The sequence below is a fragment of the Triturus cristatus genome, chromosome 7 (assembly GCF_964204655.1).
Source record: "Triturus cristatus chromosome 7, aTriCri1.1, whole genome shotgun sequence".
In the NCBI taxonomy this organism is placed as follows: domain Eukaryota; kingdom Metazoa; phylum Chordata; class Amphibia; order Caudata; family Salamandridae; genus Triturus; species Triturus cristatus.
This window is the reverse complement of record NC_140590.1, coordinates 1,368,618,692-1,369,109,039: the sequence shown is the minus strand read 5'-3', so window position 1 is coordinate 1,369,109,039 and position 490,348 is coordinate 1,368,618,692. Positions and strand designations below refer to the sequence as shown.

At 43.6% G+C, this 490,348-nt stretch overlaps 1 protein-coding gene across 1 annotated transcript; it reads right to left on the bottom strand.

Moving 5' to 3' along the window:
- Positions 1 to 201,177: 201,177 nt before the first annotated feature.
- On the bottom strand, positions 201,178 to 444,121 carry LOC146812075 (extracellular calcium-sensing receptor-like). The gene is made up of 6 exons (XM_085615122.1): positions 443,913 to 444,121; positions 417,537 to 417,828; positions 385,321 to 386,124; positions 376,372 to 376,376; positions 308,375 to 308,390; positions 201,178 to 201,414 (listed from the first exon to the last, which is right to left on the bottom strand). The coding sequence occupies exons 1-6, from the start codon at positions 444,119 to 444,121 to the stop codon at positions 201,178 to 201,180; spliced, it is 1,563 nt and encodes a 520-aa protein (XP_085471248.1).
- Positions 444,122 to 490,348: the final 46,227 nt, after the last annotated feature.

Below are 490,348 nucleotides of genomic sequence, written 5' to 3'. Positions count from 1 at the left end.
GGTTCGAACCCTCAATTCCCTCTGGCAGACCCAGCACGCGAATGTTACAGCATCTCGAAAACCCTTCCAAATTGTCTGTGCGTTCTTCTATGGTGGTTAAGCGGTTCAGGACATCTTGTAGTGTCTTCTGGTGTGCCTTGATTTTGGGTTGTAGGTTGGCTAGCGTCTTTTCCCCCTCCTTTACTTTGTGAGCCAATTTGCAATGGTCATCGCGGATAAGGCTGATATATGTCGCAAGTGTGCTGAGCCGTTCCTCCATGGACATCCTGGAAAGTTCGATGGCTGCCAATACCTGATCCAGTTTGTCCAAAATTGATGGGTCAGACTGTGGCGCAGTAGTGTAAGTCCATGTCCGAGTATTTGGCATGTTTGCCAGGGCAGTCTCAGGCTCTGATGTATGCTGTGTCGCTCTTGGTTTCTCCATGGTGATGACTGACGAGACTGTGTGTGTTGCGAGCGTTGACAAGGGTTGCGCAGTGTGTGGATCACTGATAGACAATCCCAACACTGGGTCAGGCGGTCTCGGTGGAGGACCAGCACTCACCAGGTAAGGGGGGAGGTGTGAAGCAGTTCGGTGGGTGCTTGGTCGGGGGGTGCACTATTGTTCAGTTCACCTCCCTGCAGTTGAGGGAGGTGGTGGGTGCAGCCAGGATAGTCGAGACACAATTTGAGTGTTGCTTTAGAGAGAAGGTCCTTGTGGATGTCGTGAATGATCTGGGTCGCGCGCCTCTCTGCTACTGTAGTATGCTGACTGGTGCAAGGACAGTCAAGATCACTGTGCTGCCATGTTAAGGTCAGGCAGCCTCCAGCTCAGATGTGACAAGTTCCTTTAGCTGTGGGCAGGGGGGGCTCAATGGTATTGTCTCCTCTTGCATGGGGGGATTGTTGCTCACCTCTGTCCTGCCACCGGTATGCATCCCTCGAGATTCCCAGATGTCAATCCCGGCATCCGCGGTGGACCTCAGGTCCATCTTGAAGTCAGGCAGCCCCAATTGGGGGCCGTCCAGAGATTCACTGCTGGGCCGGGGGTAGCAGTCGGCCCTCAGTTCCCGGGCCACTGGTGGTAGGGGTTGTCGCCTCCGGCCCGCACGATGGGTCATGGTTTCAGGATTTTTTTCCCCCAAGAGGGGCCGCCCCAGCCGAAACGGCAGGCCGTCACCTGCTGTTCCCATCCAAGGTCACCTTCTGATGTGTGGCCGGGTCTATCGCCGATTTTCTGCCTCGCTGTGATGTCCCCTCACCCTCACCACTGCCTTGGGTAGTTCTCTGCCTCTGCCTTCAGACGCGCACCTCGCGGTGCAGGTCCGGTCTCCCTGGGTTCCCAGTCAGGGACGAGTGGGTGCCATCTTGCCACCGGGAGCCTAAATCCAGTATTTTCACGTTTCTACCGACTATTCACTCAATTGTGACGGAGTAAGGGCATCGGTGGATTCAGTATAGATTCCAGCACCTGGATGTCGTCTCTGCCATTTGGAATGACGCCAGGAAACGGGCAATTTGCTGGCTCGATCGCGGAGCCTCAGCAGGCCATCGTAGCCTGCTTGGCCACGCCCCCACAAACGCTACATGCAGTTATGGGTAAAATGCCCACCAAACTTGAGCAATGCCATTCTGGATAGCTCAACAAAATAACACAGCTAGAGGCAGTAGTTCCACACACAAGCCCTCAAGAAAAATACAGAATGCTAATAATCTGCTTGCCAATGAGGATAGCTCCCCAGATAGAGGATTGTACCTCTCGGGCACAGTTTTTGTTTCCATACATATCAAAACTCATGGTATCCCTTCAATAGCAGTAATTCCAGATGTATTGAGACAAATACTGAATGAGTATGGAGCAGAACCTGCTCTGAACTTAGGGATAAAATTGTTAGAATATGTTGCCCAGGTATCAGCTATTATATTAGCAAACATAAAAGGGGAGGCAGCAGGAGTGGTAACACACCAACCCCTGAGGAATTTCATTCCTTTACAACAGGAGCGTAAATTACCTAAAATTATCAAAGATACCTATGCCAAATTAGGAAGAGATAGTTTTGGAGCTAGAGCAACAAAACCTCAACTCATGGGTGGCTCTGAAAAGTAGAACATCAAGCAAGCACCTGATTCGTCGAAGAAGAAATGGGATAATAATAAAGGACAAAAGAATAAAGAGAATAGATTGCAATCTAGGGGTGGGTCTCCTCAAAAGGAGCCCTTCGAAAGGAGGTACAACCTTAGGAATCATGATAGCACTAAAAGACCTGACAGGTATCAGGAAACAGATGCACGTTCCTTTCGTTCATTTCAGGGTTCATCAAAAAACTCAGAGAGGGAAGGACAGTCAGAACACAGATAAGAAGAGTGTACCAAGTCCAGAGACACGCAATGCGCTTCAGAATATACTTCCAAAAAAGGAGAGAAACCAAAATCAAAACCTCAATTTAAAAAGAAGAAGGTAGCAGGTCTTAAAGTTAGGCATGCCAAGAATTCTGAGGACTCAACTTCTGAACGGGGAATGGGCTCTGACGATGCTTGACAGTGCAGCAGAAGTAACAATAGCTCGCCAGAACCTGATGGAATTTCTGGTGACAGCGGAGTTGAATGAACATATCACAGTGGATACACCTGATACGAGGGTAAGTGTCCCACATAGGTTACATGAAATAACACTCCAAATAGAGGGAGACAAACCCAGGAAAATTAAAGGTCTCTTTTGGGAGAACCTGACTTATGATTATGATATTCTTTTGGTGGAAAAAGATTGGCTGCCTGAAATTGTTATGGAGTGCCCAAAGGGAGAAACAGTGATTTTACCAGCCTTTTCTGACCTCGTTTACATATACTTAAAACATACATAAGCGCAGGAGTGGGCAACAGCACTTACTCCAGCATTATATTGCAACCATGTTGGGTAGGATGCTGAGTCACCTCACCATGTAATCCCAGTAAAATCTACTCCAACTCCACAGAGACTGTACCCAATAAAACAGGAAGTGAAGAAACAGGTCAGGGAGATCTTAGATCCACTTGAATACCAGGGTGTAATAATTGAAACTTGCACCTTTTCAATGAATAATCCTTTGCTTCCTGTAATGAAACCCGATAATTTATTTTTAGACTACAGACATCTTAACACATGCACTACAACATTTGCAGTACATAATGCACACAGTGCTGCATCAATGATTAACAGTGTGCTGAAAAAATACAAAACAACGCTAGATATCTCAAATAGATTTTTCTGCCAAAATATAGTGCCTGAAAGCATATATTTGAGAGTATTCTCAGCATTAATTTTGTAGACTCCCCTGGGGTTATAAGAATAGCCATGGTTTGTTCTCTGCTAGGTTAACAGAGTTAGTTCATAATTTGGATGAAGAGGCATTGTCTGATGTAGATGATATTTATCTGACAGATGAGGATTTAAGGGATCACTTGACCAGGGTGAGCAACATAATTCTGGGGATTGCATCTGAGGGTTACAAATTCAATAAAAAAAAAAGTCAGAAATAGCACTCCTCAATGTCCTATTTTTAGGATATGCGTTTTCAAGTGAAGGGAAAATCCTGGCAACTAACTTTTTAGAGAAGTGTGCTCTGCTCCAACCTCCTAAATCATTGAAAAACTTACAATCCATATTGGGATTCCTAACATTTAGCAGAACATACATACAGAAAAAGTGAAACCTTTCTAGGACCTAATGAGACCTGATTTTTAGGTATTGGACGCAGGAACACACAGATAATCTTCATTCCCTACAAGCTGACATGATAGTTTCCAAACACATACACACATGTGTAAACATCACAAACATGGTGATTGGTGTTATATGGGGTCAATCTGGGTGTACTTACCTAACCTTCAATGAAGGCTGTTGTAATGAAGACACTCTAAAGGGTGTGAAGTTCAAGCGTCTTTATTCTGTCATCCACTCTCCGCTACTGACAGCCTGTTGAACATTCCAAAGTGAACTCTCAAGGACCGTCCCAAGAGGGAGGAAAGGCGGGGGAGGAAAGGAAGCTACCACTAGGAAAAGAAACTGGAAAACACGTCAGAGAAGGTAACAGGGGAAAAAGGAGAGAGATTACAACACATCTCCCTTCGTAGGGAAAGGAAACCAGAAACTTACCTAACCTTCAATGAAGGCGATACAGTACCCATAGCATACAAATCACACTTGTACACACACGCGGAAATACGTTTTGCTTCTACAGAAAGATTTCTGACAGCAGCACAGACCGCTGTGGTGAGAGAAAGAGCACTGGCTCAGGGGAAACTGTTGTAATTCCTGTACCAGCCTTAGAGGCTGCTATAAAAGTAAGCATTCCAAATGTGAAAGCTTTACATCCAAGATGGATACAATTGGCTAATTCTCTCACTGCAACCGATGTAGATTACAAATTTGACTCTACACTTAAAACGCAAGCATTCCTGCAATATGAAAAAGAATATCGTCTCCCAAATAAAATAATGCCTCTAGATCAGTATGAATATATTATTTACACTAACGGATCAGCTCAGTCGGCTATAGAAAGTAAACAACAATACAGCGCCGCATGTGCGATTGTGAAGAGTCAGATGCAGGACGGCAAGCTGCATCCTAGCAGTACGAAAACACAGTCTCTAGGAGACTGTACGGCACAGCTGGCAGAATTAAAAGCCCAGTTACTGGCACAAATAAATACTGATCTAGAATTCCCCACAATGATTGTGTGTGATTCAATTTACTGTGTCCAGTCATAAAATGAATATCTTCACTACTGGGGTCAGAATAGGTTTAAAGACTCAAAAGGTTGCACAATCAAGCATGTAATGCTATGGGAACAGGTAGCTGAGTTGAAAAGTGAACTACTGAGAGCTCACGTGATACACACAGTGATTCATCAAGGTGATGGCGTTCATGCTGAAGGGAATTCATTGGCTAATGAAGCCGCAAAAGGGGCAGTTCAAAAATTAGAATAGACGGAAGTATAATGATAGCTGTCAATGCTTCATGCAAAAACAGCACAGCCTTGCCAAAAGGTTTTCCACTCTAGTACCCCTACAAGTTAGATGCAAATAACATTCTGCATGCTCAAATTCCAGTTGTCGGGGATAGAGTAATACCAAACATAGATCGCAGATTATGCTCAATTGTTGTTGCACATGAGGGTCTAGGTTCTGCACATGCAGGGGTTACCACAACGGTTTCTTTATTGAAACAACGCTGTTGGTGGCCAGGTTTAATGAAACAGATGAAGAATTGTGTCTTAAAATGCGACATCTGTCAGCAGATGAATGATTTCACCGTGGTGCGTCCAGCGCAGACACGATTGCTAATATCAGGCAGAATACTCGCTTGTGTCTATTTGGACAACTGCAGCCCCCTACAACCAGATGGGTTTACAAGTATATCTTGGTGACAGTGGATTCATGCTCTAGATTCCTGTGGGTTTGGCCTTAGCGCTAGGCTGATGCCCGAACTGTTATAAAAGATTTGTGAGTCTTCATAGGGACATACGCAGTTGGCACATTACAATCTGACCATGGCCCCACGTTTAGCTCTTGGACTTACAAGGAAGCTATGGGAAGTTTGGGTGTTGCATTGCAGTACTCCTCTCTGTACCATCCTGAGGGAAATTCGGTCGTGGAGAGGAAAAAACTGGAATTAAAGTAATCCTTAACATCAAGGGTATTAGGTTCAGGTGGTAGTTCGGTCAATCACTTATATTGGATCCAGTGGGCTCTCAACAATATGCCAAGAAGTTTCCTCAGAGGTGTCACTCCTTATGAAGTCCTATATGGGACGAGAATATGGGTACCTAATCTTGACTATGGAATGGCAGTGGCCGATGAAAAACCATTTGACATTAATAAAAGTATGGCTGTTTTCCAGGATCTCAATGAATTCTTAGCACTACAACACAACGGGCAAGTAAAACGCACCGCCACTAGGGAAGTCAAATCAGTCATGACAAGACCTGCCTGGATCCCAAAAGTCGGGGATCTGGTCAGAGAAATGATTGTAGACAAAAAAGAATTTGGGCCATCATACAGAAAGCCCGTACCTGTCCTGGCTGTCGAAGGAACAAGAACAGTACTTCTCCTACCTCCTGCCTGCAAAAAAGCATAGAGATTTGTCTCCATTGAACTGATCAAACCACACAATGTGACCAATACTGAATAGTAGGCCTCGTGGGTTCCTGGGTAGCCGACGCTCTCCTCTCGCTACCATACAGGAAGTTCAGACAGAAAGACTCATAACATTTGAAGAGCACAAATACAAAACAATGGACTTTCCAACAATGATATGGAACTCGTTCCTGTTAAAATAGAACATCAAAACACAAATGAAAGACAAGTTTCGATTCGGCCTAACACCGACATCTACATAAATATGCCTCTACAAGAGACGTCTTCCAGTTCAACAAAACCTGCTGAGCTACCAAAAATGGATCGAACTGCATCTGCCTACTTCATCAATTTTGATACCTTCTCTCTGGGTCCCAGTGAACCTGAAACAACGCCAGCTCAAGTGTCCCATAAACTAGGCCTGGGCAGTAAACTTCACTTGCAGAGTTTTCAGCACTCTGCACTCCGCGGAGCTCTCGGAGTGCAGAAAACTCCCCTTTGCGATATGCAGCAGAGTTTTTTCCCTGCTCGCGATTATGAACAGTAAGTTCATTATCGCGAACGGTAAGTTCGCAAGCGCGAGCTGCCGCTCGGGTAGAGTTTCTACTCGAGCGGCAGGAATACCAGCACAAACTGCACTTCGCACTGCACTTCACCACTCATGGAACTTTGCTGAGTTTTTTTGTAACTTCGCAGAGTTCCGCATAGCAAAACTCCATGAACTACGCCCAGGCCTACCATATACAACAACTTTATGACTTCTACATTTTTCTGAAAAGACTTGCCTAGCATCACCTTGGCTGCAGCTCTGGATAATAACTGTAATACTGTTCTTTCTGTTCTGGATTGGCCTAGTGACTGTCTTTTGCTTATTCATGAATGGAAACTATCTCCCAGATGCTCTGCCGTATCAAATGTGAACTTGGTCCTGAAACCTCATACATCATCTTACCGTGAACAAAGAGACCAGTCCTTCTTGAACATTACAGCTGTTCCAATTCCTGATGGTATACTTTGGGACAGAGTTTCATATGATGTATTTGGTCCCACTGAATTTTTAAAAATACCATATGTATTTAAAATTTCTTTAAATTATGTCATTACCCCCAGTACATTTTCTGACGATTGGAACTTTGAAACTGTAAATAATATGCTGTCTGATTTAAAATAATCTGCTGCATTTTCAAGCATTGAAATGTTAGAGGACACATCTGATTATGACACAATGTTCTGTTATCAACATTATGTTCATCACTTTTTACATAAATTCTGTATCTCACATAATGTTTTTACATACCACCAACGGAAACATTGCCCAACACTGTGTAAAAATAGTTTACAAACGTTCACACAGAAATTTTCTTTTTTTTCACAGTTTAACACTTCTGACCAGACCTCATATTGCTATAAGGTTGCACCTACAACTGCACAAAAAAATGCTAACAAACACCAAACAAATTTACTGTGCATCCTTTATTTGCCAACTGCCTAAACAGGGTTTTGACTTATGGAAGGAACTATAGACATACAATTAGTCTGGGGTTTAAAGGAATGGCAAGTTCAGGGAACAGAAGCACTATTTTCAGCGCGCCTCATTCCACAGCAAATAATATTTCCGAATGACACCGTGTAACAGACTTCCTGTCTTAGAATAGCCAAGAACAAGGACTTGAACATACCTTGGGTTCCCACACCATAAAACTTTGAAGGGTGGCAAAACTTTACAACACAAGGTGGGAATACAGTAGATGACATCATACATTATAATTCAACAGACCCCAGTTGGAAGGGATGGTTAATTTGGCCTACAGTCACAAATAGATGTCAAACAAGATTCAGTGGTACCACCAAAGAGTTTAGTAGCCATAGGCCGGACCAACGCTAGGTACAACGAAAACATCCGGGGGTGGTGACATCTTACATTGTTGGGAAGTTATGCCTCGTTTGGCTAAAAACCTCGACACTGTCCCAGGTGAAACAACACTTATCCTTACTATCAGATGAGGTGGATTTAGGAGATTTTTTATTGGGTCCCTGAAAGCCACGTCAGAAACGTTTCTTATACGCTGTTTATAATGAAATCTGGAAAATCTCTCATCAAGAAGTTGCGGAGAGACTTTGTGAGATTTATAGAATTAACCTAGAAAAGGCCTTAGCAGTGGTTTACAATGGCATGACCACATTAACATCCAGGATTATTTTCACTGGGCAACATTGTATATTCTGCTATAGATGTACTAGAACAGGATTTGTCCATACTACAGCATAGACAGTCTCAACCATGTTCTATTATGTTGTTATGCTGGACGCTACAATCATTGCGTTCGGGTTATGTGCCTTAGCGATTTATCAACAGTACGTCCTTGTTCTCTGCTTACAATCTAACTAAGAAACAGATAACAATGGCACAAAGGGGAGCAAAATATACAATGCTGAGAATTGAAAAACTGGACCAATTACCTTTCACTCTGGCAGGGTCACCATCCACAAAATGGTTAATCCATAGCCATATAACATTACCGGTCACAACTTTCCAGTTTAAGTATTGCCTAGAACAAAAACAGGCAGGCAGATATGAAGCGATGGGTAGGGAATTCATCAAGGAATCTTGGGAATTACTGTATACATTTTGATGCAGGAATGTGAACATGGAAGTGTTTCTAAGCGGTACAAACTGCGAGAACTCTCTAAGTGGGTTTCTCATATGCCAGGATATCATGCTTCACGGGGCCTGCAATGGTTCAGTTGCAAGCTTGTCCTGTCATCAGAAAGAGTCCCCGACTGCCGTGATTAATCTAGTATTCAAGTTGCTCTCGAATAGGTGTTACTTGATGCTGAATGATCAAGGTTGTTGTGGGATGTTTCCAGGCATCGCATATCTTGTCACTGTAGGCTCCAGGGTTACTTGTTGTATGCAAGTATTGTTTCCACCAACCCACACAGTCGGGGGGCGCTGTTATGGCCTTCATTAAATGTTTCCTTGATATGGTTTGATACTTTGAGCTGAATGAAAGCCATGCTTTTATAGAAAACCATGCCCTTAACCTCAGCTGAGAGACTTTTGATCTGCAGGTCACAAGGTCCTAAACGGAGATACAGGCACTAGTACAAACAAACTGCCCTTTCCATTTCACAGAAATGGTACAACATAGCTTTAACCCCTTCGCTGCTAGGCCTTTTCCCCTCCTGTGCTAAGCCTTTTTTTGGGCTATTTGGGGTAGTGCGCGCTTAGGCCCCTGTAACTTTTTGACCACATTAGGTATCCACGCCAAATTTGCGTCCTTTTCTTCCAACATCATGGGGATTCTAAAGGTACCCAGGATTTGTAGATTCTCTTAGAGCGTTCCCAGAAATTAGTCAAAATACAGCAAACTTTTGTTTTTTTTGTGAAAAATGGGGAAAAGTGGCTGCAAATGAAAGCGTCTGGGTTTTTCTCTGCAAATGATATCAATAAAGGGTTTGTGGGGCTGAAATCACAATTTCTCCAGCTTTTAGGGAATGTCAGATTTTTGGCAGAAATCCAACATTTTTTACACAGTTTTGACATTTTTCTGGGACATACTCTATTTTTGCTATTTTTTGTGCTTTCAACCTCCTTCCAGATAATGGTAAAAATGGGTAGAAAAGCAATAATGGATCCTGGAAAGCTATACATTTTTGAAAAGTAGACAAAATTCTGAATTCAGCAAGGTGTCATTTGTGTAGATCAATCAAGGTTTCTTTATAGAAACTAACAGGTAAATATAGGAAAAATTGAAAATTTGTTGAAAAAAGCAGCCTTTTGAGTCAACGTTTTCACCTGTAACTTCTTCAAATTATGACATCTCTTTGAAAGCAATATACCGTTACATCCGGTGGACCTTCCTGGTTGTGGGGATATATAGGACTTGTAGGTTCACCAAGAGCCCAACGAACCCAGAGTAAAAAACTGAGCAGCATTTTGTAATGTTTTTTTTTTTTTTGTTACGGGTATATAGCAATTATTGTGGGAAAATGTATACATGGAAAAATCGGTATGAAAGACACCTATGTATTTCTGAAATGTGAACACATTACAGAGTTTAGAAACAATGCATATTTGGACATTTTCGAAATTGGGAATACTCATACTTGCATGACAATTATTGGTCATTTTTCAAAATGACTTTTTTTTTACACAATGTCTTTCATTTTGGAAGGGAGAAATGCATCAAAAATCAATAGGTAATAATACTTGCTTTACAAATCTGAACTACCCTAAGTCTCCCGATAAAAATGGTACCTCACTTGTGTGGGTAGGCATAGTGCCCACGACAGGAAGTGGCTCAAAACCTAAGGTGAACACACCACATTTTCACACTGAAAATTTACACTTTTTTTGCGAAGAGTCCAGCTGTAGTTTTTGAACCCTAGCCCTGCCGGCACCTAGGGAAACCTAGCAAACCTATACATTTTTGAAAACTAGACACCCAGGGGAATATAGGATGGGGTGACTTGACTGCCTCCCACCATGGTCTGTTACTCAGAATCCCTTGCAAACGTAAAAAAATTGACAAGAAAAACACATTTTCCCCACATTTCTGTGATGGAAAGTTCTGGAATCTGCATGGATCCACAAATTTCCACCCACCCCGCGTTCCCCAAAGTCCTACGAGAAAAATGGTACCTCACTTGTGTGGGTCGGCATAGTGCCCGCGACAGGAAATGGCGCAAAACGCAACGTGGTCACACCTCAAGTTTAAAGTGAAAAATGACCCTTTTTGGCAAAGTGACTAGCTGTAGTTTTTGAACCCTAGCCCTGCCGGCACCTAGGGAAACCTAGCAAACCTATACATTTTTGAAAACTAGACACCCAGGGGAATCCAGGATGGGGTGACTTGACTGCCTCCCACCATGGTCTGTTACCCAGAATCCCTTGCAAACGTAAAAAATTGACAAAAAAAAAACATTTTCCCCACATTTCTGTGATGGAAAGTTCTGGAATCTGCGTGGATCCACAAATTTCCACCCACCCCGCGTTCCCCAAAGTCCTACAAGAAAAATGGTACCTCACTTGTGCGGGTCAGCATAGTGCCCGCGACAGGAAACGGCGCAAAACGCAACGTGGTCACACCTCAATTTTGCAGTGAAAAATGACCCTTTTTGGCAAAGTGACTAGCTGTAGTTTTTTAACCCTAGCCCTGCCGGCACCTAGGGAAACCTAGCAAACCTATACATTTTTGAAAACTAGACACCCAGGGAAATACAGGATGGGGTGACTTGACTGCCTCCCACCATGGTCTGTTACCCAGAATCCCTTGCAAACGTAAAAAATTGACAAAAAAAACACATTTTCCCCATATTTCTGTGATGGAAAGTTCTGGAATCTGCGTGGATCCACAAATTTCCACCCACCCGCGTCCCCCAAAGTCCTACGAGGAAAATGGTACCTCAATTGTGCGGGTCGGCATAGTGCCCGCGACAGGAAACGGCGCAAAACGCAACATTGTCACACCTCAATTTTGCAGTGAAAAATGACCCTTTTTTGGCAAAGTGACTAGCTGTAGTTTTTGAACCCTAGCCCTGCCGGCACCTAGGGAAACCTAGCAAACCTATACATTTTTGAAAACTAGACACCCAGGGGAATACAGGATGGGGTGACTTGACTGCCTCCCACCATGGACTGTTACCCAGAATCCCTTGCAAACGTAAAAAATTGACAAAAAAAACACATTTTCCCCATATTTCTCTGATGGAAAGTTCTGGAATCTGCGTGGATCCACAAATTTCCACCCACCCCGCATTCCCCAAAGTCCTACGAGAAAAATGGTACCTCACTTGTGCGGGTCGGCATAGTGCCCGCGACAGGAAACGGCGCAAAACGCAATGTGGTCACACCTGAATTTTGCAGTGATAAATGACCCTTTTTTGGCAAAGTGACTAGCTGTAGTTTTTTAACCCTAGTCCTGCCGGCACCTAGGGAAACCTAGCAAACCTATACATTTTTGAAAACTAGACACCCAGGGGAATACAGGATGGGGTGACTTGACTGCCTCCCACCATGGTCTGTTACCCAGAATCCCTTGCAAACGTAAAAAATTGACAAAAAAAACACATTTTCCCCACATTTCTGTGATGGAAAGTTCTGGAATCTGCGTGGATCCACAAATTTCCATCCACCCCGCGTTCCCCAAAGTCTTACGAGAAAAATGGTACCTCACTTGTGCGGGACGGCCTAGTGGCCGCGACAGGAAACGGCGCAAAACGCAACGTGGTCACACCTCCATTTTGCAGTGAAAAATGACCCTTTTTTGGCAAAGTGACGAGCTGTAGTTTTTGAACCCTAGCCCTGCCGGCACCTAGGGAAACCTAGCAAACCTATACATTTTTGAAAACTAGACACCCAGGGGAATCCAGGATGGGGTGACGTGACTGCCTCCCACCATGGTCTGTTACCCAGAATCCCTTGCAAACGTAAAAAATTGACAAAAAAACACATTTTCCGCACATTTCTGTGATGGAAAGTTCTGGAATCTGCGTGGATCCACAAATTTCCACCCACCCCACGTTCCCCAAAGTCTTACAAGAAAAATGGTACCTCACTTGTGCGGGTCATCATAGTGCCCGCAACAGGAAACGGCGCAAAACGCAACGTGGTCACACCTCAATTTTGCAGTGCAAAATGACCCTTTCTTGGCAAAGTGACGAGCCATAGTTTTTTAACCCTAGCCCTGCCGGCACCTAGGGAAACCTTGCAAACCTATACATTTTTGAAAACTAGACAACCAGGGGAATCCAGGATGGGGTGACTTGACTGCCTCCCACCATGGTCTGTTACCCAGAATCCCTTGCAAACATAAAAAATTGACAAAAAAAACACATTTTCCCCACATTTTTGTGATGGAAAGTTCTGGAATCTGCGTAGATCCACAAATTTCCACCCACCCCACGTTCCCCAAACTCTTACAAGAAAAATGGTACCTCACTTGTGCGGGTCGGCATAGTGGCCGCGACAGGAAACGGCGCAAAACGCAACGTGGTCACACCTCAATTTTGCAGTGAAAAATGACCCTATTTTGGCAAAGTGACGAGCTGTAGTTTTTGAACCCTAGCCCTGCCGGCACCTAGGGAAACCTAGCAAACCTATACATTTTTGAAAACTAGACACCCAGGGGAATCCAGGATGGGGTGACTTGACTGCCTCCCACCATGGTCTGTTACCCAGTATCCCTTGCAAACGTAAAAAATTGACAAAAAAACACATTTTCCCCATATTTCTGTGATGGAAAGTTCTGGAATCTGCGTGGATCCACAAATTTCTACCCACCCCGCGTTCCCCAAAGTCCTACGAGTAAAATGGTACCTCACTTGTGCGGGTCGGCATAGTGCCCGCGACAGGAAACGGCGCAAAACGCAACGTGGTCACACCTCAATTTTGCTGTGAAAAATTACCCTTTTTTGGCAAAGTGACGAGCTGCAGTTTATGAACCCTAGCTCTGCCGGCACCTAGGGAAACTTACCAAACCCACGCATTTCTGAAAACTAAACACCCGGCAGCTTCCAGGGAGGTATGGCTTGCGTGGATCCTCCAACGTTTCCTTACCCAGAATCCCCTGCAAACCTCAGTTTTAGCTGAAAAAATCACTTTTTTCACACATTTTGGGGTGGGAAAGTTGTGGCATCACCGGGCTCACACAAATTTACCAATACCCAGCGTTCCCCCAGGTCTCCCGGTAAAAATGGTGCCTCACTTGTGTGGGAGGCCCAAGTACCCGCGGCAGGCAAGGGCCCAAAACGTAGTGAGGTGACATCAAAATGGCCTATCGCAAAACCACCTGGTTTTGCAAGGGGGGACACTTTGGTTTTTCACCCGGTGCTCGGCGGCCATCTAGGAAACCTACCAAACCCACACATTTCTGAAAACTAGACACCCGGCGGCTTCCAGGGAGGTATGGCTTGCATGGATCCCCCAACGTTTCCTTGCCCAGAATCCCCTGCAAACCTCAATTTTAGCTGAAAAAATCACTTTTTTCACACATTTTGGGGTGGGAAAGTTGTGGCATCACCGGGCTCACACAAATTTACCACCACCCAGCGTTCCCCCAGGTCTCCCAGTAAAAATGGTGCCTCACTTGTGTGGGAGGCCCAAGTACCCGCGGCAGGCAAGGGCCCAAAACGTAGTGAGGTGACATCAAAATGGCCTATCGCAAAACCACCTGGTTTTGCAAGGTGGGTCACTTTGGTTTTTGACCCGGTGCTCGGCGGCCATCTAGGGAAACCTACCAAACCCACACATTTCTGAAAACTAGACACCCGGCGGCTTCCAGGGAGGTATGGCTTGCGTGGATCCCCCAACGTTTCCTTACCCAGAATCCCCTGCAAACCTCAATTGTAGCTGAAAAAATCACTTTTTTCACACATTTTGGGGTGGGAAAGTTGTGGCATCACCGGGCTCACACAAATTTACCACCACCCAGCGTTCCCCCAGGTCTCCCGGTAAAAGTGGTGCCTCACTTGTGTGGGAGGCCCAAGTACCCGCGGCAGGCAAGAGCCCAAAACGTAGTGAGGTGACATCAAAATGGCCTATCGCAAAACCACCTGGTTTTGCAAGGTGGGTCACTTTGGTTTTTGACCCGGTGCTCGGCGGCCATCTAGGGAAACCTACCAAACCCACACATTTCTGAAAACTAGACACCCGGCGGCTTCCAGGGAGGTATGGCTTGCGTGGATCCCCCAACATTTCCTTACCCAGAATACCCTGCAAACCTCAATTGTAGCTGAAAAAATCACTTTTTTCACACATTTTGGGGTGGGAAAGTTGTGGCATCACCGGGCTCACACAAATTTACCACCACCCAGCGTTCCCCCAGGTCTCCCGGTAAAAGTGGTGCCTCACTTGTGTGGGAGGCCCAAGTACCCGCGGCAGGCAAGAGCCCAAAACGTAGTGAGGTGACATCAAAATGGCCTATCGCAAAACCACCTGGTTTTGCAAGGGGGGTCACTTTGGTTTTTGACCCGGTGCTCGGCGGCCATCTAGGGAAACCTACCAAACCCACACATTTCTGGAAACTAGACACCCAGCGGCTTCCAGGGCGTTATGGCTTGCGTGGAACCCCCAACGTTTCCTTACCCAGAATCCCCTGCAAACCTCAATTTTAGCTGAAAAGATCACTTTTTTCACACATTTTGGGGTGGGAAAGTTGTGGCATCACCGGGCTCACACAAATTTACCACCACCCAGCGTTCCCCCAGGTCTCCCGGTAAAAATGGTGCCTCACTTGTGTGGGAGGCCCAAGTACCCGCGGCAGGCAAGGGCCCAAAACGTAGTGAGGCGACATCAACATTGCCTATCCCAAATGTCGCCTCACTACGTTTTAGGCTACGATCACCAACAGACTCTACATCTCCTACTGGGAAAATCTTTTGAGCGTGTGGGAGGAATGTGATCTGGAAAGTGGCGATCTTTCAATCTAGCAACATCCTCCACCACTCCAACTCTAGGAACACTTGCATGTTCCACTACAACAAGGCTGCCTATTACAGACTCCTGAAACTTAGCAAAAGTCATCTTTGACTCAGGGCAAGAATCCTGGAACACAACAAAAGCATTAAACATTGCCAAGTGGAAAAGATGGATAGCCAACTTCTTGTACCAAATGTAAGCCTTACGAAGAGCAGTGTAAGGTTCCAACCTCTGATCTACTCTGTCAACACCACCCATGTGCCTATTATAGTCTAAAATGCACACAGGTTTGCGCGCTTCAGCGACCTGACCCCAAACAGTCACAGGTGCAGTGCTTTCATCATGGATGGTAGTCAGCATGTAGACATCTCTCCTGTCTGAAACTTCACAGCAAGAAGCTCCTGGCAACGCAACGCACTGCACTGTCCCCGCACAAGCTTTTGACAAACAAGTTCTTTCGGGAAACCTTTACGGTTAGAGCGGATTGTGCCACAAGCAAGAGTGTCCACTTTGGCCAATTCCCTGAACAACCGCACACCAGTGTAGAAGTTATCTACATATAAATGGTGGCCTTTGTTAAAAAATCCTCTACCAAGTTCCCAAACAAGTTTCTCAGTCACTCCAAAAGTGGACAGACAACCAGGGAGGTTAATCCTAGATTCCTTACCGGTGTACACCCTGAAATTAGACACATATCCAGTCCTACTGTCACACAGCATATACAGCTTTATTCCATAGTGTGCCCTCTTACTAGGAATGTATTGCCTAAAAACCAAGCGGCCCTTGAACAGCACCAAAGACTCATCCACTGCAATTTCTTTCCCAGGGGCATAAATCTCAGAAAATCGATCAACGATGTGATCAAGGACAGGCCTAATCTTAAAAAGACGGTCACAATCAGGGTGATCTCGTGGCAACGCTAAACCATTATCAACAAAATGCATCATCCGAAGCAGAAGCAAATACCTGTCCCGACTCATGACTGCCGGACAAATAGACGTTGCCATCAAGGGACTGCTAGACCAATATGAAGACATTGATGGCTTCCTTAGCAAGCCCATCAAAAAAGTTAAACCCAAGAACTTCTTCATCTCTTCAACATTAGTGGGAGTCCACCAGGTAGCTCTAGAGTAGGGCCTAAGTCTGGCACTGTTGTCCCTCAAAAACTGTTCGGCATACAAATTAGTCTGCTCAACAACCTCTGCCAAAAACACATCGTCCATAAACAACTGAAAAAAATGTACCGGCAAAAAGTTTTCAGTATTCACTCTAGACCCTGGAACACCAGTAAACTCTGGCAATGCCGGCTGCACCATGCCAGGGGCAACCCAGAGGTCATCACTTTCAAAGGGAAGCCTTGCAGCCCCAGCCTGCAGCCCAGATGCCTCTTGCCGTACTACACCAACGGGAAGCCTTGCAGCCGCAGGCTGCAGCCCAGAAGCCTCTTGCCGCACTACACCAACGGGAAGCCTTGCAGCCCCAGGCTGCAGCCCAGATGCCTCTTGCCGCACTATCGGCACATCAGTCTCCTCTTCTAACACAGGCACTTCATCCGCACTAAGAGTATCTTCATCATCCGATGACTCCATACGGAGAGAAAACTCACTGCCAGAATCGTCCCCTGCCTCCTCTCCCTCAGATGCAGAGTCAGTCTCTGAACCAATATCAGAGGAAGACTCAAACAGCAAACCAACAACCTGCTGAGCAGTAATCCCACGGCTAGCCATTATACTTACTAAGATTGAAGACTGCACAAACAAGTCTACAACAACCAACAATGTGCAAACCAAGTAAGTAAAGAAATGTGTACCTTTATCACAATGATCAATGTACTCAAAAACTATAGAATTCAATTACAAGAGACAGTTACACTCACCAGAACCTACTTTGCAGTGACACAGCAAAAAACAACGATACAAAATACACATCGAGCACAAATGCAAACAGTTTTTGCCAAGGGGTCGCTTCCTCATGCAGAAAAATACATCCCTGGTGCCTAGTGGGCTTTTCTGCCCCCCTTGGGAGCAGAAACGGACAAAAAGACGACCGATCTGCCCCCACGGGGGCAGAAAAGTTTTCCCATTATTTATGCCCCAAAGGAAGTGACCCTTGCCCAAGGGGTCGCTTCCTAAATAAAAAAGAAGACATCCCTGGTGTCTAGTGGGCTTTTCTGCCCCCCCCCTGGGAGCAGAAACGGACAGAAAGACGACCGATCTGCCCCCAGGGGGGGCAGAAAAGTCTTCTAAATAATTAGGCCGCAAAGGAAGCGACCCTTGCCCAAGGGGTCGCTTCCTACATAAAGAAAAAGACATCCCTGGTGTCTGGTGGGCTTTTCTGAACGGGCAGAAAGACGACCGATCTGCCCCCAGGGGGGGCAGAAAAGTCTTCGAATTATTTTTCCCCCCTAGGAAGCGACCCTTGCCCAAGGGGTCGCTTCCTACATAACGAAAAAGACATCCCTGGTGTCTAGTGGGCTTTTCTGCCCCCCCTGGGGGCAGAAACGGGCAGAAAGATGACCGATCTGTGCCCAGGGGGGGCAGAAAAGTCTTCGAATAATTTTGCCCCCCTAGGAAGCGACCCTTGCCCAAGGGGTCGCTTCCCAAATACCAAAACACACATCCCTGGTGTCTAGTGGGGCATCCCTGCTCCTCGATCGCGACGCTGTGCGCGATCGTGGAGCAGGAATGCCCTGTATTGAGACATCAGGGGAGAGGAAATACTCTTTCCTCTCCCCCGATGCCTCAATACTAAAGAAATCACCCCCGCGGCCCCCACCGGACAAGCAAACGTACCTCTGCTCCCTTGGACGCGCTGGAAGAAATGGATTCCAGCGCGTCCAACGCTTCCTGATGACGTCGGCGTGCGCTGTGCGTGCTGACATCATGGGGAAGCGTGGGGGGGCTCGGGGTGGCAGCGGAAGCTCTTCCGCTGCCATTCCCCTCTGTGGGGACACGATCGATGCCCCAGGGGGGGAGCGCCAGCACTTCCCCCGGGGGCTATGCTCATGCCGGAGCGGTTCCGTCATGAGCACAGCCCAACCGATGCTCATGACGGAACCGTTCCGTCATGAGCATCGAAGGGGTTAACATGTCTGAAATGAACGGTATAGTACACCTATTCAAGACCATAGGTTCGGGACTGTTAAGTACCTTTGAGACCATGTTCGGAGTGATTCTAGCATTCATACACTCCGTATTCTTAAGCATTTTTGGAGGACTTCCGCTGATCCTGTCATCTAATAGCAGGAATCCTGATTGTAATTTTTCTGGTATGCAATGGAGGTCCCAGTCACCAAGGAGATAGAAAAAGCACTCTTGGAGCTGATCGCATGGTACTCCATCAGGGCACACCTCAGCTTTGAGAACTAAGCAATTCTTGGTTCCTATTGTTTTGACCAGTCTGGATGGACTGTGTTCTACCTGTCCTCCAATGCCTGTTCTGTGGACAAGAAGTGTTGGATCTCTGTCTAACACTTCCATCGGTTTCACCACCGGATGTGGATGCTTTACTGGACCAAGATAATGGCCCATGTACTGTTGTGTCCTCAGCATATTCCCATGTTGATGTCTGCATTCTTAGAGCCACCACAAGATGCTAAAGCTCCTGTTGGAACGAAAACCCAGCTCCTATACAAATACTCAGGCCTTGGATGTCACACAGGCTTTTCCAGCATCTGCTGTGGGCAATACAGAAGATCATCTGTGCTCAATTGACCAGATCTGTGAGGTGTTGCAGGAACCATGTGTGTGATGGCAAGCAACTGTGATGTTGCGTCTCCCAGCTAGGACACATAAACATTTGGCTCATGGTGTGCTAGGAAACATTTGGCCTTTTTCAAAACAACCAAATTTGTCTTTTTGTAAACAAATAACACTATTTCATTTTTATTAAACAAGCATGACTTTAAGACACTCATAGTTGTTCAAGTCATATATTTGAACATATTTAGTTAGATTTCTACAATTTTAGCATTTTTAAAAGACGTTTTTGAAATGTTTTACACATTATTTTATGGACTTATTAGTTGCTTACGTACAATGCCTGGGAGTACATTTACAATTTTAGTATGTCGTTCAGTTGGCTGAGGAGTGGGTGTTAACTTTTATATAGGTACACCGATATAGGCTCAGGTAGTAACCAAACCTTTCATCTATATTTCCACTGCCATTTCACTACATAACGGGTCTTGGGACTGACCATTTACCTAGTTACGGTACTGCTTACAGGACGTGCGGTTTTCCATGAAATCTAGCCTCATTCATTATGCATGAGGATTCTTGGAATCTCAGCAGGACTACCATCTCCTGCATAATAACTATGTATAAGGGTCATTCCTTCCCTCATCCTAAGTCCGACATCACACAGCAAGGTAGATCCACTGAGGGTACTACTTTGGGTATATAAACACAATATCTTTTCTGAAGTAGGGAGAGGAGAAAAAGGACTTCCATGCTGACACACTGACGCAAGATGCTGAGATTCCTGCATGCAGACACTCCAGTTCGCAGTGGTCTGACATCCCTCGTAGGGTGTCCATCCCGAGACCAAGATGGGTTCCCACAGTCTTTCACTTCAGGCAATGGGGTTGACTTTATCCTAGAGGGATTCTTGTCTTTACACCTACATACATGCTAGGTACACTTAGATACATCTAGTTATGGTCACATCGTAGGAGTATGCATTATTACAGTCATGTATTTTATATACTTGCCTGTCATCATGGTTTTAGCACTACGGAAGGAATCTACCATCCTTTTACTCTGTTAGTGTTTATAGTTATTTATATCTGTTTCTGTCTTATGGTTGTTTCAGCACACCTATTTTACATTAGAATGACGCTGGTTCAATAAATGCTTATTGAGAACGTCCCCACAGTTTATTCTGTGTATCTCTCTGAGACAAAGAGAGCACGAGTGACCGAGCGAAAAGTACTGTACTGTTTCCACAATCCCTGATGGGACAGAGTTGTCATGTTGGATAGTCGCCAATAATTATTCTCTTCTTGGTAAGAGGCATTTCTAGGGGCACTGTGAGCTTGCTGGTATATAGGCTAACATACCCAGTGGGGGTGTCTGGAATCAGTCTGGACAACAATCTCACAGTCTATGTTGTCTAAACGCTCAGATCCTATATAGGTTTATAGGAGCTATACGACACCCCTGCTCAAATCTTGTCAGAGTTACTTAAGCGTTCAGTCCCAGAAGCACTGATGTCTTAGCTAGCTGCGCATCACAAACTCACTTCAACCCACACACCTTCATACCCTGTAATGAGCGAAAACCTATTCATGCAGCTTTGTTCTACGGACATTTAGAATGCATGCAGTGTGAAAAAGGGGTGGTTTAGTACATATAGGCTTTTTTGAATGTATTATCTTGCCACTAAAAAGGCACTGACACACTCAAAGAGGTTTCTAGAACGATGCTGACATTCACAAGAGTGGCATGAACGGAGTCAGCCTTTCATTTTGTCTTAGGCCTGGCTTTGCGACTTCTGCTTCTCTAATAAAACTGGTAGAGAAAAGTGAGGTTTAAAGCATCGTCTCAGATGTATTAACATCTATCCCAGTACATACAACTCCCTACATAGGTACACTGGCAGGAAACCGCAGAGAGTGTGGTGTGCTTTAAACTGAATGCGTACTATTTCCAGTTTGAATGTCTGACTGCTACCATGCCTCAGGTATGTCTGCACTTCAACGTGTAGTCTAATATATGTGGTGCAGCTGATGACCCTAACTTAAGACAATACAGTCTATCATACCCCTGCACATGGAATGAGAGGAGACTGACTTTTATTTTGGGTCAGGGCTGACACTGTGAGTTCCATCTTTTTAATGAAACTGTTAGAGAAAAGTCAGCTTTAAAACATGTTGCTAGGTGTATTCACCTGTGTCCCACGCCATATAAGTCTCTGCAATGGTGAACTGCAAGTAGGTCGTACATAGTGAGGTGTGTGCTTTAGACTGGAAGTGTACTGTATGAAATTTGAATGTCTGACTGCTAGCATGTGTTCGGTAGGTTTGCACTTCTACGTTTAGTCTGACACCTATGGTGCTGCTGATGACACTAACTTAAAAGCTATACAGTCTATCATGACCATGGGAAATATTATCAGAACTATTTCACATTTCAGGGCCAGGAGCACAGATGTTTGCTAGACAGGACTGATGGAAGCATTTGAATACAAAGTTCATAATTGTCTATTCAGTATAATAAGCAGAAAGTGATCCATGTACAAAATTAAAGGGTATACCAACTAATATAATTTTTCGGACAGACTTTCAAACATTTCCAGTTTCCTTAATGTGCGTATTTAGAAATCCTACCTATGTACTGCTAATGGAGACAATAGCAGTCTAATTTGGCAAATGGTTAGTGATTGTTATGAATAATATTATCTGAATAATTTACAACTATTACTTTATTTAAAATTCTTTTTAAACTGTTTTTTCTTTTTTGGATATTTACTTTACTTAATGAAAAAGTCTTAAAGATGGCAAGATAACATGAAAAGAGAAGAGCACAAAAAACAGTACTACTTAAAGAAAAGTTATATATAGGAATAAACCTCTTCTGGTAAGAGAAAAAAACTGGTTCTTAAAACAGTATTACGAATATTGCAAACGTGTAAAAAATGTTCATGAGAAAAAGAAAACTAACAAGTCAGAAACAAAAGAGGATTACTCATGTTGAAAGAGCTTCACATTGTAGAAAAACAACATATCTGGCAAAAACAGTATAAAGATATAAGAAGAAGAATGTTTAGGAGTAGTGTAATTAATAATTTATTAAAGAATTTAAAACAGTGTAAAAGAAGATTAGCAGCTTATAAACAAAATCAACAGATTGAAAGTGTAGTAGAAACGAAAATTATTTATCTTGATATTAAACTATTTGAGAACACTGATTTAAACGGTGTTATTCATGAAGGAGAAAATCAAGAGAAAAAGAGTGGTAAATAGACTGTTGTAAAACTTTTACTGGTGAATGTAAACACACTTCCAGCCCTGAGCCTTTCTTTAATGAAGAAAGCTTTTTTCAAGAGAACACATTAATACATCCACTTATTCAGTTGATGCTAGTGGTCGATGTTATAAGGTAAAAGATGATTCACCCATTCCAAAGGAAAAAATGGTTCCTGGGAATGTAGAAGGAGTAATGGCCAAAGAAGTTCAAGGAAGGCGTACACAATCTCCTGTATTTAAATTGAATTGTTGCAGTATTTGCAGTGTTAAAATAAGTGGTAAACAGAAAATTACCATGTTGCAAGGACTAGATTCATGTAAAATAAGAAAATATACCAAGTTACTGTGACATTCTCTGGCTTGTCAGTCAGTCAAACTCACTTTATTCAGTTAATTAAAACCATAAAATTATGCTAAAAAATCCATTGATATAACCAGAATAATACACAATAATCATGCAAAATCAAACATTATGTCCCAGGTTACAAACTGTACATAATAAATCGTTAAAAAAAAAAAATGTTTAAAGGAATAAATTAACAGAGCGATACCAAAGGGGATGATGAACGGAGCGTTTGAGCTAATCAATTAATAAATAAATGAACAGGGCACACTATTCGTCAACCAGATTTACAAGAAAATTATTTTACGTTAAAAGGGAATGAGCATTTAATATATCAGATCATATCTTTTTCTTCTTTCTCTTACTGCCGCCACCAAAAAACTAGCAACATAAAACATTTCCCATGGGTTATTCAACATCTGCACATATATTAAAGCAGGCCTAGCCTGCAGAAATCCTTTGTCTTTTAGGTTTGGCAAGATAAAACATTTATGAATGTGCAAATGGTGCTCACATAACAAGATAAAAAGCAAAGTATCTTGAGTGGAGAAATTGTCACAAGTGCAGGGCCCCAAATCCACCACCTTTTTCCACCCCTGAGATTCAGCCCCTGAAATTCAGCAAATAAAAAGTGCAGATAGTTGAATCTCAGTCTTGTTAAAAGAAAACGATGTTGGGGCTTGTGACTATATCTGGGTAAGGCTCCATAGAATGTATTTTTACTATATGTTGGGTCCGTACTGACTGTTTCCTCAGCTCTCTAGCCTCTCTTTCTGCACGTGCCATGCGTAGGAAGGAAATCATGACCCACGCCAGATCTTTTTAATTAGTTTTTCAGGCGTATCAAACATCTCTGGGCATCCTAGTGACGATGATGTTTTTTTCCACGTGGCTCAGCCAGGGGATGCTACTTTCCCTATCTAATGCTATGCAATCCCGTATGATCTCCCAGTTCATTTCTAATTCAGAATTGGTCCAAATCGAAATCCATTTAAGTAAAGGGGCCATTCTGATCAAGTCTGACACAGAACCAATACCCACTTCTTGATGGATAATATAAAAAATTATAGATTTTGGAACTGATAGCAGGCTTCTCAAAAATGTTTTTTTAACTACTTGTAGCTCTTCATCATTCTTGTATCCCCAGATTTCAGAGTCATAATTTGAAATAGCAATACTTTTAGCTCTATGTATATTTAACATCGCTTGCACAGGCTTTGCTCCCAACCTGAGCGCAAAATCAAGCACAGCCCCTGTGACCTGACCATGGCATTTCTCTTGGCTTTCCTTTGCAGTACCCATGTAAACCTATCATCAAATAAGACGCCTAGTTACAGGAATGTAGTGAAGCTTGTTAGTTCATTCCCTTTGCAATAATGTGTTTTGAGTTTTCTTGGTTTGGCACCCATGATCATAGTGTGGGATTTCGAAAAATTAACATTCAGATCCAATGATCCCATGAAGTCAACAAAGGAGTGCAGAAGACACTGAGGGACCACCACTGTCCGGGCTAACAGAGCAGTTTCATCTGCGTATAGAAGCGCTGGTATCAATTGATCCCAACACATAGAATATCCTTGCTAGGTCTGCCCAAAACAGAGACTAATTTGTTTGCATAAAGAGTGAATAGCAATGGAGCCAAATGCATCCCTGTCTAACTCTTCTTGTAATACGTATAACTTGCATATGATTGCCCATTTGATCAAACCTTACTGTGGCCTATGCAGGTCGGATAAAAAGTTGACAATGTTTTTATCCATTCCCATTAAGAGCAGCAAGTCCCAGAGTTTGGATCTGTTCACTCAAGCGAAGGCCGAGGACAGATCCATAAAAGCAAGGTGTAGTGTCCCTTTCTTAGCTATGGTATATTTCCCTGCTCAAAGATGCAGGTTGAGACACTGCTCCATGGTGCCCCTGCCATTCCTGAAACCATATTGATGGATTGACAGAACTTTATGCTAATTGATTCAATTCGTCAGTTTGCTAAGAACTACTTGGCCTAACACTTTAGCAGCTGAGTCAATGAATGATATAGGCCTATAGCACCTAGGATCTCCCCTCTGCCCTTTTTTAAAAACTGGAACAATAATTGACTTGGACTAAGATCCCGGCAGCCCATATATGCACGCCATATTAAAAACATTTGGTAATATTTTTGACCCATCAGGCCCAGGAGCTTTATTGCTTGTCATTTGGGCAATAGCCACAGCTACTTCTTTTTCAGAAAAATCCAAGGTGCAAGCTATAGCCATGTGTGGTGTACCTGTGGGTACCTGGTCTAAAAAATCACCATATATGTGTTTGAAGTGGTTAAACCACTGCTCCTTCGGTATATTACATTCCACAGTGGTACCACTAAGACCAGAGAAAAGTTGTTTGTTAACAATATACCAAAACTTTGCACTGTTCTTAATAACATCCACAGACAACAGGTCATTCCAGGCTTCCTGTTTGAGTTCTGTTTTGCGAATACTTGGGCCTGCTCATACACTTTCCTTAAAGCAACTATTACATTTCTGTCTTGGGGTTTTTGTTTAATTGCACAAAGTAACATTTGATGCGCATCTGTACAGTTATGATCAAACCACATCTCACCGTTATTAGTAAATGCTTTGTTAGGGTATGAGAGAGGACGCTGGCCACTTGCTTGCATATCCTATCATATGCTATAAGGATCTCTCCTCCCATTTGCCTGCCCTCTTGGCATATGTCTATCCCATTCCCAACAGTATTCAATAGGTCGCTTAGAAAAAAGATGCAGGACTACCTTGGATCATTTCAGTCTACGGCCTTGATCCATGGTTTTTAAAGTAGGGGCTGGGATAATACACTCCGTTTTAGGTGTATCCCTTAGACACCCTTGCAATGTGATGTGTTTGGGGTTATGGTCACTAAAATGTGACCATTGAGCAGCATAGTTAGATACCAAGGGTAGTAAAATTGCATTTACAAATATATAATCAATTGTTGAGTTCCCTTAAAGGAAGGGATACCAGCCTCTTCATTTTTGAGATTAGGATATAACAGACCAAGTTCCGCTAAAAAATCCTCTAAATAACCACCTGTTGTGTATGTTCAAAGTGTGTCTTTAAATAGTTCCCCGGACCAAGGTCATCAGTAACCAGGCAGTTTTTTTTGCACAAATGAATATTAAAATCTCCCAATAAAATGATGGAAAACTGGATGGTATTTCCCTATATGAGTTAAAACGTGATTTAGACTGCATAAATGTTAATTTACAGAAGATTTTTCAAAACAATTATAGAAATTAAAAATAAGTACTTTGGGTGCATTCAAGGGAGTAAACTCAACCACAAGACAATTGACAGACCCAGAATCCAGTTTACAGTGGTTACCTCTAACATTTAAGGAAATCAAGGTTGTTAAGCCACCCTTTGGTCTACCAGCTACAGAGGGACGCACGGCCTCTGAGTAAGTTGTGTAACCATCAAGCCACAGTGTATTCTCGGTTTTCCAGGTTTCTTGAAGCCCCATCAAATCGTACTCCCTTATAAGACCAAGCCACCTCAGGTCATCTATTTTGTTCTTTAAGCTCGCTATATTCCAGCTGAGTACCTAAGAGGTTTCCTTGGATCTAGTTTTCTCCCTCGTTGTTAAACTCTTGGTACAGACGCTCTCATTGGGTGGAGGTGAACCATACATAAGGAAGTGTTCTGTTAGTCAGTAGATAGTGTCTAGCTGACTCAGGTGGAGAAATCCGTTAGCTAATTCAAGGTTATTTTCTACTGCCCTCTCTCTGGTGACTATAGCTGGCATTAAAGGATATATAGTTGGGTGATGCGGGTTCAGATAGATTGGACGATCATCCCTGTTATTACAGCTAGTGCCTGACCCATTATTAACTAGCTCTGGAGGGTATATAGACAGGGCTGTGTGGTTTCTGTCCTGATTTGTCACTACTGGGCGGTAGAAATAACCAAGAGGAAGCGTGTTAATACCCGCCAGACCTTGATTGCTACCTTCTTGAAAGAGCCAACCAGCTACGTTGGTCTGATCTAAATTTATAATAATACAGTACTGACTTGGTGCCCTGGCGAACCCAACCCACCCGCCTGGCCATTATGATTTAAGATGATGCTTAATCCCCCATCCAACAACTTTGTATACCAGTATTTTACTATGCGGATCAGCTCATCTGTAGTCTCAGTTGTATTATCTTTAAGGGGGGTACCCCTACTAGCACTGATACTAAAGGTGTGGCCTCTGGAGGTAAATGAAGCCTGCATTAATTACAAGCCCAGTGCAGGGGGTATTTACTTATCTCTCTCCAAGAAGGAGGCTCAGATAGCAGATGGGACCCTATCTGGATTTGTATAGCAGCCACCTGTCACAATTCTTTGTTTTTCCCTGATCTATCAATGTTGGGTTTTGGGTCCCCAGGGTGTTGGCTAAGTTGTTGGGCCCCCCTCATTATCCTGCATGCGGAGCATATGAGACATTTTGGGCACCGTTAGACATATTATGCAATACAATATTATAATTTGCACTTTTAAACATATTATGCAAAACATTATTATCCTTTGCCCCAAATGTGGGTTCTATCAATTCAACTAATTTAGACTCTATGTGTGAGAGCTTTGTCAACATGCCTTCTAGAAAATGTTTAACACATGTGGTCAAGTCCTCTCTAAGAGACCCAAAAAACGTCTCAAGGTGAGTTTGAACAAGGTCTTCTACTGCTGCAGTAAGGTGCAAGTTTGCCCAGTCCTCAGTGGTCAGAGGCCTTTTACCCTCCTCCTGTGAAGGGAAGTCAGTTGTGGAAGCACTCTGCTTCATGCATCTTTTGCCCCTTTTTTTATTGGAAGACATAATCAGAACAGTGGAAACATTTGCAGCCAGTCTACCCCCTTCTTTTTCCGTGGGTCCCTGAAAAAGGGTCGAAGGGGTTTGTACGACCTGAATAGAAGCACCCTCGTCTACAACTGGGTCTGTATCACTGACTGTAACTGGGATTCCATACTGTGACACTACTGTAGGGGGGTAGGGGAGTATTGATAGGCTCTGCCCCCCTAAGCCAAGCTGTTCTTCAACATCTTTAATTCCCTCAGTTAATACCCCTACAGCAGTGGTTAAATAGGACATAATGGAAGCACAGTTACGCTGGACCTTTGCCTTCGCTTTACCCCCATCAATGTTACATGGCAGTTTGCGCTTCAAGATGAAAGAGGGGTGCCCAGCCCAGCCTCTGTCGGACACTGACGGTCTCAGACGGACCCTCCCTGCGGGAGCCCTTGGCAGTTTTTAAAGTGCCTTCTGGCGCTGTGAATCACCTCGGCGGCAGGCAAGCTGCAAGTGGTGCTGGTCGATGCGGTCCTGGCCCCGGCCCCCAGCGAGGGGCAGAAAAAACAAAGGATTGGGCTTCCCGCACTGCGGGAGCCCTTGGCAGTTTTTAAAGTGCCTCCTGGCGCTGTGAATCACATCAGCAGAAACAACAAAGGATCGGGCGTCTCTGGCGTGTGTTTCAAGTGTCCCAAAGCACTTTTCATCATTTAAGAATGTTAGCTGTCCATCACTCTGAAAAGCGGAAGTTAGTTAGGAGACTTTACTATGTAAAATCTCCTGCATTATATTTAAGTGGAATGAATACAGCTCCTTTGCATGGTTCTGTAGCAGATGTACAGAAAGTTTGTGATGATGTACAGTTCCCTTTCCTTACAAAGGAGTCACCCCTAAGGTAGGTCCATGGTACCCCGGTGGGCATGGTGCAGTGTATGTGAAAGGTAGGAAACGCTTTGGTGTGTGTGGCATGTCCTGATTGTGAACTACTGCCAATTTAGTTTTTCACTATTGCAAGACTACCTGTTCCCTTAGGATAGAATGGGGAGTTTGCTAGAAACATAACCACCTCTGGGAACAAAGTAGGAAAAACTTTAGTAATCCTGGGCTCAGAATTTTAAAATGCATCTTTTAGTGAGGGTGATTTTTAAATTCTGTGTTTGAAAATGCCACTTCTAGAAAGTAGGTATTTTCTTGCTTAGCTATCCAGTGTGCCTCTGCTGGGTTTGTGGATTGATTGTCTGGCTCTGGAGTGACAAGGGCTGTGGATGTGCCATGGCTCCAGAGAGTCTAGATGGGTCAGGGCTGGGCTGAATAGACATGGGTTGCATTTAGAATAGGGGGAGATTTCCTTGCACCTGAATGGGTCTGGTCTGCGTCTGACAATGCTTTGGGCACAGACACTGACTGCCTCCAGAGAACAAAGGATTTTGGGCTATAAAAAGTGGGGCCCAAACCCCTAAACTTTAAAACTCTTTTGGAACCAAGAAGACTGCCACGAAGAAGAGCTGTAGATGCTGTGAGGATAGACTACCACTTTGCTGTGTGCTTTTCTATGTTGGCCTGCAGTGGCTGCTTCTGTCTTGGGCAGTGAAAGGACTGGAATGAACTTTCTGCAGCTTCCTTTTCGTGAGTTTCTCCAAGGGATTGAGGGAGAGCATGCTCGTTGTTCAAGAAGTCTCAGGAACTGCAAAGACTTCAAGTTCTCCTGCAATCAGCACTGGGGACTGAGTATTTTGTGCTGCAGCAGAAGAAAAGCAACCTGACTCCATCTTCCATGCCCCTGCCAACTCCATGTCCTGAGGGCACCGCAGAGGGCACCACCACAATGCCACGCTGCAACCCTGGTCACCTGATGCCGCCACCGAGCCACTGCTTGCACTGTGACCTGTGGGCATGTTAGTCTGCAACACCTCGCTTCACACCATCGCCATGGTATACCTGACAACGCCACTTCAAGCCGACATTGATGCTGCTGCTTGCACCGTGGTTTGAGGGCACCGCTTATAAGTTACATGACACACTGTCCTCATCCTGCAGCACAGCCTTGGCCTATGACACCGGCGCCATCGACTCCAGTTTGTCAGCCGACGACAGCCCTTTAGCAACGATGATGCCGATGCTTGCCACGTGACTGCCAGAACCGCGACGATCACCGCATCACTTTGCACTGCAGCCCTGGTCTCACAGATACCGCTGTACAACCATCACCAAGCAGCTACCTGCACCACGACCTGAGAGCATCGCACGCTGCACAGCAGCACTTTGCACCAAAGCCCCGGCGCCTGCTGACGCCGGCACTCCCGACTGCAACTGCGAGGAGTTTGATCTGCAACACGTGTGACTTCAAGGGCTCAACGACTCCTGCACCAACCTCCAGAACCGACACCTGCAGACACCGGCCTTTCGGGGCTCTTCAAGAGGTTACCGATGCCTTGCATTTCTAAATGTACTGTTTTGCGAGTGTTCCCGACACCGTACCTGGCCCGCAATGCCACAGTCAGCCAGAACTGTTTGGATTTGTTGTTTACTGTGCCTTGATAGCCCCAGGGGACGTTATAGACTACAAGGAACTATATTTCAAGTCTAATTTGATGACTGAAGATATCTAAGTACTGTATTGTGGATTTTTATCATTTTTGCCTTGTTTTGCGTATATAAAAATAATGGATATGTTTCTAAACTGGTGTGGTGTCCTTTTGTAGTGTCTTCACTGTGTTACTGTTGGTTATGTGCAAATGCTTTACACACTGCCTCTAAGATAAGCATGACTGCTCCTGCCAAGCTATCAAAGGGGTGATCAGGGGTTATTTTAGGAGTATAACTCCTTTATCCTGACTAGAAGGAAGGGTCCCTACTTGGACAAAGGTGCAAACCCTTTCTAACAGGAGTATAGAAAAAGTGAGGACTTGATGTCTGCAGGTTTAGTAGAACTGGACAGAGAGATTACTATTGATGATTTTGCAAAAGAAATTACAAAGTTTAACACTCTTTCCTCCGAAAAACCAAACTATTTTTGTATTTGTTGTCGACGCACTCACTCCAAACATCAAGCTAGGAATGTTGATTTATATTTAAAAAGTGAAAAAGAAAACTATAATTTGCTTTTTATTTATTTGTAGAATGAGTTGACTTGTCCATTGATCAAGTTATATGTACCTACTGTTATAATAAATTAGAAGAAAATAAAATGCTATCTAGAGCAGTACAAAACAACTTAAAGTTGGTACCTATTCCTGAGGAACTGGCAGATTTCAATGTATATGAGTCTATTCCTATCCAATCTGTTCACCCGTTTCAGGCCATAGTTCGTATGGAGCATCAGATAGGTACACTGCCAACAACAGATTTACAAAAAGGTCTGAAGGAAGACTTGTGGACTTACCTTTAGATGTTAAGGAAAATATTAAAACTGTTGGTGTAGACATAGATGAAAATGAGCCAGTAGTTATTCCAGTAAATGGTGTACTAACAAAGAGTAAAAAAATCTGTCAACAGTTTGCAGAGGGAAACAGCGTTTACAATGCTGGTAATACCACGCGGGTAGATAACAACACGGACGTTACATCGTCCGCGATGTTCCCACGCATTGCATTACATCACAAGTCGTTTCAACGACTTGCGCTAGATGGCGCCCAACACCATGGAATGTGTTGGATTTTAAATCCAACACCTTCCCTGCTGTTGCGCTAACTGGAGTAGGAATAGTAATTTATACTATTCCTAAGTCCAGCGTGCCATCTAGCGCAAGTCGTTGAAACGACTTGCGATGTAATGCCATGCGTGGTAACAACGCGGATGATGTAACAACCGCGTTGTTACATACCACATGGTAACACCACGCATTGTAACATCATATATTCGTTTGTAGATATTAATAAACTTCAAAATGCAACATTATACCTGGTACAGAACAATATTTATTATAAGAATGTAAATATTGATGAAGAACCAAGATCTATATAAGATGAAACAGTAATGTCAACTGGCCAAAATGAAAAAGTGGACAAATCCAGAGGTAAATAGATTTATGAACAATATACTGCCTGAGCGGAGTTTGCGGAGTTCTGCTATGTGGAACTCCGCGAAGTGACAAAAAAACTCGGCTAAGTTCTGCAAGTGGTGGAGTGCGGCACGAAATGCTGCTCCTGCTGATCTTCCTTCAGCTTGGTTAAAATTCTACCCGAGTGGCAGCTCGTCCTCATGAACTTACTGTTGGAGTGGGCGAGCGCGGAAAAATCCGCTACACGGAGCGGAGTTTCTTGCACTTCACTAGCTCCAAGGAGCGCGGAGTGCGGAAAACTCAGCGAACCGAGTGGCGTTCACCACCCAGGGCTACATTATACCATACATCCTTTCTATTCAAAAGGAATCATAGTAAACCCTATTGAAATATTTCAAATGAAGGAAGCAAAAGCAGTATATCGGAAAAAAGTTTGAAAGTTTGATGTTTTCCTCAGCTATTCCCCACTGGAGAAGGTGGGCGATTTGATGACGAGCTCTACAAATTCCAGCATCAGAATACCGATCAACAAGATGGTACTCTGAAGATTCAAGATTTGGGCAGTGCATTCCATATATATTTCATCTTCTGTTTGAGAGTGATTTGTCTGGACTTTCATATGTGGTGAACCATATATTAAAAACTTGAGTTCATCTTCAACATGTTTCTGCATAAGCGTTTATGGAGAATGTTGAACAAAAGGATGAACATTTTGAATCTCAGTTAATCAATTTGATGGTGTGTCATTGTGGCACCAATAAATATTGGTATCGTTGTCATGGTGAACTTAAATGAATGTTAAGAAACCTAGGTACACCTACTTGGTTTCTACCACTTAGTTGTGCTGAATATGCATGGGATGATTTACCTGAATTCTTACGAGAACCAAATTCAAATATAAAAAACATTGAACTGAAGACAGCTGGAGAACTCTGTTCCTTGCATACAGCAAATGTCTGCAGGTACTTTAACCATAAGTTCCAAGCTATGATGTCATTTATTCGCAATAAAAGCATTCCACCTCTAGGAGAGGTAACTGATTTCTTTTGGCGAAAAGAGCTCCTCTTATACACATGTTATTATGGATAAAGGATGCACCAACATTTGGAACAGATAGTGATGAGGCTGTTTTGTCTTTCATCAAACAGTGTGTTGCATGTGCCATTCCAAGAGAAGGAGGAGAAAACAGCTTGAGACAAGTTTTACAGTTACAAAGTCAGAGATGTGGAAAATACTGCTGACGAAAATACAAATACAAAAGAAAATGTTATAAAACATTTAGATTCTCACAGCCTATAATTTCTAAAGGAAGAGTAAATTGTTTTTGTCAGTAGTAAGACATACAACAACTCGGAAATCTCCCAAGAATATATACAACTTAAGAAGAACGGAAGCTTAAAAGTATATCAATGACTATAATCCAGTCATTTAAAAAAATGTTGAATGCAAACATGGATATTCAATTTATTGCAGACAACTCAATTGCTGTTGCTCGATACATCAAATCATATATTACAAAATCTGAGAAGTCAAAGATGAAAGAAATGTTGGAAGAACTTTCTGCAGAAAAAGTCTCAGCAAGAAATTACAGCTTTAGCTTTAGAGAGATAGGATCTTATGAATATTAGGATCGCTTGAGCTCACCCAGTTTGCTGTCAAAGTCAAGAAGAATCATTAGGTTAAGCCTAGGTCTAGCCTCCACATGGAACAGAGTATTGAAATATTTTCCAGAAATCCAATGGTTAGCAGAGTATGAGCCAGAAAGAAATGATACTGTCAAAACTAATATGTTGGATAAATAGTATCCCAAAAGAAGTTCACATCTTTCAAACTGATGTCTGTATGAAATATTTCAACACTACAGGTTTAAAAAGAATGTTACAGAAAACATAAAATAAGAAAAATAGGCATAAATTGGATGTGATGGATGTTTAGTGCAACTCTTCTTACCCATAGAAAACTCCGTTTCAAAACTCCAGATAAAAGAGTATTTTTCCATTTAGCACTTCTGCAAGTGTTCAAGCCATGAATTACTTGAAGATTTTGACTGCTATGAAGATTCTTTTAATGCAACAAAAGATATACTTTAGTGTACAGTATTTCTTACTTATTTAAAAATGATAAATGATGAGATTGAACAAGAGGGAACTATTGCAGCAGAAATAGCTAGAGAAAGTTCACAAAGCAGCAATAGCCATGAATGAAGTCGAATCTGCAATGTAGCAAGCACAACAGGATAATATTGAGTTTGAGCACTTAGAAGAACAACTAAATATTGAACAAAAATAAATATATCTGCAAGTGAAACAACAAGAGGAACATGGCTTTCTCCATGAAAATAAGAATGTCAATGTTCATCATTTCAACCTATTCTATTATATATTGATGGCCAAGCTGGAACAGGGAAACGTTTCTTAATTAAAGTTCTGACAAGCTATCTATACAGAACTACAGAATCACATTTATCTTGTGTCGTAACAGCACCAACTGGATTAGCAGCACACAACATTTAAGGTATTACTTTACATTGATTATGCTACCTAACGAACATGATAATAAACTGAAATATCTAAAGCTAAACTGATAAGTTTGTTATGAAGTCTCAAGAGAACTGAAGAAACTGAAACTTTTAATCATTCATGAGGTGAGCATGATCTCAAACTTAATGCTTGCCTTTGTACATTTGAGAATGCAACTGATTTTAAAACCAGAGTACGATGTGCTGTTTGGAGTAAAGCATTTAATTGTCTTTGGAGGCCTATTTTAAAGCAGTTATCCAGGATGACAAAAGGAAATCTTTAGGAAGTATCAGAAATGTAAATGTTTGGTTAAACTTTGAGTTTAAAGAACTTGTTAAAAATATGCGACAAGCAGCTAATGAAGATTATGGCAAATATTCTTAGAGACATAAGAATCGGCATGTTGACAAAACATTGTAAAGAAGCTTAAGAAAGTCGGCTAATAAGGAATTTGTTTACATCTGAAAAACACTAGCATAAACACATGTACAATATACTCGTAGAAAACAACACATTCTGGAAATTAAAGCTATTGACAAATTGGAACACCAGGGAGTAACACTTCTACGTCCTGAAAAACTACAGATTAAATTTGGATTATTTTGAAGTGTCTGTATCTAAAACTATAGGATCAGAAAAATGTTTACATGTATGTAAAAACTGTTGAGTAATTTTGCGTCATAATTTGAATGTAGAGGAAGGATTGGTAAATGGAGAAATGGGAAAAGTTGTTGATTTTGTGAATTTTCAAAATAGAGATGGAATAGAATTTTTTATTATAAAATTTGACCAGATTAATGAAGGAAAAACAGGTTGGGCATTCTATCATACGTTTTTTGCTTGTAAAAGACTTGTATGTTCGAAGACAACAGTTTTCTCTGTCTTTAGCATATGCAGTAACTATTTACAAATGTCTTAGGTTAAAGTATAGCCAGAGTTTTTTAAAATATTGGAAGTACTGTTTTCAAAGAGGGAATGGCATATGTTACATTGTCTCAAGTAAGGACATTGTCTGGTTTGTATTTGATAGAATTTGATGAGAAAAAGGTTAGTGCTGATGCAAGTTGTGTAAGAGAGTACAATTGCTTAAGAAGACTTTATTCTCCTCATTTAGGTGAATACCCAATATTTGACAAATCTATACTATGTCCAAAACAGAAATATATCACACATTCAAGTGAAGTTCAAGATAAGAAAAACATTAAAGAGAAAGTTGAAGGCTTAAAGAAAGAAAAAATAGAAACTGATGGTCACTTTATGGGATACCAGTTAGAAAGCAGTTCAGGTACCATCTGTTCAGCTAATGCAGTTCTGAATGTAATCTTTCATTTACCATGCCTTCTTAATGAAATCATGGAAAACCCTGAAAAAAGATTCTGTTCTGTACTACATCATTGACTACAACAGTTGCTAACTGACAGAAAGAAGTAAGATACATACTGTTTCAGGCATTCAACATATTTTGGATATATGTAGCGGATCAGTGACATTTACTCTCAACATACAACAAGATGCACAAGAATTTATAATAGTCATGTTTGGAGTATTCGAAGGAATAAACATTGATAACTTATTTGGCTAAGTTACAAATGGGACCAGAAGTATGAAGACTGTTTATTTACTCCTATCACTGAAATACATGCAGAATGATTCCTATACTTAACGTTACCAGAATGCAAAACAGTGTCTTTTAACAAATTGGTAGGCCAGGGAGGTAAAATCTGTTCCGCTGGCAGAATTTGCGGAATTTGGGTAATTGCGCGTTCCGCGGAGAATGCAGAATTGCCCAAAATTCCGTGATCCGTGACTTCGTGGACTTTTTTGCTTGTTCGCCCTTTCAAAATGCATGTTCTCGAAATATTTCTCACCGAGCACGCAAACAGCATTCGCGAACAGGAAAAAAGCACCGCGAACGGGCGGAATAAGCAATACAACGATTTGGAAAATATCTAATTTTAATGCTACAATGTTGTCGATCAGATGGAACAAAATTACAAACAAAAATTACAAACTTCAAAGTAGGTCAAATATCTTTTGCAGGAAGAATTTATGCAACACTAGCTATTTTTTTTTTAAATTAATGAGCTACTACATCTGGACACCATACTGTGATTTTAAATGTAACTACAGATGGACACATTGCAATGATCCCAACCTGAAATTCGAAGTGAGATTGCCTTCTCAGCTAGCTAATTTGTGTAAGTTATTTCTGCAGCCAAAGTTCTAAGAACATCTTTCAGCCTAATGGGGGGCGATGTTGTTAAAAAACAGAATGGAATGGATTCAACCAGTATTCATAATTAGAGTTTCCATTATTAATTTACCATATACAATTTTAACTTTAAAAATCAAGTAGAATATTTATTTTGTTTCAGTACTGTACCAGGTATAATACTAATAGTTAAAGTTTTAATAACAATTTATGTAAATAGTAGAGTTATTATACATAAAACAAATAGTTAAGAAATTGTAGTGACTGTAAAGCAAAGTTAAACATTTTATAATGATGTACTATGCTCTTTGTTATTTTTTTATACAATCCATCCAATTGTTTTTTCCCCATTGTTCAATGATGATACTACGTTCAAACCACCATGCATGGTGAAGCTATATGAAATCTGAGAACAGTAATAAATGAAAACTGATACTGGTATCTAATTTTAATACAATGTGATTAAAAAAAAAAAATATATTTTTTTTTAACAAAATATGTTTAGATTTTTTTTTCCTTCTTAATGGCCATCGCAGAAACACAGATCTCTTTCCTATGCAGGCCTCATGAAAGCACTTGAACACACAGCTTCATCCCCAGCTGCCCTGTATGATAAACAGAAAGTGATCCATCCCGTTTCCTCTATACATATTTACAGAGGATTCAATGTGAAACAGTTATAGTCTGACATGTGTGGTTCAGCTGATCACTCTAAATTAAAAACTATACAATCTATCATACCTTGTACAACTTTTCTCACAGCTATGTCAGCATTCAGTCCCAAAACCACAGATCTGTTAGCTATTCAGGTGTCACACAAGCATTTCAACACACAGCTTCATACCCAACTGTCTTGTATAATGAGCAGAAACTAGTCCGTACAGCTTCTACTACACACATTTAGAGAGCATGTAGTGTGAAACAGAGGTAATTAAGTATGTAAAGGCTATTTTATATTTGTCATTTCACCCCTAAAAGGCATTGACACACTCACTGAGGTCTTTCGAAGGATGTCAACAATTCCAAGAATGGCATAATAGGACTTACTCTTTCATTTTGGTTTTGGCCTGATATTGTAAGCTCTGCGTCTCTAATGAAACTGGTACAGAAAAGTGAGGTTTAAAAGATGTTGCCAAATATATTAACCTGTATCCTAGTCCATATAAATCTCTTCAAGCATACATTGCAAGTACGCCATAGTGATGTGTGTGCTAGTAACTGAAAATGTATTATGTCAAATTTTAATTTCTGACCAATATTCTCTGTAGTTCTCCGTGTTTTTTATACGTATGGTGCAGGTGATTAACTTAATTCATTTCATTTCATAGAGTCTTTATTTAAATTATAAAACCATAAAAGACATTACAATCAATTAAAAGTTACTAGTTAAAAAATACTTTGCTAAGAATAATTGAGTCATGGTGTTAGTGTAGCAGACACGATAATATGGTTAAAATAAGTATTAAACTACGAATCAGCGACTCTAATATTATAAAACATTTATAATAAAAAGAATATAAAAAATGAAGATAGGATAAGCCGTACGGCATCTACCCCATTATACAAAAATATGACGGAATCAGGCTACCCCACATCCACATACAATTTAGACAAGTCAGGTCAGTGTGCCCTAAGTTTATGAGACCGAATCATCCATACCCAACTCAGGAATTTAGCAATAGCAATAACAATAGATTCCTGAGTACATGTCTGTAAAATCCTCAAGGCTTCGATGGCAACTCTAGTGCCAAGATTAGTACAGATGGGTTTGAGCCATTTCCTCCTTGGTGAGCAGTAGGCCGGGCAAACAAATAATATATGGGGGATGGATTCTGATTGTACCAAGCATGAGGGGCACAGATCTGTCGTGGGCTTGTGCCATCTAATGGTGAAAGCTCTAATCGGCAAAGAGCCTGCCCTAAACTGGTGGTAGAGCTTCCTGTCCATTGGTTTTGAAATGAAGTCCCAGTAGGGGTCAAACCCTGACTCGTGCTTTATCAATAGGAAATCCCTGGTCAAGGTAGGTCCTGTTATGGAAGAGTGCTTCATCTTCACCAAATCCATATAGACGGCCTTAAGCTCTTTTTTTGAGGGGAAGGGGGTTGATTAAGGATTCTCCCACAAGTTACCCATCCCCATTTCTATCAAGGTTTCTTTTATATACTGAAGCCATCTGATATTACTTACGGTCCCAGCTCCCCTGAAATCCAAAAGGGCTTTAGCATACAGTAAAAGCTCAGAGGTGGCCCATAGCCTTCTCCAAAGGGCTATAGGCCTAAATCGAACTAGGTCCTCAATATGATGACATCCCAGATCCAAAAATAGGGGCACCAGTGTAGTAGATTGTGGCAAACCTATTAACGCCCTCATAAATTTATTTTGGGCAGGTACCTGGGGTGTGGTGTCCTCGTGGCCCCATAATTCTGCGCCATATAAAATAGCGCTTACAACTTTGGTGTTGTATATATTAAGGACAGGGGCTATAGGTTTGGTGACAGAAAGCCTATGTTCTTTTAGGAGGGCCCCAGCCAGCTGCACATGCTTCAAAACAAGCATGTCGATCTGTGGCTTCCAATGCAGCTTCCTGTTTAAGGTTATCCCCAGGTAGGTAAAAACGTCTGTCTGCTCTAAAGCAACATCATTCATGTAGACTTTGCCCTTAGTAGCTTTAGATTTGTGGAGAACCATAAATTTCGTCTTATGCATGTTGACCACCAACTCATGATCGCGGCAGAACTCCTCGAAACGGGACAGAGCCGCCTGTAGCCCGGATTGAGTCTTAGATAAAATCAAGGTGTCATCCGTGAACATGAGTAGGGGAAATCTCAGGCCCCCAAGTTGGTGCATCGATGGGACATGTGGAATAATATTGCACTACCCTGTCGATGAATAAGGAAAACAAGGTATGCGCGAGAACGCATCCTAGGCGCACGCCCTTTGTCACCGGAAATTTATCTGTGACCTTTCCATGTGTACCCCATCTAACCTGAGCGGGATTGGATTCATGCAGTTTAACTAACATTGCTAGCAGCTCCAAAGGCATCCCCACTTCTAAGAAAGCTCTCCACATTTTGTTTCGGGGAACCAAGTTGAATGCAGACTTTAAATCAATAAAAGCTGCGTATAACGTGCCCCCACCTACGATAACAACCTTCCAGTAAATCATCACAAACCTAAGCACATGGTCAATTGTGCTAGTATGGGGGCGGAAACCTGCCTGCAGGGGTGATAATATGTATTCAAAGCTTTATTCGAGGAATATACTCATAAAAGCACAAACATACATTTAAAAGACATCACATTAAAAAAATGTCCTATTTATACATACTTTTAAAACAGTTGTGCGTACATAAACAATAAAAATCTTTGGTGTACATTTACACAGAAATCACTTGATACCCCAGTTATATTACATTAATAGAAATTGCCCTCCGTCTAATGGACCATGCCCACCCCAGATACTTTGCTGTTCCTAGAACAATAGGCATATCAGTGGCGGTGCAAATAATTCGTAGCACCTCAACACCCCTGGATGTCCCCAGATTTCTACAAACAGGAGCTAACCAAACTCTTCTCGGGGTGGCATAAGCTTTACACAAGAATAGAAAGTGACCTATATTTTCCTCAGTTGCACCACAAACCGGGCAGCACGAGGTGGTTGAACTCCTCCACCTACCCGTCAGTGATCTCAGAGGAAGGGCACCTGATCTTAACTGGAAGAAAAGCTTCCTATCCCCTGGGTTAGTAATACTGTCCCAGTATAGTTCCAATGCAGGACACAGTTTGATTTCTAAGAAACGCCCCGCCATTGTGTCTGATCTCGTTCTACTCCAGAGTCTGCCATCTATCCAATCTCAATATAAGCTTTTAATTATGTTTTTGCTTGGAAAGGATTCCCCAGATGGATTATCCCATAAATTGGAGAGGCCCAGATCACCTAAAACAGTCCTAAGATTTTTTAACCAGACTATTTTATGAAAGGTGTCAGCTTTAATTATGGCAAGGAACCCCTCTGCATAATGCCGTATCTCTGGGGTAGTCCAGAGGTGTCTCCAATAGAGAATCGGGCGCAATCGCGCTCGGTCACTAACTGATCTTCTCCCTAAATCAAGACCAAGCGGGATTAGTGGTGTACTCTGAGGGAGACCCGTGATTCCCCTGAGGAACCTATTCTCCGATATTTGCAAGGGGAGAAGCCTGAACTTTGGCGAAGTTACACTCATGCAGCCTCATTATCAAGGTGAGTGACTCAGCCGGAAGGCCTATTTCGCTCAGAACTGCCCAGAGCTTTCTCCTTGGGACCAGGTCGAAGGCAGCCCGCAAGTCGACAAAGGCAACATACAGGCTGCCCTCGCCGAGCACCACCGTCCCCCACTGCAGCAGAGCAAAGCGAAACACCTGGTCAACTGTGCTTGTAGCCCGCCAAAAACCAGCCTGATAAGGGGACAGGGCGTTGTTCTCGTCTACCCAATCCATTAGTAGGTTTACCACCATTCTCCCTACCACTTTTTTGATAGTGGCAATCAAACTTATCGGCCTATAATTGGCCGGGCAGGACCGATCCCCTTTTTTATATATGGGTATAATATTTGCTCCCTTCCATAACTCTGGGACTGCCGTTCCCTTCGCAATAGCGTTTCCCAAAAGGAATACATACCTAACCCACCTCGCCATGTCGTTTATGAAAACATCAGAGGGTATCCCATCTAGACCCGGGGCCCTTCCCCTTTGGGCAGTGCATATTGCAACTTCAGTTTCTTTAAGGGAAAATAAATTCCCAGTGGGGAATACAGCTGAAATTACTTCCACATCCTTAAACTCGGTAGTCTCAGCATATTGGGGTTTAAAATAATCCACCCAGGCACCCTCAGCGACGTTATTGTCCGGTTTATTTGGAGTTCCACCTCTACCCCACTTGACAATATTCCAGAATAACCTGGAATCCTTAGCCCCCGAGGCCTCCTTTAGTTCTGCCCAATACTTTTCGTCCCATGTTTTTTTGCTAGCGATACGCTAACCTTGTAGTGCTTCCTAGCCTCGCTAATCGCTGCCCTGTCCGTATTCCTGATTGCTCTTCCCAAGCTTAACCTGGCTTCCCTGCACTGATGATTAAACCACCTAGCTGGTTTGGGTGGTTGTTTCCTATTTATCTTGCGGGACCTCAAGAAATGCGGTTTTAAAAGGGAAAAGAGCTTGTTGTGTATGTCCGTTATTTCCCTAGAACCTGGGATTACGGGGTTTGCAGCCTCCATAGCAGCGATTGCAGTATCCACCTCGGAACTTATAAAGTCCATAGATTCTGCATTCGCCAATACACTTGGCCAGTTAAGTCTGCGCATGTCATTGGCCATGGTGGGCATTGGGCCGTCACTTGATTGAGGGTTCCCTGATATGGCCATCCACCAGTTATGGGTCACACAAAGGGGATTGTGGTCACTTTCCAGTCTACCCTCGATTTTCATGTCGCATACCAACTGCCACAAATTGAGGCTGCAAAGGACATAGTCTATCCGACTTTGGTTATGACCATTGTCGAATGTACAGGCACCTTCCCTATCGCTCTTCGTCCTCCCATTTAGGGCTCTCAACCCATGTTCCAGGCAAATGGCATTCAGTTGTAATATATCTTTCGTCCACCGCTTAACAGGAGCCAGATTTAAAGTCGGAACGCCCCATTGCGTATCCTCCTCTTGCCCTAGGGGATCGTCCGAACTATCCAATGGTTCGAAAGTCCTATTTAGGTCACCAGCTACTACAACTTTGTTACCCAGGGACTGCGATTCCAAAAAAGTGGACAAAGCCTCTAGAATGGGTGAACTCCCAGTGGTACTGCCCCTGGCATAGATGTTGTATATATCTATCCCTCCCCACTTTTCTGAGGCTATTCTTAGCATTTGGATGTCCTTACAACCCAGATCCACCACTTTGATTGTTATTTGAAGACATTGCCTTACCCAGATTGTAAGGCCTCCCATCGGTCGACCCCTAGCGCCTCTACTGGCCGGGATTGAAAAATTTAAGTAGCCAGGAAGAAATATAGGGTCGCAAGCCCATGTCTCCTGGAATAAACAAACTTCAAAGCCATTGACAAAATCCATCCAGTTTTGGGACATCAGCTTGCTACTCAACCCCGCGATGTTCCATGAAAAAAACTTCCCTAAACTGGGGCCGTCCATGGGTACTACTCCTACACAGGACATCCCAAAGTCATTTGTTAAGATTCCGTCATACCCCTCCCTCTCTCGGATGGTATCCTCAGTGTTGTGATCAACCTCCTGGGTGCCAACAGTGCGAAGTGTAATTAGTTCCTCATTTTCAGAGTCCCCAGAAATTGGAATACACTCCCCACATGTTTCCTCCAAAATCACAGGCTCCCAACCAGTTCTCATTTCATTTGATTCCACATTTTTAGTCAAAACAGTTAACACAGGCTTCCCACATATATCCCAACGGGTCATACCTTCCCTACTGTTCGTGGAATAATCAGAATTTGGTCAATGAACCCACCCCGGATCTTTCATCACTTCAAAACGATTGTACGTTGGTCCATTATAAAAGTTGCCCCGTTGTAAGTGAAAGGAACAAACCCTGGGGAGGGGAGATTGTTATAGCAACCTAATTCACTGGTCATACCAAATTGAACACCTGTTGGTCTTGGATAAAAGAATGTAAGATCAACAACACCAATTCCACCACTGCTTGTGCCCCAATTTTGCTTCGTAATCAGACGTGCCACCCTAGGATCTTGGAAATTAACAACTATACACTCCCCCCCCAAGTGCTTAGGAGTACAACCTATCCAGTCTGTCCTTCTCACTCCAATAATCAGCCCGTCCACTTCCCCGGGCAATGGTCTATTTGCCTTTAACCAGTGCATTACCTTGTTTTTTAGCATCTGGAAGGATTCTCTTTGCCCGGCCAACAAAGATGGTACATTAGTGAGGACAGCCACGAAAGGATAAGAACCTGGGGTGAGATTCATAGGAGGTATCCTACGAGGTGCCTTCATCGGGAGGGTGTTAGGCAGGCTAATGGCAGGAGCAGCAGGACGGGATGTTGGAATACTTGGTGGTGGTTGGGAACTATTCAAGACAGTGTTATTAGTTTTGGAACTGTCTTTGTTACCCCTAACAGGAACGCCAAGCCGGGGTGTTGAAGTGCTTGGTGAGGGTTGGGAACCATTAGATACAGGATTGCCACTTTTGGAGCTATCTTTATTACCCATAGCCACAGTATCAGGCAGCTTGTTTTTTTTAGTGGTATTATTACTTGGACGGTCTGACAAATCTAAATTAGTCTTGGGGATTTGTCCCTTCGACTGAGTCCTACTTGCAATGCTGACTACGGGGGGAGGAGGCTCAGCGATGAACACACCATTTGCCTGGCCATTTGGTTTCAGAAGATTGATGCTATCCCCCGTCCTAGGGTGGGAATTGATTAGGGATTTGGTGGAAAAAAAGTTATCTAGAGTAGCCTGCTCGAAATGTTCTAACCGATCAGCTAATTTTTTAACTCGTTCCTCAATAGGAGTCAGGAGAGACCTCATCAGCCTCTCCAACTCGAGGAGCAGGGGTGGAGCAGAAGATAAGGTCTCAGCCAATACCATCGCTAAGGGGTCATTCATGTCTTATTATCCTCTATCCACAATTGGATTTGACTTAGAACTAACCTGGCAACAATTTTCTGAATAGAGTCTATGAGGCTAATCGGCCTATATTTGCCAGGTAGTGCTCGATCCCCCGTTTTATAGACCGGTATGATGACTGCAGCGGACCAAGTGTCAGGGATACACGCACCGCTGGCAATGGAATTGGCTAAATAGGTGATATAAACCACCCAGTTGGCCTTGTAATGGGCAAATAAGTCCGCTGGCACACAATCGGGGTCGGGCCCCTACCTCTCGGAATAAGGGAGAGGACTGTCTCAACCTCAGAGTTGCTAAATAATAAAATAGGAATCGGGGTGGGTATTTTAAATTCTTCCAGATTTTTATCAGTGTTAGAGAACTGGGCTGTACAATACAGGGCCCACTGTTCCGGCGGAACATAGTAAATTGGTTTAAAAGGTGTCCCGTCCCTCCCCCATTTCACTAGCTGCCAAAAATTTGTCATACTCCTCTCTTTACTAGCTAGGAGGAGGCCGAGCCAGCGGGTGTCATCCCACTCCTTTTTGGCTTTATGTTAGGTTGCTTTATAGTTCGCCCTTGCATGTTTAACTTCTCTCATATCTTTGGCTCTAATGGCCTTTGACAATGAGCGATACGCCTCCCTGCAGTTTTTGTTATACCAGGAGGCCTTTGATGCCCCGCCTTCTTTTTACTAGTCCTAATGAAAAAGGTTTTAAGATTAGAAAACAGATCTCGGTGGACCTGTGGGGCTATTAGATCAATATCCGCCTGTGTGGCGCAACCTTGAAGGCGGGATATTGAGTGGGCAACCGGGGCCTTCATTGCACCTAGATCCCCTTCATTCTCAATAAGCCTGGTCCATCTTACTCTCCTCATGTCGTTTGAAAGTGATACTACAGGACGAAGTTCACCTACCACCTTTTTAGAAGGATTCTGTGAAGTCAGGGCTTTAATTGTCAAAATCAACGGGTCATGATCACTTTCCATGCATTCCTGGACCCTCATATCAATTAGGGAATGCCATGATTTAACATTAAGAAGAATAAAATCACACACCTACTCCTAATGCCATTGTTAAAAGTATGCACACCCTTCCTAACCGAGTGGGACCTCCCATTCGCTGCTCACACACCCCTTCCCAAACACAACCCCTTGAGTTGCAAGGCAGCTTCTGTCCACTTTTTGATTGGGCACAAATCTAGGGTCGGAATATTCCACTTCATGTCCTCATCTGCACTTAAGTTACCGTCCTCTAAGTACAACGGTTCAAAGGTGCAGTTGAAGTCCCCCATAATTAGCAAATTGCACCCATCCCTCTGGTTGTCTAAAAAACTGTCAAGGAGGTAAGCAGTCTCAGATCGCCTCCCGCCTGGTTGTCCTCTGGCATAAACAATAATTACCAAGGTATTGGGGGCGTAGTTCACCCGAAGCCGTAATACCATGATATCTGAGCTGTTAATAAAGACCTCCTCAACCCTTCAACCATTTTGCTGTCTCACCCAACAAGTGAGACCGCCTGAGGGTCTGCCTTTCCGCCCCCCTAGTGCGGGTTTAAAAAAGTTAAAAAACCCAGGATGGTAGACCTGATCAATAGACCAGGTCTCCTGGAATGCCAAGAGATCAAAATGTTCAACAAACATTGCCCAGTCACCTGAAGCAGTTTTGGGTAAAAGTCCTGCGATATTCCAGGAGCCCACTGTCATGACAGACTTATAATCACCTTGCGGTACGCTTCATGGAGAAGAGAGAGGGGGGCTATCTCCTCCACCTGCGTGTCAAGACCCTGAGGGCAGTGATGTATAATAGGGCCCAGTAGGTGTACAGTGGCCATATCTTTCTGCACCTCCCTTTTCTGTCTCACTTGAATAGGGTAGGCTCCCCCGAGGTGACCAGGTTTGTTACATGATACATTCCCCTCTCTGGAAATCACTCTGGTTCTATTAAGGAGGTCAGATGTAATACAAGAGGGGGAACCATTGCCATAAACCTCTGGGACCCCAAGAATACTAAACCCATGGGAGACAATACGATCAGAGGCTGTGAGTCCGTCGATATCTTCGAGTGAGGTTAGGACATTAAATCGATTATTAAGGGGGACAGGATAGTTAAGTTGGCCGTATGTTTGAAGAGGCCATCTCCTTCCAGCATAGCTAGGTTGGCCATAGGGTGCTAAAAATACCCCAGAGGAAGGACAGAGATGTTGTCTCCAGCAGCGAGATTCCCTGCCCTCTCCAGGATTTGCTGAACCAAACCAGGTGATCCAAAACTTACAAACACACAATCACCACTGAAAGACTTGTGGGACTTCCCTATCCATGATACTCTACGTACCATTTTGAATTAATTAAACAATTGGTTTTGAATCCCCGTCTCTAGACTCAATAAGTTTAAAGCCTTATTTCTCAGTGTTGGCCAATCCTCAGATACATGGGGCGCTAACTTAGGGACATTGCCTAAAACTATAGTTTAGGGGGTAGCTTCCGGGGGAAAGTGCAAAAAAGTAGGACCATTCTGGGCACCTGTCGGCCATGGTCTATTGGGAGTAATTAATTGAAAAGAGGAGCACTCCTAATTAAACAGTTTTTTTTTTTTTTTAATTTAGTAACTCTTTCTAAATGTGGCGTGCTACAGAGGCTGACGTGCTGCCTAAACAAGTCCTTCATCAACCAAAAATATTTCAAGTGTTTCAACTTGACCTTTGTGCAATGTAACCTGATAGCTATTGCTATGTCACTTTAAACCATAATATTAATACATTGCTGAATGGCTCAAATATGTATATAAATCAAAACATTCATGGCATAAAACATCATACAACATAAGCAGTATATGATGATATCTTCAAAGTTGTTGGTTTTAATCCGTTGCAATCACAGATACATTTCTTGAACATAATTTCCTTCCATCAATACATAATGTCCATAAAAATCCTTTTCTTCCAATGTCATGCCCTTCTAATAGCATGCCCAATGCATTTCAAGCCCCAATGACCCTTCCTCAGGGGTTATAATCTGTAAATCATACAAACAATAAAGTGTTTTAATTTAATGCATTATTTCAATATAATGCGCAGGGGAACAGAAATACAATTCAATTCTTAGGGTTTTTAAATGATCAGGTAGTGAATAACAGCACAATGTTTCTTAGAAACACATTACAAGGTTGTGACTAGTTCTCAAGATGGGGAATCAAACCTCTGTGAAAGGATAGATATTAAAAAAAGAAACCACTCGTGAACACAGAAAAAGTTAACCGACACCACTTCGCGCTAACACCCGGTGGCCAAAGCATAAAAAAACCCTCTAAATAACCGAAAAGTCATGTGAAGCCCGCTAAAGGTACAAGAAACAAAAACTCATCTCACCAAACTTCTTGTATATCAACCAGCATGCTAATTAAATGTTCCACATATGCCTCGACTTAAAAACCTGGAAAACACGAGGAAACACCATGACTGCCTGAACGCAAAAACTTTTTCGGGACGCTATTTCCTAGAAGGTATGCTGGCTTAGGGCCGTTAAAGAAGAGGTAGGTATCTAGGTGTGTTAGCTCATTGTGGGGAATCACCCCACCATTTGGGGGTTGCAATGAGGGTTCTAAGTATAGCCTATGTTCAGTCAATTGAATCTCATGGATCAATGCGGATTCCGCCCTAGTCAAGAAAGCATCAAGCGTTGCCACAACCCCCCTCCCACCCTTGACTTGCTTTTACAAGAGGGACCTTTCCCCACAGGAGGCACGGCCCCAGTTCAAATAAAATTGCAAAGAACCCTTATCAAAACACAAAGTGTACAAAGAAAGAAAATGTACATAGCGTGGCCCAGCTCAGCGTCTACCAGTCTCGGATGGGCTCAGACGGGCCTGCCCTTGGCCCGGGCTTTGCCCGGGTGCGTCCCAGGCGCGTTCCGCGCCGCTGGGGTCGAGGCAACGCTTTATAGCGCGATGACCACACCTCCCCCCAGCGGCAGCTGTTGTGGATTAGGGCGCAGTGATGTACCCTAGGACTGCAAGTCCCACCAGGGTATGGCGGCGGCAACCAGGACTCGGTGATTACCTCCCGGCGGTGGAAAAAGCAGGGCGTGCACAAGAGCCCAAAGTCCAGCAACTAAGGTAGGAGCTCACAAGGTCACAGCGATCTTTTAAAAAAAATACAATAATCCTCTGGAGCGTCCAGCGCCGCGGGGTTCGAGGCAGCGCTTTATAGCACGATGACCATGCCTCCCCCCAGCGGCACCTGTTGTGGATCAGGGTGCAGTGATGTACCCTGGGACTGCGAGTCCCACCAGGGTATAGCAGCGGCAACCGGGACTCGGTGATTACCTCACGGCAATGGAAAAAGCAGGGCGTGCACAAGAGCCCAAAGTCCAGCAACTAAGGTAGGAACTTACAAGGTCACAGGGATCTTTTTTTAAAAATACAATAATCCTCTGGAGCGTCTTAATTAGAAAACCATACAGTCTATTATAACCCTTGTTAAATATTGACAGGGCTGATTCATCTTTCAGCCCAAGAACCAAACATCTCTTTTCTAAGTAGCCTACATGGATCCATTTGAACATGTACGTTCACGTACCACTTTCTTTTATAAGAACCAGAAACTGATCCATGGTGCTTATTGTACAAACATTTATGAAGCATGCGCTCTAAAACACAGGCAGTCTAGTAAGCTACTTTACATGTGTTATATTATTCCTTAAGGGGACTGACACACTCATTGAGATCACTAGAGAGATACTGACACTAATACCAGCGGGTTTCATTTTGGGTTACACCTGCCACTGTCAGCTCTGTCTCACTAATCAAACTGGTCGACAAATGTGAGGTTTAAAAAATGTTCCCAAGTGTATTAGCCAGTATCATGGTCCATAAAACTCTCTGCAAACATATTTTGTAAGTAGGCCATACATAGTGAAAAGTGTGCCTTAAAATGGAAGCGCACTCTATCAAAGTTTCAATCTGTGACTGCTACTATGTCTAATCTATGTCTGTACTTGTAGATGTAGTCTCAGATATGTGGTGCACCTGATGATACTAAATTAGAAACTGAACTGTCTATCATACCCCTGCGCAAATATTGACAGAGCTAATTTACCTTTCAGTCCACTGGGGTACGCACTGGGATGATACCTAGCAGAAAGCCCTATTTCAGGCTAGTTGTCTGTCAAGATTTAAAAGTAGATTTGGGGGGCTAGTCCTTATTCCATTATGAAGGGCATATGAGGAGAATATACCTCCATTAGGTCTATACGGAGGAGAGGTTTCTCCCTTGATACTACGTATGAATGGGACAGATTAGAAGGGATAGTGCTTAAAAGACTCCTATCCCTCCCCCAAGGCATCATGGTTCAGGCCATAAGGAGAGAGTGCAACTTGGTCTCTTGGAATATGGTGGCTACTACTCGGGCTCTAAGATACTTTAACACACTGTTGGAGGATGAAGAGGTGGTTAAAGTCTCCAAATTGTGTTGGGAAGAGATCCAAAGTAGTGAAAGGATGTGAGCAAAGGCCGTAAGAACCAGACTTACTGTACTTAGGAACCTCCATACAAATAGTGATAGAATTACATCTTGGTCCCCTTTTCCAGGCAAACGTGCATTGAGAGAATCCGTCGCTATGGTTTCTAAATCAAGTGACCTATTGTATCTAAGGAAGAAATCCTCCATCAACTTCTTGATCTCAACACTGGGTCAGGAAAATGTTTTTTCTGATTTATCGCAGTTATCGGACCCAGGGTTGAGGAATGAAAGTTTAAGGGTTCGGGTAGGATTTAACCCAATCTATTCATCCCGCCCATTCAGAACCACAGTGTAGAATAATAGTGGTCTTTGCCCCTGCCCCTTGAAAGTTAAATGCTCCCTTATACATATTCTTATGGACAGAGTCTTTTATCTTGCAAATCAAATTACGTTTTTAAGGCCTCTGTTTTTTAAATATGATGCTCTCCATTGGAGGAAAGCTGTGCAGCTACTGTCAGAAATGTGCTATCTAGATGTGGCAGATGGAATTGCTTGTTTTTTACGATCTGTTAAACAAAATCTCAATGATGAAATGAAGTGGGTTGAGGGTGTTGGGTAGTTAGGAGGGGTTCTTTTAAAATGTTCTTAATTGATAATTGTTTTTTAAAAAAAAGTTTTATGTACAATTGTCCGAATAAACTTGTTTCTTATCTATCTTTCAGTCCAATAACCACACATTTGTTTTTTAAGCAAGCCCCCTGAAAGCACTTAAACACAAAGATTCATACTACGCTATCCTGTACAATAAGCAATAAGTCATCCATGCAGCTTCTTATACACACATTTGCAGAGCATATGGTTTGAAACACATGTAGCGTAGTGTGTACAGGCTACTTTCCATATGTCATCTCACCACTAAAAAGCACTGACACACTCATTGAGATCTCTGGAGAGAAGCTGATACTAAAAAGAGTGGCATGACAGGAGTCGGGCTTTCATTTTGTGCTATGTCTAGCATTCTGAAATCTGTCTCAATAATAAAACTGCCAGAGAAAATTGAGGTTTAAAGCATGTTCCCAGATGTATTAACCTCAATCCTAGTTCATATAAGTCTCTGCATAGGTACACTGGGAGTAGGCTGTAGACAGTGAGGTGTATGCTTTAAACTGAAAGAGTACCCTGTCAAGTTTCAATGTCTGACTGCTACCATGTCTCAGGTATGTCTGCACTTCAATGTGTAGTCTGATACATGGGGTGCAGTTGATGAGCCTAACTTAAAAACTATACAGCCTATCATACCCCTGCACAAATCTTGTCAGACCTACTTTAGCATTCAATCCCAGAAGCGCAGATCTCTTAGCTAGGCAGGCATCATGAAATCACTTAAAAAACACACCTTCATACCCAGCTGCCCTGAGCACAAATTGATTCATTCAGCTTCTTCTACCGGCATTTAGAAAGCATGTGGTGTGAAACAGGGGCATTCTGGGCTAGTTTCAATGTATTATTTTGCCTCTAATAAGCACTGACACAGTTATTGAGATCCCTAGAAAGATGCTGGCATTGACAAGAGTGGCATGGCAGGAGACAAACTTTCATTTTGGCATAGGCCTGACATTGAGAGCTATGCCTCTCTAATGAAACTCGTAGGTACATGTGAGGTTTAAAACTTGTTGCCCAATGTATTCACCTCTGTACTACTCTATATATCTCTCCACGAAGGTATGTTGTAAGTAGGCCATTGATACTGATGTCTGTACTTGAAACATGAAAACATATTCAGTCACATTTCACTGTATGACCTCTTCCACATTTTAGATATATCTGCACTTGTATATGTACTCTGATATGTGTGGTGCAGCTAATGATTCTACCATACCCCTTATCATATATTGACAGAGCAATTTTACCTTTCAGTCTCAGTACTACACATCTCTTTTGCAAGCAGGCCTCGTGGAAGCTGTTGAAAGTATTTATTTATATCCCGCTGTCTTCTATGAGAAACAGAAAGTGATCCATGCTGCTTAATCTACACACATTTATAGAGCATGCACTCTAAAACAGAGGTAGTCTAGTGTGTATAGGCTACTTCACTTGTCAACTCACCTGCAAAAGGCACTGATACACTCATTGAGATCTCTGGAGAGATGCTGACACTAATAAAAGTGGCATTTTGGGTTAGTCCTAACACTGCCAGCTCTGTCTGTCTAATAAAACCGGTAAAGAAATTGGAGATTTAAAACATGTATGCAGAGACCTATATGTACTATGACATAGGTTAATACATCTGGGAACAGGATTTAAACCCCACTTTTCTCCACCAGTTTCATTAGAGAGGCAGAAGCCGCAATGCCAGGCATAAACCAAAATAAAAGGCCAACTCCTGTCAGTCCACTCCTGTGAATGACAGCATCTTTCTAGAGACCTCAATGACTGTATCAGTACCTTTTAAGAGGCAAGATAATACATTCAAACAAGCTTATACACACTAGACTAACCCTGTTTTACACCACAAGCTTTATAAATGTCTATAGAAGAAGCTGAATGAATCACTTTCTGCTCATTACACAGGGCAGCCGGGTATGAACATATGTACTCAAGTGATTTCATGATGCCTGCCTGGCTAAGAGATCTGTGCTTCTGGGACTGAATGCTGAAGTAGGTCTGACAAGATTTGTGCAGTGGTATGGTAGACTGTAGGGTTTTTAAGTTAGGCTCATCAGCTGCACCACATGTATCAGAGTACACCCCTTGTCACTGGAGTCAAGATATCCTGGCTGATGAGGGGTGAAACCCCGAAACCGGTCTAAGGATGCTTGTTTCCAATCCAGTGAGGACCTGGCCTGGAAGTTCGGGCTGGACTGTTCCCATTGGGCGCAGGGTAAGACTGATTTGCATATGGCTGGGTCCAAACTGGAATGGCATGGTGAGCAAAAAAACAATAGATTTAGCCCCATATCTCTGTACTGGGGTGAATGTATAAATTGTTCTACATTCTGTCCATCAATTGTTCTTTTTGCACTAAGATTTGTATGGCAGGAGTCGGCCTTTCACTTTGGATAACACCAGGCTATGTGAACTCTGTCTCTCTAATCAAACTGGTTGAGAAATGTGAGGTTAAAAACATATTCCTAAATGTATTAAACATTTAATTCACTGCAAAGGCACACTGCAAGTAGGTTGTAGAAAGTGATGTGTGTGCTTTAAACTGAAACCGTATTCTGTTAAGCTTGAATGTCGGACCTCTTCCATGCATGACCCATGTCTGTAGTTCTCCATATAGTCTGAGAGTCCAACCACACACGGACTACTCATATACTCATCTAATCTAACAAGAACTACTCGTACAGTGAATCAGGCAGTACCCATGCACTCATTCAATCACTAAGACAATGTTTATCATACCTCCCAGGAACTAGTCACACACGCATGCAACTATCCATACACTTGTCATAAAGTCATGCAATCACTCAGTTACTACTCTTACACTCATCCAATCACTCAGACACTAACTATGCACTCATCCATCCACACAGGGACTAACTATACACTCACCCAACTATCCAGGCAGTACTGCACCAGTTCAGGAAAGACCTCAAGACCTGGCTCTTCGAATGACCCCAGCGGAACTGCTCACACCCACCCTTTAGCACCTTGACACCCTAATGGGTGAGTAGTGCTCTCTACAAAACCATGATTGAGTGATTGATTTTGGAAATACATAGCGTAATGCTGCAGGGTGAAATCACAGTTCCTTAAAATACTATTAAGATTAATAAATAATCAAAAATATATTTTTACTGCTCAATACACTATTATTGTTTTATTTAATAATTCCACTTTCATAGGTAGCAACGTAAACGTAGCATTAAATATCTACCTCAAAAACTACAGATTTTCGAAAACTACCCACGCAGTGTGACTTTAAAATTGTAAACTTTTAGAAAGGAAAACTGAACTACATTGAATATTAAATAACTATATATTATTTATATATAGGTTTTTTAAATCACTAAGCGTCGCACTGGGTTTGTGACTCCTGTCAAATTTTTTCTTTCAATGGCAGCGCTAGTTCATGCACTTGGTTAAGAAACACTCCCAGGTGGGTCAGGTCCCAAGCAAATAAAAACAATGATTGGGGCCCACTCAGGCCCCTGCAGGCCTGGGGATCACCACCCCACGTGGCTAAAAACAAAAAAAAAGTGAAACATGTGGGTACCATGCGGCTCCCCCGCAGCCCCAGGCACCACCACCTCCCCAGGGCTATAATAAATTATTAGTGTGTGGGGGGCTCCATCCCCCCATGCAGCCCCCAGGACCACCAGCTCACTGGGGCTAATTCATATAAATGTGGGGGGGCACGTGACCCCATTGCAGCCCCGGGGACTGCCACCTCACCAGGCTAATTGACAGAAATGCAGAGATCCACACCTGGCCCCCTCACAGCCCCAGGGACTACCACCCCAAAGGGGCCAATTCACATAAATGCAGTGGGCCTTGTGGTCCCCCAGCAGCCCCAGGGACCGTCACCTCCCCGGGGCTATATTTAAAAATAATGTGTGGGCTGTCTCCCCATGCAGCCCCGGAGACTACCACCTCCCTGAGGCAACTTTATATTTAATTGCCTATGGAGGCATTGCAGCCCCAACAGCCCCACGGACCACCACCTCCCCGGGGCTTAATTTTTTTGGAGGCGTAGCTGGACCTAGGGACTGCCACCTCACAGGGTTGGCTCCAGCAAAGTCCCAGGGTGCTCACCCCTGCGCCATTGCAGTTTGCTATGACTTGGCGGGAGCACTGCTCCTGCTAAACAATAGCAAACTCTTCTCTGTTTTATGGAAGCGAAAGCATTGAAAATGCTCTTTCTTCCATGAAGCGGAGCAGAATTGCTTTTGGACAGATGAAACTGCATGGCTGCAGCTCCCTCTGTCCAAAAGCAATACCGGCTCCTGCAGGAGGCGGGGACCTGGCTGGTACAACTGGGGCCTTGAGGATTCCCCGCAGTCCCCAACATGGTGCCCATGCCCTGGAAGATGGAGTCCCGGGGACAATATCAGCTAGGTGAGGGGAGCCGCACTGGCCCCCTCCCCATGTTTTTTAATTATGAAGGCCTGGTCCTGGGGGTTGAGGTTGGGGTCCCTGGGCCTAAATAGGTCCAGGGAAGGGGGGCCTTTGAAAAAAAAAGGAAAAGGCTGGCCCGATGGGGTCCACATAATCGGCCCAGGGAGGGAGGTCGCGCGGCCACTCTCCCCATTTAAAAAAAAAAGACTGGCCACGGAGGATGGCGTCCTGAGGGCAATCGGCTGAATTCCCTAAAAAACACTTTTTTATTTTTTCTTAAACTCCGGCAAGTCACAGAGGCCACATCCCCTTCGCCACCACTCTACAAAAGCACCTCCTGATGCAGTGTTGGTTGGGGAATGAAATTCCTTGGAATGCTGAGGGTCTTTGGGGGCCAACAAGCCCTCTTCTTATCTCCAGTATGTCTTAGTCAGCGGGATTGCTGAGAGGACTTGAAGGTCAGGATCCCTTTCTCTACTAATCTGCAAACATGCCTCCTGGAGTGCATCTGGTTGGGGAATGAATTCCAATTTACTCCAGAGGGCCTCAGGATTGAAGTGGACTATTTCCCCCAACCAGTAGTGTGTCATGAGGTGCATTTGCAGAGTGGTAGAGAAAGGGGGTGTGGCCTCTGACAATCTCTCAGCAATACAGCTGTGTGGGTCTACTGGAGGTGGCAGGAGGGGTAGTTGTCTCCCAAGGAACCTCAAGAGCCAAAGGGACTTCATTCCCAAACTAGTAGTGCGCCATGAGGTGCGTTTGCAAAGTGGTGGCTAAAGGGCACGTGGCCACTGAACATCTCTCAGCAAACCCACTGTGTATGATTAATTGGAGTTCAAAGGAGGGGTAGTTGGCCCCAAAGGATCCTCTGGAGCCAAGGGGACTTCATCCCCCTACTAATAGTGCACCACGAGCCGCATTTGCACAGAGGTGGAGGACATCCTTGAGGGCCAACTACCCCTCCTGGTACCTCCAGTAATTCCCACACAGCGGTTTCGCTAAGATGTCTTTGGAGGCCACACTCCCTTTCTCCACCACTCTGTAAATGTGGCTTGGTTCGTGGTGCACTACTGGTTGGGTAACAAAGTCCACTTTACTCCTGAGGGACTTTAGGGGCCAAGAAGCCCTCCTACTACCTACTGTAAGTCCTACACAGTGGGATTTCTGTGAGCTGGTCAGAGACCCAGTCTCCTTTCTCCATCACTCTGCAAACGTGATTATTAGTTAAAAATCCTTCAAAATTCACTAAAACATGGGTGAGTAATTGGTTGTCTGAGTACCTGTTTGGGTGTATGAGTGTCTGTGTGGGTGGGTGAAGGGGTGTAATATGTGACGTCATCAGCAGTGCATTGCAGGGGCGCGACTTATAGTTAGCTGAACTAACTATAAAAGGGGAAATTCTATGGTTTTGTACGAGTGAAATGTCCAACTAATTATAACGTCCCTGAAACCTATGGTTTTTTTCAGTGAATTTCAATGTTTTTTTAAATGCTAATTTCTAACTACGCCTACAAAGGTAGGACATGTGAAGAAAGAGGAAGAAAAGCGCAGAAAGAAGCCAGATAAATGCTGAAAGAGTCAGCAGAAGTCCAGAAAGGCGAACAAAAGTGCAGGAAGAAGCAAGAGATGTGCAGAAAGAACCAACAGAGGAGCAGAAAGTCCTCCTGTGCCCCCAACTTTTTACTGACGGGTACTGGTGGTACTCTGACTAACCAGGACTGGAGCCAGTGCTATGCTAAAAGACACCTAGAATACAGTGAAAACACCTACATACACTAGGGAACACTATGCGTGGGGGTACCCCTGTGATTAGCATGACCTCCTCTGTATTTGCCATGAGTTAGTGCCTGGGTCATTGCATGAGTACATGGGTACTGAGTGGATGATTAGAGTACTGCAAGGAGAGTGCATGGTGAATTTATAAATGCTTGGGTTTTGGTGGAGCAATTGGATAAGTACATGGTGCTGGCTGGGTGATTGAAAGAGTGCATGGGTACTGACAGGGTGATGGCTGGACTACATGGGTAGTGCTCAGAGGATTGTAACAGTGCATGTCTTAGTACCTGGGTCATTGCATAAGTACATGGGTAGTGACTGGATGATTAGAGTGCTGCAAGGACAGTGCATGGTGATTTTATAACTGCCTGGGTTTTGGCAGAGTGATTGGATAAGTACATGATGCTGGAAGGGTGATTTGAGGAATGCATGGGTAGTGACAGAGGGATTTCTGGACTGCATGGATACAACCTGGGTAATTGGAGGAGTGAATCAGTACTGTGTAGGTGGTTATAGGTCTCTCATGGGTGGTGCACAGGGGATTGTAGCAGTGCATGTGTTAGTGCCTGGGTCATTCCATGAGTACATGGGTACTGACAGAAAGATTAGAGTATTGCAAGGAGAATGCATGGTGAATTTATAAGTGCTTGGGTTTTGGCGGACTGATTGCATAAGTACACACATGTCACATCAGGTCCCGCCCCCTCCCTTCACCACTGTGCAAACACGCCCCCTGGCGGGTTCTAAGTTGGGGGATTAATTCCTCTTGAATCCTGAGGGTCCCTGGAGGCCAACTAGCCCACCAGGTACATCCAGTAAGCGCCATAGAGCTGCATTGCAGAGTGGTGGTCTGGGGCCGTGCCCCTTTTTACACCTCTCTGCAATGCAACTCTGTGGCGCTTACTGGACGTACCTGGTGGGCTAGCTAGCCCCCAGGAACCCTCAGGATTCAAGGTGACTTAACCCCCAACTTAAAACGCGCCACGGGGCATGTTTGCACACTTGTCACATCATGCCATGCCCCCTCCCTGCACCACTGTGCAAATGCACCCCCTGGTGTGTAGTAAATTGGGGGATTAAGTCCCTCCACAGTGGTTCAGGGAGGGGGCGTGTTCTGATGTGAAAAGTGTGCAAATGCGGCTTGTGGCGTGTTTTAAGTGGGGTGATTAAGTCCCCTTGAATCCTGAGGCTCCCTGGGGGCCAACTAGCCCACCAGCGACCTCCAGTAAGCACCACAGAGCTGCGTTGCAGAGTGGTGTAAAAAGGGGGCGTGGCCTTGGTCCACCTCTCTGCAATGCAGCTCCCTGGCGCTTACTGGAGGTACCTGGTGGGCTAGTTGGCCCCCAGGAACGCTCAGGATTCAAGGGGATTTAATCCCCCAACTTTAAACGCGCCACAGGGCGCATTTGCACACTTGTCACATCCGGCCACACCCCCTCCCTGCACTACTGTGCAAACCCGCCACCTGGAGTGTTATAAATTGGGGGATTAAATCCCCTTGAGTCCTGAGGGTCCCTGGGTGCCAACTAGCCCACCAGCTACCTTCAGTAAGCGCCACAGAGCTGCGTTGCAGAGTGGTGTAAAAAGGGGCATGGCCTGTCAACACCTCTCTGCAGCGCAGCTCCCTGGCGCATACTGGAGGTACCTGGTGGGCTAGTTGGCCCCCAGGGACACTCAGGATTCAAGGGGACTTAATCACCCCACTTAAAACACGCCACAAGCCGCATTTGCACACTTTTCACATCAGAACACGCCCCCTCCCTGAACCACTGTGCAAATGCACCCCGGGGTGCATTGTAAACTGGGGGATTAAGTCACCTTGAGACCTGAGGGTCCCTGGGGGCCAACTATCCCACAAGCTACCTCCAGTAAGCGCCACATAGCTGCTTGCGGAGAGGTGTAAGAAGGGGCATGGCCTCTCAACACCTCTCTGTAATGCAGCTCCCTGGTACATACTGGAAGTACCTGGTGGGCTAGTTCACCCCCAGGGACCCTCAGGATTGAATTGGACTTAATCTCCCAATCTACAATGTGCCAGGGGATGCGTATGCACACTTTCTATGTCAGGCCCCTCCCCCTCCCTTCACGCTGCAAACGCGCCCCCTGGAGCATTGTAAATTGGGGCATTGCATACCTTTGAGTCCTGAGGGTCCCTGGGGGCCAACTAGCCCACCAGCAACCTCCAGTAAGCGCCACAGAGCTGCATTGCAGAGAGGTGTAAAAAGGAGCATGGTCTCTCAACAACTGTATGCAACACAGCTCCCTGGTGCATACTGGAAGTACCTGGTGGGCTAGTTCGCCCCCAGGGACTCGCAGGATTGAATTGGACTTAATCCCCCAATCTACAATGTACCAGGGGGTGCGTATGCACACTTTCTATGTTAGGCCCCGCCCTCTCCCTTCACCACTGTGCAAACGTGCCGAAATTAAAAAATATATATATCATTTTGGGGCCCTGGGGGTCCTTCTGGGACCCCCTGAGCAGGCCTAGGGAATCAGGGTGTTTCTACCCTCCCCACCTCTTGTTTTATACCTTTGTTTCTCTGTTTTCTAGCGATTCGCTTATACCGAGCCACAAGATGGCTGCCAACACTTCTTGGTTTGGAGTGTTGGCAGCCAATCACAGTGAAGCTTGTGCACAGAACTTAGGCTCCGCCCAGATATCAAAAACTTTATTTTTCTAATTTCTCAGCAACTACTGAACGGATTTACACCATTTAAAAAAACGTCGCTTTCTGATCCAAACACTACCTTTGTGCCAAATTTTGGGTAATTCTGTTCAGTAGTTTGGGCTGTAGCTCGTTGCAAAACTTTCTATGGAAATTAACATGGGGAAAACGTGTTTTGGGTAACCCCTTTTTTCTCAGCCCTCGCTTGACGAATCACCCCCAAACTTTCAAGATAGGAGCTAACCTAAAAAGTGCAACTTTTTGAAACATTTCATAAAGATTAGTCAAACGACGCCAAAGTTATTAGCAAATCGAAAAAATATTTTTCCTATGGAAACTAGGTTGTATATGTATATATATGTATGTTTATATTTAGAACAACACCCCTATTTTGGCGATCAAGAGATATGTGTGTGTCTATATCTATATTCATATCTATATCTATATCTATATCTATCTGTACATATTACCTACTGGCAGTCGCCAGTAGGTAGTTATAGTTAGGACCTAGCTTCCATAGGAAACTAGTTTTTTGTTTTCACAATATTTTTGGCGCCGGTTGACGAATCTTCGCGAAATTTTTAAAACTTGTGACCCACTCTGGTCAGCTCCTGTCTTCGGGGTGATTCGGCAAGCGGGGGTAGAGAAAGAAGGGGGTCCCAAAACATGTTTACTCCATGTTAATTCCTATAGGAAACTTTAGGCACGGCTACAGCTCGAACTGCTGAACGTAATTACACCAAATCTGGCAAAAAGGTATCCCTTGGGTCAGGAAGAGACCTTTTTGGTAAATGGAGTAAATCCGTTCAGTAGTTGCTGAGAAAATCTAAAAATAAAAGTGTCGATATTTAGAGGCACAGTGGATCCGCGCACCCTCCCGATCACGCGCTTTATTCTAATTGGCTGTCAACACCCAAACCCGGAAGTGTTGTCAGCCATCTTGTGACTCGGTAGAACCGAGGCACAAGAAAACAGGGCAAACAAAGGTGAAAAAAAAGAAAAGGGGGCAGGGTAGAAGCACCCTGACCCCTAGGCCAAAAAAAGCATTTGTTTTTTTTAGAAAACAGCGGAATGTGCGCTGGGTGCGTGGATTCAGATGAAAACATTTAAAAAACCTAAATGAGGGCTTCCACGCTTCGTTAATTTTAAGCCCGCGGGTGGGCCAGGTCCTGGAGGGATTTGGGAAATCTAAAGCAGGGGCCCATGGGGTCCCCCGCAGCCCCAGGGACCGCCATCTCCCCGGGGCTCTGTTTTTTAAATAAAAAAAACCTGTGTGGGGGGCTCGAGCCCCCCACACACCCCGGGGACCACCACCTCCCCGGGGCACTAACTGTTTAAATGTGGGTGTCTGTTTTTACATCCCCCCTCCTGAAGCCTTTGATGGCCCGGGGGACCACCCCCCCCCCCCCAGGGCCGGCTCCTGCAGTGTCCCGGGGTGCCCACCCCTGAGATACTGCTGCTTGCTATGGTAAGGTTGGAGCACGTCTCCTGCCCTACCATAGCATACTCTGCTTTGGATTTTGGAAGAGAGAGCAGGGAAACCTGCTCTCTCATCCAAAATCCAAAGCAGATTGCTTTTCCACATGGAGAGCTGCATGTTAGCAGCTCCCCATATGGAAAAGCAGTGCCGGCTTCCACAGGATGCGGGGAGCCGGTGGGACCGTGGGGACCTTGGGGCTCCCCCACGGTCCCCAACGAAGTGGCTAGGCCCCTGGGGGATGGGGTCCCCGGGTCAAATATAAATTACTGGTAGGAGCCGGGTTTTTTTATTGAAAAATTTGGAGTCACGACGCTAGTGCGGCACTCAGCGCGGCCCCCTGGTGTGATCGCGAGGGGTGCGTGGCTCCCAGGGCGGCCCCCTGGTGTGAACACGAGGGATGCAAGGTTCCCAGCATGGCCCCCTGATGTGAACGCGAGGGGTGCGTGTCTCCCAGCGCGGCCCCCTGGTGTAAACGCGAGGGGTGCGCGACTCCTAGTCGCACTGGGTGCGTGACTTCCAGCAAAAAAAAAAGATTTTTTTATGATAAACCTAGGTTATATGTTTGGATCTTGGGTGGCTCTAAAAAGAGCCCTTGTGTTTATTGGGAGATTTTTGTAGCTACATGTAAGTGCTGATGCAGAGTCTTAAGTTGTTGAGAAGGACACTGTTTCCCTTATCTGTGAAATGTACACCATTACTTCTGTAGATGCCATCTATATTGAAACGCAGATTGTTGTTGTATATGAACCCCATACTATGGTCTCTGAGATAAGCAGAAACAGCTTTATTGACATTTTTTCTAGCTTTCTCAATATGTGGACAAAATTGATTGGACCAGTTCCATTTCTGTCTTTGGCATATGTTAGAGTAGACAAAGGCAGTTTTGGGGAAAAGTAACACCACTTCTGTAAAGGTGTACTTCATTAGCATTTCCAGACCTACCCCAGTCAATGTGCCTAGGTCATTGCCACCACAGTGCACAATCATGAGGTCAGGGGCTTGGAGATGTAAAAAGGTTTTAGCCAAAGGCATCAAATGGTGCCACTTTAATCCTCTTGGTCCAATACATTTAATGTCCATATTTTGCAAAGCTAGATCTTTGTCAATACCTCTGTGTTCAGCATACCTTTTGCACCAGAAGAAATAGCTATGTCCCACAATCCACACTCTAAGCATCTTGAAGGGAAGTCTGGATGCACTGAAAAGATAGGTGAAGTAGGCAGTTGGTAGAATGAGAGGTATCTAAAATGGTGGATAAGATGCAGTTTTTAAAAAAGAAGAGAAATGATTGGCTATTTAAGAACAATATAGAGTGAAAAATAGGGTGCATGTTTCTGTGTTTAAAAAGCATGTTTCTTATTGGTTAATAAAAAATGTTTGAAAGGTATATTAGATAGGATAAGCTGATATTTTGGAAAGTCAAGCACACTTGCTGTTTGAATTTGCAACATTGTGTGCTGAACTTGAGATCTGTGAGTTCAGTTGAGTGTTCCAGCCTGGCTGACCTGTTGGTGCGTGTGGAGAACTGCTGCCCTGACTGCTGCTTTCCTTGCAGCGCCTCGCGGAACCCGCTTCACGGGTCCCACTTCGAGGGGTGTGCTGTCCTGGACCTTTGGACCCCTGGAGTTGTTTCCTTGCCAAAGCGGAGCCTGCAGTGGGTGTGAGTGCGCGTGGGCAGGGCTGCGAGCTGCGGGACCGGGACTACATCTCCCAGGAGTCCCCGCCAGCCCTAATTACAATCATCTGGGCCGCTCTCCCTGCCTGCCCCGCCCCCACTAACGAGAGTCTCTATTTTTTCAATCTGTTATTCCCGCTGCGCGGGAGCGCACGCGGGAGCGTCCCGGAAGAAGCCCGGGAGAAGGGCGGGACCGTCTGTGGCCGGAGTAGGCCGGGCTGGGCCTACTCTCTTGGGTCGTCCATTCGACCCCTGGTCCTATTTACTGTCACAGCCCCTTGCCGATTATAATCCATCACTCACATTATGCCGTCCCCGGCAAGGGAGAGTACCCCATTGAAGCCGGGAGGAGTCAAAAATAGGACCCTAGAGAATTATTTCTCCCGGGCGGTGGGGGAGGGGGACAAAGAGTGCAACCTGTCCCGGTTAAGGGCAGAACGGAGACGCTCAATAGATAACTTGAAAAACACCCCCCTTGGAGAACAACCCACTACGCCCAGGGAGGAGTTGTCCCTAATAGATGATGTCCCACTCCTGCTGAGGGATTGTATAAACACTCCACCAGTTGCAGCCATGAGTATAGTCCCAGCTAACAGTCCAAGCCCTACAAGGGTGACCATTGATTTAGTCTCCCAACCCCCCCCAGCCTCTAAGGCTAGGAAAGCTAAACCCAAGCCAGTTACTACACAAGGAGCACCGGGGCCCCCTCCTAATAAACGTAGGAGGAAATCGAAGGGAGCCCAGGGAAGGAGTAAATCCAAGATCTCTCACTCGGACTTTGGGAAGTCTTCAAAACCCCCCGTATTAGCAGCGAAACTACCGGCTGAATCACACCCCAAACCTATTGCCCGGGAGGATCTAGCTCCCGCCCTGATAAAAGACATAGGAACTAGTACCGCTAATGTCCCCCTCTCTGTTGTCCCGCTTGGAAACCTGGAATTCTTGCTAAGGTCTCTATTACTACCGATTAGCGAGAGTATAAAAAAGATTGAGATCAGACTAACTATTCTGGAGGCCACACTAGGTAGTCTGAAAATTCCGGCTGGTCATCAGGGAAGGCATCTAGAATCTACCCCCGCCACAATAGCCCCTCAACAGCCTGTAAATAGTGCAGCAAACTTAGTCCCTCTACAAGCCGCAAACGCGGCGGCCCCGCAAAAACCCCTAAGGCCCAAGCCTGCACCAACTAAGCCCCTTAACTCTAACATGCCTACTCCTCCTTCAGGCCCTGTTCATCCGGCACAGCCGGTAGATAGTACCACACCGACTCCCCTAATGAAGCTTCCCTTGAGACCACGCAGACCTAACCTACCCCCAGAGACTAATGATCTCACTGTAGTCATGGCGGGTGTCCCCTCACTCGAAGAAGGTGAAACTGAGGATTTTTGTGCCCTGAAAAGTAGGGTAATTAAGTGGTTAAACATAAATAGACCCCTCCGGACACACCTTAATAACGAAATCATAATGGTAAGAAGGGTGCCATGGGTGGGGAGAACATACAAATCTATTATAGGGGACTGCATATTGGTGAGTTTTAGGGACACAGGAACGGTGTCCTACATATGCCAAGGGAAGAATAGATCCAGAGAATCCACTATCCAAACCCTTCGTGTATCTTTCTTTTTCCCCATTATTCCAGTCCCATTGCAGCCGCCCCAAATTCATGACAACTGGGAGAGGGTTGGCAGGAGGGGGAGACACTGGGCCTTCAACCCTAGGCCATTATTTGGCCGACCAGAACCACCCTTGCACACCTATAACCGGTTTACTTGCCTGAACGGTCTAGAGGGGGTGGATTGACAAACAGATAATGTCCCCCAGGGTCACATGGATAAGGGCGTTGTGGTAGAGGTGGTGGAGGAGCAAAACTCTCAGGCTCAGCAAACTCTACCGAGTGGTGTGGGGAATTCCATGTTTGCTGAACCTAACGCTACAGCCATAGAAGGTATAGGAGGGGGACATGGGCTGGCTACGCAAGGGTCATTACAGGAGATACCATCAAGGCCCCAGGGGGGTTCAAGACGGAGGGGAGAGGGAGTGAGATTCATCTCCTGGAATGTAGCAGGCATAGCGGGCAAATTTAATAACAAGGAATGGGTTGATTTTATTAGAAAATTTCAAGTTATATGTGTACAGGAGACATGGGCCTTGGTGAATAATTACCATCTACAGGGGTACAAGTGTTTTTTTGTCCCCGCCCGAAAATCCAGATCAGGGAGAGCAATGGGCGGTTTGTCCATCTACGTAGATTTAGACCTCCCAGGCTCCTGGTCCTCCCCAGATTGAACTCACATGGGATTCAGGTAGTTCGGTTCCTCGGAAAGGGGTTAAGATTTTCTGTTCTTAACATCTATAACACTGAGATAGTAAACAACCATATCCCGCTACTAGCTGAACTAAACCATAGGCTGGGACAAGAAACAACATTCCAAAATAAGGGGCCGCCACACGGGCTGCTTTTAGTGGGAGACTTTAATTGCCACCTCTGTCCGGCACTGGTCAAGGTAAACACAGACTGGTTACAATGTCCATTGGAGAAGGGTCCGCATTTTTCTCATACGCCTACTGGGTTGGCTCTTAGGTTGCTTCGGCTTTAGTACGACCTAGAGCATACCATTAATATGATAGACCCACAGTCGGATGGTTCACTCCCACCAACTTTCAAGGGCAGGGGTTGCTCATCTATTATAGATTATATTTTGGCCTCGAGATCCCTGATAAACAAAATAATCAGTGTAGGGATAGATTGGAGCAGTTTTAGTGACCACAATCCCCTTGTTTTGATGCTCTCGTATAGGGTGGGTGCTGGAACTAGAGTCCACCGCTCAATTGAGGAGAGGGTCACAGATCAAGGTAGGAGACTGAAATGGTCCAAAATAGATGGGGTAAAGTTTTATAAAACTTTGGGCGACAAGGGCCGACTAGCCATTAACGACTGTCTAGACCTAGAAGTCCAGGGACCAAGGGTACTGGAAGCATTTGACCAGATTGCTAACCTGGTCGATGGCCTACTTAGGACCAGTGCGCCCACATGTAATCTGGTAAATCCCCGGTGGTTTGATAAAGACTGCTCTAAGGCACTGAGGGAGTTGAAATGCTCCCTTAAGCTAAAACCAAGGGACCCTCAAAAAATCAAGGGGTGCAGAGAAAAATATAAAAAAGAGACCAAAAGGAGGAAACTTGCCCTGCAGGCAGAAGCTTGGGCAGACTTAAGAGAGGCAGGCGAAAGAAGGGATCTAGCGGGATTTTGGAGAATCATTAATAAACCGACCTTTCAAGAAAATGATTCCCCAGAGATTGGGGTTAACATCCTCCCGGAGCAGTGGGTCACACACTTTAGGGGTCTATATAACCATGAGCCCGGTACCCATGTAGAGTCACCCGTAACCACAAGTCAGGTTCCCTCGGTAGTATTCACTCTTAAGGAGATTACTGCAGGGATGGAGGGTCTGACTAAAAATAAAGCCCCGGGCCGGATGGAATTCCCCCTGACCTGTTTCTTAGTAATATAGAACTATGGGCCCCGCTGATGACCAGGGTCATAAATACTGCGAGCATTTGCGGCCTGCCACCATCCTGGTCTAAAGCGATCATCGTGCCAATCTTCAAAAAGGGCAATAGGGATGACCCCAAGTGCTACAGGCCCATTTCCCTGATTGACGTATCGGCTAAACTTTTGGGTAGGGCAATCCTTAACAGACTGTCCGAGTGGTCCGAAGAGAATAACACCTTCTCGGACACTCAATACGGGTTTAGGACAGGGAGGTCCACCAGTGACCAATGCCTGAACCTTTACATGCTGACTGCCAAATATACTCTGGCTAGTGATGAACCCATTTATATGGGATTCATGGATCTGGCAGCAGCATTCGATCACGTCAATAGAGGAAAGCTGTGGGATATGATGTTAAGCATGGGGATTGAGAGTGGTTTAATTACCATATTAAGGGAATTACACAGCGACACCACGGCCAAGGTTCGATTTAATAGGGAGGGAGGATTGTCTGACTCTTTTCCCTGTAAGAGTGGAGTCAGACAAGGTTGCATTCTTGCCCCTTTTTTGTTCTCCCTTTATATTAATAACCTGGAGCAGTTTCTCTTGGGGTTAAAGGCAGATTCCCCAAGGGTCGGGGCGCGGCATATTCCTGTTCTGCTTTACGCAGATGACACGGTTCTGCTTGCACGCACACCTCGAAGCTTACAAATCCTGATAGACGGGTTTGTTAGGTTCATGAGTACACTGGATCTATCTGTCAACCTGGGCAAATCATATGTACTCCTGGCCGGCAAAAAACCTTCCTCTAAATTTACTTATACAATAGGCACCCATACTTTAGAGGAGGTCAAAACGTTCTCTTATCTTGGAGTAACCTTTGATGGTGCTTTGCAGTTTAACTCTTTAGTGGTGGAACGTTGTAGCAAAATGATTGCCTCTAATGGGGCTATAGCTGGATATGGCAGGAGGCTAGGTAGATGGAGCCCGGAACAGGTGATGAACTTGTATGGCTCCGTATCATGCTCCAAAGTAATCCATGGGGCAGAAGTATGGGGCTTTGTGAACACCACTAGAATTCAACAGGAAGAAAACAAATATCTGAAATCTATCCTGAGGGCACCACCAAGTACCGCTGGAGTCATAGCTCATAGGGAGCTAGGGAGACCATACTTGGATGACCTGTTAAAACTTAGGCCAATTGTGGCCTGGCTAAAAATATGGGTTAATCCAGATGCGCATCTAAGCAGAGAAATTTTATTGGACTGCTTAGATAGGACCCATTGTATGTGCATCCCCTGGCTTAAATATGTAAGAAACACCCTTGAAGATTTAGGCTTTGGAAACCTCTTCACGAACCCCACATCAATTTCAGCCCAGCACAAGAAACAAGTAGGGGAAATTTTCCTAGAGCGGAAAACCCAATGTAGAGCTGAGGCTGAAGGTGTCAAAAAGACTGTGAGGGCTCATAATCTGGTAAAGAGTGTGGAGGGTATGGAGCCTTATCTGTATCTTGTGCATAATGCACAGGATAGATTTCTTATGTGCCGTTTTAGACTGAATTTACTTCCTTTTATGTTGGCTTCACCAGCAGGTTTCTCCACGTCAATTGAGCAGAAGGGACCCTGCGGCTGCGACAACAGGTCTCCGCAGGATTCCCTTCATTTTGTTTTGCTCTGTCCCTATTTCTCTATGCCCAGGCGCAGATTTCTTGTAAATATTTTTAAAAAAGCCCAACAGGAACGTGCCAGGGACGCATTAGTCTTTTTGCAAAAAGCCTCTGATCCACTAACATTGTGCTGTATTATGAATTTTATTAAGGTTGCGGTCCGATTAAAGATGACTAGGGGAGAGGAATGAAAGACTTTGGATTTTCCTTTTTTATGATCCTGTATGTCGGTATCTCTATTTGCACTAACTTTGTATAAGGATCTTGATTAATGTTTAATGACTTTTTATCCATGTATATATATGTGCTTTTATGGTGCTTTTTAATCACCGAATAAAGATTATAAAAAAAAAAAAAAGAGTGTTCCATGAACTGTTTCTATGGAAACAGGCATTAAGCAGAAAGGGGGTAGGGTTGGAAGTTATGTGTGGCATTAAAATGTGTATTTGTTATAAATATTAAAGTAATATGTTATTGCAGTGAGATTTCCCAAGTCAGTGTTATGGTTAGAAGTTGTGTGTTATTAAAAGAAATGCTAAAATTATTTGTAATATACTTTTGAACTCTCATATGGATCCGGGGTTCCATCGCTTACGGTGCACGGTCCAGGGGCAACTCCAGTAAATTCCAGAAGCAATTTCAGTTCAGTTAGAGGTCAGTTGGCAAGGGTTGATGTGTGTAACCAATAGAAATGTGTTTTAGAATTTGAATTAACCTGCGAAGCAATGTGATTTGATATTTACATGTGTATGTGTGGAGAATGAGAGGGGAACTTTGCCATTTTTTGGTTTCGCTAAGAGCAGTGCACTATATTCATTGTGTGCATAAGAAAATCTGGTGTGTGATTCTGATACTTCATAATCTACAATTCAATTTGAAAGGTGAGTTATCAATTTGTGAGTTGTACTATGTGGTGCCTTTGTTTTTAAACATAAAATATAAATCATAATGTAATGAAGAAATATTTATTGCAGTTTTTTGTAATGTATTTAAATGTTGTTTAATATACACTTTGTATAGCATTATGTGTGTTTTGGAATAGGGATTGCTGATTATTACTGATTGTTTTAATGTGTGGATATGTACATTAGTAGAATACTGCATAATTTTAGGTGTTGATTTCAAATTGGAAATGTATATATAGAGTTCAGGTATTAGTGATGAGACTAGTTTTTATAAGTTTCTAAAGAGGTACAGTTAAAATATGTGGCATAATTTTTGGTGTTTGGTTTCAATTTGAAGTTTGTTCTGTGAATTTATGTGGTGTAGGTAGTGTTGTGGTAGAGAGACACTCATTTATGTTTTTCACTGATATGGTGAGACTTATTGCAGAGAAATGTGAATCGTTTCTCCTTTGTATTTGGCTAGGTGTAATATTAAGAGTAGTTGTAGAAAGGTAAAGTATCAAAAGAGATTTATGCAGTACTTTAATCCGATAAGGAGTGTCCTTGCAGAGCAGATATTGCCCTGTTAGTACTGAGACATTCCTCCAATCACCCATCGAGCACCATACACTTATTCATTCAGTGCACTAATACCTAAGTACTTATAATTTCTCTATGCACTCTGTTTGCTGCACTGTAATTATCCCAGTTACTAGTTATGTACTTATAGAATGCCCTAGCAAGTAACACTAATACAGGTACGTTATTCTGTGTACTATGCATGGAGATGTCTAACCAGCTACATACTATTGACACACTCTTGTAAATACCCAGTTAGTACTCATGCAACATTGGAATCTTCCTGTCTGTCCCATGTAATTCTCTAATTACCCATTCAGCCCTATCTACTTATCATATCACAACACCAATACCTAAGCACTTTGCACTCTATTTGCAGCACTGTAATTATTCCAGTTACTAGTCATGTACTTATGGAATGGCGTAGACAGTAACACTAGTACAGCTTAGATATTCTGTGCACTATGCATGGACACCGCTAACCAGCTACATACAGTTGATACACTCTTGTAAATACCCAGTTAGTATCCAGTCACTGTCCATGCACTTGTACAATGCCTCAGGCATTAAGAGACGCAGTGGTACAGTAAAATGTGCACAACCTATGTGTTCCTCTAACCCCCTGCAGACTACTGATTCACTCCTGGAAAAATCCAGGTAGTAGCCATGCAAGTCAACAATCACACTGTCACTCTCTGTCCACTCCTGCAATCATCCTGACAGAACCATGTCCTTATCTAATCTCTGCGCCGAAACACAAACACTTATAAAATAACTCTGCTGTCAACTACCAGCATTCTAACTATCCAGTCACTGTCCATGCACTTGTGCAATGACTCAGGCATTAAGACACACAGTGCTACAGTCAAATGTGCACAACCTATGCGGTCCCCTAACCCCCTGCAGACTACTGATTCACTCCTGTCAAATTCTAGGTAGTAGCCATGTAAGTCAGCAATCACACTGTCACTCTCTGTCCACTCCTGCAATCATCCTGACAGAACCATGTCTTTATTGTATCACTGTGCTGAAACACAAGCACTTATAAACTCACTCTGCTGTGAACTACCAGCACTCTATCTATCCAGCCACTGTTCATGCACTTGTACAATGCCTCAGGCATTAAGAGACACAGTGGTACAGTCAAATGTGCAGAATCTATGTGGTCCCCTAAACCCCTGCAGACTACTGATTCACTACTGCAAAAATCCAGGTAGTAGCCATTCAAGTCAGCAATCACACTGTCACTCTCTGTCCACTCCTGCAATCATCCTGACAGAACCATGCCCTTATCTAATCTCTGTGCCAAAACACAAGCAATTAGAAACTCACCCTGCTGTCAACTACCAGCACTCTACCTATCCAGTCACTGTCCATGCACTTGCACAATGCCTCAGGCATTAAGAGACGCAGTGGTACAGTCAAATGTGCACAACCTATGCGGTCCCCTAACCCCCTGCAGACTCCTGATTCACTTCTGTCAAAATCCAGATAGTAGCCATGCAAGTCAGCAATCACACTGTCACTCTCTCTCCACTCCTGCAATCATCCTGACAGAACCATGCCCTTATCTAACCTCTGTGCCAAAACACAAGCACTTAGAAACTCACCCTGCTGTCAACTACCAGCAATCTACCTATCCAGTCACTGTCCATGCACTTGTACAATGCCTCAGGCATTAAGAGACGCAGTGGTACAGTCAAATGTGCACAACCTATGAGGTCCCCTAACCACCTGCAGACTACTGATTCACTCCTGCCAAAATCCAGGTAGTAGTCATGCAAGTCAGCAATCACACTGTCACTCTCTGTCCACTCCTGCAATCATCCTGACAGAAACATGTCCTTATCTAATCACTGAGCTGAAACACAAGAAATTATAAACTCACCCAGCTGTCAACTACCAGCACTCTAATGATCCAGTCACTCTCCATGCACATGTACAATGCCTCAGGCATTAACAGACGCAGTGGTACAGTCAAATGTGCACAACCTATGTGGCCCCCCAAACCCCTCTGCAGACTACTGATTCACTCTTGCAAAAATCCAGGTAGTAGCAATGCAAGTCAGCAATCACACTGTCACTCTCTGTCCACTCCTACAATCATCCTGACAGAACCATGTTCTTATCTAATCTTTGTGTCAAAACACAAGCACTTATAAAATTACCCTGCTGTCAAATACCAGCACTCTAACTATCCAGTCACTGTCCATCCACTTGTACAATGCCTCAGGCATTAAGAGACGCAGTGGTACAGTCAAATGTGCACAACCTATGCGGTCCCCTAACCCCGTTCAGACTACTGATTCACTCCTGCAAAAATCCAGGTAATAGCCATGCAAGTCAGCAATCACACCGTCACTCTCTGCCCACTCCTTCAATCATCCTGACAGAACCATGTCCTTATCTAATCTCTGTGCCAAAACACAAGCACTTATAAACTCTCCCTGCTGTCAACTACCAGCACTCTAACTATCCAGTCACTTTCCATGCACTTGTGCAATGACTCAGGCATTAAGACACGCAGTGCTACAGTCAAATGTGCACAATCTATGCGGTCCCCTAACTCCCTGCAGACTACTGATTAACTCCACCCAAAATCCAGGTAGTAGTCCTGCAAGTCAACAATCACACTGTAACACTCTGTCCACTTCTGCAATCATCCTGACAGAACCATATCCCTATCTAATCACTGGGCTGAAACACAAGCACTTATAAACTCACCCTACTGTCAACTACCAGCACTCTAACTATCCAGTCACTGTCCATGCACTTGTACAATGCATCAGGCATTAAGAAATGTAGTGGTACAGTAAAATGTGCACAACCTATGCGGTCCCCTAACCCCATGCAGACTACTGATTCACTCCTGTAAAAATCCAGATAGTAGCCAAGCAAGTCAGCAATCACACTGTCACTCTCTGTCCACTCCTGCAATCATCCTGACAGAAACATGTCCTTATCTAATCACTGTGCTGAAACACAAGGAATTATAAACTCACCCAGCTGTCAACTACCAGCACTCTAACTATCCAGTCACTCTCCATGCACTTGTACAATGCCTCAGGCATTAACAGACGCAGTGGTACAGTCAAATGTGCACAAACTATGCGGACCCCAAACCCCCCTGCAGACTACTGATTCACTCCTGCAAAAAATCCAGGTAGTAGCAATGCAAGTCAGCAATCACACTGCCACTCTCTATCCACTCCTGCAATCATCCTGACAGAACCATGTTCTTATCTAATCTCTGTGTCAAAACACAAGCACTTATAAAATAACTCTGCTGTCAACTACCAGCACTCTAACTATCCAGTCACTGTCCATGCAATTGTACAATGCCTCAGGCATTAAGAGATGCAGTGGTACAGTCAAATGTGCACAACCTATGTGGTCCCCTAACCCCCTTCAGACTACTGATTCACTCCTGCAAAAATCCAGGTAGTAGCAATGCAAGTCAGCAATCACACCGTCACTCTCTGCCCACTCCTTCAATCATCCTGACAAAACCATGTCCTTATCTAATCAATGTGCCAAAACACAAGCACTTATAAACTCACCCTGCTGTCAACTGCCAGCACTCTAAATATCCAGTCACTGTCCATGCACATGTACAATGCATCAGGCATTAAGAAATGTAGTGGTACAGTAAAATGTGCACAACCTATGCGGTCCCCTAACCCCATGCAGACTACTGATTCACTCTTGTCAAAATCCAGATAGTAGACAAGCAAGTAAGCAATCACACTGTCACTCTCTGTCCACTCCTGCAATCATCCTGACAGAACCAAGTCCTTATCTAATCACTGTGCTGAAACAAAGCAATTATAAACTCACCCTGTTGTCAACTACCAGCACTTTAACTATCCAGTCACTGTCCATGCACTTGTACAATGCCTCAGGCATTAAGAGACGCAGTGGTACAGTCAAATGTGCACAACATATGCGGTCCCCTAACCCCCTGCAGACTACTGATTCACTCCTGCCAAAATCCAGGTAGTTGGCATGCAAGTCAGCAATCACTCTGTCAGTCTCTGTCCACTCCTGCAATCATCCTGACAGAACCATGTCCTTATCTAATCACTGGGCTGAAATACAAGCACTTATAAACTCACCCTGCTGTCAACTACCAGCACTCTAACTATCCAATCACTGTCCTTGCACTTGTACAATGCCTCAGGCATTAAGAGACGTAGTGGTACAGTCAAATGTGCACAACCTAAGCGGTCCCCTAACCCCCTGCAGACTACTAATTCACTCCTGTCAAATTCTAGGTAGTAGCCATGCAAGTCAGCAATCACGCTTTCACTCTCTGTCCACTCCTGCAATCATCCTGACAGAACCATGTCCTTATTGTATCACTGTGTTGAAACACAAGCACTTATAAACTCACCCTGCTGTCAACTACCAGCACTCTATCTATCCAGCCACTGTCCATGCACTTGTACAATGCCTCAGGCATTAAGAGACGTAGTGGTACAGTCAAATGTGCAGAATCTATGTGGTCCCCTAAACCCCTGCAGACTACTGATTCACTACTGCATAAATCCCGGTAGTAGCCATGCAAGTCAGCAATCACACTGTCACTCTCTGTCCACTGCTGCAATCATCCTGACAGAACCATGCCCTTATCTAATCTCTGTGCCAAAACACAAGCACTTAGAGGCTCACCCTGCTGTCAACTACCGGCACTCTACCTATACAGTCCCTGTCCATGCACTTGTACAATGCCTCAGGCATTAAGAAACGTAGATGTACAGTAAAATGGGCACAACCTATGTGGTCCCCTAACCCCCTGCAGACTAGTGATTCACTCCTGTCAAAATCCAGATAGTAGCCATGCAAGTCAGCAATCACACTGTCAGTCTCTGTCCACTCCTGCAATCATCCTGAAAGAGCCATGTCCGTATCTAATCTGTGTCCCGAAACACAATAACTTATAAAGTCACCCTGCTGTCAACTACCAGCAATCTACCTATCCAGTCACTGTCCATGCACTTGTACAATGCCTCAGGCATTAAGAGACGCAGTGGTATGGTCAAATGTGCACAACCTATGCGGTCCCCTAACTACCTGCAGACTACTGATTCACTCCTGCCAAAATCCAGATAGTAGTCATGCAAGTCAGCAATCACACTGTCACTCTCTGTCCACTCCTGCAATCATCCTGACAGAAACATGTCCTTATCTAATCACTGTTCTGAAACACAAGCAATTATAAACTCACCCTGCTGTCAACTACAAGCACTCTAACTATCCAGTCACTGTCCATGCACTTGTACAATGCCTCAGGCATTAAGAGACACAGTGGTACAGTCAAATGTGCACAACCTATGTGTTCCCCTAACCCCCTTCAGACTACTGATTCACTCCTGCAAAAATCCAGGTAATAGCCATGCAAGTCAGCAATCACACCGTCACTCTCTGTCCACTCCTGCAATCATCCTGACAGAACCATGTCCTTATCTAATCTCTGTGCCAAAACACAAGCACTTATAAACTCACCCTGCTGTGAACTACCAGCACTCTAACTATCCAGTCACTGTCCATGCACTTGTGCAATGACTCAGGCATTAAGACACGCAGTGCTACAGTCAAATGTGTACAATCTATGCGGTCCCCTAACCCCCTGTAGACTACTGATTCACTCCTGCCAAAATCCAGGTAGTAGTCATGCAAGTCAATAATCACACTGTAACTCACTGTCCACTTCTGCAATCATCCTGAAAGAACCATGTCCTTATGTAATCACTGGGCTCAAACACAAGCACTTATAAACTCACCCTGCTGTCAACTACCAGCACTCTAACTATCCAGTCACTGTCCATGCACTTGTACAATGCCTCAGGCATTAAGAGATGTAGTGTTACAGTCAAATGTGCACAACCTATGCGGTCCCCTAACCCCCTGCAGACTACTGATTCACTCCTGTCAAATTCTAGGTATTAGCCATGCAAGTCAGCAATCACACTATCACTCTCTGTCCACTCCTGCAATCATCCTGATAGAACCATGTCTTTATTGTATCACTGTGCTGAAACACAAGCACTTAGAAGCTCACCCTGCTGTCAACTACCACCACTCTACCTATACAGTCCCTGTCCATGCACTTGTGCAATGAATCAGGCATTAAGACACGCAGTGCTACAGTCAAATGTGCACAACCTATGTGGTCCCCTAACCCCCTGCAGACTGCTGATTCACTCCTGTCAAAATCCAGATAGTAGCCATGCAAGTCAGCAATCACACTGTCACTCTCTGTCCACTCCTGCAATCATTCTGACAGAACCATGTCCTTATCTAATCACTGTGCTGAAACAAAGCACTTATAAACTCACCCTGCTGTCAACTACCAGCACTCTAACTATCCAGTCACTGTCCATGCACTTGTACAATGCCTCAGGCATTAAGAGACGCAGTGGTACAGTCAAATGTGCACAACCTATGCGGTCCCCTAACCCCCTGCAGACTACTGACTCACTCCTGCCAAAATCCAGGTAGTAGCCATGCAAGTCAGCAATCACACTGTCAGTCTCTGTCCACTCATGCAATCATCCTGACAGAACCATGTCTGAATCTAATCTGTGTGCCGAAACACAATAACTTATAAAGTCACCCTGCTGTCAACTACCAGCAATCTACCTATCCAGTCATTGTCCATGCACTTGTACAATACCTCAGGCATTAAGAGACGCAGTGGTACAATCAAATGTGCACAACCTATGCGGTCCCCTAACCACCTGCAGACTACTGATTCACTCCTGCTAAAATCCAGGTAGTAGTCAAGCAAGTCAGCAATCACACTGTCACTCTCTGTCCACTCCTGCAATCATCCTGACAGAAACATGTCCTTATCTAATCACTGTGCTGAAACACAAGCAATTATAAACTCACCCTGCTGTAAACTACCAGCACTCTAACTATCCAGCCACTATCCATGCACGTGTACAATGCCTCAGGAATTAACAGACGCAGTGGTACAGTAAAATGTGCACAACCTATGCAGTTTCCTAACCCCATGTAGAATACTGATTCACTCCTGCAAAAATCCAGGTAGTAGCCATGCTAGTCAGCAATCACACTGTCACTCTCTGTCTACTCCTGCAATCATCCTGACAGAACCATGTCCTTATCTAATCTCTGTACTGAAACACAAGCACTTACAAACTCACCCTGCTGTCAACTACCAGCACTCTAACTATCCATTCACTATCCATGCACTTGTACAATGCCTCATGCATTAAGAAACGTAGTGGGACAGTAAAATGTGCACATCCTATGTGGTCCCCTAACCCCCTGCAGATTACTGATTCACTCCTGTCAAAATCCAGATACTAGCCATGCAAGTCAGCAATCACACTGTCACTCTCTGTCCACTCCTGCAATAATCCTGACAGAACCATGTCCTTATCTAATCTCTGTGCCAAAACACAAGCACTTATAAACTCACCCTGCTGTCAACTACCAGCACTCTAACTATCCAGTCACTGTCCATGCACTTGTGCAATGACTCAGGCATTAAGACACGCAGTGCTACAGTCAAATGTGCACAATCTATGCGGTCCCCTAACTCCCTGCAGACTACTGATTAACTCCACCCAAAATCCAGGTAGTAGTCCTGCAAGTCAACAATCACACTGTAACACTCTGTCCACTTCTGCAATCATCCTGACAGAACCATATCCCTATCTAATCACTGGGCTGAAACACAAGCACTTATAAACTCACCCTACTGTCAACTACCAGCACTCTAACTATCCAGTCACTGTCCATGCACTTGTACAATGCATCAGGCATTAAGAAATGTAGTGGTACAGTAAAATGTGCACAACCTATGCGGTCCCCTAACCCCATGCAGACTACTAATTCACTCCTGTAAAAATCCAGATAGTAGCCAAGCAAGTCAGCAATCACACTGTCACTCTCTGTCCACTCCTGCAATCATCCTGACAGAAACATGTCCTTATCTAATCACTGTGCTGAAACACAAGGAATTATAAACTCACCCAGCTGTCAACTACCAGCACTCTAACTATCCAGTCACTCTCCATGCACTTGTACAATGCCTCAGGCATTAACAGACACAGTGGTACAGTCAAATGTGCACAAACTATGCGGCCCCCAAACCCCCCTGCAGACTACTGAGTCACTCCTGCAAAAAATCCAGGTAGTAGCAATGCAAGTCAGCAATCACACTGCCACTCTCTATCCACTCCTGCAATCATCCTGACAGAACCATGTTCTTATCTAATCTCTGTGTCAAAACACAAGCACTTATAAAATAACTCTGCTGTCAACTACCAGCACTCTAACTATCCAGTCACTGTCCATGCAATTGTACAATGCCTCAGGCATTAAGAGATGCAGTGGTACAGTCAAATGTGCACAACCTATGTGGTCCCCTAACCCCCTTCAGACTACTGATTCACTCCTGCAAAAATCCAGGTAGTAGCCATGCAAGTCAGCAATCACACCGTCACTCTCTGCCCACTCCTTCAATCATCCTGACAAAACCATGTCCTTATCTAATCAATGTGCCAAAACACAAGCACTTATAAACTCACCCTGCTGTCAACTGCCAGCACTCTAAATATCCAGTCACTGTCCATGCACATGTACAATGCATCAGGCATTAAGAAATGTAGTGGTACAGTAAAATGTGCACAACCTATGCGGTCCCCTAACCCCATGCAGACTACTGATTCACTCTTGTCAAAATCCAGATAGTAGCCAAGCAAGTAAGCAATCACACTGTCACTCTCTGTCCACTCCTGCAATCATCCTGACAGAACCAAGTCCTTATCTAATCACTGTGCTGAAACAAAGCAATTATAAACTCACCCTGTTGTCAACTACCAGCACTTTAACTATCCAGTCACTGTCCATGCACTTGTACAATGCCTCAGGCATTAAGAGACGCAGTGGTACAGTCAAATGTGCACAACATATGCGGTCCCCTAACCCCCTGCAGACTACTGATTCACTCCTGCCAAAATCCAGGTAGTTGGCATGCAAGTCAGCAATCACTCTGTCAGTCTCTGTCCACTCCTGCAATCATCCTGACAGAACCATGTCCTTATCTAATCACTGGGCTGAAATAAGAGCACTTATAAACTCACCCTGCTGTCAACTACCAGCCCTCTAACTATCCAATCACTGTCCTTGCACTTGTACAATGCCTCAGGCATTAAGAGACGTAGTGGTACAGTCAAATGTGCACAACCTATGCGGTCCCCTAACCCCCTGCAGACTACTAATTCACTCCTGTCAAATTCCAGGTAGTAGCCATGCAAGTCAGCAATCACGCTTTCACTCTCTGTCCACTCCTGCAATCATTCTGACAGAACCATGCCCTTATTGTATCACTGTGTTGAAACACAAGCACTTATAAACTCACCCTGCTGTCAACTACCAGCACTCTATCTATCCAGCCACTGTCCATGCACTTGTACAATGCCTCAGGCATTAAGAGACGTAGTGGTACAGTCAAATGTGCAGAATCTATGTGGTCCCCTAAACCCCTGCAGACTACTGATTCACTACTGCATAAATCCAGGTAGTAGCCATGCAAGTCAGCAATCACACTGTCACTCTCTGTCCACTGCTGCAATCATCCTGACAGAACCATGCCCTTATCTAATCTCTGTGCCAAAACACAAGCACTTAGAGGCTCACCCTGCTGTCAACTACCGGCACTCTACCTATACAGTCCCTGTCCATGCACTTGTACAATGCCTCAGGCATTAAGAAACGTAGATGTACAGTAAAATGGGCACAACCTATGTGGTCCCCTAACCCCCTGCAGACTAGTGATTCACTCCTGTCATTATCCAGATAGTAGCCATGCAAGTCAGCAATCACACTGTCAGTCTCTGTCCACTCCTGCAATCATCCTGAAAGAGCCATGTCCGTATCTAATCTGTGTCCCGAAACACAATAACATATAAAGTCACCCTGCTGTCAACTACCAGCAATCTACCTATCCAGTCACTGTCCATGCACTTGTACAATGCCTCAGGCATTAAGAGATGCAGTGGTATGGTCAAATGTGCACAACCTATGCGGTCCCCTAACTACCTGCAGACTACTGATTCACTCCTGCCAAAATCCAGATAGTAGTCATGCAAGTCAGCAATCACACTGTCACTCTCTGTCCACTCCTGCAATCATCCTGACAGAAACATGTCCTTATCTAATCACTGTTCTGAAACACAAGCAATTATAAACTCACCCTGCTGTCAACTACAAGCACTCTAACTATCCAGTCACTGTCCATGCACTTGTACAATGCCTCAGGCATTAAGAGACGCAGTGGTACAGTCAAATGTGCACAACCTATGTGGTCCCCTAACCCCCTTCAGACTACTGATTCACTCCTGCAAAAATCCAGGTAATAGCCATGCAAGTCAGCAATCACACCGTCACTCTCTGTCCACTCCTGCAATCATCCTGACAGAACCATGTCCTTATCTAATCTCTGTGCCAAAACACAAGCACTTATAAACTCACCCTGCTGTGAACTACCAGCACTCTAACTATCCAGTCACTGTCCATGCACTTGTGCAATGACTCAGGCATTAAGACACGCAGTGCTACAGTCAAATGTGTACAATCTATGCGGTCCCCTAACCCCCTGTAGACTACTGATTCACTCCTGCCAAAATCCAGGTAGTAGTCATGCAAGTCAATAATCACACTGTAACTCACTGTCCACTTCTGCAATCATCCTGAAAGAACCATGTCCTTATGTAATCACTGGGCTCAAACACAAGCACTTATAAACTCACCCTCCTGTCAACTACCAGCACTCTAACTATCCAGTCACTGTCCATGCACTTGTACAATGCCTCAGGCATTAAGAGATGTAGTGTTACAGTCAAATGTGCACAACGTATGCGGTCCCCTAACCCCCTGCAGACTACTGATTCACTCCTGTCAAATTCTAGGTATTAGCCATGCAAGTCAGCAATCACACTATCACTCTCTGTCCACTCCTGCAATCATCCTGATAGAACCATGTCTTTATTGTATCACTGTGCTGAAACACAAGCACTTAGAAGCTCACCCTGCTGTCAACTACCACCACTCTACCTATACAGTCCCTGTCCATGCACTTGTGCAATGAATCAGGCATTAAGACACGCAGTGCTACAGTCAAATGTGCACAACCTATGTCGTCCCCTAACCCCCTGCAGACTGCTGATTCACTCCTGTCAAAATCCAGATAGTAGCCATGCAAGTCAGCAATCACACTGTCACTCTCTGTCCACTCCTGCAATCATTCTGACAGAACCATGTCCTTATCTAATCACTGTGCTGAAACAAAGCACTTATAAACTCACCCTGCTGTCAACTACCAGCACTCTAACTATCCAGTCACTGTCCATGCACTTGTACAATGCCTCAGGCATTAAGAGACGCAGTGGTACAGTCAAATGTGCACAACCTATGCGGTCCCCTAACCCCCTGCAGACTACTGACTCACTCCTGCCAAAATCCAGGTAGTAGCCATGCAAGTCAGCAATCACACTGTCAGTCTCTGTCTACTCATGCAATCATCCTGACAGAACCATGTCCGAATCTAATCTGTGTGCCGAAACACAATAACTTATAAAGTCACCCTGCTGTCAACTACCAGCAATCTACCTATCCAGTCATTGTCCATGCACTTGTACAATGCCTCAGGCATTAAGAGACGCAGTGGTACAGTCAAATGTGCACAACCTATGCGGTCCCCTAACCACCTGCAGACTACTGATTCACTCCTGCTAAAATCCAGGTAGTAGTCAAGCAAGTCAGCAATCACACTGTCACTCTCTGTCCACTCCTGCAATCATCCTGACAGAAACATGTCCTTATGTAATCACTGTGCTGAAACACAAGCAATTATAAACTCACCCTGCTGTAAACTACCAGCACTCTAACTATCCAGCCACTATCCATGCACGTGTACAATGCCTCAGGAATTAACAGACGCAGTGGTACAGTAAAATGTGCACAACCTATGCAGTTTCCTAACCCCATGTAGAATACTGATTCACTCCTGCAAAAATCCAGGTAGTAGCCATGCTAGTCAGCAATCACACTGTCACTCTCTGTCTACTCCTGCAATCATCCTGACAGAACCATGTCCTTATCTAATTTCTGTACTGAAACACAAGCACTTACAAACTCACCCTGCTGTCAACTACCAGCACTCTAACTATCCATTCACTATCCATGCACTTGTACAATGCCTCATGCATTAAGAAACGTAGTGGGACAGTAAAATGTGCACATCCTATGTGGTCCCCTAACCCCCTGCAGATTACTGATTCACTCCTGTCAAAATCCAGATACTAGCCATGCAAGTCAGCAATCACACTGTCACTCTCTGTCCACTCCTGCAATAATCCTGACAGAACCATGTCCTTATATAATCACTGTGCTGAAACAAAGCACTTATAAACTCACCCTGCTGTCAACTACCAGCACTCTAACTATCCAATCACTGTCCATGCACTTGTATAATGCCTCAGGCATTAAGAGACGCAGTGGTACAGTCAAATGTGCACAACCTATGCGGTCCCCTAACCTCCTGCAGACTACTGATTCACTCCTGCCAAAATCCAGGTAGTAGCCATGCAAGTCAGCAATCACACTGTCAGTCTCTGTCCACTCATGCAATCATCCTGACAGAACCATGTCCGAATCTAATCTGTGTGCCGAAACACAATAACTTATGAAGTCACCCTGCTGTCAACTACCAGCAATCTACCTATCCAGTCACTGTCCATGCACTTGTACAATGCCTCAGGCATTAAGAGACGCAGTGGTACAGTCAAATGTGCACAACCTATGCGGTCCCCTAACCACCTGCAGACTACTGATTCACTCCTGCTAAAATCCAGGTAGTAGTCATGCAAGTCAGCAATCACACTGTCACTCTCTGTCCACTCCTGCAATCATCCTGACAGAAACATGTCCTTATCTAATCACTGTGCTGAAACAAATGCAATTATAAACTCATCCTGCTCTAAACTACCAGCACTCTAACTATCCAGTCACTATCCATGCACTTGTACAAGGCCTCAGGAATTAACAGACGCAGTGGCACAGTCAAATGTGCACAACCTATGCGGTCCCCTAACCCCCTGCAGACTACTGATTCACAAAATCCAGGGAGTAGCCATACAGTTCAGCAATCACAGTGTCAAGCTCTGTCCACTCCTACTATCATCCTGACAGAACTATGTCCTTATCTAATCACTGCACGAAAACCCAAGCATATAAGAATACACCATTCTCTTTCATTGCAGTACTCTAATGATCCAGTCAGCACCCATGTACTCATGTAATGACTCACATACTAATACATTGAGTATTAAAATTATCTATCCACTATTGATGCAGTCCTCTAAACACATAAACACTACTTATTCAGTTCTACAATTATCCAGTTAGTATCTGTGTCTTGCAGTGAACGGATTTTGATTTCAAAACAAAGTGTTTAAATTGTTTTTATATATAACATGTTTGTTTAGTAATACAATAGTATATTTTATAAATGTATTTTAATAATCATCATCATTAAAAAAAACTTTCCATGACTTGAATAACACAAAAGAGGAAACAACAAAAAAAGGACTATTATTTGAAGAAAACACAACAGCAAGTCTAGCAGTAAGAGAATTATTTATTAAAAAACTTTCAAAGGCTAGAAGCAGTGTGCATAATGTAGAAACTAGAAAGAATACCTCAACAACAAAAAAGAACAAGATAAAAAAAGCAAAAATAATGGGAAATCATGTACTAAAAAAACAATGTATGGTAAAATGAGAAAAAATCAATTTGATGAAATAAGGAAAATAATGTTTTACAATAGAATAGTCTTTAATTTGTTAAAAGATTTGAAGAAATATAATAAAAATCAGCATTTTATAAAAAGAAGAAACAGATTGAAACTATTGTTGAGAAGGCTTTTTATTTAAAAAGGAAATTATTCATTTTAATTTTAAACAGAATTCGATCGCTAGATAAGCCAATTTTATGAAGGCCAAAAGTAAAAAGAAGAGAGTGATTAACAGAACTAACTTTTGTGACATTTTTTTGGGTGAATGGAAACGCAGTTCAAGTTCAGAGCCTTTTTTTAATGAAGAGAGTTTTTTTCAAACCAATACATTATTGCTTGCACACCAGTGGCCATGCTTATGAGGTTAGAAATGGTTGTCCAATTGAAAAAGAGAAGATGGTTCCCAGAAATGTAGAAGAAGTGATAGCTGATGAAGTTCTAGGGAGACGTAAAAAAGCCCCAGTGTATACTTGGAATTGTAGTCGAATTTGCAGTATACGACAGGAATCTATTGATATTTTATGGAATGTTTTTACGAGTCTATAGTAAAAAAAGTGTTAAACAAAAGATTAAGATGATGCAAGGACTAGATCCTCGCAGAGTGAGAAAAAATACTGGTTTGCAAGGTCATTCTCTGGCTTGTCTTTCTAGAAAAGTGTGTCAAAGTGTTTTTCATCATTTTAGAATGTTAGCAGTACATCATTCTCAAATGCGGAAGTTAGTCAGAAGATTGTATTAGGCAAAAAGTCCAGTAAACATTTTAAATGACTTAAACAGTGCTCTTTTGCATGGGTCAGTATCAGATGTAAAAAAAGTTTGTGATGAAATAGAGTTTCGTTACTTTGGTCCTGAAGAAGAGAGTGGACAAAGTGAGACATTGCTAGAAGTAGGTGTTGAAGAAAATGTGGAAAATAGTAGTACAGAGAAGTTTGAAGAACAAATTACAAAGTTTAAGGTAATTTCATGTGAAAGGCCAAATTATACTTGTATTTGTTGTCAACGAACTCACTATAAAAATCAGACTAGGACTGTTGATCTGTATTTAAAAAGTAAAAGAGAAAATAATGATAAGTGGAAGGAATTTGCAACTTATTTGTTGGTAAAGGATTGCTTTGATTTGGGTATTGACCAGCGTATTTGGAAACATTGTTATAACAAATAAGCCGATAACAAAATGCCTGCTAGAGCTGTCCATAATAATCTAGAGTTGGTAACTATTCCTCCAGAACTGATAGATTTAAACACATATGAGTCTATTCTAATTCAATGTGTGCACCCATTTCAGGCTATTGTTCGTATGGAGCCTTAAACAGGTAAATTGCCTCCTACAGATTTACAGAGAGGATTAAAAGGTAGAGTTGTATATTTACCACTACATTTAAAGAAAAATATTGAAACTATTGGTGTAGAGAATGTAGAAAGTGAACCACTAGTTATTCTAGTTAATGGTGTTCCTACTAAGAGTAAGAAAATCTGGAAGGGATTAGTGGATGTCAGGAAAGTGCAAAAGGCAACATTATATCTTATAAAAACAATGATTACTACAAACATGTGTATGTGGAAGAAGAAGAAATACTTTTAGGAGATGATAATGAAATGCCAAGTGGTCAAATTGAGAAAGTGGACAATATCCAAAAGTGAAGAAATGTATGAACATTATAGTGTATATCCACTTCATTCGAAAGAAGTGATGGGGAATACTATTGAATTATTCCAAATGAAGAAAACGAAGGGGTCTCCCATGAGTGTTTGGGAAAAAGTTTGGAAGCTCGTTGTTTTCCCCAGCTGTTCCCAACTGGAAAAGGTGGACGATATCACAAATGATCAGTACAGATTCCTGCATCAGAATATCGGACAAGATTGTATGCAGAAGATCCAAGATTTCGACAATGTATCCCATATATATTTCATCTTTTATTTGAGAGTGACTTGTCTGCACTTTCATATGCAGTCAACCACATATTAAAAATAGGAGTACATCTTCAAAATGTTTCTGCAAAGGAATTTATGGATAAAGTACATCAGAGAGATGATCATTTAGAATCTCAAAAGATTAATTTGATGGCATGTCAGCGTGGTACTAATGAGTATTGGTATCGTCGTCATGCAGAACTGAAATGCATGCTAAGGAACTTAGGAACTCCTACGTGGTTTGTTACCCTAAGCTGTGCTGAATACGCTTGAGATGATTTACTTGAATTTCTTCAAAAAGCAAATTCAAATATTAAAAATATTGAACACAAGACACCTGGTGAATTGTGTTCTTTGGATCCTGCAAATGTATGCAGATATTTCAATCATAGGTTTGAAGCTATGATGTCTTTCATCTGCAATAAAAAGAATCCTCCTCTTGGAGAAGTTATTGATTTCTTTTGGAGAAAGGATTATCAAGCTAGAGGTGCTCCTCATATACATATGCTTTTATGGATCAAGGATGCACCCAAATTTGGATCTGATTCGGATGACACTGTTTTATCTTTTATTGAAGATTATGTTACATGTGCTATACTAAAAAGAACAGAAGAAAACACCTTAAGGCAACACGTGTTACGATTCCAAAGTCATCGATGTGGCAAATGCTGTCGACGGAAATACAAGTCGAAGGAAAAGTTGTATACCAAATGTCATTTTGGATTTCCATGTCCAGTAATATCCAAAGGAAGAGAAAACTGTTTCATGTCAGCAGTGAGACATACCATCACTAGAAAATCACCCAAAAATACTTACAATTTGAAAAGAAGTGAAGAATCAAAGTATATCAATGAATATAATCCAGTTATTCTCTCGATGTGGAATGCTAATATGGGTATCCAGTATGTTGCGGATAATTCCATTGCTGTTGCTTGGTATGTAACATTATACATAACAAAATCAGAAAAGACAGAGTTGAAAGAAATGTGGGAAGAAATTTCTCACGAGAAGAGTCTTAGGGCCATATGTGGGTTACATACTATTTACCGATTCATAAATACTGAATTTTACCGATTCGGTATTTATGAATCGGTAGATAGTATGTAGGGAAACAATCGGTAATTATTACCGATTCGGTAAATATTGGTATTTATGAATCGGTATTTACCGAATCGGTAATAATGCATCCCTTCCCATTCATTCCTATGGGCCTGGAGGCCCATAGGAATGAATGGGAAGCCATTTACTATTACCGATTCGGTAAATACCGAATCGGTAATAGGGGACGCATAATCATGGGTGGCAGGGTGTCACATTGACACCCAGTTGCACCCCTGATTCGGGCATGTGTGCACATGTGGCGCACATACATGCCCTAAGGGCATGTATGTCTGCCACATGGCACTTTTAAAGCAGCCAAATTTAGCTTTTTGAAAGGTATTCGTTATTTAACATCAACCTGTAGTTGGTGTTAAATACCGAATCCTTACTACTGAAATTCACTCACTTGAGTGCTCCCTACATATGATTTAAGGATTCGGTAATTTACCGAATCTGTATTTTACCGATTCGGTATTTTAGCGATCCCTTACCGATTCGGTAAATTACTGAATCCTTAAATCATGCCTCCTACATCTCAAATGCCTAAATACCGGTCGGTAACGGGATATTTACCGAATATCGGCCGTTACCGACCAGTATTTAGCTACCTACATGAGGCCCTTAGTAAGAAATTGTACAGTTTTAGTTTGAAGATGTTATCCCATCGAGAGATTGGAGCGTACGAATGCTCGGATCGGTTGTCGTCTGCAAGTTTATATTAAAAGTCAAGAGGAATCATTTTGGTGAGTCTAGTTCTTGCTGCAACGCGAAATCGTGTACTTAAATCTATACAATAAATTGAATATTTAGCAGTAAATGAACCGGAAAGTACAGATATTGTCAAAACAAACATGTTGGATACATACTATCCAAATAGAAGTCATCATCTTGAAAACATATGTCTCTATGAAGTGCTGCAATATTAAAGTTTTAAGAGAAATACTACAGAAAACATAAATGAAGGAAAATATGCAGTGATTTGTTCAGAAGATGTTTGGTGAAACAAAGTAAAGGAAATCTGATTAAACATAGGAAACTGAGTTGTGATACTTCTGATAGAAGAGAATTTCACCATTTAGCACTTTTGCAACTGTTCAAGCCTTGGCGTATGGAATTGGAATTACTTGGAGATTTTCAGTGCTATGAAGATTCTTTCAATGCATGTAAAGATATTATTGAATGCACAGCTTTTGCAAATTATCTCAAAATGTTGAATGAAGAAATTGATCAAGAAGCTACTATTGCAGCTGAGATTGCTAGAGACAGTTCTCAAGACAGTCAAAGTTCTGCTCCACTGAGTCAAGATCTACTAGAACAATTAATTATTGAAAATGAAGCAGCAATCACCATGAGTGAAGTGGTAACAGCAATGCATCAAGCTCAAAAAGATATTATGGACTTAGGAAACTTGGAAGAACAACTAAATATTGAACAGAAAGAAATATATCAGCAAGTGAGATAACAGATCGACCATGGTTTTCTTCATGAAAAGAAAGAATGCACATGCACATAATTTCAACCTATCCGAATGCATGTTGGTGGTCAAGCTGGTACAGGAAAAAGTTTCTTAATTAAAGTTTTAACCAGTTATCTACAGAAAACAACTGACTCACATTTGTCTTGTGTTGTAACTGCTCCAACTGGGTGGGCAGCACAGAAAATTAAAGGAATTACATTACATTGTTTACTAATGCTACCTGTAGAGCATGAAAATAAATTGGAATATCACAAGCTATCTGGAGAAGCTTGTTATGAAGTTTCAAGAGTGCTAAAGAAAATGAAACTTCTGATTATTGATGAGGTGAGCTTGGTCTCAAACTTAATGCTTGCCTTTGTGCATTTAAGAATGCAGCAAATTCTAAAAACAGTATAAGATGTCTTATTTGGAGGAAAACATGTGATAGTTTTTGGTGATCTACTGCAACTTACTCCTGTAAAAGGGCAACCAGTATTTAAAACGCTTGTGCATGAAGACACCAGAAAGTCTTTGAGAAGTGTTGGAAACGTTTACATTTGGTCACATTTTGAATACAAAGAACTCATTAAAAATATGCGACATACAAATGATGTTGATTATGGAACCATACTTCAAGAGAATTGTATTGACAGAACATGGCAAAAAAGCTTTGCAAAGTCAGCTACTTACAAACTTGTTTCCAAATGAAAATATAGTTCCTGAAAAAATATACAAAAAATTTGCAGAAAATAAATCTATAATCTGCCTAATGCCAACACTGCGAGAGTGTTCTACATTTAATGAAGAACTTTTAAAGCTGAAAAATGAACTAATAAGAAAAATGGAAGCCATTGACAAAATAGAACATGAAGGAATTACTATTATTTTGACGGAAAAATTAAAAACAAAATTGGATTCTTAAGAAAAATCTATATCTTAAACTGCTGGCTTAGAAAATAATTTATATCTATGTGTAAACTGGCGGGTAATTTTACGGTGTAATTTGGATGTGGAAAAAGGTTTAGTAAATGGAGCAATGGTTAAAGTTGTTGATTTTGTTAATTATCAAAATAGAGATAGAATTGAATTTTTGAAATTAAATTTGATCAAATTGAAGAAGTAAAACAAATTGGTTGTTGTTCGGTTCATTTTTTGCTTGTTAAAGATTTGTATGTTCGTCGAAAACAGTTTTCTCTTTCTTTGGCATATGCGGTGACTATTCATAAATCTCAAGGTTTAAGTGTAGACAGTGCTTTGGTAAACATTGAAAGTACAATATTTAAAGAAGGTATGGCATATGTTGATTTGTCCTGTGTCAGAACTTTATCTGGATTGCATTTGATTGATTTTGATGAGAGAAAGATTAGTGTAGATGCAAATTGTCTAAGAGAGTATAATTGGTTAAGAAGACTGTATGCTCCCAATTTAGGTGAATAGCCTGTATACGGAACGCAAAAATGTCAAAATATTGCAAATTCCGCGAGCGGAGCGAAATTTACCGCCCAGGCCCAATGTTCCCTCTAATTATTTTCCTCTGTGTGCGGCAGAGTAAGGTCTCTGTGCACTGCAGCCAAGGCTATGTGCGCCAAGAACCTGACCACGCGTGTAGACCAAGGCTTTGAGTGGGATGAAAATACTCGGGGATCTTTCAAAGGGGCGTAACCAATGCAATTAAGGGTGTGGCTTTAAAGCAATTACGCTAAAAATATGTGCATCGCATAGTGTGCCACCCTACTGATATTTTGTTGCTTCTGTCATTGCATCCAGATATACAATACAAGTAACATTACACCTACAAGAAGCCAAGACTATTGTCTTTGTCAATGGTTGTTTTTTGCATCAAGTTGTATATAATATTGAAAATGCTTCCGCTCTTGTGGTTGGGGTTGTGGCTTAATGCTCGAGCTGTCAGTTTAGGAGATGGGTTTTTAGTTTCGGGTCAGCCTAACATCCTGTGATTCTGGGCAAATCAATTAATCTCCCCATGCATTCAAAAAAATATATAATAATAAATCATGCAAGGCGCTCCAATACTTTTGGGTTGAGTTCGCACTATATAAAAACTTGCCGCATTTCTTTTCTAAATGCGGTGTAGAAACCATAACAGATGGAGAAAGAATGAGGGAAATAGAGGGAAAGAGAGGGAAAGAGAAAGAGAGGGCAGAAAGGAATAATGAAATATAGGAAATATAAAAAGAAGGAAGAAACTGCGACAGGAAGGAGAGGTCAATATAAGGATGGATACAAAGGTGAAAGGTTTGAGAGATGGAAGAATAAAGTTATATTTGCATGGGTGGGTGCACGTAAGAATGGATTGAAGGATGAATGTTTGGATAGATGGATGGAAACCTGGATGGAAGGGTGAAAGGATGGGTGATTGATAAAAGGTGGGTGAAATGATGGATGGATGGAATGGTAAAGGAAGGATGGATGAATTAGATGAAAAGACAGAGGGATGGGAGCATGAATAGACAGGTGAAATGGACGCTGGATGAAAGGCTTAAAGGGTGGAGAGATTAATAGATAGGAGGGATGAAAGGACCTCTTCTAGGGAGGACAGAGTGTAATTTCTGATATTTATAGGTTTCCCTGGTCATCACTGCGTAATTTTGCTCGCAAAATGTGTCACTCATTGTCGTTGAAATGTCACTCAAATATACTAAATTTAGGAAAATGTCACACACAGCAATCTGACACCTTGGCAGCTATATACATGGACGTTGCATGTGAATTATGTGGGCATTTGTGAAAGTATTCCTGTTAATCACAGCGCCTGTCATGCGCTTCAATTAACAGGAATACTTTCACAAATGCCCACAATCAGCCCGCAGCTTCTCTCTATTGAGAAAAGACATGCATCAAGTCCAGAACCATGACGTGTGCTTTATACTCGTGCATTTGGACTTGCTGTATTTGTAATGGATCCTGGCTGCGGCTGATTGTGGGCCTTTGCAGAGGCGTAGCTAGAGCTTGTGGCGCCCGAGGCTATCCCTCAGATTGTCACCCCTGGGAGGGGGGGTTGCTGGGAAAAAAGGACGGCAAGCACTTGAAAGAGGACCGAGAGACACGTAGTATCGCCGCTAAGAGTTACCTCGATCATGCAAGTGACATGCACATACATGACACGGTCCAAGGCTACACAGTTGAATACACCGGTGACTGGCAGTGACTGGCAGTACAAAAGAGAACACAAAGACTGCATGATCTATCTGGGAACTCAGAAAAACCGCATGTGACATCCATCAGAGAGCTGTGTGAACAATTACCTGGTAATCCCCTCAGCATAATGCAAACATGCACATACATGACACTGTTCAGGGATCCATCATCTACAGCTGACATTAAATGACCATTCATCATGGTCCACCCATTAAAGCCGTGCACTTTGTGATCTGCATGTTACATGTTCTTTGCAGCAGGCACATTAACCCTCTGTGCTACCTTTCCAGGGGATCTCTCTCTAGGAAGAACATTAATCACTGAAGTTATCATGACATTTTTATTGTTTCTGAAAATTGCTGGAGGCCAGGAAGGAGGCAGCAAGTTTTTTTTAAACCATAATACACTTGCAAACACTACGCACCCACCCGAAATAGGTACCCAGTGCGGTCACACCGTTCGCACCGCCCTAACCTGCTCAAGGTTCATGTGACCTCAGTGAAAGAGTCACAGTGACTGGATCACTGTTGCTCTAGGGTGTGCTGCTTCGTAGGCCTGCCTGCAAGACTGGAGATGAACTTCAGTATGGATTGTGGTGGACAGGCCTTCAAGGTTAACTCACAATTGACACCACTAGGGTACACCTGCTTGTGCTAAGACATCAAGCCTTTTAAGGTCTAGTGGGGCCTTCTTAGGTCTAGCATGGGAATATGCTCCCTTAGTAGAGTGGTCTGGTGGACTGATCATGAAGGCTGAACCCAGTTCCCCAGTTCCAAATTCGACAGCTCTGGCCATAGTGCCACATCCTCTCCCCCATTGAACACCATACTGCCCCACTGAGAGAAACTCACACTGCCTTCAGCTACAACCTAATTGTGCCCGCTATAAACACTTGGATGTGGCTCAATTCAAATTATGCACTTGATAAGAGTAATATGCTGCCTAAAAAAAAAGTAAAAGCAAACACTCATAGGGAATGCAAGATTAAGTAAAGCATGTGAAATGTAAGCAGAAACAACATGGTTACCTTAGCGATCTCTCACTCACTATTCAGAAATCAGCGAGTGGTTTTACCTGAAAAGTTAAGGACATGACTACAGGGCCCTGAAGGGAACCGTTTCAAAGTCCATTGCTTATAGCTTTACAAAAAGTAAGCAGTATGGTTTAAAAAGACCACATCCATAAACACAGAGCCATGGTACACATTTTGTTTTCCAATCCACCCATCAACCAGGTATTGCAGTCCCTCCAGGAATGGTACACTTTCCCACCTGGGGACAACAATGCTGTTCAAAGAAAGATGAGATAACAAAAGTAGCGCTTCAATGGCAAACTCTGTAAAGTGATGCTGATGTATTTGGATGTGAATAAAACCAATCTGGCCACTTTGCAACTGTCTTGCTTTATTTTATATTTAAAACCTTCTATTTCTCTCCATCCTGCTGTACTTTGGAATAGAAAAATGTCAGAAAAAGGGCATTTCCCGCAAGAGTGTTTTTCTTTTTTTGGATCCATTTCACAGGGAAGCAACTAAATGAAAGAAGGAAAGAGAGGTTGTGAACCGTTTCTTCAAGTCACGGTTCTCAGTAAGTGAGGAGCAAGACAGAAAGAGAGGGAATAATAGGAAGAGAGGGGAGGCAGCTGCCAGCACAAAAAAGAAGAGGACATTGCCCGAGTCCTATTCCTCTCTGCCCGTGCCCGATGTCCACGAAAGCAAGCTGAGCCTTATCTGAATGCTTTTGTCCGCCCCCAAAATAGTGACGCCTGGGCCGGACCTCCACTACCACCCCCCCTCCTAGCTATGCCACTGGGCCTTTGTGAAAGGATTCCTGTTAATCCCAGCGCCCGTCATGCGCTGCAATTAACAGGAATATTTTCACAATGGCCCACAATCAGCACCCAGCTGTGCTGTATTTAGAAAAGAAATGAAGTCCGAAAGCACGATGTGTAAAGCACTGTATATCCTGTGCACAATGCATGCAGACCTCTTATCAGATACATACTATTGATACACTCCACTAAATACCCAAGTAGTACCCATGCAGCCTAGGAATCCTCTTGTCAGTCCCATGCACTTCTCCACTCACCCATCCAGTACTATCTACTTGTCCTATCACTCCACCAATACCGAAGCACTTATACATTCATCATGCACTCTATTTACAGCACAGTAATCATTTTAATTACTAGTTATGTACTTATGGAATGGTCTAGCCTCTAACACAAGTACAACTACAATAATCTATGCACCATGCATGCAGACTTCTAACTAGATACATACTATTGGTATAATCCATTAAATACCCAAGTAGTACCCATGCAGCCTAGGAATCCTCCTGTCAGTCCCATGCAATTCTCCAATCACCCATTTGGCACTATCTACTTATGCTATCACTTTGCCAATACCAAAGCACTTATAAATTCACCATGTACTTATGGAGTGCCCTAGCCATTAAAACAAGTACACATACAACTTTCTATGCACTATGCATGCAGACATCTAACCACATACATAATATTGGAAAAGTCTTGTAAATACTAAGGTACTACCCATGCAGCCTACGATTCCTCCTGTCACTCCCATGCACTTCCTCAATCACCCATCCAGCACTATCTTCTTCTCCTATCACTCGGCTAATACCTAAGCACTTATAAATTGACCATACACTCTTAATGCATTCTTTCAGTCAATCGTGCTCTACACATATATTCTAGCAAACTTTTAGACATTACCATGCAATTATTTTTCTTTTTTTAACCAGATAAGGTAGTTCTGACAAGAACTTTTTTTCTTCTTTTTTCTGTTGTATTTTTTTTTTTTTTGATCAATTTTGTATTTTTTTGGTGTTTTTTTAAAAAAAACTGAACAAAAGAAAGAAACAAAGTAAACAGTTAACTTTTGGAATTAATTATCATTCCTAAAACAGAAAACAAACAAACAATTAATAGCGGTGGTTTCTTTGGGCAGCACAAACAGCATCCACCGACTGCTCGCCATAGCAGATGATTTTTTTACATTTGACACAGTGCTGCTCCAGGAATGCAAATTCCTGCCTTATGTTAATAGGAGGTATAGCTGACGATGCTCCTGAGGTGCTTGCAACACCTGGTGCTGGATTTTGTGCAGCTCGTCTCATTTCTTCCCGAGCAAGATTGCGGGGATGAATTGTACGCAGATGCTTGTACATGCTGGCAGCGCCGCATGAATGCTTTTTGTCACTCCCTCTTGAGAGGACCCTCTCGCAAATCTTGCATGTCACTTTCCTCGCGTTCGCTTTATTTTAACCTGGAGAAAAAGTAAAAAACTTCCAGACAACAGATTCCGGTCTCTGTTTAGGTGGTGCTTCCTCCAACACTTCTTCATCTGAAGAAATTTGGACTTGCTGCTGCTGTCCAGATGCCATTTTGCTTTTACGTTTTACCCAAACACCAAAAAAACACAGAGGTTCTAGTAGGAGAAGCTGCTCCAACAAGAATGATGAAAATGGGTGGGGTCCTTCAATAGTTACAGTGGGAAATGTTATGAGCCAATCAAATCTTTTTTTTAAGGTCACATGGGATGCGCGCACCCAGCACGCACAGAGAACGCACCCGATGCAAAAATATATTTAACAATAACATAAGTTTATTACAAGCAGAAATATATTATTTTTATAATTAGTTTAGATAATCTGTTCCCCTAATATCTACATTAAAGTTACATACATATAGTTTTACAGTATAAAATCTTTTACGGGAGTCGCGCACCCGGCACGCCCCAGCACGTTTATGATGACACGCGGGTCCCGCCACAGTGCAGACGTCACGTATCGTAATGCTCACATGACGCGAATACGCGGGAGCAGGCATCGCACACCTGTTGCACATGACGTGATGTTATCCGTATATGACGTAACACGAAGCCACGCACCCGTCGCAGACCGTACACGGCTCCTTTACAACTTTTCCAAAATGGCGGCTGGAATACACGCACCCGCCGTGTTAGGTGCGAGTTGGGTGCACGACTCCCAAAAATGTTGGGATTTTTTTTTTTAAGACAAAGGATAAAATATCTCAGTTTAAAAAATTATTTTATTTTTAAATTGAAATTTACAGAAAAGTATATAATATTGTTTAATAAATATTAAAATTACAAATTTACAATTAAAAAACTCAAGAAATTCAGTAAAGAAACATAGGAATACCAACCATTATACTTAAAAATTAACATTTAAAAAACCATTGAACTTCACTGAAAAAACCATAGGTTTCAGGCACGTTATAGTTAGAAATTAGCATTTAAAAAACCTTAGAAATTCACTAAAAAAAACATAGGTTTCAGGGTTGTTATAGTTAGTTGGAATCCCATTGGCTGAAAGATGTAACAATCGAGAGAGGACAGAGAAAGTTTTGTAAAGTAAGTACTTTTCCTCTCTCAATTTATCACTCCAAGTTTCCTCTCACTCAGCCCAGTGCGTCGATCTCGCAAAAGGAACAAACTAGCCCAAAATTGCGAGCAAGGTTCAGTGACTCACCCGTGCATACAGTGACGTCGTCAGCCTTTGTGCTGCTTGCTCCTTTTTTACCTGCGGGATAGATGGTGGATTCCATCACTGCAGAGTAACTCTCTCAGCAGACCATCTGCTGCTCTCTCCCCATTGCCTACACCACAGTCCAGGCCGGGGGGGTGCTGCGTTGTGCAGTCCATGCACACAACCACAAAGTTGTCGGCAATACGCGGAGCTCCAAACCGAGAGGCGTGCCTGTTTGCGGAGCCGACCTCCGACACATATACACCACCAATCCCGCTTTTGCCATAAAAACGGGTCCGACACATGCTGGAGTGGCTCTGCAGTAAGTTTAATGCCACCAGTAAGCACAATTAAAATAACGCAATGTCCTCCATAACAGCTTATCACAGATGTGTTTCGGCGGATTTCTTTATCAGTGCCTGGCTGTTAGCTGGATAGTCCAAAGTGAGGATTTTGGTGGGGTGATGTTTAAATATCTAGGTGAGGAATCCCATTGGCTGAAAGATGTAACAATCAAGAGAGGACAGAGAAAATTCTGTAAAGTAAGTACTTTTCCTCTCTCAATTTATCACTCCAAGTTTCCTCTAACTCAGCCCAGTGCGTTGATCTCGCCAGTAGGTATTTATAGTTAGGACCTTGCTTCTATTCAAAAAGCGTTTTTTCTTTTGCCAATATCTTTCGCGCCATTTGACGAATCTTCGCAAAATTTTCAGGACTAACGGTTAACTCAGGTCAGCTCATGTCTTTAAGGTTTCGGGGTGATTCGTCAAGCGGGAGATGAGAAAAAGAGGGGCCCAAAACGCGTTTGCCCCATGATAATTTCCATAGGAATTTTTGGAACAGGCTACAGCCCGAACTGCTGAACAGGATTACACCAAATTTGGCAAAAGGGTAGCTCTTGATTCAGAAAGCAACCTTTATTTTAAATGGTTTAAATCCACTCAATAGTTCCTGAGAAATTCAAAAAATGAAAATATCAATATCTGAGCACCGAGGAGGAGCCGCGAATCTTCCTGAGCATGTGAGCTGCATTCTGATTGGCTGCCAACACTTCAAACCAGGAAGTGTTGGTAGCCATCTTGTGACTTGGTAAAACCGAGTCACAAGAAAAGGAAAAAGAAAGATGCAAATGAAGAAAAGGGGTCAGGGTAGAAACACCTTGACCACCTAGTCCTGCTCTGGGGGTCCCACAGGGACCGCCAGGCCCCAAAAAAGCATTGAAAAAAAAAAAAATTGGCCTAATTCGCGCTTGGCCGAAAATAAAAAAAAGCAAAGTGTGGTCTCCGGTGCTTCGTTTTATTAAGCCCCCGGGTTGGGTAGCTCCCGGGGGCAATCACAAAGTATAGTGTGGGGTCAGCGGGGCCCCCACAGCCTGGGGACAGCAACCTCCCCGGGGCCATGCTGATGATATGTGTGAGCACGCAGCTCCCCTGCTGCCCCAGGGACTGCCACCTCCCTGGGGCTATATTAAAATTAAAACGTGTGGGGGGGCTTATGCCTCCCTCCATGCAGCACCAGGGGCCTCCACTTCCCCGGGGCTTTAATCTTTAAATGAGGGGGCATACAGCCCCCCCGCAGCCCTGGGGACTGCCACCTCCCTGGGGCTCTGATTTTTGAAAAAATGTGTGGGGGGCTCAAGCCCCCCCACACGACCCCAGGAACCACCACCTCCCCGGGGCACTCTTCATTTACATATGGGGTCTGTTGCGGACCTGCAGCTCCGGGGACTACCACCTCCCTGTTGCTGTGCAAATGTAGGGAGGGGGGCTGTGTGGCCCCCTCCTGGAGCCCTAGATGGCCATGGGGACCACCACCCCCCAGGGCCAGCTCCTGCAATGTCCTGGGGTATCCACCCCCGGAACATTGCTGTTTGCTATGGCAGGGAGGGAACACTGCTTTGCTTCGTTAAAGCGAGAGCAGAAAACTTGCTCTTGCTTCAACAAAGCAAAACAGAATTGCTTTTTCGACAGGAGGAGCTGTCCTTGCTCAAAAGTAATGCTGGTTCACAGAGGAGGTGGGGAGTTGGCAGGTACCTTGGAGGCAATGGGGCTCCCCCCACGATACACATCAAAGAGGCAAGGGCCCGGGGGATAGGTACCCCAGGGCCAAAAGTGGACCAGGGAAGAGGGCCACACGGCTCTCCTCCCTTTTATATTTTTAAAAAATAAAAAAGGCCGGGTCCCAGGGGATGGAGTAGAAAATGGCCATGGGCGGGATGGCCCCTGGCCCCCTTCCCGTTTTTCTTTTTTAAAGGAAAGAAAATGCTCAGGCCCTGGGGGATGGGGTTCCCCACAGGGCCCAAAAATACTAAAGGGAAGGGGTCAACACAGCCCCCTTCCAAAAAGTTAATTTTAGAAAAGTCATTGTCTCATGAGAGGCCCCGCCCCCTCCCTGCACCACTGTGCAAACGCACCTCCTGGCGTGTTCTAAGTTGGAGGATTAAGCCCCCTTCATTCCTGAGGGTCCCTGGGGGCCAACTAGCCCACCAGGTACCTCCAGTAAGCCCCACACAGTGAGATTGCTGAGAGGTGGTCCAAGGCCGCACCCCTTTTTTCACCACTCTGCAAACGCGCCTCTTGGCGCACTGCTGGTGGGGCGATGAGGTCCTCTTGTCTCTTGAGAACCTCTGGACACAAGTGGACTTCATCCCCCTAGCAGCAGTGTGCCAGGAGGCACGTTTGCAGAGTGGTGTAAAAAGGGGGAGTGGCCATGAACCACTTTCAGCAATCCAGCTGTGTGGGACTTACTGAAGGTACCTGGTGGGCTAGTTGGCCCCTAGAGACCCTCAGGAGGTAAGGGGACTTCATCCGCCAACCAAGAGTGTGCCAGGAGGTGCATTTGCAGAGTGGTGGACAAAGGGGGCGTGGCCTGTGTCCACCTATCAGCAATACCACTATCTGGGGTATACCGGAGGTATCAGGTAGGCTAGTTGGCCCCTTAGGACCCACAGCAGTGAAGGGGACTTTGTTTCCATCCCAGAGTGCGCTAGGGAGTGCGTTTGCAGAGTGGTGGGGAAAGGGGCTGTGGCCTGCTATGACAACTTAGCAATCCGGCTGCGTGGGACTTAATGGAGGTAATAGGAGGAGTAGTTGGCCCCCACGGGGAATGTTAAGAGGTCTTTGGAGGCCATGCCCCCTCTCTCCACCACTCTGCAAACGTGCCACCTGGCACAGTCCTGGTTGGGGGATGAAGTTCACTTTACTCCTGAGGGACTTTGGGGTCCAAGAAGCCCTCCTGGTACCTCCTGTGAGTCCTACAAAACAGAACTCCTAAACACTGGTTGAAGGCCCAGCACCCTATCTCCACCACTCTGCAAATGCAACTACTAGTTAAAGAAGCATTTGCAATATAATAGGTTTTGCATTTGCGAGAGTTAGAGCTGCTGGCTTTGTAAATGTAAAAGATTTTTACTAACGTTTTTTGGTGTAGAGTGGATGTACATTGTGTGTAGTGGAATTAAGTGGTATGTTTTGCAGTGAAATTATGTGAACAGAAAGTATGTGGTATTTAGTGTATAGGAATAATGTGCAGTGGAATTATGTGTTTTGGAGAGTAATTATGTGGTATTGTGGTCTGTGTTGTGGAGTGGTAACCTCAGGTTTAGTCTTCTTCATTTCCATAGAAGCTAAACTATAAACTCAATGAGACACAAAAAAAGACGGAACCACTGAGGAGCACTTCTGGACCTAGTTAGAGGTATGAAAAGGGCCACTGGAATTATGTGACTGTTCTGCTGTACCAATTTTCACATAATTAAACATTTTCTGCATTTGCCAAATATTCCATCATCTGCTGCCTAATCTGCAGATTTGAACAAAAAAAGCCTTGTTTCTAGCTCAAATGTTTCCAAAAATGCAGCTTCATGTGTTACAGCATGGTGGAAGGACCTTTGCAAAGCTGGAATGGTCATGTGTTACGTATTGCTAAATGTGGGTGTTAAATTGGTACACATGGTGCACAAACCTCTCTTCTTTCTGTGCCTCTCTTGCCTCTTTCTGCATTTCTCTTCCTCTTTCTGCACCTCACTGTCTTCTTTCTGTACCCCACTTGCCTCTTTCTGCACTTCTTTTACCCTTTCTGCTCCTCACTTGCCTCTTTCAGCACCTCTGTTGCTTTTTTCTGCAGATCTCTTACCTCTCTAGCCTCTTTTTGTACCTCCCTTGCCTCATTCTGAACCTCACTTGCCTTTTTCTGCACTACTACTGCTTCTTTCTGTACCTCTCTTGCCTCTTTCTGCTCCTCTGCTGCCTCTTTGTGCATTTCTCTTGCCTGTTTCTTCACTTCCCTTGCCTCTTTCTTTACCTCTCTTGCCTCTTTCTGCACCTCACTTGCCGCATTCTGCTCTTCTTTTGCCTCTTTCTGAACCTTACTCTCTTCTTTCTGCACCTCTCTTGCCTCTTTCTGCACCTCACTTGCTTCTTTTTGCATCTCTCTTGCCTCTTTCTGCAACTCTATTGCCTCTTGCTTCTTTCTGTACCCCTCTTGCCTCTTTGTGCACCCTCCTACCTCTTTTTGCACCCCTCTTGCCTCTTTCTGCACCTCTGTTGGCTCTTTCTGCACTGCTCTTAGTTCTTTCTGCAACTCTTTTGCAAATCTCTGCATCCCTCTTGCCTCTTTCTGTACCCCTCTTCCCTCTTTCTGCACCTCTTCTTGCCACTGTTTGTACACATGTTCCCTCTTTCTGCAACTCTCTTGCCTCTTTCTGCAGTTCTCCTGCCTCCTTCTGCACCTCACTTGCCTCTTTCTGCACTTCTATTGCCACTTTCTGCACCTCTTTTGCTTCTTTCTGCACCACACTTGCTTCTTTCTGTACCCTTCTTGCCTCTTTCTGTACCTCTGTTGCTTCTTTCTGCACTTCTCTTGCCTCTTTCTGCACCCTTCGCACCTCTTTCAGCAACTCTGCTGCTTCTTTCTGCACTTCTCTTCCTTCTTTCTGCACCCCTCCTGCCTCTATCTGTACCTTTCTTGCCAATTTTTGCATCTCTCATACCTCTTTCTGTACCCCTCTTGCCTCCTTTTGCACCTCTGTTAGTTCTTTCTGCAATGCTCTTGCTTCTTTCTGCACCTATTTTGTAAATTTCTGCATCTCTCATATCTCTTTCTGCACCCCGCTTCCCTATTTCTCCACCTCTCTTACTTCTTTCTGCACTGCTCTTGCTTCTTTATGCACCTCTCTTGCAAATGTCTGTATCCCTCTTGCCTTTTTCTGAACCCCTGTTTCTTCATTCTGCACCTTTCTTGCCTGTATCTACATCTCTCTTGCCTCTTTCGGCACCTTTGTTGCTTCTTTCTGCACTTCTCTTGCCTCTTTCTGTACCCCTCTTGCCTTTTTAAGCACCACTGTTGATTCTTTCTGCATGCCTCTTGCTTCTTTCTGTACTCCTCTCGCCCCTTTGTGCACCTCTCCTGCCTCTTCCTGCAGCTCTTTTACCATTTTCTGCAGTTTTTTGCCTATTTCTGCACCTCTTGTGCTTCTTTCTGTACTTTTCTTGCCTCATTCTGTACCCCCTTGCCTCTTTCTGCACCTCTGTTGGTTCTTCTTTCTATACCTCTGTTGCTTCTTTCAGCAAGTCTCTTGCCTCTTTCTGCACTTCTCTTCTTTCTTTCTGTACCCCTCCTTCCTCTTTCTTTACCTTTCTTGCCTCTTTCTGCACCTCTCCTACCTCTTTCTGCACCCCTCTTGCCTCTTTTTGCACCTCTGTTGGTTCTTTCTGCACTGCTCTTGCCTCTTTCTGCACCTCTGACTTAGAGGTCATTTTCCCCTGCCCTATTATGTACTAGGGACTTACAGGGGAGGTCATGCCAATCACAGGGGTATCCAAACCCATGGTATACCCTAGTGTATGTAGGTTTTTTTTACTGCATTCTAAGTGTCTTTCAGCATAGCACTGGCTCCGGGACTTGTTAGTCAGAGTCATTTACCACCAGTACCAGTCAGAAAAATTTGGGGGCACAGGATGACTTTGCAACAAGGCCTCTTTCTGTACCTCTGTTGGTTCTTTTGGCTTATCTATTGCTTCTTTCTGCACTTTTCTTCGTCTTTCTGGACTTCAGTTGCCTCTTTCTGCATTCCTCTTGCTTCTTTCTGCACCTTTCTTGCTCTTTCAGCACATGTCCTACCTCTGTAGACATAGCTAGAAATTAGCACTTGAAAAACATTTGAAATTCCTTGAAAAAAACATAGGTTTCAGGGATGTTATAGTTAGAAATTAGCATTTAAAAAACCTTAACAAATCACTGAAAAAAACACTGGTTTCAGGGACATTAAAGTTTGTTGGACATTTGACTCGTACAAAAACCTGAGAAATTCAGCCATTATAGTTAGTTGAGGTACCTATAACTCGCGCCCCTGGAATGCACTGCTGATGACGTCAATATTACATCACTAATGACATAGTCAGTGACATCACTTTTTCTAGAGGGACGCAGCAAGGGTGCCCTCTGTCGCCCCTTCTATTTGCTCTTTACATGGAGCCCTTGACAGAGTGACTTCAGTGGCATTACCTCATAGATGGAGTTCACAAGGGAGTTCAAACTCGCAAAAGTGCGCTGTATGCAGACGATGTGCTCCCAGCAATCACTAAGCCATGTCAATCATTCAATCATTGCACCCCCTCTTGGAAGAGTTTGAGTTGTTTGATAAGGCATCTGGATTTGAAGTGAAAACATGCAAATCCCAGGCCCTTACCCCACTAGTTCTCATGCTGAACAACTCCAATTGGCGACTCTTTTCCCATTCCCTTGGGTAACACAGGGAATCCCAGACTCAGGAATTCAGCTATTCTCCACCCCTGAAAAAACTGACATATAAATATGAGTCTTTGTTAGAGACAGCTTGCTCCATGGTTCTATCTCGGCATCGAGAACCTATATCATGTATTGGACAAATAGCCGCTATTAAAATGCCCCTATTCCTTAAGATTCTGTTCGACATGCAAACGCTGCCTCTCCAACCCCCACCCCAAGTCCTGCAAAAATTCCAGAAACTCATTAAGGTCGTTATTTGGAAAGTCAAACGCCCTAGAATGGCCAGGGAACAATCACATTTGCAGATGATTGGGGGAGGATTAGGCATCCCAAACTTGATACAATATTATCCATCACGCAGCACATGTGAGGTTTTTAGTAGAATGGCAATGCCCAACTATGGAAAGACACTGGTGCTTTTTAGACTAGGCAGTTACAGATATACAAATTTGGAAAATGTAATGGCTTCCGCAGTGACACCACCCACTAGGGGTGTATGTTTACCCAATGGTTAGGGCTACAGTCGGGTTGTGGGACCAACCCAGCCTATCTAAGCAACTCTCTACCCCCATCTCCCTACTTACACCAAGTATAGGGAATGCATATTTCCCCAAGCAATGCACGGCACATCCTTCTCTCATTGGTAAGAAGACAACTGCAAAAGAATAGGAGATTTCTTTGATGTCCACGGTCTACTAGACTTTCCCCAGATACAAACAGACTTCTAGTTGCCTGATGCAGAGCAATGATATTATATTGAAATTCAACACTGTGTGACTCAACCATTGATATTACCTCATGCGAGTAGACCACGCGCCCCTTTTGAGCAATTGCTTCTCTCTTGGTCGGATGACTGACATATGTCCTCTGACATTTACGCTCTCTTGAATACTATCCCTCGAGCTTCAGTCTACCTGCCCACGCACAGTGGGAGTTGAAATGCAAATGCCAGTTCTCTGACAAAGATTGGTTAGATATTATGCTGCGGGCTCACACCTACACCTGCAGTGCTTCCAGTAGAGAGACTCGCCTGAAGATTACCCATTATTGGTATTACACACCTGCATGAATAGCTAGGTGGAAAAGGGGAAGCAATGATTACTGTTGGCACCACTGCAACAGTTAATGTATCTTATCTCATCTTTTGTGGCATTGCCCCAAGCTACACTGCTACTGGGCAATAGTCTCAGAGAAATTGATCAGATGTTTAATACTGATATACCCCATTTTCCTAGTTGCATTCTTTTGGGTCACCTCAACGCACTAACATATCCCTTACGATCTACAAGGGGAAGAGCCATTACTTTAGCATTCTGCAGGGCTAAAGAGGTTCTGCAATCTAAATGGGGCACTGACATCATACCCCAGCACTACTTTAAAAACACGCATCCAGACTCTTGTGGAAGATGCAGAAACCACTTGATACATTTCCAAAAACGAGGCTAAATTCCTCACTACTACACAAGGTAAAATACCATACTTTTACACTGTGCCTAAAATCCACAAGAATGTAACACCACCCCCTGGACGCCCCATCGTCTCAGGAATCAGGTCTCTCTTGGAACCCTTGTCATGCTACTGTGACCATTTTCTACAAACCCTGGTTCAGTCAACTAGTACTTACCTAAAAGACACTAAAGACCTTCTAGGACTACTAGCAACCATACACTATGATCCCAACATATCCCTCTTAGTATCACTCGATGTGGAGAGCCTATACACCAGCCTCCCTCAAGATGACACCCTAAAAGTACTTGAAGAAGCGTTGAACAATTCCAACTGGCAATACCGCACACCTCCATCCTTTGTGCTGAAATGTGCAACCCTTGCACTAAAAGAGAACTACTTTGAGTAAGAGGATAAGCTCTACCTCCAGAAGAATGGCACTTGGGGAGCGTCTTCGCTCCAAGCGTAGCGGGCCTGTACGTGTACAATTTTGAGACCAAACATCTCCTCACAAACAACCAACCACGCATTCCTCAAATAAAGTTTTATAAACGATTCATCGATGACATCCTCTTGATCTGGGAAGGAACCAGCCAATCCCTGGCCACTTTCTGTGACTGGCTGAACACGTGTGACCCCAACCTTCGTTTCATACATAACTCTGACAGTCACAAAACGACATTCCTGGATCTGGACATTAAAGCAGTAGCAGGAGGACTCATGAGCAAGACCCATTTCAAACCTACTGCCCACAGCTCTCTGCTACACTTTACCAGTTTTCACCCCAGAGCCCTCCATAAAAACCTCCCCTATGGCCAATTTCTTCGACTACGCAGAAACTGCAGTGACCCAAAAGACTATAACATCCAAGCAACCGACCTGTGTCATAAACTACACCAACGGGGCTACCCAACAGACATAACAAAGAAAGCCAATAAGAGGGCCAGAAACCAGAACCGTGACGGCTTACTAGAAACCTACACCAAAGAACCAACACCCCCGCCACTAACATGCGTGACTACCTACAACACAGTGACCAACAAGGCTTTGCAAATCATCAGGAAACACTGGAAAATCTTCCACACAGGCAACTTCAACTGGGAACCTCCCCTTCTTGCAAACAAAAGATCAAGATCCATTAAAGACACCATTGTATCCACCAGACCCACACCCCCTCCCAGACCTATGAACACGGTCCTGAATGCCTGGGGGCTTCCGAGCATCAGAGAGCACTTCCCTTGCGGAAGTTGCAGTGTCTGCCACATCGCTGAGACGACTAAGTACCTAAACTTAGAACCGGGGAAAACATGGGAACTACGTAAACACACCAACTGCAACACAGAACTGGTTGTGTACTGGATAATTTGCCCGTGTAACCTCACTTACATCGGTATGACCACACGCAAAATCAAAACCAGGATTTGTGAACATCGCAGTACGATACGCTGCAAGAAAAACACCACCAAAATGACCAATCACTTCCTGCAAAAAGACCACACGACCAACAATATGAGATGGGTCGTCCTGGAGGCTCTGGACCCTAACCTACCAAATATCCAGAACCATCTTTTGGAACAAGAACAAAGATGGATATATCGCTTGTCAAGCCATATCACTGGCCTAAACGATAATATACCCTGGAACAGCCTTAGAAAATCATAAAATTTGCCACCCCCAGTCTCTAATCTGCTTACATAACTTCCAACTGGTATTTGCATGGGTTTTTCCACCTTATACGCTCAGGCCACTACCGTTTAGGGCTCTCATCCATATCATGGGCCTGAACGATAATACACTCTGGAACAGCCTTAGAATATCATATAATTTGCCACCCCCAGTCTTTATTCTGCTTACTTAACTTTCAACTGGCAGTTGCAAGGGTTCTCTACCTTAGACGCTCAGGCAAATACCGTTTAGGACACTCATTCTATACTGCCCCTCTTTAATAGTTTTGCCGTATTTTGTCTTCCCCCCCTTTGTGTCATCAGTTGCCATGACCACAAGAGCAGCCCGAGTTTAACACTCCCTGCGCATGCGCGCACCAGGGCTGCCTTCCTGCTCTCAGCGCACGCGCGGCACTCAGACACTGCCCCGCCGCACATGCGCACAGACCACTTCATTACACGCCCACTGGGCAGCCTGCACGTACTCAATGAAGTTCCCGCGGTACTTAGTCTCCGATTCCAGCGGGCCCCACACCATCCGGGATCACGGGAGACCGCAATAGGTGTAAGGCGGGTGCATCACTTCTACCAAGTAAGGTGGCGTGCCGTAGTTTTCATGAGGGGTGCCTATGCTGTTCTTTGTCCTCGCATCCCTCACGCTTGTCATTTCTCACCCTACAGAGTCAGTACAAGGAGCGCACTCCTCCCGTACCCCGACCAGCGATCTTGCTCAGCCATAGTGTAAATATGCTTTTAACGTTGCGTACAGCTTGCTCTCTTCTTAAATATTAACCCTTTTGGACATAGCTACGCGCCCCACAATTCGGCATGCGCTCATTCACCTTTGGGTTTTTTACACTGTGCACAGGGCTCCGCAATAGACAGATGCTACCCGGCGCTTCACAGTGCCATAGTATTCCCTTTGATGTACGTCACTCACAAAGTATTCAGCATGCAGATAATTCTCCACATGCTATATCACTGCATGTCTGGAATGTAGCCTTCTGGATGATCCCGTAGCAGAGATGCTGGGCTCATCATAACATGTCAAATTTGTTCCAGACTACCATTCATTCCTCAGCATGCGATATTATCAGTGTATGCTCCCAATATGGCCACTAGTACGATCTCGTGACAGAGATGTTTGGTTCGTCACAGCACCTAAGATTGCATTTTATAATTGCTGAATTGCTCGGCACCCATGTGTCAGTTGTATACATGTTTTGTGCTGTTTCTTTCTCTCCCACAGGTCTTTTTTCGCTGCGGTGTCCGCAAGTTTGCAGACACCGGTTCCACACACCTTAGCGAGTGTGTAGGTAAAAAACCATTTTTATTTTTTCAATCCTCATGTGGCACCACTCACTTTGCCACTCACCACTTTCACTGGTCCTGACGAAAGCCCCACATACATCTCCATGCGGGCTGAAACATGTAGACCCACCACACATACAACTCCAAGATAATTATTTCTTACGTAGTTGCATCACACATAGTTTTTAATTATATCCTGAGCCGCCAGTAATAAAATTTAAACGGCAAGGATTCTCAGAGATATTTTTAACCACACGACATCACACCTCTGCACCACACCAGCTCCGCTGTAACCAGGCGTCGTAGCACAACCGGGAGGCATTCGGCCAACCGGTTGGGACTCCAATGATGAAGCATGACACCAACCAGGTTGGTGTGTGAGGGGTCTTTTAACCAATCCAGTGGGTTCCCAAACACTGTTTTACAGTGATCGTACTACACTTACCTGGGTTCGTCCACCATCGACTAAACGCACTGACATCATACCCATACACACTGACTGGTTACACAAACTCTGGGACTTACTCAGTATGGAGAAGCAAACATCCATCACGGAGCACACCATTCTTACTTTTGAAAAAACCTATGGCCATTGTTTGAAATTCCAATCCACCCCTCCTCTGGAACATTCTTGCCCAAAGTATATACTTGTGCTTCGTCTTACAATGGAATCATCAGATACAGTGTAATCCTTCTACGAGATGTAATGGAAGTTGGAGATTAACTCTTTGATATTGCTTTGTGAGTGCATCCATATTGCTTTGTGAGTGTCTCCACCCATTCCCTCTCATCTCCCCGTCCCATCACTGTCTCTTCCTCTCCCTTCTTCTCTTCCTCATTTTGAAATTCTAAACCATTATCTACCTCCTTACTCTTTTCTAATTCCTTTTTTCTAGCTGGCATAGGGATGTAGGTGAGTGATAATAAAACCTGATTCAATTCTAGAATGCAATTACAGATCACACTTCTATGTGCGACTCTAGATGATCTGGCTTTGAGTGGAATCCTTTAGGCATTTCATTACGCCAAATTTGCTTAGATTTTTATAGGGTTTGTGCTACTTGACACATTTTCAGGGTTCACATCTGTTAATTTTCAGCAAAGACATCCTTGTTGTGAGAATGTGGTCTGACCATGTAATCCACCTGGATTATTTTACTTTTTGTTCACCTAGTTTTTGACCATTTACTGTGGGAGAGCCTACTAACCAGTGACTCACTGAAGGTAAACTCATGGTAAAATGGACTGTGCGTGTTTAACGTCAGTGTCTGCCTTTTAAGATAAGGCTGCTGCGATGCAGCAAGGGAAAGAGGGACTTGGCTGGTTGCACAGGAACATGTGTGCACAAGTGTGTGAGGGCTGCAAGTGGGAGACTACTGATACATAAGGGACTATGCAGGATTTTGATAGTGACCTGAAATAGGCCATGTAATGTGGGTGTATACATGTAGGGAAAGTCAGTGTGCTTTATTGTCTTAATTGTAATGATGCCTTGTTATACTCCTATGGGAAAGTCTGCCTTAGGGCACAGCTCCAGTTCCCTTTGGTGTACAGATTCCACAGTTGTACCAATGTTCACTGTAACCTGTGAGAAAAGAATAATCCTGTAAAGTCCAAAGTTATAACTGTACAGCAGGAACAAAGGCCTCCCCCCACAAAGGAAGATTATTAACCTTGATTAGATCTTGAAGAGGAAAGGGTGGGCGGGACTGCTCTGCATCAATCAGTCAACTGTCACCCTGTGCCAGGATGAGGGCAGGCATGAGCCCACTGAACAAAGGAAGGGAGCCCAGACTCTAGAGCTAAACCAGAAGGAAGGATCCTTTAAAGATGTGCTTGGGCATGCCCGTGCAGTGATGTCAGCTAGAGGTAGAGCTGAGATCCCCAGAGCACATGTGGCAAGTGGCTCCTGGGTGATGCTATTTTGAGCTATCCCAGAAAACTTGACAGGGAGTTTGGGACAGGGGCAATTAGATGATGTGTCACATCAGGATAGGCCAGAGTTGCCGCCCTGCTGGAACCTCCTGCCCACACATAAAAGTTTCTGCACAAGGGGGGAGATCTCTTGGATGTGATTTTCTGCTGTACACTGGGACTAGAGGTGGATGCCATGGACAATTGGAAGGAGGAACCCCCTGACTGTCCCCCGTCTCTGTTTGACCCCAGCACCAGTGGGGTACTTCCTCAATACCAGGGACGCTGGCTCTGTTACTTCCCCTGAGGTCCAGTTGGGGGAAAGACTGGGCTTTTGTGCAAGGCGAGGGGAGAGGCCCTGAGGAAAACCCAGTGAAATCCTGGCAGAGGGAGTCAGTGAAACCAGCTCTGTGCAAAGGCCATCACATTTGAAGGCCAGGATGCCTGAAGAAAGTGCTTTATTAGGCTAGTGCTCACCACAAGAAGCAGAGTGAGCCTAAGATCTTCTACATCAGCCCAATGGGGCCTTAAATATGGCTGTTTAAAGTTCTGGTGGTCCTTTGACTTTTACAGCAATTTTCGAGCGAGTGGAGCTCCACTTCCTAATGATCGTTGTCCTCTGAGGGATGGCCAGACCCTGGAGGTTGCCCCTTAGAAGAATAATGAGAGGGAAATGCCATCGAGCTTACCCCATGAGGAGAAGGAGGGTGTCCAATGACCCCATACTTGAGCCCTGAGAAGAAACACATCAAGGGAGAGCCATCGGGCTCCACCGGGAAGGTGGGTGGGGGCTCAGGCCCCGATCCCTGGCCCATGAGGAGAGGAGATTAATGAGGGAGCACTGTAGCGCTCCCACACAATGTCAAGAAGGGGCCCAGGACCCCATACCTGGGCCTGAGAAGAATCGGAGCACCATCGCACACCCCCAAAAAGGAGAGAGGGTGCAAGGGACCCCATCCCTGGGACCGCATGCCCAGAGCAAAGGCACCCCAATAGAGAAATGGGGCACAAGACTACTAACAAAGGAAAATAGAAGCAGCTCTCCCCAGCTCGTCAAGAGAGCCAAGCTATAAAATTCAGGGAAGAGCTAGAGGAGCACCACATAATGCCCTGCGTAGCCTGGTCACATTTGTGAGGCAAACACACTTGTTTGTGGCATGTGATGACCTTAGGAGAATGGGATCGCCACTAAAAGGATGCAAACATGCAGGAAGGGGGCTGCTGGAGCAGCACAGACTCCCCCAAAAGGGACACTAAAAGGATAAGCCTGCCCTCTAGAGGCAAAGACTATACCTGCAAGCTGTGTGGCTTGAAAGTAAGAAATGTGAATTTTCATGTTGTGAGACACCCTCAAGGGGTGAAAAAGTGGTTATTACACATGAGTTTTTACAATAATGCTATCCTTTAGGGATTATGTTTCAAGGGCAATATTTTATGCTGAATGTTTTTCAAAAGTGTATACAGTAAGTACCTCCAGGGATAAAAGGTTAATATTGCATAGTAATGTAATTATAAAGATGATGCCCTTTAGTAACTTTGATAAAATTGCGTTATTCATACTACCAATCACCCAGACATGCATAGACCCTTTGATTTGTAAATGTTTTAATGAAATAAGGACAGTGACAACAACTTGTGTGCAAGGTATAACTGCTTTATTGCCAAGATTAATTGCATTCATTCAAACTGATATCCCATTATTGCATTTTTATACAAGGGAATGCTTTGATATGTGATTTGTTGATCTAGATATCCCTTTGGCAGATGTTAGAGTGAAATATGCAATGTCATCCACAATTATTTCCATCAGCTTGTGCATATTTGTAAATTGTTGCATAGTATTCAGTGGTGCTTGTGTAGTAAATTTACTTATCCATTTTTGAAAAGAAAAAGCACAGACTGGACAATCATTTATTGAGTGTTATTATTGTGTATCTGTGAATGGTGATTACAAGCCCACACCATCTCCCTTAAGTAGGCCTTGGACTGCTCTGCAGCGCTACCCTATGAGTGTCAAGTTCTACAATGGGGTGTTTGTTTCCCAGTGGAGGACAAATGTAGACCCATTACTTGAGCAGGCCACACAACTAATGACTAATTTTCTAATGCTTTTGAGTTTGAATGTTGGTAGAAGCCGTTGCGTCTTGCAAACACCCATAATAAACTTTACTAAATTTGGGCCATATGCTCTTGACTTTTTAATCCTTGGTAGTCTCAAATTTTCTTTGGATGTATTCCAAATTTAAAACATAAGTGGTCAAAGTATTTCACGACAGTTGAGTATAGAAATCTGGCCAATCAACAATAGCCCTTTTTTCTTGATGGCAAATTGAACTTAATTTTATTCTGTCTTGGGAAAAGGTGGCTATAGGCAACTAACTGACTGCTGTGAATCCTGACTCCAAAGGTCATCATTTACATTTATTCAGCAGAAAATCATTTTTACAGGTATGGCACAAAGCAGGAATGCGTATCCTTAAAGCCACTCACTTTACATCGGTTAAGCAGTACAACTTTGCTGATGTAGGTCTTCCAGAATGGCAGAGTTTCATTGGTTACGTGAATGGTTATGGTGCTACCGTATTTGCTAATAACTCGTTAGCTCTAATTGAAAGTGTTGGTGCAGAAGATTGCAACTTTATTTTATATAGAGTGTATGAGAAAGTAGCTTGGAAAGAGGAGGTCCAAGGAGGGATGGAACAAGCACAGCACAGTCAGAACTACAAGGGAATGTGATCATCAAATTACAGGTTCAGCTAATGAAAAGTTCTGGTCCATCTCCATCCATCAAGGTTGGCTCGGGTGAAGCTGACCTACGATTGTTGGCAAAATGCAGAATATAGACTAAGAAGAAACAACTTAAGTCTACATCATGTGTTAGACACTATTAAGTTGGTTAGTAAATCACATATTTAATTGTTAAACTCCAAAGGTTGTTTATCTAAAGGAGGCAACCATAAATTTCAGTTGTTAAGTTTGATGCCATCATAAAACTGATCTAACATTAACAAAAAACGGGCAACAAATATGATAACTTCCTAAGCTTTTTTCAAAGTAGGAAACTCTTCTATACAATTTTAAGCATAAAATGGTGCTAATATATGACTTCAACTTCTCAATATGATGAGAGACAAGCAAGGTTTCTGAGGAAAGACTGAAGGAGGAGGAGGAGGAAGGAGAAAAAAAAACACTGGACAGTTTCAAGTTCCAGGTACTAGTGGTTCTAATGAGATTTCTATCATTTGTAAAGGTTATGGATAAGAATAATATACATATGATGAACAATATTCAAAAGATAGGTTAATATTTTGCTGCTAATGAAGCAACCATTACGTCTAAAAGCTTAGGTTTCACGCAGTTGTAAGATTTAGATGTTCAAATATTACTTCATAGATTTGGGTTCCTTTGTATGGATTCAGAGAAAGAACCGCCTGTTCCACAAATTACAATAAAGCCTCATGAAAGTTTTTGAAGGGGAAATAAAAACTAAAAAAGGTGTAATAGATAAAGAAAGACAGATTTTTCTTTTGGGGGTTGATAACTGTGTTCTCTGTGGTCTTGTTCCGCTAGTGTGTCCTTGTTTGTATAGAGAAGGGCACGGAACAATTATGACGGAATAAACCTACCTACACGGATGGGAGAAGATTTCTAGCAAATATTTTTGAATAATACCTTGTTTCAGTTAAACTGCAAGGCACATGCTATTGTATGAGTTCGCACAATATGGAAGAAATGGTAAATATGATATGGCGCTTCTCAAAATTTTATACCATTCTTGCCTAATTTAGCTGGAACTTAGAACATGATAAGTTAAATACCACAAACTGTGGAGACACCAAATAGCTAAGATTTTAAAAACTATTGGATCATTTTGAGATAGTTAAGTTTTTCAGAGCTGTAAACTATGTATCAACTTAAAAATGCCTCATTATTGGTGGAACATGTGAGTCTTTTGCAAATTATTCTTTTCTGTCTAAGATTATCCAGATGGAATATTTTTTGCAACATGCTTATGTATGCATCTAAATGCATGTTGCGGTCTAATTCTTTCGGAATAGATGTTTCACATAACGGGATTCAATGAGAAATATATTGCATGTGTTCATGTGGCCAGATCACCTTTTCCATGGATAACGGACATTGCTGCTTTTGTGGTTACTTATTCAAGGCAATCGGTATAGATAGAAAGATAACTTTTGAAGGGTGGTTGATCACTTCCCAATTAATACCTGCATTGTTGGGCTATTAAAAATAAATGCAGTTGCTTTTGATTGGCCTAAGATGTTAAGGTTGGAATAATAATATGTATGCCCAGATGGCAAGCAAGTCTTAATTTCACCTTCAAGACTCCAGGAGGTCTAAGACTTGATCTATACATTTTCCTTTCAAAGGCATTTTAATTAGAGTGTTTGCATGGTTAGAAGTTTGAGCTATTGATTCTTCCAATCTCTGTGGGACTTTTGAGGTACTCCTAAAGGATTGAAGAACAGCATGAGTAGCTCTTTCAGGGAGGCAAACATGCTCATCTAGGAAGGCATGAGTGACTTACAAGGCACAGATCTAATGATAAATTAACCTAGAATTGAAATTCTCTGTCCAAATTCACACTCTAATAGATCGTATCTTGGATTTTGAGTCTCAGGTTAGAAAACTCGTATGATTTAATGTACAACTTGCAATAGATGTTCCATGGAAGCACCAGTTAAAGGACATAAACATTTGTGTGTTATTTTAAAGGGCAGGAATGGAATATTGATCTGCATATGTTTGTGAGATGCTCATTTGTAATAATGTTCAAGAGAATTTTACTTTTGAACATGAAAATGTTTTGGGAGAAAGATGGATATATAATAGCATGCTTCTTTGTAATTTTGGATGGAAAAAAGACATCACTTTGAGACTGTGATGAGAAAATAAACATTGGCAGGCACATGCATCAACCATTTTTGTGAACGCAAACAGTGCGATTCACAAAAATCAGTTGTTTGCGCCCGCAAAAAGGGCTTCTGTGATGCATCATCCTGTCACCCCCTCGCAATTTAAGAAATCGCAAATTATTGAGATTTCTTAAATTGCGATTGCATTTAGGGAATTGCAAATTCCAATTCCTTAAATGCAATGCATGATGCGATTTTGCTAATAGGGAGCACAAATTACCATCAATTTTTACTTGATGGTAATTCCCTAAAGTGAATTTTTCCAAGTTGTAGGTTACACAACACACAACACACATGCAATTGAGGCATGTGTGTGCGCAACATGTGTGCACAGATCAGTTTCAGGGGTGCAACAGGGTGTCCTTTTGACACCCTTGCACCCTTGAAATTGCATGCGCAAATTGCGAGTACCTAATGGTACATGCAAATTGCGCATGCAATCTCCCATTCATTCCTATGGGCCTGTAGGCATATAGGAATGAATGGGAAAGCATTCCTTAATTGCGACTGGCAATTTGCTGGTCACAATTAAGGAATGTTTGGGAATCGCTAATTTTATAGTGATTCTTACATGCATAGGCATTTGCAATTCCTTAATTGCGATTCCTTAATAATCACAATTAAGGAATTGCAAAAGCCTACATTGATGCATGAACCTGCTAGTATTTGATATGATTCTCAATATGTATGTTTTAATACACTCAACCAAGTTGTTTCAGGAAATTTGAGGTAACTCTATCATTTTTTATTTTTTTTGCCCTTACAGGTTTATTTCCTCAAGATTGTATTGAATTCTAAGGGTTTGTTTCTGAAAAGAAAACCTCCACCGATGTTGTACATGTGGCTTGGTTTGAGAGACAGAGATGCATATATATGAAGGTCTGAGGAGTCTAAGGATTATTCACCCATTTCTGGATTCAGGAGTTTTCACTTCTGCGCGTATTGAAGGTGTGTACACTTTGACACCAGTGAACATCCATATGTTCCTTAAAAGTATTTGGCGTTTCTATGAGATCATTAAAACTTCCCAGTACCTTTAAAATCAATGTGTAGCTATTCTATCAGGCTCAACTAAACAGGGTTGGCTTTACTGCAGGTGCACAGTTTGATATTGCTTATATTCCCCTGAAAAATCAATTGACATGCTTTATTGTCTAAAAGAGAGGCTAATATGATAAAGTGACATTGTGACTTTAGAGATCTAGCACTTAGTTACGAACTGCTGATGGTCATATTGCATGTGAATGTGACTTAAGGTCTTTAATATCATTTGAGATTTGAAACTGCCTATGTTTCATTGGTGTTAAATATACTTTTGACCAGTTACTTCATACCAGTCCCGTTACGCAAGCAGAAAGGGGATACAATAAGGGCTATAATCCAAAAAGACAAACCTAAGAATATATACAGTATTGTCCTTGCACGTATAGTGAAATGTGGAAAATTAACAATTTGCCAATGAGTATACGATATGAATGTAAATTATTTGTCTTACTCTGTTAACTATATGAGTTGAAGACATTTCCATAAACTGTTCATGTGTGCCTAGTTGTTTTAAAAAAAATTGTTAATAGCAAAACATCTTTTGACTGAAGCTCCAAGGTTCACAAATGGGAGCATCATTTCCAGCAACTCTCTTCATTATATTAAGTTGACCTCATGCTGCTTCTAAAATTCGTACTTGCAATTAAAAAAGTTGACAGAAGGTTCTTAACTTTCTTGATAGGGGAATAAGGAAACATGAAGAGAGGCATAGTTGTGGATTCATCTCAATAGGATTTACCATTGCTTTTTTGTCTTCAAGGTGACCTGGGTATAAGATAGATTTTGCAAAGGCCTACCACAGAAAGCATCTAGATGTAGTTCCTGAACTCCATATTCCAAATTAAAGTTTACCACTTTACCCAAATACAGAGGAGGAAAATCAGATTCACAGATATTACTTGTATAACCTGCAATACACACATATGAAAACCTCCAACATAGATAAATACAAAACTGAAGAACCCAAATAACATGCATTGTATTCTAGAAATATGCAAGCAACTAATTAAACTGTTGCATAAAGGAACCCTTCATGGCACTCCAACCACTCCAGGACATTATTCACAGTATAAAAATAAATACTATAAAACAAATGTTAATCGTTAAATATAATGTACATAAATGTTGCTTATAGATTTCGCCCTACTTTTCAACATATTTCAGGTACATAGAGGCACATCCATGTACTAGGCCCACTTTCTTACACCCCTAAAATGTGCATAATAGGACATCGATATAAACCTAAAAAACACACTGAGTAACAGATTTGCTTACTTCCCAAAGAAGGTGACAATACTTGTCCGAATACCACGCACATTCTTTAAATATGTTTTCGTGTGTTCAAAGCAGGTTTCAGTACAATGATAATGCACTTTGGGAAAAATATGCATAGCAGCAGGCCGGCACTGGATGCCAGTATGGCAAATATCTCAACTGAGACCATAAACTTCCCCTTCGTGCTCAGGTATGCTGGGATGAAGGATGTCCAGACACTGAGGAAGACCATCATGCTGAAGGTGATCAATTTGGTCTCATTAAAGACATCGGGTAGCTTCCTTGCGTGAAAGGCTACTAGGAAACTAAGGCAAGCTAATAATCCCAGGAAGCCCAGCATGGTGTAGAAGGCAGCCTGTGAGTTCTCATTACATTCAACAATGATCTTTCCAGTTGTGGTTTTCATGTTCATTTCCAGGTGAGGAGGAGACAACCCCAGCCATGTGATGCAAATAACGACTTGAAGTAAAACACACACCAGAACAATCACAGCAGGCAGTTTGATTCCCAACCAGCCTTTGAAGATACTGCCCGGCGTTGTAGCTTTAAAAGCAATGACAACAAGAAGTGTTTTAGCAAGGATGCACCCTATACAAAAGGAAAAGGTCACACCAAAGAACATTTGACGGAAAAGGCAACTTATTTTCCCTGGACGTCCAATGAACACAAAGGAGCACAGGAAGCAAAGCATTAATGAGCACAGGAGCATATAGCTGAGAGTGCGGTTGTTAGCTCGTACTATGGGGGTGCCTGAGTGTTTGATGAATATTAGCAGAACAGCTGCCGTGAGAAGAGAGAACAGAAGAGTAATAACAGCTAAGCTTGCTCCAAGAGGCTCATCAAAGGAAAGGAATTCCAACACCTTTTGAATGCACTCATTTTGCTCTGGGTTAGGCCAGTGATCATCTGGACACTTCACACAATTGATGCTGTCTGTAAAAGAAATATTGTGAAAAGCTCAACAAATGTTTACCCTTTAATGAAGTGCTGCATATACTATATGTTTTTTGACTGCATGTCTGCTCACCCCATTGTTAATAATAATTTGCTTCTACACAATTATAGAAGAATAGTTTCCAAGAAATATTTCTGGCTACGCAAGGTTCTTGGTAAGATCAAAGTTAGCCCTTTATGGAAGGATAAGTTAGAGGGACGGAAAATTGTATAGTAGATTTGAGGTAACATCATGGGGGGAGAAAAGTCAGAAAAGAGACAGAAGGTGGAATTGCTAAAAAACGAACAAACTTAACCTTAGCTGAGGATCCATCCTTGTCAGAAATTATGGCGCACTAAATTCACAGCCTTTGCTGTGGATAGCCTTCGGCCATGCCCTATGGTGGTTGATATCAGAGCCTGCACCCTAAATGCCAGGTCGCCAACCATTGCTGTATACCGATGAAACAGTGTGCAGCAGGGGATGGCTACAGGGACTTCCAACCCTTGGGGGTTGGGCCATGGAGCCTGGTTTTTGGTCAGGTCCTGTTCTTTTTTTAAATATTATTGCAGACCCTGGTTGGGTACCTGAAATCTAGGGCAAGCTTCAAGACTGTGTACCTCAAATCCAGATCAAGAATTTTGACCCATGCCTTCTCTTTCTGGGTCCACATTTCCAAAATCAAGACTGTTAACGTCTGAATGGTGAGGCATGAGTGCATAAAGCTTTCTCCTGAATTCACAGTACTCTGGCATGAAGCGTGCCCTGTCCTTAGACCCTTCCAGAATTTGAAATAATTGGCAGTGCATGTTGAGAGAATGAGTTATGGTAAATTTAGAGCAAGAGTTAAAGGTACATGAGAGAACTATAACTGGTGAATTTCAGTGGATTTGCTTGTTTGAAATGGTATGGATTTATTGACATTTTCACCTAACTATAGCATCGCTTTAACCTTCGTTTTTTCAGTGAATTTCCAAGGTTTTTTTTTATGCAAAGAAGGATATTTGTGCCGTACCTAACTATATCTTCACTTTAACCTTTGTTTTTTCGATGAGTTTCTATGTTTTCTTTATTTGTAAAGTAAGATGTCAATTGCTGTGCCTGGGGTTAGTGTACCCTACCTCACCTCATGCCCCAAGTCCTGTGCCGAATCTCCTGCAGGTGCATTACCCCTGCAACACATGGTTGTCCGCTGTAGGGGGTTGGGTGCAGTACCTGGCCTACAGTCAGGACCTGTACCCAACCCCCCTGCAGTTGTCACACCACCTGAAGCTCATGCCCTTCAGCTATTAACTCTAAGTTACACCCCCGCCATGCAAAATTTTCTCATCAATAATTTAGATGCAAATGCTGTTGTCATATTATCAATGATGTCATAGAAGATGTCATGAGTGATGTAACATGTGGGCTAATTAGCAGTGCATGGCGGGGCACATGTTATAGTTACCTTAGAGAATGAGTTATAGGTACATAAGATAACTATAACTATAACTGGTGACATTCTGTGTTTTTTGTTTGTTTAAAATGTTACATTGTTACTGAACAAACCCACCATAGGCAGCCAGTCCCATGCTGCAAGGTGGGCTGCACCCCACACTATGCAGGGCCTTCAGCTGTGTGCAGCAGGGGTTTAGCCACAGGGCCTGGCGGAGTACAACCCACCTGGAGGCAGCCAACCCCATGCTGCGCATGGCCTTTTGCCGATTCTCCAGGTAAACATTGCTTCGCGGGCCAAATAGATCTCACAACCCGTAGGACTACCCTGGTATTAGTATCCTGATGCAGCCTTCCCTTTCCTTTCAGAGTACTTGACAGTGATTGAACTTTAACACGGCCGGCGAATCACGCGCCGCACGAGTTCTCACTCGGGTTATCAGATGACCGAGTCGCAGCACTTTCTTCCATCCTCTCCTCCTGTGGAGGTAAGCGCTCCAAGACCTTTTTCTAATCATTTTGGATCGACTCGTTGTAGGCGATAGGACGCGCTTTTAATGTCATGTCGCTCTCACTTTCAGACATTGCTTTTAAACTACTAACGCTCGAAAAAAAAACCGTGGTTACGTTGATTGTAGACAGAATCTCCTTCAGTCCACCAGACACCGCTCCACACACCCGTAAGCCTTTTTATTAATAACGATACTATGTGTTTGTGTCGTCTCTATGTTGCATGGGTGTGCCTAGTACTAACAAGGTGGCTATCTAGATTTGACTTCACAGAATTAGGTAACCAAGTTGGCTCTCCTTTTTCTTTAGAGCTTTTTCTTTAGAGCTGGGGCTGAGTTCTCCGTTCCTTAAACTAAGGTAAGATTTCCCCCCCCCCTCCCCTTTCCTTGACCATGCGGCTGTTCACTCACAAAGTGGGCTAGTTGAGTAAATCTTTCTTCTCTGCTTTGTTTGCAGTTTAATGTCGGTCCTGATGAGAATCCCTGCCAACTAAGGGATTCGAAACGCGTAGACCTTGTCTTTTCTACGGTCAATCTTGTAAAAAACAGCATTAAGCCCCATCATTATGTACAGTAGTGGTTTGATGGCCTTTATGTAAAGATTATTAATTGTAGATTTCTTTCTTATGTTGTTTGTGATTGTGGTTGCATGAGCAGTATGAACTGTATGAATGTTGTCCTCATGGGCAAGTGTATGAATGATTACAGTGGTGTCTAAATGTTTCCTATATTGTCACCTTCAAGTTAAGGTCTTTATGTATTGTTTAATGAATGTGTACTGTTTCAGTTTTAAATGTTTCTGAACGTGAATTAGAAAGAATTTTCACAGGATTAAATCCAACGAAATAATCGGTTGTCAGTGTTCTTGTTTCATTCAGGTCACGAGAATTGTAGGGAATTTGACACGCAGCATTGGCTTGTTCTTTGCTTTTTCATTATAATTGGTTTGGCCTTGCTGCCATACGAGCCAGAACCCCCTTTGGTTCTCTTTTGTCATGTGCAGCATGTCGTTGGCTGCAGGCCTAACTTGCAGCTAGGCCCAGAATTCAACTCCCTGCAGACAACCACCCAAAGGCAGCCAACCCCACGCCATGCACTGCCTTTGGTCATGCATGGAGTTGGCCATGGGGCCTGGCTTACAGCCTGGCCCTGCGTCCAACTCCCGGCAGGTAGTCAACTGCACACAGTGCTTGGCCTGCTACCAGACCTTGTGGCTAACCCCCCCCCCGGCAGGCTGCCAACACCAGGCCTCATACAGCCTTTGGCATACATGCTGTGGAGTTGGCCTTCCGGCCCCAGGGATGCAATCCCTTGGGCCAAAACATATATAATAAGGGAAGGGAAGTGTGCTGTGCACCTCCCCAAGCATCAAAAGGCCCAAGGAAGTCTTCCCACCAGGGTCAAATGTAATTAAAAAGGTGAGGGAGTGTAGAGCCCCAATCCATACGTCTTCTTGGGCCCTGGAACCCTATCCTCCGTGGCCAAATTGTAAGGGGAAGGGGCAAGCAGTCTCCATTTCTGAGCCTTAATAGGCCCTATGGACCACATCCCCCTGGGGCAAATAGAGTAAAGAAAGGGAAGGGGTCTATGTTCAACCCCATCTCCCGGGTCCCACTCTGATATTATAAAGGGGAGAGGATGCCCACAGCCCCCCATGCAGAGCACATTTTGGCCCTGGGGTTCCTATCTCCTAGAGCAGGTCTAAAATATATGTGGATGCCCCAATGCCCACCCGGGGTACCCACACTACCACGTTGAGTTTAACATGTTAGTTGTTACCAACCATTTCCCCTAACTATAACGTTACTTTTTTTGTTCAGTGAAGATATTATATATATATATATAATCGTCAGTAGGTAGTTATAGTTAAGACCTTCCATAGGAAGAGCGTTTTTCCATTTGCCAATAACTTTGGCGCAGTTTGAGGAATCCTCGTGAAAATTTAAAAACCATTATGCCAGTGACTTCAGCTGCAGTCTTGTAAGTTTGGGAGTGATCCATCACATGGAGGCCAAGAAAAAGGGGAGTCCCAAAACACTTTTTCTCCATTTTAATATCCATGGGAAGCTTTAGACACAGCTACTGCCCAATCCCTTGAATGCTCCTGAATGGAATTACACCACATTTGGCAAAAAGGTAGCTCTTGATCCAGAAAGCAAACTTTTTGTTAAATGGTGTACATCTGTTAAGTAGTTTTGGAGAAATTTGAAGAAACTCCCAGTTGTATATCTAGGGACGCGAAGGTTCTGTGAACCCTCCCGATCTCGTACCTGAGAACTGACTGGCTGCCAACACTTCAAACTAGGCAGCAATCTTGTGACTCGGTTGAACTGAGCCACAAGCAAAAACATTAAAAAGAGAAAAGGGCAGTGTAGAAACACTCTAACCCACAGGGACTCCCAGGGACCTCCAGGCCCAATAAAAACATATATTTTTTTTAAATTTAAAGACAAAGCACGTACTCCTACAATTTTTTTAATTAAGCCGCCAGGTGGGCCCGGTCCCGGGGGAAATCACAAATAATAATGTGGACGCCCCCGCAGCCCCAGGGACTGCCACCTTCCCAGGGTTAATTGATTGAAATGCAGGGGCATGCAGCCCCCGCACCCCAGAGACAGCCACCTCCCAGGAGCTAATATACTGGAATGTGGGAGGGCAATGCGGGCCAACCTGCAGCCCTGGGGATCGCCACCTACCAGGGCTATGTCTAAAATATTGAGTGGGGATCCAGCACCCCATACAGCCCCTGGGACTGCCACCTCCAGGGGCTTAAATACTGAAATACGGGGGAGCCACACAGCCCCTGGGGACCACCACCTCCCCGGGGCTATGTCTAAAATAATGTGTAGGAAGGCTCCAGCCCCCTCATGCAGCCCCGGAAACCGCCATCTCCCCGGGACTACACAGAAGATGGGAGAGGAGCCCTCCATGGCCCTGGGGACCGCCACATCCCCCCCAGGGCTGGCTCCAGCCATCTCCCAGGGTGCCCACCCCAAAGACATTGCAGTTTGCAGTGACTTGGCAGGAGCACTGCTCCCGCCAAGCCATAGCAAACTCTGGTCCACTTCATGGAATCGAGAGCATGGAAAATCCTCTCAACTCCATGAAGCGGAGCAGAATTGGTTTTGGACAGAGGGAGCTGCAAACATGTTTGCAGGTCCCTCTACCCTAAAGCAATGCTCGCTTGTGCAGGAGGTGGGAAGCTGGCAGGGACTGCGGAGGCCTTGAGGTTACCCCACAGTCCCCAACAAGAGACCATGCCCCGGGGGAAAAAAGGTGAAGGTCTGGAGCCAAGGACGGGGTCCTGGGGGCAGAAATAGGCCTGGGGATGGGGTCCCCTTCCTATATAAAAAAAGAAAAGAAAAGGAGACAGGCCCGGGGGGGTCCCTGGGATCACAAATGGTCTGAGGAAGGTAGGGCACGTGGCACCCCCTTCCTTTACTTAAGAAAAAAAGAATGGAAGGCAGGGGCCCGGGAGATAGGGGCCGTGCAGCTCCCCTCTCCTTTTATGTTATGATAAAAATAAGAAATGGGTCAGGCCCCGGGGGATGGGGCCCAAAATGGTCCAAGGAAAGGCGGGGCCACACAGCCCCCCTTCCTAGTACATAAAAAAGAAGCCGGCCATTCGTTGGAGGCTCTGCCCCCTTTCTCTACTACTCTGCAAACAGAATTCTGGCATGCTGCTACGCAGCCAATATTTTAAAAATTGGCCTTGCCCCAGGGGATGGGGTCCCCGGGGCCCGGAATTTGCCAAGGGAGGGGGGCCACGCAGCCCCCTTCCCGTAAATACATTGTTTTAATTTTAATTTGGGGGGTCAGGACCTGGGGGATGGGGTCCCCATGACCCCAAAAAAGTAAAAGGAATGGTGGCCACACAGCCCTCCTTTCAAAAAAGTTTTTTTAAAGAAAGACACGCGATCGTCCCTAGGCTCCGCCTCCTCACAAAAACACTCTGCAAATGCGCCCTTTGGTTCTTTTTAAATTGGGGAATTAATTCCCCTTCAATACTGGGCGTCCCTGGGGGCCAACTAGCCCACCAGGTACCTACAGTAAGCACCACAGGGCTGCGTTGCAGAGAGGTGGTCCAGGCCATGCCCCTTTTTACACCTCTCTGCAACGCAGCCTTGTGGCGCTTACTGGGGTACCTGGTGGGCTAGTTGGAACCCAGGGACCCTCAGGATTCAAGGGGACTTAATCCCCCAACTTAAAACACGCCATGGGTGTGTTTGCACACATGTCACCTCAGGCCCCGCCCCCTTCCTTCACCATTGTGCAAACGCGCCCCCTGGCGAGTTGTAAGTTGGGGAATTAATTCCACTTCAATACTGAGGGTCCCAGAGGGCCAACTAGCCCACCAGGTACCTCCAGAAAGCGCCAAGGAGCTGCGTTGTAGAGTGTTGTAAAAAGGGGCATGGCCTCTGAACACCTCTCTGCAACGCAGCTCCCTGGTGCTTACTGGAGGTACCTGGTGGGCTAGTTGGCCCTCAGGGACCCTCAGGATTGAAGAGGAATTAATTCCCAAACTTAAAACGCACCACAGGGCTTGTTTGCACACATGTCACCTCAGGCCCCGCCCCCTTCCTTTACCATTGTGCAAACGCACCCCCTGGCGAGTTGTAAGTTGGGGGAATTAATTCCACTTCAATACTGAGGGTCCCAGAGGGCCAACTAGCCCACCAGGTATCTCCAGTATGCGCCAGGGAGCTGCGTTGCAGACAGGTGTTCAGAGACCACGCCCCTTTTTACATCTCTCTGCAACGCAGCTCTGTGGCGCTTACTGGAGGTACCTAGTGGGCTACTTGGACCCTAGGGACCCTCAGGATTCAAGGGGACTTAATCTCCCAAATTAAAATGGCCACAGGGCGCGTTTACACAGTGGTGAAGGGAGGGGATGGGGCCTGAGGTGACGTATGCAAACATGCCCGGTGGCGCATTTTAAGATGGGGAAACAATTTCACCTTCAATCCTGAGGGCCCCTGGGGGCCAACTAGTCCACCAGGTGCTTCCAGTAAGCGCCACTGCGCTGCGTTGCAGAGAGGTGGTCCAGGCCGTGCCACTTTTTACACCTCTCTGCAACGCAGCTCTGTGGTGCTAACTGGAGATACCTGGTGGGCTAGTTGGACCAAGGGACACTCAGGATTCAAGGGGACTTTATCCCCCAAATTAAAACGGCCACAGGGGCGTGTTTGCACTTGTCAGCTCAAGCCCCCCCTTCACCAGTGTACAATCGTGCCCTGTGGCGCGTTTTAAGAGGTAGTTTTAATCCCCCTGCCCTATTATGTACTGGGGCTTACAGAGGAGGTCATTCTAATCACAGGGGTACCTCAACGCATAGTATTCCCTAGTGTATGTAGGTGTTTTAACTGTATTCTAAGTGTCTTTTAGCATAGCACTGGCTCTATGACTGGTTAGTCAGAGTCAATTACCACCAATACCCATCTGGAAAAAAATTAAAAACTGCACAAACACCCAAACACTTATAAATTCACCCAGGCACTCTCCTTGCAGTACTCTAATCATTCAGTCACTACCCAAGTACTCATCCTGTGACCAAGGCCTTAGCACATGGACTGCTTCAAATCCCTATCCACTATGCATGCAGTCTTCTAACCACCTACACCCTTGTCTTTCACACTTTCAATTCTCCAGTCAGTATCCATACACTTCCAGCAAACACCCTGTCACTCCTCTTGCACTCCTCTAGTGACCCATTCAGCACCATGTACCAATCCATTCACTGCGCCAAAACCCAAACACTTGTAAATTCACCCAGGCACTCTCCTTGCAGTACTCTAATCATTCAGTCAGTACCCAAGCACTCATCCAGTGACCCAGGCCTTAGCACATGGACTGCTTCAAACCCCTATCTACTATGCATGCAGTCTACTAACCACCTACACACTTGTTTTTCACACCTTCAATTCCACAGTCAGCATCCATACACTTCCAGCAAACACCCTGTCACTCCCCTTGCACTCCTCTAGTGACCCATTTAGCACCATGTACTAATCCATTCACTGCGCCAAAACCCAAACACTTATAAATTCACCCAGGCACTTTCCTTGCAGTGATCTAATCATTCAGTCAGTACCCAAGTACTCATGCACTGAGAAAGGCCTTAGCACATGGACTGCTTCAAATGCCTATCCACTATGCATGCAGTCCTCTAACCACTTACACACTTGTCTTTCACACCTTCAATTCCCCAGTCAATATCCATACACTTTCAGCAAACACCCTCTCACTCTCTTTGCACTCCTCTAGTGACCCATTCAGCACCATGTACTAATCCATTCACTGCGCCAAAACCCAAACACTTATAAATTAACCCAGGCACTCTCCTTGCAGTACTCTAATCATTCAGTCAGTACCCAAGTACTCATGCAGTGAGCCAGGCCTTAGCACATGGACTGCTTCAAACGCCTATCCACTCTGCATGCAGTCCTTTAACCACCTACACACTTGTCTTTCACACCATCAATTCCCCAGTCAGTATACATACACTTCTAGCAAACACCCTGTCACTCCCCTTGCACTCCCCTAGTGACAAATTCAGCACCATGTACTAATCCAATCACTGCACCAAAAACCAAACACTTATAAATTCACCCAGGCACTCTCCTTGCAGTACTCTAATCATTCAGTAAGTACCCAAGTACTCATCCAGTGACCCAGGCCTTAGCACATGGACTGTTTCAAACCCCTGTCCACTATGCATGTAGTCTTCTAACCACCTACACACTTGTCTTTCACACCTTCAATTCTCCAGTCAGTATCCATACACTTCCAAAAAACACCCTGTCACTCCCCTTGCTCTCCTGTAGTGACCCATTCAGCACCATGTACTAATCCATTCACTGCGCCAAAACCCAACCACTTATAAATTCACCCAGGCACTCTCCTTGCAGTACTCTAATCATTCAGTCAGTACCCAAGTACTCATGCACTGAGCCAGGCTTTAGCACATGGACTGCTTCAATGCCTATCCACTATGCATGCAGTGCTCTAACCACCTACACACTTGTCTTTCACACCTTCAATTCCCCAGTCAGTATCCATACACTTCCAGCAAATACCCTGTCACTCCCCTTGCACTCCTCCAGTGACCCATTCAGCACCATGTACTAATACATTCACTGCGCCAAAACCCAACCACTTATAAATTCACCCAGGCACTCTCCTTGCAGTACTTTAATCATTCAGTCAGTACCCAAGTACTCATGCTGAGGAAATAAAAATTAAGAGGCTTATGTGTCCCCTGTGTGTTCCCCGTCATATGTGTACACATGCATGTATCCCATGCATTTGCCCTCCATGGCCTGTCTGTCATGATGCTTATACTATAAACGTGGCCTGCCATCATCCAGTCTCCCATGAGAGAAACGACAAATCTGCACTGAGGCCTACATGTTTTGCATCATGTTTTCCTGCATTTTCATGAAAGCCCATTATTGTGGCTCAGCCAGAGCCGAAAAGAGGTTTCAGGCCTCAGACGCTCTGAGAGCTGCAGCTGCGTATCCTTGGCCTTGCACACTTGGGCCTCAGCCAAAGGGGCCCTGTCCGAGGTGCCGAGACAGTATTGAGCACGGTTATCTGCTTACTCCTACTGAACCACATTCCTGCCTGGAGAAGGAGGAATAAACATAACCCATCTGCAAAGGAGAGAGCCTAGCCTTTCTGTCTCTTTTTGTGTGATTGCAAAGCTCACGTCAGTGAAAAGCCCATAGCCCCCATGTAAGGCCTACGCAGTGAATGAAGAAATAAATGCCACATCAGCTCTTGGTGATGGGCAACCTATGTCACAAATCAGTCCCTGCTCCGGACTTTAGATATCAGATAATACAAGATGTACTGGTCGTCCTGACACTGAAGGCCTCTCTTCCAGACTCCCCGACTGTACAAGCAGCCTTCCCCCAGTCACACGTCAATTACACGTCATGCTCAAGTTGAGCACAAGTAAGGCAAAGTTCCAGTAAAGTTCCAGCTGATCACGCAACCCCCTCCAGGTATCCACCCACCTATGACATTCACCAATGATCATCACGTGGACGCCCACATGGACGCCCACCTTCACGCCTACTTACAACCCCACATACTCTTATCTCATTCTCTCTTGCTCTGCCTGAAGCACTCCTGCTTACGTATAATATAGAATGTATATATACTGTACACTGAGAATATTATTTTGAGAATATTCTGAGCAGAAGACCCTTCCTGATCCCTTGTGGTGATGGAACTATTCTCCCTATAACTCGAGTTGTTGGAATAAAGCCCTTTTGAACCTGATACCACAGACTCAGCCTCTTGCTTTATGCATGATCATATTGATATTATAGAAATTATGAGCGCGTAATACTTTATTTACGACATTTAATGGCGCCCGAACAGGGACGAATCTCCTTCCCCACGCGCCGGAGATGACGGTCCAGTTTTGCCCCCTTCTACAGCCGTGACGGACTTCAAGTGTACACGTCGCGGGTTTTCCCGCCAACTCCCTCAGGCCGGCGAAGGAGACGGACTGCGACCAGGCATCCATACGAGGCGGTGAGGATTGCGGATTGTCCCGACCCAGAGCCCACCCTGCGAGAGAGCTGTGTCCGAGGTTTCTAGAGATCCACCACAGATACGCCATTCCCTGCGCAGCGTCAAGTGTCCGAGGCCTTCAAGTTCTGCTTCCCGGTGAGTTTTTCATGGGGGTTGCAATAAAGACGGGTTCATTTAATGAACACGGTAAAGACGTGTCTCACTTGTGAGACCGGTATGTTCAAGAGCATGCATCAAGTATTAAAGTATTAAAGAATTAAAGTAATCCAAGTATTCAGGTGCACCGATTTAACTGTATGAATGTTATTGTCTTAGTCAGGTTCAGTTAGGTTTTATTGTGTCAAGTTTTTTATGTAAGTTTGTTTCATTGTGATTTTTGTTTTTTGGGTCATTGTGATTTTTGTTTTCGGTTACATTCCAACATGCCGTTGTTTTCGAAACTGCGTAAGATATGTACCAGAAAAGGTGTACTAGAGGAACCAGTTAACATTCCGCCTAGAGACACACCTGGACATTTCATGTACTGTAAGCATGGTTTAGATGCCGTGTTGTTTTTAGAACTATGGGTGGATTACACGAAGGATTTAGAGACAAAGTATAGATGGCCTATCACGGGAACGTGGGATGCGGAATGCATTATGAAGGTAGAGGAAGAGATATGGAAGAGAAAATCTAGACCTGCTCAGAAGGACGCCATTGAGTTATGGTGCAAGGAGTCACATAGAAGAACAGAGAAAGAGTTCCACAAAGCAGAGAGAAGTAGACAGGAGTCCGAAAAAGCCAAAGAAGAGAAATTACAGGAGGAAGGGGAACGGGTAAAAAGAGAGCAGACTGAAAGAGAAAGAAATACTGTTGTTGCTGGTATTTATCCCGTCCTTTCAGAGGAACTAGCAAGAGTGGCCCCAGTAGAAAGACCCATCAGAGTGCCACCACAAGTACCCCGAAAAATAAAACAAACAGCATCCGAAACGTTTATTAACGCCTACCTGGAGGAATCCCCACCAGCATATGTGGACAGATCTTTCCCTGCACCTCCAACGCAAGCCCAGCTCCAGGAGCTCGAGGACGGCGGGGAGGGTGGATCTGGGACAACATCAGGAGGGGGACCAACAGTAAAAGTAGACATCTCCGAATGTATATATGATCCAGATCCAGGAAAGGGCAGAATGCTCGTGTTTTCACTAAGGCTTAGACGAGCAGTCGCAGATTTGGAAAAATTACCAGATATGAATAAACATCTAAAGAAAATGTACACATTCATAAGAACAGGGGAAGGTTCTGAGTGCATAGCAGAAGCTGTACAAAATAGAAAAGTAATTATTAAGAACTATATCCTTCGCTTCCTGATTAACTGTCTGATCAGGGAAAAAGACGAAGGTGATGGGGACGTAGACCGTTGTTATATTGGTTGGAGTGATCGCATAGATGCCTGTCAGCATGATAAATCAGGACAGACAGACAACATGTTGACCAAAATCCGAAAGGCAATAATAGCGTCACACAAAGCAGGACCGAACGAAAAGGCTGAGTTATCATCTGATGATGAAGCAGGGGACAAAGACAGAATACAATATGTGGGCCATGCCCGGCGATTCGAAAGGCCCGAGGGCCTCAATCACCGTAAACAGGGAACGGCTATAAAAGAAAGATATTCCCTTGAAAGTTTGTTCCAAATCACCGAAAAAGCGGTGAATAAATGGTTAGCCCCTCACCCCGACCGAAAATGAATTAGCAAGGTCAGCCACCCTGTGGGTATCCCAATATGATATATATAATAATGATATCGTAGCACAGACGTTCTTGAGCCTCCCACCAAACGAACAGCGCATAGCTGGTATTTACATGGTCCAACATTTGATTACGTTGTATGAGAGTCAATATTCTGGTCCTGGTCTATTGTATAAGATGCTGGACGACATAATACTAGACAGGTGGATGAACATGGGTACTGAATTGATTAATGTCATCCTGGATCAGCGACACAAATATATAGTATACGTGACTAGGTCCCTGCTTCCCGCTCCACCACAGGGTAAGGGACAGTTATACGACAAGCTGAACCCCCTACGAGAAGTTCATCCTGTAAAGGATACAAACAATGTGCTGCAACGGGTGTATGTCTACACCCCCTTGTCAAAATTAGAGATACTGGAAATTAAAAAAATGTTGCCCTCCCATGATAAAGACCCGGGGGGTTTTCACCGAGAACTAAAGGACATTCTCCGCTTAGGAGAATATACATATGCTGACATTCTAAAGTTATTGAAAGTACTATTGCCTGCTGGTATCTACGAGAAGCTTAAAGGACAGGACTGGGAGGTGGGAGAGAAAAAGATCAGCTGGGATCTGTTGGAAAGAGAGGAAGAAGCAAGAGGCCCGGGGATTGGTCTGGGCCCCCGAGCTAAAGACTTACCTGAACTCCTTGTACAAGTTTTGCCTAGATTATTGGTTACTAAGAAGGAAGACTGGGATGCTATTTCAGCCTGTAAACAGAAACCAGACGAGGACACTAGCGATTTTTACTCTAGGTTTGAGAAGTGTTTCACTATCAATAGTGGTCTTAAGCCCGGTAGCGATTCATATCCCCATCTTTTCGTGAGCAAACTAGTAGAAAATTCCCTACCAGAGGTAAAGTATAGGGTACTTAAGGTTGAGAGTACTTGGCAAGCAAATAGCCCTTCACAAATGTTACAGATGTTACAATACCACCGGAATAGAATTAGAGAAGAACAAGACCAGGAAAAGAGACGCATGAAAGACACAAAGATGAAGATGCTGGTGGCCCAATCGACACCGGCAAACACAAACACGAACAAGAATAGCACGAAACAAACTAATGGGACCTGTAATTATTGCAAGTAGCCAGGCCACTTCGTCAATGAATGTGCAGTCCTGAAACACAATATAGCTATAGGTAAAACAAAGCCACGTCCTTATCCTCCCAAGGAAAATAACACACATCAGACATCAGATACGTTTCCACCGCCGCCACCGCCTGTCCATGCACCTGCACCAGCCCACGCCACAACACAAATGTATGAGCACGCTCAAACTAACTATCCAGAATACAAAGCATATTCATGAAGCAGCCCAGAGAGGGAATTCGACTTGCCCCTTATTCCAGTTCCTGTGGACCAAGAGGGTCCCTATGTACATGCACGTTTACTAGGACAAAATAAAAAGTTTTTGATTGACACTGGGGCGAGTAGAACTACCATCAGTCATTCCGAGGTTCCAGGGGCACCCCTCTCGGGCTCAAAGAGTATATCCCTGGGCTTTTCAGGAAAGCCTATTATTAATGAGGTTTCAGAACCAGTCTCTTTAGGAGTTGGTCCACTAATACATACAACAGACTTACTGCTTACTAAATCATGTCCAGAAAACTTACTTGGTATAAAGACGTTAAAGGAACTGGAAGCAATTATCTGTTGCTCGCCAGAAGGAGTGCGACTGTATTTACGTGATTTCAAGGGACATTTTGTAATAAAAGATTTTGACATCAGGCTCCAGAATGTACCACAGCACCTATGGGCACAAGGCCCGACTGACGTAGGTTTCATGAACATTACACCACACCAGGTCACCCTCAAGGAAGGAGTAGTGCTGCCACGGATTAGACAATACAAAATAGCACCTGAGGCTGAAGTAGGGTTACTGAAAATAATAGATGAACTCATCGCACAAGGGGTGGTGATAGAGACAGATTCAAACATATGCAATTCACCTGTTCTTCCTATTCTCAAAAGAACTGATCCCAATACATCGCCTGTCTATAGATTAGTTGTGGACCTGCGAGAATTAAACAAATGTGTGGTGCTGCAGTATCCTGTGGTCCCGGACATTTCTTCATTATTGACTGCCATTGATGCGAAGGCTACGTTCTTTACAGTTATCGATCTGAAGAACGCATTTTTCAGTATCCCAATACATCCAGACAGCCAATATCTTTTCGGTTTCAGTTTAAAAGGCCGCAGCTTCAGATTCACAAGAGCGCCACAGGGCTTCACGGAAAGTCCTAGCATCTACAGTCAGGCACTCAAAAGACAACTAGACAGTATTCATATGCCTACCACTACAGCACTGATACAGTATGTAGATGACATTCTCATCACTGCAAGATCGGAAAGTGACTGTGAAAATGCATCACTCACGGTTTTACATTTCTTGGCTGACAAGGGGCACAAAGTGTCCCCTTCGAAGCTACAATTCTGTGAACAGCAAGTGGCGTACCTTGGGCACTTGCTATCCAAGGAGGGTAGGCGACTGACACCAGAACGTATTCAATTGATTTCTGGCCTTTCACAGCCCAAGACACAAAAAGAGGTACGTGCATTCATTGGCCTCACTTCATATTGCAGGCAGTGGATTCCCCAGTATGCTTACATAGCCAAGCCCCTAATACAGTTGACAACACAGGAGGCAGCTTCTACTAATGTCCTCCCTTGGAGACAGGAACACACTGTAGCATTTGAAGAATTAAAAAGAGCTTTATGTCAAGCACCAGTTTTAGCGATCCCTGATTACAACAAATCTTTTATGCTTTTTGTGACAGAGCGGGATGGAACAGCACTATCTGTACTCACACAAGATCATGCAGGAAAACACAAGCCCTGTGCTTATTTTTCTAGTACATTGGACCCAGTAGCCCAGGCTTTGCCTGCGTGCCTAAAATCTGTTGCAGCAATGGCATTAGCCATAAGACAAAGTGACTCGATAGTGCTGGGCCACCCCCTGACAGTACAAGTACCGCACGCAGTAGAGGTTCTCTTGAACCGGACACAAACACAACACCTGACTGTAGCGAGACTGACAGGTTATGAGCTGACGTTATTTCAACCACACATAGAGATCAGACGATGCAGCATACTGAATCCTGCTACTCTTTTGCCCTATAGTACAGAAAACGTTCCACCACATGACTGTGTTGAAGTGATACATACCGTGACTAAGCCAAGACAAGACTTGACAGACGGTGCACTCCTAGACCCTGACCTAACACTCTATGTTGACGGCTCATGCATGAGGACAGGGGCGGGAGAATTAGTGGCAGCGTATGCAGTGACCACTGCTACTGAAATCATAGAGACTAAAAGAATAGACATACTGTTAGCACAAGCAGCAGAGCTCATCGCTCTGACACAAGCATGCATAAGAGCTAAGCACTTGAGAGTAAACATTTACACCGATTCACAATACGCATTTGGGGTAGTGCACGATTTCGGAGTGCTGTGGAGAGAAAGAGGTTTCTTGACCTCTCACGGGGCCAAGATACAGCATGGCCCCCTTATTCAAGCCCTTCTGGAAGCGATACGTTTACCAACAGCCATAGCTATCCTGAAATGCAAAGCACATACGAAGGCTTCAGATACCATTTCTCAAGGCAATGATCTGGCAGACCGAACTGCTAAACAGACAGCTCAGACCCCACTAGACATGACAAACTCACAGATACCATCAATGACCAAAGCCATGACAGTCAGGGATCCTTCCAGGGATGTACAAGACATACAGACACATGCTACTCTAGACGAATTAAAGAAATGGTCGGAACAAGGAGGGGTACTGACTGATCAGGGTTGGATGACTAAGGGCAAAGCAACATGGTTTCTTCCTGATTCGATGGTACAAGTGATCATAAATACCGCACATAGTCCTGCACACTTAGGAGAGAAAGCAATGCTAGACAGCTTACAGAATATATGGTTCAACAAGCACCTGCGTGCAGCAGCGAAACAAAAGGTCAGAACATGTATGATCTGTTGCCAATTCAATCCAGGTAAAGGCATTCCGATGGAACAAGGTGGATTCCATCCACCTGACCACCCTTTTGAAGTCCTCCAGATGGATTATATCCAAATGGACAGATGTAGAGGTTACAAATATGTCCTGGTAGTAGTATGTTCGCTGACAAGGTGGACAGAAGCTTATCCAGTCCCTGATTATACTGCTGTAACTACCGCCAGACAATTGGTGCGAGAGTTTTTCCCACGTTATGGATTACCGCGTGTCGTATATTCCAACAACGGTCAGCCTTTCTCCTCTGAACTCATGAAACAGGTGTCCCTCCTGTTAGGGTATACCTGGAAGTTCCACTGCGTACGACATCCTGAGGCAGCAGGCCTTGTAGAAAGACACAATCAGACTTTAAAGATAAAACTAGCAAAGATTTGCGCAGACAAAGGTGTAGATTGGATGGTAGCCCTGCCGGTTGCCCTCTTTTACATGCGAATGGTAGCCCATTCTAGAACAGGCTTATCTCCCTATGAAGTGGTCTTTGGTAGACCACCGAATATGTGGGGCACTCCAATGCCTAAAAAAATTACTGATGTTGATAGTAACATGCTGACAGATTACCTGGCTTCCTTGATGTCTGCACCACTCTCTTGTCGTTCGCAAGTTGCTGCCGCCTTCGCTGACAACACCCAGGTCAAGGACCACTCCATCACTCCTGGGGATTATGTTTTAATAAGGAACTTTGATAGAACGAGTCCTCTTGAGCCGAGGTGGAAGACGCCAAAATTGGTATTATTAACCACGAGGACAGCTGTTAAAGTCGAAGGACGGAAAGGATGGGTTCATCTTCATCATTGTAAACGCTACTTCGGGAATAACGATTCTTTTAAAAAGGACACGAACTTTTCAGACTTTGAGCCCCCTTTACTAGAGGAGACTCCCCAGCAGGAGTACAAAGCTAAACTTAGATCTAAAAAGTCAGAACCCGTTTGATCAATTAAGTCCACTAGGTGGTGAAGCGGTTGAACATGTATTCTGGCTTGCATAAGATCTTGGACAATAATAATGATAAATAGAGCAAGATGAAAAGCAAATACTGTAAAATATTACGTAGCAGATGTATAGTGACTTTGATTTTTCTATCTCTTCTGTGCATCACGATAATATGTATCAGCTTAATACTACATGCTATTTTTCCTCCTATTGCCTCACTCTTACACTCCTCCACTAATGATACCATAAAGAACACATTTAGTGATCTGCCATCCCATGAGCTATCCTATCGACTTGCTTTACGCAACAATACCTTTATACGGATGCTGCACCATTCACATCAGACTAGCAATGCTACAGACTGCTGGGTCTGTGGCCGACTTCCCCCGTATCAGAAGGTGAAGGGAGTGTTGCCTCTTTTCCCTTTTCCGTTCTCCCATAATGGTTCTTGCGGAGCATGGTTTGCCTTAATGACATCCATCAACGGTGATGCCAAAGAATGTCAAGACAAGGAGTGTAGGGGCGACTGGGTATGGGGTAACTTGAATAAAGTCATGAATGAAGCATGTTTTCCAGATGAAGAAGGTCTTCCCCAAAGAAAAGGTACAGATCTAGAAAATGAAGAGTACCAGCAAGGAAATGCGACCCTCGACTTTATAGTGTTGAATGTCAAGCCCATACACAATTTAGGTCCATCCTCAATTACAGTCCTGTCAGTAAAAGGGAACTTGTGTGTCAGAAAAGAAGGCTCAGTACATTTGGGGCACAGTGAGTGTAATACTATAATAGTGTTTAAAGACAAAGGAAAGTCCTATTTCAGAGCATCACGACACACCTACTTTATTTGTGGCCAGACAGCCTATGTACAACTGCCCTTAGACTGGGGTGGGACGTGCTACATATCATTTCTTTTACCACCCGTTTTCTTGGCCCCATCGAACTATCATCAAAATCTCCAACTAGCACTTATCAGACACAGACGAGGGCTCGATGCCTCCGGCATTGACCAGACTGAGACAGCTTGGGAGCAATATACAGATTTCAACAAAGGATTTTTCTTCTTCATAGGTCCCGTCCAGAATAGTAAACTTATCCGCAGATTAACAAGGATTCTAGAAACAGTTGCAAATGTGACTGCATCAGCCCTGGGGAACTTGACCCAGGAACAGTCTGTTATGAGAATGGTCGTTCTTCAGAATCGTCTTGTTCTTGACGTCATCCTGGCGGATAGGGGCGGGGCTTGTAGGATCATCGGCTCCAGCTGTTGCGTTTTTATTCCTAATAACGCACCGTCTGTATACAAAGCAATAACAAGGCTCCACAAGATTGCCCAAAGCATACAGCAAGACCCGGGCACGTGGACTTGGTCCAGTTGGCTCTGGGGAATAATATCGGCATGGGGATGGAAAGTGTTGACCGTCTGTGGGTTGATACTACTAATGATATTCAGTTGTTGTCTATGTCTGCAGTGTGGCCCGGCCATTTGCGGCCTGTGTGCTACTGCATGTGTTCCACATCCCCATTTACAAAGCATTGAAAATGGAAAAATAATGCTGCAAGAACAGATTGACTGTCTCATGAGAATAGATGTGACATGAAGGGTCCACTAGGGGACAAGGAGGGAATGAGGAAATAAAAATTAAGAGGCTTATGTGTCCCCTGTGTGTTCCCCGTCATATATGTACACATGCATGTATCCCATGCATTTCCCCTCCATGGCCTGTCTGTCATGATGCTTATACTATAAATGTGGCCTGCCATCATCCAGTCTCCCATGAGAGAAACGACAAATCTGCACTGAGGCCTACACGTTTTGCATCATGTTTTCCTGCATTTTCATGAAAGCCCATTATTGTGGCTCAGCCAGAGCCGAAAAGAGGTTTCAGGCCTCAGACGCTCTGAGAGCTGCAGCTGTGTATCCTTGGCCTTGCACACTTGGGCCTCAGCCAAAGGGGCCCTGTCCGAGGTGCCGAGACAGTATTGAGCACGGTTATCTGCTTACTTCTACTGAACCACATTCCTGCCTGGAGAAGGAGGAATAAACATAACCCATCTGCAAAGGAGAGAGCCTTTCTGTCTCTTTTTGTGTGATTGCAAAGCTCACGTCAGTGAAAAGCCCATAGCCCCCATGTAAGGCCTACGCAGTGAATGAAGAAATAAATGCCACATCAGCTCTTGGTGATGGGCAACCTATGTCACAAATCAGTCCCTGCTCCGGACTTTAGATATCAGATAATACAAGATGTACTGGTCGTCCTGACACTGAAGGCCTCTCTTCCAGACTCCCCGACTGTACAAGCAGCCTTCCCCCAGTCACACGTCAATTACACGTCATGCTCAAGTTGAGCACAAGTAAGGCAAAGTTCCAGTAAAGTTCCAGCTGATCACGCAACCCCCTCCAGGTATCCACCCACCTATGACATTCACCAATGATCATCACGTGGACGCCCACATTGACGCCCACCTTCACGCCTACTTACACACCCACATACTCTTATCTCATTCTCTCTTGCTCTGCCTGAAGCACTCCTGCTTACGTATAATATAGAATGTATATATACTGTACTCTGAGAATATTATTTTGAGAATATTCTGAGCAGAAGACCCTTCCTGATCCCTTGTGGTGATGGAACTATTCTCCCTATAACTCGAGTTGTTGGAATAAAGCCCTTTTGAACCTGATACCACAGACTCAGCCTCTTGCTTTATGCATGATCATATTGATATTATAGAAATTATGAGCGCGTAATACTTTATTTACGACAATGCAGTGAGCCAGGCCTTAGCACATGGACTACTTTCAGACGCCTATCCACTATGCCTGCAGTCCTCTAACCACCCACACACTTGTCTTTCACACCTTCAATTCCCCAGTCAGTATCCATACACTTCCAGCAAATACCCTGTCACTCCCCTTGCACTCCTCTATTGACCCATTCAGCACAGTGTAATAATCCATCCACTGCGCCAAAACCCAAACAATTATAAAGTCACCCAGGCACTCTCCTTGAAGTACTATAATTATTCAGTCAGTACCCAAGTACTCATGCAGTGACCCAGGCCTTAACACATCGACTGCTCCAACCCCTCTCCAATACGCATTCAGTCCTTTAACCACCTACACACTTGTCTTTCACACCTTCAATTCCCTAGTCAGTATCCATACACTTCCAGCAAACACCCTGTCACTCCCCTTGCACTCCTCTAGTGACCCATTCAGCACCATGTACTAATCCATTCACTGCGCCAAAACCCAAACACTTATAAATTAACCCAGGCACTCTCCTTGCAGTACTCTAATCATTCATTCAGTACCCAAGTACTCATGCACTGAGCCAGGCCTTAGCACATGGACTGCTTCAAATGCCTACCCACTATGCATTCAGTCCTCTAAGCACCTACACACTTGTCTTTCACACCTTCAATTCCCCAGTCAGTATCTATTCACTCCATCAAACACCCTGTCACTCCCCTTGCACTCCTCCAGTGACCCATTCAGCACCATGTACTAATACATTCACTGCGCCAAAACCCAACCACTTATAAATTCACCCAGGCACTCTCCTTGCAGTACTATAATCATAATCATTCGGTCAGTACCCAAGTACTCATGCAGTGATCCATGCCTTAGCACATGGACTGCTTCAAACCCCTATCCACTATGCATGCAGTCCCCTAACTAACCAACACACTTATAGTTCTGCACTTATACATTCAACAAAAAAACAATATTTCAGTTTCAATATTTTAAAAACATTTTTATTTCCATTTAGATTAAAAATATGTAATGTAATTTAAAAAATAAAATAAGTAAAAATAAACAGTTAAAAATGAGTATCAAAAAAATATATATAACTAATATTATATTTAAAAATTATCATTTAAAAACCCTTTAAAATTCACTGAAAAAACCATAGGTTTCAGACATGTTATAGTTAGGAATTAGCATTTAAAAAATTCCTAACTATAACATGTCTGAAACCTATGGTTTTTTCAGTGAATTTTAAAGGTTTTTTAAATGCTAATTTTTAAATATAATATAAGTTATATATATTTTTTGATACTCATTTTCTACAGTGTTTTAACTGTTTATTTGTACTTATTTTATTTTTTAATTTACATTATAATATATATAACTAATATTATATTTAAAAATTATCATTTAAAAAACCTTTAAAATTCACTGAAAAAACCATAGGTTTCAGGGCTTTTATAGTTAGCTGGACATTTCACTCGTACAAAACCATTGAAATTCCTCCGTTATAGTTAGTTCTGCTAACTATAACTCACACGCCCACAATCCACTGCTGACGATGTCACATATTACATCATTCATAACATGGTCAGTGACATCCCTGATGACATCTCAAATGACATCACTGATGCCGTCACTGATGACATCATCCACGTGACAATCAGATACACCTCATCATACACTAGTACAACCTTTCATCACTCACTGTAAAATACCATATTTGAATCCATTGACACACCAATACAAGTTTCTAAAAACCCACTCAGTGATTCTTAGATCTACACACACATCTAATTACTTAGCTATAGATTCACTCATACATGCTGTCAATGATCAATAGAACACTATCAAATATACTTATACACCTCTATCGACATTACACACCAGCACACATCCTATTCACTTATGCAGTCATACTACTCACTTATGCAAACAATGGATCATACTTACATTTATTCAGCTACACACTTATACAAACCCCACTTCATGTATTCATATAGATAGTAACTCATACTTAGTGTGTTATAAAATAACTATTACAAGTATCCAGTTATCCATACAGTCACTCATACAATGACTGAGTCTCATGTATACTTATTTATACACAACAACTGTCACGTACACACCCTTTTATTTTTCTAGTTTGTTGGACATGTACCATTGAGAGATATATTTGATCATCACGACACCCATAAAAATATTCACTCACCCATACAACTGTTATAACATGTAGTCTTAACCTCATATACCTACTGAATCAACTATTCACACATCTTTGGGCAGTCACACCCTCCCACCGAACCACACACACATTAACTCTCCCATACAAATACTCAGTTAACTAATCAATAACTAATATAGACTTTCACATAGCTAGTAACCAACTGGTGCAGCAGTTTACACAACAACTGACAAAGTGATACAGATATTCACATTTTAGTCACTATCCAATATATTTAGTGAGACACTGTAAAATAGTCAAGTAAACAGCCAATCACACTGCTACTAAATCCTCCATCTAGATATTTATATTTATATATCCACTCATTCTTCAATGCAGATTGCTATATATAAAATACATATTTAAATAACGAACCATACCACATTCACTGGATGATGTCATCAGTGATGTCATCAGTGATGTCATTTGAGATGTCATCAGTGATGTCATCAGTGATGTCACTGACCATGTCATGAATGATGTAATATGTGACATCATCAGCAGTGGATTGCGGGCGCGCGAGTTTAATGGAGGAATTTCTATGGTTTTATATGAGTCAAATGTCCAACTAACTACAACATCCCTGAAACCTATGGTTTTTTAGTGAATTTCAAAAGTTTTTTAAATGATAATTCTTAACTATAAAGTACGTAAAACCTATGGTTTTTTTCAGTGAATATATATATATATATATATATATATATATATATATATATATATATATATATATATATATATATATATATATATATTATCTACTGGCGGTCGCCAGTAGATAGTTATAGTTAGGACCCTGTTTCCATAGGAAATCCGCAACATTCTATTTGGAATAACTTTGGCGCCGGTCAGTGAATCCTCGCGAAATTTTCAAAAGAGGTGGGGCGCTACGCTCCGCTCCTACCCTGAAAGTCTCGGGGGGATTCGTCAAGCGGGGGCTGAGAAAAAAGGGGGGTCCCAAAACGCGTTTTTCCCATGCATTTTTCCATAGGACCTTTAGACACAGCTACAGCACGAACGGCTGAACAGAGTTACTTGAAATTTGGCAGAGAGGTAGTCCTCAGGTCAAGGAAGTGCCTTTTGTAGGTCTGGTGTAAATCTGTTCAGTAGTTCCTGAGAAAATAGCATTTAAATCAATATATATAGGTGGGCGGAGCCTAACCACACATCTCATCCTGAGATCTGATTGGCTGTAAGCACTTCATCCAAGAAGTGTTGGCAGCCATCTTGGGACCAATATACATGATAGCACCTCATTAAAAAGCATTGCAGTTAATAGAAGGTTTTAAGACTTTAGTTACATTATAAATCATTTGTTGATGGTACCATACTCATTTTAGGAATTGTGGTATGTTCTAAGGTGATTTCACCATGTGAAAAAGCCTTCTGCTGGGATATCATGATTGAGAGAAAAATATTTTCTCATGCTTTTACCACAGAGGTTTGGAAGGTGATCTATAAGCTAAACTGAGAGCTTATTTTCTGTAAATTCACATTATCTTTCTCAGTCATGTGAGAATGAAGTCTGACATTCTCAGTAAAACATGTACATCCAACAAGGGCAGAGACTGTCAGTTGATTCCTTTGTGTTCTACTGCAGCTTTCCAGAATGTTCCAAAGAACTACTAGAGCGCTAACCGTCCTATTTATGATAAATGTATGGCACACCTGAAGCCATCTTGCTTGGATTAAAGTGGTAACTCTTAAAACATTTAATTTAAAAAGGAACAAAATGAGGGGGTTCATTTTTCCATAAAAAGTATGATTAGTGCTGCAGAAAGAAAAATTAGGGCACATTTTGAGTGACTTCTCAAATCCTCTTCTATTTCATTAAAAAATTCTGACATGCAGACTGAAACATGCACTTTCAATACCAGCAGCAGTTTTCCCTGGTGAGCAGTAGCTTTACTACAGTGATCTAATGAGCAAAAAGAGTGCTAACATTCTGATTTTATGGCAAATGTGTGACACATTTGAATGCCTTCTTGATGGAATCAAAGTAAAAAACTGAAAGTATTTCCTACTGAGGAGACTGCAGTAAATGAGGAAATTAGGAAACTTCATAACAAATAAGTCTCCCAAGATGGCCACCAGAGACAAAAGAGCCCAAATGTAGCCCAAATATCACCCAGATGTAGCCCAAGTATAGCCCAATGACAGAATGTCCAAGAATGTTCTTAAAAACAACTAGAGCACTTACTGTCTTCATTATGACAAAAGTATGGCACACCTGAAACCATCTTGATTGGAATAAACTGGTAACACTTAAAACATTTAATTTAAAAAGGAACACAATGAGGGGGTTCATTTTGCCATAGAAATTATGATTAATGCTGAAGAAAGAAAATGAGGGCACATTTTGAGTGACTTCTCAAATCCTCTTCTATTTCATTAAAAAATTCTGACATGCAGACTGAAACATGCACTTTTAATACCAGGAGCAGACTTCCATGGTGAACAGTAGTTTTACTACAGTGATCTAATGAGCAACTAGAGTGCTAACATTCAGAATTTATGGCAAATGTGTGACATATCTGAATACCTTCATGATGGAATCAAAGTAAAAAACTGAAAGCATTTCCGACTGAGGAGACTGCAGTACATGAGGAAATTAGGAAACTTCAAAACAAATAAATCTCCCAAGATGGCCACCGGAGAAAAAAGAGCCCAAATGTAGCCCAAAATCACCCAGATATAGCCCAAATATAGCCCAATGACAGAAGTGTGCAAAACACTTATTATTTTGTGTTTTTGCAGTGTTATATAGTGCAGACTTGTCAGGTATTGGAGTGCTTTACATGAGCATTGGTTACATCACACAAGAACAAATTCATTTTGGTTGTAGACATGGGGAGACTAAGTGATTTGACCAGAATCACAGAATGTCGAGCTGAAGCAGAAACTTCAACCTGGTTCCCCAGTTGCAAAGTCTGCAGTTCTGGAAGTAACACCACATCCTCTCCCCTAAGTGCAACATTTAATCAAGTTGTCAACTAGATAAAAAAACATAAAGATAACAAATAATTTAAAAGTGCTTTGTCGCTATTTGAAAACTCAGAAAATATGTCCTTATTTTAGTCTTTTAGAGCACTAACCATAATTTTGATGCCAATAAGACCCTCTCATATATGTAATTTCTAAAGGAATGCTCTAGGTATTACAGTTTTGATTACATCAAGATGATGTCAGGCGTTCCACACTTTTGTAATAAATATAGAATGTTAGCAATCTAGTTGTTCATTAGGATACTGTTGAGAGGCAGAGGCCAGGGGCACGGACTCTGAAAATTGAAGCCAGGTAGGAGGGTGCAAAGGCAACAATTTAACCACACTGAGCAGGCAGGAAGGGCCGTGGAAGCACAACAGACTATGGAGGGCAGTGGAAAGGGGGGCAGGGGCAACAAACTAACAATACAGGACTTGCAAGAGAGGCTGTTGGAGGGAAGATCTATTACGGGTCAAGGAAGCTAGGGGCGGTCCCCAGAGCCCCGGGAGCCACCACAGAACTGAGCAGGAGAGTGAGTCAGGGACAAAAGGGACACCTTAATTTGAGCCGGGGTGCCTAGGAACGCTTGCTCCAAAAATGAAGAAAACAGACATATGAGACATGGAATTGGAGGCAGAATACAATGGCAGTTTAATGAGAAGATGCAACTTCAAAGAAACCGCAGAATAGAGACATAAAGTACAAAATACAGAATCCAGATAATCATACAGCTGTCATGATATTCTCTGTATCTCAATTAATGGACTGACAGAGAGAGAGAGAAAACACATCTATAAATGCATCATGAGAAACAAGTTACACCAAGGAAAATGTTACCTAGGAACACTCACATTTACTCTTAGAGCAAGCATTCCTGCAATTACAATACAACATCTTTTAAATGCAAAAGTAAAGAGAACAATGGTTAAACATAACATGACATTTCATATAGGTAAAATAGAATAAGATACTTCAAGCAAAGCAGAGCAAGACATTTTAAGCAAAGGAAGACAAGAGCTCCCAGTTCTTGGGGAAAACCTGCACAGCCTGTTAACCTACATACAGACGGCGAGGTTGTCCGTTGATATCTGTGGGTGCTCCCTTTTTATATCATTTTGTGGGCTCCTTTGCACGCTACATCTACCTACGTATGCTACCCAAAAGCTCCGTCTGCAGATTTTACCAGACATTTCGTCATTTACCCACTTAATGCTGACAATGGACTGGGTGAAAAGGTCAGTCTCTCAGGCCAATCGCTTATCGTAAGTTCCATAGAGCAAGCAGAAAATAATGGGTATTGTACAGGAATTCAATATATTCATGTATAAAATCTCCTCAGTTCTCCTAACTTGATGCTCTGCGGTTGCCACTTCCTTAAAAGCGGGAAACCTGCCCAGGAAGCAAGTACCAGTCCAGGATGCAGCCTACTGTATGTCGACAGCTTCAGGGGGATGTTGAACTTTGATACCGAGCACGGAGCACTCGGGTAGGGTGGGGGCTACTAGTTTGGAGCAGAAGGCCTCGCAGACCTGCCTTCAGACTGCTATACACTAAAATTGCAGAGCTATGGTCAATTTAACAAAGAGGCCTACATATTGAACAGAAGGGCCTACACAGGGGTTTTATGCTGGCTGAGTGGTAAGGATGTCTCAGGATAATTATATAGCAACACAGGACCCGCTGGTCAATTTAATACGGCCTACAAATGCGGCTGGCAGGGCAAGGACAAGGGTCTCATACTTCAGGTGTGGACAGAACGGGCCAGGGGCCCCCTGTGATACAAAATCTACCCTCCTTCAAGGCTGTGGCAATGTAATAGACCATTGTGGGCAGAAGGAAGAGGCAATGGTAGTACAACCATACATGCCAACAGACCCGATTCAGCCAGGAAACGTCCAATGTTTTTAAGCTCAAATGGGCTTTATTTGATCTGTCTCCTGTCTATAATATCCTCTTTTTCAATGTAACTCAAAGGGGAAAATCAATACCCCAGTTTTTTTTCAAAATCTCCCTCTTACCAAGTTCAAAATGTTCGCAAGTATGGTACATTGGATCATGGAAGGAAATGGGATAGGGACATGGACTTGGATAACAGAGGACAGGAGAGACATGGAGAGGTGCACCAAACTGACCCTGCAAGGCAGGCATCAGGGTTTGCAGCAGCACAATACACCACACAGGGCATGCAGGACGGGAGTGCAGCACAACAATCCATAGAAAGCAAGAGGGAGGGGACAGGACCATGCACATGGACAACAGAGAACAGAGGGGCAAGAGGCAATGGTAGCTAGCTGACCATAATGGACAGACAGGAGAGAAGGCTGCAGCATAACAGACCATAAAGGGCAGGAGGGACGGATCAGGGGCATTACAATGGAACAGACAAGCCAGGAGGGAGGGAGTAGGGGTCTGCACATGTAAACAGAGGGCTGGGGGCAAGGGGGCAGGGCAGGAGCAGCAAGATAGCCATGGAGGTCAGGCAGGATGGGCACTAGAAGCAAGACACAACATGAAGAGCAACAGTGAGACTGTGATGGCATACACACAGACCATGGAGTGAAGGTGGGAGGGGGTCAGGGACAGCTAACTGACCACACAGGGAAGGTGGGAGGGGCCATGGCAGCACAGAAGACCATGCATGGCAAGTGGGAGGGTTAGTGGCAGCACCATGGCTATGATGGGCAAGGAGGAGGGTGCAGGGGCATGCACAAAGGACGATGGAGGATAGAAGGGAGGGTTAGGACCTGTGCACAGACAAGAAAGTTCAGGGGAAGGGGCCTCACAACAGACCACACGGGGCAGGCAGGAGGAGCAGTTGCAGCACAACAGACCAGGGAGGGCAGAAGGGTGTGGCAGTACAATGGACCATGTAGGACAGGAGGAAGAGGATAGAGGCATGGCATGTGGACAGGCAGGGTGGAGGTGGCAGGGACAGGTTACAGTCATCTGACAATGCTAGGCAGATAGGAGGGGAGTGGCAGCTCAACAGAACACTCAGAGTAGATAGGAGTGGCAGGTCCATGGGACATGGTGGGCAAAAAGGATGGAGCAGGGGCATGCACAAAGACATCGGAGGGCAGGGGGAAGGAGAATAGGGGCAGCAAGCTAAGCACAGAGTTTAAGCAGGAGGTCAATGATGGGGCATAGAATTGGGCAATGGAGGGCAGGAGGAGTGGACTGGTACATCATACTAAATTGAGGGCAGTGGCAGCACATCAGACCATGCATGGCAGGAGGGAGGAGGCTAGTCCATGGATTCACACAACAGAGGATAGGGAGGAGGGGGATGGGGCAGCAAGCTAACTGTTCAGAGAAGGCGGGTATTAGAAACGTTATTGTTTTTAAAACATTTTGTCTGTGCAAAATACTTAAAATATGAACAAGTATGCAGCATAATCTCACTTTTATTCAGGAAGAAGAAGACGTTAGTGACTGTGACTCCGGGCTCACTTGGCAAAAACACCCCCTGACCCTCCACCCCCTATCGCAAAATGTAATGCCCGTGAAAAGGGTAGGTGAACACAGTGTTATATAGAACATAGTCCTGAGAGCACGATTGAAAATGAAAACTAGATATAGTGTATGGTATAAACTATGCACCAAAAAGTGTGATATAAGATGAACCAGGCGTGAAATATAATATGCAATACATTGTGCGCAATGACAGATTCATTGGAGAGCGCGAGATAGCACAGGCACTAGCGCGTGCTATGCGATATGCGCCTTGGAGTGTAATATGCACAGGGCAGTGTTGTGTAACCTAACTAGTCTCTAAAGTTGTAATATAAAATATGTGCTGGGGAGTGTAACGTTGCACATGCACTGTGACAAAGATATGGATCCCAAATTGTAATATGTATGGCATAGCACTGTGCGTTATAACATAGGCATCGAGGAAGGCACGTTTGATGGGGCAATATAACCCGTGCGAAGACAAGTGTGGCATGACATATTCACGGGGTGGTGTTACAGTGCACATGGGCTAGAGAGTGTCATAGCATATGCACTAGCTAGTGGAATACAACACAGAGGTGTGTGGCACTCGGCAGGCAATGGTGGGTGTAACACAGCATTGGGCTCTGTCAGGCGCGCGCTGTGACTCGCAAGTGATGTTCGTCCCCTTTCCAGAGAGTAAAATAAAAAGTATTACACATCCGGCAGTGGATGTGTGTTTTATTAACCGTGAGGGGGGTTTCTTGCATAGTTTTGGTCGAATTTTTGTCGAATCCCCTTTGAATGGCTTGGTGTGCATGTGTATTAAATGTGCCCGTCAATAGCTACCCATGTTTGTATAAATAAACGACAAGGGTGTCTACCGGGATTAGGCACGGTAGAGCATCAGACATGTCAGAGCTTCACTAGTGGTGTAAATACATTCCACGTGGATTAATTGCATGAATAGTCGCCTTTTAATGAATATCACGCAAATCGTCATGGTGATAGGTACGTACGGTTTGTCCAGCATGTCCTAGGTGTGTCTATAAATATATATTTTTTAAAAATAATAAAAAATAGTGGCCGGCCCTGGGGATTGGGGTCAAAAAAATATAATTAGGAGACAGGCCCTGGGGGATGGGGTCATCAGGGCCAATAAATTAGAATAAGAAGGGGAACCACACAGCCCCCCTTCTTAAAAAAATAAAATAAATAAAAGACTGGCATCGTGCCGGAGGCCATGCCCCCTCCGTGCAGCACTCTGCAAACGCGCCCCCAACAGGCATCTCCAGTATGCGCCAGGGAGCTGCGCTGCAGACAGGTGTTCTGAGGCCAAGCCCCTTTTTACACCTCTCTGCAACGCAGCTCTGTGGTGCTTACTGGAGGTACCTAGTGGTCTAGTGTGACCCTAGGGACCCTTAGGATTCAAGGGGACTTAATCTCTCAACTTAGAACAGCCACAGGGCGCGTTTACACAGTGGTGAAGGGAGGGGACGGGGCCTGAGGTGACGTGTGCAAACACGCACCATGGCACGTTTTAAATTGGGGATATAATTTCCCTTCAATACTGAGGGCCCCTGGGGGCTAACTAGCCCAACAAGTGCTTCCAGTAAGCGCCACTGAGCTGCATTGCAGAGAGGTGGTCCAGGCTGTGCCACTTTTTACACCTCTCTGCAACGCAGCTCTGTGGCACTTACTGGAGGTACCTAGTGGGCTAGTTGGACCCTAGGGACCCTCAGGATTCAAATGAACTTAATCTCCCAACTAAAAACAGACACAGGGCGTGTTTACACAATGGTGAAAGGAGGGGACGGGGCCTGAGTTAACGTGTGCAAAAACGCCCCGTGGCCTGTTTTAAGAGGTAGTTTTAATCCCCATGCCCTATTATATACTAGGGGCTTATAGAGGAGGTAAGGCTAATCACAGGGGGACCCCAACGCATAATGTTCCCTAGTGTATGTAGGTGTTTTCGCTGTATTCTAAGTGTCTTTTAACATAGCACTGGCTCTAGGACTGGTTAGTCAGACTCAGTTACCACCAGTATCCGTCTGAAAAAGTTGAGGGTACAGGATGATTTTGCAACAAGGCTTCTTTCTGCTCTTCTTTTTGTTCTTTCTGCACGTTATCCTTCTTCCTGCACTTATCTTCGTATTTGAGGACTTCTGTTGCTTCTTTCTGCACTTCTTTTGTTTCTTTCTGTGCATTTTTTCTTCTTTCTTCACATGTCCTATCTCTGTAGGCATAGTTAGAAATTAGCATTTAAAAAACCTTTGAAATTAACAGAAAAAACCATAGGTTTCAGGCACGTTATAGTTAGGAATTAGCATTTAAAAAACCTCAGAAATTCACTGAAAAAACCATAGGTTTCAGGGGTGTTATAGTTAGCTGGACTTTTCACTTGTACAAAACCATTGAAATTCCCCCGTTATAGTTAGTTCAGCTAACTATAACTCGCGCGCCCGCAATGCACTGCTGATGACGTCACATATTACATCACTCATGACATGGTCAGTGACATCACTCATGACATCACTGATGACATCTCAAATGACATCACTGATGACATCACTGATGACATCATCCTTGTGATAGAGTGGCAGACCTCCTCTCACCCTAATATAACCTTTGATACACACATTCAAAAATAGAGACTAAAATTTTCAAAACAATGGACATACCAATACCAGTTACAACAACCTCTTCAGTAATTCTAAGATCCACATACACATCCACTCATTCACCAACAGTCCAATACAGTCACTCATACATGTACTCACTCATCATATGTACTCATACACCTATACATCCTGTTACACAATGCCACTCATCCATAGAGTTACTCACACACATAGTCACTCATGCTAATAAAGAATCAAACATACATTTACTTGCATATACAGTTATACACACACCACCACACTTACTTCTACGGAAACTTACACATACTTAGTCTTTTAAACAATCACTTATAGAAACACATACTTATTCATACAGGAACTCTTTCAATCTCTCACTCTCACATATACTCACATATATACACCAATAGTCACATATACTAGTTTAAAACATATGTAGTTACTCATAAAGACACTATTGAGACAGTCATTCACTCACTAACACACCCATACACACACTCATCCACCCATACAGTCCTGCACACATACTGTGTTCAACACATACAAACAGTGAGTCACTCATTCATGCACCTATGCACTACGTAATACCCCCCACCGAACCATGCAGACACTCAGACTGATACTCAAAAAACCAACTAATAACCTATATAGACACCCATGTAGCTACTCACCAACCCATGCAGCCACTTATACACAAAGTGAGAGACTGATACAGATATTTACATATTTAAACATTACTCACTAAGCCATGTATTCACTATGATACACTTAATCAGTCAGTTACACAATCAATTTTTCAAAAACAAATCATCCATTTAGACACTTATATACCCATTTATTCTTCCATCGACCTTGAGATATACATATATAAAACATATTTAATTTTCAGAATAACACACATTCACTGGATGATGTCATCAGTGATGTCATTTGAGATGTCATCAGTGATGTCATGAGTGATGTCACTGACCATGTCATGAGTGATGTAATATGTGACGTCATCAGCAGTGCATTGCGGGCGCGCGAGTTATAGTTAGCTGAACTAACTATAACGGGGGAATTTCAATGGTTTTGTACAAGTGAAAAGTCCAGCTAACTATAACACCCCTGAAACCTATGGTTTTTTCAGTGAATATATATATATATATATTACCTACTGGCGGTCGCCAGTAGGTAGTTATAGTTAGGACCCTGTTTCCATAGGAAAACCGCAACATTCTATCTTGAATAACTTTGGCGCCGGTCGATGAATCCTCGCGAAATTTTCAAAACTAATGGGGCGCTACGCTCCTCTCCTACCCTGAAAGTCTCGGGGGGATTCGTCAAGCGGGGCTGAGAAAAAAGGGGGGTCCCAAAACGCGTTTTCTCCATGCATTTTTCCATAGGACCTTTAGACACAGCTACAGCCCGAACGGCTGAACAGAGTTACTTGAAATTTGGCAGAGAGGTAGTCTACAGGTCGAGGAAGTGCCTTTTGTAGGTCTGGTGTAAATCTGTTCAGTAGTTCCTGAGAAAATAGCATTTAAATCAATATATATATCTGTGGCAGCTTACGGTGCGCTTACCGTGCGCTGACGGTAAGCTTACCGTACACGTACGGTGCCGTGCGCGAGCGCGATTCTGATTGGCTGTTAGATCTTAGTAAACATTCAAATCGGTCGAAACCAGGAAGTGTCGGCTGCCATTTTCTCTCTCGCACTCTGAGGGGGGGAGAAAAAACAAAGTTGGATAATATGAATAGGGGCAGGCTAGACGGCTCCTAACCACCTAGCCTCGGTTAGGGTGTCCCAAAAGAACCCGCAAGGCCAAAAATTCAATTTGTTTTTTTTTCTAAAAAACGCCGATTACGCGTACCGTACGCGTACGGTAAAAAAAAACTAAAAAACAAAAAAAATATCCACCTTTCCCCCCCCCCCGTGTGCAAAACGCTGCGGGCACCTTTTGTGCATGGAATATCTATAAATGGAACATTTAATAGATAACCTTTCACAACGAAGCGCATAATATGTCCTCCATGTGCGGACGGCCCATCAAGCGTAACGTGCACGGCACTAACTGCATAAAGTGGGAACGCGGTGTGCGAAGCGCACCGCGTGCTCACTGTGCGCGCACGGTGCGCGAAGCGCACCGTGCACGCACGGAACTAACTGCGTGAAGTGGGCGCGCACGCCACGAACGGCGTAAAGTAACTTAGCATTTAAAAAACCGTACAAATTCACTGAAAAAACCATAGGTTTCACACACGTTATAGTTAGAAATTAGCATTTAAAAAACCTTGCAAATTCACTGAAAAAACCATAGGTTTCACACATGTTATAGTTAGCTGGACATTTTACTCGTAAAAAACCATTGAAATTCCCCCGTTATAGTTAGTGCAGGCAACTATAACTCACGCGACCGCAATCCTCTGCTGATGCTAATACTGTATTTAGACACTTATTTGCCCATGTCTTCTTCCATTAAATTTTAGCTATACATATATTGCAAATATTTTTTTTTCATAAAGACATATATGTCATCAGCAGAGGATTGCGGTCGCGTGAGTTATAGTTGCCTGCACTAACTATAACGGGGGAATTTCAATGGTTTTTTACGAGTAAAATGTCCAGCTAATTATAACATGTGTGAAACCTATGGTTTTTTTAGTGAATATATATATATATATACAAACAAACTTGGTCCATGGCGGGGCATTATGGCGCTCTTGTTGGGTGGTGCGTCCTTTTCGCTGGGACTGAGCCGATATTAATGTCCACAAAATCCTTCACCCACGAAGGAAGGCGTGCTCACATGATTGGTAATATTTAAATCTTTTATTTAGCTTTTCCATCGGACATCACACCTGACGCGTTTCAGTCTCAGCGACCTTTCTCAAAGGTTATTGTCCGGCATTACCATCATTGCAAAACCTTTCCGTCCCAACAGGTTGCTGATTTTATACTGCTGGTCCCTATTGGACCTCATCGGTGGTGTTACTTTCACTGCATTTGCACATTTCCAACCCTTCAGTGGGTAAATGCCTGGTCTACAGATGTCCGTTTAATTATTATTTTCGTGCTGTTTTTCCAATCATGTTCCCTCGCAAGCCCACTTTGAAGGCTGCGCGGATCCCTACCTCGGCTAAATAAAAGATTTAAATATTACCAATCATGTGACCGTGCCTTCCTTCGTGGATGAAGGATTTTGTGGACATATATATATATATATATATATATATATATATATAACCTACTGGCGGTCGCCAGTAGGTAGCTATCGTTAGGACCTATTCTCCACAGGAAATCCGCAACATTCTATTTGGAATAACTTTGGAGCCTGTTGACGAATCTTCCCGAAATTTTCAAAACTTTTGGCCAGCTCTGGTCCGCTCCTATCCTGAAAGTCTCGGGATGATTCGTTTAGCGGGGGCTGAGAAAAAAGGGAGGTCCCAAATGTATTTTTCCCATGCAGTTTCCCATAGAAAATTTAGCCGCAACTACAGCCCGAACTGCTGAACGGAATTACACCAAATTTGGCAGAAAGGTAGACCTTGTTTCAGAGTCGTGCCTTTTGCCTAAATGGTGTAAATCCGTTCAGTAGTTCCTGAGAAAATCATATATATCTGGGCGGAGCCTAACCACACATCTCATCGTGAGATCTGATTGGCTGTCAGTACTTCATCCAAAAAGTGTTGGCAGCCATCTTGGGACCAATATACATGATAGCACCTCATTAAAAAGCATTGCAGTTAATAGAAGGTTTTAAGACTTTAGTTACAATAAAAATCCTCTGTTGATGGTACCATACTAATTTTAGGAATTGTGGTGTGTTCTAAGGTGATTTTACCATGTGAAAAAGCCTTCTGCTGTGATATCGTGAATCATGTTTGAGAGAAAACTATTTTCTCATGCTTTTCCCACAGAGGTTTGGAAGGTGATCTATAAGCTAAACTGAGAGCATATTTTCTGTAAATTCACATTATCTTTCTCAGTCATGTGAGAATTAAGTCTGACATTCTCAGTAAAACATGTACATCCAACAAGAGCAGAGACTGTCAGTTGATTTCTTTGTGTTCTACTGCAGCTTCCCAGAGAATTCTAAAGAACAACTACAGCGCTAACAGTCCTACTTATGACAAACGTATTGCACACCCGAAGCCATCTTGATTGGAATAAAGTGGTAACTCTTAAAACAATTAATTTAAAAAGGAACAAAATGAGGGGTTCATTTTGCCATAGAAAGTATGATTAGTGCTGCAGAAAGAAAAATTAGGGCACATTTTGACTTCTCAAATCCTCTTCTATTTCATAAAACAATTCTGACATGCAGACTGAAACATGCACTTTGAATACCAGCAGCAGACTTCCCTGGTGAATAGTAACTTTACTACAGTGATCTAATGAGCAACTAGAGTGCTAACATTCAGAATTTATGGCAAATGTGTGACATATCTGAATACCTTCTTGATGGAATCAAAGTAAAAAACTGAAAGCATTTCATACTGAGGAGACTGCAGTAAATAAGGAAATTAGGAAACTTCACAACAAATAAATCTCCCAAGATGGCCACCAGAGACAAAAGAGCCCAAATGCAGCACATATATATTTGTGTTTTTGCAGTTTTATATAGTGCAGACTTGTCAGGTATTGGAGTGCTTTACATGAGCATTGGTTACATCACACAAGATCAAATTAATTTTGGTTGTAGACATAGGGAGATTAAGTGATTTGACCAGAATCACAGAATGTTGAGCTGAAGCAGAAACTCAAACTTGGTTCCCCAGTTGCAAAGTCTGCAGCTCTGGAAGTAACACCACATCCTCTCCCCTAAGTGCAACATTTATTCAAGTGGTCAACTGGATTAAAAAACATAAAGATAACAAATAATTTAAAAGTGCTTTGTCGCTATTTGAAAAGTCAGAAAATATGTCCTCATTTTAGTTTTTTACAGCACTAACCATAATGTTGATGCAAATAAGACCCTCTCATATATGTAATTTCTAAAGCAAATGCTCTAGGTATTACAGTTTTGATTACATCAAGATGACGTCAGGCGTTCCACACTTTTGTAATAAATATAGAATGTTAGCAATCTAGTTGTTCATTAGAATACTGTTGAGAGGCAGAGGCCAGGGGCACGGACTCTGAAAATTGAAGGCAGGTAGGAGGGTGCAGAGGCAACAATTTGACCACAGTGGGCAGGCAGGAAGGGCAGTGGCAGCACAACAGACTATGGAGGGCAGTGGAAAGGGGGGCAAGGTCAACAAACTAACAATACAGGACTGGCAAGAGAGGCTGTGGAAATATAATAGACCATTCTGGGCAGAAGGAAGAGGCAGTGGTAGTACAACCATACATGCCAACAGACCCGATTCAGCCAGGAAATGTCCAATGTTTTTAAGCTCAAATGGGCGTTATTTGATCTGTCTCCTGTCTACAATCTCCTCTTTTTCAATGTAACTCAAATGGGAAAATCAATACCCCAGTTTTTTTTCAAAATCTCCCTCTTACCAAGTTCAAAATTCCCGCAAGTATGGTACATTGGATCATGGAAGGCAGGAGGAATTGGGGCAGGGACATGGAATCGGATAACAGAGGACAGGAGGGACATGGAGAGGTGCACCAAACTGACCCTACAGGGCAGGCATCAGGGTTTGCAGCAGCACAATACACCACACAGGGCATGTGGGACGGGACTGCAGCACAACAATCCATAGAAAGCAGTAGGGAGGGGACAGGACCAGGCACATGGACAACAGAGAACAGAGTGGAAAGAGGCAATGGTAGCTAGCTGACCATAATGGACAGACAAGAGAGAAAGCTGCAGCATAAAGGACCATAAAGGGCAGGAGGGGCGAATCAGGGGCATTACAATGGAACAGACAATCCAGGAGGAAGGGAATAGGGGTCTGCACATGGAAACAGAGGGCTGGGGGCAAGGGGGCAGGGCAGGAGCAGCAAGATGACCATGGAGGTCAGGCAGGATGGGCACTAGAAACAAGACAAACCATGGAGAGCAACATTGAGACTATGATGGCATACACACAGACCATGGAGGGAAGGTGGGAGGGGGTCAGGGGCAGCTAGCTGACCACACAGGGAAGGTGGGAGGGGCCGTGGCAGCACAGAAGACCATGCATGGCAAGCAGGAGGGTTAGTGGCAGCACAATGGCTATGATGGGCAAGAAGGAGGGTACAGGGGCATGCACAAAGGACCATGGAGGATAGAAGGGAGGGTCAGGACCTGGGCACAGACAAGAGAGTTTAGGGGAAGGGGCCTCACAACAGACCGCACGGGGCAGGCAGGAGGAGCAGTTACAGCACAACAAACCAGGGAGGGCAGAAGGGTGTGGCAGTAAAATGGGCCATGGAGGACAGGAGGAAAGGGATAGGGGCATGCATGTGGACAGGCAGGGTGGAGGTGGCAGGGACAGGTTACAGTCATCTGACAATGCTAGGCAGGTGGGAGGGGAGTGGCAGCTCAACAGAACACTCAGAGTAGATAGGAGTGGCAGGTCCATGGAACATGGTGGGCAAAAAGGATGGCTCAGGGGCATGCACAAAGACATCGGAGGGCAGGGGGAAGGAGAATAGAAACAGAAAGCTAAGCACAGAGGCTAAGCAGGAGGTCAATGATGGGGCATAGAATTAGGCAATGGAGGGCAGGAGGAGTGGACTGGTACATCATGCTAAATGGAGGGCAGTGGCAGCACATCAGACCATGCATGGGCAGGAGAGATGAGGCTAGTCCATGGATTCAGACAACAGAGGATAAGGGGGATGTGGATGGGGCAGCAAGCTAACTGTTCAGAGAAGGTGGGTATTAGGAACTTTAATGTTTTTAAAATGTGTGTCTGTGCGAACTACTTAAAATATGAACAAGTATGCAGCATAATCTCACTTTTATTCAGGAAGAAGAGGACGTTTGTGACTGTGACTTCAGGCTCACTTGGCAGAAACTCCCCCTGACCCACCACCCCCATCGCAAAATGTAACGCCCGTGAAAAGGGTAGGTGAACGCAGTGTTATATAGAAAATAGTCCTGAGAGCACGATTGAAAATGAAAACTAGATATAGTGTATGGTATAACCTATGCACCAAAAAGTGTGATATAAGATGAACCGGGATGTGAAATATAATATGCAATACATTGTGCGCAATGAAAGATTCATTGGAGAGCGTGAAATAACACAGGCACTAGCGCCTGCTATGAGATATGCGCCTTGGAGTGTAATATGCACAGGGCAGTATTGTATAACCTAACTAGTCTCTAAAGTTGTAATATAAAATATGTGCTGGGGAGTGTAACGTTGCATATGCACTGTGACAAAGATATGGATCCCAGATTGTAATATGTATGGCATAGCGCTGTGCTTTATAACATAGGCATCGAGGAAGGCACGTTAGATGGGGCAATATAACCCGTGCGAAGACAAGTGTGGCATGACATATTCACGGGGTGGTGTTACAGTGCACATGGGCTAGAGAGTGTCATAGCATACGCACTAGCTGGTGGAATACAACAAAGAGGTGTGTGGCACTCGGCGGGCACTGGTGGGTGTAACACAGCATTGGGCTCAGCCAGGAGCAAGCTGTGACTCTCAAGTGAGGTTCGTCTCCTTTCTAGAGAGTAAAATAAAAAGTATTACACATCCGGTGGTGGATGTATGTTTTATTAACCGTGAGGGGGGTTTCTTGCATAGTTTTGGTCGAATTTTGGTCGAATCCCCTTAGAATGGCTTGGTGTGCGTGTGCATTAAATGTGCCCATCAATAGCTACCCATGTTTGTATAAATAAACAACAAGAGTGTCTACTTGGACAGCACCCACCGGCGGGGGCGCCGGGATTAGGCATGGTAGGGTGTCAGACACGTCAGAGCTTTACTAGCAGTGTATATACATTCCACGTAGATTCATTGTATGCATAGTCGCCTTTTAATGAATATCACGCAAATCGTAATGGTGATAGGTACATAAGGTTTGTCCAGCATGTCCTAGGTGTTTCTGTAAATATATATTTTTTTAAAATAATTTTAAAAAAAGGCCAGCCCCGGGGGATGGGGTCCCCGGGGCCATAAGGGCCTGAGGAGGGGGGCAACGCAGCCCCCCTCCTAAAGAATTTTTTTTAAAAAGGCCATGCCCCGGGGGTTGGGAGGGGGGTCACGTGGCTCCCTTCCAAAATAAAAAAAATAAAATAATAAAATTAGAGGGCAGGCCCTGGGGATGGGGTCCCCAGGGCCAATAAATTAGAAAAAGAAGGGGGGCCACACAGCCCTCCTTCTTAAAAAAATAAAATAAATAAAAGACCGGCATCGCTCCAGAGGCCACGCCTCCTCCTTGCAGCACTCTGCAAACGCGCCCCTGGCCAGTTGTAAGTTGGGGAATTAATTCCCCTTCAATACTGAGGGTCCCTGAGAGCCAACTAGCCCAACAGGTATCTCCAGTATGTGCCAGGGAGCTGCGTTGCAGACAGGTGTTCTGAGGCCACGCCCCTTTTTACACCTCTCTGCAACGCAGCTCTGTGGCACTTACTGGAGGTACCTAGCGGGCTAGTTAGACCCTAGGGACCCTTAGGATTCAAGGGGACTTAATCTCTCAACTTAGAACGGCCACAGGGCGCGTTTACACAGTGGTGAAGGGAGGGGACGGGGTCTGAGGTGACGTGTGCAAACACGCCCTGTGGCGCGTTTTAAGTTGGGGAAATAATTCCCTTTCAATCCTGAGGGACCCTGGGGGCCAACTAGCCCACCAGGTGCTTCCAGTAAGAGCCACTGCTCTGCGTTGCAGAGAGGTGGTGCAGTCCGTGCCCCTTTTTACACCTCTATGCAATGGCACTTACAGGACGTACCTAGTGGGCTATTTTGCCCCTAGGGACCCTCAGGATTCAAGGGGACTAAATCTCCAACTTAAAACGGCCACAGGCCGTGTTTACACAGTGGGGAAGGGAGGGGACAGGGCCTGAGTTAACGTGTGCAAACACGCCCTGTGGCGTGTTTTAAGTTGGGGAAATAATTCACCTTCAATGCTGAGGGTCCCTGGGGGCCAACTAGCCCACCAGGTGCTTCCAGTAAGTGCCACTGCGCTGCGTTGCGGAGAGGTGATCTAGGCTGTGCCCCTTTTTACATCTCTCTGCAACGCAGCTCTGTGGCGCTTACTGGAGGTACCTAGTGGTCTATGTGGACCCTAGGAAACCTCAGGAATCAAGGGGAATTAATCTCCCAACTTAAAATGGCCACAGGGCGTGTTTACACAATGGGGAAGGGAGGGGACGGGGCCTGAGGTGACATGTGCAAACACGCCCTGTGGCGCTTTTTTAGAGGTAGTTTTAATCCCCCTGCCCTATTATATACTAGGGGCTTACAGAGGAGGTCATGCTAATCACAGGGGGACCCCAACGCATAGTGTTCCCCAGTGTATGTAGATGTTGGTTAGTCAGACTCAGTTACCACCAGTATCCGCCTGAAAACGTTGAGGGTACAGGATGATTTTGCAACAAGGCTTCTTTATGCTCTTCTGTTTGTTCTTTCTGCACGTTATCCTTCTTCCTGCACTTTTCTTCGTCTTTGAGGACTGCTGTTGCTTCTTTCTGCATTTCTTTTCTTCTTTCTGTGCGTTTTTTCTTCTTTCTTCACATGTCCTATCTCTGTAGGCATAGTTAGAAATTAGCATTTAAAAAACCTTTGAAGTTCACTGAAAAAACACTTTATAGTTAGGAATTAGCATTTAAAAAACCTTAGAAAGTCACTGAAAAAACCATAGGTTTCAGGGGTGTTATAGTTAGCTGGTCTTTTCACTCATACAAAACCATTGAAATTCTCCCGTTATAGTTAGTTCAGCTAGCTATAACACGCGTGCCCGCAATGCACTGCTGATGGCATCACATATTACATCACTCATGACATGGTCAGTGACATCACTCATGACATCACTGATGGCATCTCAAATGACATCACTGATGACATCATCCTTATGATAGAGTGGCAGACCTCCTCTCACCCTAATATAACCTTTGATACACACATTCAAAAATAGAAACTACAATTTTCAAAACAATGGACATACCAATACCAGTTACAACAACCTATTCAGTAATTCTAAGATCCACATACACATCCACTCATTCACCAACAGTCCTATACAGTCACTCATACATGTACTCACTCATCATATGTACTCATACACCAATACATCCTGTTACACAACTCCATTCATCCATAGTTACTCACACACATAGTCACTCATGCTAATAAAGAATCAAACATCCATTTACTTGCATATACAGTTATACACACACCACCACACTTACTTCTACAGAAACTTACACATACTTAGGTGCCGATTACGATCCGGTAAAAAATTTCCCCGTGCGACTCGTATCCGGTCTTTTTACCGTACGAATCGTACAAGTGCCGTACGAACTGGCAATCACGATTCGCATGGTAAAAAGTCCATACGAACCGCATTGGGAATCATTCCCCACACGTCCTCGGGTCGGAAAATGTGTCCGACACGTCCTCGTACGATTTACCGTACAAATGTGAAAGGTGAAGTCTGACCGAGGAATCACGATCCATCCCGTGCGTCCGAGGTTACAACCGTATGGAAAAAACACCGTCCGCACCGAACTCCCATAGCAACCATGGAGACGTGCCCGCATACGCGCCGACCCCCCCCAGCCCCCGTATGTACGCGCCGACCCCCCCCAGCCCCCGTACGTACCCGCTGACCCCCCCCAGCCCCCGTACGTACGTGCCGACCCCCCCCAGCCCCCGTACGTATGCGCCGACCCCCCCCAGCCCCCGTACGTACGCGCCGACCCCCCCCCAGCCCCCGTACGTTCGACTCGAACGTACACGGGGGGTTCGACTCGAACGTACACAGGGGGGTTCGACTCGAACGTACACGGGGGGGTTCGACTCGAACGTACACGGGGGCGGTTCGACTCGAACGTACACGGGGGGGTTCGACACGTACACGGGTGTACATACACGGGGGGGTTCGACTCGAACGTACACGGGGGGGTTCGACTCGAACGTACACGGGGGTTCGACACGTACACAGGTGTACATACACGGGGGGTTCGACTCGAACGTACGGGGGCTGCAGGGGGTTCGGCGCGTACGTACGGGGGCTGGGGGGGATCGGCGCATACGTACGGGGGCTGGGGAGGGGTACGGTGCGTACCGGGCCACCTACTCTGGTCGATTCGCGGCGTACTTCGCTTTTCCGGCACTTTTTGGGTGCCGTGAAAATTTTGCCGTCCGGACTGCTGTCGGTTCGAATCGTAATTCCTGGGTCGTGAAACGCTGCCTGACAGCGTCCCGACGTCACGTCGCAGCATTCCCGGATCACATTCGTATGTATATTTTAGTCGGTCGGTGTTTTTTACGATTCGTACGGAAATGGTGTTTCCATGCGAATCGTAATTCCATGTTTGTAAAGTTTTACGACCGGGTACGAGTCGGACGGGGAAAACGCTTCGACCGACGGTTCGTACCCGGTTTTTACCGGATCGTAATCGGCACCTTAGTCTTTTAAACAATAACTTATAGAAACACATACTTATTCATAGAGGAACTCTTCCAATCTCTCGCTCTTACATATACTCACTTATATACACCAATAGTCACATATACTAGTTTAAAACATATGTAGTTACTCATAAAGACACTATTGAGACAGTCATTCACTCACTAACACACCCATGCACACACTCTTCCACCCATACAGTCCTGCACACATGCTGTGTTCAACACATACAAACAGTGAGTAATACCCCCCACCGAACCATACAGACACTCAGATACTCAAAAAAACAACTAATAACCTATATAGACACTCATGTAGCTACACACCAACCCATGCAGCCACTCATACACAAAGTGATAGACTGATACAGATATTTACATATTTAAACATTACTCACTAAGCCATGTATTCACTAAGATACACTTAATCAGTCAGTTATACCATACATTTTTCAAAAACAAATCATCCATTTAGACACTTATATACCCATTTATTCTTCCATCGACCTTGAGATTAAAACATATTTAATTTTCAGAAAAACACACATTCACTGGATGATGTCATCAGTGATGTCATCAATTATGTCATTTGAGATGTCATCAGTGATGTCATCAGTGATGTCACTGACCATGTCATTAGTGATGTAATATGTGAAGTCATCATCAGTGTATTGCGGGCGCGTGAGATGTAGTTAGCTGAACTAATTATAACGGTGGAATTTCAATGGTTTTGTACGAGTGAAAAGTCCAGCTAACTATAACGCCCCTGAAACCTATGGTTTTTTCAGTGAATATATAATATATATATATATATATATATATATATATATATATATATATATATATATATATATATATATATATATATATATATATATATATATTATCTACGGGCGGTCGCCAGTAGATAGTTATAGTTAGGACCGTGTTTCCAGAAGAAATCCGCAACATTCTATTGGGAATAACTTTGGCGCCGGTTGACGAGTCCTCGCGAAATTTTCAAAATAGGTGGGGCGCTCCACTTCGCTCCTACCCTGAAAGTCTCGGGGGGATTCGTCAAGCGGGGGCTGAGAAAAAAGGGGGTCCCAAAACGCGTTTTCCCCATGCAATTTTCCATAGGGACCTTTAGTCCAAGGTACAGCCCGAACGGCTGAACAGAATTACTTGAAATTTGGCAGAGAGGTAGTCCTCAGCTCAGGGATGTGCCTTTTGTAGGTCTGGTGTCAATCTGTTCAGTAGTTCCTGAGAAAATCAAAAGTAAAATCATATATATATGTGGGCGGAGCCTAACCACACATCTCATCCTGAGATCTGATTGGCTGTCAGCACTTCATCCAAGAAGTGTTGGCAGCCATCTTGGGACCAATATACATGATAGCACCTCATTAAAAAGCATTGCAGTTAATAGAAGGTTTTAAGACTTTAGTTACATTATAAATCATTTGTTGATGGTACCATACTCATTTTATGAATTGTGGTATGTTCTAAGGTGATTTCACCATGTGAAAAAGCCTTCTGCTGGGATATCATGATTGAGAGAAAAATATTTTCTCATGCTTTTCCCACAGAGGTTTGGAAGGTGATCTATAAGCTAAACTGAGAGCTTATGTTCTGTAAATTCACATTATCTTTCTCAGTCATGTGAGAATGAAGTCTGACATTCTCAGTAAAACATGTACATCCAACAAGGGCAGAGACTGTCAGTTGATTCCTTTGTGTTCTACTGCAGCTCCCCAGAGTGTTCCAAAGAACAACTAGAGCGCTAACAGTCCTACTTATGATAAACGTATGGCACACCTGAAGCCATCTTGCTTGGATTAAAGTGGTAACTCTTAAAACATTTAATTTAAAAAGGAACAAAATGAGGAGGTTCATTTTTCCATAAAAAGTATGATTAGTGCTGCAGAAAGAAAAATTAGGGCACATTTTGAGTGACTTCTCAAATCCTCTTCTATTTCATTAAATAATTCTGACATGCAGACTGAAACATGCACTTTCAATACCAGCAGCAGTTTTCCCTGGTGAGCAGTAGCTTTACTACAGTGATCTAATGAGCAAAAAGAGTGCTAACATTCTGAATTTTAGGCAAATGTGTGACACATCTGAATGCCTTCTTGATGGAATCAAAGTAAAAAACTGAAAGTATTTCCTACTGAAGAGACTGCAGTAAATGAGGAAATTAGGAAACTTCATAACAAATAAGTCTCCCAAGATGGCCACCAGAGACAAAAGAGCCCAAATGTAGCCCAAATATTACCCAGATGTAGCCCAAGTATAGCCCAATGACCGAATGTCCCAGAGTGTTCTTAAAAACAACTAGAGCGCTTACTGTCTTCATTATGACAAAAGTATGGCACACCTGAAGCCATCTTGATTGGAATAAACTGGTAGCACTTAAAACATTTAATTTAAAAAGGAACACAATCAGGGGGTTCATTTTGCCATAGAAATTATGATTAATGCTGAAGAAAGAAAATGAGGGCACATTTTTAGTGACTTCTCAAATCCTCTTCTATTTCATTAAAAAATTCTGACATGCAGACTGAAACATGCACTTTTAATACCAGGAGCAGACTTCCATGGTGAACAGTAGTTTTACTACAGTGATCTAATGAGCAACTAGAGTGCTAACATTCAGAATTTATGGCAAATGTGTGACATATCTGAATACCTTCATGATGGAATCAAAGTAAAAAACTGAAAGCATTTCCTACTGAGGAGACTGCAGTACATGAGGAAATTAGGAAACTTCATAACAAATAAATCTCCCAAGATGGCCACCGGAGACAAAAGAGCCCAAATGTAGCCCAAAATCACCCAGATGTAGCCCAAATATAGCCCAGTGACAGAAGTGTGCAAAACACGTATTATCTTGTGTTCTTGCAGTGTTATATAGTGCAGACTTGTCAGGTATTGGAGTGCTTTACATGAGCATTGGTTACATCACATAAGAACAAATTAATTTTGGTTGTAGACATGGGGAGACTAAGTGATTTGACCAGAATCACAGAATGTCGAGCTGAAGCAGAAACTCCAACCTGGTTCCCCAGTTGCAAAGTCTGCAGTTCTGGAAGTAACACCACATCCTCTCCCCTAAGTGCAACATTTAATCAAGTGGTCAACTGGATAAAAAAATATAAAGATAACAAATAATTTAAAAGTGCTTTGTCGCTATTTGAAAACTCAGAAAATATGTCCTTATTTTAGTCTTTTAGAGCACTAACCATAATTTTGATGCCAATAAGACCCTCTCATATATGTAATTTCAAAAGGAAATGCTCTAGGTATTACAGTTTTGATTACATCAAGATGACGTCAGGTGTTCCACACTTTTGTAATAAATATAGAATGTTAGCAATCTAGTTCTTCATTGGGATACTGTTGAGAGGCAGAGGCCAGGGGCACGGACTCTGAAAATTGAAGGCAGGTAGGAGAGTGCAGAGGCAACAATTTGACCACACTGGGCAGGCAGGAAGGGCAGTGGCAGCACAGCAGACTATGGAGGGCAGTGGAAAGGGGGGCAGGGGCAACAAACCAACAATACAGGACTGGCAAGAGAGGCTGTGGCAACAAAATAGACCATTGTGGGCAGAAGGAAGAGGCAGTGGTAGTACAACCATTCATGCCAACTGACCCATTTCAGCCAGGAAACGTCCAATGTTTTTAAGCTCAAATGGGCTTTATTTGATCTGTCTCCTGTCTACAATCTCTTCTTTTTCAATGTAACTCAAAGGGGAAAATCAATACCCCATTTTTTTCAAAATCTCCCTCTTACCAAGTTCAAAATGTTCGCAAGTATGGTACATTGGATCATGGAAGGAAATGGGGTAGGGACATGGACTTGGATAACAGAGGACAGGAGGGACATGGAGAGGTGCACCAAACTGACCCTGCAGGGCAGGCATCAGGGTTTGCAGCAGCACAATACACCACACAGGGCATGCGGGACGGGAGTGCAGCACAACAATCCATAGAAAGCAAGAGGGAGGGGACAGGACCATGCACATGGACAACAGAGAACAGAGGGGGCAAGAGGCAATGGTAGCTAGCTGACCATAATGGACAGACAGGAGAGAAAGCTGCAGCATAACAGACCATAAAGGGCAGGAGGGACGGATCAGGGGCATTACAATGGAACAGACAAGCCAGGAGGGAGGGAGTAGGGGTCTGCACATGTAAACAGAGGGCTGGGGGCAAGGGGGCAGGGCAGGAGCAGCAAGATAGCCATGGAGGTCAGGCAGGATGGGCACTAGAAGCAAGACACACCATGAAGAGCAACAGTGAGACTGTGATGGCATACACACAGACCATGGAGGGAAGGTGGGAGGGGGTCAGGGGCAGCTAACTGACCACACAGGAAAGGTGGGAGGGGCCATGGCAGCACAGAAGACCATGCATGGCAAGTGGGAGGGTTAGTGGCAGCACAATGGCTATGATGGGCAAGAAGGAGGGTGCAGGGGCATGCACAAAGGATGATGGAGGATAGAAGGGAGGGTCAGGACCTGTGCACAGACAAGAAAGTTCAAGGGAAGGGGCCTCACAACAGACCGCACGGGGCAGGCAGGAGGAGCAGTTGCAGCACAACAGACCAGGGAGGGCAGAAGGGTGTGGCAGTACATGTCGGACCATGTAGGACAGGAGGAAGAGGATAGGGGCATGGCATGTGGACAGGCAGGGACAGGTTACAGTCATCTGACAATGCTAGGCAGGTGGGAGGGGAGTGGCAGCTCAACAGAACACGCAGAGTAGATAGGAGTGGCAGGTCCATGGAACATGGTGGGCCAAAAAGGATGGAGCAGGGGCATGCACAAAGACATCGGAGGGCAGGGGGAAGGCGAATAGGGGCAGCAAGCTAAGCATAGAGTTTAAGCAGGAGGTCAATGATGGGGCATAGAATTGGGCAATGGAGGGCAGGAGGAGTGGACTGGTACATCATACTAAATTGAGGGCAGTGGCAGCACATCAGACCATGCATGGCAGGAGGGAGGAGGCTAGTCCATGGATTCACACAACAGAGTATAGGGAGGAGGGGGATGGGGCAGCAAGCTAACTGTTCAGAGAAGGCAGGTATTAGGAACTTTATTGTTTTTAAAACGTGTGTCTGTGCGAACTACTTAAAATATGAACAAGTATGCAGCATAATCTCACTTTTATTCAGGAAGAAGAGGACGTTTGTGACTGTGACTACGGACTCACTTGGCAGAAACACCCCCTGACCCTCCCCCCCTGTCGCAAAATGTAATGCCCGTGAAAAGGGTAGGTGAACACAGTGTTATATAGAACATAGTCCTGAGAGCACGATTGAAAATGAAAACTAGATATAGTGTATGGTATAAACTATGCACCAAAAAGTGTGATATAAGATGAACCGGGCGTGAAATATAATATGCAATACATTGTGCGCAATGACAGATTCATTGGAGAGCGCGAGATAGCACAGGCACTAGCGCGTGCTATGCGATATGCGCCTTGGAGTGTAATATGCAGAGGGCAGTGTTGTGTAACCTAACTAGTCTCTAAAGTTGTAATATAAAATATGTGCTGGGGAGTGTAACGTTGCATATGCACTGTGACAAAGATATGGATCCCAGATTGTAATATGTATGGCATAGCACTGTGCGTTATAACATAGGCATCGAGGAAGGCACTTTAGATGGGGCAATGTAACCCGTGCGAAGACAAGTGTGGCATGACATATTCACGGGGTGGTGTTACAGTGCACATGGGCTAGAGAGTGTCATAGCATATGCACTAGCTAGTGGAATACAACACAGAGGTGTGTGGCACTCAGCAGGCAATGGTGGGTGTAACACAGCATTGGGCTCTGCCAGGAGCGTGCTGTGACTCTCAAGTGATGTTCGTCCCCTTTCCAGAGAGTAAAATAAAAATTATTACACATCCGGCAGTGGATGTGTGTTTTATTAACCGTGAGGGGGGTTTCTTGCATAGTTTTGGTCGTATTTTTGTCGAATCCCCTTTGAATGGCTTGGTGTGCATGTGTTTCAAATGTGCCCGTCAATAGCTACCCATGTTTGTATAAATAATTGACAAGGGTGTCTACCGGGATTAGGCACGGTAGGGCATCAGACATGTCAGAGCTTCACTAGTGGTGTAAATACATTCCACGTGGATTCATTGTATGCATAGTCGCCTTTTAATGAATATCACGCAAAACATCATGGTGATAGGTACGAACGGTTTGTCCAGCATGTCCTAGGTGTGTCTATAAATATATATTTTTTAAAAATAATAAAAAACAGTGGCCGGCCCTGGGGATTGGGGTCAAAAAAATATAATTAGGAGACAGGCCCTGGGGGATGGGGTCATCAGGGCCAAGAAATTAGAATAAGAAGGGGAACCACACAGCAACCCTTCTTAAAAATGTAAATAAATAAAAGACTGGCATCGTGCCGGAGGCCACGCCCCCTCCTTGCAGCACTCTGCAAACGCACCCCCTGGCAAGTTGTAAGTTGGGGAATTAATTCCTCTTCAATACTGAGGGTCCCTGAGAGCCAACTAGCCCAACAGGCATCTCCAGTATGCGCCAGGGAGCTGCGCTGCAGACAGGTGTTCTGAGGCCAAGCCCCTTTTTACACCTCTCTGCAACGCAGCTCTGTGGCGCTTACTGTAGGTACCTAGTGGTCTAGTTTGACCCTAGGGACCCTTAGGATTCAAGGGGACTTAATCTCTCAACTTAGAACAGCCACAGGGCGCGTTTACACAGTGGTGAAGGGAGGGGACGGGGCCTGAGGTGACGTGTGCAAACACGCAATATGGCACGTTTTAAATTAGGGATATAATTTCCCTTCAATACTGATGGCCCCTGGGGTCTAACTAGCCCACCAAGTGCTTCCAGTAAGCGCCACTGAGCTGCATTGCAGAGAGGTCCAGGCCGTGCCACTTTTTACACCTCTCTGCAACGCAGCTCTGTGGCACTTACTGGAGGTACCTAGTGGGCTAGTTGAACCCTAGGGACCCTCAGGATTCAAATGAACCTAATCTCCCAACTAAAAACGGACACAGGGCGTGTTTACACAGTGGTGAAGGGAGGGGACGGGGCCTGAGTTAACGTGTGCAAAAACGCCCTGTGGCCTGCTTTAAGAGGTAGTTTTAATCCCCCTGCCCTATTATATACTAGGGGCTTACAGAGGAGGTCATGCTAATCACAGGGGGACCCCAACGCATAATGTTCCCTAGTGTATGTAGGTGTTTTCACTGTATTCTAAGTGTCTTTTAACATAGCACTGGCTCTAGGACTGGTTAGTCAGACTCAGTTACCACCAGTATCCGTCTGAAAAAGTTGAGGGTACAGGATGATTTTGCAACAAGGCTTCTTTCTGCTCTTCTTTTTGTTCTTTCTGCACGTTATCCTTCTTCCTGCACTTTTCTTCGTCTTTGAGGACTTCTGTTGCTTCTTTCTGCACTTCTTTTTTTTCTTTCTGTGCATTTTTTCTTCTTTCTTCACATGTCCTATCTCTGTAGGCATAGTTAGAAATTAGCATTTAAAAAACCTTTGAAATTCACAGAAGAAACCATAGGTTTCAGGCACGTTATAGTTAGGAATTAGCATTTAAAAAACCTCAGAAATTCACTGAAAAAACCATAGGTTTCAGGGGTGTTATAGTTAGCTGGACTTTTCACTTGTACAAAACCATTGAAATTCCCCACTGGATGATGTCATCAGTGATGTCATTTGAGATGTCATCAGTGATGTCATGAGTGATGTCACTGACCATGTCATGAGTGATGTAATATGTGACGTCATCAGCAGTGCATTGCGGGCGCGCGAGTTATAGTTAGCTGAACTAACTATAACGGGGGAATTTCAATGGTTTTGTACAAGTGAAAAGTCCAGCTAACTATAACACCCCTGAAACCTATGGTTTTTTCAGTGAATTTCTGAGGTTTTTTAAATGCTAATTCCTAACTATAACGTGCCTGAAACCTATGTTTTTTCTGTGAATATATATATATATATATATATATATATATATATATATATGTATATATATATATATATATATATATATATATATATATATATATATATATATAGTACACTGCGGGATTCAGGTTCTTTGCCCGGCGCCCTCACAATCTCAGCCACTGGTCCCCACCAGTGTTATTTTAATATTACACACACACAAAACTGAGATAATCACATTTGCTTATTATAATCATTAATAATGAAGAGAGTCTTCTTTATCCATTTCCTTTTTAAGAACTTTAATTCTCTTTTTTTTCTTTGAAGCCAAAATTACATAGACATGCCAAATGCCAACACATGTTTCGCGCACACTGCGCTTCTTCAGGGCTCTACTAAATCTCTTGTCCCAGTTCTTGAAATATTTTTTATAAGGTTTTCCATATAGTTGTTCATCTTTCTTTGTAATTCCTTTAAAATTAAAATACTAGAACCAAGTGAATCTTCATAATTTGAAATTGTTCAGAACATGTCCTCAATCTAACGCTCCTTGATAGGATCGCAAAGCCTTACAGCGTTCTCCCGTCTACGATAGGTTTGGTGTAAATCTGTTCAGTAGTTTTGGAGAAATATTGATATTTACAGATATCGATATTTGGGAATTCTGCCATCTGATTGGCTGAGGCGTTACGAGCACGAGCTTGCTGCTTATTGGCTTCGAGCTGTTGCAACCAGGAAGTGTTGGCAGCCATTTTGTGATTCCGTTGAAACAAGTAAGGGAATAAAATGGCGAAAAGAGTAGAAAACAGGAGGATTGGAGCACTGTAAACTCTGTGTGGGACTGCGAAGCGAAGTACTCAGAGTGACATGGCGCTGAGATTAGATGCTGCTACACTCGGGTATGAAACCGAGAGCCTAAACAATGAGCTCATTGCTGTAAAGTGATGTGCTCTGATATTTGTAGCATGCCTGTGTAAGTAGTGTTAGTAGGCGTTTATACCATACAGCGAGTGGGAAGCGAACTACTGACCCCTACCATGTGTTTATACTATACCGGAAGTGGGAAGCGAAGTACTCACGCCTACCGGTGTGAAGACTCGGGGATCAAACCGAGCTGATTGGTATAAAGTGATGGGCTCTGGGCACTGTAGCATAACTATGTAAGTAGTGTTAGTATGCATTTATACTATACAGGGAGTGGGAAGCAAACTACTCACCCCTACTGGTCTGAAGACTTAGGGATTAAACCGTGAGCCTAAACCGTGAGCTCATTGCTGTAAAATTATGTGCTCTGGGCGCTGTAGCCTACCTGTGGAAGTAGTGTTAGTTTGTGTTTATACAATACAGGGAGTGGGAAGCGAACTACTCACCCCTACCGGTCTCAAGACTCATGGATGAAACCATGAGATCATTGCTGTAAAGTCATGTGCTCTGTGTAGTATTCCAATGTAAGTTATAGTAGAATGTTAGTATTTAATGCTACTAGAATGTAAGTATGTAATGTCAGAATGTAGGGCTGTCATGAGGGGAATCTTGAGGAGTTTGTACACGGTGCTGGAGAAGACAGTTGCCTTGCTGTCTGCTCCTGTTGGTGGCTGTTTAAGTCTTCTTTTCCTGCAATAAATCTACTTATCGGATCCACTGCTGTCTGCCTCTTCACTACATAAATTTGGCGACGAGCGGGAGAAGGTAAAAAGAACTCAGCACTCACCAATATTTCGAACTTCCTTGCGTTCTGCTGAAGACCCGTTTTCTTTGTGAAGCTGTTTCTACTCATCCCAGGGTCTTCGGCTCATCGAACTATGTCATCCGACCTCTGGTAGGATTTATATTTTTTGATTTTGGGCTTCCTCTGCCTCTTCACTACACTCTGGTCGCTGTACTACACGTGTGCAAGTAGTGTTGGTATGCGTATATACTAATTCTGTAGTTATGCAGTAACCAATGCACCATGGCCCCATGGAGCGCCACCTCCCAGGCGCAGCTCATACAATGTCCCGGGATGTGCATCCACGGGACATTTATGTTTGCTATTACAGGGCGGTAGCATGGCTTCCACCCTGTGATAGCAAATCCTTGTTTGCCTCGTTGAAGCGAGAGGAGGAAAACCTCGTATCGCTTCAATAAAGCGGATCCGGATGGTAAAAGTGGGGGAAAAAAAATGAAGCGGGGTCTCACCCATTCATTTAAAAGAGCCCCCTGGTGGGTAATGTTCCGGGGCCAATCCTATTATTATATTGAGGTGTCTCTGCAGCACTGGGGACCTTAATTCTTCGGGGGACTTTGAAGCCAACTCAAGTCCGGGGATCGCCACCCTCCGGGGCTTTACTTGAATATGCAGGGTGGGCCTCGCCAGTCCCTGAAGCCTCTGTGGCCCTAGGCAGTGCCTTATTGGTTCTACAATCACACGGGAGGTACTCATGGTGTTATAAAGTGATACACTCATAGAACCCTTGCAGTTGTAGAATTACCCAGGCTATGTAATAGTGTGTTGGTTAATATTTGGTAGGTGCACCACAAAATTACAAATGTTTTCCCTCATAACCTCCCATCAACCGCCGATTTTCACAATAAACTACAGACAAGTGTTGTCAGAAAAAGAAGAACCATACACTCACTTATTTATTGGTAAAAAAATAACCTTTATTAAAACAACACAAATAATTGGAAATGCAACTTTATTCGAAGAAACAACAGTATAACATGAAATAAGTGGGTGGGACTCCTCCGGAAGCAGCGTACAAAACCTGCAAGACAGAAAAGAAACATAAGTATGTGTGCCATGTCCAGGAGAAAAATAAAGGTAGTCAGAATGAAAGGAAGAAAGTGAGAATGGGACAGAGAGCGAGTGGGTGGAAGGGAGAAGGGGAGGGAGAGTCAAAAGAACAGAGGGAAGAGGAGACAGAGCGTCAGCCTACTGCACCCAGCCGTCACTGTTCTCCTCACATCACCCGTGTGTGTAGGGGACACTGGGGTCTGCGAGAAAGAGTGCGGTCCAGCAAGTCCTTAAATTGAAACAGAGATATGAATGAGGCCAGAGATTACATTATTATCTACGGCAACATCGCTTGCCTGCACCTATGCACCCAGGCTTCTGCACCCCAGCCCCTTCCCCCACACTGTGCTCAATTGCAGCTCCTGCGCACCGAGGCTTCACTGCTCACCTGCCACCACTGGTGTGTCCAATGATGTGCCCGTGCGAGCTCCAACTTTGGGGTGCCTGTCTCAGGGTGGCACAGCAGGTCTCCGGTCGGGGACAGTGTCTTGATACCACGATGGAAGGTATCAGAATGCTACGGGACCATCATGGGCTGAGTACCTGCTCCACCGATTTTGGTGTAACTAACTCAGTGTCTGAAAAGGGAGAAATAATATAATGCTGGAAACGTCTTGAGGTAAATGAAGGTTTATTTCAAGCTTAATAGAGACCACCAGTTGAGTGCATCCTTCCTTCTTGAAGTACGATCTACCAACTGTTAGTGGTAATTGTGGTTCAAAGAGGAGTTGGAATGTACGAGAATACACAAGGTTAAATAATAATATGTTATGCCAATGTTCACATACAAAGGAACAGAGCGCATGCTAGAAGCATAATATGTGTGTGTAATGCAGTGGCGCAAGCCTGTGAGCATGTTCACTTAGTAATCAGCTCACTGCAGTGCCCCAAAAGCCAATACCACGTGTCTGTAGCGCAGCGCTGCCCGCTGGCTCAGGCCTTCAGTACGGTCCAGCAGGTCCTTAAAATGAGACAGAGATGTGACTGAATGAGGTCAGAGATCACATCATTACGCACAGCAACATCGCTTGTTCGCACCTGCGCACCCAGGCTAATGCACCCCACCCCTCCCACAGCACCGCGCTCAATTGCAGCCCCTCTGCACCCAGGTCCCACTGCTCACCTGCTGTCATTGTTGTGTGTCCAAACATGACGGCCAGCAGGGTTTACAATTCAAATCGAGTTTTGATTGCGAGGATGGTGTACACCTCATGGATCCCTTTTTTTTATTGCGCATTGTGATATGCGACGTGGATGCGGCCATATCACCTGAGGCAGTGTGGAAGAACTTGGACATGTGGCGTTGTCGCTATCCTATTTATACATACGCAAACTGGGCTGGACTTGTGTACGCCAGGCCAGCGTAGGGGTGTGAATAATTATACCGGGGACCTGGGCGTTGTTCAGTTCCTGCCTGGCCAGGAAGTGTACTCATGTGTGTATCCCTGTTGCAGTTTTGACGTCGCATAATCTGCAATTTACATTAATGTAGCATGTACCGGGAGGGCGGCAACTATCGCTAATGAGATGCTGTCCGAAACATTGAAGGGCCAACCTCACATGTCGTTGTCGAGATGCACAGACACAGATGTCAATGGTGTGCGGTATTATTGAAAGTGTTGCTATCGCGTAGCGCACACATGTGAATGTGCTCGGATGGAGGGAGGATCAGCAGTGAGGATACGCCATACACAGTGATAATGCTCATTACAGTCAAGCAATGCATGTCAAATGTGAATCTAAAAGTCTCACATATGACACACTACTATACTGGTAAAGCCTGACAACAAAGCATACTGCAACACAAATCTACACATTACTCTTTACTGTTTGTCACATGTGATCTAGGATGTGCACTCTGCCTGTGGCTGATGATACCCCTTCGAGCCTCCAATACCCAGGCTGAAAGGCAGCACAATAATGCACACACACACACACCAGGGGCATCGTGTGTAACACACATTTGTTTTTTGATGTAACGTTTCAGATGCATGGCCATCACACTTGGAAGGCTACTGTACAGACCATGAATATTGATCAAGATGATCGTTGCATGTTGTGTTTATTATAAGATATATGTACACAGCAAAACATTTTTCAAAAAAGCTCTCTAAGCAGAAGAGGTGTTTCCCATCAAACGCTGTAGAGAGAATGACTAAAATGGGTGGGGTCCTCCAACTGTTACAATGGGAAATGTTATGAACCAATCAAATGCTTTTTTTTAAGGTCACATGGCAATCGCGCACCGAGCGCGCAAGGAGGACGCACCCGATGCGATTTTCAGAAAATATATTTACCATAATATAAGTTTATTACAGTTAGAAATATATAAATGTTTAAAATATTTTAGATTATCGCTTGCTCTCATATACACTTTAAACTTATTTAGATATAGTTTGAGACATAAAAAAAAATGAGGGAATGGCATCCCTGGCGCGACACCATATGTCTATGACGTAACACAGGGCCTGGCAGCGTGCACTCGTCACATATGCAACGCACAGCGGGCACAACCCCATTCGTACATGATGTAATGCGCGGCTTGGTACTGCGTACCCGTTGCATACCAAAGTAGCAGCTGGTGCGACCTCATACGTATATGATGTTACGCAGGACGCGGTGCCACAAACCCGTCGGATAAAAAATGCGCATCATTTACGAGTTTAGCAATATGGCGGATAGGATTCACGTGCTGATGGAGCTTGGTACACTACCGATACGGGACTCTAGTTTTCCCAAAACAAAAAAAAGATATACATATTTTTTTTGAAGATATAAAACATTACACCATTTTTAAAGTTAAAAAAATGGATAATAGAGTTCCAAAATATTACAAATAAAATAGAAAAACTATAGGTTTTATAAATATTAAAATATGAAATTAACATTTAAAAAACCTTCGAAATTCACTGAAAAAACTGTAGGTTTTACAGACGCTATAGTTAGGAATTAGCATTTAAAAAACCTTTGAAATTCACTAAAAAAACATAGGTTTCAGGGACGTTATAGTTAGTTGGACATTTGACTAATATGAAACCATAGAAATTCCCCCGTTATAGTTAGTTGAGCTAACTATAACTCACGCGCCCGCAATGCACTGCTGATAACGTCACATATTACATCACTCATGACATGGTCAGTGACATCGCTGATGACATCACTGATGACATCTCAAATGACATCACTGATCACTGATGAGTGTAGCAGCCCTCGAGAAAGACAAAAAAACACAGTAAAAATACACGGAATGTTTCCTGGAACATTGAATCTATGTCTCCACCAGAGCTTATCATAATTTTTGTAAGTACTCTAAGCAGGAGCTGTATGATCTTTAGCTGGAGTGCAGGGTCCCCTTGTGGTTGGTTCTATGACTGCACTAGGTGTTCTGAAAAATGTTTTAAAAACCTCAGACATGCTTATAGTTTTTTTAATGCTTTATTAAAAATATCTTGAGACAATCACTGTTATTAAACATTCACATGTGCGAATTTATGAAATATACATTTGATTACAGTTATTGGTGACTTTATTACAAAGCCAATAGGTTTACTATATATATAAATGTTGATGTGCTTACCGCTTTATAAAGCCAATAGGCCCAGCCACTTTTGTATGTTAGCATTCTGAGCCTTTCACAAAGCCAGTAGGTCTGTCTTACTTAAAATGACACCTTTTTTATTGTTAAATGACATAACCAGCCATCCATGGTGGCTTGGGGCTGGGTGCAGCGGAGGACCTGAATACCATGTGCAGCTGGGGTTAGGCATACGTGGGGGCTTAGGCACAGCACGGCATATGCTGCGCATGGTGATGGATGTCTTACTTTACATTAAAAGAAACATAGAAATTTAATTATAAAACTAAGGTTAAAGTGACTTTATAATTAGAAATTGTAATATGTTACTTTGCATTCAAGGAAATCTTCGAACTTCAATGAAAAAAATGATTAAGGGAATGTTATGATTAGGTGAAAATGCCAAATAAATCATACCATTTCAAACAAACAAATCACTTAAATTCACAGTTTATAGTTTTCATCCCCAACCCCACAATACAGATTGGTCAGAGATTCCATGGGAAAAGTGTTTCTTGTTTCGCACAACTTTGCTGCCATTTGACAAATCTTTATGAAGCTGTCCAAAAAAAGTTTGTCTGCTTCAATTCTTTTCTGTAAAGTTTTGGGGTGATCCATCAAGCTTTGTAAAGTTTAGTTACTGCTCAATTAATCATTACAGTAAAATGTATACAAACATATGCCCCTGCACCTTCCATCCTCATGAATAAAAAGTGTAAAATACAAGCAACTCCACAAATAAGCCTTTTTCCACATTTAATTTATGAGCTCTCTTTCGTCCTGCCACAGTAATATCATAGTTAATCCAACAGTATTTGCACTAATCCAGTTATTGCACTCAATGTTACCAAAAAGTAAGTTTTTAATAAATAATACACACAGCCCATTCTTGCACATTACTTTCTGTGGCGCCCCTATGGTGCTAACAAGTTCTCACTTGTACCCATTGCTGTCATCTCTATTAAGGGGGGAAAACATTCCCCACAATTTCAAGGGTGAAATTTCCACTCATTTTTTTTTTGCCTTTCCCTAGGGCACGCGCCATGCCTCAAGCATGCTCCTAAGATAGTTGAATTACACTAGAAGATGTAAAACGCAACAAATGAGGATGAGAGCTCTTTGTTAATATGGGTGTATTCTCATATACAATGACATGAATAGGGGCATATCACATCCTAAAACTAATAAATAAATAAAAGCTTAAGATCTCAGATCATGTAAGACAAATGGAAAATTGAGGCCCTTACTATTAGCTCTTTCTAGTAGAAGAGGAAGTATACTGTGCTATAACATAGAAGGGGTAAGGTGCACAGTGTTGTCCAGTTAGCTTCCTATTATTGAATATATCACTCACAGATACTGGAGCCATCAAGCTGGGGCAAGATAAAAGGGAGGTCCCAACATATTGATTTCACATGTTAGTACCCATGGAAAATTGTGGGAAGCAATACAGAAAAAACAGAAGAACAGAATTACAACTAGTTTAGCTGAAAGTTAGAACTTTATTCAGAAACATGTTTTTTGTTATTTGGTGTCAATTGGTTGAGCTGTTTTAGAGACATTTGCATTTAAAGAGGTCCTCTGGTGGTCATGAAGGTCTTATAAAATAGACATATCAGGACTGCTGTTCGGGTGTCCAGATATGCCCTGATTGGACACGTTAATGGAGGTTAATCAATACTGATTGGCTGGGCACAACCTGAACAAAATGTTGTGGCAACCATCACAGGGCTCATTGATATTATCCCTTTGTCTTGAAAATTAATTAGAAAAATATATGAGCACACCCTGACAAGGGGTCATGTGGGATGATCCCAAATGAACCCTCCATTGATTTGCTCGCCGCAGCATAGACAAAATGTTGCCATTGCAGGATACGGGACCATAGTCCCCATTGAAATGCATTGTAGTAAATGGCAGGTTTTGACAGTCACAAAAAGGTACACACGTAAAGGGTGATAGCAGATTTTAGTCACAATATAAATCATTTGTTGGTCATACCATTCTAATTTTAGAAAGTGTGGTGTGATCTAAGGTGACCCTCTGTTGGCATGATATGGGAGGTTATGGAAGGAGATGCAGAAGCTAAAATGAGAGCACATTTTCTTTTTCCTGTGAGAAAAGAATCTGATATTCTGAATAAAAATATATGTTTTTCCAGCACAAGCAGCAACCGGTTGGTTGATTTTCTATTATTCTACTGTAGCTGCCCTAAAACTTAAAGCATTTCCTTTACAATTAACAAAATTAGAGGGTTTATTTTCTCATAGAAATTATAGTAAGGGATCAAAAAAGCTCAAATTAAGGAACATTTTCTATGAGTGTGCAAATGAAATTCTCAATCATGTCAGTAAAATATTCTGACATGCAGAGTAAAACATGTACTTTCAACACCAGGAACAGTCCATCAGTTAACTACCCAGTGTGCTATTGCAGCCTCAAACAGTGTTTTATTGAACAATTAGAGCACTGATATTCAGCATTTATGACAGAAGTATAACACACCTGAAGCCAGCTTGATGGAATGAATGCTGTGAAACCAAAAGTATTTCCTTTCTAAATGTCATACACATTATGTTTAATGCTCTATAAACCTAAAATGAGGAAAAGCAGGTGGCAAAAAACAGTGGCAGCAAAACAGACGTTAAGGGCAGGTTGAAGGGAGCAGGGACATGCACATGGACCAAAAGTGTCAGGGAGTAGGAAGGAGAGGCAGAAAGCTGACCTGGGAGGGACTGTGCACAGCAGATCATGGAGGGAAGGAGGGAGCGGGCAAGTACATGCAGATGGACAAAGTAGGGCAGGGAGGAAAGGGCAGGGGCAGCAAGTTAACCAGACAGGACAGGAGGCAGGGACAGTGGCAGCAAAATGGACTGTGGAGTACAGGAGGGAGGGAGCAGAGTCACACACTATGACAGAAGAGTGCAAGGGAGCAGGGGTGCAAGCTGGCTAGACAGGGCAAGTGGCATTGCAGGAGGGAGGGAGCAGGGGTGCACATACATAACATTGAGGGCAGTGAGGAAAAGGCAGGGGAAAGAAGATGACCTGGCAGGGCAGGAGGCAGGGATAGTGCAGCACAACAGACCACAGAGGACAGGGAAGAGGGGCAGGGCATGCACTTAGACATGGAGAGCAGGAAGGGTGGGCAGGGGAAATGTGTTGACCTGGAAGGACAGGTGGTAGGTTCAAGGGCTGGGGTAGCACAAAGAGAGCAGAGGGCAGCAGCAAGGGGGCTCGAGCACACAAACTGACAAAAGCTTGCAGAGGAAACAGGGCTGATGTAACAACCTGACCGGACAGAGCAGATAGCAGGGCCAGTGGAAGCACAATGGACAGAGGAGGGCAGGGGAAAGAGGGCAGGGGCATGCACACTGATAGCAAAAGGGCAGGGAGCAAATTCACCAGTAAGGGCAGGCAGAAGGCACATTGGTAGTAACAAAGACAGTGGAGAGCAGGTGTCTGGGACAGGGATACAAATCCAAAGGAGGGCAGGGGAAAAGGGCAGGGACAGGGGCTGACATCTGACCACAGACACAGGTGGCATGAGCAGGGGCAGGTAGCTGGCCACAAATGGTGGGCCGAAGGTGGCAGGGGCAAGTAGACTGTGAACAGAGAGCAGGCAAGAGGTTGCAGGAGCAACATGTTAAACATGGAGGGCAGGCCTGCATGGTGAGGTGAGGGACAATGGAGCATGAAAGGTAGCAGGGAGGGCACAGGGGCATGCACATGGAGGTCAGAGGGCAGGTGAGGGGTAAGGTGTAAGGGCAGAAAGCAGACCATGGTCTGCAGGCCGGCATGGGTAGGGGCAGCACTAAAGACCACAGAGGGTTAGAGTGTCATGCACACAGAGAACACAGGGCATGGGCAGCAAGTTTACCACAGAGGGCAGGCGGCCATTGGTAGCAAGCTGTCCACATAGGGCAGAAGGTAGGCAGAAAAGTAATGGCAGCAAGCTGACCATTCAAGGTAGGCAGGCAAGGGCAGGGTCATCCCAAAGGACCACAAGGGATGTAGGAGGCAGAAGGGGCACTCACACAGATAATGCAGGGCAGGAGGCAGGGTCAAGGCAGGAAGCTTACTATACAAGGTAGGCCAGCAAGGGCAGCGGGCTGATGGGACAAAGCCATGCAGACAGAGAACCAAGGGCGAGGGGAGTGAGGAAGGAGCAGCAAGCTAAACATGAAATGTCATATTTTGTGAATGTTCTTTGTGCATTTAAATCAGTAAACTCATCTTGGGTTTGGTCAGATTCTCCTTTAGACTTCATCTGTCATATAGGTATTTTTGCAATATGGCTCCTTACCTATAGAAACTCTACAAAGGTTCTGATGCTGACACCTTTCTTGCTTCCTTGATTAAATAAGGTTTCCTTCATCCTTAGTAAGTGTAGGGTTTAGTAGATATTGCACATCTTTACCATGTATGGAAGAAGGATCGAAACCACTTGTAATTAAATCCTTTTTCTTATGTTTTGCATAGTTGCAACAGAGATCCTTCTTTGCTCTTTGCTGTTGAGGACGGTAGATCGTGTTGGTCTTCCTTTAAAAATGTTGTACTTTTACAGTATGTTTTTTAGAGTGATTGTTATCAGTTTGGCTTTGAGTTTGTAATAAACTTTTTAACTTCAAGTTACTGACTTAGACTTTTATTTTGTGGTCCTAATGGTAACACTGTACTTTACGATTCAAATTTGTTACTAACCCCTTTTACTCTCAGGCTACTATCGAGGTCTATTGACCAGATTAAATTGGAAGAACCGTCCCAGAGCATTCTCAAGATCCTAGAAGAGAAAAATGCAGGCCTCCAGTGCTGGATCTAGCTTTGTTGAATTACAGCACCTACACCAGTGCCCTGGACCGAACAAGAAGATCCTTCCATAGAAATATCTGGAGCAGACTGCTGGAGGTGTCATTATGCAGCTGCTGCTTAGCCAGCTGACTGATAGCACAGAGAAGCAGGTAGGGTTTCCCAAACAAGCCCTTTTGAGCGCAACAGCTCCCCTCATACCCTATTCCCCTGCCCACTCATGCTTGATAATCCCAAGTTTGCACTACAAAAGGTAATTCTGTATGCCTGAAAGAACTTTTGGCTATCAGAGTTTAGTGGGACATTTTATCAACTATTGCTGTTCTTGAAATGTTAATTTTGTCAGAGTAATCAGAGCAATTTGGGTAATTTTTAATTTTACTCTTGTGATGCAAAATTACTCAAAACTATGCAATTACGTCCACTTGCATAATCTGGAGTAATTTGGGGTATACCTGCCTGCTACAAGAGCACATGAATGAAGTGTGAGTGACTGCTGGTTGCTGCTGCTCATGTTCTGTTGTAGTTAATGCTGTTTACTAAGTACAAAATGCATCCTCAGGTTCTTCCAGTGATTAATTTATAAAAAAATTAAATGCCAGGGCTCTCGTCAGGAGACCACCTCAGCTTGCACCACTCATTGCCCCTGCCATGCTGCAAATGATAGTAACTACACAATGACTAACCATGCCACTCCTACAAGAGTAACAATGCAGACTATTCCAGGCCCCCAAAGTATGAGAATGGCTTGGGTGGCAGGAAATAGTCATCTTTAATGTATATAGAATTAATAATTAAGTGTTGTTGAGATCATCTCTAAATTAGCCAGACATAGCTACCTGATGTCACAAGCACCTGTATTGAAAATTAAGTGCTGGTGCCAAGCACCGGAAACCACCAGCTCAAATTAAACACTGGGTCGTTCTCTCAATGCTGCTCTTTAACTACTGTTCACAGTTACATGAGCTTTGTCAAAACAGATAAGGATGTTTTTGGTCAGAAACAAAAAGGAAATCGTTAAAGTGATTACATTACTCGTTAGTAACTTCTAGTAAACACACAGACATTCTCAGTTGTCAAAACATAGATGCAGTTCACAGGATCTGCTAAACAAAAGCCTATGGGGCCCCTCCTACTGAAGCACATGGACATTTCAGCAAGAAGGTCAACTTATTTCTTTACGAAGTACTGTTAAGTCATCGCTAGATCATTCAAATGTGATCTACATCTGAGGGAAATGGCACACATCTGTTCTCCTCCAGTCATGGCTTTTTCTTATAATTGTCAGTTTTCCAAGAACTTAACATGGCTTAATGCTGCCTTGTATATAAGGCACTGTTTCACGCTGTGCTTAGCATGAAAGGGGCATGCAGTGGGTGTTGCGGTGGGCGCTCTACCGTAACACCCATTGTATTTGGCGCTGCCCCCTATGTACAAGGGTGGTGTACATAGGAGGCAGCGCCAAAATTAAGACCAGGAAAATCCTGGTCTTAAGTTGGCGAAAAGAGGAGAAATGCATTATTTCTTATTTCTCCTCATTTTTACTTTTTCCATGTGTTCTTCCTTGAGCAGCACACATGGAAAAAGCAAAATGCCATGGTTTGTGTATGTACAGGAAGGTGTCCCTTCCTGTACATCAACAAACCTTTTAAAAAAATGCCATTTTGTAACTTTTATGTGTGCTGCATGAATCAGTGCACATGAAAGTTAAAAAATGGCATTTTAGGATTGTTTATGTGCAGAAAGGGACACCTTCCTACACATAACCAATCCTCCCCTGCACACAGACACCCTTGCACTCTGGTGCAAGGGTGCCTGCGTTGGCACTAAGGTGCCGATTACGATCCGTTAAAAATAATTTGCGTACGAGCCGTATCCGTATTTTTTTATGTACGAGTCGTACAAGTACCGTTCAAACTGCCAAGTACGAATCGTACGTGAAAAATATCTACGAATAGCGTCGGGAAAAGTCTACGAGAGTGCGTCGGAAAGTGTACGACACGTCCCCGGACAGTTTTATGTACGATTCGTAAAACTGAAGTCCGAGCGCACAAGTACCATCCGTACCGTCCGTCCGAATGTACAAACGCATGTAAAACATCCTGTACAGAGCGAACTGTGTACCACCCCTACCCCGGGCACACCTGGGCGAGGGGTATGAGTCGCACGGCCCCCCCCAGCTCCCCACCCCTCCCTCGTACATCCGCACCGTACCCCCAGCCCCCATGTACGCACCGTACCCCAGCACCCATACGTGTATGCGCCGTACCCCACCTCCGTACCACAGCCCCGTACCTGTACGCACCATACACCCCCCGCATGTATGGTGCGTACCCCCGCATGTACGGTGCGTACCCCCACCCCCGCATGTACGGTGCGTACCCCCACCCCCGTATGTACGGTGTGTACCCCCCGCATGTACGGTGCGTACCCCCACCCCCGTATGTACGGTGCGTACCCCAGCACGTACGCACCATACATACAGGGGTGGGGGTACGCACCATACATACGGGGATGGGGGTACGCACCGTACATACGGGGGGTGGGGGTACACACCTTACATGCGGGGGTACGCACCATACATACGGGGTGGGGGTACGGCGCGTACATGCAGGGGGGCTGTGGGTACGGTGCAGATGTGTAGGGATGGGGGTACGGTGCGTACCAGGCCCCCTTTTCGTCGTGCATCGCGGCGTACTTAGCTTTTCCGGCACTTTTTGGGTCCCGTAAAAATATTGCCGTGCGAAGCGTTGTGGGTACGAATCGTACTTGCTGATCCGTAAAACACTGCCGTGCAAATGTCGCGTACACGGTGTCCCGGATCGGAATTGTGGGTATATTTTAGCCGGTCGGTGTTTTTTACGATTCGTACGGAAATGGTGTTTCTGTACGAATCGTACTTGCGGGTTTGTAAGGTGGTTTTCCCGGGTCCGAGTCGGACGGAGAAAACGCTCCGTCCAATGGTTCGTACCCTGGTTTTACAGGATCGGAATCGGCACCTTAGTTGTTAAACTTAGCGCCATCGCAAGGGGAAATGCAAGGCTGCACCACGTTCTTGTAAATATGGTGCAGCCTTGTGCTTCCAAAGTGGCGGAGCGTGTCATTAAGCCCAGGAGGCTAACGGCACGCTCCACCACTTCATTTTACATACCCCCCAATGTTCCTAAACACCTTCTAATTTTTCTAAATCCTGCACTGTAGGGCTTTAACATGCCAACCTCCACTTTAGTATAAACCACTGACAACCTGATGTTGGGCATACCTGTATATCATATGTGTGCCCATATATTACATTTGCCCATTTTGTTTGTGTGCAATGGAACTGCACCTTGTAAGTACAGATAATGGTGAATGCTATATTTAACAGTTGCAGTAGTACATAACATCCGACTTCTGGGAATGAGAGAGGCCCTTACTGGATCAGTATTTTAATTTTTTTTACACATCGCCGCATTAAGCGCAGAGGAGCGCTTTTAACTCTGGAAACTATCCTGTGATCCCAGTCTCTCCCCCGGACTCCAGGACACCTACCTGATCACTCCTCCTGAGTGCACCGGTGCTCGGCTGAGCGTTGACCGCTTCAGCGGGCTCGCAGCGGCAGGGGCCGCCATCTTGGGCCGGGTTGCTCGGGTGAGGTGGGAGGCGAGGCCAGTGACATCACCGCCACACCCCCGAGTCCCGCCCCTACTTAAACGGTCCATATGTGTCAGCGCAGCGGACGAGCGCAGCGGGCGCGACGAAGGCGCGCCGGAGTTGCGCCTGAGTTAAGCCCGTCTGCGCCCGTCCGCGGCCGACCGGGACCCGGGCCCACCCCCCCTGGCCATTTTGTGAGGTATTCCTCTCATGATCTATTATCACTACAACCTAGCTCCCCCTCAGGAATAGCCCTCCCTTCACTCCCCTCGCACACTTGCACACGTATACAAACATTGGGGCTCTTCCGCCTTCCCCTGCTGGCTGACGATATTCAGTCTATTCCACCATTGCCGAATGAACCTAGATCGGCTCCTCTACTACTACATAACATGAGATGCTACTACCTCAACACAAGGTCCCTAATAAAGAACCAGGTCAACATCTTCCTTTTCCTGACGGAAGAAAAACCAGATCTTCTGTTGTTGACCGAAACATGGACCAACCCTCATTCCTTGCCGGACATTCTGGCATCACTTCCCTCAGACTACTACATTCTGACTGCCAACCGTGCACAAGGGAAGGCTGGAGGTGGGGTAGCAGCAATTATTTCGAAATCCTTTCATTTCCGGGAATTACCTTCTCTCACTCTCCCCAACACAGAGAATTTGGTAATCACACTAGACTCAGAGAGTGGGGCTCTTACTGTAATTCTGTTATACCGTCCTCCCCAATACATGGCCAATTATCCAGTACTTTTGGCAGAACAACTGGCCTCCCATGTAATAAAGCACTCTAAAACTGTCCTAGTGGGGGATTTAAATTACTGGTTCGATAGAACAGACACAGACACCCAAGCTGGAGAACTGAGGGATCTGCTTACAGATCTAAACCTGGTCCAACACATTCACTCTCCCACTCACCAGAAGGGTCACAGCTTGGACCAAATCTGGACATACAACGTACCATCATTCTCTCCTATTATAAGCCCTTGCATCTGGTCAGACCATTATCTTATCCAGTTCCCGCTAGAAATTCAAGGGCAGCACAAGGCCAAACCTCCCATGGGTAAAGAGTTCCGCAAATGGAAATCCATGGACCGCTCTGGGTTCATGGACACGTTGAACAACACCCTCCCCCCATTAGACGAAGATCTGGAGGTTGACGAGAGGGCACTGTCCTCCTGGCTTCTCCATGCAGCAGATCTGTTCGCCCCCTCTGTATACCTACCTAACATTAGAGGTAATGATGCCCACAAATGGTTCACTCAAGAACTTAGAGCACTTAAATTAGGGGTACGACAGAAAGAAAGACAGTGGAGAGCCACCTACTCTTCACAGGATAGGGAAACCTTCTGCGTCACTAGGAAAAATTATCAAAAAATTTTAAAACAACACAAACTTAATTTCTTCTCCTCAAAAATTTTATCGTCATCCAACAAGTCCAAAGATATTTTTAATATAGTTAATGAACTCTGTGACAACGACAGGACAGCCCCTTCAATAGCTCCTACGCAGAAGCTATGTGATTCCCTGAATAATTTTTTCAGAGAAAAAATTGTCACTATCAAATCGAGCATTGCTAGTTCCCCAACGTCACTTCCTTTGGATGACGTCTTTTACAATCCCTCTGTATTAGATACCTTCCCGGTCATTGATGGTAAAACTTTTTCTTCACTTTTGACGAGGGTAAAGTCCGGATCCCCTAATCCCCTCAGGGGATTCTACCCCTACTAAATAAATCACTGACCCAGGGCAGGGTTCCTATCCAAGATATTGGAGGCTCACGTCTCCAATTGCCTTTCCAACTTTGTGGAAACCACTGGATTTCTGGAGCCAAATCAAGCTGGGTTCCGTCCAGGCCATTCGACCGAGACGGTAACCCTGGCAGTCCAGAATACACTTCGGTGTAACGCAGACAGGGATGTCCACCAGGCACTGGTGCTTCTTGACCTGTCTGCTGCATTCGACACGGTCGACCATACTATTTTGGTCGGCCGTGTCGAGCAGGCAGGCCTCAGAGGTGCTGCCCTGAGCTGGGTGGAATCATTCTTGTCCGACCGGACTCAAGCAGTGAGACTGGGCACTTTCACAGCCCCTAGAATTAAGAACGATTGCGGGGTCCCTCAAGGCTCATCCCTGTCCCCCCTTTTATTTAATTTATACTTGCGTCCCCTTTTGTACTCCTTGAGGAAATTCAAAGTGTGGATCTTTAATTACGCAGATGATCTGCAATTGGTTTTCCCCCTGGGGTCGCCGGATGCTGTCACTGAGTTTAGGGAGGTCATGGCTCATATCCAGAGTTGGATGGGCCTTAACCACCTAAAACTTAACCCAGGCAAGACTGAATTGATCTTGCCTGGGAAGAGCGAACTCAGCTGGGGACCTCAATTTTGGCCTCTGGAGATGGGAAACCCCCCCTCCAATTCCCGCACAGTTAAGAGCCTTGGAGTCACCTTTAGTGAAGACCTCTCCCTGAAAAGTCAGGTAGGGTCAGTTGTTTCCGCTTGCTTCTTTCAGCTGTGCAAGATTAGAAAGATTGCCCATTTCCTAACCCATTCTGCCCTGATACAGGTGACCATCGCCCTTGTGCTGTCTAGGCTGGACTACTCAAATAGTTTATATTTGGGCCTTCCAGCCGGGCAGCTCAAGAGGCTGCAGCTGGTTCAAAATCAGGCGGCCAGGCTGATCTGTGGGCTTCCTAAATGGCAGTCCATCAGGCCAGGCCTGGCAGACCTGCACTGGCTGCCGGTAGCCCAGATGGCGGCTTTTAAAACCGGCTGCATTATCTTTAGGGCATTACAAAGCAAAGGCCCCAAATTTATCATCAATCTGCTTGCCAGATACACCCCCTCCCGCAACCTCCGCTCTGGTCACAAAAACTTGCTCATGGTGCCGGTTGTTAGGAAACAACGTCAGGGCGGCAGCTCTTTTCATTTTCTTGCGGCCTCCCTCTGGAACTCCTTGCCAACTTCGTTAAGGTCACACGAGGATATTCTAGCCTTTAGACTAGCCTTTAAGACCTGGCTTTTCAGAGAAGCTTATCCTTAGACGTTCTAAGTTGTCCTCCTGTTGTTGTGTTATGCTCTGAAAACCTCCTACAGCGCCATGAAGCCTACGGGCGTACGTGCGCTTTATAAGCTAAATTTAACATAACATATCTGATTATCTAAAGTTCTATTGCATGTGAATGCTGACAATGGCTAATAAAGTTCACCACAGTATTTGTTTTACCACTAATGCTCCAGTTATGATTTGCTTTGAAAATCCTCATCCCTGGAAAAAGTTGGGTTTGCATATGAATTAAATTTTTGAGTTTTGTGGTACACTCCACATCCCAATAATTTTCCTCAGACAAATTTTGGCAGGTCAGACCTACCAGAATTTATCAGAGGAAAGAGTTGGAAGGAGAGAGAACATATGGAATTTGGTGAGGAAAATCCCATTCCACATGTTATTCCTCACTCTTCTTATTAGGAATTGTTCCGACACTCAGTACGTACCTCTGTCTGAGGATCCAGGATTTAACAGATGTGGTAAATGCCACCCCTACACCCATCCACTCACACACAATTCTCAGTAATTTGAAAAAGGGTAAGGGATTTACTGTTTCTGGTAAACTCCATTGCCTCAGTTTGAGGTATATAGTGAGTGCAGAAAATACCTCCTTTTTAAAGTTAGTTCTTGGTAGTGAAGCACATCAGGTGGCCTTGTGTGTAAGCAACAAATTCAACATATTTCGTTTTTTTCCCTGGATGTTTCCTCTCTTGAATATAATTAGGTTTAACCTGCTCATATCTGTCTGGGAGAAACAGTGTGGTGTGATAATTATCCACAACTGAGAATACGATCTCTATACAATGTCTTGTTTGCAGAGGGGTCAGAATCCAGACCTAAGCCCTTAAGGTTGCCCTCTTAATTAGGATTCAAACATATATTTATGGGGTATTTTTTTATCTCATTCATTTTTGTTTTTGACTACTGGTTGCATTTTGTGATTTTTACCTACATTTACCTGTCTGGTTGGAAATCTCTCCTTCTGCACATGGAATGCAGTCATAGCAGCAAATTGGCTGTCCCTGCCGTGGAGCCTTCCTTGATCCTGGAGGGCATCTCTCACAGCATGCAGAACGTGGAACTTGAGGTGCCTGTTTTAGACAAAGATTGGAGACAACGCCATAAATAGCAGTCAAGTTCACTACACCTTCCAAATGACTGCTGTACATTTCGGAAATATAATATTTTATCACTATCAGTGCTTTATCTTGTGAGTATGTGACTTTAGTACCTCTGAGAGTAGCAGCACTGGTTGGACTGAAAAATAAATGCAATTTCAGTCACCTTGGAAGAGAGATTGGTACTGGCCTCAGAAACATTTTTCTTTAAGGTGGCTTATTTTGTCACAATACTGCTCTAACTTCGGTTCACTGACATAATATTGAGAACACAAACATTGTGATTCATAAATATTGTGCCAAAAATATAAATCACAAAAATATAATTTTTCTATACATATGAAGGAAAGTACAAAATATCACAGACAAATATCGCTTCACACTAATCTTGTTAATAAAGACAAACACATCAATTTTTAATGGAAATATATAGGTTAAAATATTAAATATTTAATGTTATAATATATAACATAACTATAATGTAAAGTACATAAATTTAAGTAACATTTTATACTGTATATAAATATATACTTACATTAACATACATACAAATATATATATATGCTTTTATATTTATATATAAATATAAATATATATAAAATAACACTATTATAAAAAAATGTTTCACATTATAATATTTCTTTTATGTTTTTAAATGTATTTATATAAAACGCATCTATATGTAGATACGGAGGACTTTGTTCTTGAATTTTACTGAGGAGCATGACCCACTCATGCGCCCCAGCCTACTAAGGATTGCCAATGTGGAAAAAAGGTTGCGCGTGTTGGAAAGGATTCGCGGTATTCAACCATTACCGATGATCGTGCTTGCAGGAAGACGCTTTGATCACGCCATGTGGAAAGACATTGCAACCTGACGGATATACTCACCTGGCTACCTGGTATTATTTCCACTATTTTGTTGCACCGCCAAAAGAACATTTATATGCAATTTGCCACAAATATGAGGATTGCCGTGATATATTGGATACAAATGGTGCAGCATGGGAATTGTATTTTTCATCTGTAGGCACGTGATTAAAAGAACTCTTAAAAGCACGCAGAAGCGCACTTGGCAGTTTGAACTCATTCCTTCCACCTGTGAATAAGGCCAACAGGGGCCGAAACGTTAGGATATTGGAAGGTTTACTGCGATGCATGTGGTTGCAAGGCGTTGATTAAAAGAACAATCCTGAACAGTATTGGGCCTCCAGTCTCTGCTGTATTTGTTTGATGGGCTCTCTCCGTGCTCATTGTTAAAAGGAGGCCGCCTTGAAGGGTCGGGGGCTCCGGTAACGGAGGACTTTGTTCTTGAATTTTACTGAGGAGCATGACCCACTCACGCGCCCCAGCCTACTAAGGATTGCCAATGTGGAAAGAAGGTTGCGTGTGTTGGAAAGGATTCACGGTAATCAACCATTACCGACGATTGTGCTGGCAGGAAGACGCTTTGATCACGCCATGTGAAAAGACATTGCAACCTGACGGATATACTCACCTGGCTACCTGGTATTATTTCCACTATTTTGTTGCACCGCCAAAAGAACATTTATATGCACCTTGCCACAAATATGAGGATTGCCGTGATATATTGGATAAAAACGGTGCAGCATGGGAATTGTATTTTTCATCTGTAGGCACGTGATTAAAAGAACTCTTAAAAGCACGCAGAAGCGCACTTGGCAGTTTGAACTCATTCCTTCCACCTGTGAATAAGGCCGACAGGGGCCGAAACGTTAGGATATTGGAAGGTTTACTGCGATGCATGTGGTTGCAAGGCGTTGATTAAAAGAACAATCCTGAACAGTATTGGGCCTCCAGTCTCTGCTGTATTTGTTTGATGGGTTCTCTCCGTGCTCATTGTTAAAAGGAGGCCGCCTTGAAGGGTCGGGGGCTCCGGTAACGGAGGACTTTGTTCTTGAATTTTACTGAGGAGCATGACCCACTCATGCGCCCCAGCCTACTAAGGATTGCCAATGTGGAAAAAAGGTTGCGCGTGTTGGAAAGGATTCGCGGTAATCAACCATTACCGATGATCGTGCTGGCAGGAAGACGCTTTGATCACGCCATGTGGAAAGACATTGCAACCTGACGGATATACTCACCTGGCTACCTGGTATTATTTCCACTATTTTGTTGCACTGCCAAAAGAACATTTATATGCACTTTGCCACAAATATGAGGATTGCCGTGATATATTGGATAACAACGGTGCAGCAGTCGCCAGCAGATAGTTATAGTTAAGACCTATTTTCCATAGGAAATTCGCAACATTCTATTCCCAATAACTTTGGCGCCGGTTGACGAATCTTCGCGAAATTTTCAAAACTCGTGGGGCGCTCCGGTCTGCTTCCCTCTTGAAAGTGTTGGGGTGATTCATCAAGCGGGGGCTGAGAAAAGGGGGTCCCAAAACATGTTTTCCCCATGCAATTTTCCTTAGGAAGCTTTAGACACGGCTACAGCCCCAACTGCTGAACGAAATTACACCAAATTTGGCAAAGAGTTAGTTCTTGGTTCAGAAAGAACCCTTTTTGTTAAGATTCAGTAGTTGCTGAGAAAATCAACAGTAAAAACACATATATATCTATGGCCGAGCAGGATCCGCGCACCCTCCCGATCACGAGCTGTATGCTAATTGGCTGTCAACACTCCAAACCAGGAAGTTTTGGCAGCCATCTTGTGCCTCAGTAGAACCGAGGCACAAGAAATCAGTCATACAAGTGCGCAAAATGCAAAAAGGGGGCAGGGTAGAAACACCCTGACTCCCTAGGCCTGCTTAGGGTGTCCCACAAGGACCCCCAGGGCCCAAAATGTTTTTATTTATTTTTTTAAACCGGCAAAATCCACGCAGGGTGCCGGATCCTGCAGAGAAAAAAAAACAAAGCGTGAGCGTTGCTATTTAGCCCCCGGGTGGGCCAAGTCCCGGGGCAATATATTAACTGTAATGGGGGCCCAGAGTGCCCCCATTACAGAGGGCTTTAAGGAAATATTTGCGGGGGGCTCATGGCCCCCCGCAGCCCCGGGGACCGCCACCCCCCAGGTTTTAAATTTTAACATGCAGGCATACAAGCCCCTCCAAGCCCCGGGGTCTGCCACCCCGGGGCTTTATTAAATACTTGTGTAGCGGGGGCACACGGCCCCCCGCTGCCCCGGGGACCGCTACCCCCCGGGGCTTTTTTTAAAATAATTCAACCTGTGTGGGGGGGCTTGAGCCCCCCCAAACACATCCCGGGGACCGCCACCACCCCGTGGCACTAAGTCTTTAAATTTGGGGGTCTGTTAAGGTTGCAGAGTATTGTAAAGAGGGGCGTGGCCTCTGAACACCTCTCTGCAATGCAGCTCTCTGGCGCATACTGGAGGTACCTGATGGGCTAGTTGGCCCCCAGGGACCGTCAGGATTGAGGAGGAATTAATTCTCCAACTTAAAACGCGCAACAGGGTGTGTTTGCAGACATGTCACCTCAGGCCACGCCCCCTTCCTTCACCATTGTGCAAACACACCCCATGGCGAGTTGTAAGTTGGAGAATTAATTCTCTTTCAATAATGAGGGCCCCTGAGGGCCAACTAGCCCAACAGGTATCTCCAGTATGCACCAGTGAGCTGTGTTGCAGACAGGTGTTCAGAGGCCACGCCACTTTTTACAGCTCTCTGCAACACAGATCTGTGGCACTTACTGGAGGTACCTAGTGGGCTAGTTTGACCCTAGAGACCCTTAGGATTCAAGGGAACTTAATCTCTCAACTTAGAACGGCCCCAGGGCGCGTTTACACAGTGGTGAAGGGAGGGGACGGGGCCTGAGGTGACGTGTGCAAACGCCCTGTGGTGCGTTTTAAGTTGGGGAAATAATTCCCCTTCAATCCTGAGGGACCCTGAGGGCCAACTAGACCACCAGGTGCTTCCAGTAAGCGCCACTGCGCTGCATTGCAGAGAGGTGGTGCAGGCCGTGCCCCTTTTTACACCTCTCTGCAATGGCGCTTACTGGAGGTACCTAGTGGGCAAATTTGCCCCTAGGGACCCTCAGGATTCAAGGGGACTTAATCTCCCAACTTAAAACAGCCACAGGGCATGTTTACACAGTGAGGAAGGGAGAGGACGGGGCCAGAGGTGACGTGTTCAAACACGCCCTATAGCGCGTTTTAAGTTGGGGAAATAATTCCTCTTTAATCCTAAGGGCCCCTGGAGGCTAACTAGCTCACCAGGTGCTTCCAGTAAGCACCACTGCGCTGCGTTGCAGAGAGGTGGTCCAGGCAGTGCCCCTTTTTACACCTCTCTGCAACGCAGCTCTGTGGCACTTACTGGAGGTACCAGGAGGGGGCTTAATCTCCCGACTTAAAACGGCCACAGGGCGCATTTACACAGTGGTGAAGGGAGGGAATGGGGCCTGAGGTGACGTTTGCAAACATGCCCTGTGGCGCGTTTTAAGTTGGGGAAATAATTCCCCTTCAATCCTTATGGCCCCTGGGGCCAACTAGCCCACCAGGTGCTTCCAGTAACCGCCACTGCACTGCGTTGCAAAGATGTGGTCCAGGCCTTGCCCCTTTTTACACCTCTCTGCAACGCAGCTCTGTGGCGGGAACTATAGATACCTAGTGGGCTAGTTGAACCCAAGGGGCACTCAGGATTCAAGGGGACTTTATCCCCCAAATTAAAATCGGCCACAGGGTGTGTTTGCACACATGTCACTTCAGGTCCCTCCTCCCTTCACCAGTGTGCAAATGCACCCTGTGGCGCGTTTTAAGAGGTAGTTTTAATCCCCCGGCCCTATTATGTACTAGGGGCTTACAGAGGAGGCCACGGTAATCACAGGGGTACCCCAACGCATAGTGTTCCCTAGTGTATGTAGGTGTTTTAACTGTATTGTAATTGTCTTTTAGCATAGCACTGGCTCTAGGACTGGTTAGTCAGAGTCAGTTACCACCAGTACCCGTCTGAAAAAGTTGAGGGTACAGGATGATTTTGCAACAAGGCCTCTTTCTGCTCCTCTGTTTGTTCTTTCTGCACGTCTTTCTTATTCCTGCACTTTTCCTCGTCTTTGAGGACTTCTGTTGCTTCTTTCTGCATTTTTTTTGTTTCTTACTGTGTGTTTTTTCTTCTTTCTTCACATGTCGTACCTCTGTAGGCAATGGTAGAAACTAGCATTTAAAAAACCTTAGAAATTCACTGGAAAAACCATAGGTTTCAGGCACGTTATAGTTACAAATTAGCATTTAAAAAACCTTTGAAATGAGTGATGTCACTGAGCATGTCATGAGTGATGTAATATGTGACGTCATCAGCAGTGCATTGCGGGCGAGCAAGTTATAGTTAGCTGAACTAACTATAACGGGGGAATTTCAATGGTTTTGTACGAGTGTAATGTCCAACTAACTATAACGCCCCTGAAACCTATGGTTTTTTCAGTGAATTTCTAAGGTTTTTTAAATGCTTATTCCTAACTATAACGTGCCTGAAACCTATGGTTTTTTCAGTGAATATATATATATATAAATTATATATACATATACATACATAAAACATAAAATAATTAACCCATTAAATTGCAAAAAAAAGCATTAACCAAACATAATAAAAAATATATAAATAATTACATATATGTATATCCAAATAATGTAAAACATATATTATAAATATATACACATAAACAAATAATAATATTACACATATTTAAACAAAATTAAAAAAGAACTACCATCTGTGAAAATAGATATGCTAGTTCTACTGTGATAGAGTAAAGTACTCCAGTCTGTGCAACAGTAGGGAAAGTGTTGGACACCAGAGGAGTAGCATTTACTATTCCCACTTTAGAGAAGTGAGAGTAGTTCACTTCAAACAAATAACATATTTTAACAACTCTATTAATTAACCAAAAATATACAAAATTATTTATGTAAAATTATATGTCTAAATTAAAAGAAAATAAACAAATTACATAATTCTTACAGGGGTCTATAATTATCATGAACTAAAACAAATATTATTAATTGAATTAAAATGCCACACTATATTCTAATAAACATAACAGCCAACAATTCAAATGTAATTGAAATAAAAAAGTATAACACAATTAAACATATTAAGTATTAAATAAAACAAATATTAATAAATGAATAAATAATTTTAAATGTATTAATACTATCAAAAACATTTCCCACCTTATTTATCTACAACCTAAACAAGCCACTCCTAAAAAGTACCTTAAAATATGATAATTACAAAATGTACATAACTAATTAGTAACAAAAGAATTAATCATTAATTAATTTTCATTAAATTATTTCTCTATTACCTTTTCACCATGTACCCCAGCAACCTGCACCTAAAATATAACTTACACAGATATAATAATTATAAAAGGTATATGATTAATTATTAATTAGGAAATTAATAACAAATCAATAATTATTTGATAATCATACTTAATTAACTTCCTACTCTTTACCCCTACAAACCCAACAACCCACACATAAAATATAACTTGCAAAATATATTATTTAAATAATTAATTATCAAATAAATAATGAATATTAACTAAAAACAATTAATAATTAATTATAATTAATTAATTTCCCAACCTTCACCCCTACAAACCCAAGAACCCACACCTAAAATATAACTTAAAATATATATAAATTGCACAATGTATATAATTAACTATCAATTAAATATTTAATTAACGTCCTAACCTGTACCCCTACAAACCTCACAACCTGCTACAACACTATAAATTACAATTAACAATTCAATTACATTTAAAAATAAATAAAAATTACAGACTATATTTAAAAACATTAACAAGAATTAGACAGAGAATTTATAACATATGCAATCAAAGACTTAACTCAAATACATTAAGATAAATAAAAAACAATATTTTTACAACTAAATTTTTAAAACGATATTAACAACACAGAGATTTTTGACAACGATATTACTTTAAAAAATCTATATTTTTCTAAACATGTTTTTGAAGCACGATATTTCAGAATCCTGATATTAAAAACTTTATATTTATGTGACTTGATATTTATGACTAGATATTTAGTCCAAATACCCTAACTTCATATCCAGTGGCGGAAAATTAAGGGCAGTGTGAATGAGAATATTATCTGGGATATCTTTGCTGGGAGACATCCAACATAGTTCACAGATCGCACCTTTATTTTAATTGATATGAGCAACTAGCTACCTTCTGTTTTGGAGCCGTGCAGGAGTCTAGCAGAAAGAGATATATGGATTCATCCTATAAAGGATATCTTCTTTATTAAATTTGAATCCAACAAATTAGCGCTGTGCATAAAGTGCATAAAGAACTAATCTTACATTATTCCTTTTCGCTATATCTGGAAAATTGCTTTAGTCGCCTCACTCCAGTTTTAATAAATCTCTTTTGGATGCACAAGGATCATTTTAAAAGCTCTCCCTCACTGACACCATTGGATGCATGTGAAAAGACTGGAGTGTTTTGCAAAGCTTTACACCCTCCTACCTTGACTTTCCATCTCCCCAGAGTAGTGAGACTTCTCCAATGATTTTGCTACAGATCAGTTGGTCCAGATACAATCTTGGCAGAAAACCCCAGTGTGCCGCCAAGAGGCACTATTTTGTGTGTTTTAGTTTTTCATTTTTCTTTAAGAGGTTATGTGTGGTACAGCCATGGAGGCATGATTAATTGCAACCATACATGTAACAACCGGTTCCGCCTAATCTTTTCCACTGTTCATCTACACTATTTCACCATGGCGAAAAATGCATTATACTCTTCTCCTCTGAATTTCCTTCCCCCCACTAGTGAGACTTCTCCAATGATTTTCCCATAGATTGATGGATTCAGGTACAATTTTAGTCATAAGCCCTGTTGTGCAGCCAAGAATTTCCATTGAGTGTGTTAGCCTTCCAGCTTCTTTAGAAGGTGATATTAAGATAGCTAAGAACTGTATATGTCCTACTGTACTGTGCAGCAGAGACAGGCAGCTGGCCCTCTGCCTGCATGCCAAAGACAAGGCAGTCCACACACAAATGCCACCAGCTGTTAGCCATGATATTCTGTCTCCCGCACACGCAGATGAGCACAGTTTGAGCAGCTGCTCCCCTGATTTTGTCTCTTCATGCCATAACTCATAGGTTGCTACCCATGGACAGACAGAGCCATTAGGGCAAAACATGTATGCCATCCTATGCGTCAAACAAAGGTTACCTCTTTTGAAAATGTAAAAGTGGTAAACGTCAATTGAATCAAAGTGTTGTTATGCAATGTTAGAATTGTGTTTCATTACCACTTACAAGTAGCTGAACCGTTATTTTAATTTTACCTCAGAATTCTTTTTTTCATAGAGACTTGGCTCATGGAAGACTATTCCCCCAAAGTTGATGATCTATCCCCCTTACCCTGACTAGAAGCAAGGGTCCCTATTTGGACAAAGGTACCCACCTCTGCCAACTTAAGACCCCCATTTCTAACACCCTGAATTATTAAATCATTGAACGAAACAGAGGCAGAAGGCCAGGAGGGAGTATTACAGTTATCAGATCACCAGTCTCTTGGAATTCATTTCAGGTATTTCAGGTATTTCAATGTCCCTCAGGACATCAAGTCACTCTTGTTCTCCCTTAAACGACAGAAAAAACCTTCAACTTTGCCCCGGCCTAGTGATCCACCTCCCAACAGGGATGCTCATAGAAAAGCTGGTCAATAATGCAATCTTAAACGTATTGGGAGATTGTAATCTTGGCTCTGTCAAAAGGGGAATCACCATTTGCCAGTATTTTCACCTTTCCTGGGAAATAACATGCAGGTTTTGTTGCTTATTGTACTATTATCTGCATGTCTCATTAAATACAGGTTGCTAAGGTTGCTTTTCCCCATTTAAAATCCGGCAGGTTTGGAATGCCGAAATTTAATGGAGTTTGCCAATTTTATCGCACTATGGAAATAAGGGTGCAATAAACATTACAGCAAGTATAACTGCAATTCCTGAGAAAACAGGTGTAACAATTATAGCTATGCAGCCAGGCCATGAACTGAACTGGGCCCTTAGAAGAAATTCTAGCTTTTAATTCTTTTTTAACGAAGTGGATTAGATAATGGTATTCAGAAATATTCACAGTTGTATACCTCCTCAGTGCTGTTAGCACCCAATTTCTAGATAAAAAGATTTTTTCCGAGCAAATGAGCCAACAGTTGATTTATCGTAGATAATTATGAAGTAGTTCTCGTGTACATGATGTGAGTGCTATCAATTCAACTTGCAAACCTACAGTCTGTAAAGTATTGTCACATCATCTGTATTTCATAATGTGAGGAGTTAGTCCTTCATCTTTCTGGAGATGGTCTAGCCATCCCCAGGTAAACTGGGATGTTGGGCAAAAACATGTTAAATAGGATTGGGCCAGTTGGCAACCATGCTTTACGTACCAAAGGATAAATCCCTGTTAACTTCTACTAGTTCCACATCAGTGATATCCACCGAGGTATTTGTGTGAGGACACCTTACAACACGCAAAGGGTCTCAATGCATGACAACATCATTGAGTAAAGGCTTTAAAGGATTTCAATTTATTATATTGAACTCACAATTAAAATTTGAAATGCCCCAGAAGGCGTTCCTTTGCATAACTGAGATCTTTTCACATCCAGCCATTTTTTAGTAAAGAAGTGATTCATGGTTGATTTCAAGTGTCTATAACCGGTGGGATTTGTTGGTAGTGTTTTTTAAACTCCCACCCATACCTCTATCCAATGTACACTTCATTCAGCAGCAATCTTGCTCTTTAGGTTCCTTAACCAATGCTTTTCTTGACCACAAACTTATACCATCCTTCGAGTAATATCTACATTTAATACCTTCTTCCCTAGCCAAGAGTTTACATTTACAATTTTGTTTTGGAACTCTTCCTTTAAGATCTTTCACCCATACATTCGGCAAAGAACCGGAACCCATGGCTTGTCCTATGTGTGAACAGGGCAATGAGAATGAATCACATTTATTGTTCTTCTGCCCAGAATATTCGATCTCTTGTTGTAAGTGGATCCTCCCCATATTTCATTACCTGGGGATACCTGGACACCTCTTTTAAAATTGTTTGAGCTGTAATTAAATTTCTAGAGGCATCCTGGCACAACCGAAGCACAATCTTAAAAGCCGCTGGGCAATGAACTATGAAATTATTTTTAAGGTATGATCTAGTTCTAATGCTAATCTGTATAAAGATTTGCCCTGTATAAAATCACCCTACCCCGAAAGGTGGCCATTAAAGCTTCCCAAACCATAAAACCCGATGCTGTATTAATATTTTCCTTGTAAAACCATTTTATGAATTCACGAGTTTCAGTGATCCAATTTTGATCCAAGTGCAATGCTTTATCAAAATACAATCTACTGGGATGTTTTTTTGGGTCAGGTAGATATATAACCAGGGAGACTACAGCGGAAGAGAGTAAAATAGCTACCGCCGAACCCGCAGAATGTGTCAAGGCAAAGTATGAATGACCTGGGGACACCTGAACACCTCTTTTAAAATTGTTTGAGCTGTAAGGAAATTTCTAGAGGCATCCTGGCACAACTGAAGCACAATCTTAAAAGCCGCTGGGCAATGAACTATGAAATTATTTTTGCATTTTTTAACATTCATACACCTTGAATTTGTTTTCTATTTTTACCTTGGCATTTGATTTATGCGATGTGACCCTTATTTCTTTTATTACACCTTTTGCTATGTGTCCATAGCGGTTACCTATAATTGCACTGTTTCTGAAGCACAGTACACTTTACTTCTTGGTATGACTTAACCGCTTTTGGTGCTGTGATCTACTATTATTTTAGGCAATTGGATGTATGTCATGTGCTTTTTAAATATTTCTATGTATGATCTAGTTCTAATGCTAATCTGTATAAAGATTTGCCCTGTATGCAATCACCCCACCCTGAAAGGCGGCCTTAAAAGCTTCCCAGACCATAAAACCCTATGCTGTATTAATATTTTCATTGTAAAACCATTTTATGAATTCACGAGTTTCAGTGATGCAATTTTGATCCGAGAGCAATGGTTTATCAAAATACCATCTACTGTTATGTTTTTTTGGGTCGGGTAGATATATATCCAGGGAGACTACAGAATGGTCTGAAAATGAATTGGAAAAAATAGTGGATTCCTCTCTCTCCAATTGTTTATTTATCAACAAAAAAAATCCAGACGGGAGGCTGTTTTATGTCTAGCTGAGAAGCAGGTAAACTGAGCAATGGATAGGTAATCAAAGCGCCATGGATCAACTAAGGTGAAATCTTTTTTCATAGCTCTTAAGAATCTAGCTTTCTTTGGTTTTAGGTGTTTTTTTACTATTATTTGATGCATCCAAACCCAGGTCTTGAATGAAATTAAAATTGCCTCCCATTAGTATAATACCCTGGGAATTTATTAACAAATCATAGATCTTATTCAGAGGCCCAGTATCGTCAAAAATCGGCCCATAGTAATTCAGCAACACAAGGTCTACACCATTAACTGAAACCCCGATCCAGATCCACCTTGCACCTGCTTCTCAGATCACTTTTCCAAGCTCCCAATCTCGAGCGGAAGAGAGTAAAATAGCCACCCCCGAACCCGCAGAATGTGTCGAGACAAAGAATGAATGAGTATATTTCTTGGGGAGCATAAAATTAGGGGAATTAGATTTACGGTGGGTCTCTTGAAGAAAAATCACCCACGGACAAAAAGATGCCATCCAGTTTACTATTGCTCCTCTTTTCCGTGCATTTGAAAAAACATTTACATTACATGTGATTACTTTCATTGGTTTATAACACTAGACAGCAGAAGATCCAAGGACTTCAGAAAGCTGTGGCTCAAGCAAGGTTAGAACTTATGTCTAGGCCCCCAGGAAACTCTAAGGAAGAAAGTCTGTGGCAGGACTTAACAATGGCAAAGGATCAATACAATTGTTTTTTTATTCTGGAAGAGATCTCGGGAAGTAATGCATTCCAACAGAAGGTGAACAAAGAAAGTCAACACATAGGCAAATTCTTAGCCGGGTCAACAAAAAAGCAACAGAGTAAACAACTAATTTCACAAATAAGGGACCCCAGTACCACCAATCTGATTACCAATAAAGACAGAATTGCGGAAATCTTCATTTCACATTTTGAGCAAATATATGTGGAGACCCAGCTAGTTTTCACCCAAGCCCTTGAGGACTATGTTAGCTCAGTCCAGCTACCCATAGTTACTGAGGACAAGTATAAGGTTCTGGCCGAACCGAATAAAACTATAGAACTCACGGATACTATAAAAGCAATGGCTAGTGCGAAGGCAAGTGGTAAGGATGGGATACCAATTGAAGTTTATAAGGTGTTCATAGATTAACTTTCCCCCATGTTAGTGTCTTTGTATAGTCAGATTATGGATGGGTTGCCTGTCTTTGATATATTTAAGGAAGCAGTTGTGATCACTACCTTGAAGAAGGATAAAGATCTGATGGATCCAAGCTCCTATCGTCCAATTAGTCTACTAAATGTGAACTACGAGCTTTTCATGAAAATTTGGGCAAATAGGATCTCAGGATGTGTGCAACACGTGATACATGTGGACCAAACAGGGTTTTTACCTGGCAGACCAATGGCGGCAAATACTTTTTATTTGATTCAAGCTATTGACTATTTTTCAGCCAGGAAGGACAGAGCAGCTATTTTAATGATGGATGCAGAAAAGGCATTCGATTTGATGGATTGTCAGGCCGTTTTTTTATCCTCCAGAACTTTGGCTTTCCATCCCATCTGATAGAGATGCTAAGGCAAACCTATATGGGGCAACTGCAAACATAATCATAAATGCAGAGCAGGCGGGTTCAAGTGCTGATAAGACGGGGGACTACGCAGGGCTTCCCCCTTTCCCCTTTTTTATTCTTGCGTTTTATGGAGCCACTGGCAGTAAAGATCCAAGCTAACATGTCAATCTTGGCTCCCCTACCAGGAATGACAAAAATTAAGCTTTTTGCCAATGATCTAATTTTATATTTGAACCCAGAGGGCAAATATCCAGTTGGTGCTCTGGGAAATTCAAGCATTTACAGAATTAGGGGGTATAAGGTCAATCAGTCCAAAATGGAGCTTCTCCTATTTAATTCACAAGAGGCCGATCTTCCTGAAGGGCTAAAAGTTCTGCCATTAAGACCTATTAGATATCTGGCCCTATTTGTCTCAGCAGATTTCTTTCAACTGTTTCATTTAAACTACATGAAAAATGCTCAACCAAATTAAAAATGTTTTCGAAAAATGGTCACTTTGACCTCTGTCAATAGTAGGCTGAGTCTCTTTAGTGAAAATGTTGATTCTTCCCCTGCTATTCCTGTTTCTAATTCTTCCTCTAAAAATACAGATTGCATATTTTAATGAAGTAGACTAAATTTTAAGAGGAGTTTGTATGGGCAAAAAAAATCCCCGGATCAAGCTATCTATGCTTCAACTAGATGTCGAGCTGGGGGGACCTGCATTACCTCGCCTATCTACCTATTATCAAGCTGCGTTGATCAGTTTATTAACGCAGCTGGCTGCCCCCGCTTCGAAATGTGCTAACTTTAACTTATGTTAATAGACAGTGCAATCAAGCTACCAGAATTTCTGCACACTGCAAAGCTACCTAAAAAGACAAGGTACAAGGTTGTGAATAAAATTGCTAACCGTATACAACGGTTCCATAAAGCTTACAACATTCGATTATGTCACACATTTACTTCCCTCAAAGTCTGTGAGTTGTGGGGTCTCCAGGTTTAACAAAAGTTACTGCAGTCTATAATAGGCTAGGATTTTGTAAACTGGGAGATTTCTACAATGGTAACAGTCTGATATCATGGGAGGCATTTGCATTTAATTGTGCACCTCAGAGGGGCAATCTCTGGTTAAGTTTTAGACAGATAACTTGTTTTTTCATGAATAAGTATAAAATAATCAACGAGAGGGAAACAATAATTCTAAAGGCAGCCCTAGAGTTCAAACTAAGTGGTATTGGTAATTGGTATTGATTACTACGACAGGGTTCAAACAAGAATCTTGTTGAGGCAATGCTTTCAAAAATTGCTCAGGAAACTAACTGCGGGTTTCATATTAAGGAATGGCAACGAGGATGTGAATTTGGGAATAAGGTATTAAGGGTAGCTAATTTTAAGAGGATGTCCTTCCTTTCGAGGTGGCTGGTGTATTATAATCTCCTCAGACTACGCAAATGATTTCCATCACTTCCGAACAAATGTTTTAGATGTAATCTGGTGGGGGTAGGCAATTGGACGCACATATTCTTTACATGTCCCAAACTACAACATCTGGGAAGAGGTGGTTAGGTTCATAAGGGATTGAATGTAAATGGCTATTTTACCCTCATCACTGCTGGCTCTTTTTGGCTTTTCTCATGCAATTAGTCAGCTGCCAACGTATAGGCAATATTTTGTTTTTGTTGCTATAGCGGTAGCCAGATCTTTGGTGTTCAAAACTGGAGATCTCAGAAGGTGCCAACAATGAGACAGTGGCTCCCTATGTTAGCCCGGACCTAGCAATTTGAAGAGGCATATGCAAAAAGGGTAGGGGCACTTCATAGATTCAAGACAACTTGAGAGGGCTATGCTCTAGTTTCATGCTTAGATGAAAATGTGTAAGGCAGGCTATTTTTTGGATAAATAAGAAAAGTGTGGTTTTATTCCATGTCGTGCCTGCTTTTCAATTTTTGAACCGAGGCCAGTTTGCAGAATGTTTCTTCCCTGTGTTGGGCTTTTTAGAATGCTGGTTATACTATATGTAAATCTATGTATTGTCTACTGAAATATGAATTTTAGTATTATGAAAGTATGTTCCTTTTTTATATACCATGTTTACCATGTCTACTATGTCTGCTATCTACGTTCAATAAAAAAAATGCTAATGTGTAATCTGCATCTTTCTTGGCTTGCATTGCATTGCTTGTAAAGCACATGTCACTTTATATCTTTTATACCTTGGCTTGACATATTCACCTCCGGGGTTGTAGAATGCTGTTTAACCAAACAATTGGCATGTATGTTCTGTGTCTGTTTAACTATTTTAAACACATGATGCAGCTTCTAATGTTTCATGGATGTATACCTTGATGGTTGTAATAACCAAATAAAGTTTATATATATATATAAAAAGTGATTCATGGTTGATCTCAAGTGTCTATAACCGTTGGGATTTGTTGGTAGGATTTGTTGAACTCCCACCCATACCTCTATCCAATGTACACTTCATTCAGAAACAAGCTTGTTCTTTAATCCCACGTGTTTAAACTAAGAAAACAAAACAGTACCAAACCTAATGAAATGGTTTTTAAAAGTCTCGGCTCATAACTTTGCCCTTATCAAAGCTTTTAAAATCTGCATAGTTTCCTTCTTCCCTTATGAGTTTGCTGGATTGACAAAAGGTTCACTTCTGTCATACTGGGAGCTAAGAAAAGATTTCCAGTGTTCATATAGCTTACTTCATTATCTTCAACTTTTGTACTTTGAAAGATCACAAATTCCATGTACAAAGAAAGGTATTTTTACTTGGTAAAAGAGAAATCACAAGGATCATTGTCTGTTCAAACCTGAGAATATTGCATGCCCCACTGGACGGCGCTCAAGTTTAACATCATTCTCTGTTGTGGAGGCAGGCGAATGTTATAATGGCCAACATTCACTGATCTGTAAAGGCCATCAGAGGACAGCTGCCAGTTTGCAATGTCAAAAAGAGCAGGTGAATCTCCTTTCTCATCGAAAGACACCTCTTCCCCATAAACATCAATGAAATTGACACTTTTTACAAACGGAAGAAGTTGCTGTGTTAAAAACAAGCACAAACAAATTAAAAATCACATTTCAAGTTTTTGAGATTTACACATTCCACCTAAGCAGTATTACCAGGAATTGACTGATATGGTGTTTCACAAATATACTAGCTACCAGTAATCTGCAGTGCTTCACGTTCTTTTTCTTCCTCTCGGCCCACGCATACGCAAGGAAGCAAATAAAGGTTTGTTCTCATTTCTTACCTTAAGTAAGTAGTTCTTCCTTTTCTAATTTTTATAATCGAACCCTTTCCATATAGCTTCCATGTCCCTACAGGCAACACTGTAACTATCAATTCAGAAAAATAAAATGCACCCAGGGCCCATGGGTAAACAGGGTAGCAGAGTGGAGGTGGGGTGAGGAGAGTACAAATAGGGCGGGGAGAAGACTGGGATATGAAAGCCTAGAACTTGGAGAAAGGAAGATTACAAACAAATAACTGAGACCTTATATCCTTGCTTGTCTTCATTGTTCCAATCCTTATGTATGTGAGTATGTACAAAGCCATGAACCACAGCCTATGAATGCATGGCTTAGGGTGCAGTGCAAAATAATTTATTGAAAAAGATTACACAGAAATCTCTTGTAACACCCCAGAACCAAAACAACCACTCCTTACCCTAAAACATCTGGGTCGTAGAACCAAAGAACCTATGGGGATGAGCCTAGGTTGTATAAAGCACAAGAGCTACTAGTCAAATACTAAAAACGAGGTGGTACAAAAAAAGACCAGACTCAACAAAATCCCCTGAATGAACTCTAGTAAGTAAATCTGGTTTAGAACAATGCACATACTCAAAAACAAAACTCTTAAATGATTATTCACAATATTGTATTATTGCAATACTTTTTGTTACAAAACAAACCCCATTATCCTCATTTAAAAAATACAAATTTGTCCATGTTGAAACAAATAGTCCTATATAATCTGCATGTTATAAATACTGATCCTGTTGCAAATACATCAGTACACATATGTAATCTAGAAAGAAGTTACATAGTGATAAATGGTAATCTATAAGAAATCTTGCAGCAAAGTGTTTTGTGATGCAGCCCTTCATCCTCCACCATCCTAAGGACAAGTGAGATCATCAGTTTATGAGGGCGAAACTCCAATGTTTATTTCATGATGAATTTTCAAAAACTGTATGAACACTGGTATGTACGCGTTCACCCAATATATTAAAAAGAATCCAGCGTGCTGCCAAATTAATGCAGGAACATACAATTTATCCTCTATTTTTTAATGTGTGACTTGATTTCAAGATGTCAAACAGACATTGGTCCCTATCGTAAAGCCACCTGCCCCTCAAGTGACTGCTCCTTTACTAAATTGTTTCAAATCACTCAACTGGTTCAATCATTTTAATTGGTGACCATATCTTACACTCAAACAGTCCACCAGCAGTATCATGCATATCCATTTGTCAATTCAAAAGATGAGGCACTTCTACATATTCCACTCAAGGAAGCTTTTTGGCCCTCCAGCCAAGAGGCAGGCGTGTATCTAGTGGAGATACCCTAGGCCTCCACATAAAATACAGGCATGACAAATGGTGAGTCAATCCAAGTGAATTAAAGTGGCAGTAAATTTCTTACTGTAACTGGCTGCACCAAAAGTTACAAACAAGTTCTTCATAGAATGAAATTTCCTGGTTTATTCAAGATAAAGGTGGAGTTGATAATGGCTAGAACCAACTGTAAACCACAGCAACTTCTGGCTGTATAGATGAGCAGACACCTTCTAGGCTCAGACTCAGCACAAAGTACCCCAGAAATACCAACAGATTCATAGACTACAGGGACCCTAATTAGAAGGTAATGTGATGTACAATGTGAATGACCCCCTTGAAATCTAGGTTTGGACAATATCCCTGTCTTGATTGCACAAATAGGATGGAATAAATGCTGAGAACTCTCTGAGAAAGAGCAGAAACCCTTCTGGAAAGACGTGGTTAGACCCATTTCAGCAAGGCTTGGCAATGCACAAACAGATGTGGATAAGGAGTAACCTTGATGAGATTAGGGGTGGGCGGAATTTGCGAAATTCACTTTTGCAAATTATTGTGAAAATGTTAAAAATCTCCACAAACACGCGGAACTATCGCAAAGATGCAGAAGTTTTTTTCCCGCCCGTTCGCGGTATTTTCTGCGTGGTCGCGGCTCGACAACTTACTCATGCCGTTGCGCACGGGCATGGCCATCTTGTTTTCACTTGTCTCGCGGTGCATGATCGCGAAAAGAAAGACGTGATCGCGCGACGAATGACGTTACTGGGGGCGCGAACTGTCACGAGACAGCGCAAATGGCTACCAACAATCCAACATCTCATGGAGAACGCGACCGGATAGGGAAAACTTGTCGGTGAACGCAGGGATTCAGGAAAGGCGATCGCGCGCACGCAAGAATGTATTATTTTACAGCGCGAGCAGCAAAAAATTGCCAAATTATCGCAATTTCCACGAGCGGAACGGAATTTCAGCCCAGGCCTAGATGAGATGCTTATCAGGAGAAACATGGAACACTAAACAATAATAAGAACACTTGAGTCTTGAGCCAGGCATACTGATGTGTCAATGAAGAGCTAAAGATGGCCAACACAGAGTTCTGGGTGGCACCATCATGCTTTGGCGCTGCTGCAGCTGGGAGTTGTCAGACAGTGCAAATCTTGTGAAGCTCGAATTTTTGCTTGTTTTAAATTGCAATTTTTTCCTATTAAAACATACCATTTGAGATCGTCATGAGGCCCAGATGCTACCTCCATAACCTCCTTTTCAATTAATCTACAGTTTCGTTTCTTTTTTTTTTTTTGTCTTGTTTGACTTCTGTCCACCAGTCGAGCAATCAATGCTGAAATAATCTAGGTGATTTTGATTTCATTGCTTGGTGTATATCTCCTTCTAAATATTCGTGGGTGGTGTTCCATCATGCTACCAAAGCGGCTGTTTTTTACCACTAACCTCTCCTGTGATGAAAGGATAGGAGCAGGTTTCAGCAAGGGTGTTCCAAATGTGTTCTCAAGGAAAGTCACTCTACACCTGTCTCTAACTTGACATGGTATTGGTCAAAGAATGATGCAAGATTTATTGTAGAGGATGTTTGGATTTTTGACAGGGTATTTCCTATTTATTATAATGGTAGCAGGGGTATGATTGCTTCTCCGTCTGGGCTAGATATGGAATCTTAGACTGCTGTTGAGTTCTTAGGTGTTGCCTAAACATTTCAAATTAATATAAGACCTTTTAGGCATTTAGAAATGGACTTGGATTAAATACCAATGAATCATGTCTATTTATTCTGTGAGGTTTTGGGTCCATGAAGTAACCTATTGATCTGCTATTGCATTAAGCAGGTGGACCTGGGGTATAGGTGGGAGGAGGCATCTAAGTATGAAACTCAGAACCTTGCAATATATTTTGGAGATATTATTGTGTCATAACGACACCACTTATCACATAATACATTCATTTATGGAATTCGAAGAAAAAACATTTGATGAGTATTATGAATAAATTACAGAAGCTTTAAGAATGTTTTGGGTGGTTGGCTACTACTAGTTAAAGTATTACATGTTTCCTTATCTGAAAATTAGCATAGAAGTAATTTATTATCCACCAGGCTACAGTCTTTGATTTTTGACAGATCTGTGTGACCTGCTATCTCAATTTAGCCTAGATGCCTGCTATCCTAAATTAACCTACATGCACATACATTTTGAATTTAGGGGTGAGCAAAAAACACTTACACATCATTAGTCAAGTCAAGTCAAAAAATACTTTTATTGATTCTTTAAAAATCGTAAAAGGATGGCAAACCATCATAAAATGCTAAACAATAAATGAGCATTTTTTTTTAAAAAACATAGGAGAGAAAAGAAGGCCTTAGAGTCGCGACCACAGTTAAATAGCTGGCAAGTAGAACCATGCATTTAAAAAAATTAAAAAAATTAAAAGTCTTTTGAAGAATGTAGATTGTGCCGTATTTAATGTTGTAGCATCTTTATTAATCAGGATTTCTGAGCAATACGAGATGGAGGGTAGGAATTTTGCGGTGATCAGTTGTAGCAGATGACCGGTGGAGCAATCTTGAGCTTTTTCTTCAGGATTTTGAAGGCAAATAACAATTGTTTTGCTTTTGTGCATCCTTGTTCCACATGTTGCTTAAAGTTGAGCTTGCAGTCTAGCAAGAAGCCTAGATATTTGTAGGAGGTAACGCGGGCCAATGATTGTTCGTCCAATTTCCAGGAGAAGGTGTGCCTGTTAAATGTTTCATTACATTAGATGCCTGCTATCCTAAATTAACCTACATGCACATACATTTTGAATATAGAGGTGAGCAAAACACTTTCACATCATTAGCCACAATCACAATATCCAATTAGTTAGCCCCTGATCTCTCCTTGTGAGTTCCCATGCATACGCAAAATCATGAACCTACTTGAGACTTTGAATTTGACTGATTTAAAGTTTCCTATTACTTATCTTAATCATCCAATTGTCGCATCTCTTTTGTACTCAACCTGAGTATCATAAATCAACTGTGTTATATAATAAGAGAGTAATGCAAAAACAACAATAGATGGACAGAATGTAGAACAATGTCATACATTCATCCCAGTACAGAGATCTGGGCCTAAATCCATCGTTTTTTTGCTCACCATGCCGTTCCAGTTTGAACCCAGCCATATGCAAATCAGTCTTGACCCTTTGCCTCATGGGAACAGTCCAGCCCGAACCGCCAAGCCAGGTCCTCCCTGGAGTGGAAACAAGCATCCTAGGACCGGTTTCGGGGTTTCACCCCTCTTCAGCGAGGATAGCTTGATTCCAGTGGCATGGAGAGCACGGGATAATAAGAGAGTAGGCAAATTAGCCTCAGGGGTAATTACATATTTGTGATCATGGGTTTCTATTTTTACTATAAGGGCCCTGGAAAAATATTGTGATGATGAAATCCAGTAGCTGAGATGTAGTTTAAGTAGATTTATTGAGTCTTGGTTACAGATAGTCAAGATCATGCAGAGCAGCCTCACCAGGAGCAGCCTGCCTGCTGCTCAGTCCATACTCCAACTGTCACATCTCACCTCACAGGCACCCAAACATTCCATTCATCATTACCACACCAACATTCCTCACAGTACATTCTTTCTGGCTGAGCAGTTAGGGAGAAAGTAACAGTATAATTACAATACAGGTTACTAAATATCCTACCTCCTTACATAACACAAAAATGAAACGGCAAACTTGAATAAAGTTTTAACCAGAAGAACCCAAGTAAGAGAAATATGCAACAGTACAGAAAGCGAGAAGGAAAACAACCCAAAACTGAAAGAGCCATAACATAGATGCAATGAAAAACCACTGTGTGCATAAAAGGAACATATACAGAAGAAGAACATGAAAATATACAGGACAAATGAAATAGATGGAATGGAAGAAAGTACAAGAAGATGCATAGAAAAATATACAGTACAAAAATAAGAAAATGTTTGAAGCATAGAGGAAATGCATGAATAAATATACAAGATAAGATATCACACATCCTTCCCTGTATAAATTTCATACAATCAAATACAATACAGCAGAAAAAACACATATAACCTGAACGACATGATCGCACATATAACTACCACCAACCATACCCACTGAGAGGAGGTACGACACAGCACAAAATGAACTAGCCATTTGAAACAATTGGTAGACACATGTATTACATCAAAGTAAAGGGTGACTAGAACACATCCAGCTGCTCCTCACCACGGGGCAGTAAACGGAACGTGTAGCACAAGGTGACTTATACACCATCAAACAAAACGTGTATCACATGGTGACTTACACACCGTCAAACAAAACTGGTAGCACAGGGTGACTTACAAACCATCAACCAAAACGTGTAGCACAGGGTGACTTACACACCATTAACCAAAACACGTAGCACAGGGTGACTTACACACCATCAACACAGATGTGTAGCACAGGGTGACTTACACATCATCCAACTAAAAGTGTAGCACAGGGTGACTTACACACTGCAAAACAAAACATGTAGAACAGGGTGGCTTACACACTTTCCAAATATCCCTGAAGTAAGCGCATGCAAAACGATCTACATAAATGGGACTAGTACCCATAGAACACCCACAATGTAATGCTCTACAGTGCAAATAGTAGAAATAGGACTGACACCCATTTCAATCCCTCATGCAAGGGTATGTACCGACAAATATAGAAGTAGGTAAAAGCCATCCCCCTAGTGATCCCTCATGTAAGGGAAAACAAACAGACTTTGAAAAATGTGCACCACCTACTTATAACACAATCCCACGTGTAAGGGATAAATAAACTATAAATGAAGAACACTAGCGTCAATGTACTGTAAAATGTTGAGGCTCATTATGACATAAAAAAACACTAGGACACAGAAATCTCGTTTCACATGCAAATAAATGCGGAACTACAGTATCACAGTTGCACCACAACTGCAAAGAAGATTCACACTGACATGCGGCAATTCACTGAGCATAAGAGTGGAAACAAACCAGCCCCCACAATACACAAGGGATATCTCATCCACCCATCATGCAACAGCACTGGAAAACTCTGCAGTATGGACACTATAAACAAGACAGAGTTGAAAAGCAAACCACATTTGCAGAAATAAAACTACTGCAGACAGTAGAATAATTATCCAGATATAGTTTTGAATGCAGGTCAATATGAAAATGTTGCATGTCATGGTGCTCAATGAACTTCTTAAGGTTGGACCTAAACGATTGTCTGAAACAGACGGCAGGTCACTTTGTGCACCAAAACACTCCTGAAGCCAGATTGTAATGAGTGCTTGGCAGTTATTTGAGAAAAGCCTTACAGTACTCGCTTCATTATAAAAATGAAAACTAGAGGTTAATCCGTGGCTTACCGGCTGCTGCAAAATTTCTTGTTTTAGAAATCGTGCCAAGAACAGCTGTTAGCAGCATACTCACAACAACGTCGGCGAATGATCTTGTCAATTTCTGACAAAACCTATTGAACTTGTAAGTAAAGTCTTGTATGTTACAACTCGAACAAAGATGGCAGCACACAGTATTGGAGGGTGCCGAATGGTTGGAGGCGCATGCGTGCACTCAACCTCACTGTCTAGCACAAGCCAAAGGGGCGAAAGGAAGACAGAGCTACTTTTGACGCAACGCCATGGCTCGTGCTACCGGCAACAGCGAAGAGTCGCATGGACAAAAAGACCCCTCCTCGCCATGGAAAAGTTGAAGCGTCTTGCACAAAGGTAACAGTTTCTTTTTTTTTTTAAATGTTACGTTCATTTCAGGCCAGGAAATAACACAATTCACAAAGATGATAAAAAAATATATAGCCACATCAGCTTACCGACTCCGTCACAAATCCAAGCTACAAGCAATGACCAAAACCACGCAGCCTGACACACACCTTAAAACTGTCTTTGGGAACTAAAACTGATATTGGAATACTATTCATATACTGCCTCTGCCTGTTGTCAGGACACAGATTACTTTGCGCTCTGTGACTCCACCAAAAAACTCAACTTCATGAGAGCAACGCAGCGTACTGCCAGCCCTTTTAGTAAACCATTTTATAACGCAGTTTGACAGGCACAAAGTATATTTTGCTGAGTTTAAATAGCTCCCAGCTTGTTGTTGTAAGCGTACAGCCAACTGGTGTAGCTTACTCTTAAAATCTAAGTCCATGAAGATGTCAATGAGCACATCATGCCTAGACTGGGGCTGTCCGATAGAAGGACACTGGTGGGGCTGACAGGCGTGGTGCTCCATTTACTCTGCATACTTGTAGACACTTCAGCTTTTTGAAAAAAATCTTCCACTTTCAGTGAACATCTTGGTATTAGATGTACTATACATTGTCAGACACAGCAGTTTCTATAAGTTACTTAAGCTTTTAAATCTTCTTTTGAGTGCCAGCATTGGGAAGTCCGGTTTTGAGACATGTGTCTGTCTCCAAATCATCGCCAAAAATATGATGATGCAATCCAGTGGCTGATATGTAGTTTAAGTAGGTTTATTGGGTCTTGGTTACAGGTAGTCAAGATCATGTAGAGCAGTCCCACCAGGAGCAGCCTGCCTGCTGCTCAGCCCATACTCCAACTGTCACACCTCACCTCACAGGCACCCAAACTTTCCATTCATCATCACTACACCAACATTTCACACAGCACATTCACACTGAGCAGCCAGCGAGAAAGTAACAGGATAATTACACTACAGGTTACTACAAAGATGTTCCTGATGAAACCTGCAAGCTGGAACTAAGGTTTTCAAATAACCTGGTTAAAACTATTGTATAAATGGTATATACAGTATAAACTATACATTTGAATGCAGGTGCTACAACGCGGTAATTCATGCTCAGAAAGGCTGCTACTCTGAAGAAACTAATAGGACCCTCAAGCAGCACATTTTTAATGTGGGCATGACACTTACTGTTCCTGCAGACCTATCCCATTAGATCACTTCAGTGGTAGAATTACATGACATGCTGCACTCAGTCAATCTCCAGATCTCCAGGGAAAGGGAGAGAGGTTCCCTCTCTCTTTTCACTCTTTTCTTTCTTTCTTCAACCTTTCAAGCTCCTTGCTGCGTCAAGATACAAATCTCATATTCAGTCTGTCTCTCTATACTCCCTCTTTCCTTTCTTTCCTCTCCTATTACATCGATCTTCCTTACCACAAAAAAATAATTGCTATCGGCTTCTGGCCATATTTGACATTTTTGCCCTAACTATCTTTCTCTGTATATGCTTGCTGGCAACAAAATCATGTTGCTTAACCTGAATTGTTATTGTGACATCATTTTCATTGGTCTTTGTTGGGGAATCCATGATTTCCATGGTTGTTTCATTTACAAAGTTCAACAACACCTAATATTGAGATTGCCGCACTATATAGAAAGTTAACTAAAATAATAGATTAAAAAACAAATTTGATTCAGTCAAACATTTAACCAATTATCTTTCCCATCTTAAACTTTTAAAAAGATTGGAATACCTACTACTTTAGGGTCACCTTTGACCAATCATGAGACTACATGAGACAAATTTGTTCCTGATCATCATTGGATTCCTACCCTGGCTAATGGTTCAAGCAACTATTTCCTGTATTCTTTCATTTTTCCATGGTGAAGTTACCACTGCACACAAAAACTGCAGTGGAGACCCCTCCTTTTACAAAATTCCAAACTGATCCACGATGACAAGGAAAAACATGTTCAAACAATTCAACAAATAGTTCTAACTGTGAGCCAGTCCAAATACAGACACAAAAAGAAAACATGCAGTATTTATTTGATGCCCGCAGACTGCTCCTTGGGCCCTCAGTGGTGCCATTTAGTTTAACAATTTTTTTTTTAACAGACTTAATTAGGTTTTCAAGCTGCGTATAGTAATGTATCGCTGGATACATTAGCAATAAGTGAGAAACGCCAAAAAGCAAGTAATTACAACAAAAGCAAATCCCTACAATTACAGTTGCCCATTACCCCCAATTGTGCGACAGAATAAAAGCATAAATCATAACAACGGCCAAACACCCAGTCAGCAACCCTTTACCTGTGTCAACTTAATACAGTATTTTATCAGTCCACAAGGATCCCTTCTTCAGTCCTTGTGTTCCCAGTACAACTCTGGTCTGCCCATAACCAATCCCCCTCCCTCTCCACTCCCCAGGCATGTCGCTTACTATCAAACCCTATCTTTGTGCTCTGAGGTTACTCTATATTGTGAACTGTCCTCAACTCTAACTAGAGTGTGCCGTTGAAAGTGCGGATGGGGGAGCACATGAGATGGTGGACCCGGCCTGATGTGTGGGCATCAACTAGGAACAGCCGTAGTGCCACGGGGCTAGTCACCACTGTCAGGGACCACTTCCACTAGACTATCTTCCCTGTCTTCTTCTGGGTGTTTCAGGAGCTCCACTAGCGCTGACCATGCCCTGGCTGTTTCCAATGTTTTATTGCTACCTGTCCTTTTTGCTAATTGGATTTTGATTGTTCCCTTGCATTCTGCCCATTTTTCAAATTCTCTTGTCCATCTGGATATGATAGGGCCACTCCTCGCTTTCCAGTGACTAGTGATATTCCTTTTAGCCAAAATCGGCCCCAAGTCCAAAAACTTGCTTGTGACCTTGTTCCTGGCTGTGTGAGGGAACCAGTGCAGCAGGCAATAACCTAGAAGCTTCACCTTCCCTATCCGTTACATTTGCCAGAACTGTGGTGACCCCCTCCCAGAAGCTGCTCAGGTTTGGGCAATCTCAGAACATATGCAGAAACCCTGCTCCCTCCATATTACAGCGGGGGCAAATGGCTGAGTGGGAACCAAAGTTTTCACTGATCTTACCTGGGGTGAGATATGCTCTGTGCACGACATAGAAGTGGACCAGCTGAAATCTTGCATTTCCGGAGCTCTTCCAGGCTCTCTCTAGTAGCTCCCCCCATGGCTTATCAGCTATAGCCTCACCCAAATCCTCCTCCCACTTGAGACATAGCTCAGTCAAAGGTTGTAGTATTTCATGCGTTAGGCGCTTATAGAGGCAAGTAACTGCCTTAAAAGTTTTAGCTGCTGTGACTTTCACCAGTATCCTTGGTCACACAACTGTGAATGGCTCTAGAGAAAATTGATGCATCTCACTCCACTGCGTGGCTTAACACTGACTTATCGCTTCAGCTGCACCTCATAATTTGCTGACGCATCCCGGATCAAGGTACTTCGATTCAGCGGGCCCAAGTCAGAGCATGTATTTGGACCGTGCCCCATCACATTCAGCCTGAAATTTTGACTTTGCCCTGGTCTAGCATGACCAGATAACCCATTAAAGCGCTTGTTTTTTCTAAGTGCTGCTTTACTTTTTTTTTTTTATTCATATCTCGACTTCTACTTTTTGTTTTTTTTATTTTTATCTATTTGTATTTATAAAATTAAGCTGTATTTTCTCTCATATGGTGTGGAGTCTTTTTGTTGTTGTTTTTTTCTGTGTTACTGTTTGAAGTGTTACACAAGTACTTTATAGCCTGACTGCTCTGTTCCAAGCTACTAGAGGGTGAGCACAATATAATTTAGGGTGTGTGGTGACTTATCCTAACTAGGACAGAGGTTCCTGCTTGGACAGGGTGCATAACTCTGCCAACCTTAAAACCAATTTCTAACACTGCCCTACGTACTCTTCAAAGGGGTTGCCTCCAGCACACACAAATGAAACATGACAGCAACCTTTAGTCACCGCAGACAGTTTTAAGTCTTGTTGCACGAAGTGGACCCCGCGCATTGCCTTAAGAACCAGCGCATCGCCTTCGGAATCGAAGCATCACCTACTGCAAGAGCAGCAGACGTGCATTGCATTCTGATCCAGCACCTCACACTCGGAACTGACGCATTGCTGCCATTGTATAGAGAAAATTGAGGCATCTCATCCATTGCATGGCTCGACACCAACGCATCGCTTTGGCTGCACCTCATAACTTTTTTTAAAACTATGCATCCCAGCTCAAGATACTTTGATTCAGTGGGCCCAAGCGGGTCCATGTATTTAGACTGAACTTTTTACTTTGATCTGGTCTAGCATGACCAGATAACCCATTTAAGAGCTTGTTGCTTCTAAGCGCTTTTTTACCTTTTTTTGTTTTTATTGATATCCCGACTTATACTTTTTGGATTTTTGTTGTTTTGTTCTTGTTCTCTTTATAAAATTAAGCTGTATTTTCTCTCTTCTGGTGTTGAGTCTTGTTGTGGTGTTTTTTTTGTGGTACTGTTTGAAGTGTTGCACAAGTACTTTACACATTGCCTCTTGAGCTAAGCCTGACTGCTCTGTGCCACGCTATCAGAGGGTGGGCACAGAATAGGGCTTCCCTATCTAAGGCCATCTGCTGCTTTCTGAGGTTGAACTTGTCTTGCTCATACTTCAGCAGTCTCTCTCCTCTCCTGGGAGGTTTCCTTCCCTCTGTGAGAAGAGACAGAAGTCCCTATAGAGGAGTTAGACTGGACAGATCCCTTTGACAGAGATCTATCCCTTCTAGCCCTATGTTCAACTCTACCTGGAGGAATAAAGGCAGGAGCATTGTTGTCATCCTCCTCATCCTTATCCAGGAGAGCTGTGTTCACCAGATTCTGATCATTGTCATCAGTTTGGTCAGCATTAGAGGTAGGGTCAGGGGAATTGCTACCCCTAGTCCCACCCTCACCTGCTGCCCCACCCACACTGTCTACCCCATCAGGCCCACTAGGCCCTGTGATATCTACCAGCTTAAGTATCTTTATGAGATGCTGGGTGGAGGGGCTTTTGCCTGTCTTCAGCTTCCTAATGGAACATAAGGCCCTAAGCTGAGCAAAGGAGAGATCCTCATATTTATAGGGAAGGTGCTCACTGGCTCCTGGCAGGGACCCACTGGTTCCTGGCTTGTTAGACATTACTAATGTGATGTGGTGTATTGCACTACATACACTAGTGTGGCCTACTAAACTCTCTTGAGTTGTAGAACGGGTGTGCTATCCCTTGACACACAACTCTAAGTTCAGTAGAACTTACTGTAGCTAAACTTGATACTATATGTACCTCAGGTACCTTTAGTGGTTTTCAGTTGATCAATTCAATTGAGAGTATCTGGTAAAACAATAGCAAGCTGGAATCCCACCGCTGCCACCAATGTGAGAAGGTGGCCTGATATATGCTGTCCACTAGTTCTAGTGGGCACCTTGTATCAGTCCAAACAACCCCTTATGGTGATTGGTTAAAGACAACCTTTATTGAAAGCTATCCTAGTGGTAGCTATGGAGAACAGCCTTCAGGCTAAGTCTTGAAGGAATATAAAGCAGCTTGTTTTACCAGTCTATAATCTCTTGAATGATCAAATGAAAGGACAACCACACCAGGTATATATTTAAACTATATGTATTTAGGTTAAAAACACACCCCTCTAGTCTCTTTATGAGACTGGAGTTTGAAGTACTTAAGTTACAAGTGAGCAATCATCAGTAATAGCACAAATACACGTTTGGGCCCTAGGGGCGTACCAAACCATATACCAATAAAGTGGTATAAGAACCACAACTGAACTAGACACAAGGCCTAGAGCCTTTAGAATTGCTGGGACCCAAAGGAACCACCCAAGGTAGTGACACAGGGGACCCACAGGGACTGTATGCAGTGTGTGAACACAACCGCGGGTTCCCGTTATCTTCTATGAGCAATGTCGCGGTTGGACATGTAAAGATTAGGGACACTTAGAATCGAGTCAGGACCAAACCCTTTTGGACTTAAGAAGTTCTAGGGCTAACACCCACAGGAGCGCCGGAGTACTCGAGTTATCTCACCCAGGGAAGCCAGGTGCATAGGTGTCTTTTGGTGTCGGGTCGCGTCGTCGATTGCAATGGAAGCCTGCAAAGAACTGCTGCTGCCGTGAAGAGGAGAAGTGTCCGAAGAGACTCAAGCCTGGACCTGGGATGGAAGGAACCTGAAAGCAGAGGGGACAGAGACTGGGTGTAGTGATCAAGTCCAGGCTGATTCTGATGTTTCATGAGGATTTATTCAAGTTGGTTGCAGATCAGTAGTAAAGTAGTATTCAGCCCCATCAGGAGTAGCCAGCCAGGCGCTCAGCCCTTCTCCAACTGTAGGTTCCCACTCCCAACATTCCATCTTACATCTTTCAGGCAGCATTCCAGTGGCAAAGCATGAACCATAACAAACCAGGATACTACATATCCTCCTTCGTTTCAAAAGGAAAACAAAAAGGAACACCAACATTTAGAATAACCAAAGAGAAAGAGAGCAGAAGCTAGGGGCAGGCTAAAGGAATGAAAAGAGCGGAAAGAACCAGAGAGAGTAGTGGTAAAACATAATTAAGGAAGATGAAAGAGAATAACATAAACCAAACTCATCTTCCCTTCCAAAGATAGCAACAGAACAGAAACACCAGAGGGCAAAGAATAGACGGAGAAGCCATTAATGACTGCCCTCTGCACACCCACTGGCCAGGTAAGCAGGCAAGAAGGCAGCTCACATCAGGAGGAAACAAGACGACAGAGAAGAAGAGGAATGCAAATACTCATACTTCTACATCAAAAATATGAAGAAAGAATTACAAATAGAAAATACAACTGGGCTACAGTGTAGAAAACGAAACTAGAACCATTAAAAACGCCCAGAGTAACGTAACCCATGCACTATGACGACAGAAACCATACACCCGCTAAGGGTAAGAATTTGGTTGTGCATGGGCTACCTCGAGTGGAAATAAGGATATATGCACTGTTACAAAAAAAAAGACATGATCCACACTAGACACCTTTAGAAAGGTAAAACGTGCACTGTAGTGAAGGCATAAGACATGTAATGTGATGTTCATGTACGGACGCACCTCTACTGGAGGCAAAATCCTATGCACAGGGTGATGGGGAAAGACCCCACAACACACCTCCGGAGAGGTCAAGAGATTGTGCCTAGTAAATGTGGGAAATCCGTCCGCGCGACGGACCTCGACCTGAGGTCAACTGATATGCACATGAAAGTGGGAAATAACCCCAAAACATACCTCGCGGAGAGGTCATGAGTTGTGCATGTGTGAGTGGGACTGCAGTCCACACAACACCTCGTGTACTTGAGGAAAGACACTGTATACTGTAACAATGGGCGAAAACGACTCAAGGAACACACCTCTTGTAGAGGTATGATATAAAACACACCCTGTCCAGGGTAACAACAAGAAAAGACAACCTTGAGTCAAGGTCTGTTGTTGTGCACTGTAAAATATGGCCGAAAAACCCATAGAACACACCCGAAGTAGGGTAACACTAAAAATAGAACGTGAAATACAACTCTGTGTAAAAGTCTATAGTTGTGTACATGATGAATGGAATAAAACCAATCCCCCAACCTTGTGTAAGGTTAACAATGTAACCTAGAGTGAAAAAGGAAGAAGGGACTAAAACCCAACTTCATGCCCAAGGAACAAGGGACGAAAAGTAAGCGTGTAAGATACTTCACCATAACCAAGTTAATTACACACAAATTGCAAACTGCACTAACTCGCTTGGCATACATAAATGAGCAAAACAAGTAACATATACATGGCGTCAACTAGAAACTTTTGCGTGACTGCATGGTAGAGCATAAATAGTAAATTACTCTGTGAAATGTTATCAATACTAAATGTCATTGGTGTGCCTGTCACCGGAATAGGAACAGGCAGATAAAACAAAAAAACAGTTAGAAATACCCATCCTTAACACCTTACGAGGGGTAAATGATGTACTGCTACCTTGTTGCCAGAAGGTCCGCCCTACTGCCATGCTACTGGAAGGGCTGCCCTGCTGTTCTGATGCCTGAAGGAGGACTGGACCTGGTCCTTGAACCCAGGACCACCAGAGTGCCTCCAAGGAATAGTTTTCTGGCCTCCTATTTGATCTATAGGGACATACCAAGCTCCTGAGGTCTTGAACCTTGCTGCTGAGCTCTGTATGAGCGAGTCCTCAACTCCCAAGTGGTGCCCTACAGGTCATGGACCTTAGTATGTGGTGTTGGTAACATTCCTTCTACCAGAATCCAAAACCTGGGAAGTCAAAAATGTTCTACCAAAATCTGTCTGGAGACTTGGCGGAAGGATGGGACTTACCTGCCAGCCGAACCGTCTAAGGTGCATTACCAGTCAGATTGACTTTGCAGATTCTCCCACTATGTTCTTCTCCATAGCAGAAAATCCTCATCATCAGGACCTCCCTGCAGTGGTATCCATCCTCGTGGAACCCTCTTCGGCTACATCCTGCAGCCTCTTCCCACTAGATGAATCTGAGCTCCAGGAAAATATCTTAGTCTGAAGGTTGATATCTTCACCCTGTTCGACAATGACCAACACCCCATCAACAACTATGACCTGCTCGGCCTAGAAATCCAGATGCTCCCACTTGGAGCTTTTCCCACCTTGGACAAAGTCTTCACTGAAAACTCATCCAGTGGCTCCTCATTGTTAACATTGCATCCTTGATTGCAGCCTGGTGCTGTGCCCTACTGAGACTCTAGCTTCTCCAGGACTTTTCTCAAGAATTTTTCTAAGCCCGAAGGTAAGCCGAGACTGGGACCATACCACCCTTTGTATTTGCCCTGCACACACTGTGGTCAGCCTTAACGTTTAACTCTGTCCCAGTCCCAGTCAACCAGAAACCCATGATTGGAACTTTGGTCTTTTGAGCGCTAGAATTCACACAAAAACTTTTCTATTGATTGAATTTCATGTGTTTTGTGTCATTTTATTTAATACATATTTCTCTATTCTTCTAAATTGGAGTGTGACTTTTCTTGTGCTGTGTTTTCACATAATCAGTGTTTGTGTGCTACATAAATACTTTACAGTGTGGTTCTAATATTGACTGCTTGTGTGACAAGCTGGTAATTTAGTGACTTTTTGTGGTTCACCCTGGCAAGCATTGTGCTTGTTATTTGAGTGAGGCTTCCACCCTTCTCATCTAATAACCACATTTCTTACACAAAGACTACATAAATAATGACGGATAGCCAAAATGTAATGTCAACAGATACAAGCCCATAGGACTGTACTGATGATATTACATTGTAAGAAAACGCATGAGTGTTTTATAGACTGGCAATACTGTAAATGCATGGTGCTTGAATATAGGTCTGTTGGAATGTTGCTTGTATGGTATACAGTCATGTTCCCCTACCAGGAGTGCCCTTCAGAAAGCATCTTGTAAACAGTTTTACTTATTTTGACCCCAGCCCTAAATTAATCCAGCATGTGTGCAAGAATCTAGGACCTTCCATAGACATGAGAAAGTTCCTTGTCTTGTCATGAGGCTGGGGAGGCACGCAAAGAATGGCCTTATAGGTTTGGGAATGGACAGCGGACAACTGTCCCTGTTATAGGTTTAGTATGTAGCACAGTAGTAGTAGCATATGTGGTATATGATTCTGTAGTTGTGACAAGACCTTTTTATCTGTCAAAGGAATGGAGGCCTACTGGCCAATTTGTGTAAAGTTCTGAGGTCAGCTGCCACATGCTAAACCAGATCCTAGTCACAACATTATCATGTACATTTGTGGGTATGTATGTGTATGACCTGCATGCATACATTGTGTGCAGAAGTGAACCAGAGTAATTGAGGTCTGGGGTTCTATTTTGAAACCCCTGGCCTGTTCATAAGCACAGGAGAAACATAGAACAGAATGCTGTGAGGAAAGATTAACAAAAGATTATTTAAACCTCAAAGAAACAACTAATTTTCACTGGGTATTAAATTATAATGACAACGATTTCTCAAATATATACTACACATGGCCGTGCTTCTATAACCATCCAAAACAAAATCATCATTTAAATCTCTGGCAGAGGGAATTGAGGATACATTAAAAATGACACTGGAGAAATTGCTTGTATATTACATATTTAACAATGTTCCACCTAGTGCAGAGACAAATGGAGTCTGTCGATTCCTTTGTATTTCCTCTCGATTTTTGAGAAACTGAGGTAGCTATCCAGTCTCCTACAGAATTTGGTCGACCTGAAGATAGTCCAAATGTCCAAAAGAATTCATGGGCCAACACACTTTGTTTCCACCTAATTCTAATAAAATCTAAAAGCATTCGACTTCATTGGACTCCTTCTACAACAGTTGATGCGTTTTGGCTAAAATAATTAGGGACCCCCCTCAGGACTAAGAGAGACAAGTAAACTTGAGTTCCTTCACTTTTCAAGGCTGTCTGTGACATTGGAGTACATTTTAAAGTTGCACTGGTTGCACAGAGCAATCTGTTTTGATTAATCTTTTTTTCTGCCTTCTATCTGTCACAAAAGGAGGTTTTTATAATGGCAGCTGCTGCCTAGGGTGAGCTCCCTGACTCCAGAATAAGAATCCCTTGTTATTATGGCACCAAGGAGCTTACCATAGGCATCAGCTGAATCAAAAAAGAATGTTTTGTACAACCGGTGCTACCTTAAAATGTGTGCTAGCAGAGGATTCCAATGGAAGAGTGATCTTAAATCCCCTGTGGAAGATGACCACTCCTTTACAGCATGGGTCTCGCCACTCCTTGTCCCAGCTCCAGTGTCATAGAAAGCCTTAAAAAGTGAAGCGACTGGATAACCACCTCTGCTTTTCGAAAATTGAAAGGAAAGAACAAGGAACTGACAGACTTCACATGTTTTTGCCCTTGATGTACAGTTGGTAACTATGTAATATAAAAGAACTTTCTCCAGTGTCATGCATAATTTATCCTCAATTCCCTCTATAGTGATGATTCTGTTTTGGATGGCTATAGAAGAAGAGGAGTTGTGTAATATATATATATCCACAGTTTGCTCAACAAAATAAGGGCGCACTCGGGACACAAGAATCATCCGTTGAGCACAGCAGACACTTTAATTAATAAATGCAGCCTGACGCTTTTCGGGAAAATATTCCCTTAATCATGGGCATGGTCCAAAGTCTCACAATACTGCAGCACTCAATTTAAATACATGCCCTCCAATGGGCTGCTTATATGAGAACCCCAGTGTTAGCTGGGATATGTAGTGCTGCAGCCTACCTTTGTCCCCAATGGGCTAGAAAAATGTTGTAAATGGCCCACAGTGAGCCGCAAAAGTGTCCGTCAGTGCTCATCATCCAAAGGCTTGTTGTCCCCACTAGTGGAGCGTCAGCAAATTCTGTGCCCCATGGCCCCACAAAATTTGTTGGGTGGTGCGCCCTCCAGGCCCTGAAGCCGGCGCAAATACATCATCCACTGTTTGCTCAGCAAAATAAGGGCGCACTCGGGACACAAGAATCATCCGTTGAGCACAGCAGACACTTTAATTAATAAATGCAGCCTGACTCATTTCGGGAAAACATTCCCTTAATCATAGGCATGGTCCAAAATCTCGCAATACTGCAGCACTCAATTTAAATACATGCCCTCCAATGGGCTGCTTATATGAGAACCCCAGCGTTAGCTGGGATATGTAGTGCTGCAGGCTATCTTTGTCCCCAATGGGCTGGAAAAATTTTGCACTGGGTATTAAATTGTAAGGACAAAAAAATCTCATCTATCTAGATAGATAGATAGATAGATAGATAGATAGATAGATAGATAGATAGATAGATAGATAGATAGATAGATAGATAGATAGATAGATAGATAGATAATATTTTGTCCTTAAAATGTAATACCGTGATAAGTAATTGTTTTATCGAGGTTTGAATCATTTTGTGTTAATCATTGCCCACAGCATCCAATTCTATGTTTTTCCTGTATTTGTAGCCTAGGATTTGTGGGGTTATATGGGCAATCCCTTTATGTTTTGATACTGATCATATGAACAACATGGAGATAACGTTGCTTTTCCAGACAGTGAATGTAAATTGCTGCCATTCCTAAAGCTGGTGAAAGGAGACCTAGTCACTGAAGTGGAGAAGGTAAAGACTTAGTTCCTTTTGCTGCAGAAGCAGCTGATGAATCTTCCTAGGCACTGGCATTTAGTAGCTAGCAGAGGTGAAGGATCTAAGTGTAGTGTTTGTTGTTCAGGGTGATAAAGACTCTGAACAAGGTGAGGCCGGTCATTTGTCTTTCTTTCTGATCACTGGTTAGTCAAGTCAAGACAAACTTTATTCGGATAAAAAATAGCCATAAAAGCGAAAGGCAATAAATACATTCATTTCATTTTACAAACAGATTTTAAAAAGTGAAAGTACTTCAGAACCAAATCGGAAAGTTCCCATTTCTCTAATTGTGAATAACATACATTAAGGTGCCGATCACGATCCTGCAAAAACCGGGTACGAACCGTCGGACGGAGCACAATCTCCGCCCGACGCGTACCCGGTCGTCAATTTTCACAAACAAGGAATTACGATTCGCACGGGTACACCATTACCGTACGAATCGTAAAAAAGCCCGACCGAACAAAAAAACACCTACCAATGCGATCCGGGAAAGCGCCGACCTGACGTCGGGACGCTCGCAGCCAGCCATTCACGACCCAGGAATCACGATTCGCACCGACGTCACCCCGCACGGTGAATATTTTGCGGCAGCCAAAAACTGCAGGGAAATCAGGACGACGCGAACAAGGACCACCAGTACGCGACGGACAGACGACGACGCGAACAAGGAGGACCAGTACGTGACGGACACACAGGACGACGCCACCAAGGAGGACCCGTACGCGACAGGACGACGCGATCAAGGAGGACCCGTACGCGACAGGACGACGCGAGCAAGGAGTACCAGTACGCGACGGACAGACATGGACCCGAACCTACGAGTCATCCCTGCCCTCATAGCAGTACACCTCCTCTACAGGTTACGACGCAGATGCCGCAGAAGGTCAGAATAACTAAGGGAGGGGGGAAAGTGGGGTGGGGTGGGGGTGGCACGACCAGGGCAGGCCACAAAACAACCACATAAGTCACACACCACACATGGCCTGGACATACCTGACTCCCATGCCCTGGTCACCACGAGGGGGTGGGGGCGTGTCCTGATAAGCCAGCGACCGCCACAACGGAAGTCCGTCACCACGCGAACCGGCAACACAACCAGACAGGTACGTCCCGTACCCACGCCTGAAGAGCGTGGGTACGAGTCGGACCACGCCCACACACGTCACCCCAACAATGGCGGGACGGATCGCACCCACGTGGCAAAGGCCTGGGTACGGGCCGCACAAACATCACATAGCGTGGGGACGGATATGTACGGACCCTACCCCCACCCCGTATGCAAGGAGCGTACCCCCCAGCCCAACAGTGCAAGTACGACCCGTACCCCCAGCCGCGTATGCATGGAGCGTACCCCCCATGCCAACAGTGCAAGTACGACGCGAACCCTCACCCGCGTATGCAAGGAGCGTACCCCCCAGCCCAACAGTGTAAGTATGACCCGTACCCCCACCCGCGTATGCAAGGAGCATACCCCCCATGCCAACAGTGTTAGTACGACCCGTACCCCCACCCGTGGACGTACGGAGCGTACCCCCACCCCAACAGTGTAAGTTCGACCCGTACCCTCACCCGCGTATGCATGGAGCGTACCCCCATGCTAACAGTGTAAGTACGACTCGAACCCCCACCCGCGGACTCACGGACCGTACCCCCACCCCAACAGTGTAAGTTCGACCCGTACCCTCACCCGCGTATGCATGGAGCGTACCCCCCATGCCAACAGTGTAAGTACGACTCGAACCCCCACCCGCGGACTCACGGACCGTACCCCCACCCCAACAGTGTAAGTACGACCCGTACCCCCACCCGCGAATGCAAGGAGCGTACCCCCCAGCCCAACAGCGTAAGTTCGACCCGTACCCTCACCCGTGAATGCAAGGAGCGTACCCCCCAGCCCAACAGTGTAAGTACGACCCGTACCCCCACCCGCGAATGCAAGGAGCGTACCCCCCAGCCCAACAGCGTAAGTACGACCCGTACCCCCACCCGCGAATGCAAGGAGCGTACCCCCCAGCCCAACAGCGTAAGTACGACCCGTACCCCCACCCGCGAATGCAAGGAGCGTACCCCCCAGCCCAACAGTGTAAGTACGACCCGTACCCCCACCCGCGAATGCAAGGAGCGTACCCCCCAGCCCAACAGTGTAAGTACGACCCGTACCCCCACCCGCGTATGCAAGGAGCGTACCCCCCATGCCAACAGTGTTAGTAAGACCCGTACCCCCACCCGCGGACGTACGGAGCGTACCCCCACCCCAACAGTGTAAGTTCGACCCGTACCCTCACCCGCGTATGCATGGAGCGTACCCCCCATGCCAACAGTGTAAGTACGACTCGAACCCCCACCCGCGGACTCACGGACCGTACCCCCACCCCAACAGTGTAAGTTCGACCCGTACCCTCACCCGCGTATGCATGGAGCGTACCCCCCATGCCAACAGTGTAAGTACGACTCGAACCCCCACCCGCGGACTCACGGACCGTACCCCCACCCCAACAGTGTAAGTACGACCCGTACCCCCACCCGCGAATGCAAGGAGCGTACCCCCCAGCCCAACAGCGTAAGTTCGACCCGTACCCTCACCCGCGAATGCAAGGAGCGTACCCCCCAGCCCAACAGTGTAAGTACGACCCGTACCCCCACCCGCGAATGCAAGGAGCGTACCCCCAGCCCAACAGCGTAAGTTCGACCCGTACCCTCACCCGCGTATGCATGGAGCGTACCCCCACCACACCAGTGTAAGTAGACTCGTACCCTCACCTCGAATGCATTGAGCGTACCCCCACCGTGTATGTGCCAAGCGTACATATCCTGAAATCGGAGGTGTGTGTGCAGAGTCCACCCAGCAGTGCCCTGAGACAGGAGGGGTGGTTGCCTATCACTCCCAGCAGTGCCCTGAGACAGGAGGGGTGGGTGCCTATCACTCCCAGCAGTGCCCTGAGACAGGAGGGGTGGGTGTGGAGTCCTCCCAGCTGTGCCCAGAGACAGGAGGGGTGGGTGTGGAGTCCTCCCAGCAGTGCCCTGAGACAGGAGGGGTGTGTGCAGAGTCCTCCCAGCAGTGCCCTGAGACAGGAGGGGTGGGTGCCTATCACTCCCAGCAGTGCCCTGAGACAGGAGGGGTGTGTGCAGAGTCCTCCCAGCAGTGCCCTGAGACAGGAGGGGTGGGTGCCTATCACTCCCAGCAGTGCCCTGAGACAGGAGGGGTGTGTGCAGAGTTCTCCCAGCAGTGCCCTGAGACAGGAGGGGTGGGTGCCTATCACTCCCAGCAGTGCCCTGAGACAGGAGGGGTGTGTGCAGAGTCCTCCCAGCAGTGCCCTGAGACAGGAGGGGTGGGTGCCTATCACTCCCAGCAGTGCCCTGAGACAGGAGGGGCGTGTGCAGAGTCCTCCCAGCAGTGCCCTGAGACAGGAGGGGTGGGTGCCTATCACTCCCAGCAGTGCCCTGAGACAGGAGGGGTGGGTGTGGAGTCCTCCCACCAGTGCCCTGAGACAGGAGGGGTGTAACACATGTGTGTGAGGCCAGAATTATCCACATGCATACTGGCTACAAGGGAACATGTCCCCATGGACTCATGTCAACAGACTCCACACACAAGTACAGTGATCATCAAGGATGCCACGCTTGTTGCAGGTGGAGACATGGCCCTGCATGCATGGCCAAAGTAGAAGGGCTCCGTCACACACACAGCTCATGTAGACACAGCTCTGCGCTAAACATTGGGAACACCCTGCAGGGAAGAAAGCTGGGTACACAGAGGAAGGAATACACCCTGGGACAAGTGCACCATGCAGTAACTGCTTACATGAACAAAGAAAGTTAGCCAACACCTTGTGATGGCACACAGATCCCAGGGTCCCACCAATGAGCAGTACACTACTACATATCCCACACACCCAAACCCTTACACACCACCAAAAACCATGTAGCAGCCCCACCAACACCAATACCAGCATAGCAGTAGTGTGATAATGAAAACAAAATTAAGCTTTATTCAGCATGAGCACAATGTCCGTGGATCGCAGGCAGTTCAATCATCACAAAGCCCATAGGGCAGTCAATGATTCTCAGCTGGATGGGGGACACAGTGGCATGCGTGTCCCCTACCTTGCCTGCACAGTCAAATGGCATTGTCTTCCACACTGGTGAGGGCATCAGGGGGGGGGGAAGCAACAGGCACCGCAGGGACATCAGGGCAAAGGGGCGGCGTTGTGGGTGCAGGGATGGAGGACTCCACCACAGGGGGTGGGTCAGTGCCAAAGGCGGAGGCCAGGATGGCACTACACACCTTTGCAAGGTCCTCCAGGGAGTCCCCTGCACCCGAAGGGACCTCAGGCCCCAAGGAGGGGGGGGGGTCAGAGGGATGGGTCGCAGCGCCACCGGGGGAGGGTGGAGACAGGGGGGGAGACTCAACCACCCTGACCGGGGACCTCCTTGACCGCTTGCGTGGTGGTGTAACTGTGGGGCTCAGGGACAGAGCGGCCATGAAGGAGTCCTTGGGGGAGATGTGGCCAGGAGAGCTGAGGGGAGGGGATTTGGAGGGAGTGGACTGGGTGGAATGCGGACTCCCACTATGGCTGCGTGTCACAGGTTTGCCCCCCGACCCAGTGGGTGTGCCTACCTCACCCTGTGTGTGCGTGTCAGGAGGAGTGCGGTGGACCTTCCCTGCTGGTGTGGTGCCCGTGTCCGTTGATGTGGGTGCATGCCGACGTCTGGGTGTACGTGGGACAGGCATGGGAGTGGGAAGTGTGGATGGGGCAGGGGTAGGTGGGGGGAGGTCGCACTGCAGGAGACCCACTGCTGCAGTCAGTGTGGAGTCGATGGACCTCAGCAAGTTGCGTTGGTCAGCCTGCGATGAATGAATGCCCTCCAAGAAAGCCTCGATGGTGGTGAGGGTTTTGCCGTGGGCATGGAGGACATTAAGGATCGCAGCCTGACCAACCTGCATTTGCCGCTGGATGTCCACAGACTCTGCATTAGCGGCAGCAGTGGAGACAGGGGCAGGGGGTGCGGTGCCTGGCAGGAAGGAGACATGCTGTGACCGGGCACGCTGGGAAGGGACACGAGCAAGTGGGAGGCGGCTGGTGGGAACTGAGGGGGCGGTGCGAGGTGTTGTTCCGCTGTCAGCTGCTGGTGCAGCCACCGCCCACTCGGAGACATCCTCCTCGGACCTGTCAGCTTCGTATTCTGACGTGCCAGTCGACAGGTCCTCGGGCGCACTATCCTCCACCTCTGTCCCACTCGATGTGCCAGCCCCGATGTCACGGCTGGCACTGGTGCTCGGTCCCTCCGCCTTGCCTGTGTCCATGTCTCCCTCTGTGTCCCCCGACGATGCTGTGGGCAGGGTGGAGAGACAGAAATTAATCAGACAGCTGTACACATCAGTCACATGAGTACAATCGACATAGGTAACACTGCATAGCCTGAAAAGGAAGATCCCTAACATCTACTAAACAAGGTACCGATGTAGGGCATGAAACACACAGTTGGTTGAGCCACCATGCCACTGAAATACCATGGAGAGCATGAGACAATAGCTAAACACAGGAAACGGAGTCTGACATAGCACCCAGGCCCTGGGGACAATCCAACACTGCATCTGCACCACACAGCGTTGGCGAAAATACCGATGACCAGGGACCATATCCATGAACTTGAGACACATGCTGCATAGGTAATGCTGAAAACATGCCCAACATGACTCGGTCACTGCACATTGCGTGTGTGTCCAGACACATCACACACTGCCCAGACCCAGCAAGTAGAAATCAGGATTTGACACATAGGCATTGCCCGCACCAACAAGACCCTACACGAGGCAAATTGTTGAGACACAGGTGGCACCAACATCTCATAGTCTGGCTGATACACACAGGGGCAGGCAAAAAGCAAGAGTGTACGCCAAACAGCCAAGGTGCGCCTGTACAAATAATGAGGTACCAGTGCCCATCCTCAGATGAGTATAACAAGACACACAGGCACTGGCAACTGTGAGTATGTAGAAGGACAATCAGGTCAGGCTGCACAGTGGACACCTGTACAAAATAGCACGTCTATATACATGGTGACAGGGGACAATGGCACAGAGCACAACCTACGCTGTAGACACTGAGATTGTCCACGTTTATGATGACACATACACCACTGAGGAAAAGGTGCCCCAGGGGACAGTAGTGGGCACGCAACTACATGCTACTGAATGGTAATGACTGCAACACACGTCACCATCCCTGCACTATGTGTATCGCACACTCATGCACATCATGTCACAGGCCACTACATAGGACATGCGCGCTGTAAGGCATGACACATGAGAGACCAACTCCCATGTCTGGAGTCAGCATCAGTGCCAACTGACATGGAACCCACATGCAGTGAACTTGACAGTGCACAGGCAAGGTCCCACAACCTGTTACACACCACCCCCACACATGATGCTACAGTCATTGTTCTCGTGGACAAAGCGCCAGCCTACATCACCTTGTGAAGGAGTGACTACACACAGACCAGGGAACACATTGCAAGGAGGGGAAGGGTGGCAGGGGCACAGCGCTATACTGGGGCAAACAGGATCTGCACAGCACCTTTAAACCCTGCCAGTTAATTCATGCTACTGTGCCCTTACAAATGCCGGTGACACACAACAAACACACATGTACCTACCCCCTTCCGGCTGCTGCATCGCCTGTAAGCGCCTCTCCAGGTCTGGAAAGACCACCGGCAGCACACGCCTGTGGAGGTGGCTCAGACGGCGGCGGCCGCGGTTCTTGTGGCTCTCAGGTGAGTCCCCCAGCAGGAGCCGTGCAATCCTCCGCGTCCAGCACCGGATATCCTGCCAGCGTTTTCTCACCTGGGGCAGGCTCCGCCTCCGACCATCCACACCCCTCACGGCACTGACGGCGGTCAGCCAGATCTGCTCCTTGGCAGTGGCGCCTACCTGTGAGGAGGAACAAGTGACACCACATCAATACACCAGCCACATGTCACAGAGAGACATATGGGTACAAATTAGCTGGTTACAACAAGGCATGTCATGCAGCCAACGCATTGCACCTTTGTCATAGGGACATCATCCCCTGGTGAGGGAAAAAGCAGTACGTGCCACAGTGGGTACACAGGTGGAATGATGGCAATGTCACAATCAATGATCAAGGCTCACACTGTGCATCACACCCACCCCTCCTGTCTCAGGGCACTGCTGTGAGTGATAGGCCCCCACCCCTCCTGTCTCAGGGCACTGCTGTGAGTGATAGGCCCCCATCCCTCCTGTCTCAGGGCACTGCTGGGAGTGATAGGCCCCCACCCCTCCTGTCTCATGGCACTGCTGTGAGGGATAGGCCCCCACCCCTCCTGTCTCAGGGCACTGCTGTGAGTGATAGGCCCCCACCCCTCCTGTCTCAGGGCACTGCTGGGAGTGATAGGCCCCCACCCCTCCTGTCTCAGGGCACTGCTGTGAGTGATAGGCCCCCACCCCTCCTGTCTCAGGGCACTGCTGGGAGTGATAGGCCCCCATCCCTCCTGTCTCAGGGCACTGCTGGGAGTGATAGGCCCCCACCCCTCCTGTCTCAGGGCACTGCTGTGAGTGATAGGCCCCCACCCCTCCTGTCTCAGGGCACTGCTGGGAGTGATAGACCCCCACCCCTCCTGTCTCAGGGCACTGCTGTGAGTGATAGGCCCCCACCCCTCCTATCTCAGGGCACTGCTGGGAGTGATAGGCCCCCACCCCTCCTGTCTCAGGGCACTGCTGGGAGTGATAGGCCCCCACCCCTCCTGTCTCAGGGCACTGCTGGGAGTGATAGGCCCCCACCCCTCCTGTCTCAGGGCACTGCTGTGAGTGATAGGCCCCCACCCCTCCTGTCTCAGGGCACTGCTGGGAGTGATAGGCCCCCACCCCTCCTGTCTCAGGGCACTGCTGTGAGGGATAGGCCCCCACCCCTCCTGTCTCAGGGCACTGCTGTGAGTGATAGGCCCCCACCCCTCCTGTCTCAGGGCACTGCTGGGAGTGATAGGCCCCCACCCCTCCTGTCTCAGGGCACTGCTGTGAGTGATAGGCCCCCACCCCTCCTGTCTCAGGGCACTGCTGGGAGTGATAGGCCCCCACCCCTCCTGTCTCAGGGCACTGCTGGGAGACATCAGGCACCCCCCCCCGGGACCCCCCCGACAGTACATGGCATGTGTGTTACACCTGGACGCAATGGCAGAAGTCACAGTCACAACATAGGGACAGTCTGTGGCAGTGGCCTATGCACTCACCTGATACCCTGGTCGCCCATACAGCATGGAGTACTGTGGGAGGATCACATCCAGCAGAGCCATGTTCTCCTCCAGGGTGAATGGCTGTGTCCTCTCCACAGCCCTTGACATGGTTCCAGGGAATCAGTAGCAGCAGCTGGGTCGACGAATGCAAAGATGTGCAGGCAAGTGCTCCCTCATGGGACCTGGCTGCCTTATATGTGCCCTTCTGCCCAGTCTCATGCACAGGAGTACAGAGTGATTGGTCACTCACATTTGCATCCTATGTTTCCACCAATCCCTTCAAACCTAGCAGTCTGTGGGTTCTCTATCGGTTTCATTCTCCTGCATGATGTCAGCCCCACAAACACATTGCAACAAAGTAGAAGAATTCCAACTGACTTCTGCTGTGCACCTTCCAGAACAATTTCGAAATTTGAACTTGGTCTCCATGACAACCAGCATGCATGTAGGCCTTAATACTTGTCCCCTATGTAATTTGGAGCATCACACACAGGTACGGTGCGTTTCGGGGCCCTAGGGCACCCCAAATGCATGGCAACGGCCCGTACATGCATGCCTACGCTCTCCATCACTATGGGTCTGCACGCGTATGCGTACCCGTAGTGTTACGGACCGTACACACGCATGTACGCTCTCTATCACTATGGGTCTGCATGCGTATGCGTACCCGTAGTGTTACGGACCGTACACACGCATGTACGCTCTATATCACTATGGGTCTGCACGCGTATGCGTACTCGTAGTGATAGTGAGCGTACATGCGAGTGTACGGTCCGTACCACTACGGATACGCATACGCGTGCAGACCCATAGTGATAGGGCCGTACACACGCATCTACGCTCACTATCACTATGGGTCTGCACGCGTATGCGTACCCGTAGTGTTACGGACCGTACACACGCATGTACGCTCTCTATCACTATGGGTCTGCACGCGTATGCGTACCCGTAGTGCTACGGACCGTACAAATGCCTGTACGCTCTATATCACTATGGGTCTGCACGCGTATGCGTACTCGTAGTAGTGATAGTGAGCGTACATGCGAGTGTACGGTCCGTACCACTACGGGTACGCATACGCGTGCAGACCCATAGTGATAGGGCCGTACACACGCATCTACGCTCACTATCACTATGGGTCTGCACGCGTATGCGTACCCGTAGTGGTACGGAACGTACACACGCATCTACGCTCACTATCACTATGGGTCTGCACGCGTATGCGTACCCGTAGTGCTACGGACCGTACAAATGCCTGTACGCTCGCCATCACGATGGGTACACATACGGCAGCACTCCCACAGTGATTTGGGAACATGCACAGGCCCTCTCAGCAGCAGTACGGCGGTTTTTACACATCACTGTGGTGATAGGCGACACACATGTAGGAATAGGGCAGACATACTTGTCCATGGATGGACATACTTGTCCAGGAATGGACATCAAGGCATCGTCTGTGCATTACTACATGTGTGGGGCACAGGTGTCACAGGCTGTGATGTGGAACATGCCTCCTGAGTGGAGAAGGCACCAGATGTATGATGAGATGTGTACATGTGTACTATGTGAGGGTGCAATGTGTGCCAGGCATGCCCTTGACTCCTTTGACATGTGTGCATGTGGGACTGCGTACTTGGGGTGAGCGTCACTGGCATGGCACGGACACCAACACACGGAAGTGTCCCATGATGCCCGGTACAGGGGTCATGACACATGACTTGTCACTACCCACAGTGCACAATGTGACTATGTCATATATGTGTCCGGGATTTACATCAGGTTGATGTTGTAGCACCCTCAAAAGCTGCAGCCGTTGCAGCAACCAACATGTGGCTGTGTGTAGATTGTCATTGCACACTGTTCCCAACACCATGCCACATGTGTTATCGGATGTGAGGTGCACATGTATGCATGGGACACGGAGTAGCGTGACAAGGCCATGTCAGCAAACTCACAAGGAATGTGTGGTGAGTCATGACATGTGCACCTTCATGGCAAGGTGTGTGGGCTGGACTAGTGTAATGTCATGTGACCTGTGGCTCCAGTGTTCCGCTACCAGTCTCTGCAATCGGCATCACACTTCTGCTGATGTGTGGGTGTATGTCACTCCTGTCTTGCGTCGGGGAGTGCACTTGCACTGGGACACAGCTATTTCCATGGCGTGGCATGGGGAGGTTCTCAATCACCGTGTGTAGCTGGGTCTTGGAAGGAGTGTCACCTTGCATCCATACGTGTCCTGGGCATGTAGCACATGCCTGACTCCCTATGTGGCATGTGTGTATTGCCAGATTTACATGTGCTCAGTAGACATGAGTTGTTCTCGTAGTGCACTCACTCTTCCTTGTCACTTCCAAATTACTGCAGAGCGCCTCCTGTTGCCCGAAGAATTCCAGACTTGGCTACCATGCAGGAGAATGACAGGATCCGGCTCTACCGCTTCACCCAACCGTTGATTCTGGAGCTGACGGCGAGACTGGCACCACACCTGCAACCGCAGCACAGGTATTCTACGGCACTGACACCCCAGCTGAAGGTAATGGCTGCCCTACATTTTCTTGCCACGGGTACCTTCCAAAATACCATAGCTCATGTTGGTGGCATGTCCCAGAGCATGTTCAGCGGTGTGCTGCATGATTTCTTGGAGGCCATGTTGATTCACCTGGATGACTTCATCAAGTTCCCAACCCCTGAACAGATGACTGAGGTCAAGCGTGGATTCTATGCCCTGGGAGGGATGCCCCATGTCATTGGGTCCATAGATGGGACACATGTAGGTTTGGTACCACCACACGCACGGGAGGTGGCGTACCGCAATCGGAAGCACTACCACTCCATCAATGCCCTTGCGGTGTGTCTGTCCAATATGGTGATTTCACATGTCTGTGCTCGTTTCCCAGGATCAGCACACGATGCCTACATCATGAGGCGTAGCGGGATGCCTGATATGATGATGCAGCTGCGCAACGAACGGGCATGTGTTGTTGGTGGGTACAGTCTGTCTGTCCTGTATTCTGTATAGCCGACCAGCACGACCGCTACACCAGTTCTAACGATGTCCATGTGCTTCCCATGTAGGGGACGCTGGCTATCCCAACATGCCTTGGCTGCTGACACCTCTCCGCAACCCCATCACGCCGGCCCAGCTCCGCTATAACACCGCCCATGGCCGGACAAGGCGAGTGATAGAGAGGACATTTGGCATGCTGAAGAGCCGATTTCGGTGCCTCCACAAGACCGGCGGTGCACTCCCTTATGCCCCGGCGAAGGTCTGCAAGATCTTCATGGTCTGCTGCATGCTGCACAACATGGCAGTTGAAAGAGCTGTGCCACTCATCCTGAATCAACATGACGAGGACCATCCACCCGTGGAGGACGAAGGGCTTGGCAATGGGGCTAGTGATGTGGAGGATGTGGAGCCGCAAGAGGACATCCGGACTCGGCTCATACGCGACTTCTTTGCTTAGTGGTGAGTACCAGGGTCTGAGTGTGCACGCATTGGTCCCCGTGTGGCATGCGTTGTGATGTGTGTCTCCACCTGCATGTATGGCACGTGGGTCAGAGGTGTGTGTGGGTGTGGCACTGGAGTGATGGTGGCAGTGATGGTAGTATTTCCCCAGTCATAATTGTGACCTAGCATGTTGTCATCCATACATGTGTCGAGTAACTGCACATGCAAGTGGCTGTGCTTTTTGTGGCTGACTTCTTGTGTGTCTCTCTTCCCCAGGTACCTGCGCATGCCGTTTGCTGGTTGCATTGTTGTGGCACTGCTATTCCTCATGGACATGACATCGTGGGCTGACTCAGCGTTACAGGCACGGACACGTTTGGAAGTCTCCATGGGGTAAGGGATGCATCTGGGGTGTATTGGGTGTGGCAGTTGTTCACGATGTGTGCACACTGCCCCGGTCGGGGTTTGGTTCCTCTGCAGACATGTGGCATCCCCATGGGACACGACATGCAGCTGGGTACACCTGAATAGATGGGCTGCCTGGTTGTCAGTCATCAGTGATGGGATAGTGGATTGTGATGATGGCATCAATGTGTGTGACACTGCCCTCGGACACATACGGTTAACATTGTCTTGACATGGTGTGGGACTTCCACATCAGCGGATCTATGGTGTATGGCAGGCTCTCCGTGAGCAGCTGTGGGTGTTTAGCTGTTAGCCGACGCTTGTGTGCCAGTTCCATGGCTATCACGCATTTGTGCTGCAGAAGGGGGGTGCCAGTGTTGGAGCCACATGTTACTCCACATGATGTGTTCATGTGTACTTCAAGTTGCCTCTGCAATCCCAAAAACATGACTAATAAAGGTGTCCCTATGCCTCCAAGGTGCCTCTTCTCAGTCAATGCTGGTGTGTTGGCACGGTGCATCCTGCATGTCTGGCATGGTATTCCCTGATTGTTGCTATGTGTCAATGTGTCGAGTGGCAAGATGCAATCTGTGTGTGTGTGCTGAGACTGTGTATTGGGCATGATGTCCATGACTGTGTGGGTATTGTGACATGTGCCATCCCCATGCATCCAACGTTGTCCATGACCCCATTCTCTGCATCCACCGGACTCAAGCTTGCAGGACATGGTTCTGCCACCTGTCTACACATACCTGGGTGCCCCCCAGGACACGGGCCAGGATCCCTGACCTCTGCGCATGACTGTTGCTGTACTCAATGTGTCTGTCAGCACGGTTGTTCGGCCACCCCCTCAGCTGGTTCTGACCATCACGGGTGTGTATGGTGCTCCATGTCTGTCTTGCCTAATAAACTGTGACCCATGTGTCCTGTGCCAGACTCAGGCCCCAGGGTGTGGATGGTTGAAGTGAACAGATGACTCAGGCATGTTTAGACTGTACAAGACACATGTTAGGTAATAATGCTACCAGCAGGCATCTACTCTTAATAGTGTGATTTATTATTGGGGGGGGGGGGACAAAGTGAGGGGCTTTCCGGGATTAGGGAATCCAAAGTTCAGTAGGGGAGTTGGTGTCCTTGCCATTGGAAATCCTCAGAGTCCATGCCACAGTCTTTGTCAACATTGGTCAGCCAGTGACCAGCAGGGCCATAAGGCAGAGAATGTCTCTTGATGCTGTGATGCTGTTGCTCCAGTGGGCCAGGTGCCAGGCCAGGTGTCCTGGGAGATGGTGATGTAGCAGCCACCCTCACGGTCCTTTCCGTGGAAGACCCGGCTTCCTGCGGGGAACCTCAGCAGCAGGCCGTGACGACGTCTGGGATGCTCCGTCGGATGTTTCCTCCTCCTCCTCATGATCCCTCCCTGTGGGTGGTGATGTTCTCCGCCTTCTGGCACAGGGAGGGTCGGCCATGGTGTCGGCCATCCGACGGAGTGCAGCGTGAATCCCCTGGGACGCCGTCACTTGCTCAGCCTGTCTGTCCTCCATCCTCCGTTGGTGTACCTGTAGACAGGCTATTAGCTCCGCATGTTGCTGGGCCTGCTGGACCTTGATCCCCTCGAGGACGGACACAACCTTGGCCATGCCCGTGGTGTCCTGCCGGTATGAGTCCAGGATGTTACGGACATGGGAAAATACCGGATCCCCAGCCAACTGGTCAGGCTCGCGCCTCCGCCGTCCTCCACTCCCACCACCCCTGCCCACTTGCGTCTGGCCTGCACTTGTGGGAACATCGGGTCTCCGGGACCCCTGAGGGGTGGCATTGGCGTTGTCGCCTGCCTCCTCCTGGGTGCCCGGGACACCGTGTCCCTCCTGGCGAGCCTGGCTGCATTGTGGTGTTGGGGCAGGGATCCTGGGTGTCTCCTGGGATGTGGCAGGAGTGGGGGTGGTGGTTGGCACGGTTGTACCTGACGCAGGTGCTGCAGGTGGTTGGACACCAGAGGGGCCAGGTCGGTCGGGGTCGTCCGCAGAGTGGTGAGAGTGGTCGCTGCCGGTGGGATCGGTCTCCTGCAGATCCGGGTCCTGTGAGTGTTCCCCCCCAGTGTTGGGGGGTGCAGCACGACGTTGACCTGTGTGTGAGAGAGAAAATGTTAATTTTGATCCATGCAACATCCATGTTTCATCCGTTACAAAGTTGGCACATTTCCTCTTGGAATTAGGATCTGTCTTGCATTCCACTCACAGTGCACTTGTGGATGGGTGTGTCCCTTGGGCACCAATTTGGCCCCTTTAACTATGTGTGGCACAGTCTTACTTACTGCGTCAAGTGTGACTGCAGTCAGCAGTGGAGTGTGCATGTGTGGCGAGCCATGCATTTGCGCCTTCCTTGTAGCACTGTACATGTGCACATGGAGTGGATCCACACACTTATATGATGCAGGTGGCTGTCCTTGTGCTCGTGTACAGGTTGTGACATGGCCCTGCGTTTTGCCATGATGAAGAGGGGGGGTTCTGGCACTGACCACCCTTGTCTACATGCACGCAGTCCACCTGCTGACGAGCAAACATTCCCACACACCAAAGGACTGATTTGCTCTCCCTGTGTCTCCCTCCTTCTCTGTCCCCCTCTCCCTCCCTCTCTGTCCCCCTCTCCCTCCCTCTCTGTCCCCCTCTCCCTCCCTCTCTGTCCCCCTCTCCCTCCCTCTGTGTGTCAGCCTCCTCCCTCTGTCCATCTTCCTGTGTCTCCCTCCCTCTCTGTCCCCCTCTCCCTCCCTCTCTGTCCCCCTCTCCCTCCCTCTGTGTGTCAGCCTCCTCCCTCTGTCCATCTTCCTGTGTCTCCCTCCCTCTCTGTCCCCCTCTCCCTCCCTCTCTGTCCCCCTCTCCCTCCCTCTGTGTGTCAGCCTCCTCCCTCTGTCCGTCTTCCTGTGTCTCCCTCCCTCTCTGTCCCCCTCTCCCTCCCTCTCTGTCCCCCTCTCCCTCCCTCTGTGTGTCAGCCTCCTCCCTCCCTCCGTGTGTCAGCCTCCTCCCTCTGTCCGTCTCCCTCCCTCTCAGTCCCCCTCTCCCTCCCTCTGTGTCCCCCTCTCCCTCCCTCCGTGTGTCACCCTCTGTCACCTTGGCCCAGCTTCCTGGGCACACACTGTTAGCAGATCTTTGAGTGGCCCTTGGCCTGTTGATGTGAGTTTGTTTCTGATCTCCAGGCACCCATTTTGTCTGCTGTGTGTCTGTGCGCTGCTGCTGTGGTGGTGTGTGCTGCCACTCTTTCACAATGTTGGCTGTTCATTAGCTGCTGTCATGTGCAAAACAGTGCCTTCACCCCCATGTGTTGATGCAAGGCATCCGCCATTTGCTGGCAAGTCATTCCTGTGTTGGGACACAGTGTTTGTCTGGCTGTGACCTAGGCCATATGGGCAGAGGGCATTGTTGTCTGCTTTGGAGTCGCACTATGTGATTTTTGGTGCCCAGCCTCCCGCCATCCGGGTTACCGTGTCATGTGTTGTTGTCTTCTGTGGCCTGTGACTTGACATTGTCCAGCTGGGTGCATGGGGCATGGTGGCAGCAGTGGCATGTGCCTGCTCATGGAGTGTGGTTGAGTCATGCGATGGCTTGTGGTGGTTGCGTGCCTGTTATTAATTTTGGTTGTGGTTGCAGTTCCCCCCATGTGAGGTGCGTTGTTTGTGTACTCACCCGGGTCTCGGAGTCCTTCTACTCCTTCAACTGCCTCCACCGGCAGTATGGCCATCACCCTCTCCTCCCAGGGATGGTACTGTACGGCTCTGCGGGAGGGCCCTCCTCCGGTGGCGTTGGCCTGGTCGTGTTCCTCCTGCCTCTTGGCTCTGACCCTCCTCCGCAGATCGTACCACCTGTTCTGGCAATCCTGCTTGGTCCTCCTGGTGTCCGCAACAGCATTCACAGCATCGACGATGGTCTGCCACATGGCTGTTTTGGCTGCCTGGCTGGTGCTTCTGACCAATGTTCCAAAGATCTGTGGCTCGACTCTGAGGATTTGATCAACAAGGACCTCCAACTCTCGGTGACTGAACTTTGGATTCTTGGTAGTGGGCATGGTGAGGGGTGTGGGTGGGGATGGTGTGGGTGTGGGGGGTGTGTGGATGTTGGGGGGGGGTGTGAATGGTTGTGTGTGTGTGTGTGTGTGTGAATGTGATGAGAGGGTGTTTGTGAGGGTGGTCGTGTGAAGGTGTGCAAGTGTAAGATGTGGTGTAGCTTGTAGTCTGGTTCTGTGGTGTCTGGCAGCAGTGAGTCTGTTGCAAAGGCTCATGGTTTGTGTGTGTGGGCCCTTTTCATTGGTCCATGGGTGGGTGTGGCAGTGTTTGAATTTTGGGTGGGTGTGTTATAAGGAGTGGTGGTGTATTGGGCCTCTGTTTGTTTTTGACAGTTGCAGGTCAGTGATTGTGTTATTTTAGTGGTTGTTGGCCATGTTTAGTGGCTGTGTGCCTTTCGAATGGTGTATTCTTGTGTTGTTTTGTTTTGTCCTTGTTGTGTACGTGCGTTTTGAGCGTGTGTACGGTGTGTACATGGGCCATTTGGTTGTACGATTATGTCCTTGTGTGTGGCTTTGTACGACTCGTACATGCGGTTGTGATGTTGGGGCATGGGGTGCGCTCCGTACTTAGGAGGTTGTGTTGGGGGTGCGCCAGGAACTACTGGGGTGTACATGGACGGTGGTACGACACGTACAGGGGTGGGGGGGTGTACATTGACGTTGGTACGACACGTACAGGGGTGGGGGGGTGTACATTGATGGGGGTACGACACGTACTGGGGTGGGGGTGGGGCTCGAACGTACTGGGGTGTAGGTTCACGGTGGTACGACACGTACTGGGGTGGGGGTACGACTGGAACGTACTGGGGTGTACATGGACGGTGGTACGACACGTACAGGGGTGGGGGGGTGTACATTGACGGTGGTATGACACGTACAGGGGTGGGGGGGTGTACATTGACGGTGGTACGACACGTACTGGGGTGGGGGTACGACTGGAACGTACTGGGGTGTACATGGACGGTGGTACGACACGTACAGGGGTGGGGGGGTGTACATTGATGGTGGTACGACACGTACTGGGGTGGGGGTACGACTGGAACGTACTGGGGTGTACATGGACGGTGGTACGACACGTACAGGGGTGGGGGGGTGTACATTGACGGTGGTACGACACGTACTGGGGTGGGGGTACGACTGGAACGTACTGGGGTGTACATGGACGGTGGTACGACACGTACAGGGGTGGGGGGGTGTACATTGACGTTGGTACGACACGTACAGGGGTGGGGGGGTGTACATTGACGGTGGTACGACACGTACTGGGGTGGGGGTGGGGCTCGAACGTACTGGGGTGTAGGTTCACGGTGGTACGACCACGTACTGGGGTGGGGGTACGACTGGAACGTACTGGGGTGTACATGGACGGTGGTACGACACGTACAGGGGTGGGGGGGGTGTACATTGACGGTGGTACGACACGTACAGGGGTGGGGGGGTGTACATTGACGGTGGTACGACACGTACTGGGGTGGGGGTACGACTGGAACGTACTGGGGTGTACATCGACGGTGGTACGACACGTACAGGGGTGGGGGGGTGTACATTGACGGTGGTACGACACGTACTGGGGTGGGGGTACGACTGGAACGTACTGGGGTGTACATGGACGGTGGTACGACACGTACAGGGGTGGGGGGGTGTACATTGACGGTGGTACGACACGTACTGGGGTGGGGGTACGACTGGAACGTACTGGGGTGTACATGGACGGTGGTACGACACGTACAGGGGTGGGGGGGTGTACATTGACGGTGGTACGACACGTACTGGGGTGGGGGTACGACTGGAACGTACTGGGGTGTACATGGACGGTGGTACGACACGTACAGGGGTGGGGGGGTGTACATTGACGTTGGTACGACACGTACAGGGGTGGGGGGGTGTACATTGATGGTGGTACGACACGTACTGGGGTGGGGGTGGGGCTCGAACGTACTGGGGTGTAGGTTCACGGTGGTACGACACGTACTGGGGTGGGGGTACGACTGGAACGTACTGGGGTGTACATGGACAGTGGTACGACACGTACAGGGGTGGGGGGGTGTACATTGATGGTGGTACGACACGTACAGGGGTGGGGGGGTGTACATTGACGGTGGTACGACACGTACTGGGGTGGGTGTACGACTGGAACGTACTGGGGTGTACATGGACGGTGGTACGACACGTACAGGGGTGGGGGGGTGTACATTGACGGTGGTACGACACGTACTGGGGTGGGGGTACGACTGGAACGTACTGGGGTGTAGGTACACGGTGGTACGACACGTACTGGGGTGGGGGTACGACTGGAACGTACTGGGGTGTGGGTAGACGGGGCTATGACACGTACTGGGGTGGGGGTGTGGCTCGAACATACTGGGGTGTAGGTACACGGGGGGTACGACACGTACTGGGGTGGGGGTACGACTGGAACGTACTGGGGTGTGGGTAGACGGGGCTATGACACGTACTGGGGTGGGGGTGTGGCTCGAACGTACTGGGGTGTAGGTACACAGGGGGTACGACACGTACTGGGGTGGGGGTACGACTGGAACGTACTGGGGTGTGGGTAGACGGGGCTATGACACGTACTGGGGTGGGGGTGTGGCTCGAACGTACTGGGGTGTAGGTACACGGGGGGTACGACACGTACTGGGGTGGGGGTAGAACTGGAACGTACTGGGGTGTAGGTAGACGGGGCTATGACACGTACTGGGGTGGGGGTTCGACTGGAACGTACTGGGGTGTACCTAGACGGGTGGGGGTATACATATACGGGGGGTACGTGTCGGACGTACGGGGGCTGGGGGGAGTGTTGGGCGCGTATGCGGGCACATGTCTCCATGGTTGCTGTAGGAGTTAGGTGCGGACGGTGTTTTTTCCACACGGTTGTAACCTCGGACGCACGGGATGGATCGTGATTCCTCGGTCGGACTTGGATTTTCACGTTTGTAAGGTAAATCGTCCGAGGACGTGTCGGACACATTTTCCGACCCGAGGATGTGTGGGGAATGATTCCCAGTGCGGTTCGTATGGACTTTTTACCATGCGAATCGTGATTGCCAGTTCGTACGGCACTTGTACGATTCGTACGGTAAAAAGACCCGATACGAGTCGCACGGGGGAATTTTTTACCGGATCGTGATCGGCACCAAAATATCTGTAAAAATCCACCAACTTAATAATTCTTAAAATCTAAAACAGATAATGTTACAATCTCGCTTATCTTGCCATGCACAATGGCAATTATTGACTACTGCAATACAGGTACTTGGTTTACTTAAATGTTGCTGGAAAAGTAAGGCTATCTTGAATTGTCTGATACCAGCAGCTCGCAGGATTGGAACAAGAAAAGTTTTGCCAGAGATGAATATAACATGCAGAAAAACATAAAGTGCATAGTTCTCTGACCAGAAACATTGTCACCGGGACAATTAGAACGATTTGAAAAACAACCACCCTGCCTAGGGAATGCCACTAAAAACGAATGCTATTAAAACAGAAACTAGATGCAAAATCGATGCTCTGTGTTTAAAACGTTCACAAGATAAAATTCCCCCCTGTGACTGCTTGATTAAACTATAGTTAACATGAGATCATGACTATTGAAAAAATCTTCTGAATTAATTCTAGCTGGTCTCTGCAGGAATGAATCTCTAACCTGTCTCTTAGATCGTCCTTCTGTGCATTTTGGATTGTAGAATAGCTCTGGCAGTCCCAGGTCGGCTAGCATATTTTTTTCATCATTTAACCATGAGATAGCTGAGGCATCTTCCAGGAAAATACAATCCAACAGTATCTCCCTTGAGAAACCTGCTTCTTCTGTCCCAACCAGAAAAGTAGGGACCTAATTTGATCCTGTCTTCCAGGGGATCCAACCCCATCTCGGATTAACACATAAAGGATGGCGAGGAGTTTGGGAACCAGCCAGTAACCTATTTAGAAATTTGTTTTCCAAGTTTTGTGTTTGTTCAGTGCCTTTATAGCCCTATCCTCCAGCTCTATAAGTTACAATAGAGACACAATTTTATGAATGCTCACAATCTTCTTCATGGGCTTGTGTCACAGTCTGCATGCAAAACTAAAAATTGACTCTAAAACCCATTGACATTGAATACCTTAGAGTTATGTAGAACATTTGAGCTTAATTGCAAGTCCAAAGGTAACCCCAGGGATGTAAAATTTAGCTCTTGTAACATTTCTAACCCTCCTAGTTGAAATTTCCTGGTCTTGGTATTTTTGGGTCGATTCTCATGATAAAAGATTTGCTAAGATTTGTTTCATGGTCCAAATCACCCATGAAAGTATAGAAAGAATCCAGGAATAGGTGTAGGCCATTGGCTGTCCTGGAAATTAAAAACATCCTCCACATAGTGTAAAACCGAAATTGCATATGCTCTCGTATGCGCAGGTCAATAGCTGAAACATGTTGACCACACTGGATGTGGGAGCTCATAGTTACCTCCACTCACATCCACCTCCTTGCTATTAACACTGCAAAGGGCCAATTATTAAAATAACCCATGTGGACACTGGGACCCTTAGGACCGTTTATAAACCTTCACTCTTAACACCATCACCACACACTCACTTAACAAAATCCGCTCAGCTATAAGCAGACGTTGCAGCACACCCCAGGCACATTTGGTGCCCTGGATGGGGCCCGATGATGAAGCATGCCACCAACTTGGTTGGTGGGTGAGGGCCTTCATAAAAAACAAATGTTTTTTCCTTACCTCTGAAACACACACTTTAAACTTCTAATCAAAAGCTTGATCTTCTTGATTTTCAAAATTACACTAAGCGGAAGTGAACCAGCCTATTTCTATTCCTCTCTCTCCTATTGATACTCATTATCTTCAGCAGCACACAGCTGTGAGAGAACAAACACTTAGAATATCCACCCTCTCAACATGGCGGAAAACCAGGGTTTGATTTTCACTAACAATGATGTCAGTGAAATCCTCGCCGACCCCTTTTTCAAAGCAGACATTAACAAATCACAGACCATAGCCCAAACCACAGATTGGGAAACGTTAACTGAGAAAAAGCGAGACAGGATTCGCACGAATACCTCCGAACCAATACCGCTCCAAAAGGCTTATTAGTAACCAATGCCCCCAGGATCTTCCTGGAGGACACTTCCTTCAGGAAGGACTGAGCCCAGATCGCTTGGCATAGTACCAGGGATTGGCTGATACTTATAATCAAAACAGCCAAGCGCCTGTCTGATGCTATGATCATAGACATCCAGGCCACAGAGAGCCATTTCAAGATTACTATAACATCTTTCAAGAAAAAATTGGAGGAGCCAAATAAAGAAATGAATGAATATAAAGAGTATCTTATTCAGTACAAGATTACCAAGTTCCAAAAGAATTTTAAAAAAAAATTCTGACAAAAAGGTATATCCGTACACAGATGACAACCACACAGCCCCACAGAAACAAGACAGGTCCTCTGATACTTCTGGAGACAGCACCTCTATCTCCAGTGACTCGAGCACGGGCTCTTACAAATCGAAAGGCAGGGGACGCACACCACGATGGCAGCAACCCTGGGGCATGTTGCAACATCATGGCCAGAATTTTTGACCACCACCTTTTGTCCACCCACCCCAGAACCCATATTTCGGATGGCCACCCCGTATCGCCCAGCACCCCAAGCCTTCTACCAACACAACCAAAGGCCTCCTTTTTTAGGACAAGGCCGGAGATCAAGGGGACAGAGAAGGAACCAGCAGCAGGTGCACTGTGCGGAAGAAGACGGACCAGTAAGCGCCAATACCAGGAACAAGACGAAGGAACCCCAACCGGGAAGGAGCGGACAATGCTAGCAACCCAGGACCCCAAGCCAGCATCCCTGGTATTCAACCTATACTCAACCCCTCTCACACTCATGGAAGAAGACGTACCGAACAAAGGATTTTCCTTTGTCCCCACCACACGGCTCGACAAATTCCAACTTCACATAGAACTGGTGGAATTCTTCCGCAAACTCAAGTTAAAAGCGTTCTTTGAGATGCAACCCCAAACATACCTAATCATTAACAATAATGAAACAGGCCTGAGACCCAAGTCCACATTCCTACCGCCTCCATCAACTATCCCTGTGAAAATAGCAACCTTTGAACTAGCCATTTACCACGAAGTTGAGAACATGGATCAACCAAAAACTTACAACAATTTCTCTAAAAAAGACAGGGAAACTGTACGTAAACTACAAGAGAACCCCAATATCATCATCAAACCGGCAGATAAAGGGGGAGGAATTGTCATTCAGGACAAGCAAGATTACACCACTGAATGCCGCAGATTACTCAGTGACGGACGCAACTACAGACGTCTCAGTGAAGACCCCACAAACACACTATGAGCTACTATAACATCTCTGGTAGAATCAGCAGTGGGTTACAGATACATCTCGAAACAGGAGGCAGACTTTCTAAATACCAAAAAAGTTCCTTACTTCTACACAGTACCGAAGATCCATAAAGAGACAAAAAAAAACCTCCAGGATGTCCAATCGTCTCAGGAATCAACTCACTTCTAGAACCTCTTTCATGGTACTGTGACTTCTTTCTGAACCCTATAGTTCAAAAGGCATCTACCTACATCAGGGACACTAAACATCTGCTCACCCTCATTAAAGACATCAGTTTTGACCCCACTTCACAACTCCTAGTGGGGTTAGACATTAAGAGCCTCTACACTAACCTCCCTCAGGATGCCACACTGAAGGTTCTTCATGATACGCTGATGGAGACCACCTTGGAATACACCACCCCCAGAGAGTTAATTTTGCAATTGGCCCCATAGCTCTGAAGGAGAACTACTTTGAGTTCCAAGGTGAGTTTTACCTTCAGACGAATGGAACGTCCATGGGCAGCATTTTTGCCCCCAGCATGGCCGGACCATATGTATATCAATTTGAAAAGGCACATATTCTCCTAGCCTCTAATCCATATACCAACAACATCAAGTTAAGACAACATTCTCATGATCTGGGCTGGGTCACGATTATCACTGTCCACCTTTCTCAACTGGCTCAATGAACGTGACCCTTACTTACGGTTCTCCCTTTTGGTCAATTCCTCCGCATACGGTGGAATTGTACTTTGACCACGGATTATCAAAGACAATCAGCAGATTTCGCCTCTAAACTACAAGAGCGAGGTTATCCCAACAAGATCATCAAAAAAACATGCTCACAATCAAAACAGGGATGCACTCCTTGAGGAAAACATACGGAGCGATACCCCTGCACCGCTCACTTGCGTCACAACCTACAATGAGGCTTCCAACTAAGCTGCAAAAAAAATAAGAAAAACTGGCGTATCCTAAACACGGGGGCCAGAAACAGGGACAACCTCTCTTTGCATATAAAAAAGTAAGCAGTCCCGTTTGGTATCCACCCGTCCAAGGACAAAACAGAACACTACCACCAACACAGTCCTGAACGCATGGGGATTACCCAATGTAGTCGGACATTACCCCTGCGGTGATTGCAGTGTCTATCATCTGGCACAATCCAACAAGATATTAAACCTGGAGCCAGGCAAGACATGGTGCCAACTGAAACACACTAATTGCAATTCGACCAACGTAGTATATCTTATCGTATGCCTATGCAAACTCCGCTACATTGGCATGACAACACACAAGGTGAGGACCAGGATTGTGGAACATCGCAGCACCATCCGATGTAAAAAGAATATCAGCAAACTAATGGACCACTATGTACTGGGAATGTCTGACAGAATATCGACGGACAGAAAATCGACCTACAAAAATATCGACACAAAAATATCGATGACAAGAATATCGAGATCCTATCTACAACATGGTAAGTACAAAAATATCGAAAATAAAATATAGAATGACAAAAATATCGTTATTAAAAATATAAAGTATTTTTTAGTTACAAAAAAATATATACAATAAACCAAATAATACTTATAAATAAAATAAACATAATTAAATATATTTTATAATGTTTAAAATTAATAATTAATATATATAATGTAATAAAACATTAATTAAACATATAAATATAATATATAATATATATACTTACTTAATAATACATTTTAATAATTGTTTTAATAACGTATAACTTGTTAAAAATTATTATAAATTACAAATACATCATACACATAAAACAATAACATGAATAAAAATTAAAAATTTATATATAACACATTAAAAAAATTACATTTAATTTGAATATTGTTAAAATTAATTATATATTACATTAGCTAAAATATTACAAAAAATATTAAATAGCACCGACAATAAAACTACTACTCCAGCTAAAAAAAAAAACAGTAAAGAAAATGTTGGATAGCGTAGAGCTAAAAATTACTATTTCCACTCCAGGGAGTGTAACAATAGGGAAAGTGTTGGATAACGTACAGGTATAAATTACTATACCCACTGCAGGGAGTGCAACAGTAAGGAAAGTGTTGGATAGCGTAGGGGTAAAAATGACTATATCAACTCCAAAGAGTGCAACAGTAGGAAAAGTGTTGGATAGCGTAGTGGTAAAAATTACTATTCCCACTCCAGAGAGTGCAACAGTAGGGAAAGTGTTGGCTAGCGTAGGGGTAAAAATTACTATTCCCACTCCAGAGAGTGCAACAGTAGGGAAAGTGTTGGATAGCGTAGGGGTAAAAATTACTATTCCAACTCCACAGAGTGCAACAGTAGGGAAAGTTTTGGATAGCGTAGGGGTAAAAATTACTATTCCCACTCCAGAGAGTGCAACAGTAGGGAAAGTGTTGAATAGAGTAGGGGTAAAAATTACTATTCCCACTCCAGAGAGTGCAACAGTAGGGAAAGTGTTGGATAGCGTAGGGGTAAAAATTACTATTCCAACTCCACAGAGTGCAACAGTAGGGAAAGTGTTGGATAGCGTAGGGGTAAAAATTACTATTGCCACTCCAGAGAGTGCAACAGTAGGGAAAGTGTTGGATAATGTAGGGGTAAAAATTACTATTCCAACTCCAGAGAGTGCAACAGTAGGGAAAATGTTGGATAGCGTAGGGGTACAAATTACTATTCCAACTCCAGAGAGTGCAACAGTAGGGAAAATGTTGGATAGCGTAAGGGTAAAAATTACTATTCCAACTCCAGAGAGTGCAACAGTAGGGAACGTGTTGGATAGCGTAGGGGTAAAAATTACTCTTCCAACTCCAGAGAGTGCAACAGTAGGGAAAGTGTTGGATAGCGTAGGGGTAAAAATTACTATTTCCACTCCAGAGAGTGTAACAATAGGGAAAGTGTTGGATAACGTACAGGTATAAATTACTATACCCACTGCAGGGAGTGCAACAGTAAGGAAAGTGTTGGATAGCGTAGGGGTAAAAATGACTATATCAACTCCAAAGAGTGCAACAGTAGGGAAAGTGTTGGATAGCGTAGTGGTAAAAATTACTATTCCCACTCCAGAGAGTGCAACAGTAGGGAAAGTGTTGGATAGCGTAGGGGTAAAAATTACTATTCCCACTCCAGAGAGTGCAACAGTAGGGAAAGTGTTGGATAGCGTAGGGGTAAAAATTACTATTCCAACTCCACAGAGTGCAACAGTAGGGAAAGTGTTGGATAGCGTAGGGGTAAAAATTACTATTCCCACTCCAGAGAGTGCAACAGTAGGGAAAGTGTTGGATAGCGTAGGGGTAAAAATTACTATTCCAACTCCACAGAGTGCAACAGTAGGGAAAGTGTTGGATAGCGTAGGGGTAAAAATTACTATTCCAACTCCACAGAGTGCAACAGTAGGGAAAGTGTTGAATAGAGAAGGGGTAAAAATTACTATTCCCACTCCAGAGAGTGCAACAGTAGGGAAAGTGTTGGATAGCGTAGGGGTAAAAATTACTATTCCAACTCCACAGAGTGCAACAGTAGGGAAAGTGTTGGATAGCGTAGGGGTAAAAATTACTATTCCCACTCCAGAGAGTGCAACAGTAGGGAAAGTGTTGGATAATGTAGGGGTAAAAATTACTATTCCAACTCCAGAGAGTGCAACAGTAGGGAAAATGTTGGATAGCGTAGGGGTACAAATTACTATTCCAACTCCAGAGAGTGCAACAGTAGGGAAAATGTTGGATAGCGTAAGGGTAAAAATTACTATTCCAACTCCAGAGAGTGCAACAGTAGGGAAAGTGTTGGATAGCGTAGGGGTAAAAATTACTCTTCCAACTCCAGAGAGTGCAACAGTAGGGAAAGTGTTGGATAGCGTAGGGGTAAAAATTACTATTCCAACTCCAGAGAGTGCAACAGTAGGGAAAGTGTTGGATAGCGTAGTGGTAAAAATTACTATTCCCACTCCAAAGAGTGTAACAGTAGGGAAAGTGTTGGATAGTGTAGGGGTAAAAATTACTATTCCAATTCCACAGAGTGCAACAGTAGGGAAAGTGTTGGATAGCGAAGGTGTAACAATTACTATTCCAACTCCAAAGAGTGCAACAGAAGGGAAAGTGTTGGATAGCGTAGGGGTAAAAATTACTATTCCCACTCCAGAGAGTGCAACAGTAGGGAAAGTGTTGGATAGCGTAGGGGTAAAAATTACTATTCCAACTCCAGAGAATGCAACAGTAGGGAAAATGTTGGATAGCGTAGGGGTACAAATTACTATTCCAACTCCAGAGAGTGCAACAGTAGGGAAAATGTTGGATAGCGTAAGGGTAAAAATTACTATTCCAACTCCAGAGAGTGCAACAGTAGGGAACGTGTTGGATAGCGTAGGGGTAAAAATTACTCTTCCAACTCCAGAGAGTGCAACAGTAGGGAAAGTGTTGGATAGCGTAGGGGTAAAAATTACTATTTCCACTCCAGAGAGTGTAACAATAGGGAAAGTGTTGGATAACGTACAGGTATAAATTACTATACCCACTGCAGGGAGTGCAACAGTAAGGAAAGTGTTGGATAGCGTAGGGGTAAAAATGACTATATCAACTCCAAAGAGTGCAACAGTAGGGAAAGTGTTGGATAGCGTAGTGGTAAAAATTACTATTCCCACTCCAGAGAGTGCAACAGTAGGGAAAGTGTTGGATAGCGTAGGGGTAAAAATTACTATTCCCACTCCAGAGAGTGCAACAGTAGGGAAAGTGTTGGATAGCGTAGGGGTAAAAATTACTATTCCAACTCCACAGAGTGCAACAGTAGGGAAAGTGTTGGATAGCGTAGGGGTAAAAATTACTATTCCCACTCCAGAGAGTGCAACAGTAGGGAAAGTGTTGAATAGAGTAGGGGTAAAAATTACTATTCCCACTCCAGAGAGTGCAACAGTAGGGAAAGTGTTGGATAGCGTAGGGGTAAAAATTACTATTCCAACTCCACAGAGTGCAACAGTAGGGAAAGTGTTGGATAGCGTAGGGGTAAAAATTACTATTCCCACTCCAGAGAGTGCAACAGTAGGGAAAGTGTTGGATAATGTAGGGGTAAAAATTACTATTCCAACTCCAGAGAGTGCAACAGTAGGGAAAATGTTGGATAGCGTAGGGGTACAAATTACTATTCCAACTCCAGAGAGTGCAACAGTAGGGAAAATGTTGGATAGCGTAAGGGTAAAAATTACTATTCCAACTCCAGAGAGTGCAACAGTAGGGAAAGTGTTGGATAGCGTAGGGGTAAAAATTACTCTTCCAACTCCAGAGAGTGCAACAGTAGGGAAAGTGTTGGATAGCGTAGGGGTAAAAATTACTATTCCAACTCCAGAGAGTGCAACAGTAGGGAAAGTGTTGGATAGCGTAGTGGTAAAAATTACTATTCCCACTCCAAAGAGTGTAACAGTAGGGAAAGTGTTGGATAGTGTAGGGGTAAAAATTACTATTCCAACTCCACAGAGTGCAACAGTAGGGAAAGTGTTGGATAGCGAAGGTGTAACAATTACTATTCCAACTCCAAAGAGTGCAACAGAAGGGAAAGTGTTGGATAGCGTAGGGGTAAAAATTACTATTCCCACTCCAGAGAGTGCAACAGTAGGGAAAGTGTTGGATAGCGTAGGGGTAAAAATTACTATTCCAACTCCAGAGAATGCAACAGTACGGAAAGTGTTGGATAGCGTAGGGATAAAATTTACTATTCCAACTCCAGAGGGTGCAACAGTAGGGAAAGTGTTGGATAGCGTAGAAGTTAAAAATAACATAGTTATAAATAAAATAATTATTTAAAATAATTAGTGATTTAATTATTAAATAACTCAAAATTATTTACAAATACCAATAAATAATTATTACAAACATAACTACCAAATAATAATTAATTAACAATACATTAATAATAAATAGAAATAAATAATAATTAATAAATATTAATGACCAAATAATAAATGTTAAACGATAAAATATTTTTCATAACCAAAAACATATGAATTATTAAAAAGTAAATACCAATTAAAATATATTTAACAATTTAAAAAAATATATACCGCAAAATAATAATTATGAAACATTAATTACCAATTAAAAAATATTGAACTATTAAATATTTTTCATACGCCAAAATAATAAATATTACACAGTAATTACCAATTAATAATCACTTATTAATATATTAATTAGAAATATCAATGTATAATATGTAATTATATTTAATTCACAATTAATGATTAATCAACAATTAATTATTTTTCATAACGAAAATATTATAATTTAAAATATTTACCAATTAATAATTATCGTCCAATTAATTAATTATCAATACCCAACAACTAATTTAATAATTACTTAATTAGATTTCAATTACTTCCAACACTATTCCCCTTTAAACGCACAACACACTCCACTAATAAAATAATACACTTAACATAATTATCAATTAATCAACTAATTAAAACTAATTGCCAATTAATAAAAATTAATTACCAATTAATACTTAATTAACAATAATATAATTATCAATACCAATAAATGAAAATAAATTATTAATTAATTACAATTAAATTACTTCCCACCCTATTCCCCTATAAACCCACAACCCGCTACAGAACTTAAACGCAAACATTTATTAAAATCAATTTATAATTCCTAAAAATGTATAATTAATTCCATATAATTAAATTACTTCCCACCCTATTCCCCTATAAACCCACAACCCGCTACAGAACTTAAACGCAAAAATTAATTAAAATTAATTGATAATTCCTAAAAATGTATAATTAGTTCCATATAATTAAATTACTTCCCACCCTATTCCCCTATAAACCCACAACCCGCTACGGTACTAAAACACAAAATTGACTTAAAAAACCATTGTTAACATATAAAAATTGTATACATATATGTTAAAACCAGTAGAACACTTAACTAAAAACATAAAACACATACATATTAAATACATAATAAAATACATAGCAATAATATAAATATCGATATTAGTAACATCAATATTAGTAAAATCGATATATTTGATGTCGATATTACTAACTTCGATATTACTAACATCGATATTAAAATACTTACCTTAGGATCGATATTCTGTCCATAGATATTATTGACATCGATATTCTGTCCCTTCGATATTTAAAACTCGATATTAGTGTAGGTAGATATTTTAGTTTCGATATTTTGGCTGCTCACCATGTACTGGAGGGTCATACCCCCAACAACATGTCATGGACCGTGATAGAACACATTACTCATCACAACACCAACAATGACAAATTTCTCCTGGCTAAGGAGCAGCGCTGGATATATCGCCTCTCTACCCATACCCAAGGATTGAATGAAAATATACCATGGGAACAGCCTAAATAACTGAAACTCCATTTTGATCTTGATTACCCATTCTGTTTTTTTCTGTAATACGACTAAAGGCTCTCTTCACCCTTAAACCTTCAAAACCCATAATACCACATCAATATAAGGTCTTGAACCCATCACACACCGGATCATACACCACTGGCACCACATATATGTGGCTTATCCAGGTACCACATGAAAATAAGCCCTAAAACTCATCACCCATCGGGTTAGACACCACTGGCCTCACATACAAGTGGCCTCATTTGGGTACATATAAGGATCGAACTGCCAACACCAGCCTTGCGGCCCCTTACTCCATTAAGCACTGAAATAAGTCAACCTGAGCCCCAATGCACTCTCTGAGACCCTCAGGGTACTCATACAAGCTTCGTAATACCTGTTACCAAACAGCTAATGCCACTTAGTTACCATTGACACCGCTTTCGCTTTATCATAATTATGTGCTTTTAATTTCTCACAAGTTAACTACTAGGTCTAAGAACTACAGGAATGTAGTCTCTCTTTCATTTTTAATAAACCCTAGGCATAACATTACACAGAACCCTGATAGGATAGTTTCCTTGTAATCGATGCCAGCCGCTTCCATTTTAACACGTGGCTAGTATAATTTCTATAAATCAGACCATGCCGACAGAGAAATTTATTTCTAGTAAACACCTCCTCTGAAAAAAATCTTGAAGGCATAAGCCAGGACGCCTGCAGGTCCTAGCATCACGCTACACACGTAGCTCTGTGCCTGTCTTTTGTGTTTACCAACATTCCACAGACGCTGATCACACCAGGTAGGAAATTGCCTACACCTGTGGGAAAAGGAGACTACTTAAATCCCGCCAGAACCAGGAACCATTACCGACAGAGTCCCGATGCAGGCCAAGTAGGTTGATTTGCGGGCCTTGAGCTTTGACGAAGTAAGTAGGAGATAACGGGAGGATCTTGCGGTACAGTTCCTGAACCTTGGGGACTATTTTCCGTAACTGCAGCATGATTCATGCATTATACGTCCTTCTTTATTTTCACAATACTACTAGTGTGTGACTAAAAGCCGGACCCCCTCCCGTGACTCAGGGAATTTCTCTCTAACAGTACAAGAGTAAGAATGTTTTCATGTCTCCCTCTGCACAAACAGCCACTGCATTTTTTTCGCTATTGACTTTACGGGACAGTAACGCATACTATCTATACGATTACTATGCATCACGTTCTGACACGTATCGCATTTCACTACAGCTCTAATTCCGATTACAGCACAGGCACGTCGGTATGAAGTCACACAAGTTGAACGTATTTTATCTGAAGCTACTCTCCACGTGTGTCTTTGTCTGTTTGTCTGTGTGTTTTTTACCCCAACAGGTAAGAAACTAGAGGAAATCTTCCTCTTACACATATCGCACCTTAGCAAGTGCGTCACTTAGCTGGTCACACATATTCTGTAGACCAACCTTTTATTTTCTCTTTGCACAGAAGGTCCTGACGAAAGCCAGATTTAACACAAGGCCTGGCTGAAGCATGCTGACCACACTGGATGTGGGAGCTCATAGTTACCTCCACTCACATCCCCCGCCTTGCTTTTAACACTGCCAAGAGTCCATGTTTAAAATAACCCTTGTGGACCTTGGGACCCTTAGGACAGTTTTTAAACCTACACTCTTAACATCATCACCACACACTCACTTAACAAAATCCTCTCCGCTGTAAGCAGATGTCGCAGCACACCTGAGGCACATTTGGTGCCCTGGGTGGGGCCCGATGATGGAGCACGCCACCAACTAGGTTGGTGGGTGAGGGCCTTCATAAAAAACAAATGTTTTTTCAGTGCCTGTATTACCATCTTCTGAGCATCCCAAAGGAGTAGTTTGCGAAACATCCTCAGCATTCTGAAGATCCAGCATTAATTTTTAATTACTGCCATGATCTGAGGTTTGAGTGAAAGCTGCGTGTCCAATGGTACCTCTAGATTTCTGGTCACTCCAGTCAGGAGGCACACAACTGGATGGCCAGGCCCCTAGCTAGTCTGGAAGGGGGTCTGTTTAGAATAGCAGAATATCTTTTTTGTTAGGATTATATTGTAGGGAGATGGGATTGAGCCGGCCTATGACTGGGTGAGTGATCAGTATTTGACAGTGTTTGTGCTTTAGCAGGATCTGGTGTCATAGCCCCATTAGAAAAGATATGGCCAAAAAATGTTAGCTTTGTCTTATGTAACTCACATTTTTCTGCAATCAAAGTCAAACATACTTCGGCAAGTAAACAACATACTTGTGTGAGAGCTTTATCATGTTCTTTTTGGGTAGCTTCTAAAACCAATATATCATCGCTGTAATTGAACGCATTCATTACAGGCTGTATGATGCGCCAAATTATGTCTTGAAACAGTTCTGCATCAGAGGACACACCAACACTTAACCTTTTGCATCGAAACAGACCAACATGTGTAGAAAAGGTTGTAATGTGCCTACAATCTTCTTTGAGTTCCAACTGATGATAACATTTATTTAAATGAAGGCAAGAGAAGACCATGGCACTATTTAGTTGTATTCTCATATAAGTAATGTGTGGACCTGGATGTAGTCCTCAGTCAATTGCCTTGTCTGCCCGACGCATGTCAACAAACATGCATACCGCTCCATCACTGTCCTTTTTGGGCACTACCACAATGGAAGAAACCCATGGTGTTGGACCAGTCGAACGATCAATGATATCATGCTTAAGTAAAGATTCAAATTTTTGTCAACAGCATCTTTGTAAATGAGAAGCAATTTGCCTATGCCTCTGAATACAGGACGGACATCCTCATTAATATGCAACTTTACTTTCATGGTTGTGAGCTTTTCCAAACCATGAAAAAATGAAGGGCACTGACTTACTAGTTCATGGTGAACATGCACTTGGCTCTGTTCCTTGAAGCATATGGATGGGTTCCTGCACCTTAGTTATCTTGTATTTCATCATCACTACAAATGAACCTTGAATTTTTGAGGGTGTCGATGGAGCCCATGTATACACTTAGGTTTTTGGCGGCATAGGTTGTGGCAAGGGATGCAATTCATTATATTTCTCCTCAGGCATAATGTTTATCGACAAACCACTTTTGATGATGAAAGGTATCGAACAATCATTTACTTTCAGTGTAAGTTTCGGAAAAATTTTGAATGACTTTGGTGCTTTGACATGTCGACTGTTCTTTGACTGACATTTTTCTTCACATGTGACCAGTCCAATATGCGATGCTTTTTGGAAATAAACATTGACATGGCACAAAAATTTTCTTAAATTTCACTTGGTACTGATATGAATAAACTGTTTGATGATATTTAGATGACATTCGAGCTCCTTCGGTGTTGGTGAACGTTGAACATTGCTTTTAAAACATTCCAGTGGCCATTTTGTCTTCACGCTGTGATGCACTCTCTCTTTCATTTGCTTTGCACACCGTCACAAAATGGTTCTCAGTTGCACATCCCTTACATGTCTGCCCAATGGCAGGACATTTGTCTTTGTGTGGAAATGAAACATAACTCCTTTTTATGTGTAAATATCACCTTGTGTCCTTCAGTCTTTTGCTTTAACTTGCTTTTCACACTCATGACTGATTTATTCTGGGCACCTCCAGCGGCCATGTCAGCAGCCTGTCGATCAGCACACTCTTCAGCTGTAGCAGCCATGAACACTTGTTCCAGATTCAAAGATTCTCTCAGCATTCACGGACTTAATGAATCGGACAAACATCCATCAATGACCCTAAGACGTATGGCCTCTTAATCACTAAATTAATTGACCTTACAGTATTTAATGAGTGTGTCAAGTCTCTCTACAAATTCATTGATGGTTTCATAAGCTTAAAACAAAAGAACCACCAACGACAGACAATGGTTAAGCACTTGAATTCCCTGGTACAATTCTATCTGAAAAGGTGCATCCACTTCCAACATCCGTCGTTGAAAGATGCTCTAATGGTTCCAAAAGTTCACAAACATAAGGAAGGTGCACTCAATGTAAAAGTCATTCAGATTCACAAGTATTATCCGTTGTGGTTTCAAATTTATTCCAAATTTAATCGGCAAACAGCCAACGCGTTTCGTCCCTTTTGCCAGGGGACTTCTTCAGGGCTGCAGAAGTAACATGAAAACATATAAACACATAAAAAAGCACAAATATAATCCGACAACCAACAAGTATACATAACAAAATACACATATATAAATACAATTTTGATCAGTAACAATTGAACACATATATACAACAGTGTATGTATAAAATGACAAGAGACACACACATTACATATAACGTATTATGTTAGATATATAGTGCAGATATGAAGCTAAAACGTGCTTATTTGAATCTAAAAAATGCATATACTCTTTAATTAATAAAGAGAAAGCTACTCTAAACAGACATGCAAAGAAAGGAAAAAGGAGAAAGGAAAATGCGAAAGGATTAATTGTGAAAAACGATTATAAAGCAAAAAAAGTAAAGTTAAGTGGAAATTGAAAATATATAAAACCAACATAGTCAGATAAAGAAGAGTAAATAAGCTCTAAAACAGGACATGTTGCTTGGCATTAAAAAGGCATATGTATAACGTCTCACCTAGAAGTCAGATGAGATAAGGCTACTTATCGACATTTCAGCTCAAAAAGATAGCCAGAAATCGTCCGAGAACCGCGCAATGTTCATCATATGTGTATCCCAATCTGAAAGTCAGAGTAACAGGGGGCAAAAGGAAGTATAATCTATCTAATCTAAGGCACGTCGCTAAAGTATTGTGAAAACAAAACTGATGTCAAAATAGGTATGTTCCTAAGGGTGACTTACATATTCATCCAAGGTATATAGCAGCAGGTTGAATAACGTCTTTGGTAAAATTCTAGATCGGAAGGAACTTCATAATAATTACACTCCCACTCTAAAAGCAAATGATAAATAGGGAGCGCAATGAAAACGGCGATTTTTAAAAAAACCTTCAAATCTCACAATTGCGCAGAGAGGCAGGTACATAATCGTACAAATATGAAGAGCACCAACATAAATCCCTAATATATACAACAATGATGTGCAAAAATCGTAATGCAACATATCACTAGTTTCCAATGGCTTGAAGTAAAAATAGCATCAATTTAATAGACGACAATACCAAATGTGCATATGATGCTCAGATTACATGTAACGTGTCTCTGCATGGATATAAACACCGTTACCAATCAAATCCCCAATATGAGACGCATCATGTCAAATGTCAAACCTTAAACCCAAGCGCTGAAAATAAGATCGCACTTGGGTAATGTAATCACTTTTTATTTATCCCATTAAGTCTGATCATACAATGTAATTAAAAACAGTCAACAGATAAACATGTCCCGAAACGCAAAGAAAAAAGCAAACTGTTGTATGCTGCATCCAAAAACCTATTGCTAATACTCGCATAAAGGTCAATGAAATATAACTGACTAATAGCTCTGGTATCCATTACACTAAACTTTAGACCGAAAAGGATATATATAAACCAGGGCGCTGTATGTAAAGCGCAGTTCTAAGCGAACGGCAGTTTAAAACATATGTGCTATATGTACTCACTTATAAATAAAAGTGGAGCAGCAGCGTGATAACTGGCCTTGAAACCCGTCCCACAGGACGCGGTCGGTTTTAAAACCCAGAAACAAATATATAAGCCAGGGCGCTGTATGTAAAGCGCGGTTATAAACGAACGACGGTTTAAAACCATATGTCCTATATGTACTCACTTGTCAGTAGGAGTGGAGCAGCAGCGTGATAACTGGCCTTCAAACCCGTCCCGCAGGACGCGGTCGGTTTTTAAAACCCAAACAAATTGAACGTAAGTGACGTTGCCTACGTGGTGACGCGTCATCTAGCAGGGCCGACATAGGTACTAAACACTGAAAAAGGGCCCTCCGTTCATAGGTGTATGGAAGTGCGGTTGCCATCTTTGAATGGGCAACAAACTATAGACGTTAAATAGGCAGTATTACGAACTGAACCAACACGAGCTAAGGAATCTAAATACCAATCATTTAAACAAATAGCTTTACTCGTGAGGTGAGTCATAAATACGTGCAGATAGGAATAATAACAGGAGGCAATCCAAAATAACGGACCAAAAAGGATCTGTAAATCCATAGAAATGGCAATCATGTATAATGACATGGAAGCCATAAAGGCATATAGTAATCCCCAAATTTAACGACGGGAAAGTCAGAAAAGAGGGAACAGAGTAGAATAAAGAAAAGAAGAAAAGGGAAAAGAAACAGAGAGAGAGGGAGTATATTTGCAAATCGAGAAATAGGATAAATATTAAAACATTTCACAGGGAGAGGGGGCGTGAAGAGTACTAACGCCCAAAAGAGTGTAATGCACATCTTTGCTATAATCTCATGCACATATTGGTCAGCTTTTTGGTAGATAACACTAGGGGAAACCAAAAAGGCCCCATCATGGTCATTTGTTGGCAGCTTCTCAACTTTCCCCTAAGTTACAGAACGCGAAATTTAAACCAGGATGTGGTCGAAACACCAGGACTCCGAAGTTCGTTTATAACCGCGCTTTACATACAGCGCCCTGGCTTATATATTTGTTTCTGGGTTTTAAAACCGACCGCGTCCTGTGGGACGGGTTTCAAGGCCAGTTATCACGCTGCTGCTCCACTTTTATTTATAAGTGAGTACATATAGCACATATGTTTTAAACTGCCGTTCGCTTAGAACTGCGCTTTACATACAGTGGTTTATATATATCCTTTTCGGTCTAAAGTTTAGTGTAATGGATACCAGAGCTATTAGTCAGTTATATTTCATTGACCTTTATGCGAGTATTAGCAATAGGTTTTTGGATGCAGCATACAACAGTTTGCTTTTTTCTTTGCGTTTCGGGACATGTTTATCTGTTGACTGTTTTTAATTACATTGTATGATCAGACTTAATGGGATAAGTAAAAAGTGATTACATTACCCAAGTGCGATCTTATTTTCAGCGCTTGGGTTTAAGGTTTGACATTTGACATGATGCGTCTCATATTGGGGATTTGATTGGTAACGGTGTTTATATCCATGCAGAGACACGTTACATGTAATCTGAGCATCATATGCACATTTGGTATTGTCGTCTATTAAATTGATGCTATTTTTACTTCAAGCCATTGGAAACTAGTGATATGTTGCATTACGATTTTTGCACATCATTGTTGTATATATTAGGGATTTATGTTGGTGCTCTTCATATTTGTACGATTATGTACCTGCCTCTCTGCGCAATTGTGAGATTTGAAGGTTTTTTTAAAAATCGCCGTTTTCATTGCGCTCCCTATTTATCATTTGCTTTTAGAGTGGGAGTGTAATTATTATGAAGTTCCTTCCGATCTAGAATTTTACCAAAGACGTTATTCAACCTGCTGCTACATACCTTGGATGAATATGTAAGTCACCCTTAGGAACATACCTATTTTGACATCAGTTTTGTTTTCACAATACTTTAGCGACGTGCCTTAGATTAGATAGATTATACTTCCATTTGCCCCCTGTTACTCTGACTTTCAGATTGGGATACACATATGATGAACATTGCGCGGTTCTCGGACGATTTCTGGCTATCTTTTTGAGCTGAAATGTCGATAAGTAGCCTTATCTCATCTGACTTCTAGGTGAGACGTTATACATATGCCTTTTTAATGCCAAGCAACATGTCCTGTTTTAGAGCTTATTTACTCTTCTTTATCTGACTATGTTGGTTTTATATATTTTCAATTTCCACTTAACTTTACTTTTTTTGCTTTATAATCGTTTTTCACAATTAATCCTTTCGCATTTTCCTTTCTCCTTTTTCCTTTCTTTGCATGTCTGTTTAGAGTAGCTTTCTCTTTATTAATTAAAGAGTATATGCATTTTTTAGATTCAAATAAGCACGTTTTAGCTTCATATCTGCACTATATATCTAACATAATACGTTATATGTAATGTGTGTGTCTCTTGTCATTTTATACATACACTGTTGTATCTATGTGTTCAATTGTTACTGATCAAAATTGTATTTATATATGTGTATTTTGTTATGTATACTTGTTGGTTGTCGGATTATATTTGTGCTTTTTTATGTGTTTATATGTTTTCATGTTACTTCTGCAGCCCTGAAGAAGTCCCCTGGCAAAAGGGACGAAACGCGTTGGCTGTTTGCCGATTAAATTTGGAATAAATTTGAAACCACAACGGATAATACTTGTGAATCTGAATGACTTTTACATTGAGTGCACCTTCCTTATGTTTGTGAACTTTTGGAACCATTAGAGCATCTTTCAACGACGGATGTTGGAAGTGGATGCACCTTTTCAGATAGAATTGTACCAGGGAATTCAAGTGCTTAACCATTGTCTGTCGTTGGTGGTTCTTTTGTTTTATGTAAATCGTTGATTTGCTGGACTGTTCTGCACTTATTCCCTCTTGTTACTTGAATTAACAATATGTCCAAATTTGGAGATGGTAGGGAGGAAATGGCCCTCAATCTATTCGGGACTAATAAATCACGACAACCGACTTTACCAGACACCTCACCCAGTACGAGTCTTAGAACATTGTTCCTTAGACTTGAACGCCTAAAAAAACAAGAACTTTCCCGTTGGTGGGATGGGGTGACTCTCCAACAATATCTGGAGAACAAGAAAGTACCTAGAGGCCTAAGGATTCTTATTTTCCCCACATTCGAGGATTTAAGTACAGATCTTCTAAAGGAATGGGAGGGTAACCTTGAAGGTGCATCGGTAATCATGATGCAGATACTGATTAAACATGCTAGAGAGAAAGGAGAAAAACTTCAAGAAGAAATAGAGGCTATAGAAAAGGAGATTAATAATCTCGAACAAAAAGATATTATTGAAAAGAACTTTGCTATTTTAAAAAAAGTGATGGACGATCATCAATTGTACCTTAGAGATAAAAAACTCAAGAAAATAAAAAGGGACGATAGAGACTATCAGGATGGTCGGGTCTATACGTTTGCAAAAAAATTCGACAATATTTCAGGAATAGAGGAAAAGAAGAGATTTAGAGAGGAGAAGGAAGGGAGTGAAGGATCAAGCTCAATAAGGAGCATTTCCTCTTTCAATAGTGGAGCATCAAATACATCAAATGAGGCCCCTTTAGAGGAGGGAGCTTCTTCTTTCCAGAAGGAGCTCGCGAAACTACGCATCAGCAACAGGTTACAGCAAAAAAGGGAACAACTAAAACCCGGAGGGGAGGCAGGAGGGGCAAAGGGAGGTTCCAAAGGAGGCACAGTGGGAAAGGGGAAGATTGCAGCACGGCCCAAAGAATAATCAATTCTGTGGAATGTAATTTGGGGATATCTGATGAAGCATATAATGACAATGATTTGAAAATTGTTAACTTGTCAAATAAAGAATTGGATGCAGATGAGATCTCAGTTTTAAGTAAAGGCCTAAATTTCTGTCCAACCCAGAGTGGGGATCTAACGGACACACACATAGATCTTTACAAATTTGTTCGAGTTCTTAAACTAAAGGATTACTTTTCCCAATCATACTCTAGGAATGCAGCACTAACAACTCCTGATGACAATGTAACACACATCATTGCTGACATTCGGGGGATACATTGTCTAGTAACTCTTGATGATGAAGATACTCAGGATATGACAACAATCATGAATGAACTCGATATTCCACAAAATTACACTTCTAACAGTGGTTTAAAACCAAAATCGAAATTTGTGCCAGCTGCCAATTACCATCGTAATATTGACACTTTTTACAACAAAGTCAGTAAAGAATTACATGATTTGGAGGGATCTAATAAACCTGTTCCCTTAAGATATCACAACATTACCGCCCAAGAGAGAAAAGCATTAAATAGACTAAAACAGGATAACAACATTGTTATACGTGAGGCGGACAAGGGCGGTAATGTTGTGATCATGAATTACTGTGATTATATGGGAGAAATAAATCGTCAAGTTAACAACGATCTGTGTTATAAGAAAATAGCACATAATCCCATGTTGAACCTAACAACCCTGATAAATATGAGACTTTCTGAATGGAGGGATATATCCTTGTTAACTGAAGATGAATTCAGATACTTAAGGGTTGATAGTCCTAACTACCCGTGCATTTATGTCCTGCCAAAAATACACAAGCCCGCTCCCTTTCCCCCGGGTCGTCCAATCATATCTGGGGTGGGTTCACCTACAGAAAAAATTTCTGAGTTTGTTGACCTTAAACTTCAGAAGTATGTGGTAAATCTTCCATCATATGTCCGTGACAGCAAGGACATCCTGGTTAAATTCAAGGACTATGAATGGTCCAATGATCTAATGTTTGTCACATTTGATGTGGTAAGCCTATATACATGTATACGTAGGGATCTAGGACTACTAGCGATACAGTCTTTTCTGGATAAGGACAGTGCGGATCTATACATGTATAATGAGATGATCATGGAAATGATTGATATCATTCTTGATAATAACTTTTTTCTCTTTGATAAAAGTTGGTTTCAACAAATTCTTGGGACTGCCATGGGCTCCAGGTTTGCTCCCTCTTACGCCTGCCTCTTTATGGGGTGGTTTGAGAGGGAGCATGCCTGGGGCAGATGTGCCTCCCCCTGGACGAATAATATCGTTTTCTGGGGGAGGTACATAGACGATATCATCTGTCTATGGTCAGGATCCTTGGACTCACTTAAAGAATACTTTGCGTATTTGAACACCAATGATTACAATGTAAAATTCACCATGGACCATGACAGAGAAAAAATCAATTTTCTGGATATAAGCTTTTATGTCAAGGATGGTTTCATACAGAGCAATCTGTATAGGAAAGATACAGCTTGCAACAGTGTCTTGCATACAGAAAGTGCTCATGCAAGATCTGTTGTTCAAAACATTCCCTTCGGGGAGTTAATTAGGATAAGAAGAAATTGTAGCGAGGAAACTACCTACCTTCAAAATATCACAGAGTCCAAAAAAAGATTCCTTCAAAGAGGTTACAAAAGTGAACTTCTTGACAAAGCAATTGAGAAGAGTAAACGTATTAAGAGGGAGGATACACTGCGAGAGAAACAAAAGAAATCTGTTGAATTGGAGCGTAACACTGCTGTAAGATTCATTACACAATATAACACCAATAGTGGAAAAATTTACAATATCCTAAAGAAAAACTGGAGCATCTTAGAGGAGATCCCGGGACTAAAGAATTATATCAATAGTGCACCTTCTGTGACTTATAGAAGAGGCAAGACATTGCGCAATTCCTTATGCCCTAGTTATGTGACTAGTAACAATGTAACATGGTTGCCGCAGAAACCTAATGGTTTCTTTACATGTGGGATGTGCAATGTTTGTCCCAATGGCAAAAATAAAACTAGTAAGTTCACTTACAACACCTCGAAAACATTTGACGTACTACAGTTCATAAATTGCAACACAACACATGTTATTTATGTAATAGGATGTCCCTGTGGTACTATCTATGTGGGTAGTACGGTTCGCCAATTAAAAGTCAGAATACAGGAACATCGCAGGGCCATATTAAATGGCGATAATAAATATCCCTTGAGTGCACATTACAGGGAAATGCATCCTAATAACAGTACCTTTTGGTTTCATGGTATCGAACATGTTCCAATCGGCCAAAGAGGTGGCAATAGGGAGCTCCTGGTTAGACGTAAGGAGGCTAAATGGATATGCCGTCTGAGGGCAACAGAGATGGGCCACAATACAGATAAAGAGCTCCATTATTTCCTGGGATAATTTTTTGGGTTTCTGTAAAAAATATGTTTTTTATATAAAACACTAGAATTGTACTCTTTCTAGTCATATAGCTGTACCCTCTTAAAAACATGCTTTGTTTTAAATTTTATCCTTCGGAGTCCTGGTGTTTCGACCACATCCTGGTTTAAATTTCGCGTTCTGTAACTTAGGGGAAAGTTGAGAAGCTGCCAACAAATGACCATGATGGGGCCTTTTTGGTTTCCCCTAGTGTTATCTACCAAAAAGCTGACCAATATGTGCATGAGATTATAGCAAAGATGTGCATTACACTCTTTTGGGCGTTAGTACTCTTCACGCCCCCTCTCCCTGTGAAATGTTTTAATATTTATCCTATTTCTCGATTTGCAAATATACTCCCTCTCTCTCTGTTTCTTTTCCCTTTTCTTCTTTTCTTTATTCTACTCTGTTCCCTCTTTTCTGACTTTCCCGTCGTTAAATTTGGGGATTACTATATGCCTTTATGGCTTCCATGTCATTATACATGATTGCCATTTCTATGGATTTACAGATCCTTTTTGGTCCGTTATTTAGGATTGCCTCCTGTTATTATACCTATCTGCACGTATTTATGACTCACCTCACGAGTAAAGCTATTTGTTTAAATGATTGGTATTTAGATTCCTTAGTTCGTGTTGGTTCAGTTCGTAATACTGCCTATTTAACGTCTATAGTTTGTTGCCCATTCAAAGATGGCAACCGCACTTCCATACACCTATGAACGGAGGGCCCTTTTTCAGTGTTTAGTACCTATGTCGGCCCTGCTAGATGACGCGTCACCACGTAGGCAACGTCACTTACGTTCAATTTGTTTGGGTTTTAAAAACCGACCGCGTCCTGCGGGACGGGTTTGAAGGCCAGTTATCACGCTGCTGCTCCACTCCTACTGACAAGTGAGTACATATAGGACATATGGTTTTAAACCGTCGTTCGTTTATAACCGCGCTTTACATACAGCGCCCTGGCTTATATATTTGTTTCTGGGTTTTAAAACCGACCGCGTCCTGTGGGACGGGTTTCAAGGCCAGTTGTCACGCTGCTGCTCCACTTTTATTTATAAGTGAGTACATATAGCACATATGTTTTAAAATGCCGTTCGCTTAGAACTGCGCTTTACATACAGTGGTTTATATATATCCTTTTCGGTCTAAAGTTTAGTGTAATGGATACCAGAGCTATTAGTCAGTTATATTTCATTGACCTTTATGCGAGTATTAGCAATAGGTTTTTGGATGCAGCATACAACAGTTTGCTTTTTTCTTTGCGTTTCGGGACATGTTTATCTGTTGACTGTTTTTAATTACATTGTATGATCAGACTTAATGGGATAAATAAAAAGTGATTACATTACCCAAGTGCGATCTTATTTTCAGCGCTTGGGTTTAAGGTTTGACATTTGACATGATGCGTCTCATATTGGGGATTTGATTGGTAACGGTGTTTATATCCATGCAGAGACACGTTACATGTAATCTGAGCATCATATGCACATTTGGTATTGTCGTCTATTAAATTGATGCTATTTTTACTTCAAGCCATTGGAAACTAGTGATATGTTGCATTACGATTTTTGCACATCATTGTTGTATATATTAGGGATTTATGTTGGTGCTCTTCATATTTGTACGATTATGTACCTGCCTCTCTGCGCAATTGTGAGATTTGAAGGTTTTTTTAAAAATCGCCGTTTTCATTGCGCTCCCTATTTATCATTTGCTTTTAGAGTGGGAGTGTAATTATTATGAAGTTCCTTCCGATCTAGAATTTTACCAAAGACGTTATTCAACCTGCTGCTACATACCTTGGATGAATATGTAAGTCACCCTTAGGAACATACCTATTTTGACATCAGTTTTGTTTTCACAATACTTTAGCGACGTGCCTTAGATTAGATAGATTATACTTCCATCTGCCCCCTGTTACTCTGACTTTCAGATTGGGATACACATATGATGAACATTGCGCGGTTCTCGGACGATTTCTGGCTATCTTTTTGAGCTGAAATGTCGATAAGTAGCCTTATCTCATCTGACTTCTAGGTGAGACGTTATACATATGCCTTTTTAATGCCAAGCAACATGTCCTGTTTTAGAGCTTATTTACTCTTCTTTATCTGACTATGTTGGTTTTATATATTTTCAATTTCCACTTAACTTTACTTTTTTTGCTTTATAATCGTTTTTCACAATTAATCCTTTCGCATTTTCCTTTCTCCTTTTTCCTTTCTTTGCATGTCTGTTTAGAGTAGCTTTCTCTTTATTAATTAAAGAGTATATGCATTTTTTAGATTCAAATAAGCACGTTTTAGCTTCATATCTGCACTATATATCTAACATAATACGTTATATGTAATGTGTGTGTCTCTTGTCATTTTATACATACACTGTTGTATATATGTGTTCAATTGTTACTGATCAAAATTGTATTTATATATGTGTATTTTGTTATGTATACTTGTTGGTTGTCGGATTATATTTGTGCTTTTTTATGTGTTTATATGTTTTCATGTTACTTCTGCAGCCCTGAAGAAGTCCCCTGGCAAAAGGGACGAAACGCGTTGGCTGTTTGCCGATTAAATTTGGAATAAATTTGAAACCACAACGGATAATACTTGTGAATCTGAATGACTTTTACATTGAGTGCACCTTCCTTATGTTTGTGAACTTTTGGAACCATTAGAGCATCTTTCAACGACGAATGTTGGAAGTGGATGCACCTTTTCAGATAGAATTGTACCAGGGAATTCAAGTGCTTAACCATTGTCTGTCGTTGGTGGTTCTTTTGTTTTATGTAAATCGTTGATTTGCTGGACTGTTCTGCACTTATTCCCTCTTGTTACTTGAATTAACAATATGTCCAAATTTGGAGATGGTAGGGAGGAAATGGCCCTCAATCTATTCGGGACTAATAAATCACGACAACCGACTTTACCAGACACCTCACCCAGTACGAGTCTTAGAACATTGTTCCTTAGACTTGAACGCCTAAAAAAACAAGAACTTTCCCGTTGGTGGGATGGGGTGACTCTCCAACAATATCTGGAGAACAAGAAAGTACCTAGAGGCCTAAGGATTCTTATTTTCCCCACATTCGAGGATTTAAGTACAGATCTTCTAAAGGAATGGGAGGGTAACCTTGAAGGTGCATCGGTAATCATGATGCAGATACTGATTAAACATGCTAGAGAGAAAGGAGAAAAACTTCAAGAAGAAATAGAGGCTATAGAAAAGGAGATTAATAATCTCGAACAAAAAGATCTTATTGAAAAGAACTTTGCTATTTTAAAAAAAGTGATGGACGATCATCAATTGTACCTTAGAGATAAAAAACTCAAGAAAATAAAAAGGGACGATAGAGACTATCAGGATGGTCGGGTCTATACGTTTGCAAAAAAATTCGACAATATTTCAGGAATAGAGGAAAAGAAGAGATTTAGAGAGGAGAAGGAAGGGAGTGAAGGATCAAGCTCAATAAGGAGCATTTCCTCTTTCAATAGTGGAGCATCAAATACATCAAATGAGGCCCCTTTAGAGGAGGGAGCTTCTTCTTTCCAGAAGGAGCTCGCGAAACTACGCATCAGCAACAGGTTACAGCAAAAAAGGGAACAACTAAAACCCGGAGGGGAGGCAGGAGGGGCAAAGGGAGGTTCCAAAGGAGGCACAGTGGGAAAGGGGAGGATTGCAGCACGGCCCAAAGAATAATCAATTCTGTGGAATGTAATTTGGGGATATCTGATGAAGCATATAATGACAATGATTTGAAAATTGTTAACTTGTCAAATAAAGAATAGGATGCAGATGAGATCTCAGTTTTAAGTAAAGGCCTAAATTTCTGTCCAACCCAGAGTGGGGATCTAACGGACACACACATAGATCTTAACAAATTTGTTCGAGTTCTTAAACTAAAGGATTACTTTTCCCAATCATACTCTAGGAATGCAGCACTAACAACTCCTGATGACAATGTAACACACACCATTGCTGACATTCGGGGGATACATTGTCTAGTAACTCTTGATGATGAAGATACTCAGGATATGACAACAATCATGAATGAACTCGATATTCCACAAAATTACACTTCTAACAGTGGTTTAAAACCAAAATCGAAATTTGTGCCAGCTGCCAATTACCATCGTAATATTGACACTTTTTACAACAAAGTCAGTAAAGAATTACATGATTTGGAGGGATCTAATAAACCTGTTCCCTTAAGATATCACAACATTACCGCCCAAGAGAGAAAAGCATTAAATAGACTAAAACAGGATAACAACATTGTTATACGTGAGGCGGACAAGGGCGGTAATGTTGTGATCATGAATTACTGTGATTATATGGGAGAAATAAATCGTCAAGTTAACAACGATCTGTGTTATAAGAAAATAGCACATAATCCCATGTTGAACCTAACAACCCTGATAAATATGAGACTTTCTGAATGGAGGGATATATCCTTGTTAACTGAAGATGAATTCAGATACTTAAGGGTTGATAGTCCTAACTACCCGTGCATTTATGTCCTGCCAAAAATACACAAGCCCGCTCCCTTTCCCCCGGGTCGTCCAATCATATCTGGGGTGGGTTCACCTACAGAAAAAATTTCTGAGTTTGTTGACCTTAAACTTCAGAAGTATGTGGTAAATCTTCCATCATATGTCCGTGACAGCAAGGACATCCTGGTTAAATTCAAGGACTATGAATGGTCCAATGATCTAATGTTTGTCACATTTGATGTGGTAAGCCTATATACATGTATACGTAGGGATCTAGGACTACTAGCGATACAGTCTTTTCTGGATAAGGACAGTGCGGATCTATACATGTATAATGAGATGATCATGGAAATGATTGATATCATTCTTGATAATAACTTTCTTCTCTTTGATAAAAGTTGGTTTCAACAAATTCTTGGGACTGCCATGGGCTCCAGGTTTGCTCCCTCTTACGCCTGCCTCTTTATGGGGTGGTTTGAGAGGGAGCATGCCTGGGGCAGATGTGCCTCCCCCTGGACGAATAATATCGTTTTCTGGGGGAGGTACATAGACGATATCATCTGTCTATGGTCAGGATCCTTGGACTCACTTAAAGAATACTTTGCGTATTTGAACACCAATGATTACAATGTAAAATTCACCATGGACCATGACAGAGAAAAAATCAATTTTCTGGATATAAGCTTTTATGTCAAGGATGGTTTCATACAGAGCACTCTGTATAGGAAAGATACAGCTTGCAACAGTGTCTTGCATGCAGAAAGTGCTCATGCAAGATCTGTTGTTCAAAACATTCCCTTCGGGGAGTTAATTAGGATAAGAAGAAATTGTAGCGAGGAAACTACCTACCTTCAAAATATCACAGAGTCCAAAAAAAGATTCCTTCAAAGAGGTTACAAAAGTGAACTTCTTGACAAAGCAATTGAGAAGAGTAAACGTATTAAGAGGGAGGATACACTGCGAGAGAAACAAAAGAAATCTGTTGAATTGGAGCGTAACACTGCTGTAAGATTCATTACACAATATAACACCAATAGTGGAAAAATTTACAATATCCTAAAGAAAAACTGGAGCATCTTAGAGGAGATCCCGGGACTAAAGAATTATATCAATAGTGCACCTTCTGTGACTTATAGAAGAGGCAAGACATTGCACAATTCCTTATGCCCTAGTTATGTGACTAGTAACAATGTAACATGGTTGCCGCAGAAACCTAATGGGTTCTTTACATGTGGGATGTGCAATGTTTGTCCCAATGGCAAAAATAAAACTAGTAAGTTCACTTACAACACCTCGAAAACATTTGACGTACTACAGTTCATAAATTGCAACACAACACATGTTATTTATGTAATAGGATGTCCCTGTGGTACTATCTATGTGGGTAGTACGGTTCGCCAATTAAAAGTCAGAATACAGGAACATCGCAGGGCCATATTAAATGGCGATAATAAATATCCCTTGAGTGCACATTACAGGGAAATGCATCCTAATAACAGTACCTTTTGGTTTCATGGTATCGAACATGTTCCAATCGGCCAAAGAGGTGGCAATAGGGAGCTCCTGGTTAGACGTAAGGAGGCTAAATGGATATGCCGTCTGAGGGCAACAGAGATGGGCCACAATACAGATAAAGAGCTCCATTATTTCCTGGGATAATTTTTTGGGTTTCTGTAAAAAATATGTTTTTTATATAAAACACTAGAATTGTACTCTTTCTAGTCATATAGCTGTACCCTCTTAAAAACATGCTTTGTTTTAAATTTTATCCTTCGGAGTCCTGGTGTTTCGACCACATCCTGGTTTAAATTTCGCGTTCTGTAACTTAGGGGAAAGTTGAGAAGCTGCCAACAAATGACCATGATGGGGCCTTTTTGGTTTCCCCTAGTGTTATCTACCAAAAAGCTGACCAACATGTGCATGAGATTATAGCAAAGATGTGCATTACACTCTTTTGGGCGTTAGTACTCTTCACGCCCCCTCTCCCTGTGAAATGTTTTAATATTTATCCTATTTCTCGATTTGCAAATATACTCCCTCTCTCTCTGTTTCTTTTCCCTTTTCTTCTTTTCTTTATTCTACTCTGTTCCCTCTTTTCTGACTTTCCCGTCGTTAAATTTGGGGATTACTATATGCCTTTATGGCTTCCATGTCATTATACATGATTGCCATTTCTATGGATTTACAGATCCTTTTTGGTCCGTTATTTAGGATTGCCTCCTGTTATTATACCTATCTGCACGTATTTATGACTCACCTCACGAGTAAAGCTATTTGTTTAAATGATTGGTATTTAGATTCCTTAGCTCGTGTTGGTTCAGTTCGTAATACTGCCTATTTAACGTCTATAGTTTGTTGCCCATTCAAAGATGGCAACCGCACTTCCATACACCTATGAACGGAGGGCCCTTTTTCAGTGTTTAGTACCTATGTCGGCCCTGCTAGATGACGCGTCACCACGTAGGCAACGTCACTTACGTTCAATTTGTTTGGGTTTTAAAAACCGACCGCGTCCTGCGGGACGGGTTTGAAGGCCAGTTATCACGCTGCTGCTCCACTCCTACTGACAAGTGAGTACATATAGGACATATGGTTTTAAACCGTCGTTCGTTTATAACCGCGCTTTACATACAGCGCCCTGGCTTATATATTTGTTTCTGGGTTTTAAAACCGACCGCGTCCTGTGGGACGGGTTTCAAGGCCAGTTATCACGCTGCTGCTCCACTTTTATTTATAAGTGAGTACATATAGCACATATGTTTTAAACTGCCGTTCGCTTAGAACTGCGCTTTACATACAGCGCCCTGGTTTATATATATCCTTTTCGGTCTAAAGTTTAGTGTAATGGATACCAGAGCTATTAGTCAGTTATATTTCATTGACCTTTATGCGAGTATTAGCAATAGGTTTTTGGATGCAGCATACAACAGTTTGCTTTTTTCTTTGCGTTTCGGGACATGTTTATCTGTTGACTGTTTTTAATTACATTGTATGATCAGACTTAATGGGATAAATAAAAAGTGATTACATTACCCAAGTGCGATCTTATTTTCAGCGCTTGGGTTTAAGGTTTGACATTTGACATGATGCGTCTCATATTGGGGATTTTATTGGTAACGGTGTTTATATCCATGCAGAGACACGTTACATGTAATCTGAGCATCATATGCACATTTGGTATTGTCGTCTATTAAATTGATGCTATTTTTACTTCAAGCCATTGGAAACTAGTGATATGTTGCATTACGATTTTTGCACATCATTGTTGTATATATTAGGGATTTATGTTGGTGCTCTTCATATTTGTACGATTATGTACCTGCCTCTCTGCGCAATTGTGAGATTTGAAGGTTTTTTTAAAAATCGCCGTTTTCATTGCGCTCCCTATTTATCATTTGCTTTTAGAGTGGGAGTGTAATTATTATGAAGTTCCTTCCGATATAGAATTTTACCAAAGACGTTATTCAACCTGCTGCTACATACCTTGGATGAATATGTAAGTCACCCTTAGGAACATACCTATTTTGACATCAGTTTTGTTTTCACAATACTTTAGCGACGTGCCTTAGATTAGATAGATTATACTTCCATTTGCCCCCTGTTACTCTGACTTTCAGATTGGGATACACATATGATGAACATTGCGCGGTTCTCGGACGATTTCTGGCTATCTTTTTGAGCTGAAATGTCGATAAGTAGCCTTATCTCATCTGACTTCTAGGTGAGACGTTATACATATGCCTTTTTAATGCCAAGCAACATGTCCTGTTTTAGAGCTTATTTACTCTTCTTTATCTGACTATGTTGGTTTTATATATTTTCAATTTCCACTTAACTTTACTTTTTTTGCTTTATAATCGTTTTTCACAATTAATCCTTTCGCATTTTCCTTTCTCCTTTTTCCTTTCTTTGCATGTCTGTTTAGAGTAGCTTTCTCTTTATTAATTAAAGAGTATATGCATTTTTTAGATTCAAATAAGCACGTTTTAGCTTCATATCTGCACTATATATCTAACATAATACGTTATATGTAATGTGTGTGTCTCTTGTCATTTTATACATACACTGTTGTATATATGTGTTCAATTGTTACTGATCAAAATTGTATTTATATATGTGTATTTTGTTATGTATACTTGTTGGTTGTCGGATTATATTTGTGCTTTTTTATGTGTTTATATGTTTTCATGTTACTTCTGCAGCCCTGAAGAAGTCCCCTGGCAAAAGGGACGAAACGCGTTGGCTGTTTGCCGATTAAATTTGGAATACATTTGAAACCACAACGGATAATACTTGTGAATCTGAATGACTTTTACATTGAGTGCACCTTCCTTATGTTTGTGAACTTTTGGAACCATTAGAGCATCTTTCAACGACGGATGTTGGAAGTGGATGCACCTTTTCAGATAGAATTGTACCAGGGAATTCAAGTGCTTAACCATTGTCTGTCGTTGGTGGTTCTTTTGTTTTATGTAAATCGTTGATTTGCTGGACTGTTCTGCACTTATTCCCTCTTGTTACTTGAATTAACAATATGTCCAAATTTGGAGATGGTAGGGAGGAAATGGCCCTCAATCTATTCGGGACTAATAAATCACGACAACCGACTTTACCAGACACCTCACCCAGTACGAGTCTTAGAACATTGTTCCTTAGACTTGAACGCCTAAAAAAACAAGAACTTTCCCGTTGGTGGGATGGGGTGACTCTCCAACAATATCTGGAGAACAAGAAAGTACCTAGAGGCCTAAGGATTCTTATTTTCCCCACATTCGAGGATTTAAGTACAGATCTTCTAAAGGAATGGTAGGGTAACCTTGAAGGTGCATCGGTAATCATGATGCAGATACTGATTAAACATGCTAGAGAGAAAGGAGAAAAACTTCAAGAAGAAATAGAGGCTATAGAAAAGGAGATTAATAATCTCGAACAAAAAGATCTTATTGAAAAGAACTTTGCTATTTTAAAAAAAGTGATGGACGATCATCAATTGTACCTTAGAGATAAAAAACTCAAGAAAATAAAAAGGGACGATAGAGACTATCAGGATGGTCGGGTCTATACGTTTGCAAAAAAATTCGACAATATTTCAGGAATAGAGGAAAAGAAGAGATTTAGAGAGGAGAAGGAAGGGAGTGAAGGATCAAGCTCAATAAGGAGCATTTCCTCTTTCAATAGTGGAGCATCAAATACATCAAATGAGGCCCCTTTAGAGGAGGGAGCTTCTTCTTTCCAGAAGGAGCTCGCGAAACTACGCATCAGCAACAGGTTACAGCAAAAAAGGGAACAACTAAAACCCGGAGGGGAGGCAGGAGGGGCAAAGGGAGGTTCCAAAGGAGGCACAGTGGGAAAGGGGAAGATTGCAGCACGGCCCAAAGAATAATCAATTCTGTGGAATGTAATTTGGGGATATCTGATGAAGCATATAATGACAATGATTTGAAAATTGTTAACTTGTCAAATAAAGAATTGGATGCAGATGAGATCTCAGTTTTAAGTAAAGGCCTAAATTTCTGTCCAACCCAGAGTGGGGATCTAACGGACACACACATAGATCTTTACAAATTTGTTCGAGTTCTTAAACTAAAGGATTACTTTTCCCAATCATACTCTAGGAATGTAGCACTAACAACTCCTGATGACAATGTAACACACACCATTGCTGACATTCGGGGGATACATTGTCTAGTAACTCTTGATGATGAAGATACTCAGGATATGACAACAATCATGAATGAACTCGATATTCCACAAAATTACACTTCTAACAGTGGTTTAAAACCAAAATCGAAATTTGTGCCAGCTGCCAATTACCATCGTAATATTGACACTTTTTACAACAAAGTCAGTAAAGAATTACATGATTTGGAGGGATCTAATAAACCTGTTCCCTTAAGATATCACAACATTACCGCCCAAGAGAGAAAAGCATTAAATAGACTAAAACAGGATAACAACATTGTTATACGTGAGGCGGACAAGGGCGGTAATGTTGTGATCATGAATTACTGTGATTATATGGGAGAAATAAATCGTCAAGTTAACAACGATCTGTGTTATAAGAAAATAGCACATAATCCCATGTTGAACCTAACAACCCTGATAAATATGAGACTTTCTGAATGGAGGGATATATCCTTGTTAACTGAAGATGAATTCAGATACTTAAGGGTTGATAGTCCTAACTACCCGTGCATTTATGTCCTGCCAAAAATACACAAGCCCGCTCCCTTTCCCCCGGGTCGTCCAATCATATCTGGGGTGGGTTCACCTACAGAAAAAATTTCTGAGTTTGTTGACCTTAAACTTCAGAAGTATGTGGTAAATCTTCCATCATATGTCCGTGACAGCAAGGACATCCTGGTTAAATTCAAGGACTATGAATGGTCCAATGATCTAATGTTTGTCACATTTGATGTGGTAAGCCTATATACATGTATACGTAGGGATCTAGGACTACTAGCGATACAGTCTTTTCTGGATAAGGACAGTGCGGATCTATACATGTATAATGAGATGATCATGGAAATGATTGATATCATTCTTGATAATAACTTTTTTCTCTTTGATAAAAGTTGGTTTCAACAAATTCTTGGGACTGCCATGGGCTCCAGGTTTGCTCCCTCTTACGCCTGCCTCTTTATGGGGTGGTTTGAGAGGGAGCATGCCTGGGGCAGATGTGCCTCCCCCTGGACGAATAATATCGTTTTCTGGGGGAGGTACATAGACGATATCATCTGTCTATGGTCAGGATCCTTGGACTCACTTAAAGAATACTTTGCGTATTTGAACACCAATGATTACAATGTAAAATTCACCATGGACCATGACAGAGAAAAAATCAATTTTCTGGATATAAGCTTTTATGTCAAGGATGGTTTCATACAGAGCACTCTGTATAGGAAAGATACAGCTTGCAACAGTGTCTTGCATGCAGAAAGTGCTCATGCAAGATCTGTTGTTCAAAACATTCCCTTCGGGGAGTTAATTAGGATAAGAAGAAATTGTAGCGAGGAAACTACCTACCTTCAAAATATCACAGAGTCCAAAAAAAGATTCCTTCAAAGAGGTTACAAAAGTGAACTTCTTGACAAAGCAATTGAGAAGAGTAAACGTATTAAGAGGGAGGATACACTGCGAGAGAAACAAAAGAAATCTGTTGAATTGGAGCGTAACACTGCTGTAAGATTCATTACACAATATAACACCAATAGTGGAAAAATTTACAATATCCTAAAGAAAAACTGGAGCATCTTAGAGGAGATCCCGGGACTAAAGAATTATATCAATAGTGCACCTTCTGTGACTTATAGAAGAGGCAAGACATTGCGCAATTCCTTATGCCCTAGTTATGTGACTAGTAACAATGTAACATGGTTGCCGCAGAAACCTAATGGTTTCTTTACATGTGGGATGTGCAATGTTTGTCCCAATGGCAAAAATAAAACTAGTAAGTTCACTTACAACACCTCGAAAACATTTGACGTACTACAGTTCATAAATTGCAACACAACACATGTTATTTATGTAATAGGATGTCCCTGTGGTACTATCTATGTGGGTAGTACGGTTCGCCAATTAAAAGTCAGAATACAGGAACATCGCAGGGCCATATTAAATGGCGATAATAAATATCCCTTGAGTGCACATTACAGGGAAATGCATCCTAATAACAGTACCTTTTGGTTTCATGGTATCGAACATGTTCCAATCGGCCAAAGAGGTGGCAATAGGGAGCTCCTGGTTAGACGTAAGGAGGCTAAATGGATATGCCGTCTGAGGGCAACAGAGATGGGCCACAATACAGATAAAGAGCTCCATTATTTCCTGGGATAATTTTTTGGGTTTCTGTAAAAAATATGTTTTTTATATAAAACACTAGAATTGTACTCTTTCTAGTCATATAGCTGTACCCTCTTAAAAACATGCTTTGTTTTAAATTTTATCCTTCGGAGTCCTGGTGTTTCGACCACATCCTGGTTTAAATTTCGCGTTCTGTAACTTAGGGGAAAGTTGAGAAGCTGCCAACAAATGACCATGATGGGGCCTTTTTGGTTTCCCCTAGTGTTATCTACCAAAAAGCTGACCAATATGTGCATGAGATTATAGCAAAGATGTGCATTACACTCTTTTGGGCGTTAGTACTCTTCACGCCCCCTCTCCCTGTGAAATGTTTTAATATTTATCCTATTTCTCGATTTGCAAATATACTCCCTCTCTCTCTGTTTCTTTTCCCTTTTCCCTTTTCTTCTTTTCTTTATTCTACTCTGTTCCCTCTTTTCTGACTTTCCCGTCGTTAAATTTGGGGATTACTATATGCCTTTATGGCTTCCATGTCATTATACATGATTGCCATTTCTATGGATTTACAGATCCTTTTTGGTCCGTTATTTAGGATTGCCTCCTGTTATTATACCTATCTGCACGTATTTATGACTCACCTCACGAGTAAAGCTATTTGTTTAAATGATTGGTATTTAGATTCCTTAGCTCGTGTTGGTTCAGTTCGTAATACTGCCTATTTAACGTCTATAGTTTGTTGCCCATTCAAAGATGGCAACCGCACTTCCATACACCTATGAACGGAGGGCCCTTTTTCAGTGTTTAGTACCTATGTCGGCCCTGCTAGATGACGCGTCACCACGTAGGCAACGTCACTTACGTTCAATTTGTTTGGGTTTTAAAAACCGACCGCGTCCTGCGGGACGGGTTTGAAGGCCAGTTATCACGCTGCTGCTCCACTCCTACTGACAAGTGAGTACATATAGGACATATGGTTTTAAACCGTCGTTCGTTTATAACCGCGCTTTACATACAGCGCCCTGGCTTATATATTTGTTTCTGGGTTTTAAAACCGACCGCGTCCTGTGGGACGGGTTTCAAGGCCAGTTATCACGCTGCTGCTCCACTTTTATTTATAAGTGAGTACATATAGCACATATGTTTTAAAATGCCGTTCGCTTAGAACTGCGCTTTACATACAGCGCCCTGGTTTATATATATCCTTTTCGGTCTAAAGTTTAGTGTAATGGATACCAGAGCTATTAGTCAGTTATATTTCATTGACCTTTATGCGAGTATTAGCAATAGGTTTTTGGATGCAGCATACAACAGTTTGCTTTTTTCTTTGCGTTTCGGGACATGTTTATCTGTTGACTGTTTTTAATTACATTGTATGATCAGACTTAATGGGATAAATAAAAAGTGATTACATTACCCAAGTGCGATCTTATTTTCAGCGCTTGGGTTTAAGGTTTGACATTTGACATGATGCGTCTCATATTGGGGATTTGATTGGTAACGGTGTTTATATCCATGCAGAGACACGTTACATGTAATCTGAGCATCATATGCACATTTGGTATTGTCGTCTATTAAATTGATGCTATTTTTACTTCAAGCCATTGGAAACTAGTGATATGTTGCATTACGATTTTTGCACATCATTGTTGTATATATTAGGGATTTATGTTGGTGCTCTTCATATTTGTACGATTATGTACCTGCCTCTCTGCGCAATTGTGAGATTTGAAGGTTTTTTTAAAAATCGCCGTTTTCATTGCGCTCCCTATTTATCATTTGCTTTTAGAGTGGGAGTGTAATTATTATGAAGTTCCTTCCGATCTAGAATTTTACCAAAGACGTTATTCAACCTGCTGCTACATACCTTGGATGAATATGTAAGTCACCCTTAGGAACATACCTATTTTGACATCAGTTTTGTTTTCACAATACTTTAGCGACGTGCCTTAGATTAGATAGATTATACTTCCATTTGCCCCCTGTTACTCTGACTTTCAGATTGGGATACACATATGATGAACATTGCGCGGTTCTCGGACGATTTCTGGCTATCTTTTTGAGCTGAAATGTCGATAAGTAGCCTTATCTCATCTGACTTCTAGGTGAGACGTTATACATATGCCTTTTTAATGCCAAACAACATGTCCTGTTTTAGAGCTTATTTACTCTTCTTTATCTGACTATGTTGGTTTTATATATTTTCAATTTCCACTTAACTTTACTTTTTTTGCTTTATAATCGTTTTTCACAATTAATCCTTTCGCATTTTCCTTTCTCCTTTTTCCTTTCTTTGCATGTCTGTTTAGAGTAGCTTTCTCTTTATTAATTAAAGAGTATATGCATTTTTTAGATTCAAATAAGCACGTTTTAGCTTCATATCTGCACTATATATCTAACATAATACGTTATATGTAATGTGTGTGTCTCTTGTCATTTTATACATACACTGTTGTATATATGTGTTCAATTGTTACTGATCAAAATTGTATTTATATATGTGTATTTTGTTATGTATACTTGTTGGTTGTCGGATTATATTTGTGCTTTTTTATGTGTTTATATGTTTTCATGTTACTTCTGCAGCCCTGAAGAAGTCCCCTGGCAAAAGGGACGAAACGCGTTGGCTGTTTGCCGATTAAATTTGGAATAAATTTGAAACCACAACGGATAATACGTGTGAATCTGAATGACTTTTACATTGAGTGCACCTTCCTTATGGTCTCATAAGCTTTCTGCCATTCTTGACTGAAAATATATCTTTCATAGTCAACATTTGCCATTGGATTGAACTTGAGATTTAAAATGTCATTAATCTGACAGTATGTGATTCCTTTACAGCTCATGGCATTTTCTTTATGACTTCATTTACACCATCACCAGCAAGATTTTTGAGGTAATATTTTTGTCATCAGTCTCTTCAAGGGCATCAATGAAATCTTCAAATATCTCTATCTTCGTTGTCCACCGGTCGCCAATTTTTGCTTTTTGGCGGTATCAAATGATGATGGTGGTTTCAAGAAAGTGGCAATGTTGTAGATTAGTGTAGAACGTACTGAGGTGGGACATGGCAGTCTTTTGGCCACAGCTCCTCGCTCAATCTCCCCGAGACCCTGTGACATACTACCCTCTGTATCATCCTTGGTAACAACTGGAAACATTATTTTGTTTCTTGGTTTCCATCGAAACAGCAACCTGCCACTATTCCGTACCCCCGGGCACTTCTCCTTGGGTCACTGTGGCCAGTGCTATGGTATGAAGACTCTCTTTAATTTCATCTTGTAAACTATTTCTTGCATCTAGTTTGCTTCAATTCAGATGTTTCTATGTAGTTGCTTGCATCTGGTTGATATCTGCCTTACATCACTTATAATTACAACGTTATCTTGCGTTTGACTGTTGCATTGTACTTTTTGACACTAGTAGGCCGATTACGATCCTGGAAAAACCCGGTACAAACAGTGGGTTGGAGCGTTTTCTCCGTCCGACTCGTACCGGGTTGTAAAACTTTACAAACATGCAATTACGATTCGTACGGAAACACCATTTCCATACGAATCGGAAAAAAGACCAACCGACAGAAAAATACATACAAATGTGATCCGGGACACCGCGGACGTGACGTCCGGACGGAGTTAGGCATGCTTTTACATACCAGCAATTACGATTTGCACCGACTGCAGTCCGGATGGGAATATTTTTACAGCACCCAAAAAGTGCCGGAAAAGCTAAGTACACGGCGATGCGAGCTGATTAGGGGGCCCGGTACGTGCGGTACCCCCCCCCCCGCCCCCCGTATGTACGGGGCGTACCCCTGTACCCCCCAGCCCCCCGTATGTTCGGGGCGTACCCTTGTACCCCCCAGCCCCCGTATGTACGGGGCGTACCCCTGTACCCCCCAGCCCCCCCGTATGTACGGGGCGTACCCCTGTACCCCCCAGCCCCCCGTATGTACAGTGCGGACCCCCAGGGGGTACGCTCCATACATACGGGGGGCTGGGGAGTACAGGGGTACGCCCCGTACAAACGGGGGGCTGGGGGGTACGGCCCCATATCTACGCTCCATATAGAGCTAACACCAAAGCCTTTATATTATTGATCTCAATTGCTGGGGCAACTTTTTTGGATGAAGTATGATTGTATATCGTTAACAATTGCGATGAGGAACTCTCCTATCCCCACCTTGGGGCATCACAGCCATCCCGATCTCGCCTTCTCAGATCATCATTAATAAAGAGAGAAAACAGACTGATTGCCAGTACACAACCTGTATAACTCCCTGCCTGATGCTAATTGGTTGGGTGAGCTTCCCCTTTCCCCCCATCTAACCCTCGCATAATTCTCTTCATGCAGCTGCACCAAAATTGCCAACAGGTTCGGCAGAATACCCATCCAATCTGGTGTTGTCCATAGCAGTGCCCTTGGAACCAGGTTGAGGGATGCATATAGGTCAACAAAGTTGACAAAGAGTTGTCCCTTATTTACCAACACAGCCTTCCAAAAAAGGCAATTGAAGTGTAGAACCTAGTCTACTGTACCAGTTACGCCTCTAAAACCCATCTGGAACTCTGAAAGCACATTGTTCTACCAAATCCAATCTGAGATGTGTTTCAATATTTGTATGCAGATAATCTTCTGTGACACGTCGATTAGGTTAATTGGCCTAGAATTACTAGGGACGTTGTGCTGGACCTCCTTGTAGATTGGGATGATTTACACTGAAAACCATGACACAGGAATCTGCATATATTTTAAAACAGCATTTGAGAGGTGGTTTATGTAGGGGCCCCAGACTCTTAGATGCAATTTAAAAAACTTGTTTGGAATATGGTCAGGTCCTTGTGCTTTCCATAGCAGCATAGAGCTAAAAACTTCCACGGTCTCCCACAGAGTTTCTTCTATGCTGTTTGTATCCTTAGGTTATACTGCCAGCTCGAGGTCCATATTGACCCATGCCACGGCATCCATACAGGAGTATAAGTTACTAAAATGAGATACCCAATCTTGGGGTTGTACAAAGTACTCCATAGATCTTTCTGCCACTGTTAGATCTCACTGCTAGGTTGGCCCAAAATGTAATGTTGTCTTTAGTTGACAGCTCATTGGACAGCTCATCCCAGAGGAATTTCTCCTATTCCCTATTTGCCTTTTCCAGTTCAATCTTGTAATTTTCCCCACATATCACAAGTTGTGACCTGTCCCTAGTCTTGGCAGCTACTAGTAATTGAGTTTTGGCTACCCTCCATGCCTTTGTATACCAGGGAATGTCATTCTGGCTCTTGAGAGGGTACTTAATGTCTTGTGCCAAGGTCTTTCATTTATTATCAAAGTGGGGCTCAAGGAATTTGGCCATAAACATCCCTCTCTCCTCGGGGGCAAGGTTATTCAATAACTCTACCTGTTCTTTAGCTATGATGTTCACCACCTCCACAGCTTCTAGGTACTTTTCAGCCCAACCCCATTTAACAGTCTTTCCATTATTGGAGAGTTCAATGCATCCATTTCAACATGGCGCTGGGCAAGCAGGATATGTGGCAAGGGAGCCTAGCAAATTCAAACTAAGGGTGTTGTGAATGCTGTCCACCCTTTTCAAAACCACCTTGTCCTGAACTTACATTCAGCTCTTCAGGCTAACTAACAAATAATCAATATGGCTGGTGTTCCCTGGCCTGTTGAAGCGGTGTTTGCCTTCAGTATCTGATACAGTCTGCCAATTTGTGGATTTTAAGTAACAAATTAAGGTTAGTGCAAACTTCTGGGCTTCCCTCTAGACCATTTAATGGAAGGAAGATCTACAGATGGAATTCCTATTCTGTATCCAGCTTAACCAATAGATTAGAGTCCAGTGAAATGAGGGGTTTGAAGTTGCTGTTCAGGTCACCTGTTATAATAAGCTCCCCTCGACCCCTATACTCAATCATGAAATCCTATAAATTGCTGAGCGTCTTAGCGTCTTTCTTCCCCACAACCCGATTGTAGACATTAATCCACACCAGGGAGTTGCCACAATTAAAATGTACTCTAAAAGCCAACACAACCAAGGAATCAGCGGATAGGATCTTGATTGAACATTGTAGATCTGTCTGCACCCATTTTGCCAATGCTCACAGTGGTCTCGCACGTATAACAATGTTGGATTAGTTTCTCTGAAACTAAACTTGTTTTTACATCTAGCTTTGCACAAAATTATCACAATGCCCTGAACATCATGTACAAGGTCTTGTTTCGTACTACGTATAAATTTCATCACTATCTTCATCCACGGGGTGACAGTGGTGCAGTTCAGGTTCCTCAATTTCCCTCTACTTCCACAGACAGAATGATTTCTCAGTCACACACACACACACACATCATACGCTAGTGGGGCCCATAACACCAACATTCATTCTATCAAACTATCCGCGCCTATGGATAGACAACCAGTTCCGACCCACACTGATTTCCTTGATGGAAGAACCACTTTCCCTGAATCACCCTAACGATTCCTCCATCAAATGGGTCGATCGAATCATTTAGTGGTTTATTAGTTCAATGATACCTTAACACCCTAAATTAATCAATAGCCATTTAAATGAAATAATCATCCGACACGGGGTGCCGTTCGAGGGAGTGGAACTCGCTGCCTGTCGCCTGGATCTGCCTCTGGAGCCGATTGCATGTTGGTGGATTTCCTGCGCTGTGCCTGTGATTGGGGAAAGGGCGCTGTTTGAAGCTCGGACTGGAGTGGGAGTTTAGCGCACTCGGGACTGCGAGGACCAGGGTGCTGTGGGTGACGCTGACCAGCTGCACCTGGTCCTCTTCCCGACTCCTCCCCTATCTCCGCCCCCCTTTCTCATAGTCATAGCTCCTCCCACACGCGCTAGCGGGGCGCGCGCAGGTCTAAGCGCGGGGCTAAGACCGGGCAAAGAGCAGGCCCCCTGCGGCCCTCCGAGGACCTACGAGACCGGACTGGACCCCTCCCCCTGGGCAAATTGTGATCCAAAAGATAACAACGTATAGTAAGTTGCTACTACACTCTATTGCTACGACAATTACCTGTCAAAGTTAATAACATGTCTACGATTGTGCTGAGTCCGACAATAACGGTGGCTGATAGAGTGGGGACTTTATTGAATGGCACCTTGGATAATTATTTTACTAGAACACCATCCGGAGGCTCGACAGAACTTTCACCCGCAGAGCGCCGAGCTGAGCGTAGACGCTCTATAGAAAATATCAAGAATAGGGCACTGTCTGAGCCTAACCCTGCAGCCATTACTAATAACGAGCTAGTCCCAGACCTTGCTGAAGATACTTTATTCACAGATGGTGTACCTCTTTTGCTGAGAGACTGCGCAGTGCCTAGCACTTGTTCTACTGGAATAGACATCTCAAATTCATCACATGATCCATTTTGCACTCCCAGTACATCAGGAGTTTTGATTGCTGTGACACCCACTCCCCCTAAGACAACACGACTAAGGTACAAGAAACCGGTACAAACTACAAAGTACGGTCCACCACCTACCAAGAAGAGACGCAATAGGATGGAACCTACCAAGCAGAAGTTGAGCTCTACTGACTTTGGGAAGAAGGCCATCCCCCCTAGTACTAACGTTATAAATGCTGCAGTCCTTACGGATGGGACTGGAACGGACACTGTTCCTATATCAGTGTTAACTTCTGCACACATAGAGGGGGAACATAGTACTAAACACAGCTTCGAGTATAACGAGTTTAATACAAAACATACCAGTAATATTTTGGATAGTATTGAGATGATTATGCGATCCTATACTCTAGCAATAGTGGAAAGATCGAAAAAAATAGAGAACCGACTAGGGAAAATAGAAGCAGACCTGGGTAGGAAGAGAAGTCCAACACGACAAAAAGCTAATTTAGAGATTAAACAGGTTTCATCTACCGAAATTGGGGCAGTTCCAAACATAGTTTCAAATAATCCCATATTAGACGCCCCTTCCTCTAGCAGTCACCCTTCGAGTGGGACAGTTCTTGCCCCTAAACCCGCTCATAACAATTTCACTACCAATCAGACAAATGCTCCCGTGAGCATCGCATCAGTTAATACTAACTGTTATCCAACAATCTCTGATAATAAATCTACCAGAGATCTGGGTAATTGTTTGAATGGATCAAGGAGACACGAGGAGGGAGGCCTCAGGCAGACCCGGGGGGAACAGTTCAGGAGACCACTACCGGATCTTCCGCCAGAGGCTGTACCATATGTTGTGATCCTCACGGGGGTCCCAGAGCTCCCAGTGAACAAGAGAGAGGGTTTTTCCCAACTAAAGAACAAAATAACACACTGGCTGACATTACACAGGCCAATTGCCAGTAATATAGATGGCGAAATAATTCATGTACGCCGTCTTCAGTGGTTAGGAGGAAGACCTAAAGACATTGGGGGGGGACGTGGTTGTGGTCAATTTTAGAGATCACAATGCAGTACGCTACATCCTGAATTGGCCTCAGGTAAATTTTGATAGTAGCATTATTCCTCGCCCTCTGACCTACTTCTACCCAAGATCTGTAGTATTTCCATCCCAACCTGCCCATGGCTACTCTTTTCCTACTACCAATTTCCCCAGTACGATGAACAACAGGAATTTTGCCTATGTGCATCGTGCAGCTTCAATTGCAGAAACATCTGGGTGGAATATAGTACCTACCAGGCCAAGTATCACTGAACATAGGAGCATGGACTATCCAGTGATATTCACTCCACTGGAGGTGTCTAACAGGTTTGACATCTTTAGTGGTCTGGATGCCTGTGATTGAAGTCTACAGTTACTGGGGGAGGAGATAGTGGGTGCACACTTTTTAAATGCAGGAGGCTTGGCTGAGGCTTTGGAAGGGAATGTACCCACTGCTTCAAATATATCTGATGGAGTTCCTGATTTTACTAGTGTCACTATAAATGTGCCAAATAACTCTGACCACTGCACACAAACAGACAACCAAGGTAGCCGTGTCAGTGATACAACAATCCATGGTCTAACTAATTATGAAGCTGTCCCCGGAGTCACAGGTTATCTTATACCTAGTAACTGTCCAGGGAAGGCTAATGATACTGGATGTCTGGTGGAGGTCAGTGGATCAGAGACAGAGGGAGTGATGGTTAATAGCAGCATAGGAGATACTACAATTGTTCACAATCCTTTAAGCAGTAATGTGGAGAGCCAGTTTTTGGTTTCGTGGAATATGGCAGGTCTTAAAAATAAGTTGGCCTCCAGGGATTGGGCTACTTTTATTGATAAATATATGATTTTCAATATGCAAGAAACATGGGCATTAGAACCTCAACATAGATCAGGGTATCTTCACTTTGCAATAGCTGCAACCAAAACAAATAGAGGGAGACCTAAGGGGGGACTGACCACTTGGGTAAAACAGGATGATGGTTTTACAACTACACAATTAGAAATCAATTCAAGGGACATTCTGGCGGTCAAGTTAAAATCTCCCTCATTTGGTGAACTCATCATTTTTAATGTGTATGCCAGGGGAAAGCCGGGAGGGAAACCATCAGAAGTTGTGGTGGCACTGGGACACTATGTAAGTATTTGGAGGGGAGGTGCCAACATATTAATTTGCGGAGATTTCAACTGCTCCTATGAGCCTCTGGACCATATGGATCTAGAGCTCACGGAGGCAGAGGATATCTGTTGGCAAATCCCCCCCCTTAGACTACCCCCTATTAAACGGTGGACCCAGGCAGCCCTACAACTTAAGACCTTCAGTTTAGAATATGGGCTGAGAGCAGTGAATGGTAGGACACGAGGGGACGAGCAGGGTAATCCAACTTTTAATAATGGACTGAGCACCAGCAGAATTGACTATATTCTGGTCAATCTTGAATTTTGTATCTCAATACGTGATATGACTGTAATTCATCGTATTGAAAATGACCATAACCCTCTCAGTCTTGAGCTGCAGCTGCACAAAGGGTTGGGGTTAATACCAGATGATATGATAGATGATATCACCATGACAAATGATACTCGGCGAGTTAGATGGGCCGAGTGTCTGGGTAAACCCGAAACCATTAGCGAAATGAATGACATGGTAAAAGAAGCAACAATTGAAATGCAGGGGCAACTGGATTACGAGGATTACTGCAGCAGGGTAGTCCATATTCACTCGACCCTTTTTTTTAAACTAAGTAAATATTTTAGTATTCTGAGGAAGAGGAACCCTTGTAAGGGGAAAAGAAAACAGGAATAATGGTATGATAAAAACTGCAGGATTGCATATAAATCGTTAGCTGATGCAGTGCGATCCATTGATAGGGAGGATATACGGGCAGCAAGGAATCATTACAAATGGACACAAAATGCCGCGAAAAAAGTGTGGGACACTAAATACTGGGAGGAGTTATTGGTAGCCAGTAAGTCCAGAGACTCGACGGACTTCTGGCATCTTGTGAGGTGGGGCATGGGGAACCAAAAACCAATCCCGGTTAATCATGTCCCGCCAGAACACTGGGTCAAGCACTTTAAGTCCCAGTTCGCTAACACAAATAATGTCCCACCACCTGCCCCAGCCTCTCTCAGCCGTCCTTTATCAGTAAACACGCTAGTGTTCACCAAGAAAGATGTTGAATGTGCCCTCAATCTAATTCCCAAAGGCAGGGCCCCGGGCTTAGATAAAATTCCCGCAGATTTGTTTCTGCATAGCAGATCAGTCTGGGTCCCTTACATTGAATTACTGACGAACACTATTGCTAAAGGCACTACGGTGCCGGACATATGGCGGGGAGCAGAAATCATACCAATTTTTAAGAAGGGTGACCGAGCTGACCCGGGAAACTACAGGCCAATTAGCCTAATAGCCTGTATCCAGAAGGTTGTGGCCAGAATGGTACTTCTCAGGGTCCAGAATTGGATCGAGGATTCGGGAGTCATGTCCACTTTACAGGCTGGCTTCCGACCCCTGACTAGCACGGTAGATCAAGTTTTTAGATTTTCCACAATATACTGGAAATGGGTGGTTCTGGGGGGTGGCACACTATATGCAGCCTTTGTTGATTTAAAGGCTGCATTTGACCTAGTCCCAAGAGATAGGCTGTGGAGAGCGCTCCACGAGCAGGGTATCCCACATGAACTACTTGCGGTTTTGATTAAATTACATGAAAATAATTACGCGCAGGTCAGATGGGGTAACCAGAGCCAGGTAAACCGCCAGTTTTCCAACGGAAAGGGGTGTGCGGCAAGGGTGTGTGCTGGCACCCACATTATTCACACTATATATAAATAGAGCTATGGATTATTATAGGGACTCTACTACTGACGCACCCAAACAGAACGGCATCCCCGTCCCCCTGTTAATGTTTGCCGATGACACCCTCCTATTATCAAAGACTCAGGAAGGGTTACAGAAGGCAATAGACTGCTTTGAAAAATTTTGCAATGACTATGGCCTTTCTGTTAATGTCTCCAAAACTAAATTTATGACGATGCATAGGCATAGGAACATTAGGGGTAGAGTCTTTATGAATGGGGAATCATTAGAGCAGACTGATAGCTTCAGTTACCTGGGTATTACATTGGGCTCTAGGTTACAGTGGAAGCCGCATGTGGCCCATTTAATCTCTAAGCACGCACAACTATCTGGTGCCCTTTTAAGAGAATTCAAGTTGTCAGCCACTAAACCTATAGCCCCAGTATTAAAAATCTATGACTCAAGTGTAAGATCTTCCATGTTATATGGAGCGGAATTGTGGGGGTCGTCTGATATAGTAGGTTTACAAAAAGCACACAACAAATTTCTCCGCTGTATAACAGGGCTCCCACATTCTACACCACTCGTACCTCTGCGCATGGATCTGGGATGTCAGAGTCTAGAAAATATTTGTAGATTTAGACCAGTTGCCTACTGGAGAAGACTGTGGGTAACCCCAGAACTGAATCACTATGTGCTAGCACTTCTGGAGACGCGTGATATGGATTCTGGGGGTAAAAGTCTTTGGTTTAGAAAGGTTAAAATCCTCCTTAAGTCCCTAGGATTGGGGGATCTTTGGGATAATCCTCAGGGGACGATATTTCCTACCAAACAACAGTTAAAAGAGGCCTACTGGTCATTCATATCCCAGCAGGAGTTTCAGTCACACATTGCTCCATCGTATACTAAGGCTTTTTTGGAGCTGAAACATACTACTGGGTATGAGACGTATTGAGATCTGATAACATTGCCTCACGATAGGAAATTATTCCATCAGTTTAGGGTAGGTACTCTCCCACTGAATACGGTCACCTGCAAATGGGCATCTAGTAAAAATTACCAAATGTGCCCTTTTTGCATAACATACCCGGAAACCATAGCACACGTTTTGTTTATTTGCCCAGAATATAAGGCCCCCCGTTACAGATGGATAAGAGCAGTTTGCATTCAAAAGGGCATTAGGACGGGGATTACTGCACTGAGAATATTTCAAACTGACTGTTCTGAAACAATAGTGATAGCTTTAGCAAAATTTCTGAAATGGATGTGGATAATAAGAGTTGGGAAACTGAAAGCCCTCCAGTCGCCATAAAGTAAACCTAGTACAACTGTGGTATCTTTTTAAAGTTTTAGTGTGCTTTTATGGAAGACAGTTATTTATTTTCTTATTTGGTCGAGTAGGAATACCACTTATGTAGTAAACTTAAATCCTGCTGTTTTTAGTCTTAGTGTCATGATTTCTGTGTATAACTCTAATGTGTAGCTTAAACAGGATATACCTGATGATGAAGTGTTTTTTTTTATTTTCTTTCTTTGTATTTGATGATGAAATGTGTTTTTAATTTGTCTTTTATGACAATAAGTCGAAATAAAGACTGTTTGATTGATTGATTGAATAATCATCAGACACATTAATTAAAATAATGATTTTCTTTTATCTAATTTAAATTCAGGTTAAATCTTAATAATGCAATATCATCTTTTGTCATATTTACCTATTCTGGCTAATTGTCGTTTTCCAAGTCAGAACTGGTCCTCAGTAAATTCGTAAGAGTTCTGTTCTATCTTGTAGAGTCACCGTCCTCTCCGTCAGCATAAGGATCTTTGATCATCGGTTCTCCATCAGTAGCTTCACCACCAAACATCTTTAAACACCTCTCTGGTCTACCAATATTTATACTAAAATTTACATATCAAATGTTACATTTCTCATTTCACAGTACTATGATTGGCTGAATTCAAATACATCTCGGCACATCAGGATACATTTTTCAATTCTTCCCATGCGGTAAAAGTCTCAAAGCGAATGTATGGGAACGAGTAATCCGTGGTCCTAAATGTATCAGTTCGTAGAGAACAGGTCGGGTTCAACAGTTCATATATTTCAATTGCAACATTTTCTTCATGTTCAGGGACATTGGCACCTAGCCCAGGGTAGTCTTCATGGGCATGGTCTGACGGGTCACACAAGGGACACAGTTGAAGTCAGTGCAGGCGCCTTTCTCTATTGTTCAAATGGTGAAGTAATGTACTTTAGTTAGGCTTCAGTCGGCGGCCATCTTTTGGTAGGCCAGAATAGTCAACTTAAGCAAAGAAAACACAAAATCGTAATTAATACATGGAAATGATTAAAACAGTGTTATTCCCTTGCTCATACCCTTATGTGTGTGTATTTATCTAGCCATATGCAACATCCAAAGCCATTAATGCTGGTTTATTAAAGCGCAAATCACAATAACATTACATAAGCAACGTTTATCATTTTAATATGCATACGAACTTAGTTCACTTATTATTTTAGCCATGCAAATGCATTCCCACGTGTATTCTTCCTGTTAATAGGGTTGGTTTAGTTCTTTCACATAACACTATTAATCATTATAATTATTCATTAGTTATTTTAATATAAACTTATATAAATGGATTGGGTATATAAAAAGAAAACATTTTACCCGCTCCATCAATCCCCCCTTTGGTGATTTTATCACCACAAAATCAAAACCCACAAAATCAATTTATTTTCCCCTTTTCTGGAATTCTAAATGTTTTCTTGCTCAATTATAATTCGGTTTCTCCTTCATCTTCTCTTTTTGTTTTGTCATACATACTCTCTTTCCATTCTTCTAATTCTATTTCTTCAAAATCTCTTTCTTGTTTCTTTTCCTTCTTTTTAATAATTTCACGTCTAATTTTCTTTTTATTTCTTTGGTGTTTGCAACACATACATCCTAATCTAGGTATTAATAATACGAAAATCACACACGTTAATGGAAATAATATTTTCCATAATATGGTACTACCTAATTTACCTAAGAAAGTCTTAATAGCAGCCATCTTATTACTAATTCTAGTCCAGATACTTTCAACCTCCAGTGGTTTTATTTCATCATGCAGTTCTGTAATATTTTTAATATATACTTTTAGATCTTTGCTTTCATCAGGAATGTAAGTGCAACAATGTTGAACTTTCAGCATTCCACAGACTCCACCCTCTTTTGCCAATAAGATATCAAGGGCAAGTCGATTTTGCATAATCATAGCACGCATGGCAACCATCTCAGTGTTTACCAAAAGAAATCCTCCAGCGGTGCTTGTTGACAAGCGATCCACTTTGGTTGACACTTTCCGAATATTATTTGCATTCAAAGATATTCCCACTGCTGGTATCAAGGCTCCGAAAATATCACCTACAATTTCTAACCAAGTTTCTCTTCTACTACGCATTAGTAGGTTATGTGATCCACTATTTTCTACTCTATCCATGTGAAAGATTTTTGGAAAGACCAGGCCAACATAACATGTGCCATACCAATGGTCGGGCAACCTGTAATAAGCCTTGTTCCCACAAATGTAGTATAATCCAGGAAAGACTGGATCTTCTCCGCCTCTAAATCCCCATCCAGATGCAATAAAATATGTATCATGACACTCACTTGTCCCTATATAAATATAATCATATTGGGATCTTTCCCTCATAATGCATAATTTGCCTTTCTGTGGTGAGTCTATAGCTATTGTTGGTCTAACCTCACCCTTTGTCTCCCTTTTCCCATCTATGTTTCAAATATTTTCTCCTACTTCATGTCCTTCTGCCTTTTCATGCATCTTCAATCTCCTTTCTTCGACCATATCTAGGAATGTTTTCTCTTCTTTCTTCAAACTGCAAGTTAAATTGTTTCTAAAAATATATTCTAATGTTAGTTCCTTAGTTTCTATAAAAATCTCACCTAGTACATTAGCAGTTTTAGCTGGATTCAATTCATTATTCATGGGCAAGTGTCGAAGAATGTTATCTATATTAGACAGATTATATTCTAATTTCCCTAATTGATAAAATATACTTGTTAAAACGCTACATGTTATTCCATAAGTTGCTGGGAGGTGATGATAAGTCACCCCTTCTGAAACAGAGGCAGGTAACTGCATACATACGTAGCAATTCCTTACATCCATAGTTTTTACATATTCATACAATAATTTTGAAAATACATTGCTAGAAAAATCAGTTATAGACCTATCCTGGTGTATACGTTCAGTGCTTGTTCTAAATGGAACTACCTTTGGTGAACTCTTCACTATGTTAGTCATATTTTCTGTATGCCCTTCGAGTGTATCTAAAGTTACTTTGAAAGAGATCAAAAGAGCGAGTACGCTCCATAGAAGCATTAATAATCCTGTACAACAGCAACACATTTTGCACCATCTTCTCATGAAAGTACATCTACTCTTGTTATTATCTATGTTAGCCATCTTAATAAATTGACCGTGTCTTTTGACTTAGCCTCTTCTACTCCACGCCTTACTCCTTCACCTGAAAGAGCAAAGCACTTATCAGGTTAACCCAGTTCTTCAATTTCTTATTCAATCCTTTATATTTTCACCAATGATTTCCAGAAATCACTCAGTTTGGCATCTCATCGTTTTTCACTTCCTTTTCGTCATCCACATACAGAAATTCCTGAATTTCCGCTTCTCCTCCAATATCGGATAGGATAACTCTCAGGATTTCCGCTGTTTCTTCTTCCTCCACCACTTTCAGTAAAGTCTCCTCTGGATTTCCTTGACTATCTACCTCTTCTCCTTGTTCAGGCAGTGCCACGTACGTCCATTCAGGTGACTTATACTTCTGGTTGGGTTTTCTTGATCTTTTGTTTTCCTCAGACACCTCTGTCTCACCGTCTTGTTCTTTGAGCTGACTAGTCACTTCATTCACTTGTTCAGCTTTTGTGGGTTTGACTCGTGTCAATCAGTATCTCAGTCTCTTTATTTTGTTTGGCCAAAGGTCTCCTTTAGCATTTCTTCTTAGTTTACCTTCTTTACTGTTTCTTTCCTCGATCCAAGTTCTCTTTCTCAGAATTCGACCCTCTGGTATTTCTGTCTCACTGTCTTCAGATTCTGTCTCGTTTGATTTTTCTTTTTCAACAGTTTCTGTTTCCACCTCTTGTGTTTGCCCTACTTCTGTCCCTCCTCGGGTCTCCGGCACGCAATCTTCCTGCTGACTACTTGTCCCTTCGCCTAACTGGATGTTGCAGTTCCCTACACCTCCTCGGGGATCCTCCGCAATCTGTCCCTCTCTCTCTGTACCTGTCCCTTCTTCTCTTTCAAGAATTTTCTCTGGTGGTACTTCTCCTACTCTTTCATCTGGTGTGACTGTTACTTCTGTTGAAACATTCTTTTCTTTTCTTTTCTTCTTTCTGTGCTCGACACTGGCGTTTTGCTCGTTTCCAGAATTTGAACTTTCTGAAATCTGCAATCTCTTTCTCAGGTTTTCTTCTCTTGGAGTTGGAACTAGTCTTGGCTCCTTCTCCCCCCTTTCAGGATTTTCTTTTGTCTTTGAATTCTCATCATCTGAATCAGCACTTGATTCTGAAGCATCAAAATATTATTTTCCAACGCTATCTGCTGGATTTGGAACTCTCAAAGTGTGACTTGCATGTATCCAATATTTCAGTCCAGCACACTTCACAGCAGTGGTTGTGATCAGGATTACTTGCCTTGGCCTTCCCCACCTCGGAACCAAGCAATTTCTTCTTCTGTGTACTTTTATTCTCACCCAGTCACCTGGGCTCAGATCATGGGCTGGTTTTCTCTCAAGGGTGGTGGCATCCGCTCCAACCTGGTGAAACACAGAATGGACTGCGTCAGCCAGGCCTTTACAGTAATCCAAAATCATGTCATCAGTTATTGTCATCAATTTGTTGGCTGGAACAAACACGTGTCTCATGGCTCGTCCCATGATAATTTCGTGGGGACTCAAACCTGTAGTTCTGTCTGGAGTAGACCTAATTGTCATTAAGACTAGAGGCAAGACATCAGGCCATTTCATTCCGTGGCTAAACACATTTTCCCTATTCTGTTCTTGATCGTACCATTCATCTGTTCAACCACACCAGAAGCCTCTGGTCGATAAGCACAATGTAGTTTCTGTTGTACACCCAATGCTTCACAAATCAAACCCATGATCTCATTGTAAAAGTGTCCTCCTCTGTCTGATTCAATGGTCACTGGGAACACGTATCTGGGGATGAATTCCCTTAGCAATAGTTTTGCCACTGTGAGTCCATCATTTCTTCTTGTTGGGTAAGCCTCCACCCACCTGGAGAACAGACAAACTACCACCAGAACATACCTCAACTTGTTATAAGGGGGCATTTCAATGAAATCTGTTTGCATTCTGGTGAAAGGTCCTCCCTCTCGGCCTTTTGTGCCTAGGCTCACCACTGTTTTCCTTCCAGGATTGTACTGCTGACATATCAGGCATCTTTGACAGAGACTCTCTGCTATCAACCTGAATTTTGCATTGTACCGGGTCTGCTTAAAGGCCCTTATCATGGCATGCCTCCCTAGGTGCCCTTGGCCATGATACATTCGTGCCATGGTTGACATCATGCTATCAGGCATTACTGGTCTTCCATCCCGATAGACCCACACACGATCTTTCTCCCTTGGGGCACATCCTGCTTTTACCCACTGTTTAATTTCTTCATCTCCTGCTTCATCCTGCAACTGCCTCACCTCTTCCCATGTTCCCACAATGTTAGTAAACATTATGGAGCAAGAAGACATTTCTTTTTCTTTTCCCCTATTAATTGAGTACTGGTTTCGGGCACATACTGAGCCATGTCATTTGCGTATCTGTTCCCAGTAGCGATGTAATCACTACCTTGACTATGAGCAGCACATTTCACAACAGACAGTTCTTTAGGCAACTGTATTGCTTCAAGCAATTTTCCAACCACTTCCGCATTCTTTATAGGAGTTCCACTTGAGGTCAGGAAACCTCTCTGTAGCCAAAGTTGGCCAAAATCATGGACAACTCCAAAGCCTTACTGGCTGTCAGTTATCACAGTCACTCTCACATTCTTCCCGATTTTGCATGCCTTTGTCAGTGCCACTAGTTCTGCTACTTGAGCGGATTTAACTCCTTTCAAATGTGATGCTTCCACAACTGCTGCAACTGTGCATATTGCATATGCTGCACTCAACAATCCTTCATCCGTTCTCAAACAAGATCCATCCACAAACATCACATAATCACTTTCTGGCAATGGTAAATCTTTTATGTCTGGTCTGGGTTTTGTACAGAAATCAAGCACATCCAAACAATCATGATCAACATCATCTCTTACCTCCACTCTCTCTGCATCTGGCAATAGTGTAGCTGGATTCACATTCACACATCCCTCCAAACTCACATTGGTTGCACCTAGAATGACCTTATCATACTTAGTCAGCCGACTATGTGACATGAACTGTGTTCGGCTCCTTGTTAAAAGGATCACCACATCATGAGGTACATACACTCTCACTGGATATCCCATCACGATTCCCTCACTTTGCTCTAGACTTCGACATGTTGCAGCTACTGCTTTCAGACATCCTGGCAGACCCACCACTACTGGATCTAGCATTGATGAAAAGTATGTCACTGGTCTCCTTAGTCTTCCATGTTTTTGTATTAACACTGAGAGTGCACATCCGTTTCTCTCACTGCAGTATAATTCAAACTTTTTCTCATAGTCTGGCATACCCAGAGCTGGGGCTTCGCAAAGTTTGTCCTTTAATTGTCTGAATGCTGCCAATTCTTCTTTGTTCAATTCAAGAGGATCTCTAACCTCACTTTTTGTCAATTTTACCAATGGTTTGGCAATCAGGGAAAAGTTACTTATCCACTGACGACAGTAGCCAACCATCCTAGGAACATTCTCACTTCTCTCTGGGTCATTGGGGCTCTCATTCCTCTGATAATTTTGATTCTGTCTATTGTCACTTTTCTCAGCCCTTTTTCAATGTGATGTCCTAGGTATTGTACTTCCTTTTTGCAGAATTGCAATTTTGTCGGAGAAACTTTTAGTCCTCCGTCTGCCAAATGATTCAACAAAGCTATGGTATCTGTTTCACAAGCTTCACGCGTTTTCGATGCCACCAGGAGGTCATCGATGTACTGAACTAAAACTGAATTCTCAGGCATCGTTAGACTCTCCAGAGATTTCTTTAACAACTGATTAAATATTGAGGGGCTCTCTGTGTGCCCCTGTGGAATTCGGCACCATGCCAAAATACGCTCTCCAAACCGAAATGCAAATATCGGCTGGCTGTCATGATGCAACGGAATGGAAAAGAAAGCATGACACAAATCAATTACTGTGTACCATTCTGCATCATGGGGAATCTGGTACAAAATCACTGATGGATTTAGAACAATGGGACAGCATGACACAACAATTTTGTTAATTTTTCTCAAATCCTGCACTATTCTGAACTTTCCATTAGGCTTCTTCAGTCCCATTATAGGTGAGTTACATGGACTGCTCATGATTTCCCTCAACACTCCTTGTTGAATCATTTTTTCAATTAAAGGTGAAACTCCTTCAATTATTTCAGGTGTCAGTCTGTATTGTGGAATGTTTGGATAAACCACTCCTTCTTTTAATGTAATTTTTACTGGATCTACATTTCTCATGAGGCCTACATCTTCTCCAGTAAAATCCCAGACTCCTGCTTTCACAGACTGCTTCAATTCTTTAGGTAACTCATCAGGGTTGAATACTGCATAAGTTCCCGCCACTTCATGGTCTTGATTAGCTATTGTCATTTTATACAGTACATCCTCATCTGGTGTCTCAAAGGCTATTCCATCTAGGCTACAGAATATAGTGCAATTCATTTTGCACAACAAATCCCTTCCTAACAAATTCACAGGACTGGTATCGCACACCACAAATCGGTGCATGTCTGTGAATTTCCCTATTTTGACCTTTACCGGTTCAGTAAGGTAGGTTCTAATCTGGGTGTTTGACACACCAACTACTTGGATTGTTTCATCCGAGAGAGGAAGATTCTTTACATCTGCTGACCTGACAGTTGATCGTGTAGCTCCAGTGTCTACTAGAAAAGTAATATTTTCATCATTAACTTTCCCATCCACAAATGGTCCTGTCTGATCTATTTCTAGAGTTGCGCCAAGCACGCACTCTTCTTCCTCCCTTTGGCACCGTCAATAATTCTCCTCTGAATCACTCTCCTCATTTCGCAGCCAATATTGTGAAACAGCGCTTGCACGTTGCGGCTTGTTTACCTGTTCTTCATTGTAGAATCCCACTTCCTTATTGTATTTTTGGGTATTTCTGCTTTGCGGTATTTGCGGTTTTGGCACCTGATTCTGTGGATTAACAGCCTTCTGCTGTTGCTGCGGCTGGCCACCCACCTCACACTGCACCTGTGGATTCAATGATGGATTTTCATTATTAGTACTTGGTGGATATTTACACTCGGATTTCCAATGCCCTAACCTACCGCAATTGTGACATGGGAACTTCTTTTTGGCTTCTTCTATATTACCCTTCCCCTTGCCTGGGCCAAATCTCGGTTTGATTCCTGGGTTATTGGCTTGTTCAACCAGCTGAGCTTCCTGCCTTTCTGCGACTTTCACTTGTGCCCACATTGCCTTTTCCTTCAGTTTTCGCTGCTTTGCCTCAATCTCATCACTAAAGTATTTAGCATGTCTCAAGATCTCATCTATCTTCTTGCTTTGCCAGTCGACCGTGTGCTGCTTGATCATTTCGCTAATTTTGGGACGTAAACCATACACAAATCTGTACACAAAATGACTCAGATCCTTTTCTCCTAGATTTTCATCTCCACTAAACTGTTTGAAAGCTAGTATTAGCCTTTCATAATAAGCATGAACGGATTCTTTCACTTCCTGATGTGTTCAATCTATTTTAACCCAATCTGTTTCTTTGGGAGGCACTTTGTTTTTCAAAAATACCATAACCTGTTCGTATTTCTTCATTACCTTGGGGTCTGGTGCTCCTGTTTTGGGGTCTCTCGGGTATTCTTTAGTTGGCCAATCAATGACTATTTTGCATTCTGCCCATAAGTCTGCTGGTACTATTATATCAAATAGGCTATTTAGATCAATCCACAGCACTTTTGACAGCTTAACAAATCTGTCCACCTGTCTGTACCACTCGACGGGCTTTTCCCGCAATCGAGGGAAGTCATTTGTAAATGACAAAATGTCCTGTCTTGTCCACGGGACATGCACATATCCCCCTCCTGCAATCTCTCTCATGGGGAACTCTGTCACTACCTTTTCCTTTTCTCTCACAGGAAATGCTGGAAAAGCTCTGTCTGATGTATCATCCTGCTTTCTATACCACCTGCTTTTCCATTTGTCCACATCTCCCCAGTTCCTTAACACCGTGATTTTATCCTTAATCTGCCCTATTCGTCCTGCAGTGTTCAGATTTTCAATATCCTTTTCCGTAAAATCCACTCGGTAAGGCTTCTGTAAAGCTTTTACCTTATCCATGTCAATTCCCATTTCACTTGCTATTTCTTCTAGCCTGTCATGTAAATTCTTTGCTCTCCAAGTGACGCTCTTACACAAAAACAACAGTTCTTCATCCTGGTAATTTTTCAGCTTTTCCATGGGGATTGTCCCTACTATTAATTCTTCTAACACCATGCGTAATTTTGCCACATCAATAGTTTGAGGTTCTTTATCTTTTCCCTGCAGACTCTTCAACCATTCACTCAATTCATCTGTAGGTATACCTACTGATTTTTCCATATTGCCTGGTTCTGTCATTCTTTGTGGTTCTAATATTTGTCCTCCTTCTATTCTGTCTCTTTCTACAGAATCAGGACTATAAAACGGGTTATTTGACACATTTAGTCCACCTTCACTCATTGTATGTCTCCAAGGATTCTCCCTTGCTTTCATTTGGGGCTGTTACGCTTGTCTACTGCTTACATACGGAACTGTTAGACCATGCTCACTTTCCTTCTGCTTCTCAAAAATGGGCATAACTGGCCCTATGGTTACGGGGACTGTAACTGCTTCTAGATTCTTTGTCAGTTCTCTTATTTTCTCTGTTAATTCTAACGTGGTTTTTGCTAATTCTTTAGAATTTTCACTTTTAGCCTTGTTTTCCATCTCTTCCCCTAAGGGAATTTCTCCTCTTCAGCTCTGGTGTTGTATCCTCTGTCTTAATAATTCGTAGGGTTTCCCTTACTGGAGTATCTGGGGTTGATATTTCTGATTCTTTTCTGTACGGAGGTGGGTTTTTGTAAAACATATAATCTAGGACATCGTCCTCCGATTCATTTGCTCCATATCTTCTAGGTTCTACATTATGGTACCGATTCCGAACCTGGAAAAACCGGGTACGAACCGTCGGTCGGAGTGTTTTCTCCGTCCGACTCGTACCCGGGAAAAAAACATTACAAACATGCAAGTACGATTTGCACGGAAACACCATTTCCGTACGAACCGTAAAAAACACCAACCAACGAAAATATCCATACAAATGTGAAAGCGCCGACGTGATGTCGGGACGCATGCAGCCTGCGTTTCACGAACCAGGAAGTACGAATCGCACCCACAGCAGTCCGGACGGCAATATTTTTCCGGCACCCAAAAAGTGCCGGGAAAGCGAAGTACGCTGCGAAACGACCAGATTAGGGGGCCCGGTACGCGCCGTACCCCCCCCAGCCCCCGTGAGTATGCGCCGAACCTCCCCAGCCCCCGTAAGTACGCGCTGAACCCCCCCAGCTGTGGTAAATTTTAATTACCTAGACTTAATTTATGCGGTAAAATACAATACGAATAACTCAGTAAAAATAAGAGGCAGAATCCGTGGTATTCGAGGGTATAATAGGGTATTTATTCCTTACAAAGGAATGATGGTTCGAACCAGGCAATCGAGTTCCGTCACCACGAAGGTTCAGGAAGGGATCAGCAATACATTATTGACAGGTTAAAGTATATATAGTAATGCATTACAGTAAAGACAGATGCAGGAGGCGCAACAGCTGATAAGAATACACATACGTAATAGAAAAGGCGTTACAATAGGCGTGCATAGAGGCGTATACTAAAAACGTCATTATGATGATGACACAAGTGGGTGGATCCATAAGAGAATCCTGCAAAGTCAGCAAAAATACATGGCAGAGATGCGCGCGCAGCCGTATGACGTGTGATTGACGTGTAACTAGAGGGTGAAGGGAACTTGACATTTAGCCCTACATGAGGAGACAGAAGTCTGGGGTGTCAGGACAACCTAGTCCTAAATCATATCTAATATCTTGTGTTTAAAGAACTATATTATCTAGAAGGAAAAAGTCTTCTCGGACAGATCCTATTCTATACTGACTGTTAGTGCGTGTACAAGCGTCTAAGTGTCTACATGGGATGCGAGGGGGCATGGGCCTACTGTGGTAACGAGAGTCATGAATTACTTGCACGGAGACAGTAAGGCCGGGCCCTTTGCTCTGCAGCTGGAGGGATGTTTACCTAAGCTACTTAGACAGGAATGCGTTTCTTGAGGAGCGGAACAGATAACTTGAAGGCTGAATACAGTTTTGGCGGACAACAGGCCGGGCTAGTCACCGTTAGCCGCTCAGGAAGTAAGACAAGGTTCATGGATACAGATGCAGGTTCAGGCTGGAGCATTTCAGAGGCAGAAGCAGGAAAAAAGCTCGATGGCAGAATTCAGGGCCTACCTTGCCAGAGCTGGAAAACGTGAAAAGTATACCATATAAAGACGGTGGCAAGGCATACTTAGGAACGGAATATCTGGCCCATTCATGGCAGATATGAAAGAGTACATATTAACGTTGGACACAATTGTATTTGCGTCTTCATAGCTTGAAGTGGAGGGAACATACATGTACTTGTAGCATGTACATGGAGCCGTTGGGGTCTAGATAGGGGACACAATTGACCATAAAAATTCATATTTCCTCATTCCCTCCTTGTCCCCTACGGACCCTCATGAAATATCGATCTTCAGAAATCCATCAATCTGTTCATGTAACATCATTTGCTCTTCTTTCTTCTTCCGGGATCTTGAATGAAAACTTGAACGTGGAATACACGATGTGGCACACAGGCCGCAAATCGCTGGTCCACATTGTAGACATAGGCAGCAACTGAATACTATGAGAAGGCCAATACCTAGGAAGGATAGGACTTTCCATCCCCAGGCTGACAACACGCTCCAGAACCAACCGGACCATATCCAGGTGCCTGCATTCTGATGTATCTGGTTTGCAATCTTGTGAAGACGAGTTATGGCTTTATATACGGATGGCGCGTTTTCTGGGATGAAAACACAGCAACTTGATCCGATGACCCTACAAGCTCCGCCCCTATCTGCTAGGATGACGTCAAGGACAAGACGATTTTGGAGAACAACAATCCGCATCGCAGACTGCTCCTCTGTTAAGTTGCCTAGGGCAGAGGTAGTTTCATTCACTACTGCTTCAAGGGTTCTAGTTAATCTACGTATCAGTTTACTGTTTGAGACAACACCTATGTAAGGAAAGAGACCTTTATTGAAGTCTGTATATTGTTCCCATGCTGTTTCGGTGTAGTCAACAATCGGGATATCTCTCTGGGGTCTATGGTGTACTAGATTGGTATTTCTATGATAATCAGGAGGGGCTAGGAAAACAGGTGGCAGAAGGAATGCAATGTAACAGGTACCATCCCAATCTAGGGGTAGGCGTATATATGCGGTGTGGCCACAGATGAAGTAGGAGTGACGGGAAGCTTTAAATGTAGACTTGCCTTTATCACTGAATTCGATCACAGTAGTACATTTACTATGACCCAGGTATACTGAACCATTCTTTCTTACACATAATTCACCTTTGACTGGTAATACGGACATAGCAGGCAAGACTAGTGTAGCTTCAGATTCAACATTTAGAATCATGAGGTTAAGTGTAAAATTACCTAATCCATATACTTCATTTTCTAGGTCAGTTCCTGTTCTTTTGGGAAGTCCCTCCTTGTTAGGATAACAGGCTTTAAGCAAAACTAAGTTCAGGTTTCCCCATACCCAGTTGCTCTGGTATACTACGGTGTTTGAATCTAAAGAGTTAATCAAACTAAACCATGCTCCACAGGAACCATTGTGTGTGAACGGATATGGAAAGAGAGGCAGAACTCCTTTGTATTTCTGATAGGGAGGGAGTCGGCCACATATCCAACAATTTGTAGCATTGCTGGTCTGGTGGGAATGATGTAACATACTAATGAATGTGTTGTTGCGCAGCGCAAATCTATAGGACAACTCATGTGGAGGTAGTTCACTAAAAGAATGTTCGGCAGTAACATTGTAAGCACGCTTGAAAATAGGATAGTACATATGTAACAGTATACTTGCAGCAATAATAAAAAGACTTAGGAAAAACATAATCAACAATGTCACTATACAGTGACTATGAAGTGATTTACAGTATGCATGTTTCTTGAGCTGTTTCTGTCTATTTTTCTCTCTCATTCGGTCTAGAGGATACATGTCAAAGACTCAATTCAACCGATTCACCTTGGAGAGGACTTAAACAATCGAATTGTCTGACTTGCTAGACCTTAGTTTCAGTTTATAGTTTTGAGATTCGGTCGGTTCAACCAGGGGGAGTTTTGAATCAGTCTCTGGAAGGGGGCAGGGCTGAGAGTTCAGTTCGGATGGTAGTCCATGAAATTTCTTGATATGACTCGAGTGTAACCAACCCTTGCGACCTTCGACCTTCACTGCTGTCCTCGTCGTTAGGAGGACCAGCTTTGGTTGTAGCCAGCGAGGCTCCAACGGGCTCCTCCTGTCGAAGTTTCTGACGAAAACGAGATTTCCCGGAACCACTTCATGGGGCTTTACCTCGGTGTTGTCGGGAAAGGCTGCAGCTACCTGTGAACGGCAAGATTGTAGTGCAGACATCAAGGAAGCAAGGTAATCTGTCAGCATATTACAATCAACATCAGTTATTTTACGAGGTATAGGCGTCCCCCACATATTTGGTGGCCTACCGAAGACCACCTCGTACGGGGATAGCCCTGTGCGAGAATGTGCTACCATTCTCATGTAAAATAGTGCAACCGGTAAGGCTACTATCCAGTCGACACCTTTCTCTCTACAGATTTTAGAAAGTCGTATTTTCAGGGTCTGATTATGACGTTCCACGAGACCTGCTGCCTCGGGATGTCGGACACAGTGGAATTTCCATTGATAGCCTAACAAGAGTGAAATGTGTTTCATTAGCTCGGATGAGAACGGCTGGCCATTATCTGAGTACACGATACGGGGCAAACCATACCGTGGGAAGAATTCACGAACTAATTGTTTGGCAGTAGTCGGGGCAGTGTAATCTGAGACGGGATACGCCTCTGTCCAACGGGAAAGAGCGCATACAACTACGAGGACATATTTGAATCCTCGACATCGTTCCATCTGGATATAATCCATCTGGAGGACTTCAAAAGGGTGATCGGGAGGTTGAAATCCACCCTGCTCTACAGGTACGCCTTTACCTGGGTTGAACTGACAACAAATCATACAAGTTCGGACTTTCTGTTTGGCTGCAGCTCGTAAGTGTTTGTTGAACCAAATGTGTTGAATACTGTCTAACATAGCTTTTTCTCCTAGATGTGCAGGACTATGTATTGTGTTAATGATAACTTGGACCATTGAGTCGGGGAGAAACCATATAGATTTTCCCTTCGTCATCCATCCCTGATCGGTTTGGATCCCTCCTAATTCAGTCCATTTCTTTATTTCCTCTGGTGTAGCATGTGTCTGTATGTCAATTACATCAAGAGCGGGATCCTTAACTGTCATGCAGTGTGTCGGCGTCGGAACTATTGTCTTTGTCAAGTCAGTTGCATGAGTCTGATTCTGTGCTGTTTGCTTAGCTATTCGGTCTGCTAGGTCGTTACCCTGGGAAATAATATCGGTGATTTTTGTATGGGCTTTGCACTTCATGATAGATATTGAAGTAGGTAGATGTATTGCATCTAATAGAGCTTGAATGAGGGGACCGTGTTGAATGTTGGCACCGTGAGAAGTCAAATAACCTCTCTCTCGCCAAAGGACTCCGAAGTCGTGTACGACTCCGAAAGCATAACGTGAATCTGTGTATATGTTAACTTTTCTATTCTTGGCTTGAATACAGGCTTGTGTCAGAGCAATAAGCTCTGCTGCTTGAGCTGATAATGTGTCGATACAATTTGTTTCAATGACTTCGGTGTCTGTCGTGACTGCATAGGCGGCCACTAACTTTCCTGTACTTGTTCTCATACATGAACCATCTACATAAAGTGTCAGGTCTGGATCTGGTAATGGGACATCTGTCAAGTCTTGTCTGGGTTTCGTCGTAATAGTAATGACTTCAATACAATCATGTGCCAGTGGGTCTGTTCCACTTAATGGCAAAAGTGTGGCAGGATTTAATGTACTACAACGTCTGATTTCTATGTGTGGCTGAAACAATGTGAGTTCGTAACCTGTCAGTCGTGCTATAGTCAAGTGTTGTGTCTGTGTTCGGTTCAAGAGAACCTCTACTGCGTGTGGTACTTGTACTGTCAACTGATGTCCTAATACTATGGAATCGCTTTGTCTAATCGCTAGAGCTGTCGCTGCAACTGATTTCAGACACGCAGGAAGAGCCTGAGCTACGGGATCTAATGTGCTAGAAAAGTAAGCACATGGCTTGTGTGATCCTGCTTGTTCCTGCGTGAGTACTGACAAAGCAGTACCTTCACGTTCTGTAACAAAGAGTGTAAAAGGCTTACTGTAACATGGTGTCGCTAAGACAGGTGCTTGGCATAACGCTTTCTTTAAGTCTTCAAAAGCTTGTGTATGTTCTGGAGTCCAAGGGAGGACAGTCGATGTCGCTGCCTCCTGGGTTGTCAACTGAATGAGTGGTTTAGCTAAAAATGCATATTGGGGAATCCACTGCCTGCAGTACGAAGTGAGGCCTATGAAGGCCCGTACCTCCTTTTGTGTCTTGGGTGGTGGCATGTTTACAATTAACTGGATACGATCAGGTGTGAGCTGTCTCCCCCATTTGGACAGCAAGTGCCCTAGGTACACAACTTGCTGGGCACAAAATTGCAGCTTTGAAGGGGACACCTTGTGCCCCTTGTCGGCTAAGAAATGTAAAACCGTCAGTGATGCTTTTTCACATTCGGGTTCGCTTCGGGCGGTGATCAGCAGATCATCGACATACTGAAGCAGTGCAGTGTTAACAGGCATGTGGATACTGTCAAGTTGTCTTTTCAGTGCTTGGCTGTAGATGCTAGGACTTTCTGTAAATCCTTGAGGTGCGCGTGCGAATTTAAAACTTCGTCCATTTAAACTGAATCCGAACAAATATTGGCTTTCCGGATCGATTGGGACGCTGAAGAAGGCGTTCTTGAGGTCAATTACAGTAAAGAACGTTGCCTCTGAATCAATAGCTGTCAGTAATGAAGAAATATCTGGGACCACGGGATATTGTGGTACAATGCATTTATTCAATTCTCGCAGATCAATAACTAATCGATATACTGGGGGTGCTTTTGGGTCGGTTCGTTTAAGAATCAGAATAATCGGAGAATTACATACATTGGAGTCGGTTTCTACAACCACTCCTTGTGCAATGAGCTCGTCAATGATTTGCAGTAAAGCCACTACAGCATCTGGTGGTAACTTGTATTGTCGCATTCGTGGTAGTACCACTCCTGTTTTGAGCGTAACTCGATAAGGTGTAATGTGCAACCTACATCAGTGGGGCCTTGTGCCCATAAGTGTGCAGGTAGATTCTGTAACCGGTGATCCATGTCTCTAGACACGTAGTGACCTTTAAAGTCACGCAAAAATAGTCGTACTCCGTCCGGAGAACAGCATATTATAGCTCCTAGAGCTTTCAATGTTTTTATACCTAACAAGTTTTCTGGGCATGATTTCGTAAGCAATAGATCTGTAGTCCGTGTTAATGGACCGACTGTGAATGCAAGTGGTTGCGATACTTCGTTAATAGTGGGCTTTCCTGAAAAACCAAGGGAAATATTTTGTGAGCCTGAGAGGGGTGCCCCTGGAACTTCATCGTGACTTATAGTTGTTCTGCTTGCCCCTGTATCAAGTAGAAACTTTCTGTCTTTCCCTAATACTTGACTCTGCACATAGGGACCCTCTTGATCTACAGGAACCTCAATAAGGGGTAAGCCAACTTCCCTCTCCAGGCTATTTCATGTGTAGCGCTGATACTCTGGATAGTCATTTTGTGCATACTGGTACATCTGTTGTGTCGTGTTTTGTGTTGCGGCAATAGGCTGTGGCTGTTGTTGTGGTACGGTCTGTTGTGCAGTTTGCATAGGCTGTATATTCTGAGGTACTTGTTGTTGGATCTGATCCTGTCTAGGCGGACGTGGTCTCTCCTTGGTTTTACCCGTGGAGATATTATGTTTCAGAACTGCACAATCGTTTATATAATGACCTGGCTGTATACAATAGTTGCATGTCCCTTTAACGGGAACCGCTGAATTACTGGACTGTGTCGCACCCTTTTTATGACCGTCAGCTGGAACTGACTGAGCGACAAGCATTTTCATTTTCGTGTCTTTCATACGCCTTTGTTCGTGTTCTTGTTCTTCTCTAATTCTATTCTGGTGATACTGTAACATTTGTAACATTTGTGAAGGAGTGTTAGCTTGCCAAGTGCTCTCAACTTTCAATACTCTGTTTTTAACCTGCGGCAGTGAATTCTCGACTAGTTTTGTTACAAAAAGGTGTGGATATGACTCACTATTTGCTTTCAGGCCGCTATTAATACCAAAACATTTTTCAAATCGGGAATAAAAATCACTGGTGTCTTCCTCGGGTTTCTGTTTACAGGCTGATATTGCTCCCCAATCTTCCTTTTTCGTAGTTAACAAACGTGGCAATACTTGTACTAATAGACCTGGCAATGCTTTTGTTTTGTCCCCAAGCCCTACGCCTGCAGTTCGGTTATTTTCTTCAGTTTCTAATGCGGTCCAATCAATCTTTTGGTCTCCCACCTCCCATTCTTTTTCCTTGAGTTTCTCATAAATACCGGCAGGCACTAATACTTTCAATATTTTCATAATGTCAGGATAGGTATAATCACCCATGAGTAACATGTCCTTTAGTTCACGGTGAAAACCTGCTGGATCTTTGTCATGGCTGGGCACTAATTTTTTCATTTCCAATAGTTCTATTTTGGTTATGGGCGTGTACACAAACACGCGTCTAAACGTATTGTCATCATTCCTGACTGGGTGTACTTCGCGTAAGGGATTCTGTCTGTCTATGTAATACGGGTTTCTCTCCATGGAAGGAGCTGGATCATGTTCTGGGCACAAAAAGGCACTATATCTGTGTCTGTATTCTAGAATTACTTTAATTAGATCGGTACCTAAACCTCTCCATTTATTCATGAGCAGTTCTATCAATATATCAGGTAGGGGACCAGGATCGGAGTGTTGGCCTTTATATAATATAAGGAGATGTTGTATCATGTATATACTAGCCAAACGTTGTTCGTCTGGGGCAAGATTCAGAAACGTGTGTGCTAGCGCATCATCACTGTATTTTTCAGAACTGTCAGCCCATTGTACTGCTGACCTGGCTAATTCTTGTTCATCCATAGAATCGAGCACATGGTACCCCCTTCGTTCTCGAAGTAATTTATCAGTAGCCTGGAATAAGTGTTCAGGGGTCCTTGGATTTGTAATAACTGTTTGAAAAATTCTGTTACATTCTGGATGTATCGGACGTATTGTTTTATTAAAAGATCTTCCTTTTCCTACATAAGCTATCATTTGTTTAGCTGGTAATTCAAATTGTCCTGTGTTCATTTCTGACTGTTCCTCCTCCTCTTCCTCTGATTCAGTTTTATCTGCTTCTACTCTGTTTTCATGTATTCGTTCTACTTCTTTTCTGATCCTTCGGCACATGGCTTCTATACACTTCTGTTTATCATGTCTCCCGTCTGTTATATTCTGACCCCATTTGGTAAGTGCTTGCATTTTCTCCGAATCTACCTCAGGCCTATCTCTATTTCTGATCAAACAGTTTATAAAAAAGCGTAACAGTAATTTTTGTATGTCTACTTTCTGGTATTCCATGGCTTCGGCAGTACTTTCAGGACCTTGCCCTGATTGGATAAAGCGATATATTTTGTCTAGATGTTCAACCATTCCTGGTAACGTCATTAAATAGTTTGCAGCTCGTCGCAAACGTACTGAAGACAGCAACATTCTGTCGTGTTTTCCTGGCACTGGATCATATCTACAATCGGAAAGAGGCTCGTTTAATATATTGTCTGATATTCTTTGGGGTGTACGTCGATATGCTAAATCTCTATAAGTCAATCTAGTTGTTGGCGGTGGCGTGGAAAAACCTCCTGTCGCACCCCCTAAGGTGCCAAGTCCAAAAGGATTTGTTGGGTGCAGGGTAGAGAGTGTCGGGGCAGGAAGGACTGTAGAAACAGATGGAATTGTTAGAACTTGAGTAGGAGTTTGTTGCTGCGGAGGTGAGTGCAGCTGATTTTGGGGTTGAGTGTCGTTAACGGGTGGTGTGCGTGGCTGCACACCATTAGCATATTCGGGGGCTGCATCGTCTAAATAGGAAGAAAGGAAAATGTCTTTTGCGGTCTTGGGATGTACTTTAATCGGGAGTAACGGAGGTGGCAGATCTTTTGGTACCTCCAAAGTGGCCTTAGGCAAACCCTCGGCCAGAAGAGGATACATACCATTCATAAGAGTGTTTCGTTGTCTGTCTACTTGTTCTGTTTTTATTCGGGTACCTTCGTCAATTAATATGTTTTCTCGGGCCTTTTCTGAATCTTCCCTACTTTTCTCTTCCTTTCTGAGCGCTTTCTCTGTGCGCCTATGCGATTCTTTACGCCATAGTTCAATGGCATCTTTCTGTGACTGTCTGGCTTTCTTTTTCCATAACGCTTCTTCTATTCTCATGATGCAATCTGCATCCCATGTTCCAGCAGCGGGCCATCTCTGACTCTCTGCCAAATCCTTGGTGTAGTCCACCCATAGATCAAGATATAATACGGCATCTAGGCCATGTTTATGGTACATAAAGTACCCTGGAGTGTCCCTAGGTGGGATAGGAACAGCTTCCTCGAGTATCCCTTTTCTAGTTTTTATCTGTCTTAATTTTGAAAATAACGGCATCCTGAACCTTGTTACTTAATTCTTACTCGGTTTTTGAACACAATAATTACAATAAACACAATAATGAAGATCGAACAATCACTCATACCACGACATTTAAAACATATCAAAACATTTTAGAACGAACAATAATAATTAGAATAAAACTAGTTAATTGCATAATACTAAATATACTGTATGTACTGCTAAACAGTACAGATACACTGCTAAAACAGTGCAGACTAGGTCTGTGTACCTAGACCCGTCTTGACCGGCACAAACTAATGTGCACGTCTAGATGCGTCCTCAGCAACGGTACTCACCGGGAAGCACGGAACGGAAGGCCTCGGAAGTCTGGACTGGACTAGACCAAACTGGACTGGACTCGACTCGTGACTTAGATACTTCGGAACTTCGGAATCTGGTGGGCCTCTGTATACCTCGGATCTTGCTCTCTCAGCTAGGCTCTGGTCGGGATTCTCCGCACTCCTCACCGCCTCGTCTGGGTGTTGATCGCAGCCTCAGTCGCCCCCGTTGGCTTGAGGGAGATACAGGAAATCCTGCGGGTACGCGTAATTGTCCGTCCGGCTGTGGCAGGAGACCGGGTCTGCAACGCACCTCCGGCGCGTGGGGTGTGAGAGGTGTCCCTATTCGGGCGCCAATTATGTGGTAAATTTTAATTACCTAGACTTAATTTATGCGGTAAAATACAATACGAATAACTCAGTAAAAATAAGAGGCAGAATCCGTGGTATTCGAGGGTATAATAGGGTATTTATTCCTTACAAAGGAATGATGGTTCGAACCAGGCAATCGAGTTCCGTCACCACGAAGGTTCAGGAAGGGATCAGCAATACATTATTGACAGGTTAAAGTATATATAGTAATGCATTACAGTAAAGACAGATGCAGGAGGCGCAACAGCTGATAAGAATACACATACGTAATAGAAAAGGCGTTACAATAGGCGTGCATAGAGGCGTATACTAAAAACGTCATTATGATGATGACACAAGTGGGTGGATCCATAAGAGAATCCTGCAAAGTCAGCAAAAATACATGGCAGAGATGCGCGTGCAGCCGTATGACGTGTGATTGACGTGTAACTAGAGGGTGAAGGGAACTTGACATTTAGCCCTACATGAGGAGACAGAAGTCTGGGGTGTCAGGACAACCTAGTCCTAAATCATATCTAATATCTTGTGTTTAAAGAACTATATTATCTAGAAGGAAAAAGTCTTCTCGGACAGATCCTATTCTATACTGACTGTTAGTGCGTGTACAAGCGTCTAAGTGTCTACATGGGATGCGAGGGGGCATGGGCCTACTATGGTAACGAGAGTCATGAATTACTTGCACGGAGACAGTAAGGCCGGGCCCTTTGCTCTGCAGCTGGAGGGATGTTTACCTAAGCTACTTAGACAGGAATGCGTTTCTTGAGGAGCGAAACAGATAACTTGAAGGCTGAATACAGTTTTGGCGGACAACAGGCCGGGCTAGTCACCGTTAGCCGCTCAGGAAGTAAGACAAGGTTCATGGATACAGATGCAGGTTCAGGCTGGAGCATTTCAGAGGCAGAAGCAGGAAAAAAGCTCGATGGCAGAATTCAGGGCCTACCTTGCCAGAGCTGGAAAACGTGAAAAGTATACCATATAAAGACGGTGGCAAGGCATACTTAGGAACGGAATATCTGGCCCATTCATGGCAGAGTACATATTAACGTTGGACACAATTGTATTTGCGTCTTCATAGCTTGAAGTGGAGGGAACATACATGTACTTGTAGCATGTACATGGAGCCGTTGGGGTCTAGATAGGGGACACAATTGACCATAAAAATTCATATTTCCTCACAGCCCTCGTGAGTACGCGCTGAACCCCCCCAGCCCCCGTAAGTACGCGCCGAACCCCCCCCAGCCCCCGTAAGTACGCGCCGAACCCCCCCCCAGCCCCCGTGAGTACGCGCCGAGCCCCCCCCAGCCCCCGTGAGTCCACGCTGAACCCCCCCAGCCCCCGTGAGTACACGCCGAACCCCCCCAGCCCCCGTGAGTACGCGCCGAACCCCCCCAGCCCCCGTGAGTAGGCGCCTAAGCCCCCCCAGCCCCAGTGAGTACGCGCCGAACCCCCCCAGCCCCCGTGAGTACGCGCCGAACCCCCACCCGTGTATGGACACCAGTGTACGTACACACCGTACCCCCACCCGTGTATGGACACCAGTGTACGTACGCACCGTACCCCCACCGTGTACGGACACCAGTGTACGTACGCACCGTACCCCCACCCGTGTATGTACGGTGCGAACGGTTCGCACCGTACATACACGGGTGGGGGTACGGTGCGTACGTACACTGGTGTCCGTACACGGTGGGGGTACGGTGCGTACGTACACTGGTGTCCATACACGGGTGGGGGTACGGTGTGTACGTACACTGGTGTCCATACACGGGTGGGGGTTCGGCGCGTACTCACGGGGGCTGGGGGGGTTCGGCGCGTACTCACTGGGGCTGGGGGGGCTTAGGCGCCTACTCACGGGGGCTGGGGGGGTTCGGCGCGTACTCACGGGGGCTGGGGGGGTTCGGCGTGTACTCACGGGGGCTGGGGGGGTTCAGCGTGGACTCACGGGGGCTGGGGGGGGCTCGGCGCGTACTCACGGGGGCTGGGGGGGGGTTCGGCGCGTACTTACGGGGGCTGGGGGGGGTTCGGCGCGTACTTACGGGGGCTGGGGGGGTTCAGCGCGTACTCACGAGGGCTGTGAGGAAATATGAATTTTTATGGTCAATTGTGTCCCCTATCTAGACCCCAACGGCTCCATGTACATGCTACAAGTACATGTATGTTCCCTCCACTTCAAGCTATGAAGACGCAAATACAATTGTGTCCAACGTTAATATGTACTCTGCCATGAATGGGCCAGATATTCCGTTCCTAAGTATGCCTTGCCACCGTCTTTATATGGTATACTTTTCACGTTTTCCAGCTCTGGCAAGGTAGGCCCTGAATTCTGCCATCGAGCTTTTTTCCTGCTTCTGCCTCTGAAATGCTCCAGCCTGAACCTGCATCTGTATCCATGAACCTTGTCTTACTTCCTGAGCGGCTAACGGTGACTAGCCCGGCCTGTTGTCCGCCAAAACTGTATTCAGCCTTCAAGTTATCTGTTTCGCTCCTCAAGAAACGCATTCCTGTCTAAGTAGCTTAGGTAAACATCCCTCCAGCTGCAGAGCAAAGGGCCCGGCCTTACTGTCTCCGTGCAAGTAATTCATGACTCTCGTTACCATAGTAGGCCCATGCCCCCTCGCATCCCATGTAGACACTTAGACGCTTGTACACGCACTAACAGTCAGTATAGAATAGGATCTGTCCGAGAAGACTTTTTCCTTCTAGATAATATAGTTCTTTAAACACAAGATATTAGATATGATTTAGGACTAGGTTGTCCTGACACCCCAGACTTCTGTCTCCTCATGTAGGGCTAAATGTCAAGTTCCCTTCACCCTCTAGTTACACGTCAATCACACGTCATACGGCTGCACGCGCATCTCTGCCATGTATTTTTGCTGACTTTGCAGGATTCTCTTATGGATCCACCCACTTGTGTCATCATCATAATGACGTTTTTAGTATACGCCTCTATGCACGCCTATTGTAACGCCTTTTCTATTACGTATGTGTATTCTTATCAGCTGTTGCGCCTCCTGCATCTGTCTTTACTGTAATGCATTACTATATATACTTTAACCTGTCAATAATGTATTGCTGATCCCTTCCTGAACCTTCGTGGTGACGGAACTCGATTGCCTGGTTCGAACCATCATTCCTTTGTAAGGAATAAATACCCTATTATACCCTCGAATACCACGGATTCTGCCTCTTATTTTTACTGAGTTATTCGTATTGTATTTTACCGCATAAATTAAGTCTAGGTAATTAAAATTTACCACATAATTGGCGCCCGAATAGGGACACCTCTCACACCCCACGCGCCGGAGGTGCGTTGCAGACCCGGTCTCCTGCCACAGCCGGACGGACAATTACGCGTACCCGCAGGATTTCCTGTATCTCCCTCAAGCCAACGGGGGCGACTGAGGCTGCGATCAACACCCAGACGAGGCGGTGAGGAGTGCGGAGAATCCCGACCAGAGCCTAGCTGAGAGAGCAAGATCCGAGGTATACAGAGGCCCACCAGATTCCGAAGTTCCGAAGTATCTAAGTCACGAGTCGAGTCCAGTCCAGTTTGGTCTAGTCCAGTCCAGACTTCCGAGGCCTTCCGTTCCGTGCTTCCCGGTGAGTACCGTTGCTGAGGACGCATCTAGACGTGCACATTAGTTTGTGCCGGTCAAGACGGGTCTAGGTACACAGACCTAGTCTGCACTGTTTTAGCAGTGTATCTGTACTGTTTAGCAGTACATACAGTATATTTAGTATTATGCAATTAACTAGTTTTATTCTAATTATTATTGTTCGTTCTAAAATGTTTTGATATGTTTTAAATGTCGTGGTATGAGTGATTGTTCGATCTTCATTATTGTGTTTATTGTAATTATTGTGTTCAAAAACCGAGTAAGAATTAAGTAACAAGGTTCAGGATGCCGTTATTTTCAAAATTAAGACAGATAAAAACTAGAAAAGGGATACTCGAGGAAGCTGTTCCTATCCCACCTAGGGACACTCCAGGGTACTTTATGTACCATAAACATGGCCTAGATGCCGTATTATATCTTGATCTATGGGTGGACTACACCAAGGATTTGGCAGAGAGTCAGAGATGGCCCGCTGCTGGAACATGGGATGCAGATTGCATCATGAGAATAGAAGAAGCGTTATGGAAAAAGAAAGCCAGACAGTCACAGAAAGATGCCATTGAACTATGGCGTAAAGAATCGCATAGGCGCACAGAGAAAGCGCTCAGAAAGGAAGAGAAAAGTAGGGAAGATTCAGAAAAGGCCCGAGAAAACATATTAATTGACGAAGGTACCCGAATAAAAACAGAACAAGTAGACAGACAACGAAACACTCTTATGAATGGTATGTATCCTCTTCTGGCCGAGGGTTTGCCTAAGGCCACTTTGGAGGTACCAAAAGATCTGCCACCTCCGTTACTCCCGATTAAAGTACATCCCAAGACCGCAAAAGACATTTTCCTTTCTTCCTATTTAGACGATGCAGCCCCCGAATATGCTAATGGTGTGCAGCCACGCACACCACCCGTTAACGACACTCAACCCCAAAATCAGCTGCACTCACCTCCGCAGCAACAAACTCCTACTCAAGTTCTAACAATTCCATCTGTTTCTACAGTCCTTCCTGCCCCGACACTCTCTACCCTGCACCCAACAAATCCTTTTGGACTTGGCACCTTAGGGGGTGCGACAGGAGGTTTTTCCACGCCACCGCCAACAACTAGATTGACTTATAGAGATTTAGCATATCGACGTACACCCCAAAGAATATCAGACAATATATTAAACGAGCCTCTTTCCGATTGTAGATATGATCCAGTGCCAGGAAAACACGACAGAATGTTGCTGTCTTCAGTACGTTTGCGACGAGCTGCAAACTATTTAATGACGTTACCAGGAATGGTTGAACATCTAGACAAAATATATCGCTTTATCCAATCAGGGCAAGGTCCTGAAAGTACTGCCGAAGCCATGGAATACCAGAAAGTAGACATACAAAAATTACTGTTACGCTTTTTTATAAACTGTTTGATCAGAAATAGAGATAGGCCTGAGGTAGATTCGGAGAAAATGCAAGCACTTACCAAATGGGGTCAGAATATAACAGACGGGAGACATGATAAACAGAAGTGTATAGAAGCCATGTGCCGAAGGATCAGAAAAGAAGTAGAACGAATACATGAAAACAGAGTAGAAGCAGATAAAACTGAATCAGAGGAAGAGGAGGAGGAACAGTCAGAAATGAACACAGGACAATTTGAATTACCAGCTAAACAAATGATAGCTTATGTAGGAAAAGGAAGATCTTTTAATAAAACAATACGTCCGATACATCCAGAATGTAACAGAATTTTTCAAACAGTTATTACAAATCCAAGGACCCCTGAACACTTATTCCAGGCTACTGATAAATTACTTCGAGAACGAAGGGGGTACCATGTGCTCGATTCTATGGATGAACAAGAATTAGCCAGGTCAGCAGTACAATGGGCTGACAGTTCTGAAAAATACAGTGATGATGCGCTAGCACACACGTTTCTGAATCTTGCCCCAGACGAACAACGTTTGGCTAGTATATACATGATACAACATCTCCTTATATTATATAAAGGCCAACACTCCGATCCTGGTCCCCTACCTGATATATTGATAGAACTGCTCATGAATAAATGGAGAGGTTTAGGTACCGATCTAATTAAAGTAATTCTAGAATACAGACACAGATATAGTGCCTTTTTGTGCCCAGAACATGATCCAGCTCCTTCCATGGAGAGAAACCCGTATTACATAGACAGACAGAATCCCTTACGCGAAGTACACCCAGTCAGGAATGATGACAATACGTTTAGACGCGTGTTTGTGTACACGCCCATAACCAAAATAGAACTATTGGAAATGAAAAAATTAGTGCCCAGCCATGACAAAGATCCAGCAGGTTTTCACCGTGAACTAAAGGACATGTTACTCATGGGTGATTATACCTATCCTGACATTATGAAAATATTGAAAGTATTAGTGCCTGCCGGTATTTATGAGAAACTCAAGGAAAAAGAATGGGAGGTGGGAGACCAAAAGATTGATTGGACCGCATTAGAAACTGAAGAAAATAACCGAACTGCAGGCGTAGGGCTTGGGGACAAAACAAAAGCATTGCCAGGTCTATTAGTACAAGTATTGCCACGTTTGTTAACTACGAAAAAGGAAGATTGGGGAGCAATATCAGCCTGTAAACAGAAACCCGAGGAAGACACCAGTGATTTTTATTCCCGATTTGAAAAATGTTTTGGTATTAATAGCGGCCTGAAAGCAAATAGTGAGTCATATCCACACCTTTTTGTAACAAAACTAGTCGAGAATTCACTGCCGCAGGTTAAAAACAGAGTATTGAAAGTTGAGAGCACTTGGCAAGCTAACACTCCTTCACAAATGTTACAAATGTTACAGTATCACCAGAATAGAATTAGAGAAGAACAAGAACACGAACAAAGGCGTATGAAAGACACGAAAATGAAAATGCTTGTCGCTCAGTCAGTTCCAGCTGACGGTCATAAAAAGGGTGCGACACAGTCCAGTAATTCAGCGGTTCCCGTTAAAGGGACATGCAACTATTAAGGGAACATACATGTACTTGTAGCATGTACATGGAGCCGTTGGGGTCTAGATAGGGGACACAATTGACCATAAAAATTCATATTTCCTCACAGCCCTCGTGAGTACGCGCTGAACCCCCCCAGCCCCCGTAAGTACGCGCCGAACCCCCCCCAGCCCCCGTAAGTACGCGCCGAACCCCCCCCCAGCCCCCGTGAGTACGCGCCGAGCCCCCCCCAGCCCCCGTGAGTCCACGCTGAACCCCCCCAGCCCCCGTGAGTACACGCCGAACCCCCCCAGCCCCCGTGAGTACGCGCCGAACCCCCCCAGCCCCCGTGAGTAGGCGCCTAAGCCCCCCCAGCCCCAGTGAGTACGCGCCGAACCCCCCCAGCCCCCGTGAGTACGCGCCGAACCCCCACCCGTGTATGGACACCAGTGTACGTACACACCGTACCCCCACCCGTGTATGGACACCAGTGTACGTACGCACCGTACCCCCACCCGTGTATGGACACCAGTGTACGTACACACCGTACCCCCACCCGTGTATGTACGGCGCGAACCCCCAGCGCGATGCGCAGGGGGTTCGCACCGTACATACACGGGTGGGGGTACGGTGCGTACGTACACTGGTGTCCGTACACGGTGGGGGTTCGGCACGTACTCACGGGGGCTGGGGGGGTTCGGCGCGTACTCACAGGGGCTGGGGGGGGTTCGGCGTGTACTCACCGGGGCTGGGGGGGGTTTCGGCGCGTACTCACGGGGGCTGGGGGGGGTTCGGCACATACTCACGGGGGCTGGGGGGGTTCGGCGCATACTCACGGGGGCTGGGGTGGGGGTTCGGCACGTATGCGGGCACATGTCTCCATGGTTGCTATGGGAGTTCGGTCCGTACGGTGCATTTTCCATACGGTTGTAACATCGGACGCAAGGGACGGATCGTACTTGCGCGCTCGGACTTCACTTTTCACATTTGTACGTAAAATCGTCCGGGGATGTGTCGGACACTTTTTCCGACCAGAGGACGTGTGGGGAAATTTTCCCAATGCGATTCGTATGGACTTTTTCCCATGCGAATCGTACTTGGCAGTTTGTACGCTACTTGTACGATTCGTATGGTAAAAAGACCGGATACGAGTCGTACGGGGAAAATTTTTCCAGGATCGGAATCGGCACCTATGTCTCTTTTCTACACACTTCCTTCCTTCATTTTCTCCTGTAGCTCGAATGGGAAACAGTCCTTCAGTCATACTTGCGTCTCGCCACCTTCTCATTCGATCACAATAAGTTTCACGATCATTTGGCCGTCCAAACATATATCTATACCTACTGCCATTTCTCTGTTTTTCTCGCTCATGCATCTCATCTTCCCACTCAGTCAATGCCTCAAACTGTGTAGGTCTTGGACGAGTACTAATCCCATCCTCCTTTCACGTAGGTTCCTTAAAATCGCAAAAAATTAAATGAACAATGTTCCGGAAATGCTAAAACTCCATCTTCCTTTGTATACTTTGCCCAATTGTCTAACCAAATGCAAGTATGGTAACCATATTTCGCAACCATGAAGGATGCGGGTGTCTTTGTTGGAGGAAGTAACTGTTCTTCCCTCGTCACAATCTCTTTGTCTTTCACGAACCACCCCTTTATTTTACTAAATAGGGATTTCTTCTTCTTTTCGGCTGAATGATGATACATCTTCCTCTCTTTCGTGAACCCCTAGGCTTTTCGTCAAGTATACGGTCTCTAGTCCAATAGCAGCGCAACTCACACTAACGCACCAATCCTGGAGCGTTTACGTCCCCCTGTACTTCTCCCAATCCTTTTGTGGCACACACAATAATGCACCAATCAGGGCGTTTCTGCTGTTCTGACCCACTGTCCAATCCCAGCGCGGTCTTTCTGACGTCAGCAGTCGCTGCAGCAGCTCCTGCTCCTGTCTCCAGTCTACCCCTCCTTTACAAGACTACTCGGCAGACTTTGTTTCAATTTTACGATACTGTTAGTCACAACATATAAACATCTCCATTGTCTGCTACGCTAACCACAGAATAGCAATAGACCTTTCTCACGAGAATTCTGCCTTTCCCGAGAGCAGCGCTTACCTCTGCCCTACTACAGAATCATTTACTTCCATTGATAAAGTAGCACATCCCTCTACTTTACCCTTCCATCAAGCATCAATTAACTGTTTCTCCGGAATTAAGACACATAGTTGGAAATGCAATGCTCCTGAGAAATAAAACCAGAGTTTCACAATTAACCCGAATGCTATTTCATTCACGCACTTTCACACAAGAAATTGTAGTTCATTCACACAGAATCCTGTGTTTTCCGAGAACAGCGAACAGTCTGTCCTACTACAGAATTATCACATACGTTAACAAAGCAGTGCTTACCTCTACTTTGTCCTTCACTCAAGCTCAGAGAACACCTGCTACTTTTTCAGTGATAAGCGTTATCGGTATGCCAATTGGTTTCCTGGTACTTAAAACCAAAATTTCACAGGTACCCTTCACTATCATACGCACTTCTTTCACACAGAAAATGTCTCTAATAGCAACACACAGCGATGTCACCGAATCGAACCCAGACAATGTGACGCGCAACTTCAATTGTCACACGTTTTTCCCGTGTTCCTACGGGCTACCACAATCCCGTCTTTCCCGAGAGCAGCGCTTTCCTCTGCCCTACTACGGAACTGTCACCGACTTCTTACATCCCAGAAGCCATACAGACTACATAAAACTCAATACATCTTCAACATATAGTGTTAGTATACATATCAATACCAATCAACAATCGATAAGCTATATACAGGCAAAAATCATCAAACCAAAACAATAAAAACCATCATCCTGCTACCAGAAAAACTGGTGCAGTTCAGGTTCCTCAATTTCCCTCTACTTCCACGGACAGAATGATTTCTCAGTCACACACACACACACACATCATACGCTGGTGGGGCCCATAACACCAACATTAATTCTATCAAACTATCCGCGCCTATAAAGAGACAATTAGTTCCGAACCACACTGATTTCCTTGATGGAAGAACCACTTTCCCTGAATCACCCTAACAATTCCTCCATCAAATGGGTCGGTCGAATCATTTAGCTGTTTATTAGTTCAATGATACCTTAACACCCTAAATTAATCAATAGACATTTCAATCAAATAATCACCCGACACATTAATTCAAATAATGATTTTCTTTTATCTAATTTAAATGCAGGTTAAACCTTAATAATGCAATATCATCTTTTGTCATATTTACCTATTCTGGCTAATTGTCGTTTTCTAAGTCAGAACTGGTCCTCAGTAAATTCGTCAGAGTTCTGTTCTATCATGTAGAGTCACCGTCCTCTCCGTCAGCATAAGGATCTTTTATCATTGGTTCTCCGTCAGCAGCTTCACCACCAAACATCTTTAAACACCTCTCTGGTCTACCAATATTTATACTAAAATTTACATATCAAATGTTACATTTCTCATTTCACAGTACTATGATTGGCTGAATTCAAATCAATCTCGGCACATCAGGATACATTTTTCAATTCTTCCAATGCGGTAAAAGTCTCAAAGCGAATGTATGGGAACGAGTAATCTGTGGTCCTAAATGTATCAGTTCGTAGAGAACAGGTCGGGTTCAACAGTTCATATATTTCAATTGCAACATTTTCTTCACGTTCAGGGGCATTGGCCCCTCGCCCAGGGTAGTCTTCATGGGCATGGTCTGACGGGTCACACAAGGGACACGGTTGAAGTCAGTGCAGGCGCCTTTCTCTATTGTTCAAATGGTGAAGTAATGTACTTTAGTTAGGCTTCAGTTGGCGGCCATCTTTTGGTAGGCCAGAATAGTCAACTTAAGCAAAGAAAACACAAAATCGTAATTAATACATGGAAATGATTAAAACAGTGTTATTCCCTTGCTAATACCCTTATGTGTGTGTATTTATCTAGCCATATGCAACATCCAAAGCCATTAATGCTGGTTTATTAAAGCGCAAATCACAATAACATTACATAAGCAACGTTTATCATTTTAATATGCATACGAACTTAGTTCACTTATTATTTTAGCCATGCAAATGCATTCCCACGTGTATTCTTCCTGTTAATAAGGTTGGTTTAGTTCTTTCACATAACACTATTAATCATTATAATTATTCATTAGTTATTTTAATATAAACTTATATAAATGGATTGGATATATAAAAAGAAAACATTTTACCCGCTCCATCAACAGGGCTATCTATATCTAACATCTATCTATATATAACATCACTAATCTATGCGCACATCGCAAGGCTGCTATCTAATATAAAAGGTAAACAATCCAATAGATTAGTATAGGAGGTACTTTTGCTGACAACAAGGGTCCTGGCATACTGAGAAATAACAAGCAGTGGTCTGACATCTCGTTAGGGGTATCCACTTCGTGATCAAGACGGGGTCCTTCACTGGGGGTATTCTTGCCTCTCCACCTACACAAACTCTAGGTACACTTAGAGTAGGGTTTGCATAGTAGGAGTACGCCAGATTACTGTTTTGTTTATATGCCTGCATATATACAATTGTTTAGCACCAGGGTAGAACTATATCTACTATATCCGCTTTTGGTGCTTGTAATCACGTTTATTTGCTTCTGTCCACTAATCACTGCACCACACGTATTTTATGCAAGAATAAGTTTGTTTTAATGAATATTATTGAAAATGTCCCACTGTGTATTCTCAGTGTATAACTGAGCACGTGTGACTGAGCGAAACGTTCTGTACTGTTTACACAATCCCTGAAGGAGCAGGGTTGTCATGTTCAGTAGTTTCCAGAAGCCATTTGCTCCCTGATAGGTTAGAGGGCTTACGGTGGCACTGTGAGCTAGCTGGTCTCTAGGCCAACATATCCTGCGGGGGAGTCTGGAATCAGTCTAGACACCAAGCCCTTAGGTTACATTGTCCAAATAATGCGCAGATTCTAAGGGTTAGTAGGAACTAGACGACATGGTACTGCCATCGTTTGTTAGGCTCCTATTTAACAGTCAAATCTGAGTAGTTCAGTTGTGCTCTCTTAGAGACCCCCTACTCACATTTAAACTGGAGACATCCGTAGTGGGAAGGGAAACAAATTCGCCTCAGCTGAGTAGGCATACCCTATGGATTGGCTGTAGGTTAAATAAAGCTTGGAGGATTAGAAGTTTCCACATTGTGCGCACCATAGCTCAATAAGATTTTAACATATATACTACTGCTGTAACAATGATCGAACAAATAGATGTGGACGTTGGAGAACAGTTAGTTAGACTAAATATTTCAGAAAATTGCAGAGTGACAAGATCTGGACCTCCATATTCATTCTACCCATTTGAAAACCTGGCATGATTCTGGCTTGGGGGTAGTTAATCAGTTTATTATTCAGGGGAGGATGATTACCTGGGAAGAAGTTCAGGACAGATTTTATGGCTGTAATTCATTCAAATATTTCATTTCTTTAATAAATGTAATTTTATACCTAATAGTTCCCCCTCAAAGGCAGCCACCGCCTTGTATTCCTCAAATATTAAGTGGGGTCGGCAATTGGTATCTCTTAATGCGAACGCAAGATTAATCTCCATTGGTCCTAAACTTTTTGGAGAAAGTCGCCTCTAAAACTCAATGTGTTTTTTCATATCAGAAATGGCAAACAATATCTAGTACAGAAAATAAGAACCTTAGAGCTGCCAACTATAAAAGAATGGCTTTTCTTTCTCACTGGATGGCCTACTATACTCCAAAGGCCCTAAATAAAATCTATCCTGGGGTTCAAAATAGGTGTTTTTGCTGTTGTACCCCATTAAAAGGGGGATGGAGGCACATATTTTTTACCTGTCCTAACCTGGGAGTGCTTTGGGAAGTTTTTTGGGGGGTATTTTAGTCGGGCGATCCAAAAAACGTATGCTCCAATAGCAGAAGCTGTCCTGTTCGCTACAACCAATCGGGAGGCCATATTGTCGAAATCTGAGGGGCTTTTTCTTGCTATTTCAATGTTGGTCGCTCGCTCTCTAATTTTACAAAATTGGAGATCATTGGAAGTACCTGTGTTTGAGAAATGGCTAAACAAAATGAAACGTACTAAAAAATTCGAAGAGGCTTATGCTAAACGAGTGGGGGAAATTAATAAAAAATTCTCTGACTTGGAAATATCTTGTAGAATGTTAAATTGAGGGATGTTAAATGCAATCTTGTTTGGTTCACGATTCTATGTCGAGGTTTTTTAAACTTCTTGAATTTTGCTTAATAAGCTGTCGAAAGAGATATACTAATTAATTAATTTTGTCGGTCTGTATTCTAGGGCAACCACTTTTCTTTCCTTGTTGATTTAATGTGTAAATATGAATTGTCTTTCCTGAAAGCTCTACTCAATAAAAAAACAATGATCGAACAAATAGATGTGGACGTTGGAGAACAGTTAGTTAAACTAAATATTTCAGAAAATTGCAGACAGGCAGTGAACATGAAATTGTTACAACATGGCCTCCCGGCAACTTGCAGAGATGTTACCTTCGTGGGTGAGGCACATGAAGCATTCAGAACAGAAGTATTTTATTCTTGGGTTAAATTCCCACCTGCAGATGCACACACACAGCTATTTCATGAATACATTGAAGATGAATCACCTGATGAGTATTTTCCATACGTGGACTTAGAAGTCCTATTGACTCACCAAGAGCACATTAATTGGTTTAAAGACACCCAACTCCATACCACAAAGCATGTGAGACTTGGTCCGCTCATAAGAAAAGGAGCGACCCAGCCAGTCTTAGCTTCATACACTGAATCCAGACGTTGCTGCCTTCACATCAGCAGGAATGCGCAAACTTACTGAGATTTAGTAAAAATGTACAAAAATCTAACACAATACGTAATGAGAACATTGACAGTCAATCCTGCGGGGTTTGCTCAGGCTATGCAACCACACATGGTCACTACTGGTACTAGCCCACAAACACTGAGGTGCCGATTACGATCCGGTAAAAACCGGGTACGAACCGTCGGTCGGAGCGTTTCTGTACGAATCGTAAAAAACACCGACCGACGAAAATATACATACGAATGTGATCCGGGAATGCTGGGACGTGACTTCGGGACGCTCTCAGGCAGCGTTTCACGACCCAGGAATTACGATTCGACCCGACAGCAGTCCGGACGGCAATATTTTCACGGCACCCAAAAAGTGCCGGAAAAGCGAAGTAAGGCGCGAAACGACCAGAGTAGGTGGCCCGGTACGCACCGTACCCCCCCAGCCCCCGTACGTACGTGCCGACCCCCACCAGCCCCCGTACATACGCGCCGACCCCCCCCAGCCCCCGTACGTACGCGCCGACCCCCCCAGCCCGCGTACGTTCGAGTCGTACCCCCACCCGTGTATGTACACCCTTGTACGTGTCGAACCCCCCGTGTATGTACACCCGTGTACGTTCGAGTCGTACCCCCACCCGTGTATGTACACCCTTGTATGTGTTGAAACCCCGTGTATGTACACCCTTGTACGTGTCGAACCCCCCGTGTATGTACACCCTTGTACGTGTCGAACCCCCCGTGTATGTACACCCTTGTACGTGTCGAACCCCCCGTGTATGTACACCCTTGTACGTGTCGAACCCCCGTGTATGTACACCCGTGTACGTTCGAGTCGTACCCCCACCCGTGTATGTACACCCTTGTACGTGTCGAACCCCCCGTGTATGTACACCCGTGTACGTTCGAGTCGTACCCCCACCCGTGTGTGTACGGTGCGTACCCCCAAGGGTGTACATACACGGGTGGGGGTACGACTCGAACGTACACGGGTGTACATACACGGGGGGTTCGACATGTACAAGGGTGTACATACACGGGTGGGGGTACGACTCGAACGTACATGGGTGTACATACACGGGGGGTTCGACACGTACAAGGGTGTACATACATGGGTGGGGGTACGACTCGAACGTACACGGGTGTACATACACGGGGGGTTTGACACGTACAAGGGTGTACATACACGGGTGGGGGTACGACTCGAACGTACACAAGTGTACATACACGGGGGTTCGACACGTACAAGGGTGTACATACACGGGTGGGGGTACGACTCGAACGTACACGGGTGTACATACACGGGGGTTCGACACGTACAAGGGTGTACATACACGGGTGGGGGTACGACTCGAACGTACACGGGTGTACATACACGGGGGTTCGACACGTACAAGGGTGTACATACACGGGTGGGGGTACGACTCGAACGTACACGGGTGTACATACACGGGGGGTTCGACACGTACAAGGGTGTACATACACGGGTGGGGGTACGACTCGAACGTACATGGGTGTACATACACGGGGGTTCGACACGTACAAGGGTGTACATACACGTGTGGGGGTACGACTCGAACGTACACGGGTGTACATACACGGGGGGTTCGACACGTACAAGGGTGTACATACACGGGTGGGGGTACGACTCGAATGTACATGGGTGTACATACACGGGGGGTTCGACACGTACAAGGGTGTACATACACGGGTGGGGGTACGACTCGAACGTACATGGGTGTACATACACGGGGGTTCGACACGTACAAGGGTGTACATACACGGGTGGGGGTACGACTCGAACGTACATGGGTGTACATACACGGGGGCTCGACACGTACAAGGGTGTACATACACGGGTGGGGGTACGACTCGAACGTACATGGGTGTACATACACGGGGGGTTCGACACGTACAAGGGTGTACATACACGGGTGGGGGTACGACTCGAACGTACGGGGGCTGGGGGGGTACGGCGCGTACGGGCTGGGGGGGGGTCGGCACGTATGCGGGCACGTCTCCATGGTTGCTATGGGAGTTCGGTGCGGACGGTGTTTTTTCCATACGGTTGTAACATCGGACGCACGGGATGGATCGTGATTCCGCGGTCGGACTTCACTTTTCACATTTGTACGGTAAATCGTCCGAGGACGTGTCGGACACATTTTCCGACCCGAGGACGTGTGGGGAATAATTCCCAATGCGATTCGTATGGACTTTTTACCATACGAATCGTAATTGGCAGTTTGTACGGCACTTGTACGATTCGTACGGTAAAAAGACCGGATACGAGTCGTACGGGGAATTTTTTTGCCGGATCGTAATCGGCACCTGAATGCCATTATGGGAAAGGTTCCCACCAGTCTGGAGCAAATCCCGTTTTAGGTAGCACAAAAAACAGCACAGCTTGAAGCAGTTTTTTCACATACGGCCTGCAGGGAAAACACAGAATACTGACAATTTGCTTGCCAATGGGGATGGCTCCCCAGTTGAAAGATTGTGCCACTTCAGGTGCAATCTTTGCTGCCGTATATAACAGAACGCATGGTACCCCTTCAATAGCAGTCATACCAGATGTACTGAAAAGGTTCACAGACAGAATATCGAGTTTTCAATATCGACATACACAAATTTCGAGTTGGAAATATCATGATACAGAAATATCGACAGCAGGAATATCGTGGTCACGAATATCGACTTTAAGGCACAAAAAATCGTTTTTGAAAATATCGAAGTTAGTAACATTGTTTGCAAAAATAAAATTGTTTAAAAAATTGATATTGTAAAAGTATGTGATCTATTTTTTGTATAAGTTTTGCTTTTGTTTTTTAATATATGTGTACATTTTTTAGTAGTTATTAATTTTATGTTAATTACATTTTGCGTTTTTTAGTTCTGTAGAGGGTTGTGGGTTTATAGGGGAATAGGATGGGAAGTAATTTAATTATAGTAAATTAATTAATAATTTGTATTTATTAGTATTTATTTAATTTAGATTTTATAATGTTAATTGTGGAAATTAAATTATTAATAATTAATTATTAATCGGTTCGTAATTTTTATTAATTAATGAATTAATGAATTGATAATTATGTTAATTGTGTTATTTTTTAGGAGCGAGTTGTGGGTTTAAAGGGGAATATGGTGGGAAGTAATTTGCTTATAATCAAATTATTAATATTTTTAATTTTTTAATTTTTATTTAATTTATATTTTATAATGTTAGTTGTGGGAATTAAGTTATTATTCATTTTTCCTTAATTGGTTGTTAATTATTCTGAATTAATTGGTAATTATGTTAATTGTGTCATTTTTGGGTTGTGGTTTATAGGGGAATAAGGTGGGAAGTAATTTATTTTTATAAATGTATTAATGTTTTTTATATATTAATATTTATGTAATTTATCATTTATAGTGTCCATTGTGGGAATTACTTTATTAATACGTATTTATCAATTGCTTGTTAGTTATTAATAATTAATTAATTAATTGGTAATTAATGATGTTAATTGTGTCACTTTGTAGGAATGGTTGGTGGGGTTTATAGGGGAATAGGGTGAGAAGTAATTTATTTATAACTAGTTAATAATTAATCGTTAATTAATGGTAACTAATTAAATAACAATTAAATGTGACAATTGTGTAATTAATTTGAGAAGTGAGTTGTGGGGTTTATAGAGGTAAAGGGTGGGAAGTAAATTCTTTTAAATTAGTTAATAAGTTGTTAAGTGATATTAATTTAATAAATTACAATTAGTTATAGAAATTGAGTAATGATTTTTAGGTGTGTGTTGTGGTGTTTATTGTGGTAGAGGGTGGAACGTTTTTTAGGTTTGATTAATTAGTTGCTCATTATTATTCATTCATTAATTGATAAATATTTATGGTAATTGTTATTTTTTATTTTGTGTGTGGATTTTAGTTTTATAGGGGTAACGTTTGGTCAGTAAATTAATTTTTATCTGTTTCAATTTGTTTTTTAGTTAATAATGTTTGTTAATTTGATAATTAATCAGGTTAATTATGGAGGTACACTCTTTGAAAAATGTAGATGTGTATTGTGAATTGTGTGGTGTTTTTAGATTTTGTTAACATTATAATATGTTCCTATCTTTTGTCATTTTTAATATTGGTTTATGTTTTTTTGTTTGTTTTTTTAACACCTTTTGTAGTGTAGTTGATATTCTGTTTGTTTTTACTTTTGAATTGGCTTAAGTTGGAATATTAATTATTACTCCTTCGCTATCCAACACTTTCCCTGCGGTTGCACTCACTGGAGTGGGAATAGTAATTTGTACCCCTCCGCTATCCAACACTTTCCCTACTGTTGCACTCACTGGAGTGGGAATAGTAATTTTTACCCCTTCGCTATCCAACACTTTCCCTACTGTTGCAATTACTGGAGTGGGAATAGTAATTTTTACCTCTACACTGTCCAACACTTTCCCTACTGTTGCACTCACTGGAGTGGGAATAGTAATTTGTACCCCTCCGCTATCCAACACTTTCGCTACTGTTGCACTCACTGGAGTGGGAATAGTAATTTTTACCTCTCCGCTTTCCAACACTTTCCCTACTGTTGAACTCACTGGAATGGGAGTATTAATTTTTACCTCTCCGCTATCCAACACTTTCCCTGGATTGGGAATAGTAATTTTTACCTCTCCGCTATCCAACACTTTCCCTACTGTTGCACTCACTGAAGTGGGAATAGTAGTCTTTACCCCTCCACTATCCAGCACTTTCCCTACTGTTGCACTAACTGGAGTGGGAATAGTAATTTTTACCCCTCCGCTATCCAACACTTTCTTCACTGTTGCACTCATTGGAGTGGGAATAGTAATTCTACCTATCCGCTATCCAACACTTTCCCTATTGTTGCATTCACTGGAGGGGGAATAGTAATTTTTCCCCTCTGCTAGCCAACATTTTCCCTACTGTTGCACTCACAGCAGTGGGAACAGTAATTTGTAACCCTATGCTATCCAACACTTTCCCCACTGTTACAGTAAAGGGAGTGCAAAATGTAAGTTTAAAAATTATTAAATATTTTAATGTTTCAATTTATAATATAATGTTTTTGTTAGATTTTATGTTATAGGTGTATATATATATATATATATATATATAGATATATATATATATATATATATATATATATATATATTTTCAAAACACTGGTCGCTCACATGAAGACGCACACGAACTCGTACAAGGTTACCAGCCTTTAATCAAATCAGGTATGGACACGTTTTTGCATGCAGGTAAGTAATGCAGCTTTCCGCTTTCGCCGACGCGTTTCGAGTGTCCTCTTCTTCATGGGCTACGGGGAAAGTTCGTGCTGTAGAGGGCTAGCTCCCATAATGCTTTCAAGGCTCCTCCCTAAATATGGCATTGTAGAGACTTGTGGGAGTTGCAGTACCCTAATATAATCCAAAGTTCGAGTGCACCTATAACTGCGGTTTAATTCTTAGCAGCTCGCCATAAGGGATGCTGTTAACCAGTTTGCCTAAATGACAGCTGTCAGAACGGAGAACGGAATTCCCTGCCGTTGGTTTTCTGTGTAGGGATGTACACAGTCTTCCATCAGAGACAAAAACCTCCAGATCCAGAAAATTTACTGAAGATTTACTAACTTCACCACTGAATCTGAGGTTCAAATCATTTAAATTCAGATTGCTAACAAATTCATCGGCAGATTCTATGGTGCCATTGAAAATGATAAAAAGATCGTCTATGTAGCGGTTCCAGCTAATTAACCTACTGGTCCACATCTCATTGGCATCTGACCATGCCACCTGCTTCTCCCACCAGCACCATATATATATATATATAATCTACTGGCGGTCACCAGTAGATAGTTATAGTTAGGACCTATTTTCCATAGGAAATCCGCAACATTCTATTCCCAATAAGTCTGGCGCCGGTTGACGAATCCTCACGAAATTGTCCAAACTTTTGGCCAGCTCCGCTCCGCTCCTACGCTGAAAGTTTTGTGGTGATTCGTCAAGCGGGGGCCGAGAAAAAAGGGGGGTCCCAAAACGCGTTTTCCCAAAGCAATTTCCCATAGGATCTGTTGTTGCAGCTACAGCCCGAACCGCTGAACGGAATGACACCAAATTTGGCAAAGAGGTAGTCCTCAGTTCAGACTTGTGCCTTTTGCATAAATGGTGTGAATCTGTTCAGTAGTTCCTGAGAAAATTAGAGTTAAAAGTACATAAATATCTATGGCCGCAGAGGATCCGCGGACCGTACACGCACAGTACGCGCACCCTCCCCGAACCGAGCGCGCACCCTCCCGATCGCGCGCTGAATGCTAATTGGCTGTCAAGTGCCGCTCTACATTCGAAACCAGGAACTGTTGGCAGCCATTTTCTGCCTCAGTAGAAGCGAGGCTGAAGAAGCAAAGGGAAAAAGTGTGTAAACATGTAAAGGGGGCAGAGTGGAAATACTCTGACCCTCTAGAGGTGCTTAGGGGATCCCAGAAGGACCCCCTGGGGTCCCCTTTTTAAAAAAAAAACAAACGGCAAAATGCGCGCACGGTGCACGCATCCTATCACGTTGGATGCACGGATTCTCTCGCGGTGGGTTCGCGGATCCAAGGGAAAAAAATGAAATTGTTGGGAGAGATTAAGCTTAAGTGTTTTGTTCTTGAGTGGCTCTAAAAAGAGCTGTTGTGTCCATTGAGAGTTTTTGGTACTTATAAGTAAGTACCTATACAGAGTCCAAAGTTGTTGAGGAAGACTCTGTTTTCCTCATCAGTAAAGTGTACTCCATCTCTCCTATACATCTCTTGCATATGAAAGCGCAGATTGTTATTGTAAATGGACCCCATTCTGTAGTCTCGGAGAAAAGCAGAAACAGATTTATTCACATGTTTCCTAGCTAGTGGACGAAAATTATCGGACCAGTTCCATTTCTGCCTTTGGCATATGTTAGGCAGTTTAAGGGAAAAGTGAAATCAGTTCTGCAAAGGTATCTTTCATAAGCATTTCCAGACCTATCCCAGTCAAAGTGCCTAGGTCATTGCCACCACAGTGCACTTTTATGAGGTCAGGGTGTTGGATTTGCATGAAGGATTTCACCAATGGCATCAATTGGTGCCACTTTAACCCTCTCTATCCAATCCATTTAATGTCTACATTTGGCAAACCTAGGTCTTTGTGAATGCCTTTGTTTTCTGCATACCTTTGGCTCCAGAAAATGTAGCTGTGTCCCACAATCCACATTGTAAGCATCTTGTAAGGAAGTCTGGATGCACTCAGATGGTCTCTGTAAATGAAATGGCAGTTTGGAAAGTAAGATGTTTCTAAAATGGTGGCTAAGATGCAATTTTTAAAAAAGACAAGAAATCATTGGTTGTTTGACAACCTTCTACACTGAAAGGTAGGGTGCATATTTCAGTTTTTTTAACCGCATGATTCTTATTGGTTAACAAAAACTGATTTGAGGAACATTATATATGATAAGCTGATATGTTGAGAAGTCAAGCACACTTGCTGTTTTGATTAGCAACATTGTGTGTGCTGAACTTGTGACCTGTGTGCTCAGTACAGTGTTCCATGACCTGTTTCTATGGTAACGGGCAGAAGGCAGATTGGGGGAAGGGTTGAAGTTTATGTCATTTGGAAAGGGTTGAAATGTTTAACCAATAGAAATGTGTGTTTGCTTTTGAATTTATGTGGGAAGGAATGTGATTTGATGTTTACATGTATATGTGTGGAAAATGAGAGGGAAACTTTGCCATTCTTTGGTTCTGCTGACAGGTGCACAGTGCAGAGATTCTGTATAAGAAAATCTGGTGTGTGACTGATATCTGGTGTGTGACTGATATACTTCTTAATCTACAAAACATCTTGAAAGGTGAGTTATTTAATTGTGAGGGGATGTATGTAGACTATTTTTATTTTAATCAGACTAATGTATTTCTTCTGCTAAAGAATAGGGAGTACTTTTTTTTCTCTACAATCTTATTGACAGTGTGTGTGCATGTAGAAACCATTTTGTGATAAGGATTTTTTTTTTCCATGTGTTTGTAGACAGATAAATATGCAGTTTTTATATTTTGGTAGAATTAGAAACCAGTCATTGTTTATGAATTTGTGAAATGAGTTATGTTTCTGCAGTAAAATGCAGTAATCCTTGTAGATGAAGAAATGTGTTTTGGTATAGTGCAAGGGATAGTGTTGTTTGTCTAGAATCACACAGAGAGACTGTGTGCATTTGGGAACCACTGTGAGAGAAGCATTTAGTAACATATTGTATTTGCTGACAGATAACTCTTTTAAAACCTGTCATGTTGTCAAGTTTTAGTAGCAGTAGAAGCCAGTCTTTGCTTATGCGTTGATTAAATGAGTCAGGCTTTGACACAAAAGTGCACTTTTGAAATATGCACATTGTGTGCACTTGCCTTACCACTTCCATAGTAGTAAATACGTTTTGGTAAAGTCCTAGGGATAGTGGAGTGGTTGTTGTCTAGAATCACACTGTGAGTCTGTGTGCATTTGGGAACCAATGTGAGAGAAGCATTTGGTAACATCGTGTATTTGCTGACAGATAACTATTTTAAAATCTGTCATGTTGTCAAGTTTTAGTAGCATTAGAAGCCAGTCATTGCTTATGCGTTGATTAAATGAGTCAGGCATTGACACTAAAGTGCAGTCGTGAAATATGCAGATTGTGTGCAGTTCCCTTACCACTTCCACTGTAGTGAATGAGTTTTGGTAAACTCCTAGGGATAGTGGTGCTTGTCTAGAATCACACTGTGAGTCTGTGTGCATTTGGGAACCACTGTGAGAGAAGCGGTTAGTAAAATCGTGTATTTGCCGACAGATAACTGTTTTAAAACCTGTCATGTTGTCAAGTTTTAGTAGCATTAGAAGCCAGTCTTTGCTTATGCGTTGATTAAATGAGTCAGGCATTGACACTAAAGTGCAGTCGTGAAATATGTAGATTGTGTGCAGTTCCCTTACCACTTCCACTGTAGTGAATGAGTTTTGGTAAACTCCTAGGGATAGTGGTGCTTGTCTAGAATCACACTGTGAGTCTGTGTGCATTTAGGAACCACTGTGAGAGAAGCGTTTGGTAACATCGTGTATTTGGTGACAGATAACTGTTTTAAAATATGTCATGTTATCAAGTTTTAGTAGCATTAGAAGACAGTTATGGCTTATGCTTTCATTAAATGAGTTAGGTATTGACAGTAAAGTGTAGTCATGAAATATGTAGATTGTGTGCAGTTTCCTTACCACTTCCACTGTAGTGAATGAGTTTGGTAAACTCCTAGGGATAGTGGTGTTTATGTAGAATCACACTGTGAGTCTGTGTGCATTTGGGAACCACTGTGAAAGAAGCATTTGGTAACATCGTGTATTTGCTGACAGATAACTATTTTAAAACCTGTCATGTTGTCAAGTTTTAGTAGCATTAGAAGCCAGTCATTGCTTATGCGTTGATTAAATGAGTCAGGCATTGACACTATAGTGCAGTCGTGAAATATGTAGATTGTGTGCAGTTCCCTTACCACTTCCACTGTAGTGAATGAGTTTTGGTAAACTCCTAGGGATAGTGGTGCTTGTCTAGAATCACACTGTGAGTCTGTGTGCATTTGGGAACCACTGTGAGAGAAGCGTTTGGTAACATCGTGTATTTGCTGACAGATAACTGTTTTAAAACATGTCATGTTGTCAAGTTTTTGTAGAATTAGAAGATAGTTATGGCTTATGCTTTCATTAAATGAGTCAGCTATTGACACTAAAGTGTAGTCGTGAAATATGTAGATTGTGTGCAGTTCCCTTACCACTTCCACTGTAGTGAATGAGTTTTGGTAAACTTCTAGGGATAGTGGTGTTTGTGTAGAATCACACTGTGAGTGTGTGTGCATTTGGTAACCACTGTGAGAGAAGCATTTGGTAACATTGTGTATTTTCTGACAGATAACTGTTTTAAAACATCTCATGTTGTCAAGTTTTAGTAGCATTAGAAGACAGTTATGGCTTATGCTTTCATTAAATGAGTCAGACATTGACAGTAAAGTGCAGACGTGAAATATGTAGATTGTGGGCAGTTCCCTTACCACTTCCACTGTAGTGAATGAGTTTTGGTAAACTCCTAGGGATAGTGGTGCTTGTCTAGAATCACACTGTGAGTCTGTCTGAATTTGGGAACCACTGTGAGAGAAGCGTTTGGTAACATCGTGTATTTTCTGACAGATAACTGTTTTAAAACATGTCATGTTGTCAAGTTCTAGTAGCATTAGAAGATAGTTATGGCTTATGCTTTCATTAAATGAGTCCGGTATTGACACTAAAGTGTAGTTGTCAAATATGTAGATTGTGTGCAGTTCCCTTACCACTTCCACTGTAGTGAATGAGTTTTGGTAAACTCCTAGGGATAGTGGTGTTTGTGTAGAATCACAATGTGAGTGTGTGTGCATTTGGGAACCACTGTAAGAGAAGCATTTTGTAACATTGTGTATTTGCTGACAGATAACTATTTTAAAACCGTCATGTTGTCAAGTTTTAGTAGCATTAGAAGCCAGTCATTGCTTATGCGTTGATTAAATGAGTCAGGCATTGACACTAAAGTGCAGTCGTGAAATATGTAGAGTGTGTGCAGTTCCCTTACCACTTCCACTGTAGTGAATGAGTTTTGGTAAACTCCTAGGGATAGTGGTGGTTGTCTAGAATCACACTGTGAGTCTGTGTGCATTTGGGAACCACTGTGAGAGAACTGTTTGGTAACATTGTGTATTTGCTGACAGATAACTGTTTTAAAACATGTCATGTTGTCAAGTTTTAGTAGAATTAGAAGATAGTTATGGCTTATGCTTTCATTAAATGAGTCAGCTATTGACAGTAAAGTGTAGTCGTGAAATATGTAGATTGTGGGCAGTTCCCTTACCACTTCCACTGTAGTGAATGAGTTTTGGTAAACTCCTAGGGATAGTGGTTGTTGTCTAGAATCACACTGTGAGTCTGTGTGCATTTGGGAACCACTGTGAGAGAAGCATTTGGTAACATTGTGTATTTGGTGGCAGATAAGTGTTTTAAAACCTGTCATGTTGTCAAGTTTTAGTAGCATTAGAAGCCAGTGTTTGCTTATGCATTGATAAAATGAGTCATGCTTTGACACTAAAGTGCAGTACCATGTAGTATTGTCTTCACTGCACCAGAACTGAAAATTTTAAATGTTTACCCAGGCACTGTCCTAGAAGTAGTCTGATGATTTAGTCAGTTTCTAAGTACTTATGTTGTGAACCATTCATTAACAAATAGACTGCTTCAAATGTCTATGCAGTATGCATGTAGTTCTCTAACCACCTACACAGTTGTTTTTCACATCTTCAATTCCCTAGTCAGTATCCATACACTTCCAGGAAACACCCTGTCACTCCCTTTGCAGTCCTCTAGTGACCCATTGAGCACCATGTACTAATCCATTCACTGTGCCAAAACCCAAACACTTATAAATTCACCAAGGCACTCTCTTTCCAGTACTCTAATGATTCAGTCACTGCCTAAGTATTCATGCACTGAGCCAGGCCTTAGCACATGGACTGCTTCAAACCCCTATGCACTATGCATGCAGTCTTCTAACCACCTAGACACTTGTCTTTTACACTTTCAATTCCCTACTCAGTATCCATATAGTCCAGCAAACATCCTGTCACTCCCTTTGCACTCTTCTAGTGACCCATTCAGTACCAAGTACTAATCCATTCCCTGCGCCAAAAGCCTACCACTTATAAATTCATCCAGGCACTCTCCTTGCTGTAGTCTAATCATTCAGTCAGTACCCAAGTACTCATGCAGTGAGCCAGGCCTTAGCACATGGACTGCTTTAAATGCCTATCCAGTATGCATTCAGTCCTCTAATCAGCTACACAGTTGTCTTTCACACCTTCAATTCCCCAGTTAGTATTCATACACTTCTAGCAAACACCCTGTTACTCACCCAGTGTGTCTCCTTTTAGTACTGTAATCATTCAGTCACTTAGCATGTAGTCTTTTAGTGAGGTAGGCTTTAGGGCATGAACTGCTTCAAAGTAGTATGCACTATGTATGTAGTGTTTTAATCATCGTCACACTTGTGGTTCAGGGCTATAGTTTCTTAGTCAGTTTTTATATCAAATGTGTTTGTACAGTAATGGAATACTGTAAATTTGAAAGTTATTAATATACATTTGTGTTTCTTTTTTGCAGATACTGTTTTTCAACGTTAAAATAGAGAAATTATGCCAGAAAAAAAAAAGAAAAAGAAAAGAACAGAGACAGGAGGTTTATTTGAAGAAACATCAACCACAAGTATTGAATGAACAAGATAATGTGGCTAAAAGGAAAAAATCTTCTGGTAAGATCACGAAGCAATTTATTAAAAATGTTTGTAGGAGCAAACAGAATGTAGATAATGCTGCAACTTCAGAGAATTTTTTAATTTAGAAAAAAAATCAAAATAAGAGGAAAAGTAAAAAAGCAAATGTTCAGTCAAAGGAGATAAAGTATGGTAAAAGTAGACAAAATCAGTATAAGGAATTACGCAAAAAAAATATTTTACAAGAGAGTAGTGCATAATTTGCTGAAAGATGTGAAGAAATATAAAAAGAGAGCTTTATTTTATAAAAAGAAGAAGCATATTAAAAGCATCGTGGAAAAGGCTTTTGAAGTAAAAAGGAAACTCTTTATTTTAGTGTTAAACAGAATTCGATCACTAGATAAACCAATATATGTAATGAAGGCCAAAAGTAGGAGGAAAAGAGTTATTAATAAAAAAAAATGTGTGATGTTTTTTGGGGAGAATGGAAACACAGTTCTAGTTCAGAGCCTTTTTTTAATGAAGAGAGTTATTCACTGAGTGAAAAATTATTGTATGCAGTTGACACCAGTGGTAGAGGTAATGAGGTTAGTGATGGTTGTCCAATGGAGAAAGAGAAAATGGTTGAAAGAAATCCAGAAGAAGTGATAGCTGATGAAGTTTTAGGGAGACGTGCTAAAAACCCTGTGTACACTTGGGATTGCAGTAGTGTTTGTAGTGTACGACAAGAATCTATTGAAAAATTATGTAGTTTTTTACGAGCCTATACTAAAAAAAGTGTAAAACAAATGATTATGTTGTTGCAAGGACTAGACCCTTGCAGAGTGAGAAAACATACTGGTTTGCAAGGTCATTCTCTAGCTTGTCTTTCTAGGAAAGTTTGTGAAAGTGTTTTCACCATTTCAGAATGCTGGCAGTACATCATACTCAAATGCGGAAGTTAGTGAGAAGGTTGTATTATGCAAAAAGTCCAGCACTAAAGTTAAGTGAGTTGACCAGTGCTCTTTTACGTGGGTCAGTTTCAGATGTGAAGCAGGTCTGTGAGGATATTGAGTTTTGTTACTTTGGGCCTCAGCAAGAGAGTGAAGAAACTGACACATTAGTAGAACAAAATGTTGAAGACAATGTAGAACCTGTAATTACAGAAAAATTTGAGGATGAAATCACAAAGTTTAAGGTAATTTCAGGAGAAAGACCAAATGTTTCTTGTATTTGTTGTCGGCGAAGTCACTATAAAAATCAGACTAGGGGTGTCAATCTGTATTTAAAAAGTGAAATAGAAGATAATGATAAGTGGATGGAATTTGCAACGTATTTGTTGGTAGAGGATTGTTTTGATTTGGGATGTGAGCAGCGTATTTGCAAATATTGTTATAACAAATTAGATGAGAATAAAATGCCTGCTAGAGCTGTTCATAATAATCTAGAGTTGGTTGCTATTCCTCCAGAGCTGATAGATTTAAATACGTATGAATCTATTCTGATACAATGTGTTCACCCGTTTCAGGCTATTGTTCGTATGGAGCCCAAAACAAGTAAATTACCTCCATCAGAGTTGCAAAGAGGATTGAAAGGAAGAGTTGTGTATTTACCATTAGATTTAAGGAAAAATATTGAAACTATTGGTGTAGATCATGCAGAAAATGAGCCACTAGTCATTCTAGTTATTGGTGTTCCTACTAAGAATAGGAAAATCTGGCAAGAGTTAGTGGATGTCAGAAAAATGCAAAAGGCATCATTGTATCTGTTAAAAAATAATGAGTACTATAGAAATGTGTTTGTTGGAGAAGAAGAAATAGATTTAGCAGAAGATAGTGAAACATTAAAAGTTGTGGATTTCTTTTGGAGAAAGGAGTATCAAGCAAGAGGTGTTCCTCACATACATATGTTGTTATGGGTCAAGGACGCCCCCAAATTTGGAACAGATTCAGATGAAACTGTTTTGTCTTTCATTGAAGATTATGCTACATGTGCTCTTCCAAATAGCAGAGAAGAGAAAAACTTAAAAACTTCAAGTCTTACGATTTCAAAGCCACAGGTGTGGAAAATACTGTAGACAAAAGTACAAGTCAAAGGATAAGTTCTATACCAAATGTCATTTTGGATTTCCATGTCCTGTATTATCCAAAGGAAGAGTGAACAGTTTTATGTCAGCTGTACGACATACGACATACCATCACAAGAAAGTCTCCGAAAAACACCTACAACTTAAGAAGAAGCGAAGAATCAAAATACATAAATGACTACAATCCAGTTATTTTATCCATGTTGAACGCCAACATGGATATTCAGTATGTTGCGGACAATTCCATTGCTGTTGCTCGATATGTAACGTCTTACATTACTAAATCAGAAAAGACTGAATTGAAAGAAATGTGGGAAGAGATTTCTCACAAGAAGACTCTAAGTAAGAAATGATACAGTTTCAGTTTGAAGATGTTATCGCATCGTGAAATTGGAGTATATGAATGTTCAGATCGGTTATCATCTGCAAGTCTATATTCCAAAAGTAGAAGAATCATTTGGGTGAGTCTAGGTCTTGCAGGAATGCAAAATCGGGTACTGAAATCTGTTCAAGAAATTGAATATTTAGCAGAAAATGAACCTAAAGTACAGATATTCTCTAAGAAGTGCTGCAAAACTACACTTTTAAACGGAATATTACAGAGAACATCGACGATGGAAAATATGGAGTGATTGGTTCTGAAGGATGTCTGGTGAAACAAAGGAAAGGAAATTTAATTAATCACAGAAAACTGAGTTGCGACACTGATGACAAAAGGGAATATTACTATTTAGCCCTTTTGCAAATGTTCAAACCATGGCGTTCTGAACTGGAATTACTTGGAGATTTTCCCAGCTATGAAGATTCATTTATTGCTTGTAAAGATAGCATACAATGCAGTGCTTTCGCAAATTATGTCAAAATATTGAATGATGAAATTGATCAAGAAGCTATAATTACAGCTGAGATTGCTAGAGACAGTTCTCAAGACAGTCAAAGTTCTGCTGCACTGAGTCAAGATCCACTAGGACAACCAATTGTTGAAAATGAAGCAGCGATTGCAATGAATGAGGTGGAAACAGCAATGTATCAAGCACAAGAAGATGCAATACAGTTAGGAAACTTGGAAGAGCAACTAAATGTTGAACAGAAACAAATATATCAGCAAGTGAAAGAGCAGATTAACCATGGATTACTTCATGAAAAGAGAGTGTGCTCATGTACATCATTTCAACCTATCCGAATGTATGTGAGTGGTCAAGCTGGAACAGGAAAGAGTTTCTTAATTAAAGTAATTACAAGTTATCTGCAAAAAACAACTGAGTCGCATTTGTCTTGAGTTGTCACTGCTCCAACTGGGTTGGCAGATAACATTAACCCCTTCGACGCTCATGACGGAACGGTTCCGTCATGAGCGTCGGTTGAGCTGTGCTCATGACGGAACCGTTCCGTCATGACCACGCCCGCGCAAGTAACGGTCAGCACCGCGGGGGAATCCGCCCCGCATGGAAGGGGTTAAAGGAATTACTTTACATCGTTTACTAATGCTGCCAGTAGAGCATGAGAACAAATTGGAATACCACAAGCTATCTGGAGAAGCTTGTTGTGAAGTTTCAAGAGTGCTGAAGAAAATGAAACTTCTCATTATTGATGAGGTGAGCATGGTTTCATACTTGATGCTTGCCTTTGTGCATTTAAGAATGCAGCACATTCTTAAAACAGAGTATGACGTGTTATTTGGAGGAAAACACGTCATAGTTTTTGGAGATCTACTGCAACTGACACCGGTAAAAGGACAACCGGTATTTAAAACACTTGCCCATGAAGATACCAGAAAGTCTCTTGGCAGTGTTGGTAATGTGAACATTTGGAGTAATTTTGAATACAAAGAACTGACAACAAATATGCGACAGGCAAATGATGCTGAATATGGAAGTATTCTTCAAGACATAAGAATTGGAATTCTTTAAAAAAAGGGAAAGAAGCTTTGGAGAGTAGATTACTTTGCAATGTCTTTCCAAATGAAAATGCAGCTCCTGCAAAAGTGTACGTGGAAATTGCTAAAAATAAGTCAGTGATTTGCTTAATGCCAACACTGCGTGAGTGTTCAATATTCAACGAAGAATTATTAAAATTGGAAGATGAAGAAATTGTAAAAATGGAAGCCATCGATAAAATACTACATGAAGGAATCACTATTATGACGGGTAAGTTGAGATCAAAACTAGATTGTTTAGAAAAAAATTTATCAAAAACTGCTGGTTTGGAAAAGACACTGTATGCGTGTTTTAACTGTCGGGTAATTTTAAGGCGTAATTTGGATGTAGAGAAAGGTTTAGTTAATGGTGCAATGGGCAAAGTGGTGGATTTTGTGAATTATCAGAAAAAAGAAGGAATTGAATTTTTAAAAATTAAATTTGATCAGATTAATGAAGTTAAAGAAATTGGTCGTTGTTCAGTTCGTTTTTTGCTTATTAAAGATTTATATGTCCGTAGGAAACAATTTCCATTTTCTCTGGCATATGCAGTGACTATTCATAAATCGCATGGATTAAGTGTAGACAGTGCATTGGTGAACATTGAATCTACCGTATTTAAAGAGGATATGGCATATGGTGCTTTGTCGCGAGTCAGAACATTATCTGGTTTGTTTTTGATTGATTTTGAAGAGACAAAGGTTACTGCAGATGCAAACTGCATAAAAGAGTATAATAGGTTAAGAAGGGTGTATGCTCCAAATTTAGGTCAATATCCTGTATTTGAAAAGCGTATGGTTGGTCGAAAAAGAAGGTTAGAGAATATCTGTTCTGAAGGTATCAAGAAAAGAAAAGAACAAGATAATGTTGTGATTGCAGGTAAAAAGAAATTGGACACTGTTGGAGAGATTGTTGGTTATCAGTTTGAAAATAGTTCTGGTGTCAACTGCTATGCTAATGTAGTGGTCAATGTTGTTTTTTATCTTGAAGGTTTGCAAGAACAAATCATAGAGAATCGGCAAAAAAGATTTTGTTCTCTGTTGCATTCTGTTTATGAAAAATTGACAACAGATAGAAGTAAAATACAATCTGTTTCAGATGTTCGTAATCTTTTGGATGTGTGTTCTGGTTCTACACAATTTACACAAAATATCCAACAAGATGCTCAGGAATTTTTAATGTATATGCTTACCATTTTTGAAAATGAAGGTGTAGAAATAGAAAATATTTTTGGCCTTTCTTACAAATGGGAACATGATTGTGAAATTGCATGTATACATGTAGCACCAATGTAGACACTGAGAGATTTCTGCATTTAACATTACCAGACTGTAAATCAGTGTCTTTCAATAAATTAGTTAAAGGTGCAAATCAAAACATGGAGTGTAGTCAATGTAAATCAGAAATGTTATCCACATTATTCTTAACAAAATATGGAAAATACATAATTTTATTGATGCAACGTTGTAGAGCTGACGGAAGAAAATTGGATACTTTAATAAAGCAATTTGTAGCAGCACAACTATCAATATCAGGAAGGACTTTTGTAGCAATTGCTATAATTTTTCATGATGGTCCTTCCACCACATCTGGACATTACACTGCCTATCTAAAATGTGACAAAGGCTGGACACTTTGTAATGATGCCCAGTTGGTTTTCAAACAACGTTTGCCTAGTGAATTACCAAATTCCTACCTGATATTTTTAAAGCCAACGTTTTAGGAAGTTAATTCACTCTCTGAGGAATTTATTATTATAATTTAATAGGACTACCATTGGACAATTTACATAAAGAAGAAGTGCAAAAATACCATTTGGCCTCAAGGAAAGGTATATTTTTGAATTATGGACTTTTTGGTGGTCATTTATTCGGTGATTATTTTAATGCGGCAACATTTACAGTTTTTATAAGTTAAAGTTATAAAATTTTGTAATCTGTAAGCATTTCATATATGTATAGTATGTTGGGTTTTTTTAACAATCTTTCTGATTGTTTTTTTTTGCCCGCTGTTAAGTGATGAGTACGATTGAAATCACTATTTCTAGTGAAATTCAATTTATTCTGAGAACAGCAAAAAAGGCAAACAAATTACTTTGTGGAAATTATGCCGTGTTGTAAAAAATGTATTATTACATGTTATATATTTTTTTTCTTTTCTTTCACAGATCCAAATTTTAAAATAAGCAATTTTTAAGAATTTAGATTTGAATGAAAATGTGCAAAAAATGTGTACCATTTTTTATTCCTATTACTGTGAAGGTAAGTTTAACTAAGTCTCAATATGCAAAATGAGAAGGTCTGCAAGAAGCTACAAAGTGGAAACATATTTCTAAAAACACTCTGTTTATACCTATGTATTTTTGAAATTTGACCATAATCAGATATCATGTGACCTGCAAAAAAAGAGATTTGAGGGGTTCATATTATTTCCTATTTTAGCTATTGAAGGACCGCAATTATTTCAATCATTCTTCTTTGAACATCTTTGCAGACAAAACTCTGTGCTTACTTTTATCATTCGCAAGGAAGTTTAAAAACGGAAATATGTCACTTTTTGTAACATAGTTATTGTGTAAGATACTGTTTCATATTTACAAAGAGAGGAAAAGGCACTCTGTGCACTTTTTATACTCCATATAAATACAACCTCATCATGCACACCACTTTGTGTTGAAAGGGTGTTCTATAAGTGTTGTTGTGCATGATTGCACTGAATACTCAGAACAAGACACATGTCTAGATTTATCAGAAATCATAAATCTCGATATGTGTGTGAATGGTGCGCCATTCTAAAATTGGTGTAGGAAAGCACAACAAGGAGAATTGTTTTCATTTCTCCACATTTTTATATCTTCAATGCATGCTGAAATGTTCAGCATACATTGAAGGAGAAAATGCATTTTCTCATTGTTTTTGTGCAGGAAGGTGTGGCTTCCTGCAGAAAAACAAACAGGACATGACACAGAAATCCTTGCACTACGGTGCAAGGGTGCCTGTGTCACCACATGGCTGCAGTTTAAGCAGCCGTGCAGAAAGAAGCATAGATTTGCAACATATTTATGTACATATGTTGCATCCCTGTGCTTCGGAAGTACTACAGCACACTGCAGTTAAAGAGGTTACTGTGTGATGCTGCAGCACTTCCTCATACTTCTGCACTTATACATTCACCATACGCTACTAATGCATTCATTCAGTCAATTACGTACTACACATACATTCATCTAAACTAACACTAACAAAGAAATTTAGCTCTTTTTTTAAACCATGAAAGTTAGTTCTTACAAGAACTTTTTTTTTCTTCTTTCTTCTTTTATAATTTTTTGGGGGTTTTCTGACCAATTTTTAATTTTTTTTGGTTTTTCTGCAAAAAAACAAACAAAAAAAAAAAACAGGAGAAACCAAACAATGAACTTCAGGGAACAATAACAAAAAATAACTAAAAAATAATCGACTGCTCACCATAGCACAAAGTCTTATTGCACTTAGTGCAGAGCACTTTTAAAAATTGAAATTGAGGACGGATGTCCAAGGTTTGGGCTGATGAATGAATGAATGAATGAAGTAGCATTTATAAAGCGCATGGCTACCCGGAGGTATCCCAGCGCTAAGGTTTGAACCGCAATGGACTTCCGCACTCACTGTGGGAAAAGCCAGGTCTTGAGCCTTTTACGAAAGATGGAGTGATCAGATTCTTTACGCAAGCACAGCAGCAAGGTGTTCCAAAGTTTGGGAGCATTGTAGGAAAAAAGACGGCCTCCGCTTCTGGACCTCTTGATCATTGGAACAAATGCCAGATGCAGATCACTGGAGCGTAGCTGTCTTTGAGTTTTATAGGGCAGAACAAAAGATGAAATAATGTCAGGGCCTTTACCTCGAAGTATCTTATGTGTGGTGCACAGGGCTTTAAAGTGAACCCTTTCCCGAATAGGAAGCCAATGTAGAGATCTAAGAGTGGGTTTAGCTGATTGGCGATAAGGAACACCCTCCAACAATCGAGCGGCACAATTTTGCATAGTTTGGAGTTTTTTAAAGACTGCACCGGGAGCACCAAGGTAGAGAGCATTCCCATAGTCAAGGCGAGATAGAATCAACGCCTGAACTACAAGCTTCCTTGCTGAAAAAGGGAGCAGAGGCAAAACTTTACGCAAAAGTTTCAAAACGCAGAAGCAAGAAGCAACTGCCTTTATGGCTTGAGTTTTGAAATTAAGTTCGGAGTCAAGCCAAAAGCCCAGACTCTTTATTACCAATTTAGAAGCTGGCATAGGGCCCATAGTTGCTGGCCAGATGGTGGCAACCTCGAGGGGAGAAGGATTGCCGAGCAACATAAGCTCAGTCTTATCACCGTTAAGTTTGAGATGGGATTCAAACATCCACCTCATCACCTCCTCGAGGCAGGGGCCGAGACTAGATGAAGGGCCACTTTTATTATTAAATGCCACCACTAACTGGGTGTCGTCTGCGTATGTAATTATATGCACCCCAAAGGGCAAGACAATCTCCGCCAGAGGGGACATATAAACATTAAAGAGGGTGGGGCTCAGGGACGAGCCCTGAGGCACTCCAAAATGTAAGAATCTAGGGCTAGAAATGGCCTCGCCCCCAGATACCTGAAAAGATCTATTGGCTAGAAAAGAACACAGCCAATTGAGTGCTGGACCTGTTACACCCAACCTCTTGAGTCGGTGGAGTAAAATACGGTGGTTAACCGTATCGAATGCTGCACTAAGGTACAGCAAGATCACGGCTAGAGACCCTCCTAAATCAAGTATTTTCCTTGCATCCTCAACCACAGCCATTAAGGCGGTCTCAGTCCCTTACATGGGACGAAACCCTGTTTGGGTCGGATGTAAGAACTTACCCTCCTCCAAATGTTTGGAGAGGACCGTATTTGTAGACTTCTCCGCAGTTTTGCCAATCCATGGCAAAAGCGAGATGGGACGGTAGTTGGCAAGACAGTCTGGATCTAAGCCAGGCTTCTTCAGAAGTGCCTTGACCAACGCCTTCTTCCATAAGGACGGAACTATTCCAGAGGAGAAGGCAGAATTAATCAAGCCCATCAAAAATGAGCTAACCGACGCCATAACTGACGTGAGAATTTTTGGAGGAACAGGATCTCGAGGTGATCCAAACCTGATAAGGGCGGAGATATTATAGAAAGTGTCTATAGTCAGGGGAGGAAATATCTCCAGCAGGGGCGATTCCCTCCTAACAGTGGTTGCTTCAGCGAGAGAATTGAGGTCGGGTTCAGTGAATGCCTTTCGAATTAATTGAATTTTATTAAAAAAGAAGTCCACCAGCTCATTACAACATTCAGTAGTAAGTTCCGAAGAGTCACGGGCCGTAATGCCTGAGGTAAATTCCTTGACAATACAGAAGGTTTCCTGAGAAGAATTAGATGCACCGGAAATTTTTCCGCTGTAATAGCCGACTTGGGCTTTTTTGATTTCGGTCTTATAAGTCTTGAGCGTATCTTTATATTCTTTTTTTCTGGAAGGAGAAAAATCCTTTCTCCAGACTCTTTCCGCCCTTTTACAAGTTTGTTTACGTTGCCGGAGCAGAGAGGTGAACCAGGCTGATTTATTCAAACTCAGCTTCACTGTACTGATCTTTTTAGGGAGGACTAGATCTAAAGAGTCTTCCATCCAGTGATTAAACTGCTCATTGGCTATCTCAGGGTTTGGATTCATTCGAGGAGTACTGTTTTCTAAAGAGAGGGTCCAATCCTCTAGGTGTAGATTCTGCCAACAGCGGGCAGTTTTCTTTACCGGCCGAGTATGGGGACTAGACACCTTGGGAGACCAGTCAAGGGAGATCAAATAATGGTCGGACCATGGGATGGGTATGAGATTCCTACAATATAGCTCCTGCTGATTCGAAAAAACAGGGTCCAGAAGGTGACCTTTCATATGGGTAGCATAGGGTACCCGTTGTGAAAATTGAAGAACAGCGAGATCATCAGCAAATACTGTCACACTAGTGGAATCCCGGTTATCTAGGTGGATATTCAGATCCCCTAAAATCATAAAGTTGGACGCTGTAGAGACCAAATTAGTAATTGCTTCAGGTAAGAAAGAGAGAAATTTGGCTGAAGGTCCAGGAGGCCGGCAAATAAGAATACCTGAAAGCGAAAGCAAGGGGGTAAAACGTATAGAGAAATGAAGATTTTCGCACAGGGTTAAGGGACTACCAAAGGTACGACAAGCCATATTATTTTTATAAACAATGGCTAGTCCACCACCAACCCCGGTAGGCCTATCCACTCTTTGAATTAAATAATCCTGCGGGAGAGTCTGAATAATGTCGGGGCCTGAATTGGAATTCATCCAAGTTTCAGTGAGAAATAGCAGGTCAGGTCTTTCAGTAGAAAATAAAATATTAAGTTCAGTAGCATGCTTAGGTAGGGATCTACAATTGAGCAACAATATCTTAAATGTAGTCACAGTCGGTTCCATGTAATGTATAGAGGGAAGCGATATCTTGGTCCCAAAGGAGCAATGCTGGCAGGTAAAACAGAAATAAGGGGGTCAAGTGAGTGGAGACAGTTCAACTCAGGGATGAAATTAAGAGCAAGAAGCTGATCCGAATTATAACAATACCTGTCTGGAGCGGAGGGACAAGGGCTCAAGGCCCCTAGCCCCGGTCGGCCGCGGACGGGCGCAGACGGGCTTGCCTTAGGCGCGCCTTTGGCGTGCCAGCGGCACACCCGCTGCGCGCGGGTGCTTCATTCTTCCATTTATCCCCTGCTTCGGGTTCGGCCACTAGAGCGCTGACCAAAGAAAATGGCCGCCAAGAAACGGAGCCAGATAGTACTAGAATCCCCCCAAGAGCATTGAACACAGCTTGCAACGGTCACAGACGGGTAAGTACTAAATTATGTAAATTTTAGCAGCGAGTGAAGAAATATCAATTTTATCACTATTAGCAGCGTTGATTTGAGGGCAGCAGGAGGCAGATTAATACAAACAGATAAAAATACGATCAAATTTTGAGGAAGAACAGCAGATAATGTTAAAACACACACAATATTCATAAAAGAGTCCAAAGATACTCTGTGGCCGCTAGCGGTTCAAAACCCACTGCGCGGGCTCTTCATCCTTCAATTTATCCCCTGCTTCGGGTTCAGTCACTAGAGCGCTGACCCGAGAAAATGGCCGCCAAGAAATGGTGCCAGATAGTACTAGAATCCCCCCACGAGCATTGAACACAGCTCGCAACGGTCACAGACGGGTAAGTACTTAATTATGTAAATTTTAGCAGCGAGTGAAGAAATATCAATGTTATCACTATTAGCAGCGTTCATTTGAGGGCAGCAGGAGGCAGATTAATACAAACAGATAAAATACGATCAAATTTTGAGCGAGAACAGCATATAGTGTTAAAACACACACAACATTCATAAAAGAGTCCAAAGATACTCTATGGCCGCTAGCGGCTAAAAACCCCTGATGGATGCACTCTTGATGTGCTTGGCTGCGATGAGGTGGATGGCGCAGGAGCAGGAGTGTTTCTTATCCGTCAGCACTCTTCTCGTGCAATATTGTTTGGATGAAGAGTCCTCATGTGCTTCATCATACTTGCCGTACCGTATGAGTATTTCTTGTTAAGATCCCCTCTCGATAGGACTCTTTTGCAAATCTTGCACGTGACCAAGGTGGCATTGGTCTTATTCTGCCCCTCGGGAAAAGTAAAAAATTTCCAAATCACTGAAGAAAAATTTTCTTTGGGTGGTGCCTCTGGCAAAAATTCATCCTCAGAAGTATGAGGTGATGCAGGTGATGCCTGCTGTCCTGAAGCCATTTTTGGTTGAAAAAAGTTAGAGCTAAGTGTAAACTTAGTCTAAAAAATCTTCTTCTCTCCAAAGAGATGGTGCTCCAAAGAGGGTCAAAGAAGAATGATTGAAACGGGTGGGGTCTTTCAATAGTTAGAAGAGGATGTGTAATGAACCAATCAAATATCTTTTTTTGCAGGTCACATGGAATCCGCGCACCCTGCGCGTACGCAGTATGGACCCGGCGCGCATCCGCGAAATTGAATAAAAAAAGATTATAGGATTAGATGTAAAAATATATTAGTTTTAAGGCTAGTTTAGAGTTTGTCTTCAATTAATATTCACATGAAATACATACATATGTTTTTTTAAATGTCATATACTTCGCCGGATCCGCGCAACAACCACGTCATAGACACAGAAGACGCATTGCTGAAGCTTGTAAACGTTGCGTTACGTACATCGAACATGTCACGTATAGGCTGGGAGTCGAGTACCGGTCGCATTGGAATCGAGCAGTAACCACGTACCCGACGCATACCATGCGCGGATGCTATCGCGTAGGGATCAAGAACGGTGAGCATAGGGTGCGCAGATCCAAAAAACATTGAAAAAATATATAAAATAAAGTTTTGAACATATAGTTAAAAAAATATTTTGAAAAAAATATGTTTGAAAAACCCATTAAGTTCAAATAATATTTTGTAATTTTTAAAAGAATTAATTGAAAAAATAAGTTTAAAAAATGGTGATAAAAAAGTATTTTAAAAAAAAAGATAATTAATGAAATTGACACACTGAATTTGAAAAATATAGAAATCCAATCAAAATCATTAAAAATGATATCTTCAGAGACAAGTTATAGATAGGAATTAGCATTTAAAAAACCTTTGAAATGCACTGAAAAAAACATAGATTTCATGCACGTTATAGTTAGGAATTGGCATTTAAAAAACCTTTGAAATTCACTGAAAAACCCAAAGGTTTCAGGGGCGTTATAGTTAGGAATTGGCATTTAAAAAACCTTAGAAATTCACTGAAAAAACCATAGGTTTCAGGGGCGTTATAGTTAGGAATTGGCATTTAAAAAACCTTAGAAATTCACTGAAAAAAACATAGGTTTCAGGGGTGTTATAGTTAGGAATTGGCATTTAAAAAACCTTAGAAATTCACTGAAAACACCATAGGTTTCAGGGGTGTTATAGTTAGCTGGACATTTCCCTCGCACAAAACCTTAGAAATTCCCCTGTTATAGTTAGTTCAGCTAACTATAACTCGCGCCCCCGCAATGCACTGCTGATGACGTAACATATTACATCACTCATGACATGGTCAGTGACATCACTGATGACATCACTGATGACATCTCAAATGACATCACTGATGATATCACTGATGACGTCATCCATGTGATAAATTAGTGCATCTTCTCACACCCTAATATAACCTTTGATACACCGACTCAAAATTTCAGATGGCCATTTTGAAAACCATAGATACTCCAATACCAATAACTACATACCCACTCATTAACTCCTAGGTCTACATACACCTCCACTCACTCACCTGTACAGTCACTCATACTTACAGTCACTCTGTAAAAGACTATCATATGCATTTATACACCTACATAGACACTCACACACCACCAATCATCCATAGAGGTACTCTCACACCTAGTCAGTCATGCAAATAATTAATCACACTCCCATTTACTCACCTATGCAGTTATACACACTCAAGTTCACTTACTTATAAAATAGTAACATATTCTTACGCTCTTATACAATCATTGATACAAGCACACACTCATCCATACTGCCACTCTCACAATCACAAACTCTCACATATACCCACTTATATACTCTTACATGCACATATACTGCCTTTCACATATGTAGTTAGTCACACATGTACCACTGAGATATACATTCAATCCCTAACACACCCATACATACACTCACTCAACCATACAGTTCATCACAGATGCACTCTTAAAACCATGCACCCATAGAATCACCCACTCACACATCTATGCATAGAGTCACACACACCCTACCCACACAAACACTCAGGCATCCATACAGATACTCAGACAACCAATCAATAACACATATAGACACTCATATAGCTATTCACAAAACCATTCAGCCACTTATACACCTACACACAGACACATACAGACATTCACACAGTTTAGTCACTAGTCGGCAGTAAGATACATTTAATGACTCACTTATAGAGTCAGTTACGCACCTAGAAAATCATCCATTCACACACTTGTACACCCACTGATTCTTCCACAGGCCTTTCACTATAAATATATAAAACATATTTAAACTTTACAGAAACACACAGTCACTGATGACGTCATCAGTGATGTCATCAGTGATGTCATTTGAGATGTCATCAGTGATGTCATCAGTGATGCCACTGACCATGTCATGAGTGATGTAATATGTGACGTCATCAGCAGTGGCACGAGCTATAGTTAGTTGAACTAACTATAACAGGGGAATTTCTAGGGTTTTGTACGAGGGAAATGTCCAGCTAACTATAACACCCCTGAAACCTATGGTTTTTTCCGTGAATTTCTAAGGTTTTTTAAATGCCAATTCCTAACTATAACGCCCCTGAAACCTATGGTTTTTTTCGTGAATATATATATATATACATCCACCAAAAAATGCCCCTGCATTAAAGACGCACTCCTCCAGCTGGTAAGTACAACTTTTATTTCCCTAGGAACAGGGTTACAGCTCCGCTTTTTGTATCCATCAGCCTGGCGCGTTTAAGTGCATTCACGCACTTTCTTCAGAGGCACCTTTTAAAAAAGCACAACATTCTTCAGGCTTTCACAGTTCCCCTCCGTGCTTCATTCATTTTATGGGCCTCCGGTGTGCCATTATTTCATTCAGTTTCAAAGCACGCCGGGACTTGTAGTGAATGTTCATGCCTAATTAAAACCTCCAGGGGTTGTGTGCTACCAAAACAAATTCATGGATCAACAACAGCCCTCCAGTGGGCCCTAGGGCTGTAAAGTGTTCCACAGTACATGGAACCAGTTGCGCCGTACTTCAAGTCCTGACAGTTCAGGTCCGACGGGCCCTTGCGATATTTAACGGGCGGTGCAAACTTTCACGGCTGGACTCACCGCGTATTAATCTCCACCAAAAAAATGCCCCTGCATTAAAGATGCACTCCTCCAGATGGTAAGTACAACTTTTATTTCCCAAGGAACAGGGTTACAGCTCCGCTTTTTGTATCCATCAGCCTAACGCGTTTCACTTTTACTCAGCGGCACCTTTTAAAAAAGCACAACAGTCTTCAGACTTCCACAGTTCCCCTGCATGCTTCATTCATTTTATGGGCCTCCGGTGTGCCATTTTTTCATTCAGTTTCAAAGCACGCCGGAACTTGTAGTGAATGTTCATGCCTAATTAAAACCTTTAGAGTTAGCTACTGCAATTTACCACAATCATGTTGAATGGGATGATGAGTCACCTCATCACAAAATTCCATTAAAATCTATTTCTCTACCACAGACACAATACCCAATTAAACATAAGACAAAGAAACAAGTCAGAGAGATCCTAGATCAACTTAAATACCAGGGTATGATAGAAAATTTCACCTCACCTATGAATAATCATTTGTTTCTGGTAATGAAACCCGATATTTCAATTGTCTAGTCTTGGATTATAGACATTTAAATGTTTCCACATTCACACTTGCGGTACAGAATGTTTACTGTGCCACACTAATGAATAACATTGTGCGGGAAAAATACAAAACAACACTTGACATCTCAAATGGATTTTTCTGCCAAAACATAGCGCCTGGGAGAAGATATTTGACCGCATTCTTGGTGCTAGGCTCTCAACGTAAACTTTGTCAATTACCTCAGAGGTATATGAACAGCCCCAGGTTGTTTTCAGCCAGGGTAACAGACTTACCTCAAAATTTTAATGAGGAGGCATTTTCCTATGTAGATGACATATATTTAAGGGATGATAAAATAATCAAACACTTGTCTACGGTGAACCACATAATTCTTGGGTTCTCCACTTAAAATACAGATTTAATTTCAAGAAATTAAAAACTGCCCACCTCAGTGTCTAATTTTTAGGGTAAAAATTGTCAAGTGACGGCAAAAGCCTGGCAGCACAATTTTTTTTAAATTGTGCACTGCTCCAACCTCCGGAAACTGTGAAAAGACTACAGTTCATTTTAGAATTCTTTAACTTTGGCAGAACATATATTTTGTATTACGCAGAAAGGGTAGAACCTTTCTATGACTTAATTAGACCTGATTTTTCAGTGCATCATTGGACATACTGATATCCAATGTTCCGTACAAGCTGACTTGATAGCTTCCAAACATTTGCACACACATGTCAACACAACTAACCTGGTGATCCGCGTAGTGGCTGGAGCAACCGGGTACACCTGCATCACTTTAATTGAAGCGATACAGTACGTAGTGCATACAAATATCATTTGTTCACAAACGCTGAAATGCGTTTTGCACCAACTGAAAAATACTCACAGCAGTACAGTCTGCTGTAGTGAGAGAGAGAGCGCTAGTGCAGGGGAAATGCATAATTGTTGTGACCCCAGTACCTACACTAGAGGCTGTCACAAAGGCAAGCTATCCAAATGCTAAAGCATTGCATCCATGATGGTTTCAATGGGCTAACTCTCTCACTGCAACAGATGTAGATTACAGATTTGATTCTAAGTTACAAATACAAGCATTCCTGCAGTGCATACAAGCATATCCTCTGCCAAATGAAATAATGCCTCTAGATTGATATGAATGAATCATTTATACTGATGGATCTGCCCAGCCGGCCATAGGAATGAAACAGCAAAATTTTGCAGCATGCACAATTGTAAAAGGGCGCATGCAGGGTGGAAAATGTCTTCTTAGGAAAACACACACTCAGTCTCTAGGAGACTGTATGGCACAGCTGACAGATCTAAAAGCCCTGTTACTGGCACTACAAAATACAGATCATGAATTCTCCACGCTCATTCATTTTACTGTGTCCAGTCTTACAATTAATATTTATATTTATGAGGACAGAATGGATTTAGGGATTCCAAAGGTTGCACAGTAAAGCACAAGATGCTTTGGGAACAAGTGGCAAAGCTAAAAGAAGGCCTGCCACAGTCTCATGTTATTCATACATTAAGTAATCAAAATGTGGGCATTGACTTTGAGGGGAATTCAATGGCAAATAAGGCTGCCAAGGCAACAGTTCAGACTGCTGCCTTTGCTGCAATAACTCGCTCTAGCACGAGGATAGACAGATCGACTATGTTAGCAGTCAATGCCTTGCACAACAGCTCGGCCCTGCCTAAAGGCTTTCTACTCAGGTACTCTTACAAATTAGAAGGGCAAAACATTCCATATGCTCAAATTTCAGGAGTGGGTGATGTAGTAATACCAAACACAGATCATAGATTGGGATTAAGACTAGCCGTACATGAGGATCTGGGGTCATCACATGGGGGATCTTTGGCAGAGTTTCACTACTAAAGCAGAGTTATTAGTGGCCAGGTTTTACTAAGCTGACCATGGACTTTGTCCTCAAATGCAACATCTGCCATCAGATGAAGGGCTTCACTGTAGAACGTCTACTGGAAATACCTTTATTGATCTCAGACAAATATCTTGTGTGTGTTTATTTGGATCACTGGGGTCCCTTACACTCTAACTGGGCTCAGGAGTATATCATGGTGGCATTGGATTCATGCTCTAGATTCCTGTGGGTTTGACCCCAGCACTCGGCCGACACTCGAACTGTTATAAAGGATTTGATAGTCTTTATCGGCACATATGCAATTGGCACACTACATTCTGACCAGGGTCTGGCGTTTAGCTTTCTGGCTTACAAAGAAGCCATGGAACGTTTGGGTGTGGCCTTGCAGTACTCCTCCCCCTATCATCCTGAGGGAAATTCGGTAGTTGAGAGGAAAAACAGGGACTTAAAGCAATCATTAAAGGCAAGGGTATTAGGCTAGGGGTGGCAGTTGGGTCAATCACCTATATGGGGTCCAGAGGCTACTTAACAGAATGCCAAGAACATCCCTGGGGGGTCATACACCTTTTGAGCTCCTATTTGGGATAAGAATATGGGTACCTGAACTCAATAGTGTCAGCACAGTGGAGGCTGAAACTCCATTTGACCTCTATGATCATTTGGATGTTTTACAGGACCTTAAAGAATACAGAGCTTTACAAAGCAACATCCAAGTAAAATACAGTGCCACTGGGGAAGTGAAAAAAGTTTCGGCACCACCTGCTTTAATCCCAGAGATTGGGGACCTGGTAAGAGAGACAATTGTGGACAAAAAATAATTTGGGCATTGTTACAGAGTGCCTGTACCTGTCCGAGCTGCCAAAGGATCCAGAACTGTCCTCCTTCAGCCTCTTGCCGGCCACCGAGACAAAAGGTTTGTCTCAATTGGTCTGATCAAACCACAGTATGTGGCCGATTCTCAACAGTAGAAATTTTGATTTGAAAAATTGGCGACTTCTATGTCAACATGCTACAGATCGAGTCATCTCCCATTCCTACAAAACCTGCTGAGCTGCCAAGAATAGACCGGACGGCGTCTGGCTACAGATCCAAGTGAACCTGAGCTGCCAACACCGCCTCCCCCTTTTAAGCTTCGAGTTTATGCTTTCTATATTTGGCTGAAAGAGACTTACTTCATTGTTTCCTGGATACATCTATGGATTACAATTGGCTTACTTTTCCTGATAATTTGGATTGGTATAGTAACTGTCTTTTTCCTACTTCTGAACAGACACTTTCTCCCAGAACACTCTGCAGTAAAACTTGTGGACTTGGTTCTTAAATCACATGCATCATCACACCGTGAACGAAGAGATTTGTCCCTGGTGAACATTACAGCGGTTCCAGTTTCTGAAGAAATTGTATGGGACAGGGTATTGTAAAATGTATATGGTCCTATTGAACTTTTGAAAATTCCTTATTTGTTCAAAATTTCTTAAAATGACATCATCACCTCTAGTACTTTCTCTGATGGTTGGGACATTGAACCTGTGCATAATTTGCTTTCAGATTTAGAGCAATCAGCTGTATTTTCTAATGATGAATTCTATGATGGTGCAAGTAATTTTGGAGACATGTTCTGTTACCAGCATTATGGTCACCATTTTTTACATAAAGCCAGTATCCCACGCGCTATTTATAATTACACACAATGGGAACACTGCCCATCACAGCCAAAAGGTAGTTCACAGACTTTTGCACATAAGTTTGCTTATTTTTCAGATTTTCAAACATCAGACCCAGCCTCATATTACTGTAGGCTTGCACCTAAACCTGCAAAGAAAAATATGCTAACAAGCACCAAGTTGATATACTCTGCTTCCTTTAATTCCCAACTATCTATACAGGATTTTGACTTTTGGAAAGACACCATAGACACAAAGTCTATCTGGGGGAGAAAAGATTGGGAGGTTCAGGGGCGGAAGCCTTATTTAGAGCATGCCTCGTACCACATCAAATGATTTATCTGAACAAGACAGTGCAACAAACTTCATGTCTGGGTATAGCAAAACCCAAGGTTTTGAATGCATCATGTATTCCCGCATTCCCATGTTTTGAGAATTGGCAGCACTTTACACATTTTAGTGAGGATACACTACATACCATGATACAAAATGGTTCTTTCCATTCATTAGACCCCAATTGGAAGGGTTGGTTGGTTTGGTCTGTAGACACAAATGGGTGTCAATCTAGATTTCTGAGTAACACCGAAGGGCTTGGAATCAATTGGCTTGATCAACGATATGTACAAATAGAACACTCGGGATGGTGACGTCATATAGTTTTGGGAAGTTATGCCTAGATTGGCTAAAAACCTCAACACTCTTCCAGGTGAAGCAACATTTCTCCCTTCTTTCTGATGACATGGATCACAGGAATGTTTTACTAGGTCCCCGGTACCCACGTCAAGAGGGCTTTATGTACGGAATTTAGAACAAGCTGTGGAAGATTTCTCAACAGGAAACTGGTGAGAGAGTGCATGAGAATGATAGGGTTCAGTTCAGTTCAAAAACTTTAATGGTGTTTATAAAACAACCATAAAAGTCCACATAGATAAAAAGCTGATTACATTATACATGATTAATATAAAATATAAAAATGCTACAAATCAGAACCTGGTGTGCGACATAATACCAAAACTGATCATATCTAAAAACACTTTAAAACATTTAAAGAAGGTACAATCACCATTTAATTTCCCGCAAGGTCATCACTATGTCAGTATAACAATACTTTTGCGAACATTGATTGCATTTAAAATAAAAAGTGCTACATTAAGACAGACCTTGGCGCCATTTAATTTGGACATTCAATTCAATTCAAATAGACTTTATTCGGATTTCAGCAGAACCATCCATAAAAGCACAAAGACAAAATTTTTAAAATACACATTAAATACTACAATTTTGGTCCGCGACTTATTACATGTAAGAGTATAATTTATAAAAACAACAATGAAGACACAAATATCCTTCTGACTGGGCTGGGCATAAGGCTATCATGCAACAAAATATAAAATTATGCGTAGAAATAGCTCATAAATTTATGATGACGAAACTGGTACAATGTATTAAATTTGAACAAGACATGCTTTAAAATGCAAAGTGAATGTCTAAACAAAATTAATCAATTTTCAACGACCTGCGCGAACGTACAATGGCTTTAAGAAAGCTACTAACTCTAAAAATTAATTCATCTGATCCCAGCATTAAAAAATGTCTATAGGCAAGGTTGTGGTTAATCAAGTCATATTTCCTACAATATGGGATTAGATAATGTCTTGTAAATTTCATATAAAAACCACAGCCGAAAATAAAATGGAGCATACTCTGGGTTCCACCGTGGTCACAAGGACAATGTAGTTTTTCCGAGTTTTTGATGTAACCCAGTGGAAAGCAGATGAGGTTTATGATGCTCCTGTCCCTGAATCTAAACAATAGAAGTCTGGTCCATCTGCCCAGTTTTTTACATAGATAAGGCTGGGGAGACGTCAGGAATTTAGTATGTGATTCCCGGATTAGTAAATAGTCAATTGTGGATTGTTTCACGGAGTCTGCTCTTTCCCTTTCATTGTGAAAATGCTGATAGAGTGCCCTTCTCACCAAGTTTTTATGGGAGCCGTCAATCCTGTCGGGGTATGTGAAAAGATAACCATAATTGACGCTCACAAGGCTCCTTTCTACCGCATTGATCCATGGGATTAGAGCGACATTATCGCTTTTCAAACAATCTAAAATAATCTCACGGGTCAGGGAAGCTGCCGGGTTTTGCCATATCCTTAACCAAAATAATGCAGGTCTCACTCTTATAAAATCCTCAACATATTGCAGTTTTAATTCATTGTGACATACAAGGGTCGGTGCACTAATAACTCCACCCAGGATCTTTCGGCAAAATCTATTCTCTTCTCTCTGTAGTTCTGTACAATTCGAAAACCCCCAAACTTCGGCACCATATGTACCAGTTGGAAGACATTGGGTTCGGTAAATTTGTAGTAAGTTAAGAACCACATCAGCCTGGCGTGGTTGGCGTAGGGAGGTAATGGAATTAATCGATTTTGAGAGTTTATTTCTCCCCATCGCAACATGTGGTTGCCACGAGCCGCTGTTAGAGAATGTGAAAGGGTAAATTTACCAACAAGGGATTTTGTTTAGAACGAACAAATTATTTAAAAATTTCAGAGAACTAAATCAATGAGAGTGTTAAGATAAAGTAACACCACTATGAAATCAATCGACTGATCTAAACATCAGTAATTCATAATAACAACACACACAGGGGTTCTTTCTGTGATTTAAGCACAATGATCTTTATATTTTCATCAAGAGTAAAAAGGAGTACAAATGAAACATAGATTAGAGCAATATTACATGAAAACAGGGGACGAGATTAAGTCCACATTTCATCAAACAAACACATCTATTCCTACTTAGTTTGAACAGAGACAGAACTCTTTGTTGAGCATATGGTCTACTGTACATAACAAATAAACTGGAAGTAGATGGTAAAGTCGACGTTTCGGTCTTGGGTGGTGTCAATCCGTCAGACCATCTTCAGGACAATAATTGCATAAACAAGACTCCTAAATAAACACAATGCAAATAGTTACATAAATGTAAACATAATTTGCGCTAACAAACTTATGTACATAGTCTAAAACATCAAATCCAACCCGTGTGCGAGAAATGGAACTGTCAATGTTATTATCTAATGAGTCTGAGCTATATCCACCATCTGTTGTTGAACAAGCTGTTACCATTGATTTATATCAAAAGGTTGCTTTTTGAAACGAACAATTTTCATTTAAGAAGGAGAACGTGCTTACTTTGGAATCTCATTAGTGTTCTCACGTAACTTTGATTAAAATCGTGAAGGTATTTATACTGAAAATAAAGGAAGACGGAAACTTAGCATTTGTTTACAAAGTTACATTGTTATGTCATAGAGAAAAGAAAATTTGTATACTACCAGATAGTCCTTGGCACCTTAAACTGCCAATTCGTTTTTACATAGGAGTTAATCCTGCCGTAATTTCGCAGCTGTATAATAAAGCGAAACAAAGAATATTATGCGGTCACTGTCCTATGCGTTGTACATATCATTGTTATACCGTTTATGAATTAAACTTGCGGCCATGGTTCATTTGTTGTATCCCTCATATTAAAATCCTAACCAACTGATATGCGGTATCAAGGTAGCAGTGTTTGTTATTTTTAGAAATGTTTGCTAAATCCAACGTGAAGTTTACCAAGCGTGGATTTACCTTAATAGTTAAACACCCAGCCCAAAAATGCTAAATGCTGCAACTTAAGGATTGGTCTAAATGTAAATACATTGCTGGTCATCATTTGAATTGGACCTTGGATCTTGAAATCATCACAGCATAGTAAGTTATGTCAAAATGTAAACAACATTCCCAAGACTGAATTACAGCGTTGGTCGTTTGTATAGAGAGACCACCGATTTAGGAAAAACGGCACTCTAAGATAAAAGTATTGTGACTAATCCTCACATTTGACCAATTGGACTAAAAGGTCATGAGGTTAATCTAACTTGTACGTTTACATCAGTCGGTTCGAGTCGCACACAAGCCTGTAAACAGTGCGTGGGCCAAAATCTACTTACATTTCTGACGTTAGTCTCCAAAATACGAATGGGGGTCCGCCTGAGTCGAAACAGCCTAATTTTAATCTCCGCAATCGGGCGCTTTTAAAGGCTAACCGTAGCTGAGATTCGGCACAGCTGAGAGCTGAGACGCATCGGGAGTCTCAGCATTAAACTGCGGCGGCCATCTTGGAGTGTCATATACACACTGGTTTACTATGTTGTTACTACAGAGTTATTGCTGTATCGTGCCGACTAATAAAACAACTCTAGATATTGGAACTGGATTACTGATAATTATGCATCACTGAGATTAAAAAGGGGGAAATGAACCTGTTCGTGGTTTTTTGATGTAAAGAAAAAATCGAATCTCTCTAGTACAGAGTTTGTAATTAGAGATGGTGTTTTCGATTTAGCGCCCTCGAGCAGAAAAAACTACTCGATGTTCTAAGTCATTTTAAATTGCTCGACATCTAAACGGTGCCATTCAACATGGTCTATGCTTACATAGTGAAAAACGCTGAATGTATGTCAACATTACCTCAAGACATTTGTCAACCTGTGTATTTATCAAATCACGTGTTCATTTTGGACAGGTCGTGTATTTACATGAGTGAATATTGAACGAAGTATCCTAAACAATGCTTTAGATATCCTGCCTATATACATTCTATTTGAACGAGATTACTTCAACAACAAATCGCTATCTGAGTTTCTGATACATTATACATTAAACATTCACATCGACATTTAAAAAAAGTCTTTATCGATCATACATTAGGGCATAAGGTGAATGTTGATTATAAACATCGCCATCACATGAGAGTCAAATTGTGAGCAATATATATATGCAGGAAAGGACATATTGACATTATCACTTTAAGCACGTAATCAGTTGAACATAGTAGACTTAATGCATAATTTAACAACAGGGGTCTGTGAAATGCAAATCTACAGAGGCGTATTTGAAACCTCACTGAACTGTAAGAACCTCGATCAGAGATCTTCAAACTGAGAAAACATAAATGGGCAACTACTCTTAAGTTAGATATCTACAATGCAGTTTAAGTACTATTCTGACATCAACGACTGAGGCAAGCCAGAGAATGCCATTCAGTGGCTGAGTTCAGACCTTGTCTAATGTTATCAGTGCGACAAATCCAACGATTCTCCCTCAAGGTCAGTATGTGATCCACATTGGTCTGTCTTATCGTGGGTTTGACCACTTCGATGACCCACCAGAGCATTTCCTTCTCAGTATGCTTCAATTTAATATAGTGCTCTACTAGTGGTGCAGTCTCCACTTTGCATCTGATTCTCGATTGATGTTGTAGGATCCGTTTTTTCACCATTTGTGTGGTCTTACCTATGTACTTTAAGTTGCACGGGCATTGTATACAATAGACCACGTTACTGGTATTGCAATTTGAGAAAGATTTGGCCTTGTGGCTCTCACCATGGAATTCAAAAGATTTAATAGTCCTTGTACTCGAGCATGCTGCACAATTGCCACATTTATAGTGACCGATTACTGGTGCTAGCTGTCGCATGTCGTTGACTATATTTTGGTCTGACGTGTTGTAAGCATGTACAAGCCGGTCTTTGAGGTTGGTACCTCTCTTGAATGAAAACAATGGTTCCTTGGTAAACTCAGGTAATGCTGCCAAAAGTGACCAATGTTTTTTCACGATATTTTTAATTCTGTTAGTGGCTGTACCAAATGTGGTGACACAGACAAGTTCAGGTTCATTGTTTTTGGCTTTTACTTCTAGCAAAGCGTTCCGGTCGTTGTACCAAGCCCTTTTTAGTGATTTTTTCAGTAATTTATTCGGATAACCACGTTGGTGTAATTTTTCTTTGAGCTTCTTAGCCTCCAGAAAGTAGTCATCTCTCCTGGAACAATTTCTCCGAAGACGGAGAAATTGACCAAACGGTAGGCCGTCCTTAAGTGACTGAGGGTGATGGCTTTCATATTTCAAGAGAGTGTTGCGGGCTGTTGGTTTAGTGAATAAAGTGGTGTAGAGTGTGTTTTCTGTACCTACTTTAATTGAAATGTCGAGAAAGTTCATTTGTTGGTTATTGGAATCAATTGTGAATTTCAAATTGGGGTTTCGAGAATTAATCCAAATATGGAACTCGAGCAATAGTTCTGTGGTGCCTTTCCAAATAAAGAACACGTCATCTATATACCGTAACCAGCATGAGATGTTAGCTGTGTACGGATTGGTAGAGTTTTGGACATGTTTCTTCTCAAAGTCGGATACATAGATATTGGCTATATCCGGTGCGTAAACAGCACCCATTGCGACTCCCTTCAGTTGTTGAAAGAAAGTTTTTTCAAAAAGAAAAAAGTTTTCGCATAGGGATATCCTAATGCATTCCACGATAAATTCTGTTGGTACCACATGCGGTCTAGGTCTACCTTCAAGTAGATACTCGATAATCTCCAGAACTTCTGTTTGTGGAATGTTGGTGTATAAACTCTCTATGTCCATAGAGACTAGAAGTTCTGAGAGCGGGTCGAAAGCGTGATTATCACCAGTAATCGGTCACTATAAATGTGGCAATTGTGCAGCATGCTCGAGTACAAGGACTATTAAATCTTTTGAGTCCATGGTGAGAGCCACAAGGCCAAATCTTTCTCAAATTGCAATACCAGTAACGTGGTCTATTGTATACAATGCCCGTGCAACCTAAAGTACATAGGTAAGACCACACAAATGGTGAAAAAACGGATCCTACAACATCAATCGAGAATCAGATGCAAAGTGGAGACTGCACCACTAGTAGAGCACTATATTAAATTGAAGCATACTGAGAAGGAAATGCTCTGGTGGGTCATCGAAGTGGTCAAACCCACGATAAGACAGACCAATGTGGATCACATACTGACCTTGAGGGAGAATCGTTGGATTTGTCGCACTGATAACATTAGACAAGGTCTGAACTCAGCCACTGAATGGCATTCTCTGACTTGCCTCAGTCGTTGATGTCAGAATAGTACTTAAACTGCATTGTAGATATCTAACTTAAGAGTAGTTGCCCATTTATGTTTTCTCAGTTTGAAGATCTCTGATCGAGGTTCTTACAGTTCAGTGAGGTTTCAAATACGCCTCTGTAGATTTGCATTTCACAGACCCCTGTTGTTAAATTATGCATTAAGTCTACTATGTTCAACTGATTACGTGCTTAAAGTGATAATGTCAATATGTCCTTTCCTGCATATATATATTGCTCACAATTTGACTCTCATGTGATGGCGATGTTTATAATCAACATTCACCTTATGCCCTAATGTATGATCGATAAATACTTTTTTTAAATGTCGATGTGAATGTTTAATGTATAATGTATCAGAAACTCAGATAGCGATTTGTTGTTGAAGTAATCTCGTTCAAATAGAATGTATATAGGCAGGATATCTAAAGCATTGTTTAGGATACTTCGTTCAATATTCACTCATGTAAATACACGACCTGTCCAAAATGAACACGTGATTTGATAAATACACAGGTTGACAAATGTCTTGAGGTAATGTTGACATACATTCAGCGTTTTTCACTATGTAAGCATAGACCATGTTGAATGGCACCGTTTAGATGTCGAGCAATTTAAAATGACTTAGAACATCGAGTAGTTTTTTCTGCTCGAGGGCGCTAAATCGAAAACACCATCTCTAATTACAAACTCTGTACTAGAGAGATTCGATTTTTTCTTTACATCAAAAAACCACGAACAGGTTCATTTCCCCCTTTTTAATCTCAGTGATGCATAATTATCAGTAATCCAGTTCCAATATCTAGAGTTGTTTTATTAGTCGGCACGATACAGCAATAACTCTGTAGTAACAACATAGTAAACCAGTGTGTATATGATACTCCAAGATGGCCGCCGCAGTTTAATGCTGAGACTCCCGATGCGTCTCAGCTCTCAGCTGTGCCGAATCTCAGCTACGGTTAGCCTTTAAAAGCGCCCGATTGCGGAGATTAAAATTAGGCTGTTTCGACTCAGGCGGACCCCCATTCGTATTTTGGAGACTAACGTCAGAAATGTAAGTAGATTTTGGCCCACGCACTGTTTACAGGCTTGTGTGCGACTCGAACCGACTGATGTAAACGTACAAGTTAGATTAACCTCATGACCTTTTAGTCCAATTGGTCAAATGTGAGGATTAGTCACAATACTTTTATCTTAGAGTGCCGTTTTTCCTAAATCGGTGGTCTCTCTATACAAACGACCAACACTGTAATTCAGTCTTGGGAATGTTGTTTACATTTTGACATAACTTACTATGCTGTGATGATTTCAAGATCCAAGGTCCAATTCAAATGATGACCAGCAATGTATTTACATTTAGACCAATCCTTAAGTTGCAGCATTTAGCATTTTTGGGCTGGGTGTTTAACTATTAAGGTAAATCCACGCTTGGTAAACTTCACGTTGGATTTAGCAAACATTTCTAAAAATAACAAACACTGCTACCTTGATACCGCATATCAGTTGGTTAGGATTTTAATATGAGGGATACAACAAATGAACCATGGCCGCAAGTTTAATTCATAAACGGTATAACAATGATATGTACAACGCATAGGACAGTGACCGCATAATATTCTTCGTTTCGCTTTATTATACAGCTGCGAAATTACGGCAGGATTAACTCCTATGTAAAAACGAATTGGCAGTTTAAGGTGCCAAGGACTATCTGGTAGGATACAAATTTTCTTTTCTCTATGACATAACAATGTAACTTTGTAAAGAAATGCTAAGTTTCCGTCTTCCTTTATTTTCAGTATAAATACCTCCACGATTTTAATCAAAGTTACGTGAGAACACTAATGAGATTCCAAAGTAAGCACGTTGTCCTTCTTAAATGAAAATTGTTCGTTTCAAAAAGCAACCTTTTGATATAAATTAATGGTAACAGCTTGTTCAACAACAGATGGTGGATATAGCTCAGACTCATTAGATAATAACATTGACAGTTCCATTTCTCGCACACGGGTTGGATTTTATGTTTTAGACTATGTACATAAGTTTGTTAGCGCAAATTATGTTTACATTTATGTAACTATTTGCATTGTGTTTATTTAGGAGTCTTGTTTATGCAATTATTGTCCTGAAGATGGTCTGACGGATTGACACCACCCAAGACCGAAACGTCGACTTTACCATCTACTATCAGTTTATTTGTTATGTACAGTAGACCATATGCTCAACAAAGAGTTCTGTCTCTGTTCAAACTAAGTAGGAATAGATGTGTTTGTTTGATGAAATGTGGACTTAATCTCGTCCCCTGTTTTCATGTAATATTGCTCTAATCTATGTTTCATTTGTACTCCTTTTTACTCTTGATGAAAATATAAAGATAATTGTGCTTAAATCACAGAAAGAACCCCCGTGTGTGTTGTTATTATGAATTACTGATGTTTAGATCAGTCGATTGATTTCATAGTGGTGTTACTTTATCTTAACACTCTCATTGATTTAGTTCTCTGAAATTTTTAAATAATTTGTTCGTTCTAAACAAAATCCCTTGTTGGCAAATTTACCCTTTCACATTTATCTGCCCAAGCCCTCAAGGGTATATTGGGTTTGGCCCTTACTTAATCTCACTACTGCGCAGACGATTGTCTGTTTTGGGTCACTTCTTTGAAGTGGTTGTTTGAAAGAACTTTTGACTGTGTCCTAGTCTCCCTTTCTCTTCCCACTTTTTTCTTTGCTCCAATATTTAACCTCATTAAGATTCATGTCTGAAGCAGAGACATTGTCTTATTCAGATGAATATGTTTTAAAGATAGCTGCAGGCCCCTCTCTGCTAGGTACCAAAGGCTCAGTAGCATCTTTACCTCATGAATCAGATTTAAATCAATTAGAGAGACTGAAAAAGAAATTGGTTCGAACAGAACTGCATGCAAAATTTCTAACCGACTGCCTAAATGCAAACATCATACCAGGCGGTCTACAAATTAGAAACATCCCAATTATCTTCGTCGACGATGAAGAATTCAAGATAGGGTTTAGTTTTGCATCCAATAAATGCTCTCGTACATGGATGGTGCTCAGCATAGAGACAGCCATTAAACATATTAAGCAGCTCACAAAGGAGATTGAGAACCTAGAGAATAAAATTAACGCCGACTCCAATATAGTCAATGCAAAAGCACTACTAGATAAAATTGCACTGACAATAAAAGATTTCGAAGAGTTCAACTCTCACAAAAAATAGATAAATTGCATAAAGATATCCGAAGATACAGCAAAGAGAGAACCTACCCCTATCTACAGAAAGATTTCTACCAACCGCAAGATCACAATTTGAGGCAAGATTATCGCAAAAAAGTGACATTTTCAGACACCAACTCTGACACTGACAGTGATCAGACATCTGAAAAGAACTACCGTCAAGTCTTTGACCAACAGCCTTCCACATCACGGCAGTCTTTTTTAGGGCAGGATCGGAGAGGATCCGGCCAAAAGCGGAGACAACGAGGTGCAAGGAGAGGGTGGTCCCGCAATCACTACACACCGGGTTTTCGACAAACCCGGAATCAGTATTACGAATGGTAAACTCTAATGAGACCATTCCCATTTTCAACTTATCCAAACACAAACTCTCTGAAGCTGAAATATCAGTGCTCTCAACAGGGCTGTCTTTTGTACCTACCAATAGAAACGATTTGTTTCAAACAAAATTGGAGCTGTACAAGTTTTTTCGCTCTGTCAGACTTAAAAAATTTTTTGCAAATAAATATATTGCACGTGACTCTGATACTACAGGTTTACATCATCCGTCGACCTTCTTCCCGACTAACACAATGATAGCAAAAGAGGTTATCACCTTTGAAAACGCTATCCTGACAGAGATAGAGAACTTGTTCCAGAAGCCCACACACACTAGATTCAATCTCACACATGAGGAACACCAGGCTCTAAGAAATCTTCAATCTCTACCAGAAACAATCATTAAACCAGCCGATAAAGGCGGTGGTATCGTCCTTTGGGACCTGACAGCTTACAACACCGAAATGACCAGACAGCTCTCAGTACTGACACATTACAAGAAGCTAAACCATAATCCCACTTCACGTATCGAGAAATCCATCAGTGAACTCAGCAAACAAGGCTTTGATGGTGGCTGGCTCAGCGCCAAAGAAGCCTCTTTCCTAATCAATAAATCTCCCACAGTACCGGTAATATATATCTTACCCAAGATACATAAGAATGTTGACACGCCTCCCGGGAGACCAATAGTCTCCGGTTGCAATTCCATTTTGAAACCTTTGGCTCAGTATGCAGACTTTTTCATCCGACCCTTCGCCACAGAAACACCCACCTACATTAGGGACACCACAGCAGTTATCAATGTGGTCGATAATCACGCTTTCGACCCGCTCTCAGAACTTCTAGTCTCTATGGACATAGAGCGTTTATACACCAACATTCCACAAACAGAAGTTCTGGAGATTTTCGAGTATCTACTTGAAGGTAGACCTAGACCGCATGTGGTACCAACAGAATTTATCGTGGAATGCATTAGGATATCCCTATGCGAAAACTTTTTTCTTTTTGAAAAAACTTTCTTTCAACAACTGAAGGGAGTCGCAATGGGTGCTGTTTACGCACCGGATATAGCCAATATCTATGTATCCGACTTTGAGAAGAAACATGTCCAAAACTCTACCAATCCGTACACAGCTAACATCTCATGCTGGTTACGGTATATAGATGACGTGTTCTTTATTTGGAAAGGCACCACAGAACTACTGCTCGAGTTCCATATTTGGATTAATTCTCGAAACCCCAATTTGAAATTCACAATTGATTACAATAACCAACAAATGAACTTTCTCGACATTTCAATTAAAGTAGGTACAGAAAACACACTCTACACCACTTTATTCACTAAACCAACAGCCCGCAACACTCTCTTGAAATATGAAAGCCATCACCCTCAGTCACTTAAGGACGGCCTACCGTTTGGTCAATTTCTCCGTCTTCGGAGAAATTGTTCCAGGAGAGGTGACTACTTTCTGGAGGCTAAGAAGCTCAAAGAAAAATTACACCAACGTGGTTATCCGAATAAATTACTGAAAAAATCACTAAAAAGGGCTTGGTACAACGACCGGAACGCTTTGCTAGAAGTAAAAGCCAAAAACAATGAACCTGAACTTGTCTGTGTCACCACATTTGGTACAGCCACTAACAGAATTAAAAATATCGTGAAAAAACATTGGTCACTTTTGGCAGCATTACCTGAGTTTACCAAGGAACCATTGTTTTCATTCAAGAGAGGTACCAACCTCAAAGACCGGCTTGTACATGGTTACAACACGTCAGACCAAAATATAGTCAACGACATGCGACAGCTAGCACCAGTAATCGGTCACTATAAATGTGGCAATTGTGCAGCATGCTCGAGTACAAGGACTATTAAATCTTTTGAATTCCATGGTGAGAGCCACAAGGCCAAATCTTTCTCAAATTGCAATACCAGTAACGTGGTCTATTGTATACAATGCCCGTGCAACTTAAAGTACATAGGTAAGACCACACAAATGGTGAAAAAACGGATCCTACAACATCAATCGAGAATCAGATGCAAAGTGGAGACTGCACCACTAGTAGAGCACTATATTAAATTGAAGCATACTGAGAAGGAAATGCTCTGGTGGGTCATCGAAGTGGTCAAACCCACGATAAGACAGACCAATGTGGATCACATACTGACCTTGAGGGAGAATCGTTGGATTTGTCGCACTGATAACATTAGACAAGGTCTGAACTCAGCCACTGAATGGCATTCTCTGGCTTGCCTCAGTCGTTGATGTCAGAATAGTACTTAAACTGCATTGTAGATATCTAACTTAAGAGTAGTTGCCCATTTATGTTTTCTCAGTTTGAAGATCTCTGATCGAGGTTCTTACAGTTCAGTGAGGTTTCAAATACTCCTCTGTAGATTTGCATTTCACAGACCCCTGTTGTTAAATTATGCATTAAGTCTACTATGTTCAACTGATTACGTGCTTAAAGTGATAATGTCAATATGTCCTTTCCTGCATATATATATTGCTCACAATTTGACTCTCATGTGATGGCGATGTTTATAATCAACATTCACCTTATGCCCTAATGTATGATCGATAAAGACTTTTTTAAAATGTCGATGTGAATGTTTAATGTATAATGTATCAGAAACTCAGATAGCGATTTGTTGTTGAAGTAATCTCGTTCAAATAGAATGTATATAGGCAGGATATCTAAAGCATTGTTTAGGATACTTCGTTCAATATTCACTCATGTAAATACACGACCTGTCCAAAATGAACACGTGATTTGATAAATACACAGGTTGACAAATGTCTTGAGGTAATGTTGACATACATTCAGCGTTTTTCACTATGTAAGCATAGACCATGTTGAATGGCACCGTTTAGATGTCGAGCAATTTAAAATGACTTAGAACATCGAGTAGTTTTTTCTGCTCGAGGGCGCTAAATCGAAAACACCATCTCTAATTACAAACTCTGTACTAGAGAGATTCGATTTTTTCTTTACATCAAAAAACCACGAACAGGTTCATTTCCCCCTTTTTAATCTCAGTGATGCATCAGTAATCCAGTTCCAATATCTAGAGTTGTTTTATTAGTCGGCACGATACAGCAATAACTCTGTAGTAACAACATAGTAAACCAGTGTGTATATGATACTCCAAGATGGCCGCCGCAGTTTAATGCTGAGACTCCCGATGCGTCTCAGCTCTCAGCTGTGCCGAATCTCAGCTACGGTTAGCCTTTAAAAGCGCCCGATTGCGGAGATTAAAATTAGGCTGTTTCGACTCAGGCGGACCCCCATTCGTATTTTGGAGACTAACGTCAGAAATGTAAGTAGATTTTGGCCCACGCACTGTTTACAGGCTTGTGTGCGACTCGAACCGACTGATGTAAACGTACAAGTTAGATTAACCTCATGACCTTTTAGTCCAATTGGTCAAATGTGAGGATTAGTCACAATACTTTTATCTTAGAGTGCCGTTTTTCCTAAATCGGTGGTCTCTCTATACAAACGACCAACGCTGTAGTTCAGTCTTGGGAATGTTGTTTACATTTTGACATAACTTACTATGCTGTGATGATTTCAAGATCCAAGGTCCAATTCAAATGATGACCAGCAATGTATTTACATTTAGACCAATCCTTAAGTTGCAGCATTTAGCATTTTTGGGCTGGGTGTTTAACTATTAAGGTAAATCCACGCTTGGTAAACTTCACGTTGGATTTAGCAAACATTTCTAAAAATAACAAACACTGCTACCTTGATACCGCATATCAGTTGGTTAGGATTTTAATATGAGGGATACAACAAATGAACCATGGCCGCAAGTTTAATTCATAAATGGTATAACAATGATATGTACAACGCATAGGACAGTGACCGCATAATATTCTTCGTTTCGCTTTATTATACAGCTGCGAAATTACGGCAGGATTAACTCCTATGTAAAAACGAATTGGCAGTTTAAGGTGCCAAGGACTATCTGGTAGGATACAAATTTTCTTTTCTCTATGACATAACAATGTAACTTTGTAAACAAATGCTAAGTTTCCGTCTTCCTTTATTTTCAGTATAAATACCTTCACGATTTTAATCAAAGTTACGTGAGAACACTAATGAGATTCCAAAGTAAGCACGTTCTCCTTCTTAAATGAAAATTGTTCGTTTCAAAAAGCAACCTTTTGATATAAATTAATGGTAACAGCTTGTTCAACAACAGATGGTGGATATAGCTCAGACTCATTAGATAATAACATTGACAGTTCCATTTCTCGCACACGGGTTGGATTTTATGTTTTAGACTATGTACATAAGTTTGTTAGCGCAAATTATGTTTACATTTATGTAACTATTTGCATTGTGTTTATTTAGGAGTCTTGTTTATGCAATTATTGTCCTGAAGATGGTCTGACGGATTGACACCACCCAAGACCGAAACGTCGACTTTACCATCTACTTCCAGTTTATTTGTTATGTACAGTAGACCATATGCTCAACAAAGAGTTCTGTCTCTGTTCAAACTAAGTAGGAATAGATGTGTTTGTTTGATGAAATGTGGACTTAATCTCGTCCCCTGTTTTCATGTAATATTGCTCTAATCTATGTTTCATTTGTACTCCTTTTTACTCTTGATGAAAATATAAAGATCATTGTGCTTAAATCACAGAAAGAACCCCCGTGTGTGTTGTTATTATGAATTACTGATGTTTAGATCAGTCGATTGATTTCATAGTGGTGTTACTTTATCTTAACACTCTCATTGATTTAGTTCTCTGAAATTTTTAAATAATTTGTTCGTTCTAAACAAAATCCCTTGTTGGCAAATTTACCCTTTCACATTTATCTGCCCAAGCCCTCAAGGGTATATTGGGTTTGGCCCTTACTTAATCTCGCTGTTAGAGAATAGCAGACCCAGGTAAGGAAAAGTGCAAGTGCTTTTTAGAATGTTTGGACCTATCACAATCTTTGAGATTTTATAATTTTTAGGGCCGCAAGTCATTATAAAAGATTTGTTGAAATTAGTGCACAACCCTAAATCGGACATATAATTAACAAATCCCGATATTAGAATACGTAGAGCATTCGGAGTGCGGCCCATAAGGACCGCATCATCCGCGTAGAGTAACGCCGGGATAGGTTTCTTATTGATAATTGGAACGTCCTTAGTCAAATTGCATAGGGAATGAGTTAATTCATTGATGTATAAAATAAAAAGCAAGGGGGCCAAGACACAGCCCTGTCTCACCCCCTTGCCGATTAAAATCTCATTCGAAACCTCACCGTCATTGTTTAATCGAACTCGGGCTTTCAGGTTGCGATGGAGGTTGGCCAAAAAATGGACTAAGGGTTCATCTAAACCATAATTTAAGAGAATGGACCACAAGCGGGAGCGATTAACGAAATCGAATGCTGAGCTTAGGTCCATAAAGCCAAAATACAGAGGGGATCGTTTGGCTCTCGTGTATTTGGCCATTATGAGGTTAAGGTTTAAACATTGTTCCACCGTGCCAAGCTTGCTCCTGAAGCCAAGCTGACAAAGGTGGATAATGGAGTTTTCATCTGCCCAAGTACTTATTTTATCAAATAGGACCCTGCCAAGGACCTTCAGGGTGTTGTCTATCAGGGATATTGGTCGGTAACACCCCGGGTCCAACCTATTTCCCTTTTTAAAGATGGGTACAATAGTACTACAAGACCATGTAGGAGGGATGGATTCCTTACTCAGGTTATTAAAGAGGTTACAGAGTAAGGGGGCCCAAAAGCATGTGTTTGATTTTATCTGGTCGATGGACAAACCATCCGGACCAGGGGCCTTATTGCCAGCACTGTTTGCGATGGCTTCCTCCACCTCCTCTAATGTTATGACTATGGTATCATTTGGGAAATTATCCTCAGTTGAATTCCCAGCTGCAGCATAAAGTTTTGAGAAATGGCTGACCCAGGAGTCTCCTGTGATGTTGCAATTTATCGGGGTGATATTGCTTCCCAGGGCTCTCAAGCTTTTTACTTCTTTCCAGAAACCAGTAGAATCTTTTAGGGCAATTGTTTTAGTGAGATTATCCCAATGGCTTATTAGGAGCTCTTCAGTGCTGACTTTTAAAACCTGTTTGTATTTAGAACGTAATGAACTGACGAGGGATACATCTCGGGGTTTAGCTTCCAAAGCTTTCCTAAGTTCTCTATTGGCCCTCGAACAATTGGTATCAAACCATCTTTGATTATTTATATTATGTACTATTACTGGTCTGGAAATTGCCCTTTTTATAACTATACATAGATCACAGAAGGATTTAATAATATCGGGGCCACCAAGTGTTAGGCAGTTGAAAATCAACAGGGGATTATTCTTCATCACATTAGTTAGAATCTCTCGATTGTCAATCCCTCTCCAGATAATCCTAAGCCTATCTGTAGATACAGTAATATTTTGAACTCCAACCTCATATGGGCCTACAGGTTTTTTAGTAGATTTAAGATGGATTACTAATGGCAGATGGTCACTATATGAGCTGCTGACAACCTCAGACTTGAGTAGCACTTCGCTAAGGAGGGAAGAAGTAAACATATAGTCAATCGTGGTTAAGCAACCACGGCCAATATACGTGGGGGCCGGTACCTTTCCCTCGGCGATTCCAAAATGACCCATAACATCATCTAGGTCTCTGCTATGTAAAAGATCCAAAAGTTCAGAGCCTCGTCTACAGGGCGGAGATGTGGAATAAATGTGAGCATTAAAGTCCCCGCCAACACAAATGCCATCAAATAGACCATATTTTTCACAATTCGCAACTTCGCCGATAAACTTAAACAATTCTAAAAAGGTGGGGTTAGGATGGTTAACAAAATCATTATTATAGAAATTTATAAAACAAATCTTTCACCTTGCAACATATTTCACGGCTATCAAATTTTTACTAACCACGTGTAAAGGTTCAATTTTCACGTCCTTAGAAATTTTTGCCCAGATAGATAGACCACCACTTGGTCGCCCCAAAGCAGGAGATGGTACAATGAAATTGTGGCAAAAGAAACCCTCCAATAATTGAGTGCATGTGCACCATGTTTCTTGTAACATTACCACATCAAAGTTACTTATCCAGGTAACCCATTCTTTGATTTTCATCTTACCTGGAAGCCCTGCAATATTCCAACTAATAACACTTAAAGTGTCAGTTGATGGAATAGTAGTGGAAAGAGTAGGGGCAATGGGAGGATCTGAACAAACTACATGTGGAAGGACTAATCTATCTGGGCAGGGTTTGTGAATACATATGGGATTTGCCGTATCCAGGGGCACTGTGCTGATAACCTTATCCAATATAATAGGAGATATTGATGGTTGTCAGTCTAGACTTCCTAAGTTCGATAAGGCGGAAAATCTGTTAGATATAGGGATGGTATTAGAAACCGTTTGAATTGGTCTGTGGGGGGGCCTATAAAAATAACCCAGTGGGTGAAGGCTTATTGCAGTAAATGCACTAACATGGGTGTTATGTGTGTCCATAAAAAATCTTACAAAATTCGGATGTCTAAAATTAATCACTATACAGTCCCCGCTGATATTTTTCTGTTGTGGCCCCACCCAACTTACCCTACGAGTTAATATAATCTCATTTGAAATGTCCCATCTTGCCCCTTTATGTTTTGTCAGCCAATTGATACATTTATTGTGTAATTGTACCCATGACTCGCTTTGGCCTTCTTTTAGAGCAGGTACGCCTGCTAGCACTAAAACATATGGGCAAGATTCTGGGGGTAAGTGGAGTGGCGGCCCTAAATTATTAGTGGGTCTGTTTCTTGCTGATGTACCTCCACCAGTGCTTACGCCATCCAAAGTAATACCTGTCCTGTCTATTGAGGAGGCTAGCGGGGTGGTGGTGGCCTTAGCATCCAAAATTGAAATACCAGTCATTACTGTTCCTTCTGCACCAGAGGGGTCATGATCTAGGCCCATAGGCGATGTGGGTTGGATATTGGCTGGGGTGCTGTTAGATAGGACAGTTTTGTCAACAGTTGGGCCTTGTATGTTTCCACGGCCAGAATCAGCAACGGTGGTCGAGCCCCCCTCTCTCAAACCATTACATAAGGTTTCCAATTTACTCATAATTTTCTCGCCTCGAATAACATCTAGGCTAATAGTGCCTTTCCTTTTAATTTCCTCTTTTTTGACAAGGTTTTCGATTTTATCCAATCTCTTAAAAACAGTATTAAATTGTTTAACTATTTGAATTTCAACTTGTTTAAAAATAGTATCAACAATAGTTTCTATCAAATTGCCATTAAATTTAAATGAAGTATTTTGATCGGTGGACTCAGTCTGAGTACTGACTGTATTATCACTACTCTCCTTAAATGGCATAGAGATCCCACAAATGCTTTTGTCCGTGGTTGGAGACTCTAGTCTTCGTATAGGAGTGGTAGGTCTCTCAGATCCTTCATCCGATGGTAATGGGGAAGGTAGTAAGTCCTCGGTGGCACTTGATATAACTATTTCACAATCTTTGGCTTTATCTTTGTTCCACATGCTCTGTGGCGTAGGTTGATTTCTACAACGACCTGATTGTTTCCTTTTATTTATTGTGCATTTCACTGGGCCTCTCTTGCGTTTCTCCCTTATAAGTTTGTTGGAGCATGGCATTTTATCTAGTTCAGGTTCCGCTAAACAGTCGGTTACAGCAATAGTCGGCAAACTGGGTGTGTCAGTAGTCGAAGTTAGAGTGTCAACATGAATAGTTGGTTTAATAACCGTTACTGTAGGGGAGAGGGGGAGGCCCAGGTTAGATAAAGCCTTAGGAGATTGAGAACGTAGCAAAGTGGTGGTGGTGGGGAATCCAAAAGACATTCTACGTTCAGTATCAGCAATCTCATTGGTGACCATAGTAAGGGCATTGGCCAACAATGAGTCTATCGACGTGGGCGACTCAATAGGGGCGGCAGTGTCTACAAATGTAGACTTCGTTGTACGTTTCCCCATGTTTTCAGCAATTACCTGTTTAGCCTGTAGATGCAAAGGGAGTGGCCCAGCCCGGCCTCTTCCGTCCCCTGACGGCCACAGACAGCCCGGCGCCGCCCGCGCGCGTCCCGCGACGCGGAGGGAGCCTCACTGTTTATTGCGCCTCCGGGCGCGTTATCCGGCGGAAGTGGGCGGGGCGGGAGAGAATGCTGGGACCTGTGGTTCTCACCCGACTTCGGCCTCGGATGACAAGAGGCGGCGGGGAGAACGAAACGGCCAAGGAGATGGTTGAGCTGCCACCAGGTAGGTCCGCTGAGTCCGCTGCCCTCAGGTGTCTCTGCAAAGTCCCCCCGCTCCACCGAGGGAGCCTCGCTGTTTATTGCGCCTCCGGGCGCGTTATCCGGCGGAAGTGGGCGGGGCGGGAGAGAATGCTGGGACCTGTGGTTCTCACCCGACTTCGGCCTCGGATGACAAGAGGCGGCGGGGAGAACGAAACGGCCAAGGAGATGGTTGAGCTGCCACCAGGTAGGTCCGCTGAGTCCGCTGCCCTCGGGTGTCTCTGCAAATATATTTTTAGGCAGCAATATGCGATCTAATACATTTTGCATGCAAAGTGGTTTTAAATAATACCTTCTAAAACGTGCATAAAAATCACAAAACAATATAAAGTGCATAGTGCTTTGCTTGCTTTGGCCATCACATAGGCAAGGAGTCAAATCTAAAGGGCAAGTTTTTATATTGGGGAAGGCAACTAGGTGGTGATCAATTTCCAATGTAAATCTAGCTAGTACAAAACGATGCATGAGATTGGGAATATAAATTAAATAATCTTTGCAGCCCTCAGATAAAGTTAAATAAAACTTGCCAGTTGATTTGCTTCTTTTACAATCCAACCGAACATCCCTTTTGTGGGTCAGAAAGGTTTCTCTGATGAGAAGTTTGGTTGGTGATGTTACCAATAAAGGGTTAGTCCGGACAGATATCTTAAATAATAAACTATACAGAGAATTCCTCTAACCTTATATAGCCATTACATTGTCCAAGGACAAACCATCTAAAATAATTGACTTGGCAAAACTGGTATCATCTTTGGACCATATGGAATGCTAGAGCAGCAGGGGGTGAAGTGTATCAATATCTGTAAGCTACTGTAGCCCTTCTTCACTATGAATGATCTCCGAGAAGGCCGAGGCAGGCAGACTAAGTCGGTGTTTGAGGAAACCATTTTCCTCTGTCTGTAGTGCCTCACTATTATGATAGCCCCACACACCAGTCCCATATGTTGCAATAAATAGTACCCGTGCGCTATAAATAGCTATCATCTCCTTAAACGGCCTAGAGCCCAACTTGGCTGAAAATCTAAAACATCAATGAGTGCATCTATTCATTTTGCTCCTGACATTAGTAACTTCCTGGGACCATGATCCAGTACCTGAAAAAGTGATACCCAAGTAGCAAAAGGTATCGACAGTGGCCACCTGTGTCTTGTCCATAAGAAATGTTCTACAGTGTTTGTTCCTTGGCCCACAAATCATTGTATAAGTTTTGCTTTTATTGATTATCAATTTCCTGGCTGCAATAAAATCCCTGAAGGTATTCATTAAGTGCTGTAACCCCAATGGAGTTCTAGGGAACAGGACGGCATAGTCTGCATACAGGAGGACTGGGGTAGGGGGCCCAACAGTCTGGGTGGCGTTGACATACACTGATTGTAAGGTCTAGTCCGCCCCATTTATAAACATAGAAAATAGTAAAGGGGCAAGTACACAGCCCTGCCGGATACCATGTTTAACTGCAAAGGTATTAGTGCATTCGCCTTGTGGGCCGTAGCGTACTTCTCGCATTAGATTCTCATATAATCTTGCCGAAAAACAAATAATAGGCCTAGGTGCCCCCACACAAAGCAGGGTAGACCAAAGGATTCTGTGGCCTACTAGATTGAAAGCGCTGCTCAAATCAGCAAAACAGAGATGTAATCTTCCAGCTTTGGTACGGGTATATTTACCATTTAATAGGTCCAGATCCACACATTGCTCCTGGGTCGCCACACCTTTCCTAAAACCAAACTGCACTGGTGAAAGAATTGAGCAATCGTGAGCTCATTCTTCTAGTCTCTTAAGCAGGATTCTGCTCATCACTTTCACCTAGGAGTCTAGCAATGAAATGGGGCGGTAATTCTTGGGATCTGATTTGTTGCCCTTCTTAAAAATAGGGACTATTATGGATGTTTCCCATGGGGGATGAACCACTGTCGTAGCAGCCATATTAAAAACTCTTGTTAAAATTGGAGCTGAAAAATCATCGGCCAACTTAAAGACATCTACTGGGACCTCATCCGGGCCCGGGGCTTTACCCCCTTTTACTTTTTCTCAAAGCCCATGACACTTCTTTTATCGTAATGTACAGGGGTAAGGGGGACCGGATAGACTGTTCCATGTTATGAGTAAACACCATTTCTGCCCTCGGGGAGCAAAAGATTTCCATAAAGTGAACAACCCAGGCATCACAGGTGACATGTGACAATAACTTGGAGAAAGAATCGTCTTTTAGGAAAGGGGAGTTCACAGTATCCCAGAATAATTTGCTATCCTCTGTATCTGCAGCCTGTGACAATTTGGACCATGCTACATCTCTGAGTTCTTTTTTCCTGGCTAGAGGCACCACTTTAAAATTAAATCCAAGAGATTTAATCAACAGATTATCTCTAGGTTGTCTGCAGAGGGCCAATTTCAGGTCCCTGTAGTGCATGCATGGTCAAACCATCCTCTATGTTTGACCTGAACATTTTGTATTCGGGCGAGCCATAAATGCATCTAATATGTTGGTAATGCCAGTAAAGCTATGGAGTAACTAGTTAGGGGTAACTACATCTCCCAGGCATCGAATTATATCATGATAACCCTTCGGGCAAATGTCATGCACAATTTGGCTTAGGTCTACTCCTTCCCACTTTATGCAAGTCTCATTGATAGGGTTAATTTAGAAAATGCTTTGGCAGAGGTTGACAATGGTATGACCACTTTATCATCCAGAACTTATTTACTGGGCAACATAGTATCTTCTTCAAGTGGCATAATAGAGCAGGACGTGTCTATATAACAACATGGACAGTCACAATTACGGTCAATAGTATTACTGAGCTGGAATTTACAGACATTACATTCTAGCCATGTGTTTTGGTGTTACACCAATAGTACAAATCTGTGTTCAGCATACGATCTAACAGAAAGACAGATAACAATGGCACGTAGAGATGCAAAATATACCATGTTGTACATTGACAAATTAGACCAATTACCTTCCACCGTAGCTTGGAATCCATCCATCCAATATTGTCTCCAATACCAACAGGTAGGTAGATATGTAAAGCTAGGGGAAGGTAATGTGCAATATCCTGGGAGTTACCATTCATATTTAGATGCAGGAATGGGGACACAACATTTTTTCTTAGTGGCTCCAACTGTGGAGACACCTTAAGCAGTTCCATGGTTTGCAAGGACATTTCTCTCCATGAGGCGTGCAATACTTCAATGGCAAATGTGTCTTATTCTATGAAGGGTTCCCCAGCTGCTGCGATTCATCCTATATTCAGGCTGCTCTCCAGTTGGAGCTATTTAATGCTGAATGATCAAGGTTGCTGTGGAATGGAATTGGGCATCGCTTATCTAATGACGGTTAATTCCATAGTCTCTTGTTGTACACAAGTACTGTTTCCTCCTGCCCGCACAGTTAGGGAGGCAGCACTATGGCCTTCAATAAATGTTTTCAACATCAAATTTGACTCCCTAAGCAATACGAAAGCCATGCTTTTACAGACGGATGTACCTTTAACTTCAGCCAAAGAGACATTTGATCTCCAAGTTGCAAGGTCCTCGTCTGAGATACAGACACTACTCCATACTAACTTCCTGCTGCATTTAGGAAAGCTGGTCCATCGTATCTTTAACATGTCTGATACAAAAGAAATAGTGCATGTTTTTAACTATACCGGTTCTGGTTTGGTTAGCACCTTTCAGACAATATTCGGGGATATGCAATCTTTCATACGCTCTGAGAAGCATTTTTGGAGGGCTACCGCTTGTCCTGCTACTTGTGGTGGGCGTATTGATTTTATTCTATCTGCTCCACAATGTACGTCCCAGTTCAACTCGGAAATGGAGACAGCACTGCTAGAGCTGTGTTGCCGTGAGCGCATGATACACTGCTTCGGCACACCTCCGCTTCAATAAATAAATGAGCACTGGTTCTTGAAATTCAGGCCGGTCTGGCTTGACTGCATTTAAACTGTCTTCTGCTGCCTGCTTTGCAGCCACAAATGCATCCTGGATATATATCTCAGATCAGAATTGGTTGCGCCACTTGACATTGAAGTACTGATGGACCCCTTAAAGGCCCTTGTGCATTTTTGTCCCCAGTGTATTCCATTGATGATGAATGCATTTTAGAGCCACCCTGGGATGCTTCAGCTCCTAGTGTTGTGAGCAACGGCTATGCGGACCCACTGCTGTAGGAACTGGATGGAATCATCTTTGTTCCATAAACAGGCTACGAGGTGCGCCTATGGGAACATCTGCGGATGTGGGCAACAGCAATGTTGCATCTACCACTTGAAACACATAAACAATTGGCTTTTTCCGTGTAAGAACAATTTGGCCTCTTTTTAAAAACAAAATGTACCAAAACAGCTTTTTCTTTTTTTTTGTCTTTCTGAGTGATTGTGATTGCAAATAATATAAAGACGTTAAGACTTTTAATGCATATTTTATTTGAAACCCCCTTTTAGATACTTTTAAGAGTAGTTTTTAATGTTTTAAAATTGTCTCCTGGCTTTTTAGATAACTTTTTAGATATCGACCTTTAGTATGAGGAGTAGGTGTTGTATTCTCGAGTTAGGCCTATGTAGCGAAGCAGCTTATTTCATACATTATCCTCACAAATAACATTTCCAGCTTTGACCTTTTGCACACATTTTCATGTAGGACAATGTTGGATTAGTTTCTTTGAAACTAAACTTGTTTTTACATCTAGTTTTGCACAACGCTATCACAACCCCCTGAGCATCATGTACAAGGTCTCCTTTTGTACTACGTACAAATGTCATCACTATCTTCATCCACGTTGGGACAGGGCTATCTATATATCCCTAACACCACTAATCTATGCGCACATCGCAAGGCTGCTTTCCATGCATCCCAATAGATTAGTAGAGGAGGTACTTTCGCTGACACTGAGGGTCCTGGCATGCTGAGAAATCACCATGCAGCAATCAGACATCTCATGAGGGGTGTCCAGTTCGTGACCAAGACGGGGTCCTTCACTTTATCCCATCAGTTAATGGAGTTGGATCATCCCTTGGGGGGATCCTTGGCTCCACACCTACACACACTCTAGGTACACTGAGAGTAGGGTTCACATATGAGGAGTTAGCTAGATTACTGTCTTGTTTATATGCATGCATATATACAATGGTTTAGCACCATGGTAGAGCTATATCCAATATTTACGCTTTTGGTGCTTGTAATCACGTTTATCTGCTTCTGTCTACTAATCATTGCAGCACACGTATTTTATGCAAGAATAAAATGTCCCACTATGTATTCTCTGTGTATTACTCTGGGAATAAGTGAGCACGAGCAAAAGGTTCTGTACTGTTTCCACGATCTGTGAGGGAACAGGGCTGTCATGTTCAGTGGTTGCCAAAAACCCTTCATTTCCTGATAGGTGAGGGGGGCTTACGGTGGCACTGTGAACTAGCTGGTCTCTAGGCCAACATATCCAGTGTGGGTGTCTGGAATCAGTCTAGACAACAAGCCCTTAGGTTATGTTGTCCAAATAATGTGCAGATCCTACGGATTAGTAGGAACTACACAACACCGGGATCCTCCCACAATCCCACCCTATCCTGACCTAGGTTTGGCATAGAACCCCAACCCCTGCCATTGCCCTCTTCTCACTCAATCCTCCCCCTACCATACCCAAACCTCTCGGATTTCATTGGTGCCAGTAACTTGTTATCAGCTAGGCCTGGTATTGGTTGTACCTCATAACCATGAAGAGCGGGAACTAGTTGGGTTAGTGGTCTATCTGGGCCTTGACCAAAGACATAGGTTGGGAATCTGAAGGGGGATGCATCTTCTTTGCACAACAGCGCTTGTTAGCTAAGGGCTCTGAACCTCCCTGGGGCGAGGCTGATGTAACAATCATATGGCCCCCCTTTGATGGTTTAATCTCATAATTTTTTATTTCTAAAGATTTTAGCCCCTAAATCACCTCCATTAAATGTGTTGAACCTACAGGAGCCTGAGGTGAATCAGCAGCATTAGCCCCCACCTCTTTGCCATTCATGCCACCTTCTTGTGGACTTAAAGCAGTGAACCTATTTTCACATATGACATCTGGCTTCACTATAATCACTGCATTGTCCCCTGTTAGATGGTCAGTATCATTGGGAGGATGGTATGTGTCCAAGAAAAGATCATCAGGTAGGGGAAGAGCCTTTTTCCTAGTAAAAATCTCTGAAATTCTCTTTTAGGATCTTTTTTCTTTGCATGGCATGCCTGGGTTTTAGGCAATATAACTGGGTTCTGATCAGGTAGGGAATTTACTTTCTCTTCCACTTCTTCTTTCATAAAGCAATTCTCCCTGGCTGAGCTAGGGCCTATTTTGGCAATTGGTGGACCATGCGCTATCTCCAGAGCCTTCCGCTTCTCCATCTCCACTCACCCAAGGGTATAAGCAGTATGCACTGATTAAATGAGTCAAATAACCCCCTAGGCTTGTCTCAAATGCTTATGGGGTACGGGAAGGCTCTACCAACAGAATAAAGCAATCAGCACACAGTGCCTGTATACAAGATGTTCAAGGGGTAGCCCAGCCTCAACCAGCAGTGGACAAGTGCAGATGGGCCCGCCCTTGGCCCAGGCTTTGCCCAGGGACAGTTCATCTGCATCTCGCCCCGTTGGACTGAAGGAGCGCTTAAATGCGCTTGAGGAAGGACACAGGTGCGGGCAATGGTGCAGGGCTCCTTCTACCCCAGTGTATTCTTGGGACAGGTAGTCCCTCAAAAATGTCAGCAGCAGCGTTCTAGCTCCCTATGCCCTGGGACTCGATGAGTGCTTAAATGTGCTTGAGGCATGACACAGGTCCAACTGACGGTGCAGAGCTTCTCCTAGCCCAATGTATTCATGGGACAGGTAATCCCTCCATAAGACAGACGCAGCATTCTTGCTCCCCTAGGTTTTTTTTAATAGAAGCTAAGACTTTTATTACTATACCCAACTATAACATTACTTGCACCTTTGGCTTTTTTCAGTGAAGCTCTCTCTTTTTTTTTTTTTAAGGGAAGATCTTATTACCATGCCTATTTATAACTTCCCTTTAACCCTTTCCGTGCGTCAGACGGCCGGGTGCCGTCCGACATCACAGGTGGTGTGTGCATGGGACAGCTCCCGGCCATCCTAGCACCCACCCACGGGGGAAGAGATGGTGCTCCCCCCGTGGGTCGCCCTAAATGCTGCCCCCACCAGGGAAGGCAGGGGAAGCCCTTCCCCTGCCCCCTTCCTCCACGTCCTCTAATGGCATCAGCGAGCGAGGCGCGCTGGAGTCATTAGAGGATACCGGATGCACTGGAAGCCATTTGCTTCCAGTGCATCCAGGGAAGAGGAGGTGAGTTTCTCCTCGGGGAGGGTGGGGGCTACTTTTTAAAAGGCATCGGAGGAAAGGAAGTGTTTTCCTTTCCTCCGATATCTTTAAAAAAATCATTCCTGCTGCATGAGATTGGGCCCTTGCCTGTTGCGGGTACTTGGGCCTCCCACACGAGTGAGGCACAATTTTTAATGGGAGACCCGGGGTAACACTGGGTGGTAGGAACTTTGTGTCAGCTCGGTGATGTCACAACTTTCACACGCAAAAATGTGTGGGAAAAGTGATTTTTTTCAGCCAAATTTGAGGTTTGCAGGGGATTCTAGGTAAGAAAACGTTGGGGGATCCAAGCAAGCCATACCTCCCTGGTATCCCCATGTTGTCTAGTTTTCAGAAATGTGTGGACTTGGTAGGTTTCCATAGGTGCCGGCAGAGCTAGGGTTCAAAAACTACAGCTAGGCCCTTTGCAAAAAAAGGGTCATTTTTCACTGTGAAAATGTGGTGTGTCCACCTTGTGTTTTGGGCTGTTTCCTGTCACGGGCACTAGGCCTACCCACACAAGTGAGGTACCATCTTTCTCGGAAGACTTTGGGGAATGCAGGTTGGGTAGAATTTTGTGGATCCATGCAGATTCCAGAACTTTGCACCACAGAAATGTGAGGAAAATATGTTTTTGGACAATGTTTTAGGTTTGTAAGGGATTCTGGATAACAGAACCTGGTGAGAGCCAGTCAAGTCGCCCCATCCTGGATTCTGCTGGGTGTCTAGTTTTCAAAAATGTTTAGTTTTGCTAGGTTTCCCTAGGTGCAGGCAGAGCTATGGTTCAAAAACTACAGCTAGGAACTTTGCAAAAAAAGGGTCATTTTTCACTGTGAAAATGTGGTGTGTCCACCTTGCGTTTTGGGCTGTTTCCTGTCGCGGCACTAGGCCTACTCACATAAGTGAGGTACCATTTTTCTCAGCAGACTTTGGGGAATGCGGGGTGGGTAGAATTGTGTGGATCCATGCAGATTCCAGAACTTTGCACCACAGAAATGTGAGGAAAATGTGTTTTTGGACAATGTTTTAGGTTTGTAAGGGATTCTAGGTAACAGAACCTGGAGAGAGCCAGTCAAGTCACCCCATCCTGGATTCCCCTGGGTGTCTAGTTTTCAAAAATGTATAGGTTTTCTAGTTTTCCCTAGGTGCTGGTAGAGCTAGGGTTAAAAAACTACAGCTAGGCACTTTGCATAAAAAGGGTCATTTTTCACTGTGAAAATGTGGTGTGTCCACCTTGTGTTTTGGTCCGTTTCCTGTCACAGGCACTAGGCCGACCCGCACAAGTGAGGTACCATTTTTCTCGGAAGACTGTGGGGAATGGGGGTGGGTGGAATTTTGTGGATCCACGCAGATTCTAGAAATTTGCACCACGGAAATGTGAGGAAAATGTGTTTTTTGGACAATTCTTTAGGTTTGCAAGGGATTCTGGGTAACAGAACCAAGAGAGAGCCAGTCAAGACACCCCATCCTGGATTCCCCTGGGTGTCTAGTTTTCAAATATGTATTGGTTTTCTAGGATTGCCTAGGTGCCGGCAGGGCTAGGGTTCAAAAACTGCAGCTAGGCACTTTGCATAAAAGTTGTCATTTTTCACTGTGAAAATGTGGTGTGTCCACCTTGCGTTTTGGACCGTTTCCTGTTGCGGGCACTAGGCCTACCCACACAAGTGCAGTACCATTTTTTCTTGAAAGACTTTGGGAAACGCAGGGTGTGTGGAATTTTGTGGATCCACACAGATTCCAGAACTTTGCACCACAGAAATGTGAGGAAAATGTGTTTTTTTTTACAATTCTTCAGGTTTGCAAGGGATTCTGGATAACAGAACCTGGTGAGAGCCAGTCAAGTCGCCCCATCCTGGATTCTGCTGGGTGTCTAGTTTTCAAAAATGTTTAGTTTTGCTAGGTTTTCCTAGGTGCAGGCAGAGCTATGGTTCAAAAACTACAGCTAGGAACTTTGCAAAAAAAGGGTCATTTTTCACTGTGAAAATGTGGTGTGTCCACCTTGCGTTTTGGTCCGTTTCCTGTCGCGGCACTAGGCCCACCCACATAAGTGAGGTACCATTTTTCTCAACAGACTTTGGGGAACGCGGGGTGGGTGGAATTTTGTGGATCCACGCAGATTCCAGAACTTTGCACCACAGAAATGTGAGGAAAATGTGTTTTATTTGACAATTATTTAGGTTTGCAAGGGATTCTGGGTAACAGAACCTGGAGAGAGCCAGTCAAGTCACCCTATACTGGATTCCCCTAGGTGTATAGTTTTTAAAAATGTATAGGTTTGCTAAGTTTGCTTAGGTGCCAGCAGAGCTAGGGTTTAAAACATACAGCTAGGCACTTTGCAAAAAAAAGATCATTTTTCACTGTGAAAATGTGGTGTGTCCACCTAGCGTTTTGGGCCGTTTCCTGTCGCAGGCACTAGGCCTACACACGTAAATGAGGTACCATTTTTCTCGAAAGACTTTGGGGAACATGGGGTGGGTGGAATTTTGTGGATCCACACAGATTCCAGAACTTTGCACCACAGAAATGTGAGGAAAATGTGTTTTTTTACAGTTTTTTAGGTTTGCAAGGGATACTGGGTAACAGAACCTTGAGAGAGCCAGCCAAGTCACCCCATCCTGGATTCCCCTGGGTGTCTAGTTTTTAAAAATGTATAGGTTTGCTACCTTTCCCTAGGTGCCGGCAGAGCTAGGGTTAAAAAACGAATTCTAGGCACTTTGCAAGAAAAGGGTCATTTTTCACTGTGAAAATGTGGCGTGTCCACGTTGCATTTTGGGCTGTTTGCTGTCATGTGCACTAGGCCTACCCACACAAGTGAGATACCATTTTTATTGGAAGAGTTTGGGGAACAAGGGGTAGGTGGAATTATGTGGATCCACGCAGATTCCAGAACTTTCCACTACAGAAATGTGAGGAAAATGTGTTTTTTTAGACAATGTTTTAGGTTTGCGAGGGATTCTGGGTAACAGAACCTGGTGAGAGCCAGTCCAGTCACCCCATCCTGGATTTCCCTGGGTGTCTAGTTTTTTAAAATGTATACGTTTGCTAGGTTTCCCTAGGTGCCGGCAGAGCTAGGGTTAAAAAACTACAGCTAGGCACTTTGCAAAAACGGGTAATTTTTCATTGTGAAAAAGTGGTGTGTCCACGTTGCGTTTTGAGCCGCTTCCTGTCGTGGGCACTAGGCCTACCCACACATGTGAGGTACCATTTTTATCGGGAGACTTAGGGTAACACAGAATTGTACAGCAACTGTTATTACCTATAGACTTTTGATGCATTTCTGCCTTCCAAATGAAAGACGTTTAAAAAAGAAGTCATTTTTAAAAATGTCCTATAATTTTCATGCTAGTATGGGTATTCCCAATTTTGGAAATGTGCAAATATCTACTATTTCTAAACTCTATGTTTTGTTCCCATTTCAGAAATACATAGGTGTCTTTCATACCGTTTCTTCCATTTATATATTTTCCCAGAATAATTGCTATATACCAGGAATATAATAAAAATTCATTGCAAGTTGCTGCTCAGTTATTGGCTCTGTGTTCGTCGGGTTCTTAGTGAACGTACAAGTCCTATATATCCCCACAACCAGAAAGGTCCAGTGGATGTAACAGTATATTGTTTTCAAACACTTGTCATAATTAGAAAAAGTTACAGGTGAAAACGTTGACACACAAGGCTGTTTTTTTCAAATAATTTTCAACTTTTCTTTTATTTAACTGTTAGTTTCTATAAAGAAATCTTAAAGAATCTACACAAATGACCCCTTGCTGAATTCAGAATTTAATCTACTTTTATAAAATGTATAGCTTTGCAGGATCCATTATTGCTTTCATACCCATTTCTACCATTAACTGGAAGGAGGTTGAAAGCACAAAAAATAGCAAAAATAGGCTATGTCCCAGAAAAATGGCAAAACTGTGTAAAAATTTATGGTTTTCTGGAAAAAGTCTGCTTGTCCCTGAAAGCTCAGAAGATGGTGATTTCAGCACTTCAACCCGTGTTTTATATTATTTGCAGTTAAAAAAAACAGACGCTTTCATCGGTATCCCTTTTTTCCCATTTTTCTCAAAAAGAACAACATGTTGCTGTATTTTGGCTAATTTCTGGGTCCCCTCCAGGGAAATCCACAACACCTGGGTACCTTTAGAATCCCCATGATGTTGGGAAAAAGGACGCAAATTTGGTGTGGATACCTTATGTGGTCAAAAAGTTACAGGGGCCTAAGCTACCCCAAATAGCCAAAAAAAGGCTTAGCACAGGGGGGAAGAGGCCTAGCAGCGAAGGGGTTAGCATTTGTTTCTTTAAGTGAATTTCAGTTTTTTGTAATCATATTCAACCAACTCACTTAGCTGTGCACAGTGGGGGGTGGCCATATGGCCTGGCCTAGGGTGCCCAATCCTCACAGGCTTCCAGCTCTACCACGGACACCAAACCCCCGCTGCGCACAGCCTTTGGCTTTTGCCACAGAGGGTTGACCGTAGAGCCTGGAATCCACGATGCCCCAACCCACTTTTCATTTTTAAAACATTTTTCAAATGTAACCAAGTAATCCTGCAGTACTGGTTTTCAAGATTCATTCTGCAAGGTACCGCAGTACTGTTTAAGCTGAGGAAAAACTTGAGTGGTGGCTCCAATGGTAAGACCACAAAACCTCAAGGGGCTGTGCTGGGTCCCACAGAAGAGCTACAGTACCCATGGCATGAAAACAAAAACATTTTGACAACTGGGAAGATCCCTATGCATCCCTGAAAAGTGCCAGGGCACCTTGCCCCCTTAAATATTATTTTTAAAACATTTTCAGGACACGTGGACTGGGTACCCAAAGCCTATATTAGCGGCCTCAACCTTTTCATCAGAGTTGCAGCCAGACGCTCAGTATTGCTGGACTGCTCCAGGAGTACCAAAATGCCTTTTGGGAGAAAATGTTAGCGTGGGACTCCTGCAGAACCAGCAGCCCTGATATAATTTTAAACCTGTTCAAGCCCAGCCCGAGTACCTCTTTAAATGTTAGTTACTCAAAAACATCTTAAAAGATGTAAAACAAGCCAGAAAAGGTATAAATTCTAAGTAAAGTTCTAATGTTTACCCAAATTTGGTGTAATTTCTTTCAGACATTTTTTCTGCATAGTAGACCAAAATATCATTAGTGCCACTTAACATGGGAAATAAATGCTTTGGACCCCGCTCTCCCCCCTGGTTTTTACTTAGCCCCTTCTTAAAGGACGAGGGCACAACTTTCCAGAAAGATGATGCGGTGGGTGAACGTTTTTGGGAAAGTTTCATGTAGATTTGTCAAACAACACCAACGTTATTAGCAAAACAATAAACATTCTTCCAATGGAAACTCAGGCCTAACTATAACAACATAGTAGTGACCACATATACATTTGCATGTATGTATATAATAATAGGCCAGCATAACTTTGCAGAGGGGTGGAATATCTGAAAAATTCTACAGGAGACGATTATTGATCAGCACTTACCTGCCAGTGATGAAACGTGCGAGAGACAGGACAGTGCCCATTCCTAAGCTGGCAGGATAACATGTTGTGCAACGCATACACCAGTGCATATACAGCAATGTATGCATAATAAGATAAACCAAAATTTTCAGCATTGAAGACTGAGCTGGGTAGGGCCTCCAGTCGTTCTGATCCTGTGCAAACATGATTATCCTCAATGCTGTATCTATCTACTGGCATGTGTAGATGACTTGTGTTTTTCCCCCATTGACACTGAAATACATGCTCCCAGAAAGCAGCCACATACATGTTATCAGGAGATGAAGATGGATTTGTGTTATACAAAAAATTCTGAAATGCCTGATTCTGCCGTTTGGGAGCAGTGAGGACCAGAGAACCACAGAGGAGCTGCTGCAGATTTGCTTTGGAAAACAGAATGGAGCCTTGCAGACTTGGGCTCATAAGCCACACTTTGCCCATGACTTCCTGTGCCGCCAGCTTATCCATCAATTCAATCGCTTCATTTTGGTACAAATAGAGAATAACCCCAGTTACTGTTGATTTCTTGATTAATTCAACTGTTGAAGACATTTTCCTCTCACTGTTTATCTCTCCCATGGATATCAAGAATGCCACACAAATATCATTAGCTTCAAACTCTTGTCTCAGCTTCTGGCCCCCATGTATACCATAGTCACTCTCAGATGCCAGTATGCCCACCCATGTCCAACCAAACTTTATCACCAGTCGTGAAAGAATATACGGCGAGAGGTCAGTGCTCGGGTTAGTTCGCAGAAAGGAAGGAAACTGAATTTTGTCACTTAGGAGTGGCAGGGCTGAGCCATAACTAATCTGAAAGAAGAAATAAGTACACCATTAAGAACATATATTAATGGCATGATAAAGATGACAGTGAAAATGTTGCCCATTATTTTAACATTCTTCCCTGAAGATCAAATGAGAAATTTGTATATTAGACTAAGTTAACTTTTTTTAATGTAAATCCCAGAATAAGAGGGTAAAGTGACAAATTGTGTGAAAAACACCTATTTTCATCCACTGGTCCCTTGTCCCCTATGGGGTAGAACACTTTTGCTTTTAGGCCAAGGATATTTATTGTCTGTGACAATTTGCAGTCATGGATCAAACACCTGCACATTCCCTCCGCTAAAGGTAGTCAATCTAAGTAAAAGAAACGTGCGATACCAGACAACACTTCTACTGCAACAAAAAAACAATGCAAAACATTATTCTTTTTAGTAGTCCAGAGCACTCAAACTTATACAAGTTAAAGCAGTATATCAACAGGCGTCTGGCAACTGCAATGCAATCAGTCTATCCCTTCGGACCTCATAAGTATTTAGCGATGCAGCACATTATTGCACATTACTGCAACAAGGCTGGTTTCATTTGTGCTTGCCAACTGTTAATAAGGAGGATTAATGAGGGCATCACCAGCTGTGACAACACTACGTGTTGGCCTGGTGATGACACATTAATAATCCATAAAGTCAGGTCTGTTCATGCGATATCAGTTTCGGGGATGTCATAATTAATTTGCTAAAACCAAAGGAAATGATGGACGGAGTGTTGAACATTGCAAGCACTCACCCCCAGTCAACTGATCTGGGTTTAATCCATCACCGTTCTTTAGCCCACTCTGCCACCCCAGTTCAGACATGGCCATATGCAAATCAGTCTGACCCTGTGCCTCATGGGAACAGTCCAGCCCGAACTGCCAAGCCATGTCTTCCCTGGACAGGAAACAAGCTTCCTAGGACCGGTTTCTGGCATTTCAGCCGTCTTCAGTCAGGCTTGCTTGAATCCAGTGGCAAAGTGAGCAAGGGACTCACGTCTGAGCATACCCTGCCAACTTATGGCGAACAAAGCAAAAACCAAAGGAAATGATGGACGGAGTGTTGAACATTGCAAGCACTCACCCCCAGTCAACTGATCTGGGTTTAATCCATCACCGTTCTTTAGCCCACTCTGCCACCCCAGTTCAGACATGGCCATATGCAAATCAGTCTGACCCTGTGCCTCATGGGAACAGTCCAGCCCGAACTGCCAAGCCATGTCTTCCCTGGACTGGAAACAAGCTTCCTAGGACCGGTTTCTGGCATTTCAGCCGTCTTCAGCCAGGCTTGCTTGAATCCAGTGGCAAAGTGAGCAAGGGACTCACGTCTGAGCATACCCTGCCAACTTATGGCGAACAAAGCAAAAACCAAAGGAAATGATGGACGGAGTGTTGAACATTGCAAGCACTCACCTCCAGTCAACTGATCTGGGTTTAATCCATCACCGTTCTTTAGCCCACTCTGCCACCCCAGTTCAGACATGGCCATATGCAAATCAGTCTGACCCTGTGCCTCATGGGAACAGCCCAGCCCGAACTGCCAAGCCATGTGTTCCCTGGACCGGAAACAAGCTTGCTAGGACCGGTTTCTGGCATTTCAGCCGTCTTCAGCCAGGCTTGCTTGAATCCAGTGGCAAAGTGAGCAAGGGACTCACGTCTGAGCATACCCTGCCAACTTTTGGCGAACAAAGCAAAAACCAAAGGAAATGATGGACGGAGTGTTGAACATTGCAAGCACTCACCCCCAGTCAACTGATCTGGGTTTAATCCATCACCGTTCTTTAGCCCACTCTGCCACCCCAGTTCAGACATGGCCATATGCAAATCAGTCTGACCCTGTGCCTCATGGGAACAGCCCAGCCCGAACTGCCAAGTCATATCTTCCCTGGACCGGAAACAAGCTTCCTAGGACCGGTTTCTGGCATTTCAGCCGTCTTCAGCCAGGCCTGCTTGAATCCAGTGGCAAAGTGAGCAAGGGACTCACGTCTGAGCATACCCTGCCAACTTATGGCGAACAAAGCAAAAACCAAAGGAAATGATGGACGGAGTGTTGAACATTGCAAGCACTCACCCCCAGTCAACTGATCTGGGTTTAATCCATCACCGTTCTTTAGCCCACTCTGCCACCCCAGTTCAGACATGGCCATATGCAAATCAGTCTGACCTTGTGCCTCATGGGAACAGTCCAGCCCGAACTGCCAAGCCAAGGCTTCCCTGGACCGGAAACAAGCTTCCTAGGACCGGTTTCTGACGTTTCAGCCGTCTTCAGCCAGGCTTGCTTGAATCCAGTGGCAAAGTGAGCAAGGGACTCACGTTTGAGCATACCCTGCCAACTTATGGCGAACAAAGCAAAAACCAAAGGAAATGATGGATGGAGTGTTGAACATTGCAAGCACTCAACCCCAGTCAACTGATCTGGGTTTAATCCATCACCGTTCTTTAGCCCACTCTGCCACCCCAGTTCAGACATGGCCATATGCAAATCAGTCTGACCCTGTGCCTCATGGGAACAGTCCAGCCCGAACTGCCAAGCCATGTCTTCCCTGGACCGGAAACAAGCTTCCTAGGACCGGTTTCTGGCATTTCAGCCGTCTTCAGCCAGGCTTGCTTGAATCCAGTGGCAAAGTGAGCAAGGGACTCACGTCTGAGCATACCCTGCCAACTTATGGCGAACAAAGCAAAAACCAAAGGAAATGATGGACGGAGTGTTGAACATTGCAAGCACTCACCCCCAGTCAACTGATCTGGGTTTAATCCATCACCGTTCTTTAGCCCACTCTGCCACCCCAGTTCAGACATGGCCATATGCAAATCAGTCTGACCCTGTGCCTCATGTGAACAGTCCAGCCCGAACTGCCAAGCCATGTCTTCCCTGGACCAGAAACAAGCTTCCTAGGACCGGTTTCTGGCATTTCAGCCGTCTTCAGCCAGGCTTGCTTGAATCCAGTGGCAAAGTGAGCAAGGGACTCACGTCTGAGCATACCCTGCCAACTTATGGCGAACAAAGCAAAAACCAAAGGAAATGATGGACGGAGTGTTGAACATTGCAAGCACTCACCCCCAGTCAACTGATCTGGGTTTAATCCATCACCGTTCTTTAGCCCACTCTGCCACCCCAGTTCAGACATGGCCATATGCAAATCAGTCTGACCCTGTGCCTCATGGGAACAGTCCAGCCCGAACTGCCAAGCCAAGGCTTCCCTGGACCGGAAACAAGCTTCCTAGGACCGGTTTCTGACGTTTCAGCCGTCTTCAGCCAGGCTTGCTTGAATCCAGTGGCAAAGTGAGCAAGGGACTCACGTTTGAGCATACCCTGCCAACTTATGGCGAACAAAGCAAAAACCAAAGGAAATGATGGACGGAGTGTTGAACATTGCAAGCACTCACCCCCAGTCAACTGATCTGGGTTTAATCCATCACCGTTCTTTAGCCCACTCTGCCACCCCAGTTCAGACATGGCCATATGCAAATCAGTCTGACCCTGTGCCTCATGGGAACAGTCCAGCCCAAACTGCCAAGCCATGTCTTCCCTGGACCGGAAACAAGCTTCCTAGGACCGGTTTCTGGCATTTCAGCCGTCTTCAGCCAGGCTTGCTTGAATCCAGTGGCAAAGTGAGCAAGGGACTCACGTCTGAGCATACCCTGCCAACTTATGGCGAACAAAGCAAAAACCAAAGGACATGATGGACGGAGTGTTGAACATTGCAAGCACTCACCCCCAGTCAACTGATCTGGGTTTAATCCATCACCGTTCTTTAGCCCACTCTGCCACCCCAGTTCAGACATGGCCATATGCAAATCAGTCTGACCCTGTGCCTCATGTGAACAGTCCAGCCCGAACTGCCAAGCCATGTCTTCCCTGGACCAGAAACAAGCTTCCTAGGACCGGTTTCTGGCATTTCAGCCGTCTTCAGCCAGGCTTGCTTGAATCCAGTGGCAAAGTGAGCAAGGGACTCACGTCTGAGCATACCCTGCCAACTTATGGCGAACAAAGCAAAAACCAAAGGAAATGATGGACGGAGTGTTGAACATTGCAAGCACTCACCCCCAGTCAACTGATCTGGGTTTAATCCATCACCGTTCTTTAGCCCACTCTGCCACCCCAGTTCAGACATGGCCATATGCAAATCAGTCTGACCCTGTGCCTCATGGGAACAGTCCAGCCCGAACTGCCAAGCCAAGGCTTCCCTGGACCGGAAACAAGCTTCCTAGGACCGGTTTCTGGCGTTTCAGCCGTCTTCAGCCAGGCTTGCTTGAATCCAGTGGCAAAGTGAGCAAGGGACTCACGTCTGAGCATACCCTGCCAACTTATGGCGAACAAAGCAAAAACCAAAGGAAATGATGGATGGAGTGTTGAACATTGCAAGCACTCACCCCCAGTCAACTGATCTGGGTTTAATCCATCACCGTTCTTTAGCCCACTCTGCCACCCCAGTTCAGACATGGCCATATGCAAATCAGTCTGACCCTGTGCCTCATGGGAACAGTCCAGCCCGAACTGCCAAGCCATGTCTTCCCTGGACCGGAAACAAGCTTCCTAGGACCGGTTTCTGGCATTTCAGCCGTCTTCAGCCAGGCTTGCTTGAATCCAGTGGCAAAGTGAGCAAGGGACTCACGTCTGAGCATACCCTGCCAACTTATGGCGAACAAAGCAAAAACCAAAGGAAATGATGGACGGAGTGTTGAACATTGCAAGCACTCACCCCCAGTCAACTGATCTGGGTTTAATCCATCACCGTTCTTTAGCCCATAAGTGGGATGGGTATTCCCAGACGTGGGACCCGTGCTCACTACGCCACTGGAGTCAAGTTATCCTGGCTGATGACGGCTGATAGCCAGAAACCGGTCCTAGGATGCTTGATTCCGGTCCAGGAAAGACATGGCTTGGCAGTTCGGGCTGGACTGTTTCCATGAGGCACAGGGTCAAGACTGATTTGCATATGGCCATGTCTGAACTGGGGTGGCGTAGTGGGCAAAAGAACGATGGATTTAACCCAGATCTCTTGACTGGGGGAGAATGTCTGTATTGTCAGCATTCCGTCCATCATTTGTTTGTTGACACGATAATTAATTTGCTAGCCTGCATAAACAAACCTCTTTTGTGGCACAAATGTTGCAACTATGTGTATTTAAGCAGCAAACCATTAGAAGGAATACCAATATAATAGAAATTGCATTTTAACCCTAATGGTTTTGTTGACTTTCGGAATAAATATGTTTGCTGCTTGGTTGAGAAGACAACACGTGTACGGGTTCTCATTACTCTTTGTACCCTATGTAAAACATATTGCTGTTAACCAAGCAAACCACTAACATTCAGGTTATCTGGCCAAGTATGATGGGATTCTAGCAGTATGCCAGAATCTCCAGGCCTCAAGCGTTCAATTTTTGGTCTGTAGATGACAACATACATAAGAAGAGGTGAAGTACACCCCTCACTAAAACACACACTTATAGCAGGGTGAACAAACAAACAAACCAACATATACAAACTCAGCAAAACATGCAGCTCTACACGCACATACATGCAAACACTTTCAGCAAAGCAGACACACACAGGCAGACATATAGACACACAAAGCAAAAAATATGGAGGAAAACAAACACGATCAGTAAACCAATGAAACGCAAATAACAAATGTAGAAACAGCAAGAAACGGAAGAACACATACAGACAACAGTTCCTCCCTCTCTCCCTCTCACTCAAGCACACCCAGATACATAGGCTAGCGCACATAAGTAGACCCACGGCAACTTTGAGTTTCCCACACACACAGACATGGACAGATGGCCACAAACAGGAAGAAGTACAAACAGTTACAAAAGTACAGAACAGCACAGAAAATTGTTCAAACACTGCCACATGTAGATGCGTAGCAACAAACAAGGATATACTATACACTAACTCAAAAACACTAACACATCAAACATGAAATTCACACACGATCAAAACCAACAATTAGACAGCAGAACACACACACCAATGCTGACAAATGCAGATATTAACACAACCAACTACACACACACACCAAGAGAAAAATGGACACCCCCAAACTTCCCAGAAAATTAAAATCTGTGTAAAAAAAAAATAGAAACACACAAACTCACACAGCAAAGCGCGAGCACACTTCACACAGACAGCCACACATACATCAACACAATATACGTAACGACAATTCTACAGCCACAATCACAAATACCTATACGTACAAACATATACTGGGAGCCACACGGAGGGAAACAAAAACAGCTTTGACCCTCCCTCTCATGTAAACACAAACACCTACACATGAATCCTCCCAAGTGCAATGGAGTGGTCAACTGTTGTCCGTCTCCATCGCCATGCTGCAGGCACAGACGCCACTAATACATCTGGCAGCCGAGTACCCGATCCAGCATTACTTAAGCACACAGTGAAGGTTAAAAGCCATGCCAAATCCCCTCAGCACACTTACCTTCAGCCCTGTGATGCTCATGTCCAGTCCACAGTGACACCATGACCAGCAGGATAACGGCGTGTCAACCTTGCCAATCCAGCCTCTCCCTTCCCGGGTGCATTCCTCTCAAGTCGCCGCTGATCCAAGGTCGCCAATAAAGCATCCATAATATGGCCCACAGATCCTAAAATCTTCCTCCTTTCACCAACGGAGAGCCGAGGTTGTTTATTTTGCTCTGCCCCTTTGTATTTTACAGGACTGCTGTTTCATTCCCTGCCCTACAAGTTACTTCTGTGTGTCAGCACAGATCGGGTGCTGCTTTTGAGCCCTTCTCCATGAGCCGATGTTCATTTGAGCGCCGGGAGTCAACAATCTTTCTTCTTTTCAAAGCACAAGGGATTGAAACTGGTCTCCCTGCCCCTCCCTCACTCTCCTTCCCTTGCCCCCTCCTCAGTCTTTTCCTTGGCATGCATGCAGATGGGGGCAGCCGCTCATGTTTCCGATTGTGGCGACGGCCCTGTGGTGTCCTGGCCTAGCTGGACACATGCTGCACGGAGGCTAGGCCTCAGGCATGGCTACGCAACAGTAATGGGACACCTACACTTGGATAGAGGTACTGGGCCAAGACCCCGAACGGTCTTACGCACCTTTATTTAGCCCATCGGGTGAGCCCGCCCTCAGGGTGCGTGTATGTGTGTAAACTGTGTGTGCACAGGCCGGGTGACATCGTCACTGCATCCCTCCGATCTTTCAGATACTAAGGTCCTTCACATTTGCAACCTCAGTCCTTCTTTACACACCACACAAAGTCCTTCAGCCTTTGGTTGGGGGCTGGGTTCGGCAGGAGACCATACCTCTGGCTCCAGGAGTTCTTTTCTGCTTCCGACCCTCCTGCACCTCCCTCTGACTCCGGGGACACTGCACTGTGACTCTGCTGTTTTTCACCCATCTCTGACTCTCCTCCTTCTCGGTGCGGTACAGGCGTCGGACTACTGATAGGAGTGCTGGTTGGCGTCATCTCTTCTTCTGACTCTCCTGTGGCTCCATCCATCGACAGAAGTCCGATCTCCACTTTCTTAAACCAGGACGCATTCCTGGTAACCACTCGAGCCCCATGTCTCACTGACACCATGGTCCCTTGCACGTTGATGACCTCCCACACCTCCGGATCATATGGGGTGCGATACTTCCACCCGGGTAATCGGTCCTTCACAATGACCCCGTCACCAACTTGGATCTTCATCGGCTGTGCCCTGCGGTCCTGGCTGGCTTTATCATTGGTAGCTTTCCACCTTGCTTGGGCAGCATCGAGATTCAGCACCGAGGGACTCCACGAGGGGTCTGCAGGGATGCTGTCCCGAGGTACTTTTTGGAACATCAGGTGGGTAGGCGCACACTGAGTGGTGCAGTGTGGTGTCTGGCGATAGGCACTCAGGAATTGCTGTAGGCAATGCTCGACATCATCGCCCTTCTCTACTCCGATCCGGAGGGCTCGGTTCACTGTCCGCATGAACCGTTTCACCTCGCCATTCGCCTGAGGCCACTGTGGTGTGATTTTGCGGTGTTGAATGGCGCATGAGGCCAGGTATTCGTGGAACACTCTTCCTTGAAAAGGTGGGCCGTTATCTAACTTGATTTCCGGCAGTTCCATCATTGCGAAAACGCGCTCGAGCGCGATCCGGACGTGCTGAAAAGCTTTTGACGACACTATTTCCACAACAGGGAACTTTGAATGTGAGTCAATGAGAACCAGGGTGCTTCGGCCATCAGGAAAAGACCCAAAGTCGAAACTCACTCGGGTCCAGGGCTCCTGGCATGGTGCTTCAGTGATCACCGGATGCGGTGCCGGGTCGCTTCCAGTGATGTTGCAGGAGTGGCAGGTGCGGATGATCTCCTCCACCATGGCATCTATGCCCGGAAACAAAACTTTGCTTCGTAGGCGGGCCTTTGTTTTCGATATCCCTTGATGCCCTTGGTGCGCCAGATGTACTATTCTCTCTTGAAGGCTCCTGGGGATTACTAGGGTGGTGCCACGCAACACAACTCCGTGAAGACCTTCACTGAGCTCGCTCTTAGCTCTCCACATCTGTTGGTGGAACAATCTCTCCTCCGCTGTCAGCGCACTGACTCCATCGAGGAAATTACTCCAGTTCCTTTTGGCTAACGTACCCTTGACCTTGACCAGGCCTTCATCAGACTCAGTCGCCCTCCCGATGTCTTCAAGCATGAGAGCAATGTGGCACGCTTCTAGAGATACCATCCAGACATATTCTTCGGTGTTATCTTCATCGGATAGGAGCCCAGATGACGCAGGCGTGCCAGGGTGGTGCGACAGGAAGTCAGCGGGGTTGTTGACCCCTGGTCGGAAGATCACGTCAAAGTTGTATGCCTGTAGTTGAACTGCCCACCTCTGGATCCGGGGAGGGGCCAGCGGGGCTGTGCCGGTGAAGAGAGGAACAAGAGGCTTGTGATCTGTGAGCAAGCGAAATTCATGTCCGTATAAGTAGAGATGAAAGTCCTGGCACGCCCATTTGATGCCAGGGCCTCGCGCTCAATTTGCGCATAGTGCATCTCGGTTCCGGTCAGCGCCCTGCTGGCGTGTGCAGTGGGGACCCACTCTTTGGACTCTGTGTCCTGCATCAGGACTGCACCCAGACCTATGGGGCTTGCATCAACCACTACTTCTGTGCGCCGATGGCGACGGGAGTACGCCATCATCTTGTCGTCGAGGAGGGCCTCCTTCACGGCATGGAATGCCAGATCTTCCTTCGCCGTCCAGGTCCATGGCTGACCAGACTTTGTGAGATTGTGGTGCAGTTCAGAGAGGGATGCTAGATTGGGAATGAACCGGCCTCAGTACGTGGCCATGCCAAGGAATCTGCGGACCTCCGTGGGCAACGTATGTCTTGGAGCAGACCGTATGGCCGCTGCTTTCTTTGGATCGACGCGTAGGCCCTCTCTGGAGAAAATGTAGCCGACAAAGTCCACTGACTCTTGATAGAACGAGGACTTGGCATGGTGCAGAGTGAGCCTACTTTCTGCCAGTCATCGAAGGGTGGCTCTGAGGTGTACATGGTGCTCCTCAAGTGTCTTTGAGAATACAAGGATATCATCACTCAAATTGATAACACCTTGCAATCCTGTGAGCGTCTCCCTTATCGCATTCTGAAACACCTCCGTGGCGGAGGACACCCCGAAGCCCAGTCTCTTATATTGACGTAGCCCCACGTGGGTGGAGAAAGTTGTGATGTTCCTGCTGTCGGGGTGGAGCTCCAGCTGATGGTAGCCGGCATTGAGGTCGAGTTTGGTGAACCATTTGGCCCAATTGAGGTCGGCCACGATGTCATCCATGGTGAGCGTGAGATAACGTTCCCGCTTCAGAGCCTTGTTTGGAAGGCGCATGTCAACAAACAGCCGAATGGCTCCCGGCTGCTTTGGTTTGGGGGCAACAAATAATGGTGACACCCATGGAGTGGGGCCCGACACTTTCTCTATTACACCCAACTGTTCCAGCTTCTTCAGTTCTTCCTCCACTTGAGGGCGTAGGTAGAATGGCACTCGGTGGTGCCTCAATGCCATAGGCTTGACTGTTGGGTTGATGTGCAGTCTGAACATATTTCCCAGGCCTTTGAACAACTTGGGAAAGTCCTTGAGAATTTCTCGGGCGTGCAGATCGTGCACCTGGTTCACGAAAAAAAACAACTCCAGGTCCTCTGCCGTGTGACAACTGAGAAGTGTTCCTCGTTTCCCTTTCTTGACATGTAACCTCATGTCGAGGCAGAGACCTTCATTAACAACTTCAACCTCCATGACTCCTCGTAGGGGGAGAGGCTCTGTCCCGCTGTATGTGTATATTCTCGCTTTGGATGGTAGGAGCGGCAGATGCAGTGACAGCTGCTCGTACTGGTCACTGTCCATTATGTTCACTGATGCCCCGTGTCTATGAGGGGGAGAGCCTGACACTGTGATGGTGCACATGGGTGGGGGTCGTCATCACGGTCCCTTTCGACTGACGAACGACACAAAGAACACGTCGTCGTCTTCTACACCTAGACCGAATCCTGGCGGGGTAATGTCTGCTTGATCCAGGGGGTCCACGAGCGTCAGTTGTCTTACCACTGTTGCCGGTCCATGTTGACCTGGGGTGTTCGCTCTCGCTCTGCCTCTACTGCAGACCTTCGCGAAGTGATTGAGTTTACCGCAATGGGAGCAGGTCTTCCCCTTTGCAAAACACCTTCCTGCAGTAGGGTGATCCAACCCACAATTACCGCATGCGTTCCTTTGGAGCGGGCTTGCGGTTCCTCTTGACGTTGCCGGTCGCCTCTGAACAGCGTCCACCCTCTCTTCTTTGATCACAGGGGGTCGTGCTGCCCCGGGCTGCGGCGTCGGCCGGTTGAGAACCACCTCCATCTCATCGGCGCGAGCGTTGGACAGCTTGTGGGACCTGGCGATCACGAGACTCTCGTCCAGACTGATGCCCGGTTTTTGGAGTATCAGGTGACGCAGCGTCACCGAACAGCACCTTTGGATGACTTGTGCCCTGATCTCCTCCCTCTGGTCAGGCAGTGTGCAGGAACTTGCCAATTCCCGTAGGAGGGTGTAGAAAACATCAATGGTCTCGTCCTCACCTTGCCGTGACTGGCGGAGCTTGTCGGGGTTAATTTGGGGGCCGAAATGCCAGTTTTGGTCTGCTACCGCCCCGTCGTAGTCGTCGTCCGCCCCAGTGTTTGGCAATGTCTTGAATAGGTCATATAGCTCACCCCCTCCGTAGCACATGAGGAGTGACCTTTCCGTCGGTCTTTTGCACACCCACAAAATAGTGGTCTAGGCGGCCGATCCAGGACTTTCAGCATTCCGGGGCTGTGGCAGAGTCTGAGAGTTCGCTGAATGGTGGAAGTGGGGCAGCCATGGCCTAACCAGGCCGAGGTTGAGCAGGTAGGGCCGCTTGCTGAGGGGCCCGCGGCTGTGCCACAGGGGCGCGACACCCTCCGTCTGCGTTTTGCACGTTCATATTCTTCCCCTAGTGCGCTCACCAATACTCTCGGGTGTGGGTGACAGAGCAGACTGCTGGGCCCTCGGTTGACACGGGCCACAGGTGAAGTTGCCCCCACTGGAAGTGAAGAGCAGACAGGCGATGCAGGTGCCTCGGCCAGTAGTGACCTCCACTACGCCAATGGTGGCTTGTATGCTATGGGTGCTGGGCTGGTGACCCCTGGGGCCTGACAACCACTGCCAGAGGCGTATGACAGGGCCGGTCACAGGCAACTTCGAGATGGTGTGAGTGCCTCAATTTGTTTTGACCAGCTGTATCTCTTTTTTATCTAGTCTTTTATCCTCATTGCCAGTTTGTGAGGCCAAATGCTGGGAATGCTACTCTTCACGCTCTCTGCCCATGATGGGCGTCTCCCTTGCCCACAGGCTCAACCACGTGACTGTCGGAGCATGGCAGGGCCTTTTCACCACTGGGACGCTGGCTCGACCACACAGCGGTTGGAGTTGCATGCCCCGCCAGATCAGGCATGCGCAGGCATGGTCCGGCCTCACCTTCAAGGGGCTGCTCCCAGTACCGATGATCACCGCTCCACATGGGCCCCGCTCGATCCGGTCAACAGAGCAGGACACCAGGCAGCTTCACAGTGTGGGGTGGGCACCTGCTGATGATGCACATGCCGGTGCACCCACCGCTGAAGCACAGCTGCGGAGTGCGGGGTGGGCTCCCGCTGAAGCGGCACACGCTGGACCACACTCGCCCCACGGTGACTCTACACGGCAGCAGCCTGCCGCGCTTCCGGCACCGGGGACAGTCAAGACAGGTGAGGCACGACGGAGGCATGGGTGGGACACGCCTAGTCTCCAATGCGGCGTCCAAGCCTAGCTTGACACACGCTGCACGGAGGCTAGGCCTCAGGCATGGCTACGCAGCAGTAATGGGACACCCACACTTGGATAGAGGTACTGGGCCAAGACCCTGAGTGGTCTAACACCCCTTTATTTAACCCCTTGGGTGAGCCCGCCCTCAGGGTGCGTGTATGCGTGTAAGCTGAGTGTGCACGGGCCGGGTGGTGCCGTCACTACAGACCCCAGTACTTCCAAGCAGAAAGACTCACCTCCTTGCTGGTGCCTCCTGTTGCCTGCATCCGCATGCATGGGGCAGCCTGCTTGGTTTTTCCGTTTGTGGCAGCAGCATTGATTCATAGTACATCTTTATTCACATTTATGACCCTTGAGAATTGCAAATCTTGATGCTTTTTGGTGTGGAAACGTGCCACAAATCAGCCACCAAATATCACTATTACCACACATGCACTTCAATACACAAATAGAACTATAAGACTTACATCAGAAATACCTGTTTGCAATACCTGTTTAAAACACACACATTTAAAAATAAACATGCATGCATAAATATTCACAATACGGTTAGCTTGAATCACCCAGCTTGTACTGCACAAATATAGACAGCTACAAACAAACATATTGTCCAAAAAAGGCTTTGCAGCAGAGGTTTCCGAGAGCTTGCCCTGCTCACGTGCAGGGTGTGTAGAGTGACAGGTGCTAAGTACACCCACCGGTAATGTCTGCCCTTACATACACACATGACCGTTTAAGTAGAAAACAACTGTGTCATTACCGATAATGAAGTGCCATTCTTCCGTAGAGGTCCCCTGAAGACTCCTTTAATGCCATGGAAGTGCCCACTGCTAAGAAGCATGGAGCTGATTACAAGGTAGTAGCACGCCATGTGGTCCGGTGTCTCCCATATGGACCCTGCCTTGGCATACTTGGGCCATCTCAGCACTGGCAGCTTGGCTGGATGCAGCTGGAAACATGAAGCCCTCGCTTCCAGCGTACGGGTCCCTGCTAGTCTGTTCTTAAGAAAGCCAGCCCAGCCAACTGCTATTGTTATCTGCCGATTACGAATCGGTGCTGAGGAGGCAGCCTGCCTGCTCAGCGATGCAATCGCGGGAAGCCGCGAGGATTGGCAGAGGTCTGAGAATGCCCCCACAACACCAGCTTCAGCAGCTGTCCTGATTTGGTGTCACCGCTCTGTGCCTCCCGGTGGGTGAACAGGGCTAGCCAGGGCCAGCTTTAACACTGGTGGCATCATGTGCGACAGTGCTTGTTGGCGCCCCCCCATTACCATCCTTGCCACAGATTCCCTCACTAGCACCCTTTAACAGTGCCCCACAAGTCTCCATATCCACTGCCTGTCAGATTCATTTAGCTTTGTAGCACCACTCATACCAGTGTAAGGTGTCAGAGCACTTTACATAACACACACATTGCACAGAGACAATCATATGTGTGTAAATCAGTGTATACGAAATGTTACTTCAGACAGGATACAAGGTGTAACGTAGGAGTTTCTTGCACCTGTTTCTTTCAGCTCAGAAAGATAAGAAAGATCAGGAGATTACTTACTCGGGAAGCTCTGATCCAGGTGGCCCTAGCCATGGTGATTTCACACCTGTACAATGCCAACTCTTTATATTTCGGCATTCCTCTATATCTCACTAAAAGATTGCAGTTGGTGCACAATCAGGCAGCCTGGCTGATATTTCAGCAACCCAGAGGGGAACATGTCTCCCCCATTATGGAAAAATTACATTGGCTTCCTATCCCACAAAAATGTGCATTTAAAGTTGGCTGCCTCATGTTTAAGTCCCTGCATGGTGCAAGACCAAAATTCATATCCAGGCTTGTTAAAAAATACATACCTTTCCGGAGCTTGCGCTCCACTCATAAGAGCCTCCTAACCATTCCTTCCTACAAACGGAAACAACTAGGTAGTTGTAGGTTCGCAGTACTGGCACCCAGCTTCTGGAATACTCTTTCCTTGGACATCAGAACCTGCACTGAATTCTCTAGATTCAGAAGGCTTTTTAAGACTTGGTCATATGTCCAAGCTTATATCTAGAACCCAGTAGATGATCAAACACATGGGGCTCCGGCAATATCCTAGGTTAGCGCCAAGAAACCAATCTGTGTATGTGCGCTCTATAAGAAATTTTAACAAAACATAACATAACATGGGAGTGACATGTCATCGATACTGGTAGACATGCTTCGCCTGTAAGAGCAGGCACAAGTTAGCAGCGCACCACTCCTCCAAGATCACGCAGCACCCGGCTGCTGCATGTCTGGTAACAACGGGAAATGGTCTCCAAGCTGGGGCGGCCAGGCAGGCACATTCAGAAGGAACATGGCATTAGTTTAAAACGCTTCATTTTGTAGCAAAAATCCTGCCTACAGAGGAGCGCTGATTCCTTGCAGAACTTTCCCGTCATCCAGCCCCCGTGTCGGACGCCAGCATCCTTGTCCGCGTCTTTCACTCTCCCCCACTCTGTCTGCTACCTACCTGCTCTAGCCTGTGCTTGGACTCAAGCTGTAGGCAGCACAGCTTCGCCCTCAGCAGCAGCAGCTCTCCAGCTGGCCGTGAGGATGATCAATTCACTCCGAAAGAGGGCAAAGGCAAAGAAACAGGCGCCCATCAGGTCATTGCCTCACAGCAATAACCCCAAGCAAGTGGTCATTTCCAAGTGAATTATGCTATTTGTTTTGAAGAAAACTACCAGAGTGCGGGCGACAGCAGAGGAAACAGGGTCCCACATTTCCAACCCATTCAGGCGCATTGAGTTTGGTGTCATATTCCTGAGCGCCAAACCCTACCTCTGGGTGTCTGATGAGGGGCAGGGTCAGCATAGCTGGCATGTGTGCGCATGGGGGGAAACACTCGTGTTTCCTCTTGTGGCAGTGGACCACTAGCAAAAAAGAAAATAGTTCTTACAGACTAAACAACACGTACCATGTAACAACAGATTTAAAGGGGCCATTAGCCATGGGAGGTTACAAATGAAGAAAAGGTGGTACTAAGGAGGGACTAACAAACCGATTACTGAATCAGAATCCTGCATTTACGAAGGACAAAGACGAAAAACAATGACAAATACGGGCCGAGAGTGGGCGGGGCTTGTTTTCCATACTCTTACTTCAGCAGATCGCCAGAACAGCGCATGCGCAGTGACTCAGGCTCGACCTAAAAAAGGTGTCCTCCATTTATTACAAAATACATTGTATAAATAAAATTATCAAAAAACGATATGATCTAATGTATCAACATGCAGCATGAATCACCTAGCCAGTCTAGTAAATACAAAATATTTTAAGTTAACATAGATGATAAAAAGTCAGAAAATACATGACACACAGAAAAAATAAAATTTGAGGCACACGCATCAAAAGAAAAAATGGTTGCAAACCGGCAGATTCTCCAACTCTGCCCCTTTGCGAACGGTATTTTTGCATTTGGGATGCATCATCCCAAATTCAAAAATCACAATTTAAATAATCTCTAAATTGCGATTAATTAAATTGCGATTGCATTTAAGGAATCGCAAATTGAGAATCCTTAAATACAATGCATTAAAGTTAAAAAAATTGCAATTTCGCTAATAGGGGGCGCAAATTACCATGAAGTTGAACTTCATGGTAATTTGCAAAACCTTTGAAAAATGCACTTATGTGCATTTTTCAAAGTTTCATGTTGCACACACACATGCCCTTAGGGCATGTGTGTGTGCAACATATGTGCACAGATCAATTTCAGGGGTGCAACTGGGTGTCCTTTTGACACCATTGCACCCTGAAATTGCATGTGCAATTTGTGAGGACCTATTGGTACTCGCAAATTGCGCATGCAATTTCCCATTCATTCCTATGGGCCTGTAGGCCCATAGGAATGAATGGGAAGCCATTCCTTATTTGCGACTCACAATATGCGAGTCGCAATTGAGGAATGTGTAGGAATCGCTATTTTTACAGCGATTTCTACATGCATAGGCTTTTGCGAGTCCTTAATTATCGCAATTAAGGACACGCAAAATCCTACCTTGATGCATGTGCCAGTTTATGTATTTAAATAGCCGTCTTGTCAAACAGCACAGCCAACACGTAATTCGTCTAAACTAGACTTCCTCAGACCTTGAAAATACCAGGTAAGTATCCAATAAAGGAACTGATGAAAAAAGAATACAATTCAAATAAATATAATGTTTTCAATTATAGATGCCAGCCCTTGACAAAATATGCTTATTATAAAGTTGTATCCTCAGTCAGTACCAATACCTTCAGAAATATCAAAAGTCGTTATCCATATGGACTGCCATCAAGAAAGTCAAATTCACAGTATTGTGTCAGAATCCACATCCGGACGCCATAAATATAGAATTGACAAGTAGCGCCGCAATGGCCATTATTTTCCACAACTGTTCACTGACCTCATAACCATGGGCCTACTTTAGAGCTTAGTAAACGTGTACTCTGTCACAAACGTGACACATATTCCCTCAGCTTTATTTCAAGTGCATTATATCCTCTGGCACGTGTAATAAGGAGGATGGGATATCTGTCACGTTTGTGATGGAGTAAACCCCTTTCCAAATTCTAAATCAGGCTCTATATGTTTAGTTTTAGAATAATATTATGTGGCTCTGGCTGCCAAATTTCCTCCCACTTATGCCTTAACTATTACCAATTCCCTGTTAAGAGTCCAGGTGGAAGATTGCTGTTCAATTGGATCAGAGTGCAGTATCTCAACATTCATGATTCCTTATAAAATTCTGTTGCAACCAGAACCTATTTCGCCTAACTACCAATTTCACAGTGTATCACTAAATCTAGCCTCCAGTGTAACCAATAACATTGAGGTACTGTATAATCCTTGGAAGGAAAATATGATCTTATGGAAATGTTTCTGGCTCAGTCGCACATCAGCACTTTTGAGGTCGTTACTGCCCTCCACCGATTGTCTGCCATTTGTCTGGGATTACCAAGTCCAAGCACACATGCCAATTATCACCATCTGATAACTATTCCTCCTACATGCCCTAATGAATAATGCATGGCCACAATTAGGTCACTCCATTAATAATGACTATAAAGTGATGAATCCTGAATTCTACAGCTTTCTCCACAGTGTTGAATATGTTATCAAGGACATCCACCAAAGGGGTCTCCAGCCCATAAACTGTTTGTAAACCTGAATGTACTAACAAACAAATGACCCCTCACCAAGTACTACTATTCTGGCAGGGTCTGAGCTGGGGCTTTCTGCACCTCACATTTATATGCCTAATTTCTATAAAGAGACTGTCTGTATGTAATGAATATATAATGCTGATTCCACATAACATATTTCACTGGTTAAAAACGACATCACAGAGTTTCAAGTGTATTTGTTAACTGTTCGATAAATTAAAATCATTACAGTAAAATATGTTGAACCATTTCCCCCCTCCCCCCCAGCTTCTTACCTTATGGATAAAAAGTGTAAAATGCACTGCCTCAAGCTTGCCCATAAGGCGGTGCGAATTGCACTTGCCGTTGTTAAAAGAAACAAGTGCGGGTACCGGCCCTTTGCCATTATGGATGTGTTCTCATTTAAAGCTACATGTATGACCTAAATAGAGGCATATCACATCCTAAAACCAATTAATAAATAAAGACTTGAAATCCAAAATAATCTAAAACAAATGAGGCCTTTACTGTACTCTCCTTCTAGTCGGAGAGGGAGAACACTGTACTATGACGTAGAAGGTGTAAAGTGCTGAGTGCATTCCTGTTAGCTTCCTATTTTTAAATTTGTGACTCACAGATGCTGAAGTAGATTCCTTCCGGTTTGCCAATAACTTTCGAGTTTGAGGGAAAACATCTTTAAAGTGCAGTAGGCTGGCCAGTCATGGACTGGCATTAATCTGTCGCAACTTGGTAAGTGCAAACCTGATAGAGTTGGTGAACTTCCCCTGTCTTGCCAGGTTGCATGCCGTATTTTCAGTAATTAGTGTAGGAAAAAGTGGGAAACCCAATATACCCTTGGAGGCTTGGGTAATCAAAACATTAACAGGTAAGTTTGCCTACGCATAAGTCTCGATTCTTTCTGAGCCCAGCTTCAACGACGTGCCGCTGTTTCTGCAGTCACCGAAATCCTTCGTTGTTATGTGTTGTTTTAAATAGACTTTTGTACTAGTTTTTGTACCCTCTGAAAAATCTTTCCAATTTAAATTCACTATTTTGATACATGTACACCCGTGTAAGACTTTGTGTAACAGATTTACTCTAATTGAAATAAGTCAATTTAATTTCTAATTGATTGAATGTAAGCTACAAGACAGAGCTTACTACAACTGTTTGCATATTGAACTCCTAATTGTGTATAAGTTAGCAAATCCCTTGTAGGCACACTTACCTGTTAGTATTTTCAGTAAAGGACAACACCGAGACCTCCCTGCAAGTCCTGACTCCCCTTGCACTGGGAATAGGGAGAAGCAGGCGGCATTGATGGTCAGTCAGGGGCAACAAAACAACAGATGCAACCAAAAACAACAGATGCTGCCAGGATACTTTGCGATACGTACATAACCTGCATGAGACAGCCTTCTCCTTGCGTGCCCAGGCTGGATTAAAATCTGAGATTGGTAAAGCAATGAGCCTCATGTAGAGGATTTTCCTGTGGGCCTGGACTTTCAGGGTATCGTGAAGATAGGATTGTGCTTTCCCCAAGATACATGATGCATCCAATGGTGCTGTGTTGGAGCTAGCAAGAAAATTTGCTAAAATCCTTTTCAAATGAGTTCATTAAGACCTGCCTGTCAACCACTTTTGTCCAGGCAGAGAAAGGAATGTCATGGGAGTACAAACCTTCTGCCATGATCTTCAAACTACCAGTTGCTTGACCAATCCCGGTTTGCTAGGGGGAGCACTGCTCCTCAAAAATTATCCTCAGTTGGTATTTGATTGAGTCTTCTGAGGCTCGCAGGACCCTGATGAAAAACTTTTTTAGGTACCCCTGGCTCATCAAGTCTGGCCTCCCAAGATCAAGCTTCAAACTCAGCCTCCCTCTTCTGGATTGTCGCGGCGCTAACACACTTCCTTGTATGCCTTGGTCTGACCGACTATTAGATGCCTGTCCAGAGCACCTGGAAAGGCCAGATGACTGTAGTTGAGGGCTGGGATAATTTTTCTTTTAGGACTGTCAGCATGGGCTTTGCAGTTGGACTTAACAGGCGGTTGCTTAGGCGCTTCAATATGTGGACGAAACGGTTGGACTTCATACTGAGATGACTTAAGTGAGCGGCCAGTTTGGCCCTTTCGGAAAGCCACACCCCAAGGTAGTTGTAAACTGGTGCTGTTCATATTAGCAGCTCTCCAAACTGCCTCACATCACTGAGTTGCTTTCTTGTGGCATTACCATCTAAACAAAGATTGAGACATTCCAGCAATGTTTAGTATACGGTGTCTATGTCTACGATGTAATACATAGCTGCCAAGCTTTCAGATAGTTTTTGTGTGACATATCCATGGCTTCAGTGGTCATGGGAGTGACATTTCACTGCTGAATGTGTGACACTTTGAGTGACACATTGGTGCAATTAATATCAAGCTATGAAGTCCATGTAAAAGGGTAAATATCACAAATTCAGATCTGCCACGTTTCCACTTTCCCAGTGTGTAACATTTCCATGTTTACAGTGTGAAGGTAATGCCTTAAGTGTGACACTTTGAGTGACACTTTATCGTTAGTGGAAAAAGACAATTATGTCCATCAGAAATTACTCTATTTTCCAAAATGTACTAAGGGCCTTAAAAAATTGAAACTTTACTGAAGTGATGAAACACAGTTCAAGTTAGGCCAGGAAGAGATGGAACAAACATCCTTTCAATTCAGCTCACAGTCATAATTCACAAAATGACAGTAAAAGACTGGGATACTGTGGACCACAGATGGGATGATTGTGTGTACGTTTTCCACATTCACTCATTCTTTAGTCCTCTCTTCTCCCTTTGCTCTCTCTCTTTCCCAATCTTAAACTGCCAAAGCAATTCCATTTCCCTCACTAGCTCGTCTATCTTCTTCCTCTTGTCTTTACTCCCTTTTTCCTTCATCTCTACCTCATCTCTCAGCAACCGCAGTTGTTTACTTCTTCCGAAGCTATCATTTCTCTCTCTCCCTCTCCAAAAATCCACCCTCTCCTTTGGTATATCTCCTCCCCTTTTACCTTCATCTTTGTCTCGCTATCTTCCCATTTCACCGTACTCCATTTGTCATTCTCTCCCCTCCAACATTTCCCCTCTTTCTCGTGCTCTTAGTTCTTTCCACTCCCTTGCTCCTTCTGTCCTCTCTTCTCCCTCCCCTTCTTTGTTTCTTTCTTTCATACACATTCTTTTTTTCCCCTCCTTTGTTTTCCCTCTCTGTTCTGCCACTCCCTTTGACTACTATTTGTATTTTCAGTATGAATTGGTCTCTGTTACTTCAGGCGAGGTGAGGATGTGGCATTACGGCCAGAGCTGACGACTTTGGGACTGGGGAGCCATGGTCGAGTCCTGAGATCCACTCAAAATCCTGTGATTCTGAGCAAGTTACTTAATCTCCCAGTCCTTGAAAATAAAACAAATAAGTAATTTGATTTTAAGTAAAGTAATTGGAAAAAAAGCATTTTGTTAGCCTAGATTTATAATCCATATTTGGCAAAGTGTGAGCAAATTAACGTGCTTACAAGATCTCAAACACAGAACTGGGTGTGGGAGTTACAAAGTATTATAATGTTCTGTCTTTTTGAAAACTCCACTGTTCAACAGAGTGACTAAATGGTGCCATGTTTTAGGTATTCTGTGCTTTGGGCATCATTAGACAGCAGCTCCACCCTTCTGTCCACTATCCTAAGCGGGTCTGCCCCTGCATTGAGCAGCTAACCAGCGTTCTCATCAAAGAAGGCCAAACAATGTTCTATAGAGGACCATGCGACAGGAAGCATCACACATGATCCAGCAGTGGCTGCGATTGTCTGCCAGTCACAGTGCTGTGGGTTGTTGAGGTGGGCAGGGGCGGCAGACCTCATGCCTTAGTGTGAACATGACCGACACACCTCTTCAATCATGATGTTAGTTACAAGAGCGGGTGGCCATGTGCTGTAAAGGTGCCACTTTAGCAGGGGTGGGCATGGGAATCAAAAACAAAGCTTATCCTAGGAGTCTGAGTGACTGGCTCTCTGGTGAACTAGATTCCGCATGGTCACAGTGGGGAATGTGCCTGGCTGGAATGCAAAAATTAACAGGGCGCCGCCGCCGTATCCACATTCCAAGTGGAAGACTCTGCTGGGTTCAAAATACTTTATCATTCTAGACACAAAAATAGTATCTGCCAACCTTGGCTTCTGGGTGATATGAATCATTCACCCACATGGCACCAGAGTTCATTTCATTATGTTATCAGTGGTGAATATGAAGAAGATTTAAGTGCCGATGTTAAGTAAACAAGTGAGATAGTCGCACTCCGCACAGTGCCCTTTGCCAGTGTGAATGCTATTTAAATCTAGCTCTTGCAGAGCATGCCTTGTAGGTAGCCAGGGTTCTATAATTGCATGACGAATACATTTTGGTGTTGTGATGCGGACTCCAGCACTGGAATGCATTGGTCTAACCTCTAATGCATGGTACTTGGCAGTGCTGATAATGTAGACTTTGCAGCTTTTTCTTCAGTCATTTACACACATCAACTATGTAAGTTTGATCAAATGTCCCCTGAACTGTGCATACAAATGCCTAAGTAAGTACATTATTTACTGGATGCACTGAACTCCTAATGTTACATACAGTACTATTTGGAATAGATGCAGAATGAAAATATGGAGCATGGCTTCTATCCGTGTGCCCTGCCTGAATCATGGAGGGCCCCCACAACAGAGGGTGAATTCAGAATTGTTACTTACCATTGTACAGTGGTTCAGGGTCTGCCTTCTCTAAAGGAGAGTTTCAGGTAGACGCTATGTGTTAGACCTGTCAGCCTTAGGGTGGTCTTCCCTCAAACCCTTCCTCCCCTTATTTTTTGCTGATCTTGTTCTTGCTGGCCTTTGCTCCATTTACCATTGCTAACCAGTGCTAAAGTGCATGTGCTCTCTCCTTAAAACATGATAGAATTGACTTTTACCAAATTTCCATATTTAATGTACTTGTAAGTCCCTAGTAAATTGACACTACATGTGTCCAGGGCCTGTAAATCAAATGTTACTAGTGCACCTGCAGCATGGACTGTGCCACCCACTTTAATAGCACTTTAAACATGTCTTAACCCTGCCACTGCAGCCTGTGTATGCAATTTTAAACTGCCATTTCGACGTGGCAAAATAAACCTGATGCCAGACCAAACCATCCTTTTTAGCACATATAAATCACCACTAGGGTAGGCTGTGAGCAGCCCAGAGGGCAGGGTGCAAGGTCGGTAAAAAGCAGGGCATGCAGATTTAAGTTTTACACACCCTGGTAGTGGAAAATTCTTAAATTTGTGTTTCGCTACTGCAATGACTACCTCTTCCACAGGGTAACATTGGCGTTATCTTGCTACATTTAACAAGTTGTAATTTCCAAATGGGAGCAGGTAACAAGTTCATGTTTGGTGTCTTTGGAATTGCAGTGAGAAATCCTAACTTATGGCGAAGTTGGAAATTAAATTACCATTTTGAAAATGCAACTTTTAGAAAGTTGGCATTATCCTGCCTTGGCCATTTAGTGTCTGCAGATTGTCTCTGAGTCACATGACTGGGTGTAGTTGACAGTTGGGATTTGTGTATTCCTCCTAGGCAGCCACACACAATAGAAAGCTTAGGTGTGCCTGGATTGACCATTACTGGCAGGATGGGAGGGAGGAATTGCGCACAGTCCCACTGACACTTGAATAGGATGTGTCCTGCCTCTACACAAAGGGCTGCATACCCACTGTAGTTAGTCAGGAGCCAAGTTAGAGAAGGCAGAATGTGTGGGGATTTCACAGGGACTTTCTAGAAGCTTCCACCACCTTCCAAATTAAGGGCACCAGGTATAAATATTTGACCTCAGACACCACCTCTTCGGTACACTTCTGAACCTGTGGATACTCTGCGAGGAAGAAGGACTGCTGTGCTGTTTAAAGGACTTCCTCTCTGCTGTAATGCTGTTCTGAAGGACTGTTGTCCTGCTGTGCTGACCTGCAGCCTGCTACCCACTTGCCTGAATCAGAAGGACTGGGCCCGCATTTGTTGAACCCAGGACCTCAGAATGACTCCAAGGGTTAGTTGGGATAGAAGACTCTAACAACCACGTACCCAGCATCTAGACTCTGCGATCTGTGAGTCTACCCTGCCAAGTGATGCTACCCCAGTCCTGGACGTTTGGAAGTGTGCCTAAGGTGCTCTATGAGCATCTGTGGGCCCAATGGAATCGAAGCACCTCCTCTGCTGTGCGGCACATCACAGAGCAGATCTGGTGCTTTGCAGCTGTTGTGTGTATCACACCAGGTGCAAAGATCCACATTGCCTGCACAGCCCACAGCCTCTTCTGATCTGCCACAGAGCAATTCATTTTCAGAGCAGGTCGTCGAGTTCCTCATCGGCGGCAGACTCGATGATGACACCGGAATCCACATCTCAGCCCCTCCGAATCGATTCATCATCTCAACTGTGAGACGAATCTTCGATGCCGGATATCACATCGCAGGCTCTCATCATCAGGATCCTCAGCATCAATGTGAATCTTGCATGGCAGTCTCACTGCATCCCGGTACCGATGCATCGATTCAGCTGCACAATGCACCTTCGGCACAAAACCTAAAAATGCTCCGCAAACCAGGATTTAAGGTACTTTGTTCAGTGGACCTGACCTGGTCTGTGTAGTAGGCACGCGCTCCATCATGGTCACCTGAACTTTGCTTTTGTGCTTATTGGTGCTCTTCCACTGAAAACTTTAAGCCTGGATAACTCTGGTTCTACTGATTGGATGTTTGTCTCTTTGGTCTTGTTTTATTTAGTAACCCCTTTGCTGACAGGCATACCCCTGTGCCATGCCCTTTTTTGGCTATTTGGCTAAGTTTGAACTTAGACCCCTATAACTTTTTGGCCACATAAGTTATCCATGCCATATTTGCGTACTTTTATTCCAACATCTTGAGAATACTAAAGGTACCCAGGGTTTGTGGATTCCCTTGGAGGGGACCAAGAAATTAGGCAAAATACAGCAACATTTTGGAGGTTTTGGGAACAATGGGGAAAAACTACTGAAGATGAAAGCGTATGGTTTTTTCCCTGCATATGGTATCAACAAAGGGTTTGTGGTGCTAAAATCACCATCTTACCAGCTTTCTGAAACAGGCAGATTTTTGTCAGAAAACCTACATTTTGTACAAAGTTTTGGCATTTTACTAGGACATAGCCTATTTTTCCTATTTTCTTGCTTTCAACGTCCTTCCAGTCAGTGGTATAGATGGGTGTGAAACCAATAATGTATCTCAGAAAGCTATACATTACCGGAAAGTAGACAAAACTCTGAAAACTCTGAATTCATCAAGGGGTCATTTGTGTAGATACTTCAAGGTTTTCTTATGGAAAGTAACAATTAAAATAAAAAAGTATTGCATTTTTTTAATAAAACAGTCCTTTTTGCCTACATTTTTACCAGTATCGTCTTCCAACTATGATAGATTTTTTTAAGCAATATACCGTTATGTCTGCAGGACGCTTCTGGTTGCGGGGATATATGAGGCTTGTAGGTTCCCCGAGCCTAGGTAAGAACCAGAGGTACCCAGACCCAATAACTGACTTGCACCTTGCAATGTTTTTTCTTTGTGCACCGAGTAAACAGCAATTTATTTGGTAAAATATATGAAGTGAAAATAGGTATCAAGGAAACCTATGTATTTCTGAAATTGGAGCAATATATATATATGGAGTTTATAAGCAGTGGTTATTTGTGCATCTCTGAATGTATGGGTACCCATTTAGCATGTGGATTATTTGGTATTGTTCAAAATGACTTCTTTTTTACACACTGTCTTACATTTGGAAGACATAAGTGCATAGAAAGACAATTGGTAATAACACTTGTTCTACTATTCTGTGTTTCCCTAAGTCTTCCAATAAAAATGGCACTCACTTGTGTGGGTAGGCCTGGTGTCTGCGACAGGAAACATCCCAAAACGCAACATGGACACATTTTTCCAGTGAAGACAAGCTATAGCTTAGCCAGCACCTAAGGAAACCTAACAAACCTGTACATTTTTTAAAACAAGACACTCAGAGCAATCCAGGATGCAGTGACCTGTTTGGCTGTTACCCAGAATCACTTGCAAACCTCAAACTTTGTAAAAAAAAAACATTTTCCTCACATTTCTGTGATGGAAAGTTCTGGAATGTGTGGGGAGCCACAACCTTCCACACACACAGAATTTCCCCAAGTATGTTGATAAAAATGGTACCTCACTTGTGTTTGTAGGCCTAGTGTCCGGAAATGGCCCAAAACGCAACGTGGACATTTTTTCCAGTGAAAACAGGCCCTTTGTTTGGAATGTGCCTAGCTCTGGATTTTTGGCCCTAGCTCAGGCCGCACCTAAGGAAACCTAGAAAACATGTACATTTGTGAAAGCTACAGCCGGGGGAATCCAGGATGGGGGGACTTGTGTGGCTCTCACCAGGTTATAATACCCCAAATCCCTTGCAAACCTCAATACTTGTAAAAATAAACTGCATTTTCCTCATATTTCTGTGATGGAAAGTTCTGGAATCCGGGGGAGCCACAAACTTCCACCCACCCAGCGTTCCCCCAAGTCTGCCTATAAAAATGGTTCCTCACTTGTGTGGGTAGGCTTAGTGCCTGAAACATAAAATGGTCCAAAACTTATTGTGGAGACATCAACATTATTTATCACCAAACAGCCTGGTTTTATAAAGGAGTCACCTGAGGTTTTGGTCCTGGGCTCGACGGCCATCAAGGGCAACCTACCAAACCAGGCATTTCTGAAAATGAGACACCCAGGGGAGTCCAGGGAGGTGTAGCTTGCGTGGATCCCCCAATGGTTCCTTACCTAGAATTCCATGCAAACCTCAAATTTAGCTTGAAAAAATCACAATTTCCACTCATTTCTGTACAGGAAAGCTGTGGGATCAAAGGGCCAACACAAATTTCCAACCACCCAGCATTCCCCCAGGTCTCCCGATAACAATGATCCCTCTTTTGTGTGGGTGGGCCAAGTACCCGTGACAGGGAAGGGTCCAAAACGTATTGTGGAGACATCAAAATGATCTATCACAAAACAACCTGGTTTTGCAAGAGGGGCACCTACATTTTTGGTCCCGGGCTAGGCAGCTATCTAGGGAAAGCTACCAAACTCAGACATTTCTCAAACTAGCCACCCAGGGAAGTCCAGAGAGATGTGGCTTTTTTTTTAATACCCAGAATTCTCTACAAACCTAAAATTTAGCTAAAAAAATCACATTCTACTTACATTTCTGGCTGGGATCACCACGGCAGCACAAACTTCCTACCACTCAGTGTTCCTCTCAGTCTCCCAATAAAAATGATACCTCACTTGCACCGTGTGGACAAAAAAGACTTGCTATGTTTGGGGAGTGGGGGCATTGGCATGCCTATTCTGGGCAGCCCCTAGCCCTACATTTTCATAAAAATGTAATTCCTTGCTCCTAGTGGGCTTTCTGACCCCCTCCATGGGGGCAGATCTGGTCTATTGCCCCTACCTGCCCCCCAGGGGGGCAGAAAGACTGTCCCTCCAGTGTTTGGAGGGGTGGGGGCATTGGCATGCCCATTCTGGGCAGCCCCCACCCCTACATATTCAAAACAAACAAATCCCTAGTGGTCTTTCTGCACTGGGGGGCAGATTGGGAACATTTGCCCCATCTTCCCCGCGAGGCACAGAAAGACTGACCCATCAGTGTTTGGTCGGGTGGGGGCATTGGCATACCCATTTTGGGCAGCCCCACCCCTACATATCCAAAACTAAATAATCCTTGGTTATTGGCCCCATCTGCCCCCCCAGGGGAGGCAGAAAGACTGTCCCTTTAGGAGGGTGGGGGCATTGGGATGCCCGTTTTGGGCAGCCCCCACCCCTATATATTGGAATAAAAATAATCCCTGGTGCCTAGTGTGATTTCTTCCCCCCGGGGGGCAGATCAGGGGCTATTGCCCCATCTGCCCCCCGGGGGCAGAAAGACTGGAAATGCCCAAAATAGTTGGGGGGAGCTGAGGCCCTTGCCCACGAGGCAGCTTCCCCCACCCTGGTGTCTAGTGGAGGATCCCTGCTTGGGGATCGCCTTCCTGTGGTTTTCCCTAAGAAGGGATCAACTAGGGAGAGGTACCATTAGAAAGGGGAGACTCTCCTCTTTCCAGTGACACCTCTCCCATCTGCCTACCTGCTCGGGGGCTGAGGTAGCTCCTCGAGCACGTAGGCAGTGAAAGTGAAATGAGGCAATCGGCACATTTGCCCTTCACTTTCAGTGTAATGACCTTGGCACGCCATGCACGTCAATCGTCATTTCACTGAAAAAAAAAGCTTCGGGCAACTGTTGAAGCTCTTCCCCAGCTCCCGAGGCTGAAAAAGAAAAAAAGAAATCCCACTGCTGTCTCCAGCAGAGGGATTTCTAACTGATATGCTGAGGACTTGACAGTTACACCCTTGGCAGACTAGCTCCACAGCCGAAGACATAACCATTACGTCCTTGATACTCAAAGGGTTAACGTGAGAAAGTCATCCTTTTGGCCTTGATCACCCCCATCTTTTGCTTGGTACTGGAGGTAACTGACTCTGACTATGCCCTGGGCTCTGCTTAACTGACCATGGGCCAGTGCTCTGATTATAGGAATATGCAAATTATAATTGGTACTGACAGCATAGCTGTAAGTCCCTAGTATATAATAAGGCATGTAGGTTTAGAGGCCCAGTGGGCTTAATGCACTTAAGTGTGCACTACTTTAGTGCCTGTTGTCATTTTAAAGGCAGCACTGCCTTTCAGGCTGTGTTTATCTTAAAGTTATATGCAAATTCAACTTATCATTTAAAGGTACTTCCAAAGTCTCAAACTACCTTATTTTATATACTCCATATAGGTACCCCAGGGGGAGGGCGCCTTGTAACTATAAGCAGGGACATTATAAAAGATCTTTTCTATGCCCCAGTGAGGAAAAAATGTCAATTCCGTTTTACCCAATTGTAGTGAATGGCCCCATAGGCTAACATTGGGATGTTTTATTTAAGTGTAAATATTGACAGCAGCCACCTAAAAATATTCTTCAAACTATCTAATAAATATTTATGATGAATCCAACAACTTGCCACTGTTAGAGTTATAATAGCTATTTCCAGAAAATAAGTTATTAAACTTTCTTTTCTGTGAGCCAAATTCCAGCTTCCCACCTGCCTTCTTCTGATTGGCCAGCCTTTCATAGGTTAGTCAGTCTTTCCCAGACTGAGCTAGAGCTGCTTCAGGAGGTGTGAAGTGTCCTGTCAGATTAGACAATGGATTTCCTTTGGGTGGGGAACTTTAGTTGCAGAAGCCAAAAAGAAGGAGGAGGGTGGGGAAAGCCAAACTGGTCTTCAAAAGGAGAATGACAGTTTTGGACCAGCACAGGCTGCCCCCACATCCAGTGCACCCAGGCACACAGGAGCCTCAGTAATTAGTTTAGTCAGGGGCTTAAAAGGGGTGTGTTAATGAAACGTAGCCCACCAGCGGTTGGCATTGTCAGATCTAACCCAGAAGGAGAGACTTTCTTTCTGGGAGAGACTTGGCCCAGAAAAAAAGTGCTTTCTGGGGCAAGAATATGCCACACTTTGGAGGACGTGGTCATACACCTATGTGGCACACTGAATCTCATTGGTCAGGGGTGCCCCTCTGCTTGACACCCAGAAAGTATGAATAAATATGGGAGAGCTGCATAGCTCCTCAGGTCTGCTGCCTGACACTACAAGGAGAAAAAGTACTGCCCTGCTGGAATCTGGATCTGCATTCAAAGGAATTAACCTGATGTGCAATCTGGTACTACAGCCCTAAGGACATTGCCTTGCTTCAAGAAGGATTAAGGAGTGGATTCACTGCAAGCTGTAGGTTAACAGAGCCCACCTGCATCATCTCCACCAGGAGTCCCCACCCTGGAGTGCTCCCAGTAGACCTTTAAGGATTTGGCTTGGTGCATTGTGGGAATTGTAGTCCAGACATTTAAAGAACCATCTAGGAGATTTCAGACCCTTGGATTTGTGTTTTATACACTTTGAACCCTCAAGGTGATCTTCTGGAAGAAGATCCCGTACTTTGATGAAGTTTGAGAACATTTTGTCAAAACGCTACATCAGGTGACCGACTCGATGTCGCGAATCAAGCTGACTACCTTCAGCCACGACCTGGCCTGGATTGCAGTTTCATCCCGCTGAAAGCTATGGAGCTCCAGACTTCCGGGATTGGACCGAGGTCTCGTGGAGAAGCAATCTGATGACACTGCATCGTAATATGTCTGCTGGAGGGGACTGCTCAACATTGTGAGAAAAATCCTCCAGAAAAGTTTCAACATCTGAAGGTCAGCAGCGGCCCGTGCAGGTAAGAGCTGTGGGGCGGTGGGGTCGGGAAGGAGGGGGTGGGATTTCGACAAATGGCAAGGGGAAATTAATTATTTATTTAATTTTCCCTCATGGTCGTCTGTCGAATCCCCCCCACCGACATGGCCCATCACTCTTACCTGCAAAGGGCCGCTGATACTGAAGATAACATTTTGCCCAAGGTCTCCCGCTTAGTGTGTTCGGCAGGGTCCCATTGCGATTGGCCAAAAACTTTGACTTTGTCCCAGTCAAGCTCGACCGGATGTTCAAAAGTGGCGCTATATGTTTTTAAGCATTAGAAAGTGTTTATGCTTTTAAAAACTGTATATCTCGGGTTCCCTGCGTTGGATGTTTGTCTTTTTGGTGTCTATTTGTTCATACAAATGCCATCTATTTTTATAAATTGGAATTGGATTTTTATTGTGTGCTGTGGCTTACTTATTTAATGTATTGGTGTTTTAAAAAATGCTTTACACAACTGTCCCCTAAGTTGCGCCTGCCTACTCATAGCCAGCTACCAGGGGTTGAGCAAGGGAATAATTTATTAAGACCTTCTTTTTGTATTTGAGGCCGTATTACTAGTGGAAAGTCACTACTTATCACTACTAATAAGCCACTTTCCAACAATTACAAATTACTCTATTTTTTAAATTTGCTGTGAGATCCTTCTGTGTGTTGTTTTCACTTTTTGTTACTGTTTGAAATATTGTACAAATACTTTATACATTGCCTCTAAGTTCAGCCTGACTGCTCTGTGCCAAGCTGCCAGAGGGTTGAGCACAGTTTAAAGTAGGTTTGCTCTTGCCTCACTCTGACAAGGATTGTTGTTGTTGCTTGACCAGGGCTCACTCCCCAGTCAACCAAATATATAATTCCTTGCAGTATGCATATATTGCATATATTAATACTATGTGTCCCTAGGTTGTTTTTGAGAGAGAAAATGGTTCCTTCTCATTGAGGGGAATGATGTGCATAGCTTCTGCTCTCTATGGAACGTTTCTAGGGGGTCTATGTTCTTTATATCACTGCTGTCTTTAATAAACTAAAACAAAATGTAAATAACTATTACACTGTGCAAAATTAAGCACAACTGAAATGGCTATAGATTATACCCTATAACTAATAAGCACCCATAAGTTACATTGGGGAGAGGATGTGGCCTAACGGCTATGGCGGTCCACCTCAAATCTGGGGAACCAGGTTCGAGTCTCTGCAAGGACGTGCAACATCTGTGATTCTGGGCAAATCTCCCTTTGCCTAACAAAAATGAATGCGTCCTCATGTAACGCAACTGGTGCTCGTGTCAAGCACTCTGATAACTAATACCTTCGGGTCAAGTTCGCCCTATATAATACTCAGTGAAAAAAAAATCACAGTGCTCGATTCTATGAAACTGAGAATTAATCTATTCAATATTTGTGTGCACATTTAAATGGAGTTTAATACCAGAGGTGTATATGGTACTCATGAGGCATCGAAATATGTGTTAACTTGGTAAAACAAAAGATATTTTTATTTCTTGGTAAATACCTGCAGTAAAAAAAAACAACTTCAATGTATTCTTAGTCCTTACCTGTGTGATCCTACTGAGGCCTAATACTCGAGCCACTTGAACCGATGAAGACGAGAGATTATCTCCAATGATGGCAGCCATCTTGAGGGGGGATTTGCAGCTGTAATTGGGAAGGGTATCTCTATTTCCTGACAGAAACCACATAGCACCATTTGCGCCCAAAGAGTTGGAGTAACATGGGTCAAGAAATCTGAATCCCAGTGTCAGGTTGGGCAGAAGGTTGGGGTTTTGGTTGATTTCCTCTGTGGCGAAAACCATAGCCAAGGCACATTTGTACATTTCAAGATATATTCTGTAAAACCAAGACATAGGTGCTAAAGTAATTGATTTTCTCAACATACATCTTCTCTCCTCTCGTTAGGAAAACGTACAAGTGATTCTGTTATGTACATGCTCTTAAATGTTCTCCCTTCTGAACGTTTGTTCTGAAACAAATAACTGCAATAAATCAAAACTCTATTTCGATCAGAATAATTTATTGTGTCTATATATTCTGGCAAAAAGTAATGATTTGGTGAAGAACTTCTGTTTCATCTGATGTGGTGAGAAGAATGTGACAATGAACTATTCATTTCAAATAAGCAAGTTAATTTCACACAAAATGTTAGAAAAAGAAGGTCGGATCTGATTCACTGTGTCGGATAAAGGTTTTCTGTCACACTGGTGGTGGACAATTTGCTGTTAAATGGGGTCTCTGAATTGCCAGCAGAGTTTCAACTACCAAAGTGGCTGTCTCTGTAGTGGAAGGAAGAGTATGCTTGTGAAACCTTAAGCAAAACCTCTGGCAGTGCAGCTGGTAGTTGGTGACATTTCCAACATCAAGTAGGGTATCGATAAAGTAGACCCAACATGGGGCTACATTATTATTACCCAAAAGCTCAATCTCCATAACATGTGAAGGACACCATACTGCTCTTTGTTTCTAGGGTGTGCTATTATATCTATGATAGTCTTCCTTGAACTTAAACTTGGTCACACACACCGGCATGAATGAGTCACCCTAGAGTTGCTGCTGTGCAAGCAATTCTCATAATGTTCTCACTACACCTAGGAAAGCCAGCAGTGTAAAATGAGGTATCCTCTTTGCTGCTGGTAAGGGTTCCACCCTTGAGACAATTATTGTATTACCACCCTCCTTTATACACGAGCCTTAGGGTAGCAAATAGGGGCCATATGTATCAAATACGTTCTATCAATAACAAATAGCGATTTTTACTGACTTGCTATTTGGTTATCACAAAATGCTATGTATGTAAGGAATCACCAAAGATTTTGTGATTCTTTTATTTTAACTAATAAGGATTTAGTAAGTAGCAAATCGCTATTAGGTAATTTTACTCCATTTGTTCCTAGGGGTCAAAAGTCCCATATGTAGAATGGTTTTCCATTAGCTAATTTGTGATCATCTAACTGGTAATCACAAATGAGCTTATGCAAAGCCAAGGAAGGTTGCCCGGGGGCCTAAGGGCCCCCTGAAGCACCCCCCCCAAAAAATAAATGTGCACATGTAAAGCGCACACATGCCCTAGGGCATGTGTGCACTACATGACACTTTGAAAAAATGCAGCTTTGTGCATTTTTCATAGGTTAGACTTGAAGTCAATGGTAATTGCATTTTCCTAAATGCACAGTTTGCATCTGGAAAATGCTTCAAACATGTGCTAAGGGAATCGTAATTTGAGATTCGCTTTTTGTAGTCGCAATTTTAGATAATTGTAATTTTTGTGATTACCTAAAATTGTGACTACAAAGCCTTCCATACATAATGAAAGGCTATTTTGCATTTGCAAACTGCAGATTTGACCGAATTGCACCATTTGCGAATGCAAAAAACCTTTATACATGTGGCCCAAAATATTATGCCTTGTTCCCACACCTATGTGCAAAAATATTTTAGTTGATAATTCTAATCTCCCTTCCTCCCACTGAAGTCTCCCTTCCTCCCTCTGAAGAGCTTCTTGATTGATAAACCGTCAGCTCATAGGGGATTACCTCTGAGATCAGTATGCAAATGTGCACATCATACAGTACCATGGCAACGTTGCCGATTTGGGCAAGTAATAAGCATATCCCACTTTCTCTAGAAACTGCTTTTCAAATCTGATTCTTCTGGAAGATTTAATCACCAAATGTGATGGAAGAGGCAAAGACACCATCCATTTACTGCAGGAAACAATCAAGAAAATTGACACAAAATCTTCCACGTACAATACAAACTCCTTTAAGCCCCTCTGGTTTCAATACCTGCTATGTCTCACTTCTTAATTCAAGGTACCTAAAGGTGGCTTTACTTAATGTCTCCTCTTGCTCCCCTATCATACTCTCCCTCTTGGCAGGTCCAGATCCATGAAGTTGTATGTTCCTTCTATCAATACTAAAGGTAGAATACTATGACTTCCCTAATGAACGGAGTCGGCGGTCCCAGGGCGGCACGGCCACTAGGTTCATAATGGGGCGATAGCAACACCGCCACCACTGCGCCACCAAGAGTCTGGCAATCCTTGGAACACCAGACTTGTAATCGGCCCTTAGTTATAGCAACACTTTAATAATACCTTACTTATATGCTCAGCCACATAGTAGAAATGTCACAGTTCAATAAACGCAAAATGTAAAAACAACAAACATAAAGTAGCAACACTCCCTACTCTCACCACAATCAAAGCTTATTACACCATTCACGATTACGACAATGATGACTTTTAATATTACCGTTTTAATATCCTACTTGTGAAGGCAATAATTCGTTCCCGCTCATTAAGAGCAAATACAAATTTTACCCTGTGAGGAACATATAACTACTGGTAACCCGTTTACCAATTCTTACTTTTACTGCACTGTTTTTGATTACTACTTGGACACAATTACATTGTGAAGAATGCAACATGTGGTTAATTTCAGCAACAGTAGTATCAGATTTCTCTGCGTTGGTATTTAGTAGTCACTGTGTGGAACTCTTTGATATAGCCCCATGATCAAAGATATAACTGTTAAAGCCAAAGGCACAATTTAGTCAATGGCAGAATGAGGACAGCCGTGGGCTTGGCTGGTCAGACATCCAAGCAGCGCACAAAAAGGAAAAATAAGAAACCCAATGGGCAAGTTACCTGTCCCAAAGCGGTCTCTCACTCTCTCTACCTGTCTATGTATTATTTCGTTTCTTTTAGGTGTGTTGATGAGAATATCTCATACATTTAGCAGGACCTAAAACCTAGTAGCCCCTGGGGAAACGACTGGCAGGAAACATTGTGTATCTCAGCCAGACTGTCCCTGGGGAAGGTGTTGTGTAAAATAGTATGACCCTATTGATTGGTGGGAGCATCCCACAAAGGGAAAAAACACCCTCATCCAATCAGGTTTCAGTACTGGTTTAATTTTGGGCTAGCAAAATGTATGTGATCCTAGGTTACCAGCTCTTCCCTAAATAGCTATCTAAGTGTCTCTATAATGTAACGTTTTCATGCCCAGACTGGAACAATTTTAAATTCTTGTACTGACCGGATTTACACCAAACGAAGCAAAAGCACTACTGAGTAAAGTTCTACTTTTATTCCAAGTTTGGCGTATTTATGTTCAGCTGTTTTCTGCACCAAGGAACAGAAAATCTTATGGGGGTTAAAATGAAAAATGTCACTTGTTTGACCCGCGACTGTTTTATGTGGTCCCTACCTGAATGAGCTGCACAAAGCTAGTCATGCTGGCCTCAAAGTGGTTGGTTTTTTTACTTTTTGAGGGGTAATTTTCTGGTGAATCCGTTACAGGGTGCTAGAGTTATGAAGAAAACAAACAATCCCTGTGTAATGGAAACTCCGACCTAACCTTAACTACAAACGCTCTATGACAAATGACACCAGAGTAGCCTTTATTTATGGCAATTACATGAATATGTTTTTTTACTGTCTGGCACACACGTTTTGGTGAATAATGAACTACCAGTGAAATAACAATAACAATTGAACCCACGTTATCAGGCACTGCATCTAAAGATGCAGAGATACAATGGGAGGTCTAACCATTGGGTTAGATTGGACTTTAATTGTAAAATTCAAAGACTATCTATAGAGTCCCCTGATATTTTAGCCATTCGGGTAGTGACAACCGTTGAGAGTTACCATAATATTGAAATGTTTAATGTCTATGCAAAAGGGATGGGGGGAGGACAAAGGTCCCAAACTATCTTAACACTGGAGGAATATTTGGTGGCCCATCCACATAATTCACTGTTGATTATAGGGGAAGACTTCACCACCACCTTCGAGCCCCTCCTTTGTGACGTTCTCACTAGCGATAAGGCGGAGGATGATCCTGGGATGGCCAGCAACTCGACCTTCCACCCATACAGAAATGGAGGGAGGCAACTTTGCAGTTAAAGGCCTTTGCGGCGGATTACGGCCTATAAGCCACTAATGGCAGAGCTAATGCGGATAAGCAGGGGGTTGTTACCCATAGTAATTTTATTAATTCCAGTCACATAGACCATTATCTACTAGATCTTTGCTTTGGTCCCCTCTTGTAAGGTACCAGCAGGTTAGGGAGTGATCATAATCCCCTATGCCTTTATTTGGATTCCATCTGCTTAAAATGTCAAAGTGACCAACGCCCACTAGCCTGCACAAGGAATATTATCTCCCCTTACAACATGCAACAATTCAAGTGGCTCCAAGTTGCAGAGTCATCTGACATTCTGCAACAAATAAATAAAGATCTTCAGAACTGTCTAACGCAAATGACTCACTGTCCCTCTCCCTTAGCTCGTGGTGCAACAATGGCAGCCATTCGCAATACATTTTTCAAGGGAATTTTGGACCTCTTATTAGTTCCCATCATGGGACACAAAGGGAATCTCCCTAGAGAAAACATTTGGCCCAATAACAAGTGTAGATTGTCATGCAGATTTTTGGCTGAGGCAATTTGATCGAAGGATGTCCCGCAAATACATTTGGTCAGGGTGATGTATAAAAGGGTTTAGGAATGGGCTAAGAAAATTTGGAATGAAGGAAGATGTCAGGACCTGAAAGCGGCCTGTGCTGTCAAGGATCCCACCTTTATTCAGTAAGCTCCCCTCTCAATCAGCAGGATAATGTGTCAAGGGCTTTACCCTTAGAAGACTATGTTATCCCATCTGACTCCCTTTTTGATCTAGCTGATGTCTCCTCAGCCTTGGATGCTGTTTCCAGAGGCAGGGGGCCCAGGTTAGATGGCATCCCGGCTGACATTTTCCTTACAGGAGAGAGACAAGGAGTTCCAGTATATACTCCTCTTATCTAATGCCATTGCTAGTGGCATACCCGCAACAGAATCTTGAAGGTGAGCGGAGGTAATGCCAGTATACAAAAAGAGGGACAGGTCCAGCTCATGCAATTTCAGGCCGAACAGTTTTATCAACTGTATACAGAACATTATTGCAAGGCTGGTCCTGGGGAAGATAGAGGATTGGATTGCTGATAAGTCTATTTATCCCCCTTGCAGGAGGGCTTCAGGAACAGGATATCTAAAATCGACTAGGTCTTTCGTTTTCTCCTTCTATATTGGAAGATTGTTTTGGTTGGCCAAGGCCGAAGGCAGCTTGTATGTTGCCTTCATTTACCTCAAATCGGCTTTTGGCCTGGTTCTCGGAGTAGGCTATGGCAAGTCTTAGGTGATATGGGCATCCCCTGGTAACTTTCGAGTCTATTGATTTGCCTACAGAGAGAAACTTTGCCCAGGTTCGTTGGGTAACTCAGGGTCAAGTCACAGAATGATTCTCTATCAATAAAGGTGTTCACCAGGGCTTGGTCCTGGTGCCCACCTTGTTTTCTTTATATATTAATGAAGTTGCTCAGCATCTATCCTCATTCTCAATTGACACCCCAACTGTGGCTGGTCTAAAAAAAAAAACACATTCTGCTCTTCGCGGATAGAAAACTCAGCGTGGTCTTCCGCATTCTCTATCCCACTTTGAGGAATTTTGTAATAATCAAGGTTTGGAAATCAATTCCGCATACACCAATGTTATGGGGTTTAATAAAAATAGATATGTTAGAGGTAGGTTTGAGTTGGGGGTATACCCATGGAAAGTGTTGAGTCTTTTCGGTATCTGGGGGTTACTCTATTTTCTAACTTAACATGGAAATCACAGGTGGAACATTTACCCTTACACAGAGGCAAGTCACAGGCACAATCTCTAAAGAACATAGGGGGATATTCACAAGGATCTATCGCCGAGTTAACGGCACATTATCGCAGCCAAAGTTGCGATAAACTTATCGCCCCAATCACAAGCTGGTGTTAACAGCCCACAGCACCAGTTTACCCGCGATAGCAGCCCATAAAACATCGCCACAGATGACCCCCACAACTATCGCTAATGAGATGCAGAGTGGGCGTTCCGTGCCAAAAGCAGCGACAACACCACTCCACAACATTCACAACGACCAGCCAGAACTGCGATAAGAACACAAAACAGGCGATAAGGCACATTAGCAGCAGGAAAATAACACCTGGTGCAAAGTCGGACCACAGCCTGCACCACAAAAGGGAGCCCAGCCCAGACCCACACTTGAAGAACAACAGATGCACACGGGCAACTGAACATGCAGCCCGGAGGGCCAAAAGGGCAACAACACCCGCCGCCACCACCCCCAGGACCCCCCCTCCCAGGCACCCCCGACCAAAGACATGCCACATCAGCTTCACCACAACATGTACAAAATAATCGGCTTGATGTCGCACAATCACAACTGGTGACATGCATGTGACGTCACAAAAATGAGCATCACACATTCACTTTCAAAGCAACAAATGAAGTTTTATTAAAATGAACACTGAAATGAAATGAAGACACATGGCAGCTTCCCTTGGGACAATCCGTAGGTCACAGCCTGCAAGACAAAAATCATGATGAGAAGGTGTGTCCTGCGCACATCAAAGGACAGAGAGAGAGCGAAGGAGAGAGACAGAAAGAGAGGGAGAGAGAGATAAGAAGAGAGGGGGAGAGAGAGAGAAGAAGAGAGGGGGAGTGAGAGAGAGAGAGTGCCGCCCCTGCACACCCAGGCCACACTGCTCACCTGCTGCCACCGTGTGTCTCCAACCACTTGCCGGTATTTATAGCAGTACACCAGGTCACCCATCTGAGACAGAGCCGTCATCTGAAACAGAGTCCAGATACATGATTGGCACAGTACACATACTTGCACAAGACAACATCGCCTGCCCGCCCATGCACACCCAGGCACAGGAACCCCAGCCCCTCCTGCCGCTCATCAGAGCATGCCCGCTCATGCACACTCAGGCAGAGGCACACCAGCCCCTCCCGACGCCCATCGGAGCAGGCCCACCCATGCAAACCCAGGCCTCACTGCTCACCTTCCACCACCGGCGTGTAGACAGGAGGTCCCACCACATGCTGCTGCAAGTCACAAGCCCGGGCCCCTGGACATGGCACCCTCCACACCATGCAGCCCCACTCCGCAGGTCACCAGGTCTCATGTTTGGTGCTGGGTCTTGATTACTCCATGGCATAGGACATACCAGTGCACCCGGCATCATCGCAGGCTGCACACCCGCACAGCCCAATGGGTGCCACTAACTCTGGGATCCCGGAAGCTACTCCACATGGCGGTAGGCCCACGCTGCCCGCTGGCTCCAGTCTACACTGCGGTCCAGCAGGTCACACAAAACCTGAGCTGTCCGGACCGCCAGGACGGGGCATCATCGCAGGCTGCACACCTGCTCAGCAGCTTAAGGTGCCACTAACTCAGTGCATCCAAAGTCACCGTCCCGTGACGGGGTGCCTGTGCCGGCCGCAATGCTCCGGGTGCCACTAACCCTGTGCAACCCCAGTCAGCACCACGTGGTGGAAGGCCCGTGGCGGCCGCAAGGCCTCGGGTGCCACTAACCCTGTGCACAACAACTCATGAGCCCTTTATGATTGAGAACCGTGGAGTGTCCGTCATCCAGTCACCACCGGCAGAGGGGAATGTGACGTCGTCGGCCCCTTATGTTGGTGGAGTCACAGGGCCTGTGACGCCTGTGCCAGATGGGTGGGGTGTGCATGCAAACCTGCCCTCAGGGAGTGGCTGTGACATGCTGACAGCTAGACCAGTGACCTGCACACCACCAGCGAGTACGCCTGCGATGGGTAGAAGTGAGGGCCCCCCCCCTCGGAGCGTAGTCAGGGTGGTCTGGCCTGCCGTACGCCGGACCAGCGCAGGGCTTGCAACAATGACTCATGGGCTCTGAGCGTGGTTCCCAGTACCCAGTACACAATATGCAATGTAGCACCCTCTGACTGGCATCCCACAAGATGAGCATCATTGATGCAAGGTAAATTACTGTCCCTGCATTCATCCACACATTCATACATGAATGATGAAAGACATGACACAGCAGTGTGTCACTGGATGTTTATTGCACATCCAGTGCAGTTCTGCAGCTGGAGTGGTACAGGCCAATGCCAAGCACACTACACAATGTGGGCCCGTGGAGGGCCAGCCAGAGTCCATCCGGGGATGACAAGTACTCCGGAAGAGGAAAGGTATAGTCCACTGTCTGGTCGCCGTGTCATTGATCATCAAACAGGATATGGCTGTCCATGTCGCTGTCCAAGGTGAGTGTATTGGAGTGTATCGGGGGTCAGTGGAAGGTCATGAGGCCATGTGTGGCAACAAGCAGAAACAGGCCAGGTGGCAGAAATTAATGCTAGTGCCTCCTGATCACAAACCCTGGATGTGTGCTTTGCCCCACCTGTGGGTGTTGCAGTACCGGCTGAGGCACTGTGTGCCACTGACACATCAGGTACCAGAGTGGATACGTCTTCCGCACTGTGAGGCAATGGCACACCAGGGGGCGGAGATGTGGATGGTGTGGGGGCAGTAGCATTCATCTGTGCCACGCCTTGTGGCAGCAATGCCATGATGATGATCTGCAGGGCATGGTAGATCCCAGCTACATTTCGCTGATGTGCAGCAGTGGCTGCCATCCATTCCGCCTCCATCCGCACCATGTCCTCCATGAGCCTCCGCATGTGTGCCAGCTCACGGCTGGTATCGCTGGTGCCCCTCTGAGTGGACAGGTGTTCTTCTCTCCGCGTCAGGACTCCAGCAATGTCAGTCAGGGCTCATTGGAGACCATGGAGCGGGCCTAGACACCCATGGATGGCGTCCAGTCTGGTGGCCATGAGGTCGAACCCCACCCGCACCAGCTCAGCCGTCTCCCTCTGGGCCTCCAGCACACGGTGTTGGAAGGCCGTGCGTTGTTCCTGGGTGTCTTGGGAGACTGCTGGGGTCGTCGCTGCCTCCTGCTGGGTGGATTGGGTGGTGGGTGGGGTCTCCTCGATGCAGCTGGTCAGCCCTGATCCTGGAGGTGAGTCGCGGATGATGTCAATGATGTCTAGGAGGGCTTGTGCGTCGATGCTGGGGTTGTCCTCCTCGTCATCAGTGAAGAGTGGCTGGGACTGCTCTGCAGGGGGTGTTGACAGTGGCCCTGCAATGTGAAGGGGAGATGGTGTATTGCAATGTGTCCACATGAATGTAGCTGCCTGATACATGTTGACATTCACACAGCATGGCATTGTACATTGTGACAGTTCATAGATCCGGGCGATGACCCAGAGTCATTGTGCTTGTGCACTGTGCTCTACTTGGTTGTGCATGTGTGCCATCGTGGCCATCTCCACCCATCCCCCCAGTACCTGGTGGTCACGCACCCTGTTGCGGTTGTGTTGTGTCCTGTCGAGCAGTGTCTGGTCCCCGGACTCCGGCAACAGTATCCACAGTGATGACTGTCGACACCAGCTCCTCCATGTCATCCAGCATGAGCTGTGGTGCTGGGCCCCCACCTCCAGTCTGCATTGCTGCCTTCTGGTTGGTTGTGAGTTTCTCCTTGGTCTTCCGCTTGATGTCATTCCATCGCCACTTGACCTCGTCCATTCACCTTGTACACAATGTCCGGCCATATTCCAGTTTTAGTGCCCAATGACACGTTGGAGGTGACAAACAGTTGTTGATGGTGTTCCATCACCTCCGTGACTATGATCCTGTTCACCTGCGGACTGAACTTCATCTTCCTCTTCTTCTTGTCCTTGCCCTTCCCTGTCCCTGAGGTCCCGGGCTGGTCGTCCAGGGTGCTTGTGGGGTTGCACTCGTCCTCTGCGCCTGCTCCGACTGCCTCCATGGTGCTTGGGTGTTGATCAGTTTGTGTTTCGGTGTTTTTCTACTTTTATGGTGATTTTTCCCTCCTGCCAGGTGTGTGTTGCAGGCCTGGCGCTGCTTATCACTGATTTCCTCACCGCGCTTTGGCCCATTGCAGGTTTTTTTGTGTTGTGGTTTGTGTTCTTATCTCCATGGAGGTGGTTGTATCGTGGACATTGTCTGCGTTTTAGGCAGACTATCGCATGGTACCGCCGTGTTGTGAATTCCACGTTGACACTGGGTTATTTTCCCGCGATGGGCTGCGATGTTGAGAGTTGCGTTAAGCTACTCTTGCGGTAATTATCACACGTTCTTGTGAATATACCCCATAGTTGCTTATTCACCAAACATATTACACCAGTATTATAAATATACAATGCTAAAGCAGTCAGTTCTGTCCTTTATGGTTCAGAGCTGTGGGGTTTTACTAAGATGGATGTGCTAACTAGCTCTGGAACAGATTCCTAAGAAATCTGGTTAGGCTACCGCAGGGCATCCCCACTAAAGCCCTGATGATGAACATGGGCAGGCAAACTTTGGCAGCTTGAGCTAGACTTTGTCTACTGTTGTTCTGGAGAAGGTTATGGACTAAACCAGAATTAGCTCAATATGTTTTGGCTTTAAGGGATGTCATGGAGCCAAGAGATTCCATAAGATTGTCTGACTAAAGCAGATCCAAAATGTATTATCAGCTATAGATCTTGTTGAGTTCTGGGACAATCCCCATTCTAACCCACTCACGTTGGCTGAGATGAGAAAGAAACGTTACTGTTCATGGGTAGCTAGAAATGGGGCTAGAGTGAGTACTATCCACCCCTAGACTGGAAATGTCTTTGATCTTAAATGCACCAACACCTTGGAACCTTATTGGGATGTCATCAGGAAATTATATTTCAAATTCAGGGTAGGATCCATACTTTTTAGATCATTTACCAAAGGCTGGGTCCCTGGAAGAAATGCAATGTGTGCCTCATGAAATATGTAATCTAAATATATTGCGCATATTTTATTTGCCTGTCCGGGTTATGCAGTTTCATACCGGACATGGATCAAAGTGATTTGTAGGACATTAGGAACACGTAGCAGTGCTATTGCCCTCAGAAATCTTAGATCAGATCCTAGACTTATTTAGGCATGCGCAGTAGCAAAGTTCCTGGGCAAGTTGTGAGTCACCTAACAGCAAAGGTGCTGACTGCTATTGAAACCCCTTTATAACACTCTGGCCCATACAAGTAATCAATTGATTTGAGCCACTACTTATAGCTCTTTGAGCGCCATTTGAATTTTGGGGAAAAGGCATTCTGTTGTATGTCAATATCTAGAGTATGTGATTGGTCTTGAATACTGAACCCTAGTTTTTAGCAAAATGTTTTGATACTAGTTTTATTTTGTTGCCCATTATATCATTCATTATCTTCTCGTATGCTGCGATGCAATGGCTCTCATAATTTATCTGCAAATTTGGAGTTTTTGCGTTGCTTTTATTACAAAATTTGTGAAACAAAGTGTTATGAGGATGCTGCAGAGATATATGTATTTTGTGAATCCTGTGTTTATGCATACGATTTTACACATAAACGGCACATAAACAATTTTCTGCTGTTTGTAAACATAGTTTCGGAGTTCACTGGCAAATCTAAATATAAGAGGATGTTTTATGATTTTCCCTACAGATCTGCATGATAACCCATAGATATCCAGAAAAGTTTGTAGCAACATTTCTTGTCAATAGTTTACTGCACACTTTGACTGCATTTTTGTCAAGGAATTCTTTGAGGGATTACCTTCCCCAAATTCACCAGGAAACAATCAGGCTCAAATCATGTTCTAATTGAAATATCTAGATGTCTCAGATCAGGCCGCTAATGTAGAGGGTGAACAAAGTCGGAACCAAAACGAATCTTTGCCTCACCCTCTGTTCACCTTTACAGGTTCTGTTAGTTCGCCCTTAATTCCCCATCTAATCTGGTCATAGTTATCCATGTGGGACCTAAGTATGGTGTCTAATAAGTACTTTGGATCACCTAACTGCTCCAGAACTGCACATTTTATCTCTGGGAATAAGATCAAAAGCGGCGCATAGTTTAACGAACACCACATATATGTGTTCTTTTTGGATGACCACATATTTCCATAATATGGTTATGAACATAAATAATTGGGTGATAGTGCTCGTGTTCTCCCTAAACCCAGCGTGCAGGGGTGATAATATCTGGCCCTCACTTAACCAGCCCTGTAGTCTCAAAAACAGATGCCTGCAAAATAACTTCTGTGAAGTATAAATCAGGCTAATTGGCCTATAAATAGCTTGTTGATTTTTGTCACCTTTCTTAAATACAGGTACTACCTCCTCTCCCTGCCTGGAATCCAGTAACTCAGCACCCTATAAAATGGCATTAAAACAGTGCTTAAGACTGACACTCCATATTTCAGGCTCAGAAAGAAAGAGGTCACCATTATTTTATCTATTCTCTGCACTTTATCCCTTTGAAGGGACATAAGGGCTAGCTTAGTTTCCTCCAGACCATAGGGAACCAAATCTGCATCCGGTGTCTCTCTCTCTGTGTTTGGGTGGGATGCTCCACTTGCCCCCAGCTCATTGCCCGCCTGACTGGTGTAGAGTAAACTAAAATGGTTTTAATTGGACCATGCTGTGGAACATGAACATCTCTCCTGTGCGAATCTCCTGGTGGGCGTGGGGTTCTCTTCCAGGTCCCCTGCTCTTCCGACCCGTGGTTGCTGTGCCCTTCCTGGTTTTTCCTGGTGTGGCTCCCGTGGATCAAATTCCAGAGTGTCCACGGCCTTGGTTGGGCTGCCTTCGCAGTTGTGGGGGGTGGGCGGACGGGTCTTCCCGCCGGCTGTCGCCTGCCTTCCGGACACGACCTTCGTTGTTTGGCTTCCCTCAACGCCTTCTGGGACATCTCGCGGCACCGTCTTAGATTTCTACTGGGACGTACCGCGCAATTGTAGCGCCACAGACAGATCAGCGACACGAATTCCAATGATGCTGCCGCACTAGACCCTGGAGCCGGTTTTCCGAGGGATTGTGACCCAATGACCACAATCTTGTCTTCCACGACGAGTCACGAGGGAGCGAGTCTTCTGGTCGCCGTGGCTGCCTTTCCTCCTCAAGGTGGCTGCCGGGGCCCCGATTCCGATTTCCCCCATCTCTAAAGCAGGTTTGGTCGGGATTCTACTACCGGACTATCCCTTGACGACCCGAGAGACAGGGGTTTGAGTGACATTGTTTCACAACAGCCTTCCTTCCTACTAATCCTGCGCCTGCCTACCCCAACCAGTCCTGGATCCTTCACTGCATGCCACCAGTCCACGCCTTTGGTCGCCTACCTGTCCATTGGACCCCTCTGGACGCGCTTCACCCCCCCAGACAATAATTGCCACTAATGAGGTTCCTTTTTTTTCCACCCTCCCCTTGTGGTCACCCACATTGCCGAGATGACCTAGCGTGGTAATTGAATTTGGCACTGGACTTCGTAACTATGTGACCGCATCTGGGTTATGAGCCCGCTTACTCTAACTTTTTGGGCCCCCACAAGGTACTTTTCTCCCACTGCCGGTCTACCACAACTGATCTGCTTCCCAGCCCCCTGTTTCCACTCTCTTTCCCCATTCCCTCTATTCCTCTTTTGGGGACTCATTATTCTGTGTTTGACTATGCAACTGTAACTAATGTAACTAATAAAAACTGTTATTCCTGTTATTCCTGACCACTGCGACCTGAGCAACATGGCTGATGCCCGGTGGAGCTGCTAGACAGCTAAAGAGGAGATCAGCCCTGGTTCACACCCTTGGCCGTCACCTACCCAGCCGTACATTGGGCACACTTCTCCCCATCTTGCCGCTGTGTCTCCTTCCTCCCCCTCCCTCCAACGAATTAATATAACATTGTTTTTTGCCTGTGTTTTACTATGCTCTGGTAACGGATGTAATTTGTAACTTGCAACTCAATGATCCTCATGTAAAGCATCTAGCCATTGCTATATAAAATCTTCAAATAAATAAATAAATAAAATGGTTTACCTAAGAATATTTTTATGACTTTTTAGAGACCTTGATGGGCAAAATCCACTGTAGGGTTCCAGAGATACATATTTTAGACAATAGTAAAACTTATAAATACAACCGCAAACAAGCATTAGTAAACAAATACTTTGTTAACTTTTGAAAAGTTTGGAACAATTGCTCAGGCTACTCCGGCAAGGGTTGTGAGACCAAATACGGCAGGACAGAGGTATAGGGGGCCAGAGAGGAGATTTTGGACAGTCACCTGGTCACCAGAGCGTTTTGTGACCCAAGATCCCAACGTTACCAGACAACCACCATAGACTTTAATGGACTTTAATGGAGTGTTCTTGATGCTGAGGGATGTGGGCGAAGAGATGATCAAAGGATGCTCTGGTTGTAGCGTGGTCAGCTGGAGTGTCTTTGTGGTGGTTTCTTGATTCACAGGTGATGGAAGACAAACTTGACCTCAGGGAACTGGGTCTCAAGAAAACCTCTGTGTTACATTTGCAGGCTAGCCAATGCTGGACTACTGGTCAGTCTGCAGTGCGGTTGAAGTCAAATCCTTTGGTGGGGGCTAGTGTTCCTTGGATGTGACAAATCTGATCTTGGACAGCACTCCTGTGTCAGTCAAACTCAGGTGCAGGTTTCGGCTATCTTGGACTTGTCGATCTACAAGCCTGGCGACTCGTAGACAGTGGCAAAACTTCAGCGGTGGCTACCATTTTCTTAGTGTAGGCACTGCAGCTTTCAGTCTGACCCTGTGCCTCATGGGAACAGTCCAGCCAGAACTGCCAAGCCATGTCTTCCCTGGGCCGGAAACAAGCTTCCTAGGACCGGTTTCTGGCATTTCAGCCGTCTTCAGCCAGGCTTGCTTGAATCCAGTGGCAAAGTGAGCAAGGGACTCACGTCTGAGCATACCCTGCCGCTGGACTGTTCCCATGAGGCACAGGGTCAGACTGATTTTCATATGGCCATGTCTGAACTGGGGTGGCAGAGTGGGCTAAAGAACGGTGATGGATTAAACCCAGATCAGTTGACTGGGGGTGAGTGCTTGCAATGTTCAACACTTCGTCCATCATTTCCTTTGGTTTTTGCTTTGTTCACCATAAGTTGGCAGGGTATGCTCAGACATGAGTCCCTTCCTCACTTTGCCACTGGATTCAAGCAAGCCTGGCTGAAGACGGCTGAAATGCCAGAAACCGGTCCTAGGAAGCTTGTTTCCGGTCCAGGGAAGACATGGCTTGGCAGTTCGTGCTGGACTGTTCCCATGAGGCACAGGGTCAGACTGATTTGCATATGGCCATGTCTGAACTGGGGTGGCAGAGTGGGCTAAAGAACGATGATGGATTAAACCCAGATCAGTTGACTGGGGGTGAGTGCTTGCAATGTTCAACACTCCATCCATCATTTCCTTTGGTTTATACACAAACGATAGTCTGGGAGCTCCCATTGGTACATGACTACTTGTTTTAAGACTCCATAGACAGGGAATTATGCGATTGTACGGACGCAGCGATTTTCACTTTATTATAGAATTGACACTTTTGCCATATAATCCATAATTTGCCGCATAATCTGCACATTTTACAAAAAACAAAGGGGCATATTACCAAGATATGGCGATAACTATCGCTGACCTAGGTTAGCGCTAGTTTTCCTATCGCCGTCGATCCCTGCAAGTTATCGCCCTGTTACCGACGTATTAGCAACTTCTTGCTAACAGGCAATAGTTTAAGGGATCAACGGCGAAAATCGCCGCTAACATTAGCGCAATGGCGTTAATTAAACCGTCGATAGCGGGTGGAATCCAGCGATAAGCCTTCAGCAATAGAAAAGGGCACGCTAACCCGCAAGTTTGGACTTAACCTATCTGTCCACCTCCAATATAAAAGATGCACACAAAAAAAAGGAAAAATTCAGATTTTAGAAGCCAGGGCATAGTGCAGCACACATCAACAATCCCCTCATGCCACCCAACATCCCAGTTGACCAGGATGAGATCCTAGTTCCCACGCAGGACATGCGTCTGGTTCCTGGATCCCTTGCTGGACCTGCGCCTGGTTCCTGGATCCCTCGCTGGACCTGTGTCTGTTTCCTGGATCCCTCGATGGACCTGTGTCTGGTTCCTGGATCCCTCACTGGACCTGCGTCTGGTTCCTGAATCCCTTGCTGGACCTGCGTCTGGTTCCTGGATCCCTCACTGGCCCTGCTTCTGGTTCCTGGATCCCTCGCTGGCCCTGCTTCTGGTTCCTGGATCCCTCGCTGGACCTGCATCTGGTTCATGGATCCCTCGCTGGACCTGTGTGTGGTTCCTGTATCCCATGCTGGACCTGCATCTGGTTCCTGGATCCCTCACTGGAGCTGCATCTGGTTCCTGGATCTCTTGCTGGACCTGCGTCTGTGGCCTGGAGTGGGATGTGGAGTAGCTGTGGAGTGGATGAGCCATGGCGGGAGACAGTGATGTGCGACGATCGCCCGTACCTGGTGGTGAAGTCTGGCAGGTCGCATGGAGACATGTTGCTGACCTGTGTGAGAAGCCCGCCTTGCGCACCTTGGTGCAGTTAATGGTAGAGGTGATCCTGTGCACCAACGTAGTGAGGTTCGCTTCACATACTATGATCCACCACTACACCAGGGTGCACGGAGGGGATCACAAACGGTGGGTGCCAACTCTCTGCATCACAGGACGGATGATGTTGGGCTGGCTGGACCCTCTGCAGGGTGAAGTCCCTCTGCTACGCCCAACTAGTGTGGTCTAAGCGCTGCAACTACATGCCTAAGGAAGCCATGGTGCATCGACTGCTTCAGGTGGTCCACCAGTGGACTACGCGGAGACTGCTGAACCCAGCCCAGTGAAAGCACACATGGCTCAGGCACCTGTTGGCTGAGTCACAGATTTGGAGAGAGTGCGGTGGATTGCGCCACGGTGTCAATGACCAGGTAAGGAGAAGGTGGGATGCGTAGCGCAGGAGGGCCGGGGGGGAGTCATTCATGCCTATCACATGTAGATGGCGCACCCCCTGTGGCGGCTCTACCGCTATGTTGGAAGAGTGTTGCCTCACCACCTCAAGCAGTGCAGAAGAGGAACAATCATCACATGATGATAACTCAATCAATCAATCACTCTGGGAATTGTAAGCATGCCACTCACCCGTGAGGGTCTCAAGGCACTGAGGGGTGGGGGCCACAGATCTGTTAGCCGAAGAGCCAGTTCTTGAGGCTCTTCCTGAAAGTGTTCAGGGAGGGGGCATCTCTGATGTCTGCCGGTAGCTCGTTCCAGGTATTGGATGCAATGTGGGAGAAGGATCATCTGCCTGCTCTGGCTCTGTGGATGTGCTGGGTTTCGGACAGTGCAAGTTTGGAAAATCGGATGTCTCATTTGTGTACATGGAAGTTGATTCTGCAGTTGTGGTATTTGGTTTTGTTGTTGTGTAGGCATTTGTAGGCATGAGTCATGATTTTGAAGGTGACTCTTTTTACCACGGGTAGACAGTGGAGTCCACGTAGGTGTTGGCTGATGTGTTAGTGCCGGGGGATGCCGAGGACGAGTCTGGTGGCAGAGTACTGTAATGTCAGTAGTTTGCAGAGTAGGAACTTGTAAATGGTGGCATAGAGTGTGTTTCCATAGTCCAGTCTGCTGGTGATGAGTGCATGGGTGACTGTCTTCATTGACTCTGGGGGTATCCATTTGAAGGTCTTGCGGAGGATGCGGAGGGTGTTTAAGCAGCTGGGGGTGATGGTATAGACCTGTCTGTTCATGGTGAGGGATGGGTCGAGTACAATGCTGAGGTTTCTGGCGTGGTCCGAGGGGGTAGGTGGACTTCCGAGGGAGAAGGCCAACAGGTGTTGTCCCATGCTGAAGGTGTGGTTCCAAGGACAAGGACATCGGTCTTCTCTGCATTGAGCTTCAGGCAGCTGTTGGTCATCCAGACTGCGACATCCTGCATTCCTTTCTGGAAGTTGAGTCTGGCAGTGGTGGGGTCTTTGATGAGGGAGAGGATGAGCTGGGTGTCATCGGCGTAGGATACGATGTTGAGGCCGTGTTGTCTGACGATGCCGTCGAGGGTGCCATTTAGATGTTGAAGAGGGTCGGGCTCAGAGATGAACCTTCTGGGACTCCGCAGGTGATTTACGTGGGATCGGAGAGGAAGGTTGGCAGTCTGATCCTTTGGCTTTTTCCAGCGAGGAATGACCAGATCCAGTGGAGGGCTGTTCCTTGTATGCCGGGGTCGTGTAGTCTGGCAACTAGTGTGTGGTGGGAGACGGTGTTGAAGGCCGCTAAAAGTTCGAGTATGATGAGGTCTGTGGAGTGGCCTTGGTCCAGAAGTGTGTGGATGTTGTCTGTGGCGGCGAGTAGGATGACCTTGCAGCTGTGGTTGGTTCGCAATCCGGATTGAGACGGGTCGAGGATGGCATTGTCATCAATGAATCGTGTCAGTTCCCTGTTAACTGTTTACTCTGCAACTTTGGCCGCGAAGGGAAGGAGTGAGATTGGCCGGTAGTTCTTGAGGTAGGTGAGGTCATCTGTGGTCTTTTTTTCGAGAAGGAGCCAGACTTCTACATGCTTTCAGTCATCTGAGTAGGTGCCTGTTTTGAAGGTGGTGTTGATGGTGCATTGCAGTTCGTGTGTGATGGCGGCCACGGCTCTGTGGTAGATGTGGGAGGGCATGGAATGGTGGGGGCCCATGAGTGGATGCCTTTCATGGTTGAGGCTGTGTCTTCGGCTGTGACTGGTGTCCGAGTGGAGATGGTGGGCTCGCTGGTGTGTCTGGGGCCCGGGGTGTCTATAGACGAGGGTTCCTTGGAGTGTGGAGGTGTGGCTGGTCTGGATCTGGAAGTGCAGGTGTTCGGCGGAGGGGAAGCTTTCACTGGAGGTGGTGAGGTGGAGGGTGCTCTAGTGGGCAATGGCGAGGCACCCTCCCGGGTGGTTGGTGCGGGCCTTCCTCTGGATCTTGTATCCGTCCAGGATGGTGGTGTTGATGTCGGAGGAAGAGGAGGCGTTGGTCCAGGACTCCGCGAAGAAGGTGATGTCGGGTGAGAGAGAGCCAAGTAGATTCCAGATTTCCACGGCGTGTTTGTGCACGGAGTGCCCGTTGACGAGGATGCAACCTAGGGTGTCGTCGGTGCTGCCGTCTGCTGTGTTGGAGTCCGGTTAAGCTCTGGCAGCAGTGGAGGCAGGAGAACTGGCCGTGGGTCATGTTTGACGAGGCCTGTTGTCAGTCTCTGACTTTTGCCAGGGTTGAGTGTGTGGAGGGTGGCTGTGCTGTAGCAGTGAGTGGCCTGTGATCCAGGCTTTCTGGCACTGGTCACGGTTGGGTCACAGACGTGCACAGACGGGCTTGTCTTAGGCGTGCCTTCTTCACGCAAGCAGCGCGTGTCTGCTGCGCAATCATGCAGCGTCCGCCATTAAGTAGGGGAGGGTAGAGGAACGATCAGCTGGGAGGCGGGAATGTGCGACAACAGGAGTGCGAGGCCAAAGGGGCAGTATCGGTGGGAAGCGGGAAGTGTGGGCTCAGAGAAGCTAAAAAAAACAGATAAAAAAGGGAAAAACAAGGGATAATTAACTGATGTAATCATGCTATGTATCCTCAGGGGTGGGCAGGTGGGAAGGACTGCTCCAAACACGGAGCAGGGAATGTGCAGATTGGCATGCACACTCAAGTGTGTAATGACTGTTTGGTTGGCCCACTCAGGCCGCCAAAATGCAGACATGCGCACTTCTCTGTTTGCAATGCAGGCTGCATTACAGCCTGCATGGAGAACATACCCACCCCTCCGGCCCCTGGCTGCAGGACTTGTCCCGTTGCCAAATAACAATCCCACCGCCGCATCGCAGTGTTGTGATTGACTCAGGGGAGGGAGCCTGGCTGCCTACTTCCTTGTCCTGGAAGCAGACGCAGGAGAGCAGGAGCTACGAAGACACGGGACACGGCTTAGAGGTAAGACTTCCCTCAATACATTTTTAACCTCTTCCGTGCTCATGACGTCTCCCGGCCGTCATGAGTCACGATGGGCGTGTGCGGACGACAGCCGGGAGACGTCATGACCACGCCCGCGATCGGAATGTCAGCACTGCGGGAGCGCTGCGGCGGAATTTGCGCCGCAGCGAAGAGGTTAACAACACACGCTCACACACACATCCCGGCATCCACGCACCATCCAGCGTTCTTCACGGGGTTTACCACCTCAAAGCTGTCTAGACACCCCCCGCACTTCTCAATGGTGGCCATTGTGTGCCCATGCACAGCGGGCATACCACCGTGTGCCAAAGGCACATACGTAGTTGCGATGCATGCCATAACATCGCATTCCATACCAATACATACTAATACTAGGCACATTGCAACAGTAGAGTAGGTGTTGCATGGCGGATACATGAAGATCACTGTTCCCAGTACAGTGAATGCAACCCAAAAATAACCTTTGTACAACAAACCCAACTGTGAACCCTGGAATTCCTTTCTGAACCCCCAAAAGACACCCAAATGCACCCTCCACATTTTTCTTTATTTTGGCACAAAACACACCCAAGATTTAGAAATATGACACCAAAAAAACACCCAAAAATTGAAAAACTTAGTCCAAAAAACACCCAATTTTTCATATTTTACACCAAAAAACACCCCATTTTTCATATTTTACCCCAAGAAGTAGACCATTTTAAAAATGTTTACGTCCAAAACCCATACACACCTGACAAAATTAAAATTACACCATTACTGACCTCACAATGCGTTGTAATCAAATGCGATGTTAAGGGACCTGCGTTGTCGGAGTTGCGTTGTTAACGATGTACTGCCTGCGTTGTAATGGTCATCTCCCGTGACAAAGGCAACACATAGGCTACGCCGTTTGAATCCGTCTGCCCCTGGACCGTGCTCAGCACTAAGGTGCATTCCTCTTGGACACTCCACCGCTACGGTGCCAGCACCCTCCTCGCCATCAACCCTGGGCGCCAACTCGCCTGCCAGGACAAACCTCTGCTCCGTACGGACATCTCCTTCGCCATCACTGATGGATGCAGTATCGCCCGCAAGGAGCACCCCGACCATCAAGGAGGAGGCATTGCCATCACCTACAGAGGCACACTCCAACTGACCACGCACTCTAATGTGCCAAGGGTGACCATGGACCACGTCAACTCCCAGATCCGGACAAAGCCCAAGAACATCCTCTATGGCACCCTCATTTGCAGGCCATCCGGACCATTGCCCCCCATTCTACAATCCCATTGTAGACATCATTGCACCCCAAGGTCTCACATCAACCGACGACATCCAACTCGGTGAACTCAAGTTCTACCTGGGCAACCCCAGTGACCAGAGCACCACCCCCTCCTGTCACCGACATCAGACGCAAGCAGCAAGTCACCTCAACATGCAACATCGCAGGACACACTGTCGAGCACGTCACCTCTGTCAGCAGGTACTTCAACTACAGCCACAACACCAGACTCTCCTGGCACTACCATCATTGGATGAATGACGTCTTCACCTTGCCTACTGGACGCCAGCACATTCATCGCACCCCTTCGCAGCTGGATCAAGACAACCGCAGAACGTCCGGTAAATTGCCTCCGCACCAACACTCCACCAATGCTTCCAAACAATGACACAGCAGTGCGCAACCATCACCGATGGGTCTCCAACATCGCCGACATTCGGGCACCCCTCATAAACGACACTGCGTCAGTGCCATCCACCTGCCTGATAACAGGCATGAGGGTGAGGCAGTGCCATAGGAATGGGCTGGCCCCATGCATTGCTGGAGTTGCATCATGGTTGTGACACAACTGCAGCAATGCGTGACTTTAGCGCAGACAGATACGTCAGGATTCCTGACGTATCTGTCATTACTTGTGTCACGGAGCGCTGTCCAGTGAGTACAGCGCATCCATGCTGTTGCATGGAGGACGTAATGAGAAGTGTTGCTACGCTGTCTTGTCGCAGCACAGCAACACTTTTCATGAGTGGGTCACAGGAATGCGCACTCACTCATTGATGGTGCGCATTCCTTCACTGTATTTTTGTCACAGGGCAGCACTGCAACATTGCTTTCAGGGCTGTCCAGCACCAAAAACATGCATACATGTGGGCCGAAGTCTTGTCCCCATTTTTAAGACCAGCTAATTTTTGGTCTTATGTTCCTGCAGCTAACGGGACTTAGCGCGACTTTTTTTATCGCTTCGCGGGTCCAGTTCATCCTTGATAATAGGGCGCAGTGGTGTTAGTGTGCCGCTAACGTGGCGATAAATGGCTTGATAATATGCCCCAAAATGTGTTTCTAGCTCAAACAGGTCAAAAGTTACTAAAAATGCAGCAACACGTGTTGCCTCGCAGCGGAAGGACTTTGCAAAGCTTGACTCGTCACATTTCTGTTGCTTATTACTATATTTGGGTATTAAACTGGTACTAATGAGGTGCAACCCATACCCAGAGGGTGTTACCAAATTAAAAAATGGCTAAATAATGAAGTAATCCTATTACATCATGTGTCGCATTAATTTCCCTTTCTTGCAGAATAAAGTACTCAACACTTCAACATAATATGGCCCTCGTCTGCCGCTTAATTCCGATGGCCCAGCCTATGGAGCTAATTCGGCTTAAGCTTCGACTGCTTTCGAGTTCTGCGCAAAGTTTAGAGTTTTTGATTTGTTGGTAATTAATACTGGAGGGTGTACCATATAACACGTGTTCTTGGTTAATTTGTGTTAAGCTGTATATGTGCCATAAACAGGGTTCTCTAAGATGTAGTCTTCTTTATACCTTGAGTTCAGCTTTAACTTTTTGTTCAAAATGAATTCAATGAGCATTCAGCAACTATGCTAGGTTTTAAGCAGACAAACATACAATGCTAAAGTATGTTACTGCGAAACATAGTTGATGCTCCTTATTTCTGCTAAATCAACTCCTAATCATTACTGTTTTGCCTTTGACATATACTCAATAGGTTCTTTGGAAGATTAAGCAAGCTATTGCCCAGAGTCACATGGTGCTGGGCTGACCTGCCGCCAGTGCCGGGGATCGAACCGTGAGCCCCAACTTCCAACGTCAGTCGCCCTGGCCGCTGCGCCACACCTCTTCCCAAAGGCGTGTATATATATATTATGGCACCTTCCAATGCTGGAGGTTATGGGAGCCTGGTCAGCCTTTCCTTGACTGTCTAAAATGTGCCTTCTCTGCAGTACTGCTCTTTATCATTACAGTCCCTATAGCTCCTTTTCTAACTAAAACTACAGTTTATATCACCAAACATTTAACATTAGACATAAAGATTATTTTAAAGAGTTTGACAGTTTTTAATGGCTAAAGATTTATATGTCTTGATTTATAATCCACAAATTAAATTGTTCTATAAATGTAATTAAAATAAAGGTGGGATGGGGTAGCACATATCCAAGGCTTTCCAATAGGCTGACCGGTGCAAGAGTAGCTAATTCAGTTGTATAATAAATACGGTGCAGATATTTTATTGCAACTTTCAGGTCACAAGCCTCAGTGTCTCAGCCAGATGATTTGGATTATAAAAGTATGTACTATTACTAATTCAAGATTAATCAATATTTTAACTGTAGTGTATAGTTCAAACCTTGTGAACTGAATATTTATGTCCCCTGCAAAATAAGCATTTCTTATAAAATTGACATTGATCACAGGTGATCAAGGGGACATGGTGTCTGAACAATACGCGCTTATGCTTATATATCCACTGTCCATGCCTCAAACTGAACCTGCTTCTTATATATATAAACATTTTAAGAACTACCTTTATCCCAAATATGTTTTGTACCAAAACAACATGAAACAAGACCGTCATAAGGGGAGAAGAGGTGAAAACTGTTCCTTACGGTCACAGTCCACACCTAGAAGAGGTGGGAACGCTTGTCCTAAGCCTATCTCATCTTTCTCCACCAAATATCCTGAACTGTTTCCAAAACTGACTTAAGCTAACATAGCTACTTCAAGAACCAGTGAATATTGTGGTGGTACATGGGTTTCTCATTTGCAAGTATAAAGAAGCAGGCAGAGATCTTATATCAAAGTTATCAAGTAAAATGAGAGAAATTAAAGAAGGCTAACGTACACAAAATGTGGTTTAGGAGCAGAGAGGAGTACACATGCAGCTTCATTTGAGAAGCTTTCGCATTTGAGGAAAGAGTCAGCTTGCACTCCAAAGATCTAAATCCCATTAGAGACATTAGATCTGGGAGAGTAGCCAAAAACTATATGAGACTCAGTTTAACATTTAAATGAGGGCAAAGCCAAAGAGCAGATTTATCCACAACTGCACAAAATGTTTTCTGCAGTCGCAATGCAGTACATTAAGGATAACCACATCTCAGATGATTTAAGAGGCAACACAAATGATCTCCAAGGACAAACCTCCATCTTATGTGATTCCAGTTCATTCCAACTCGAACATCAATTGGAAAAGTAGGTACAGGACTCTGAAGAGGATTGACTAGTCTATGGTTCACGGAGCTTATGTTTATAGTCCACCACATTCCTCGAACGTGGGCTAGTTCTAGAAGAAAAGACCTCATAGATAAGATCATAAAAATTACAGACATACAACAAGTGCGGCAGATCATACTCAACATGAACAGCTCAATGGTTGCCTGAGGAATTTAGCAGTCAAGAGAAACCGAAATTCATAACTGATGAAGCGGTAGTGGCAGAGTGGGACCTACGGCCATATAACAGCCCAAAATGCTGGTGGGTATAAAACTTTGGTTGGATCTTGGATGGTGATGCATGCCAAAGAAGGAAAAGGGTCAAATATAACAGGAACGCATTCATGTGCTAAGAAAGTCAGGCTTTCTTGCAGTCTAATGCTCCTTTCACTTAACCCACGTAGATGCCACCGGTTGTTTAGTTGATGGTGGTGTACACCCAGGTTTGTGTAGTTTTTGGGTGCAATAGACCTTCATCTTGGACTGCATTCAAGGAGGAGACAGGCAGAAGCACCTATAAAGGAAGCTTCAATACAGGGGCACAAATGCTGTTAATCACAAGCAAAATAATAATTGCTGGCTGTCTGGCACACTCTCCCCCCACACAAAGATCCCAACTACTAAATGCTTGGGGGCAGATTCACTAACATTTGATGACACATCACAACACTGCAAGACAACCTGCTGCGCTGTGTCAAATGGAAAGGGTAGGAATGCACCATATCAAATTAGATATGATGCATACTTGCTCTCACTTTGTGCTGGTGTACTTGTTGCTGCCAAGCACCAAGGCAAGCACGCTGATGCAGGGCCTTGCGTTGCAGGCAGCTTTGCAGGCAGGATTCTTTTAGTGCAGGAAGGGATGCCTTCCCCTCAAAAACACTCCACTGAGGCTATTTCATCTTTCTATGTGTGCTGAAGCATGGAACAGGTGTAGAAAGGAAAAAATCGAGGTGGAATAAAGATATTTCTCCTCGTTACACCTCCCTTTGGAAGGCGTATCATTTTCACGCATTCCCAGGTTTCTCAATAATTTAGAAACTGGGCCCCTTGTACCATATTTACTAAATGGGTGGTCTGATCTTAGACACACAGGAATTGCAGTAATTGTGTGGTGTGCTTATCTGAACACCACTTCAGAACTTGTTTTTAAACAGGGTTGCCCTACGCAGATGGGGTGTCAGATCCATGCCAGATTTCAAGGAAAACCGCTGAATTAGTACATTTTTTCAGTTGTATGGAAATATATCTTACATGGATAGTTAAACATTTTGGGCTGGATGTGGTTCTCCTGCACCTAAATTGGGCTCCTCACTTTAAAGAGATCACATTGTAATTAATTAGAAAAAAGTATGGCATTGTTTAAGGTGCTCCACAAGAACTCTGTACTTTAAAAGACCTGTTGGGGATTTGTGAAACAGTATTAAGAAATGAAGAAGCAGAAATGTATCTTCAAGTTGAATGTGTACAGTAAATTTGTACTATATCTTATTAATGTATTATTTTAGTTTATTTTTCGTTTCGTCTCTAGGGAGACCGCATATGCCTTTTTTTTAGAGGGTGATGGTTGCAAAGAATAAAAAGCTTTTGGCTGAGTGTTACAATGGGTTTTATTAGGGCTGTATATTTGTTATCCATAGCTGTTTGACTCAAACTCTAAAAGCAACACACCAGGTTTCAAAGTACATTTAAGCATCGACTATAAGTCATTTCCATTGGGTCACTTACTTGTCACAATATCCATTAGAGGGGGTCTCGGTGAAGCTTAGCTTATGTGTAACAATTGCTCCGTGCACAGGCACCAGGGCCCCAAACATCACATCTCCCTCCTTCGAGTAAGCTTGCAGAGTCTGAGAAGAGAGCTTACAGCCTCTCTCACTGGCAGCAGAAAGAGTTGAGATGAGCAAGAATAAATGTATCGACAGCAGAGAACTCATTCTCAATCCAGATGTGGCTCGCACTAGATATTTCCTCACAAACACTGGTCTTTGTTGCAAACAAAAACTGATTTTTCAGTATCGAAAGGAAAAATATTGTTATTCTTTGCCGCATAACTTTAAATAAAAGTAACGCTGCCTGCTAAATGTTACCCCACTACACGGAAATTGGCAACAGTATATGCCAAAACTAAGCAGAGCATAAGAAATATTAATATTTGAACCTTACTAATGTCTTGACTGTCGGTCAGATTTGTTTGACGCATTAATATTAAACTTTGCATAACACAGTAAACGTGTTTACACGTTTAGAAAGCAATGTTTTCTCCTGGCTTCCAGAACCCTGTTCTGCTGAGATATATTGAGTATGCCAAATATAATTTCTATGATGCCTGGATGCGAATAGACTCCTGACAGGGCCATCTCTGTTTTATATAGGAAAGGAGCAAACCCCGAAATAAATCTCTAGGCCCAGAACAAAATGCATAAACACGCGTTCTAAAAATACACTGCGGTAGTGGCAAATCTCGCGCTAATTATATGTATTAGAAATAATTGTACACATTCCGTAATAATACACATTTTATTCCGTCATGACATACAGAAGAGTGCTATTAGAAAATTAGTGCTATCAGAACCTACCTTTATAGCATTGATGCCACAATCCTCCTATTCAGCAAATTAGCTCTCCTCAACCTTAAGAAAGGAGCTTCACAATATTAGCTAATCCACAATCCTCATGAATATTAATTATTTAGGTCGAGGGAATAGGACAGGTGGTAAATGATTCGAGGAACAGGCTTGGGCCAGCACACCTTTCATCTTTGAAGTGCTCATGATCCCATTTCAATCATTGGTCCATTTTGCTGTGATTTATAAAGAGAGAAAATACTTAAACATATTTTTGTTCTTTGAATACATGTAGTGTCATAAAATGACCACGGCTATCTCTGAAACGAAACAGCGGCTCACATCTGCGCCTCTGTGCTGACTGGTGCTGTTGGACAGACATGATGTACTTGCTGTGTACTGACCGTAGTGGTCTTGTTTGCACTGCCTGGTTCAGAGGTGAAAAATGAGGACACTTAGGGGCATATTTACAAGCCCCTATCGCCACTGGGACATCACTTTTTACAACGTCACTGTGGCGATAGGGGCTTGGCCTTATTTACAAGGCAGCGTTAAGCCACTTAAGGGGACTTACCGCTGCCTTGTTAACCCCTTCGATGCGCGTGACAGAGCGGTTCCGTCATGCGCGTCGGTCGCGCTGTGCGGATGACGGAACCGCTCCGTTACGGCCCCGCCCGCGCACGAACCCTTCAGCACAGCGCGGTAATCCGCGCCGTTCTGAAGGGGTTAATAAGGCCCCCTTTCACGCTATGCTTAGCTTGAAAAGAGAGGGCAATGGGTGTTGCAGTGGGCATTCCACCGCAACACCCATTGATTCTGACGCTGCACCCCCCCACCCCCCTATTTACAAGGCACGCATAAATGGGAGGCAGTACCAGAATTAAGACCAGGGAAAACTGGTCTTACCCTTGCGAAACGAGGAGAAATTTTTCATTTCTCCTCATCTTTGCTGTTTTAATGTGTACTGCAGCACATATGAAAACAGCAAAAGGCCAATGATTGTTTAAGTACAGGAAGGTCTCTCTCCCTGCACATAAACAATCATTTTTTAATAATGTAGTTTTGCAACTTCTGTGTGTGCTGCATTAAGCAGCACACATAGAAGTTACAAAACAGCATTTCAAGATTGTTTATGTGCAGGAATGGGGACCTTCCTGTACAAAAACAATCTTCCCCTGCACGCAGACACCCCTGCTCTTGCACTATGGTGCAAGGGTGCCTGAGTTGGCGCTAGGCTGCTAAGTGTAGAGTCAGCGCAAGGGGATATGCAGTTATGCACCATATTCCTGTAAATATGGTGCAGCCCTGCATTTCTGAAGTGGCGGAGTGAGGCATTAAGCCAGAAAGGCTGATGCCTCACTCCGCCACTTCCCTTGAAAATATGCCCCTTAGACTGCAAACCTGCAGGCCTTCTATTTCATAAACCAAGGTTGTGCCCCAGATCCACCTCTTTACGAGATCGACCACTGAGTGGGGCAGAGAAGTGGACAGAGAAGATCTGTAACATGGTTCTAACATAGAGGCCCGTAGGTGCCTCCGGCAGGCCACTCTCTGCTTTTGGGCATTCTATGAAGTGACGGAGTAGTGTGTCTGACTCAGGCAGGGCTTTGTAAGTCCTTATCGTCTGTAAATTATGCTGCACTGATTTGCATCTGGCCATACAGAACATGGACTATAGGGATGGCATGCTTCATAATAACTCTTTTTGTTCAGTCCCTGTGTAGCATGCTCACGTAAACATGATCGTCTTCATGGCCACATTTTTCGGAGAACTTAAAGACACGGTTATCTTGAGCCAGTTGTGTTTGGCATGACACAGTTGTGGAGGGATCTGTCTTGATCAGGCAGGTCTTGGAGCGCACACAAAGTAGAATCCTATCTGAATTGAAACTCCTGCAGGACATAGGTCCGCAAAGGATTTTATCTGACTTTATTATGTCAGAAAGTAGTAAGGTTCTGTGAATGCACGGAACAATGACGTTCAGTCAATGTACAAAGTGAAGCATCTTAATGTGATCCACTTGAATTGTTTGTCAATGCTATTGATATAATTTATGAGGTTCACATTTGTATGTGAAGTCTCCATGCTGGACATATCAAGGATGCAAAAGACACACAATTGATGGACGGAATGCAGAACAAATCAAAACATTCACCTGACTGGTTTAATCATTCAAAAATCATGTGATCTGATGACATGCAGAATCCTGAACATGGACTTCTTTTTCCATCTATATCTCCGGGGCATGTTGATTTGTCCGATCTAAGTGATACTACTACTTCCTTAGATGCCAAAGTACGTGGCAAAGTGCCAGGGCACGATGGGATACCAGCGAATATTTTTATCCTCGAAAAAGGAAGCTGATGCAAATACGTTCTTGCCCTCTCAAATGCAATAGCTAGGGGTGCCCCCATTACTGGATCTTGGAAAGGAGCTGGTGGTACCCATCTATAAGATGCGAGATCGAAATTCACCTACCAACTACAGACCAAAAGGCATTTTGTCAAGCAGTCTTGACCAAAATCCAGGATTGGATAGATGACAAATAAATACTAACCCCCCTGCAGGCTGGCTATAGTAAAAAACAGTACTATAGATCAGGTTTTCCTTTTTCTTCTTTTGTACTGGAAAACTGTCCTAATCAGCAGGGTTCATCTTTCTGTGGCCTTTGTAGATTTTAAATCACCGTTTGATATGGTGCCCCGGCAAAAGCTCTGGCTTGTGCTCTGTGATTTGGGAACGCCGCAGGAGATCTTAGCTTTAGTCATACACCTCCATGGGGACAATTTTTCTAAAATCCACTGGGGAGAGTAGGGGCAGCTCACAGACCAAATCCCTGCAAAGCAAGAGCGTTTGCCAGCGATGCGTGCTATCCCTGACATTATTCTTGTTATCTCTGAATGAATTTTTCCGCTTACTCTTCCTTTGTCCGATGTATGTCTCCTCTTTTGCTAAGGAAATGATATGATGTGAGTGTCAAAAACCCCAGGAGGTTTGCAACCCCTGCTAAACCGATTAGAGGAATTTTTGTACCATCAGTGGGTTGGAGAGTAACACAACAGAGACCAAATCCATGGACATAAATCAGCACAAATCAATTCGGGGGAGGATTTTTATGGGGGGAGTCGTACTTGAAAGGGTGGCCGCTTTTCAATATCTGGGTATTAAGTTAATAAGTAGCATGTCTTGGATTTCCCACATCGGTAAAATGACCATGAAACACAGACAAGTCGTAGATATTCTACTGAAAGAGCATTTTGTATCTTACAGTAAACCAGTATCACCCGCTGTACAGATCTACAACTCGAAAGCCATGGGCTTGGCCCTGTACAATGCCAAACAATGGGAGTTTTCAAATGTAGAACATAAGTTCCTAAGGAAACTAGTGTGTATGCCGGTTAGCATCCCACTATACCCCTTAAAGCTCGACATGTGTAGAAAACCAATCCAAGACAGAGCTAGGCTATGACCACTTCAGTGTTGGAGGACATTAGTTTCCAATCCAGTACTAGCGCTTTACGTGGAAGCCTTTAAGGAACTAATCAAGTTGGATAAATTACACAAAATATCCTGGTTTGGCAATATCAAAAAGATTCTATCTTCCCTGGGTATGCAACAGGCTTGGGATTCTCTTATCCCAGAACTTATCCCTATAAAAGAGCATTTGAAGAGGTGCTATTGGGAGAACATAACTCAGAATGACAGTCTGAATGCTACCAGGGGGCACTGGCAAGGGAGTTTGAAGAATTCAAACCTATAAGTGTACTCGAGCAATATCTGGACAGAATTACAGACCCTATGGACAGGAGGAAGTTCTATATTTAATGTAGGGTGGGCTAATTGTCTCTCAAAGCATTCACAGCTAAATGGTCCATATCATCACCAGCACCTCTGTTATGCCCAGGTTGTAGAACTACTAACAACACTGTGGCACATGTTCTATTTGCCTGTGGGGTTTATTCCCACTTTCGCTGTACTTGGATTCAGCCAGTTTTCAGGCAGCTGGGTACTCACCATCATAGGGTTGCCGTCAGATTATTATGACAAGGTCAGAATATAAGTTCCTAAGGAAATTAGTGTGTATGCTGGTCAGCAGTCTACTATAACCCTAAAGATCGATATTGGAAGAAAAGCAATCCAAGACAGACCTAGGGTATGACCACTTCTGTTTTGGAGGAGATTAGTTTCCACTCCAGAACTAGCACCATATGAGGAAGCATTTAAGGAACTAATCAAGTTGGATAGGTTACACAAAATGTCCTGGTTTGGTAATATCAAAAAGATTCTATCTTCCCTGGGTAGGCAACAGGCTTGGGATTCTCTTATCCTGGAAATTATCACCACAAATGAGCATTTGAAGAGGTGCAATTGGGAGTGCACAGCACAAAATGATGGTGTTAATGCTACCAGTGGGGCACTGACAAGGGAGTTTGTAGAATTCAAACCTGTAAGTGTTCTTGAGCGTTATCTGGACAGATTTACATGTTATGAACCCCCCCTCCCGCGACGAGCGCTGGCAGCGCGACACTGATGCGCGCACACGGAGCCGCCCCGAACTACAATTCCCATGAGGCGTTGCGCGTCTCGCGAGACTACGCGCCCGGACGCTTAAAACAGGAAGTCACCGGCCTCCCGATGTCGGAAATTCTCCCGTGTGGATGCGTCTTCTTTGTCCGATCCGTGTTACCAGGCAGTAGCCTAGAGTATGGTAAGGGTGCTTGCACCGACTGCTTTTTCAGACCTCCGTAGTCGAGCGGGTGCTCCTACGAAGGCTTTCGTGGTGAACTTGTGGAATTGTTCGGCCTGCATTTATCAGCAGGCGGGGAGAGCGAGGCTCTCACCAGGGATATGATCGGCCTGCTTTGTCGGCCGGCGGGGTGGGGCGCTTAGCCTGAAACAGACCTTGATACTAGTGCACGGTTTTGTGCAACCAGAGAGCTCAAACCTAAGGAAGCTCCATGGCGCTTTGCCATATCTTGATTTCACGTACCACTGGGTACAGCTTACGTTGTCAGTATTGCTTGGACACGAATGGAGAGTGTGGTGACTGCTTGATGGGGCATACAGTGATTAAAGCAGTATCTTATTGTCTAACTGGTGTACTCTACGGCTCTATCTTAACAGGGGTTATCACGAGTGGTAGAGGGCTACGCTCTACCCCTGTGAAGCACGGTGGAGTCGAGTGGAGGGTAGGTCCTGGTTCCTGCAATTGAATCACATTGTTCAGAGAAGGGTCCTGTTGTGGGGGTTGACCTTTGTTCATTTGTCATTTGCTACAGAAAAACCCTCCCACCACAAGCACAGTCTGTTCCCCGTTCAACCCACCGTCAACTTTACGTTACCATCGCCACGTTATGAATGGATGTTATTTTCCTTTACAGGTATAGGGGCTAGGGGGAGATAACAGGTCCAAGAAACAGTATCGCTCCTTGTATATGTTTATGGTGATTCTTACTGGTGTATGCTCTGTTCTTTTTTCATTACAGATCTCCCTCCCTGGCGTTCCCTTCCTTTCCTTCCCTCGCTTGATCCTTCCGCTGACCTGTGCCATTAAGGCATTCAGGCTTGGTTAGATCAAGAGGTGGACCCCTCGATCATCAACCCGCTCCTGAGGACCGGTCGGCGCAACAGAATTTCTGACCCAAGAATTTCGGTCCTCCCGGTCGGTTTGATATTTGAGGATGGCCACTCTTGAGGACGTGTTAGCCGTTTTGGCTACCATGCAGGGTGAGCTAGCAGCCTCACGTAGAGAGACCGCTGATCTAGAGCACGGATGGATAGCATCCAGAGAAACCCGTTTACAGTGGGCCCAGTGGCAGGGCCGGCCGCTTCGGTACTTGTAGAAATGCCAGTGTCCATCCCGCTAGCGTCCCCAGAAAGGTATCACGGGGGTCCTGACACCGTACAGGTATTCCTCATGCAAGTGAGACTTCACTTCGCTTGCAAGCCCAAGTCCTTCCCCACGAACCAGGCCAAGGTGGCGTTTTTGATCTCCTATTTAGTGGGGGATGCGGCCCAATGGGCAGTACCACTGGTGAGTCGTGACGATCCGCTTCTGCATGATTGGGACGCATTCATGGTCGAATTCCTAAGGGTGTTCGATAGGAGAGCAGACTCCTATACCGCGGACCGGGAGTTGCTTGAGCTCAGACAAGGCGATAAGGAACTGGTCGTCTATCTGAATTCCCTTTCGACGGCTGGTGGCCGAAACTAAGTGGCCTGAAAGCAAACAGGCGGCTCTGTTTCATCAGGGGTTGCGGGAAGACCTTAAAGATGTAGTGGCTCAAATAGACCCCCAACCTTCCTCCTGTGAGGACCTGATCAGTCTAGTGCTTAGGTTGGACCATAGACTGAGCGAACGGAAAGGAGGACGGAAGGAACGGTACCCACACCCGCCAGAAAAACAGCGGGCCTCGCATATTAGTCCCTCTTCTTCCAGTGAGCCTATGGATATTGGGGCTGTAAGAACGGCGTTGACCTTTACCGAAAAAGAGACCCGCCGTAAGCAGGGTCTCTGCCTCTATTGCGGCAAACGTGGGCACTTCGTTCGGGAGTGTCCTGTGAAGCCCAAAACCGGTCGGCTTCGCAACCCTTGCATAGCCACCGCAAGCGCAGAAGCGCTGCCGGAAAACTAGCGGGCTCAAAGAAAGATGAAGGGGTTTCTTGGAGTCCAGCATTCATCCCATCAGTGGCGGGAGAAGAGAGGGTAACCAGGGGGCATTTGGTGATTCAGGTGGAGGTGAGCGTAGCTTCCGAGAGGATTCTAATGATTCTGGGGCTACAGGCGTATTTATGGACTTAGGGGTGGCTCAAAGGACAGGGATTCGATTGGTGCCGAAAGACAAGCCTGAGGTGGTATACGCCGTGGATGGCAGGCGCCTGAGTACTGGGCCGGTGGGGTATAATACGGAATGTCTGGAGGTTTTCTACGGGGTATCCCATAAAGAACAGGTGATCTTTAGCATCATCCAAGCCCCGCAATACAAGATCATATTTGGGTTGCCATGGTTGCAGAGACACAATCCGGTAATAGACTGGGAGGAGAAAACGGTTCGCATGTCCTCCATGTATTGTTTGAAGCACTGCCTTGACAATCCAGTGGAACCTGCCTTGGCGTTAGCCCAGAGTTCCGTGATAGCCACAGCCGCCGAAAAGAACGTTTTGTTACCCGAGGTCTATCAGCAGTACCAAGGAGTGTTCAGTGAAGTCCAGGCAGAGGCGTTACCGCCCCATAGACAATATGATTGTCAAATAGACTTGGTCCCTGGAGCTGTGGTCCCTACAGGTCGTATCTACGTCCTGACAGAACCTGAAACGCGACATCTACGCGACTATCTGGACAAACTCCTGGAACTAGGCTTTATTCGCCCGTCCAAATCTCCAGCTGCCTCTCCACTCTTTTTCATCCCAAAGGCCAACGGCGAGTTAAGGGCCTGTGTGGACCACAGGGCACTGAACGCTATTACTATAAAGAATAGATATCCCCTGCCTCTCATCAACGTTCTGTTGGAACAAGTGAAAACGGCAACGATTTTCACCAAACTCGACCTCAAAGGGGCTTATCACTTGGTCCGCATGAGACACGGCGACGAGTGGAAGACCGCCTTTAAGACCCGCTACGGGTTGTATGAATATTTGGTAATGCCGTTCGGGCTGAGTAATGCCCCGGCGGCATTCCAATATTTCCTCAATGACGTTTTGCGGCACATTTTGGACCACTACGTTGTGGTGTACATTGATGACATCCTGGTGTACTCCAACGATGAGGTCTCCCACGTTCAACATGTGAAGACAGTTCTCGGAATTTTACAGGAGCATCACCTCTTCTGTAAATTAAGTAAGTGCGATTTCCACGTTTGGACCGTGGAGTTCCTGGGGGTTATGCTGAGTCCAGCTGGCCAGGAGATGGCGGAGCGGAAAGTCACAGCGGTGAGAGAGTGGCTGCCTCCTCGGAACGTACGTGACGTTCAATGTTTCATTGGCTTTGCCAACTTTTATCGGAGGTTTATCCACCAATTCTCCAAACTGGTGGCGCCTCTCACGCGGTTGTTGAGGAAATCGCAGCGGTTTGTGTGGGACGAAGCTGCACACAGGGCCTTTGAGGCTTTAAAGGCCGCCTTCGTCTCGGCTCCCGTCTTGTCACACCCAGACCCTGACAAGCCATATGTGGTGGAGGCGGACGCCTCTGACGACGCGGTGGGTGCCGTCTTGTCACAGAGACATGCCACCACAGGGCAACTTCACCCGGTGGCATACATGTCCAAGAAGCTGAATGATGCAGAGAAAAACTACCCGATTGCCGAGAAGGAGCTTCTGGCCATCAAAGTGGCCTTCGGGGAGTGGAGACATTTCCTTATGGGAGCCAGACACGTGGTGACGGTCTATACTGACCACAGGAACTTGCAGTTCATGGCCGCTGCCAGACATCTGACTCCCCGACAGCTCCGTTGGACATTGTTTTTTGCCGGCTTCAATTTTGTTATCACCTACCGGCCCGGTGCCGAGAATAGGAAGGCGGATGCCCTTACTCAGCAATCGTCCCCTGTGAGACCGGTGGGGGCTCCTGAGGAAAGCATCATCGCCCCGGGGCAGGTGATTGGAGCCATACAACCGGACACCTTCCTTCTTGGGGTCCGCAGGGGCGTGGCTTCTGCCAAATGGAGGACCTGGCTGCGCTTCCATCCGGAATGGCATCTCCAGGGCGGGGTTCCCCATACATAACAATCGCCTGTTGATTCCCTCGGAACGGTTGAGGAAGCAGGTTTTCCAGTGGTGTCACACGTCTCCCAGTGCGGGGCACCTTGGGGTGGACAAGACCAGAGACCACATCCTGCGACAGTTTTGGTGGCCCTCGGTTAGAGGGGATGTACTGACGTGGGTGTCCTCCTGTGCAACTTGCGCTGCCATGAAATCTGACCATAGAAGCCCTCAAGGGTTGCTACAGCCGCTGCCCACGCCTACGAAACCCTGGTACCGCATTTCAGTGGATTTCATTGTCGGGCTACCAGTGGATCAGGGGTGCACGACCATATTGGTGGTCATCGACTTTTTAACTAAAATGGGGCACTTCATAGCCTGTAAACAGGTGCCCTCGGCAGGACAGTTGGCAGCAGTACTGTTGGAAAACGTGGTACGATTGCACAGACTGCCTAGTGTGATTGTGTCAGACAGGGGGTCGCAGTTTACGGCACAATTTTGGAAAACATGGTGCTCTGCCTTGCATATCAACACAGCCTTGTCCACCAGCTTCCACCCGCAGACTGACGGTCAGACGGAGCGACTGAATCAATCTCTCAAACAGTATCTCCAATGTTATGTGGACGTCTGCTCCAGTAGGTGGGTGGAACAGCTATGGCTGGCGGAGATACCCTATAACAACGCCAAGCACAGCTCCATCGGAGCTTCCCCCTTCTATTGTAACTATGGCCACCATCCACGTTTTCTCCCTTTTGTTTCTCCGGGGTTGCAGCATGCCCTGCCGGAAGTGTCCGCCCGGGTGGCGCATATAAGGAAGACTTTGACTCAAGCTCAGGTGCATCTTCGAGCCGTGAAGGAGCGCTACAAGGCGGCAGCAGATAAACATCGTCGGCAGGGGCCCTTGTACAGTACCGGGGACAGCGTCTGGTTGTCCACAAAGAATATCCACTTCCAACGGCGCAGCGTGTTTAACCCCAGATACATTGGGCCGTACTGAATCGTGAAACGGATCAGCCCGGTGGCGGTGAAACTGCCGGCACACATGCGCATCCATCCGGTGTTTCACGTTTCCCTCCTGAAGCCACCCACCGCAGTACTCCGGAAACCGCCTCCGCCTGTTCAGGTGGAGGGTGAACTGGAATACGAAGTCCTGCGGGTGCTGGACTCAAGAACACGCCGCGGGAAGGTATGGTACTTGGTGGCATGGAAGGGTTACGGTCCGGAGGAGAATTCGTGGGAACCGGCTCTGGGCATTCATGCTCCGAGGTTGGTGGCAGCATTTCATCGCGCGCATCCGGCGAAACCAGGCCCTTAGGTGCGCTCTCGGTGTGGGGTGATGTACTGTTATGAACCCCCCTCCCGCGACGAGCGCTGGCAGCGCGACACTGACGCGCGCACACGGAGCCGCCCCGAACTACAATTCCCATGAGGCGTTGCGCGTCTCGCGAGACTACGCGCCCGGACGCTTAAAACAGGAAGTCACCGGCCTCCCGATGTCGGAAATTCTCCCATGTGGATGCGTCTTCTTTGTCCGATCCGTGTTACCAGGCAGTAGCCTAGAGTATGGTAAGGGTGCTTGCACCGACTGCTTTTTCAGACCTCCGTAGTCGAGCGGGTGCTCCTACGAAGGCTTTCGTGGTGAACTTGTGGAATTGTTCGGCCTGCATTTATCGGCAGGTGGGGAGAGCGAGGCTCTCACCAGGGATATGATCGGCCTGCTTTGTCGGCGGGCGGGGTGGGGCGCTTAGCCTGAAACAGACCTTGATACTAGTGCACGGTTTTGTGCAACCAGAGAGCTCAAACCTAAGGAAGCTCCGTGGCGCTTTGCCATATCTTAAATTTCACGTACCACTGGGTACAGCTTACGTTGTCAGTATTGCTTGGACACGAATGGAGAGTGTGGTGACTGCTTGATGGGGCATACAGTGATTAAAGCAGTATCTTATTGTCTAACTGGTGTACTCTACGGCTCTATCTTAACAGGGGTTATCACGAGTGGTAGAGGGCTACGCTCTACCCCTGTGAAGCACGGTGGAGTCCAGTGGAGGGTAGGTCCTGGTTCCTGCATTTGAATCACATTGTTCAGAGAAGGGTCCTGTTGTGGGGGTTGACCTTTGTTCATTTGTCATTTGCTACAGAAAAACCCTCCCACCACAAGCACAGTCTGTTCCCCGTTCAACCCACCTTCAACTTTACGTTACCATCGCCATGTTATGAATGGATGTTATTTTCCTTTACAGGTATAGGGGCTAGGGGGAGATAACAGGTCCAAGAAACAGTATCGCTCCTTGTATATGTTTATGGTGATTCTTACTGGTGTATGCTCTGTTCCTTTTTCATTACAGATCTCCCTCCCTGGCGTTCCCTTCCTTTCCTTCCCTCGCTTGATCCTTCCGCTGACCTGTGCCATTAAGGCATTCAGGCTTGGTTAGATCAAGAGGTGGACCCCTCGATCATCAACCCGCTCCTGAGGACCGGTCGGCGCAACATTACAGATCCTAAGGACAGGAGGAAGCTCTATATCCAATTTAGGGTGGGCTCATTGTTTCTCAAAACATTCACAGCTAAATGGTCCATATCATCACCAACATCTCTGTTATGCCCAGGTTGTAGAACTACTAATGAAACTATGGCACATGTTCTAGTTCCCTGTGGGGCTTATTCCCAGTTTAGAGGTACTTGGATTAAGCCAGTTTGCAGGCTGCTGGGTACTCGCCATCATGAGGTTACCCTCAGAATACTGATATCCAACCCGAGCCTTCTATTTGTCTGTACCGTTACAAAATTCCTGAGTACGGTGTGGAATGCGAGGAGGAGTAATGAACCAGGCGTAAAGCCATTGGACTTTATTTCCTGCATACCTTCCCTTTGAGAGGCACTTGGTTTCACTTTCGGGCCCCCTAATTGCATCTGCGCTTTTTTTCTTGCACTTTCTTGATGCTATATTTTATGATCTTCAATGGAGGTCACTCAATACTGCCTTATGAATTATGTTAACACTTAGATCATCATATATTTGTAAAGATGACCATTCCTTTTCTATAGATGGAATGTTAGCAATTTTTTTCTGAGAGTTTGTCATTTTCCATGTTTGTTTTTATTGTACTGTCTGTTTAAAACTTTTATGGCACATGTTGCATAAATAAAGTAATTTACACATACTGCAATCCATCTCCTGGGACTTGGCCGACCAGGGGGCATATAAAAACAACCGTCAAACAAACTTGTTTTAAAAAAAAAAATGTTGCAGCGGGTCTGCTCAACCACTGAAGTTTTACGTGAAAGTTAAAAACAAGAAAAACGTTTTTGGCCTGACTCAGCCAAGCACAAGTCCCAAGATGGCTGCCACCACTTCCTGGTTAAAGAGCTGGTGGCTGCCACCACTTCCTGGTTAAAGTGCTGGCTGCCCTTCAGATCTCACCATGAGATCTATTACATCCGCGGTGGGTCCTCGTCTATATAAATCTTTTTTCTTTAATAATTCCAAAACTACTGAACGGATACCTTTCTGCCAAATTTGGTGTAATTCCATTGAGTTGTTCGGGTTGTAGTTGTGTAAATGCTTATGGGAAATTGCTTGGGGAAAATTAATTTTGGGACCACCTTTTTCTTGGCCCCCACTTGACAAATCACCCCAAAACCTTCAAGACAGCAGCTGAAGTGTGTTGCAAATTATAACACATGCCTTAAGGTAACTATTACTTGTGCCCAGCCATGTAAGTTTTCTCCTCAATAATTTTACTGCAAATGGGCTAACTTAAAAACTACACATAAGGACCACACGGAGCCCAAAGGCCCCAGGCACCACCAACTCCCCAGTACCAAATACATTCTTTAAAGTGTGAGGGGGCCGCACAGCCTTCCTCTCTGGACACTTATGACCCCGGAGACCCCATCCCCTGAAGCCAGGCCACTATTATCTGAGTGCCCTGGCCTCACCCAGGGTACCCAGTGTGCATTGTTGGGGACCACAGGAACAGCCTCAAGGCCCCCGTGGTCCCAGCTGACTCCCCACCTATTCGGGGAGCCGGTAGTGATCCCACATGCAGGATGCAGCTCCCTGTGTGCAGGAGCAATCTTTCATCTGTTTCCTTCCCGCATGGCATAGACAGGGAACAGATGAAAACTCTGCTCTCAACAAGCAGGAGCAGTTTAACAGCTCTGCTTGCTTGCAGCAGGGCTGTTTTCTCTCACTTAGCTGGAGTTGTCACAGCTCCCCCAAAGTAAGAGCAAACAGCTATCTCCTGAGGGTGGCCACCTCTGGAGATAGCAGGAGCCGGCCCTGGGGGGGTTGGTGATCCCCAGGGCCCTTAATGGCTCCAAGATGGGGGCTGGTGGCCCCCATCCTTTAAATAGAATGGGTCGGCCCTGGGAAGGTGGTAGTCTCCAGGGGCCGTATATGGACCCCCTCTCATTCTCTAAGATGTATTTGGCCCACGGAAGGTGGTGGTCCCCGGTGAGGCGTCCGTGGTGTTCCATTAGTATTTATTTATACCCAGGGAGGTGGTGGACCTAGGGAATATATAAGCCCCAGGAGGGTGGTCCGTGCGGCTCCCCTCCTTTGTTTTAAATGAAGCCCCAGGGAGGTGGCGGTCCCCGGTGCTCATAGGAGCCTCAGGAGGGGGCCCTGTGAGTCTCCTGCTTTATTTTGTTGAATCTATGTGCATGCCCCGGGACCTGGTCCACCTACATGTTAAACTGTAAACAAGCATGTATTTTTTTGTATTTTTGCCACAGATTCATGACTCTGTCATGATTTAGTGACAACATTAAAATTGATATGCTTTTTTGCACTGGCAGGGTCCCATGGGGACCCAAGCACCAAGACTAGGGGGTGAGGGTATTTCTACCATGCCTCCTTTTATTTGTTTTGTACCTTTTTTAGGACTCAGCTGAGTCCATGTCCCAAGATGGCTGCCAACACTTTCTGTTTGAAGTGTTGGCAGCCAATTAGATTTCTGCATGTGATTGGAAGGATTTGCAGAGGGGTCACTTCCCTAGATATACAAGTTTGTTTTCCTTTCAATACCTCTAAAACTACTGAATATATTTACACCAAATAACAAAAAGAGCTCTTTCTGGAGCAAGAGCTACCTTTCTCTCAAAATGTGTGTAATTCCATTCAGCAGTACGGGCAGTAATTGTGTCTAAAATCCCTATGGGAATTAACTTGAGAAACACACTTTTTTGACCCATCCCCCCTTTTTCTCGATGCCCGCTTGACGGATCACCCCGAACATTTCATGCACAACTAGAATCACTAGTGCACTTTTTTGGAAAACTTTGTGAAGATTTATCAAAAGGCGCACCAAAGATATAGGCAAGACAAAAACGCTTTTCCTATGGAAACTAAGTCCTAACCATAACTACATACTGGCGACACCAGTTTTTCATTTGCTAACAACTATGGCGTCGTTTAATGAATCCTTGTGAAATATTTAAAATTAGTTTGCAACTCAGTTCATCTGCTGTCTATGCAAGGCTAAATGTGGTGCATGGAGAAGGGGTAAGTTATAGGTAATGTAGAGTGGAGAGTGAGGTGAGAAGATTGAAAGAGCTACTGCCGAGCATGAGTTTTAAACACCACCATCCAGCTGAAGTATGCTGGAGTTTAGGATAGATGCAAGTTTACTAGAATGTTAACCAGTGGATTCAGTGATCACAAGCACTACTTATGGACACTCTCCATTATATAGGAGATGTGGACTGCAAATGTCTTCCACCCCTCAGTTAATTCTGCTTAAAGTTTTACACATTTTTAGGGCAGGGCTACAGATGCTTCTTGGGAAGAAGTATGGGGTAGTGGCTGTTGGAGCAGCTCATTGGAGATGTTGGATTTGAATATTGAGATGGGGATGAGGGTCAGCAGATTTTCACAGTAGGGAATATGGGTAGTTTTAGATCTGCACAACAAAACAACGGGTGGCAGAGGGGTTAGTATAACTATTCACCTGTGGAGATTATCTTCACATGGACACACAAGTGTTACGCACTACTGCAGGACAGAGACAGGCAAGCAAACTTGATGCTAAGGTCGGATTGCATCCGTTCGATACCACAACATACCTCCACCCCAACTTATGGAGAAACTTAAAATCTATGAGATGGACTATCAAAGGCCTGATTAATAAACTCATTAGGGGAGTTGTGTCCCAATATCAAAGTGCAAATTATGTCTTCCGGCAGGAGACTCGTTTGGTGGGAAATAACTGGTAATGACTGAATAGAGGACAGTATGTAAACTTGGCACACTCTGCTAGGTTCACAAGGGGTTCCAGAGGAGTAGCTGTTCCAGCATGGAAAACCCGGCCACTACAGATTGACCCGACATGACTCGACCCAGGGGACACATATGTGGCAATACAGGGAATGTGGAGTTGGAGATCCGTCTATGTGTAAAACGTGTATGCACCCCCATATTACATTACATGGTCCTCCACAAGTTTGGCCAAATTCTAATAGGCTCTGATGGCTCGCTTCCTTGCCTTGACTCGAGGCACATTTTTGGACCAACTAGACTGGTACAATTTAATCATGCCTTAGGTCTGGTGAATATGTGGAAACATCCAAAATCTAGGCATTGCTGCTTCTTTTGGGGGTACACAAGACCTTTTCCTGCCTTGATTACATGTTTGTCCCAATGAGTGACAATGCTGATCTTGTAAGGGTGGAATACCTTGCAAGGGACTCTCAGACCATTATTCCCATGGGCCACAGTGGAAGAATGGAGCAGTTCCCAAAGGGGTAATTGGAATCTGCCCAGCGTTAAGCTCCAGGATAGAGAGGTTGGGAAGGCACTTCGGGCAGCCACAAAAATATACTTTTCAGTAAACATAAAATAGATGGATTCACTACTCTGGAGGCATACAAGATGATCCTTAGAGACAGGGCACAAAACATTACCTCCCAAAAATGCAAATTGAAGACTCAACATATAATAAACCTAGAAAGAAAGATGTTGACACAGGCAAATATTTATATTTTTCTCTAGATCACAAACCAGTCTCCAACTTCTAGAGGTCTAGAGAAGGGGACACCATGCTCTGACACATGAAGTGGCTAAACAACACTTTCATGCAATGCAACATGTATTCTATGACTTGGGAGACAAGGTTGACTGCCTCTTGGCCTAACTGATCAAGAAAGAAGAAAATGAAGAGGCATGGGGTAACTCATTTGAAATTTTATGGTGGTAGTTGACGAAGATCAACTCATTGCACTTACATTTGTGCAGAACTATACCTCATTATATGGTACTAAGGCAACCAGCATACAGAGGACATTAGAGCCTTTCCTTTGAGGAAACAAAGGTGCCCTAGCTCAATGCAAACAGTACACAGTTTCTGGAACAAGAAGTTACATTGCAGAAACTATTGACGGAAAAGATATAAATGAAGAGCAAGAAGATATAGGGCCCTAATGGAATACTAATAGAATTCTTTAATCTGCTCTCTTTGGTGCAGGGTCTCTACCTGCTTAATATGTTTAGAAAGGCCAGATAGATTGGGGAACTGACACCTGATTTTCAGCAAGCAACTAACACAGTAATTCCTAAGACAGGGAAGCCTTAAAATGTCTACCCCTCTTACAGACCAATTTCCTTGTCAAACACAGAAATCACAATTCTAGCAACAATTATGGCCTTCCGCATGATGGTCCTCACCCTATTGATTCATGGTAACCAGACTGGATTGATGCCTAGGAGGTCCACGCGACTTAATCTGAGAAGATTGCATACTTAGTTACACAAAATAAAAGATACACAGCTAGTGCTGGTCATTATGACTTTTGAAGCAAGAAAAGTGTTTGGTCCTCTCAATTGGACCTACCTGTTTCAAGACTTTGAGATCTTTGGATTTGGCACAAAATTTCAAGATGCTCGGTCCTTCTTTACAAGAGGCCTGACAGCAGCTGTAATAGTCAATGGTGTAACTTCTTAAAACCCTTCAGCTTTCATGCGGCACGCAGCCAGATGGATTCTCTCCACCCTGATCATTGCTCCCTCCTTGGAGACTCGGTAATGCTGGATCAGAGTGAGAGATGATGTTGTGGGATATCCTGAGGTCGTTTGGGAACCTGAGAAAATTTCCCTCTACATGGGCGATGTTTTACGATACCATCTGAATCCAAATTGTCTTTGTCCGTGGTCCTGTCAATCTTTCAAAATTTCAAGAGATATACAGGATACAGGATAAATTAGGATAAATCGACTTAATTATCAAAGGGACTGGACAGCAGAGTAAGGCCTACCCATGTGCCCACATCAGGTTTCAGATATCTGGGAATTGAGCTAACACCCAACACAGACAGTTCCTGGAGTAAAACATGAGGGCGGCCCTTCAAGAGTTTGAAACAGACGATGAGCAGTGGTGGAAACTCTCACTCACATTGCTAGGAACAGTCGCCATAATTAAAAGGATTACATTATCCAAATTTATGTACGTCCTACAAAATATTCCTTGGCCGATACTGTTGTACAGTTCCTACTTTCTCAGTAAGACTGTGCGATAAGGCAACATAAGCTTCAAAATTATGTGGAACTGAGTAAATTCGTACTATCAGAATATGTTGACTTAGTTCATGGCTAGCTCACAGTGCGCTATCTGGGCCCTTAAACTGACAGGGCACCTGACAGTGTCTTGAACCTCATAACATGACAACCTTAATTCCTCCAAGGAAATCGTGGAAACAGATTCTACCCTTCATTAGTAACTCAGGAATGCACAAAGGGAGACACAGGAAGTACACAAATTGGCATTTCTAACATTTATTGAAGCAATTGTAATCTATTGTAAAATACTTGCACTGCAATGATTAATAGAATTGAGCAAAACATTGTTACCAGCATTACAAGAATGGTGAACAAAATGTATAATTCAACCATCGTGCCTTTGCATTAAATCATATGAATATATATATATATATATATATATATATATATCACTGAAAAAACCATGGGTTTCACACACGTTATAGTTAGGAATTAGCATTTAAAAAACCTTACAAATTCAATGAAAAAACCAAAGGTTTCACACATGTTATAGTTAGCTGGACATTTCACTCGTAAAAAACCATTGAAATTCCCCCGTTTTAGTTAGTTCAGCTAACTATAACTCGCGCGCCCGCAATGCACTACTGATGACGTCACATATTACATCACTCATGACATGGTCAGTGACATCACTCATGACATCACTGATGACATCTCAAATGACATCACTGATGACATTATCCTTGTGACAGAGTGGTAGACCTCCTCTCACCCTAATATAACCTTTGATACACACATTTAAAAATAGAGACTGAAATTTTCAAAAAAATGGACATACCAATAACAGTTACAACAACCTATTCAGTAATTCTAAGATCCACATACACATCCACTCATCCACCAACAATCCTATACAGTCACTCATACATGTACTCACACATCATATGTACTCAAACACCTAAACATCCTGTAACACAATGCCACTCATTCATAGAGTTACTCACACATAGTCACTCATGCTAATAAAGAATCAAACATCCATTTACCTGCATATACAGTTATACACACACCACCACACTTACTTTTACAGAAACTTACACATACTTAGTCTTTTAAACAATCACTTATAGAAACACATACTTATTCATACAGGAAGTCTACCAATCTCTCACTCTCACATATACTCACTTATAAACACCAATACTCACATATACTAGATTAAAACATATGTAGTTACTCATAAAGACACTATTGAGACAGTCATTCACTCACTAACACACCCATACACACACTCATCCACCCATACGGTCCTACACACATGCTGTCTTCAACACATACAAACAGTGAGTCACTCATTCATGCACCTATGCACTACATAATAACCCCCACCGAACCATGAAGACACTCAGACACTCATACTGATACTCAAAAAACCAACTAATAACCTATATAGACACTCATGTAGCTACTCACCAACCCATGCAGCCACTTATATACAAAGTGAGAGACTGATACAGGTATTTACACATTTAAACATTAGTCACTTAGCCATGTATTCATAAAGATACACTTAATCAGTCAGTAATACAATCAATTTTTCAAAAACAAATCATCAATTTAGACACTTATATACTCATTTATTCTTCCATCGACCTTGAGATATACATATATTAAACATATTTAATTTTCAGAAAAACACACATTCACTGGATGATGTCATCAGTGATGTCATTTGAGATGTCATCAGTGATGTCATGAGTGATGTCACTGACCATGTCATGAGTGATGTAATATGGGACGTCATCAGTAGTGCATTGCGGGCGCGCGAGTTGTAGTTAGCTGAACTAACTATAACGGGGGAATTTCAATGGTTTTTTACGAGTGAAATGTCCAGCTAACTATAACATGTGTGAAACCTTTGGTTTTTTCATTGAATTTCTAAGGTTTTTTAAATGCTAATTCCTAACTATAACGTGTGTGAAACCCATGGTTTTTTCAGTGAATTTCAAAGGTTTTTTAAATGCTAATTCCTAACTATAACGTGCCTGAAACCTATGGTTTTTTCAGTGAATTTGCAAGGTTTTTTAAATGCTAATTTTTTTTTTCTTTCTACTTTTTTTTTTTTTACATATTTTTATTTTACTATCCTTTTTTAAAGACTATGGTTAAATTTTAAAAATTCTACAATATGTTTTTATTTTACATTTTTTTTAAAATAAACAGGTAAAATTTATTAGCAATACATTTTTTTTTTTTTTTACCGTGCGCGTACGGTAAGCGCACGTCTTGCTGTAATTACGTTAGATTTCTACGCTGTTTGCGTTCATTTACGCAATTTGCGTAGACGCACGTCACGCGCGCATAGCGCGTAACGCGTACGCTGCACGCGCACGTTACGCGGAAGTGAAGGGGCGTGCCTGTTTTGCGCATGCGCGCGTGCGCGTGTCTTTTTTACGCGCATGCGTACTTTTGCCGTAAGCGCACCGGAAGCGTACCGTAAGCGTACGGTAGGTCATGTGATCATGAAACACAACTTTTGATTGGTTGAAACTACTTTCAGTTCTAGAACTCTCCTACACCACACCCATTCCCCTCATTTCTGCTTGTGATCCCTTAGGAGAAGGAGCTGGGTTGTCTTTGTGATACGATGGCAGAACAGCAGAGCCCTTCTGAGAGTGAGGCTAGCAGCACTACCTTGAGGCAGAGAGCGAGGAAACAAAAGACCTCTTACATATGGGAGTATTTTTCTTTTCCAGAAGGCCAGCAAAAGGTAAATGCACCCTTAGTGACTTGTAAGCTGTGTGGCCGTGTACTTTCAAGAGGGAATCCTGACAGGAAGTATTCCTTTGGGAATCACACCATGATGAGACACCTTAAGGATGTACACAGAAGGATACATGCTCGACTTACTGAAGGTAACCCTTCAGTAAATCAACCAAGCACATCCACAGCAGCTCAGCCTGGACCATCATCTGCAGTGCCGAGTCCTTCTTCTGCAGGTCAGGTGAGCCCTTCATCTGTGGGGGGAGCATCTCCTTTTTCTGGTCCTCTGGAAATTAACCCTCGGTTTGCGAGGGTTGAAGTACGGTGCGCCACTTGTCATGATCTAATTACTTATAGGGAGACCAGTATTTCCCTAGTGAACAATAAAATAGATCAGCACACTTGTCGTACCATCTAATATTCCCAATCTTTCTTTCCCCTGTCCCTGCATGAACACAACGGCTCTTTTAAGAGCCAACCTTTTTTTTTTTTTTTTTAAAACACTAAAAATCAATTATCACATTATGAATCCACTTTTCAGATTCTGATAAAAGCACATGTCCAAACTGCTTTTTTCAGACCAGCACCATGTGTAACCTGGGTGACTGCCTACACTCCAGCAAGGGCAACCAGCCTTAGTGATGCTGAATGTATTTGCATTACTGAGTCCAACCTCAAACCCTTAAACTATTCTTTTTTTATACCAGTACACCTTAATTTATTGTGAAAACATAGTCCATATTATTTTACATGTTCCTCACATTTAAATTTCTCCCAAAACAGAAAATAATAAACACAACTTCAACAAAAAGAATTGCATTTCTATTATTCATTTCTTAATTTACCATATACATCCCCTCTCAAACTCTAAACTCACCTTTAAAATTAGTTAGTTGTGAAAGAAATGTGGCACTCAAACAGCAGATTATCAGAGCCAGGATCTCTGTTCTGTTCACCTCTCTCCTCTCAGCAGAACCAGATAATGGCAAACTTTCCCTCTCTTTTTCCACATATATACATGTTAATTTCAAATCTCAGTGCTTCCCCCTTTTTTTCAAATGTAATCACACATTTCTATTGGTTGAAAACCAACCCTTTTCCAAAAGTACCCTTCCCCCAACTTGACTTCTGCCTAGTACCCTTCCCCCAACTTGACTTCTGCCTGCTACCATAGCAACAGCTCATGGAACACTGCTGTGTGGAGTTAGGTCAGAAGTTCGCCAAACAATGTTTCAATTCCACAGAGCAAGAGTGCTTGACTTTTCTAACCTAACAGCAAATCCATAGTACTGTTCTTTGGTAACACATTTTTCTGTACCAATACAAAACATGCTTCTATAAATTTACACATACAGCCTAGTTTTTAGTGTAGAATGGTATGAAACAGCCAATCAGTTCTTTTTTTTAAAAAAAAGTATGTATGCCTCCATTTCAAAACTGTCTTTCATTTCTTTTTACCATTCTACTGAAATACACCTCCTGAGTGCATCCAGATCTCCTTTGAAGATGTTCACAGTGTGGATTGTAGGACACAGCTATGTCTTCTGGAGTGAAAAGTTTGCAGAGAAAACAGGTATGGTGAGAGACCTTGCTTTGCCAAATGTAGACATTAAATGGATTGGTCAGAGAGGGTTAAAGTGGCACCAATTGATGCCATTGGTGAAATCCTTCATGCAAATCCAACACCCTGACCTCATAATAGTGCACTGCGGTGGCAATGACCTAGGCACTTTGACTGGGGTAGGTCTGGAAATGCTTATGAAGGACACCTTTGCACAACTGTTTTCACTTTTCCCTAAAACTGCCTTTGTGTTTTCTAACATATGCCAAAGGCAAAAATGGAACTGGTCCAATAATTTCTGTCCACAGATTGACAAAGCAAGAAAGCACGTCAACAAATCTGTTTCTGCTTTCCTCCGTGACTATGGTATGGGTTCCATTTACCACAACAACTTGCGTTACGACATGCAAGACATTTATAGAGGAGATGGTGTGCACTTCAATGATGAAGGGAACAGAGTCTTCCTCTTGAACCTTAGACTCTGCATCGGTACTTACTTGTAGGTACCACTTAAAAATCACTTCATAAACACAACGGCTCTTTTTAGAGCCCCCTAATATCTAAACACTTAAATCTGCATTTCATTTCTTTTTTTATTTTTATTTTTACCGTACGCTTACCGTACGCGTACCCCGCGATTTTTTTTAAAATCAATAAATGTTTTCTTTGTACTTTTCTGTCCTTCTTTGACCCCCTTACAAATGTTAGGGGGTCTGTAACTCTCCTCCTTGCCCCCTTTTCTTGTTATCAATCTTTTTTTTCTGAGTGAAACACACGAAATGGCGGCCACCGCTTCCTGGTTTCGGCCGATTCGAATGTTTACTAAGATCTAAGAGCCAATCAGAATCGTGCTCGCGCACGCCACCGTACGCGTACCGTAAGCGTACCGTAAGCGCACCGTAAGCTGGCTCAGATATATATATTGATTTAAAGGCTATTTTCTCAGAATCTACTGAACAGATTTACACCAAACCAACAAAAGGCACTTCCTTGACCTGAGGACTACCTCTCTGCCAAATTTCTAGTAATTCTGTTCAGCCGTTCGGGCTGTAGCCCTGTCTAAAGGTCCTATGGAAAAATGCATGGGAAAAACGCGTTTTGGGACCCCCCTTTTATCTCAGCCCCCGCTTGACGAATCCCCCCGAGACTTTCAGGGAAGGAGCGGAGCATAGCGCCCCACCTATTTTGAAAAATTCGCGAGGATTCGTCGACCGGCGCTAAAGTTATTCAAAATAGAATGTTGCGGATTTCCTATGGAAACGTGGTCCTAACTATAACTACCTACTGGCGACCGCCAGTAGGTAATATATATATATATATATATATATAAAATCGCACTCATACCTAGCGCTGCCTATCTTATGAAGGATAGGGTGTGCGGGTCTGCCAGATGCCTTAGAGTGGTCTAACTCCCTATTTACTTGCAGGCGTGTGTCTTCCAGCAGCCAGTCTTGGTGTAGAACAGGCCACCGCCCTCTTCAGGATAGTGTTGGAATCAGCTAGTCTAGAATTCAGGCACGGGGTGACCTTCGACAATTCATCAAGATGCTCCTCTGTCTAAATGGAAGCATAGTGTTGTTCATTTGTTCGATGCCTGAGTTCCGGTCCTGTTGTCATTGTTGATTATATTAATCCAGATCTGTCACCGAACGGACAACATAAATGACCTTTTGTGCAGTGCACTAAGTCCTTGTACAGAATTTTCTAAGGCCAGTGATCACCTAAAAAGAGGTCAACTTTAAGTGTGAGCATGTACAATTTATATGTTTGTGCCCCAGGCCTATGTAACCTCACAACAATACCCTACTCTTTCTTTAACAAGACAGATAAAGCCTGCTACTCTGAGACATCTAGAAACAATCTTCACACCTTACAATGTTCTGCATATAATGGAGGTCTATATCTCTCAGATATAAGAGACTACTACTGGGCCTTGCAGCTTCAGTTTATTGATGACATGAATTTGCCTCAAGGGGGCTGGTGACGAGAAAAGAGCGGATCTCGATGGAATCACCCTGTTACATCCATTACTTTCACAGAAACACATTTAGTAGGGACTTGATGGGCCCTGTCAGTGTCACTCTGACAACCTGTGATAGGACTCATGAGAGAGCAAGATAAGCTTCTGAGGGAAACCCCTCACTGATAGTTCAAAACTGGGAGACATAATTCACAATGATATCATAAAGTCTTTTGAGGACCTGAGGGAAAAACACGCTGACTGCAACCCGCTCAAAAGAAGGATACTACAGGAGGAATATACAGGCATAGCCATCTCCTCCATTATTCGAACTCTTATCAACAACAGACCAGATAACTTACAGACACTTAGGGTGGCGTGGGAGGTGGGCCTCTCCTCAGTAGCAGACATTGACTCAAAGGCAGCATCGATGCAACCATGACTAATTTAACTGAAAATACTTCATAGAGTATATTATAATCAAACCAGATTATACCAAATGGGAAGGGCACACTCTCAATTATGCTTTGAATGCAATGCTGCAGATGGGCCTTCTTTCATACAGTCTGGGAATGCTCTGTGATCCAAAATTACTGGACCTAATAACAGCTGAACTGCAAACATTCCTTGATGTTCCCGTACCTAGTAACCCTCAATTCATGATCTTAGGTATTCGATGAGATGCTGGCTTGCCTAGAAGACAGCTGCTTTTCCGTGCATTGAGGCAAAACAAGATATAGGCAAAATGTGGTGTAATCCAGCCACCCCTACAAAACTAATGAGATCCACAGGAATTACAGATTGCATGGAGGTGAAGAGGAAAGATTAAGAGGGGAGAGGCTGCCTGAACAGCTTCCTTATTAGCCAGTTATTCAAGAATGGAAAGGCAAATATGAAACTGCACCGGAGAAGCAGTGCTACAACCGCCAGACCTTTGGTAAACATATGGGGCTGTTAAAAGGGTAATAAACATCACTTGCCACAAGCCTTAGGTACTGGCAGAGAGCAAGGTGGATGGGGATTTTCAAATAGGTATCCTTGACATTGAAGGTGTTGAAGTAGTGGGATGACGTCCTGGAAGGTGGTCTTCTTGAAGTAATTAGATGTGATGCAGTAGTCGAGTGCTTAAAGAACAAGGATGGGATGCAAAGTTTTCTTTTGTTGAAAAGAGAAAGTAGGGTACACATCTGGCCCTTGCTTTTGCAACAGGACGATATCAATAGCTCCCTTTTGAAGTAGTGCTTAAACATCCTTCAGCAGAAGGATGCATGCTCTCCAGAAATTCTGCATGGGCAGGTTGGTATATTGGGTGGAAAAAGAACAGATGATGGACGGAATGCTGAACCAATCAAACATTCACCCCCAATCAGAGATCTGGGTTAAATCCATCGTTTTTTTGCACGCCATGCCATTCCAGTTTATACCCAGCCATATGCAAATCAGTCTTGATCCTGCTCCCCATTAGAACAGTCCAACCCAAACTGCCAGGCCAGGTCTTCCCTGGACCAGAAACAAGCATCCTGGGAACAGTTTCAGGGTATCACCTCTCATCGGCCAAGCTAGCTTGAATCTGATGGCATAGCGAGCAAGGGACCCACTTCTGGGCATACCCTTCCCACTTAGGGCAACAAATGCAAAAAGAACCGATGATGGATGGAATGCTGAACTAATCAAACATTCCCCCCCAGTCACAGATCAGTCCAGCCCGAACTGCTCATCATTTGTTGCCGCAACACAGTATATTGGGCGGAGCACCATGGAACTCTAGGCAATGGCCTTGGGAGATGGGGGAAAGCACCCACTGGTCTGAGGTTATACACTCCACTGTGGCATGAGGAACCTCAGTCGCCCCCTGACTGGTGTTGGATGATCGGTGGAGAAGACCACTTGGTTATTACGTGGACCTTACCATGCTGGTTTCCACAGAAACCATTCCTTTAATACTACCCCATGGCTGTTCATTTCCTGGAAAGTACTATGGTTGTGGGAGATACTGGCATCAAGAAATCAAGAAGTGGGAGAAACCTTCGAGCTAGCTCAACTTTGTCGTCCCTGAAACAGAGATTTTGGCTGACTGTGTTGCTGCATACCCACAGTATTGGTGTCTTTCTTTATTGTTTACAGCATCTCATCCATACAGGGGTAGAAGAGATGATCACCGCTAAAGTACAAGCCAAGAAGGTGCTGCTGGACTTTCGACCGAAAGCCACAAAGGCAGACCCAAGCACAGCGGCAGACTAGGATGTTAGTTTTAATCTGCCTGCAAACTCTATTTGCTGCATCCAAAGGACAACGAATATTAGCATTTGACATCAATTTTCCTTCTTAGACAATCTCAGCTGGTCTCTTCCTGCAGGTGCCAGGGAGGTGAGAGTTTAAGCCGCTTCTCCACCTCTACCCACTGATCTCTACTGCACCTTGCTGGTTCGGCCATGGAGTTAATAATACATAATTGTGTGACAGCGCCCAGGGTGAATCAGCCTTCTTAGCATCCTTTCTTGTGGGCAGTGTGCACCACCAGGGAGTCTTCTGAAACATACCCACGAATAAAGGAAGGGTCTTGAGGAACCACTTTAAATGTATTCTGCACTCGGGGAGTAACTACCCTTACCATAATGGGGCCCTTGATGTGTTCAGTGAAATATTTAAGCATTGCCTTTAACATGGGAAGGTAATAAATAGAATGCTGCTTTCAACAGACTCTCTTAAAAAATAATTTTCCTCCTCTTCAAAGTGCATTGGGACTGTTAGAAATGGGATTTCTGGTTGGCTAAGGCTTGCACCAAAGCCAGGCAGAAACCACCACTCCAGTCAGGGCAAGGGAGTTACACGCTGAAGAAGATAACCCCTGTTCACCCCCTCGCTAGCTTGGCATGAGCAGTCAGGCTTATCCCAGAGGCAATGTGTAAAGCGTTTGCGCACCACACACACACAGCAGCAACCCACTAGGCACACTACAAAAGGGACTCCACACAAGGTTATAGCAAAAATAGCCTTTGTATTCTCATAAACACATTAGAATAGTAATCAGACAATATACACTGTGCCAACTAGCACTAGGCAATATTTACAGGGGATTATATACACATGACAGGGCCAATTGGGCCACTGTCATAAACATCACAAGTACACATACTAAATGTAGAATCAATAATAAATGTAGAACACAACCAGTAACTACTAGCAAAATACTGTACTTGGCATCATCTCCTGCAACATAAATCATATTATGCAAGCAGCATCACATTAGGCGTGAAATACATTCTGCGCCAACCTTAGAAGCATAAACACGTTATGCCATAACCTCACCAGCATAAACAAATTATGCAATCCTCTCATAAGTCTAAACGCATTAGACAATAACCTCACAAGCATAAATAGTAGAGGCATAAATCATAGTGCATAAATCACATTTCCTAGCACCACATAAATTACATTAGGGCCTGGCGCCTTATCTATCAACCTTACACTGTCCCCCTGGCCAACTGGCCTTCTCAGAGGGCTCAAATGCCCTATGTCCCAAATGTCAGGGCGGCTGCCAATGGAGCAGAATCCAAAGTGGGGCGTAGGTGTGCATCTCACTCCTGTCTCATCCACGATGCCCCAAAGAAATGATAGCCTAAATGTTGCAGCTGCCGCTAATTGCCGTGCAGCTGTGAAGCAAAGAAGGCCTGGCACCACTGTGCCCTCTCCTGTCCCACTCAGGGACTTCTAAAAAACATGTGCAGAACGTTGCAGTTGCCCGCTATGGCGCGTAACTGAGAAATAACCAAGAGGCCCTGCTCTGGGGCTCTCTGCACAAACATGCACCATGTTGCAGCTGCCCATTGTCAGGCGGGGCAGCTGGGAGCAAATAAAGAGTAGGCACAGGCACCTCGGTGCCCTCTGGACCCCCCCACTGGGGCCCTGGAAACCAATATGCCCACGTTGCAGCTGCCCGCTAAAGCGGCGCAGCTGTGACAATATACATAAAGGGGGGGCCCGGCACCACTGTGCCCTCAGGACCCCCAGGGCTCTAAAAACAAATTTGCCCCCATCGTTGGGGCGGCCCGCTCTCTTGTGGGACTGCCCAGACCAAGCACCGACACCGTGCCTCGAAAGAAACCACAAAGGCCTATGGAGCCCCTACTCACCGGGACTCTCTGGGCGTCTGCTCCTCTCCTCTGGCAGCCTGCCGGGCTCCCACAGCTCACAAGGGGCCCCACTGAAGAAGACACCGACCTACGGACTCTCTCTTCTGCAATGCGGCGGGGGCAGGCACCGACACTGTTCCTTGTGCCCCTCTGTGCCGCAGTCACCACACCGCTGATACCACAGGGCTCTCCCTTGCACACGGGGGCCCCGAGTCACCGGACTTCCTCTTCTCCATGGCGGTGGAAGCTCCGCCCAACGTCAGTCAGCTTCGCCGGACTTCCGGTCGGCGCTCCTCTTCCTCTGGTCGTGGCGGTGATTTCCTTGTGGGCACCCGTTTTACATCAAGCACCAATGCTGGGTAGGCACCCGCCAAAATGGCCCCATAATGCGGGGTGGGCACTCGCAATTCAAATATTCATAAAGCGGGGTGGGCTCCCGCTCGGCAGAAAAAATGCGGGGTGGACACCCGCTCGTTCCCAGCAATCCGGGGGAATCCCTACGCTGGGGATTCCCTCAGGAGCGATGTGCGGCATGGCGCTGCAAAGCTCCAGCGTTCCTCTCTGCTAGGGAAATGAAAATATAGCGCTCACCAGGCGCTAGGAGCCACAGCTCCACAGCAAAAGTCCACAGAAATCAAGGGGGCAAGGCTGGGCCCAGGGAGGCAAGCCCTCATGGCGGTTCCTCCTGGGCCCCAGCAGCAGCACGCCCCAGCAAGGTGCAGGAACCAGCACACCAGCACAGAATAGAGACATGGGTACACAGCCCCTATACTTATACCACTCAATCTCTCTGTCTGCAGTTGCAGAGCATGGGGGAACCAGATGCAACTGGTTCAGGGGGGAATTGGAGCACTTTGTTTTCCAAGCTCCTTTTCCCCTTTGTCAAGTGGGGACTAGGTGATCAGACACACCACAGGGGGTGGAGCCAGCATTGTACAGGCGGGCGCACAGTCCTTTTCAGGGTCAGGGGATTACTCCTCCCACTACTCCAAATGCAGATGTCCCATTCAGCCTAGCGCTGACTCTCCCTGCACCTCCTGGAGCCACACACACCTCCCAGCCCCTGTCACTCACAAGCCAGACTTGCAATTCACATCAGGAAGGAAGACACATAGCACACAGAAATGCCAACTTCTAAAAGTGGCCTTTCTAAAATATTCATAATAAATCTACGCACACCATTGTGCAGCATTTAATATTACAATTCCAAATATACTAAACTTGACCACGCTGTGGCTCTCATACCAGGAATTACTACTGACACACTGATCAGGGAAACCCCAATGCATTACTATGGGAGGGCAGGCCAATCTTACCAAATGTACACAGAGAGCGCACGCACTTTACACTGGACAGCAGTGCTAAGGTGCCAAGAGGCCTAAAACCACCAACACCATGTCACAGAAAATGCTAGGAGAAAGGCAAAAGGTTTGGGGATGAACCTGCCAAAAACGGCCAAGTCCAAAAGGGACCTTATGGTTTGCCGCTTCTATTGATATGACAGAATGATATGTGGTGGTATCCTCGGACAGAAAAGCTTCAACCGGAGAAGGCTCATCGGATGTGTCATCCTGAGGATCTTTTCTATAATCATGCTAAGCATCCTGATGATCAATTGGCCTTGGTTACTGATAAAATAGCAGAGGAATGTTCCTGGTCACAATCAGAGAGTCATCCAGTGACACATGTATTTGGGGTGGAGCTAAGACTGACTTTCTTTTGGGAATAGGGTAATCCGTCCCCTCCATATCAATCTGAGTTTCCTCTTAACTGGAACATGAGATGATGAAGGCTGTTGCGCACATATATGACCACTATCCGGGTCAATGTAAATGAGGTGTTGCCTGCCGTCTGGCTGTTCAACTTTTTCCTGAGAAGGAGCCAATAGGGTGGGCATTGAGGGTGTGCTCAACATCGATTCTTGTAGCAGCTCCAAAGGTATATCAGTAACCCCTTGGACTGGAGCTTCAGAGCTTTGACCTTAAGAATTTCCTGGTGTTGAAAATACCTTTTGGCATAGAACGGTCTCAACATTATTGTGCTTTACAAACTGTAGAGTTTTTTTTAGAGGTCGGTCCATTGATTAAGTCATGATTCTCTTAAGCCTGTTTTTAGGTTGAGTGAAGACCGTGCTTGCGCTGCCGCTTAGCGAACTAATGTAAATGCTTTGTGGAGTTCTAACTACACCCATTGCTTGCCTTTGCTTTCCATTTGTCTCCGCGAGTGTCCTTTAAAAATACTTGCTTGCTAGTGGTCAGTCCTGCCTCTTTGTCCCTCCTTTTTCTCTACGGTTCCTCCCAGGCAGAATGGACTAATTACGGTTTCATTACACTATGGTTGTTGATCTGCTCTTAGGGGGACTATTTTTTTCCTTGATTTTGTGCTTTGTTACTGTGTGCCTGTGCTTGCTTGTTAATGCAGCTACTGTCTCTCCCATTTCAGTGTTTGGCAACTGCATGTTTTTCTTGCGTGTCCTGCACTCCGAACGTATTGGAGCGCAAAACGCCTTTCCAAACTTTAAAGTCACCTGCTCAAGCCATTATAAATGTTTTTGCAATTTTAGATATCGACAGTTATTTGGACTATTTTTGGTAGGATACTGGTTTGGTTTTGGGCTTTTTTTAAAGGGGTATTGGGCTTGTTTTGCTGTGCTACTGATGACGCTGATCTTCCCTCAAAAGCACGCCAGTTCCAGCCAGCAGCGCATGTGTGAATTGGATTAAATTATTTATATTTTAAGTTCAAAATATTTTATTGAATTTTCATAATAAATAACAAAAACAGACAATACAGAAAAAATATTATTAGGCGAAAATACCTAATCATAATGAAAACTTTACAAGGACAACAGTTGAATTACATTAGGTAAGGAAGTATAAATATTGATTAAAGAAGGAATAATAAACAAAAAAAAAGGGAGGAGGGAGGGAAACCATGTATAATTATGATTTCATCAATTATAAATAGAGATACTTTAACATACAATTAATGTAATATAATGATGGTAAAAAGATATCAATTATAAATATACAATTATGAAGATAAATATATATCAATAGGTAACCAAAAAGATTGAAAAAAGTTAGAGTAATGGTTAATCCCATTCAGGGATAACTGAGCGCCTCTTCTTGTAAAAATGACCCATGACCACCAAGCATGAACTGATAATGATGAAATATCCTTCCAGCAAAAAGTAATGGATTTTAAAGCAGCAGAAATTAGAAAATTAAAAAGTTTACCTTCTATGTCAGTTAAATTTAGCAAAAGACCAACAGATTTACATATTAACAGTTTGTAGGAAACAACATCATGGATATTCAATATCTTTTTTATAATATCCCAAACATCAGACCAAAATTTAAAAATTAAAGGACAATCAAAAAGCATATGCTGTAATGATCCAGGATATAATTGACAATGCCAACATGTTTCAGATTGTAGAAGTTTAGCACGAAAAAAACTTACTGGGGTCCATAAAGAATTGAAGAAAATATAAAAATTAGGTTGGTAAAGCAAAACAGGTAGCCAGCCTGAAATACTATTAAGCCAAATAATCTTCCAAGTATCATTAGATAAAGAAAGTGAGAGTTTATTATTCGAAAATACTGAGATTATATTTAAATTGTTTCCTATAGAATTTGATAATTTTTTATATAAAAGAGAAACACCATGAGATGACGTGGAGACAGTTTGAATATATACTACTAAATCTGCTTTAACATTAGATGGAATACCATGAGGGAAAGAGTCTAAAATTGAATTACATAAATACTCAAATTTAATAAAATCAGATTGAGGTAAACTAAATTTTGTTTGTAAATCTTCAAAGGATATGAAAGCATTGTTAGAGTAGACATCTTTAAGATAAAAAATACCACCATTAATCCAAGAATTCCAGAAATTAACATTTATTTTCACTTTAATAACATTACTATGCCATAATGACAAGTCTTCAGTATTGAACATAGGAGATAGAAAAATTGTATCCAAGTCATTAAAACTTAGTTTAGTGGATTTAATAATAACAGATTGGTGAAAAATGTTGATTTATTAGACATGGTTAGCAAAGAGGGTAATGGAAAAAGATTTACTATAGATTTCTCTATATGAAGCCAAGCAGGAGGATTATTGAAAAGGGAAGGATTAAACCATATGGAACTTTGTTTTAATATAAATGCTTTGTGATATACAAAAAAGTCAGGCAAGCCAAATCCTCCATTACATTTGGGTATTTTTAATTTGTTATAACCAATACGAGATGACTTATTGATCCAAAGAAATTTGGAAAGAAGTCTATCAACATCTTTATAAAATTTTAATGAAAATTGAGTAGGAATCATAGCAAGGGTATACATTCTTTTAGGAGCAATAGTCATTTTAATGGAGTCCAGTCTACCCCCCATGAGAGATGAAGTGAAGAACATTTAGACGTTTTATCTTTAATATAATTTAAGATAAAATGACTATTTAATGTTAATGTTGATTTAATAGAAGACGAGAATAAAATACCAAGATATTTTAATTTATCTTTTTGCCTCATATTATCAGTCATAGGTAACATATCATGAGTACAAAAGATGTTTAAGGGAAAAAATTCAGTTTTATTAGTATTAAGTTTATATCCAGAAATTATGGAATATTTTGCAATCATTTCTAATAAGGACGCGCAGCGTGTGGTGTGTGACTCGTACCTGGAACACCAGAACTCCAAAGACCAGAGGGACCCGAGGCAGAGAGGAGCAGCGTCGTCACCTGCAGCCCCTCCCCCTCCACCAGCAGCCCTTGAAATCGACCTCGGGCTCCCGCTTCGCGGGACGCGCAGCGTGTGGTGTGTGACTCGTACCTGGAACACCAGAACTCCAAAGACAAGAGGGACCCGAGGCAGAGAGGAGCAGCGTCGTCACCTGCAGCCCCTCCCCCTCCACCAGCAGCCCTTGAAATCGACCTCGCGCCTCCCGCTTCGCGGGACGCGCAGCGGGACACGCCGGGCTAAGCCCGGGCAAAGGGCGGGCCGTCTGTGGCCGTCCGGGGCTGTTCGCGGCCGGGCTGGGCCCCCCCTCTGACGAGTGGAATAAGTGACGAAAGGTAGACTCTGATTGTTTTTTACACTGTCCCCATTCTAGTCTAAGTGCGCTGTATCTGGTTATCAACTCTGTAGGATTACTTGCATTAGTATTGAGATAAGCACAGCTCAGAGCCGAACAATTAAACCATCTAAAATGACAACACGTAGCATGAAGAGTAGAGCCTCACTGGGAGGCTCTGTGCGTGGCACCTTGGACAATTTCATCACTAGAGCTGCTTCAGTCCTCGAACAGGAGATCGCCATAGTAGAGAGACGCCTATCGGCTGAACACGCTCAAAATAAGCGTTCCTCTCTTGGACCAATTCGACTAGCAGTTTCTCCGAATCCTACAACTCCTGTCCCCTGCCTAATACACGACACTCCTAGCGAGTCTAGGATTTCTTCACCTATATTTGAGTCTATACCTTCGACACAATCCCATACCCATTCATCATCTTCGGCTGCCAAATCCCACCCTAATCTTTCTTCTGACTGCATATCGTCAGTTATATCACCCTCCAGGCTTACTGTTACAAACTCTAAGCAGAAGAAGGGCATAAGAACTACTACTACTATTGCCCCCCCCCTCCTAAAAAAAGAAAGAGAGGGTTGAAGAATGGTAATACAATTACTAATCCTAACAAAGCAGGGCACAAAGAAGCCGACCACCCTCCCCACGCTAAACATACAAATGATTCTGATTTTCTTATAGGTCGATTAGAAACTTTAGTCAGATCTCTTGTTCTTCCTGTATTGGAAAGAATAAAGGGTCTGTCTAAACAACTAGACTCACTAGAGAAGCTGACACAAATAAATTGCGATCAATTTAAAGACCTATCGCTAAATACATTCATACCATCAAAAAGTCCCACTGATCTTAACCTATCTCTAGCAGTAAAAGAAAGCAAAACAACTGCGAAAACAAGCGCAAAACTACCAACCCGAGCAATTTATAACCACCAGCGGCCAGCTATAGAGAGTAATATTGACGCAGTCCAAGGTCAGAACATCGATAATACTAAAACTGACAATTCAAAACAAAAACAAGACATTGTATTTGCTGACACTGCCACCAGACCTAATCAGGGTTTTAATTGTAATCACATACATTTACCTCCAGAAGCAGTCCCTTACGTCGTAGTCCTAACAGGAGTCCCGCCCCTGGAATCAGGGAAAAAGGAGGGCTACTATGATCTGAAAAACAAGGTGATGCACTGGCTGAGACAGAATAGGCCGCTGCCTCCTAATATCAACGGGGAAATTCTGAACGTTCGCAGACTAACTTGGGTAGGCCCACGGCCGAAAGAAACACAAGGTGATGCAATAATTGTTAACTTTAGAGATCACAGAGCAACTAGCTACATAACCAACTGGCTACAAGATCAAAACCAAAGCTCTATAAGAACCTATGATCTGACCTATTTTTACCCACAGTCTCTAGCTAGAAACTCGATACAGCCCAACATTTTTCCATGGGATAGACTAAGATCCTCTAATTTTAATATTCCAACATTTAACCGCTTTTCTCCCCTTGGAGGGTTAGAGGATGTTGATTGACTCCCTTTAGAAGATCATAACCAGGGCTCTTTTTACGGCACAAGGAATGGACAAGCATATAGCAATCCTTCCTACTTACCATTACTCCGTACTGCCCAAGTCATCGAGGAGCTATCTTGTTCACCCCAAAATAATGATGTAGTGCCAAGGGTTGAAAGATCCGAACCCCTGACACCTGCCCCATATCTTAAAAACACTTCTGTCCAAGACCGTAGCATACCAAAAATCGCAGCAGTATTTTGGAACGTGGCGGGTCTACGCTCCAAATTAGAGAATGATATTTGGACCGATTTTATAGTAGATTTTAATATTTTGTGCCTCCAGGAGACATGGCTAACAACAGAGACCCATCTAGATGGCTACAAAACATATTTCTCACCAGCCGAACATTCTAACTTTGGCAGGGCCAAAGGCGGCTTAACCATTTATATATCAAATTTGGTTAAGCTAGAAAAAATAAAGGTGATAATGCTTGACCCCAACTTTCAGCTTCTTAGCCTCATACCAAATTCCAGGGACCATTTCCTTTTGGTTAATTTTTATAACAATCTGTCAGACCGGGATGCAATGGGGAAAATTAATTCTATTTTCTCCACAATATCATCTACAATTAAGAAATCAACCCGAGAAGTGACCATCATATGAGGCGGCGACTTTAACCAGACTATCTGTGCTGCCCCAAACACCCATTTGTGTGGTTTAAATGATGAGGATGATAACCCCATCTTACATTTCTCTCACTCAATTTTAGGTAGTCTAATAAACGAAACAATTTTCAATCTAGACCTGAGAATTGCAAATAAACCAGCAAACGGAAAGATGATGCTGGCCCCAACCTTTCATGGCAGGGGTTGCAACTCAACGATTGACTTCATTTTGCTCTCAAATGGTTCGATATTAAAGGATTCCACCTTTGACACTCATCAGGTAGCTTTAAGTGACCATTACCCGTTAAGTATAACCTTTTCTATTTTTACAGGGCCCAACTATAAAATCTCTAGCGTTCTCAATCAAAATAACTTAGAATTGGCGAGAGTAAATGGCTACTCGCTAAAATGGGCCTTAGCTGATCCGGTAGAAATAGCTAGTATAGTGATCACTGAAGCTTATCTACCTGTAACGAAGTGTCTGGATCTGACCGCTTCTGACGATGACGTCACTACTAATTTCGGCATAGTGATACAAACCATAAAAAATGCCCTAATGGTAAAAAAGAACAGTTCAAAGAAGAGTAGCCAGGGCTGGTTTAATCACTCGTGCACCATCGCCCACACTAAATTAAAACTTGCTTTACACAAGACGCCCAGGGATAGGGCAGAAATATCTAATTTAAGGAGAACATATAATATTGCCATCAAGGAACGGAAATTGGAATTAAAACGACAACTCTGGGACCAACTACATGAGAGCTGTCACAGTAATAATAACATTACCTTCTGGAAGATAGTAAAAACACCCTTTTTAACTGACAAGGGCAGCCTTCCAAATATAGAGGTCGCCATAGACGAAAGACAATGGGTAGAGCATTTTTCACAAATTTTTAAGACCAATCCAACATCAAATGACCCTAGAGAAAATGATGTTTTTGAACACCAGCCTCCGACTTTTCCTATTGATATGATCATCACTTGCGATCAAGTTGAAAGGGCACTAAATGCAAGTAAAAAAGGCAAGGCCCCCGGCCCTGATGGCGTCCCTATAGACTTTTATAAAACGTACCCTGAGCTCTGGATTCCTTTTTTGACAAGGGTTTTTAACGCACTGACGTCCACCGGTATCCCCGAGTCTTGGAAGAGATCTATATTAGTCCCTATCTTCAAGAAGGGAGACAGGAACTTACCCTTCTGTTACCGTCCCATCTCCCTTTTGGATTCCACAGGAAAAATGATGGGCCGGATATTACTCGATCGTTTACAGGAATGGGTTGCGGAAAACAACATCTTATCCGATTTACAATATGGGTTCCGTGAAGGTTTGGGGACCGTAGACCAAGCTCTAAACTTATCATTATTAATTGATAAATATGTTAACATCAAAGCCGGAGCTTTATATATGGTCTATGTAGATCTATCAGCTGCATTCGACTGCGTTAGCCATTCCAAACTCTGGCCCATCCTATTAGACCTGGGGGTGGAACAAACTGTAGTAACCTATATTAGGGAACTATTAGGGACGCGTCAGCCAGAGTAAGGTTTGGCATTAGTGGAGAACTCACAGCGTCGTTTGGGGTGGAAAAGGGCGTGAGGCAGGGTTGTGTCCTGGCCCCATTTCTATTCACCCTCTATACAAATGGCTTAGAGAGAGAGATGCTGAAAGGGGCTCAGGACCTTCCCATGGTAGCAAACCGCCCTGTTCCAGCCCTTCTGTATGCTGACGACGCTGTGATATTAGCTCGTACATCTATTGAATTACAGAAGGCCTTAAGTAGCTATGCTTCATTCATGGCCAGCCTAGATCTTAAAATAAATGTTGGGAAAACTTTCGTCATGAAGGCAGGTGTTGGAAGGAAAAATAAAACTAAGCCCATCTACCTGAATAACGAAAGATTATCAACTACGGATAAGTATCCCTATCTCGGCGTCATGATTGACGAAAAACTTAGCTGGAAACCGGCTGTTGAAGTGAGGAAATTGCAATTTGCAAGAACTACCTCTGCACTCACAAATTTCTCAAGGAAAATAGGGAAAAAAGCGCCCTCAGAGATGATTAAAATCTATAAAGCCAAATGCCTTTCAGTAGCTCTATATGGAGCAGGTGTATGGGGCCACGTAGTGGCTACCCCTATCCAATTGGTAGAGAATGGCTTTCTGAAATATCTCCTTGCCTTACCCACCACAGCCGCCAACTATCCCTGTCACGTGGAATTGGGTCTCCCATATGTCACAGATTTGGTGAGAATACAGCCTCTGTTATTATGGCACAGGATCTGGACATCTGAACAAACAATCCTTACGCAGCAAATTATCCAAGATTGTAAAGGCCTAGATAATGCACATAGATCCAGGTGGTTAGTCTATATCAAAAAGTTTTTTACTGACCTTGGGCTAGAAAAATATTATAAAGATCCGACCAAGATCCAGCAATTAACAAGAAAGGTTTTTTATAAACTTTGCCTTAATCATCTTGAAGAGCTCAGATTTAACCTAGAGGTTATGAAACAAACAACCAGACATTGTTTACTAGTCCAGTCGGTATTTGGTATTCAGCCCTACCTGACATATAGTATAGCTCCTTATGAACTGTTTCTTCTAGTCAGGTTTAGACTGAACCTCTTTTACCGTCTGGTGACTTTTCCGTTTAAGAATAACTGGGACAAAATATTGCCACCCTGTCCCTGTGATGGGACATCATCCCAGTCTACACTTCACACTATTCTTTTTTGTAAATATTACATGCACCAACGGAGGAATGTATTAATCCCCCTATTAAAGCGTAGGGGCTTTCGTACATGCCGCCCGGCTTTATTATTCTTACAGTTACTCGAGGGGGAAGAGGTGGTCTACATTGTCTCTAACCTCTTACAGTACATTATGCGACATAGATTGAATCTAGGGTAAAATTGTGAAATGATTATATTACACCCTTTTAAATATGCTATCTTTTGCACTGCCATTTTAACCTATCAGATGGAAAATGCTGTAAATACCCATGTCGATGAAGGAGACGATTTTAAATTCTTTGTATTAATGTGATGGATCCATTGTTTTTATGTGATGAATTTTACAATGTATATGTTTTTAACAGTATCTTTTATGGCTTTTTTTGAAACGCCGAATAAAGAAAGATTGAATTGAATTGAATTAATAAGGAGGGAAATGAGGATATAGGATCACTAATAAATAAAAGCACATCATGAGTATAAGCTAAGGTTTTGATAGTAACATCCTTTGTGATTCCTTTAATATTATCACATTTTCTTATATAGGTAAGGAAAGGTTCAATACCAATGAGAAATAAAAGCGGAGAAAGGGGGCAGCCTTGTCTTGTGCCTCTAGAAAGGGAAAATTGACTTGAAACTTGGCCATTGATAAATAAACGAGCAGTGGGAGCAAAATATAGAGCAGAAATCATGCGAATAAATGTGGGACCAAAATTAAATGACAACAAGGTCTGAAATGAAAATTGCCAATTAATTTTATCAAAAGCTTTCTCTGCATCCAAAGCTAAAATTCCTGAGAGAGAAGTTAAAGTGGAACTTTGTTCAATAACATGTAGTAAGGTTCTTGTGCTATTTGTAGAGTATCTATTCTTCATAAAACCAGATTGATCTGGGTGTATAATAGAATCCAAAACAGGGGCTAGTCTAGAAGCATGTATTTTAGCATATAATTTACAGTCTTGATTAATTAAAGATATAGGACGATAATTTGAAACAAGAGTGGGGTCTTTATCCGGTTTGGGGAGTAAAATAATTAAAGCATCGGTAAAAGAACCTGAGATAGTTCCTGAAGAACCAAAAAAGGTAAAAAATTGAAATAAGCAAGGCAAAAGTTGTGATTGAAATTTCTTATAAAACTCAGCTGGGATACCGTCGGGACCAGGAGACTTATTTTTTTTTAAGAGACTTTATGGCTGATAAAATTTCATCTGTAGTAATGGGTAAGTCCAGTCCAATTTTATCTGATTGTGAAATCTTGGGCAAATCACAAGTAGTTAAAAAAGAGTCAAGTAAAGAGACATCATGAAAATCGGGCTTGTTATATAGATTAGAGTAAAAATCAAAAAATGATTTAACGATATCATTGTGAGATAGTGCAATTTTGCCATTAGGGCCATGAATTGAAGTTATTTGAGTTTTATCTTTTTTATACGTAGATAATTAGCTAAAAGTTTCCCAGACCTGTTGGCATTAAAACTAAATTTAGCTTTAGAATTAGAGATTTGGATGCCAGCTCTTTTACTAAAGATTGAGTTAAATTCATATTGAAGCTTTTGTAGTTTGACTCTGTGCTGAAGATCATTGGGCGCAATAAAATAGTCTCTCAAATTTCGCAATTTGTTTTTCCAAATTTTTGATATTTGCATTAAATGTTTTATTTTCCTAGGCCATAATAGAAATAGTTACACCCGTAATGTAAGCTTTAAAAGCGTCCCATCTATTGACCATAGAAGTGGAATCTTCAGGGTCGAGTAAAAAATAATCATGAATGCCACTTAAGAGTTTTGGTTTATTATGTTCATTAAGAACAATTCCAGTATTCATTCGCCATCTAGATTGTTTAGTAAAAGTTGAATTTAAATTCAAAACAAAAGAAATCAAGGCATGGTCTGAAATATCAATATTACCAATCTTAGGAGTTATTACAGATTGGATTAATTGTGTGGAGATTAATAGATAATCAATCCTAGAATGTGAATTATGTGGGTTGGAAAAGAATGTAAAGCATTTTTTTGTAGGAAAATGCAATCGCCAAATGCCAACTAACTTGGTGGTTTGAATAAATGATTTAAAAGCATGAAAAACCTTAGGTGGGCGAAATTTAATACTAGGTAGTCTATCTAGTAATGGGTCAGCAATAACATTAAAATCACCTCCAACAATTAAAGGAACTTTACCCAACTTTAGAACCTCGGTAGTAATATTAGACCAAAAAACAGGGTCATCCACAGTAGGGCCATAAACATTAAGTAAAAATATGACTGAATCATGAACTTTAATTTTAACTATTATATATCTCCCATCAGCATCCAAAGTTTTACTCATAACTTGGCAATGTAGCTTTTTTGCAAAGAAAATAGCCACACCATTTTTTTTTTCCATTAGCAGGCGAAGAAACAATAGTATCCACCCACTTTTTCTTCATATAATTTAAGATTTTGTCATCTATATGAGTCTCTTGAACAAAACAAATATCTGCCTTACAACTACCTAAATAATCTAAAATGTTTGTACGCTTAACTGGATGACTTAATCCTTTAACATTTAATGAGACAACTTTAATATTGTGAACATTAGCCATAATGAAAAAAGAGAGAATAAGAAGTCAAGAAGAGGAAAGGAAGAGATAGAGAAAGAGTATGAGAATATAGTAGCTCCAGAACTATTAAAAGGACAGGAGGAAATTAAAACAAGGAAAAAACGACAAACAGAGAACATAAATATCAAGAATGAAACGCACTCACGCTTTACAAGCTCACCGGAACCGTTGGAGCCCTATGTAAGACTAAACCATTACTTTGTCAGAAAATACATAGTTAGCTGTAATCAAGTATTAGAGTCATGAGTATCCATGGAGTGCTGTGATTGCTGATCCAAAAACTGTCTTAATTCATCAGGACTATGAAAAGATTTTGAAAGATTGTCTTTCCAGATACGCATTGTTGAAGGATCAAAAAGACCATATTTGAAACCAAGAGTTCGTAGTTGAGGACGAAAAGCAGTGAATTCTTTGCGAATTGAAACTGTCTCCTTAGCAAAATCTTGATAAATAAATATTTTATTCCCATTGACCATCAAAGAAGGGATCTCTCGTGCTACTTTTCGAATCAAAACCAGGTGGTGATGTCGGAGAACTTTGAATATCATTTGTCGAGGTTTAGTGTGTTGAGGATTGCGATGAGAAGGAATCCTGTGGGCCTTATCAATCTCAAATTTTTCTTGAAATTTAATTTGTAGAAGGCCAGGAATCAGATTTTCAAAAAATAATCTGCAGTTGGTACCCTCAACATCCTCTGGCAAATTAAAAATGCATAGGTTGTATTGTCTGTTGCGATTTTCCATATCTAAAAGTCGCGTAGACATAGGTGATATTTTCGCTACAAGTGGGGTAAAAGTCTCTAGCTTAGCCTTATTATCTTGTATTTTAATTGAATTATCAGAGATTTTCATTGACAAACTCGCCATTTCCTTTCGCACATTTTTAATCTCTGATGCAATAGAATCTGTGTTAATACGAAGTGCTTGAATTTCTTCTAATATTAAGGATAATGAAGGTTCTGATGACTCTACCGTTTTTGATTTAATTGGTGGAGGAGAAACCTGCTGTCTCCTTTTATTATGAATAGTATTTTTATTGTCCATTTTCTTGTATTAAGAATTAAAATGTGTAAAAAAATAGAAAGATTGGAGAGAAATATGAAGGTAGCAGTGAAGAAATCCTTAATATGGCTGGTGCAGCAGCTAAAATGGGTTGTGGGTGTGGCTAGGCCCAAGCCAGGCCCTCTTCTAAAAGATTACTCTGCCCCCCTGACTAACAAGCCTGGCTGTACCTGAAGGAAGAGCTGGAAGCAGAGGCTGGGAGAAGAAAAACGCCACTTTCGCCGGTCAAAAACGAGAAAAACCACATCACTCCACAGGTACTGGCTTTATCAATTCAGCGACCTCATTTTAGCAGCAATTCTGACAGAAAATCGTCGTTAATCGGTAAAAACGGGTGAGAATGCGCCGGAGCTCACCGGGAGGCGGCCATCTTGTATCGCGCGTCCTAAATTATTTATATTTAATCTGAATTACTGATGTCATCTGCATGCTGCATTGAAGCGGCTCTTCTTGGCAGGTCTTAATTTAAACTGCGTGCTCAAACATATCAACGGGCCCGCAGTATATAGTGTACTGTAAAGATTGTACAGTTCAGAGGTGCAACTAGAGTGAAATTTCGGGGGAGGGGAGCTAATAAATTTTTTTTGGGGGGGGGGGGCTAATTCTTCCAGCAATCGCCAGAGTAAAGATGCAGGGGCTCTAAGAAGGTGTGAAAGAACAACAAATCCTCATTAACAAGCAAATGGTCTTTTAAAGACCAGTGAAGTACTCAAGTGCGGCTGTGTGTGTGCCCGGGAAGCTGTCTCAGCCCGGGCTGACACACACGACGGGGGGAGGGGGGGGGGGGGGCTGAAGCCCATGGAGCCCAATGGGCGTTGCGCGCTTATGACAGAAATAGTTAGCAGATAAACACTGTAAAAGCATTTTCTGCGCCTCTTGTTTCGTTTCATTGCTGTACATTAAACAACTGGGAGTTCCCTGTGGGAGACGAGTTTGCGTCTCGTGTACTCTGTCTGCCCTCATCAGCATTGGATTGCCTAAATCCGATGCTGAAAAACTAAAAGGGAATGTGCTCCTTGTTTTTACTGTGCTTTGTGTTGTGAATTTACTGTTATTTTGTCTGCTGTAAAACTCCTGCAATTAGCCTTTTGCGCAGTAACGTTGTGGTTGGTGCTTTCATATCAGATTGTTCATAGGAATGTTGATCAGTGTTTAGTCTACACATGGGCATCACAAAAAAACCTATGGGGCACTGTTGCATTATAAGCTCGGCTCACTTCTTCATCAAACTGTTTATATCCTAGCTGTGAGTAGTTATTTCATGTGGCGATGACAGCAACCCCTATTGAGGCTGCCAGGAAGTTACGTTACTTTTGCAGCAAAGGCAGATTACGTTTAAAGGGCCATTAATTAGTTTTTGGTGCTAAAAAACCACCACCCAAAGAGAAGGACAACTGAATAACGCATCAAAGCTTTGGGCAGCTTAACATTTCCGCTGCAGTTTCTGTGAGAATCTTTCCATCTTGTAGTTCATGGCCTTTCATTCCATAATACCATGTGTCCCACTGTACTTTAGACAAGATAACCATCTGTTTCCCAAAAACATTAAGTACTGTTTAAAGCAGTCCAAACTCCTTGGCCTGCTGCTTTATCTGAAAAAATACCAGAAGCACAATAATGACGTAATTGCTGGTTTCAACACTACTTCACATCATATTTTCGAAATTCGCATGGGTACATAATAATGTTTTTTGCCGCTTTAATGACACTTTATTTAACATCTTTGCACGCATTGGCAATATAGTTGGTCTCACTGAAACTATTGCTTTAGTCCTTTAAATAACCCCAAATAACAGGGGGAAAGTTTCACTAACCCATTTTACTGGTTGTAAATAATGCCAGTACAACATGGGCAACTTGGACAGTTTGTAGCCTACTGTTTGTTCACAAAACTGTAGCATATACGTAAAGGCATTTACAGGCCAGTATTGTGTTTAAAGCCATTCCTTCCATACTTGCTTGGATGCCCTGCTGTTTTATTGTGCAAAAAAAAGCACTATAATGCTGCGGTAAACCTAGTTTGTACAGTAATTCATCTAATATTTTCTCAAATTGCATATGTAGAATTTTTTTTCTTTGCGCTTTAATTATGCTCTATTTACCGTCTTTGCAAGTATGTAAGATGGAGTTGCTCTCTCTGGATTTGTACCTCAAGTCCTTTGAATACCGCAAGTGACACTATTGTATTATAAGCTCTAATCCGTCCTTTATTAAACCTCTTACATTTACCTTGTCCTGATGGCGAGCAGTTATTTCACCTCGTGATAATGGTAACCCCTATTAAGGCTCGTAGGAAGTAAAGATATCTTTGCAGCAAAAGCTAATTTATTTAAAAAGGCAAAGATTTATTTTTGGGATCTACAAACTTTGTGCTGTGTGTACAAGGCGAAGTGTATGAAACACTTCAACCGATGTCTTTCTGTCCTTTCCACATTTACTGAAAACAACCCAGTAAATTTGCTTTAATACTTACAACAAAGGGCTTGGCAGCTTGACAACATGCCCTTATGTATTGTAGTGCTTTTTTATAGCTGTGTTTTGTTTATGCACGTTGAAAGTCACAACTAGGTACTTGGTTGCTTCATGTATTTATTTCAAACTCCAAAGCAACCTTAAAAGAACGTGCTTCTATATTTAAAGAACGTGCTTCTATATTTAGGTGCATATCAACTTTATATAACAACCTGCATCATTTCATTGATTTACAGTGTATATTTACGTTGTGGAGGTTATATTTATAGCAAAAGGAAAACATCTAGGGATTTTGTTTTGCCTGTTATTTTATTTGCCCTACAATGTAGCAGTGTTTCATTTTAAGGTTGCTCTAGGCAGTGCTGCAGCTGCTTCCCTGGTTCTGACATTAATTCCTCATTCTTACTCCTCTAGGAAGTGCTGCAATTATATCTCTAGTCACAGTAGTAATTCCACATTCTAAATCCTATAAGCAATGCTACAGCTGCATCTGTGATAATTCCTCATTCTTAGTCTGCTAGGCGGTGCTGCTACCTGCTTCTCTGGTCCCGGTGGTAATTCCTTATTCTAAGACCTCAAGGCAGTGCTGCCTGCTGCTACACTGGTCCTGTCAGTAATTCCTCATTCTTATTCCTATAGACAGTGCTGCCACCTGCTTCTCTGGTCCCAATGGTAATTCCTCATTCTAAGTCCTCTATACAATGCTGCAGCTGCTTCTTTGCTTTCATCTACAATTCCTCATTCTACATCCTCCCATCGATAATTTCTCATTTTAAATACTCTACACATTGATGCTACCTGCTTCTCTTCTCTCAATGGTAATTCCTCATTTTAAATCCTCTACACAATACTGCAGCTGGTTCTCTAGTCCAAATGGTAATTTCTCATTCTAAGTCCTCTATGCAAAGCTGCAGCTATAGCTCTATTCATACATCCACTATACTCCAAACATAAACACATAGATGAAACACATTATCATTTACAACACCAATAGCTCTAAATCTAAAAAATTCGAGACCTGTTGCATTGCAAATGCTTGTTTGGTGTGGAGGCAATACTAAATGCAAGGTCACCACGGTGGAATTATCCTCAGTAGGCAGTGGTGTTCTGTGTACCTGTGATCATGGCGGGTGCACCCAGCTCTTGCTGTTGATGAGAGAAACGCATAGCTTTATGACCGTGGTGCGGGTTTCGTGGATGGCCTTTGAGATTCTTCTTCAGAGTCACAGTTGTGAGATGAAACATATGTTGGGGTCCGTGCCTGCAAGGCATCCTGGGTACCTGTAGTCACTGGAGTTTGTTCCTTCAACGTCGTTGGAAACTGAGGGGCGGGGTGTGTTTCTTCAACGTTGTTGGAAACTGCAGCAGACATTGACTCTGTAGATTCTTGGTGCATCATCGTGGAGTAATGCTCCCAACTTTCCAACCACAGGAATTTATTATTACAGGAAGGACAACACTTATGTTTGTTTCCACTGAAAGGTATAACAAGCTGAGCATGAGCTATTGTTGTGGTACCTCAGCAGACAGAGGTTATATACCCAATGCTGGTCCAACCACAGGAAGTTGTACAAGAAGGGTAACATTAAAAATGCGTGTTCTCTACACCCTCCTCCAAATGGTCACTAATATACCTCATGGCCCATGGCTCTTCTTCTGATTCAGTCCTCAAGTGGTTGCCTGCAAGGACATGGCCTCGATTTTTTCACCAACAAAGCCCAGTACTCACGCGTCAAAATGAAGGTTGGTGCACAGCAGAATGGAGTGCTCTAAAGCTTATTCAAAACTGATGGCAGAAAAATAAATCTAAGTTGAGTTCTGGTGTATAAAGGGTTTTAGGTGATGTATCATAAGTCAT

Bases quoted from the DNA above. Each gene is read 5' to 3' on its own strand.
- LOC146812075 (XM_085615122.1), bottom strand. From the start codon at position 444,121: ATGAGTTCTCTGCTGTCGATACATTTATTCTTGCTCATCTCAACTCTT. The intron at 417,829-443,912 runs GTAAGTGACCCA...TTGGTTTTACAG, and splicing joins TCTAATGGATATTGTGACAA to AATATATCTTGAAATGTACA. The intron at 386,125-417,536 runs GTAAGGACTAAG...TTCTTCTTTCAG, and splicing joins GCCTCAGTAGGATCACACAG to ATTAGTTATGGCTCAGCCCT.